At 39.7% G+C, this 576,716-nt stretch overlaps 21 protein-coding genes, 3 long non-coding RNA genes and 1 pseudogene across 53 annotated transcripts in view; 8 read left to right on the top strand and 17 right to left on the bottom strand.

Annotated features, from left to right (window-relative positions):
- The window catches only part of LOC100698093 (probable ribonuclease ZC3H12C), a 25,457-nt gene extending 20,927 nt beyond the window's left edge, over positions 1-4,530 (bottom strand). The window contains exon 1 of the mRNA XM_003456612.5: positions 4,389-4,530. The gene's annotated coding sequence lies outside the window, so the exon portion shown is untranslated. The remainder of the gene's footprint in view (positions 1-4,388) is intronic.
- An 8,617-nt stretch (positions 4,531-13,147) lies between these two features.
- On the top strand, positions 13,148-35,357 carry LOC109197424 (uncharacterized). The gene is made up of 4 exons (XM_019352413.2): positions 13,148-14,028; positions 26,399-27,629; positions 30,309-30,434; positions 35,161-35,357. The coding sequence occupies exons 1-4, from the start codon at positions 13,471-13,473 to the stop codon at positions 35,355-35,357; spliced, it is 2,112 nt and encodes a 703-aa protein (XP_019207958.1). The 5' UTR covers positions 13,148-13,470.
- Positions 29,283-55,842, bottom strand: LOC100702389 (interleukin-1 receptor-like 1). Of its 4 annotated transcripts, none has more exons than XM_019353349.2 (13): positions 55,725-55,842; positions 54,583-54,649; positions 53,942-54,194; positions 53,600-53,789; positions 49,739-49,889; positions 48,827-48,895; positions 47,740-47,866; positions 47,291-47,439; positions 47,028-47,165; positions 45,542-45,703; positions 45,189-45,334; positions 42,613-42,897; positions 29,283-30,237 (listed from the first exon to the last, which is right to left on the bottom strand). In XM_019353349.2, exons 2-12 carry the CDS (start codon positions 54,644-54,646, stop codon positions 42,649-42,651), a joined length of 1,698 nt encoding a protein of 565 aa, XP_019208894.1. In that variant the 5' UTR covers positions 54,647-54,649; positions 55,725-55,842; the 3' UTR covers positions 29,283-30,237; positions 42,613-42,648. The 4 variants fall into 4 exon arrangements, with proteins under 4 accessions (XP_019208894.1, XP_025759746.1, XP_005475463.1 ...); XM_025903961.1 differs by having other exon boundaries at positions 29,283-30,270; positions 42,646-42,897; XM_005475406.4 differs by lacking the exon at positions 29,283-30,237 and having other exon boundaries at positions 42,348-42,897.
- On the top strand, positions 38,148-40,100 carry LOC102081284 (uncharacterized). 2 transcript variants are annotated; one of them, XM_013264965.2, is made up of 2 exons: positions 38,148-38,585; positions 38,637-40,100. In XM_013264965.2, the coding sequence occupies exons 1-2, from the start codon at positions 38,355-38,357 to the stop codon at positions 39,906-39,908; spliced, it is 1,503 nt and encodes a 500-aa protein (XP_013120419.2). In that variant the 5' UTR covers positions 38,148-38,354; the 3' UTR covers positions 39,909-40,100. The 2 variants fall into 2 exon arrangements, with proteins under 2 accessions (XP_013120419.2, XP_005475366.2); XM_005475309.3 differs by having other exon boundaries at positions 38,148-38,625; positions 38,677-40,100.
- Positions 55,843-60,789: 4,947 nt separating the features above from the next.
- On the bottom strand, positions 60,790-75,092 carry LOC100702660 (interleukin-1 receptor type 1). 3 transcript variants are annotated; one of them, XM_013277389.3, is made up of 12 exons: positions 74,873-75,092; positions 73,744-73,819; positions 68,246-68,459; positions 67,302-67,476; positions 66,104-66,278; positions 65,127-65,198; positions 64,585-64,711; positions 64,198-64,337; positions 63,954-64,100; positions 63,609-63,773; positions 61,921-62,109; positions 60,790-61,484 (listed from the first exon to the last, which is right to left on the bottom strand). In XM_013277389.3, the coding sequence occupies exons 2-12, from the start codon at positions 73,808-73,810 to the stop codon at positions 61,291-61,293; spliced, it is 1,665 nt and encodes a 554-aa protein (XP_013132843.1). In that variant the 5' UTR covers positions 73,811-73,819; positions 74,873-75,092; the 3' UTR covers positions 60,790-61,290. The 3 variants fall into 3 exon arrangements, with proteins under 3 accessions (XP_013132843.1, XP_013132844.1, XP_005475462.1); XM_013277390.3 differs by lacking the exon at positions 74,873-75,092 and having other exon boundaries at positions 63,609-63,767; positions 73,744-74,070; XM_005475405.4 differs by lacking the exon at positions 74,873-75,092 and having other exon boundaries at positions 73,744-74,068.
- Positions 75,093-76,849: 1,757 nt separating this feature from the next.
- Positions 76,850-103,684, bottom strand: LOC100702929 (interleukin-1 receptor type 1). Of its 5 annotated transcripts, none has more exons than XM_013277362.3 (12): positions 103,530-103,684; positions 88,273-88,350; positions 87,285-87,537; positions 86,581-86,773; positions 86,008-86,176; positions 84,318-84,380; positions 84,006-84,138; positions 83,693-83,847; positions 82,425-82,565; positions 81,231-81,398; positions 80,146-80,426; positions 76,850-77,861 (listed from the first exon to the last, which is right to left on the bottom strand). In XM_013277362.3, the coding sequence occupies exons 2-12, from the start codon at positions 88,346-88,348 to the stop codon at positions 77,574-77,576; spliced, it is 1,920 nt and encodes a 639-aa protein (XP_013132816.1). In that variant the 5' UTR covers positions 88,349-88,350; positions 103,530-103,684; the 3' UTR covers positions 76,850-77,573. The 5 variants fall into 5 exon arrangements, with proteins under 5 accessions (XP_013132816.1, XP_013132817.1, XP_005475456.1 ...); XM_013277363.3 differs by lacking the exon at positions 103,530-103,684 and adding an exon at positions 99,030-99,110; XM_005475399.4 differs by lacking the exon at positions 103,530-103,684 and adding an exon at positions 98,940-99,083.
- A 1,106-nt stretch (positions 103,685-104,790) lies between these two features.
- LOC112844175 (interleukin-1 receptor type 2) lies at positions 104,791-114,657 on the bottom strand. The gene is made up of 9 exons (XM_025903966.1): positions 114,363-114,657; positions 114,162-114,239; positions 110,914-111,166; positions 110,289-110,481; positions 109,672-109,840; positions 107,519-107,581; positions 107,119-107,251; positions 106,861-107,015; positions 104,791-105,830 (listed from the first exon to the last, which is right to left on the bottom strand). Exons 2-9 carry the CDS (start codon positions 114,235-114,237, stop codon positions 105,799-105,801), a joined length of 1,074 nt encoding a protein of 357 aa, XP_025759751.1. The 5' UTR covers positions 114,238-114,239; positions 114,363-114,657; the 3' UTR covers positions 104,791-105,798.
- Positions 114,658-116,761: 2,104 nt separating this feature from the next.
- On the bottom strand, positions 116,762-127,784 carry LOC109197618 (interleukin-1 receptor type 2). Of its 2 annotated transcripts, XR_003216832.1 has the most exons (11): positions 127,486-127,784; positions 127,285-127,362; positions 124,860-125,112; positions 122,710-122,902; positions 122,093-122,261; positions 120,014-120,076; positions 119,616-119,748; positions 119,358-119,512; positions 118,537-118,681; positions 118,111-118,150; positions 116,762-117,912 (listed from the first exon to the last, which is right to left on the bottom strand). XR_003216832.1 is itself a non-coding variant. In XM_019353065.2 (10 exons), exons 2-9 carry the CDS (start codon positions 127,358-127,360, stop codon positions 118,575-118,577), a joined length of 1,149 nt encoding a protein of 382 aa, XP_019208610.1. In that variant the 5' UTR covers positions 127,361-127,362; positions 127,486-127,783; the 3' UTR covers positions 116,762-118,150; positions 118,537-118,574. The 2 variants fall into 2 exon arrangements, 1 of the variants encoding a protein (XP_019208610.1); XM_019353065.2 differs by having other exon boundaries at positions 116,762-118,150; positions 127,486-127,783.
- Positions 127,785-128,127: 343 nt separating this feature from the next.
- LOC112844243 (uncharacterized) lies at positions 128,128-128,246 on the bottom strand (annotated as a pseudogene).
- Positions 128,247-134,328: 6,082 nt separating this feature from the next.
- Positions 134,329-143,133, bottom strand: LOC100702124 (interleukin-1 receptor type 2). Of its 2 annotated transcripts, none has more exons than XM_013277365.3 (10): positions 142,668-143,133; positions 140,513-140,624; positions 137,883-138,141; positions 137,322-137,490; positions 137,004-137,181; positions 136,553-136,642; positions 136,394-136,459; positions 136,126-136,261; positions 135,433-135,578; positions 134,329-135,259 (listed from the first exon to the last, which is right to left on the bottom strand). In XM_013277365.3, the coding sequence occupies exons 2-10, from the start codon at positions 140,595-140,597 to the stop codon at positions 135,114-135,116; spliced, it is 1,275 nt and encodes a 424-aa protein (XP_013132819.1). In that variant the 5' UTR covers positions 140,598-140,624; positions 142,668-143,133; the 3' UTR covers positions 134,329-135,113. The 2 variants fall into 2 exon arrangements, with proteins under 2 accessions (XP_013132819.1, XP_003454960.1); XM_003454912.5 differs by having other exon boundaries at positions 140,513-140,606; positions 142,668-143,132.
- On the top strand, positions 136,141-138,010 carry LOC112844174 (uncharacterized). Its single transcript, XR_003216830.1, has 3 exons — positions 136,141-136,227; positions 137,075-137,307; positions 137,895-138,010. It is a non-coding gene; the product is annotated as an uncharacterized LOC112844174 (long non-coding RNA).
- Positions 143,134-147,052: 3,919 nt separating the features above from the next.
- Positions 147,053-245,892, bottom strand: LOC100703199 (mitogen-activated protein kinase kinase kinase kinase 4). 6 transcript variants are annotated; one of them, XM_005475394.4, is made up of 32 exons: positions 245,596-245,892; positions 245,270-245,335; positions 203,531-203,587; positions 189,389-189,514; positions 186,936-187,046; positions 186,644-186,734; positions 185,722-185,852; positions 185,448-185,502; positions 185,077-185,155; positions 184,822-184,997; positions 184,560-184,632; positions 184,083-184,293; positions 180,135-180,296; positions 179,913-179,999; positions 178,041-178,379; positions 176,084-176,233; positions 172,384-172,668; positions 170,330-170,439; positions 169,272-169,432; positions 168,971-169,068; positions 168,021-168,202; positions 166,927-167,044; positions 166,048-166,395; positions 165,117-165,231; positions 161,112-161,279; positions 160,575-160,718; positions 154,729-154,863; positions 151,847-151,947; positions 151,529-151,678; positions 151,276-151,435; positions 150,937-151,076; positions 147,053-150,199 (listed from the first exon to the last, which is right to left on the bottom strand). In XM_005475394.4, exons 1-32 carry the CDS (start codon positions 245,650-245,652, stop codon positions 150,116-150,118), a joined length of 4,470 nt encoding a protein of 1,489 aa, XP_005475451.1. In that variant the 5' UTR covers positions 245,653-245,892; the 3' UTR covers positions 147,053-150,115. The 6 variants fall into 6 exon arrangements, with proteins under 6 accessions (XP_005475451.1, XP_019208647.1, XP_005475452.1 ...); XM_019353102.2 differs by lacking the exon at positions 166,048-166,395 and having other exon boundaries at positions 245,596-245,891; XM_005475395.4 differs by lacking the exon at positions 172,384-172,668 and having other exon boundaries at positions 245,596-245,891.
- A 6,305-nt stretch (positions 245,893-252,197) lies between these two features.
- Positions 252,198-265,870, bottom strand: lonrf2 (LON peptidase N-terminal domain and ring finger 2). Its single transcript, XM_005475393.4, has 12 exons — positions 264,181-265,870; positions 261,780-261,898; positions 260,411-260,533; positions 259,678-259,836; positions 259,097-259,322; positions 256,967-257,066; positions 256,733-256,847; positions 256,343-256,464; positions 256,036-256,222; positions 255,811-255,945; positions 255,396-255,545; positions 252,198-254,789 (listed from the first exon to the last, which is right to left on the bottom strand). The coding sequence occupies exons 1-12, from the start codon at positions 264,923-264,925 to the stop codon at positions 254,631-254,633; spliced, it is 2,340 nt and encodes a 779-aa protein (XP_005475450.1). The 5' UTR covers positions 264,926-265,870; the 3' UTR covers positions 252,198-254,630.
- Positions 265,871-272,516: 6,646 nt separating this feature from the next.
- LOC112844183 (uncharacterized) lies at positions 272,517-273,312 on the bottom strand. Its single transcript, XR_003216856.1, has 2 exons — positions 273,153-273,312; positions 272,517-272,657 (listed from the first exon to the last, which is right to left on the bottom strand). It is a non-coding gene; the product is annotated as an uncharacterized LOC112844183 (long non-coding RNA).
- A 15,232-nt stretch (positions 273,313-288,544) lies between these two features.
- nms (neuromedin S) lies at positions 288,545-293,839 on the top strand. The gene is made up of 7 exons (XM_003454886.5): positions 288,545-288,853; positions 290,480-290,526; positions 290,932-290,988; positions 291,614-291,640; positions 291,734-291,787; positions 292,223-292,297; positions 293,013-293,839. Exons 1-7 carry the CDS (start codon positions 288,781-288,783, stop codon positions 293,043-293,045), a joined length of 366 nt encoding a protein of 121 aa, XP_003454934.2. The 5' UTR covers positions 288,545-288,780; the 3' UTR covers positions 293,046-293,839.
- pdcl3 (phosducin-like 3) lies at positions 293,373-297,465 on the bottom strand. The gene is made up of 6 exons (XM_003454893.3): positions 297,309-297,465; positions 296,216-296,333; positions 295,976-296,066; positions 295,550-295,693; positions 294,385-294,593; positions 293,373-293,948 (listed from the first exon to the last, which is right to left on the bottom strand). Exons 1-6 carry the CDS (start codon positions 297,312-297,314, stop codon positions 293,803-293,805), a joined length of 714 nt encoding a protein of 237 aa, XP_003454941.1. The 5' UTR covers positions 297,315-297,465; the 3' UTR covers positions 293,373-293,802.
- Positions 297,466-302,097: 4,632 nt separating this feature from the next.
- On the top strand, positions 302,098-322,444 carry tbc1d8 (TBC1 domain family member 8). The gene is made up of 20 exons (XM_003454918.5): positions 302,098-302,520; positions 308,208-308,318; positions 308,474-308,592; positions 308,735-308,963; positions 309,182-309,422; positions 313,494-313,701; positions 314,686-314,883; positions 315,216-315,365; positions 315,560-315,710; positions 317,725-317,939; positions 318,084-318,201; positions 318,939-319,224; positions 319,389-319,518; positions 319,744-319,842; positions 319,973-320,041; positions 320,146-320,416; positions 320,535-320,600; positions 320,694-320,780; positions 320,873-320,982; positions 321,143-322,444. The coding sequence occupies exons 1-20, from the start codon at positions 302,394-302,396 to the stop codon at positions 321,539-321,541; spliced, it is 3,384 nt and encodes a 1,127-aa protein (XP_003454966.1). The 5' UTR covers positions 302,098-302,393; the 3' UTR covers positions 321,542-322,444.
- A 575-nt stretch (positions 322,445-323,019) lies between these two features.
- neb (nebulin) lies at positions 323,020-381,504 on the bottom strand. Of its 9 annotated transcripts, XM_025903481.1 has the most exons (141): positions 381,419-381,504; positions 380,569-380,669; positions 380,202-380,300; positions 377,414-377,458; positions 376,627-376,734; positions 376,371-376,478; positions 376,077-376,181; positions 375,874-375,978; positions 375,612-375,716; positions 373,683-373,787; positions 372,944-373,048; positions 372,744-372,851; positions 372,175-372,291; positions 371,585-371,686; positions 371,393-371,500; positions 371,198-371,302; positions 370,982-371,080; positions 370,366-370,470; positions 370,157-370,264; positions 369,930-370,043; positions 369,637-369,834; positions 369,376-369,483; positions 369,145-369,243; positions 368,909-369,013; positions 368,630-368,737; positions 368,205-368,516; positions 367,882-368,088; positions 367,684-367,788; positions 367,480-367,587; positions 367,081-367,392; positions 366,744-366,950; positions 366,559-366,663; positions 366,328-366,435; positions 365,931-366,242; positions 365,477-365,683; positions 365,269-365,373; positions 365,000-365,107; positions 364,595-364,906; positions 364,285-364,491; positions 364,073-364,177; positions 363,867-363,974; positions 363,462-363,773; positions 363,162-363,368; positions 362,969-363,073; positions 362,727-362,834; positions 362,316-362,627; positions 361,975-362,178; positions 361,734-361,838; positions 361,530-361,637; positions 361,021-361,332; positions 360,687-360,890; positions 360,428-360,532; positions 360,123-360,230; positions 359,730-360,041; positions 359,421-359,624; positions 359,183-359,287; positions 358,980-359,087; positions 358,475-358,786; positions 358,178-358,381; positions 357,985-358,089; positions 357,564-357,671; positions 357,149-357,460; positions 356,852-357,055; positions 356,647-356,751; positions 356,223-356,330; positions 355,820-356,131; positions 355,514-355,717; positions 355,238-355,342; positions 354,995-355,102; positions 354,565-354,876; positions 354,151-354,354; positions 353,911-354,015; positions 353,701-353,808; positions 353,286-353,597; positions 352,882-352,986; positions 352,691-352,789; positions 352,460-352,561; positions 352,230-352,337; positions 351,817-352,128; positions 351,615-351,719; positions 351,400-351,504; positions 351,210-351,314; positions 350,978-351,085; positions 350,762-350,872; positions 349,158-349,355; positions 348,910-349,014; positions 348,702-348,806; positions 348,505-348,609; positions 348,289-348,396; positions 348,085-348,198; positions 347,714-347,911; positions 347,285-347,389; positions 347,056-347,160; positions 346,795-346,902; positions 346,580-346,687; positions 346,379-346,486; positions 346,148-346,252; positions 345,951-346,055; positions 345,754-345,852; positions 345,552-345,656; positions 345,304-345,408; positions 345,098-345,202; positions 344,788-344,892; positions 344,389-344,493; positions 344,175-344,279; positions 343,936-344,040; positions 343,684-343,788; positions 343,202-343,303; positions 341,347-341,448; positions 341,120-341,227; positions 340,919-341,023; positions 340,714-340,818; positions 340,517-340,621; positions 340,286-340,390; positions 340,070-340,180; positions 339,851-339,961; positions 339,626-339,727; positions 339,351-339,455; positions 337,497-337,610; positions 337,097-337,201; positions 336,446-336,550; positions 335,413-335,517; positions 334,620-334,730; positions 333,807-333,917; positions 332,891-333,004; positions 331,946-332,050; positions 331,748-331,852; positions 330,965-331,069; positions 330,426-330,518; positions 329,425-329,517; positions 328,428-328,520; positions 327,798-327,890; positions 327,378-327,470; positions 326,989-327,081; positions 326,271-326,363; positions 325,684-325,791; positions 325,125-325,311; positions 324,722-324,814; positions 324,349-324,489; positions 324,145-324,254; positions 323,020-323,859 (listed from the first exon to the last, which is right to left on the bottom strand). In XM_025903481.1, exons 3-141 carry the CDS (start codon positions 380,277-380,279, stop codon positions 323,686-323,688), a joined length of 19,104 nt encoding a protein of 6,367 aa, XP_025759266.1. In that variant the 5' UTR covers positions 380,280-380,300; positions 380,569-380,669; positions 381,419-381,504; the 3' UTR covers positions 323,020-323,685. The 9 variants fall into 9 exon arrangements, with proteins under 9 accessions (XP_025759266.1, XP_019208536.1, XP_019208538.1 ...); XM_019352991.2 differs by lacking the exons at positions 328,428-328,520; positions 329,425-329,517; positions 336,446-336,550; positions 343,202-343,303 and adding exons at positions 338,736-338,825; positions 342,587-342,691; XM_019352993.2 differs by lacking the exons at positions 327,798-327,890; positions 328,428-328,520; positions 329,425-329,517; ... (1 more) ...; positions 336,446-336,550; positions 343,202-343,303 and adding exons at positions 338,736-338,825; positions 342,587-342,691.
- Positions 381,505-386,942: 5,438 nt separating this feature from the next.
- On the bottom strand, positions 386,943-395,190 carry arl5a (ADP-ribosylation factor-like 5A). Its single transcript, XM_003454894.4, has 6 exons — positions 394,820-395,190; positions 390,062-390,122; positions 389,765-389,912; positions 389,530-389,613; positions 388,918-389,069; positions 386,943-387,577 (listed from the first exon to the last, which is right to left on the bottom strand). The coding sequence occupies exons 1-6, from the start codon at positions 394,863-394,865 to the stop codon at positions 387,529-387,531; spliced, it is 540 nt and encodes a 179-aa protein (XP_003454942.1). The 5' UTR covers positions 394,866-395,190; the 3' UTR covers positions 386,943-387,528.
- A 222-nt stretch (positions 395,191-395,412) lies between these two features.
- On the bottom strand, positions 395,413-431,099 carry cacnb4a (calcium channel, voltage-dependent, beta 4a subunit). 3 transcript variants are annotated; one of them, XM_003454895.4, is made up of 14 exons: positions 430,776-431,099; positions 429,288-429,371; positions 410,356-410,475; positions 409,591-409,713; positions 408,506-408,633; positions 407,667-407,746; positions 407,448-407,467; positions 406,113-406,193; positions 402,595-402,653; positions 402,397-402,506; positions 402,124-402,275; positions 401,607-401,702; positions 401,281-401,457; positions 395,413-397,446 (listed from the first exon to the last, which is right to left on the bottom strand). In XM_003454895.4, the coding sequence occupies exons 1-14, from the start codon at positions 430,836-430,838 to the stop codon at positions 397,183-397,185; spliced, it is 1,557 nt and encodes a 518-aa protein (XP_003454943.1). In that variant the 5' UTR covers positions 430,839-431,099; the 3' UTR covers positions 395,413-397,182. The 3 variants fall into 3 exon arrangements, with proteins under 3 accessions (XP_003454943.1, XP_005475448.1, XP_005475449.1); XM_005475391.3 differs by having other exon boundaries at positions 407,667-407,743; XM_005475392.4 differs by lacking the exons at positions 429,288-429,371; positions 430,776-431,099 and adding an exon at positions 422,103-422,508.
- Positions 431,100-432,971: 1,872 nt separating this feature from the next.
- Positions 432,972-447,418, bottom strand: stam2 (signal transducing adaptor molecule (SH3 domain and ITAM motif) 2). Of its 2 annotated transcripts, none has more exons than XM_019353183.2 (14): positions 447,239-447,418; positions 445,137-445,221; positions 444,909-444,984; positions 444,390-444,485; positions 444,062-444,208; positions 441,548-441,614; positions 441,075-441,273; positions 440,050-440,144; positions 439,865-439,947; positions 439,693-439,780; positions 439,519-439,573; positions 439,244-439,391; positions 437,088-437,266; positions 432,972-435,255 (listed from the first exon to the last, which is right to left on the bottom strand). In XM_019353183.2, exons 1-14 carry the CDS (start codon positions 447,276-447,278, stop codon positions 435,063-435,065), a joined length of 1,551 nt encoding a protein of 516 aa, XP_019208728.1. In that variant the 5' UTR covers positions 447,279-447,418; the 3' UTR covers positions 432,972-435,062. The 2 variants fall into 2 exon arrangements, with proteins under 2 accessions (XP_019208728.1, XP_003454945.1); XM_003454897.5 differs by having other exon boundaries at positions 432,972-435,258; positions 447,239-447,416.
- Positions 447,419-449,419: 2,001 nt separating this feature from the next.
- Positions 449,420-459,117, top strand: hacd2 (3-hydroxyacyl-CoA dehydratase 2). The gene is made up of 7 exons (XM_003454898.5): positions 449,420-449,636; positions 451,080-451,197; positions 452,051-452,069; positions 454,716-454,804; positions 455,401-455,522; positions 456,980-457,158; positions 458,340-459,117. Exons 1-7 carry the CDS (start codon positions 449,512-449,514, stop codon positions 458,420-458,422), a joined length of 735 nt encoding a protein of 244 aa, XP_003454946.1. The 5' UTR covers positions 449,420-449,511; the 3' UTR covers positions 458,423-459,117.
- LOC112844148 (uncharacterized) lies at positions 452,076-453,652 on the top strand. Its single transcript, XR_003216787.1, has 2 exons — positions 452,076-452,189; positions 452,296-453,652. It is a non-coding gene; the product is annotated as an uncharacterized LOC112844148 (long non-coding RNA).
- Positions 459,118-466,144: 7,027 nt separating the features above from the next.
- Positions 466,145-561,365, top strand: adcy5 (adenylate cyclase 5). Of its 2 annotated transcripts, none has more exons than XM_013277357.3 (21): positions 466,145-469,700; positions 514,389-514,538; positions 515,856-515,977; positions 526,774-526,885; positions 531,389-531,516; positions 532,592-532,750; positions 533,853-533,994; positions 536,144-536,281; positions 540,412-540,434; positions 543,273-543,432; positions 544,734-544,831; positions 546,774-546,861; positions 549,138-549,254; positions 549,392-549,550; positions 551,385-551,569; positions 551,694-551,714; positions 552,002-552,131; positions 554,361-554,624; positions 554,803-555,007; positions 555,277-555,401; positions 557,785-561,365. In XM_013277357.3, the coding sequence occupies exons 1-21, from the start codon at positions 468,765-468,767 to the stop codon at positions 557,911-557,913; spliced, it is 3,591 nt and encodes a 1,196-aa protein (XP_013132811.1). In that variant the 5' UTR covers positions 466,145-468,764; the 3' UTR covers positions 557,914-561,365. The 2 variants fall into 2 exon arrangements, with proteins under 2 accessions (XP_013132811.1, XP_013132812.1); XM_013277358.2 differs by having other exon boundaries at positions 468,765-469,700; positions 543,288-543,432.
- A 1,374-nt stretch (positions 561,366-562,739) lies between these two features.
- On the bottom strand, positions 562,740-574,350 carry sec22a (SEC22 homolog A, vesicle trafficking protein). The gene is made up of 7 exons (XM_013277356.3): positions 574,202-574,350; positions 571,452-571,662; positions 569,457-569,620; positions 566,986-567,165; positions 565,513-565,631; positions 564,882-564,950; positions 562,740-564,584 (listed from the first exon to the last, which is right to left on the bottom strand). The coding sequence occupies exons 2-7, from the start codon at positions 571,631-571,633 to the stop codon at positions 564,384-564,386; spliced, it is 915 nt and encodes a 304-aa protein (XP_013132810.1). The 5' UTR covers positions 571,634-571,662; positions 574,202-574,350; the 3' UTR covers positions 562,740-564,383.
- Between the last annotated feature and the right edge of the window lie 2,366 nt (positions 574,351-576,716).

Below are 576,716 nucleotides of genomic sequence, written 5' to 3'. Positions count from 1 at the left end.
TCCACAGTCTGATTTGTTCAATTATCACGTCACAGTTATTTGATTATCAGACTGATTTTCCTCTCTAGTCTCTATCATCCACCCCCACTCCCCGCTCCCCTATGACTTGCAGTGACTCCTTAATTGGGGCTCAGCTGACAGTGTTTCCCCTCGGGGGAGCAGGCGCCATGTGGACCATCTGCTTCTAGTCGCAGGATGAACAGGTGTCCTGCTCCCGGCTGCCTGCCCGCACCTTGCCAACCCTGTCGAAACGTAGCGCGGCACAGTGCTGCGCGGTGTAGTAGCCGCCGCCGCCGCTGTGTACACAAGATAAATCCGAGTAGTTTTGTTTGACCTGAGCAGCATTTCTGCCTCAGACAAAGGAGGAAGCATATGGATGTGCTACCTAATCTGACAGAAAGATCACAGCCATGACAGTAAAGCCTGTTACTGCACGTCTGAGTCAGAGTTGCTCTCTTTTTGTTTGGTTGATGCATCTGTTCTTAAAAGCATTTTGAAAATCAGGGTTTTGTGTTTTAATAAGCGTTTCCTATATTGTGTCCATAATCCAGAAAATGCACATTTATATTTCTCATCTATATTCTACCCAGCTGTGGAACAGGATCCCACTCATGTCTGATAGTGGGTCACTACAAAGTGGTTCCTCTACAAAGGATGTCTATGGTTAGTTTGCACTGGGTCTTGTTGAATTCAAAATTCATATGAGGAAATACAGACAAGAAGAGAACATTTAAACTCTGCTTAACTCTGTACTGGAAACCTCCATATAAAACAGTACAACTGGATGATATAACTATGGGTTAATACATGTCCCAACCTATATCTGGATGAATAATAACAACCAGTGATTGAATAAATATCAAAAGTGGCCTGCATTTCACAGGTACACATTTCCGATCTAATTCACCTAATTCTGCACCAGCATATCCCACACCTTTACTATTTAAAACTACTTTTTTTAAAGACTAGGACTGTATTAAAACATATTTTACTCCTTCTCGGTATTCTGCAGTATCAAATGAGTTCCAACAGGAAAATTAAAACTTCAACAACTGGGTAAATTTAAACTTTTAGAGATGGCTGTTATTGTCTCTGATGCTGTTTGCACCAAACATGCAGGTCTGTGTCGTGTGCGTTTCACTTCAGAGTTCTGGAGCTCAGATTGCAGATTACGTTAAAGAGCCTTTAACCTGTCTACGCCACCCAGAGTACGTCCATTTAAAGGTTATTTTAATGTCCGTGAACAGTGAATATCCAGTTGAGTCTTTTTAATTCTAAAATCAATGATCTAAGTGATTAAAACAAATAAGGACAGAGCAAAAAGGATAGAAATAAGTGTGGGTGTAAAGGTAATCCACGCTGAGGGCTGAGTAAGTGCCAGGAGCAGCGTCTGCAGCAGATCTTCAAACAGTACACTGGATAAACACTGATCCAGGCTGCAAGGATTACTCCAGCCCTTTAACAAGGCCCGAGGGGTGGAAACAGGCAGGGGAAGAGGTAGTCCAGCTGGTATCAACGACACACACGCGCACACACACACACACACACACACACACATACAATACTATGCTAACAGGCTCTACACATGCTCCTACCTTGAAGAGGGAAGTCAAACAAACCAGACCAGTGTGTGTCGGGTGTGTGTGTGGGGTGTGGAGGGGGATGGGGTCACTCAGGACTTTGAAAGAACAATAGCTTGGCCTTCAGGCCAGTGCCCTCCGGGTCACTTAAGGAGGCAGCATGAAAACATGTTAGTGCGCACACACACCACCTGCTGTTTCCTGCAGGCTTGTATTTGGTGTAATGGAGATGGAGTGATTCTGCAGCCACACATTACTGAGATTTACCACATAACTGAGGCCAATAAAACCTCCATGGCAACTTGGCCAGCATCTTTGGAATTGTAGTTTTCAAAAAGCACATTAGGGCCGTAACTGAGGATAATTTTCACTGGTGGTTTGGCAGCAAGCGGTTAAAGAGTTTCATCCCTGGTCCACATAAAGCATTGCAAATTCTGTATGTCCCTTTTTGCAGGATTTGGTAACTGAAACATACACTGGCAACGTATTACTGCATCAGATTGAACTGTTTGCTGGGAAATTACAAACCAAATTATAATGGCAAACAGCACACGACTTGGCTACCAGCAAAGCTCGCCAGGACTCGACAGAGAAACATCAGCGACTGACACTGATACAGGTCCTTTTTGCCCGCAGGCTAATATCAGTCAAACAGTCGACAGGGGCTGTCAGTGCACCCCTGTTTCTAAAGAACTGAAAAGCGATAAGAGTGCTACAACATCCATATTTCTGTATTGCCAGTTACCTGTGGCAATTTTCAGACCTGCAGAACTACTTCAATGTTCCAAGTCTTTTGATGTTTATGGTAATGCCAGCGGGATTTTGAGGAGTTCTTTTTCACTTTTTTTGAGAATTAGAACAAAGAAATATGGGAATGGTCTGAAGCAGGAAGTGAGTTTGTTTTTAAATGATTTTCGTAATGCTACATAAAGTGAATCAGACACATGTACATGGTGTTTCACACATAAATTCACAGCTCTCTGATTAAGTCATGATGGATCGTCCCCACAGGGCCTGGCCTATTGAGCACCGTTGTGTGTGTATGTGTCTACAGGGCGCTTTAGCAAATATTCAAATTTACATATATGCCTGCACATCCTTGCATGTGTGTGTGTGTATGCGGGGTCATGTGTCTGACTATGTGCAGGTGTGCGAAAGTGTGTGTGTGTGTGTGTTTGACATCAGGGCGAGTGCCGGGTCAGAAGGGTCACAGAGAAACAAAAGCATGGAGCAGCTCCAGCAGCTGCCGGGCCAAACGTCATCCACAGAGACCTCTGGCCTTGCCATCACCCTTTCTTTTCAATGGGAGCGTGCCGTGGTCCTACTTCTGCTAACACATGCATATTTACACAGACACACACATGCTCTGCCTGGCGGGCCACAGTCATGTCTGGAGCTCAGTGCAGCAGGCGAAGGAGGTAAAAGGTCATATGGGGACATATGCAGAGGATGTATGGGTGCAAATCAAGTGTAAACCTCTGTGGCTGAAAAAGTGAAGACATCACTGAAGTGCGAAAAAAAGTGAAGTTTCTCTAAAAGTCACACGAGTCTGCCTCCAAAAATTAGTCAGTCTTCATAATTCAGCATCAGCCATGCTTAACGGTGTGATATAAAACTCTTTATAGTCTATTCTGCCCTTCATAAAATCATCTCATGCACAGTTATTATATTTACACAAGCAACACAAGCAGCTAATTCAAATCACTGAGCTACATCTCTTTACTTGTGGTGTTGGTGCCTTCTGGAGCATTTTTAACTGCAATACCTGAAAAATGTTATGGTCTGCTGTGTGGTACATCCCACCCATGAAATTTGTGCTTCAGTTGCTTTATAAATTCTAATATTTTACACATATGTTGCACTCATGCAGTTTATGGCTGACATGACATTATTAGCTGATAAAGTCTAAATATGGCCATTTGTCGCAAAACACAGCACTCACCAAAACCTAATAATTCAGGCTTCCTTCATTCATTCATTCGTTTATTAACGTTTGCTGTGACCATCTGCAGTGTATGGTGCAAATGCCCAACATGATTATACCTCAAATAAACAACTACAAGAATCTTAAAATTAGGCTACAAAATGTGTAGAAAATCAATGACCTCTTCACAACGGTTTGCCTTTGTGCCACCGTATGATGTCACAGATCAGTTTTTCCTGTTCCTGCTCAATTCATCAAGCTCCCAGCTTAGATGACATGCTTGAGCACAAAGGGCTTAGTGAGAAAGTGAGCGACAGTGTGTTTGTATGTGTTCAAGAACAAGGAAACTGAATATATTTAATGAGGAATTGTTTTAGAAAGCAAATTTTATCCCAACATTAGCTAATTATATTGTATACTGCACTGATGTCTGCAGACTATAAGCTGCACTCAGCATGAGTTCATTCAGCACTATCACTTTAAAGAAATATTAATTTGGTTTTAAAAAAAAAACATAGAATAACTATATACTTGTCCCATATAATCTATTAACGATCTTTGGATATGTCTGTGCTGCTACACCGACTTCATATTGATTTTACTTTAGTTAAAATATGTCCTGTGCATACTGTATTCTTGGTTCCAGTTTTTATAATGATTTAGTTTATTAATAGCAAACTTTCTGGTTTCCCTAAATGTAAACTGTGCCGAGAATCAGTAAGGAATCTTTCGGTGCATTTGTGTTCAGGCAGTGTGAAAAGATTCATATATGATCCTTATTATATGTAGTACTTCATGATATAGTATTTCATTTCTTATGCCTGTCGTTAACGATGACTATTCATTACTGTAAATCTTGTGAAAAACAAAAAATGTCCACTTACTTTATCGTAGCATCCTCCCGTGTTGAATTCCTTCTCCATCACATGTTACGACAAGTGTCCTGGTAAAAACTCTCGTGGTAGTGCAAAGTTTGCATGCTGACGCTGCTGCTGCTGCTGTCGGGATCTCGTGGTTGTCAGAGAGGAAATCTACAGAACAGCCGAGCAGTGAGCGTTTCCTCGTGACTGCCTGAGAGTCTCCACCTAGCGGCCACGATCTGCATCTGCATGAAATCTGTTTCTTGCACTTTGCTCTAGAGACAATATTGCTATGCCTCGCAGTCTATTGTGAAAGCATATTCACAAAATATGTCACTTTATGCTCCAGTTTGTGCATTGAATAATTTCACACTATTTGCACATCAGACCCTAAATAAGTCTATTCTTAGTGACGATGTGTTGTACTTTTCAGTGATGATCTCAATATTAAGTGCTTAAAAATTTGAACTGCTTTGTTATTACATGTAAAGGGTGTTCTTGAAAAAAAAAATGAGCAAAATGTTTGAATTTCTTCTTTAATTTAACACAGACAAAAAGAAAAACAACACTCCTTACAGGGATAGTCAGAACCCTATGAAGGAGTTTCAGACAGACTTGACTCACTACTAGGGAGGTCACTTCAACCATTATTTGGAAAACCTTTCAATACCTAAATTCTGACTAAAAACATGACTACGTTTCCCCCCTAATACTATCGTTGGGGGGGAAACCCAACGATCAAATGATCCCCGTGACCAAGCACTTGGCAACAGTGGGAAGAAAAAACTCTGGTTTAACAGGAAGAAACCTCCAGCAGAACCATGCTCAGGTTGGGGCAGCCATCTGCCAGGACTGGTTGAGGTTTTGCGTAACTGTAATTTGAATTAAATGCAAATTTAAGTTAATTTTTGAGATTAGGGGTAAAATAGAGCACCTGGTATAAAGCAAATGCAACATAATAAAGCCAGACTTCACACAGTAGACTGACATGCTAACCTTCTTGTATGAAGTTTAGGTTTGTTACCATGTTGCCCAGATTCAAAATCAGAGATCTATGTGATTTCTTTGAGCAGTTGCTCATAAAAGGTGCTTTCTGAGTCTGAGCTTACTGAGTCTGTGAAATTGCTGAGTTCTGTTTTTAGAGTATATCATTGTCTGCATACATTCTCTTTTTGCACTCTCATTGCTCTTGCAGAGCCTTTTCTTTTCTCATTTTCTTTTTTGGTTTATTCACTTATTTTTGCAGGACATTGTTGTGCTGTGTAATGTTCTTTTTAAAAAAAAAAAATTCAGTCAATTGTACTCGAGGTTAGAAACTCTTTCCCCTTGTAGGCTTTTCTGGAGTTCTGCGATTTCAGCTTGGAGAGCAGAAGTTGAAATCCTGAGGCTGTCGATCTCTGCTCTAGTGTTCACTATTCTGCTGATGCAAAGTCTGTTCCTTAACAAGCTTTGACCACGGCCCCTCAAGCTGTGAACAAAGAGAAAAAGTCTCTTACCAGCCAAGATACCACTCTGCACACAGAGTATTATAATTTGCCTTAACAGCCATCGTATAATCCATCCATCCATTTTCATGAACAGTATCAAATTCTTTAGACATTTTGTTATTTTCTTCTTTCTTTCTTTCAGTTTATTATGGTATAATTTTGCCTCCAATCTTCTTCAAGAACAACCTGTTTGGAGACATCAGCATGCCTTTTTCTTCATTTTCCAGTGCTCTTAAAGCTTTTCTCATTTCTATACGATTATTTAGCTCACGTATTTGAGCTTTCAATTTCTCATTTTCTTTTTTCAGTTTTCTCATACATGTCAGTTTGAGAGCCTTGAGAGGTTAAAATCGCGATGTTTAGGGTTTTTTGTGAGAGAGAAGACAAATATGCGCCAATTATAAGTTTTCAAAATTTATTATCAAAACTGTTAGAATTTCAAATTATTTTTGCATGGCGCCATTGACCTCCTCTCTCTGGCTCAGAGACAAAAGGCTGCCACACCCAGGCTGTAAATATTTTTTATTATGTGCCACAAACAGGATGTAATGCTAATTATGAGATATTAGCCTTAAAGATAAAAATAAATCCCAAGAGATGTCATCTATATTATAAGTTTCTTTGAGGGATGATTAGGCCAAATCATCTCTCAAAGAAACTCACATAACATCTGTCTGTATCTTCACAATGTGTCTTTTGTCAACTTTTCATTTTCCTTTCTAATAGCGATATTTTGTTGTTTTTCAGACTCGTAAAACTGAATCAAATCGCTTGTGTGTTTGCGTTCCTCCTTAAAAAACCTCTGGATTCCCATTTGCAGTGCACTGTTTTGTTCTCATCTGTTGTCGGTTCGTCTGCTGTTCTTCCAGGTTTCTAGTTGAATGTGTCAGGTTCCAGGTTTAGCTTTTTCAGTATTCATTAGCTCAATTTTAATTGTTACTTGCTGTGCTTGTTGCTTCATTCAGCCAAAATAAAGGCTCATTTTTCCACACTCTCTCCTCTCCACACCGCCTACCTCTGCAGACGTGACAGAACAAACCGATAACAGACAGAGGAGAACAGAGGACTAAATATCCAAATGGGTAACGAGGGAATGATGACCAGGAGGGAAACACAGCTGGGACTAATCACACACACAAGACAGGGAGGAAAGCAAAACAGTGTAATAACACAGGACACGGGACTGTCAAAGTAAAACAGGAAATACACGAACATAGAGACAAGGATGACTAGATGTAAAACAAGGAACACAGGGGAGGCACAGTAACAAAACCTAAAGATTAGAAATCACAAAATAATAAGGAATAACGAAGGGAGCTAGAAACATAAAAGGATGAACCATGAAAAAACAGTAAATCACAGAATATTGATAATCAAAATATACACAAAGGGTCACCAGATCCAGGACCATGACAGATCTGTGACATCACACACACGATGATATCACATAAACTACACATCACTGACCATCTGAGAGAGAGGAGTTTTATATCTGGGATTTTGTCATGTTGTTTATTTTTGCAAAGGAAGTGGAAATGTATTCCTTTGAACAGATTTTGTGATGTTTAAATGCTCAAGGCAAAATACAGGAACAATAAGAAGAAGAATTCCACAACAGTCATCGGTACTAAGGAGATGCATCCTAATGCAGTGTTTAGAAGAATAAAACACACATTATCTAAAGTTCGAGGTTAGTTTAATCCAATATTTCTTCATTTAAAACAGACGACTTCATTATTGAATCCACCATTTAGACAATCAAGTCCATATAACTGAAGTGAATACAATCTTTATTTTGAACAAGTTTAAAAAGTATAACAAGAAGAACTGAGAAAAAGAGACAAACAAACAAGGCGAAACAAAAGGAAAACAAATCAATAATAATTATAAATGTCTTACATGTTCAAAACGGAGTAGGAAGAAGCATAAGGTTATTTAATCCCACCCTCTTTCCACTATTTAGTAACTACCAGCCTACACTTTTTCTTCCTGTTTATGTGCTGTTCATCATAAATTGTTCATTACAATTTGTTACATGTATTATTTATTTATTTAATTTTTTTTAATAACCCCAGTAACACATCAAAAGATATAGAAAACTTGAAACTTTGTTATCTGTATGACTTAAATGAGACTTCCAGCTTATTTTATCATCTATTATCACACAAAAAAACATGTGTTCAAGAACTCTTTCAATTTCCACACCATTGATACAAATCTGCACTTGTGAGTTCCCTTGGGAATGTATAAATAAGACGATTTTAGTTTTACTTAGATTTAGTGATAGTTTGTTCCTGTCAAACCACATTTTAATTTAACCAGATAACTCTACTTTTAAATATGAGATAATTTCCATATATATCTATATATAGATATATATATGTACATAAATGCTAATTACTTAAAACAAGTAATCGGATGTTTTCAGTCTCCCGTTTCCTTTTAAGGAACTTTACTTTGTGACAAATATTCTGTCAAGAAGGCAGATGAACACACAGTAACAGTAATATTTGTCTCCCTCTACAGGAAAAAAACATGTATAACTTTCTACATGTTAATGACATGGATAGGACAAAGCAGAAGAAACCATTTACAATCTTTGTAATATTTGTATTATATTACTATTGTTTATATTTGCATTTGTATTAAATATAACAATACAAAACAGAATAAGAAATAAGTTATTTCAAAAGTTTGGGAATTTAAGCATTACAGTTAGCCAAATACTAAATATGACGTAACGTGTGATACCATTGATTTCCTTTCTGATCTGATACCAAGTAAAATTCCCATGAAGCCCATGAAGTATTGACGATACTGGCCAATGCAGATACTCTGTACAAAAACAATGAGTTTGGAAAATTAAACTAAACAGTAGAGTATTTCAAATTGCTGTATACCTCTCATAATGTTTAATTATAAAGAATTGTCATATGAGCAATAAAAAAACAATGAAAAAGTCAATACCTACATTTTAAAATACTCAATTAACAATCAGCCAAAACAAATGTGACCAACTGAAAATAATAATACAGCTGAGAAACATTTTATAGAGGCATAAAGATTTATACATGTTATTATCGCTCTGTTTTATGTATGAAATAATATGAATGAGTTGTATTTTCACTTTTTAAAGCCTACAATGGCTGTTTTCCTACAAATACTCTATATATTTTAACGATACCTAGCCTACATAATCCACTTTATCTGCTCTACTCTACAATGTTACCTGACTAAATCTAGGCCAACTGTTGAATTTTACCAGAATATAAACATCTATAAACTGTGTCAACTGTGCCAAGCTAAACTCATACAACTATTTATTGTAGCATTTAACCCTAACCCATTTTTTAAACATAAACACAAAAACCTACGCCTAGACATGAGTCACTTTCTAAAATTCAGCAGCAGTACTACGCGTCGCCAACAACTCCACATTTTCTCTCTCTGTCCCTGGATAGTGTCTGCCTGCAGCACCAAAGGACCCCGCTTTTCATCTCTGTGGACGTTCCAATCAGATGAAAATCTGTAAAATATGAAAGTACAACACTCAATATTCTGCTTTGCATATAAGAATATCGAACATATGAAATTTTAATTAAGAACTTTTTTTTTTTCTCGATACACCAGTGCATGTACTTGCTTTTAAAATATATATATTTTTCATTTTCATTTGTTTTTCTTAGGTAATGAAATTTGTAGGAAAACACAGAAGTTTCTGTGCATTCAGTTTTCTCACAACCTTTACTTTTATATCAGTGACAGAGAACATTTTGGAAAAAAACATGTTATTGTGTCAGCCTTCTAAATAATGTTACAAACCCAAATATTACAGCAGGGAGTCATTACAGCCAGGGACGGCACAGAAATGACCTCCTTAGACCAGTTATTCGTTTCAGCGTCCTTATTTTCCACCGACTTATTGGTTCTTTTACTAGTTTGCAAGCACAGTGGTTCACAAACTGGGGTATGCGTACCACTGGTGGTACTTGGGCTCCATCTAGTGGTATGCGGGAAGTCTCCATATAATAATATACCATGTTCTGGCTGAGGGATTGCTGAAATATTAAATACATTGATTAAAACATACAACTCTGATATCACTTATATCAGATATAAATTAAGAAAGGAAACTAAACAGCATTGGCGTTTGTAGGGTTACTGAAGTTGAGCTCCCTGGTATATAATGGTGTGCTACGTGGTGGCTAGCTACACAGCTATGTTAGTATAATATAAACACAGTGAAGCTGGAGGATGAACACTAACTTTCTCCAATTGATAAAAGTTAACGTAAGGGTTCTCGATGGTTAGGGACAAATGCAATTGCATGGCAGGATGCTGTAAACAGAATAAACTTCAGTCAAGAGAACAACTGAGATAATCCATCCACAACGGGAGGTTAGTCATTAATATACTGCTGCATTACCTGGGAACTGAGCTTTAGAAAGAATAGTGGTAATAAAAAACGAGAGAGGCCGACAGTGATGACTGACTTTTTTTAGTGGCTTGTTCAGATTAAATAGAACACGTTGTTGAAGAACATCATCTCCTCCCCCATCCCAAACATCACAGATCCGCTCCAGTTCGCCTACCGACGTTTTATTAGTATCACCTAATAAAATATACATATATATACATATATATATACATATACCATTGCCCATGTCCTGCACACCACCCTTAGCCACGTGGACAGGAAACAGGGTAACTATGTGAGATTGCTGTTTGTTGATTACAGTTAAGCGTTTAACACAATAGTGCTTCTTCAGACTGTGTGACCACCCATGGCTCCAATACCATTGTGAAGTTTGCTGATGACACAGTGGTTTTGGGGGCCATCTCCAACAACGATAAGGCGGCCTACATGGATGAAGTGAAGAATCTGGCATCGTGGTGCCAGGACAAACCACCTCCAGCTGAACGTCGGCAAGATGAAGGAGCTGGTGGTGGATTTCAGAAGGAGTAAGCACAGAGACTACAAGCTCATTATCATCAATGGAGCTCCAGCGGAGGGGGTCCAGTCCTTAAAGTATCTCAGTGACCACATCTCCTCAGACCTGACATGGTCTGCCCACATTCAGATCCAGTCCAAAAAGGCTAGGCAGCGCCTGTATCATCTCCGACAACTGAGGAAGTTCAGGGTCTCTCCAGGGATCCTCAGGACTTATCCTCAGGCGCTGTGGAGAGCATCCACACACAGAACATCACATCCTGGTATGGGAACAGCTGGATAAAAAAGCTCTTCAGAGACTGATCCGTACGGCAGAATGCTGCTGCAGAGCTGCTCTCCCCTCCCTACATACCGGACATTTACACCAGGAGATGCTGGACTAGAGCAGCTCAGATATTGAAGGATCCGTCCCATCCCAGCAATAAACTGTTCCAGCTTCTGCAGTCAGGCAGAAGGTTCCACACCATCCGAGCAAAAACATAGAGGCTCAAGAGAAGCTTTTATCCTGAGGCCATCCCAATCATCCATAAGTGACTGAGACAGGACTCATTACCACATTCTCATATCATCCTCATCCTTCTGGCTTCACTATGGCACAAGACACATTAACACCCTTTCCACCCAATATACACTAGCTGTAAATTTCCAGAGTATTCTATTTTATCTTTATTTATACAATGTATATAACTCACCCACTTGCACATAATGTCCTCTTTGTATATACTCATTCGGTGTATATAAAGTTCTCTCTCTCTGTTTTGCACAGTTGAGGAGCGTATCAGGTCACATTTCCCAAAGAATCGTGAATCTTGAGACACAAAGCATTAAACATGTTAAAAACACAACAGCCCTGATAAACGCAGAGTAGTTTGTTCATACGTCATCACTTAAAGCCCGGATATCCCACCTGCTGTGAATGTTTTAATGCACTACAGTTGTTCTTATTATCTCTTATCACATCCTGTTTATGACAGTTAAGATAAATAACATTCATATAAGAAATAAAATTGTCTTGTGTAAACTCTATATGGTTTTAAAAGGCCTATACTGTACTTTAATGCGGGTAATAAGGGTGGTACATTGGGAGCCATATATTTTATTAAGTGGTACTCGTTGTGAAAAGTTTGAGAACCACTGTGCTAGCATAAACTAATGTAAACAAACAAACAAACCCTGTGACGTCACATTGCTCTGACCCAGGGGTCAGCAACCTTTAACACCCAAAGAGCCATTTGGACCCAGTTTCCATGGAAAAGAAAACACTGGGAGCCGCAAATACTTTTTGACATCTAAAATGAAGATAACACTGTTATTGCTTTTTACCTTTATGCTTTGTATAAACAACTAAACTGTGTTGCTTATGAAATCCATGAAGTGCTACAGAGAAAATTTAATTTATGTAATGAACACATTTTGAACTCCTAAAAAATATAACAAAAAGGAAATACGCCCTTTTAAATGAAGCTGAAGCTGAACTTAAATTATTCATATAGCAAACAAAAACTGTAGTGAGCCGTCATCCTTATATCGCCTTTGGAATTACGCAGCCTGTAGGGGAGCCTTGACGTGAATTTAAAAATAATTGGAAAAAAGCACAATGCTGCTAAAAATGAAAAATACATATTTGCAAAATGTCTGGATAAATATTTATTTTACGTGGTTAATGTGCGTGTCGGGGCGTGGTCTGCAGTGCCGCTGCAGGGGAGGCGGACGCAATCATGCCTCACCGGCTTAAAGTCTGTGCTCTCTCTGCTGTTGTGTTGGTGTGTGTCTGGCTGTGAGTTGGAAAGCTACAGCCGGCTGTGTGGGTACAGCAACCATGTGTGATAAGTGGTCAATAAAGAAATGCTGAAAAGCATGTTCATGCAAACATCGTCGGGTCTGCCGTGGTATGTTTACAATGGGACTTCAGCTCCTGAACCTCTGCGCACAGCGTCTGCAAATCGGGGCTGTACGAAGTCACTTTCATCTTTACACAGGACTGTAAGCTGTCATCTGTGAGGCGTGAGCTGTGTTTGTTTTTACCATAGTTCGTGGTGGAGAATAGCTGCTCACATACATATGTGGATCCGAAGATACTTGGCCTGCCTGGGGTTGAAACTCTCGATAAATGCTTGCACGGCATTTCAGCAGGTATGGTTTATGTGAGTATGACACTTATTTTGAGCGATGAAAAATAATAACATATAATTTTATTTTTACATTTCAAGATCACAATAATCTTCCAGTGTAGAACTACAAGTTAAAAAGAACGAACACAAATAAAATACACTTCAGATAAATACTTATAATTTTTTTCCCAAACCACGATGAGCCGCAGGTTGCCGACCCCTGCTCTGACCTGTTATAGCGTCCGTCACACCTGACTGGGTTAAACACAGGGTTAAAATACTCCGTCCGCCGTGACTTGTTTTTCAGCTGCTGTTTCAGCGACAACAAGAAATCAAAGGTTTCGTCATATAGCAACAATTGCTATGGGCGGTAACGGCTTTCTTTGATCCTTTGTATTTGGCCCCGCCCCTAGCGTTCTCAAGGGTCTTAAATAGGACTAAGCGCAGCATAACTGAACTGACGTTTAGGGAGGGAGGAAAAAACTAAATACATTTCAGAAAGTTACTGATACGATAAGTCAAAATAAGCCATAATAGTCCAAATAAAAATAGCCAACATGCTCGAAAATACTAATAGTACAGAAATTAAGGAAGTGACAGCGGAAATCGTCCTCCCTCTTATCCGGTCATTTTTCGATCAGATAACATGTAAACAGTGGAATTCACTAAGATCAGGAAATCCTGATTTTGCAACAAAAATTCTCCTGGCCGAGTTTATTGTGGACTTAATAGAAATAATACGTAATCATATCGTACATGCATGTAAAAAAGCAAACATTCCAGCGACAGAGGAGGATCTGTTAACCTTATTTACTGACAGCGTCTCTCAGGCCTTTGCAAATGTTCTGCAAGTCAAGGACGGAGACCATACAAGCAGCTCTGTGGAACTAACTGATCTTATGGTAAAAGAGGTTGTACAGAGTTTTCAGTCTGCTGACAGCGAGTCAGCTGGGGAGGAAAGGATAAGTCAGCGCATTGTTCCTCCAAAAAGACTGGAGGAAATGGTTAATTCTGCCGTCCAAATGATCAGAGGGTTTTGTTCTAAATTAGACTGTATGCCCTCATGTAAAAGGCGGACAACAAGTCCAGACGAAGAACCACATAGTTCTACACAGGTAGGACATCTGGACATTAAAGTAGACCTAGAGAATGTTCTAGAGAAAGTAGTAGGCAATCTGGACATTAAAGTAGACCTAGAGAATGTTCTAGAGAAAGTAGTAGGCAAAGAACAAGAACAAGAAATGCATGTAACTGGCCACAAGGACAGCTTAAAGACTGAAACCTCTGAAATTGTGCGTGCAGTTATCCATGAGGCTGTCAATGAACTCAGTGAGATTATTGACGAGGAACTGATTAAACTCGCCGAATATAGCCCACTTCTATCTGATATTGCTGAAGAGAATGAGAGTTTTACATCCAGTCTTGCTAATTCAGTGGTTGAAGATATTTCAGAAGGGCCCTGTGGTTCTTGGAGTCTTGCACAAATCAAAGAGAAAATTCAGCAGTCATTGAAAAAAGCTGCTGATAAGATTAAGTCATTCTTTGCAAAACGTTTTGCAAAAGTAATGATTCTTCGCACTGCCATACAACTGTGGAGCAGATGCCACAGCACACCCGCTGCTAAAAGCAGTGAGTCAGTGCAGAAACTGGTTGAACATGTCAACTCTCTAATTACAAATAAGGAAACACTGGAGAAAGAGAAAAATGAGTTCAAAAGATTACAAGATTGCCTTTCACAGGGTAAATTACTGGTGTTTACAGAATTACTTACAGATATTCTGCACCAATATACCTCGGAAGGCACGGGACCTGAAATTGTCCCAGAGCAAGTCGTCATGGCAGAAAGACAGAAGATTCTGCATAATGATCTGCAAACTAAAGCAAGGCGCTTCTTGGGACTATTCAGATGGTGGTTAAATACCCAGGCAGAGAGCCATAGCCAAAGAGTCATACTGGCTCTGTTAGATAAGCAGGAACTCATGTTATCACTGCCATCAGTTACCACAGAAACTATAAAACCCAGCCCAGTGGCAGAGTTTTATTGTATAGCCAGAAAAGCAGAAAAAAAGCAAAGCTTAAGCTCATCCTGCACAAGCTCATCTCTACAACCTTTAAAGAGGCAAACCTGCTCTGCACATATCAAGACCCAAATCACATCCTCACTTGGCTCTTGGATTATGTATGGGCAGAACTGGAAGATGAAGAGCTTTATATTACATCCAAAACTTTTAAAACAATTGACAAAAAACTTCTGAAAGACCTCTGCAACACCATGGGCTTTATAGAACGTGTTATAGTGTCAATGGAATTACAAGAAAGTGAAACTGCAAAATGCATTGTGGCTAGTTTAAAAGATCGTCTGGGAAAACCAAAAGCGAAGCGTTCTGCCATTGTCAGGTTCTTTTGCGCACTGGGCAGAGCCATCGCCAAGCCATTCAGACGCAATACTTAGTTACCAACTTTTTTTTAATCTTGAAAAAAAGAAAGAGTCCAGTCTTTCAAGATCAATACACAATTCACACAATTCCTCTGTTCCATCTAAATTTTCAGCTCTCCTCTGCCCTCTGTCCCCTTCTCTCCAAACACCTCTCCATCAATTTACTTTCTCCCCTCCCTTCTTCATCCCTTTTCTTTTTTCACCTTCACCCCCAACCAGTCCCGGCAGTTGACTGCCCCCTCCTGAGCCTGGTTCTGCCGGAGGTTTCTGCCTGTTTAAAGGCAGTTTTTCCTCCCCACTGTCGCCCAGTGCTTGCTCAGAGGGGATTGTTGGGATTTTTTCTGCCCTGTCTCTTTCCTTCTTTCTAACCCGTCTTTTTCCCTCTTTCCCCCCCCTTCTACCTTTCCTTTATCCTCTTCTTTACCCCCCACACCCACCCCTTTTCATTTTCTCCATCATCTCCCTACCCTGTGTTCACTTTTTAAACCACAGGGTAGAGAGATGGGGGGAAACAATAAACACAATTGTCTAAATTTTACGTGTCAGATCAGTGTCTTCATTCAAGTCTTCATCTTAATTATAAAAACAAGAAATGGGTAATAGTGTATTTTTGTGTATAATATGCATACTTTACTCGTTGTATCCAAATCCCAGAAGGAAGAAGAAGACAAATTTTAAAAATAAATAAATAAATAAAACAAAAATATATTTCTCTTTCTTCCCAGGTCAGTTTTGGTTTTAAATCCTGATTGGTATCAACTACCAGTTAACCCATATTAGTTCCTTTCATGTTAAGTTTCTTTTAGTTGTTCTAACTCTCTGATCAATACAAGTCCACTCAGTTCCAAAGCAATGACACTTTTGCACAGCACTGCATGTATGGCATGCAAACCCACTGACCCTGGGAGTTGTCTGGCTTTTTAATGGATAGTTTTAACATCATTCAATACATCTGCAAGTTACATCGGGTGCAGTCATTCATGTTCCCTCCATTATTCATCATCATCTTTGTCACTAGTTTGCTTGCAGTTATTTTTATTCATTAAATTAAGCACAAAAATAGACTAACCAACTAATCTAAAACTAAGAAACACTAAAATATTACCTTAAATTTGAAACCGGTTAAAAAAAATATCCCCATTCAAAATGTCAATTGACAATCCCATTGGCTTAGGGAGTGATGATGTCACAAGGACGCCTTTAGAATCTTAAATCATTCGAAATTCTGCATAAACAGGAGTGAGAAGCAGCAATTTTTAGTCGGTTTGTTCGCAGCAGTTGTTTTTGCAGCCTTCAAATGTTCGACCAGAGAAACATTTGAAACATTTACAGAACAAAATTAAACAAATTGAAGAAGAGAAGCTTCGAGGAGAAGAGCAGACAATGGAATAGAAGCAGAAAATAAACATCTGGAAGAAAGACAAGAGCAACAAACCAAGAATATGCAACACCAGCAGGAGCGTAATTTCCAGGGGGTTAGGGGCGTTATAACCCCCCAATAATCAGACCCAACCAATATAACCCCCCCTAATAAAATTATGAATTATCTTGCATAAATAGGCTGTTGATTTCTTCACTCACTTCAGGTATTACCAGCAAAATAGTTGCATGTTTAATCATCTGGGAATTCACCCAGATTTATTCATTTATTTAGACAGAGATCTTGACCCCCCCCGATGTTCAGCACAAAGTTACGTCGATGAACACCAGCCTGACATAAACATTATTAATGAAGTTATATGTGGTTTTGAAAAAAGTACATTCATATCAAACATTTAGCAACAGCAACGCAGTCACAATGTGACTCACGTGACTTCTGTGGTTTGCATGCAGCAGTCATCTTCTATGATTCTATTGTCCCCCCCATCTCTCTACCCTGTGTTCTTAAAAGTGAACACAGGGTAGAGAAAGTTTTGACGAACACACAGTAACAGTGATATTTGTCTCCCTCTACTGGATAAACACTTTAGAACTTTAACATGTTAAGGACAGAGCAGAAACCATCCTTCACCTTTTTAATATTTGTGGAATTTATTTCACCCATAGACAGTTTTTTACTTTGACGTTGTTGACATTAATTTCATGTTTTCATCAACTTTTGAAATGGATAAAAATAAAAAACAGTAGCTTTAAACAATAACTAAATCTTTTCGACGATAGACTTTAGCCAATCCAGGAATTGTAATGCCTTTTCTAAACTTCTCAACATGTCACCCACATTATGTTAATAAAAAGGTTCAAACTGACAATGAAATTAGTAAAAATTAACCATAGATTAATGGCACCATTAATGGAACTGAAAGGAAAAATTCAAAATGAAATTCAAAATATTCAATTATGCACCAACTATTCAAGTATGTGTAACTGCTATTACTGCTTGTTTGCTTACTTACACCAAAATAAAGTTGATGGTCATCATGTACAAAGCCTTATGGAGTGAGAAGCATGTGAGCAATTAAATACAAATACTTTTATTATATAAAAGAAAAGAATAAGAAATTCTTTGCTTTTCTCACAAGGTGGGAAATTACCGTTTTAGGAGCCAAAACAAGAAAAACAACTTAGCTCAATAAAATAACATCACAGAACAAAATGACTTTGAAATGGAAACTATATGATAATATATAATGCATAAAAGGAGTATAATGGTTTCTTATGATTTATAAAAGGCAGTTAAACACTTATCATCCTTTCTTTACATTTCCCAACACATGTATAAAAAAATAAACAAAACGTGTTAAAAGATGTATTAGACGATAGTAGACTGTGCACATTTTTTGACAGGTGTGGCAGGCATCAGGTATCTCACTCTCTTCCAGAAGCGAGAGTTCCATGCTGCAGCGCCTCCAGAGCCCTCTGGCCACTTCAAAGGGGCACTCTTACGAATCAGGTGCTGCAAGCCCGGGGGGAGGTGGGTGTATTGCTGTGGCCCTGTGTCTCCTAGCTGGATCAAAATCACACTCAGTTCCCTCTGGACCAATGCATGGTGGAGCCCCACCTGGTAAATGATCAACAACACTTTAGTCACCCCTTCACTAAACGCTTTGGATTTTATTTACATCAGTATTATCTATCAAGTAGTGCTGTATATTGAACAATTAGAATAAACTTAAGTATAAAAACATTATGCCATGATACACATATAAATAGAATCATTTGTTTTCACAACAATCAATCTATTCCTTATTAACACAGCAACAGATGCCTCAAGGCGCTTTATATTCTAAGGTAAAGATCCTACGACAATAGAGAGAAAACCACAACACTCAGAAAATCTCCTATGAGCAAGGATTATGTGACAGTGGGAAGGAAAAACTCCTTTTTAGCAGGAAGAAACCGCCAGCAGAACCAGGATTAAAGAAGGGCAGCCATTTGGGGCTAGGACCAGCAAATAAAGTTGATGGTCATCACGTACAAAGCCATATGGAGTGGATGTATTGAACTTGTAGCACATGGCCCTGGTCCCCAAGTGGTACTTATTTAGCTGCAACTCAGTTTCATTTTTTCCCTCTCTCCTCCCTCTCTCTTTTTATCTGATCATCAAATTTTCTTCAAATGTCTGTTTCTTCAAATAGTGTCTTTGTGGAGAAATATAGTATGACAGCCACACATTGTCCCGTTTACCATTATGTTTATTCATTTCCAATGTTTCAGTCTGTGTGATATGTCTAATAGCCAGGCATCCTTAACTGGCCGAACCTTACTGAATGCATACATAGGTGCAAATGTTTGCATGGACACTTTATCTCTGTACCTGACAAAGTTTGCATGGACCAAAAAGTTGTAATTGACTAAATAATGGTAACAGTGTGCGGAGGTTATACTACATTTCTCCACAAGGTTGTTTTCCCTCTGTGCACCTGTTTCCTTAGATTTGTTGTAAAAATATTGTACTTTTCCCACCGATGGTATTGTACTAGAGTACCAGTATCTTACATCATGCAATACCAATAAATTAGAGTACAGGAATATAACTTATTGAATTTACTTGACTACTTTACTTGCACTTTATTTAAGTATTTCTTTGCTGTACCATATTCTGCTTCTGCTCCACTATATTTTGGATGCAAATATTACAGTTTGGATTCCACTTGTAGGTATTTTTAAAATGATAAAAAGGAATCTGAAGTGTCATTCCACACAATAGGTATATACTATAAGTATTTAAAATATATTATGCAGTTATATTGATTATACAACCTGTGCACCATTAAGCTAATTAAGTAGAAGTATAACTTTTCAATACTTTTTTCCACACTGCAAAATAATTATCCAACACAAAATTACACTTGAAGTCTTGTGCAACACAACTTTTCATGTAATAAATCTGAAATGGGACACAGGGCCGCACAGGTTTCTGAAAACTTTTGTCATTAGCCAGCTCAAAATTTCAAACAGACAAATATATATAATATAATATATATATATTCTTGGAAAGAACAAAAATGTATGTAATTAAATTAAATTGAGAAGAAGTGTGAAGTGGCTAAATCAGTCATATTTTAAAGAAAGATAATTAAACAAAACAAATTCGCCTACTGGGAAGAAGATAGAGAGGATGTTAGCACCAAGCCTTTTAAACATTAACCAGGGGCAACAAGTGTATTTCCTCTCACCTGCCTCCTGCCCTGCTCGCTATAACTGAAGTGAATACAATCTTTATTTTGAACACGTTTAAAAAGTATAACAAGAAGAACTGAGAAAAAGAGACAAACAAACAAGGCGAAACAAAAGGAAAACAAATCAATAATAATTATAAATGTCTTACATGTTCAAAACGGAGTAGGAAGAAGCATAAGGTTATTTAATCCCACCCTCTTTCCACTATTTAGTAACTACCAGCCTACACTTTTTCTTCCTGTTTATGTGCTGTTCATCATAAATTGTTCATTACAATTTGTTACATGTATTATTTATTTATTTAATTTTTTTTAATAACCCCAGTAACACATCAAAAGATATAGAAAACTTGAAACTTTGTTATCTGTATGACTTAAATGAGACTTCCAGCTTATTTTATCATCTATTATCACACAAAAAAACATGTGTTCAAGAATTCTTTCAATTTCCACACCATTGATACAAATCTGCACTTGTGAGTTCCCTTGGAATGTATAAATAAGACGATTTTAGTTTTACTTAGATTTAGTGATAGTTTGTTCCTGTCAAACCACATTTTAATTTAACCAGATAACTCTACTTTTAAATATGAGATAATTTCCATATATATCTATATATAGATATATATATGTACATAAATGCTAATTACTTAAAACAAGTAATCGGATGTTTTCAGTCTCCCGTTTCCTTTTAAGGAACTTTACTTTGTGACAAATATTCTGTCAAGAAGGCAGATGAACACACAGTAACAGTAATGTTTGTCTCCCTCTACAGGAAAAAAACATGTATAACTTTCTACATGTTAATGACATGGATAGGACAAAGCAGAAGAAACCATTTACAATCTTTGTAATATTTGTATTATATTACTATTGTTTATATTTGCATTTGTATTAAATATAACAATACAAAACAGAATAAGAAATAAGTTATTTCAAAAGTTTGGGAATTTAAGCATTACAGTTAGCCAAATACTAAATATGACGTAACGTGTGATACCATTGATTTCCTTTCTGATCTGATACCAAGTAAAATTCCCATGAAGCCCATGAAGTATTGACGATACTGGCCAATGCAGATACTCTGTACAAAAACAATGAGTTTGGAAAATTAAACTAAACAGTAGAGTATTTCAAATTGCTGTATACCTCTCATAATGTTTAATTATAAAGAATTGTCATATGAGCAATAAAAAAACAATGAAAAAGTCAATACCTACATTTTAAAATACTCAATTAACAATCAGCCAAAACAAATGTGACCAACTGAAAATAATAATACAGCTGAGAAACATTTTATAGAGGCATAAAGATTTATACATGTTATTATCGCTCTGTTTTATGTATGAAATAATATGAATGAGTTGTATTTTCACTTTTTAAAGCCTACAATGGCTGTTTTCCTACAAATACTCTATATATTTTAACGATACCTAGCCTACATAATCCACTTTATCTGCTCTACTCTACAATGTTACCTGACTAAATCTAGGCCAACTGTTGAATTTTACCAGAATATAAACATCTATAAACTGTGTCAACTGTGCCAAGCTAAACTCATACAACTATTTATTGTAGCATTTAACCCTAACCCATTTTTTAAACATAAACACAAAAACCTACGCCTAGACATGAGTCACTTTCTAAAATTCAGCAGCAGTACTACGCGTCGCCAACAACTCCACATTTTCTCTCTCTGTCCCTGGATAGTGTCTGCCTGCAGCACCAAAGGACCCCGCTTTTCATCTCTGTGGACGTTCCAATCAGATGAAAATCTGTAAAATATGAAAGTACAACACTCAATATTCTGCTTTGCATATAAGAATATCGAACATATGAAATTTTAATTAAGAACTTTTTTTTTTCTCGATACACCAGTGCATGTACTTGCTTTTAAAATATATATATTTTTCATTTTCATTTGTTTTTCTTAGGTAATGAAATTTGTAGGAAAACACAGAAGTTTCTGTGCATTCAGTTTTCTCACAACCTTTACTTTTATATCAGTGACAGAGAACATTTTGGAAAAAAACATGTTATTGTGTCAGCCTTCTAAATAATGTTACAAACCCAAATATTACAGCAGGGAGTCATTACAGCCAGGGACGGCACAGAAATGACCTCCTTAGACCAGTTATTCGTTTCAGCGTCCTTATTTTCCACCGACTTATTGGTTCTTTTACTAGTTTGCAAGCACAGTGGTTCACAAACTGGGGTATGCGTACCACTGGTGGTACTTGGGCTCCATCTAGTGGTATGCGGGAAGTCTCCATATAATAATATACCATGTTCTGGCTGAGGGATTGCTGAAATATTAAATACATTGATTAAAACATACAACTCTGATATCACTTATATCAGATATAAATTAAGAAAGGAAACTAAACAGCATTGGCGTTTGTAGGGTTACTGAAGTTGAGCTCCCTGGTATATAATGGTGTGCTACGTGGTGGCTAGCTACACAGCTATGTTAGTATAATATAAACACAGTGAAGCTGGAGGATGAACACTAACTTTCTCCAATTGATAAAAGTTAACGTGAGGGTTCTCGATGGTTAGGGACAAATGCAATTGCATGGCAGGATGCTGTAAACAGAATAAACTTCAGTCAAGAGAACAACTGAGATAATCCATCCACAACGGGAGGTTAGTCATTAATATACTGCTGCATTACCTGGGAACTGAGCTTTAGAAAGAATAGTGGTAATAAAAAACGAGAGAGGCCGACAGTGATCACTGACTTTTTTTAGTGGCTTGTTCAGATTAAATAGAACACGTTGTTGAAGAACATCATCTCCTCCCCCATCCCAAACATCACAGATCCGCTCCAGTTCGCCTACCGACGTTTTATTAGTATCACCTAATAAAATATACATATATATACATATATATATACATATACCATTGCCCATGTCCTGCACACCACCCTTAGCCACGTGGACAGGAAACAGGGTAACTATGTGAGATTGCTGTTTGTTGATTACAGTTAAGCGTTTAACACAATAGTGCTTCTTCAGACTGTGTGACCACCCATGGCTCCAATACCATTGTGAAGTTTGCTGATGACACAGTGGTTTTGGGGGCCATCTCCAACAACGATAAGGCGGCCTACATGGATGAAGTGAAGAATCTGGCATCGTGGTGCCAGGACAAACCACCTCCAGCTGAACGTCGGCAAGATGAAGGAGCTGGTGGTGGATTTCAGAAGGAGTAAGCACAGAGACTACAAGCTCATTATCATCAATGGAGCTCCAGCGGAGGGGGTCCAGTCCTTAAAGTATCTCAGTGACCACATCTCCTCAGACCTGACATGGTCTGCCCACATTCAGATCCAGTCCAAAAAGGCTAGGCAGCGCCTGTATCATCTCCGACAACTGAGGAAGTTCAGGGTCTCTCCAGGGATCCTCAGGACTTATCCTCAGGCGCTGTGGAGAGCATCCACACACAGAACATCACATCCTGGTATGGGAACAGCTGGATAAAAAAGCTCTTCAGAGACTGATCCGTACGGCAGAATGCTGCTGCAGAGCTGCTCTCCCCTCCCTACATACCGGACATTTACACCAGGAGATGCTGGACTAGAGCAGCTCAGATATTGAAGGATCCGTCCCATCCCAGCAATAAACTGTTCCAGCTTCTGCAGTCAGGCAGAAGGTTCCACACCATCCGAGCAAAAACATAGAGGCTCAAGAGAAGCTTTTATCCTGAGGCCATCCCAATCATCCATAAGTGACTGAGACAGGACTCATTACCACATTCTCATATCATCCTCATCCTTCTGGCTTCACTATGGCACAAGACACATTAACACCCTTTCCACCCAATATACACTAGCTGTAAATTTCCAGAGTATTCTATTTTATCTTTATTTATACAATGTATATAACTCACCCACTTGCACATAATGTCCTCTTTGTATATACTCATTCGGTGTATATAAAGTTCTCTCTCTCTGTTTTGCACAGTTGAGGAGCGTATCAGGTCACATTTCCCAAAGAATCGTGAATCTTGAGACACAAAGCATTAAACATGTTAAAAACACAACAGCCCTGATAAACGCAGAGTAGTTTGTTCATACGTCATCACTTAAAGCCCGGATATCCCACCTGCTGTGAATGTTTTAATGCACTACAGTTGTTCTTATTATCTCTTATCACATCCTGTTTATGACAGTTAAGATAAATAACATTCATATAAGAAATAAAATTGTCTTGTGTAAACTCTATATGGTTTTAAAAGGCCTATACTGTACTTTAATGCGGGTAATAAGGGTGGTACATTGGGAGCCATATATTTTATTAAGTGGTACTCGTTGTGAAAAGTTTGAGAACCACTGTGCTAGCATAAACTAATGTAAACAAACAAACAAACCCTGTGACGTCACATTGCTCTGACCCAGGGGTCAGCAACCTTTAACACCCAAAGAGCCATTTGGACCCAGTTTCCATGGAAAAGAAAACACTGGGAGCCGCAAATACTTTTTGACATCTAAAATGAAGATAACACTGTTATTGCTTTTTACCTTTATGCTTTGTATAAACAACTAAACTGTGTTGCTTATGAAATCCATGAAGTGCTACAGAGAAAATTTAATTTATGTAATGAACACATTTTGAACTCCTAAAAAATATAACAAAAAGGAAATACGCCCTTTTAAATGAAGCTGAAGCTGAACTTAAATTATTCATATAGCAAACAAAAACTGTAGTGAGCCGTCATCCTTATATCGCCTTTGGAATTACGCAGCCTGTAGGGGAGCCTTGACGTGAATTTAAAAAATAATTGGAAAAAAGCACAATGCTGCTAAAAAATGAAAAATACATATTTGCAAAATGTCTGGATAAATATTTATTTTACGTGGTTAATGTGCGTGTCGGGGCGTGGTCTGCAGTGCCGCTGCAGGGGAGGCGGACGCAATCATGCCTCACCGGCTTAAAGTCTGTGCTCTCTCTGCTGTTGTGTTGGTGTGTGTCTGGCTGTGAGTTGGAAAGCTACAGCCGGCTGTGTGGGTACAGCAACCATGTGTGATAAGTGGTCAATAAAGAAATGCTGAAAAGCATGTTCATGCAAACATCGTCGGGTCTGCCGTGGTATGTTTACAATGGGACTTCAGCTCCTGAACCTCTGCGCACAGCGTCTGCAAATCGGGGCTGTACGAAGTCACTTTCATCTTTACACAGGACTGTAAGCTGTCATCTGTGAGGCGTGAGCTGTGTTTGTTTTTACCATAGTTCGTGGTGGAGAATAGCTGCTCACATACATATGTGGATCCGAAGATACTTGGCCTGCCTGGGGTTGAAACTCTCGATAAATGCTTGCACGGCATTTCAGCAGGTATGGTTTATGTGAGTATGACACTTATTTTGAGCGATGAAAAATAATAACATATAATTTTATTTTTACATTTCAAGATCACAATAATCTTCCAGTGTAGAACTACAAGTTAAAAAGAACGAACACAAATAAAATACACTTCAGATAAATACTTATAATTTTTTTTCCCAAACCACGATGAGCCGCAGGTTGCCGACCCCTGCTCTGACCTGTTATAGCGTCCGTCACACCTGACTGGGTTAAACACAGGGTTAAAATACTCCGTCCGCCGTGACTTGTTTTTCAGCTGCTGTTTCAGCGACAACAAGAAATCAAAGGTTTCGTCATATAGCAACAATTGCTATGGGCGGTAACGGCTTTCTTTGATCCTTTGTATTTGGCCCCGCCCCTAGCGTTCTCAAGGGTCTTAAATAGGACTAAGCGCAGCATAACTGAACTGACGTTTAGGGAGGGAGGAAAAAAACTAAATACATTTCAGAAAGTTACTGATACGATAAGTCAAAATAAGCCATAATAGTCCAAATAAAAATAGCCAACATGCTCGAAAATACTAATAGTACAGAAATTAAGGAAGTGACAGCGGAAATCGTCCTCCCTCTTATCCGGTCATTTTTCGATCAGATAACATGTAAACAGTGGAATTCACTAAGATCAGGAAATCCTGATTTTGCAACAAAAATTCTCCTGGCCGAGTTTATTGTGGACTTAATAGAAATAATACGTAATCATATCGTACATGCATGTAAAAAAGCAAACATTCCAGCGACAGAGGAGGATCTGTTAACCTTATTTACTGACAGCGTCTCTCAGGCCTTTGCAAATGTTCTGCAAGTCAAGGACGGAGACCATACAAGCAGCTCTGTGGAACTAACTGATCTTATGGTAAAAGAGGTTGTACAGAGTTTTCAGTCTGCTGACAGCGAGTCAGCTGGGGAGGAAAGGATAAGTCAGCGCATTGTTCCTCCAAAAAGACTGGAGGAAATGGTTAATTCTGCCGTCCAAATGATCAGAGGGTTTTGTTCTAAATTAGACTGTATGCCCTCATGTAAAAGGCGGACAACAAGTCCAGACGAAGAACCACATAGTTCTACACAGGTAGGACATCTGGACATTAAAGTAGACCTAGAGAATGTTCTAGAGAAAGTAGTAGGCAAAGAACAAGAACAAGAAATGCATGTAACTGGCCACAAGGACAGCTTAAAGACTGAAACCTCTGAAATTGTGCGTGCAGTTATCCATGAGGCTGTCAATGAACTCAGTGAGATTATTGACGAGGAACTGATTAAACTCGCCGAATATAGCCCACTTCTATCTGATATTGCTGAAGAGAATGAGAGTTTTACATCCAGTCTTGCTAATTCAGTGGTTGAAGATATTTCAGAAGGGCCCTGTGGTTCTTGGAGTCTTGCACAAATCAAAGAGAAAATTCAGCAGTCATTGAAAAAAGCTGCTGATAAGATTAAGTCATTCTTTGCAAAACGTTTTGCAAAAGTAATGATTCTTCGCACTGCCATACAACTGTGGAGCAGATGCCACAGCACACCCGCTGCTAAAAGCAGTGAGTCAGTGCAGAAACTGGTTGAACATGTCAACTCTCTAATTACAAATAAGGAAACACTGGAGAAAGAGAAAAATGAGTTCAAAAGATTACAAGATTGCCTTTCACAGGGTAAATTACTGGTGTTTACAGAATTACTTACAGATATTCTGCACCAATATACCTCGGAAGGCACGGGACCTGAAATTGTCCCAGAGCAAGTCGTCATGGCAGAAAGACAGAAGATTCTGCATAATGATCTGCAAACTAAAGCAAGGCGCTTCTTGGGACTATTCAGATGGTGGTTAAATACCCAGGCAGAGAGCCATAGCCAAAGAGTCATACTGGCTCTGTTAGATAAGCAGGAACTCATGTTATCACTGCCATCAGTTACCACAGAAACTATAAAACCCAGCCCAGTGGCAGAGTTTTATTGTATAGCCAGAAAAGCAGAAAAAAAAGCAAAGCTTAAGCTCATCCTGCACAAGCTCATCTCTACAACCTTTAAAGAGGCAAACCTGCTCTGCACATATCAAGACCCAAATCACATCCTCACTTGGCTCTTGGATTATGTATGGGCAGAACTGGAAGATGAAGAGCTTTATATTACATCCAAAACTTTTAAAACAATTGACAAAAAACTTCTGAAAGACCTCTGCAACACCATGGGCTTTATAGAACGTGTTATAGTGTCAATGGAATTACAAGAAAGTGAAACTGCAAAATGCATTGTGGCAAGTTTAAAAGATCGTCTGGGAAACCAAAAGCGAAGCGTTCTGCCATTGTCAGGTTCTTTTGCGCACTGGGCAGAGCCATCGCCAAGCCATTCAGACGCAATACTTAGTTACCAACTTTTTTTTAATCTTGAAAAAAAGAAAGAGTCCAGTCTTTCAAGATCAATACACAATTCACACAATTCCTCTGTTCCATCTAAATTTTCAGCTCTCCTCTGCCCTCTGTCCCCTTCTCTCCAAACACCTCTCCATCAATTTACTTTCTCCCCTCCCTTCTTCATCCCTTTTCTTTTTTCACCTTCACCCCCCAACCAGTCCCGGCAGTTGACTGCCCCCTCCTGAGCCTGGTTCTGCCGGAGGTTTCTGCCTGTTTAAAGGCAGTTTTTCCTCCCCACTGTCGCCCAGTGCTTGCTCAGAGGGGATTGTTGGGATTTTTTCTGCCCTGTCTCTTTCCTTCTTTCTAACCCGTCTTTTTCCCTCTTTCCCCCCCCTTCTACCTTTCCTTTACCCTCTTCTTTACCCCCCACACCCACCCCTTTTCATTTCCTCCATCATCTCCCTACCCTGTGTTCACTTTTAAACCACAGGGTAGAGAGATGGGGGGAAACAATAAACACAATTGTCTAAATTTTACGTGTCAGATCAGTGTCTTCATTCAAGTCTTCATCTTAATTATAAAAACAAGAAATGGGTAATAGTGTATTTTTGTGTATAATATGCATACTTTACTCGTTGTATCCAAATCCCAGAAGGAAGAAGAAGACAAATTTTAAAAATAAATAAATAAATAAAACAAAAATATATTTCTCTTTCTTCCCAGGTCAGTTTTGGTTTTAAATCCTGATTGGTATCAACTACCAGTTAACCCATATTAGTTCCTTTCATGTTAAGTTTCTTTTAGTTGTTCTAACTCTCTGATCAATACAAGTCCACTCAGTTCCAAAGCAATGACACTTTTGCACAGCACTGCATGTATGGCATGCAAACCCACTGACCCTGGGAGTTGTCTGGCTTTTTAATGGATAGTTTTAACATCATTCAATACATCTGCAAGTTACATCGGGTGCAGTCATTCATGTTCCCTCCATTATTCATCATCATCTTTGTCACTAGTTTGCTTGCAGTTATTTTTATTCATTAAATTAAGCACAAAAAATAGACTAACCAACTAATCTAAAACTAAGAAACACTAAAATATTACCTTAAATTTGAAAACCGGTTAAAAAAAAATATCCCCATTCAAAAATGTCAATTGACAATCCCATTGGCTTAGGGAGTGATGATGTCACAAGGACGCCTTTAGAATCTTAAATCATTTGAAAATTCTGCATAAACAGGAGTGAGAAGCAGCAATTTTTAGTCGGTTTGTTCGCAGCAGTTGTTTTTGCAGCCTTCAAATGTTCGACCAGAGAAACATTTGAAACATTTACAGAACAAAATTAAACAAATTGAAGAAGAGAAGCTTCGAGGAGAAGAGCAGACAATGGAATAGAAGCAGAAAATAAACATCTGGAAGAAAGACAAGAGCAACAAACCAAGAATATGCAACACCAGCAGGAGCGTAATTTCCAGGCGGGTTAGGGGCGTTATAACCCCCCCAATAATCAGACCCAACCAATATAACCCCCCCTAATAAAATTATGAATTATCTTGCATAAATAGGCTGTTGATTTTCTTCACTCACTTCAGGTATTACCAGCAAAATAGCTGCATGTTTAATCATCTGGGAATTCACCCAGATTTATTCATTTATTTAGACAGAGATCTTGACCCCCCCGATGTTCAGCACAAAGTTGCGTCGATGAACACCAGCCTGACATAAACATTATTAATGAAGTTATATGTGGTTTTGAAAAAAGTACATTCATATCAAACATTTAGCAACAGCAACGTAGTCACAATGTGACTCATGTGACTTCTGTGGTTTGCATGCAGCAGTCATCTTCTATGATTCTATTGTCCCCCCCATCTCTCTACCCTGTGTTCTTAAAAGTGAACACAGGGTAGAGAAAGTTTTGACGAACACACAGTAACAGTGATATTTGTCTCCCTCTACTGGATAAACACTTTAGAACTTCAGTTGATGAAAACAATTTCATGTTTTCATCAACTTTTGAAATGGATAAAAATAAAAAACAGTAGCTTTAAACAATAACTAAATCTTTTCGACGATAGACTTTAGCCAATCCAGGAATTGTAATGCCTTTTCTAAACTTCTCAACATGTCACCCACATTATGTTAATAAAAAGGTTCAAACTGACAATGAAATTAGTAAAAATTAACCATAGATTAATGGCACCATTAATGGAACTGAAAGGAAAAATTCAAAATGAAATTCAAAATATTCAATTGTGCACCAACTATTCAAGTATGTGTAACTGCTATTACTGCTTGTTTGCTTACTTACACCAAAATAAAGTTGATGGTCATCATGTACAAAGCCTTATGGAGTGAGAAGCATGTGAGCAATTAAATACAAATACTTTTATTATATAAAAGAAAAGAATAAGAAATTCTTTGCTTTTCTCACAAGGTGGGAAATTACCGTTTTAGGAGCCAAAACAAGAAAAACAACTTAGCTCAATAAAATAACATCACAGAACAAAATGACTTTGAAATGGAAACTATATGATAATATATAATGCATAAAAGGAATATAATGGTATAAAAAAATAAACAAAACGTGTTAAAAGATGTATTAGACGATAGTAGACTGTGCACATTTTTTGACAGGTGTGGCAGGCATCAGGTATCTCACTCTCTTCCAGAAGCGAGAGTTCCATGCTGCAGCGCCTCCAGAGCCCTCTGGCCACTTCAAAGGGGCACTCTTACGAATCAGGTGCTGCAAGCCCGGGGGAGGTGGGTGTATTGCTGTGGCCCTGTGTCTCCTAGCTGGATCAAAATCACACTCAGTTCCCTCTGGACCAATGCATGGTGGAGCCCCACCTGGTAAATGATCAACAACACTTTAGTCACCCCTTCACTAAACGCTTTGGATTTTTATTTACATCAGTATTATCTATCAAGTAGTGCTGTATATTGAACAATTAGAATAAACTTAAGTATAAAAACATTATGCCATGATACACATATAAATAGAATCATTTGTTTTCACAACAATCAATCTATTCCTTATTAACACAGCAACAGATGCCTCAAGGCGCTTTATATTCTAAGGTAAAGATCCTACGACAATAGAGAGAAAACCACAACACTCAGAAAATCTCCTATGAGCAAGGATTATGTGACAGTGGGAAGGAAAAACTCCTTTTTAGCAGGAAGAAACCGCCAGCAGAACCAGGATTAAAGAAGGGCAGCCATTTGGGGGCTAGGACCAGCAAATAAAGTTGATGGTCATCACGTACAAAGCCATATGGAGTGGATGTATTGAACTTGTAGCACATGGCCCTGGTCCCCAAGTGGTACTTATTTAGCTGCAACTCAGTTTCATTTTTTCCCTCTCTCCTCCCTCTCTCTTTTTTATCTGATCATCAAATTTTCTTCAAATGTCTGTTTCTTCAAATAGTGTCTTTGTGGAGAAATATAGTATGACAGCCACACATTGTCCCGTTTACCATTATGTTTATTCATTTCCAATGTTTCAGTCTGTGTGATATGTCTAATAGCCAGGCATCCTTAACTGGCCGAACCTTACTGAATGCATACATAGGTGCAAATGTTTGCATGGACACTTTATCTCTGTACCTGACAAAGTTTGCATGGACCAAAAAGTTGTAATTGACTAAATAATGGTAACAGTGTGCGGAGGTTATACTACATTTCTCCACAAGGTTGTTTTCCCTCTGTGCACCTGTTTCCTTAGATTTGTTGTAAAAATATTGTACTTTTCCCACCGATGGTATTGTACTAGAGTACCAGTATCTTACATCATGCAATACCAATAAATTAGAGTACAGGAATATAACTTATTGAATTTACTTGACTACTTTACTTGCACTTTATTTAAGTATTTCTTTGCTGTACCATATTCTGCTTCTGCTCCACTATATTTTGGATGCAAATATTACAGTTTGGATTCCACTTGTAGGTATTTTTTAAAATGATAAAAAGGAATCTGAAGTGTCATTCCACACAATAGGTATATACTATAAGTATTTAAAATATATTATGCAGTTATATTGATTATACAACCTGTGCACCATTAAGCTAATTAAGTAGAAGTATAACTTTTCAATACTTTTTCCACACTGCAAAATAATTATCCAACACAAAATTACACTTGAAGTCTTGTGCAACACAACTTTTCATGTAATAAATCTGAAATGGGACACAGGGCCGCACAGGTTTCTGAAAACTTTTGTCATTAGCCAGCTCAAAATTTCAAACAGACAAATATATATAATATAATATATATATTCTTGGAAAGAACAAAAATGTATGTAATTAAATTAAATTGAGAAGAAGTGTGAAGTGGCTAAATCAGTCATATTTTAAAGAAAGATAATTAAACAAAACAAATTCGCCTACTGGGAAGAAGATAGAGAGGATGTTAGCACCAAGCCTTTTAAACATTAACCAGGGGCAACAAGTGTATTTCCTCTCACCTGCCTCCTGCCCTGCTCGCTATAACTGAAGTGAATACAATCTTTATTTTGAACACGTTTAAAAAGTATAACAAGAAGAACTGAGAAAAAGAGACAAACAAACAAGGCGAAACAAAAGGAAAACAAATCAATAATAATTATAAATGTCTTACATGTTCAAAACGGAGTAGGAAGAAGCATAAGGTTATTTAATCCCACCCTCTTTCCACTATTTAGTAACTACCAGCCTACACTTTTTCTTCCTGTTTATGTGCTGTTCATCATAAATTGTTCATTACAATTTGTTACATGTATTATTTATTTATTTAATTTTTTTTAATAACCCCAGTAACACATCAAAAGATATAGAAAACTTGAAACTTTGTTATCTGTATGACTTAAATGAGACTTCCAGCTTATTTTATCATCTATTATCACACAAAAAAACATGTGTTCAAGAATTCTTTCAATTTCCACACCATTGATACAAATCTGCACTTGTGAGTTCCCTTGGAATGTATAAATAAGACGATTTTAGTTTTACTTAGATTTAGTGATAGTTTGTTCCTGTCAAACCACATTTTAATTTAACCAGATAACTCTACTTTTAAATATGAGATAATTTCCATATATATCTATATATAGATATATATATGTACATAAATGCTAATTACTTAAAACAAGTAATCGGATGTTTTCAGTCTCCCGTTTCCTTTTAAGGAACTTTACTTTGTGACAAATATTCTGTCAAGAAGGCAGATGAACACACAGTAACAGTAATGTTTGTCTCCCTCTACAGGAAAAAAACATGTATAACTTTCTACATGTTAATGACATGGATAGGACAAAGCAGAAGAAACCATTTACAATCTTTGTAATATTTGTATTATATTACTATTGTTTATATTTGCATTTGTATTAAATAAAACAATACAAAACAGAATAAGAAATAAGTTATTTCAAAAGTTTGGGAATTTAAGCATTACAGTTAGCCAAATACTAAATATGACGTAACGTGTGATACCATTGATTTCCTTTCTGATCTGATACCAAGTAAAATTCCCATGAAGCCCATGAAGTATTGACGATACTGGCCAATGCAGATACTCTGTACAAAAACAATGAGTTTGGAAAATTAAACTAAACAGTAGTGTATTTCAAATTGCTGTATACCTCTCATAATGTTTAATTATAAAGAATTGTCATATGAGCAATAAAAAAACAATGAAAAAGTCAATACCTACATTTTAAAATACTCAATTAACAATCAGCCAAAACAAATGTGACCAACTGAAAATAATAATACAGCTGAGAAACATTTTATAGAGGCATAAAGATTTATACATGTTATTATCGCTCTGTTTTATGTATGAAATAATATGAATGAGTTGTATTTTCACTTTTTAAAGCCTACAATGGCTGTTTTCCTACAAATACTCTATATATTTTAACGATACCTAGCCTATATAATCCACTTTATCTGCTCTACTCTACAATGTTACCTGACTAAATCTAGGCCAACTGTTGAATTTTACCAGAATATAAACATCTATAAACTGTGTCAACTGTGCCAAGCTAAACTCATACAACTATTTATTGTAGCATTTAACCCTAACCCATTTTTTAAACATAAACACAAAAACCTACGCCTAGACATGAGTCACTTTCTAAAATTCAGCAGCAGTACTACGCGTCGCCAACAACTCCACATTTTCTCTCTCTGTCCCTGGATAGTGTCTGCCTGCAGCACCAAAGGACCCCGCTTTTCATCTCTGTGGACGTTCCAATCAGATGAAAATCTGTAAAATATGAAAGTACAACACTCAATATTCTGCTTTGCATATAAGAATATCGAACATATGAAATTTTAATTAAGAACTTTTTTTTTTCTCGATACACCAGTGCATGTACTTGCTTTTAAAATATATATATTTTTCATTTTCATTTGTTTTTCTTAGGTAATGAAATTTGTAGGAAAACACAGAAGTTTCTGTGCATTCAGTTTTCTCACAACCTTTACTTTTATATCAGTGACAGAGAACATTTTGGAAAAGAACATGTTATTGTGTCAGCCTTCTAAATAATGTTACAAACCCAAATATTACAGCAGGGAGTCATTACAGCCAGGGACGGCACAGAAATGACCTCCTTAGACCAGTTATTCGTTTCAGCGTCCTTATTTCCCACCGACTTATTGGTTCTTTTACTAGTTTGCAAGCACAGTGGTTCACAAACTGGGGTATGCGTACCACTGGTGGTACTTGGGCTCCATCTAGTGGTATGCGGGAAGTCTCCATATAATAATATACCATGTTCTGGCTGAGGGATTGCTGAAATATTAAATACATTGATTAAAACATACAACTCTGATATCACTTATATCAGATATAAATTAAGAAAGGAAACTAAACAGCATTGGCGTTTGTAGGGTTACTGAAGTTGAGCTCCCTGGTATATAATGATGTGCTACGTGGTGGCTAGCTACACAGCTATGTTAGTATAATATAAACACAGTGAAGCTGGAGGATGAACACTAACTTTCTCCAATTGATAAAAGTTAACGTGAGGGTTCTCGATGGTTAGGGACAAATGCAATTGCATGGCAGGATGCTGTAAACAGAATAAACTTCAGTCAAGAGAACAACTGAGATAATCCATCCACAATGGGAGGTTAGTCATTAATATACTGCTGCATTACCTGGGAACTGAGCTTTAGAAAGAATAGTGGTAATAAAAAACGAGAGAGGCCGACAGTGATCACTGACTTTTTTTAGTGGCTTGTTCAGATTAAATAGAACACGTTGTTGAAGAACATCATCTCCTCCCCCATCCCAAACATCACAGATCCGCTCCAGTTCGCCTACCGACGTTTTATTAGTATCACCTAATAAAATATACATATATATACATATATATATACATATACCATTGCCCATGTCCTGCACACCACCCTTAGCCACGTGGACAGGAAACAGGGTAACTATGTGAGATTGCTGTTTGTTGATTACAGTTAAGCGTTTAACACAATAGTGCTTCTTCAGACTGTGTGACCACCCATGGCTCCAATACCATTGTGAAGTTTGCTGATGACACAGTGGTTTTGGGGGCCATCTCCAACAACGATAAGGCGGCCTACATGGATGAAGTGAAGAATCTGGCATCGTGGTGCCAGGACAAACCACCTCCAGCTGAACGTCGGCAAGATGAAGGAGCTGGTGGTGGATTTCAGAAGGAGTAAGCACAGAGACTACAAGCTCATTATCATCAATGGAGCTCCAGCGGAGCGGGTCCAGTCCTTAAAGTATCTCAGTGACCACATCTCCTCAGACCTGACATGGTCTGCCCACATTCAGATCCAGTCCAAAAAGGCTAGGCAGCGCCTGTATCATCTCCGACAACTGAGGAAGTTCAGGGTCTCTCCAGGGATCCTCAGGACTTATCCTCAGGCGCTGTGGAGAGCATCCACACACAGAACATCACATCCTGGTATGGGAACAGCTGGATAAAAAAGCTCTTCAGAGACTGATCCGTACGGCAGAATGCTGCTGCAGAGCTGCTCTCCCCTCCCTACATACCGGACATTTACACCAGGAGATGCTGGACTAGAGCAGCTCAGATATTGAAGGATCCGTCCCATCCCAGCAATAAACTGTTCCAGCTTCTGCAGTCAGGCAGAAGGTTCCACACCATCCGAGCAAAAACATAGAGGCTCAAGAGAAGCTTTTATCCTGAGGCCATCCCAATCATCCATAAGTGACTGAGACAGGACTCATTACCACATTCTCATATCATCCTCATCCTTCTGGCTTCACTATGGCACAAGACACATTAACACCCTTTCCACCCAATATACACTAGCTGTAAATTTCCAGAGTATTCTATTTTATCTTTATTTATACAATGTATATAACTCACCCACTTGCACATAATGTCCTCTTTGTATATACTCATTCGGTGTATATAAAGTTCTCTCTCTCTGTTTTGCACAGTTGAGGAGCGTATCAGGTCACATTTCCCAAAGAATCGTGAATCTTGAGACACAAAGCATTAAACATGTTAAAAACACAACAGCCCTGATAAACGCAGAGTAGTTTGTTCATACGTCATCACTTAAAGCCCGGATATCCCACCTGCTGTGAATGTTTTAATGCACTATAGTTGTTCTTATTATCTCTTATCACATCCTGTTTATGACAGTTAAGATAAATAACATTCATATAAGAAATAAAATTGTCTTGTGTAAACTCTATATGGTTTTAAAAGGCCTGTACTGTACTTTAATGCGGGTAATAAGGGTGGTACATTGGGAGCCATATATTTTATTAAGTGGTACTCGTTGTGAAAAGTTTGAGAACCACTGTGCTAGCATAAACTAATGTAAACAAACAAACAAACCCTGTGACGTCACATTGCTCTGACCCTGGGTCAGCAACCTTTAACACCCAAAGAGCCATTTGGACCCAGTTTCCATGGAAAAGAAAACACTGGGAGCCGCAAATACTTTTTGACATCTAAAATGAAGATAACACTGTTATTGCTTTTTACCTTTATGCTTTGTATAAACAACTAAACTGTGTTGCTTATGAAATCCATGAAGTGCTACAGAGAAAATTTAATTTATGTAATGAACACATTTTGAACTCCTAAAAAATATAACAAAAAGGAAATACGCCCTTTTAAATGAAGCTGAAGCTGAACTTAAATTATTCATATAGCAAACAAAAACTGTAGTGAGCCGTCATCCTTATATCGCCTTTGGAATTACGCAGCCTGTAGGGGAGCCTTGACGTGAATTTAAAAAATAATTGGAAAAAAGCACAATGCTGCTAAAAAATGAAAAATACATATTTGCAAAAATGTCTGGATAAATATTTATTTTACGTGGTTAATGTGCGTGTCGGGGCGTGGTCTGCAGTGCCGCTGCAGGGGAGGCGGACGCAATCATGCCTCACCGGCTTAAAGTCTGTGCTCTCTCTGCTGTTGTGTTGGTGTGTGTCTGGCTGTGAGCTGGAAAGCTACAGCCGGCTGTGTGGGTACAGCAACCATGTGTGATAAGTGGTCAATAAAGAAATGCTGAAAAGCATGTTCATGCAAACATCGTCGGGTCTGCCGTGGTATGTTTACAATGGGACTTCAGCTCCTGAACCTCTGCGCACAGCGTCTGCAAATCGGGGCTGTACGAAGTCACTTTCATCTTTACACAGGACTGTAAGCTGTCATCTGTGAGGCGTGAGCTGTGTTTGTTTTTACCATAGTTCGTGGTGGAGAATAGCTGCTCACATACATATGTGGATCCGAAGATACTTGGCCTGCCTGGGGTTGAAACTCTCGATAAATGCTTGCACGGCATTTCAGCAGGTATGGTTTATGTGAGTATGACACTTATTTTGAGCGATGAAAAATAATAACATATAATTTTATTTTTACATTTCAAGATCACAATAATCTTCCAGTGTAGAACTACAAGTTAAAAAGAACGAACACAAATAAAATACACTTCAGATAAATACTTATAATTTTTTTTCCCAAACCACGATGAGCCGCAGGTTGCCGACCCCTGCTCTGACCTGTTATAGCGTCCGTCACACCTGACTGGGTTAAACACAGGGTTAAAATACTCCGTCCGCCGTGACTTGTTTTTCAGCTGCTGTTTCAGCGACAACAAGAAATCAAAGGTTTCGTCATATAGCAACAATTGCTATGGGCGGTAACGGCTTTCTTTGATCCTTTGTATTTGGCCCCGCCCTAGCGTTCTCAAGGGTCTTAAATAGGACTAAGCGCAGCATAACTGAACTGACGTTTAGGGAGGGAGGAAAAAAACTAAGTACATTTCAGAAAGTTACTGATACGATAAGTCAAAATAAGCCATAATAGTCCAAATAAAAATAGCCAACATGCTCGAAAATACTAATAGTACAGAAATTAAGGAAGTGACAGCGGAAATCGTCCTCCCTCTTATCCGGTCATTTTTCGATCAGATAACATGTAAACAGTGGAATTCACTAAGATCAGGAAATCCTGATTTGCAACAAAAATTCTCCTGGCCGAGTTTATTGTGGACTTAATAGAAATAATACGTAATCATATCGTACATGCATGTAAAAAAGCAAACATTCCAGCGACAGAGGAGGATCTGTTAACCTTATTTACTGACAGCGTCTCTCAGGCCTTTGCAAATGTTCTGCAAGTCAAGGACGGAGACCATACAAGCAGCTCTGTGGAACTAACTGATCTTATGGTAAAAGAGGTTGTACAGAGTTTTCAGTCTGCTGACAGCGAGTCAGCTGGGGAGGAAAGGATAAGTCAGCGCATTGTTCCTCCAAAAAGACTGGAGGAAATGGTTAATTCTGCCGTCCAAATGATCAGAGGGTTTTGTTCTAAATTAGACTGTATGCCCTCATGTAAAAGGCGGACAACAAGTCCAGACGAAGAACCACATAGTTCTACACAGGTAGGACATCTGGACATTAAAGTAGACCTAGAGAATGTTCTAGAGAAAGTAGTAGGCAATCTGGACATTAAAGTAGACCTAGAGAATGTTCTAGAGAAAGTAGTAGGCAAAGAACAAGAACAAGAAATGCATGTAACTGGCCACAAGGACAGCTTAAAGACTGAAACCTCTGAAATTGTGCGTGCAGTTATCCATGAGGCTGTCAATGAACTCAGTGAGATTATTGACGAGGAACTGATTAAACTCGCCGAATATAGCCCACTTCTATCTGATATTGCTGAAGAGAATGAGAGTTTTACATCCAGTCTTGCTAATTCAGTGGTTGAAGATATTTCAGAAGGGCCCTGTGGTTCTTGGAGTCTTGCACAAATCAAAGAGAAAATTCAGCAGTCATTGAAAAAAGCTGCTGATAAGATTAAGTCATTCTTTGCAAAACGTTTTGCAAAAGTAATGATTCTTCGCACTGCCATACAACTGTGGAGCAGATGCCACAGCACACCCGCTGCTAAAAGCAGTGAGTCAGTGCAGAAACTGGTTGAACATGTCAACTCTCTAATTACAAATAAGGAAACACTGGAGAAAGAGAAAAATGAGTTCAAAAGATTACAAGATTGCCTTTCACAGGGTAAATTACTGGTGTTTACAGAATTACTTACAGATATTCTGCACCAATATACCTCGGAAGGCACGGGACCTGAAATTGTCCCAGAGCAAGTCGTCATGGCAGAAAGACAGAAGATTCTGCATAATGATCTGCAAACTAAAGCAAGGCGCTTCTTGGGACTATTCAGATGGTGGTTAAATACCCAGGCAGAGAGCCATAGCCAAAGAGTCATACTGGCTCTGTTAGATAAGCAGGAACTCATGTTATCACTGCCATCAGTTACCACAGAAACTATAAAACCCAGCCCAGTGGCAGAGTTTTATTGTATAGCCAGAAAAGCAGAAAAAAAAGCAAAGCTTAAGCTCATCCTGCACAAGCTCATCTCTACAACCTTTAAAGAGGCAAACCTGCTCTGCACATATCAAGACCCAAATCACATCCTCACTTGGCTCTTGGATTATGTATGGGCAGAACTGGAAGATGAAGAGCTTTATATTACATCCAAAACTTTTAAAACAATTGACAAAAAACTTCTGAAAGACCTCTGCAACACCATGGGCTTTATAGAACGTGTTATAGTGTCAATGGAATTACAAGAAAGTGAAACTGCAAAATGCATTGTGGCAAGTTTAAAAGATCGTCTGGGAAAACCAAAAGCGAAGCGTTCTGCCATTGTCAGGTTCTTTTGCGCACTGGGCAGAGCCATCGCCAAGCCATTCAGACGCAATACTTAGTTACCAACTTTTTTTTAATCTTGAAAAAAAGAAAGAGTCCAGTCTTTCAAGATCAATACACAATTCACACAATTCCTCTGTTCCATCTAAATTTTCAGCTCTCCTCTGCCCTCTGTCCCCTTCTCTCCAAACACCTCTCCATCAATTTACTTTCTCCCCTCCCTTCTTCATCCCTTTTCTTTTTTCACCTTCACCCCCAACCAGTCCCGGCAGTTGACTGCCCCCTCCTGAGCCTGGTTCTGCCGGAGGTTTCTGCCTGTTTAAAGGCAGTTTTCCTCCCCACTGTCGCCCAGTGCTTGCTCAGAGGGGATTGTTGGGATTTTTTCTGCCCTGTCTCTTTCCTTCTTTCTAACCCGTCTTTTTCCCTCTTTCCCCCCCTTCTACCTTTCCTTTACCCTCTTCTTTACCCCCCACACCCACCCCTTTTCATTTTCTCCATCATCTCCCTACCCTGTGTTCACTTTTTAAACCACAGGGTAGAGAGATGGGGGGAAACAATAAACACAATTGTCTAAATTTTACATGTGTCAGATCAGTGTCTTCATTCAAGTCTTCATCTTAATTATAAAAACAAGAAATGGGTAATAGTGTATTTTTGTGTATAATATGCATACTTTACTCGTTGTATCCAAATCCCAGAAGGAAGAAGAAGACAAATTTAAAAAATAAATAAATAAATAAAACAAAAATATATTTCTCTTTCTTCCCAGGTCAGTTTTGGTTTTAAATCCTGATTGGTATCAACTACCAGTTAACCCATATTAGTTCCTTTCATGTTAAGTTTCTTTTAGTTGTTCTAACTCTCTGATCAATACAAGTCCACTCAGTTCCAAAGCAATGACACTTTTGCACAGCACTGCATGTATGGCATGCAAACCCACTGACCCTGGGAGTTGTCTGGCTTTTTAATGGATAGTTTTAACATCATTCAATACATCTGCAAGTTACATCGGGTGCAGTCATTCATGTTCCCTCCATTATTCATCATCATCTTTGTCACTAGTTTGCTTGCAGTTATTTTTATTCATTAAATTAAGCACAAAAAATAGACTAACCAACTAATCTAAAACTAAGAAACACTAAAATATTACCTTAAATTTGAAAACCGGTTAAAAAAAATATATCCCCATTCAAAAATGTCAATTGACAATCCCATTGGCTTAGGGAGTGATGATGTCACAAGGACGCCTTTAGAATCTTAAATCATTTGAAATTCTGCATAAACAGGAGTGAGAAGCAGCAATTTTTAGTCGGTTTGTTCGCAGCAGTTGTTTTTGCAGCCTTCAAATGTTCGACCAGAGAAACATTTGAAACATTTACAGAACAAAATTAAACAAATTGAAGAAGAGAAGCTTCGAGGAGAAGAGCAGACAATGGAATAGAAGCAGAAAATAAACATCTGGAAGAAAGACAAGAGCAACAAACCAAGAATATGCAACACCAGCAGGAGCGTAATTTCCAGGGGGGTTAGGGGCGTTATAACCCCCCCAGTAATCAGACCCAACCAATATAACCCCCCTAATAAAATTATGAATTATCTTGCATAAATAGGCTGTTGATTTTCTTCACTCACTTCAGGTATTACCAGCAAAATAGCTGCATGTTTAATCATCTGGGAATTCACCCAGATTTATTCATTTATTTAGACAGAGATCTTGACCCCCCCGATGTTCAGCACAAAGTTACGTCGATGAACACCAGCCTGACATAAACATTATTAATGAAGTTATATGTGGTTTTGAAAAAAGTACATTCATATCAAACATTTAGCAACAGCAACGCAGTCACAATGTGACTCACGTGACTTCTGTGGTTTGCATGCAGCAGTCATCTTCTATGATTCTATTGTCCCCCCCATCTCTCTACCCTGTGTTCTTAAAAGTGAACACAGGGTAGAGAAATTTTTGACGAACACACAGTAACAGTGATATTTGTCTCCCTCTACTGGATAAACACTTTAGAACTTTAACATGTTAAGGACAGAGCAGAAACCATCCTTCACCTTTTTAATATTTGTGGAATTTATTTCACCCATAGACAGTTTTTTACTTTGACGTTGTTGACATTAATTTCATGTTTTCATCAACTTTTGAAATGGATAAAAATAAAAAACAGTAGCTTTAAACAATAACTAAATCTTTTCGACGATAGACTTTAGCCAATCCAGGAATTGTAATGCCTTTTCTAAACTTCTCAACATGTCACCCACATTATGTTAATAAAAAGGTTCAAACTGACAATGAAATTAGTAAAAATTAACCATAGATTAATGGCACCATTAATGGAACTGAAAGGAAAAATTCAAAATGAAATTCAAAATATTCAATTATGCACCAACTATTCAAGTATGTGTAACTGCTATTACTGCTTGTTTGCTTACTTACACCAAAATAAAGTTGATGGTCATCATGTACAAAGCCTTATGGAGTGAGAAGCATGTGAGCAATTAAATACAAATACTTTTATTATATAAAAGAAAAGAATAAGAAATTCTTTGCTTTTCTCACAAGGTGGGAAATTACCGTTTTAGGAGCCAAAACAAGAAAAACAACTTAGCTCAATAAAATAACATCACAGAACAAAATGACTTTGAAATGGAAACTATATGATAATATATAATGCATAAAAGGAGTATAATGGTTTCTTATGATTTATAAAAGGCAGTTAAACACTTATCATCCTTTCTTTACATTTCCCAACACATGTATAAAAAAATAAACAAAACGTGTTAAAAGATGTATTAGACGATAGTAGACTGTGCACATTTTTTGACAGGTGTGGCAGGCATCAGGTATCTCACTCTCTTCCAGAAGCGAGAGTTCCATGCTGCAGCGCCTCCAGAGCCCTCTGGCCACTTCAAAGGGGCACTCTTACGAATCAGGTGCTGCAAGCCCGGGGGGAGGTGGGTGTATTGCTGTGGCCCTGTGTCTCCTAGCTGGATCAAAATCACACTCAGTTCCCTCTGGACCAATGCATGGTGGAGCCCCACCTGGTAAATGATCAACAACACTTTAGTCACCCCTTCACTAAACGCTTTGGATTTTTATTTACATCAGTATTATCTATCAAGTAGTGCTGTATATTGAACAATTAGAATAAACTTAAGTATAAAAACATTATGCCATGATACACATATAAATAGAATCATTTGTTTTCACAACAATCAATCTATTCCTTATTAACACAGCAACAGATGCCTCAAGGCGCTTTATATTCTAAGGTAAAGATCCTACGACAATAGAGAGAAAACCACAACACTCAGAAAATCTCCTATGAGCAAGGATTATGTGACAGTGGGAAGGAAAAACTCCTTTTTAGCAGGAAGAAACCGCCAGCAGAACCAGGATTAAAGAAGGGCAGCCATTTGGGGGCTAGGACCAGCAAATAAAGTTGATGGTCATCACGTACAAAGCCATATGGAGTGGATGTATTGAACTTGTAGCACATGGCCCTGGTCCCCAAGTGGTACTTATTTAGCTGCAACTCAGTTTCATTTTTTCCCTCTCTCCTCCCTCTCTCTTTTTTATCTGATCATCAAATTTTCTTCAAATGTCTGTTTCTTCAAATAGTGTCTTTGTGGAGAAATATAGTATGACAGCCACACATTGTCCCGTTTACCATTATGTTTATTCATTTCCAATGTTTCAGTCTGTGTGATATGTCTAATAGCCAGGCATCCTTAACTGGCCGAACCTTACTGAATGCATACATAGGTGCAAATGTTTGCATGGACACTTTATCTCTGTACCTGACAAAGTTTGCATGGACCAAAAAGTTGTAATTGACTAAATAATGGTAACAGTGTGCGGAGGTTATACTACATTTCTCCACAAGGTTGTTTTCCCTCTGTGCACCTGTTTCCTTAGATTTGTTGTAAAAATATTGTACTTTTCCCACCGATGGTATTGTACTAGAGTACCAGTATCTTACATCATGCAATACCAATAAATTAGAGTACAGGAATATAACTTATTGAATTTACTTGACTACTTTACTTGCACTTTATTTAAGTATTTCTTTGCTGTACCATATTCTGCTTCTGCTCCACTATATTTTGGATGCAAATATTACAGTTTGGATTCCACTTGTAGGTATTTTTTAAAATGATAAAAAGGAATCTGAAGTGTCATTCCACACAATAGGTATATACTATAAGTATTTAAAATATATTATGCAGTTATATTGATTATACAACCTGTGCACCATTAAGCTAATTAAGTAGAAGTATAACTTTTCAATACTTTTTTCCACACTGCAAAATAATTATCCAACACAAAATTACATTTGAAGTCTTGTGCAACACAACTTTTCATGTAATAAATCTGAAATGGGACACAGGGCCGCACAGGTTTCTGAAAACTTTTGTCATTAGCCAGCTCAAAATTTCAAACAGACAAATATATATAATATAATATATATATATATTCTTGGAAAGAACAAAAATGTATGTAATTAAATTAAATTGAGAAGAAGTGTGAAGTGGCTAAATCAGTCATATTTTAAAGAAAGATAATTAAACAAAACAAATTCGCCTACTGGGAAGAAGATAGAGAGGATGTTAGCACCAAGCCTTTTAAACATTAACCAGGGGCAACAAGTGTATTTCCTCTCACCTGCCTCCTGCCCTGCTCGCTTCCTACAAAGCCAGAAGGAGAAGGGCCGAGCAGTTGGCAAGGTCCTCACAACATGCCTGATGCTTTCTACAGCAAATTATACTGCACTGAATTGATCTCTGACTAAATATTCCAGTTTCAGGGAAATTAAATTACATTTTATTTATATAGCATCAAATCACAACAACAGTTGCCTCAACGCACTTTATATCGCAAGGCCCTACGATTTCTTGTGGACCTCCTTGTGTGCCTTGTTCTTGGTTCCACAACTCCCACCCCCATTTAAAAAAGATGCTACAAAGGCCCCTGCTCACGTTGCCTGCAAAGCAGAGAAAGACAGACAGAGAAAGTGGGAATTGCTGGATATTTATGTGAGTCTCTTGGTATGCAAACCTGCCAGCTTTCTGTGAGCCAGAGAATTCTGTGTGGATTGTGTGTGTACAGTCTTCTCAAACTTGACTGTTCACAGACGGCTCACAGACAGCATAAAAGATGAACATAGCTACCTCGACCCCACTCACTGGTTTGTGAAGTCCAATTTTAAAGCCTTTGGATGAGCACTTTTCCATAATTTGGGTGCTTTACAAGTCCTTGAATAATGATTTGTCAATCACAGGTCATTAGGCCAATGAGCATACTCCCAGGCAGCCCCTGTCTCAGTTCTCACCTGCCAGTCAAACCCTCCCATCACTGAGGTTTGGGGTGAGGCAGGCCATCGCTCTGTCGTCACGGAGCCTGATCCCAGATCTGGTGTGAGAATGACCATGAGCCTCCTGCTCTGATTCATGCATTCCTCCACCAACTCCAGACGATCTGTTGTGGTACAACAAAAAGTAAAAAAACAACAAAAAAAAACAGGTATATGATGGCTCTTTACATTAGGCAGCACAACACTGGTATCCCTTTAGCACATAAGCTGGGCTACAAAGAACACTGCAGACAATAAAATCTGAATCACAAATACAAAATATATTGGTTCTCGATGTCCAAAATTACAATTAAAGCATACAAAATACTGACCTTCCCCTGGTATGTCATCCCTCCCGTGGATAAAGAGCCGATATCCGCACTTATCCTCAAGGACAGAGGGCAAAGTCTGTATGATAAACTGAGAGAGTCTGTCCTCAGTGATCTTGTCCATTGGTGTCTGGTAGACCACATAGGCATCATATAAACTTGTGTCTGGGAAACAAACAAACAAATCAGTGGAAGTTGATGTGTACTTTCTTTGACAAGGCTTTCTCAGTTTTTTTTTAAATTTATTAATGTTTCTTCCTTCCTTCCATTGTGATGTAATGTGACCCTGTCACTATAATGAGTCATTTGTCGTAAAACAGTTGTGGTCAGAAGTTACAAACACTCATCATTGACATGAATGTCATGGTGATTTTTAACTTCTTTGAACCTTTCTTTTTCCAGGGTGGAACAATTGTACAGCATACATCTTTAATGAGTTAAAACATACAAAAAAAACCATCAACAATTGGGAGGACAGGTTTTAATACATCCCACAAATGCAGAGTCACGATTATGCATACAGGCTCAAATATATGATAATACTACCACTAATATTTGGTAAGTTGCACCTCGACCAGATGCTTTTAGCTGCCCCCAACAAGTTTCTGACTCAATTCTGGATGGATGTTTGACCACCCTTCTTGGCAGAACTGGTAGAGGTTTAAATTTGTGATATCATCTCGCTTTTAAGTGTCACTCACAAATTTTCAATACGGTTGAGGTCGGGCTTTGGGAAGGCCAATCTAGAAACTTAATATTAGCCTGGTTTAACCTTTCCAAAACCAGTTTTTAGACTGTGGAATATGCACACATGATAAACGGCTGCTAAAAACTGTGTATATATTATCGCTCCAACTGCACTTTATGGACCCTTGTGTTGCTGTAATATGTGAATTCCCACAGTGTGGGATTAATAGAGTCTATGTCATGCCATCTCAAAACCTTTCTCCAGAAGGCATTTGGCTTATTTGTTCACCATAGCCAAAGTGAACCAGCATTTCTTATGTTGTTTGAACGTTCAGGTAGAACCAGAACACTTGTTTCAGGTTTATTTATTTGTGATTCAGTTTGCATGTAATTACATTTACTAAGGTTACTCTTGTGTTTTTCTTATATTTCTAATTTGTCATACTGGATATCACAGTGTCATATTGGATACCACTGGATATCACTGTTTTGCAGCAAACAAGCTGATGAATATTTTAGGAAGTAGCCTTTGTTTTGACATAATGATTCAGGGTCTATGACCACATCCTTCCCAGTCACGTCTGGCCCAGGGAACAACATCTTCCTCTTTTAAGTCTTGGATGTGTTAAACTGGTGCAGTTTTCCTTAAAGTATAGCGCTGAAGCCAGGGAGCAGGAGTAGCAGCTAAACTGCCTCGGTCCATCCTCTGAAACTGACTAATTAACACATTGTACTTCATTTCTTTACTGTTGGTACAAAACTAAGATAATAAAGCACCCAAGAAAAATATTTACTCTCTTACCTTTATTGCTACTGCTTAGTGGGAAGTAGGGTCTGAAGAACAGAGCTAAGTCAATGGCAAAGTATTTGACCAACACAGCGACAAAAACACCAATGAATAACACGCATACTCCTCCAATGGCAAGTGGAATTATGGATTCTAGGAAACACAAAATTATTGTTTAAAATAACATTTCCATGGTTCGCTAAAAGTCAACAGACATCTTTGTTAGCAAGGCTGAACAGTCATATTCACTGAAAACAATCAATGGCTCTGTCACTGACCTTTCCGCTTAAGAGTTAAAGTGGTATTCTTTTTTTTGTAATAGCCCTCGCCAAAGCACCCAAACTTCTGTTGAAAATCCTTAGCAGACACTTTTTTAATGGTGAGGATTGCAGTGACAATGGTATTCTTCGAAGGTTCCGCAATTGCTCTAACAAAGAAGATAAGAGTTTGTTTTGTTAAAGAAGACAAAGGGTCAGAGACAAAGTTCAGCAGAAAGGCTCGCTGCAGACAAAGGATAGGAAATACATAAAAGTTACTATTGAACATATTTTCAACAGATCTTTGCGGTTCTCTTAAGTGTGAGTCTTAAACAATAGCCCTCAAAGAGGTCATCATGTTAACTTATTCTGTAAAATACCTTAGAAGCACCTTAAAATACATGTTGAAATCCACCCAAAGGATTAGCAAAACATTAAGTGTACATTGTGTAAAGTATAAAGAGGCTTACATTTTGGTAGTTTGACTATAACCATCCCTGTTTTTGAAAGGAATTCCGTTGATGTACCAGCTGGCATTGCAGTCATGTTTCACATTAGCCCCACACAAAACTGAGCAATTCAGCTTAATCTCAGAGCCTGGAAGGAAGGAAGGAAGGGAGGAGGGAAGGAAGGAAGGAAGGAAGGAGGATGGAAGGAAGGGAGGAAGGGAGGAGGGAAGGAAGGAAGGAAGAAGAAAGAAAGAGGGCGGGTTAACCCACTGGAGTACAGGGTAAGATGCATGACAAAGGCGCACATTCCCCTGAATGCACAGTCAGTAAAACTGGGCCATTATTCTTTCCAGAGTTTTTATATATTCCATATGACCAGCTGTGGAGTTGTAATAGGACGCCTGGAAAATCTTTCCCAATAACCAGTCGTCATGATAACACCTCCACCAGTTTATTAAACCCCAGCCAATCTGTACCAAACATCAGGGGGTGCAACACAGCCTTAATTATATGTTTATTCCTGTATTTAGTTTCTACTGGCACTATAGGATACCTGTAAGCGCTGACTGCAGCAACACTCCCTTAAATGGAAGGTGGCAAACTTGCAAGCATGCACCATTGCCTTAAATGCATCCAGGAAAGTCTACGGGTCATCCACCTCTGTCATTTTAAATAAGACCACCTCAGAGAGTGGAGGTGACAGTGCTGGAGAAAGCGCCAGTGTGGCAGTTGCAGGAGCACTGTGAGTTCTCCCCAGGAAGGATAGAGGGCTGCATTTTACAAACAATTTTATTCACACAAAGCGTTACACACAATCTTTCTCTCTTTCTGTATTTGGCTTTGTCTTGTTTCTGCCCCGCACACCTACTGCCAGAGGAGAGGTTAATTAGACAGGTGTGCTACCTTCCTCATCAGGCACTGGTCCCCAAAACACACTGCTCCACCTCCACTCTTCTTAAGTGATGAGTCTGTCACTCCCTGTGTGGATGCAACTTGAGTCCTACTAAGTGCTAATTGAGTAACTTTCAGAGAATCAGTGTTTGTTATTAACCAAGTATTTGCAGTGTTATGACAGCAACATGTTGACATGAAGATGAGATTTTATTACCTTCATCAGCAAACTGCTCCCGCGACTCATCAGCTGGGGTCAGAATTTCTAGGTGGTGCATAGCTGTCTCTGCAAGCAACCAAAAAGAGTAAGCCGTTTTTCATCCTCTAATTACTGTGGCCCTGAGAGGTCAAACGGACTCCAACTTAAGAAAACACCAGCAATAAGAAAAACGCTGCAAAAGCACACAAAACACAACACGAATAGGAAAAACGACAATGGAAAAAACAAAACAGAAATAGGAAAAAACACAAGGGAAGTGTTTCTGGGGAGACAATAACGCGACGGACCAGTTGCAGGAACCCAAAACATGCTTGGTGTGTTTTATCATGATTAATATAATACTGATGACGGATTTTTAGGCTAATAGTCAGGCTAACACACTTACCTCTCATATTTTCTTTCCTCACAAAACCGATAGATCCTCCACTTCTTTAAGTCTCTCCCAGCGCAATTCTTAGCATATTTTAGTTCCTGCAGCTGGTCCGTCGGGTTATTGTCTCCCCAGAAACACTTCCCTTGTGTTTTTGGAAATCTGTTTTTTCCTATTTCCATTTTCTTTTTTTCTATTTCTGTTGTCGTATCTCCTATTTGTGTTTTGTTTTTTCCTATTTCCGTTGTTGTTTTGTGTGCTTTTGCAGTGTTTTTCTTATTGCTGGTGTTTTCATAAGTTGCAGTCCATTTGGCCTCTCAGGGCCACCGTATCTGATAGGACATTTGGTATGCTATAATATGGGTATTGGTTTGAAAAATCAGGAAAACCTGTGGCATACAAATCTTTAGCTCTGGTTCATTACTAAACATGTTAAATGTACAGACCATTACAATTACACTTATATAGTCAAGTTTATGTTGGTGTCGCAACGTGTTATGTTGGTATCCAGAACTAAACACCAAAGTATGCTGTTTCACCTTGAAGTACAAGTTCTCTGGAACCTGACGTATTGTACACCTTGTTATTGTATGCCCAGGTACAAATACAGGTGTAGAGGCCCTCGTGGTCTTTGGTAGCATGATGCACTCTCACTTTGACTTCATGCTGATCTTTTATAAGAGTGTAGTCCTGCACCGAGAAGGGCACAAATAGGGAAAGCAACACATTTTACTTAAATGAACGTGGTCTGTTTTGTAATTCATTACAATGGCCCTGTCAATTACATCATTGTGGCTTAGTCTTGTAATTGTTTCCTTCATCCAGTCTTTAAAGAGCTCAGTGCTAGTACCTGGAGCTCCATATATATACAACTAATAATTATTTTTTTGTGGATTGCAGCTGTTATGCATTCAGGTACATTATCAATCACTGTTACCATAGTAACTTCTTAAATTTGAAAGATCTGTCCACATACAAAGCCCCTCCTCCTCTGTCCTGAGCTCATAATAGAATAGAATAGAATAGAATGCCTTTATTGTCACTATACAGTTGTACAATGAGATACAGAGCATCTCCTACTCAGTGTAAACATGCTGGGGGGGTACAGTTCTGCAGCGCTATATACATATGGACAGTATTAACATATGGAAGAAGATGTGTATATATATATAAAATGTACAATTTACAAGCCGTAAGTAATATGTAATAAATAGTGTTATGTATGTACAGTTGAGTTATTGCACATGGAATTGGTATAAATAGTGTTATGTAAATAGTGTTAACATCCCAGTTCAAAGTTTGTCCATCAAACCGAGCTGCAGATATGGCAATTAATCTGAGCGGTTGTGAAAACTGAGTCAACTACCGCTAGGTTGTTGTTTTACAAAGGGGGGACGATGACTCCGCTCATCCCTACGTGGGATTTATCCCCAGTAGTAGACACAGTTTCGCAGCCTCCGTTTGAACCACTAGGCTGAGTTGAAAGAAAAATTCTGTGGTATTGCTGGCCTTTTCATTAGTGAAATGCATCAGTGATATTCATGTCAACACCCCAACCAGTTCACATGGGTCAATTCCAGGGATGCATCAGGCCAAATTCAACTTTTGCACACAAAAACCTTTCTCTCTGATGCACTCCTTTAGCATTAGAGGTGTTTTATTTTCTTTATCACTCTCTCTTTTAACAAAAAATCTCCTTATTCTCTTCTCCTTTCTCCTCCCTTAAACATGAGTGTCTGTAAGCTCTTTGTGAGGGCTTTATGGATTTATATTCAGGGACAAAGGCCTTCACGAGGTCTGGCCAACTTTGTTTTTCATAGGCTAAGCCTCATGTTGGCAAGTCTGTTAATAAACATCCTTCATAGCCTGGTTTTTTGGACAATATCGTTTTGCCCCAAGTGGTGAAACAAGTTGTTTCCATCTTTAGTTTTCTTGCATACAACAAAGTTTGGAGGTTATTAAAGTAGCTCCCTTTTTACTAACTTGTAATCAGGTTCTTGCTATAGCAAAGAAACCAACACTATTATCTTACATAAAAATGTACACTGGTATTAACATTGACAATGTTTAAAAAGTTAAATAAAATTCCTTTGTTCAGAAGTCAAGCAACATTTTAATGTCATCAACGTTCTGGCACCTCTTAGCTTTGCAGCTTGATGCTGGTTGGCAACTAGCTCTTGCACCTTTTTAGCAAAGTATCCAGAGTCATAAACCAGGCAGGGTCATACCATCAATTAATCCAATGACCTTGATCCAAAAACGATCAGAAAAATCCAGACATGACATGTAGTCAAAATGACCAAGCACCAAAACATTCAGCGTAACAAACAACTGGCAAACACACACCTTATAGGGGACATGAAATGCTACACATATAAAGGCTAATTTACACCACTGAGCCCTGCTCTCAAAAACTGACATAGATGTAACACTATCTGTAAAAAGCTGGATTTAAGTTTTAAAAACATGTTTATCTTCTGCCAGTATGTCCTGTGGTTGGTCGTTTGTTTGTGGCTAATAGACATTAGTTTATGTTAGCTAATGTGAGATTATTCTGTTATCATATGTTACCTTATATCTGTAATCAAAGTAGTTGAATTATGATATTGCTGTAGGTCATATTATACCCCTTAATATAGAGTGTGTGATCAGTATGTAGTTTTAGTTTGCATTATACTTCTGACTTAAAAGAGTGTGAAAATCATTAGATCTATTTGATTGACCTGTATTACTCGACACTGTTGAATGTGTTACACTGTTTCTTGACATTTCATACTGCTGAATCATGAAGAGAATGTTGTGTGCAGGAGACCTTGTGTCTAGAATAGAAGAAGAGAAGACCACATTCCATACCCCCACCTTTACAGAGAGCAGAAAGACAAGGAGTCGAGGTCATAACTTAGGCGCCGTAAGAGAGAAAACATGTGAATGTTTAGGCTTTTACGACTAGGTGGGGGCCACTAGAGGCTATAAAAGGCTGAGTAACCCGTCACCATTTTGAGACTTGCTGTGACCCTCTGCAGGCAGGTCTCCCCATCATGATGGTTCTTATGCTCTTAAATGTTGAATTATATGGAAATAAATAATTGTTGATTGAGCATTTGTACACCGAGTATTGTCCTTCCTTCAGCCCAAAGATTAAAAGAACTGGGAGATTTTAACACTAACTAGTGACAGAATGGATAACTCAGAGGAAAATAATGACATTAAAAATTAAAAATGACGATAAAAATCAGTTTATGGGGATCACATTTGGGCTGCAACAATGAGTTTGTTGTTAAGAAACTGGGTATATACGTTCATTGTCTGTGTCTTTAGCAGCAAGTTGCTATTCGCTGTTTGGCTAGCTGCCAAATAGCTGCCAAATCCAGCTGTTAGCCATACTGTTCTGGTTTGTAAATGAGGACAGTGTGGAGGAGAGCCTGTTTGACTCACCAGACTCACAAGCTGAAGTTCACACTAAAGCCTTTCCTCATCAGGTCCAGTACCACGTGGTACAATCAGCTAGCAAAGCAGATGTTGGCAAGATGGGATCAGTTCTATTTTATGCAATAAAATATTCTTTCTTTTCCCAACACAGCCAAACAGTTTACTACAGTATAGGTTACTACATGCGTATCACACCAAAAACATAACTGTTTGTTACACAACAGGATTGGAAATCCTAACATCCATCAGCATGTCCACAGGGGAAAAAAATCCCCATGTTACAGACTCTTTCACTTACATTTGGGCTTCACTTTTCCTCACTTTTAATATGAAGTAATCCAGTCAGTGAGATGATGTGAGGAAAACACAAAAGGTTTTAAAAAGTGTGGCATCTCTTCCTCTGAGTCCTGCTTTAAAAAGTGCTTTATAAACCCGAACGTTGCGGCTAACAGCTAGATTTTTCCATTTGAGTGCAGCTAGCCAAACAACGAGGGCCAGTTACTGCTAAAGAGACAGAGGATGCAAGTGGACAGTATGTCCTCGGTTTTTAAAAATGTAACATTTAAACATTTAAACTCATTGTTGCAGCCAGGGACAGCACAAAGGTAATTCCGTTAAACTGTTTTTTTTAGTTTTAGTGCAGTTATTTTCCTTTGAGTTTTGATTCTGTCCCTAGTTAGCTAACATAAACTAATGTATCAACTTCTATACTGGCATAAGATGGGGCGGAACATGATTTTTAAAACTTTATTTCTTAAATCCAGCTTCACAGACAGTGTCACATATGTCCGTTTTTGAAAGCAGGGTTCCATGATGTCACTTAGCCTTTGTATGTGTAGTGTTTCATGTCTCCTTATTTAAAATGGCAGAGGTGGATGACCCGTAGACTTTCCTGGATGCACTTAAGGCAATGGTGCAGGCTTGCAAGTTTGTCAAACAAACAGGAAGCTGACCTCGGATTTTTGGCCTACCTTGTACCAGGTGATGTTTCCTTTGAATTCACTGCATGCGCTTTGGACTGGATCTGGACATTCGACCTTTTTGCTCTGATCAGAGTTTTTGATTTCTCCGTAGCTGAGCATCTTGCTTCCTTTGTAACTTGCATTGTACACTTCAATTTTTACAGGGTAGTTAACACATCGTCCTGAAGACTTGATTTCCCTAAAAGAGAATCAATGAGTGGGAAGCACATTAACAAAAAAGGAGACAACAAAAGAAGAAATTTGTTTTAGAGTTCAAGAAAACCCAGAGCATCACTAATGTTAGATGCTAGATAGAAATTTTGTAACATATTTTGTAGAGACGATTCTTACCAAGCAGTGTAATACGCAGAATCAGAAATGCTGAGGTTTAAGAGAAAGAGTGCTTCGCCTTGGTAATGCACCCGGGCTTTCTTATCAGAGGAAATATTCTGATTTTGGGTGATATATTTGTACCATGTAAAATTTTTATTGTTGAAGTTTGGTTTGAAAATAGTGTAAGGTACCAAAAAAAAAGACTCCCCTTCAAGAACTCTAAAGCTCTGCTCAGTCATGGTCTTACATTGTGAATTGCAGGAATCTGAAACTGAGGGAGAAGCAGATAGAGGTGATGATAAGTGCAAATGCAAATGTGAAAGGTGTGTTGCAGATGCTACAATGCCATACCATGACATGAAAAAGTTTATGAAATGCTCCTTTTCTTTTTCGCCTTAATGTTTTTAAAGATTTTTTGGCCTTTCTGTCTTGCCATACATTTTTACCTTCTGCGTCTTGGCTTTGATGTTTTGCTAACCCATCAATGATAACATTTGATTTGACTTTTCCTACAGCTTGCTCAAAATTGTCATGATATGTATTTCACATCAGTGGCTGTATGAGCCTGATTAATACTTGCAATGAAACCACAGCTTCACCATGGTTTCATTGCAAGGTTAAACCACACATGCAGCTGAATCATGTACAGTATACACCACCTGATTTCCATTCTGATATGGAGGTCACCACTGCAACAAGAAAGAGAAGCTGGAAAGCATCCATTAGCTGAGAGAGAGAGAGACAAAGGACATTCAAAGTTAAACCACACTGTTCTGAATCATGTGACATATTTCATATTTAATTACACTAACTTATTAACTTGCTTTACTCATACACTCTCAGCCCTGCACTTAAGCTTTTACCACAGCCTCAATAGCTTAAAGTGCTTCTCCTTGTCTGTTCCACAGATATTATGACAGTTATGAAGAAGAACAGAATGCTGTGTGTTTTGTTTTTCTCAGGCTTGCATGTTTCCTTTGGTTTTGACCCAGCCGTTAGCTGGAGATTGAGAAAGCTATCACCTTAGCGGCCTTTCAGTGGACTGATAACACAGGAACTTGTCGGAAGAAGTTGCAGAAGAAATTGATGACTGATTGCAGAATATAACACGAATCAGTTGTGAAGATTGTTATCAAGTAATTCCTGGTTATCAAACTTAATCATCTTGTCATTTAAGGACTTTTCGCATGGTGCAACACTTCTCACAATGTCCTTGACAGACTCAGTGGCTGAATAAGAAATAACAGTTAAAAAAACAGCAAAAGGAGATAGTGAACACAAGTCACATCATGTTACAGTGCCGACAGTATAACAATCTGTCAAGAGTTTCTAGTTGTAGCAACAGAGACACACCACATTCATCTTCAGTAGAGAGGCTGTTTACATAGAATTGCTACAAATGTTCACCAATATTTGTAACCGCTCAGTCAAGTCGCACTTTGAGTCATATCTTCTATACAGGAAGTTCCTAATTTTGAAGCTTGAGCTCATATCAAATCAAAATGTTAAAATTATGAATAATTCTTATAATAATTCTTGAATAATTCAAATTGAATACTGATTTGATCCACTATGAGTTTAAAGTATTGCTAGCTTTAACAGTTTTGTTTTCCAGATGCTGTGGAAATAACTATGGAAGAGATCTGAGAAGATCTGTAAAGCCTTTATAAAGTTTATAAGTTAACTTCTCACCCTAGTTCTTTTTTCTGTCACTTAACTTGGAGTATACCTATTTAGTACCTTAGCATATCCTAAAGCAAGGAAGTTAAAATTGTTAGTAGTGATGAAAGTGTTTGCTTACCTCACAAAAGTGTGTGTGCTGGCCGCTGGAGTGTAATCAGCTCGATGCTGCCGGTATGGTTGTTTGGCATGGTTTCTCTCTCTCTCTCTCTCTCTCTCTCTCTCTCTCTCTCTCTCTCTCACACACGCTTCGTCACCAGCCTCTTTCTCTTTTCTCACGTTGTCCAAATGAGAGCCTGTGACGTATGAACCCGGGGTGGGTCCATGCTTACGTAACAGTCACAACAACAGCAGTGTGACTGTTACTTCAACAGGCACATTTGAAAAACTACATATTCACCTGAACAAAGCAACCACATATTAATGCTGACATAGTGTAGACGTAACATAGAAATCCATATCACTAAAAGCCACTCGGCAGATCAAAATTAGAAATGAACACACACGTTTAGGCACATTTTCTTGTTTTTGTTATTTAAATGTGTTTCAGCCATAATAGAATTTGCTACAAATCCTTAAGATAAAGATGAGCAGAAGAGAATGGATGGATGACAGATGTTCGTAGCATTTATGTAGACTTTCAGCAGTGTACCTGTGTAATATATCTGTATTGTGCTGCACAGGGAGCTTGTTTATACAGATCTGAACAGACGGATCAATCCAAATATCGATTGTATCGATACCAAGATTCTGACTTAGTAATGTTAGGGTCACATGCTTGAGCCCCCACTTGGTGGATTGTCTTGTAACGCCTCCTGGCAATATTTTTATTATTAGTTCAGGTATAGCAGATAAAGTGGCACTGAAACGATAGCTTGGTGTTCTCTAGTCCAGTTGATCTAATATACAGTTTCTACCATTTCTTGTAGGTGAAAAATTACATGTGAAGTTCATTACCACATCAGAGACACTTTTCACACTGTGAAATTCATTTTACAACAGGATCACGAGCCCATACATGCACCTTAAAGTGAGACCTGCTCAAACACCAAGGAATGCTTGGCTTATCCCGTTCTGGGAATTATAATCACATTTTTCCATGACTGGAAACTACACACAATGGGCAAATATGCCCTTTCAAGTAAGCACTGCATGTGGGTTTTTCCAGTTAGGGAATTCCCTAAGCAGATGTGACGTTCACCACTTCCAGTCAATAAACCCTCCCCACTGATCAAAGTTCGGGCCTGAAGTACACTGGCTGGGTTGTTATCAGGAAAATGATGACAGTGAATTAAAAATGAATTGTTGGTCAGAAAAACTTAATCTGAAAATAATAACATTTGCTGCCTCAAAAGCACAGAAATCATGAAAAGCTTTTTTTGATTTTAATTCTTACATAGCATTATTTAGCAAGAACAGCTACAGATAGAACATTACTCCAGATGTTCTATCAGCTCCAGATGTTCTATCAGTCAGCCAGTAGCTGACTTCATATATTTTAATTCTCATATCATACTGCAGATGAGTTATATCAGACATAGGAATTTCCCTTCGGGATCAATAAAGTTATTCTTCTTATAGCACAACTTAGTATGAATTAGTGGCAACCCATGTATCTGTGACCTGCATTCTGCCATAACTGACACTGTAACTGATATTTTACCAGAATATAAACAAAAACCGGCGAAACTGCTTTAAAGGTCTTTTTAAATTTGCCCCAAAATTAGACCTTAATTTTTTTTCCCACTTAGAAGTTAATGTCTTAATAAATATTACTAAAACACCAATATGACATAGTATGTATTTTTTTTAAAAAAAGAAGCACACCCTCTTTCAATTCTAAGGCTTAATGTTTAAGAACATAATAAAAAAATCATCTGGTCCTTACAAGGTTATAAAATTATTTAAATAAATAATTAAATAAAGCTTCACATGAACGGCAACACATGGCATCTTGCATAGTGTGAAATATTAGGCACACCCTATGACTCATAGAAACCACTTGAACAGCAAATTTGAAGAAATGGTTTTCACTGTGACTTTATCAGTCTATCACATTTTTGTGGAGGAACAAGCAGTGGTAACATGGTTTGTCTGTTGATAACAGTTCTTAAAAACTTCTTGTGCAATTTTGCAAACTTAAGCTGTGCTGTCATGTTATTTTTAAGGAGATGAAGCTTTCTCCTAGCAACCCTTCCAAAAAAGCTATTTACTACCTCTAATGCTACTTTTCCATTCGTTATCTGTGCTTTCATGTTATTTTTAAGGAGATGAAGTTTTCTCCTAGCAACCCTTCCAAAAAAGCTATTTACTACCTCTAATGCTACTTTTTCCATTCGTTATCTGTGCTGTCATGTTATTTTTAAGGAGATGAAGCTTTCTCCTAGCAACCCTTCCAAAAAAGCTATTTACTACCTCTAATGCTACTTTTTCCATTCGTACTGTCGTTAGCTTTAACATTTAACATGCTAACCGAGGCCTGTAGTACTCGGTGTACTTATTTTTTCACACACACTGCTTTTTGGTTTCGTTTTTGTTCAACACATGATGGCACAGTCGTGTGTTGTTGTTCATCTCAGGTTATATTTATCTAATTGTTCCAGGTATGAGAATTGAATGTGTCTCCACAGCTATAAATTGTTAGCTCTGCTAATGCTAGCCAAGTGAGCCACTGCTAAATAATTAAATCGAAACTCATTCTTCATTCTTCACGTGCTTCGATATAGTCACTGTTAGCTCAGTGGTTATTAAAGACAGCGTTCAAAGTGATTTTACATCAGGTTGTATATATGTTGTAGAATGTGGCATGGTGGAAAAATTGAGAGAATCTCCACTAAACATTGGGTTGGTATCATCTTCCATTTCAGTTATTGCATGCTTTGGTGTTTTTGTGTTTTGTCTTTGTGTTCTGCAGCTCTTCTCCAGCTGCCAGCTATTTAGAGTTGAGTGCAGAAAGTAGTTGATTGGTGATGATTTGAGCCCTTCTCAATAAAGGGGAGAGAAAACAGGAAGGGTGTTCTTTGTTTTTCTGTAGGACACAGTTGGAGTAGGGAAGCCGGTTGAAATTGGAGACTCCAGTGAGAGAAGTGAACATTTTAAAGTAAAATAGTTTTAACCTGGTCTGGAGGGTTTTGCTCTTAAAATAATCAGTGACATCAGGAGGTTGATTCACTTTATTTAGGATTAATGTGGATTTGTTGGGAAAAAGAGACTGGATTGGAAACTGTTGGTGTGCTGGACCTGTGTGTCATGGGAGTTTAACGGGGAAAGAATCCCACTCCCTAAGAACTCAAAGTCTGTTAATGTGAGTGGAAAGCCTTTCTCAGGAAGATGCAAAATTGTTGCACTATATTTTCTTGGGTTCCAGCAGTACATCCATCTACAGAGTCAGAGAATCATTTATGAGTAATACTTGTGCATAACTGACTAATTTCTTTCTCACCAGTCTTTACTCAATATTTAGCACCAAGTTCAGCCCGCACAGCAGCTCTGAAGCTGAAGCCAAATTTGGATGCCTTGAGCTAAATATCACTATGAGAACGATAACATGTATACAAGCTCGTAATACGCTGATGCTACGCAGAGTTACATTGTTCAAGTGTGTTGATATGCTGTTGCGAAACATTTATTAGATGAGTGACCCATTAGTGAACTCACTAGGTTTTGCTGTTTTCGGGCAATCAGATTTAAGACATGGAAATGGGTTCAGTGATAGCCAAAAGTAGAACCCCTCCAATATATATAAACCATATATAGACAAGCAGTGGTAACATGGTTTGATCTGTCATTTCTTGCCTTTCATAGCAGTCAGTGCTTGGAAAATTCTGAGAAAATCTGTTTTGTCAGGAATAAAGTCTAGGTGACAGCCAACACAAACAGAAAGAGAGAGACGACTCCCCCTGCATAAAACCACAAACACAGGATGTTGCCAGTACAGGGAGATCAAATGACCAAGATAAATAAACAAGGGGATTTTTTTGTTAAAGACTTCAAACAAATTGCACAAAGTATCAGTTAGGATTAGTCTGAAACTAATCAGAAACTGTTAAATATGCCACTGGTTTCTAAGTCATTAAATGTATTTTTATGTTTTGTCTTTAAGTCTTCGACAGTACAGTATAAAATCTTTATAATAGCTTTAGAGATGCTTTTACTTTTCTGAATGTTTAATTTTTCATTTGTCTTTTTCTGCATGTATACAGTGAGGGTAACATATGCGTTTTGTACTTATTTAGGAGGAGATTGGGTCAGTGTCAAACCTGCAAACTTTTACTGTGTTTAAATTGCATATATCTGGATATATTTGTGTTTTGGATAAATCTAAATTACAAACCTGGCCCTCTTCACACACAAACTGATTTTTATTAAATTATTATTATTATCTGGTTCCCCTAGCTCCATTTGACCTTTGGAAGGGACACAGCACTGGTAACAAGAAAAAGCACAGGATTATGGTTATTATGCGTATTTAGATGGTGTCTTTCCGTCAGATGGAGGATCTTGGAAGGTTCCAAAACATCAGCTGGCTAATATTAGCGCACTGTTTTTTTTGGGGGGGGGGGTTTCCACTACAAGATCATGATATCTTGTTTTTAAGGTGTATTGCCCTTAAAATGACCTGATTCAGTTATGACTGGTTTCCTGTTCTTCAGCATACAAAGCACTAAATCATAATACAGAATAATACAAAACAGCAACACCTTTTTTAAGAGATGTTTCAAATACTAACAGCCTCGTTACATGGACATGTTCATATTTATATTCAAACCTGGCTGAAAATTGTAAATATTCTTACCTGTATAGTTAAATATCTTCTACATTACTGAAATTCATTCAGACACGCTACTGCTTCCATTGGGATCCAAGGCAAGTGCAGCTTTCAACAATCATACCCAAAAGCGTCCACAAGATTCCAGTGATGTAGGGATGGATGCAAACAGGCGACATGCATCATGACAGAGCACTGTTTGACATGAAAGTAGAGATATCGCTTCCTCTTGCTATGTTTTAATTAATGTCGAATTTTGAATTTGACTAGGTGCTTGTCCTGATGGAATGGCATTGCCTAAAACTATTCTACTGAATAATTTTTAATCTTTTATTCTGATTAAACTGTTGTGATGAAGAGACACAATCAGTAAGCAATACTTGGAAGAGAAACTTGGAAAAAAAGAATACAAAATATATAATACTTAAACATTTATACTCAGTCACAAATACTTAAATAACAGAATATAAATATGTATCATTCAAAAATGCATCATTCAGTACAAAAATAAACAATGCTGTCAACATAAAAAATAATTATCCTTTCAAATATGTACATAGCCTGCTCCCTTCCATAAAGGAAAGGTGCAATTTTAAAAGTTGCTATCACGCCTGATGATATATTATAAGTGTATAAAAAATACAATTCAAATGTAGAAAAAATGTATTGCTATCACTTATGAAGGAAGTAATAGCAAACATGCACCAATAGAAAAGTCCAGCAGATGCCCTCCATCCTTGTTGCACATGTTGTGAAATTCATTGTGCAGAGGAATGTGTGGGCTTGCTTATTGTAGTCCTAGTGAGTCTTAAAAATACAGGCGACGACAGCTGTAAACATGTAAAAGTTTCCATGTGTCAAGTGTTCCAAGAAACAGGCCTGATGGATGAATCCCATCAATAAAACTTTAAGATTTCGTTTAGACAACAGTCTGGAGCCTTCTTGCAGGTACTGGGGGCATGTGGTACCTGAGATTTGTCCAAAAGTTTCTCTTTGAGTATAATTCTGAGAATTTGTGTGTCTCAAGAAAGTCTTTCTTCCATTTCAGGGCTCCTTGTTTCCTCTTGATATAACGCAGAGACTCTGGCAAGTGACTATAATCCACTGGACCATCTGGCAAAAAAGAAAAACGTTTTAAATATAAATGAAAATAAACACGTTTAATAAGCTGACATTTTAATTTTTATTAAATGAAGTGCTGACCGAGTGCAACAAGTCCAGAGATGAACACACTTTACTCCTTGTCAAAACGTACTTGTCAAGTTAGCTTAGCATGAAAGCTGGAAGTAGACTCTGAGAATTGTTCTTTTGTTACAAATAAGATATTAAGATTCAATTTGAATTGCTAAGTTTTAAAGGTCAGAAAGAGAAAATTTTAATTGTTTCCATCTTTCTCCAGTCTATAAATTTACGCAATTTCTAAAAAGTGGACTTGATGCCTGCAAAGCATTATGCATGACTAAATAGGGCGTGAATGCTGAGTTATATAACTCGTGACTTAACAGAATTCATGTGGCTAGAGTTTTTTGAAAAATGAGGAATCATTTACCAATTTCCACCAGAATAACTGTGGGATCATTCTTCGTCAAAGCATCATGAAGGCCAACTTTCTGCTCATACCACACTTGGCTTTGATTGTCACATATGCAAGTGCTTTCCTCTGTTTTCCCCTCAGGTGATAAGATGATAAGCAGTCTGCGGCACTGGTGCATTGCAGCAGCTGTTGCATCGTGTATTGCTGCAAGAGATTCATGGCCAGACACAAAACTGCAGGTTAAAACTCTTTCTGCAAACTGAAAACAGCCCGTTTCAACAGCAAAAAATATGTTTTTGGGGAGAACTGCGACTTCTTCCAGGGAGTCATTTCTTCTTTTTTTAACTTACCAGTTTAGTCTGCATTAATAAAATTAAAGAACCTTGTAAGTGCCTTGAGGCAGCTGTTATTGTGATTTGGCACTATATACATAAAAACTGAATTGAATTGCAATGTATCACCAATACAAACATAAAGGAAATAAACTATAACAATAAGAAGAACAAAAAAAGAAAAGGGAAAAACAGAAATACAGAGGATAGCGAGACATCAGCTCAAGAAAGTATTAAGTCTGTTTTCAACTGTACTGTACTGTGTTCCAGTAATTTAATAAACATGGCTTTTATCCAATTTCTCCCATCTATTATACGAGTTTAACCAAGAAGCTCTTATTTTCTTTTCAAGCTTCTCTTTCTTTCTTTTTTGCAACTATAAACAGAATTCTTACAGATACAGTTGTGGTCAAAGGTTTATATACACTCATCATGAGAATGAATGTGATAGCGCTGCCACCACCATGCTAGACAGCTGTTACAGTGTTCTTTGGTTCAGCAGCCTTTACTTTATCTTCCAGGTCATGGCAGGCTTGAGTCCTGGTGGTTCCTCTGAAGTCTTTCCTAACTAATGTTCTCTGATGTGAGGACAACATTTTTTGGTCGTCTTCCAGATAGTAGCAAAGCAGTGGCGCATCCAAAAACCTTGTACTTATGTGTAGTTAGAGTTCTGAACTGATGGTCTTGGAATTTGCTGTTGTTTAGAAATAACTCCAGACCTTCCCTTCCCAACTGTAAATCTAAAATTGTCCTTCTTAGGTCTTCACTGAGACCTGAGTATTGGTCAATCTAATAGCCATTTAAATCCAACACAGCTGATTTAAATGGCTAAATTACTTCCGCAACATGTCTTGAAGTTCTCCAGAGGCCTGGTAATGAACTAATCATTTGGGTGAGATCTAAAACCTGCAGGACACTGGCCCTCGAAGCCTGGAGTTTGAGAACCCTGTTGTAGAGGCTTCAGCACCACTCATTAGAGGTTTAAGTGAGTGTATTATATGTATGTTTGTTTGAATGTTTGAGTCTGTGTGCATTAGAGAAAATCAAAATGAAAAGCAAGCAACCAGTTCTTGTTTTATAAAGTCATTAAAGACGTTAATTTAACCACATTTAAAATGCAACTAGTTCGACTTGACTTTTACCTGAAAGCATCATAGCAACTGATTTAGATTCGTTGGTTATGTATTTGATGTCTTAATTTAATAAAAACTGTGAACAGCAGTTTGTGACAATAAACAGCTAAAAGCCTTTGTATGTTTTCCCATCTTTTGGGGGTTGGAGAATGACCCTAACAACCTCAAGAAATACACTATATCTAGAAAGACAAGTCTTTCTACCTCTGTTTACATATTATGGATATCTGCGTCTTACCTTCGCCAGGACAGTCATCCCGTCCTCTGATAAACAGAGAGTAGCCATATTGTTCCTCCAGCTTCTCAGGCAGGATCTGCATGGCAAACCTCGCGCCCTCATGTGAGCTCATGGCGTTGGAATGGATGAAACTCACGTAGGCATCATAGAGCTTCCCATCTGGAACTGACAGAATCTAAATGATTGTTTGTGTTCATTTTATAAAGTTTGATCCTTTTAAAATGTGAATCAACATCCAGCTTTCATTTAAAAGTACTTTTACTGTGTTAGTCGTGCTGTAAGGTTAGTAGTATCTGGTCAGATGATGCCACACAAAAACTTAAGTTCAACTGATAACGGCCTTACCTTGTTGTTTGGGAAAATGTGCCAACAGATTCCTGTAAGCCAATATCAGGTTTACTTTAAAGACGAATAAGCACGCAGCCAAGGCTAGAACAGCCAGAGATGCAGAAGAGCAAACAGCCAAGCTCATGTGGAAAGAACTGCGGTCAACTAGAGAGAGGAAGGAGACAAACATAAGGCAAGTGTCTCAGACGACTATAATTCTTGAACACATATATATGCATATGTCTATATATATCTTTATTACCTTTTTTAAGCTTCACCACACTGACTTTTCCTCCCGCTAGGCTTTCCAAATGGCACTTGAACTCAACATTCAGGAACTTGGGATGAACTTCAGCGATGGACAGAATGACCAGTTCGTAGACTTTGCCTTCTCTGTGAATACTAAAGGATATAGAACCAATCAGTCAGTCAGAATGAATCATGGAATCAAAGAATAATATGAAAATGTTAGGTGTTAACGTTTTTTGTACTGCTACAGTTGCAACATTTACAGTCTATTACTCAGAAATGAAGTTCTGCCTCCAAGTGATGTTTAATGTCTGACACATTGGTGTTGGTTTGATTTAATCTCAATGCAGTGTTTTGTATTCACTATTAATAGCCCCATCCATGGTAATGTAAACCTCACGTTTTCCGGGACACAGTAATCTCCTCGAGGTCCTCAGCGTAATCCTTGCCGACAGTCCAGTGCACTGAAGACTCGCTATCCTCACTGTAGCCTATGAATGCTAAACACTGCAGCTCCACTCTCAAACCTGGTCAGCAGTGAGATTAAAAAACAAAGAAACTTTCAGTCTATATTTCCTGTTTTGATAAAACAAAAATATATATCGTTAGCTCAAATGTTGAAGTTTAACGTCACTGAAACTTTTCAAAAGGCTTCTGACTAATTCTGTTCAGTCGCTAGATGACGAAGCACCATTACAAAGGTTTTAAAGGACTTTGTTGTTGCCTTGGCTTGAAAAAAACCTGTTTGTCAAGTATGTATCATAAAGATCATACAGATAAGCACTTTCATAAAAATGTCAATAAATGGATAATGGTGTAAATGACTACATGATATTTAAAGGTGTTTCTAATATTTTTTCCATACCACTAACATTTATTCTAATGCAGTTTAATGGGAAACCATTGTGTGTGTGTATATACTATATATATATGTGTACTTGCCTACTTCAACTGTAATCTCTTGCTTTTCAGGGGTCACCAGCTGTGGCTCTACAAAAACTTTTTCTGGGAGGTCTGCAAGAAAGAAAGAAAGAAGGAAAAATACAGAAAGTGGGACAATATACATTTAGATCCATAAGCATTTGTATATATTGCCTCTGTACACCATCACAGGCTAATTTAAATCAGACAAACAAGATGTGATTGAAGTGCAGATGTTTAGCTTTAATTCAAGAGGTTTAACCGAAGTTTTGCATGAACTCGTTAGGAATGACACTCGTTTTTATCCATAATCCCCCATTTTCAGAGTCTCAAAAGTATGGGAGATGAGGCCTGCTGCCTCGTCATTCCATGATAAGCAAAGAGATCTTGATCTGAGTTCAATAGCTAAACTTGTATTTAGCAACATTTCACTGGAACTTCTTGTGAAATTCAAAGAGACGTTGATGCAAATTAAGGAGATGAATCTGGCCCCAGAAGACCACACAAAACTGCTAGAGTGCATGATTTAATAGTCTTCCTGTGGTTAAGAAAAAAAAAGGCTAAACAACATTTAACCACAGTTGTAAACACTCAAGGAAATATGGTGTCGTTATCAGAGTCTAGAGACTATACAATTAAGAGAGGTCTAAAAGACAGTGTCTTTATGAATGTAAATACAGATGGTTTACCAGATGGTGAAAACCATTGTTCAAGAACAATAAGAGCCTGCATGTTCTGAGAAAACATCTTTGGACATATTTAACTTAAACCAGAATGACGAGAAGAGAAAAATAATGAAAATGGAGAGATACAGCTCGTTAGCCAAAGCATCCAATGTATTTTTTTTTTTGTTAAACCCCCTGAATTAAAACTTCAAGTCTATGATTAAACAAAACAAACAAAAAAAAAAAAATTATTATTATGTACAGCCAGAGTAATATATTGAAAATGACACTAGAACAATTAAGGATTCAATATGAGAGCTCTACAGTACTTACCATCTTTAACAGTCAACAGGATGCTGCGTGAAGCGGTATAATTCCTGCCATCCAAGTTAATGTCTATCAGGCATGTATATTTCCCATTGTCCTCCTCTGAGGCTTGAGGAAGCCTCATGTTGCCTTTCATATCAACAGAGATGGGGTTCCCTTGCCGCTGAATGAGCTGGCAATCCTGCAGACAGAAACCAATCCTGTAGTTAGTTTTCGCAGTGCCATATTTTTGAGCCTCAAGACAACAAACAAGAGCCAGAAATGAAAAAAAAAAAAATGAATAAAAAGCAAAAAACTGGCATATTGATCTAAATCACAAAATAAGTGTATTTCTTAAAATGTGTTGATCGCAAGTTTCCAGATGACGAAATGAATAGTACTACATTGTTGTTGGCCTGGGTGGCAACCAGCCTTATCTGCCAATGGGGCAGATCTGGCACACATTTTTCCCTGATATCCACAGAAGGGGGCAGTGTTGCATTTATGGAAGTTGTAAAACAGAAGCCTGGGATTTGGCCCCGCTAAGCACTTTAGGTGGAGCGATTGTATATAAACTAGCCTAGTTTATATCTGCTGTTTCCACTGAAAGTTTATCAGCAATTGTTTCTGTCCACTCTTCATGATATTATATTCCATAAAATGGGATTATACACCAATAGCATAGTATTATGACCACTGACAGGTGAAATGAATAAAACTGATTAATTAGCACCTGTTATTGGCTGGGATATATTAGAGAGCAAGTGAACATTTTTCCCTCAAAGTTGATGTGTTAGAAGCAGGAAAAATGGGCACGTGTAAGGATTTGAGCCGAGTTTGACAAGTGCCAAACTGTGATTTAATCAACATCTGTGGGATGTGTTGGACAAAGAAGCCTGATCCATGGAGGCTCCACCTCCCAACTTATAAGATTAAAGGATCTGTTGCTTAGATACCACAGCACACCTTCCGGGGGTTTGTGGAGTCTCGACGGGTAATGTGTGTTTTGGCAGTAAAAGGGCGACCAGGTGGTCATAATGTTATGCCTGATTGGTGTATATGGAGGGCAGAGACCAGACCGCCAGAACATCCTTCAGCCAGCTTTTTTAGGTGAAAAATAATATTGATGAGCTACAGTTTTCGCTGTACTCAAATCAGCCATATCAGGTGCTAACAAGGCAAACATATCAATGCAGTAAAACAAGTGTATTGGGCCTCTTTATACCTTCATCCATCGTACGTTCACCACGCTATTCAGTCTGAAGATTTCTTTCTGCTTACAAGGAAGACTGTCGCTCACTCCTTTTGTGATGGAAATGCTCTCAATTGTATAAGGACACTCTCCACTAGACACTGACACCCAAAACTTTAACCTCCGTAATAATACTCCGGACTGATTCCTGAAAAGAAGCAAAAAATAATTGTAAAGCCAACAGTAAGAAATATCCCTGTGCTTTTTGTTTATCCTAAATGGTTACAGACAATATGATTAAGATCTGAATTGATGTTTCAGTTATGCCACTATTCCACTGATAAGCTGAAGTTATATATCTGTTCAGCACTAATTAGATATAAGATGAGAAAATAACATCCATTAGGAATATAAATTAGCACACACACGCGTACACAGACTGCCTGAAGGCTGGAACTGAGGAGATTTGATATCCCTCCTCTCATATATCCTTGGATATTTATCCAGATGCTCATTTGCTCTTAATAGTTTGATAATTTTACTGGATAAATAACACATTCATATTTAGAAATGGCCAATCAGGTCTCCCTCCATATCCTCCCAGTACAACCGCCACACAGCCTCTTAAAAGTGCAACATCAAAGATTTACAGATGTTAAAATCCAGTTAGTAGGTTAGTAGGTTAGTAGGCATATCTTATAAAACAGGTCCAAAAGGTTGATTTTGTTCATCTGGATGTAACATTTTCAGTGGAGACTTCTGAAGAAGTCACTTGGATGAGTGACGAAGGGTTTCCAATACAACAGAGCTTGATCATAGCCTACATACAACTGTTAGGTTTTACAGGTTTTTATTATAAAGTGGGTTGTGTTTGTCTGTGCACGTGTGTTTATGCACATTTATAAATATACTAGAAGCATGGGTCTGCAGGGATCAGAAGAACTCATGCAAGTGAAGTCATACAGATGTTTTTATACCTTATCTGACAGGTGTAAGATCCATTGTGGGACATCTGGACAGGTAGAAACCACAGTAACCTGTCCCTCACTTCCACTCCAGTGGGGAGGCTCAGGTTGTCTTTACTCTCCCCTCTGCTCCAGATCACGATGTCATGAGCCTCTGCTGTGTAGCAATTCAGCAAAAAGAAATGGCCAGCACTCACATAGAAGGTATCTACCTCCCCACGGTGGTCTGTAGGTGACAGTGCAACAGGAGACCAACTATTTGTCATTTAATGTAAGATGTTAAAATTTTTTTTATCAATCTACATGGAAGACATGTTACTCCAAAGGAAGAACAGATAGAACAGTTTTGGAATAGACAGAGTAAGTAAATAAGTAAAGTAAGTAACATTTTATTTTTATAGCACCTTTCTAGACAAAAGATCACAAAGTGCGTCACACAGAGATAACAAGGTATGAAACAAAAACAGACAAAAAGTTAACGAAATGCAATTCTAAAAAGATGTGTTTTTAGTTGTTTTTAAAAGAGACTACCGAGCCTTGCTGCAGTGTTCTGAACAACCTGCAGACGTTCCAGCAAGATTTTGCTTAAACATGTAAACAGTGAATTACAGTAGTCCAAATGTGATGAAATGAATGCATCAATAACAATCTCCAGTTCAGTACGAGATACAATAGGACTTAATTTGGCAATGTTTCTTAAGTGATAAAAGCAAGACTGAACAAGAGATTTGACATGAACATCCAACGTGAGAGCCGGGTCAAAGGTTACCCCTAGGTTCCTGATAGATGAATTCACAAACATCAAAAGGGGACCAGCATTCATTATCATAGGTACAAGTCTGTTAGGAGCACATACAAGGACTTCAGTCTGTCCTTCATTAAGTTGGAGGAAGTTGTCAGCCATCCAACCTTTAATGGATTCTAAGCACTCATTCAGAATCGGCAGCTTAGATAGATCTTGGGGCTTAAAAGGAATGCATAGCTGGATATCATCTGCATAGCAGTGATAGCAAATGTCCTCAAAGGGCCTCAAAATATGCTGGAGAGGAAGTAGATATATTAAAAACAATAAAGGCCCCAAAATAGAACCTTTGGCACACCATAGGTAATGGAAGTGGAAGATGACTTAGAAACCGCCACAGAAAAGCATCGTTCATACAAATATGAGGAGAACCACTCCAAGGCAGATCCAGATATACTGGCCCAATATTTCAGCCTTTCAAGCTGAATTTGGTGGTCAGCTGTATCAAAGGCTGACGTCAGGTCCAACATCAGCAAAACAGAACATTTTCCTGCATCGTTTTGCATCAAAATGTCACTGGAGACTATAAGAAGGGCTGTTTCAGTAGAACGAGCTCTACGAAAGCCAGACTGAAATTTGTCAAAAATATTGTGTTTGTCCTGCTTAGCAACAACCTTTTCTAAAATCATAGCAATTAATGGTAATTTTGAGATTGTCCTGTAACTGCTAGTAAGAGAAGGGTCTAACTTGGGTTTTTTAAAAAGGGGGTGTATGGCAAAATTTTTTAAATAAACAGGGACTTTACCAGACACCAGTGAAGTGTTAATTATGGTGAGCACCCACGGACCAAGAGACATTTTTGAGTAACGATGCAGGTAAAATGTCAAGTGAACAGCGGATGCTTTCATTGAATTAGCTAATTTTAGTGAAACAGGTCAAAAGCTGTCTAAAATAACAGGCCGAGCTGGAGTAGGAACTGCTGATGGGGAAAAATGTTTTCTTACATTACTAATTTTTTTTCCTAGTAAGAAAGAAAGAAACTTTTCACTATGTCTTCATTTGAAGAAATAGGTGCAGCAGGTGGAGCAGGAGTAATAATTCCAGTAATGGTGTCAAATAACACCTGAGGTTTACCTCTGCTCTAAGTGAGTAACAAATTTAATTCTCCTCACAATAAATGTGTGAGAAGATCATAGAGTTTCTGTTTACAACTGTTTGTTCTTTTCTGCTCTTCTTTTCATTAATGGCATGTCAAGGACACAACCAATGTTAGGTCATTCATAAAGATAAATAACAACAATAACAATGATGACAAAAACTTCCATAACAGAAGACATCAAACATTACAGCCAAAGCCATAAATATACAACAAAGTTTTCCAAATGACTGGTTGGAGGCATAGCAATACCTCCAGCTAGTGTCGGACCAAAATGCTGACACTGAAGTTTCAAAAGTTTAAAACTCATAGGTGACCAGATGGTGGCTACTCCCATCTTTCATACTGTTTAGAGAAGATATTTTTAGGACAAGCACACCTTGGTGGACCTAGCTAGCTGTTAGCCAACTTCCAAACTTCCATGAAAAGACTTTTGCGTTCTGTTGCAAGCTGTGAATGCCATGTCCAAAGTACAACAACCTCAATATGGATTCCTGGAAATGTTTGTCTCGGTACAGTCAAAGAGCAAACATTTCGTATCAATGACTAATGCAACTTGTTAACTTCTAATATTGCAGGTTATCAACCACTGAGAAGGGCTATGCACTTTCATGCAGGTGTGCAAAGATATCTCACCACCACCACTTCATTATTGAATTTAATAGTAACTGTTTGCCATCTGTAAACAGAACTAGGGATGCTTTCCCGTTTTTCTTCCCCGTCTGTTAATAAGATAAGATAAACCTTTATTAACACACGTGGGAAATTTGTTGGGTCAAGGCAGAAAGGGGACAGTACAAAGTTACAAGCAGCAAAAATTAAGAAAAACAATAGAATATAATACTTTATAAATAGAATAAAATGGTATGTTGCATCGGAAATTTACACTTTGTAGTATTGCACATACGGGAGACAAGGAGAAGGCTATGATGGTGTATTGTGTGTGTTTGTCTGCACATGTATGGTCATGTGCAAAGTATAAATGAAAAGATGAAAAGAAATAAAGAAAAAACGGATCAATCAGCTTTAAATCTAAAATCTGCTCATCTAAAAACAGGAAAACACCCAGAAAACAGTCAAAATGAAACAGGATGTAAAAGACAGGTGTATACATTTTGAGTTTATATTCAAGAGACTTTTTATATGATAAATGAAATTCTATGATCGTATTTTGTGCCACTTTTGTGCTGAGCAAACAGTGTGAGATGTGCAGCAACCTGTGGTAAGTGGTTAGATGTTTGCTCTGACACAGAGCAGTTGCTGCACAAACTATACCAACTAGTCAAAATATCATTTCTACCTTTTTATTTAGTTTTTAGTTATCTAAGTTTTACTTAGTCAAACGGATGTTGCAGATATGTGCAAAGTTATTTTTATCTAGTTATATTCTGACTGGTCTGATTAGTCAGCGCTTTTAGAGCTATCTAAAATACCATTCTTGCTATTCACAATGTCAGAGATACATGACGTTTGTGGTTAACAAGATTGTTACTGTGGTAGAAAATACCCACGTGTTTTAACATATTTAGTTTTCAGGCACAGTTGAAGAGCCACAAAGAACTTTTGGTGGATGGGCTGAGAACACGATACCTGAAAACGAGGTTATCAGCCCAATGATGTATTTTTTATTATTAAAATCACACAATCAAACAGGCGCTCATTACATATTACCATAAGCTCCCTCCTGTTTATGGTAATGTGAACGAGCTTTCTGAAGCTTCTCATACAGATAGGTAGAACGTCATTTCACAGAATTAAAATAAATATCAAAATATCTCAAATTTGATTTGAAATTTTACACACTATGTTCACACTACTTGCCACAGCTTGTGTGTATTCAGCTATGGACAGTAGGTAAACTGGATTTGGGTTTCCTGAATTTTTTGTGTTTTTCATGAATGTGCTTTTTACATTAAATGTTTAAGCGTTTAGTGTTAATAGAAACCGCTGCTAATGTTTGCATTTTTGCTTGTTTAATGACAAAAGGTTATGGGATTGTAAAAACTGTAGGCAATTTATGTTCTGCCTTTTCCAGTATTGCTCAAGATTGCATCCTGGGCACAGATTATTCAAACAGTGAGGAAGAGTCTTGTTTGCCACTTCCTGTCAAAGCTGTAAATCTGTCATCAGTGAAACACCTCATACAGCATTAACTGATGAGACATAACCCTCATCGGGGGTTTTTTTAGACCTCAACATCATCACTTTTTTAACCGTATACTGTACTTCACATTACTATGAACAATAAATTGCACTTTTGCACATTTCTTTTTTTCATTTTAATTGATCAAAACTTTCAACAAACACTCTAAAAAACATTTAATTTTCTGGAAATTATTTTATGTTTCAGGCTTTAAAGGAATAACAAGATATAAACACTGTTTTCAGCTCATCATGCCAGTTTATTGTAAGAAGAAGAAGAAATTTGTATTACACAGTTTAACTGTTAGTCAAGTTGTAAGGCTGCGCCGTCGAACCTTGTGAAATTCAGGTAATTTCGTTCGTCACAGCTAGTCAAACCCAGCTGACAAAAGTGCAACGTGCAGCCGTATCTTAGCAACGCTTTGTAATTTTAGCAGATAGCTGTTAATGTTTGTCTTACACTAATACTGCTTATCTGTCTATAGCTTACCTCCTTGACTTACCTCCATGTAATAATACGGAGGTAAGTCATGTCAGCTAGCCTGTATCAAAGTATTCAGGTGTACCAGAATATTTAGAGTAGTATTTGTAAAAAGACTATTACTCTGCTTATTACAGTCAACTGTTTTATTATTGGCACCACACTTGGCGAGGGATCCTTGGCTTTGCTGGAGCGTTTTATAAAACCTTGTCCTTTATGTTCAGCCTGACGTGCACAGGTGCTGCAACTTTATTTGTGCAACTTTAACGCTGACATCTTTTAGCTAAGACGCTTCCTGGAGATTCACACATCAAAGTCTGAGTGTAAATGTTTGGTCTCCTTGACCTATATAATTATCAAAAACCCACAGACCTTTCAGTTTTTTGACGTTATCGTCTATCAGAATCACTTCATTGTCGTGAGAGGAATGTTGAGGGGTACGCTTTTTTTACTCATCAAACCACAGTTGATCTTTTTCTGTCTTGATTGTCTGTCTTGATAGCAAAACCTACCCAGGTAACCTATCAGCTGAATAGAGATTTTATCATTGGTACTGCCATATGCATTCTGTGCAGTCCCCTGCCACAGATGTATGAATAGATAAATCCACTACCAGGAACACTGAAGAATCAGCTTCTATTCCAATATCTATTCTGATCATTGATTATTGATTAATTTATGGTAACATTTGAGTTAGGATACATATAGACAATATATATAAGCGTTAGAAAATGTATTTTCCCAACAATATATACATATACATGTATTTGGCAAAGCTATAGGAAACAGTTTGCCCTGTCTGTTAAGGAGAATCTCAACATTTTTTTTCAAGTGCCATTTGTTGATTAGAACCAGTTTAACTGGTTTAGAAACCATTAAACTGGTTATAAACCATGACAGCTAACCCCACGACGTTGGCGTAAAGCAGACAGAGCTTGTCACTCAGCTGAAACTAAATGTTCAGAAGAAGTTTGAGAATCAGTACTTACCACGTGCCACAACAAATGACAGAGACAGCAGAACAGTCACCAAGCAGACCCAACCTGCCGCTGCCATAGTTCTTATCTGAGGGAATCGACAGACTGCATTTCAGTAAAGTCCGGTGTGATTTTCTTGAGAACACGAGCCATCCTCTCATGCGAACGTAGTCTTCGCAGTGTATACAAGTTTCTTGACATACTTCCTGGGGAGGACAGCTTCCCTTAAAGGGAAGTGAAAGATGGAGTGTTCTCAGCTCTCACAAGGAAGTCAGAGCCAAAACACTCCCAGTAAAGTCCCAGGAAGTTCCACTGATTGGTGTTTCTTTGTCAAAGGTTGAGAAAAAAAATTCTCTTTGTCATTTGCAGTAACTCTCTGTTGAGCTCATGTAAATCATTCATGCGTCTTTGTTACGTCATCGAAAAGTTATAATTCATATATGAATTGCACTGCATTATAGTCAGTTTTGTGATTAAAATAAAATGGATTGGAGTCAGGTTATATATAAGGGAATTTATGACGAAGTTAATTTGCAGCACATATTTCTTTAAAAATACTTCATATTAATAGAAAATCAAAATTTCCCAAAATATAATGCCAATTTTGGGCTTTCTGGGCTTTGAAAAAGCAATGATGACATTCCTATAAAAATGTCATAATAATAAACTTTGTAGCAATTTTTGAAATGGGTAAGCCTTACATGTCACAACTGCTGTGATAAATACTTAAAGTAAGGGTTTACCAGCCTGAATGGTCTTCAGTCATCACTTCATATATGTTTTACATGGCAATTGTTGTCAGCCTCCTATATTATTTCACAGTTTACTCAGATATCCCTCTTTAAGTTTGCAATATTGTGAAGTGGTAACCTTCCAAAGCTCAGAGAAGCAAGTGAAAATCACAGTCGCTGAGCAGTTAAACTTCAATGTCTTAAATAAATACATGTCAAGACCAAAATTGAAAATCTGCTGCCAATACATTTTGTGTAAAAGCAATCAAAAGAAATATTGCTGAACAGAAAGAAAAGATAAAATCAACGGAGTGAAACCATGTCAATTTGAAACCAGTACTATAAAATTCAAAGAAGCCTGCACCAAGTATTTAAAAAAGATGTAATCATAAAGCTTAATCGAAACTCACCTGTGACGTATATGAAGTTACTACAAAAACAGAAAGAACTAGCTGAACAAGCACAGCTGTAGTTTTAATGATAATTTTGACTTTGCACTATGAATTATGAGACAGAAAGTCTGCCTGTCACTTACAGTACAGTGAACTTGCAGTGACTTGCTGGATTTTCCGTCCTCCTACTCCTCCTCCTGTATTTGCATTATTTTATATTGTTCCACTACCCCGGGTTTGAAATTTCCTCTCAACTGAAAAAAAGTACAACTTGCTTTGCAGTACAGGTGCGGCACAGTGATTCAACCACAGCTAAGTAGCACTTTGGTTAAGATATAGGTCGAGTTTTTGGTGGTTAAGATTTGAAACTGACAGTTGTTTTTGTGTAATAATGTAATGGCATTTAACAAACAAGCAGTGTACATTTCCTGGAAATATTCCATTAAGACAGCTGCATAATACTATTTATTTAAAAAATGCTTCCTTCTAAAAAACAGAAAGTTTATTTAGCGAAACTCAAAGCTAGTATTTCGTATTCTTTTTCTTAGTGCGACAGTTTTAAGGATGAATAAAAACGAGGGAATCGTTAGTTGTTCAAAGAGCGATAAAACACTTTTTTGTTCAAACATGGATGCGGCTGCAAATCTGTTATTGGAAGAGGCCCGTATACAGCTGTGAAACTTCCCAGAAACTCTGTTGGAGCCTGAATCAGAACAGTGTTTTCAGATTATTTATTATTATTATTATTATTGTTTTCAGGTTTGATTGCTCGTCAAGCAGTGAAAATCATCAGCCAGATTTTCAAAACAAAACTGTAAACGTTCCCGAGGATCCACTCTCTCAAACCTCAAAGCTCTTTGTGACATCAGCTTTCAACATATTGGATGTTATCCAAACTTAAAAAAATAATCCTACAATGTCACAATTTCTTTTTCAGTTTCAAAGAATTTGACAGACAGTCATCACAAGACTATTTTCACCACTGAGGAAATAGCAATCACAGTTTTCTCAACATGCAATAGTGCTAAAAATGCAGTTTTCTGCTCTTTCCCTTGAGGTCTCCAATGATTTGTAACTCATGAGTCACTGTTAAGTTCAAAACAATCCTGTGGTTGTGGAAGTGTAATGATGACTTCTAAGATTTACAAAAATGTTTGATTTTCAAAGCACCGTTAAAACAAAAATCAACAAATGTTTGTTTTTTAAAAATTCCTATATTTGACGTTGTTGTAAAATCCAACTTCGGATCTGTTTCACTCTCGTCTGTTTCCTTCTCTTTTTGGTTATGACCAGTGAGATCCAGTAACATGTCTGAGCATGATGAAAGGGAATGAATGACTACGCCCACGAGACTTGGACTAGACACGACAGGGTTGAACTATAGTGGCCCTTAGCGCTTCCCATTCGTGACTGACCAGAGACGCAAGGTGAGAGCAGTGCAGGGACTGAAAGCTGAAGGAAGAAATTAACATGAGCCAGTGTTTGAGAGTGACCGACTGAGTGTTTATATTATGCTTGCTCTTTAAACTAACAGGAAGTTGGTTGGTGAATGAACCCAAACTAACCCAAATATTCTAAATGATCTGTAACCAAATTAAAGGCACTTCCAATCCTAAGTGTGTTTATAACATGTACCCAATAATTTCTTTAGCCCCTTTGTGTGATTTACCCGCTGCAGTTAGGTAGATTTGTTGACCCATGATACTTAACCTGTCTTGCTATTTGAAATGTTCAGCCTTTTTTAACATAGCATCCATGCACAGCTGCCAGATGACAAACATTTTCTTTTATTTTCTGTGTTTTATTTCACAAAGTATGGTGCTCCCGAAGAACATGTTACATGGTTTAAGCAAAGATTTAAGATTTTGGGAGGTAAGTTTATATTTAAGAAAAATCTGTGTAGCAGAAATGTGAAGTAAATTGAAAAAAAAAACAACATGCTATAATACTACACCCAATGTCTTTGTGGTTTATGTAGGAATGGAAAAGAGTAGAAACTGAAAATAATCTATTTATTTGCAAAATAGTTCCACTTTAAAACAAAATTCAAATGGAAAACAGAGAATATTTACAATTTCCCAGAATCATCAGTAAAAAAATCATTGATTAAAAATGTTAGCGCATACATTTTAACCTAGATTTTTATGCAGCCTCATTTCATGATGTTGTTTTTACAAATAATATACATAAATTAAAAAAAATCATCATGAATGTATACTTTTCTGGTTGGTCCTCTTTACAGTTTTTACATGTTAATTTGTACATTTTTTCTACATATTTACACGTTTAATCATACATATGTACATTTCCTGATATGCCTATCGCTCAGTGTCAGCTGGGGTGTTGAGGATTGTGGTTAATAAAATAACTGTACGACCATTCAAGCCTTTTTCGTCTACATTATTTTTCAGGCCCCTTCTGTTACTGATTGTCAACAGTTCACATACAAACTGTGGACAGTCCAGACACTGCAACGATCTGTCCATGACCAGCTGTCATCTTAAGCCAATACTATCCACATGTGTGACTTGAAAAGTTCCACAGAAGGTAAAGGTGACATCTCTGCTGAGAGAACATTGGGAATTGCCTGTGCTGTAAACTGGTGTCAATGCTTCTGATAACGATCTACCTGTGAGTGGCTAAATGCACCTGACACATTTACATTAGAAGCCAGGTACTCTCTGGTTCGATATCTGACAAACACAGATCGCCATCAGAATTACAGAAAGGCTATCGTTTCAGGATACACTACCCTCTTGCCCCGGACAGGCATGTGATACCTCAGTTCCTTCCAAAACCTAGAGGAAGGGGAGAGGGATGCTGACAGCTGTGAGTCTTTTCCTGTTTTTTCTACATCAGCTCCACTCATGCACGTCTTGCACCTTTGCCTCGTCCTCTGGTTCTTCCACCAACACACGGCACCCTGCTTCTTCCTCAGATGACGCACTGACTCTGGAAATAGAGCCAGTTGAGCTGGTGTGATCTCTTCCAGCTCAACCAGAACCACCTGCAAAGCAGATCTTAGATTAGACTCGGTGTAATGATTTGATACACATTAAGCAAAAGGGTATCTTTCCGTTTAAAGGAGTTGTAGTTAGAATCAGATACAGGAAATAAACTCTGGGCTCTGAACTTCACATTAATCAGTAATCCTGCATTCACTTCTTACATTTATTATTATATATTTTGAGCCATATAAATTTAATTTGGGCATCTGCAGTTCATTTTTGCACATCTAGCTCACACAGTCAGGAATCTGAATGTGACTGGACTGGTCTTAACCTGATGAATTTAAGATAAACTTTTAGAAGTCCTTTCTAGAGCACAGTTTGATTTTAGCCCATGTTATGTTGTTGCTAGGCAACATTATGATGTTGTAATATTTTTTTTCCCTTCCCTTTCCCCTTATATCTATATCTATATCTATATATATATATATATCTATATATGTATGTATAATGTATAGATAGATAGATAGATACTGTATAATACAAACTTGTACAAAATTCACATTTCTACATGAATAATTATGTGTTGTTGTCATTTTAGCCCATTCCTTGTGGTTTCTAGGCAACACAAAGACCTCATAATATCTGACATACACTACCAGTCAAAAGTTTTAGAACACCCCATAGCTTGAACTGGTGCAAGGGAAGGGGTGAACTGTCAGAGGCTTAAAACAAAGGTAAGGTTAACCAAAACTGAAATATAATGTACATATCAGAATTATACAAAAAAAGCCTTTTTCAGGGGGCACAATATATTTTAACAATTTAAAGCTGTTTTGCAGCAACTGAGGTTGATCAAGCTAACTTAGTGCAACTAAGCTAGTGCAACTAATTCCTACAGGTGTTCCAGTTTTTCTGGATTACTGACAACCCCCTCGTTCTGCATAGAAGCAATGTTGGAACACACTGTGGTACCAAACCCTCCTGAGCATCTGTGAACAGTATTGTACTGCAGATAGTGGTGTGTTGCTACAAAAATGGCGAGAGAAAAAAAAGGCAATTAACAATGGAAGAGAGACAGACCATCATAACACTTAAAGATGTAGGTCTTTCCTACTGAGAAATTACAAAGAAAGGTTTCAGTGAGTACAGTTTCCTTCACCATCAAAAGGCACCTAGAAACTGGGGCAAACTCTGACAGGAAGAGGTCTGGCAGATGAAATGCCACAAATGAATCAGAGGGCAAGTTTCTGAGAGTTAACAGCTTGTGTGATAGGCGGCTCACAGGACAACAGCTTCAAGCACAGCTTAATAGTGGTCGTAGTAAGCAATTTCAATTGAAGAGTTCGAGCTGCAGGGTTGACTGGATGAGTTGCAAAAAGAAAGCCATTGCTATGACGTCAGAATAAGACAAAGAGGCTTGCCTGGGCCATGAAACACCACCATTGGACTACTGAAGACTGGAAGAAGGTATTATGGACTGGTGAATCAAAATTTGAAATCTTCACGCACATCGAATTGGCGAAAGGATGATTCCAAAGTGTGTGGCATCAAACATGGAGGGGAAGTGTGAAGGTCTGGGGCTTTTTTGCCAAATTCATGGTCGGTGACTTTTACAGAGTGAGAGGCCCTCTTAACCAAAATGACTACCACACCATTGTGCAGTGCTATGCAATACCCTCTGGTATGCACCTAGTAGGACAGGGGTTTATCCTACAGGAAGATAATGACCCAAAACACAAGTCCAAGCTATGCCAGAACTGCATGGGGAAAAAGAAAGAGATGATAAGTTTGAAAACATGGAGCAGACAGCACAGTCTCCAGACTTAAACCCCATCGAGCTGGTTTGGGATGAACTGCACACAAGAATGAAAGCAAAGCAACCTACAAGTGAACTGAACTGCAACAGATATTGGAAGAACTTTGTGTAGAATATTTGATTTTTATTGTAGAAAGAATGCCACGGGTGTGTTCAGCTATCATCTACCAAAGGTGGCAACTTTGATGAGTCAAAAGTTTTGGTCTATAAATTGATTCCATGCTTTCTTTTTTTTTAACTCCAATTGCTTATTTTTACTATGCTTTTATTTCAGAGTGCATGAAACATTAAACAGCATCATTTTCAATAAAAAACTGGAAAAATTGGTGTGTTCTAAAACTTTTGACCGGCAGTGTACATAAGAATGGACCTAATATGTACCTGTGTGCCAATTTTTCCTCAGCTTCTGATCGTGTAGGAGTTCACGTTTAATAGCAAGATATGCAGTTGCCTGTGTTTGACATTAGTCTGATGTCTGGCGGTATTTTCAGACACGTGCCTCCAAAGAGTGTCTATTTCCTCACCTTGAGGGAGCCCTCGATCAGCACTCGGTGCATTGCTGCCACACGCTCCAGCTGCTGCCTTGTGTCTGTACAGACTTTATCACTGACATCAGAGCTCGTAATGCTAAAGCTGTCACTGGCATGTCTTTGACTTTCATCGCCGCATTCACCGCTCTTAGAAATGTTGTTATTATTACTGCTGGTGCTGCTTGTATGTCTCTTGGTGGTAAAAGAGGAAGCAGTGTAGAGAAGGAGAACGCGGCGGCTGGCTTGTATGTTTTCTTCAACAGAGTCTACCATAGCTGCAGGAAGGAACAAATAATGAAAACACATGGTTAGAAAATAGGAGCTAAATAAGTGAACTTAAACTTAGCTATATGCAGCTCTAACAGTTATATTCAGAAGTTTATTCCTTTTTAAACTGAAAAGAAGTAAATGCAATCATCGCATCAGACAGAAAAATTGCCTTTCTTCACAAGCTAATGCAATGCTTCTTTTCAACTGCATGAACAAAAAATAAATATATGGTTAATTTGGCTTTGCCACATGTTTTCTACTTAGGAAGTCACAGCAACTGGCAAAATATTTGAAAACGAAACAAGCTGATGTGCACAACACTGGAGAATTCGTCTGTGTTTGTGCATTTCTAGCTAGCAGCTATTGTTGACTGCCCTGAAAAGGCAAGACAAGATCACCACAAAACAACCTATATAGACCCTTTCTCATTTATACTCTATGTCATGCAGTTTCGTAAAGGAAGAAAGTGAAGACAAAAAGAGGCTAACTTTTACCACCAACAGCTCATGGTATTTACTTAAAAATACACCATGAACAGCTAAACGAAATGCACACAGAAGCTTTTTGGATAGTCTTTCAAGATTTTAAGCTTGCTACGTGTAAAACACAGCCTGTGTGATCTGCCAATAACGGGTTGGATAAAATAAATAATCACAAATTAAATTAAAGAAAAGCATAAAATTGTTGTTATTATTATAATTTAAAATACTAAATGCCAATCCTTCTTCAAACAGTGCAGGTTAGGCTCTGTGATTTAAAAACTGGCTCTGGGCCACATGTCTCCGTACTGTTTGCTGTGGGTAAATTACCTTGCCCAGGCAGGCAGTCGCGGCCTGCTATGAAGAGCTTGTAGTCGCAGGCCTTTTCCAACACATGAGGCAGTGTTTGAAGGGCAAATGTTTCCACATCCTTGCTGAATCCGAGGTCACAGGGCTGTGGGTATGCCACATAGGCATCGTAAAGCTTCCCATCCAAGTCTAACACAAGAAAAGGAAAAGTTTGTGACATGCATAGTTTTGACTAAAATTTGATCTTTCAATTAAACACCAAGAGCTGTCATCTATAAACTCGGTTATTCTAATTGTTGCTCTGTTTATGCTTTGCAGCAAGACGTTAGATTTATATTGTCAGACAGTTTGCTACCAAGCAGGCAGGGACAGGTACACTGCATGTAATTTATTGCAAAATGACCCCAAGACACCAAGCTATCTGGAAACAGGCAGATACGCCTGGAGTTCACCGAGCATGTGCAGCTATCATGCAGTGTTTCTTAGACTGCAAGCAAATTGGAGACATTACGTCAAACATGTATAAAAACATTTAAATTCACTGAATAAATTCAGCGTGAAACAATTTGTTCAAGCAACAGTGTAATAAATAAATAAATAAAGTTACTAATATGCTCATCGATGATGACAGTGAACAGTAGCTGTGTTAAAGCTAATGTTTAACGTAGCTACTGCATTGGCACTTTCTTTTTGAGGTGTTACCACATCAAACTAAGTGGTACTTCTGTGTTTTGCTATCTGCATATATGATTTCGCACATGTCAAACTGTGTGGGTAACGCTGTTTTCCTTCTTGTTTGGGTTTTCAAACAGTACTTTTCTTACTGATTCAGCCATGGATGCTTTCTGAAGTCTTAACAATCATCGACTTTTAGCAAAAGCAGTCCAGTGTTTGATATCCTTTTCTTTCGTAATCAGCAAATGACATTTGATGAGAAGCAGAGTAAGCAGTCCTGTGGTTAGCTTGTTTCCTTTGTTTGCTCTCGCTGCTGACACATGCAGTGAGGTCTCAGGCAAGTAAAGTTCATGACTCTGTAGGTTGTTGTGAATATGTGGGTACTGTGTGTGAAGTAAAGGTGCAGGGTGAAAACATTGCTTGGGGTATTTCCATTGCAAAGTACTGTACTGTTAGATGACATTATTGTTGCTATTGTTCTCTGTTTATAAGACGTAAATCAATTGCACATTAATAACTACAAAGCTGCTGTGAATTTACCTTTATTTTTGTAGAAGACTGGAAATGCTCTCCTGAACCACAGCACAATTTCAATCTTAAAAAGGTAGTACAGGGTGACGGTGATGATAAACAGAACCATCATACCACCAAGCACAGATCCGATAGCTATGCCACTTGGATCTGTGGAGATGAACAGCAAACACACCAGACATAAAATTTTAGATTATATATTTGCTGCTCATGCACTGGCTCCAAATTCATTATGGCTCCAAATGTCTAAAACATTACTTTTCAGTCAAATGAACATTTATATCAGGATTACTGTAATAATAACAGCATAACATAGCAGTGTAAAAATGTAACTGTTTTTCAGCTACTTTCTTTTGTAATGCTCATGTTTTCACCAGCATCTTTGAAACCTTGGCATTAAATTTTGCGTCTGGTTTAATTATGTATATTGAGCAGATTGAGCATGCTGAACAGCTCCCTCTGCTGGTCACAGTTCTAATAATGCCTCCGAGATCTATAATTCATGCATGTTTGTAACAATTTCTAATCCTCTACAAATAATATTTTAGATATAGACGCCTTTGTTATTTTGTAGATAAATGTTTTTCTGAATATTAGATGCTATGCTGGAGTTTAGAGACTTAGAGACTTTATTTACCTCGAACATGGCTCTGTTGTCATGGTAATAAATGTTTCTTAGATGAGGCCTGCGCCAAATCCTGGGTTTTTACTGTTATACACGTGATTTCTTAGTGAGGTACATCACCATGGTGACTTATTGAAATATGTCAAATTGCGAAAATATTTATCAAAGCTTTAATATTTTGTTATTTGACTGCCCTCAAAAGATTTTCACAGATTTTCATTTTGCTGTGCTTTTGACTAAAGCAGCCCAGGTTTCATACTAGTTATTAACAGGTCCAAGTCATAACAATTACTGTATATTAACAGTTCATTCAGCTATTTATTCAGCTGTGGGACCCTAACAGCAATTTGACTGCATTGCTATTATGAACTGTGCTCATTAAGTAGAAAGTTTGCTAATTTGTTTGGTTTAGCTGGTGGTTTAACAGCTATCAAGAGGCAAAACTTTTACATTGAAGGCAAAATTTACTCTATTGTAATTAACTAATTCTTATTCATGTATAAGATAATCACTTAAATGAAAAGATTACTTGATTAATTAATTGTGAGAACATGCAGTGGTATTCTCAAATGTAAAGCTTTGATTGCTCAAGGTTAGAGACGTCCACTTTGACAAACTAAAGTATCATGTTTAGGGGAGACTCTGTTTTTACCTTCTGGTTGCAGACTGAAATATCTTTCAGGAAAGCCCCTGTCACTGTACGCACGGCAGGTGTAGTTGACGTAGAAGTCCTCCTCCCTTAGCTCAGAAAATATCAGCCAGGTCTCTAGCCACGCACCTTTACTGGAGCCATTTTGGGGCAACAAACTGTTGAGGACAATCAGATGGAACAGTTAAAAGGTGATGTGACAAAATGTGGTGCTCTGTGCCTGTTAAGGCAGGAGTCTCAAAAAACATCAACTCTGAACATTGGTTCACCGATAAAGCAGATAAAACAAATAGATGTAGAGTGAAAAGGTACTGACCGCTGTTCTAACATGTGGACACGGTGAGAGGTGTTAGTATCAATGAATCCATGTTTGTCCAGCCAATAAATATCAACAAAAGGCTTCCCAACACCCGGCACAAACACCAGGCACCTTTTACTGAAGTTGTACCCTGAAAACATGCACAAACAGTAACTCAGTATAAACATGAAACTGTATATTTAGCATTTACTCTCCCTGCAGAAGTCTGTGACTTTCAACACAATATGTTGGCCTAAATGAAGCCTGAGATACATAAATATTAAATCAACAGAACACATTTCTCAGAACATCTTACATTAGAGGACTTACCTCTCTGTGCTTTGATTACGTCATTGGAGGGTTCATGCACTTGTGGAACCAAAGAGTAACTCTCTGAAATAGAGAACATCAAATACTGTGTAGCTTACAGTAGAGGTTGAATAATCACAAAGATATAATGGAAATGGAATCATATTTCTCTTTCACAGTTTTACAGTAAGCAAACCTAAGAAACCATTATTACTAACACAACTGATGTTTCTTTTTCTGTTATTATTTTTATTGTTAAAATGAACTGATTATGCTTTTTTCACCGGATTTTTGTCAATTTACAGTAGTGTCAAGATGGTCTTTGAGGCCTTTGGGGTGGGATGTGTTGGGCAACCGTGCCAGTTCACTGATTCTGTCCTCTCAACTGCGCTCAGTATAGAAGTCACGATACCTCAGCTCCCTTGCAAGTGTTTGGGGTGCTGTTCTGTTTTGTTTTGTTTGTGTTTGAGGGCGTTACTGTATATGCCTGACTAAATAACTGAAGTGGATACCAATCACGGTCAGTTAACAGTCAAACATAAACCTTGTTTGAATAACAGAACAAAGACACAGCTGCTCTTCTCAGCTGTGTGGGGGCTCCTGACGAGGTCTTTATCTTGTGTAGCCCACGACAAACACAGTTTTGGTTTTGTATTTCTCCGTCTTATGCTTGTTCAAGACATAACATAACAATTTTCACTAAGTGAATCTGTGCATCATAATTTCAGGTATCTAGGTGCTAACCTATAAGTTACATGAGGCTTAGCGGGGGATGATTATGACACAGTCAAACCCAAGTAAATGAAAACCAAGTTGAGTGCTCGGAAATACCAGCTTTATGATTGAAGAGCAATGTGCACATCTATGCAGTTACTTATTGTATCATCACTGTTATTTGATAATTCATCTTTACATATGGACAAAAAATCACTCTATTGTCTTCTTCCTCTTTTTTCAGCTGCTCCCTTCACCTGCCTCTATCTCGCCCTTTCCCTAGTGTCCCTCTCTGTCGCACCAACCCTCCACATGCCCTCCTTCACTACATCCATGAATCTTCTCTGTGGTCTACCTCTTTTCCTCCTGCCTGACAGCTCCACCCTCAGCATTATATGTCTAACATAGCCCCTGTCCCTCCTCTGCATACGTCCAAACCATCCCAACCTTGCCTCTTTACATTTGTCTCCAAACTGTTAACATTAGCAGCCTCTCTGATATGTTCAATGCTAATCTTCATCATTTTTGTCACACCCAATATAAACCTATATAGATCTTCAAATCCCCCAGCTCGGCCTCCTGTCTCTTTATCATTGCCACTATCTCCAAACAATCATTATCATTATCTTCCCTCCAGTCAATACGTCCATTGCTCTAGGTTGTCTTCCACCTGCTCACTGCTCTCACTACAGGTCTGCACACATCATAATCCATGTCATCATAATCCTGCCTGACCTCATCTTCAGCCTGTCCATCATCTATCACTTCGAATGCGCCCTGCACCACTGTCTCGTTGTCCTCATACATGGCCTCCCTCACATACTTCTTCATCATTCCTGACTAAGTCATTCACTACCAAAGTTCCTCTCCTCGCATACAAAAGTATGTCATCTGGACCGACTGCCCTTCCACACTTCATCCTCTTCAAAGCTCCCTCACTTCATTTCAGTCTGTCTATTATGCTAATTTTAGTGTTTCTCTTAATCTACAATCTCACCTTTGACCTCTGCGCTAATAGTCTCTGACACAGATCCTTTGATTCCACCCAGGGTGAATGTCAGAGTACAGGTATAGGTGCCTTTGTGTTGAAGGTCCACACTGGTAATTTTCAGTCTGGTGCCCCAATAGTCAAAGCCGCCTGTCCCGTCCTCTATGGGGTCACAACCCTAGAGAGAGAAACACATAAGTCTTTTTTCAAATTAACAATACATGAAGAAAAATAAACTTATCATGGAGAACAGTTTACTGCCACTGGGATAGTTTTGATGCTCCTAATCTGTTCAGATAGACTTTAAAGGAGTTCCATTATTTTCAATATTATTAAACTGTTTGTTTCCCTTCCACAAAACTGAAGCGCACAGGGACACAAACACACCGATACTGGGATCTGCTGTCAGTCAAATTGTAATTTTTAAACACTCGTATCTCCCCAGAGTTTCAATACATTCCTGGAATTGATAGAAGTTGAAATAGTGGTAGTAAATAGTTGAGGTTGCAGCTACTGTGCACTCTCTCCATTAAAACCATTAGGTTTCATGCCAGCACTCAACAAGAATTCTGGAGAACTCACTTTGTACCACTTGATGGAGGAAGAGATGTTGTAGCTGTTCAGCTTATTCATTTCATTCCTCAGAGGGCAGCTCAGATTGTCAGTGACTCCTTTTGTAAGTAGCTGATAAGCTTTCCTCGGCCTTCCACATTCTCCTGGAAGTTTTTCCTCCACCACCAGTCGGCTGGCCTGTCTATAGCAGTGGGAAGGAGTCCTGTTGGGTAATTAAGTAGAAATATTATAAATGAATAGATAATTGAGCACACTCGCCCTCGCAGTGAGGGTCATTGTTTAACCTTCTTGACAGTCAAAAATCAAACAATATTAATATTAAATTTGTTTGAATTGTAAGGGATCATTAAGGTAATCCAAAAGATTCTGGAAATCTAAATATATTTCTGTGGCGGGGATAGATAATATTGCAGCAGTGCCACTGCAGGGGAGGCGGCATCCGGTTGTTGTTGTTGTTGTTGGAGTGTCTGGCTGCAGGCTGCAAAGCTGCAGCCCGTGTGTGAATGGCAATCGGAATGAAAGTGTTTGAAAGTACTGAGATGTGGGCGGTTTCGTCATTCTCCTATTACAATTTCCAATACAGTAAAAGCCATAAACCACTCGGTGCTCACTGTGATTACTGATAGATCATGGAGGCAGTTAGATGAGTTGTGTAAGGTGTAAATTAATACTGTGTTCTATTCATTTCTAATATTTCTACTAGTGCTTCCTACCTCAGTATGGTCACATAATCCCCACTGTCATTCATGGATACTTTTGGAAACCACAGAGTCTCCTCGTGCACCATGATGTTACCAGCCTGACTGCTGATTTCTTGGCCCGACACTGAGTTGTACCACGTGATGTTGTACGGGACAGTTTTGAAGTCAAAGACGTCTGAGGAGACCAGTGTGCTTCTCAGCATAGCCACATCTCCAGGAACAGAGAAAACCCTCTCAAACTGGAGTTTGTAGTCAGTACAGTTCTCTGCAACATACATGGAAGTGTGGAATAGAGAAAAAAAGTTATTTAACCTTTTAATGCTGAGAAATCAAACATTTCAAAGTCAAAGATAATGTTCATCCATACATTTGTCGTCCATCTGTCTATCTTCTACCACTTGTCTGGGTTGGGTCACAGGGGCACATAGAATGTATCGTATAATCAGGCCCCATCTTATCCTAAAGACCTCATACTGCCATCGCCTAAGAAAGCAAAACCACTTTGTTTTATTTTTTAACTGCCTCTGTATATACACCACTTTGTCGCCCTTCATCAGTGTCTTTTGTCCCATCTTCCTCCCCTCACCCTCAGAAGGTTGCAGCAGATGGCTGCCCCTCCTAGAGTTTCTTCCTGTTAAAACTAAGGTTTTCTTGTCCTCTGTTGCCAAGTGCTTACGCAGAGGGGTCATCTGATTGTTGGGGTTTTCTCTATATTATTGTAGCATCTTTACAATATGCTTTGAGGCAGATGTTGCTATAATTCGGTGCTATAAATCATTTTCATTTGAAATTAATTGAATTGAACTAAAATGCAGAGTTAAAAATCAGTGTTGTTGTAATTCTATCCCTGGCCACAAGGTGGCAATAAAATACTTCGGATCATACTAGCGGCTCATACTGCAGCTTGGCAAACACATGACATATCATAAATTTACGGAAACATTTAAAAACGTGTTAATGTGTTCAGTGTGTGTGTGTAAAGCAGTGTTACTCAACTCACCCTGTTCAAATCCGCCACAGATTCCACACAACCAAAGGAAAAACACAAGGATTGCCAGTGTTGAACTTGAACCCATGGCTGAAAAACAGAGATACAGAACATTTAGAAGTGAACATCTACTGCAAGCCAGCGTGAACATGCTAAGAGTTACAGCAAAAACCTGAAATGGAAATCAGCTGACCTAGTGGCCAGGTCTTCCTGCGTCTTTCAGTTACATCCAGCAAATGTGAATAGTCCAAGAGCCTTTAAAATCCAGCAATAACCAGAGAAACTGAAAGACCTAACTGTACACTGCCTGATATGTTTCCTCTCCTGCTCACTTCTCCTTTCTCACACCATCTAGCTCCTTCTCTTGATCGTGAATGACTAGCGCTCTGGTATTTGAGGAGCTGCTTGTGTAAGCCTCTGACAAAATGCTGCGTAATGCTTTATGACTGGAAGCAGACCCAGCATTCCTGATAACAGTCCAGTGTTAAATGTTGCTCCCCTGGCCAGCCTCTACATTTGTGCATGGAATGTATTAACCCCTCAAAACTGGTGAATTTTTTATGACAACATCAGATTTGTTGCTATGCAAATCATACCCCCAGACAGTAAAGTGTCAATTTGGCCTGAGTAAATGCACAACTCGAGCCTCCATTAGTTTGGCAACAACACGTAAAATAAACAAAGATAGTCGCCATTCTTCCGAGGTTTCTTTACACTTATCAGCTTATAGAACAGTTTGGTTGCCTTAACTTTTTAACGTTTGCCAAAAAATGATTTCCAGTGTTGCCGTGTGTGTGTGTGTGTGTTTTTTTTTTGTTTGTTTGTTTTTTTTTTATGTGTAATGTCTTTACTTATATTGGTAAATAGATTTTAGTGAACAGGATTTACAAAGGGATTATATATATATATATATATATATATATATATATATATATATATGTATATATATATATATATATATATTAAATGACCTGTTTTTTAAGTATCTTTATGACTCTGCGTTATTGTACCTATAGTAAAACCAATCCAGTCCCCTTTTGGCCACTTAAAATATCCTTATGGAACTATTGTTATATAGTTGCAATTTCTGCTGTCCTCTTAGCCACTTAGTCACTTTGCCAAAAACTGACTTCTAGCTTGTGATAGCAATGTTGTTTTGTGGATTTTTGAGTTTGTGTTTTGAGATTACTTATTTTATATTATTCATGAGGGATACATCTGATATGTTTCACTGTTTAAAGGCCAAAAGTTTATTCATAGCAGTTTAAATACTTGCAGTTACTTTTTGGCAAATGCCAGAAATCAGTTTTTGGCAGACGATCACTTTTTGGCACATCGGTAGCCTACGCCCACTTACACACACGTGCAGCGCAATGATTGTTTACGCAGGCAAGCTTGACCTTCAAAATAAAAGCACCGTAATTTGAAATAAATAAAATAACAAATGCCACTTTAATATGGTAACTGGTTTACTGAAACCCACAATTGCTCCTATCGCATCCATCGTGATGAGTGCGAGTGTGCACGTGACTGGTAAAGTATTGTATGAATATGAATGTGAATGTGGCTTGTAGTAAAAAAAAAAAAAGTGCGCACTGAGACCGATTTGATTTAGCTGCATGTGTCAATAGTTTTAATGTGGTTGTTTACACACAGTGAGGTAACCTGGTGACAGGTTGCGATAGATTGCAGCTGTTTAGCCCGTTGTGTTTGGCAGTGAGCATTTCATCTAGTTTTAAACAACATGTAAGCAGTGACTGTGTTTACAAGCAGATAAACCAGAGTTTGTCTTCAAAAGGTGCAAAATGTAATCCGACAGGGCATGGGCGCTACCAAGGGTGGTCAAGGGGGCCACTGGGCACCCCCCAAAATGTGCTGCCCCGCCTTAGTGCCCCGGGCAAGACTGCCCTATGTTGGTAATAATGTAATAAGGTTGCAGAAAAGCTGGTGCCAATCACTGGACAGATCACTGGTGCATCTCAGGGCATAACATAACATAGAGACAGGCAACAGTTCACACTCTTGCATGATCTAATATTTATGATTCTAATTCTTATATGATGAGTGACTCTGGGAGAGCCGATGCTTCTGCTCAGCTCTGCTGAGAATCATTAAAGCGATGGATGGAACTTCCAGTCAATCAATCAATCAATTAAAACAGATTATTATGGATTTCAAAATCTTATTTGGTTTTGATATGTACCTATTCTTAGTGATATCAGCTGATATCGACAATTAACCAGGCATAACATTCTTTTTGCTCTTTCTCATACTTTTTCAAGTAAACTATATTTGACGACAGCATATTAAAACTGGAAATTCTGTTTTGATGGTGTGTCACCCCTGTATGGCCACCTCTATGAAAACATTCTGGAGGCGACAGGGACACAGACAGAAGGGCAGGGTGTGGTCGAGTGAGAGAGAGGTTGAATGTAAAGAAGGTGCGGCGCTTGTCACAACCACAGCAGTGAATCAGAGAAATAAAATGTTATGGTCCCAGCAGTTACATTTTCAAGCAGAAGTAAACATGCCTACACCTCCCAACAAGCCAGAGGGATGGTCTTGCCTCATCAGCTTTTGTGTGAATGTAACCGACCAACAGGCTTCAGCTTACCTGCTGTGTGACTGAGACATAGTAGCAGAGATTAGAAAAGACGAAAGCTGACCTGTAACCTAGTTCCCATGTGTAAAAACAGTGGACTGAAGGGACCTTTTAGTTCCCTGAATCAGCTCCTGTGACTGAAAGTTCCAGAGAATCTGAGTTGAAGCCCAGCATATGACATTTTCCAATAAAGAAGCAATAAAATTAAAAAATTTCCCAGGAATTCATTACCAGCTTTTAGTGCCGTTAGTAGCAACATCTGGGTTTTTTCACACCTGAGCACCTTGTTTCTTCTGGCTGACATCAGTTCATGAGTTTTCGTAAATGTGCATGGTTTTCTCATCGGTTCAGTGTGGTTTACGCATATGTCTGGGCAATTATTAAAACCGATAGAAGACCAGAAAAAATGGCATTTCCCTTAGAATTATATATTACCAGCCTTTCACTGAACTAGAACTGGTAGTACGCAGTCAGTCCAGTCATGAGTCCAGTCATCAGGTTCAGTTACAATTAAAGTACATGACTAAAGCAGAAGGCAGACATGAGTGTACTGAGTAAGGAGAGACTGACTCAGTATGTTTTCTACATGGATCTGAATCAAACATGCTGATTTACTGAGTGATTAACAGCTTCAAAAACATGCACACAAAACTACTGATTTCTCAAATAACAACTAATTAACACTGCATTCAGATCCATTCATGTTTGATCCGAAAGGACTGTTACTGCTGGTTTTAACTTCCCATTGAATTATTTGAATGGATGTGGTTGGAAAGCGCCGGAGGAAAAAACAAAACAAAACATTGCTTTCCTAAATATAACAGAAACCTGTCATTAACAGTACAAAAGCAGTTAAAATAAAATCTAAATTGTTTCAGAAATTTCCATCGCCCCCACCGACTTCATCCACCCATCTTCTGAAACTCTGTATGAATAGTAGTTTAGCATGCATGCTTGAACTGGTTGAAACCGCAGCTGTAATACGCTGCATGAGGTCACGTTCAGATGAGATATAATGACTGATTTTTTTTTCTAACATTGTGTGACTTCACACCCGCAGAGTCTGTAGCTGCAGATAATGTGGAAACTTCACACGAAACAAGTGCAGTACTTTCCTGTGTTGAAAAGGTGATAAATAAAATATAGAAAAAAATAATAAAAGGAAATATAAATGGAAAAAATGACAGATATTCAACAAATGTGTGTTGTCTCCCCCTCCCATCAGTAGCAATTAAAAAACTTTTATAATGCTTTAACAGCTTTGGGGCAGAAACTGGTTTTTAGTGTATGTGACCATGATTTTATTGCACTGCATCGTCTACCTGATGTTTTGTGATGGTCCGATGATGAACATATCAGCACATCTTGAGTCGTTTGCAATTATTAGACTCAATTTTAAGTAAAAAGAAATAAATTGGTACATAATATCACAAATCGATATGGTAAGTTTTGACAATCTGCACCAAGGCAAGCAAAGGCTTTTAGAAGAACACAGTAGCAACGAAATGTGTGCAGCTGCTGTGGGAAGAAGAAAGGAAATGATCTAAACCACAAAATTCTCACCTGTGCATCACGATACAGGAAGAGCTACTGCTGATGGGAAAACTATAACGAATGGGAGATTATTTGTGGTTAAAGAGGGTTCCAGTGAAAGCTGTGAACCTATCTTAAAACTGAGTGGGGTTTGATTAGTTTTGTTTTGTTTCATCAAAATTTCTCACACCTTCCAGGGAAAAATTTAACCAGTATGCAACGTGACACCACAGATAAAAACAAGATGCCTTCGATAAGTGTTATCCTGGGTTCACAGGCCAACCGTCAAAGGTAATATTGGTTAGTATCGAGACTTGGCTAATATTAGTGCATGCCTACAGAATACTCCAGTGTCAGACAGCAGGTTATGTATCACATTTTTTAGCTTCTGATGAGGATTGTGATGCTCTCTCATTAAGAAAAAGCTATTACAGTATAATCTAAAAGTATTTTTAAAAAGTAAATATGATACAAATGGTCTTTTTACAGTAACATTTTGGGAGCTAGTTACTGCTAGATGGGGTACATCTCACATTTTTTGATACAAGCTACCACTTGATGTACTTTTTTCTACATGTACATTAAAAACATGAATGTTGTTGTTGGCTTGTGTTTTTTTTACACTGTATGAAAAACCACACAGGATCCCGATTAGACGTGTAACTTTCAAGTGGTTGTTGTTTGTTTTGAGCAGAAGCTCTTCTGAAGAAATCTCGTTTCTAAGAAAAAAAAGGTTCACAACATTTTGACTGTAAGAAACAGGCATGCAAAAGCAGGCTTCATCTATCTAAGGCTTATATTCACTCAGTTTTTGTTCATAAAAGCAAAACAAATAATGGAAAATAAGCACGGCGTAGCTTAAAATAAAGTTGGCTAAGTGGTCTTTAGATTTAAACAAAAACGTATTTTCACGGTATGAAAGGAGAGCTGAATTTGAGTTCATTTTAGACTGTGTCTGCTTCTAGTGCATAGTTTAGCTATTTAGACAAGTTCGGGCAGAGAGGAGCGAGCGTGGGAAGAAGTGAACTGGTTCATCGGGTCACGCTGCAGACATGAGGCTGAAGAAGGCAGAACCGACTGAGTCACCGGAGGTGTAAACCAGCGGGCAGGTCAGGGATCCCAGTGGTTGGCTGCGCAGTGGATTCAGACTGGGCTCATGTTTACCAAAAGTCAGATGACGCTTAACTTTTTCTTTCTTTCTGTGCTTTTGAATGACTCAGAGCCACACATGCACTCTTTGTAAAATGGCGGTGTACCACCTAAACTCCAAATAGATTTGTAGTTGTGTAATATTACACTTTTCAGCACCTTATCTTGGTACCATTTTCACACATTACTGGAAACGTCCTTAACTGCAGACAATGGCTAATCAGTGCAGCTCAAAATATTGTTTCCTGGCAGGAAAGAAGCAGGTTTCCCAGCCAAGATCTGCCTACTTTGAGCACTATTTGGGTTTTGGAAGAGAAATTCTCTGTCATTTTTCTCATAGGCACCTACAGTTCATGCACTATTACAGCTACAGTCAATAATAAACCTCAAGCAGACACCTTATGCTCCTTATTTTGCTTTTTTTCTCATAAATACTCTGTAATAACTGTGGAAGCTCATATTAAGATTCTCAGTGAAACAAAAGTAGAGGTAAACACTTTTTCAGTCTTTGGTCTACTTTAAGATCTTCATGATCAGGTAGAAAGGGATCATCCATAATAGTTCATAACTGTTTAATATTCACTGGGAGCTATTTGACTGTTATTCAAAAATCACAGTCATCTACAAAGGGCCACACAGCTATGACAGACTCGTAACATGCTAGCTTCACGAGGCGCAGTTCACAGCAGACCTCCCATATGATGTAGCCTTTACAGATCACAATGACAGTATTTATAGTTTTGTGTATCGTGCGCCTCCATTACTTTGTATTTTCACTGCGAAAACACTAGCTAGTGAAGTTTTCTCTTTAATTCGATCTATTGTCGTTCAGTCAATTTAACACAGGACCGTGAATCCGGCGTGAGGCGCACAAATCTGGCTTTGAGCACAGTGTATCCACTCGCCTGCTGTTCAGACCTTTCGTTTGCAAGGGGTAGCCAATCAGAGCAAAAGTGAGTTAAAGGGACAGAAGCTAAAATACCAATACTAAGGAGTTGTACCAAGGCCCAATATAAGATAAGTGATTATTCTGAATAATGGCATTAGAGTTCAGTAATAATAATGAAAAAAGTATGGAGCTGGAAATGATCATGAAAGGCCTTCTTTAAGGTGGATTTTTATTCTGAGTGAAATATTCGCAAAGGTTTAACAAATTATTAATAATTTTTTAATAAAAAATTGTAGGTTCGAGCCTGTTAATGTAAAAACATCCATAAACATTCTGTTACATGTACAGTAATTTCATATTATTGATATTATGCAGCCTGTAAAGTGTTGGATGAATTAACCAGGAAGTATTTTGAATCTAAACCTCCCTGATTAAGTTAGGTGAAGGCACAAAACAAGAGAGTGATGCAGTTTTTCCAGAGCAAACAGCACTAAAGATGTCTGCTTCTGGGAAGAGATGATGGTGGAAGGAGTGAATGGCTGATGATAATATTGTTATCATAGTGTTGATAACCACTTTAGGGAAGGAAGCAAGAGGGGCAAGGCTGCTGGAAATCATTTCTTATCTTAAGATATCTTAAAGCAATAACCTACAGTTTATAAAATCTGCTAATCATCTTCAGCATGACCGTTTCTGTTTGCATTCATTGGATAAAGTCAAGCTGTATGTTGTAAACCACAGCAGTGTTATTGAAAATGCTTGCATGGCAGAAATCTTACATAAGCTGTTGGGAAATGGGCCTTGCTAACAGACCAAATTTGTGCAATGTTTAAATTTCGCTACAGCAAACTGACAGAAAGGAACAAGCGTTTGTTTTCTGTTTGCATTTGGTTAAATGTTCATTTGGCCTACAAATCTGTTCAGTCATGTGAACTTTGTCCATCTGTTTATAGGACAGCGATTGCCACATACACTGAAGAGTGGTCACAGGTCCAAGGTACTGATAACACGAACATCTCGGGAAGAGATAGCCACTTTACGTGCATGCGTAGCTCAGGATTTTACTTTCAATTTCATGTTATGTTGGAAACGTGGTAATAAATTACTTTGTCAGCAGTTTTGGTGTAGAAGCATAAAATTGCACGAGCCTGAAACAACAAGCGCATTCTGTAGGGCAGTCAAATCTTTCAAATCAAGGATGATGTGGAAACAAACAGCAGTGAGGTCAGCAGTGGTTGGCTTTAAACAGTGGTTGCAAACTTTGTATGAGTCATCATAAACATACAGATTCCGGCTGTGATTCAGATAAACGTGCAACAGCAACAAAATGTTCTTTCGACTGCTCTTAACAAACAACTCGCAGCTGTGGGAGACGAACTCTGGACTTCAGGAAGGGAAATATCACAAAACTCAAGCACTGCTCAGAGTTCATCTTTTGGACTTACTGATCAGTTGAAACCAACGTTAAGTTGCTAAAGTTTGTCCTTAAAAAAAATCTGAGCAGTATTTTAACCCATTTAAATGTTGGTCTTCACTCAATTTCAGTTTGCTCTTCCTCCAATTTGCCCTTAACCTCATTTAACCCCATCTTGTGAATAGTTTGAGCAGCACAGACAAGCTTTGGGGAAACATGGCCAATGTCAGCTTTTTAACATTTCAATGTTCCTAGAACGATGGAAAAGTCCTTAGCTAAGCTAAAACGATAAACATTTTTTATGTATTTTAAGGGGAAGAGGATGTGATTTCAAACTCTGATGGAGAATTGAAACCCGGATCTTCAATGAATCGCATCAACCAGCAATAAAAGTAACAACTTGCTCAGAAGACTGACACACCCTGTAGTTCAGTCATAAAGATGATTTATTTATCTTTGAGCACACAGCCTAGCATTTGCAAATAACGCCTAAGACTTTTGGATTATTTTTCTTTGCATAGTTGCTGTGGGTTTGTTAAAATATGCAGAGCACCTCCAAGTTTCTACCTTCTGTTGCTGCTTTTAAATCCAATAAATAGTGTTTGCATTCTCAAGCGCCACCTAAATTTCATGGTTTGCATAACCTTTCTTAACCAAATATCTCTATTATTTATATTTATTAAGTATTTAGGTTTTTATTTGCAGCCAGAGAATTTTCTGCACTCCAATTCAGGATGCTCAAGCCTCTTGATTGTTAAGCATCTGAAAGGAAACACGCTGTCCTTTAGAACACTTTGAATCTTGTTCTCATGTTTGCTAAACCAAGTTATTTTTAACCATGTCAGAGAAATTCTCTTTTAAATTAAAGATGCGGTATGACGGCGCCTTCCCGGAAATGTGAGGATGACCGTCCCTGCTGGCCTGATAAGAGACGAACAATGTGGGAATTTTCTAATATAAATGACATTTCAGCCCTTAAGAGCGCAAAGGGAGACATCTCAGAAATAGTGATGGAATGGTTTTCTAAAACTAGCCTGCAGAAACCGTGCCATCCTTGAACAAGGATTAATGGCTTAAGTTTAAGACATGGAGCTTGTGGGAGGTTATGAAAATACATGACTCATTTAGCTCTGAAAAAGGGAAAGCAGCGGGAGTTACCCTTCCTTCAGCCGAGCCTGAGAGCATGAATAGTGTGACTGTGATTTTTCACATTGTGGAAACAATATTGCTGGTAGTTTATCTCGTTGTTTTTCTATTGTGGCTCTGTTATTTTTCCTCTTAAACATGCAAGAGAACATAATGTAGAAGGGTCTAAATTTCCAAGTAAACACAGTTTCTAATAGCAGCAGTAGCATACAGCTGTGAATGAGCCAAGTCGTCTAAACTCGAACAAACTGCAGGCTTGGGAATGCAGACGAATGCTCCAGAATTACATGATTTCATTCAGGGATTATACAGCGTATCCACATGAGAAGCTGAAGCCTATAAGTGTTTTGTTTTTTTCCCTTTGCTGTCAAATCACTGTGTACACTCCCTGTCATCCCTGCCTTAAGCAAGCTGTGCCTGCTTCAATTTCCTCTTGTCTCCTCCCTATACTAATATTTACCCCCTTTGACAAATTGCTTAATTTCCTCCTGCATCAGTCTAGCCTATCCTTCATAACCCTGGTCTTTCAACACTGAAATATTCATAGGCCATTAACAAAGTTATTCCAAGTCTATTGTTTATGAAAATATCCCAACCAGAACACCCTCTCATACGTCTGCAGGTGGATTGTTCACAGTTCAAGCTTGGTGTTTAAGCTGCTGTTTATAGAGCTGGACCAAGTGTATTGACTAATCCCTATATGCACCATTTATAACGCTAAAGAATAAATCCAGTGTCCTCTTTCTTAGCAGGAGAGTCAATGTACAGTCAATGTAAACATGGGCCAAAAACCTGTTTTAACCCAACAGAAAAACGACTGAAGTCCCACAGAACTTTTTCTTATTTTCTAACCAAAAAACTGTGCATATGTTACATCTGCAGCAGCCTGAGCATTTGCCCTTGGATTAAAACAAATAACAGTTATAAATAACTGTCCAAACTCCCGAGGGAGGTAAAAAGCTCTAAAGGGGAAGGACAGAAGCTGAAATATCCTCGCAACATGACAAACAAATGCCTCTCTGTGTAACTCTTGAACTGATTTAACAATATGCATTTTAATACATCGTTAAATCAGAAAAACCTTCCCTAAATCAAATCTCTCATTCCTGCTGGTGTCATCAAAGCGTTCATTGGGTATATTTGTGCAGGGTACATGGTACTGATAACACACAAAACAAACAGCACTGTGGCTACAGGGACATGTTACCAGAGTGCACCGACAGCAAAGTGTTCACGTAAGATTATTTTACCTTTCTTGAAAATAAATGAAAATTCATTTATCCGTTCATTTGAAATTTGACCTTAATGTCATGTCATCATTATATTATATTCTGTAAAGTGACATTTCTAGGCATTTTAGGGCAGAATATTCCTGATGAGTCTGTTGGTCTGGAATTACTCAGCTGCATGGCATTGCAGGATGTGAAAAAGCACATACAATGTTGACAAAGTTCACTCACGGTAATGCAGGAAGAACTCCTCCTACATAAGCTTTGGAAATGACAAACTGCGAGAAGACCGCACTAAGCCCACACTGAACAACCACCCAGAATGCACCTAAATGAATCACTCCTTTAATGTGAGGTTTTTGATTTGGCATGAAAATCGTCCCTCTTTCTTCTCATCATCTGTCAGTTTTATACAAGAAAAAAGGTGCCGGTATTGCTATTCCTGCTCTATGAGATCTATGCATCGCTCAAAAATCACACATTTGTGTTGGCTGCAGTGGGCATCTTTAATATAGTGTGAAAGGAAGTGTGCCTCCTTTGTGGTAAGCATTACAAACGCACTTTTTCGAAAAAGTAAACAGGCGAATGGTAGACCTCGTATTTCTAAGAATTTGAGCACCGAGGCCACATCCAGTGGCAGAGTTTGCCCTAGAAAAGTCAGAAATTGTCACAAACATAAACAGCTTAGGAACAAGTAAGTGGTAAATATTGACTCACCTAGGGAAAAGAGACACCGAGGCACAACACAGATGAAGGAAGGATGAGAGAGTTTACTCGACACGGCAGAACTAAGAGAGGAAATCTCACCTCTGACCCTTGCATGCAGAGAGGAATCTCAAACGTGCTGCCCAGCCAGTGACTCAACAGCTTTGTTCCACCTCCACAGGACGACGCACAGACAGAGAGGAGGAAGAGTGTGTTTGGATTGCACCTCTCAGCTCTCTGTTCTCCTTCCTTTGCATTTCAACACATCGTTAAATCAGCTAAACCTTCCCGAAATCAAATCCCTCACTGTTATGTTAACTAAAAATAACTTATTCTGGTTCACTAACTGTTAACCAGAACAAACGCCCATAACATAAAGATGGATGTTAAATATAAACAATATATTCAGTTGCTCATTTTCTCTACAAGAGCATAAACACATTTATATAGAGAGGCAAAAATTTGTTGTTAAATATGACTGAAAACTTGCTTTTCATTCATAGGATATTTAACTGTTGCAAAACAGGGAAAAAAATGTTAAAGCTCCGAAGATTACAGCAAGAAATGTGAAATCTTTGTGTGGTTTTTTTCTGCAAAAGAAAAAAAGTTTTGGTTTTCAAAGGAAACAAATGAATTAACAAAAGAACTAAATTCACCCTAAGTATGTTTAAAATGCTTCATTTTACTGTGGTGGAAAAGAAAATACACACTATTATAATTGAAAAGATCAAGCCAGAAGAAGCAGAAAACAGAAAAAGTGCATATCCTTACTGTCAGATTTAATGAGGATGAGACCCCAAAGCAGGACTACAAACACAAAGAGAAACAGCAGGGAACCAAATCAAACACACAAGACACAGTTCTGGGGTTCGTACGGCCGGCCGGGTGGCCAATCGTGCAGATGAAGCAACTCTGTGGGCTGGCTGAGAGACCAGTGACTGAAACCCTCTGATGGTTTGACTGGAGACAGGCATTGGTGGGACACATCAGGCGGCTGGACAACAGGCCATGAGTGGAGGTTCGGTGAGAGACTGTGTTGAAGGAGGACACGGGACTCCTCTAGAGGCTTGGGTGGAAGCCAGCGATGACTGAGACAGAAATACGCTGAAAGATGGATGGGAGCCCAGGAGCTGAGATGGAGCAATCAGATGGCCTAGCAGGTGATTGACAACAATAAGGCTGACGCTGACAACAAAGGAGACCCTGGTGTAGGCTTGGGGGTAGGAACAATGTAGGAACTCCACAGAAGGCTCAGCAGGTGTCCTGCATTTAAGACAGAGACCCTGGTACTCAGGCTGTTTGTTTGGAACTCTTCAGGATTGTGCTCACACACTTGCAGGGACGAATCCATGGACTCAAGCTGAGGCGCAGGTGGAGAGGGACCCTTGGACTCGGCATGTTAATGGCAGTCAGGGTGCAGTTGCCTATCCTCTAAAGGTCTGCGTATCCCTTCATGGACAAGTCCCAGACTATCACTGACCCGCCACTAAAGTCATGCTGAATGATGTTACAGCAAGCAAAACCTTCTTCTCCAGACACTTTAGTGTCTGTCATATGTGCTGAGGGTGAGCCTGCTCTCATCTGTGAAAAGCACAGGGCATCACTGGTGAACCAACCAATTCTGGTATTCTATGGAAGATGCCATTGTTTCACTGTTGCCCCTCTAATGCACCTGTTATTAATTTAACACCAAAGCAGCTGAAACTAATTAACACCCCCCTCTGCCACTGGACAAGATCAATGTCGCAGAGGTTTAATTGACATGATGCAGATTGCAACACAATGCAAAGGAGGAATGTCAATATTAGAAGGGTTATAAGGCCATTTCCAAACAATATGAAGTCCATCATTATACAGTGAAAACATAATTCAGAAATGGAAAACATTCAAGACAACTGCCAATCTTAGAGTAGATGTCCCGGCAAATTCATCCCAAGATGCTCAGAGAAACTGTAACCCCCCCCCCAGCACACACACACACACACACACACACACACAAATATAGAGTGCATAATGAGCTAAAAGTTTGATTTCTTAAACTACTTACTCTTGATTTAGATAATTAATATTTACTAAAAGTGCAATAAACAGTACCTCTCCTGTCCCTATCTATTCAATTCAACCCTACTGAAATGAGTTTGATAGACTTTTTTTTTTAACATGGAACATGAAAACAGGAAAAAAACAGGTGGCCACAACCATCAAGACTGGAGGTCCTCTGAATGCATTAAACAGTAATAAGGCAACCAGGTGTTTGAGAATGTCAAAGCACACAAACCACAGGAAGGCACCCTTAAGACATGCTTGAGCATATCTGTGTATACGGCACTTACTCAGATATCCTAGCATCCGGACATACTGGGTCCTAACTAGAGCCCATTCAAAAAGTTGAGATGAGGTAGTCCATCAAAGCAACAAATGATGGGGGGAAAAAAATTCCTCCGGAAATTCAATTAAAGACTCTTGAGTCAAGCCCAAACCAATTATACAGAGGTGTGAAGCCACACCCGGGCTTCCCCAGTGGATAGAGGAATCCCCATGAGCCACAGCCATTCATCAAGTTATGAGTCAAGCCCTACATCAAGTACAATCCCTGAGTAAATGTCACATTTTCAAACAGGATGTGCTGCGGTCCCCTGTGTACCAATTCAAAGCTACAATTCAGCAGTGAGACATATCCCGAGCTCACACATTAAATGTTCTCTTTTCTGTTTAAGTGAGTAACCTGAAGGTTTTTTCCCTTTTTTTTCCTTTTTCTCTGCCTACTCACTGTGTAGACTGTTGGTGACTTGTGATATTGTTTTTACAATTTTCAGGTATCTGTACTTTACTTGAGTATTTATTTTTCTGGCAACCTTTTTGCTTTTACTCACTACATTTACATAAATATCATTACTTCAGCGCCTAGCTAGCGCTACAGAAGAGGAGCGATCATAAAAGAAATAATGCTTTTTAACAGTTTGTGTGCAGTTTGTCTCACTGTGTGTTGCTAGCTAAAGGTTCGGCTGTTGTATTTCAGAGGGAGAGAGAAGAAAGAGAGCTAACTTCACTCAGAGAGGGAGAAAGATAAGAAAGAGAGGAGAGGAAGGAGAGAGGTTAGATGTAAAGGTAAGGGCTGCTAAGTGATATTTCATAAACTGGAAATTTCAAAATCACATGTAAGTCCTCATGTTTTTAAATCAGATATTGGGTCTGTACATGTGACATTATGTTTTTTCATATGTGAAACGTGCTGCAAAACAAACTGAAGTAGACGAACTATGTTATTTAAAGGTTGCATGACAATCCTCTACAGCAGGGGTAGGCAACTCCAGGCCTCGAGGGCCGGTGTCCTGCAGGTTTTAGATGTGTCCTTGATCCAACACAGCTGATTCAAATGGCTAAATTACCTCCTCAACATGTCTTGAAGTTCTCCAGAGGCCTGATAATGAACTAAGCATTTGATTCAGGTGTGTTGACCTCTGGGTGATATCTAAAACCTGCAGGATGCCGGCCCTCGAGGCCTGGAGTTGTCCACCCCTGCTCTGCAGGTTAGTGCAGGATAAACAGGTTAGTTTGCAGTTGTGGACATCCACAGAGGGCAGCAGATCAGCTGATCACAGCCTGCACACTAAGAAAATCTACTGGAGCTCTCAATAGAAATTATTGTGACTTATGATTCTTTTCCCCACACTGACCCATTAAAACCAATTTAAGATTTCACCACCTGCTGAATCCCACTTTAACCCCTGACTGTACTAATTTTTCTGTTAAGAAACAAAGACACCTCTTACTATGTAGGCAACAGAAAATAGAGCTATTTTTTCTTCTTCTTTTTCCCAGGATTCAAGCTGAATACAATTAGAATTCAAAATTAGACTAAAGTTACTACATTACACCTTGTGCTACATTAATAAAGCACAAGGTTCAGTTTTCTTTGCCCAAAAAGAGGTGGATGGTAGAAAGTCCTCCAAAGAGCTAATTTTTACTTCCTTACTTTGTTCATTTCAGAGCTTTTTTACTTTTACTTGGGTAAAGAAGTTGAATCAGTACTTCAACTCTTACTGGAGTATTTTTTAGCACTAGTATCTGCACTTCTACTGAAGTACATAATGTCTGTACTTTTGCCACCTCTGCAAAATTGTACTCCCATCCTTCATCCAGCCGCTGGTCTGCCATGTTTAAATGACAGCGGTTAAGAGGGAGCATGCCAACTGCATTTGTGAGCGTGTTTGTGGGCGTGTGCTTGTGAGAAGAAAGGAGACCGGTAGCTTAAATAAATAACACGTGTTTTTTCTTTATTTCTGAGTCTTCTGTTGGTTTACTTCAGTGAGTAATGCTTTGTAAAATATCTGGGCACATGTACGTAAAAGCATGGAAAGTAGGAAAATCATCTGAATCTGTCTGTTGAAGGAACAGAAAAAAAATGTGTTAAAGTCTGTCTGGCGCTTACGTGACCGACAGGACTTTGTACCAAATCTGTTTTGGTCAACATGACGCTGATCTAGAAAAGAGACAGTGTTGAGTGCCACACATGCAGCAGCAGAGGCATCAAGGATGATTAGAGTTCAGAGGTTTTGATGTTATGGTGTTAGTTACCATTGTTCAACACAGGAAACTCACCAGACTGCTGTTATGTCAGTCCTTCTGTAAAGGCAACCGCCTCCTTAGTTTATGTGAAAGTCTTGTAAAAACATCCTAAGGTGGAAACAAAAAAATCTCATCTTAGACGTGTCCTTCGCAGCTCCTACTTCCTCTTTCTGTGAGGACTTAAGCACATGTGGCAATTTCCTTTTTGGGGGATCTTTTGAAAGCCAAATGATGTCCTAACATGTTGGGCAATCTTTGGGAGGAGAGCGTGCTGTTCGGGTGATTCACACATACACTGATCTCTTCTACACCAATTACTGTGGAGCACCTTTTTTGTTCTTGTTAAAACAATCTTTATTTTAAGTGCCGTTGTTGTGTGTCTGATTTTTTCCGTTTTCTGTCACATTAAGTGGTTCCAGCAGTCTGGGTGCGTCTGTCTCCCACATTTCTGCGTGTTACGACGCTCACACTGAGCCCTCTTGTGGCTGCACGGGGAGTCCGTCTGACATTAACGTCGAGCTGTGTTTGAACTGATTTTTAATGGTCCTGCTGCACTTTGAGCGCTTTCTTAGCCTGTTTTCTGGTGAGAGGATGAATCGAGAACTTTCTGTGTGGACTGCGTGTTTCTCTCTGTGTCTGTGTGCTTTCCCCTGTTACAGTCCAATGTCAGTCAGGCAGTTAGATGTTGGTGTGGCGGCCCTTTGCTGGATGTATGTGAAACAGGGCAAATAAGGATGTGGTTTTAAAATTAGGTGACTGTTTCCATGGCCTTGTTTTTATAGGCCTCTGTGGTACTCAGAAATGAACTGTTTAAATCTTCTTGTGCGCTGCAGATGAATCATGTTTATTCTCTGGAAATTCACACCGTAAAAAATAAGGCACTCTTACATTTGTGGAATAGGGACACTGCCTGCACTGTACACTGTACACAAGGGCTCATTATGGAAGCCTTTTTCTGCCAATGACAAAATACTTGGCATCAAAATGTCAAATTAGGTATCTCAAAATTTCAGTTTACTAACTAAAACTTAGGGGTTAAGTAAAAATTGTAAGACACCTAACAAGGAATTCTGAGCTAATAACCACAAATATTATGGTTGGAATTTTTTTGTAAATGGTGAAAACAAGCTTCCATAGATCCCACTTGAAAACCTGTTCCTGTGAAATGTTTGGGTCTGTTTGCCCACTGCTCTGTGTCACATCCTGCCCAACGATGACTGGTTTGCAGGGTCTCTCATGTGGAGGATGATGTGGACAGCAGGATACATATTACATCAGAGTCAGCTCACCTTGGTAATAGAATAGAATAAACCTTTATTATCCCACAAATAAGAAATTTGGTGGTTACACAGATCTTATAGCAAGAGGGATATAAAATATAGATGCAAGACACAAAGTGGTCCTGTACACATAAGCAACGTATATAAATGTACAGTGAACAAACAAGCTGATGAGTAAGATAACCAAAAATATGTTAAACTGTATTATAAAGTCTGACAGCTGCTGGTAAGAATGACCTGCGGTAGCGCTCCTTCCTACACCGTGGGTGTAAAAGTTGAACGAGCTTCTCAGTGCTTGTACAGTCTCATGCAGGGGTGGGAGGGGCTGTCCATGATGGATGTTAGCTTAGACAACATCCTCTCCTCCTCAACCTGCTCAATGGACTTCATTAACCCAGCAAATGTCCAAGTGTTCAGTGATAATTTTCGTAACACATGTAACGATGGCCCTGTAATATCAGTTCCTCACAGACATTGCAGGGCCCTTAACTGACTTTTCGGGTGTGACTACACATATAAGAAAGATTGTCTCACTACCACCTTTAAAAACCTTAACTTATAGCAACAAAGCATCATGACTGCATTGCAGTAAGTCAAACATTCAGGTCACCTCGGAGGTTTTCCTCAAACCACTTTCTTTTAGGATAGCTAGGTTTGCCGTTTAAATGTGTAGATATATGTAAATTAACACAACACTCGACTACTGAACAACATGCTGAGAATATTTATTGCATATATATATATATATATATGTATATTCAGTGGACACTGATTGCAGCAGTAATATCTGGTGCAGTACAACACAACAGCTCTATTACATGTTTCCCACTTTACAAAGAAAACATTGTTTATATTTGGTTAATTCATTCCAGTAAATCCCCAAACTGCAAACTACAACCTCAGTAATTAACATAAAATTATTCATTCGCTGATTAGCAGTCATTACAAGTGGATTTTACAGGCAAACCTAATAAAGATGGAGTACTTTGCTGATGCATCAGTTTGGTTACTGTGTGTTACAGTCAGGCACCAGTTACAACGGTGATGTTCGAATCTGTGGAGATATACAACCAAGAGAATTTAAAAAATGTAACATTTAATTTACTTTTCAACAGTTTTCCCTTTAGTTTAGTTTATTTTTCAGTTTTCATAAAAAAAAGATCATCATCCAGCTGGCACAATTCCCTTAATGAAAATGTTGCACCTGGTGTGATTACTGATATTAAATAGACGTTTAATAAATGTTTAAATGATGCTAACTTTTTTCCTGTCTTATTATCAATTTGAACGAAGGCTTGCAGTCCAATTCAGGTTGGTCCTTTTGAAGCGTGCCGACTGCAGTGATGAAATAAGCTAAATAAATAAAAAGCTTAAATAATAATCATAACTCTTATACAGTCACATTTCTGTCACTTTAACTAATTCTAATTAAATTGCCTCCAATTTAATCTGTCATTCATGCATGTTTGTAACAATTCATAAATATCTTCTACAGATAATGCTTTAGATAAGACTCCTTTAATATTTTGTAGTTAAAAGTTTGTTGTGCTGAGACCTGGGATCAGTCTGACTGGCAGTTTATTTACCTTGAACATCTGTTGTCATGGTAATAAAGTTATCCCATGTGAAATCATATAAAACTAGTCAAGATGAATAAAAGAAGTTAATAGAAATGCTTTGGTGGATTAAATATTAACCATTTTTTCACTGACTGGACGTTATTCAAAAAGTGTTTAATAAATCTTTCTTTCATTGTCTCTGTTCACTCTTTGAGGACTGTTACTCAAAGCACGGTTTGAGCTTAGTGAGGTAACTTCACTAAGCTCAAATCCAGGTTTTTCACTGTTTCGAAGGTGGTTCACTTCTTACTGGAGTACATCGCCATGGTAACTTGCACTGCAGTCCTAAGCTGCTCTGAAGTAGGTAATGGTTGGTATAAGAGAAATCACCACCTACTGACCAGTCAGTTTGACTTCTTTCTTTTTTATATTTTAGAGAAAAGATGAATTGATTAACTGATTGTGAGAAAATACACTAGTCCTCAAGGTTAGTAAGCAAAGTAAGGTGAGATATAATGTTTTTACCTGCTGGTTGCAGACTGAAATATGCTTCAGGAAAGCCCCTGTCACTGTACACACGGCAGGTGTAGTTTATGTTGAAGTCCTCCTCCTTCAGCTCAGAAAATATCAGCCAGGTCTCTAACCACGCACCTTTACTGGAGCCATCTTGGGGCAGCAAACTGTTGAGGACAATCAGATGAGATGGTTCAAAAATTCCCAAAAGTGTCAACGGTCTCAAAAGTTACCACATAAAACAAATTGATGGAGATTTAAGGTACTGACCGCTGTTCTAACATGTGGACACGGTGAGAGGTGTTTGTATCAATGAATCCATCTTTGTCCAACCAATAAATATCAACAAAAGGCTTCCCAACACCCGGCACAAACACCAGGCACCTTTTAGTGAAGTTGTACCCTGAACACATGCACAAACAGTAACTCAGTATATACATGAAACTGTATTTCTTTAAGCTCTATCAACCAAAAAATGTATTTATTGAAACATTTTTATATTCATTGCTATGTTCATCCTAAAATATGGAATCTCCCTGCACTATGGAAAAAATTAAAACAGAAGTCTTTGACTTTCAACACATGTTGGCCTAAATGAAGCCTGAGATGCATAAATATTAAATCAACAGAACACCACATTTCTCAGAAGATGTTACATTAGAGGACTTACCGCTCTGTGCTTTGATTACTTCATTTGAGGGTTCATGCACTTGTGGAACCAAAGAGTAACTCTCTGAAATACAGACCATCAAATACTGTGTACAGTAGTCTACAGATCAGGTTGAATAATCACAAAGATATGTTAGAAATGTTATTACATTTCCCACTATGTAGTTTACAGTAAGCAAACCTTAGCCAGCCTATTGCCATTGTTACTGTTTCTTTGTGTGTGTGTGTGTGTGTGTTGTTCTGCTGTTTATAGACTATTTTTATCAAGCAGCCAAACAACGTAAAAAATAAATCACTGTTAATATGTTTTGTAATGTCGTCATATTGTTCAGTATATGTTGGCCAGTATCAAAAGAACCAGAGGCAACCTCGAGGGTAAGCAGCGTGGTGGACGTAAGCTAGGTCTCGTTTCTTTTCTTCCAGTTGGATTTATTATTGAAGTCACATGATCACTGAACACCTGGACCTCTATAGATAGACTCGCTTCCAGGTTTCTGGATGGTGGTAAAAGTCACCCTGGTCCTTGTAGCCCATGACAGACACAAATATTCTACCAGTCCTTTTCCTGGTGCCTATCATTACTACTATTACTTGTATGTGAGTACCTATACACCATAGGCAGTATAGAAGACAGACATAGCATGTGGATGTGAAGTGCAGCGAGTGCAGAGGTACCCTAAACCTGCATTATTTTTGATTGCCACCAGGGGGTGATGCATGTGATTGCAGAAAGACTGAGGGGAAACAACCCTCTGACCATAAGGTACGTCCACATGTACACGGGTATTTTTGAAAATGAAGATTTTCAGTTTTTAAAAAAAATATCTCCATCCGCATGTAAACGCCAAAAATGAAGTCAAACGCTGTCAAGAACATACCACATCCTAACCGGGTAGAAATGTTGGCCAATCAGAAGCCCAGAAGCCTGGGAGGGAAAGAGTAAACAGGGTTTTGTGCCTGCACAAAACCTTAAGTAAAACCTTAATTAATGTTATCTTGTTGTACAGTCAGTGCAATCCTCTATGTTGTTGCATGCTGGGGCAGCAGGTTGAGGGTCACAGATGCCAACAGACTAAATAAACTGATCCACAAGGCCAGTAATGTTGTGGGGATGGAACTGGACTCCGTTAGGGTGTTGTCTGAGAGGCAGATGTTGTCCAAGATGAGGACATGGATAATACCTCCCACCCACTCCATGACGTGCTGGTCAGTCACAGGAGCAGATCAGTGAGAGACTGAGATTACCAAACAGCACCACTGAACGACACAGGAAATCATTCCTGCCTGTGGCCATACAACTCCATCTAATACACTGTAAACACTGCAATAGTTACACCCTTTTTACACACGCTCTTTTCTACTCTGTAATATTCTTGTCAATTTTCTTGATATTTATTAATAATCACCTCTGTTAATCCTTGATATTTATAAGTGAGTGATCTGTATATATTAGTGGTATTTCTTAAATGTGTAAAATTTGTAACATAATGTATTGTTTGGAGTTTAGTCTGTTACTGTTACTATTTTTACAATTTCTTCTTGGACCAACTGTAACCCACATAATTTCCTTAAGGATTATAAAGTATTCTGATTCTGATTGTTTCAGGATGACCTGCCATTATCCAATCACACATCTGCTTACCTGTTTCTTTTGCTCGTTTCTCCTCTTCTTTTCTCTTTTTTCTAAACTGAGCACCTGATGGCTTTGAACTTTTCTTGTCCATCTTCCATTGGTTTTAATGTTGCACTCCAGTATGAACACCCATCCCCCAACCAGAGGATCACCACAACGTAACCTAATAGACCTACACCTTAGTTCACAGATTCACTTTGTCTATGGTTTATTTCTGGGATTTTGTACAACCCAGGATTCAAATCATGAATACACAATGGGCTTGGATTTACAACATTATGAATGAAATGTGCTCTATTTGGAAGCAGCCGCCCCTCCCCTTTCGACAGGTTGTGTGTGAGACTGGCATGATGTTGGGGCAGCCTGAGTACGAGCAACTTTTTTTTTTTTTGCCGATACCTGTGATGCCGTCCCCACAACGATGCCCCCCTTGGCAACTGCCCATGTCGCCCTTATCAAAAACCGCTGCTGCATATGGACAAAGAAACTGCTGCAGTCATTTTCTGTTTCTACAATCTCACCTTTGACCTCTGCGTTAATAGTCTCTGACACAGACCCTTTGATTCCACCCAGAGTGAATGTCAGAGTACAGGTATAGGTGCCTTTGTGTTGAAGTTCCACACTGATAATTTTCAGTCTGGTGCCCCAGTACTCATAGCCGCCTGTCCCGTCCTCTATGGGGTCACAACCCTAGAAGGAGAAACAAATGGGTCTTGTTTTCAAATTCACAAAACAAAAGACAAGTATCTGTTCAAAATTATGATAAACAGTGCAGTTGGTGAGTTTACAGCTGCTGGGATCCCATTTGAGTGCCACTAGGTGATTGCCAACTACATTTCTACTATTGATAGCAGGATGATACTGATCTTTTGAGTAAGTACTTTTAAAATGTGAAAGTTCAAAACAGTTGCAGTTGCACAAAAGATGAAAATATGCCAACAAAAAACACATGGATACTGGGATCTGCTTTCAGTCAAATTGTAGATTTTAAACACTGGTGTCAGAGTTTCAATACATTCCTGGTATTGATGGAAGTTGAAATAGTGGTAGTAAATAGTTGAGGTTGCAGCTACTGTGCACTCTCTCCATTAAAACCATTAGGTTTCATGCCAGCACTCAAGAATTCTGGAGAACTCACTCTGTACCACTTGATGGAGGAAGGGATGTTGTAGCTGTTCAGCTTATTCATTTCGTTCCTCAGAGGGCAGCTCAGGTTGTCAGTCACTCCTTTTGTAAGTGGCTGATAAGCTTTCCTCGGCCTTCCACATTCTCCTGGAAGTCTTTCCTCCACCACCAGTCGGCTGGCCTGTCTATAGCAGTGGGAAGGAGTCCTGTTGGGTAATTAAGTATAAGTTTAATTTTAAGAAGTCTATGTGTTCACTGGTAAATCATGAAGGCATCTAAGCTGGAAAGGATAGTAATGGGCATGTATACTTTAAGTGCAGAGTCTAAATATAAATTCAGTGTAGTGGAAAAGCCATCTAGCTTTAATACTATCAATATGTTTGTTGTTTACAAATTGTCTCTATTTCACCATCTATTTTTATTTTAGGCTTCTAAAATAGAATATAGTATAATAGAATCTGTCAGGTCATATTGCAATTGGGTTACATATTTTTGCATGTAGCTCTTGTTTTTTTATCAGTACTTTTTAACTAGATTCTTGCAAAAGTTCTTATAATGAAAAGCAATCACATAGGTTGTGTGATTTACTGTTTTCTATTATTTTCTAAATTTTTTTTATTTCTACTAGTGCTTCCTACCTCAGTATGGTCACATAATCCCCACTGTCATTCATGGTTACTTTTAGAAACCACAGAGTCTCCTCGTGCACCATGATGTGACCAGCCTGACTGCTGATTTCTTGGCCCGACACTGAGTTGTACCACGTGATGTTGTACGGGACAGTTTTGAAGTCAAAGACGTCTGAGGAGACCAGTGTGCTTCTCAGCATAGCCACATCTCCAGGAACAGAGAAAACCCTCTCAAACTGGAGTTTGTGGTCAGTACAGTTCTCTGCAACATACATGGAAGTGTGGAATAGAGAAAAAAAGTTATTTAACCTTTTAATGCTGAGAAATCAAACATTTCAAAGTCAAAGATAATGTTCATCCATCTATACATCCATCCGCCCATATATTTTCTACCACTAATGTGGGTCTGGGTCACGGGGGCAGCAGTCTAAACAAACCACTGTCTCCAACAGTGTCCACATCATTGCTGACACTGCATCAATCCTTCAGCTGATCTCCCATTCCACTGTCTCCTCATGAACAAGATCCTGAGATATTTAAACTCTTCCAGCTGGGGTTCAACCTTGTGTCTGAACCAGAGTCAGCAGTCCACGCTTTTCTCACTGGAAACAATGGCCTCAACATTTAAGGTGCTAATTTTTATTGTAGATGCTTGACTCGGCCACACATTTCCCCAGCTAGAGGTCACCAAGAGATGAAGCCAACAGAATCACATTACACACACATGACATGGTGCAGAAAGGTGGGAGCTTGACTTTGTGAGTTTGTAAGGAATTCCTTGATCAAGGCACAAAAGTGGGACAAAGGTCAGTTTTAATTTGCCTCATGCCAGTCTCATTATTAGGCAGTGAGCGTAACAGCTTTGAAATTATTCAGACAGTCCACAGCAGGCTTTGTAAGAACTTGGATAATAGTGGCTCACTGAGTGGTTGGCTTTTGCTAAATTAAAGATAAATGTAAAGACAGACGTTCGTTGATTGGAGCACACCTTCAGGACCTCCCAGGTATTCCATCAGGGCTAGCAGCCTTCCACTGTTTACTGACATGAGCACCTGGATTGCTTTATATCCCTGCACAGAGAGGCCCATAGTGTGTGCATCAGGTGTGGGTGTTGTTGCTGTGCTCAGGACAGGTGTGTTCTTGTCAAACTGGGCAAAGAGTCGATTGTACTCCTTTCCTCCGGTGAGGCATCTGTGTTGGAACACATGGTAGCTTTGAGGTGCCATACTCACCTTGCATCGTGGTCTGTGAAGCTGTCCTCCATTGTCTTGGTGTAAACACATTTAGCATCTCTGATGCCTACCTTCAGTTCAGCTGTGGCGGTGCTGTACAGGGCCGTGTCACCTGACTTGAAGCAAGCATCACAAGCTCTGAGGAGTTTGTGGACATGACATCATCCAGCGTTTCTCATCAGGAAAGACCCAGATTGTGTGTATCTTTCTATGTTCTGATATGCAAATCAATGCCATGTAGCTAGTGCAAAGCATTCTTGGAGTTGGGCAAGAGTTCAGGCCATGTCTTATTAGTCTTGAATATGGGCCTTGTTTTCAGCCTGAGGGGGTGTAGGCTGGGACAAGGAGCATGGAAAGGTGGCCGGATTTCAGTGAAATCACCATGATCACCTTAAATATACATAGTAATAAATTTGTTTTCTCTCCCTGGAAAATCCACAAAGTTACTCCATTTAAGGCCAGTCGTCCTGTGTAGTGTGAGGAGGTACAATGACCACAACTTTACATGAATGCACAGAGATGAGAAAAAAAAGGGATTTTTGAAGGTTAAAGTGGTTCGTGGGATGTCATTATTTTCTAATTACTTTGCAAGTATGTCTGTGCTATCACTGGAAACAACGCCAAGCTGCAGGACACTAAAAAAATAACTCCACAGTAATATGCATTAATGTTCCTGTCAGATTTAATTATTATTTAACTGAAAGTGCTCGAACGTCATTCCATGTCATCCACTTTGACTCCTCAGTAATTTGGTCCAATATTGACTTTTCTGCAAAAGTCTATTGACTTGCACTTGTTGTGGCCCTTCACCTAGGATCAGTTTGGCCTGGGAGACCCTACCAGGAGCAGATTGCCCCTAACAACATAGCTCCTAGGATCACTAGGTCATACAAACCCCTCCACCGTGATAAGGTAGTTGTGTGGCAGGCAGGGGTTGGACCCAAACGCAGGACTCGCAGACAAAATACTTAAAGCATCAGCTTTATTGGCTGTACAAAGAAAAATGATAAGAAACAAACAAAAGCTAAACTAAAACTAAGAATCTGGCAACTAAGAACTTCCAGCATGGCATGACTAGAGAACTTGGAACACATACAAGAACACACAGCTAATGTGGAGGACAAGACAGTGAACAGAGGGAGACTGAGGATTTAAAAACACACAAATACACTAGACAGATGACAAAGGACCATCAAAATAAAACAGGTTGCATGACACATATGTAGGCGAGGACAAGACACGCAAGCTTAACACTGAGACCGGGAGGGAAACAGACATGGGGACATGATTTGCAAGACAGAGAGGCCACATGGAACACGGAGACATAACAAAACGGGAAACATGGAACACAAGGAAGGCAGGGTGACGGGAAAAAAACACTAAAAACTGTAAATATAACATAAGTCAAAACTATGAATGACACTAAATCTAATTCGAAAATACATGACACATGTAGGGGTCAAAAATTGCTTATGTAAGCATTTGTCATAAAAAGTATTATATAAAGATAATTTATAATAAGAATTCTTATTTATACAACTTTTTATGGCTAATACTCACTAATGGTAGTAAAAGGCAAACTGATAACTATTGATTTCCATTAACATTTAAAGAAAGAAAGAAAGATCTGGGCTCTCTGCTTAGCATTTTTATTCTTCTTTTATGGATTAGAAAAAACATCATTCATCAAAATACTTTAGTGTACAGTTAACATTTCCTTTTAGTGGTTGTACTTTCCCAACATTTGACCAGCAGCTCCATAAGGTAGCTCAGATACAACTACTCTTAGGATTTCATGATTGACTCTTAGTATTTTTCCAAAATGATTCATCACCAGTAATACAATTGAATTGAATTCATGGATCACGACATGTAATATGATATATACCTTTTTTTTTTAATGCTAAGGGACTATTTTTCTTGAGGTTGGAGCTCTGCTTGCATAAACATGTAAAAATCATGCTGTGTGTGTCTGTGTGTGTGTGTGTGTGTGTGTATTGTGTAAAACAGTGTTACTCAACTCACCCTCTTCAGATCCTCTACATTTTCCACACAGCCCGAAGAAAAACACAAAGCTTACCAGGACTAGACTTAAGTCCATGGCTGAAAAACACACAAATACACAACATTTACAACTCAGCGTTCATGCTAGAAAATATATAAACAGCAAAAAATGGAAATCAGGGAACAACTGGAAAATTTTAAGCAGTGAAAGCAACAACTTACTAGAGCCTTTAAAATCCAGCAATGATCAGCAGAAATGAACGACCGAACTTTACTCTGCCTCAGATTTTTCCTCTGCTTGCTTCTCCCTTTCTCGTTCTCTCACAATCTAGCTTCCTTCCTCCTCATTATTCATGAATAACTTGCGCTCTTGCATTTGAGGAGTTGTTTATATAAACCTCAAGTGCTACATAATGCTCTTTAAGTGGAAACAGAACTTCACAATTTAGGAAGAAGGAAACTGTCTTGTAAAGAAAAGCAGACTGAAACTAACAATGCAAAGTCTCCACAACTGCAGTGCAGCTCAGAGAGAAAGTTTCAAGTGTAAACTGGAAAATACAAAGTCTACTACCCAAAGATTTTAAGCACTTTTCCACTGCAGGAACAATTTTTTTTTCAGAGACTGGAAAGCATTGGAGAGAGTCACTGCCTGACTCTCTGCCAGCATCGGAAAATAAATCTGCTTTACTTAAATTACTTTAACCCCCCATCCTGACAACTGGGGTTAGCACAGACCCCTGAAGTATATTTTTCATAGGTGCTTTTTTTCCCCCATCATCATATTTTTGATGACTTTGTCAGTCAGTTTGTTCCTAATGATGTCACATTATTGCTTTCCATTTCTACTCTGATTGGTGCTTTAAAAAATCCAAATGTTTTGGGGTTCAAGGGGAGTTTGGTTAACAGTGAAAGGCAGCGATCCCCTTTTGTCAAGGAATGCATTCTTAACTTTTAAGAAATGTAGGAATTTCTTAAAACAGCCAAGGAGCAGAGAGTGTCTGCTTCTTGTAGATGTTGTTGTCTTTGCCTTATCAAGGTGTGGCCTCCAGCTTGCACCGGAGTGCAACATAGCTGGTTTGGAGTGTGAAGCAGTTAAGATGAGTTTTTTGTTGTTGTTTGGATGAATACAACTGTTCATTATTGTATGTTTACATCGTCAGTACACTTTGATTCAGCAGCAGGTATGGTATATGTTTTAAGTACAGACATTATATGAGTGTCCTTAGTGTTTTTCAGTGTAACTGTGAAAAGAAACTGTACAGATCTCTGCTAGTTTTGGTGTACAGTGTTCTGTAGTGCATACCACAGGGGTTGGAACAACTTCTGACTGGGGTGTGATGGGTCTGCAATGATGTTGCCTGACATACAGATTGGTGTAAATGTTACAAACAAAATGTTTGTTGTGGGGAGGTTACACCAGAGCTGCCGGTTTAATTGAGCTACAGTCCTACCATTATCTATGGCTGTATGCGCTACACGCAATTATTTGAGAATGTTTTTTTTGTGTTTAATACATCTTGATAATTGTGTTTTTTAAAAGCTATATTTTGTGTAAAAAAAAAAAAAAAGAATGAAATGTATCATTTTTCTTAGTTTTAGTTAAAAGTAGCTTAATTTGTCTGGGTATCATGTGATGACATCTCTTCCTGTTTTGAGAAAATCAGGGTTGCCATGTTGACCATGTGCTTTCATTGTGTTAAAGCATCATGGTATGCCATAAGGTAGTTCCTCTTACAATGTATACATTGTAAATCAAACATGAATAAGTATTTTGTTTAGAGGTTAATTCATGACATTGAACAAGCTAAGGGTAGTGTACAAGCTAGTAGCTACAGTTAATTTGAGAGTTAAAAAATGCAGATGTTGATTGTTTTGTGCTGTTTATTTGTATTATTCACTTTTCACCAAGATGTCGGTGAAGAATGTATTAAGATACAGTAAATAGCCAATCTTACTGTGATTCTGCGTCATCATTGGACCTGGTTTTACTAGGTGTTTAGTTCGTGTTCCAACACATGGCACAAAAACACAAAGTGAAAAAAGTTGCACTTAATGCTTCATAGTTGGAAAGAAGGCAACAAGCAACAAATTAGCTGCACCCAGTGTTGGAAACACTGTCGCAACAGCATCGTCAGCATGTGTGCCCCATGCTTAGCTTCTTGACTAGCATAAGATGCTAGCATAAGCATAAGTGTGTTCAGCTAGGACACGCAGGGGCGTGATATCCCATACTTAAGTGTTGTACCTCGTTGCTCTTGTTTGGGGAACAGAAGTTAAAGATATAACTGTTTGGTGTCACTGACAGTTTCCAGTATTTTTATTCTAATGCTGGGGATTTGATTCTTTGATTCTTCCTAAAACTTTCCAAAATGTACTTGATGCAGGCAAAATCCAGCCTTACTGCATGATAGCAAATGAAGCTAATACACAGCAGTGTATTATAGTTATAATGATGTTGTACTGATATAAGTAAAAAACTCACTTTACCTGTCTTAGGTTTGCTTAAACAATTTCTTTTAGAATAGCTAGTTCTGTCATTTAAATGTGTAAATATGAAAGTTTGCAACATTTATTGCGCTTTTTAAAATGGACACATACACAGTATAAACACTCAGTAGCCATTTCACAGAGTACATCAGGGAGCATTTTGCTACTGGAATTTATTTAACAAATATGACTTGTTGACTCCAAATGTGAACCCCATTTTTATACAACACTTCACAATTTTTTGTGACGATGTTCCAAGTATTGGACAATGAAGATGACTGGACAGAATCAGAGTTTCAGCATTTAAGAAAGAAGTTTAGTCTGGAAAAAAGTCAAGTCAAAATGAAGGTGTTTTTGATCGTCCTGAAATCTGGGACCTGATGCTTGACACTGAGTGCAAAAGGAAATTGAAGCCAACTTAATCACGGCACGTGGGAAGCATTCGTGCAGGCAGCCACGGAGCAGAGGAGCCTTTTGATCTTGTGGATAAGATGTTGAAAGCATATCGACTAATGAGCGTCACAATGTCACTGAAGATACACTTTTTACAGTCTCATCTTGACTTTTTTCCACGAAATTTGAGCGACATGAGTAATTGTGACATTGTAATGGAAAACTGACATCAGGTAAAATTTAAACCGAGCATGACAGCTGACTACTGCTGGTTCTTACAGAGAGAGACGGATGTCCAGTATAAGCACAAAAGCAAGTGCCTCAAACATTTTTGAGAACGCTGACCTTATTTGAGCTAAATTGACAGAAATCTGCTGGAACACAGCATGTATCATCTTCAGGTTTGTTTTCAAAATAAGCACATTAATACAGTTTTGGTGGGAAATAGTTAAACTTCCATTCATTGTCTTGACATATCATTATCCAAATGTGTCAAAACATCAGTGATGTCAGTGTTTCATTCATTCCAGTAAATCCCCACTGCAAACTATAACATCAATAACAAACATAAAGTTATTCATTTGCTGATTAGCAGCCTTTAGCAGTGGATTTTACAGGCAACTCTAAAAAAGACGTGGTGCTGCTCCTGGATATCACACGGAAATAATGCATAACAAAAACAATTTGATGTAAAATGTAACGTTTAAAAGGAGGTCTCTGATGAGGGAGCGTGCACAGCGTCAGAGCTAGAAGGTGCTGCTCTGCTGAGCCAGAAAGTAATCCATGTTCTTTTTCCTTCTAGGTTTGAAGAGGACGTAGAAAAACACAGAGACCACTGTGAGGAATGAGGTCACAGCCCCTGCAGCCACAACCGCCCATGTAAAGGTGGAGTCTGTAGACAGAGACGCAAAGGTAGATTAGTGTTTTTACATATCAAGGTTTGGTTGTCCTGTCTTTGGTTTGTTGAGGTGGTCTCAACAAACAAAAGACAAAAAATATAACTTAACACTTCTCGTCTTCCTCCTTTGTTCTGAGTGACACATTTTAACTCCCGCATCTCGTCTTCTTCTGTTATTGCGTCAACAATTACCCTCAACTCAATCTGGCAGCCTTTGGACACCCTGGTAACCCTGGAAACATCGAGACAAACAGCCGTCTGTGTGAACGAGGCGTGTCACAGAGGAGTATATAGCAGAGTCAGAGCTGTTAGCACCACCATAACGGCAGTGGATTAAGACAGACATTTAAGCTTGGTGACATGTTTTAATACCAGTGGATCAAATATTCATAACAACCTCTCAGAAAAGTGTTATTCAAGCGGTCTGAGAGGAAGTGTCAGGACACCAGCACATGAGTGTGGGGTTATTGTGTATTTTATAAAGTAAGGTTAAAGCATTGGTCACATCCTATCCCATTGTGGAGCACAGTATTTAATATAAACTCACAATATCGTTACTATCATTATAATTTTAAGATGTATAAAGCAGCACATTAATAATTATCCAGCTGAACTTACCTGTGTTTGATAAAGAGGACTGGGAATGCTAGTCTGAGTCACAGCACACCATTGATCTTAGAAATATAGTAGACAATGAAAGTGATAATAAGGACAACCATCACACCACCGAGTACAGATCCAATCACAACGATGATGTTTGAATCTGTGGAGATGAACAACCAAGATAATTAAATGTCAAAACAGTGATTGAACCTTAAAAATATAATGAAATAAGCTAAATAAATAAAAAGCCTAAATAATAATCATAACTCTTATACAGTCACATTTCTGTCACTTTAACTAATTCTAATTAAATTGCCTCCAATATAATCTGTCATTCATGCATGTTTGTAACAATTCATAAATATCTTATACAGATAATGTTTTAGATATAGACTCCTTTAATATTTTGTAGTTAAAAGATTGAATATTAAATGCTGTTGTGCTGAGACCTGGGATTAGTCTGACTGGGAGTTTGTTTACCTTGAACATCTGTCGTCATGGTAATAAAATTATCCCATGTGAAATCGTATACAACTGGTCTACATGAATGAAAGAAGTTAATAGCTTAGTGAGGTAACTTCACTAAGCTCAATTTTTTTTTTTTTTTCACTGTTACAAAGGTGGTTCACTTCTTACTGGGGTACATCGTCATGGTAACAGTCCTAAGCTGCTCTAAAGCTCTGTTTGATAAGAGAAATCACCACCTACTGACCAGTCAGTTTGACTTCTTTCTTTTTTATATTTTAGAGAAAAGATTACCTGATTAACTGATTGTGAGAAAATACACTAGTCCTCAAGGTTAGTAAGCAAAGTAAGGTGAGATATAATGTTTTTACCTGCTGGTTGCAGACTGAAATATCCTTCAGGAAAGCCCCTGTCACTGTACGCACGGCAGGTGTAGTTTATGTAGAAGTCCTCCTCCTTCAGCTCAGAAAATATCAGCCAGGTCTCTAACCACGCACCTTTACTGGAGCCATCTTGGGGCAGCAAACTGTTGAGGACAATCAGATGAGATGGTTCAAAAATTCCCAAAAGTGTCAACGGTCTCAAAAGTTACCACATAAAACAAATTGATGGAGATTTAAGGTACTGACCGCTGTTCTAACATGTGGACACGGTGAGAGGTGTTTGTATCAAAGAATCCATCTTTGTCCAACCAATAAAGATAAGCAGAAGGCTTCCCGACACCCGGCACAAACACCAGGCACCTTTTACTGAAGTTGTACCCTGAACACATGCACAAACAGTAACTCAGTATATATATTAAACTGTATTTCTTTAAGCTCTATCAACCAAAGAATGTATTTATTGAAACATTTTTATATTCATTGTTATGTTCATCCTAAAATATGGAATCTCCCTGCACTATGGAAAAAATTAAAGAAGTCTTTGATTTTCAACACAATATGTTGGCCTATGAAGCCTGAGATGCATAAATATTAAATCAACAGAACACCACATTTCTCAGAATATCATAGATTAGAAGACTTACCTCTCTGTGCTTTGATTATATCATTGGAGGGTTCATGCACTTGTGGAACCAAAGAGTAACTCTCTGAAATAGAAAACATCAAATACCGTGTACAGTATAGAGATGGACCGATCCGATATTACGGTCTGATACTGACCTAAATTACTGGATCGGATATCAGAGAAAAACAAAAAAAGGAATCCGATCCATTAAATATCACAAAAGCACCCCACAAAACTTGCGACATGGCGTAACTAAGCTCATAACCTTAGCACGTCGGAGGAATATGCCTCACGTGATAGAGCGGCTGTGGCGTGGGAGACCTGTCGGTGGTCTGGTTGAGCATTTGGACCCTCACTACCAAACCGCATTTCATCTCCCAGAAAGTTATCCCAGAGAAGTAAAGCAAGTGTGTAAGTTCATCTCTGAATGTTTGTAAAGCATTCCCACGTTAAGCTTAACAACCAATATATAGCGCGACTGCCTCTTCTCTCTCCCTCCCTCTCCTGTTCCTACTTCAATTATGAAACTGATCAATGATCAGCTGATCGGCTTTTCTGTCGTGACTCCGTCTCTCTTGTTTGTTTATCGCCCACTTTGCGCCAGAAAGAAGAAACCAGCGGATAAACAACAGCAGCACGTTTAAGCGTGATAAGCTGTTGTTAGAATTTATTTAATATTACTTTCTACACCAGGATCCTTTTCTACGTAGCTGACGGCTGGTAACTGTGCAGGGGCGGATCTAGCAAAGTTTTGCCAGGGGGCCAGATAGGGCATTAACAGGGAAAGGGGGCACAAAGACATACTTTTCTTTCTTATTCTCATGTCTAGCTTTTAATAAATAAATATCTGAATCTTACACAAGTTTTCATCAGATGTAAAATGTATAGAAATCCATTATTGTATATAGGAACTATTAAGTCAAATTTATAACCTAGTAAGCTGTAGTACTTTTTCCTTTGGGAAGATACCATGTGTGCAGTCTGCAATTCTGTTCAAGAAAGATGTTGAATCTATTTAATTATTGTGGGAAAATTATTGATTTCTGTGCATTTTTATTTTATTTTATTTTTATTTATTTTTTTACACGTGCATTAAATTAAAGTTGATTACGTCAATTAAGCATTATGAGGTGGAGGGTGAGGGGTGGTTCCCTATTTTTTTTTTTTTTGCTGGGAATTGGCAACCCTGTTAGTTAGGTTGCTTAATATTTCCGCTAAATACTCTTTAAAATACCAGAAAAGGAAGGATGGTGTAGGTTTAAGTTTGTTTGATTGATCAGTGTTGCTGAACTATGAAATATTTTGGGTGCAGTGTATTTTTTGCATACAGGTATAACAGAATAGCTTTAGTTTTGTTTTCTTTTTTCAAACTTGAGTATGAACTTATAAAAAATGTAGCAAGATATTTAAAAAACGTTTTATTGATTATAAAATACGCTATATTGGATTTATATCGGTATCGGCAGATATCCAAATTTATGAAATCGGTATCGGACATAAAAAAGTGGTATCGTGCCATCTCTAGTACAGTAGTCTACAGTAGAGATTGGACAATCACAAAGATATGTTGGAAAGGAATGATATTTTCCACTATGCAGTTTACAGTAAGCAAACCTAAGCCATCACAAGATCACTGACCACCTGGACCCCCATAAACAGACTCCCTTCTAGATGTCTGGATGGTGGGTTTTGGGGAGGTCTTGGGCTCTCTCATGTTGGGCTAACGAGGTTTAATGCACGTGATTGCAGAAACTCTGAGTCCTGGGGGAAATGCTCTGACCCTAGTAAAGATGTGTTTATCGGTTCAGCTAACATTTTGGTTCATACTACTCGAAATACTCAGTACAAGTTTCAGAAAGGGTAATTACTCACAGTATGCTTCTTAGCTAATGACGTGTCATTGGCAAGTTGTTGATTTTGCTATTTTGTCTTGTAAACCAATTTGCCCCATGCTATGTTCCATAGAAAAAACAATGACGGCAGGAACAATGGTAAGAATTTAAACAATGTTTACTGTGTCATCACTGTTATTAGAAAAATCACCTTTACATATGGACAAAGAAACTGCTGCAGTCATTTTCTGTTTCTACTATCTCACCTTTGACCTCTGCTTTAATAGACTCTGATACAGACCCTTTGATTCCACCCAGAGTGAATGTCAGAGTACAGGTATAGGTGCCTTTGTGTTGAAGCTCCACACTGATAATTTTCAGTCTGGTGCCCCAATAGTCAAAGCCGCCTGTTCCGTCCTCTATGGGGTCACAACCCTAGAAGGAGAAACAAATGGGTCTTGTTTTCAAATTCACAAAACAAAAGACAAGTATCTGTTCAAAATTATGATAAACAGTGCAGTTGGTGAGTTTACAGCCGCTGGGATCCCATTTGAGTGCCACTAGGTGATTGCCAACTACATTTCTACTATTGATAGCAGGATGATATTGATCTTTTGAGTAAGTACTTTTAAAATGTGAAAGTTCAAAACAGTTGCAGTTGCACAAAAGATGAAAATATACCAACAAAAGACACATGGATACTGGGATCTGCTTTCAGTCAAACTGTAGATTTTAAACACTGGTGTCAGAGTTTCAATACATTCCTGGTATTGATGGAAGTTGAAATAGTGGTAGTAAATAGTTGAGGTTGCAGCTACTGTGCACTCTCTCCATTAAAACCATTAGGTTTCATGCCAGCACTCAAGAATTCTGGAGAACTCACTCTGTACCACTTGATGGAGGAAGAGATGTTGTAGCTGTTCAGCTTATTCATTTCGTTCCTCAGAGGGCAGCTCAGGTTGTCAGTGACTCCTTTTGTAAGTGGCTGAAAAGCTTTCCTTGGCATTCCACATTCTCCTGGAAGTCTTTCCTCCACCACCAGTCGGCAGGCCTGTCTATAGCAGTGGGAAGGAGTCCTGTTGGAAAATTAGAAAATTAGAAATATTATGAATGAATGGATAATTAGGCACACTAGTCTTAGCAATGAGGGGCATTTTTGACCCTCAAACTCAAATGACAATTAAAAAGTGCTTTAAATTTGCATAAATCTGAAATGATGTGTAAAATCTTTATTACCTGCTATAGTAGATATCAAGACATCTAAGCTGGAAAGTATGGTAATGGGCATGTATGCATGTATACTTTAAGTGCAGCATTTAAATATAAAATCAGTGTAGTGGAAAAGCCATCTAACTTTAATACTATCAATATGTTTGTCTTACATTACAGGCTAAATATTAAAATAGGTTATACTGGATTCTTATTAGATTGGTTTAGTTCACTAATTGTTTAGTCACAACCCCCAGAGAATCGTGTCTCTATTTCACCACCTATATTTATTTTAGGCTTCTGAAATAGAATACAGTGGTCCCTCGTTTATCGCGGGAGTTACGTTCTAAAAATAACCCGTGATAGGTGAAATCCAGGAAGTAGCCAACTTTATTTTTTTTACAATTATTATAGTGTTTTAAGGCTGTAAAACCCCTCACTACACGCTTTATACACTTTTCTCAGACAGGCGGAAACATTTTCACGCTTTTCTCTCTTGTTTAAACACTCAAACACAAACCTTTGTAGAAAAATAAGTCCAGTATTATAGAATGAAACCAAAGGCACCCGCAGGAGCCTTTGACAGTGCAAAAATTTTCGTCGACATTGTTGTGTTTGTTGGGGAGAAAACTTACAAACATACAGTACAGCACTTCAGAGTCACACTGCTAGCGATCGAAGATTTATGTAAATTTGACAAGCTGCATTCATTCTGTACTGTACAGGAGACACGGCACAAGATTGATTCACAATGGTCTACAGCCAATCAGGATCCAGAACACAATGCGCTGTACAAAATTTTTAAAAAGCATGCAAAATTGCACAAAAAAATCCGCGAAAGGTGAACTGCGTAACAGCGAGGGACCGCTGTATAGTATAATAGAATCTTTCAGGTTATATTGAAATTGAGTTACATATTTTTGCATGTAGCTCTTGCTTTTTTAACAGTATTTATTTTTTGTGTACAAAATTCTTGCATGAGTTCTCATAATCAAAACTAAGCAGTCACATCGGTTGTGTAATTTACTGTTTTCTATTATTTTCTAATATTTCAAGATCTGCGGGTGAAGATCATGTGAGGTGAGGTGCGGACCCATGTGCAGACAACACAGGAAAATGTGAACTTAGGAACAAATAGCGAGCCGTTTATTTTGGGCTGAACACCAGGATATAATATAAGGAAAAACCAGCATGCAGAAATAACCTAAACTGGTGAAAACTACTAGGAAACCTTGAAACCATGAAACACAATGAGAGGAATGAGGAGGTGAGCAGAGACTCGGAGGAGGGACAAGAGAAGACTGAAACAATACATACACAAAAGGGTGATAAGGAAAGTGATAACACATGGGAGCACAGCAGGAACAAATTAAACACAACGAGACAGGGGAAGCAAAACTGAACACAATGAGACAAGGGACCATCAAAATAAAACAGGAAGTGGCATGCAGACTGAGACCCACACAAGGACACAGACAGACTGGTGAGACAACCACAAGGAGGAGAACGTGGAAACGGGTAAGGTGAACACAGACATGACAAAGGTGTTGAGTGAGAGGGACACAGAAGGAAAGAGACGTAAACACAGATAACACGACAGACACTTACAGGCAACAAAGGGAAAGTGACCAAGACACAAGAGGAACCTAACAGACAAGAAACTAAACTGGGAATACCAGGGAACTCAGGAACTTGAAAAGAACAGACTCAAGACTAACTAGCGGAACTTAAATATCATCATTAAATTGTAAAACAATCACAAAAACACAGGAAACTCAAAATACTGGGTCCAAGGCCCAGAACCATGACGCTAGTGCTTCCTACCTCAGTATGGTCACATAATCCCCACTGTCATTCATGGTTACTTTTAGAAACCACAGGGTGTCCTCGTGCACCATGATGTGACCAGCCTGACTGCTGATTTCTTGGCCCGACACTGAGTTGTACCACGTGATGCTGTACGGGACAGTTTTGAAGTCAAAGACGTCTGAGGAGACCAGTGTGCTTCTCAGCATAGCCACATCTCCAGGAACAGAGAAAACCCTCTCAAACTGGAGTTTGTGGTCAGTACAGTTCTCTGCAACATACATGGAAGTGTGGAATAGAGAAAAAAAGTTATTTAACCTTTTAATGCTGAGAAATCAAACATTTCAAAGTCAAAGATAATGTTCATCCATCTATACATCCATCCGCCCATATATTTTCTACCACTAATGTGGGTCTGGGTCACGGGGGCAGCAGTCTAAACAAACCACTGTCTCCAACAGTGTCCACATCATTGCTGACACTGCATCAATCCTTCAGCTGATCTCCCGTTCCACTGTCTCCTCATGAACAAAATCCTGAGATATTTAAACTCTTCCAACTGGGTTGAAATTTGTGCCTGATCCAGAGTCAGCAGTCCACCATTTTCTTACTGAGAACAGTGGCCTCAATGTTTGAGGTGCTAATTTTCATTGTAGATGCTTGACACTCGGCCACAAATTTCTCCAGCTAGAGGTCACCAAGACTGAAGCCAAAAGAGCCACATTACACACACATGACATGGTGGAGGAAAGGTGGAGAGCAAGCTTGACTTTGTGAGTTTGTAAGAAAATCTTTGATCCAGGTGCAAGTGAGAGTGTGGAAATCCAGTAAGGTCAAAATATCTGGAAAGATGATGTTGAATGTTGAAATATAATGGATGAAGAGCATTGGTACATATTTCCCATTCTGTTTTAGATTAACTGGTACTAGGTCACGAGGGATCGTAACAGTGTCCCCTGTTTACCTGTTTTAAGATGTATGGAAACTGATGTAGGGTCAAAAGTGGGATAAAGGTCAATTTTAATTTGCCTCATTGGCAGTCTATCAAACACTTCAAAACACTACATTATAAGTGAGCGTAACAGCTTTGAAATTATTCAGACAGTCCACAGCAGGCTTTGTAAGAACTTGGATAATAGTGGCTCACTGAGTGGTTGGCTTTTGCTAAATTAAAGATAAATGTAAAGACAGACGTTCGTTGATTGGAGCACACCTTCAGGACTTTCCAAGGTATTCCATCAGGGCTAGCAGCCTTCCACTGTTTCCTGACATGAGCACCTGGATTGCTTTATATCCCTGCACAGAGAGGCCCATAGTGTGTGCATCAGGTGTGGGTGTTGTTGCTGTGCTCAGGACAGGTGTGTTCTTGTCAAACTGGGCAAAGAGTCGATTGTACTCCTTTCCTCCAGTGAGGCATCTGTGTTGGAACACGTGGTAGCTTTGAGGTGCCATACTCACCTTGCATCGTGGTCTGTGAAGCTGTCCTCCATTGTCTTGGTGTAAACACATTTAGCATCTCTGATGCCTACCTTCAGTTCAGCTGTGGCGGTGCTGTACAGGGCCGTGTCACCTGACTTGAAGCAAGCATCACAAGCTCTGAGGAGTTTGTGGACATCTGACATCTGACATTTCTATGTTCTGATATGCAAATCAATGCCATGTAGCTAGTGCAAAGCATTCTTGGAGTTGGGCAAGAGTTCAGGCCATGTCTTATTAGTCTTGAATATGGGCCTTGTCTTCAGCCTGAGGGGGTGTAGGCTGGGACAAGGAGCATGGAAAGGTGGCCGGATTTCAGTGAAATCACCATGATCACCTTAAATATACATAGTAATAAATTTGTTTTCTCTCCCTGGAAAATCCACAAAGTTACTCCATTTAAGGCCAGTCGTCATGTGGACTATGAATGCACAGAGTGGTTCGTGGGATGTCATTATTTTCTTATAACTTTGCAAGTATGTCCATGCTATCACCAGAAACAACACCAAGCTGCAGGACACTAAAAACTTAACTCCACAGTAATATACTTTAATCTGTGTGTCAGATTGAATTATTATTTAACTGAAGGTGCTGGAACATCATCCATGTCATCCACTTTAACTCCTCGGTAACTTGGTCCAATGTTGACTTTTCCATAAAAGTCTATTGAATTGCACTTGTTCTGACCCGTCACCTAGGATCAGTTTTCTTTTTTCTAATCATGGATTAGAAAAAACATCACTCATCAAAATACTTTGAATTTTTAGTGTACAGTTAACATTTCCTTTTAGTGGTTGTACTTTTCCAACATTTGATCAGCAGCTCCATAAGGTAGCTCATGTAAAAATCATGCTGCGTGTGTGTGTGTGTGTGTGTGTGTGTGTGTGTGTGTGTGTGTGTGTGTGTCTGTGTCTGAGTGTGCGTGTGTGTGTCTGTGTATTGTGTAAAACAGTGTTACTCAACTCACCCTCTTCAGATCCTCTACATTTTCCACACAGCCTGAAGAAAAACACAAAGCTTACCAGGACTAGACTTAAGTCCATGGCTGAAAAACACACAGATACACAACATGTACAACTCAGCGTTCATGCTAGAAAATATATAAACAGCAAAAAATGGCAATCAGGTAACAACTGGAAAATTTTAGGTAGTGAAAGCAACAACTTACTAGAGCCTTTAAAATCCAGCAATGATCAGCAGAAATGAACGACCGAACTTTACTCTGCCTCAGATTTTTCCTCTTCTGCTTGCTTCTCCCTTTCTCGTTCTCTCACTCCTCCTCATTCCTCATGAATGACTTGTGTTGTTCCGTTTGAGGAGTTGTTTATATAAACCTCAAATGCTACATAATGCTCTTTGAGCAGGAACAGAACTTCGCAATTTTAAGGGTTACTGGAAGAAGGAAACTGTCTTGTAAAGAAAAGCAGACTGAAACTAACAATGCAAAGTCTCCTCAACTGCAGTGCAGCTCAGAGAGAAAGTTTCAAGTGTAAATTGAAAAATACAGTCTCCAAGTCTCCAGCGGTAAATGGACTGATTCTTATATAGCGCTTTTCTACTCTCCCGCAGTACTCAAAGCGCTGTATACAACATGCCTCATTCACCCATTCATACAAGCACTTCTAAACTCGAGTGCAAACTAATAAACGTTCACACTCCAATGACCGCATCGGAGGGCAACTTGGGGTTAATATCTTGCCCAAGAATATTTGGCTTGCAGACTGGGGAAGCCAAAGATTGAACCACCGTGTCACCTGACCTTCCAACCAGTAGCTGATCTGCTCTACCACCTGAGCCACAGCCACCCCTAACCTTACAGCACCTGGTATTCCCAGGCGGTCTCCCAGTCAAGTACTAACAAAGCCCAACCCTGCTTAGCTTCCAAGATCAGACAAGCTCGGGCGTGCTCAGGGTGGTATGGCCGTAAGCCAGTTATCAGCACTTTTCCACTGCAGTCAGTGACTGCCTAACTCTGCCAGCGTTGGAGAAAAAAACCCTGCTTTACTTATTATTTTAACCCTCATCCTGGCTACTGGGGTTAACACAGACCGCTGAAGTATTGTCAGTCAGTTTGTTCCCAATAATGTCACATCATTGCTTTCCATTTCTACTTTGATTAGTGCTTTAAAAATCCAAATGTTTTGGGTTCCAAGGGGACCCCAATCAAAAGCACCCAATCCGATGTGTTTTAAGTTTGATAAATGGAACTCTTTGTAAATATTTGTTTCTCCTATCACATGCCAGCATACCTGAAGAATAGCACAAGGCAAAACTGTGTGCTGTAACTGCCTGTAGTATGTGCTTAGCTTTAGCTGTTTTTAGTTGTTTCTGGTCCCTGCACAACTGCAGTGAGAGCTTGGTTAATATTGCCAGCAAAAATTCAAACGGTCTTCTATACTTGATAAAAGGCAGTCCTAGCAGAGACCGCCTTTGTCAAAGAATCTGTTCATAACTTTTAAGGAATGCAGGAATTTGTTGCCACAGGCAAGGACCAGAGAGTGTCTGCTTCTTGCAGATGTTGTTGTTTTCTTGGGCTCTTCAAGTGGTGGCCTCCAGCTTGCACCGGGGTGGTTTGAAGCTGGTTTGCAGTATGAAGCAGTTGAGAGGAGTTTAGTTTGGATGAATACAACTGTCCATTATTGTATGTTTACACCGTCAGGTGACCCTAAAGCTGTCAGTTTAATTGATCTACAATCCTACTGTTGTCTAAGGCTGTGCTGCTCCATAGGCAATTATTTGAGAATGTTTTTTGTGTTTAATACATCTTGATAATTGTATTTTTTTTTAAAGTCTAGAAGAATTGGATCGTTTACCTTAGTTTTACTTAAAAGTAACTTTATTTGTCTGGGTAAACCTGTGATGACATCACTTCCTGTCCAAAAAATTTCATCACTTCCCATTTTGAGAAAATCAGTGTAACCATGCTGACCATTTGCTGAACTCACTCTTTCAAATATGAAAGTATTTTGTTTAGAGGTTAATTCATGACGGTGAACAAGCAAAGGATAGTGTACAAGCTAGTAGCTACAGTTAATCTGAGAGTTAAAAAACGCAGATGTTGATTGTTTTGTGCTGTTTATTTGTATTATTCCCAGTTTTCACCAAGATGTCGGTGAAGAATATATTAAAGTACAGTAAATCTTAATGTGATCCTGTGTCTTCACTGGACCTGGTTTAACTATGTTTAACTTAAGACAACTCTAAACTGTGTGAACTAAGAGGTTTGCTTGAAACAACCCAAGGTATCTCTAAAACAGTGACAAAACCAGTGAAGAATTTCAACACCAACAAAGTGGAGTGCACAGAACAGATGTTTCTGTCACGGTCCAGTGTTTTGTTTGTTGTTATTATTATTGTTCTATGATTTCTTTGCTGTAAATGACTTGTGTTCTGATTTGATGTTTGATTTTCACTATTAGTGTTTAGGTTTCTTTCTCTGTATTTCTAGTGCTCTAGTTCTTTGTTCTGTGATTTCTTCTTCTTAGGTTTTATCCATGTGTCCCTTTTAGTCCGGTGTCAAGTCTGCGTCTTTGTGAATCGTCTCTTGTTTCCTGTTTTATTTTGATAGTCCCAGTCCTACATTAGTGTGTCTAGTTTTGCTTCCCCATGTCTCGTTATGCCCATCTTACCCCAGCTGTGTCTCCCTCCTGTTTCTCATTCCCTGATTACTCCTTTGTGTATTTGAGCCCTGTGTTTTTTCCTGTATGTTGCTGGTTCGTCTGCGTTTTCTCCCCGAGTTCCTCTATGCTTCATGTACCTCTGCTCTCCGTCGCCTTGTGTTCTGGTTTGTTGTTTAATTCTTAGTTCTGTTCTCACCTTTTGTTGTATGTCCCTCTCCACAATAAAGCTCAATCACATCAGCAGTGCCTGCATCTTGGGCCCTCACTCATAACCCAACACGTCTGCCGTCGCAGCCGTGACAGTTTCGTCCATTACAGATGACCCTAGCAAGACCTGCCTGTTACACAAAGCCACATCCTCTCCAAAATAAAACTAATAGTGTAGGTCATTCAGAAACAAATCTCTGGATGAAAGAAAAGCCTTCATCAAACAAAAGGGCATATGTTTCAAATGCTGTGCTTAAAGTTCTCACATGGCTTAAGATCGCAGGTCATCTGTGAAGTGCTCTGGGTGCTATAGCAGTTATCATGATACAGCTATGCATCCTGGTCCTGATGCTGACGGAGCTCAGGCTGCTTCACCATCAGAAGAGAATGGCAGGGAGGAAGAAAATCCATCTCATGTTGCTGTCATCAGCACAAGCTGCACAGAAGTCTGTAGTTCAGGTCAGCTCGATAGACCACACAACGCTGTAATCTGGGTTGGGAAGTAATAGGAGAGGTGTGCTTGGGTAATGTACAATCAATGTGGTCAAGACTCATATCTTGGAAAGTGGTCGCCATTCGGCCTGTGCAAGTTTCATGAACTTGAGCCAGTCAAACCAGCTGAGACAACACGAGGACCAGCTGAGACAACTGCTCATGGTGATGGCTCACAACCCATCACCATGAGCAGGTGAAACATCACCTGACAGAAGGTGCAATCAGAGCACTTAGAAAGCCAAGAAACGTATCAGTGCAGAACTCCACAAATGTGTAACATGCAGATTCTAAGCTGTTCTGTTACTCAGCTTAGAAGCTTTCATCTTAGAATCGGTCGTCCTTTTACTTTTGTGGCAGTTGGAAGTTCAACCCATCACATGCCTCTAACAAAGGAGGATCTTAGGAGCCCATAAAAGACTAAATTTTATCATTACGGGTGGCACAGTGGTTAGCATTGTTGCCGCACAGCAAGAAGGTCCTGAGTTCAATTCCACCATCAGGCCAGGATGGATTTTGCATATTCTCCCTGTGTTTGCATGGGTTCTTCTTGGGTACTCTGGCCTCCTCCCATAGTCTACGTGTTAGCCCTGTGACAGACTGGTGGCCTGTCCAGGGTGTACCCAACCTCTTGCCCTAAGACAGCTGGGATAGGCTCCAGTGCCCCTGAAAAAGGATAAGCGGAAGCGAATAGATGGATGGATTACAATCTAACAACAATAAGATCAGAAAATGAAAACAGTTTATAGTAGATATGTAAATGATCCTTAATCAGTATTATCAACAATAACAGAGGCATGGGCCCTGGTGGGTATTAAGTCAAACAATCCTGACTGTCAGTATTTAAATAAAGTAACAAAAAAAATACACAATGTTAATCAGACTAAAGGCTCTTGATTCAATAGCATTTCTTCCAAAAAAACCAGTGTAAACATAAAGTGTAGTTATACAGAGGTGACACCTGGGCGTCCCCAGTACACAGAGGTGTCACCAGAATCGTTATTGTGTATCTGTTGTGTGCCGTTTTCTGTCACATTAAGTGGTTTCAGCAGCCTGAGTGTGTCTGCCTCCCACATTTCTGCGTGTTATGACGGTCACATTGAGCCCTCTTGTGGCTGCACGGGGAGTCGGCCTGACATGAGAAACCCTGACAAACATGAAAGTCGAGCTTTAGCCATTAGATGTGTTCCAATTGATGCTAAACTTTGATTTTTAATGGTCCTGCTGCACTTTGAGCGCTTTCTTAGCCTGTTTTCTGGTGAGAGGATGAATCGAGAACTTTCTGTGTGGACTGCGTGTTTCTCTCTGTGTCTGTGTGCTTTCCCCTGCTACAGTCCAAAGTCAGTCAGGCAGTTAGATGTTGGTGTGGCGGTGTTTGTCTGTATCGGCCCTTTGCTGGATGTATGTGAAACAGTATGTGAAATAAGGATGTGGTTTTAAAATTAGGTTACTGTTTCCATGGCCTTGTTTTTATAGGCCTCTGTGGTACTCAGACATGTTTAAATCTTCTTGTGCGCTGCAGATGAATCATGTTTACTCTGCAGAAAACAAGGCACTCCTCTGCAGCTGTACCTCTGATACCCCAATCAGACCACAGGTACATCACCACAAAGTCTAAAAATATAGATCCTTTACCTTTTAAATTCATTGACCATTTAGTGCTGGTTTAGCTCAGTGAGTGAGCAGGTGACCATATGGCCAGAGAGCAGTAGGCCCGGGTTGCGGTCCGACCCATGGCCCTTTGCTGCATGTCTTCCTCTCTCTGTCTCCCCGCTTTCCTGTCTATCCACACTGTCTCTATCCAATAAAGGCTAAAGGCCAAAAAACAAATTAAAAAAAATCTTTTTACCAATATGATAGAATTTTAGTAATATCTCTGTAGTTGTACGTATCTGGAAGAGGTTATTGTTAATACATGAATTTCTGACAATATTTGCATCAAATAACGCAGAGAGATACTGTACAATAACTGGTGAAAGACAGTTCCCGTGAGATGTTTTTGTATGTTTGCCTTCAGCTCTGTGTCACGATTCCTGCTTAATGACTGGTAGGCAGGGTGTCTCAAGGAGACTGTGATGTTGTAAAGATGTTCTTATTATACATGTAAGTGTAAGATCTGTCAATAAAAACACAGTTTATTCATAAGTATATACTGACTATGGTGTTACCTTGTTAATTCAAGCACCATCCAAGTTAGTTTGGCTTTGTTATATTTATTCTTTTCTGCGTCTTTTCTATGTAAATATACAGGTCCCAGTTTTCCCTGGTTGTGACTCTTCCACAACCACCTTTAGAAAACGTACTTTTAGTCTTTCAATCAGAGTACCCTATAATATTGAACTCTCGATAGGAGGTACTTATTTGTACCCTAATGGTTTGAGCGCAGGAGAACAAGTGTAGTATGACTACATGAGGAAACCAGAATACCTATTCAAAAGGCTTTGAGGCAACAGTGTTAACCCCTCTGCCACCAGTACAACTCACAAATACAGAATTGTTGGAATATATTAAATTTCATCCATCCATTTTCTTCCACTTTTCCAGCCTGGAATTTATCCCAAGTGTCAAGTCAGTTGCAGGTAGAGCCAGGTAATCATTCATACCTGCAGCCAATTTAGAATCACCTGTTAATCTTAAAAAGAAGCAAGTCTTTGAATGATGGGAGACACCAGAGTACCCAGCAGTAACCCATACAGGCATGGTGAGAGCAGGCAAGGAAAAGCTCTGGCCAGGCAGAGGGTTTGAACCCAGGTCCTTCTTTCACTGAGGCATCATCGTCCTGCCTGCATTAAATGTTTTTAAATTAACTTAAATGCTTAAGGTAAAATTATATTTTATCTGATGTATTTTTGTTTTTGAATTAAATTAAACCACTTGCAAATATGGAAGAGTTTAAGTATCTCGGGGTCTTGTTCACGAGTGACGGGAGAAGGGAGCGGGAGATCGACAGACGGATTGGTGCTGTGGCTGCAGTGATGCGGAAGCTGTATCGGTCTGTTGTGGTAAAGAGAGCTGTGTAAAAGCGAAGCTCTCAATTTACCGGTCGATCTACGTCCCTACCCTCACCTATGGTCACAAGCTGTGGGTAGTGACCGAAAGAACGAGATCGCGGATACAAGTGGCAGAAATGGGTGGCTGGCCTCTCCCTTAGAGATAGGGTGAGAAGTTCAGCCATCCGGGAGGGGCTCAGAGTAGAGCCGCTGCTCCTCCACATCGAAAGGAGTCAGTTGAGGTGGTTCGAACATCTGACAAGGATGCCTCCTGGGTGAGGCCTTCCGGGCATGTCCCACCGGGAGGAGGCCCCGGGGCAGACCCAGGACACGCTGGAGAGATTATATCTCTTGGCTTGTCTGGGAACGCCTTGGTGTTCCCAGACAAGGTGGAGGAGGTGGCTGGGGAGAGGGAGGTCTGGGCTTCTCTGCTGGCCCTGGATAAGCGGAAGAAGATGGATGGATGGATGGATGGATGGATGGATGGATGGATGGCACTTGCAAATATTGCATCTTAAAATCTCAATGAAATGGTGCAAGTTTCTGTTTCACCCCTTCAAAAGATAGACACAGGCATTTTGAGGCATGGCAATGGATGGATATGATAAACAAAAATGTGTAACATACTTGACATAGGTCAAGTCAGTTTTGCCATTTAAATGTGTAGATATGAAAGTTTGAAAATTAAGCTCTTCAACTGAACACGATGCTTCCCTGAGAACATTTATTGCACTTTTTAACACATACACAGTATAAACACATCAATAACACCGGTAAACAAGCATTTTGCTACTGGAATTTTTTCACCCATACCAAATTTGATGATGTTCCAAGCATTGGACAATGAGGATAACTGGACAGAAACAGCACTTCAGCATTTAAGAAATAAGTTTAGTCCTGAGAAAACGGAAACCAAAATTAAGGAAGGTGTTTTTGATGGACCTGAAATCTGCGACATGATGCTTGACACTTTGCGCAAAAAGAAATTGAAGCCAACTGAATCAGAACAAACACATTATTACAGTTTTGGTGGGAAATAGTTAAAATTCCACTCATTTTCTTGATATATCATTATCCAAATGTGTCAAAGCATCAATGATGCCAGTGTGTATCTCAAACATCTGGCGTGTTATCTTAAATTGGATTTCATGTCTTGAATCGGTGTAAAAGAACTAGAAAACAACAGCTCATCTATTACATGCTTCCAACCTTACAAAAAAAACATTGTTCATCTTTGAGTGTCAGAGAGGTATTTGTTTCATTCATTCCAGTAAATCCCCACCGAAAACTATAACGTCATTAACAAACATAAAGTTATTCATTTGCTGATTAGCAGCCTTTAGCAGTGGATTTTATGGACAACCCTAAAAAAGACGTGGTGCTGCTCCTGGATATCACACGGAAATAATGCATAACAATAACAATTTGATGTAAAAGGTAACGTTTAAAAGGAGGTCTCTGATGAGGGAGCGTGCACGGCGTCAGAGCTAGAAGGTGCTGCTCTGCCGAGCCAGAAAGTAATCCATGTTCTTTTTCCTTCTAGGTTTGAAGAGGACGTAGAAAAACACAGAGACCACTGTGAGGAATGCGATCACAGCCCCTGCAGCCACAACCGCCCATGTAAAGGTGGAGTCTGTAGACAGAGACGCAAAGGTAGATTAGTGTTTTTACATATTAAGGTTTAGTTGTCCTGTCTTTGGTTTGTTGAGGTGGTCTCAACAAAAAAAAGACAAAAATATAACTTAACACTTTGTGTGTGTCATCAATTTTGCGCGAGTTCGCAGCCTGATGTGAAGAACAGCTCACCTTCTACTCGAAGCTGAGCAACAACTTCTCGTCTTCCTCCTTTGTTCTGAGTGACACATTTAAACTCCGACTTCTCGTCTTCTTCTGTTATTGCTTCGACAATTAGCCTCAACTCAATCTGGCAGCCTTTGGACACCCTGGTAACCCTGGAAACATCAAGACAAGCAGCCGTCTGTTTTTAATGCTGTGAACGAGGCGTGTCTCTAATGATTACACATAAAGAGTAATCATTAGAGTCAGAGCTGTTAGCAACACCATACTGGTAGTAGATTATTTCAATACTGAAAAATATCCATAACAACCTCTCAGAAATGTGTTATTTAACTTGTCTGAGAGGAAGTGGCAAGACACCATCACAGTTTTTTAAAGACCAGATCCTGTAGGAGCGCAAAAGGTTATGTTGGAAATGGGCATGATTGCAAAGTGGGTTTGGAAGAGCACTGTGACCCTGGAGCACAGGGCTTATCTTTAGCATGCACATACACATGTTTGTCTGTTGGCCTTTCATTTGAATTTTCTTTTGCAATTTTTCTCATAATGGTTACATCCATTTATTCTTTAACCTGCAGTCAAAATCCAAGAAGCTAAAATCATTCAAAGTAGCATCAGTTGAACTCGTAATAATACTTACATTTAAGTTAGATAAAGTTTACATGTAATTTTAGAACCAGTGCAGACAAAATCAAAAATTACCTTCTTCCCCCCTGCAGAGCACGCTTGTCAAGGTACGATGACTCCACTGTCTGGCTGTTTACCAACCATGTGACCTCAGTAGAATCTGCTGTTTGACATTCGGTGAGCACCTTACAGAACAGTTCCAGTCCTGAACCTAAAGAAAGTCAGAGGCAAATCTAAATGAGACATTTAATATATATTTACAGTCTGTTTGGCTGTATGTTTATTTAAGAATGAGGTTATATCATTATTATTTATTTTAGGACTAAAAAGTTTTATCACTTACCATGTGGACTTTCAAAAATGGTCCCATTTAGTGGTGAAACAATCACAGGTGGCTGAACTATTGGAGCTAAAACATAAACAAGGGATTTCTTCATGAACAGTCCCTCTGGGGAATTTGAATTAATCAAATTTACAAATATATATATATTAAAAAACTCACTGTTGACAGTGCTGGTGCTGATTAACCCAGGATCAGAGGTCACGGAGAAGTTAGGCACAGTGGATTTGGTTGTGATCTCAGGATCAGGGCCTGGAAGACATATCCAAACAAACGGCTCCTTAAATAATAACAACAGTGGACTATTTGGCACAGTAATAATCATTAATGTGTTTAATGGAGTTCTCTGTGCGGCTCGGTTAAGCCCATGCTATGTCCGTAGTGGGCCAGTAGAGGGCAGTGCACAGCAATGCTCTAGTTGTAAAGACGCAAATTGATGATCTTTATTGTAGAGTACTTTACCGTTGCACATTATCATAAAACTATAGTGATTGGTTATTTAAAACTATATAAACTATCTAAAACTATATATGCAGTAATAGCTATGTTATAGATAAAAACTGTTATTTAACCCACATTTCTCAGCACATGCATGACTTTGCAGGTCACAAACCTTGCACATGGAGAAGAATGACTCTGCTGACTTTGTACTGCTGGCTGTTAATGCGGACCCTGTGCTTGCAGGTGTAGATGCCTGCATGGGCTCGCTTCACAGCTGGGATCATCAGTTTGCCTGTGTGCTGTTGGAAGGACCCTGCTTTGCCTGGTGGAGGAGCAGTGGTGTTGGAGTCCTGCAAGAAGCCAGCATGTGGTTAAATGACTCATCACTACCAGCCTTAGCCTATTACCTTAAAAGAGTGTAAAAAATAAGACTTTCAAACGCATCAGGCAGAAAGTTCCTTGCCAAGCGCCGACAGGTTTGTTCACTCACCTTGTACCACTCTATCACGCTGTCCGTCTTGTTGAACTTGGATGGACAGTCCAATGCAAGCTTCTCTCCCACTGCGGCTCTCACTTCATACGTCAGCTTTTTCATGTCTACTGAAGTGGGCTCGTACACGTGCAGCTTGATACTTCCAGTTACGCAGTAGGTCTCATTTCTGGAAACAAAAAAAAGTGTTACAAGTGACAAAGTTTTCTCCAGTTTGAAAGTTTCAATCCGGAGAAGAAAGTATAAAAAGAAACATACTTTCTGCTAGTTTCTGATAATGTTGCTTTGTAGCCACCCTGCCTGTAAGTTGGAGGGAGGGCGGTTTTCCATTTAATTTCTAACAAAACAGCAAGTAAAAATGTAAACATGTAAATGTGAAAAATAATACTTTTATTTTTGGTAATTATTGCATGTTTAAGTGTTGGACATAAAAACTAAACAATGTTGTCATTTGTTCCTATCAGATTACATATCAGTTTTTGCTAGTTTCACCAGCATCGCCTGTGGAATGAATGGTCTTGTTACTTGGAGAGATCATTTCTCTTGACTCTGGTTAACTACCTGTATGTGCAGGTATATTCCCCTGAGTCTGAAGCCAGAGCTGGGAGGAGCCACAGCTGGTTATCCTGCTGCTGAACACGGCCTTCAGCCTGATAGTTTGCGCCCTCCGTCTCATTGTCCTTGGTGATGGAGTACTCGGCGGTTGGGGGGGCAATGTTGCGTACTTCAAGAACACGCCTGAACATCGGGAAAGAGAGGATTACTGCTTCACCCTCCACTCTGAATATCCCCACCTCTGGATTGACCAGGTAGCAGCCATCTGCAACAAAAGCATCACTCAAAATTAGTAACTGTGTAAAGATGTGCATTTTCTCGGAACAGCAAAGTTTATTGACTAGGGATGCACTCATAGCTGGACTGGCCATCGGGCATACCGGGCATTTGCCCGGTGGGCCGCTCGTGATTTTTCGTTTTTATGGGCCGATGGGGTTTTCTTTCTTTCTTTCTTTTTTTTTTTCAACGGTATAAATGAATAGTGGTGTATTGGCCAGTTGGTCATCGTGTATTGGGCTGGACCAATTACAGCCGAGGAGGTCGAACTTTAAAGTTGAGGTGAAAAGCAACGCGATTTGTCCCGATCAGCTGATCAATGATCAATGATCAGCTGATCGGCTTTTCTCTCTGCGTCAGAAAGAGCAAACCAGCGGAGGTCGCGTTAAACAACAGAAGCACCTTTAAATTTGATGAGCTGTTGTTAGAATTTATTTAATATTAATTTCTAGTATCAGCTGATGTTTGCTGGAGGGATGAAGGGTTGAAGGGAAGTTATGAACTGTTTCTGGGAGACAAATAACACCAGGATCCTTTTCTAAGTAGCTGACAGCTGGTAACTGTGCAGGGGCGGGTCTAGCAAAGTTTTGCCAGGGGGCCAGGTAGGGCATTAACAGGGAAAGGGGGGCACAAAAAACACGTTTCTTTCTTATTCTCATTTAAAATTTCTAGCTTTTAACAAATAATTATCTGAATCATACAACCAAAGTTTTCATAGAAATCCATTATTGTACATAGTAATTTTTTTCAGGGTCCCAACATAATTTCTTCAGAAGTAAGTACTGTATATGATGCCAGTATTTTCCCACATTTTCTACATACTGTACCAGTACTGTGTGTAAAATACCATCAAAATTAAGTTTTGATGGTAAGTTTTGAGTGAGGAAGTTTTATTCTTTCTCACCTTTCTTTCTGTCTCCTTTCACTTTTTAAAGGTTGCCATGTTAGAAAAAATATTTTGCCCTGCCATGCTGTTTATTGATGTGGTAAATAAATAGTTTATGAAAATATCACTAAATCTGTCATGTATTATTTTTAATATTCAGTAATGGTCATGTCTCACCTCTAGTCTTCTCTGTCTTAATTTCAAGTTTCCACGATATGTTGTAGATAGTTCAGGAGGTAAACCAAGCAGTCTTTGGGTTTCGGCTGAGTACTTTTTAGAATACCAGAATAGGGAGGATGGTGTAGGTTTAAGTTAAGTTCTAGATTGATACATATATACCAACAAGACAGTGTACATCTCTGTCACAACGACGTTTGTTTTCATTCAAAGGCTTTATGGTTTTTCCCATAATACCTGGTGGGCCAGTCTCTAGTCAAAATGCCCGGGCTGATTTTTTTTCCCAGTCCAGCCCTGGATGCACTGATGAAGAAATTCAATACCAATGATTAGAAGAAAACTTTGATGATCCCAGTATCTTCTATTAAAATTCTATGTATGTATTTGTTTATTGTTACCAAAAAAACCAAGAAATCTTCATTCTAAAAGTGGCTGACCTTTTTAAGATTGTTTTCAGCTCTGACTATTTTTTAACATTTAACATTTCAGTTTTAGTGCAACAGACCAATACCACTGGACACTAACATCAGTAAGTGCCATCCCATTTGCTGATATGAGCAAACTTCAGTAACAGCTGACATCAAAATTAGTACCTTATAGTACATATTAGTTCCATGTAGTAATTAGAAACGACACATGCAACAGTGCAACTCATAAAGTGTGATTCTCACAAGACAGTCACACTGTCACATGAGCATTAAGTCAGTATTAGCAAAAACCCCTTACAGTCCCTCCAACACACCACCTACAATGCTCAACATTTATTAGACCACCACCCGGTGTAAGGTTGGTCTTGCTTAACCATTACAGTAACACTTTTTATGTTTCTGTAATGGTTAAGCAACCAGTATGATCAAGCTCTGAGATCCAAATTCTATTTTTCAATTGTAGAATATAATTATCAGATTTTTTTTTTTTTACAGTTTTACAAAAAAGCACATTATTATTTTTTGATGAAGATGCCGTACCTAATGATTTGCCAAATAAATAACTATAATTTTTAGTTTTAAAGAACTTTTTGACAGCCTTCTTTGTGTTTTCTCGTTCTAATAAATTTGGTAACGGCTGTACCTGTAGGCCTCGGGATGAGGTTTTTAGATAGATCGCTCCCTAGCATCTACATGTAAACATATGTAGAGTGGGTGATGATCATGGAGTCTGCTGTAGTAAGATATCTGTCTAAAAAGCAAGATCAACCCACTATAATACTGTAATGATCACAACGCATTCTCTCTGTGACGTATACTACTGCCTCTTACAGTATGCAGTGTGTGTAGTGTAGCTGCTGCAAGCTCACCTTTCGTTGGCAAAGGAGGTAATGGAGGTCTTCCATAAACGCAGCTGATGATGACCACAGCACATGTTAATGGCAAAAAGACCATGATGGCAGTCTGCAGGGAGACAAACGTCTGAAATAAAACATCCACCAGCAAAACGTTTAAGAAAAGGCTTAAGAGAAAAATAACCCAGAGAGGATAAAACAATGGGCATTAAAGCTCAGAAAAATAACAGAGGAAAAACTTCAAATGTTATCCGTACAGGAGCCTCTAAACACTGGGCTACTGAGGTATTTTAAATGCTGTCTGCTCATAAAGCTTTAACCAAATCGGCTTTTATGCAAACTCTTTTCAGATTGTACAGGTTGTGACATCAGCAGATCGTCATCAAAATGCTGGCAATCCACTTCATCTCGCCCCCACGTTCTAGAGTCAAAATTAGGGAGTTTACCAATGGCACCACATGGGATGACTCATATTAAACCTTCTAAAGTCACTCACATCATAGGTCAGTAAAATGAATTACAATAGTAACTGGAATGGGAATGTATTATTAAAATGTGTACTATTTATTCTAATACTAAAGACCTAAACTAGTAGTGAGGACAGGTGTAACCTATAGTGATTTTTATTAAGATCAGGGCAACAATTTGGTAATATATTGCATATTCAGTCAACAATAAATATTCATTTAAGGCAGTGGTAGGAAACTCCAGGCCTCGAGGGTCGGTGTCCTGCAGCTTTTAGATCTCACCCTGGGTCAACACACCTGAATCACATGATCAGTTCATTACCAGGCCTCTGGAGAATTTCATGTTGAGGAGGTAATTTAGCCATTTGAATCAGCTGTGTTGGATCAAGGACACATCTAATACCTGCAGGACACCGGCCCTCGAGGCCTGGAGTTTGACACCTGTGATTTAAGGACATATAAAAGTGCTACATAATAACGTTAGTGTAAGGTCTACTTGTATTTAATTTTTTCTGGATATAGTCCGTTTACTGTATACTATTTGCACACATAGTAGTATATAACGTACTTTCAAAGTTTTCCATATTGTATTTAAATGCATTTTGTTAGGCAAGATTTCCATAGTTTTGTTTCCGTGGAAACAAGTGAATTTTCGCTTCTGTTTTCTCCTCCGATTACAAGGATCAGCTGACAGAAGTGAACATTTTCCCGCTCTCTCTTACACACACACACACACACACACACACACACACACACACACACACGAGTGCCACACACATGCGCATGTGATAAGTCTTTTCCACGCTGAAATCTTCCATGTGTCATTAAAAGGAAGGCCCATAAAGTGTGGGAGTGCCATTGTTGTAAATGAATATAGATACACGAGTCACAATGCACTGACACATTTTCCAGGATTAAGAGTTTCGATTAAAGCCGAGAACAATTTTATAACTCATTTATTATGACCATTTTTTTTACTGCTACTGCCAAACCCATATTAAGCTTACAGTGCTATATGTAGTTTCCTTCAGTTTTCAGTTTATTATATTATAAATACTACATGTGTTCTTATGATAAGCTCAATATTTCATAATTAAATGAACCTTTTGTATTCACAGTACACAGTCTACGCCGAAACTAGAGCATTTGACCTCCACTTCAAAAATATATCTCACATTGTTAACACAATGATGGCGACTTAATTCGACATTAAGTTGTGGATGCCTTTGCATTTATTGTGAAAATCACTTTTTTAGGATAAAAAAAGTATGCACGTCTTCATTGTTGTGATTCAGTAGAACTGTCGGTCTGAGATAGAAACATTTACATTTTTTTCCTACAGTGCACCCATACAAATATTTTATTTTAGTAGTTTTGGATAAACTCTAAAGTCTCGATTTGTTGTAAACTAACTAGATTTAAACATTTGTGCAAGAAAGGAAATATTTAAAGTAACCATGCTGTGACAGTAAAACCCTGCATGGGAGTGTAAATGCTTGCAAATATAAAAAACAGAATAAAATATGGAATTTTCAGTACTTATTAGCATATAACAAGCATATTATTGTTAAAATATACTATATATAATAGTTAGGCAGTATTGTTATATAAGCAACCATATGTGTGTACATATAAATACGGCACACATGTGTACTTAACCTTACTTTCCTATAATAACATACACAGCAATGCAGTATACTCACGGTGTAAAGGCGAGCGGTGGTGGCGGTGGTGGTCCTGGCAGTGTGACACTGGTGACAGGTAGATGTGGTGACAGCATGGACTGAAGCAGCAAATGATCAGTTTCCTATTGGCTCAGGGGAAACCTGCAGTCTCTTTTCAATGTTCCCACCCCTCTGAGGTGGAAATTTCTCAGGTTTCCCAATGTAATGCAGTGTGATGCACAGCTCACCACTCAAGTCTGGTGTCTCCAAAACACACAGTATATACACAAACCTACTCAGATCCACTATGAGAAAAGACCTATAATGATTTCCAAACAGTTTCCTGAGTCTAAAGGCAGCATTCTTGTCTTACATCTGTTTACAGCAGGCACTCACTGGAACGAGCTGCTGCTTTTGTCTGCATGGACATCTCTGTTTGTTTTAACACATGAACACACATCATCACGAACGTCACAATGTACTCACAGCCAGCAATGCTGTGTGGAGCCATGCAGGCAGTTCCCCCTGTTGAGATATTGAGCTGCCTTTAGCCACCCCCGTCATAATAGGGGTTTGTACTTTCATTGTGGTTCTGAAATTATCTTTTTAAATTGTGTAAATCGAAAAGCTGTCATTTAAAGGACTACTTTTTTCCACCCAAGCCTTTCTGCTTTCTTACCACTCGATGGACGAGCTCTAAGCAATTCGGACACAATAAGGCAATTTGTTTACTCACAGTTGTGATTAAACTGGTGGAGTAGGACAGCTCACCTGCTCTGGCGACACCTTCTACAGTATGTGAACGTGCACACCTTCACATAAGCAGGCAGCATTTGACATTTCATTAAGCAGAAATGAAAGGAGCAGCAGTTTTGCTGATGTCGACATGATCAATCATTTAATGTTAGCATAGCTGAAACTGTTACTCATTTGGGATCTAAACCTTTAGTCATAAAATAACTGGAATTCTGGATTTCAATGTTCTTATTATAAGAAACAACCTTTTCTTCGAGGGATCTAAAGACATTTGCAACTACTTTATTCATCATTTATATATCATTACTCCTCCTCAGTGTGCCATTTATAAATACAGATATATTATTATGACTATGATTATGATTATTACTAGCAGTGATGTAGTAGCACTCATGGCTGTACAAAGTGTAAGAGTAACAGATGGATAAATATATCTGTTTTTTATAAATGGCATACTGAGGAGGCATAATGATATATAAATGCTGAATAAAGTACTCGCTAATACATTATTAATGCTTAACAGTGTGGCACTGATATAAAGTACTACTTTTTATTTATATTATGTATTTTGAGAGAATAATCTAGCTCAGAGGTGGATATCTCAGACAATCAGCCAGGCAGTGTTATTGGATTTAGCACTGAAATAGTTTTAAAGGCTTTTTCCTAATAAATTTGCAATTTAACACAATAAGCTTACATTAGGTCACACAATATACTACTGAAAAACAGAAACTTACTTATATGCTGCATTACAAATTATACATTTATTTTACATTTAAAAAGTGTAATTTGTTTTTTTAAAAAAAAGAAAAGAAAAGAAAAGAAAGGATCCAAACTTTTCCATTTTGAGGTTTTTTGTTTCCCTCGGCCAAATTTGTTTGCTCAAACATTTAGAAAATGATGTGCATAAGTTCTGCACATGTCCACAAAGCTTGCCCTCCGTATAACTAGAACAAAAGACAATTGCAGTATAGTTTTATTTTATTTCATCTAGTCTTATAAGGAGAAATATCATAGCAGTAGATTTTCCAAAATCCACAAATATAAACTGTGTTGGATGAAGAAAAACTTGGCATTCAGCTTTGCAATTATTATTAAAACACAGCTTCGTAGTAGCGCAGTGACTCATTGCTCTGTCATCTCCTTGCGTAGCAAATACAGTGTCCATCTCTTGCACGTAACTCCTGCATTGCTCACTTTGATCCTGACTGGACATTTTCCAGTGTAGAAATATGCCTCTGTATGACATGAAAACACTGAAGTCTCATATCAGGGTAGTGTTTGCAACACAGGAGAAGGTTCCTGTTTAGATTCAGTGTATTTGATTACAAGGGAGACCAGCGCATGTAAATAAAAGTACTTGAGTACATTCTAGAAAATGGCAACTTTGTGTTACAGTCCTTTTGAACTTTAGCCCAGTGTATCCATATAATGTGTAATCCTATAATCCTCCACCTGCAAACTCATGAGTCCCATTATCCTCTACCATCTCCTTTATCAAAACCTGCTTTAGCAGCTGTGTCACATGTGACAGTTTGTGTAAAACTACGATAGTTTCCCATTAAGGTAATATTTATGCATTCAAGAAATGGAATGAATAAACATGCAAACGTGTGAGCTTTGACATGTACGCCAGAGATAAACATTTTATGGTTGCTATAGCCTTCTCTAAATAGTTTATCCAACAAAAATAATATTTATTACACACTTGGTATCAGAAGACAGGAACGGGGGTGATACTGCACAGCTATGCACAGGCCTTTATCACACACACACACATATATCCAAATTAGCCAGTATCTTTAACCCATGCAGGTTAAAAGGTGACCAAGACAGAACATGCCGTTCGTTTGAAGACCAGACATTGAGGAAGCGGAAGATGTTGCGTGTTTTGGGAATTTTCGAGTTCGCCTCAGCATCTGTAGATGCCAGTACTGGATAGATGACTAAACAGTTTGACACGTTGGCTTTGTTGTCCAGTGCCAAGAAATCAACCTTCTAGCAAGTCGACATCCAGCAACAGGCCAATTTCTGTTTAAGAACCTGTTGATCAGCTGAATATTAATTGACAATGTCGTGCTTAACTGAAAAGAGCACTTCCTTTTGGGGGCACACAGAAAATGCAGAACCAAGAAGTGAGCTTAAAAACACGTTTAATTGATTTCATATTTTTTCAGCTTTATTATTTATTATTACAGGACTACCATCTGTGAATAAAGTATGTATACTGACATTTGTATATTAAAAACATCTAAGAAGGGGAGATTCGACTCCCCATGTGCTGTAAAATCTGCTGCTCACAGGAAACGACACAGACAATAAATGCCATTGTTTCATCACCCAATGTGACAAAGTACAGGTTGCATGGAGTCAACAAGAGCATACAGCTGACCCCAAACCTGAGTAAAGTTTAGATGATTTGAGCTTTGTGCTGAAAGCAGCCATCAGAAGATGAGTACACTGTGCTCATAAAGGCATGACGTGGTCAGCAACAATACTCAGGTGAGCTGCAGCTTTGAAACAATGCTCAGTACTGATGGGCTAAGTGTTGCAGGAAAATACCACCCACACCAATGCGACTACCATCCAGCAGACTCATCCGACCAGCATTCTTACAATCTTCAACTTTTAAGTGAACCTGTGAGAGGAGTGCATTATTATTATTAATGCCTTCCTTTCAGCTCAAAACAGTCTGGCCATTCGCTTTTGACTTTTAGCATCATTGTGGTGAGTGTGAATGTGTCTTACTGTGACGCAGTAAGCACTTAGACATAAAAAAAGTATATGGGTGAATGTTGTATACGTGGGAAAGTCTCTCAAGCTTCATTAATAACATTGCCATTCTAATGTTCAGCTTCAGCTTCAGCAGGAAGTCTTGATATATGCCTAAATGCACTGAGTGGTTTGCACGTGATTGGTATTTTTGGGTCAACAGGCAGCTAAACAGGTTTCCCTAGTAAAGTATCTGTGACTGTATGTAGTTAAAAGTTTATAGTAGTAAACTTAAACATTAAAAGAGATCAAACAGAAAAAAACCACTTTCACACAGCCCCAACCGGCCCCTACCCGAGTCTGGTTCTGCGGGAGATTCCTTCCTTCCTATTGTACGGGGTTGTCTGATTGTTGTGTTTTCTCTGTATTACTGTAGGGCCTTTACCTTAAAATATAAAGCACCTTGAGGGGACTGTCATAACTTGGTGCTATATAAATAAAATTGAACTGAATATAAATAATTCAAGAAGTTGTTATCTTTCAGAGAGTAAGCTGTTCGTGTGAATGAATGCCTTCTTGCACAAGATATTCTGAGAAAATTACCTTTTTCTTATTACTTCCCTTTTTAGCTGAGCTCAACAAGAATTCAGAATTTACATCATGCCAGTAAGGTAACTGGACTTTTCTGTGTCATGGATAAAGGAACAATCAATATAATCTGAGTTTTTTTTAGTGCACTGCATCGTGTAGCTGAGCGGAAATGGTAATTTTTGTCTGAAAACAGTTTTCCACAAACATAAAGCACTTGTCGAAATCGCCCCATACATGCAACCGATGTGTTCCATTTTAGTCTGTTGGCCAACACCTGTTACAACATGTCTGTTTTCAATACGTGCGTGCGTGTACTTGGGGAGCAAACATCACAGAGAGGCCAAAGACGGAAGGGCACAACATTGTTGTTTTAAAATTACTTTTAAAGTTTATTCAAAGAAAACAAAAACAAAAAAAAATCAGGAAAATACATGACTTCCTGTCATACACAGAGAGGACATAAGTTAGAGTAGCACGGCAGAAACAGCAGAGGAAAAAACACGTTGCCTCACGTCCAAGCCTGCGGGGAACGTTACTGTAATGTTTCCATGTTGAAGCAGCGTTGTGTGAATACCTGAAATGAACAACACGTGTGTTCTTTGTTGTGGAAAAAGTTAGCAGGGGTGGGAGAAATGACAAAGAAAAATAAATAAAAACTAACAAAAAATTTAAAATATCCAATAAAAAGTGGGCTCAAAAAGCAGAAAGTATGAGTTAAAGAACGAAGATGCATTATGCTCTCAAACATAAATACCATGATGCACATTAGTGTAACAAAACATTGCCTCTGTAAACAGTTTCTCCACCTAAGGTGAGTGTAATAATATTAAACCACCGCAGTCGCATAGTTACGTTTACATAGACTTACAGAAACAACAGAACCTATTGTTAAGCTTCTCAACTAGCTCTAAAACTTAAGAATACACAATGCTTCGAGTGATTTTTTAAGTTTTTTTGTTGTTTTTGTTTTTTGAAAGAAAGGATTTCCAAGTAGTGGTTCTTATAACAACAGGTTTACACGTTTTAAATGCTGCCTTCTTGGCACTTTTTCCAACATGAGCCTGCAAGCGACTGATTCGTCCCAATCGGCTGAAGAGCTCGTTCTGTCTTTAGATCAATAAGAATATCGATAATAGCCACAAATTATTTTCATGAATTCAATACAGCCACTCATCAAGGCCTTGATGCAAGAAGAGACACACACACCGAGCACTACTGCACACACAGACCTCAGACAAAAGCACTGGGGCCCGAACGGCTTCTCCATACAGAGACATAAACTAAGTGACCAACAGTAACCTTATCGTCAAGGAGGGAAAACACCCAAGATAAGCTTGTTTGTGTCCTGACAAAAGGTGTCATAGATCGGACTCTCCCCTTGCTCTTCCTGTGAGCAAACGATGAGAATCATTGCAAAAAAGGAAGGAAAAAATCCAGCTGGGGCAGAGATCGTCAATGCTGAAGGTTGTTGCTCAGTCTTTCGCATATACAGACAACTTCAATACCAGCTGGAGCAGGACATGAGGGGGGTTGGGGAGGGGCACAAAATAGACAAACTATTCCTTCCTATAAAAAACAAAGAAAAATGGGGATACTCTCATCAGTTCCTTCACAAACAGCCAAGTGAGGGAAAAATCTCTGCTCAGTGTTGCCTGTTTGGAGACACTTCATCACAGTAACACTGAAATCCAGAGTCTGAGTGCTGAATCAATAAAGGCGCGCGTGTTCTCGTTTGAACGGGAAAGCCGCGAGAAACGCTCCTCAGCTCTGACACACAGATTGCCGGAGGCTGCGAAACAAATACGGAATCGAAATATGTACATCTGACGCAGAGGCTCTGCTGCCGCCGCCGCAGCTTCGACTCCGAAACCGAACACCTAGGATTGATCACTTGTGACAAGATACAAAGCAAAAACATCATCTCATGCCTTGGACCACCACACAGTAATAAGTCTTTCTACATTCTTGACACTTAGTGCATTGAATACATACAAATGTTCTAAATGAAGCATGAAATGAGTCGAAATCATGAAATGGAAGATGGAAATCCGCCTCCTGTGCCAAAACAAACCCGCTGACCACGTGTTTACCTCTCTGCCACTTAAACCCAAATTTGCCGAAGCGATGCCGAACTGTTGACGGCACGCGCGCACACAGACACGTACTAAACTTTCTCATCTACATTATCACTCGATTTTTTTTACCTCTCTCCACGTTATATCTGTTTATTCACAGCAGTTCAAGTTTCTCGAGTTAAGAGCAGGTCGTCATGCTTCCCCGCCGCCGGTCCGACACGACAAAAGTTCCCAAAGCTTTATTTGTACATAGACACTTTATTTAATATTTTGGATCACACCCGCATTGCGTTCTTTTCATACGGACACACCTTACACTTCTGTGGTTTTAGAGCAAGCAAGTTGTGTAGGTGGATGTGTGTGAATGATTAAAAAAAACAAGGTAAAAGACATGTTTAACTCCACATAGTTACACTTATCTTCAAGGAATAATAATGATTCAAAAAATACTATTCTGAAATCCATCACCTACACCAACTCTCTCTCCGCCCTCCCCTTCTTTTTAAAGCGCCTGTCCGATACAACACTATACTTCAACCACACACACACACGCACACACACACACCCTCATGTTTGAGTCCTGTCAACCTGACCTTTGTGGTAAAAACCTTCAATATTAGGTCCCTTTCTCATGCTTGTCACTGAGCCTCCAGCTCATTGGACAAACCAGCATGTTAGCAGTAGGCGGACCAAACAGAAGTACATTTACACACACGCACACTACTGTAGCATTAATACAACACACTCTAGAGCCCCACCAGCCCCACGCTCACTACAAGGGGCGGATGGTGGGAACATGGAGCAGAGGGGGGGACTCCCTTACAAGAGGCAGACCTGCAGAAGGTAGTAGCAGTGGTAGTAAGAACAATAGCGGTAGCAATAGTAGTAGAAGACCTCAAGCTTACTGACCAACCCGGGAAAGGATGCAGAGGTACAAAAATCTATCCCATCGCAATGCATCCGATGAGCACCAAGAAAACTGAGAGGGAAACAAAACGTTGCTTGCCCCTCCCTTTTCTTGAATTCACATTTACTGTATTACTACTTCCTTTCATTTATTAACCTTTGATTTCATTATGCGCGTTTATAAGTCGTCGCTTCGGATTTTACGGAAGGGACCGACGACTTGACCGGCTGTCTCTGCGTCGCAGGCAGACCCAGCAAGGCTGCAGCTACAGGGCGTTGCTGTCGACTGCTCCAGACGGCTGGTAGGTTGCTGTGTTTGTTCTCGTTTGGTTGTCCGAGGGCTGACAAGACATCAATGGTGGTTTTCTGAGATCCAGTGTTAGAGAGAGGGGGAGGACAATGAGGAAGATGAGGAGAAGGAGGAGAAAGAGGGCAGGCCGTGGACCTCTACCAGCTCAGCAGGTTGCTTCGGCCCAGAGTCATGAAGTACACCTGGCTGGAGCCTCCAGAACGTACAGAGGCGAAAAACACCTGAGGAGACAAAGTGAGACTTTACTGCTTAGCACAGTCTGAGCACAGATGTTGTAACTGAAAGTGCCGGTGATTAAATACAGTGTTAAAAACCTAAACCTAACTTTAAATATATATACTTGTATATATGAATATTCAAATAAAATTATCTGGGGAGGTCTTAAATGATTTCACGAGTCACTAAAATTCAAAAACAAACCTCGAGTGGTTAAAAGTTTCTTCACACATTTCTCATATATTACCAGCACTCGAAAGTTCCCATTATTTACCGCACATGCTGTCAGACATACAGACCCACAAAAAGCAAAAAAGGAAAAACAGTCCAAAAAAAGAGAGAAGAGAAACTAGAGCGGCCTTAAGTTACTTCCACAGCTGAGTCAACAGAAACTGTGCAAACAAATTTGGTGCCAGGATTTAGCTTCACAGCTAACCTGGCATATCTGATGTATGTAGTCACCGTGTGTTTGCATGTAACTGAAGACATAAGGGGAGCCATTTTCATGATTCATCACTTAAAATCTGTAACCAAAATCAGTTTGATTTTAAAAGATGCTTCTCAGATGGCCTGCAGTCAAGTTGGAGGAGCTGGTCTTATTTGCTCTGAGGAGGGTTTTCTTGTGTTTTATTTTTATTGAGCAAACACAAAGTTGACTAATCCCAAAGATGTGCACGAGTCATGCGAGTTGGTTAGGTCACTGACAGCCGCGCATATCAGAAAGCCGACATGCCAATCTCACCTTGTCATTTCTTTCACAGAGGAACTTGAGTCGCTGAGCTCTCTTGTGCATGAAGACGCCGTCCAGGTGACCGGTCTCCACCGAGCGGATCTCGATGGCCTTCTCGCCCCAACCCATGATTTGGTTAGACCGAATGTAGGCTGTGAAAAGATGCTTTAGTTAGTATACTGATATCTAACTTTATTTAAATCCATAGACCAGAGGTGTCAAACATAAATGTGTTAAAACAATAGACTTGTGCAGGGACACTTTAGTTCTCGTCTAGGGCAACACTGACCTAGACAGACAAGAAAACATTATAGGGCAGGTGTTTGTGTACCTTTTCACCCAGTTACTCACCCACTGAGGTGGGCATCTCCCCCCACTGCAGCACGACGTCCTTGGTGATGCGTCCGTAGGTGTTGACATAAACACCCTCGTCCTCGTAGCACACGAGCAGTTCAATGCCGTCAGTGTTTGGCAGGATGATGATTGCGTGAGACTGGATGCTCGTCTGGATCTGGAGGAAAAACAACACACATTATAAGAGTGACTCCTCTTTTAACACATACAACAAACGAGCACGTGCGTTATTTTACAGCTGTGTTCTTACGTGTGTGGGCAGGTAGATGTCGTAAACGGCCCCAGAGTCGACATCCACGGCGTGAAAGCCTGAGCACGAGCCATAGATTACCTTTAACCTCTGACCTTCCTCCACGGTCAGGTCAACCAGCAGCGGCTTATGCACCAGATCACCGAAAGACTGAGGCGCACACAGATCAGAAATCTTAGTCTTTCAGCTTAATATCAGTAAATTTTTGCCAACACGGAGATGATAGATTGCTATCATTTGGAAAAGAAAAAACACAAACAGCACAGTCCTCTAAAGAACAAGCAATAGCACCAACAATTAGCTGGTCGGTTTATTTACCTTGAAGGCCATGAACTTGTGGTAGGGCTTGGGTGCCCAGGCGTAGACCTCCACAGAGTTCTTCAGAGCCAGAACCAAGAATTTGATCCTCTCATATTTCACTGGGGAAATAAAAATCTGAATAAATCACTTGAAAATAGCATGATTACCACAGGGCGGGAGAGTAGTGTGGACTCATCTCTGCTTACTAACTTAATATTGCAAAAAATGGAGGGAGAAAGTTATTATTTTAACTGATGTTTATTTGGGTTTAATCTGAAATATTCACAGCAGTTTGTATTGCACCACAGAAACAACAAGTCCTGGCAACTTAAAAAGAAAACAGTTAGCCCAGAATGCCTGCAGAATTAAATTAACAGAAAGTGTCTGCTTTCAGCTAACATCTATGTAGAATAACAGAAAGGTCCTCTAAACCCAACCCCGGTACAAGCATACGTTTTGCAAATCATCTAAGGAACACAGTTAAATGTGCACTCTCAGCTCTTTTTCCCTACGTCCACATAAACTCACTGTGTTTTGCAACAATGTTACTTCTTTTAATATTGACTTTCTCATCATTGCTGCAAAGGCCTGTACTTTCCACAAGTGCTGATTCAAGAAAATAATGAACATCCATGAATAAAGCTGTTGGACAGGAAACGGATTCCTCAGCCAACTGCTCTGATCACTAGATAGGAGTTTCCAACAGGAAGTGCCAGTCTTTGCACAGTGGCAATAAAATCATGAAGGACATTCTGAATTTTAGACAGGACGGTCTACTTGCATGTCTACTCGGATGCTTTTACCACATTATTACTTCATCAAGGGTTTTCATTCCTCGATTTATCAATGGCATGTAGGTTCCCGAAGCACATACCCGATTTGAATTCCCACATATGAAAAGCACAAAGCAGAAACTAAAAGCTGATATTCATAGACACTGATAGATAGACATTGCGGCAACCTTGTTCCCAATTTGTTGCAATGTGTTTGTTGTTGTTTTGCATTGTTAAGAACTTTGTGCAGCATGGACTGTGCTATATCAGTGTCCAGCTCCAGATCTTGAGAGCTACTGTCCTGCAGCTTTTAGATGCATCTTTGTTCCAACACACCTGAATCAAATCAATGGCTCGTTATCAGGCCTTTGCCAAACTTGATGGCATGTTGAACCATTTAATTCAGCTGTGTTGGAGTAGGGATGCATCTAAAAGCTGCAGGACAGTAGCTCTTCAGGACTGGAGTTGGACACCCCTGTGCTATATAAATAAACATGACCTTGACCTTTTGTTTCCTGTTAATTTATTTTTTTTGTTTTGTTCTGTTTCTTTGTATTTGTAGTTTCAATTCAGTTCCATTTTATTTATATAGCGCCAAATCACTATAACAGTTGCTTCAAGGCACTTTATATTGTAAGGCCAAGACCCTACGATAATACAAAGAAAACCCCAACAATCAGACAACCGCAAAACTAGATGAACAAGAACTTTGGCGACAGTGGGAAGGAAAAACTCCCTTTTAACAGGAAGAAACCTCCAGCAGAGCCAGGTTCAGGGAGGGGCAGCCATCTCCCGTGAGTGGTTGGGGGTGAGGGGAGGTAGACAGGTCAGAGATTTCTCCTGTGACATTTAGTTTTAGTCTTCATGTCTCAGAAAAATTTGGGACTCACTTTATTTATTTTATTATTGTCAATGGAAAATTGTACTTAGTAGTCAGTATAAGCTTTTAATGATATAAGTTTGCATATGATAGAATACTGTATGTTGACCTTTTGATGACTTAGACTGTTGTCCACTACAAGACGGTTTTATAAATTCTTTCTCACAGCGATAATAGCTGAACAAGCAGGAAGAGGAGAGCTGGACACTTTTATCTGCGCTCTCTAACAAGAAGAAGGGCTGCGTCCTTCTGAATCTCACAATACACACACATACACCTGAACCACTCTTATCTTCACTCCCTACGCACTAACATTCCGGAACGGAATGTTCCAGTAAGATAGCCACATACTGTTGTATAGTCATTTTTCTGAGAAGAGCGAAAATACGCCGCCCTGTTGTGTGGGCACCAGTGACTATAAATGCACGAATAAAAAGGTACACTGGGTGACTCTCTTCTGAGACGCTCACCCATGTACATGTGATTTATTACGCTGTCTCATTGTGTTTCTGTTTATATTTGCAGCTTGCCATTTGGGATTTTCCCTTAACAATTATTTATTAAAGCACTGAATATTTAAAAGGTATCATGTACATGGATCTCTTCTGTTCAGAAAGCTGCATAGCTACAGCCAACTTCCCAGAAGAGAGTAACCTCTCCTAGTAGTTCACAGAGTTTTACATGGGAATGAGCATCTGTCTGACCGGTTAAAACTGGTGGGGAGAAGCTGCTTGTTTTGCAGGCACTGAGCTAAGAGGTGGCCGTGACCAATATCAGGCACCAGTTATCGTGTCTACAGCTGCCAGCAGGTTTCCAAGTAATTGTTCAATCAGTAAAAACTATAGATTCTACTAATCCCAAACATCACCCATGTGTGTGTATACAAAGTCCTGTCTTCCTTTTGTCTTTGTCAGATTGTCTCTTTGTTCACTGCATGTTGCCCTCTTGATTTCCTTTTTGTGGCTTTGTGTATTTTGCAATCTGGTGAGGGGGTCAGTTAATAGTTTCATTTAGGAGTGGTGTGCAAGTAACCCCCAGGTGTGAAGTCAGTAAAAAAAACAACACCAGTCCCTGCTGTGATCACCACACACACTGTCCCCATGCACTTTTCAGCACTTTTGCACTGTGGAAGCCCCTCATCTCAAACTTACCACCTTGGTAGTCTGTCAGGAGTATTTATGCTCATAAATACAGTGAAATCTTCCCAAACTCTTAAATGTAACATGTCCTTTTGTGATATTACGTACCAACTTTGTAGTGGACGCATCCCTCCAAGTCTCCTACGGTTGTCCAGCCCTGTTTCTTCTCAACCTCTGGGTCATTATGCAGAATCTTATTCCTCAGCCAGGACAGGTAGTATACACGGAGCTTGTTCTTCTTACCTGTAGTTGATTGAGAAACACCGAAGTAAAGAAGAGCAAAAACAAAATGTAAGAACTGCTATGCGGTTGATCTTATCAGGGGCTCTGAGAAATGTCTGTTGAAGCCGCTTGAAACTCATGAGGTTGTCTGTGTGTGTGTGTGTGTGTGTGTGTGTGTGTGTGTGTGTCTGTGTGTGTGTGTGTGTGTGCATGTGTGTGTGTAGAGGAATTTTGCACCATCCTACAAAATAATTTCAGGTTGGCAGCATTGCTGCATCAAATCTTGATGCTTGATGGAACAGCCTTTTTCAGTTGCCTTAAGGTCTGACCTTTGACTTGACCATTTGAAAACATCAATTTACTTCTTTTTAAGCGATTCTGTTTGTTTATCTTGCACCACTTAACCTTTCTCAGTTTCAAGTCATGGACAATGGTTCTGATTTTCTCCTGTAAAATGCTTTTTTAAATTTTTTTATTCATGATTCACTCAACGACTCCAGAATTTGAGGTAAAAAATAGCCCCAAACTCAGACATAATCCAAATCTGTTGCCCTTACTGTATATATGAGCACTTATGGTCCCTTTTCCCCATATCCCAATTACTAGCTTGGACCAACCTAACCTGAAATATTAATTAAATAAAAAGGTAAATTTAGGGTAAGGTGTACAGTGATAAAGATAGTCTGCTACAAATAATATAAGCGGACCACTTATGTGCAATATAAGAAATGACTATAAACTGTGTTTTGACCTTTTGAAACATATCTTGAGTTAAGACAGCAGCAGAAACCACCCAAAGCACATTAACTGCATCTGTTATAACCAAACTAACTACTTTAATCCATAATAAAAAATATCTCCAACACTGAGTGCAAACTTCACCTCAGTTACAGTTTATATGGCACAGGTAAGTAACTGTCTAATCAGTTTACTTAAGTTTGCGTATTCTACCTCAGGGTGCGGCCTCTCTCATTATAGAATTATATATATGTAAAATACAGCTGTGATATTAAGAAAGATTTCTCCTGCATCTGTGTCACTTCATTTATGACCAAATTCTTGCAGAGCACACAAGAACATGCATGTCTTTTATGTCTGCATGGAAGAGTTTTAGAGTTTCAAACATGTTGGACTGAGGCCTTGGCTTTGGTTTGCAGTGGATTTTCCCTTTTTTCCTCCAAACACAGTGCTGTGCACTCTTGCCAAAAAGTTCAGCTTACATATTATCTGATTGTGGAACAATACAAGTGATCTCTGGCTTCAGACACGTAGCAATGGCACAGTGTTTTATATTGTGGTAAAGTTAACAAAGATTATATATATTTAAAATAAAATATCCAAACATTTCTGTGAGCTAGTTCTCATTCTCCTTTTTGTAGGACAGCATGTTGTGTTGTTGATCTGATTTTTTACCAGATCTTAGGAAGAGCAGAAGTAGCCCTGAATTATTCGGACAATCTGCCTTATTGAGGATTAATGAAATCTTCATTTAAAACCTGCATTTTGTCTACCGTTAAAATTTGTTTGATGATCTGAAACATGCAAGTGTGACAAATATACAAAAAAATAACAAATCAGGAAGGGAGCCAGTACTTTTTCACGGCTCTGTAATGTGCTTTAATTTATAGGGATGCGCAAACTTTTACAATCCACACTTCCGATCTTATGCTCATAACTTGAACATTATCCAAGATTCACATCCCTTTTTCAGCCAAAGCTGTGAGTAATCACCCAAGAGCTTTTACTATGAAGTGTTTGTGTTATGAGTTTAGTCAGAATGTGTTTATAGTAGTGGATTTATGAAGACCCAGTAACATTTATCAGAGTAATGAGTGCTGAAATCTTGGTAATTTTCTTCTTTCACACTGTCTCCTAGAAATCTAATTCTACTGCAAATCAGTTACATGGAAGAACATTTCCGTCCATCATGGAAATCTCAATTGTGTGTCAATGTTACATAGCATGCACATACATGACGTGGTTTCAGCAAGCTAGAGTTTTACTCAATATCCTTTTCACTCAAATTATCTGTTGTGTCATTTCTGTGTATTTGGGAAATTGTGAAAGGAGAAGTACGACTGCGGGTGCTCTTTCAATGTGCGAAAGTAGGAAGCGGACAAGAAAAAGACAGTCAAACAGATACTGAGCAGACTAAGTCCGTGAACATTTTTTTGGCCACATAATAAACAAACTAGAGTACTGTGCAAAAGTCTTGAGCCACTCCTAATTTTTTAATTTACTTCCAAGCAGCCAAATTTTTCACTTTTACTCCTTAGTCGTTAAAGGCTGATTGGGTATTGTCATTACCCCGCTAGGTAGGCAGCAACGACACCCAAGTCTGTGAAGGCGATAACTCAAGATAAGTAGGAGTAGGAGCTTCAAACGTATACCATAGGTTAGAGCTGGGCGATATAAGATTTTTTCATATCACGATATGCTTTTTTCATTTCAGGCGATAACGATATATATCACGATATAAGCCAAATAACTATATATGTAAAATTTAAATGTGATGTTGCTCACAAATAAAATGTGAAATAATCAGCAGCTTGTTTTGATTTAAATATTCATTTTCCATAATAAGTTCAACAGGGCAGATGTACTTAAAATGAGGCTTCAGTTTTATGGTAAAAATGGTAAATGGCCTGCATTTGTATAGCGCTTTACTCAGTCCCTAAGGACCCCAAAGCGCTTTACACTACATTCAGTCATTCACCCATTCACGCACACATTCACACACTGGCAATGGCAAGCTACGTTGTAGCCACAGCTGCCCTGGGGCGCACTGACAGAGGCGAGGCTGCCGGACACTGGCGCCACCGGGCCCTCTGACCACCACCAGTTTTATGCAAAATAAAGGCAAATATTACAATCTACACAAAAGGCAGCCGCTAAAGCGTTTAAGTTTCAAAATAGAACAAACAAAACAGACTACTAAATTGTCAGTTCCACTTCGAAACAAAATATTAATTCTAAAAATAAATCTTAGTTTATTTTACAGAAAAAGAGACAAAATTGACTAACTTACATAATATTGCTTTGGAAGCGCTGTCTGAGAGAAATGTTTATGTCCAGGGAGTTGGTAACGAGGATCCATTACCTTAATTAGCTGCTTGAATCCCTCATTTTCGACCGTGTTTATTGGTAGCATGTCTTTAGCAAGACAGTAAGCTATGGCATTCGTTATGTTGCTATGGCTCTTACCTTTTTTGTCACATGGTAAGACGCTGGCGAAAGCCGACTCAATTGACTGTTGCTGCTTCACAGGGATTCCCCTGGTTGTTTTCGATGACGAATTAGCGCTTTCAGTCAGAGATTGAGCGTGCTCCAGTGGGTGGCACTGCTTCAGGTGATAAAAAAGGTTTGTTGTATTTCCAGACTTTGTGGGAATGTGCTTTCAGCACAATTTACAGTGCGCGTTACGCTGTTTTTTGTCAGACTTCAAATAGCCGAAATACCTCCACACTACGGAACTTCTCTGGCCTTTCCTTTCGACAATCTCTCCGACATTGGAACCGTCATCTGTGTTCCCTTCGGTATTCTGGTCACCAAAAACCCGGCACGGCGGCTGGCTGCTTCTCAAACAAATACACGCGTGCGCCTTGGCACTTGAGCTGTACGTAACAAGTTACGTGACGTGACGCTGCGGCTGTGATTGGTTCGGCTCTGCGCTACTTAATTTTTATTGGCTATTGGTTTTTTTTATAAGACAGGAAGAGAGAGATGAGGTCTATCGCAATAGTTTCATTTTTCTATCGAGAAAAAGTTATTTCGCAATACATATCGTTATCGTTTTATCGCCCAGCTCTACCATAGGTGTAGCTGCTAAAACTCTCAGACGACTTCGAACCTCAGTGATCTTGACCTCAAGGTCAGTGGTCAGACGTCAAGTTCTCTGACAATCTTGCAAATGCAATTACTTGGAAACAAGACAACTTAGGATTTTGAAATTGCTGCTTTGCTGAGTTTGTTTGTTGAGCTACTCATCACTGGTCTGTGAATCATTCAAGCATGAAAAAAGCATTAACTCCTGGGATGTGCCAGTGTTGTGTCTAAACATAAAAGACAGCTGTGCAAAAATTCAATTTTAAATAGTATCTTTTGTCACTAGAAGCTGAATCCAGGAAAAATGAATACAATGAAACACAACATAAAATGGTTTGGCATAAAATATTTGACAGCAGAAATTTCTGGCACAACTTGACCTACTTCCAAGGTGCATGGAGAGGAGAATGAACTCACAACGCAGGAACTCCAGCAATACTTAAAATGAAAGAGGAACAACTTTATTGACTGACCAACGTGTTTCGGAACATGTTGGTCAGTCAATAAAGTTGTTCCTCTTTGATAAAATATTTGATTCTACAAAGTGATTCTCAAGAGTGATTACCTGAAAACTTGACATATCTCGGCACAGTGTGCAGTACATCTTTAAAATACTTTGGTGAAACTGGACAAGTAGAGAACAAAAGAATTTGCAGATAGCTGAAAGTCAAGTCTTTAAGAAACAGGAAAAAAAGGCCAGCAAAACCTGACACAGGACCTGAAAGATGTATCTGGACCTCCAGCTAATCCATCTATTCTACAATGAAGCCTCACCAGTGGTCTCAGTGGAAGTGTGGCTGTCAAGAAGCCACTCTTAAGGACAAATTATACAAGACCTGGACTGAAAATCAGTGGAAACAGGTCTGATGGAGAGATAAATATAAATTTTGGTCCAAATCATCATCATACATACAGAAGAGTTGAGGTAAAAATGAAAATACCACCAGATTTTCAACCACAATGCAATCTGTATAACATTATTGGCAGTGGCTTCACTTTTTAGCACACTGCAAATGCAGTAAAAGCATAGCTGGACAAAAAAGCACAATGAAACACTATCAGTCATAGCACCTCAACACCATTAAAGCAGTGTGGTATCAACTTGAGAGAGGGAGGCGGCCAAAGAAGAGCTTTGAATGTCCTTCAAGAAGCCTGGCGAAGAGTTCAGGCTATGTTGAAGAATAATAGGTGGTCAGATTCAATACTAATTTCCAAGGCTACTTGAAAACATATATACTTTGTTTTCACATCTTTTATCATTACACCTATTTCTCATTTTCCTAGCAAAATATAATGAGGGGTGGCTCAAGGTGTTTGTCGAGCACTGTACTGTCAAGGTAACTCTGTGTGCAAGTTTGTGCTTTATACTCAGGGGTGCACATAAGTGGTCCGCAGGTGCGCATTCGCTGTCAAAATAAAAGACGCGCAACCAGATAAGAAGTTGCAACGCGCGTTTGTGTACATATAAAAGGCCCTGTTTTTGTCCACTAGAGTGGGATTTTCGCGGCATATTCTGCACCACATCTCTGTGCGTTCATCGTTTGTTTGAAGCCAGCTCACCTCCTGCAACCACTTTTCCAAGAATACGTGCTTCTTTTGAGGAGACTCCTTCTAACATTTCTTTGGAGGTGGAGTAATTGCTTAAAGGAGCTTGCTTCTTCGACATCTTTAAGAGTTCTGAACAAATGTCTGTCCTCCTCCAGAAAATCTTATGTACGCAAACGCGCGTTGCAACTTCTTATCTGGTGCGCGTCTTTTATTTTGACAGCGAATGCGCACCTGTGGACCACTTATGTGCACCCCTGTTTATACTGAACAATGTTAGACGTTGGTTTCAGTCCATCTCTGATCGGGTCCTAATTCTAGTTGCACTAATCAGGGTGCTTAAAGTGCGCCTGTGTTTGTACCTGATATAGTGACCAAGACATTGAGTCCTTCCAGGACGTCCATCTGCTGGAAGCGCCGGCGGTTAATCAGAGGGTAAACTTTCCCCTGACCACTGCGATCCAACAGCATCAGGCCACTTTCTGTTCCCACCAGTAAGTTCACTCCTACACACAAACGAACAAACATGCCCATAAGGATAACCTCCAAAAAAGCCACTGACCTCAACTGGAGCTCTGCTGCTTGGCCTGACGGCGCTAGTATGTAGCCTTATTAGAGCTTTGCTGCCACCATGTGGTGAAGGCCTTTATAACTACAACTTCTGGTAAAAAGCTGGACTTTGATGAATGTTAATACAAATACTTAAACATTGGCACAACAAATTTACCTTTAATAATAATTTACATCAAAAAATCCTTGTTAAATAAGTAGCATTTTCTTTAAGTACCATTATCCCCCCACCCCCACCCTGTCATTCAAGGTGACATCATAGTCTGATCAACTGATGGGTAATCATTTTAAAATATCCTTTCTTTTAAGCCCTATCTTTTTGTTCTTACCCCAGAGTGCAGCGCAAAGAATCTCAGAGTTGAACCTCTTCTTGTATTTGCGGATCTCTGGGGTGTCACTCTGAGGGCGGGTGTTGACCGGATTGACGTTGACCACGGAGCCCTTCCGGGATGGATCTGCTCTCAGTGCCTCTGCCAGCCGGGCATCGTTCCCATAGCCTAAAAGGTCAAAGGGAAGGGCTTAGGTAGGATGGCGTAGGATTGTAGAGTTTACCGGACAGGGTGAGGGTCAGTCACATGATCAGCATTAGAAAGCTGTGTAGTGAACTGTGATATTTAAGAATGGAATATCAATATTGTGTGATTGATGTACATGTTATATTACCATGAATAATTGTGTATGTTGTAAGTAGAGATGGCACGATACCACTTTTTTATGTCCGATAACGATACCGATATCATAAATTTGGATATCTGCCGATACCGATATGAATCCGATATTGTGTGTTTTTTAATCAATAAAACTGTTTTTTTAATATCTTGCTGCATTTTGTATAAGTTCATACTCAAGTTTAAATAAACAACAACACTAAAGCTATTCTGTTATACCTGTATGCAAAAAATACACTGCACCCAAAATATTTCATAGTTCAGCAACACTGATCAATCTAATAAACCTTACCTAACTTAAACCTACTCCATCCTCCCTATTCTGGTATTTTAAAGAGTACTTAGCAGAAATATTAAGCAACCTAACTAATAGGGTTGCAAACTCCCAGCAAAAAAAAGGGGAACCACCCCCCACCCTCCACCTCATGATGCTTAATCGACGTAATCAACTTTAATTTGATGCAGGGTGAAAAAAAAATGCACAGAAATAAATTATTTTTCAAGAATAATTAAATAGATTCAACATCTTTCTTCAACAGAATTGCAGACTGCACAGATCGTACCTTCCCAAAGGAAAAAGTACTATAGCTTACTAGGGTATATTAGACTTAAGAGTTACTATATACAGTAATGGACTTCTATACATTTACATCAGATTAAAACTTTGGGTGTAAGATTCAGATAATTATTTATTAAAAGCGAGACATTTTAAATGAGAATAAGAAAGAAAAGTATGTCTTTGTGCCCCCTTTTCCCTGTTCATGCCCTATCGGCCCCCCTGGCTAAACTTTGCTAGATCCGCCCCTGCACAGTTACCAGCCGTCAGCTAGGTAGAAAAGGATCCTGGTGTAGAAAGTAATATTAAATAAATTCTAACAACAGCTTATCAAGCTTAAAGGTGCTGCTGTTGTTCAGCCGCTGGTTTCCTCTTTCTGGTGCAAAGTGGGCCAAAAACAAAGAAGAGAGACGGACTCGCGACAGAAAAGCCGATCAGCTGATCGTTGATCAGTTTCACGATTGAAGTAGCGGCAGGAAGGTGAGGGAGAGAGAGGCAGTCGCTCCATATATCGGTTGTTAAGCTTAACATGGGAACGCTTTACAAACATTCAGAGATGAACTTACACACTTGCTTTACTTCTCTCTGGGATAACTTCCTCGGAGATGAAATGCTGGTTTGGTAGCGAGGCTACAAATACACACAGCCGCTCTATCACGTGACGCATACTGCTGCAACGTGCTACGGTTATGAGCCGAGTTACACCGTGTTGCAAGTTTTGTGAGGTGCTTTTTTGATATTTAATGGATCGGATTACATTTTTTATTTCTCGCCGATATCCGATCCAGTAATTTAGGTCAGTATCGGACCGATACCGATACGTAATATCGGATCGGTCCATCTCTAGTTGTAAGTATGAAAGTTTGGAATGGTATACAGAAATATAAATATCAATGTAATGATTCCCACTACTGCTCCACTCAAACCAGTAAAAAAGGGAGCTGATGTGACGTTCAAAGACAACCGTCCATCAGAGACTGTGAGATTATTAGAATAACAGAATAGTTCTCAGCTGCTGATTACACTGGGACAGAAAAACAAGCTGTGCAAGGTCAGAAAGCCTCTGCAGCCAATGCAAGAGTTTTTATGGTGTCTGTTGTAAAGTGGATTACTCATTATCCCGGCTCTCTTACATGCATTTGGTTCTAGGTTCAGGCATCTGTAGGAAATCTTAACTGCCTCAAATCAGTGATTAAATGCTGACTGAACAATCTAGTATACTTAAGGGGGTCAATGGCTGGTCACCAGCTGCATCAGGTGAGGTAATGGCTTAAGATTTGGCCTTGACGATGACGATGAGAGAACAGGGCTGCGGTGATAAGAAAGCTTTGTTTGTAAATGGCGATAGCTAATGAACTCTATGACCTGAGTGAAACAGAGTCCACACTTACAAACTCTTTTTGTTTGTTAATGATTTGAAATTTTCACGTGCTCAGCCTCTTTACTCCTTGAAAAGAAGCAGCTGCTTTTTTCAGAGCTTCTGTGTATCTGAGTGCAGCTGTGGACACTGGCGGCTACTCAGACGCAAGTCAAAACTGAAGCGGCAGGTTTAATCTAAAGGAACAGTTCTCAGAGAGCCATCACAGGGGGTGGCTTGGGGAAGAAAGTTGTGTCAAACTTGGCTGTTAATAATGATGAATGATAATCATCAATTAAATCAACAAAAATAAACAACCAAAAGCTTCCTAACGATGACTTTTAGCACACTAAAATTCAAGTAAGATCTCTTTGTTTCACTTATGATCACTGAAAGAAGTGTGTTGGACAACATGAACCTCTTTTATGACTTCTGGAGGAGGAAATATGAGAAAAAGTCTGAGACCTGGTCATCAAGAAGATATTAATATTAATTAATTCCCAAACTCCAATTGCAACCAACCATTAATATGTTCATACTACCGCTCATCTGGCCAAATGCTTATTCAGCATCCAGGGAAAGAACAGCACTTCAAAATGTTTATTGTAAACTACAATAACTCAGTTATATTATTTAAAACAAAGCCTTAATTTCTGAATCCAGTCCGATCTCCATGTATTAATGTCTTTAGTGTTGATTATAGTTGATTATGGTCAATCACATACCTACTGCCTCAATTTTGCAAAGCTGTTCATCAGTAGTTTTTTATCCTCTTTCAGTTCTTCTTCTTTTTCTTTTTCCAGTTGCTCCCATTAGGGGTCATTAAAGCAGATCATCTGCTCATCATCTCACCCTGTCCCTTTCATCATCCTCTGTCACACCAACCTTCTGCATGTTCTTCACTACATCTTTCTCTCTGATTTTCTCCCCCTGCTGGCAGATACATCATTTCTCCAGTATATCCACTCTTTCTTCTCTGCATATCTCCAAAAATCTCAGCCTTGCCTCCAAACTGCTCAACATGAGCTGTCCCTCTTTCATATTTAGTGTTTTGGGATGAATTTCACTAAACTATTATTATATTTTTTTCATTATTACCTTGATTCAGTTGTTTAATAGCTATAGTAATAGTTTACCAAAATTCATCCGAATGACTAAAATGTCCCAAACATTTGTAAACTGTCAGAAAAGTAAAGAAAACCAGCCGTCAGTCGTCACATGAGTCAACTGTTTGAAAGCTCACAGACTCAAGTCCCAATCTGTACAGCTAAGAATTTTTGCTATCATAATTTGAGACACCTGAACTCCATGTGTGAGCATGAGATCAGTGGTGCAGCTCAGTCAGGGAAGCACTCTGGGATTTCTCTTTGGACGTACTCACAAGGGCTGTTCCCTCCTGAACAACAGTCAAACCTCAGAACTGCAGCTTCTATTCCAGTTCAGTGACTTTGAGTTGTGAGTAAAAAGTTGGCTTGTGTCAGAATTGAAGTCATTGTGTTTGAGCTTTTCCAGAGTGACAACTTTTCCTCATAGTTTCTTCAAAGTTTGATTCAACAACCAGAAATGCTTTTTGGATTCCTCTTCTGCCTGCGGTAAAACATGTAGTTAGGCTCTTCTCAGTGGGCTTAATAATTCTTTGACTTTGGAGCCTGCAGACCTTTATTGTGACCTTTATCCCCGTGTCATCTCTCACGGAAGTGTTAATTTAACCCCAGCTGAACTTTACTACTGCACCGAGACAAAGTGACCTTACCGACATTGTTGAGGGCACTGCCGGTGGATGGAGAGACCTGGAGAAGTCGTGGGTCAATGAACGGAGTGAAGGAGGAAGAAGACTTGTGCTTCTGCATGTTGTTACTAGACTGGCTCTGCAAAGAAGGAGTTTTGTAAAGGTTTAAGTGTTGTTTTTCAAAGACCATAAACATATGCAGATATTACGGACAAAGATAAATGGAAACACTTAACAACACAGTGCAAACACAGGCAGGCAAACTGAGGATTTTGGTATGTGTTGCATGCAAATACAGTGGACAATCATTCAGGAGGTAAACTTATAAACAGTGAAATGGGCAAAAATGATGATGAAGGCTAAAAAAATACGAATACTGTTGACAAAACAAATAAAAAACAATAACAACACAAAAGGGAAAAAAATGCCGTTTAAAAAGTATTTCCTTGGAAAACATACTTGCGGTTTCACTCCTAACTGCCATGTGTGCTACCATCTATTGTCTGGAGAATGTGAGAATATAGCTTGTTTGCTGAAAATAGGCAACATCAAGGCATACAAATTGATTTAAACGTTTTGAGGAGTGCTTTTAAGACAAAAGACAACCGCAGAGGACACTCTGGCAAAAAAAAAAAAAACCAACCAAAAAACTGAGCTAACAGATCTGTTGCGATAATAAATATATCAACAAGATATTCACAAAAATGCAAGCTTCCACCAACACCAGCATCTCTCTGTAGAGACAGAGTGCCAGAAGAGGTTAAAAGAGATTCTAAAAAGCTGAAAAACTAAAAAAAAAAAAAAAGAGCACTTATCTTATTTATTTGAATGATTTTAGTTGTTTTGGGGAGTTACAGTGTCATTGATGGCAATTATTATAAAAGCTCCCTTCGACACTCCTGTGCAAGAAATGAATACCCTAAGCCAGTGTCTGCGTTGGGACTTGAAGACATACCTCTGTGAGGATGCCAAGCTTGTCCAAGGGACTCTGTGGGGACATAGACGAGGGACTGGCAAGGCTGGAAGAGGAAGGGGAGTTGGATGCAGAGGAGGAGGGGGAGGAATGGTGGCTCTGCTGGATCAAGTCTGGGAGATGGTGGATGCGACCAGCAAAGCCATTCCTGTCCGAATGCTGTATGGGGTGATGATGGTGATGATGATGGTGGTGGTGGGGGCTGGGGGTGTGGTGAGCGAGGCCCTGGAGCGACACCGAGCCGGGGCTCGGGGCAAAGCCTGCATGCATGCCAGGTGTCTGCGTTTGGCCTGGGCCAGGGCCCGTACGCTTTCTGTTGTCACCTGCACTCTGGAAGTAGAAAGAGGGGTACACAGCTTTGGGTCTAGATGTGTTCCTGATGAGTTCAGGGGAAGGGAAGGTATTAGCTAGAACAAAGGGTACACTAGAGCGGCTATTCTACAGGCGGAAAGAAAACTCTTGTTAGCAGTTGATTACATGGTAAGATAATATTTTAAGTAATTTTGTGGCATTACTAAACTGACCTTTTGTAGTTTGCATTGGTCCTAAGTGTATGTGAAGATGACTTACGTACTTGATTCTTTTTCTGTCACCTGATCAAATGGCTTTTTAAAAGTTAAATGTCTGAAATTGTTCAACAATTCTCTGTATGCATTATTAAACTCTGTCAGCCTTTTATGCTTCATTTCTTAACACTGAATTGCTATCCACTGGCCAAAAAGTAAGAGAACATGATCAACGAAACATACAGACAAAACGGATAAACTGTCGGGGTATGAACAAACAAAATGTACAAATAAAGGGAAAGCATAAAAGGTATGAGGTGAAAAATTGGTGATTCTTTTTCCGATCTCCCAGTACCTGTCTGACAATCAGCGTGCTGTCTTTGCATGGCGTTGTGCCTGCATCACTCTCGCCCTCTTCGTGGACGATCATGGTTTTCACTGACTCCGTTTCTCCGTTACTCAGCCGAGAAGAACTGCAGGTGTGGGGAGGAGAAGTTCAACACAAACACATCATGTTTGGGCTCCAATATGGTTTTACACACCCGTGCAAGCCATGAGAAAAAGCAGCTTTATAAAAGACAGACACGGCACTCAAAGGTACTCTGCAGAGACGAAGGTGATGGTTGCCCCGGCCTTTACCCAGAGAGCCAACAAACAGCTTGCCTGACAACAAATTAGCCAAATGTCCTCTGCACATAGGTTCAAAGCAGTCTCTACTGTGCTCTAGCAGGCTTTCTACATCTCGCTGTAATACAGGTGTAGGTGAATGTGCTGACTACATCCATAACATGACTAAGCGTGACTTTAGTTTAAGTCCTGTGGCAAGTGCATCTTGATCATCTTGGGAATCAGAATCAGAATACTTTATTAATCCCAGAGGAAATTATGTGGTCACAGTTGCTCCAGAAGAGTAAGAACAATAACTAAATGAAATGAAATAATCCAATATATTACAAAATATAATAGAATATAAAAAATAGCTCCAATTATAAATATCCCAGTATATCACACAAATTAAATACATATAGATAAAACTGAGGTGATCTTATTATCAATACATTTGTTTTCTTTGTACAGGATGTGTGCAACTGCTGCAGTGTGTACTTGTGCTTTAGATGGTATCTGGACTTAGAGATAATTAAAGCTTAAATGTTGAATAGTAGTACAGCATTTGATTAAAAAAATAAAATGTGATTTGACTGATGACTGTAGACTTTCTGCTTTCTTTCATGCACACAAGCCTCTCCTCCACATTCATTTAGACAGGGCTGGTCTTGTCAGCCTGCAGGCATTACCAGGAGGGCTGCAGTCTGGCTTAACTTGCCTAAAAAGACTTTCAGATAAATCAAAATGCAGCTCTGCTAAGCAGGAGCATAATCTCATCCATTAACCCGAACCGATGCATTCTGCTCTGAAAGTGTAAAGCCTGCAGGAAAGTTGTGTACATACACAGCTCTGGAGTCCTCCGGGCCAGAGGTCGACTCTTCACCTGCCTCCTGATCCACCTCTTCATCGTCATCTTCGTCAGTGGTGTCCGATTCTTCACTGGAGGATGAAGGGTAATCTGTCACCTTATTTAGGGGGCGAACATCATCCACTGCACGCAGTTCTTTGGCCAGAGCCGTCAGGTCCTAGAAGCCGAGACATAAAAGGTGAACCGTGTATGAACGCTTGTTTTAACGTGTTCAGTCATTCTTCCTCTGCTGATGTATTGTCCGTTCTTCATCACTGCATATTACATGCAAATAGCTAGGGGCTCTACGTAAGATTTGCTGTTAATCTTTCTTAAGCAACACAGGAAAGAGAAAGCTGCTGGAGAAGAAGAATGGTTATGGATGTGCGCCAGCCGATGAGAAGCCAACGGAGGAGCAAAGCCAAAAGAGAAAAGAGAAAAAAAGAGATGACTCCAGAGCAGTACACCTGGTGCTCCTCAAGCTACAGTAGGTAAGGTTAGTGGATTAATTCTAATAATGAAACAGTTGTTAGAGCTGCAAAGATGAAAAGTTAAACCAGCTCAGAAAAATGGTTAATTTATTAAGTTAAGAGAAGTCATGAGTTAAAAAGACCACCGCTGAGGAAGAGACTGCTGAGAAGAGAATGCAAATAATACGTGCAGTAGATCCCTTCAGCCAGTGAGCTCAATCCAAAGATAAAACAAGCATTTCTTAGCCTGATCAGACCAGTCAGTTTGGTGGAGTTTATTTTCATTCATATACCCACACACAGAAAGACTGAAGCAGCAAAATCCCTGTCACAATTTGTTAATAATCACACTCTCCATCTATCTAACTGCAACTAACTGGAAGCAACACATTTAACAGTCACCACGCACACAGAGTTTAACTAAACCCATCCCGCCTAGTGAGCTACTGGCTAGTCAGCTCCGAGTCCACTCTCACCGCTGATCTGTTCGGCCTGAGCACGTCCCTCCTCTCCTCTGGTTTTTTCCCAGCATTCTCTGGCCGCTGGAGGGGTGAACCCTCCGATTTAGAAGAGGCTAAAGGAGGTGGAGGTGATAAGGTCAGCATGTTGGAAAATGTTGGAATAAAATCTACACGTTTAACTAATGTTGTTAGTGATTTCACCTACATGTTATTACACACTTTAGCACAGCTATGTTTTGAGGTGATTTTTTAGTTATATTGTCCACCTCCTGCATGTTTCTAATTGCTGACTTGGTTAACGTATGTGTGAACTCACAGCGGGCCCTGAACCTCTCTCCTGAGCCACAGTGAGAACCGGGCTGAGAGCTGGAGTTACTGGAGCTGCTAGAGGAACTGGAGCCTCCGCTGCCACTATTACTGGTCGTTCTGGGAACCAGTTTCTCCACTCGTTCCCACAGCAGCCGAGGCTCCGCTGCACTGCAGAGGCAACAGAGTCAAGAGAGTCAGGTAAACTATCATAGATACAGAACCTTTTAAACAGCAAATTAAAATGTTGTAAATAGAGCACAGCTAATTTAACTTTTTAAATTTGCTAAGTATTACTGACATGTTATTGGATTATAGTTAAAGTTCTTAATGAGCAGTGCAAAAACGCTAAATACTTGAAAGCCTATTACAGAAAGCCAAGAGTTTTAGATATTAAAAACAGCACTGCAGGGTAAAGAGGAAGGAAGAGAGATGACACTCCATGAAAAGGTTTGTGGTTTGGAAATAAAGAGAGACACACATTTACACACAAGTACAGAAGTAGAGACAACAAGGTTAGACAGCTAGAACTATTACATAAAGCCTCCCACACAACTCCGCAGACTGGGACTGTAACAGCACAGACAGTGAAGACGCTGAATTAATTTGTCAGATCCATCACTAAATGAAGTGTTTTTGCACAGCCTTTGTGAAAGTCTTTTCTTTCTGGATGTCTTTGTAATTGCAGAGTTGAAAACAGGAGACTGGATTCAATGTGCTTCAGAGCACGTTGAATCCAGTCTCCTGCTTAAGACACTAGTGGAGTGCCACAGGGTACTATTCTGGGCCCAGTTCCTGTCATTTAATGAATTATATTTTTGTTATTTCAAAGATGTCTCATATGTCATACTACACAGATGCTTTTTAAAAATAGCCAGCTTGGCTTTTCTTTTCCAAATATCACATATCTAGAATATTATTCACAAATGTCAGCCATATCTTTTGAAGGGCACGTTTCCAAATTTTGATTTTTTTTGGAAAAGAAAAAAAAAGACTGCAAGAAGAAGAACGCAGTAGTAAAGCAAAGAAAGGAAACACATTCACACAACACAGGTTACGAAAGTTTACCTGGCAGCATTGTGTTGTGCTGCGTGGCTGCTGTGTGCGGCGTTGCCAAGGTGATGAGGCGAATCTCGCCTCGGCAACACTGGGGACCTTGATGTAGTCCTGACAGGAACCTTTTCATGATAAAAACAGTAACCAGCTTACAAATACACACATTTTAAGCATGGATGTACTGCCATGTGCCGTAAATATGCAAATAACATATTTTTAAACTTCACCATCACATGAGTGTGTCACCATTATAATCCATAGGAAAACTTCAGAACTAGTAGCTATACCACCACATGTCAGGCTGACTAAGGTAAACACATTATTTGGCTGGACTAATCATCAGAGATCCCTTTTGATTTTTCTGATAACTCACGACTCCCAAATAGAAACAATAAAATGGTATAAAACTTCTAGTTTTGTATCCCTCGATGTTGCCCAGGGTTCAATAGTTTGCTTAATTACTGCACCGATTATCGTCAGTTACATTTTCACAATTACTATCTGTTAGCTTCTGCAGGCATTGAATAAATCGTATTAAAAGATTCATAACCTTTACTGTTTTTGTAGAGATACCTTTCAGTCGGTGATATAAAAGTACAGATTGTGTGTAATTAATTCAGGCCCAGAGATAAAAGCTCCAGTCAGTCAATTTAAAGTCTGACTTGGCAGTAAAATTACACCTAAAGCTCAAAAAATGTCCAACAAGTAATAATTGTCACATATTAGAAGGATATCAGAATTATCAGGGGGAAGGTGTGAGTAACTGAAGTGTTTTAGTATTCATGAGTTTAGCCAGCATAAAACACAAGTGTTAAAGAAAAAAAGTAGCAGGGAAGGCTTTGGAAGCTGGACAGTTGGTACACATCTTGTAACGAGCTTAAATTTTGTTCTGGTATACTGTCAGGATAAGTAATCTTATTATTTTTAATGTAAGGGGAAGTAGACTGCCTTCTAATAGAATACACAATAACTGTGTTCACATCAGAATTTGTTAACAAACCAGACTAAATTAAACAGCTGGGTTTGTTTAAACAAGGCACCAACAAGCTCACATTTCGATGATGACGTGACTGAAACAAAAACACAGGATCTATGCGTGCTGCATCTCTGCTGCATCTCTGCTGCTCATGAACTGCGCATCTCTGACATGACTGCCCGTTGTGTTCTTACAATATCTAACTTGAAATGTATAAATGTACGTACGACAGTGTGGGACTTTTTAAATTACGCTTCCACAAGCCCCCACAAAACAATCTTCTGGACAAGCCCCACCCCGCCAACTAAAGCCTTCATCATAGTCACAGGTCACGCACGTGAAGCACATTTTCCCCTAAATCAGTCACATGTAAATTCAGTGAAGCCAACGCAGAGGAGAGCAACACAGCCATGCACAACAGAACCTTCAGCCATTTATTTATTTAAGAGTTTAAGTTAGGGACAAAATGGGAACAGTATGAACTGATGTTACTGATTGGTCAATCTTTTCTCAGTAGCATTTTCCTCTATTTTAAGGCTGAACCTGCTTGTGAGGTCCACCATTGTTTACTTGAAGCTTTCCCATTGTGTTTCATTGACAGGGTGCATTCTCTTAGGAAACTACTGTCTTCTTAAGGCTTACATTCCTCATCTTGTTATTTTTATGTTGTTTTGCGGTGGTGCAGCAAAAGTCTAAATTAGTGTGGTGAGGGAAGAAAAAAGCAACATGAGGCAGACTGTCTCGACTCGTCCTATAAGTGGAACAACAGTTGAGTTATAGAAAGGCCACAGATTAAATGTTGTGATGCATTTTAACTAACAGCTATTTTTGCATGAACATGAAATTTCACCACACAGAGTAACTTCCTCTTTTGTCAGATATTGTGTGCAAAAATTGGACTAAAATGCCCTGCAATATCCGATTTCCTCACATACAGTGGATATTGTGTTTCTTGGTCTCCATACCAGGAACAAAAATAACAGCTGTTTAAATTCTGATATTGTATTAAACAAGAGGTGGGAAATCATTACAGTAGACTGTCTTATTCAACTACTGCTACCACACTGGGCTTCTTTCTTCTAGTCCTTACCCTCGGTGGGACCTCCGCTGAAGGGGCTGGTTCATATTGCCTAGGCTGGGGATGGGGGTGTGGGTCAGTGCGAGCAGGCGTTGATGATGAGGATGATAATGGTGATGATGATGATGGAAGGTGATGGCGGGATTCGTGGCTGTTTTGAAGGTGGAGATTTTCAAAGCTAGGAGTGAGCGGCTCTGTGCAGGAGTGCGATCGCGACACAACAGGCGGAGTGGCAGTGGAGGAGTTTGATGAGGCCACGCTGCTGCTGCTCTTTAAAGCAGCCAGATGAGAACGAACCTTGCGGACGACACAAAACAGAACACAATGGGGGAGCGCAGGTCAGTCTGCATGCAGGGTAATCGGACAAGGAACAAGCTCAGGGACTGCAGGGTATCTTAAGGGGTTTGTCACATTTGAGCTAATGTTAGTAACACTAACATTAGACTTCTCAAATGTGGAAATCAGGGCGATGCAGGTCCTACTGGTTATTGTAAGGTTATTTTTGGTCATTCATAATTAGATGTGGAGCAGTGAGAGTGGTCTTAGAGCACGAAAGGATCCAGCAATGAGCAGAAAGTAAAAAACAACAAAGAAAAGCTGCGATGACTTAACAGAATGACACATCCATACACTGCAGCTGTCATTTAGCTCCTATTTGCTGCCAGGCTTCAGCTGAAGAGCTCTGCTGCATATTCAGTTGGTAAAGATGTAAATGAGAGGATATAATTAAATGATAGATTTATTATATTGCTATTAAAGTAGATGGAAGATGGCATGTATTTAACCTTTTGCTGCTAAAGTATTCACTTTTTCCAGTGGCATTAAGTTCAATCAGGGATTCTAGATGGAAATGTTCTTTCAGCTCAGATGCAAGGATTTTCAGTCTTGGTCATTTGTGCACAGAGCATTTATGATTTATAATAACACACTGTGTCAGAAACCTGACGTGGCGAGTTGATCTGACAACTTGGCAGAGGCCAACACAATGTTAACAACCACTGCTCTGAAATACTAGATTGTTTTAACGCCACAGACGCTGATTTCAGTTCAATCAAAATCAAAGAAGAGCTGTAGATATTTTAAAGGCACATCTTTAAATGACTCGAATCTTTGCAAATCCCCTTAAGAACCCAAGAGTGCAACAGGAGGGGAGAAAGAGCACTCGTGAAATAGACATATCTGCACGTCATACCTATTATCACTTGGGCCACCCTTTTTTTTTGGAGAGCAGAAATTTCACTGTAAAAGCTTTTATCTTAAAAAAAAAGGGTAGCCTGGATAAATCAGGGAATGACACAAAATATAAAAGAAGACATAATGCACAGGGAATGGAGAGATTAAGCTGAATTGATCCAGGAAAAAAATATCGAGTCATGCTTTTACTGGCTTGGCTTTAATCAGCTTTTTTTTTTGGACACTTTAGTCCTTTTGATATACTGCATGGTCCTTTTAGATTACCTTCAAAAAATTATCTATGAATCAAACATGGAGATGATGCATGAATAAGGAGTAAAAACAGGCTGACATGCAAACAGGCGTGCCAACAGAACCACAACGGTCCACGCAGCATGCACACATTCATGGCTGGGAGTGGAGGAAAACATGTGACTTTGATAGTGGGCACTGCACATCCTGCCTTTCACCTTATTCATAATCACCATCTTAACCTTAACTAGTTTTTTGTTTCCATATTTGACAGCAGTGAGATTTCTTTAGGAAGGCAGCTAATACAAACACCTTACACTGGTCTTTAGGCATCATGATATGAGACCTTTGTGTGGTGAATACTCTATAGGCTCTCTGTTAATGAGAGTAATCCACTTTTAACATTATGGGTTAATAACGCTCTAGTGAATTACATCGTCACACCCGCGGCCAACACAACCCCCATCCTACTGAATAACAGCATCATTTCTATATAATGTAATCTGTGTGACATATCCAAAACAGATTGACTTATATGAACTGTGATTATTCATGCTTAGTGTGCTCAATCCTTCACTGGGAAAATGACTAATACTGCCTGAGTCACCCTGCAAAATTTGGATGCCCATGAATTATGAATGTTTTTAATCACCAACACACAATAAGGAGTTACAGCATGTAGAGCAGAGATCTTCAAACCCCCCATTACAGCATCAGGCAAATCCCATAAACACACACATTTGCACACCTTGTGGTAAACACACATCTGGTGAAAGGGCTTTTGTTTGCATTTACATATTGGGAGGACAACTTGTCAGTCAAAGAGTTAATTATGGCAGAAGGTTGGACTTGGTTGATTTTCATTACCACAGGGAAGCTGGGTGAAAAAGGGGAGATTTCTTTCCAAATCAGTCAAGAGTTTTATGCTGTTCCACATTTTAGCTGGTTAAAATGAGGGAAATGAAATAGAGGTAATAACAAGCCCGAGGCTGAAAAGAGTCATGAGAAGTTCAGCAGCAGCACACAGTTGGATACATTATTCAAATGAAACGACCTCAAAGCTAAAGATACAATCCATGAAGGGAGAGAAAAAAAGCAGAACAACTCCTAAACTGAGAAACAATGAATCTTCCAAAGTGCAAAGATTTCGGTTTTCCTCGAGTCACCTGAAGGAGAAACCTAATGAATTATTATCAGGGGGAAAAAAAATAAAAAAATCACAGATAACAACTTGAAGCAATGAGGCCATTCAGGTTATTAAGAAGGTAAATGGACTTTTCGAGTAAACCAGCATTTTGTGAAACATGAGCTTTTCAAAGCATGCATGCAAGGGTGTATAATACATTTCAGCATCTTAATCCATTCAAAGTTGGCAAGGCAATTGGGCAATATAAGGCTGACAACATACTCTAAACCAGGGGTGCCGAACACATGGCCAGAGGGTCAGAACTAGCTCTCCAAAGGGTGTGTTTCAACTGTTCATCAAAGCTCGAGACCTGAGTCATTATTAATCTTACAGACAAAGATGTTAACTATAGGTTACAATACCACAGTGACATAAGGTGGTTAAGCTTCAGCTCTTTGATTTATGACAGTAATGTTTCATTTTAGTGACAGTGAACTGACTGGAGGAAGGAGGAGGGGAAAACTGAATAAGTCATTACGCTATGACTTTACTTATCATGCCCACTGCAGATCACGTCTGGTACACTGTGGCCCAAGAACTAATAACTCTCGCCCTAATTTGGCTTGTTCACATAACTGAATGACAGGTTAGCAGCCATAAAGTCCTCAGGCATGCTCAGCCCGACCAAGCTCTGCTATTACTTACTTCCATGTAGAAAAAGGGAAGTTGATATTACAATCAGATCTTGTGTCATGCAAACAATATGAAACTGTCAAATAAATAAATATATATATATATATATATATATATATATATATTATTTATTTATTTTTTTTAAATCTATAAATCTTTTTTTAAATTCTGAACTCTGTAGCCTTAGCAGCTACATTTTCAGTTTAGCAGGACTACATGCTGTGCTGAACAGATAAGAGATCAGATCACTTTCATGTTCTGACGTAAGGTCTCTCAATCTGGTGTTTCTGCAATAAATTTTTTAATTTTTTTCAATGCTGTCATCCTTAACCCCATCCCCTGCTCAATATGCTCATACACAGCAAAATCCTTTAAGATGTAAATCACCAGTGGACTGCTCCTAGTCCACACCAACTCACAGCTGTAAATGTAAAAGCAGAATAGTTTAAGAGAAGAAGTCACTCTTACCTGTGGTTCCACAGGCCGGTGCATGGCCTCAGAAGCAGAGTTCCCATTGGGGTATGAAGACTCAGATCGTGGCGGCACCGGAGGCTGCTGTGGTTTGGTCTGAGCTGACTGGGGAGAACCCTGGATGTTCTTCCGATATCGCTCGTCAGCCTAAGAAGGACACGTGCAGACAGCAGTATTAGCAGCAAGTTGAGAATAAAGGTGGATGCAGGTCAGTACACAAAGAGGAGAAAAGACAGAAGCCATCAGCCGCTACAGTTTGTTAGTTTCTTCCAACAGAGAAGAGGTGATTTGTTCTGGCAGTAGTTCAAGCACATCAGAAAGTTATCTGCTGATACAGGCACACCAGCAGGGACAACAAAGCACCTCCTCAAAGGCAGCAGTGTTATTGGCACCGCAGAATTCCCACATCCCTACGAGAAGGACAGCAATTCCATGACCAGCAAGACTGTCATGCACTTTTCATGTGGAGAGAAGACATTCACAAAGGAAAGGTTAGGTCACACGCTGAGGTCCAGGACACGGTTCACCATAGAAAGTCAGATTTTGAGATTTTGTTTTTTTTGGTTATTCTTCAAAATGGATATTTGGATCTCTTTTCCATTTGTGGATTTTTTTTTCTTCATGTTGCCACTTTATCAGAAACTTTGTGATTACAGTGTTATCATTACAACAAAAATGATGGCTGAATTATCAAAAGATGACTATCCTGTTTGTTCCACCAGTGTTAGGGCGTCTGAGCTGTTTTGGCCAATGATGTGCTTTTATTTGGCTAGCGTCTCTGTCATTATCCTTCCCAATAGGCACTAAAAAGGGATACCAAATGCCAAAAAGATGAAAGAGACTGTAAGTCACGCTGAGCACTAATGAGGTGGCTCATTTTTATTAATGTGGGGACAAGGACTACCGTGAGGATAATTAGAGACCAGTTGTGTCCTTCTTTAGAGGGAGGAGCTGTTCAAGTGAGCATTTCACTGCAAACTCACGAGAAAAAGCTCAAATGACATCTGCTCATACACTGTAAACAGAACGCTGACATAGCCACCATGACACCAACGTTTGGATTGTCATTTTCACTATCGATGTCTTGTGTTTTTGAAACTAGATGATAGGAGCAAGGGGGTGGATCTGAAAGAGAAACCAGGGATTTTAAGTTGTACCCTGATTTATCATCTGCTGTACTTGAAATGGGGCTATCATTTGCAAAGGGAGCATCAAGATTTATTTAATAAAATGTGAACTTGGCAAGCAAGACCCTAAAAAACTGGTTACTGAGCTCATGCATAAAGGGAGAAGTAGGTTCATTTTCTCACAGGCTTCTGTACAATCTTATTTATCTTGCAACCAGAGGAGTTGCCCTCTGCTGGCCATTAGAAAGAATGCACATTTAAGGCACTTCAACATTGGCAGCCCTTTTCAGGCTTTTTTTCCTATGAGGATTTCACAAGTATTGGAAATTAGCAATACTATAAACTATGTGCAGCACATCAGTTTCATGCTCCATATTGGACCTACGTTAAACATTATTGTCCCTTTTGTTTCTCTCTCTCTCTCTCTCTCTCAGTTAGCCCTGTTCCTGCTACAGCTGTCTCTGGAGGAGCTGATGCTTCTCCAAAGTCAGCTTGAAAAGACCTATAACTTCACTTGCTTTAAAGATTTGTCTCAAGTTGAGTTCAATTATTAAAACTTCATATTTAAGTTCACCTAGATAGATAAAATAACTGCTGATGGTCCTGTAACACAGGCATGTATGTGCGTCATGGACCTGTTTAATTATTAGACGTGAGTTTAGAAACAGTCTAGCTACAGAGCTCGTCTACAAAGCCATTCATCCCACACCATCAGCTCACCGTCACCATCTACACACGATACACTAAAGACAGCGGGAGTGAGTATACACAAGCAAAGGAAGCATTTTACAAGCAGTCACTGTGACTGATCAGCTAACGAGGTTCACCTCTCTGACTGGCTCAGAGTCAGGGGCGGGGCCTTGAAGGTCAGCCACTGGTAGCCTGCTTTCTGTAGTTTTTTCCAGACTGGAGGCTGGACTGGGCCGTGTCTTCTCACTGTCAGTGTTCTGTGGTTGTTTTGTTGTTTCCTGCTCAGGGGCTTGCAGAGGCTTTACCCTGTCGGGTTCGGGGTTCTGTGGGGGTTTGGGGGTCTGTTGCTGGGCTGTTTTGCTACTGTCCAAGTTCTGGTTTTGCTGAAGCGACAGCAGGTAGGCCTGCTCCTGCTGCAGCTGTCTCTGGAGTTTCTGAGCTTGCCGCTGCTCCTCAAGCTCCCGCCATTTGTACTCCTGAGTACAGGGAGGGTCAAGTTGAACTAAAACCGCTAGCACACAGAGGCTGGTCGACACTTACTATGTCCAAAAAAGTTATTTTTGGTACTTTAAGGGATTAAGGATCCATTTAGATGACCCCATACAGTTACACCAACCATCAGTTTGGAGTCACATGCCAGCAGTGACTGCAGGAATACGACTGTATGAAAACTATTGTGTAGAAGTTAGCATCAGAGAAGGAGAGAGCACTTTGTTTTGAAAGGCTCTTGGTGGTAATGGCATTATAATATTGCAAGGCTTTTAACTCATTTGTTACTTTCAATACATATTATTTATCCTTATATTTAAGGATATATTAATATTTATTATATATCCTGTAACTGTGAGCAGTGACATCACAGCTGTTAACAAACATGGCACACATAGCTTTATATTCTAGTTTCTATTAGGGTGAGTGTCTCAGGTCCTAAAAATGTTGAATGCACCCTTTATGACTGAAACATTGCTAATTCAACTCACAGTGTGATTTGACTGTTTAAAAATGTGCTCTGTTAAAACATTGAGTTTCAGGCTGAATCAGGCTTTAGTGGAGAATTTAAATGGGAGGAGACTCTGAAATTTAAACAAACTGTTCAACCCTCTTCAGTCTTACACCTCACCCTAATGATTTTCCTGCAGTCTCAAAAAACAAAAAAAACAAAAAATTAAACAATCTGATGGATACTGGTGGGGGGGAAAATGTCCAACTGCACGCCTGTTAGACTGCTGTGGTGAAAAGCAATTAAACCAGTGAAGCATTAATACAGTTTTATGCAGTAGGGCAGTTGTGCCCATTGCCAGAGGCTCCATCTAAATATAGGCTGTTAATTCAAACATGTAACATTCATCCCTATAATACAGCTCAAAGTAAAATGTTTCACAGTTTAAATAGAAGTCAGCTTGTTTTTTGACTTTTTGAATGGTGACTATGCAGGAACCACATGGTCAGAGATTAAGTAATGGTTGAAACTGGAAGTGAGGATGTTAACGGTCATATCCTTTTATTATGTGAATATCCGCTCCAAACCCCAAGAGAAACAGAATCCTTTAAAAAGAAAAAGAAAATAACAACATGGTTTGAGTATCAGTATCGCCTCCCCTGACCCTTTAACATCTGGAAGAGGGGAAGCCCTCTCTTTCCGTGGGATGACTAGTTTCCTGCTGATGACATCACCATCACTGAGAGGCTCGTAAACATCCTGACTTCCCCGGCAAAATCTGAGAATGCTCATTATACTCTGACCTCAACCGTTAACGGCTCCCCTCGGCTTCACAAAAGTCACAATTTATTTCTAAAAACTTGATGAAGTTTAGCACAGAAGGCAAATGGACTCAGGAAAACTCATGTAACGGAGGAATAAAGTACCTGCGTTAAGAAATTTAACAACCTGGGAGCAGAATCTTTAAACATAACCACTTGGGGGATGAAAGCAGAAACAGCATTAAGCTCATTTAGATTTTTTTTAAAATGATAAAAGGGGGAAAAAAATGAAGTTGAATGTGACTCACCAGAAGCATGGCCTGTTCATGGAGGAGCTGCTGTTGCAGGATCTCCAGGTGCCTCTGCTCCTCCTCCAGCTGTCGACGTATATACTCCTGTCAATCAGAGTCCACAGCCATTAGTTAAATATCAGAAAGGTAGGTTTAAAAATCCATCCAAATTAATCCAAATCCTAATTAAAGTTTATAAAACAAATCTTTCAGTGTCTTGCCCAGTTGATTCCCTCCTACCTGCTCGCGGTCAGCCCTCCTCTTTTCCTCCTCGGCCCTCCTGCGCTCCTCCTCTTCTTTGCGGCGTCGTTCCATCTCTTCGATGCGCCTCTTCTCCTCCTGCTCGCGCCGGCGCTGCTCACGCTCCTGCTGCCTCCTCATCTCGCGCTCACGTCGTTGTTGCTGGAGGAGTTAGAAGAAAAAAAAAAGCAAAAAACTGCTCATCGTCCTAGTTCTGATTTTGTCAAGTCATACGAGACACTGACCTCATGTTTCCTAATCAGTGCTGAACTAGAATCTGCATGACTGGCACAGTATTAATATTTTAATTTGACCTGGATTGGTACGAGAAGCAACGTGAGACCACAAAGTGTGCGACTCACACGAAACGGTTAAAACCCTGTTCAAACATTCAGCACACTGCTGTATAGCGCACATGGTTATTGCTCTGAATTTTCCTCCATAACGATAACTGCCTTTGGTGCCACTCGAGTGGCAGCGTCTGGGGCAGAAAGATGAAGCCGCTCTAAAAGTGTATAAAAGTGGTTCTTTGCCACACTCAACCTCACACACTCCTATGCTAAAAGGCCCAACATTACAGCATCTTTTGGCTTAATCTAAGGCTAACCAATGGGTTAGTGGATAATCTTCATGTTTTAGATAAAGTCTGCGGTGTCACTGTGATGGGACTCCACAAGTGTGTCTGCTTCATCACACCAAGGAGATACATAGTGAAGGCTGCTTATAGAAGTTACACCCTTCAAAGCAAAACAATCAAGAGGCTCAAGAGAATCAATTTTCAATCATTTTCTGAGTTCAGCTATGTTAAGATTTCTCTATCACACAGATATACAAAGATAAAACCATGAATTTGACAGAAGAGCAATCTGAAAGTATGAACCAGCAGGTTAAGGCTGGGTAGGAGCTTTTTAGAGGCCATCAAGGATGAATTTTAAACCCTGCTGGGTTCAAAACAGGATGAGTTATAGATTAATTTGGAATGCACTGTTGCAGGTCATCTCTTTAACTATTTTATTCACAGCTGTCAAGGATTTACACAGCTCTACGAATGTGGCTCAGAGTTAGGATTTTAACAGCGATCCAAACTGTGGTGTGGTTTTTTTTGTTTTTGTTTTTTTGATGGGGGTTTTGGGGACCTTTTAAACTCAGTTTGCAAGTATTTTTGAACAGATAGACATCAGTATAGGTTGTGGCAAAAATGTCTTATTTATGTGAGTAGAGAAAACATAAATACTACAGAGGTGTATGAGCTGGACAGACAAGTAAGAAGACGATAACATGTCAACATTTCAAGGACTGCATTAACACTGGATATCTTAATCAGTGTGAAAGTTCAGGCCTGACAGGCAGCGTGTTTTTTGTTTAAGCTTGGCTCTCTAAGCAGACACATGAAGGAATTACACTGATTTCTGTCTGTGAGCGAGTTGTGACAGGGTGCGGGGAACGCTGCGGGACTTCAGTTCACGGATTGCGTACGATGACGCATCGTGTTTGCACAGATTCTGTGCTCAGCATTCAAGCTTCCAAACGTGGTGATCTATCAGAACAGGAGAGCACATGTACGCCGATATTTCACTGATGTGGCCGGCGTTCAACTGCGGCTTCTCGCTGTCTGATTCATCCACAAGCACCGTCATGAATCAAAAACGGAGCCTTGAGCTGTAAGTGCAGTGGGAAAACACGACCAGAAATACAACTTTTTTTCTCTCTCTTCCCACAGAGGCCTTACACTTGTGCAGTGCAGTGAATTTATATGTGCTCAGTGAATTTTTGAGTGTGTTTAAATTTGCTTTTTTTTGGGTGGGCGGGGGGTGTTTCCCCAGTCCCTCTTTTAACATTTAGAGCTGTCTCTTCTCCTTTTCTTCCAGAGAATTTAGTTCAGTCCAGTCCTGTCCAAATTTATAATCATCTATTTGAAGCTTCCTCCCTACACTTCCTTTACTCCTCTTCGGTGTTACTGAACATTTTTCTCTCTCTTCTTAAGAACAGAGGATGAAGCCAGGTTCAGAAAAGTGATTATAGCTCAAAGAGATAACAGGATAATTACAGCAAAGGTGTTCAAATTCATTCTCTGGGGAAACCAATTAACTTTTTTTTCCACTCTAGTCAAAAATTGATTTTGGAGCATTATATGAAATTATCAAGTACAAAATCTAACCGCTATCCCCCCCTGAGTAAAACAGCTTTAATCTTGTTACACCAACATAATGTACACACATATTAACTGCAGCAGACAAACTGGCTGACCCCCCAGGGTTCAGTGCCCAAACAAGATGAGCTGAAATCAAAGGAACAAGGAGTTTTCTACTTAGTCATTCTAACTTTCTGCTGAATTTGTCACTTTGAAAATACAGCAAAGTGTTACTGAGTCAGATCTGTTGAATTTTATGTTTTTTAATTTATAATTCAAAGCCCAAGAAGGACCAACAGTCAGTTCCAAATTTTATTGAAAATGACACGAATCAAAGCCGAAAAGATCACTCAGTTAGCAGTTCTCATTGCCAAAAGTCTTGTTTTCACAAGTCAAATTACTTTTATAATAAACCACGAGTGTCAGAGGTGATGTGTGACAAGTATAACGTCAAGAGTGAAAGGGAAGATTTACAAGACAGAAGTGGGATCTGCTTCGATGGATGGTTTTGGAGATGGTGGCACTAAAAAACATACAGCAGGTGAAGCTTAATGTGGCAGAGTTGAAGATGTAAAGATTTGGATTGTGAGTGAAAGTGACAGTATCAGCTCAGGTTCAGCAGTTTAGAGGCAAAGTTAGAGAGGAAAGGCTGAGATGGTCTGGACATGTGAAGAAGGAGGACAGTGGATAATGGAGGAAAAGGAGAAAAAACTACAGAGGTGGTTTACAGATGTAGTGAAGGTGGACATGCAGAGGGTTGGTGTGGCTGAGGATGAGGATGTAGCGTCCTCTAATGGGAGTAGTCAAAAGAAAAAGAAGAAGTAGTACACGTGTGAGCAGTAGTTTGGATATTGTTGCCATGATAAGATCTAAGACTGATCTTTTGATCTTTTTATGATGTCAGGATTGTGTTACATAATAACCTCAATCAAGATTTATTGGAGAAGCAGATGAAGTCAAATGGGTTAGAAATGTCTTTTCTTGGGCCTGAGAGTACAGAATCATGTTATCCATAATCTAAATAATATATTTAGCATAATAAATATATTAAGTTTTTTCCTGCATCAAATGAGCCACATCAGTTTCTTAGTATTTTAAACAAATATATAGAAGGTAACTCTTAAGAAAACTTCAGAAAACATCCAAATTTACTGAAAAACCTTAGGTTTTGTAAAAACAGTGATGCCATTCATTTTCATGGGAGAACCTCTCTGTGTACAAAACTTCATAAATAATTCAAATCTTTCCCTGCAACAGGATTATTTTTAGTCCTATTTTAGTCCTCCTAAACTTCCAGGGTAAATGCTTAATTAATAATAAATAACTTATATTTAAAATATGGTTTTTATTTGTGTGTTTAGGCAAATTTACATCCTTCATTTTCTTTTAGGAGGTTTTTTTTCCTCACAGATTTTGCCAACATTTTTCTGACTCTGTGACACAGTGTGGTCAGGTCCGAACTTTCAGCCTTAAGACTCACTCAAATACATGACTCACATTAAGCTGAACCTCCTGTGCAGTGGTCACAAACAGGCAGGTTAGCTATGCAGACCTTTTGGTACAGGCTGTAAATATACTGACTTCTGCTGTGTAGCTGGGCATTTTAACATCTATGAGGATTTGTCAGGTTGTCCTGCTGGATTCTGTTCTGGTGATATCACCACTTTATATCTCAGCAGTTACACTGGATTATTACATTACAGGCACACAACAGTCAAACAGCAGTCTATCGCCTCTTCTAAACACACCGTCTTACCACAGCACTGTGTCTACTCGATTAACATAAAAATTCTATTAATTTGTTATGAGGTTTCCACCTCCTCCAGCCGTCTCCGCTGCTCCTTCTGCTGCTCGATACGTTTCTGCCTCTCAGCCAGCAGCTGGCGCTTGTACTCCTCCTGCTCACGGAGCTGCTGCTCCTGGAGGAGCTGTTGGCGGCGAAGGGCCTCCGAACGCTCCTTGTTCTCCTGCTGCAGACGTATGAAGTCACGACGCAGGGTCGACTCGCCCGGCACGTTGACTATGGAACTGTACAGATGACCCGATGAGAAGGATGTAGAAACTGACCCGTATGACATCATAAATACTTTTCATATCAGCGGTGTAATCATGCAACCTTGTGCTACACGAGTACTGAGGGTGTAGCGTGCATATGTATGTGTCTAAATATAAAGGAATCACTAAGATGACTCCAAAAACACGGTCAGAATTCACTTTATGATGTTTAGCTTATAGTAAAAAGCTAAAACTATGTACTGGAAATTGTAAAACAATTTTGATGGATGGATAGATACCTTGGCTCTCCTTCTTGCTCAGATGACTCTTCCTCCTCTTCTTCACTGCCACTGTATTCATACTCTGTCTCATCTGCAGATAGTTAACAAAAATAAAGTCTAAAAATTAAAGTCCTCATTAAACCTTCATCATAATATATGTATTTTTTTTAAAGACACAAAATATGTCCTTTTGATGGAGTAGCTTGTGAATTATTACTGATTTTTATCCATAAGTTCATTTTTGCACATTAACACTGACAGAGCTTCGTCCTGGACTCACCTTTCTCGCCCCTCTTCTTCTTGGTTCGGTCGATGTGGTCTTTGAGCTGGATGCGAACCTGCCTCTCGTTGGGCTGGTCCCGAATGAAGGGGTGTTTCAGCAGCTGCTCAGTGGGAGGGCGCTGGGTGTAATTCTTCACAAGGCAACTCTCAATGAAGCTGAAGAACTTCTTTGACCTATGATGGCAGTTAGCTGTCATGTACAGAGTTCGGATGGTTTACTGACATCAAGAATAAAAGATGGAAAACATCTCACCATTTTTTGGACTTGAGTCGAGGAGGTGGGTTTCTGGGAATGAGGAAGAGGGCTCTCATTGGATGCATGTCACACAGAGCTACAGGAAACAACAGAAGAGAAGCCAAATGAGAGATCAGACAAAAAACTAATCTAAATGTCAAAGTCATACATTTAAGATGATGGGGGTTTTTTTTGCATCTATATTGCCTGCATAAAAATAAGAGGTATAGATAGAAACTGTAAGTCTATAGTGAAGCTACAATTAACAGAGTAAACAGAGTTCTCTTCTGATCATGCAGGTTTGAAACACAAATACACCAGTAAATTTGTTTACAGTAATAGTACCAGTTTCTACTCATTATATCATTGAAATCAGTTATTGTACTTACGAGGAGCTCCCTCAGCCATTTCAATGGCTGTGATTCCACAGGACCACAGATCACTCTGACACACAAAGAGATAAGATTAATTAAAGTCTGTGTGCTTCTCTGAGTAACACACGTGATGGAAATGACAGAGCAGTCTTCTCATTGGTCATATTAATCATTAAAACTATAATCTTTTCTATCAAATGGATGATGCTCCTATTTGACTGGTTTCAAACTCATTCTGCACCATGAATCCCACTAACATCTGGGACCAGATGCAGTTTTGCATGCTCACCCTGTAATCGTAGGTAGCATCAGGGTTTTCATCACAAGCGATGACCTCTGGAGCCATCCAGTATGGCGTCCCGATGAAGGTGTTTCTTCGACCTACCGTCCGGTCCAGCTGAGCGCTCACACCAAAGTCCACTGAAAGAAACACGAAGCATTCAAATAAAGAAAACAGAGTAGAACCGTTCAGATCCTGCACAAAGGCAAACTACAACTGTGAGAGTAAAAGGAGAGTAAAAGAGTGTAAAAGGTGCTGCTCTCTTTTTAGCATTGTAAAGCTAAAAGGAGAGCAGCATCAAGATGCTGTATTTTAACCACGGCGGAGACACTTTGTTTAATGCTGTGTCACGGGACATTAATAAGCAAGGTAACACAGGATGGCCTGATTATAAGTTGTAACTGAATTGTGGATAATTAAAGGGAATAAAAACAGCATTAATCAGTGGTTTCACACAAAGGTTTGGTGAACAAAGAAGCGATTTTTATGCAGAAGTTAAAACTTTTCTTTGAAAGTTAAAAACACTGCGGAGGCTTATTTACAGAAAACCACAACTGGACACTAAAGCTCCAAAACTCGGAACAGATTCTTCTGTCGTTTTGTGCACATATCATAAATGAAATCAAATAAATGTTTAGGTAGTTTAGTTGCAAGAAATTATTGTGACACTGTAATCAGAAGAAATCTAAATAAAGACAAATTTTGGAGCTGTATATAGACATTATGTTTCATAAGGATTTGACTTCTACACGGGCCTGTGATCATGTGAAACATTCGAAAACAAAACACTGGCAATGAGAAAGCTCCAGTTGGCATCGCCACAGTGCTGACTCAGATCTGCTGGTGCAATCACTTTTCCATGCACCGGTCCAAAACCACAGCGCGGGAGCACTTCCCGTCTACAGGCCCGGTCTAAAGCCAACCGACTCACCCAGCTTGACTTCAGCATTTTCAGTCAGCAGCACGTTTTGTCCTTTGATGTCGCGGTGAATGACATGATGAGCATGCAGGTGAGCTAATCCCTGTTGGGATAAAGGAAAAATGAAAACAACTTATTAGAAACATGGGCTGTATCAGACGGTCAAACAAGCGTTTGTTTGTTTGTTTTTTTTAGATTAAATGCAAAAGTTAAATTATTTAAAATCATACTTTTAGCAATGTTTAGGACATAAAGTATATAATCTAGTGAAGATGTTGGCAGCAGACTGTGAGAAATAACTGACCCTGAGGATCTCTCGGGAGATGTAGGCGATCCAGTCTTCCTTCAGGGAGTTGCCCTTGGTGTTCTTCACCAGATCTGTGATGGAGCCGGCACCACAGAACTCCATCACCAGCTGGAGGTGAGAAAGAGATGCATTTGTAATACACACACACACATGCACACACACACACATACACACGCACGCACACACACACACACACACACACACACCATCATTCTACCATCAGCTTAAGACGCCATGCAGCGTTTTACTATCGATACACCATTAAGACATTTATTATGTATTACTGTAATGCAATGTTAAGATTTTAAATGTGCTTTATTGTGTTTTATTTAGATTTGTTACTTAACGATCTTCTCTTTTTTATTTCACTTTAATCTGTTTGATTACATACCTTTGATTTTGTCTACTTTTTTCATTATTGAGCTATTCTAGCTTACTGGGCTCTGACAATCTTGTCATATTGTATTTTATTTTAATAATCCATCCTAATTTATTTAACATTTGCAGCTTGTTGTGTTTAATGGGAAATTCCTGTGTAATATAGGAATTCCCCAAATTTGGGGAATAAATAAGGTAGCTTATCTCATCGTATTAGAGCTACCTTGAGCAAACAAAGCAATTATTGAGAAACTCAGTGGTCTCAGTTAACTTTGTATTTTCCTTCTGTGAGCCACCATGCCTCATGTGAATGCAAATCTTCTGGAGTGCTGTGCAGCACTTCAGAGTATATTGTAACAGGAGACGGCAGAAAGAATAAAAGGGAATGCGGAAGGAAAAAATGCAATCACTTCTACTAGTTTACTCTGTGCCGTGATTGAGACAGGAAGCCAACGGCTATTAGGAAATGTGGTTTTAATGCAAAAGAGAAAAGCATTAGCAAAACCACAAGTGTAGGAAGCTGGAGACTCAAACAAATACAAATACAGAAGTGCATCTGTTAAATCTCATGTAGTGCCCTCGTCACTGTTTTACCATAAATTTAAAGTTGGAGAGCATTTTCTGTGCACCTCAACAGGTGGCAGCTGTCATGCTGCCACCTGGGGATTGATCAGATTCAATTTTAGTACTACATATGTGACAAACATAAAACCTCCTAAAAAAAATGTCAAGACTGATTTTTTAATCAAAAACTGCACAAAATAATTGTGTATAACATAACACAATTGATAATATACAATCACACAATTTTATTAAATAATAATTACTAAAGATGGGCTTAACAGGCTAAAGTTGTTTTTATTGATGATGTGTGAAAAAAGAGAAGATATTATATGGACAAATATAGACAAACATAATGAAAGCAGGACAAACTCTAAGATCCACATTTGTTAAATATGAACTCCACTGAGGCCAACCCCTCGCTTTATTCACCTCTTTATTGTGTGTTATATCTTAATGGTCACTAAGCCTCTGATACCATGTCTCTTACTTGCTGACTAAAGGATTTATGCCTCATAAACACATTAAGTGATCTTCTTGAGACAGTAGTCTTAAGTGGTGGTCAGCACAGAACATGAATATCATAAAACAGACACACACTCCGTATGTCACCCCCACGCACGGCAGACAGCATGAATCCACAACAGTGGAGGCTGTAAAAAGGGGCCGTGGAAGCAGCTGTAAAAACAAATACAGGACTGTGTTGTGAAGTGAGAGTGAGATCCCTCCTCCTCTCCAGGAACAGCAGAGCCTCCGGGTCATAAAACGAGGTAATCCTGCCTTCGACAAACGACCAGCTGTAAATTTCTTCTGCTGCTGTTCTCTACCTCCTGATCCACCCCACCTCTCCCTTCTCTGATTGACTCTCTTCCTTTTTGTTTCTCACTTATGCACCATTTATTTAATTCCACAGTCTTGTTGCTCTTTTCTAGAAATCGGTTTTGTTTTTTTTGTATTGCTGTCATTTCTTTTACTGCTCTTCAAATATGAAGAAGAGCATATTGGCTGTAATGAGGAAAATGCATAAAGCAACTTCAACTCCATATCTGCTGGAGAGCTTGCTGACTTCATGGCATGTAATATCTCTCTTATCTGTCATCACACATTCAAACAACTTACTAAAACTAACAGTATACACTTAGGCTGTTATACAGGAACCCCTAATATTGTTTGGGGTTTTTTATAGCCTGGCAAATCTTTTCATTGTAGTATCGAAATACCTTCTAACGTATGATGATAACAAACTGAATGTATGCAAAATCAAAACTTATTAAGTGGTCTTATGGTTCCTGCTTGAATATGAATTTACTCCTACTCTGTCCCTTTGCTCAATAACTCCACAAATGTTCTCAATTAGGATTCTTCAAGATTTGATTGATTAAGTTATATGAACAATTCAGATTCTGTGATTGGTCAAGACAGAGTGAAGAATGACTGCTGTATCCAGTTTAAATAGTACCTGTAATGTGTGTAATTCTGTGATCATTATAGAAATGGGATGTTAAACTCACCCAGAGCTGGTCATCATGGCCTGGTGGACTTTTCTTGATGAAGGCTCCGTAGTAGGTGGCTATGTTTCTGTGATGGGAGTACTTCTTCAGCATGTTGATTTCCAACTTAATTTCCTCTTCTTCATCCTATGAAAAAAAAAAAGTGGAAAAACAGAGTTAGGACACTATCATTGGCTGTGGATCAGCTGGGAAGCAGTTATTTGAATTAACAAAGTAGATCCAGACAAACAGTCATGTCTATAAGTTCTGTTATCTGAAGGAGGGAACGAGGTACATATCACGCCCCCCGTGTCCTGGCTGAAGAAACCTCTATTCAAACCCTAAAGGCGGATGACCTGTAATGACATGGTTTTCGCCTGTACATTCACTCCCTGTAATCACAATGAACCCCGACTTCGATAGCCGCTCTTCACCGAGCCAAGCTGCGTAACAGGGCAGCCTTGTGTTGTACCAGGAGGCAAAAAGATGTAATTTCGTCTCGCTAAATAGATCCCAAATCTGGGCCACTATGAAAGGGTGCAACCTCCAATCCCTCACCAGGGGGACACCCCCTGGAGAGAAGGTCTGGCCCCAGGTTCAGGTGGCCTAGAACATGGGTGGCTCTTAGAGACAGAAAATGAACACTGCACCATAAAAGCAGAGAGCGAGACCGCTTTAACAGGGGAAGAGAGCGTGGTGGTGGTGAGAGACTCCACCATTGAAACGCTCATCTTTAACAGTCCAAGTGACACTATGGCAATCAGAGATGCCATCATGCCCAACAACCATTATGTCATTTGGAAACGCCGCCTGCATTTCAAACTGTCCAGCTGCAACGTGGAGAATCTGCACTGCTTGTACGGCAGAGTTGTGGGGCCACCAACACCATGGTTGTGGGACGGTGCCAGATAAGCAGCCAGGGATGGCTCCATACGAGGTGTGTTAGCTAAGCCAGCCTCATTGGTATCATCCATGTACTCCATGCTTCCCAGCTCCATGTACTGTCAATAGCCAGGCACAGTGAAATGGTTGGATGGCGGTTTGCTCCATGATGCAGTTAGCTTGCAAACAAATTCTAAGTAAATGGGAAGATGAATTTTTGGCCCCCATGGGCTCTGGTGGAAGGAAAAATCCCACAAACTGGTGGAGAAGAGGGCCAGTAGCGAAACAGGGATAAAGAGACGCATCATCGTAGCTGGCCGGGGTCTCCTGACAATGGGCTCTCCTGCTCATCCTCTGACAAAACATGTCCAGGCCAATGTCCAGCACATCATCATCTTACTAGGGGCTGCCGGCCAGTCAGCACTCCTGCATGGTTCCGGCTCTTCTTCAGTTAACACATCAACATATTTCATGTGGTCAGCCCAGCTAACTGCAGGTACATCGATCAGATACTCCTCGTCTTCGGACTCGGGCAAAGCTGGGGCCCCAGACTTGGAGAGGAGAGGGCCATGCTGTGCAACAGCTGTCTCTCTCAGCACTTTCTCCACAAACATCACCATCGTCTTTCCAGCGTCGCAAGCTGGCGACAAAACGCTCAGACTTCAGGCTCAGTCAACACTCTCCTAGTGTGGACAATCCCCAGGCAGAGTCTGGGGGTATCAGTGTCATTTGATAATAATGATAATGATCTTGAATCTGTAAATGCTCAGCTTATACACTGCTAAATATTGTTAATGAGGCAAAAGAACGCCAGATTGCACACACAAGTAACAGGAGCACCTGTAAACACGTACATGTAACACTTTTTACAGCCAATCAGTGCCAACTGTTTGAAAGAACTACGGTAACACAGACATGATTTGAACGTGTATAAATTGACTGGCAACTGCTTTATCTATTGACGGCATTTAAAGCGTAGACTTTACAAGTCTCAGCTGGGCTGTAAAAATGCCAAACAAAACAACAAGCAATCTAGAGGAATATTTACTATCATTTGCCAGACAGTAGTGTCAGCTGATGTATTCATAAATTAAATAGTTCTTATTGTGTACAGGCTTAAATGTTTGGGGGGGTTTTTTGTCTGAAGGTTTGCAGAGCTGTACTGTGCGCTTTTACAGCACCACCTTTTGCTGTGTTCCTGCATAGCAGATTTACAGCTGAGATCTGCACAGCTCTCAGTCTCTACTTCTCAAAGTCTTTATATGACTCCTTATTTTAAATGGTAGGAAACACATTTGATTATGTTTGAGGATTCTTTGCTATGTAAGAACCGGCCAATGGTTTTCATACTTGGATATGAAAATGTGGTCTCAGTGGGAAACTTATAAAATGGGCTGTAACTAACCTGGTTGTTGTGTTGGTAGTGAAAACTAAAAGAGAAGCTAATTTTGCTGTTTGTTGGCATCTGCTTGTGAAAGACAAGGCCAGGCAAGAACCCAAACAGTGTCCAAAAGAAAATCTAATAAATGTATACCTCTCCAAACAAACATGGAGACACAGCCTGAATTCAAAATGATAACTGAGCCAAACAAACCCCCCCCACCCCATGTCTCCCCGTCACACTCACAGGATATTACAGTACAGGCTCAGACACACGTTCAGGCACATAACAAGATCAAGTGATTATTTCTCAATCACTGTGACAAAGCTGGGTGACATTTGTTCCTGAGTGTTTTTGCTTCAGCTGAGCACGTGCGTTTGATCTAGCGACCCAAGCGGGAGTGACATGACGTGACATTTTCTTTCGAATGGCGGCTGCTTGATAAGCAGGAGCTGCAGCCTGGACTCCTTAGTAAACTGCAGCAGCATCATATGTCCACAGAGGAAAGGCCCCGAGGAAGTGCTGGGCAAACGGTTTGGCTTTTCATATCGAAGATGGTGACATTTTAACATGAACACTGCTGATGTTGCAACTCTACTAACCATTCTCTTTATTGTTGTCGCACTCTGGTTGTGTTTCAATAAGATTGACATTTGCTCTGTTTTATGGAGAATGTATGCAGACATCCTTTTCCACACATTAATCCAGGTACATCTTCATACTACGACATATACAAGGTAGAAACTTGTCAATCACAAGGTTGGCCTGCCCTTCCTTAACCTCGTTTACAACTCCAATAGAGACTGTATTGTACAAAATGATGATCATGCTTAGGCTACTAGAAATTAGCAACTAAGATCATACAGTCATGTGGAAAGTGTCTACTGAGGACACAGATCAAAGTAGCCGAGGGTGATTTTCCCATAAACGTCCATACAAGCAGACCTATTTTTGCAAACATCAAAGTCCCTCCCGCTGGCCGTTCGAAAGAATGCAGGTTTAAGGCACATGATGTTCACTTTTTAGACCCAGAAGCTACCACCACTTCATATATTTCATCTATAATAATACAGTGCTAGACAACAATTTTTGTGGTGACAGTTTGGGGACTTTCCAGAAAGAAATGGTTGTCCCTCGCTGGTAAAGAAGAACTTCATCACTCTGCACAATGTGTCTGGATGCTCTTTACCAAAGAACTTCAGCTAATCTGTAATCATGCTACATTGTCTGTGAGTAATCTGGCAATCGGTTACTTAGCAAGTGATTCCATCATGCAGTGGTTGACAAATATACCTAACAAGAGAAAAAACCCTGCTCTTTGGGGTCAAGTCAGAAATCTTCCAAATCAAACATGTGGAGCGACCTTTGTGAAATAGTAGCCCTTATTACAGTTACTCATTAAACCACTCACTGCCTTTGTTTGATTACTTAAGTTTTTCCAAATATCTTCATACATCAGCGAGATGGGCAGATAGGGGGAAAAAAGTATTATGTAATGCACATTTGCATATCGATCACCCAGCCTCGGTTTGAAAACAGCAGAGTTTGAAAGTAGAAACTTGCACGTTACTTGAAATTTGTGCAAGAGAAGAGCAAAAAATGTAACAATGCAAACTATAGCTAGGCCACAAATAACCGTCAGGGTTTCCTCTAATGTATTATAAGTAACCTGGGAGTACCAAGGATTTAAAAAAAAAAAAAAAATCTAATATGCTTTAATAATATATAATTTAGCATATTGTATGTTGTCACTTATTACTGTATAGGTAGATGAAGGTCTATGATTCACAGCTCTCAGTGGTATAGGCTGTACGCAGTGACTCACTGCACACACAGAGATGCACTTAGGCCAATACAGCTCCTCTGTTCTGTCTGTACCAAGCACAACATTAATTGAGCGTAATATTAAATTCCCCCGAACCCTACAGTACCTGTTTAACAACCTTTCAAGGTAAAAATCCCCAGGCTATTTACTGCAGCAACCGGGATATCAAATCTCCACAAACACCTGTAAATCTAACATTGCTAATAACAAGCTAGTATGGACTGACGCCTAAAGTTAAGAATTGGTAAAGAAATTCGAGATCAGACTATGGTGATCTCAACCACGAAAGCTTTGGTTTAATAGGTAAGTAAAAGAAGAAATGAGTATGTTCATTAGATTAAAAAACACTAAGAGAAACAAGAACCCAGAGCCTGTAGTTTACAAATAAAATACATTTCTGTACTAAAGACACCATCTCACACTTTCAGATGATTTGCTACCAACAGAAAATCTTCTAACTGTAGTTAAACAAGAATAGTGGCCAATTCACCACTGCTTTTACTGCAAGTATAATAAAAATCTTCTTCCTACTCGCAAGTTAATGCCGCTTGATGACTGCCAAGACCTTTATATTTATCCCTGCAGGTAGCTACCTCACTCTGTTGGCTGTCAAATTCAACTTTCTTGTCAAAGGGGATAAGAGTGGCTTTTTATTTTAACGGCAGGTTCAATCTTATAAGTTGGAGCTGAAAGAAATTAAAACATGCACGTCTTATCGAGAACTGCAGGAGCAACAAATGACAGGCAGCTGACGGCTGCTACCATTTCTGAATCAGACCCAGAAGTTAAAGGGCAGTTCTGCCAGACTTGAGCATTTAAAAGATAAGAGATGGGTTCACTGGCGACCCCATTGGGTAAATAAAAGCGAGCAGCTCAGTTTCACTATCTCTGATATACAGAACACCCAGTAAACATCACGTCTGGATAACTGACAGTGCACAAGTTCGTGATCACTTTAAAAGAAGCCATTTTCATGCTGTGAGTCATGTGGACAGTATTTCAGAAGCAGTGTTTTTTTTTAACTATTTAAATATTTCTGCACTTTAAGCAGCTTTTAAGTAAAGCTCTATATACTCTGTCACTTCCTGCAGCTAAACATGAAAGCTAGTTTACTTTCAGCTTCCATTGGACAAGTTTTCTGATATTTATTTTTACTTTAACATGCTGAGAGTTTCTAAGGACTTCAGCGGGAGCTTTGACTGTCATAAAGATGATGGGGTCAGTCGGTCAGACAGCCAGCAAGCCAATCCCTTGAGTCACTGTCCATCAGGCAGCCCGCTGGTTACTGCTCCAGCCAGGCAGCCAGTCATTTGGCTAGGCAGGCAGCCAACCAATCAGTCAGAAAGCCAGCAAACCAGACTGCTGGCCAGCTAGTCCTTCTGTTAATCCACTCATCAGCAGCAGGCCTGCAGCTAGCCAGCAGCCGTCCAGCTACTCACCCAGCAGGTGAGCCGGCCAACCTGTCAGTCAACCAATCGGTCAGTTAGATGAGTAAATTATACTTTGAAAATAAAAACAAAACTATAAAGGGTGCTAAAGGATGCAGAGAAAGTTCCACACAGACACCAGTACCATCTATGGTCAACTGAGCATCCCATCGCCCACAAAATGTCAGTCATGTGAACATTTTTTGTAACAACTGAGAGTAATTACAGATGCGGAGACCAGAGTGAAGGCGGAGGAACGCAGCAGGAACATTCTTAAGCATTATCCAATATGGGACTTGAATCACAGCTCAAACAGCGGTTAAAGGAGAGGAAGACGAGAATCCCCTAAACTGACAAAACACAACAGTGGTGGCATTTCTTTATGTTACAGGCAGCACTGAGAAAAAGCTCAATACAACAATGCATCTATAAAACGCACCTATTGTACACTAAAACGCAGCAAAGACATGACAGCAAAGACTTCAAATAGAGAATCTGAAATCACTTTTTGGATTCTGTACTTTAAATTTTTGGTTTCTACTTCATTTTTTAAAAGAATTGACAGAACCAGCTAATCCAATGCATGCGATCTTTAAGCACTCACGCTTGCCAAAGTATTATTATTATTAATATAATTTACACATTATTATTTTTATTTATATCATAACAACATTACTACAACCTTTGATAAATGATCAAAACAATTAATCTACAGTCAAGATTGGTGGTGATTACTTTGATATACAGTTATGAATGAATAGGCATCATCATCATCATCATCGTCAACATCAGTTTGTCCAAATCAGAAAGCGTAGTTTGGACTCAACAAATGCATGTGTGTGTGTGAGAGAGTGAGGGGGAGAGAGGGAGAGAGAGAGAGCGATGGGGTGAAAAGCAGAAAGTAGCCAGGATGTCAGGACACAGCTGCTTTAACGAGCAGATGACATCACCCCCTCTCTTTGTGTCACATGTTCATCGTGTCTCCTTCTCTCCATCTTGTTTGCACATTTATCCTGTCCACCCTCTGTCCTCCTTGCAACATCACCTCCAGTTGTCCTCTATAATGACTCTACTCTTTACTTTCACGTTCATCCATCCCGTCATTACGCGCCTCACCTCGGCCTCTCTCTTTCACTCTCGCCATCTCTCGCTCTCTGTCTCACTTTCCCTGATTTGTAGTCAGTCCTTCAAAACAAGGCGTCCTGAAACTACTCATTATCATTCCAGGGCATGAAATGGTGGGGAGACTCTGTTGCAGCCATATTGCTTCTAAAGTATGACAGCACACAATTTGAGCAGCGCTAACAGAACTACCGACCCAGGGGAGCAGACAGCCGCAAAATGGAAGCATAATGGAAAATGGAAGCAGAGTAGCAGGGAGACTTCTTCAGAGGCCAAAAAAGGTTGACATCCCTCTAACAGACAACTGGGAACATGGAGAGACTTGTTCCAGGCATTAGTGGGTTGGCTGTCATATCTGAAAATGCCCCATGTGGATTCCTCATATATGAAGAAGGGTGATAGAGGGACAAAATCCACAGTATTAAAGTCTTACAAATGCATTTTCAATTTCTGCGTAAGCTACCATCCCATCACTGTGGATCAGCAAGGAAACACTTTGAGAGAAGGAAGAGCTAAAAAGGCTGAAAGGTTGAAAGATCCCAATTTGATTCATCTCACTTTTAGCGTCGCTGAAATTAAAACTGTGTTGGAAATGGATGTTTTTTACAAATTCTGTTTTAAACTGGTCTTTGATGTTAGAATATATGAAACAATTGAGTTACATACATTGATAACATGTAATATGATAAATCAAAGTCTTTAAAAATGATCTTAGATTGAACATGAATAGTCTTAACCAAAGATATTCTAGATATTTCAGTGAGTAAGTGAAAATGCTGACTTTTGGTAGCACTGAAAGTTGTTTCAAAGGTTTTCAGTTTTAACTACTTGGGAATATCTGATGAATGTCTGCATCAGTTTTTATGGGAATCCTTCAATGATGTTGATGTTTTACTCTGAAGTTTTCTCAACCCAGAATCAAGTTCTTTTGTTGAACACATCCAAACTGGAGGAACGATTTCAGAAACTGAAACTCAAAAGTTCAAACTTGGAATTCAGTGTAATAGGTTTTATATTGCCAGACATTTCAAAATGTTTTATTATGCCATTCACTCTTACTGCGCCTTCCACACCTTCCCACATTCACACCTCTGAGTGTACAGGGAGCAGTGGGAGAGGGAGGTGAGTGAGAGGAGAGAGAAAGAGCTCTCTTGGCTTGTGATGTCTTTCAGTTCACACACAAAATTTACAGAGACAAAAGGATGCGAGGAAAAATGTCTAGAATAGTAATTTATTTCCCGAGGGAAGCGAAAGGCAAAGAGAAACATGCTTGCTGTGGAGTTTTTCCTCTAATCAAGATTGATTTTTTCCCCCCATTAAATTCTGAGTCCTGCTGTATTACATCAAGTCAACAGCAGCAGTGGGAGATGCAGAATGCAGCCATGCTGCAGCTACAATTCCCTTTCTACCTCTTCCGCTTTCTTTCCAATTTCCTATAACGGATGATGATGACTTCACTCCCTCTGTCAGTTCTCTCACGCTTTCCCTCATTTCGGAAACAAAACAGAGGTGGTGGCTGCTGGAAGATGGTGAATGATGGAAACGGGGAGAACACAATGGGGATATTTGTGCCAGAAACTGGAAGAGCAGGGGTGAAAACACAAGCGAGGATGACAAATGTAAGAAAAAAGAGAACATAAAATGCAGGGAGACGACTGATGAAAGAATCTTGAGAATGGATGTGGGTGAGCCTGCAAGCAGTGATAGCCCCTCCCATAATCCCACTGCACTTTACATGAACCTTCTCTGGAGGAAAGGTGGGGGGGCATTATCACTGATTTCTTCTCCTTATCTGAGCTTACTCTCTTACTTAATCGACAAACATCCAAAAATACTTCTTCCAGTTAATCATACAGCTGTACTACGGGGACAGACATTTCTAAAACGCAGCATTGGTACTGCTTTTGTATCTCAACTTAGACTGCAAAAATAAGGATTCCTGCACAGGAGACATTAAACTGACAGACATTAAACTGCCAGTTGCTTTGGATGAACAAAGTCACCGGTGTGGCATTACTGGTCTGAGTAAAGCACAAGGTTAACTCTGTTGAAAACAGGGATCAACAAACACCAGAGTTGCCACCTGAAAGCATTACCACCCAGTAAAACACATAAACAGAAAAAGAAAAAAAGAAACCGCAATTACAGCTGTCTCGGGAAGCAACGCACTGTACCATCTCCAGCACGGCACACTACAACAAAAGCACATCCACACTTCTAAAACGATGTAATAGCATTTTACAAGCATCACAACAAACTGCGTGTTGCAGAGAAGCCTGCATACACCATCTCTCTCAGTCTTAAGCACAGGAAGCAAGCTCAGGCTAATTTCCTCAAAACGAAATGAACAAAAAACTGTGGTAAACAGTTTCAACCTTATGGAGAGAAAGGATGCTGTATTTCAATGTTGTGCATAAATGTGCACATAAAAGGCACGAGTACTGCTCCACTTGCAGGAACTTATATTTTATCATGTAAAAGCCAGGAGGAAGAGAAATCTATGTTAATGCCACTTTGACTGCTTTTAAAAGAACTACAATTATATCTGAACAGCAAGAATCTTTAATGTCTGTTTTCATCTTATTCACTCTGTGGGAGATGGAGAGGAAGACACAGATGTTTCTAGTCAAAACAAAAGCTTCAGTTAAATTAGTTTTACCTGTTATAACCAGAACCAACTGTGAATCTGTGTGTTAAACACTGGTTTCGCTTGCCCAGCTCTACCACATTAGCCCAAATAAAAGACAGTGTTTCTGAGGGTTTCAGAGGTTTGCAAGTCTGTGTTGAAGCTATTTGTAAAATTGGTACTGCAAATAAATATTTAGTTATAATTGATTTATTCTTCAATATTCTTTATTGTTAGCAGAAGTAAAACAACAACAAAAATGCTCATAACAGATATTTAAAGTGCAAATCAGCACCCTTAAATTGCCTTTATAGTCCAACCAATCAAAACACAGACATTTTAAAACTTTAAAAAGGTTACATTCTGTCTGAAGCAGTCAAATATGAGTGAATGTTGCTAAAAACAAAGTCTACGAATAATACAATTATCAAACCAGAAAAAATATGAAGTAATATGAAAATCTCTGTATGCAGCCCTGGAAGTTCAGCTGAGCACAGCCTGAGGAAATGTGTTTTAGCCTCAAGAAATCATCCATGCTGTTGCTGTTTATTGCAAAAGACGTGGTGCCAATAAGGAGCTGATGAAAGTTATTGAGTTACAAAGGCAATTTAGCTCTGCTGTAACCTTCACATTTTGACAATTTGCATGAAATCAACATTTTAGTTTACAGTTAGACCACTCATCTTTAGCCTATTTTTTCACATTCTCAGTCTTTTAATGGAGTATTTAAAGGTTTAACAGAAACTTTAAAGCAACAGAGGCTCAGAATGACTTGCTTATATCATAAAGCCCAACCTTGTACACTGTTACTCTATAGCCCTACTGTTTTCTTAAGTGTCCATTTTTCACCCACTCTCTCTCTCCCACACTCTCTATACAGAACAGGAAGTGGTATGTGGGTCAGAGCACATATGCAGAGATGAGCACAGGGAATCGAGAGCGGCCCCAGAAACGCACACATAGGAAAGAAGATGTATAAATGGGATGTTTTCCATCCATGACATGTGAGTGCATGAAAGCTCCTGTGGTTCCCATCATGTCTCTCACAGACACACACACAGACATGCATATGCATATATACAGTAACTGTTATACTGAATTTGAGTACATGTGCAGTATCTCAAGTTTTCCCAATGCAAACAACTTCATCTGCCTGACAGTCATTCTTGGCCAGTGTCCAGCCAAACAGACTGTTTATTTTATAAAAATGGCTGAAACCGTGTGGAAAAGGGACCACTCAAAACATTTTGGTGGAACTGGAGGAAAAAGAGGAACTGCCAAGACTCCTCAACATGTGTATTTCTCTTCAGTGATTCATCTTGTATGAATACATAAACATGTCCCCATCAAATGCTCTTGATCCTTCCTCGTTCCCTTCTTTTTGATCTCTGAGGCTGGATATGTAGATTTGTTCCTGCAGGCTACAGAGTTACACCCCGAGCTCGTGATTGCCGCTTTTAATGTTTTACCGTGAACTAGATTTTTCAAAGGCAACTCCAATATGCGGCATGTGAGAGCCCAGATGTGCTGAAGCTGCAGAGTAAGAGCCTTATGTTTGTTGAGAATTCTGCCATTGACTGTATAACCCAAACTGCTTCCAGACACTGGTTTCCAGCTGCTCCTGCGTCATGATTATCCAGAGCCAGGAATTTTGATTGTTTGTTGTAATCTTTTTGTTTACTGATCAAAACTGTCAAATAGGCCAGAATACTTTGAACAATGTTGCACTAATACGAATCTGACTTTAAAAACAACACAAAAAACATTTTTTTTTATGAATTTCAGAATAACTATTTATAATCTATTAACAGTGCTATACAAAAGTCTTAAGCCACCATTTCCGTCTTTATATTTTTGTTTAGATATAGTATAGTGTATTATATAGTAGAGCTGGGCGATATAAGATTTTTTCATATCACGATATGTTTTTTTCATTTCAGGCGATAACGATATATATCACGATATAAGCCAAATAACTATATTTGTAAGATTTAAATGTGCCGTTGCTCACAAGTAAAATGTGAAATAATTAGCAGCTTGTTTTGATTTTAATATTTATTTCCCATAATAAGTTCAACAGGGTAGATGTACTTAAGGAACATGAGACTTCAGTTTCAGATAAATAAAGGCAAATATTGCAAACTACACAAAACGCAGCCGCTAAAGCGTTTAAGTTTCAAAATAGAACAAACAAAACAGACCACTAAATTGTCAATTCCACTTAGAAACAAAATATTAATTCTAAAAATAAATCTTAGTTTGTTTTACAGAAGAACAGACAAAATTGACTAACTTTTGTCGATATCAAATAAACTGAGAACTAAAAGAAAATTCTCAATCTCTCCTTGTTGTATAGCTTAGCTTTTCAAACAGCTTTAACAGTTACTTTAGTCTGACAAAAGCCGAATGACGAATTAGCGCTTTCAGTCAGAGATCGAGCATGCACCGCTTTATTGTATTTCCAGACTTGCTTTCGGCACAATTTACAGTGCGCGCTACTCTGTTTTTTGTCAGACTTGAAATAGCCGAAATACCTTCACACTACGGAACTTCTGTGGCCCTTCTGTTCGACAAGCTCTCCGGCATTGGAACCATCATCTGTTTTTTCTTCGGTAACCTTCGCTCACGCTCTCGGTTGATTTTTCTCTAGTCGGCGCACTCATTTCCTCCATTACCTGGGCAGCCCGGCTGGCTGCTTCCCAAACAAATACACACATGCGCCTTGGCACTTGTGCTGTACGTAACAAGTCACGTGACGTGACGCTGCGGCTGTGATTGGTTCGGCTCTGCGCTACTTAATTTTGATTGGCTGTTCTTTTTTTTCTTTTTTTTAAGAGGACAAGAGAGATGAGGCCTATCGCAATAGTTTAATTTTTCTATCGAGAAAAAGTTATTTCGCAATACATATCATTATCGTTCTATCGCCCAGCTCTATTATATAGTAATACGCTATTATAGTTTCTACAATTCTAATAAACTTTAAGGTCAGTATTTGGTATGACCGCCTTTATTCTTCAACACGACCTGCACTCACTGCATTGACAGTGTGTTTGGGATCACTGTCATGCTGAAAAATGAAGCTGTTGCCAACCAGATGATTTCCAGATGGTATTGCACGGTGGATCAAAATCTGACTGCACTTTTCTGCATTCACACGTCCATCAATGTTGACAAGATTCCCAACACCACTGGCTCAAATGCCGTCCAAAAACATGACAGAGGCTGTCATGTTTTTGGACTGTTGTACCTCTGTCTGAGTGGCCATGTCTGAAGAATACTTTGAAAGACCCTCCTAAAGGGTCATCAAAATATGCTGGCAATATGTCCCTATTGCTCTCTTGCAACACGAGAAAAACTAATTTTCTTGAAGTATGTCAAACTGCACCATCTCAGTCTGCTACACTGCTTCCATTTACAGTGCACATAATGTTGTGCTTTAAAGCTTTTTCCTGTAAACAGCCTTCCAGATTCTGAGTGGAACCACGTTTTAGACAGCCCTGCATAAAGACGCTGACTTTAACACTGTCGCTTTCATCCATAACTCAGAGGTGGTCCCAGAAGTTAACTTGGGAGGTGTTACAGAATGATTGAATAGATCATTAAAATTAAATACTCAACAACAACAAAATCAGTGGCTGAAACACTTTCTTTTCTTTCTACTTCAGAACTAACTGATACTACAACATTTCTGATGTCTCTAACAGTCCTGGAGGCTGATTACAGCACTACCTTCTTTGTTACAAATGGGCTCTTATTATCACAGAGGACCAGTTTGAACAAGGATACTGGCCTAAAGAGTGGGATGCACATTAGATAGCAAGTCTTTAGAGACTTCTATACAGATGAAACCAGCAGGGTCCTGAAAGGCAGACAGTACAATCCTCTTCACCATGACAGTTAACCCAGATTAAAGCTCTGTTGGTACACTCATTCCTCTTTAAGCCATCTGCAGGAATATTTTTCTTCTTGGCTCATTTGGCCATCGATTCAATGATGAGTAAAAAAAACCCAAAAATATCAGAATGAGGTGTACTTTAATAACATTTTCTGCTTGTATACACATTAAGGAACACAGAACTAAACAGGCAGAAACAGCCCTCTGGGGCCCAGTTTAACTCTGTGGATCTCAAAACATTTACATGCACGAGTCTAAAATCATCATTAGCTAAAGTGCCCTGAGAGAAGTGAAAAATCTGTTTGCTTCAAACGTGACCTCCTCAAAGTTCATCTAATGAACAGAGAACACTGTTAAGAGTGATGGAAGCTATGTGATTATATTCCTGACTATTTTTGGAGAGAAAATATTGACATGAGGGTGTGGAATGGAGAGAGGCTGTGGAGTGGGGAAACTGTTTGGTGTTTATCTTGTATGCTTCAGAAAAGCTATTTATTCCATCACATGCAATAAATTTTAGCCTGGAATCAATTACAAATATGCAAAGTACTAAAAGTACTAATGTGCCAACTTCAGCATGCAGCAGGTTTCATGATCAGGGCCTACTAACTTTAAACAGGTGTCTGCTTGCAGTTAAAACCAAATCAAATTTCCCTCACAAGACCCCTTTCCAGCACCAAATCCCACGTGTTTATCTGTGTTCCTGTGTAATTCGTTTTCTGGATTGACAGAATGACTCTTTTTATCATTTTATCTATATAAAAATTTATTGGCTGACAATTGCTAAGGCAGGTATTCCTATAGTCCTACAGCCACTGTATCTGCTCCAGTGGAATATAGCTGTTTCTGTAATGGCAGAGTAATTTTACTTCATTCAATCCTTCTCGTGACAGGCGTTTGCTGCAGGATTTAACAATCCCACAGTGCAGTAGTGGTTTAGCTGGGATTGAAGCCTGATTAAAGACAACAAAAGATTACAAGCGCATGCTGATAGGTGTTACTGACCTCGGTGACGTCCATGACCTTGATGGCCGCCAGCTGTCCCGTCTTAACATGTCGACCCTGCAAAGAAACAGGAGAGAGGAGAGATGAGCAAAGTGGAAATCTGTATTTTTCTGCATTGTAAACAGCAGTTACCAGTGTTTGTAATTAAAGTGTAAGCTTGGTTATAGGACAATTAAGAGCACAATGCGACAATAAAAGTTGCTGTTTTATTGAAGGCCAAGTATATGACTATGCAAATCGATGGTAGCGTCCGAGGCTGAGTACAAATAGAGGTTTATTCAGCCGTTCCAAAAAATAAAAACCACATTTATAACAAGTTATTTGTCTCTACAATAGCGTGGAGAATCACAGGCAATAATCCAAACCTTTATCGTTTCCAAACAGGCTGAGCACAGTGTTTCCAACATGGACTGGTGCAAAGAATTAAAACAGTAAACTCATTTTATCCAGGCAGAGCAAACACAGTCTGAACAGCTTTTCCAAATTTAAAGGACATAAATAGCGTGAAATAGTAATGTGACCTGAAAGAGGCAATAATGATACCATGCTTCACTACATGTGTGAGTAACTAGCCTGCAGCTCCAACATACTGCATGCATGTTTTTCATAATTTCAGAATGAATGTGACAAAACATGCAATAGGTTTGCACAACGTTGCATGAGTACCATTTTTTTTTTAGAAAAGAAGTTATTGCCAATAATTGTTGAGAAAACCGCAAGCTTGTGGTCAAAACAGTATTATCTCATTCTTGAGAGGCTTTCAGAAATACTTTGAGACTTCGTAAAATTCAGCACCAAGAGTATATAACAGAAAAATGAAGGAGGCTTTAAATGAGCTAGAAGCTGGAAATAGATTATATGATAACAATAACTTTTGGGAGCAAACTAGCATGTAGCAATTTTTGTTTTTGTTTTTTAACACCCTCAGAAAATTAAACCAATAGTTTATTTTAAGATATTGTGAAGACTCCACTTTTTATAGACTTTTTTAAATATTTCATGCCAAGCAAAAATAATTTCTTTGAAAGACTAAAAAAATAACTTGAGTATACCTAAAAAAATCTAACATTACATGGTAGCATTTGCTCCAAAGCCTCCTAAATTAATTCAGCGTTAGGGCCACTGGGAAAGAAAGAAAAAAAAAGTGGGCATGTCTTTTTTCTTCTTCTTTTCCAGAATTCTGAGATTAAAGTCAGAATTCTGACTTTAATCTCAGAATTCTGGAAAAGAAGAAAAAAAAATTTCCCACTTTTTTTTTTTCAGTGGCCCTAATCCTCTTCCATAGAAAACAACTAATAAATACTCACACTGACAAATACTAATGGAGCACTAGCTACTCGAGCAGTTTAAAAAATAGACTGTAAAATTAAAATTTCAACCACTTGGAGAGCTAAAAGTTCCAGTTCACCATGAAAAGAACAAAAATTACCAACATATTTTTCAGGTAAAAAATTTGCAAAAGAACACACCGTTCAAGTAGTGTTCAGATGCCAGAATAACACCCACAGAACAAAGCTTATTCTCACACTAGCCTACATAGCATTACAGGAAAGGTACACAGCTGTTACAGCCTGGACAAGCAAGCACTTTTGAATACAGCAATGGTGTAGAGATAAACAAACTCTTCCAGGAAAGACAAACACAGAAAGGGAAAAATTTGAGACGATGCAATGCTTTATGACTGTATTATGTGTGTAGTGTCTGTGTGCGTCCGATCGGGTTTCCTATGTGAGAAAAGGCGCTGTGACACCTGAACCACTAGCCCCAACGACTGAGTGATGAGAGATTAACCCATTTCAGTTTAGCCAAGGGGGGTGAGTGTGTGCGTGTGTGTGTATTTGCCTGAGTGTGTGTCTGTGTGTGTTTGTGTGTAGGGCTGACGACAAAGGTCAAGGCTGATGGAGACAGCAAACTGCAAAACTGACAGGAGAACAAATCTCTGATGGTGCTTTTTGGTGGGGACTATTGAGTTACACTATGGAACACAATAAAGGATAAAGGAGGACTCTGACTTTTCTATAGTACTAGATTTCGATATTCTGTTATTTTGTGACCTTTATGCCTTCTTGTGGTAATGTGGCTCTTATCTCAAAATCTTAAACCTTTGTCTTTATATAATCTTAACAAAATATTATCATAAGAGAAATAAAGGACAAACAAATGAGAAATAAACAGATGTTTTTAAATGCAGAGAGGAGATAGAATATTAACATAGTACATTACTGAAAATGCTGAGAATGAAGTAGCTACTAAACATTACTGCAGAGCCTATGTAAATGGTCAAAACAGTCAAGCTTCACAGAAGTAAGTGACGTAATTTTAAAAAGACTTTTGTTGCTTAAATGTAGCCCAATTTAGGTTCAATAAGCCCCACATGCATTCTAGCACACGAATTAACTATAAAAATGTTTACTTTTTTTCTCAAATAAATATAAACTTCAACCATCAGTTACATTAAAAAAAAAAAATCACATTTTGCAACACAGTCACGAGTCAGCCACTTTGTTAAATCCATCGCCAATACTGTGATGCACCAAAAACTTCCTTGTGAATGTTTGGGTCCTAGCATGCTGCTGCAGTGGCCTGTAGTTTGCATAGAAGATGCGAATTTATCTGCAAAAACTCGTTAACTACTAACTGAGAGAAAGAAACTTCCAAAAAGTCCAAACTTTTACTTTGAATGAAAGTGTTCTTTATTTGAAATCTGTGTGCAGCATCTTTCTGCATTTTAGCCACAAAAGGCCAGTGCAGACCCATCTCTATTATAGCCTCCTTCAAGCTTAGGTATCTATCTTACTGCAGCGCTGCTGAGTCAAACGTTTCTAAGCCATGACACAACCACACTACAGGTTTTCCCTCTGTACCGATGCACACAAACTAACCGCCACCAATAAATGCTCTCACCAAGGACATTTGCAGACACAAAAGTATATGAACCCTCACTATTCTCCGGGCTTACTGCCTCCTCAGTCTGACCTCACCACCTGCACTTCAGACTTTGCATTTCTTTTTCTCCAAGCCGTGTTTAACAATTTGCTGCCTAAAGAGAATAGTAGGTAGGGTACCAGCCCATTTTAGCTGATGATGCAGTTTGTAAAGGCGGCAGGATGTGTCTCACACACACACACGCACACACACAGCAAATACTCTGAAACATCTTATATTAACTCCCTGACAAACAATGGAAACTCAAGCAGACACACACCTTACATTCCCCATACACTCACACACCCCGAGGCTCAAAGATTGTATAGAAGTTGTGTAGATACTGATGAAATCATGACACTAATGTGTGAGAACATATGCATCTTTTTACACCCTGAGTTTTTGTTGCATACAGTTAATGTGTAAATGTGAAAAAAAATAATTATGACTGTGTGTAAAGTTGACAACAAATGTGTGTGTGTGTGTGTGTGTGTGTGTGTGTGTGTGTGTGTGTGTAAGATAACGTGATGAAATAATTTGGTGAAGCTGTTCTTCAAAGTAAGTAATTAATAAAAAGACACAGACTAAATTATTAACAAATTTCTACGCGTCTGCATCACTCGTCTTTGCATGTGAGAAAGGTGACCTCAGCACAGACTGTTATAATTACAGACCCCCCCTTCCCTCACCCCCGCACCAGACAAGCATACAACGGTTAAAAGATGACATCATCTTCTTCCCCGATTCTTTTGTTCAAAAACGAGACACAGATATACGCACACACCTGGCCTTTATGAAAAACAGAAAAAAAGCCAGAAGGAAGAATCATCAGTCTTTGGAAATAACAAAGACTTCCAGAGAGGAAGAAAAAGAAATTAGATGTTCACACAGGCTCTCCAGTTTTGCAACAATATCTAAACATGTGGTTCTAAAAGTAGACCCTCCAAATTGACTCAAATCAAATCTGCTTGTAAGGCCCATCTGAAATGATTTACTTAAAGGATCCTGTGTTGTGTCCATTTACGTAGCTCTTGAGGCAGAGTCCAAGAAGAAGTGGACAACATTTCAAAAAGCACAAGTGAAATGTTTCAGTGATTTTAACTCTCAGTTTCACTCCACTATAAAGCATTTCTTTGTCTGTAAAGATGATGGTCTTTTCCACAGCAGTGGAAAAACTCAAAAACCACCAATGTCAAAAACAGAAAACATGAGTAGCCCATGTTTCAGAGTAGTCTATATACTTTTAACACTGCCCCCTACTGACAGTCCACAGCTTCAACATACAAACGCAGGTCTTTAAGGCCTAGCGGAAGCACTCATGGACGTCTGAGCTTTAGGTTTTTTGTTTTGTTTTATTTAGATAAAAACTGAAAAATGCTTTGTGCTAGCCCCAGCATCTTCAGTGCTGGTAAGATTGAGTCACTGCACAGATGTAACATAGTCAAAGAGAAAAGGAAAAAAAAATCACTGCCGGAGGTTAAGACAGTTTATATATAGTTTGACTGCTCATATCACTGCCTGTAGGATGCAGTAATAATGACACTGGATTTTAGGGGTTAAAACATCAATTACTGCCTTGATAGACACTCAGGCATATATTTATTTGCCAAACTTCCAGTTTAGACCTTTAGAGACAATGTTTTTTTCATTTCAGCACATAAATTATCACAAAAGATGACAATTTACCAAGCTTTACTCGTTGGGTATAAACCTTATGGTTTTTAGCACTTAAATCAAAACTGAAAAAATAAAAACATTATGACTGCTGCTGCTTTTTTTCCTCCTAGAAGAAAAGAAGATTAAAGGGGAACATTAAACTTCAGTCAAGCCTTCATTCGACTTTTTAAGAGCCCTTTATTGCCTAACTATGAATGCAAATAGTACCAGTTACTGAAACTCTCTGTTAACACCTCCCAGCTGACTCCATGCCCCATTCAAACATGATATAATCTTTCTGTCATCCGACTCTCCCATGACTAGCACCGTGATCTATCCGTTCAACGCTCAGTCAATTCTCTGTGTGGGATGTTTGGACCAGAGTTTCCTTCATCATGGAAAAGCCTGCAGGGCTTAGGAAGTGGAGAGGAGCTGGTTTCAGCAATGAAGTTCGGCTCATATTTTCTTAACACATTTTTGAGACAGCCTTAAGGGAACTTTTGCAAGTTTGAGATAACAATACACCCTTGGTTTGGAAGCTTTTTTACATGGATGTACTGTGTTACTACCCCTTTTCCATTAAAGGTGTTTTGGTGCCAGTGTCCAATCTTAAACTGGATCTATGCAGCTTCAAATACTGGGGATGACAAAAGAGCTTGCACAATAAGAGGCATTCAGTAATGGCTTTGCATTCAAATACTCATTGATAAATACAAAAGTAGGTAATTAAAGCAACAATCATCAAATATGAATGAGCACCATGACAGATGAAGAGTCGCAGCCTGATCTTTAGGGATTCCTTCACTCATTGTTCATCCCACCAACGGTTTAATGAGGACCTGACCCTAGAGTTCACAAGGATCGTTCAGGTAGTGTGACCTTTGACCTCAAGCTACAACTTCAAGGGGCAAGGGATCCAGGTGATTTTCACTGAAGTGAAAAGCTATGTTCACATAGAAGGCCTGGTGTTTACAGGACATTTGCTCCATCTGTTTCCACAAATGATGTGTCAAGGCAAGGTAACCAGTTGTAGGTCATCCTCATTGTACAAGTGCTTAGTCCCAACACACATCCCCTCTACTTACAGACAATAAATACAATCTGAGCTTTAAAAAAAGCTTCAGGTCATGTTTAGAAAGTCGACGATTATCTGGTGGATACGCTGACATACAAATGACAGACATCATTTATCAGACGGTTACTTATTTTCACTTCCCTGAAATGACTTTCTGCAGGTTCAAGGTGTTCAAAGTGCACGCAAGAGAGATGGAAAGTCACATGGGCTTCCTGTTATATGTAAGCAAGAAATCATGTGTTCTCAACCCACTGGTCCCTGTAATCCTCCTAACAGAGAATATTGTACGGTTCTCACTGTGCTACATTACAATAAAACATAAAAGTATCATTTTTTACAAGTGCCTACACAAAATGAGCTTAAAGCTGAAGAGGTTTTACTGCAGAGTGTGCATGCTGCTTTCTCGTGGCTGCCCTTTACCCTTGCAAAATAAGACCACGCTCTAGATTTCCTGCCTCATATACGTGGGCTTATCACAAACTAGGAACCACGGGGACCAGCAGGCTGTGACAGAGCACTACCACTTCCTGTCAGGTTTAAGATATTTTTTGCCCTATAACCAATAAAAAGACAACTCTTATCATTGATTGACATCTGTTTGACTATTAGTGAGCAGCTCAACTACTGTGTGACTTTTGCCACAACAGTGTTGAATCAATCTAATGATCCAAGCACCAACTCAACACACCAATTATTTCACTGACTTTTTGTTTGTTTAGTTTTTTTCCCCCTGTTGGTTTTTTGGACAACACATTTAGTGTTGCTGGTTTCCTTTAAAAAACAGATTTCCTGGTTTTTAAAGGAAACCAGCTGCTGCTTGGAAACAGTGGAAGTCTGGAGAGATACAAAGACGAACGAAGATGAGCAAGACAAGGCTGAGAATCAGAGGGTTAGAAGACGAGGAAAAACAAGAAACAACAACATGAGCTGGTGTGTGTGTGTGTGTGTGTGTGTGTGTGTGTGTGTGTGTGTGTGTGTGTGTTACAGATAGAAGCCAGATAGAATTAAGTCAAGGGGGGGGGGGGGGGGGGGGGACGACAAAAAAAACTGCATGACTTCCCCCTTAAGGAAATGCCAGGGAAGTGGAGTCATTTTAGAGCCAACACAAACACAAACACACACACACACACACACACACACACACAGACACACACTACAATTTGTTGTCAACTGTACACATAGTGCATGTTTATCTTTAATCTGAATGTATACCTGATTTTATTGGGCATGAGTGTGAGTGTGTGTGCGCATGCATGATCTGTTTCAGGACAAAGCGTCCTTTATTGTGCCCCTCTGAGCTTTCGGGGCATAGAGAAGGAGCCAGGTGCAAGCTTTAGTGCAAACCAATACTTTCACAAACACATTCACGTGCACAGATAAACCCCCAAAACAAACACACGCATATAGAAAGATGTGCACAGACAAACACCTTTCCTATTTCTGCAGCTCGGCAAGTGTGAAAACCATCTCGCTAACAAGTCTTTACTGATCAAACCAACAACGTGTGTTTTGAGAACTCTTTTAACCATCATGACAATGATGGGCTTTGACACCTATGAGCAGCTTCTTGTATGCTAAACATAAGCTAAACACAGCTATAACAGTAGACACACACAAAAAACAAGGTAGAAAGAAGAAAACACAAGGGCCAGAGGAGGAATTAAAACTTTTATTGCTGCCTCCACGTCACAGCTGCTGCTCAGTTCTCTTGTCAACAACAATGACAGTGTTGATCACTAACCCTACAGTGCTTCTATTCTCGTGGGAAATGCACAAAAAATACAGACACACACACAGTTTATGAAGGTGTCATGAGGCAGGAATTCTCTTTTTAGTTAGTGTGTGTCACAGTACATAATTTCCAAGCACACCACTGTGTATTATTTAGAAGCAGGGCAATTGATTATTTCTGCTGCTCATCCATCTGTCCATTAACTGCACAAAACAACCAAAATATTGTATGTGTGTAACTGTTCTCCAAACAGTCGCAGTTGGATTTTTGACATCAAAGTTTCCCCATCTACCATCTGCCATCAGTACAAACTGACACCTGTTTTAAGCTGTAAAACATCAAGCAGCTATTTCAGAAAATCCACCCAATCAGCTCGCATTAAACATGCAGACGAGCAGCCTGCATTTCATACCATTTACTGTCTTATTAGTAAATGATATTATTCTTCAGGCAAAACGTTTTTAAAAATCCTTTTTGTTATCCCTTAAAGCCTAGATAAAGCTCAGTTGTTACTTCTTATTTTGGCCATTATAGCACCCAGAGTGTCTCCCAACGCTGTAATCTGACATTCACGATTCACTCAAAGGTTTGGTTGTGTGGCTCAGGCAGAGGAGCTCATCTGCATCACTTCCTCCTGGTTATGACAGGGTACCGTGCAAATGAAGAAGACGTCACTTGTGTTGATCTACTGCTTTGTGACAAACACCCAGTTAATGCAGAAAGCTTGTATTTTTGAGCTATTTTTAACAGCGCCCCCTGAGGTAGACTACAGCTGCCATGTTTAATGGAAAGAAACAAGTATAATGACAGTCAGAAGAGATTTTTTTTTAAACTAAAGACATCCTTCTGTCTGAAAGCAGACAACCAACCAGTGTCAGATCTCACAGAGCTGAGTCATACCTGATAAGACCAAAAACTTTGGTGGTGCTTTGTTTGTTTGTGACCCATTCATTCCCCTCCTCTTTTTACTCCCTTATCTTAAACTCCACCTTCACAGATGGGGAATGAGCTGCACTTTTGTTTTTCCTATGGCAATTCAGACTGGAGGATTCTCATGAATCTACAGTACCTACCAGGCTCCCGCCTTTGTCTTCTCCTTTGTCTAATGTATGTCTGTTTCTATCATTTCTGGATCTACAAAAATCACTATTTATCAGTTTGTTGCTTCTCCCAAAAAAAAGGAAAACAATGAGAGACTTGATAAGATGCTAAGCTCAGTTTCTGCTTCTCCTTTGCTCTGCCTTAGTGTTTAAACAGGGAGCTCTGTGTAAGTAGGCCAAGAAAACAGTCTCACTCTGGGGAGCAACACAAAGACACGGAGAGGGGGAGAGAGAGAGAGGCTGGTCAGTAATAAATCTCCATTGATTGCTGTGATCCAGCTAAAATTCAAAGAGTGTCTGCACCTGCAGTAATGATGACCACACACACTTACAGAGAGACTGACACTATCCTTTTGATCTCCACACACATACAGATACCACAAATCTTTAAAGTTTCAGACATTAAAAAAGAAATAAACGAAAACAGAAAGGAGTGAGGACATTAAAGAATTACAGAAAGACAGACGGTGAAAAGTGGACAGATAGGTGGGGGAGACAGTTGAGGGGTGGGGGGGTTGGCCAGCGCTGCATAGCTGCTGTAATTAGATCTAGTGGTAGTAAGGGGGTTACATTCTGGGCACTGCTGCAACTTTCCATAACGTAATGTGCTATCACCCCATTTTTAGACACACAAGGAGGACTGACGGTCATTGAAATGGATATCACTTATGACCAGGCCGACAAACCACAACATCAGGGCTTTTCCAAAGCCGTTCACAGGCAGCTGGGAAAGTGCTGAGTGCCTCAAAAATTTCACTCCTGCACCTGAAGACGAGCAGTATAGTGGAGGTAATTTTTCATGAGCCCAAATCTATTGACACCTCAAAAACTTCCAAATTTTAGTGCTAATGACATTAGAAAAACATTGCTTCCTACTGCTCCAAAAGACACATTAAATTTAAGTACCCTATGGTAATTAGGCTCCACGTCTCAAAAAACAAACAAAAGACAGACAGCTTCACTTGACGCTTCAAAGTGATGAAGATGAGTGGAGGTGTTGGAGAATTTTGTGATTGTGAAGGCTGAGGACGTCTAAACACAAGATGGCTTAGCATCCTTTTCATCACGACATTCCTCTAGCAGCTCCTCTGAGCCTGGAGGATCAGCAGGAAAAACACACCGATACAGAGGAGACAAAGGCAGAGAGCACGGCATGGAGGGCGGAGGAGAGGCAGATTTGGTATGAAGACGTGAAAAACACTGGAAGATAAGCACATGAAGGCACTTCCCAAGACACCAATGTTTTGGTGGTCTCCTGCACTAACGAAGACCTACATGCATATAAGGACCAAACTGATACAAATGCCCACAACGACTGTTTAAATGTAACATGTGAAACTGAGTTTAGAGCGTGTCTGCTGAGGCAACTCTCAGATATTATATCAACATTTAATTTTGTAAAAATGCCTTAAAAACAGGGAACCACCTCCTCTTTGCTTCATCAAACTCTGTCTCCAGGTCTGAAGCCTGTGGACGGAGTCCAATGAAGCGGCCGAGCACACTGGAGGAATTAGCTAACTGTCGGACACCATTACCCCCGTTGTTACTGAGATATGCCACTGACTCCGCCTCCACACGCTGTCCTCCCTCGCCCAAAGAAGACACAGTAGAGCGACCGCTGGAAGCTTATTATTCTCTCTCAAAGGCTCATTAGTGTTGATCTTGGCTGACTGAGGGTTGCAGAGATATGAATCGGGGAATAGCACACTATTAAACAAATCCTGTTAGAGAGGCCTGCTCGGAGGCCTCGCATGAAGCTTAATAAACTGATGGCACAATGTTTGCAGGAAAGAAGATAATACTCCTCATCGGAGCATCCTTACTGGAAATTAAATTCAGCAGAAAAGAGGGAATAAACGGAGAAGTGGGTGACAACTTCTTCCAGTTTAGCTGAATAAAGCACTGACAATACCAGAGTTCACAGTTCAACTGCCTTTAAAAGACGATCTAATACATGGGTATACTGTTCCTGTACATGTTCATCTAGGAACGTGTTCTACAATGGGATTCAATTATCTTCTAACTGGCTTCATGCATGACAATCTGACCGACCCCCGCTTTGAGCTAAGACTTAATAATAATAATAATAATAATAATACATTTTATTTATAGGTGCCTTTCAGACCCTCAAGGTCACCTTACAGTAGCACGTAAACAATACCATAAAAAACATTTAAAAAATGTATATATAGCAAACATGGTAGATAAAGGTAGACTTGGAAGATCTCAGCAAGTACTGGACTGCTGTGGACTTTTGTACAGAAAGTCTCCAGGAGACTTTTCCACATGACTTTGTTGTCACCTGGCCCCTGGCACTATCACGAGGACAGAATCATGATCATTTTTTTTCAGAATACTTTGTTATTTTTAGCATCATAGTATTTGCTTCAAATCGCCACTGTGGTCACTAAGGAAAGCCATGGCCGGGTCTTTTTAATGTTAAAACAAAGCTTCTTTTTCTCAAAAACTGCATAACCAGCTATTATCATCTTTGCCTGCAACTCTAAAGAGAGCCCTGTTCACATGCTGCATGTTGACTGGATCAGTTGTTCCTAACGTCACAAATGATATTTTAGGGAAATCCCAGTTCAAGATTGGTTTTATTATTCAAAGTCAGTTATGAGCTCTTTTCTTAGCTACTCAGGAGGAGTTTTGTTTCCACTGGGTCAATTTGACTCTCGACTTCTGGACTAATTTAAAGGAAGCAGGTTGGCTGCCCTAAATAGTCTAGTCTCAAATTATATTCTGCCTTTTGAATTAAAGCTCTCTTGTAACTGCTGTGAGACACTTTTAGGACAGTCAGGCCATGTTGTAAAGTTTGTAAAAGGTAAACACCCATCTATCCATATTTAAAATCTCCTTTACAGTACTTTCACAAACACACAGACACTCCTTGGCTAACAACAATAGCAGTGATTGAAAAACAGAGGACTGATGGGGGTTTTATACAGAGTGACCAGTTAGAGTGATCTAGGTAATGTAAACTACAGCATCTGTTTTTATCCTTTGCTTGGCTCACTGCCCTCTGCAGCTCCCTTGGTGACCCATAACTCCCACAATCTTTCTTATCTCCTCCCAGGCTTAACAAAACCTCCACCCACCAAGCCGACATCAGACGAGAGACTGTGGCTGTTTACGTTTTGCTTACAAACTAGAACAGGAGTTCATATAAGGGACACAGAGAGCTACTGACTCAAACCTTTTTAAATATTTTCACACAGCTTTAGTCAGCAAAATTAAACCAGGATTTTTCACATGTTCATATGTTGCAGTGAAAGAGGAGGGAAAAAAATACGGATGACAATCGTAACCATTACGACTCTGTAATATTAAGTAACAATAATCTCCATAGATTGAGTATCTAATGGTTTCTGAAAATCAAACAGCTCATTCTAATGCAGGGAGTCTGTGTGGGCTTCGGCAGCTTAAACTATTAATTTCTTTTACGTAGTTTGGGGATTTAAATGCTCTCGTGTCCCACGGTGGGCTCCCAGCCTAATTTCAGCCTAAAACACTTCAAAATGCAAATGATGTGAATGAAAATGTGCTATGGAACAAGAGGATAATAACTGACTCTAAACCTTGTTGAAGCAAGGCCGACTAATCCGCACAGGCCAGAAGCTGCTAAAATTCAGCCTGGAAGACAATGCTCAGCCTAACGAGAGCAGGGCAGGGAAGTCTAAAGTGCAAACTCAATTAGCTCACAGCTGAAGGTGCTTTAAGTCTGGTTACCCTCTGAAATGGGGGGGGTGCTAACAGCTAAGCTACCACCCATGTAAAGTTATTCTGTTATATTTATATTTGGCATTAATAAGATTGCTGTGTTTACTTATGAAGTACATTAACCAAGATGCGTAGCATTAGATTGTAACATACTAAAAATATGTAGATATTTTGCATTTCGTAATGTTTTTTAGCTTTAATCTGATTGTGGTTATACATACTTCAAGTACCACTACTGCTGTTTAAAAAGAAAAACAAGAGAAAATTGCATCGTCAAGATAAAAAATAATGGAATAAATAACAGAAACAACTGAAATCTGTGCAATTTGCCCATGTAAAAATCATCTTTGCAACAAATCAGCCAATTGCAAAACGTCTGTATTGAGTATCAAAAGGACTGACATACATCACACAGAGCCGGCCTGCTCACTCAGCTGCTCACTCAGCTCCATCTGAGGGGGAAACAGAGCGCAATTGGAAGTGCAGCATGTGCATCCGATCAGCCATGTCAGACAAGGCTCGTTTTGATGGCACGCGTGTGCTGTGGTGATCAGCTGTGTGTCCCTGTTTGTGCTGTGCGAAAGAGGCCGGTGGCCTACTTTCCACTGCCACTGATGCAATTTGGGCACTGCTACAGCGCTCTATTTAGATTCAGTCCAGCAACTGAGGCACAAAGACCTGCAAATATGTACGTGTATTATAGACTAATTAGAGAACACTGCAGTATTTACATGAGTTATTTTTAACAATGATTACAATTCAAATAGTTCATGAGTGAAACACAAAGTAAAAGTGTGAGATTGGACTGCTTTTGTGTGTGAATATTTCCACATTTTCTTGCGCATGCACAGCAATACGGGAGCATGCCATGAGAAAGTCCACTGACTCTGACAAAAAATAAATAAATCAAAAATCCACATAATGATTTTTCTAGGTAAAATATAACATTGGCATGAAGACTATAGTAAAAGCTTAGTCTAGCCTGGAGGTGCACTGAAATGTAACATAACTGGGAAGAGGTAATGTGGGTATTTTGTATTGATGAAAATCCAACAGCAGTGTTACTGCTGTGTATGTTTTAGCTTTTACCAGTATGGAAAAAGCTGTAGGGCATTTGCTTTAGTACCTGTGTGTGTGTGTGTGTGTGTGTGTGTGTGTGTGTGTGTGTGTGTGTGTGTGTGTGTGTACGTGGCAGGGAACTAATGTGCTCATTCCCATGATGCAGCAGCCTTTCCATCAGCTGTAGCACATGACGTCACCATGGAAACAGAGCAAACTGTGACAATGAGAAGGCAACAATGTATTTTAAAGATGGGTCAAAGGTCAACAACATGTTCTCACCTATGCAGAAACATCAATGGCTAGAAGAAGAAGAAGAAAAAACATCCACACACCAAGAAAATCAGAAGCATGGCTATGATCGTGGGATCAATGTTAGATTTTCTAAAAAAGGTGCATCTGAAGGACATTTGCATCTAAACATAGTTTTCTTTACTGGTAGCACAGCAGTCAATATCAGTCCCTGAGTCTGATGATCCTTTCTGGGCCAATAATGTTGATTATACTACTCACCAATGCTTTGTGTATCAACTGTGTCAAGTTTATGTTCCAAGCTTCTCCGTGTAGCCACATTACATCATGTATACAGTGCGGGTTGTTAGCAGGACTGGGTGTAATTGCAAGTGGCCACACAGTTCCACCCCACTGCTCATTCACAATACAAAACACCCACCTTATTGTGACAATAGTTTACTTGCTGTCCAAATACACATGTTCTTAGATGTGCCTAACACTCTCTGTTGTGTGTATCTTGCCCTAAAAACCTCTCAGTCTCACCAGACAAACACTGCTCAGGTCTACGCTGCTTCAAAAGTCAGGCTGTGGACTTTTAAGCACCTATGATTCACACCATTAAAATGTCTTTCCTAAACATTTTAGGATGGTGACCTCATTTTTTCCCGCAAAGAGGAATTTTCAAGACCCCCTAGGAAGTTGCTACCAAACAGAAATAACAAGAAATGCAGATTTCTTTCAAAAATGGTAACAAAATCACTCCCTTTACTGTAGCTAGCACAATCATACTTATTGCAGCGTCATCCCCAAAGGCCCCATTCTGAGCCAGGAAAAACCCCTGATACTAATGATACACAACAAGACACAGGAAACGACAGGAAGGGAGGGCTGTGTCCCTGCAGTGTGTAATATATAGATGCATCTGACTGGGCAAAGCAGCTAGGCCCAGGTCCAAACCAAACCTTGGCTCTCCTGGAGATTCGGGCCTTTGATAGATGGTGCATAGGGTACTGCAGTGTTTAGTGTGCTGGAAGAGCTGGCATATAAACAAAATCCTCTGAACGTACAAGCGGAAGGAAAGGAAGGAAGAAACAAAGAAAGAAAGACGGGAGGGTATCTTCAAAGAAGAAAGTGTGAAGTGTGCCAAGTTTTTTTTTTTTTTTTTTCTAAACAGGACCAAAGAGAGCGATCGCGCCTCTCCATGAATCCTCTTCTTCTTTTCCTGCTCTGTCATTTAAAGCACAAGTCTGGACCGTGTTACCCTCTGAAACATCCCTTCAGTCCAGTTCCTAGTCATGCTCAGCTTCGACATCGCCTGCCTCCAGACAGGAAGCTATTTGTGGTTTGTTGTATAATGCTGCCATGAGTAGCATTTTGTGCAACCTGTAGATTTGGTGTTTCCTGCAATGACTTCAAGGTTGCAGCCACTGATGCTAACTACACCCTCCATTTTCAGACACAAGGGCAGGGCGATATCCAAACCACTGGAACTTTCTACCCTGGCATTTTTTATCACCCCTTCAAAGGGCCTGCAAGAGTAATGAAGGGGTTTTTCTTGGAGGGGGCAAGCTAGGGGGGCTCTGGCTCTCCCCTCTCTACTAAATACAGGGCTTTACAATAGCGAGGAGTGAGGTCTGAAGGCGGTTTCATTCACAGTGGGCTGTAATAAAAGAGAGCGGCTCTTTTTTTTCAGTGCAAGGAAGGGTGAGGCACACTTAATTAAGACAGAGATGTTTTAACCGCCTGTGAAAACACACAGCTGAAAAAAAATAAAAATGGGGTGGCGGCCGCAGGAGACAGGAGAAATTTTAGACTGAGGGTAGGCCGACACTGGATATTTGTCATCGGAGAGCCGTCTCTTCTGTGGTCCATGTTTTTCAGTTCTGCTGCAGTTATGCACGTGACAGAGCAATAAACTCCTCAAAGGGCTTATGGAAGTATTTTACCTCAAAGTGGGAAGTTCAACTTGAAATGTCCACTGATGACATCAAAATCTCAATCACTAATATCAATTACTTGGCCGGAAGCTTGACACTCAGGAGATTCACAGATTAAAAAAACAAGATTAGCTACAACGTTAGATGAATTTAGTTCAGATCTTACTCAGCATTTTATTTTTAAAAAACACAAACAAACAAAAAAACACTACACTGTCCTTTTTGCAGAGTCAGGGATACTAATTGATCCAGGTCCAAGACAGTGAATGGGTAGCTGAGGCAGCAGTCCGAGCAGCCTCCCACTTCCTGCTCTTTCAGGAAGACAGCAAAGCTTTCTCAAGCCAGCAATGAGGCATAACTTGAGTCTGCCATGGGGTCTTCTTTGGACTGGACATGCCTGAAACACCTCTCCTAGGAGGCATTCAGAAGACATCCTAGTTCAGATGCCTAATAATTGGCTCCCTTCAGTACAAATGAGCCACAGCTTTATTCTGAGCCCCTTCCAAATGACCAAGCTATTCATCCTAAACGATACCACACTGATAACTGTACATTTTCAAAAAGTCTATAATCTAGATACCTCACAGCCAAAGAAAATTTGGTTCAAATGTGATCTTTTCACAATTTTTGGTTAGCAGAACCAATCAAAGCTTCAGATTAATCAAAAATAAAAAACAAAAAATTTTGTTTGGCTGGAAGCAGTCTAAAAATCTAGCTTTGAAAGATTAAAGAAGGAACAAATCAACACAAGGAAGGTTGATGTAGGTTCTCAGTCATCCAGGTCATACAAATCTATGAGCTTGGAAAGAAAAGCGAGTGGACTTCTTTCATCCCAGAAGCTTCTCGGATGAGAGGTCAAACGTCTTCGAGAAACGTAAAGAAGTCGCTTTTCTTTCCAAGCTCCTTAGAAACACAAAGAAGGCTGTCTCCAGTGTGGTCTGTGTGGCAACCATTAGTGAAGGTCGACATACAGACGCCAAAGGTCAAAGTAATAATGGTGTGTAATTTCTCTCTTCAAAGTGCCCCCACATACCAACTTGTCAACAACGATGGATTTAAATTAAGAACATAATACCGATGCCAGATCCTTTTAATTTTCCTGCAGATCTAAAAGCTCCATTCTGTATCACTTTCTGTAAGTCAGATAGCTTTACACCCTCCCCTATACAAGCGTGTCAACCTTATCCACAACGGCCACTTTTCTGGCTCCATTCTCAGTTATGTCACAAACATTATTACTGCTTTTCCAGGGCTCTGTTGTTTGAAATCTCTATGCATTGAAAAGAAGGAATTATTACCACATAACTGACTATTGAGAGCAATAAAAGGCCACACAGCTGAAACTGTCAAGGGTTCAGTTTAGTGGGTAAAAATGTTCCTTCACAGCAATATAGAGCTGTTATGCACAGAGCTGTGGGCTTATGAGAAATTAGGAGTAATTCAGTCAAATCCTAAAGTCAACAGTAACCATACAAAAGCTGGTTCACTTCTTGATGAGCTGTGCTGCTGAGGGGAGGGAGGCTGATTTGGCTTAGCTTGGCTAGCATCATAAACCCACATGTCCAAAACATCACGTGGTGTGAAAACAGCCTGAAGAAACTTGGAAATGACAACATTTTTAGCCGTGGGACACAGCAAAGAAAATACCCTCCATCGAAATATAACTAATAAACTTATGGTGTTACGTAGAGGTGTAGTACGTCCATATGCATGCCAGATATTTAATAATTTACGGTATGTTTTTAAAGCCATACTGTGCTGCCTTTGTGTTCAGCAGACCGATGTCAGTGGGTGGCACTGTTAATAACAGTGAGTTGCCTGCTGACCTGGATTGAGCTCCACCCAACCCCTTCCTTCTGTCAACATCAACACACTGGCAACCAGCTATTTGACAAATACAGTTGGCAATTGTGCATGGACAACAGTGCATTATACAGCAAAAGCATGAGCAGAAACAATTAAGGAAAGTATTGGTCCAAAGACAAAAGGCAAATTCCACAGACTTTTCTCCTCTTATTCATAACATGACAGGGCCCCTTTTTTCTTCTTTTCAAGACATAAAGCAAGTTGTAATGCACCACGCAGCACAAACAGCTCCTCCTCCTCCCTCTCAACATACTGACCCACAATCCAGCTCCACTGCTGCTGCTGCTCACTATAAATAGAAAGAGATTTAACCTACAGCGAGGGAGAGAGGGAGGGAGTGAGAGAATAAAAGGGCAGTGCAGTGCAGCAAGATAAAGAGGGATGAGGGCAGAAACAAATATGAGCACAGAGATCTTCTTCCTGCAGATATAACATGAGGTGCCGGCGAGTTTGAAAAGACCTGTAAGCAATCAGCAACCACAGGAAGTCACAGAAGTCTATTTTTCCCCCCCAGACACATTAGTCAGAGTTGTGGCTTCTGTGGCCTTTGCACTTCATAATACAGGTGACTGCAGACAGACAGCAACAGTGAGGGGTAGAGGCTTGCCAACAGAGCAGTGAGCGTTCTGTCTTCTAAAGCACGCAGTCAAAACTAGGACAAATCCAAAGCACGGCGACATGAAAGGGAAAAAAACGTCTGTGTCAAGGTTAAATGATGCATAAAGCAAAGAGGGATTCAACAATGCTGCCCAGAACTAATTAAATATTCTCATTAATCACTGATCTATTAAATAATTATGCTGATTAATTCACTTAAATTTTAAACTACTGAAACATCAACATTTTCATTTTGATTTAGTTACATTTTATTGTCTGGATTGTCCCTTGGGAATATCTTTCACCACATACAAAGTCCATCATCCATTTATAAATTGATTAAAATCCGTTACTTGGCCGTTCACCAGTAACAATCCAAGCATGTGCTGTTAGAAGGAGACGAATCGTGAGTTTCACATGGCTGCCAGTAGAATTTTCCCTCCCTTTTTCAGTCTGTTTACAGTCTGAACTACTGAACATGTTTAAGCAGCCCATGCAAAGTATAAAAAAGGAAGGACATTTGCCAAAATGCAACATCTTTAAAAAGAAAAAAACTGGCTATTGTGTGATTGGGTGACAGACTACCAAGCTTTGTAAAATGTCTTTGCTTCTGTGAACAATAACTGGTACCTAAACAGGAAGTCTTGGCCAAGCCTGGCCGCTGCCACTGAGGTGAAGTCAACAGACGATAGGTGGTAGGTTTCCATATTACTCATGCTTTGAAATGTCTGCACCAGAATTCAGATACAATTTAATACTCCAAACTACAAAAATACTATATAGTTAACAACATTGAAGCTCACAGCTAAAAAAGCAACCCCACCCCGTCGAAAAAGACTCCTGTGCCACTCTTGTAAAGAAGAATCAAACAAGATTTAGGGCCTGCAGTGTGAACACAACCATAGCAGAGCAAAAACTGTTAAGCCCCTCCGTTCTGCTCTGGTTGATAATCCCCATAGCCTGGCTCCTCTCATCTGACAACCCTCGCCCAGTCCAACACAGGAAAGCCTAGTATGATTTATTTAGCAAGTAAGGGGAGAGCTGGGATTACACCTGAGGAGAGGAGGATGGGACAGACTGCAAGAGCCTGAATCTTAAACTGACAGAGTGACAATAAATTCTCATCAGGTTTTCGTCTTTGTACTCAGGTGGGCTTGACGCAGGTTTGCATCATCTGTTCTACATCTGCCTCTGGCTCAGTTTTAACCTCAGGAAAGATGTCACCCACTTGCTTCGTATTCTCCTGCCTTGAAAGAATGATTTGACAGTAGGACGTCCTGGCTGGCAGCAAGACAACCGTCGCGTCCAACAACAGACGCGCTCCCTGCCGAAGGGCCTTTCATCTAGACTGTGATCCCAGGACAGGCTGAGTCATCATGGGTGTAAACAGGGGAAAGCAAATCTAAAAATGCTTGTTCTGAAACCCTGCAAACTTGAAGGCCAAATACAAAAGGAACACTTCAAAGATATTAAGTGTGCCACAGTATTCTTGCCTTTTTCAAAAGAAATTTGGTAACAACATTTACACCAAAGAAATGCTAATTAAAAGAAAAGTATTGCATTTGGAAGACTTCATTTTTTCTGAGAGAAAAATAACACAATGCGAGCTCCCACACACCTGAAACATCAGGAATTAACTAGCAGCAACAATCCCATTTCATGTTTCATAATTACTGCAGTTTATTTACTTACTGCAGATTCGTGTAGGGTTTATTTCCGGGTTGTCGTTTTGAAAGAAGCCATTAACGATCTGTTATGCCTCCTGGCGTCTTGTCACATCTCCACTCAAACTTCACTGTCTTTTCCTGAATTCTGGTTTTTGAACAAATCAAACTGCCAAACTGAATACAACTAAATCTTCAAGTCAAAGGACTCCAAAGCTTTGTCCAGCCTACTAAGTCCCAGTTGATGTTAAAAGGGTGAATTGAGTATTTTCATGCTGGGTGTTGGATAAATACTGAATCATATTTGAAAATTTGAGAGTAGCACTCGACCCATTGCTCAGCGGACAGATATCATCAGTAGCTATTTACCATACCATTAGTATTGGCATTTATACCGGCTGACAAATTTAAGTTAAAACAGTAAAGAAGAGACAGGAGAACACCATTCTATAATCTGATAAGTGTTGACATTGCATAATCGTCCACCAGAGGGCCCTCTGCAACTCCCCTGTTAGCAAAAAATGTTTTCGGAACGCCACAAACACAACAACGAGATGATCCGAGCAGAGTCGGGCAGAGCAAAAATAACTACACATATCGAATGTTTGGGAAATTTGTTTGTTTCATATGTCTTAAGAAAAATATTGCACGATATATCAGATTTTTAAATCACCAAATATCGGCATCAATATTGGTCTTATAAGTCATATATTAGTCAGACTCTACATGACAGGCTTTCAGAAATGCAAATCTTTGAAAAAATTTGTCAAATACTTCCCGGTCCTTTTGCTTCAAATGTCTACCCTTAGCCCATCACTGATAAGAGTAGTTAATCATTTTACGTCACACAATCCCTTCTCATTCTTCCTTGACAACTTGTGGAATTTAGCTGTCCAGAAGGACCTCAGACTAGAGCTGCTACTCTGCTGCAATAAGAAGAGCAAGTTGAGATGATGGAGGTCTACCAGGCACACCAGGCACACCCAGCTGGGATGAGATCCAGAAGGTGGCTTAGGATGCATTGGAGAGCTTACCTCCCAGTAGGTCTGGGAGTGGTTCAGCTTCAGCGAAAGGATGGATAGATAGAACATATGCAGACAAGCGTGAACGCATTTACACATGCTCATTAAAAAACAAACATACTAATTACTCCTGGATCAGACTAAAGGTCACACTTTGATCAGATCAGAAGGTGAGCCCCAACAACCAAACCTGTACTGCCATAAAAACAAATAAAACGTAATAGAGGTCATACCATTAAAATGTAAAGTTCTACAGCGTCTCAGCATCACTTTGCTGTTAGCACCTCCACATAAAGTATTTCCTCTCTGAGGCCTGCAGAACTCATCACGAGTAGCCAAAAATAACCAGCAAACCAGGCCCAGAAGTTGCCATAGGATCAGGGCGGAGGGGTGGACATCAAGCGTTTGTTTTAATCACATGGTGGCAGAGGAAGAGGAGGAGAAGGGGATGGTGGCAGTTAGACAAGACAAGAGACAGTGGGAGAAAGAGGGGAATGAGGGTGATTACAGAGTGATTTCACTGCAGAGCAATGCCAAGATGATAAAAGATAAACAATAAGCCCTTTGGCTTAACTGAGAGATTTACTGCGAGTGTGTGTGCATGTGTGTGCCTGTGTGTGTCCACGTGACAACAGCGTTTTATAGCTAGGCAGATCTTCTATTTATTTTGTCCTTTCTATTGTTGAAAAAGTGCCAGATGTACGCAGATGCTTTCGTTGCTTGTAAATTTTCATGCACACACACACACACGTTTCAAACGCACAGAGACACACACGCATGCACAATCATTCCTTTACATTCGAGTCAAGGTTCTTTAGAGAGCCGAAAAACACGAGCCACCTCAGTCTAATACATTTGACTTAGATAAGAAAAAAAATTAACTATTTTATCAATCTGGCCTTTTTGTCACCTAACAAAATGAAGTAGATAAGTATCAAAAACTTATAGATTGTTTGCTGTGTGCTATAAAAGGTGCTACCTTTCATAACAAAACACGCACAGGTAATCAGTGAAGTGTTCCTCTGAGTGTTTACATGGCTTTTTATGACTCTGTTAAGCATGAAGGATCCTTGAACTGCTGTGCAGCAGCAGCCGGTCAGAAGTAGGCCAAGTTATGTGGGGCAGAGTACACAGAGCAAAGCCTTTAACATCCATCAGCACCTTCCACAAACACCACTCCAAAGAGAGGAAAGTACATGACAGAGAGCAGTGTTCAAAATGTCAAAGCTGATGACATTTAAAAAAATTAATTTCACATTAATCAAATCTGTTTCAGGGGATTGTTGACAGTGAGTAGAAACTGGGGTGAATAATTGCAAGTCTTTGTTTTTCTAAATTATCACACACTCGTCAGTGTCTTAGCGCTTTTTTATGTAATTATTTTAATGTGCAGGCCAGCAATGCCAGTAATGCTGCAGTCATGCCAGTTAGTAAAAAGTGCTAAAACACCTGTGTGAAAAACTTCAGATATCATCTCAGAAAAACTAAAGAAACTCTCAGATCTGATATTTTACAGAAAATAGGGAATCCACCAACACAGATCAGGAGGTGAAATTTTCTCCAAAGGGTACCGAACAGAATAAACCACAATATACACACATAAATGCAGGTAAAATATCAGCTTTCTCATCATTTAAAATGGTCAAAATAACACCTTGATGGGAATGCCAGAAATTCAAAAACAATAGTGGGCATAACACAAAATATTCAGATAAAAACCGCATAAAATATATCATTATTTTACTTTTTGTCAAGTATACAATATATGCTTTTAGGCATGTTAGGAAAAGAAGAAACTATACTGACTATAGATGTGTGGTGTAATTAAGGGTAAGTATGCAGCAGGGCCACTGGTTATGCACGCAGGTGTAGCAGTCCTGCTATCCACTGACATGTCCAGGCTTGTTCTGGAAGCCTGTGGTGTGTCAGTGAGGTTTGATGAGAACGAAAAGACTTAGTTATGGATCATGTGTTTCTAAGTAGCTGAAGCCAACTCTTTCTTACAGGTCACTGAACAATGAAAGTGCTTTTAAATTGCAACCACACCTGCGCCTAGACAGGTGATGTGCCTGAAAGTTCCTATTGACCCACTTTTGATTTGAGGAAGTATTCTATAACAGAAGAGCATGTCAGAAAACAATGCAACCAGTTAGAAATGTTTTAATACGTAAATCACTGAAACAAACACTCATTTGATAATTACTAGGCAAAACTAGCTAAAATCAGTGTACTCTAAACCAACAGCCTTGCAATGAATCCCAGACTGTGTAAGACTGTGGGAATTAAATGGCAACTGTATAATGTAATTAAAAAAAGGATCATTAACTTATACATTAAGAAGCTAAATGTTTCAAAAAAGCTTTTACAGTTTTTTCAGATGTCTGCAAACTGCTGCTGCTGCTATTGTTAAACCATGCTGCTTTAAAGCTCTGGTGTTTTGCTTCTGACATACTGAAAGACTAGTTAAATGCAACGTATTTAACGTAAACTGCATAATAAATGGTAACAAAAAATAATAAATTCCTGAGTAGCTAGATTTATCTGACAGTAGCTTCTCTCCATTTAAGTCAACGGTGTCAAACATAAGGCCCAGGGGGCAAAATTGCTCCATGCAAAGTGCATAAAACTAGGGATGGGTATTGATAAGATTTTAACGATTCCGATTCCATTTTCGATTCTGTTTAACGATTCGATTCTTTATCGATTCTCTTATCGATTCTTTTTTTTTTTTAAAGGAGAACACTAAGGTCGATTAGCTTAGAACTTTGTTTTATATCTTCTCTTTGAACAAGATATAAATTTAGGAGTAACATGGCCTTACAAACCCAACAGTGAGATCTTAAGAGATCCAGCCTACGGCTCTTCAATGGGGTGTCACAGGGTCCCCAGGAAAAAAAATTGTAAATGTAAAATAATAAAATAAATATTCTTCTGTAGCAATAACAAAGTATAACATAAATTATTCTGTAGCAATTACACAAGAATATCCAGTAATGTCCCTGCCTACAATTAAACACATTCACTTACCGAAAATCGGTGCAAGCCTTTTACCACAAACTTAGTCACTGCTCGGTGACATTCATCTATCCTGGCCTGAAAGGAGACGCTACCGGTAGACTGCAGCGAGAACTGCCAGCGAGCGCCAGCCAGACTCTGTCTGTCTCTCTCATCACGGTCACCTAAATGCAGCGCACAGTAATGGCAGGTTTTGTAATAAGGCAGATCGCGCTAACATAATATGCACTGTTAGTTGATTATTTACCTGCTGCATTAACGGGAGAGGACGTGCAAACGTTACCGCTGCTGCTGGGTTGAGATTCATGAGTCCGGAGCGAAATTAAAAACACGACATTCATTTGGGGTTATCGCGTGTTTTGTGAGCAAATGCTTTTGCATATTCGTAGTGTTTCCTCCCTTAAATGAAATATCTACTTTGCAAGTATTGCAAGTTGCCCCGTTGTCATCCGTTCTCGTAAAGTATGACCAAACTTTTTAGCGTTTGAGCCGCCATGTTTCCTGCCAGGTAAATGACGCTCCGCAACGCGGTGACGTCATTCGGGGCGACTGGAATCAATAAGGGAATCGATTGCAAAAATGGCAAAATTGAAACAGTGGGAACCGGTTCTCAACAAGAACCGGTTTTCGATACCCATCCCTACATAAAACATATTATTACTTTCCAGTAATCTTACTTCAGCAATGTGGCACACTGGACAGCTTTGGAAAATGTTAAGGAGAGCATAAACTTTGGAATTTTAACTGTATTTAATGTTTTGCAGCTTTTGCAAGACCTCTCCCATGAGCATCCAAACTACACCAAAGTAAATAAGTAATAGATCAATATTTAAATTAGAACAGTGCCTGTTTCTTTCATCATCTACTGTTTTTGAGTCACAGTAAAAAATAAACATATAAAATTTTTTTTTAAAAACACTAAAAGAAAAACTCAGTTTTTCGGTTTTATAATTACAGGACAGTCTGGGCAATGAGCAATTTATTTCTTCCAGTTTAAGCCCAAAAAGTGTGTGTGTGTGTGTGGGGGGGGGGGTGGTTTGTTTACTAAAGCAGCATTTTTTTTTATCATGCAGATCATCATGTTATCATCTCAGGCATTAAATGTGCATTTAAACTTCATACTGATAGAAAAGAGAGTTTCACTGGTTCAGCCCACTTAAAGTCAAACTAGGCTGTATGTTGCCTCTGATCTAAAATAAGTTTGATATCCCTGATTTAAGGCCACCTTTAATTTAAGCCAGCTTTGTTTTGATTGGCTGCCCGCTGAAACCAGAAGGTCTGAGAAACAGAAAGTGGGTGGAGCTATGCTAACAGCTAGTCTGAAGGCCTGAGCTTTTGGTTAAGATGGATTGCCATCATCTACGGCTTAAAAAGTAACGATACTGTAAGGTAGTATTATGAACATTAAAAAGCATTAGAAATGTTCCCCATTAACACCTTATTTTGGTTAATTTATATGTAAAATCGGCATAAAAATCCCATCTTTTCAGCATCACACACAGCAATTCATTTTTGCCAGATACCCCCCTCCTCATTTACACCAAGCACCAGTCTGCCGAACACTTTCCAAACCCGTCTCCAAGGCAACCTAGTTGACTTTGGATAGTACGATGAAGGTCTGTGTGTGTGTGTGTGTGTGTGTGTGTGTGTGTGTGTGTGTAGTAAGGGTCATAAAGGCTAGTAGGAAAACAGTGTATAGAGCTGACCCTACAGTAACCTGTGTGCCAGCTCAACACAGTGAGGGCACAACAAAAAGCATCCAACATTCCCACAACAACCGGAAAAAAGCTTCTTAACACATTTTGTATGTGTATCTGTGTGTGTACCTGTTTAGACATCTTTGTCGGGACCAAAAATTGGTAACGGTACTATACTTGTGGGGACCAACAGTCACTTATGAGGACAAAGGTGCCTGTCTTCACCAGTTTGAAGACATATTTGAGACTCAAAATGTGGTTTTAGTGTCCGGGTTACAATTAGGTTATGGTTAGGTTTAGACTAAGGGTTAGGGTAAGCGGCTAGTAGGGCTGCCACAAACGATTATTTTGATAGTCGACTAGTCACCGATTATTTTTGCGATTAGTCGACTAATCGGATCATGCATCCATTGGACGTAAAACGTACAGCTTATTGCACCAGCAGCATCTGCTCTTATATAACATTAGCTTACAGTTTTAAGTGTTTAGGGTATGTGCTAACTAAAAATAAAGACAAGATGATAGTTTATTAAATTTAATGAGATTTACAGATTGTTTCGGTAAAGTTTAATAAACTCCTTGCTATCTAAAATATAACGGGACACCGGAGTATATTCTCGAGCATCTCACACTTCTGATAATCAGTTGTCTGCTTGACGTTTATTCAGCCGTGTATAAACTATAACTTTAATCTCAGCCAAACCGATTTACTCAGGAACAAATAAAATACTAAAAAAAGGCCAAACAATAACATTTTTAAGTTATCTAAGTGACTTATATATGTTTAACCTGAGTAGCGAAAGACGGTGGTGGGTTAGAAAACGATTTGCCGGGAGTCCGGTGTTCTCACGGGCTCTAGTGAGCCTTGCCCCTGGCTAGCTATCGAGCTAGTGGGTAACAGACGTCTCCGAAAACGTCGGAGCGCTTTTGAAAATATGCGGTGTCTTGATAAACTGAGCAGATATTTGAGGTTTACACAGCTCCTGAAAATATGTTAAACGTTTATTTTGTGACCCAGAAAGATTAATAAGAGTAATATTAAAACTAACTAGCTGCCGCCATTGTTGAAAACTGAGCAGGGCCGCGCTATGAATTCTGGGACACTGCTTCTTCTTCTTCTTCGGAGTGTAACGGCAGCTGGCATCCTTGTACATGCAGTGCTGCCATCTTCTGTTTCAGTCCGTTATTACACTCTTAAATCCTACTACTTATTCCTGCGTCTTTTGTGATCTTACAAAGCTTCAAACGACGCGTCGACTATTAAATCAGTCGTCGACGATTTTGATAGTCGCCGTAATCGTGACTAGTCGACTAATCGTGGCAGCCCTAGCGGCTAGGGAAAGCATTATGTCAATTAGATGTCCTCACTAAGATATCAAAACGAGAATGTGTGTGTCTGCGCAGTGCTTGCAGATGAGAATGGTGTGTGACACATCGGTGCCAACTGTGAGTGACATGTTTGTTTCCAATGACAAGATAACAAAGAGAAAGACAAATACAGGAAAAAGCCAGTGACAGGGATGAGTGTAAAAATGCATGCAGGGCTGGCTTCTCCTTTCTCCAATAAAGTTGGATTACATAATTGTATTGATAAGAAGAACTAAGGATGAAATCTAAGGGCAGAAAGTGATTTATCGTATAAATATTTTTTTTCCCTAGGAGCAAAGCACTTTGGGAAATATGATTATCAGTCATCAATTTGAGAATTAGAGGAGTATGTGCTACCACCCTCACTCTCATTTCCTATCTGTATTTCCTCTGACACTGCCGACTAAAACTAATGAGCTGAGCTGTCCTATGCTTGGAGTGCATGCACAGATGTGACACTGAGATTGATCTGCTGTTCAAACTCTGTTCCAGCAGTTTCTCCCTCCCCACGTGAGCAAGAAATGCATTTATTTGTATCTGCCTAGTAAGACAAACAGACTTAGAGTCACGACAACATCGCCTGCATTAATTAGGTTTTTGTTTTCCCAGGTTCTGGCACGATGAGATGAAAAAAATCGTATCCTCTGGTTACATCATTTTCAGGTTTTCACTCAGGCTGAGCTCATAACTAAAGATGCTCTTCGTTGCTCCTGATATACTGATATTTTTACTTAACAGTAAGGCATCTATGTTTTCTTCTATGGCTGTCAGAGGTTCCCTCTACATAGTTGCATCAGTAACTGTCTCTCTTCACTGCAGCCTGTATATGTGTTTTGAAACCCTTCAGTCCTCATGGGAACTCGCAGTCTGCCCGGCTACAGGAGGAAGTGCTTTGAGAGGCTCTAGCCCAATCAGAGGCCTGGCTTCTGGTCAGCTGGCTGAGGCTCAGCGCTGTGGTCCAATCATGAGGCAAAGTTTGTGGTCAGGTGACAGATCAGACCGGCTCACAGTGTTTTGAAGCAGATGAAAACAAAAGCTAATGTTGCTGTTAGCCGGCCAGCCAGCTGCCTCACTGTGTGCAGGGCTGAAAGGAGCTACAGAACTCGATTAAACAAAAACAGGGTTTATTATAACTGCGGCAACAAGAGAGTGTGTGTGGCTAAGAGCCTGACCTATACAATTAAAGCAAGCAAGGCAGGCAAAAACTATTGAATAAAATGATAAAATAAAATAAAATACATGCATGACTTTGCAAATGCACCGACTTTTTTGCACCTCAAGTCTAATTAGATGCTGATCTTGGTTGATTGAATGTTGCATAACTTCCAGAACAGTTGCCATGTTTTTTTTCCAGGTTTAAAGCTGGTGATATCGCAGGTTCACACACTCATCTACATAAAAGAAGAAAAGTTTCTAATTGGAGTTTTTAAAGTTCTTCTTCATCAGTCTGCCCTCTAAGACTTCTCTTAAGCTTGTAACCCAGGACAAACATCCCTCCCGCCAACCCAAGAGCAGCTTTGACACACACCCCCCTCCAGATGGTCGCTCATACACTCAACCCCCACCTCAACACTACACACACATTCACACAAAGTTCATCGTGTGCACCCGTTTAAACCACAGAAGCTCAGACAGTCCAACAACTGTCATTAAGAGCCGCGACCAGACACTGCGAGTTAGATGGCGCGTGTGTTTCGATGGGGGGCTATGATAAGCCAACAGGAGGGCCACTGGGTTCTGCTTTATCCGGAGGTGCAGTTAGTTCCCTTCTTATCCAGTCAAAACCAAGCCGAGGATGCATCTCAAGCCTTTAAATTGAATTACTTCCTCTCCAAACAAGATTTCAGGAACGTCTGTAGACTGAAGCTCATCATTTACCGTCAGAGCAATTTCCCAAGTTCATTAATGTCCTCCGCCATTTTTTTTGGCCACTGGTTAAAGTGTGAATTTAACAGGGAATCTAGTTCAGTAGTTCAGTGAAGTTTTTCGACTAACAGTCAACAGCATTACACGGTAAAGTTGAGACCTTGCTCTCTTGCCACAGGCACACCTTTCTTTCCTTGCATGCCAATTAGAGACCCGTGTGCAAGCGCTGTGCACGTACACAGGTCTGATTCTTGTGGTTTGATTTCCTGACATAGATGCATTCTGTATAAAAGAGAAAAAATTAAGGCTTTTAGAGCATCCAATGCTCCTTCTTAGCAGATATTATGGGCTAATATAGCCAAAATTACAGCAAAGCTGTTGTCTTGACTGTCTTTATGTTTATGGTAGCTTTCTCAGAAAACATAGTTATAAAACTCAGGGCAAGACCTTATGAGAGACTTCCCTTATGACATTAGTATATTAAATGCTTATTAATATTATCTTGCAAATGCATAAAATAAAGTAAAAAAATCTACCAAAATTTCAAATTCCAAAAACTCAGATCTGATCTAAAAGCATTAGCGGTCCGTTGTCAACAAAGATGTGGAAAACCTGAGTGAATATCCAACTCATCCAACTTTTAAATAGCCTTTCATTTGTTGGCATTATAAAGCAGCACCTCATAATAATCAGTAAAGATGGTTATATGACCTGTAGGTCACCACACTGAGAGGCAGTACACCAGGTTCAAAATAATGCAAAACAAATCTAAAAGATCCCACAACTGCTCCACCACCTAGGTAGTGGCCATTTTGGCTGTAAACAGAGGCTTTTAGTCAGAGTTATCAGGCAGAAACAGGTCACAGATAACATAATGAAGGGGCCTTTGTACAAGATGCAAGCTAGTGCTATGTGGAAATCAATAAAGGTGGAGTCCTAGGAAGGGGGGGGGGGCATGAAACCCATCTAAAAACGTGACAGATCCTCCGACCTTGGAAATATGACTGTGTGTACGTGTTTGTACTCACGAGAGTTTAGCTGAGCTCCAACCTGAAGGTGGGAGAAAACTAAAAGACTGTGATGAAAAAAATGCTCCTGTTGATTTTTCACACACATAAACGACACCTATTGTGATATTAACAGTGTGAATAATTGCAGCAGCATCGAAATATTTCTGGGAAATAGAAAGTCTGTAATGGTGAACTGATGCAAATTGTAAATCGAGGCAATGGTGACTAAGCTGCTCAGATATCAGTCTGATCCTGACTCAAAAAGCTTGATCATATATTGGTGTCAAGTCTGTTCTCTTCTATGTTTTGATGCACAGAATGAACTTTTGGAGATGTTCTCTTCAATGTTTTTCTGTGTTTACGATGTCATGGGTCGGCAGCAGTACACAAGCACTCATAAGAGGGCGAATACTGTATGAAAGAAGCAAACATCAGTTTGGCAGGATTTTAAACACAGCAGCTTTTCTTCTTGTTTTTGTAAAAAAAAATTTCACTTAAGCACAAACTCTTAAAGGCTCTACACCAACACTTCTCTCGCTCGCCTTTTCACTCCAACTCTTATTATGTTCAGTTTAAGGCCTGATGGTAATATATTATTATAGTTCGCTCATGCTAACATTATGAGTTTTGTAAAGTCACTAAAATGTGTGGCTGACAGTCAAACTGAGGGCAGGGAGAGGAGAAACTTAGCAAAAAAACAACAACACAACAAGACTCTCACATTAACCTCCTAAGACCTGAACTCTTTCACGGCATGCATTTTTAATTTCTCCTTGCTATTTGGGCTGATTGGGACCTGATGAATGTAAAAACAAAGAATAATCTTTTTACCTGATTTTGCTTTACAAGGGTATCTACCTATGAGGACATTTGTTTTAAATTTCAATAGAACAGTGGTAAAATAATGTCCTCGTAAGTGTATATCAGGCCTTTGTAGAGCAAAATTTAGTACTGTGGTCTAGACAACCCACATATGTGGACGCCAGGTCTTAGGAGGTTAAGCTGAAATCCATGTAAGTGAGATAATTAAGATAAATATATGATGGTAATTTCCCCCAAAGCCAAGTTATCAGTATCAAAACAGAAAAACCAGAATCAGGGCAACACTAGCAGTGTTATTACCACATTGGCATTTACCCATGAGACTGAATATTTTAGAGAATTTTCTTTTATAAATCCCCAACACCAGAGGATTTGAACATAATGTCATTTACTTAAAAACTCACACAAAAAAGAAGAAAAGCCAAGAATTCCATTTGATGCCTGCTCTATAAAACAAAATGGATCTGCTGTTATCTTTTGTCGAGCAATAACTTTTCCTAAAAGTGAGCTTTTCCTGCAGATTTTCCATCTGGATTTTAGCTTTAGCCCTGTGGTTGTTGAGTTTTAAAGGATGAAGATCACTGGCAGTTACGCAAATATGACTGATATAACACACAGGAAACATTAAGCAAGGTGAAGCTGAAGTAAGCAAGGCTACTAATAACATCTCATCACTTGCCAGTCCTAGCATATGACGTATTTTATGGGCTGGATCATAGAAAAATGGATTCTTGTGCCTATTGTGTGTCTATCAGTTTGTCAGCGTGACTGTAACTGAGAACAGAGGAACAAACACAAAGGGATATCTGTTCACAACAAGACCTAATCAGCCTCCTCACACTGACAAACAACCGCACCACCTCAGCTTTTAAATTACATTTGGCCTTCTTATCGCTCTCATCCGTAGATACTTACAGTAAGGACAACTGAGGCTCACTGACTCTAACGCTGAGAAGAGAAACAACACAGCACAGGCCAAGAGAAGCACATACAAGAGATTAAGTGGATGTTTTTCTTTTTAAGGCTGGAACAACAGTTCGAGTTTGACTGAAAATAATACAAACTAATGAAGGGGTAAAGTAGTTCAAACCCTCTGTAGACAGAGGTGTAACAGAACACTGCAGCAATATATATCAGCAAATAAAACATATTACACTAAGGGAGAGCAGAGGAGGAAGAAAAAGAGGAAGGGGAAGAAAAAGAAGAAGTAACGATTAAACCTCGTGTCAAACAGGTGGAGATATTTAAATAAAGCTTGCGGCTCAGAGTTTACATACCCACATGGAATCTTTTTATATTTAAATATTCAAATTATGCTTTGATTTTTTTTTTTTTATGTACTAACTGGAACCCGATGCAACCTGTTAATAGCATGCGTGGAGACTGCCTGGCCTCTCTGGGATCCACGCTGAACGTCAGTGAAAATAATAATTGGGGACTTTGCCAAACCCCATGCTTATGCCAAAACCTGACTTTCAATAACACAATGATGCACTCTGAGACGTTACCATATCTATAAAAAACAAATTACAAAATAAAAATGTGATTACAGAGAACTTTAAGCCTGGCCAGTAGCTCCATGTCAGATTTCAGTACATGGCAGTTTTCAATCTTTAATGCTACAGATATTTCAGTCCATACCAAATGCTGCCACGGTGCACTCATTTACAATACAAAGGCTCATTTCTTTTGTTACTCATTTTCGGAAATGTACAATCTACAGTTTGACACGGCACACAGGCAGAGCTAATGCTCTCGACAAGCCATCTGTTTGCACTGTCTGCACGCTTGCATCCATCCACCTAACACCGCATACACACCGTAGCTGAGTGTATTATATAACAACCTTTCCAGGAGCCAGCAGACACAAAACCAAAAAAATGAAAGAGGGCTATTTGTTAACTAAGATGGGTTTTTATAGACATGCATAAGTGAAACAAACACAGCTGATGCTACTGTCTGGATTTACATGTGACATCTCAGACATTTAGCTGAGCCAGAGGAACAAATGGGGAGTTTAAATATAGTTTAATCCATCTAATATATCAAAGATCCTCCTCAGAGGTATTAAAATATGAATCAACACAAGATTTTACATTGTCAGGCCACTCATGGGTCTATTAATGTCAGTCTGAGTGTATTTGGTTACTCACTTCAGGAATGATGGATTTACCAGTAGAAACCCCTCATGCCCTAATTATGAAAGTTTTTTGAAAAATATCTGTCCACATGAAAAGGCAAGAAACCATCTCAAGCACTGTCAAGGGCAAGTTAAAGAAACAGGAGGCAATATGACCCTAACCAGACAGAAATATTGCCCAATCAAAAGCTTACAAACAATAGTTGTAGAGTCCAATGTTTTAAAAAAAAGGAAAAAAAAGAGGAGCTGCACACCTGTGATGTTGCAAAATGAAATCTCTGTAAACACAGAAACGGAGTTGGAAGGAGGTTGTTTTTTTTTTCAGTGATCCAAAACGCTGTTTACGTGTGGACGAAAAGCCAAAACACAGATACAAAGCTTCCCCCACCACAGTCCCGCACCAAGAGTGTGAACATGGCTCCATTGTGGGGCTCTGCTTAATGTGGGCAGCCCACACAATGGGCTGCCCAACAGTGCGGGGCCAAGATGTGCTCTAAATTTCAAACCAGTAGAGGGGCCCACTGTGGACTGCTCACTGTGGACCCACGTGGGCCAAAAGATGGCATCTTTGATGGGTATTTGTCTCGACTTAAAAAGCATACACACACACAAACAAGGAACCACCTTTTTTTCCACAGACTAACTGATAACAGCACTTCAGAAATTTCAGGTGATTTCATGAGAAAAGAAACTTTTGCTTTGTGAAAAACCTTTTAACAGAAACATAAAATATGTACTTAAAGGCACAAAGGGACTGATACACAATTACATCTCTAAAACTATAACTAAGAGATGAACGGCAGCAAGTGTAGCCTCTTTTTTTCTGTTTATCCTGATCAGTCCTAAACTTAATTCTCTCTCTCTTTCCTCCATGCCATCTCATGCTGAAGGATTACGAGGTAATCACGCCAAGGTTTTCCAGTTTTGGGTCAACCAACACATCGGCCGCAATGGTCCCCCGGTTGACTCACATCAGCAAATAAGAGGAAATTGACTGAAGGCAGTTACCAATATTCACCTGTGGGGTCAGATGAGTTATGTGCTTGAAATTTTTTTAAAAACTAATATGATAAAGAACTGAAATTAGTCAGATATTTTACAATGAAGTTCTCTCAACTGATAAATGTATTTCAAACTATTTAAATAATAATAACATTAAATACTTTAAATAATCACTGACAATTATGATAATGATCATATAATATTATTATTATTTTATTATTTCTATTTATAACTATATTTTATTTTCAGATTCATTAAGTACAATTCTTGAAGGCAACTTAATTCCATTATATTTCTTTTACAATGACACTAAAGAATCTTGACTCTTGAATAAACCACTTTCTGTCTGAATACTGTACACTCAAAAAGAAGCTGACTTTATGTAATTTGATTACATCTAAATTTCCCATGTAAGTAAAATGGATACAATATATTTAATAGAATCTGGTCAAATTTGATTTACTTGATTGGTATAAATTCAATTTGTAACAAGCACATTTCCCTTAATGATCAATTATTTGAACGAATAAGCCTTTTATTTTTATATTTTGGTTACATTTTACTTTAATTTATTGCTTTGTGTTTATTTTCGGTGAAAAATCAATATTTTTTAGCACAGACAGAGATCTCATCTTTTATATTGTTGGTTTTAATGATCAGTTAAACTGCAATCAATGCTGTACTCAAGAGAACACACAAAAAAAAATAAAGATCAATAAAAGCAGTGAGGTAAACTGCGACTAGAGATTCAATCTCCAGCAGAGTTAAAAGTGTCAATCTTGTTCTGGTGACAATGGTGTAAAAATGAACGCAACAAATGGAAGCAAATGTCATCCATGTCAAAATCTCTTCAAATACAAAAGAAAAAACAAAATCTTTCTGCTGATGGATGAAAGGATCCTCGGAGATTCGCCAGCAGAAGCAGCAGCAGTACAGTCACTGCATCAGTCCACACAAGTGCGAGCATCAAAGAACATGACCCAGATACTGTCTGAGGCTTGTGGCTTATTTTTAGCTTAACTTTAGCTAGCAGGCACGGTTGGCTACTGCTAACAAATTCATTAACAACAGTAACAGTGTCACCTTTGTGTCAAATAAAAAAGAAAAGTGCGTCTAACAGAGAAAGTCACCTACATGTTGGTGTGTTGAAGCACTTTTATGGAAACCTTTACACTGAAAGGCTCAGGAGCAGTTCCATCAGGTGCAACTTCTCCATGAAATACGGTGACAGAGTTGGGTTCCTGTTACTGCTATCAGTGGCACAGCTTCCACTTCTTCTGTCTGGAAAGGTCACAGCAGATAAGCGCAGCTCTGACTGTAAAGAAAGTTCCCCATAGAGAGGTGGCAGGCTTTTGCTGCTTCACTTCCTGTGCTGAGAAAGGTCGCGGCAGACAAGACTAACATTCCAGTTTGAATAGCCGGAAGGCCGGTGAGCCAGCTTTGCATGAGCCTATTCCTTCTGACAGCTTTGTAGTTCCTCCACTTTACAGAGCCGGGGCCCCGGCTATAAATAGCTTCACGCGTATAAGTTAGAAAACAAAAGAAATTAAGGAGGAGTGTAATAATAATAATAACATGCTCCTGATGTAACCTTTTTTTAACAGGTTTAAGCTCATACACCATTATTTCTGTGGATATTTTGAGTCACTGAAATGAAGATATTTATTTTCCAACACATTTAAACATCCAGCCTTCTTTAAGGAAGTGGCTTTTGTCAAGATTGAAGATTGTAGTGACGAAAAGACACATCAGTGGAAGTTTCCACTTGGATTAATCATCACTTTGAGTTGTTAGTTGATAAAAAATTTATATTGTCAGTCCAATTATTTTTGGTTTCAGTTTGTCAAATCTGTGGATTCACTGTAGGTCAAGTACTCTGTACACTCATAAGTCACAGTCCTAGTTTGTAGCACTACTGGATACTAAAAGTCAAGATCCTTGATATTATTTCAGTGACAAAAAAAGCCAGATATACCAGCTACCTATGAGGTATGGTGACTCAAATGAACTGGGTTTTTTTTTTTTTTTAATGAATTACTTTAAAAACATTTAAAGAAAATCCAATTGTTCTGCAGCTATGTGCATTACTAAAAGCAGTGGGGCAATATTTAGTATTCAAAAACAACACTGCAGTCAGCTCATTGAAACATACTGAACCTCCTGGAAGATGCAGATGCTGATGTAGACTTGCAGCAGGTTGAAGGAAACCTGAAACAGAGCCTGAGTACTTAGACATCCATGTATCTGACAGATCAGCTATGCATTCAGTCATACGCTGAGGTGCATCTCCTCTGAGGCACTAGCAGTAATGGTGCTCTACCCATCAGATGACAGGCAGCTGATAGAGAGCCACACCCAGCTTCACTTTATCAGCAAAGAGAAAAACAAGCATCTTTCCTGTTAGAAAGTCAGGATGAAAACTTGCACAAGAAGTGAAACTGCTTTGACGGGCTGTTTATTATCTGATCTATCTAAACAGATTTTTTTTTATTTCCAGCCTTTAAAGAGATGATTTAGTGTTTTATATCATAGTATTGCACATTTTGCAGGCATTATCTTAAACTCCAGAGAGATTTATTATCAAAATGCAACAAATCAAAAAAAGGATTGATTTTTGCTGACAGCAGCTGTTAAAATTGCTGCAACCTAACATTTAATCAAGTCTAAAGGTGTTATCACATCTACACTTAATTCTTTTCACTGGCTTCCTGTGAAATAAACCAAATTATAAAGAAGTAGCAGCATTCATGATGGTTCCTACTGGGGGATAAATCAATGTTATAACTTTAAATCCGCTTCATCTTTCCCCATAACGTGGTGACAAGATGCAGGTGAAAACTGCAGATGAAATGGAGAAACTTAGTGCTGATGCTTCTACGTCCAAAAACAGAATACAGGGAACACTTGGTCTTGTTAGCTGCACAGAATCTCTCTCACTGGAGTTCCACTGGTACACTATATATTGGAAGCACTACAGATAAAATCCTCACATACCACAGAAATGGCAGGTTAGAGAACGATGATTACAAAACACTGCACCAGGGTGAGGCGGTACATATTCCACCTCTGATATGAGGAGAACAGCCTGCCGTGCAATCTGGCTTTCATTTTATTCACATCTCTTTCTAATTATTCACTTAGAGTTCAAGTGGGTTTTTTTTAACATAAAAGTCTAATTACCTTAGGTTTTTACTCATTTTCCAATGATCAGCCACAACAATAAAAAAAATTAAAATAAAATAAATAAATAAATACATACTTCTTTTTTTTTAAACTCACACCTGTCTAACAGTTTGCAGGTCCCCTAAGTGCCTTTAAATAAGCTCTGACCCATCGAGGTGGTGGTAATCCATCCTATGCTGTCTGCTGACACCAGGCTCATGGGCACTGGATCCTCTGAGGTTGGGATGCTGGGCAGGTCTTCCATGGATCAGGCCTGTCCCAGCGTATCCTGCTCCATTTGCATGGTGTATACTTCCTGCAGTTTTTGCAGTATTTTTGAGGCACACTGAGGCGGGGTGTTTAATTTGCTTTTTGATTTATGACTTAAGGTGGCACCTGCATGAATGCCAAGTTTCCCAACAGAACACGGCACCATAACAAGATGAGCCAAGTTACCCACTGTGCCTGTCAGGCATTTTAATCTTGTGGCCCATCTGTACTTTTTAATGAATACTTCAGGGTGTGTAAAGGCCTTAAAGAGTATAAATTCTAATTGCTCATGTAAAAACTGGATATTTCCAGGCTTTCCACATTTGTGGAAATTATGTTATTTCAACTGATATTTTGTACTCCCTCTAGCATGTTGATAATAAGCTGAACATGATCCACAGTGTGGTCTCCTACTCCATTTTAAATCTCATGTTATTGCAGAATTTTTATATATCAGAAACCTCTGATATACATTGTGTGGATACATGACAGAACAACAGGAACAGGGCTGTGGTTTTTCTAATCTAGCCATCAGAGCACAGCCACCAACTTCTCCTCACCATGCTGATGACTTCCGCCGTTTCACTGCTTCCTCACAAATTTCCATTCACTCTACAAGTGAGGTAACAAGCTTCATCTTTTGGGAGTAAAGCCAAAAAGCTTATTCGTTTACTCGACTCGGATACTTTGTTACAACTTTATACGACAGTGTGAGCCGGTGAGCCTGAAACAGTGAGTAAAGGAAAGAAGCGCAGCGAAAGCTCAGCAAGTTATAAATGGGTTAAACCATTTCCTCAGAGAGAGGGGGATTCCCAGCCCCACATGCTGAGTGCGGCCTTACCCCGGAGTTTAAAAACTTTCCTCCAGCCCCTCTCTTCAGCTTTGATTGAATTTTTCCCTTACCTCCCACTGTTTAAATGGAAACAGAAACACTGTGACCTCTACATATTCATTTGTTTCTTTTCATGTTTTCTGCAGATGTTTCAGCTTTTCATTTCAAGGAAATCCAGTGAAACCTACACATTACGCTAAACTCGAAACCCCATCGTGTGGAGGCAAGCTTGTCGTCTGGGATGTTCGATTTAATACGTGGCTCGCACAGCGGTGTGAGTGATGCACTGAGGCCTTCGTCTTTATTTTCTACAAGCAAATTAAAACACTTTGGTACCTCAATGGTGAAATCTTCTCTCTTGCGTATTTCATCTTCTCTGTCTCTCTCTCCCCAACCCCTCTACTCCCTCTCCTGTTTTTATTTCTCTGTCCCAACAGCTGTTGTCGGTGCACACAGCTGCAACACTCCTCACTCCGTCATGCTCTGCAGCTACTCGCCAGCCTGGGAAACCTGACCAATCGCCAAGTGTGGAGGATCAAGTGCACATGTGCAGACCCAAACACATACACACATGCAGACACACGTAAGTTTTGGGGTCAGATGTTAGCGAGGCAGGCGGCGCAGACAAGCACAGGAAAAAAAAAAGCCTCAGCTTCACTCGAACCCTGGTTGGCACACGTAATTATGATTCATTGAATCCTGAGGAACTAAACTCAAAATGTCAAGGTTAATTTGTGCTTCAGTGCATCAGAGCATTTCCAAAACCACTTGTCCCCTGCTCTAATGAAACGTTTACAGCCACCGTCGCCGTCCACTCCCCGCCAACCACAAAGAAACAAACAAAATAATAATAATTCAAAGTAAACCGAGATCTCATTCAGTCTTGTTTTTCTTGCAGCACCGAAAAAACAAAAAACAGCCAAACAAACACACCCACTGTGTATAATTACAAGGAGAAGTTTCGCTGTACACACCGAGCGTGCATTTACAGAGGCTTGCCTCAGGGCCGGCCTCGCCATCCACGACTAGAAATTCAAAGTGACGCTCCTCTCAATAAGAGGAATCGCTCGGTGCTGCCAGTGACTTGTGTAATCCCCAAAAGCAAAGATGCAGTAGAGCCTTGTACTCTTCTGTGAACACCAACGCCTAACGTACATGTGTAAATTCAAGAAGTCAGACGAACATAAGCTCATGATATATGCTTGCATAAGACTGGATTAGACCCCATCCAATATTATTGGGTGATATTAGCCTTTTGCTGATGTGTCCTTATTGACATTTATAATGGCCGATAAGTGAAAATTGATAATAATATATAAATATATGGGAATATTGGATTTTATTAAAATCAGGCTTAAGAAACCTTTATTATGGGTCTCCATTCACACTTTAGGACTGTAGACACTAGTAGAGCCAAAGCGACTCTTTGTCCACAGTAATTGTTCCATATGGACTCTATCGATGCTTTAAGATGATCTCATACCATTGCTACCATATGGACCATGTTAACCAGCTATACATAAACAACATAGCATATATCCATCCATTATTTTTTTCTACTTATCCACTTCAGGATTGCAGGACCACTAGGTGGTGTGGACAGTATAAAAGATGGACATGGCTACAATAATGTCACCCACTAGATTCTGAAGTTCCGACTGAAGCCTTGAGATAAGCATTTCTTTATCTTAGTAGCCAAGTGGCTAATGACTGACAACTTATTAGCCAATGAGCACGCAGTCCTTAATTTTAAAACACAGGCTTGACCAAGATTTATAAAATAGACTTATTCCGTTCAATTTGAAATGAGTGACTGAGCCCATAAATTCAGGAGGAAACATTTATGGAGGTCAAGTAAAAGGACATTTTCCCGCAGACATCTACAGGACCAGAAGCCTTTTTGGCAACCACAGCTATCGCCATCAGGTGGCCTTGCAGGTTTAAGGCACTTATGTATCAATTTCATTTTTGCGATAGGGAGGCAACCTCCATTTTTTATACTGTCTACGATTGGAGCCTGTTCCAGCTGTCTTATATGAACATATTTATGTATAACTTTAATCTATTTTTAATCTTCTTCATGTCACGATTTCTAGCACATGTTACAACCTCCATAACAGCAGTACTAAACATATTATGAGGCTGATGTAACTCTTTGTTAAAGTCTTTTGGGCACCGGAATAAAGGCAAACCCTAAAAATTTAGTTTTGTCATTTGAGATATTGCTGCTATCCAGTTCAAAAACACTGGCTGACAGCTGCAGTCATACTTAAATGACAGAATTACCCCCTCCCTCTGTGTACTGTCCAAAAACAATTCTGTCATCCAAATTAAATCACGATTTAATGCTTAGTAAGAGCTGATTAAGCTAGCTGACTGTATTAAACCCCTGCCTAGCTTACCTTATGCATAGCAGCGCCGAACTTTTCCCAGACATTCACCCATCACACTATAACCTCCTAGTTCTCTACTATAAAATCTGTGTGACGTCCAGATGAGCAGATTTAAGAACAGTTCATGTGATAAGACTGGTTTGTTCACAGCTAGCAAGTAAAGTCATGCCTCCTGCACGTACCAGAGAGGCAACACACTTAAATTAACGGTGTACTTGCAGCACTGAAATCACAGCGCCGGCACGCACTCCTCCCACTGTGCGTGACATATAGGAAAGAACAACTTCAGACAATGTCATGTGTGTTCACGTGTGAAAAGAGCTCGACAAAACCTAAAGTCAGTGTTTCAATTAATCCTACAAAAAAAAACTATTGGCGAGAGCATGTGCACCACAAATCTCAGTCAAGGTGTTTTGTTGTTCAGTGAAATTCAGTTGGAGTTATTCCAAAAGGATTTGGGCTGGGCCAATGCCATTGCTAGAATGCAGCACAGAAGGGGAAAAACACACAAACATACGGGGACTATTTTCTAGCTTCAGGAATATAAGAGTGGGTCACAGATTTGACTTGCAATTTGTGCTACACAAGTATTGGATGTTGCAAATGACTGCAGGTCACAGCCACCCAAGCCTTACCTGCTTTGTGTTTTACATGATATTCATGTGACATCTTTTGAAAACAAACCACAGCAACATTCAGAAATGCAAAAGCTTTATACGATACAAAGCTGCATGTGTGTGACACACTATTTTCCAGGAGCCAGCTCAACAGAAGCTCTGGCAGATCCATCAGCTGTAACCCATTCCTCCTTTTTTTCCCGTGTGCTCTCAGTTTTGCCAAATAACAACAACAGGGTGATGTCGCTGCTCTGCTGCTCATCTCTGCCAGGCTATGGAGGTGGAAAACTGGGCTGCAAGAGCACCAGGTCTCGGTCAAATGCCTTTTCCGCTAAGTGTGATGGGATGAACAGGCCTACCTCCTCCCCCCCTTCCATTAATGCAGCACAGAGCCGCTCCAGCAGAAGGGCCTGCCGGGCAACGGTGTGCACAAATGCGCAATGAAACACCGCCCACCCAATGGCGCACAAGTCGGTCAGCGTGGTGAAGCCTGTCATGCACGGATTGGGTTGGCCCTGTCAGTGCGAGGCAACGCGTGCACTGTGCAAGGAATATTTCACTGGGGTGTGGATGAGGAGAGGAGGAGAAGAGGGAGGAGGGATCTCTTCAGGACCAAAATAGGCCTAACGTTACCGGGATGCTGTTAGCATCGTTGAATAACATTAAGATGAAATAATTAAAATAAATAAATGGATGTAAAACAGAGAGGGAGGTCAAAACGCTATCAGAGATAATCCAGTCCAGACCGCACTGGTCCCAAGTGAAGGAGGGGAGGGGGTAATGTTATAATAAACGTGTTCCTGAGACCGTGAGAGAGGAAAAAATACATAAATGCATGTTTGTGCTCCAGTTTCCGCCGCCAGTTTGTTCTCAGATGGTACTTAAACACACACACACACACACACACACACACACACTGAGAGAAACAGGGAGAGAGATGGAGGCTCAGACCAACCTTGTAGACTTGTCCATATGTACCATTTCCGACCACTTCCACCAGCTCGAAAATCCCAGCAGGATCCTGGATTTAAAAGAAAAAGACAAACAGCAGAAGCGGATTAATTGATTCCCCGTAGCAATTACAAGCGGGTTCGTTCGATGCAGGAGCCGGCTGCGCCCGGTTCGCTTCTCATGCCAGCGGATATAGACAAAGAAAAGCTGCCGTAGGGCTGTGTCAACAACAGCACTGCCTCGCTGTGTGATTGTATTTTTTTGTAAAAAGAACAGATGGAGAAAGAGGGTAAACGCGAGCGTGAAAATGTCACTGTGAAACACACTCACCCTCAGGGATGCCAGGTCTATGTCCACCAGACTTTTAGCCGGAGAGTCGTTCGCCATTTTCGTTTAAAAAAGGTGGTAAATTAGCGGAATAACGGCGTGTTTTAGTCTCCTTCAGGCGGACGCCGTATGTCTCATCCTCGGGTAGTTTTAATTTTAATCCCCTTACTAATATTTTCAACCCAAGGCGCGTTTTTCTCTCGCTATAGTCCCAGACAGAAGCTCCGCTGCTGCTGCAACATACCGACCAAGTGCCGGACCGCTGCCTGCTGCGCGCTCTCTCTCTCTCTCTCTCTCCCTCTCTCTCTCGCTCTCTCTCGCTTCTCTCCGCCCTCTCTCTCTCGCAGTCAGTCCCTATGTCTCTCTGCCTCTCTTTCTCCTCATTCCCCGCCCCTTTGTCCCAGGGACAGCACTAGATTTTCTGGGGCCCGGAACCAAACTCACCCCCTCCTCACCACCCCGAAACATTTCTGCACATGCGCATTCACACAAGTGCGCTCAACAATATATAGCAGTTACAAACACAACCCAACTCATAGGATTACTTATTTCTTCTTGCTCCCACCTTACTAAACATTAGCGCTGGAGCACTGCCTGATTTAAATCTCTGCAGGAAATGCCTTTTAACCTTGCTCCATATGCTTCCTCGTAACCCGACGTGCATCTCCTGAGAAAAACTAGATGTGAAAAAACATTTTAGTTGTTAGTTTAGCTTCTGACATATGCATTACATGCAATAATACTTAAATTGTAATAAAAACCAAAATAAAACAGAAACATTTTTAAACAATAAAAACTATACTTGAACAAGAAAATCCACTCTGGAAACTCACTGAAACTAACCGAATTTTAAAAAAAACTTAAATTAAATAAAAATAACTAGAAAATACAAAACTAAAATAACTCTTGTGTATATTCAAGTTTGCTAGAATGAGGATGGAGTTGATACTAGCATGGCTGATAACCGTTATTGCTATGCAGAAGCTAGCACGCACCTATCAAGTAAGTAGACACAAACTAATCACACATGGTTAGTCCATGCAAAACATAGCTTTTTGGACCCTTATGCAAAAAGCAACAACTAATCAGAGCAATCAGATAAATGACAAATCTAGTCAGTAGTTACAATGTAAGTAATTGTAAATGCGTACCTATTGGGAAGTCTAGTTTATTGCCTTTACGCAAACAGTTTTCCTACTTTCTTCTTTTCTTCCAGCTTTTGTTTGTATCCCCCCACTTCTCAGACAGGGATACAGGGCAATTAGAGCATGTGAAATGGAAACAGTGATAAATATTTCAGTACTGCTGTCACTGCTCTGCAGACGGGCTGCATTATTTCCTGCTGCCATCCCTCTTACAGTACCTGTCAGCAGCCATGTCTCTTGTTAGCTGCATACTGATAACATATCACATCACGATGATATCAGCATCCTCTTTTACAAGTCATGTTGTATAATTTGTCCTCCAGCATCCCTGAAGACTAATGCTGGATGTGATGTGGATACTAATGTCTGAAGTAAAGGTCTGCTGTTTTACGGCTTCAGTCCAGGCTGAAATGGGTCAACTCAACAATTGATATTACCATGAAAAATGCACTAGAGACAATAAAGAGAAAAATATCCTGTTTGTGGTAGTTCTCTGGGTGAAATGCACTGCTGATGGTGAGTGGTTGGACTGCTTCAAGCTAATAGGAAAGCATCAATAACTCAAATAACCACCCACCACAATCAGCGTATGCAGAAGAGCATCTCTGAATGCACAAGACGTCAAACCTTGAAGGAGATGGGCTACAGCAGCAGAAGACCGCAATTGGTACCACTCCTGCAAGCTAAGAACAGGAAACTGAGGCTACACCAAAATAAAAATGTAGCCAGGTTAGTCTTAGTTTCTGCTGTGACATTTGGATGGTGGGTGTAACAACATGAAACCATGGATCCATCCTGCTTTGAGGTCATCAGAACAAGCAGCTGATGGTCTAATGGTGTGAAGGATATTCTTTTTGCACACTTTTGGCCCCTTAATACCAGGAGAGCACCTGTCTGAGTATTATTGGTGATCATGTCTATCCACTTTTTACCACTGTGTACTCCTCTGAGGGCTGCTTCCAGTGGGATAATGTGCCATGTCACAGCCCAGATAATCTCTAACTGGTTTCATGAACAAGACAGAGAGTTCACTGTAGTCAAATGGCCTGAAAAATTACTAGATGTCAATCCAACACAGCACATTTAGGATATGGTGGTAGAATGGGAGATTCTTGACAAGGATGTACAAATGACCAGTGAGTTTATAGTCCTTTTGGCATGGATGCTACTTACTTGGTGACTCTGGGACTTTTCCTGCACCTTCTTAGGTTAATACCTTTACATTTAGGTGAAATATCTTAACAGTTTTGTGGCTAATTGCTATGAAATTTGCTAGACCTTAAAGACACATGCTGAATCTATAACCTTAGCTCAATCAGGTCGAAGTTCACTCAGTGTATAAGTTTACCATTTAGCACTTGGAAGAACACACTAGTAGGCTGAAATTTAATGACAAAACTTGGTAGATGCACTGTTGTGTCTTCACGAGCCACCAACAGAGTCCCAATAATGACAACTTTATTTGCAAGTTTGGATAAGACAATTCAAACAATTTTTTAAATTGTAGCCCTCTATTTACATCTGTTGTTTTTATCCATCCGCAGCTCTTCAGCCAGTCAGTTCAGTATTTACTGTTTCCTGATTCTTGTTCTGCAATTTGTCCTCAGTCTGTTTTCTGCAGCAAATTCACAGTTTGTTTGTTTGATTGTTACTTTTGTTCTCTTTTCTGTATCCATGCCCATCACTATGCTACAGTTTTACATTTCTCTGGTAATCCAGATGCTAAAGCTTTGCCTCGCTCACTTTAAACTGTCAATCCACGTACACCAGAAAAAAGGAAAACAAAGAAAAAAGGAACATCAGTCAGCCCACATGGAACTAAACCACAGGAATCTGGAGTACAAGTAAACATATATAAACATACCTTCAGTATAATATTATTGCCATTGTGAAAAGGGGCACTTTAAATAAAAAAGCAAAAAACACAACTTTGATCACATCATTATAAGAAAATGAGGTTCACAGATTTTTACAACAATTACATTTGGGGGAAAAAGGACTATATGGGAAGGAACATAATGGAGTAGCAAGGACAAAGTATGAAGACATCAGAAGGCAAGAATTGGGTCATATGTCTTTATTGTAAGAGCTGCTGTTTCACATCCTGTTGGGGATAAAAATAATTTTGCACTGTGCCCTAAAACTTACGGTCTTGCCCGCTTGATTGAGTCTTTCCTTTGAAGGTGATGATGGGGGATGACCGAAAGACATCAAAGTATCAACCACTGGGTGTGCCCTGCTTTCATGTGTTATCTATAGAAGGGATATTTTGGAGATTCCAGGCTGGACATGTAAATTAGGCTGCTTAGTTTATTCTAGACCTGGAAAATATACTCAGACTCTTCGTGAGCCTGCCCAGAGTGACTCATGGAGGGCACCGCTCAGTGTTTGCTGAAGCTCGGCTCCTCAGTGTTTGCCCATTTGCAGGTATTTTCTTTTTCATTTTTCTCTCTTAGGTTTTCAAAATGCATGTTTATCTCAGACGGTTCTTCACCAAAGAGCTTGTCAGATCGCATCAAAGACGTGTGTCTGTGTGCTTTTTTAGCAAGCTCTTCTCACAAGGTAATTTTCCATGTGTCAGGTTACTCATCAGTATCATCTGTATCTGAGTTTTGTCTTGCTATGAAACATGATGATGAAATCAAAAACAGCGCCGTGGAGGGGAAGTCAGAAGGAGAAGTTTCTAACGACGCACACGACCGGGCTGAACCTGAAATAACAAACAATACCATTTAATCCCTGTGACAAACACACCCACTGCCACTGATCCACACCTTGGAGGTGGAGGAAGTGGCTTTTGTCACTGGACATTCATGTTTGTGTTTCTAATGTCATTAGATGGTACTCACACACAGTGACTCAACACCTGTGGCTGTTAATCAGGTAAAACAGGGACCAAGAGCCAGATTACAGAAAAGGCTTTGGTCCAGATATTTTCCTTTTGTGTGTGTATGTAGCTTTTTAAAAAGATCTCAGTTTTAGCCTGAACAGTTCTAACTGTTCAGAAAGTAAAAATAGTTTATAAGATGAGAATAAGAGTAAGAACAAATTGCAATTGTAAGCAGGTTTTCCAAGTTTTATTATAGGGTGAGGCATAACCATAACTCCATTCACGGAGCGTTAGCTATTAAATATCTTTAACACCAATCATCACACTGATATTTTTAAACTTGTCACACATTATGTACATAATGGCACACACACACACGTCTGGTTTGCTATCTTTGTGGAGACCTCCCATTGACATAATGCTTTCCCTAGCCGCTTACCCTAACCCTAATAATCAAAGCTGAATGCCTAACCCTGACCCTGACCCTAAACCTAACCATAACTCAATTGTAACCCTGACACTAAAACCACATTTTGAGTATGAATTTCATTGTATTTGTATTTGTGTGTGTGTTTGGTTAGGCTGTGTACTCGGATGGGTCAAACACTGAGCTAACACTCTGCTTGTGTTTGATCTACCACAGCTTCCTCCTTCATCTTGTGTGACGTTGGAGCTGTGATGTGTGACTGCATGTCAGCATGTCGATGAAGCTGGATTTGCAAGATTTGCCATTTTGTCGCATTCGATGGTAAAAGCAGGATTGTGAGTGACTAGTTCTTCCTCAGCCTAGGCCTCAGTCCCACTGATTACCTGAAGCAGGACATGTAACTGTTGGAAATGCTAGTATGGCTTCCCACCACTAAAGGCGTGTTGGTGTATGGATGAAAAAGATGCCTGGGGTGGGAAGAAAAAACACCTCATGCTCTTTGGACCTAAAAAACAGGAGGCAGAAATTACATATCTGGACAAAAATCAGTTTGCTAAGCATATTTATCTTTTTTAGCAGAAAGTGGGAGGCACACCTAGTTTTCTTCTAAAATGTTGTACTTAATTTTTCCTTTAAAGGAAAATGTGTGTTCAGTCTCTGTATGATGATTCATATGTGCACTTTTGATCCCTTTGTCCTGAAGATAGCACAAGAGAAAGATTGAAAATGAAGTTCATCCACATCTCTTGAAAATACCAAAAGCTGTGTGCATACTGTGGTTATTTGTGTGGCTGTAAACGATGCTGTTTATCGGATGGCAGTGCTGTCAGGATGCTTTTGTAATGTTGACAACATGCACTTTGTGTAACATCAAAGACGTGTCAGAACATGATGGATGTTCTACATGGATGTGATGATGATGTTACCATATTCTTCTGCCTCCTCTCAGCTGGAGGCCTGTATGAACTCAATGCCCCCCATGATTCAGCTCACCTGCTATCTTCCAGCAAACACTGCCCCCCCTGTGGCGCACAGCTGCTAGACCCAAGCACATCCACAATTCATTTTGCCCAGTAACAGTCACACTGAACAGACTATATAAAACACCAGTGGAGCCTAAGAGGAGAATGAAACAGGTAGATGCTTGTTGTTTGGATTACACTGGCTGAGTGAGCCAAATCTGCAGTCTCACTGAGGGAGGAGGAAGGCAGCACCACACCAGCATGTTCCCTCTCTCCTTGCCTAGTCTGATGAGCTCACATTGGATGTCTCAGGCCTCATCCCCGGTTACGACTAGAAACTGGGATTCTCAGGAACCTAATGGGATAAAGTGCAGATAAACTACACCCTCTAAGGTTTTAAATATCAGGGCATAATACAAAAATGATCTTGTTCGTAGGAGGAGTTGAAATTGGGTCATCTTCATATGAACAAGAGCACATGTCATATTACATCATGTCATTTATTTAACAAAAAATTGAACCAAGACGCAAAGGCAGTGTGTGAAAAACTAAGCACATCCCAGGAGCCAATGTAGAACCACCTTTAAAGGCAAAAACTTGAAATGTTCTTAATGACTTGTGAATTGTGGAAGAATTTTGGATTATGGATTTAGTTAAGAATCAGTAAGTGCAAGGTCCCCGGATCCTGCAGATGCACAAAGAACTTCAGGACAGAAGTCTTGAGGTTTGTTCAGATGCGACTTTGCAAACATTAGCTGTGAGCCACCTTCTATTTAGAGAGAAGAGGCTTTCTTCTGGCAATCTCTCCAAAAAAGCCATACTTGTTCAGTCTTTTTCTAATTGTACTGCCATAAACTTTAACATGCAAAACGCTGAGGCCTGTAGAGTCTGAGATTCTGGGTAGCGCTTCTGTGTTTTGCACTTTCTCTGAGCATTGCACAGTCTGACATTGGGGGGAAGCTGCCGGGAAGCCCACTCCTGGGAAAGCGGTCAAACATCTTAAATGGTTTCAATTTTATTCATTCATGAATAATTTTTCTCCTTCAGTTCCCTAACCGTTCCCCGATAAAACCTTATACCTAAAAAATGGTGCACTTGCTTTTCATCATGACCGTATAAACAACATACCTGCAAGTAGAAAAAAAAATCACCATCGTAGGCGTACATAAACTACATGCCTCTCTACCTTACTTTTATGAGATAACAAACTCAGAAACGGCTACAAAACAGGTGGACACGACTGAATGTGCTTTCCTTTATTTGCAATAAAAAATAGGTATAAGAGCTCCCTTTACAAATACGCCAGGGAAATGCAGCACATTGTGAACACTGCTCCCATGCAGAGAGCACGTGACTGCAGTGGAGTCACAAACATTTGAAAAGGAAACAGCAACACAGAGAGAATATGCATTTATATGCACACTGACAATGCAATTATAGCCACGACCTAATCTGCTTAAAAGTCTGCATAAAGAGACACAGAACGCTCTTTATTATTGAGAACTGCTGAATTCCATCCGTAGGATAAATATATAGAAATCTCCTTTCAGACATTTAAGTAGAATTTTCTCATTTACATTCATTTTCTCACTAAGAAAATCCACACGTGCAAAATTATGTCGTGAATTTTTAAAAACCTCCATTGCTCTCGTTTTCTTCCCCCCTTTTTGGCACGCTTCATATGTTATTGCTAACAGACACTGTGAGAGCTTGAAATTGTGGGTATAAACCCAAATTTAACAACCAGATACAAAGAAATTCAAGGCCAATTTAAAAACAAAACAAACAAAAAAAACACAAACAAAACAAAAAACTTTATACATTATGAAAATTTGGCTTATAGGATCATTATTGTGCGCCGATTTCAGGATTTTCAAATCAACAACTGTTGATGTCAAGTGCCAACAGAAACAGATCTGTAGCAGCAAAAACGTTTACAAAAGAAGAAAAAAATAAACTCTTTGCAAATGTTCACATTGGCATGTCTGTCAGGCATCAGAGATACATATAAAGTGCTTGGGTGACTTCATATCAACATATCCAACAGCTCATTAGAAAAATCCAGGAATTGCATTACAGTGTGCATGTAAATGAACAGGAAGAGGATGAGAGAGAAAGGTTGTTGAAACGTTCCTTAAATAAAACATTAAAAAGGCCTCAGAGTTACATTTATACACACAGAAATTCACCCAAATTAAATTTTGAACATATACGTACACCTAAGGGCATAGCAGAGGGAGAGAAACAAACAAAAATACACAATCAGCCCCTATAACTACATCTGTACTTGAAGTCCCAAAGATATGCTACATTTAGGACATTTAAAAAAAAAAAAATAATTAAAAAATATCCAGATCAACATTATCAGGATGCATTGTTATCTGCTCTTTCCTAAACACTAGCACAACTTGAGTGATGGAGGTTTAAGCTTTAGTCTTACGCTCAATCGCTCTTCAGAACGAGTAGTGCAGATGTAGAGTTGCACTTGATCGTACACACTGTAGTCTGTGGTGGTTTTTAGTGTTAGCATGAGTGAAATCACAATCTCAACACAAAGGCTTTCATGGCATTCATTCCTTCCTTTCACACAATCTGAGGTACTGATGCTTATGCACAAGTTTCGGCTCAGGAAGATTTCAAGCGAGGCATCAGCTGCTTGTCCGCTTACTGGACATCTTTTTTTTGCTTTTTTAAATCCTTACCAAGTGGGCCGGGCAACCTGGCAGAAACCCCCGTATCTGTCTTTTTATTGAAGGGTGGATGGAATCACAACCCTGAATCTGACTCCAGAGTAATTTAACTCCAGGGTAAACGGCCAAATTATAAATATAAGACACACTGCTTTTATTCTGAAAGCTCTGAGAGGAAGTGTGGATTTGTCTCTCCTGCTTTATGATGCTTTTTCAGGGTGTTGGTCTGCCCGAGTTGTTCCTAGTCCACCATGCTGTCTTCATTAGAAAATAAGCTACACCTTTCATGATAAATACTGCATTGTAGGAGTGTTTTCCTAAATGTCACAAGCAAGCCAGATGAAATCTGTATAATATAAAAAAAAAAAAACCCACAGAAAGCCGATTCTGTCACATCACTGGGGTTTCTTCCGTTTTTTGGTTCCCAGTTGTGAATCCTGAAGACTGCACAGCTGTGTTCCCATTTTGTTAAACACTGCTTAAAATGTGTAGGAAAAATTCCTCTTGAACCTGATCACACTGCTTATGTGAGAACAGGTTTTTGTTCCTTCATAGAGAGAGCCCGTCTTGACCCTAATGAAAGCATCCCTGCTCAGCCCGATCGATTTTTCCTCCAACAAGACTGAGAACGCCACGTCAAATATCACTGGTTTAGAAGTGTGTTGTGGTCTGGGTCACTCGTGAGTAGTGAAGCTGGTTGGGAGATGCTGGATGAAGAAAGAGAAAGCAGGAACACCCTCATGCCAGTGCTGTGACCCAGCTGATGCTCTCAGCAGAACTGACACGGGCGTTCAGGAAGGCTATGTGACACAGGAATGAGCATCTGAGAGTAAATTGACGCAGGAGTAGACGAGAGAATGAACGAGTAAACACATGTACAAAGTGAATGAACCAGTCAAGAAGAGACCCGACGAACGGACGAATGACCGAACACGTTTCTGAACTGCATAGATGCCAGAGCGGTTCTTCCAAGCAGCTCCTCCATCACCGTGGCCTCTTGCGAGTGACAAAGATGAGGACTCTTCGGACGGCAATGAGGCGATCCTTGAGGGAGGTCATGGCCAGGATTGTGAGCTGGGCACGGTTTTCCAAGGGAAGAACAGCGAGCAGCCACCAGGACCAGGCTGGACCACTGGGACTGGCCTGTAGTACAACAAAGATTTGTTCAATTTAGAAACAGTTTACACTGATTAGAAAAACCTTCAGTGGTCACATGACTTAGCAAAGGCCTAGTTTTCTAATGGAGTCATTTTATGTGACTTTGGCTGCCATCTGCAGCCAAAACAGTTACTCGTGTAGGGTATTAAAAAGGTTATTGGTAATGCTAGTTAAATATAAAATCATACCTATATCAATTATAAGTATAAATCACGTATAAATCACACATATGTAAGCTGTAAGCAATCAAATGATGGTTTGTATCAAGGAGTCTTGATCTGAATCTTGCCTGATGTCACACTGACCTAAACTGAATTGAATTTGTCACCCACAGGGCAAATATGTGTCTGCTGACTTCTGTTTTCATTCATCCTTCTTTGCAATGAGGTGCATCTTCAGGATTTAATATCATGCAAACACTGGAAACCTTGCCAAATATAAAATGCACTAATTCATTCAAAAGCAAAAAAATTTTGTGCGGCTATTCCTGAGATGTTGCTGATTTCTTTTCTTTCCTGCCATCACGGTGTTCATTAAACTGTGCTTTTATTTATAAATGAAAATCTGTGAGTCTACACTACACTTTCAGACCTGTGGGTCCGGGTCTTTGCTGGGAAGGTGTCCAAAGTGGCTGAGTATCTGACTCTTCATGTTGTCTTTCAGAGATGTGAACCAGCCGTTGGCCTGATCATACACCGAGTCGTGCAGCTTCAGAAGCTCTGTCAGCTCTTCCCCCTCCACCTGATCAGACAGACATATTTTATATGCGTTTTAGAAAAAACAATAAACAATGACATGTTTTTTTTCTCCTTTCATATGAAAGGACTACATTTGCCAGTGGCACACTAGCAGGGACTCAAGTTTGTTTTTCTTTGCACTGCTGAACAGTGACAGGCAAAAACCCCGAGCTCTGCCTTGTGTCACTCTGTGATTGTCAGTATTGTGATGTAAAGTGTCTGAAATGATTCTACTGACAGAACACCAGCACATCATTCCTCACGCCCACCTTCTTGTCTTCCAGGTACTCAATCTTAGCAGTGTTGTAACCATCTCTCTGGCCATGGCTGAGGACCTTGAACCGTGACACGCCAATGGTGTCAACCACTGAACGGCCATCGGGAAAGAACTTCACATCTCTCACCTGAAACACAGCATTTCATATCAGCACTGATATGATTTCTATTTGACTGCTCACGGAGATGCACAAGAAAATCTGTGAGGGAAGTCATACCTGCAGCATACAGCCATAGTCAGCAAAGCCTTTGAGCTCATCAGTGATGCACATGCCAAACTGCTTGGTACCAGTTTCCATTGAGCGGCGAATCATCAGGCGGTAGCGTGGCTCAAATACGTGCAGAGGGCAGGGGATGGTGGGGAAGGCCATGGTACACACAAAGATGGGCACTTCCTGGTTTAAACTGCAAGAGACACAGTGAAGAAACTGTTACTTTTTGTGCATGTGTTTGAATAATCAATAGCTTTGAAGAATTTTGTAGAACATTTGTGAATGTGTGCACGGGTGTGTTAGTACAACTGACTTGGACAGCTCCTTCATCTCCTCTTCATGGATTTTCTTCCTCTCTGCCAGCTCATCTCCTAGGTAACGCTGCAGGACTTCCTCCATCAGCAGGGTCTTGTTGTAACCCCTGCTAGCTAGATACTGTAAAAATACACAATAGCACATTGGTTTGCTATTGCCTGCACATGAGCATTACAAAGAAAAATATTACCGTCAATTTATTATTAAAGATTTTATTCATTCATTCTTTTCCTGAATGAGTGAAACCTGCATTTTTTTGTCTAATCGACAGTTCAAAACACCTTCCATCACGTTCACAACACATGCTACATTAAACATTATGAACACAGAAAAGAAAACACTACACAGGAGTCACAGTGACATCACTACCCTCTACGAACAAATGTACCTCAGACAGATTCTCCTTGCACAGAGGACAGTTGGGGTTGTGGTCCAGACAGCGTTCCAGACATTTGAGGCAGAAGGTGTGTCCACAGGGAGTGGCCACAGGCTCGTAAAACAATCTGGACGACAAATGAGCAAAAGCACCCGGCAGAATGCCAACATGACAAACTTGCACACACTAATTTAACAGGTCTTAAGCTTAAACTGCAAATGCTGAAACTGAACTGGGTGAGCTCACCTCATGCAGAGTGAACACTCCAGGTCTCCACTGTCCAACAGCTCAGCAGGAACTGATCTCCCGCCACAAGCAGCAGTCGTCTGACAGGTCTCTGCCTCATCTGCACAATAAATCATCATCCTCAGCAAGTTTTTGAGCACAGCAAGATTCCTCTTTACCTCAGCAGCACATCAAGTACAAACTTTAACATGTGTATTGTTGGCAAAAGTAGGCTCGGGGAGTTTTCTTCAATAGTGGAATAAAATGATTTATTGAAATAAATCATTTTAATTAATATGGAAAATGCAAAATTTGCTTTTCGTTGTTTTCAAACAAAACTAAAAGACCAAAACTTATTTCTGTAGAGATGAGAAACTGTTTCTAAATGAGCCGATCAAATGTAATGCCTCATCTACTGAATAAGAACGGCCCCTGGCTGGTAAACAGAACAGCTGCAGTCCACCATCGTCATACCCTCTAGAGCAGCTTCTGCTAACACCAAAACTAAAACATCTCAAGAAGAGAGGAAAAAAAAAAAAGCTCTGTTGTTACCAAGAGCAAACACAATGCACTCCTGCTATATGAGGAACTGAGACAAAGAGACACTTATTTTGAAGCCAATCTCTTCACAGCAGTAGGCAAATCATTAGTGTTAGCACGCTGCATGTCTAATGTGTCTTAAATGTTACGCTCAGAGGCAAGTGTTATGCTGAAAGTCTAATTCTGCAGGACAATCAAACACTGTGAAAATGTTAATGAACTCAAACGTGTAAAACGCGGTGTAGAAAAGAACTGTGCAGCAGAAAATACTGTTTAATAGTGATTATATGACCAAAAAACTCCCTCTGAGGAATTTCTCAGCTGTGGTGTTGTATAATGATTATGTAAGCATCCAACCTAATCATACACACCATAAATCCCATATCATAAAGCTGTCATAAATTCAACATACCCCTGCAAGATGTGTGTTTTGGGGGCATTGCACCAAAGATGGGGATTTAATAAAATGCCCATCTAGATGAGCTATACTGCATAGTAACGCAGGTATCTGTAGATACATGTGAGCCTCATGGAACAGCTGTGCGTGGCTGATGATGATTGAGCATCTTAACGTTCAAGACCAACATAGCTTTCTAGTCCATTACCTAACGAACCCGATTTGCGTGACCTACATTCTGAACATCCGTTTTTCATTTTCTTGACACAGATCTTGTTTTAAATAGTAACACTACATGCTAATGCTATTTGGAAAATTACATGACTGTGACTCATTTTCCTTTCATTATGCAGCCAAGATTTGGGTAAAATTACGCCCTCGTATTTTGCTGTTACACTTGAAATAGAAACCAGCTTTTCACAAATTATCTGGACAGATGTGACGACTAAGGATTTCTCAGTGTACGTTCAAATTTAACGCCTCTGCACTGCTCAGAAAAGAGGGAGAAGAAACAACAAAATGCCAGCAACCTGCTGTCCTAATCAATGATCAATATAACAATAAGAAAAACATAATATAAACTCATCAGTTTAACTGAACTATTCAGTATTTCACAATGTCAATGAATACACTAAATTAGGAAATTAGACATTTTGGTCCTGAGTAGTCAGAATATCTCAAGTTACTGGAGGCTGAGTCAGAATCCTAAAAACCCCATTAAGGACTCCTTAAGAAATTTTTAGAATCCTTCAATATCTGATATCTTTCAAAGAAACCAGAGAAATTCTCCAAAACATCATTGCTATTCATGTCTTTATGTATGCGAAAACTGTTCTGCAGTGCAGGTTTCAGAGGGGATGTGACGTTCAGTGATTTCAAACCAATAAGTAGGACTGAATGACTCTGTTGCTGATCCTGTTACCTTGTTTAATTTTACCCAAGTGTAATTTGCAGTTAGCAGGCTTTTTGTCAGTCTGTTAAATCCATTTTCTTTTCCTACACATACTGTATTTTTGTCCTGTCAAATTGGCAAGATTTGAGAATTATCGACGCAAGGTCATTATGGTAAGTAACAACAGAATTGGGTCACTGCAGTTTAGTGTTTTTTTATATCTATCTATATGTATATTTTATAGATATTTTACCCTTTTCCAATACAGGGGTCAATATAAAGAAATTACATTATATTTAACTGAATTATTTTGGTTTCATACCAGCTCTGAGAAGTTTAGAGGGAGGGCTGAAGGTTGCTGAAGGTCCATCACTCTTGTGTTTCCTCTTAAGGCCACCAGGGGGTGCTGGTAGTGCAGCCAAAACATCAGCCAGGCTCTTAGTGCTGCCCTCCCCTGGAGAAGGGTCCGATTTACCAGCAGACAGAGCACAGAGTCTGGAGGATGAGTCGTCCACTGGAGGGCTTTTAGTCACAGTGAACTCTGAGTCCTGGAAACACAAACACACACAGACAGAAATACGTTAGCATATCAGGTGGATTAAAAAAAAAAGAAAAGTATGATTAGTTCAAAAGCGCCTTTGTGGAAGATCTATACATATTCAGAATTATATACATTATATATTATATATTGTATTAGATGCTACTACAACAACTGTCACTCGAGTAGTTATGGGGTTGGTTGCAACAGATGTATTTGTTAAGACCACTTGTATATCCATGTATCAAGATACCGTCAAACACCTTATAAATAGCTACTTTTGCCTTCTTCCTTATTCACAAGCGAAACCGGAGCGAGTATTTCTGCATGTTTGATTTGGCAGATTCTTATACGTATACAGTTACCTGTGAGGAGGATGAGCCTGGTTTCTGTGGGAGTGGCCTCAATGAACTGAGCAAGGCAGGAGGTTTGATGAGACGCGTAGCCAGGCCTCCCTGCAGAGGGTGCAACGGCGTTGGAAGATCCTCGTTCTCAAATACAGAGGAGAACAGCTCGCCCAGAACCTTCAAGGTGAAACAAAACAGGGGGCTAATTAACAATCGCAAAGAAGCAAGCACAGGAGAATTTACCATAAGGAAGTCACCAAAAACAGGGTCAAAGACAGCTGTATACTCATTTGTATCACTCTCAGGAAGACTGAAGAAACCAGGCTTTAGATTAAAGCATTTACACTTTCTTAAATCATATTTTGAAAAAAACTAAACAAAACCCAATCTATATTATTCCCATTTCCTTTAAAGGGTGGAGCCAAATCCAGAGAGGCTTTATAATGACGCTGGCAACAGCAGAATTTACAAATGAGAAACCTTCTCTTTCAGCTGCAAAATTGAGAATCAGCAAAACTAATTATTCTATCATGTAGTTATGTGGGCAGCACATGGTTAGCGCTGTTGTGTCACAGCATGATCTCCCTGTGCCAGTTTTCTCCAGGATCCCCAGTTTCCTCTCACACTCCCAAGACATGCAAGTTTATTTAAAAGCTTACCCGACTGTAGTTTGATAAGAGGTTCTGAGAATTATGACATGTTTTAGTCTGTATCAAATTACATATTTCACACCAACAAATGATTCTCTTACCTTCTGAGCCTCCAGTTTCACTTTGGCCCAGTCGGGCTTTAGTGCCACACACAGGAAATACTCTTGTAAGGCCTCATCGTTCCGGCCTGCTTTACTCAGTGCTGTAGCTTTCAGATAGTGAGCCTAAAAATGACAAAAAAAACGAGTTTGATTTTTGAGGCATGGGCTGCGATAATGACATTTCTATTAATAACAAGTTTAAACCAAATGTCCCTTCTTTATGACATTTTCAAATCTACAGCTTAGTGAATTAGTGACCCAGATACACAACTATTACTGGTACACGCACTGACCCCTTGAATAAAGTAATAAATAGGAACATTTTTTCCTCCTTGTTACACGCAAATTCTAAAAATCTCACCACACGATAATGTGTGTTGAGTGGTTAGACACTGGTCCAGGCTATCTGACTATAGCAGAGAACCTGCATGTCACAGGTCGTCAAGAACATCATTGCATCATTGTTAGTTTCAGCATCTTTTTATTGCCAGAAATAATGACTGGTAATACAGGAAGCAGAATATTTATTCACGGTTTATTTTTATACAGAGAACAAGGTTAAGCAAACCATGCCACACACCACAGCATTTATAACCTAAGCTAGTTTGCATTACCTGTTCCTAGATGGGCTTTTAAAACAAACACAAAACTCTCCATACATCAATAAAATAACTACACAAAACAAAACTTAAACAACAAATTATAGACACCAACAGCACGGGGCAGAGACTGCAGTATAATAAAGTAAGGTAAAATAAAAGAAGCATGACTGCATGCCCAATTCATCTTTAAAAACTGTTTTAGTTTAAGTTTATAATGATCTCAATCAGGTTCTAGTTTGAGTCCTGTAAGCTAGTAGTTCCACATGTTAATAAGACAAATAGAAAAATGCCATTTGCCAAAATGATTTCTGTGCCCTGCAGTTTCTAACAGATGTGCTGCACGTTACTGAAGCCAAACCTCGAACAGGAGCACAAAGTCACAGCTGATTATGTGAGCATTTGTATAATAATTGTAGATTAGGAAATTGCAACAAACATTGCAATGCTGCAATCTTGCTGGCTTCCTATTCAGAATTTGCCCATTTGTATTTCATCATAAAAGGCCTGACTGTTGGGAGTGATGCTTGTGAACAAACGGTTACACAATAACTAACAACAATGAGAATGTATAAAAAGGGATTGATAGTATGAAATAGCAAATATAAGCAAGTTTGCTTTTGCAACTTTGGTCACATTTGAGATGCTGCAGTACCTAATATGAAATGTGACCATTATCTTTTGTCTTGGTCTTTATTCTCACTCGGGTACATTTAATTTTGTCCTATAAATCACTTCAAACTTTTCCCATTTCAAATTTTTCATCTTACCTCTGTCCACAGGGTTTTTAGCCTGCAGAGGCTGCTGGCATCCTGCACTGCCTGGCTGAAATTCTGCATCTCCAGGTGCAACTCAGCCCGCTGATGCAACAGTCTGCCTGAAGAGGGCACTGTATACACAGGGATGAACAGACATCAGTTCATTGGATAGGTCTCCAGGCAATAGAATGGTTTTTCTAGGTCTAGCAGAAGTAGGGCAATAATGTAACATGTGGCATGAGACCAGTTTCACGTGTTAGAACACCATGTAACTTACGTAGCAACTCTAATAACTGACATCAGCCACACCAGCGGACATTAACATTTAGTCTCATCTGCTTGGAATGCATGCCTACATAAACACACTGCTTCATGTATCACGTACGCAAATTATGCACTTTACTAATGATCAGATAAAGTACACACTGTACCCAAGTTGGACTTGCCGTGCGTTACTTAACCAAACTGTCATCACTGGTTTCTTTGAGAAGGATGAAAAAGTTCCAGCCTAAATGTATTTAACCCACTTTGTCTGCATAGTTTTTAGTTGTTTGATAAGCGAAATAACACTCGCTGTCATCTTAGATTTCAAAGCAACCTGATAGTTAGTTCATAACATAATATACAAGTTAAACAGGTATTCAGAAAGAAACAAAGACATTTGTGGAACAGCTAAAAATGGCACATGGTTTTAAAGAAACAGGAAGAAAGGTTTGCAGAAGTTTAGATGCTCAGTTGCTACCGTCTTCTAGTGTTAGTTTCATTACTAAGTGTGTGTATGTGTACACAACAGAGCCAATGTTTCAGTGCAGAAAAAGCAATGCAGTGTCTACAGTTTCCGTGTAGCTTAATAAGGGGTTCAGAAATCTGGTGTCTGAACCTCTTGGGCAAACTTTCCCCATAGGATAAGGACAATCAACCAAAGTATGACAGTAAACAAACAACAGGACCAGCCTATCATCAATATGTGTGACATAATAGTTGGGGGAAAGTATAGTATAGAAAGAACTACATGGCTCCATTACCATAAAAACTGCAACTAATAACATTTTTTGAGACTTCTCATCATTTATCTGACTCTGCATTTTCTCCATCTCTTTAACCAGATGGAGACCATTTGCAAAAATTTAAGACTACGCTTTACATGCCGTACCCTTGCAAACCACACATATCAGGACATATTATGTGCTAAATTTATAATTCAATTACATGCAATCCAAATGACAGATACCAGACGGCCTCCTCCTGTCTTTGTTGGGAAAACACTGGCTGGCAGTGACAAAACTGTGAAAGCACTCTGTCCTCCCATCATCCAGAGTCATTCACAAGACAGAAGGCATGAATCAGTATTGATCTGGGGAGAGAAATGTCTGAAAGGATGCCACAGGGACGGTGCATAGTCCTTTTATCTCAGCTGTGAATTCGGGATTTTCAGCTGAATCAGGCTGATCAGTTTTATAAAATGCCATTAAAGCGAGAACAGCAGAGAAAACTAAAGATGAGTCTGAAAAAAGAATTACAGTTAAAAGTTGCTTTAATAAGTAGACCAGATGTGGGAGGGGAAGGAGGAGTCAGTTTTAACTTCTGAGGATTCAAACTGTGCAACATGAGACTTGCCATGGCCCATGATTAATGAAACACACTGGCAGCCTTTATGTAATGTGCCAACATAACAGAACACTCAGTTTTATAATGTTTGGGACAACCTGTCCTTAAAGTGACCAAAAAAATTAAAAAATAAATGAATAAATAAAGATGAAGCAAATGAGGGTGTTAAAATAGGCTGTTGTTTTTCTGTTTAAGTACAATTAATGACCAACTACCGTTCACCCAAACGTTACCCAACACTGCTTATCCAACACCATATATAAGGGGAGGAGTTAAAGGTTATGTCAAACCAGAGACAATACGATGGCCTTCTTCTAGAAGGAGACTGGCCCAACCCGACCAGACAAATCTGATGAATGTATTCATACAGCAGCGACTGAGCAAATAAAATTTTCGGTTTACATAACGGAGATCACATAACAGTGGAAAAACTAAGTGGGGCATCAAGTCCAGAGAACTACATAGAGACGTCCCCTCTGCAGCTCTGTGAAAACAGCACAGCCCTGCCAAGTATAAAGGGAAAAGCAGCACTAAACAACCGCTTTGCTGTTTCTTTATGTGCACGGGTAGGCTGTGTACTGGCTTTGGTAACGAGGGACGGCGCGTCACGTAACACCACACCTCGGTACAATCTAGATAGGAGGGGGTGGCGCCCCTCATTGGTGACACTGAGAAGTTAAGACTGAAAGAAGTAGGTCATCTGCACAAAAACTTTACACTTTTAATTGCAATCTGTCAAGTTAAGCACTGGAATTAGCGCATGGATCTCTCTCGGTGCGCATGTAGAGGCTGTGTGCAGTCTTACCTAGATCCACTGCTCCGTTGTACTTCTCCAGAGCCTCTGAAAGATTCTGCTTTTTCCACGAATCCTCTCCTTCGATCCATAATTTCCTAGCTTTACTCTCAGTTGCAAACAGTTTGTCCAAGAGGCCACTGAGTACAACGTTTATTCTCCGGCCGTTCGGCAGTCCTTCTTTCCTGCTCAGATTTTGTTTGCAGTGTACACAGTTTGTGACAGAGTCGTCATCCGTGCAGCGTTTGCAGAAAGTGTGTCCACACTCCACCGTTGTGGGCTCGTGGAGCAAACACTTGCAGAGACGACAGGAAAACAAGTCCAGGGCTTCTTCATCCTCACACTCCCCACTACTTTGAAACCCGTCTTCCCCACTGCTGCGTTTACTGCTCCCGTTTACCGTGGCGTGGATGCCCAGCTCTTTCTCACGCAGAGTTCGAGCGATGGTTTCCACCAGGAGTTGAAGCTCCTCCGGGCGTAGCTTGCCAAGGTTGGCCGCTGTACAGTACGAGTCCAGCGCTTCAGATATCCGGCCAGCACGGGATAGCGAGTCGGCCTTCCTCAAACACAAGCCCCTGTCAGGCTGCTGGAGATCTGCGAGTTGGGAGCTATAGATCTCCACGGCCAAGTTGAAGTCCCCGGCCCGGCTGGCCTCTTCTGCTACCTCCAACATTTCAGGGCAGATCCCCGCAGCTCCGGGATTGGAGAGCGAGTGGACGAACACTTCGCCCTGGTGAGACCTTAGTCCGGTCTCCATCTTCTTCTCCCGACTGGAAAATCAGACGCTTAGAAGACTATAAGAGTCACTGAGAACATGGCACAAGCACACAAACTCTCCACCACAAGAAATAATTCCCCCGAGTTAATGCACACCATCTTTTGCGTTTTTAAATGTCAACCCAGACTTCCAGTTGTGTCCAACTCTCAGTGATGGCCATAAGTCCGATGCATAAGACCTCAACCCAGATAAAACGGGGCGCCTGTGTAGCATGGCTGGTCCCCGATAAGTCCCAGTATCTGATGTAGATTCACTGCAAACACCTGGAGGTTGAAGGTCGGGGTTATTTATTACACAAACTTTCAGCGTATCGGGGACCTCAGCGCTCCCTTTACATAGCGGAGGTAGTTTTATTTATGTCCCGTCTAAAGACAGAAACTTCTTTAGAAGAAGAAAGAAGAAAAAAGAAAAACACAAAATGAATCTACGGCATGTTTAGGTACGAACCGGTGGGTAAAATCCAAAGAGCTAAGTAAATAAGCAGCTTAATTTCCATGGATCGTGCTAACTCGTAGTTACGATGGTAAATATCCGCAATAAAGGTAAAGTTTCGAGCCTGAGAAGTCCCATATAGAGCGGATAAATGCTAGCCACAGACCCACAAGCTCATCGTTTCTCCAAGAAGTCACAGCGGATCGGCCGCGTTTATATAAGAGAGCCCGGGAGCAGTTAAGTCCGGGGGAGCCAGCTAACGTTACTACTGGTTAACTGGTCAACATATACTGCCACTTCGCAGTTTGTTAAACTCCGGAACTCTTTCCGAACCGATATCCCCAAAAAATGTGCGTTTACAAGACCTCGAAAGTCATTTCTTCGTCTTTTACGGCGAGGAAACCCAAACAAAAACAAAGCCCTCACCGAAGGAATCCATCTTGGTTGTTAGCCAGCTAGCTTTGAGCTGCTAAAGGTTCTGCTTTGGGATTTCGCATACAATTCGCCGAAGCAGACGCATGGCGACACGTGACACACGAGACAAGCTCCTATTGGCCCTTTATGTGGCTCACTTATATAACTCAATGATATTGTATAACCTTTGCAGACAACGCTGAATGAGTGTCTGTGTGCTTTACCAAAAAGACACTTCACGTTTTTTAAATTTAAACGAGGTCTCACACATGATATTACAAAAATAGCCTCGAGTAAAACAAGAGATCGCAGTTTTCGGTTCTGGTTGAGTTACTTTATGCCCTTTAACTTATAGTTTCATCTGTGGGAGCTGATTCATTGTTTTATGTAATGCTTTATATAAGCAGTGTGTCAAGTCTGGTTTTGGATTTAAAATGTGAAAGACATGTTATAGTTAAGAGCTATTGCTTTAAGCCAAAGGGGGAAAAAGTCTGGTGTAGCCTACGACCTTATCTTTTGGATCAAGTAAAGCTTTTGTTGTGCTGTTAAATACTCCATAAAGCTGTGACCCAATTTAGGTAATGGGAATCCACACAAGGCCGAATTCTTTTAAACGAAAGAAAGGTTGTACAGACTCTGCTGCTAAGTATATGCACAGGGACACGGCCAAGAGGGTCTCCAACAGCTGTAGGTGCATTGGGTTTATATAATATATCAAATATATAACGATAAGCAAACTTAATTTGTAACCTTTGTTTTGTTTTGTTTTGTTTTTACCTTCCTCATACACACAGGGAGAAACGAGGTAAATGATTATCAGTGGATGAGACATACACGAAAAATTAGGTCTTAAGCTTGGTTTGCATTCCAAACACAAATCCAACCTGTCTGCTCCACCTACCAAAATTAAACGACCTAGTTGAAAAACGTGTGCCCCAGTTACTTCCTGTATACCAAATGTAGCATGTCAACATTTATTTCGTTTTGGGTGTGTTGTTAATGGACAGGGCTGAGATACCTACAGGAACAATTAATAAAACTAACACCAAAACATGTTTGTAAGTTGTTTAGTGCTAAATCAGTTGTATTCAACATGTGTGCACTAACCACCATAACTCTGCGCATATTATTGTCTATTTACTTTCTAGAGTTAGATATGAAAATGTGTCACAAATAACATGCAAAGTGAAAAAAACAGGTGAAAGGGGACAAGTTATATACTCTTTAAAAAGATGGACACAGATGGAAATATTTGGAACAAGTTCTATGTCAGCATATTGAGTACAGCTTGTATGATACTGCTGATTTTCAGTTTGGGGACAGTGTCCTATAAACTGTCTCTACATGTGAGATTCAAGAGTTTCAGCTCCTTTATTCGTCCTCAGTGTATTATGTTATGTAGACAGTGAGTTTTCTGCTTCTATCTAACAAAATCAAAGTAAATGGGATTATGTTTGTTCAGCTCAGAATACTAAAAACATCTACTTAAAATATTGGTGTCATTTTCCTCCAGAAAACGAGACCCTGGAAAGAGAAAAGAGAAGATGATATAAGATGTATTTTTAATGATCACTATTAATGTCTGTGCATTATCCAGAGAAACCCAGACTGTTGCTGGAAATATGCTGTATGTTCTGAAACAGCACAGACTCAGTTATATTCTTTTCTGTTTCAGACAAGGAAAAACAAATATTTGAAAATGTAGGTAAATGAAAGATTTTCTGTTTGCAAGGAATTGTTTCAATTAAAATTTATTTATATAGCACCGTACTGCAACAACAGTCCCCTCATGGTGCTTTATATTGTAAAGTAAATACCTACGATAATAGAGAGAAAACCCCAACAATCAGATGACCCGCTATGAGCAAGTACTTGGCAACTGTGGGAAGAAAAAACTCCCTTTTAACAGGAAGAAACCTCCGGCAGAACCAGGCTCAGGGAGGAGCGGCCATCTTCAACAACTGGTTGGGATAGACTGGTTAAAAGACACACTGTGGAAGAGATCTAGAGATGAATAATAACTAGTGCTTAAATGCAAAGCGGTGTATAAACACAGAAAGTCAAAAGAAGGCAGTGTAGAAGAAATACTTAGTCCATCATGGGAAAGCCCCCAGCAGCCTAGGCTGGTTGCAGCATAACTAAGGGAGGGTTCAGGGTCACCTGATTTAGCCCAGGGGCCTGAAAGCTGAGGGCTCTGCCTCTCATTCTACTTTTAAATACTCTGGGAACCACAAGCAAGCCTGCAGTCTGAGAGCAAAGAGCTCTAATGGAGTGATACGGTACTATGTGGTCTTTAAGATAAGATGGGGCTTATCTTAAAGATATTCAAGATCTTATATGTGATGATAAGGATTTTTTTTCTTGGATCAAGTGAAGGCTTTTCTGGGAGTTTTTAAGATAACCTGATCATAATTGATCACAGTAGTCCACCTTTTGAAATAAACGCATGGACTAAACATAAGTAGAAATACACAAGAAAATATTCCCTGTTGGGATTTTAGTGAAACAAACTTAAAGCTGTAAATGTCACATGTGTAACAACTGTCTAAGCTGTTGTTTGACAGCAGCAGTGTGAGTCACAATGCCATCACAGGCTGGTTTATTGTAGTCATCGCGGTCAGGGTCACATACAATGATTGTGCAAAAGTTGGATTGTCTCGCAGCGAGGGTACGTGGTTTAAAAACAACACATGTTGATCTAAGTCTGGTTCATAAATATTCTCATAACTTACCACATCCACAGTTCCTGAACTGTTATGAACCTTTAAATAAAAACCCACGCAGTAAAATCAGACTAACTTAGACTACTTTACATAAAAACTGATTTGCACATCTATCCTGATATCACTTTTCCATCGTTGCGTCAAAGATCCGCATCACCTTGCGGATCAGATAATCCTAATGATAACACTGACGCTGAAGCTGACACATTTCCCAAAGAGCTTTTACCATAGCTGGATAAATTGTTGATCATGTTTCCTTCTACACATTTATCAGAAAAAAATGAAGTGATGACACAGTCAGCACCGTGCAGAAAAGAACCACGTAGCAAAAAATATTGTTGGTTTATAGCAAACCGAAGAAAGAATTGCCTCTTGAGAATTTTCTAAGTTTAAAGTTGAATAGGGATTGTGTAAGCCTCTGTGACTCAACCCCCTGAAGCACCACGAAGCAGTTCTATATGCTCAATACAACTTCCTGTGATTGCACGTGTCTGATAGGGTATTGTAAAACAAGGGAGACTTTTTAAGAAAATAAATGTCTTTATGACACTGTAACCTTACACCACTCTTGGCCTTTTTAAAAAAAAAAAAAAAAAAGAAAAAGCAGAAAAGCTTCATGCCAAAACCTGTTTTAAAAACATGTCAGCACATAAGATATCAGCTATGAAACATTTCCTTTTTATTGTGCAGCCAAGATAAGGGTAAAATTATACGCCGCCACATTTTTGGTTTAATAACGAGTGTGTTTTTCAGTAATTATCTAGAGCAGGGGTTATCAAAGTTCAAAATCACACATCAGACACGCTCAGTACTTGTTTACAGTTTTCTAACCAGCAGAAAGACAACAGCTATGTCTGTCAATATTAGAGAAGTTTGATCTGCTTGGGTGGTTAAAACAGACAAGAAGAGTTTAAACTGAATACAAAAGCTCCCTTTGTGCCCCAAATGTCATAGTATGATCATGCACGAGTGTCCTCGTTCCTCTTCACGCTTGAAATTTCATCAGGAGCTGCTGCTGGTCTTTGGAGCCCTGAATCTAGAAGATGAAGTGGCAGCGGATGTTTTCTCAGTGTACATTCAAACTTAACACCTCTGTATTACCTAGAACAGAGGAAAGGGAAGCAGCCAGCTCCCAGCATCCAGTATAACAACTCAAAGTGAAATATTCAGGGTCAATCACATGTTAATAAAACCTCCAGAATTGTCTTTTCTTTTTGTGCCCTTTTGCAGTTCTGTTAATCAGGTTCACATTTACGCAAGGACAATAGATATTTGACACTCCGCTAGACCAGTTAGCTGATGCCCTTGGCCAAAGCAAATCCTTGTCTTTGGCCACATTAGCCCAACATGGATTCAGTACTGTAAATTGAAAATATGAAGGGACACCTCAAACATAGGTTCATCTCTTTTGTCTGTGTTGGTTCTCAGTCATCCTGGTCATCGTTGTCTAAGGAGCTTGGAAAGAAAAGCGTCTTCTCGGATGAGAGGTGAAACGTCTTCAAGCAACTTAAAGTCCAGACGCTTTTCTTTCCAAGCTCCTTAGTTCATCTCAGTTAATTTTGTTAAATCGGGTTTTCAGACTTCACTTTAAATACATGCAGATGCTTTTGTCAAAAAAGGGGAATTAATGATTACAAGCAAAGTTATAGTCTTTATTTTTTGATTATATCCACTAGATGGTGGCACTGGCTGAGCAGTGGAGATTTTGGATGGTGAGCAGAAGGTATGATTTAAGTGTTTAGGCTTTAGAAAACTTCTCTGTATCAAAGATGATGATCACACAGCAGTTACACTTATCCACATTATATCACAAAAATCTTAAAAGTATTTAATGTTCACTTAACCTAAATCTATGTAAATCTACGCTGTGTCATGAATGCTTTTGGCCCAAATCAAAAAGAAAAAAAAAAGACACTTATGAATGATTTTGTAATTGAAGGTTAAGAGTGGCATAAGGGAGAAAATATGAATGAGCCACAGTATCCTTCAGAGTTAGGTTTGAAAACTATCATCAGCTGTTGATGATCTTAATCAAATATTTTTCAGAAATCCAAAACAAACACAAGCATATATGATCATTTGTACTGATTTATTTTGATGAGATAAACTTAGAAACACAGTGTAGCCATCTCACCCCCTGCTTCATGAAGAATAGGCTGCTTACATTATTTAACATGACCTATTTTACACTGTAAACCCAAACGCTCAAAGAAATTAGATAAATTAAATAATGTAAACTCATTTTGAAAAAAAAAACTCCCCCAAAAACAACACTCCTACTAACTCAAATGGGTTAAGCTAATCAAAAATTTTCTTCCATTTGAGTTAGTTCAACTTATTATTTTTGATCAACTATGAAATATAAATATATAATTTAATTTTACTTATTTATTTAAATTAGTTATTAGGCATTTTGGAAGGTTTTGATTCCTGGGGTCAATTTGACCCCAAACAGAATATATTAGTTTTTTTTTTTAATGTAATGTTTTAAAAAGAATTAAACATTTGTTTAATACAAAAGTGAACAGCAAAAACTGAGCTTTGCTAAACTGAAAAAGTGACTCTGTTATACCCATAACTGTTAAGTTATGTCAACTTATTCCCACAGGATACACAGATGAAAACTTGTAAGTACGGCTTACTACTTGTAAGTAGTATTTACTGAATATTTTTAATATAATTTTTAAATATTTTACTTTTTATTTTAGTCAAAATGTACATCTCAAATGCAGTTAAAATATTGGAGTTCTGATAAGCTTCAGCTTTAAGTTCTTCAACTTAAAAAATGTGAGGCAATCGGGTGCCTTACATTTTTTGAATTCTGCTAACTTCTTTGGGTTTACAGTGTAGGGTTACAAAATGTAATCAGTTTCAGTGCCTGTATACAGTCAAATAACAGAAAGTACAATCCAAAACTATTTCAACGATGTTTAATATTAATTTTCACACTGACCGGGAAGATATTCTAAAATGGTCTTATTTCGTTTCAAGTGAAGCAAGGTTTGTATAAAAAATGAGCGTTTTGAAAAAGTTGAATTCAAATAAAATATTTAATTAAAATAATAATGCCAAGCCTTAGTTTTCTTCTCCTTAACTACATTACACTTGTAAACCTTTAACTCTGCTTTTCTCTTAGTTTTCCTTCTGCGAGGTTTTTCGTGTCTTCTTGCGGAGGTTTGTTTCCCCCACGCGCTCTGACAAAAATTATATGATTGGCTGAGAAGTATCACGTGGGATAACAATACATGTGATTGGTTTGCTTTTTCTGTGGACGTACATCGACTACCGTAAAGACAAAAGAAAAGGCTGCGCAGGTTAAAATGACCTTACCGTAAATACAGAAAACGTCGCGCACAGTAAAATAGAAACTGTACGCCAAAACCTAGTAATAAATCTGGGTCGGTAAAGAGAAAAGGTTGGTGAAAGCCTAGGCCCTACAGTATGGCCAACACCTTATGTCCTAAACCCTTCGGTAATCCCAGAGCTCACCTGAGGCATAATCTGTGAGATTCCTAAACAGTCAGTCAGTGACTCAACGAGCCATCATATAATTTCAAGCCAGTCCCCGCCTTGTCAGGTACACCTCATGTCAGAAGCACACACTATGAAGAACCTTCGAGCTGTTTTCAGTTCCTCACGCTTACACCAGTAGTGTAACACTTTAAATATAAACAGAGGAAAAATAATGTAAAAAAGGTTCAAATTGATGTCACCAGATAAGCATATTGAGATATTATCTGCATGATTTTTCTTCTTCTAGGTTTCCAGCTACATATTTTGCCTGTTAAATACAAAAAAGAACCCACGCTTCACTGTCACGTTTTCGGGAATGAGGAAGTCTTAAATGAGCGTTAATAATAAGAACCAAGATAGAAACTTCTTCTAAGAATCAAGTGGTGAATGTCGCTTTCTCTGTTCAAGACATTAGCTGCAGGACACGAAAGAAACATGCGGTTTGTATAAACTGCTGCTTCATTGATTATGTCGGTAGGTTTGTGTAGTGAAAAGGAGACGGAGGGATGAAGCAGTTGGATTATCGAGGCAGCAACATGTGACAGCTTGCTCTGCTGTCCTGGCGGCTGGTCAGATGGCCTGCAGTCAGTCTCCATTCTCAGTGCAGTATCCCTTCTTTGTCCCGTGTGCTGCTCTCAGTGACACACAACACAGGCAGGGGACAGCCAGAGAGAAGCAACACTTGAGGAAACGTGACAGGCAGCTTTATTAATTCATACAGGCTGATTTTATATAAGATCACAGCTCTAATTCACCGAAGATTGAAAGCGGAATGACCTCGATGAGAGATCTCATTTTACAGAAAAGAAAGGAAGAAAGAGATCTAAAATAGGTTATGATTACTGTGAATGAATTTATGTGCTATTCCTGTTGACTGGTAACCTTTGCAGGGCCTATCTTGCCTCATGATGGGATAACGGATCCAAAATAAGACTGAAGGAATTATAAGTGTAGTAGAAGAAAGAGAGTTTGGTATCACGATGTCCTCAAAGCAATGAGTCATCTGTCCTAATCTACCATTTTTATTCTGTAAACTGAGTCTAATCGACACAATGTGTTCCCGTGTTTAGTACAGCTGTCAGACCACGTCCAGTTAATGCAAGCCTTGTATAACTGGAACTTACCTCTTCCTGTCGTTCCTGCCAAGTGCACAGAGTCCGTCATCACCGGCACGTGGCCCCGATACTATTCAGAAAAAAAAAACAACACACACACACATGCGCTCAGGCTACTGACTGCCTGGAACACATACGCACTCACAGCACCACCTGTCTTCCTGCTCCGGTGTGCTACAGTTTATGTGTGGAGTCAGTAGGGGTGAGCTATGAGAGCGGTGAGCGGCAACACGTGAGGTTCCTCCCGCTGGCCTTCACACATGCAGCAGGCTGTGCGTGTATGTGTATGTGTGCGTTTGTGTTATTGGATTGCTTAACCGCTATTAGCCCAACTCCAATTCAATAACTGGGGTTCAACAATTAATGGTTATTTACGTTATTATTTCATAGAAGTATTGTGAGCCCCACCACACCACCACAGAGACACGCGTATTTACGCATACGTGCCTTCCACAAAAGGCGAGGACAATGAAGAAAAAGGACATTTCCTCATTCAGTTTTCGGCTGAACAACATCCTTGAATGATTTGTACAGCGACACAAAAATGGGAAGTATGCACTAATGATGTTTTCATTTCCGTCTGTTTACATGGAAAGGTGATTACAGGCACTGTAACAGCAACACTAGTTTCTGGCTTCAGTCTATCAGACCGCACCTTACTCTGGCAGTAACTATGTGGTGTTTTGTTGGTCCTTGAAATGAGCAGGGAAATACAGTATTTTACAAAACAATACATACCAAACTGAGGGTTTCTTTCTGAGTTATTGATATGATGAACAGTTCAGTAACAAAAACACTGTGATAGTCAGTGTCATGGCACCTTACTTATAAACTCTACTAGTTTCCAGATTTGCTTTGCCTTGCACGCCTTTCATCATCTTGTTAACATGAATTAATTTAATATGTAATATAAATCTAGGAAAAACTTCTGTACAAATAAGTATTTACAGTATAATACATTAGTTTTTAATTCAAATACGTTTTATATTTGACATTATAATACATTTAAAAGAGATGTACTGTATAGAACATGAACTACCAGTAACTGATATGAATGCATTTCCTGATGAGTGCACTTAAAGAGGGCGTTACGTTGTACATGCAGATTTAGATGGATTTCTTTTCCTGCAAAGGGATTCAATTATGCTGTCTGAATGCAGCAAATTAGAGTTATTACAACATTAGATCTAGATTAGATATATTTGGATTGGAAAAACTCGTCTTAAAACCCTGCAAACAGGATGATACTTCAATCTGTCACCCATTAAAATATTTAAATCACACTTTACCTGAACACACAGAAACAGCACAAGGTATTCAAATGACTGAAACCATTTAGAAAGATGAGGAAAAATGGACTAAATTAGAAACAATTCAAATATAAATCACTTTTGTGTGTTAACTGGGTATTATACATAATTACTGTCAGGTTTGAATACAAACACAAGACTCAAAGCTGGCTGAAATAACCCAAACAAATCTTTATTAAGGCTTAATAATGCAGACAGAGAAACAAAGTCCAACATGCAACAGACAATAGAGAACTGGAAAAACATTGCCTGGTTTGATGAGTCTCGATTTCTATTACAGTATTTGGATGGTAGGGTCAGAGATCGGCTAATAGCGTGGGGGATGTTTCATTTGCACACTTCACCCTCCTTGGTACAAACTGAGCATTGTTTAAATATCACAGCCCACATGAGTATTGTTGCTGACCATGTCCATCCATCTGTGACCACACTGTTCTCATCTTCTGATGACTGCTTCCAGCAGGATAACACACCAGCTCACAAAAAGCAAATCATCTCAAACTGGTTTCTTGATCATGACAGCGAGTTCACTGTCCTCAATTAGCCTCCACAGTCACCAGCTCGAATTCCCATCATGGGAAAATCACATTGTGAATGTGCAACCGACAAATGTGCAGCAACTGTGTGACAGCATCATGTCAATATGAAGCAAAATCTCTGAGGAATGTTTCCAGCACCTTGATGAATCTGAGTCACAAAGAAGTCTGACGTTCTCAAGGAAAAAGTAGGTCCAACCCAGTACAAGCAAGGTATGAAGTGGGCAATGAGTGTATGTACACACACCGAGGCTAGTTGGAAACTGGGAATAGGAAGGAAATGAGACACGGTTGAAAGTCATCAAGACAGTCACAGGGAAGGAAGCAGAACTTAAAGCAGGTTACAAAAGACAACTAACTGTCAAAGTAAAACAGGAAAAGTGAACCCGACTAAATACAGAGACACGTACGCTGGCGAAGCAGGAATGAACCAAACACAACCAAATCATAATAATTATAATAAAACTGGCAAAAAAGCCCCAATATAAAAGAATTATAAGAAAAATGAAACACAGGCAAGACCCAAAATAAATCCATCCCTTAAAAAATAAGACTCAAACCTAAACAGAGCTCCAGATTCAGATGTATTAACTAAGGTTACAAACTCAAAAACACAGCTCATCCCAGGGATCACGACAACTACACTGTTGCCTGTAACGATGGCATACAACCAGAAGCTACACGTGTCTTTGAGTATGAAGCAGTGAAGCACAGTTTACCACAAGATGGCAGTCTGACTTCTGAGGACGCCATCTGGTTCAGACATAGTAGGCAAAGTTTAGTGTTGTGCATGTTCGGCTGTCCTGATATTGTGCATGTTTACATCATAATGACTTATTATTCCTATTGAAAGGTGATCAATAAGTAAATCTATTACCAAATAAAATATTGCAGGCTTTATTATTAACATTGTTTGATCAGACTTGAAGTTTCCTACATTCAAAGAAGTCCAGGTTTCCTCTTATATTTTCTCAGACAGATGTATAGAAAGAACATTTTTTAAATATATATTAAATCACTAATCAAAAATGTCTGCAACACAGTTTACTTACATTCATCAGTTTCCCTATTTTTATTTTTCCCCCCCTTTTGTCACGAGTTATGGACATTTTACCCCTTTTTCTTTGATTCCTGCATCATCCTACCACACTTTCTTTAAATATGATAGCTCCTTGAGACCTCTGATCTTGAATGTTACTGTAAAAAACAAAATTAATTGTTATTATTCTGAGGAAGAGACACATTCATGCACATCAGACAAATTGAGGGCCATTATTCTTGTTATATATTATTCATGTTTCAACATCTAGAAAGAATTTCCATTGAGCTTTCACGGCCAGGTTACTATTTCCATAAATGCATCTTGAGCATAAAAAAAATCCCTCTAAAATATTTAGTTGAAAGAAAGCCAGAGCCCCCGGAAATAGCAAACCCTCAAAGGAAATGAATACATTATGAAATTATTCCATTTTCTATTGCAGTTATAACATATTTATAATAAAAAACAATTCACAAATAGAACAAGTTTTCTATTATGCTAACTTTGACTCTGCTCATACAACAAAAAGAAAAAACTACTACTACTGATGTAATGAGTGTTTTTCTATGTTCCTACGATGAACTGTAATGGTGAGTAGTGGATAGAGTCATTGAGTTGCCAATAAGCTCTCGCACCAATAAAAATACTCAAACTTTTATTGTGCCGTCTGTTATTGATCGACAGAAATTGCTCACAGTCGATTCTTACCAGACAACACGACTGATTCTGGGAAAGTGCTGTTCCTGATGAGGATGCTGTGAGTCACTGTGCTGTGACTGTGTGTACCAGCAGAACTCTGTCAGTAATGTAATGTCTGAAGCTCTCGGCTGTAACTGTCCTGGTTAAAAACAGTTAATACTTCACAGGATGATTGGACATGATTAAAGGGAGATGCCTTTGAGGAGGTGGCTTTGGCTTTCACATTAGTGAGAGCGGGATCTTGTTACTTCAGTGTTAGCAGCCTTGCACTGGCTCCCTGTGCATTACAGAATCCAATACAAAGAGGCACTGTTAGTATTTAAATCCTTAAATGGTCTTCCACCTTCATATGTGGTAGATAAGCTGTGTCCATGTACTCCTTTAAGACTGCTTGACTGCACAGTGGCAAGTTTAAGCTTTAATGGATGGGAGCTTTGGGCTTGTTTTTCTGGTATTTGTCCAGGGTCCACGGTTCCATGCTTACAACTTTATGGGAACATTTTGGGGAAGGCCTTTTTTGCTCTGGCATGACTGTGCTCCAGACACACTCCAAAATCTCGTAGAAAAACTGCCCAGAAGAGTGGAAGCTGTTATAGCTGCAATGGATTTAAATAACCCATTGGATCTATAATTGGGTTTAAATTATTGGGTTTAAAAAGATAGGCTTGACCTGGGTTAAAGAGAGAGTGTATCAATTATTCATCCAAAGCACACTACATCACATGGAAACTCAGTACACACAAAACAACAGACACCAAAAATGTGGAAATGAATCATAAAGCAATTATCTCCTATGTGCTTAGCTTTCCCCAAAGTTTCCCTGCAGTCAGATTTTTAAGAGAAATTTTAATAAACCAGCCTTTTACGGTTCAGATAAGGTCTTTTTTTCAGGGAAGGGTGAGCCGCTAGTAGAGATTTGTCATCTTTGTTGGTGCATTGAACAGTTAGTAAGATTCAGCCTAGAGTCAGCCAATAACTATTGTGTGAAAGGACCGTAGAGTTTTGAATCATGACAGTACAGGCTGGTGACACATCACAGCTAATGCCACCGCATTGTAGCCAATCAACTCTTCCTTTCTGAGCTCCCACTTTCCTTTCATTAAATTTTTAAAAAGTTCTGCCAGAATGGTAACATGTCTGACTGTCATCAAAGTGAGTTTAACAGGCTAGATGTGGCACCTGGGCCACAGGATCTGGAAAAATCTGGAAAGAAGGAAACCCATCTTAATGCATGCTGAAGATGTGTACACGATTCACTGAAACTGGAATGCTTTAGGATTCTGACAAAACAAAAAGAAAATTGAGCATATCATGATGCACGCTCAATCATCCAGGTAAGGAAATCCCAGAAAGTTGATTCTGTTCATCTGGATGTAGAGTTTTCAGTCGGAGAAACGTTTTGTTACTCATCCAAGTGACTTCTTCAGTTTCAGCTGACTGCAGGTTTCCCCAACCTGACTGTAACTAGCACCACTGATAAGAACGGACTGTCAGGTCAGTTTCATTATAATTAATAAACTGATCAGCTGGTCTTTGATCAATGTGCAGATCAAAGACCAGCTGATCAGTTATCATTGATAAATAGTCTTTGATCACATTATTGCAAAATTTCATGTACAGTATCCTTCTATTCCTATCAAACAGATGAGGATCAGTGTCACACAGAGTGAGGGAGCTTCCATTATCGTTTGAATTGTCCTCCAGAGTATGTTTCAGCTTCTATAATAAAAGTGCTTTTTATTGAAGCTGTAAGCAAAGTGCTTCATCAGCTGGGCCAATATAGTGTTTATGTGCTAACTTACACAGCTCAATCCAGCAGACTCCAAAGATTTGCTTATTGAAAGTACAAATCACACAGCAGGTTGAAGATTTGTGTGATCGCCAAGTCTGTCAAACTGAACTTCAGCCCCCAACCCCAGAATGGTTGCTGGGATATTACCCAAGCAAAATCAAGATGATCACACATTTCTTCAACGCCATCATCTGCAGAAGCTAGTCCATGACTGGTAGTGTGTTTCTATCCAGGTGTTCTTTTACTGTACTGGCAGTGTGTTTGGGATCATTCCATACATCCGTCCTATTCTGCTTATCCAATTCAGGATTGTGGGGGTGAGCTGGAGCCTGCCCCAGATACCACAGGGTAAGAGGCGGGGTGCACCCTGGACAGGTTGCCAGCCTGTCACAGGGCCAACACACAGAGGCACATAACCATTCATACTAAATGGAAGATTGGTGGTTCAATCCCTGACTGCTCCAGCCTCCATGCCAAATATCCCTGGGCGAGATACTAACCCCAGGTTGTGAATGTGTGTGAATGTTAGATAGAAAGCACTTGAGCATAAAAAAAAGTGCTTGTATGAATGGGTGAACGGGGCATGTTGCACTTATGCACTATGAGTGCTCAGGTAGAGCAGAAAAGTGCTTTATAAGAAGCAGTCCATTCACACCAATGGGCAATTTTGAATCGCCAAGTAACCTAACCCCACTAACAGCATGCCTTTGGACTGTGGGACGAAGCCAATCAGATGCTTTCAGCCCTCTACCCCAAAATGATTGCTGGGATGTTACATGGTGGTGTTGCATGGTGAATCATTTCCATCAATACCACTGACTGAAATGTAGCCCCAATCCATAACACAGCCTCCAACAATGACAATCTGAACAACATCATCATATATAAGGCACCAAACTTGGATTATAAACAAACATGAGGATGAAATTGTTCCGCTTATTCTCACCTGCTGATGTCAAACTCAGCAGGTGAGAATATGTAGAGAAATATGGAGCGTGTTTAGGTGAAATATTCTTTTGTAGTTTATATGTGGGGTGCTAACCACTTGTTAAAAGTAAAAGAAATAGTATTTTTATCTTATCCTATTGTATATTTTACTCTATTTATTCTACTGTATATATTATTCTATTTTTATTCTATTCTGTACAGTTGTGTACTGTATTTATTCTTTTTTATTTTTTATTCTAATTGTCCTTCATAACTTTTGCACTGTCCACTTCCTGCTGTGACAAAACAAATTTCCCACGTGTGGGACTAATAAAGGTTATCTTATCTTATTACATAGCTGTGTAATATTTGTCATAAAATGTTTCATTTATCATCTGTTTTTGTACTAGAGTTTGGTAGCCTGTTCTTCAGATCCTTTACACTTTCATGAACAGTGAGTTCATGAAAGTCCACATATGTAGTGATACTGTATGAACACACACACAGAAAGTCTCAGTTTTTTGCTGTTTAGTTCTTTCATCCAGCTACTGCTGGTATGTGAGGTAGGGTTACGTCTTCTTCCACATGTGCCTCTGTCTCACCAGTGGAGGGTGTCCTGTGACTCTTGCTGACTAAGTTGCATTGGTCACTGTGTATTAATAGATGGCATCTGTCAGAGGTGCTGCTCGGCTATTAGAGTGATTTACCAGTGTTTCTAATGCACCCTGAGTTAGGTCAGTGAATTGTGTACTGTTCTGTAACTTGATCAAGTATTATTATTCAGATGTTCAGCCACAGCCACTTTGTAAAGGAGGGTAATTAGGTTTGTTTTAATAAGAACCACACATGCAATAAAGAATAAACATCCGCTCCCCTGTGGTGTTGAAGTAATTGTATGTAAATGTGTGTGAAGCTGAATGGGTGCTGAATCCACTGAACTGAACCTCCAAACATACAGGTGTTAATGCCTTGCTTTTGCTTTGTGTCGTCAGACTCCAATGCTTGTGTAATTTTCTTCATAAGAGAGATGCAAAGCCAGTCAATGAAATAATCCTTTACAACATTAAAGGATATAACAGTCCATATAAACTCACCCTCCACTTTGCAAGCCATATTTTTGTAGTTTGACCTTGGTGGCCTAGTGTACTATTAAATAGCCAAGTGTAATGTCTTTGTATCAAAGCCTTATAAATACCTCCTTTCCTTCTCTGACTTCAGTGATCAAGGAAAAGTGTTTAGAAAAAGCCAAAGGACCTACATTTTTTGATTAGTTATATACTCCCACTTTGTTAGATACACCTGCTTAGCCGCTTGTCGAACAGGTGTACCTGTACCTGCCGTGGCATGGTGCCTGTTAGGCCGGTCTGACTATTTCAGACCAGCTGATCTACTGGGATTTTCCCACAGAATGGTTCAAAAAGAGAAAGCCTGAGCTTGTAGGTGGACAACAGTAGGTCAAAAAACCACTTGTTACAACCAAGGCATGAATGCACAACACATCAAACAACATTTGAAATACTTGGGGTTCAGCAGCAGAATCTCATACTGGATGCCACCCCTGTCAGCTGAGGCTAAAGTTAGCAAAAGGTCATTAAAACTGTGCAAAAGACAGTTAAAGGGATTTAAAACTATTCTTCCAAAATATACATTTATTAGTTGGATGATTGGGACTGAGAGCAACATGTCAGTCTCAAGTCTCCCTTACATATGCAGCTGGGTTGAGAACTGCAGACTGCATACGATTCACATCATTTTCATTCTCTTCAAACTCTTTAGCCAGCCTTCAGCCGCACCCTATGGATGGGCTGTGTCGCTAGAAGAGACCACTACAGACATGATGAAAATGTTTCATCACAGGATAAACACAATTACCCTCCTTTTAAGGGGACAAGTAGAGCCAAACCATGTGAGCATAACAGAGGATCAGACCCATGGTAGAGGTTACGGTTTATGAAATTCCCTTTTTCTTGTTTTCTGTGTTCAACCACAGAGTTTACAAACTAAAACCAACTGCTTATATTTCATTGTTAGATTCTGATGACAGCTCCATTTAACAGTGATAAATGGGTCAAAGTTTTCGCTGTGAGTCCCAGTTTATGCTGCTAGCCAAAGAAAAAAAAATATATTTTCAGTATTATGGATTTGATAACTTTTAGAAAATTACTGTAGCTCTGCCATGTCCCTTGAGGTGCCATCAAACACTTCCAGCTTCATGATGTTTTTATCTCTTGTGATAAGAAGTCTCTTAAAATCAAAAGAATAATAGAAATAATAGCAGCTTTTGTCTCCTTTCTAAAGCATCAAATCATGTTACTGTGCACATCCTCGAGCAAAATATATATATATGTATAATTTGATCACAGGTCACAAAAAAGTGTTGAGCAATGCCCTTTAAAGTGTATGTGTTTTCAGGTTCCCCGAGGAGTACTTGCACTGCATCGACCATGTGAGATACGACACTGTGGGTCATTTTAAAGGTAATGCCTGCTGGCGGGGCAAGCTGAGTTATGGGGTTAATAAGGAGAAGAGCATTGATGTGCCTTAACAACAGTGTGATGTGAACTTACTCGTTAATGCCAGCGTGTGGTAAACACCCCAACAAAAAACAATGGAATATCAAGAATCTTTTTTTCTGTTAAAAGCTGACTCTGGAGAGGAGCTTCCTGTCGTTCTGGTTGGTTTGAAAGGCACACAAACAATTTAAAAGACTTTAAAAGATCTTTGGAGCCTCTTAGCCCTACATCTTTATTTCTTTGCAATTACACTGTGTCGATAAGTAAAAGCAGAAGGGAAGCTCAACAATGGTTGGCAAATTCAGTCTCAATTTGGCAACCATTCTGTTTCACTTTTGTGACCAGCTGATCACACGCAACCAATCCAATCCATTTAGGCATCCAGACACGGTGAAAAGACGGCCTGCTGAAGTTCAAAATGAGGATCTTCATGAGGGAAAAAGAGTGATGTAAGTGACACTGAACAAGGTTGGTGCCAGATGAGCTGGTCAGTGTATTTCAGAAACTGCTGCTATGCTGGGATCTTATATATATGTTGTATAACCATTTTTACATTAACTTAAAAGAGAAAATATCCAGTCAGCAGCAACTGTCTTGTTACCTCATTGATGCCAGACTGCTTTAAGCTGCTGGAAAGGTAACTGAAACTCAGGATATGCTCTTCTGTTGTTACAACCAAGGTATGCAGAAGAGCAGCTCTGAATGAACACGAACAGAACATGTTGAAACTTGAAGCAGAATATTTATGTTTATTAAAATATATTACTTGTATGTTTGAAATAAAGATGTGGTTTATATCCAGATTCAGATGCATATGGGCTACAGCAGCAGAAGACCACACTGGATGCCACACACATCAGCTATCATCAGGAAACTGAGGTTACAGTTCATATGGGTTCACAAAGTTGGACAGTAGAAGATTGAATAAGATTGTTCTGATGAATTTCTGCTGTGACATTCTGGTGGTAGGGTCGGATTTTGACATAAACAACATGAACACATGGATCCGTCCTATCTTGAATGGTGAAACATACACAGCACGACCCTTAGATATGGCCCAACTGTGTGATGCTATCATGCCAATAAAGACCAAAATCTCTGTCAAATGTTTCCAGCACCTTATTGAATCTGTATCACAAATAATTTTGGTAGTTCTGAAGGCCAAAGGAGGTCCAACCTGGCAGTAGCAAAGTGTAACTAACAAAGTGGCCAGTAGGTGTAAACAGAGCACACTGTGAAACTGGCGCAGAAGTCGGTGGACATCTGGTGAGTGGATGAGGTTCAAGCTTTGCTCTCCATTCTGCTTTGCTCTTTCTAGTCTCCAAGTGATACAACGCAAGAAGGGTGCTCTGTCTTTGTGCAGTCATATGCAATCAAGCACCCATAACCTTTAGGAGGATGTAACGATGTAGCAGCAAATCAAACACATAGCCACACACACACATACACAAACAGAGGCAGCAAGCTTGGGTTATCCAATATAAAAGCGTCTCAAGAGATTCATAGTGGTGAAGCAGCTGTTGCAACAAACCAATCAGCCTAAATGCTATACTGGGAACCTCGAGACTGCAGGACACTTCTTCATTGGATCACACCGCCGTGTGCACCCATAGGCAGCAGCTGTACCGTCATGGCACAAACGTCAACCTACGACCACGGGGAGTTACATCACTAGTGTTCGGGATGCTAATGGGCAATTTTTGTTCAGGGAAGCATCATGCGCCATACTGCCATGAGAGTGTGACACTAATATTTCTGTCACGTATGTGACGGGAGGTGTTCGTAAATCTTCGTGTTAGTGCTGAAAATTCAGCTCTGATGTTTCTTAATGGGTGGAACGATAGAGAGCTGCATTTAATTCTCACCTAGACTACCTCAGTGAGGAGTGAAAAATCAGATCATGTGGTGATACAGACGTGAGTTCCTCAGAGGCTGAACGGTATCTGTCTCGCTTGTTTAATAATATTCAGCGGATCATGTTACTCACGGTTTGCTTTCTACAGAAGGGCAGTGAAGATAACAATAAAAGGCTTGAAAGATGGAAAGAAAATGATGAGCTATAATGTCTCCTGATTCACTGGATCCAGGTTTCAAATGTTCTAATCTTGCAAATAGTGGCTGTCAGAATTACACTGTGAAGCTTTTGACAGGTAGCAGCACTCTGGAGGCCTCCTCTTTACTGTAAGATTCACACATAAGAACATATTCAGTGAGATTCATATTCTTGAATTGGTTTCACCTTATTCCACCGATGATCAGTTACAACAAAGGCTGAACACAGAGTGACAGCAGGCTGCTAGGGATGGATGGGTGGAAGAAACAGAATAGTTTCAATAATCTCACATAATCGAATAGTTTATGAGGAAAAACATGCTTTTGAGGCTTCAAGTATACAAATAATGCACAACAGTCACGGTAAACTGGAGTTTCATTTGTTTACAAGAAAGCAGTGATGCAGCTTTAGAGATCCTGTGAAATTTTTAATTTTGACTTCCTGGAAGAAGCAATCCGTATTAGTGGTGACCTCATGCTGCAACGTGAATTCATTTATTTTAATGGGTCTGGTGTCGCTGACAGGCATGTCCACAGTTGGAAAAACAACTCAACGCCCGTAACATGGAAACTGATTTTTTAATTTTTTTTTCAAACACAATCTATTCTAAATAAAACTGGCAACAGATAAATAGAAAAAGATACCAAACTGATTGAGTTTCTGTAATCAATATGGCCACAAGCACTGAGTTTAAAGGGTTTCCTGAAACACAGAAGAATCCAGTAGCCGAGGGTTTCAAGTGAAGGTGTCCATGGAGTCCCTGGGAGGGCAAGCCTGTGGTGGACAAGGCCTGTGTACACCACACAACCAGTGATGAAGACAGTTAAGTAGCTGCATATTTGGGACTTCAGTGAATATTTTTCTAATGGAACCAGTGGAACCATTTCTCTGTTTTATCTGCTTTTCCTACACTGACACATTTCAATGAAATTTCTAACTCTTGAAGTTTGAATTTTAATGTTTGTTACATTCCTGTTTCTGTTCCTCTGTTATCCTGGTATGATATCATTTTTAGTCCCTTTGAGTTTAGCTCCTACACCAGTTTTATAATAATCATCCTCTCCTGTGCTTCTAGGGCCCTTTCTGCCTTATTCAGCACATCCTTCTTGCCCTCTTGTGTTCACTTTTCTCCAATTTTTTAGTTTGAATCTTGTTTAATTTATTTCCAGCCAAGGGCTGCTCCTTCCCGTGTCTTGCTGAGTAATTAGTAAGTCTATATACAGTCCTGTCTTCCATACACATGTTATAGGTTAAGATTTTGTACTTTCTTTTCAGAATGATTAAAATACATGCCTTCAGTTTGTCTGCATCATGCAATTAGATGCCCAGGATCATATAAAAAGAAAACCCAAACCTTCTTATGGTCTATTTCTAGGCGGCAATCTAACAATTTCTTAACATAAATTTTAAAAAAAAACTCCAGTAATGTCACAACCTGGCCACAACTATATATAAAAAAAAGAGATTATGGCAGACTGAACAAAGAGAGCACCTGACTGGCACATGCAGCACAGAGTCAACGTTGGAGCGCCACAGATCACGAGGGAATTCATTACAGAAAACTTAAAACAACAAATGAGGAGGCTGTTTCTATAGCAACTGGTAAGAGGTGATGCAGTTGAGAGAGGGTGGAGGATTGGTGATACTGTGATTGGAGCCAGGTGTGCCAGATAGGTGTGCCAGATGGGCAGCCAAAGACCAGCCATGGAGCACAAGCAAAGGAGAGAGGATCAGAACTGGAAGCACAGGAGACCATAGACTGAAAAATATGTTTTTGCCTTGTAAGCTGCTACATTATAGCTACAGCTCTACTTTAATGGATATGATTTAACTAACATATCAGTCTCTACTGCTCATTTAGGGAAAAACACTAAACCCCAAACAGAAAATAAGAACTATCTTCTGACTGTAGCCCACAAATGTAGATTACTGAAAAATGTGATGATCATTATTTTCTGACAGGGTGAAAAGCACGGCCACCTCAGTGAGACTTAATGAAACACCTGTCTGTTAGCACAAAGATGTGTGTGACAGATAAAAGCTGTACAGAACCAGAGAGCAATCACCTTGGCGGTCACCGTGCCAAACCCCAGCATCCTTATTTTATTTTAAAAGTAGTAAAAGGCAATATTAAAGTTACATAAGTCATCATTTTTGCAAATTTGTTTATTGCTATATCAGTGTTGACTTCTCAAAAACTTCACTAGCTTGGTATCATAGTTTTTTGTGTTTGCTTTGTACAGCAAAGGGATAAATGGTACGTACATACATGTTAGTTAAACTGAAAGTACAAATGAAAAAATAACCATTTATTTCCCATCAGATCCGTCATTGCTGTATGTTTTAAATCAAGCATTTGGTTTTTGCGTAAGTGCCGTGGAATGGAGCATGTCTATTTTTCAAAATGAGAAACAAATCAACTGTTTCTCTGTGATTCAGTCATTCCAATTTCCTTTGTTTTTGTACAAGGCAATCACACAAGATGACCCCTGATTACCAGATCTTCATATACGCTGCAGACTTGAAAGATTCAAGAGTAAACAATGTTTGAGTTTATTGCTTTTTTCTCCTTCTCTTTGCTGCATGACAAGGAGGCTCAATCAGCAGGTTGAATAGACTTTTCATTTGATAATCACTCAAATTATGTTTAAGGTTTAAGCTTTTTAGTTAGGGTTTACGTAAATGCACTGATACCACAGTCATGCAAAACAGAATAAAAGCAAAGCTACAGAAAGATAAAAACATAATGCAAAACAGCAAAATAGGAATGCACGAAATTAGTATTTGTATCCATGTCTTTCTTATGTAGACTTTTAAGCAAAAGGTATTAAAAACACATTTTTTGAATCCTAAAAAAAGAATAGAAAAAATTAGAAAAAAGAGATTAAATTCTTATGTTGTAATAGGAGATTTTTAGCACAAGACACTGACAAATGATACTATCATATTCAGTTCAATTCAGTTTTATTTATACAGCGCCAAATTACAACAACAATCACCTCAAAGGGCTTTATATTGTAAGGTTTACCCTACAATAATACATACAGAGAAAAACCCAACAATCGTATGACCCCTATGAGATAGATAACAGATTATCTGCTTCTTGTGGGACAGATTTTTTCATAAAACCAAAACAATGAATAAAAAGAGGTTAAAAAACACAGCAGAGGTTCAGAATCGGGTGTTAATCACATGTGAGTTGATCGCTGGAAAAAAAACAGGAAAACCAAAACAATGAATAAGAAAAAAATAAAGTGTTTCCAGGGTGTAACAATGCAGATTCCCCTTATTAGTAGGTTTTGGTACAAAATCTGGTGTCAGTGTCAGGGGAAATATGAGTGCGGTGCTCTGCCTCCAGTCTACCCGATCAGAACAGTTAATCCCTGAAAAGAATAACATACAGTGTCCACATCACAGCACCACCTAACACAAGGTGTGCTGCTTAATCTGTTAAATAAAACAACAAGGCATGCAGGCTTCAGGTCAGCCTGTCTGATTTCCATATAATATCTATCTATCTATCTATCTATCTATCTATCTATCTATCTATCTATCTATCTATCTATCTATCTATCTATCTATCTATCTATCTATGAATGAATGCTTACTTCAGGAAGTTTTAGCAAGCTTTAACTTGCCCTGTAGCTTCTCATAGGGTTTTCAGTCTAACAGATGCCAGGCCAGTCTTACTTTCTCAGAATAAGATTTAGCTGAAAAATTAGACTTCCCTAGTTGATGAAAATCTTGTGTTCAGAAACTTTTAGAAGCTGCTGAGGCTTCTAAAGGGGTTTGAAACGAGTTAAAGCTCAATTCTTGGTTTTCCTGAAGCATAGACTCATTGGCTGACATTTCCAGATTATCTTTGAAGTGACAGGAACATTGCAAGTCCAGGGTTGCCATTTAGAAATAATGTGTCCTGTAAGAACATACTACAGCATGTGATAACCCAGCAGAAACAACAACATGCCGTTTTAGGTTGTTTTAAAGCAGAACTTTTTGACTACAGCAAACATACCATATTACTCAAGCTCATACAAATCACCTCATACAAAAATGAATCATCGTCCAATCACATCCCAGTAACATTTACATCAACACCAGAACAAGAGAGCATGAATCTTCATATTCATTTATAGTTGCAGATCTTTGTAATCACCTGAGAGTGTCCATTTGTTTCTTTATCTTAATTAGGCAATATGTGAGTACCTTATACAGTAATCATTCCTTAAGGAACAATAATGATTTCCCCTCAGGAGTTCACATTAAATGCTGGTGATCTTTCTAACATTTAATGCAGTTTATTGGCTGTTTTTCTTAATTAGATTCACCATCCACTTTCCTTTCCCTGGAGGATCCTCCAGTCATATCTTTGTTATCAACTTGACGTCAGTCCACACAGCAAAACAGCCCAATACTCCCAGAGCTCAACATTCCAAGTGCTCTGTATTTTTCCAACTCTACGCCCTGTGAGTGGAGAGAGAGAGAGAGAGAGAGAGATGGAGGGAGTGCAAGGTGCGTTGGGGTTTGCGCAGGCGGGTTTGCTGATGCTCAGATTGGTGTGTTTGTGATTGGCCACCTGATGAGATGCATGTCAGCGAGCAAAGTTGCGTGCTTTTAAAGTGCTGCGGGCAGAGGGCAATGCATTCAGAACACTCGCAGCTGTTAGGAGACGAGACCGGAGAGCAGAGCCACGTCAAGCAGACCTTCCTCAAATACAGAGAGAAAAAGAGAAGAAGAAGAAGAAGAAGGAGAAGAAGAAAGTGGAGATATGACTCTGTCAGCTGTGCAACAACTTTTTCTGCTGTGTTTATTCATTTGCTTTGGATGTTGGAGCACAACAGGTGGGTGAAACATGACACCGAGTCAGATACATGTAAACCAGCACCATCGTCAAGGTGGATGAGTTGTTTTTGGCTGCTAAAATTAATCACGCTCTAAAAGTTGTTTTCAGTGGCGATCACTTGTAAACAAAGTGTAATTTTGAGTGCATTTTTAAAAAAGTTTTACGTCTTTATGAATGCGCCTGTAGGTTGTGAAGCCGGCCGTACATTTAGTGTAACTTTGTAAAATAATTATTTATGGTATACTAATCCTGATGCAAGGATTCCTCACTATATTCCAGCTCACTATATAACAAATAGGCTTCATCACTAATTGGTTTCAGGAAGCAATGAATATCTGAGTCATAGTTGTAGGACTATTTCAGCTTGCACTTAAACTCTCAGTATATGTTGAAAAAAAAAAAGCAATGCAAAGGTGGATTCAGAGGCAATTAAAGAGGGACTAACACCACAATGTAACACAACGTAGCCAACATTGAAATGGTTAATAAGTTCTAACTCAATCATTCATTGTCACTGAATGATTTATCAGTGTTTCATAGATCTATAATGAGCTAATAAATATAGGTTGATGTGCTTTGTACTCAAAGATGCAGTATATTGCGCAGTCTTTCTAATTAATAAGATTTCTTCACTGGATATTTTAAACAAAAGTATAAAATTGGTATGTAGTGAATGGATTGTGATGTAATGAATGGTGACTGGCGATACACCAAGGTGATACACCATTTCAGATGTGATAGGCATAATGTATGATTCTGATTAATAATAATTGTTCATAAAGACCCCTATAGGTGATGTTAGCTCAGGGTCATCCCACTTTAAAAAAAGTCACAATGTGTGCAAGTGCAAAAACTGGTACAATATGTACAGTCTTATTCCAGTCTGGGTGCTCTGCTCAGACTGGGGAAATCTTTTATAAATGACTCATTGTAAGAGAAAAAAATGCATTTATTATTAAAATTTAGTACCAGTAGAATTATATCAATGTAAAATGTACTCTATTACAAGTACCGATCCACTATAAAAATGATTTATCAAATAAATTTCCCTTCTAAATGAAGGAGTGTGATACCTGGATGGAAAGCATTTACCTGACCTCATATTAAAATGTTGCGCTCTGTTGTAACTCTGAAACGCACAGCGACAGTGACGTAAGCACATCTATGCAGACAGCAACATGTTAACATGGAGAAAATTGTAAATGAAATGACACAGAACCAGTGGATGTCGGTCCAAATAGGTTTTTAAATGAGATCTCTGAAATTCATAACACTCCATCTCCAACCTGCGTGTTATTATTCTCAAATGTTCCTTTGACAGCTTAAAGATGCAGACGCTTATTGAGGAAAGCTTGAACGTTTTCAGCATGTCGTTGGATAACAGTCACTCATGAGTAGCCCGAGCCTCACAGTCGAATGTAGCATCGCATCAAACATACACCAGCAGCCTCCTGATATTAGAGGCTTAATATTATTATGAAATTTGAACACATAAAAATACAATAAATGATGATAAAGGACTTCCAAATTATTATTTTGGACTACAAATGCATGACGTTGTGGTATCAGTCTAATTACAATATTATATTTATTGAGTATTAACATTATGTGTATCTTTATCCAGATGCCAGTCCTCTTGATCAGTGGGAAGACGGCATAGCGTTACAAAAGGTAGTGAGACATCCCTTCATTTACAATCATCCCTCCATCACTGAGGCATTTTTCAAAGTCTCTACAGTTTTTTTTTGCTGTTGTTATTTTCCTCCTAACTTAGTGGATGATCCACTCATTCTGGTCTACATGTCTTGTGTAATTATCACTACTTATTGCCAATTTGATGACCAGTATCATCTGCAGTCAGGCCACACATTCAGTGCTTTGAGCAACACTGTGACAATAAATATACAGACACTTACAAGTTTGAGTACAAATGTTCTATGCTTACTTCTAAACAGTGTTGATGTTGTGTTTTGTGGGAAAATAAGAAATAAGAATAGAAAAATCAGTGGTCAAAGGTATCATGTTGCATTCACTGCCAGCTTTCGAGCTGTAAATAAGTGTACTGTTTGTCTGCAGGTGCAAGGGATCAGAAGTGATGATTTGAGTGGTGTGCTGCGGAGAGACCAGAATGAGGTAGGCAAACATTTTAAAGCTACTTTAAAGGTTTCTATTCTATTCTATTCTATTCTATTCTATTCTATGCTATAGGCCTCATGCTAACACTTTAAAGGGGTTTTCCACATATGATCACAAACTATATGATTGCTTTTAATGCTTGACTTGTGAAAAACCATACCTTCAAACCACAGCTGACAAACTAATAGATCTTCACATGTCAAATTTCAATTCTCTTCAGCAAGCTGTGTCAGATGCACGTCCTTTAAATGAAAAAACATGCCATCACAGCAGAGGCATACGCAAGTACAAAGAGGAGAAATGACGAAATGAAAAAAAGTGCGTCTGTAGGAAAAGAGAGGGAAGAATAAAGCTGGTTAGCAGGATAAACATGACTGTGTTTATCTCTTTTTGAAGTTATGGAGTGGGCAGGTGAGCCACCGAGTCAACAGGAAGACAACATGACATGACACCACAATACCCAAAGGAAGTAACAGAGCTGGAATCATTGTGTGGTCTCTTACGTTTTGCTGAATTGTTGCTGTTTTGCATGTTTACTGTATTCAAGAGTCAACGGAGGCAGGATAGAGTATGAGAACTTTAATTCTGTTATTAATGCCTAATTGTTTTCCTTCCCCCACAGGAGCAGGTTCAGAATGTCTTCAAAAGAGTAGGTTTTCCTCCCTAGTTGTCTTTACACTGTATCTATAATTTCTGCTGTTTGTTCAGCACCAGCTCACTGACTCTGCTCCTTCCCCCCCAGTTCCTGTTTCATTACTCCAAAGCACGCAACTCTGTTGGAGCTGTACAAAAAGAGGTGAGCAAATGAGCAAACCAATCAAAGTTAGTGCCCGATTTTTCCATTAATTTGTCATTTTCGAGAGTTATTGCTTTAATTTAATGCAGTGCTTAAACTGCTTTTGGTCATTTCAATTGGCAGCATGGGTGGAAAAGGAGAACCCAAAACATCTGCTTTGAGGCTTTCAGGTTGATTATGAATTTTTATTCAAAACCTGTTAAAGTGAACAACGAATCTAAAGACTCTTTTTTCACCCCCGAAAACAGCAAACAAACCTAAGTAAGTTTCAGTTTCAGAGCTGGCCATTTGGGTGCTGTCGGCTCCCTCACAGAGCTGATACAGCATGACAGCAGGTGGCAAATGCGACTTTAAATACTGAAATCTGGAGCGAAATTCTGGTCTTTTGGCCTACTCAGCAGACCCTCATGAAGCTCTCTCTCCTTCTTCCTCCAGTCTCATTCAGTTCACCCTCTCATGCGACTTTCACCAAAGCTTTCCCAGAGGAGAAAGAAGAAGGTGGTACTTTTGGTGAGAACGCAGATCTGAATGCTTTTAACTGATTTTTTTACTTAAAGATTTCAGAGCAGGGTTATGAATGAAGAGGATAGAAAAACTGCAGACAACTGAGGTCATCTCTCAAGCTTAGGGACGTTTAAAGCTTCCTACTTAACAATTGGAGGTAGTAAACTATTTTTGGCTGGTGAGCCATTCACGTTAATCAGTGCTTGCATGTGATCATTACAAGCTGAAGGGGTTTTGAGCTGCTCAAGCAGGAACTGTTTATTGCTCCCATAATTCATTTCATCTCACTAAAAAATGTCTAAGTAGGCAAAACAATACAGTTAAGAAACTAGATAAAAATTTGGGGAAATAAATGTTTTTACATGGCACAGCACACATGAAAAAGTTGCCCAAACTGTCCTTTAGCACCTCTAAAATTGACTCCATACACTTAAGAGATATAATAAATGCTAAAACTATGGCACCAAAGTGAAAATGTGCATTTTTTTTTTTCCATTATTGAGACTAAAAACAGAAGAAACATTTTCATCTCTTCTGTGCACACACCCCTTATTTTCCACTCATTTCTCTTCTGCCTATAAAGATTTAACCTTTTCAGGTAGTGAAGAAGTAGTGAACCAGTGATTAAGAATTAGCCAGCATGTATCACTTTTAATTGCATTACTACTCAGGTTCAATGTAGTGACTGACTCTTTCTCTTCATCTCCTGCTAATTAAACAGAAGATTCGAGGTCTGCCAGAGGGGATGTTGTAAAAGGGAAAAAAAGAAAAATCTGAAAACAAACACACACCTATCAGAAGAAGAGCAGCTGGCAGCTCCACCTGCGGACATCACACTCAAAATCAACTGATGGACCACGCAACAACATCTGTAACTTTTTTGTTAACAGAAACAATTTGATTGTACAGCTGGAAAAAAAACTGAAGTGTGTTGCTAAAGCTGCCGTGTGTCTTGTTGCTTCCAAATGCAAAAAAATAAATAAAAAATTGGTGTCACCGGATGGGAACTGTCACCAAGCAAATTTGGCAGATTGTTACACAAGACATGGGTATCTAAAAGAAAACACAAAATTGTCACCGATCGCTGTGGCAAAGAGGTGAACTCACATTTAATTTACCAGAATTAAATGTACATGTACATTTTGTGACATAATTATCATGAAACGGTATTAAAAAAAGTTAAAACTCGTCTGTGATGCTTTTGTGAAGACGTAGTTGATTACAGTTCAATGTTTATTCAAATTACAAAACAGTGATTGTAGTTTCCCCCTGCTGAAATGTACTGTAGGATGATCATAATGTAGGTTTGACACTCTCCAGCAGCCCAGTGGCCTGTCCAAATACAGGACTGATCCCAGTATAAGAGCGCCACCTACATGGTTACAACACACAACGCACATGCTGACAAAGGAGAAGCCGCCCCCTCTGCTCGGTTTTAAGGTCTTCGGAGTGTTTTCCATGTAGCTGTCACATGGCTTTTGTGGTTTGAAGTTACAGGTGTTTAATTTTTTTTAATCCTCATCCTCTGAGTCACTGTCTTTTCGTGTAGGAAGTGAACTTCTTATCGATGACATTAGCTTGTCTTCGATTTGTTTCTTGGGGTTTTCCTCCAGGTCTGTCTTCATGGCTCCAGTTTCTGATAACCTCCACTCCAGCTCTGATTGGGACACACGACATGAATTATAGACACTTCAATCGCATAAAATGAATTATAGCCGATGCAATATCGCTCAACAGACTGACAAACTCCAGCTTCCAAAATTACATGCAATACACTGAGATGTACTGAAACTAAATTCATACCTCTCAAACCAGCTTTGGTGACTTAATAGAATTCTAACAGTACCTATTCATTAAAACCAAACTGCCTGACTAAAAGTGCAACTACTGAAAAATGAAAACATGACCAAACAAATTTCAGATTAAATGCCAACACCTGTGTACCTACTTCCTGATATTTTCCAGTTTAAAACAACACAAAACGATCATTGTATCCACTCAGAGATAGGTCTGTTAGGCCTACAGTCACAGTTAGTTTTGTGCTAGCTTTGTGCTTAAAAAATGTTCGGTTTTGTCAGCAAGTCGCCTCTTACCTTCAACTTTCAGGTTCATGCCCCCAAAGACCAGAGGACCGATGAACTGGGCCTTCATCTCGCCCTCGAAGTAAACAAAGATGGTGGGCAGGTTGCGGTCGGGGTAGTTGGGGATGCAGGTGGTGGAGATGGACTTGAGGAACTTGGTCTGAGGGAACTTCCTGGCTAATGTGCTCAGGTGCTGGTTGATGAGGGTGCACAGAGGGATGCTGGTAAGGGAGATGAATGGAGAGAAAACATCAGACTGACCTGTTGGTGGTAAACTTTGTGACAACAGTTGCTCATTTTTAATGTCAATGCCAGTAATTGTTTCCTGCCCCAAGTGAATGTGTGTGGAATATGAAATACACAGCTACACAGCATCAGCAGTACTGAATGCAGTACTAATGTCCCTTACCCAGGATCATTAGCTTACTGCACCCTGTTGTGATGAGACATCAGGGTAAACCTGGAACTCACCATGTTAGAACTCACTATGTTATCCAATGGATGGATGAGGATTTATATATATATATATATATATATATATATAATTTTTTAACTAATAAATTAATTATTTGGCCAGTTAGTTAATTACAAAATCTCCATATTGCCATTGGCTAACTGATCCCTTCTTATTTTATCCAAACTACAAAAAACAAAAACAGATATTCAAACAGCAACCATGTACATGAAGAAAAGAATAGAAATACTCATATCTGAGCAGAAGCATATAAAGAATGGAAATACCTGAAATTAATTTGATAATGTGTTAATTTAACAAATCAAAGAATTTAATTTTAAGAATTACAAGACATTGTATTTTAAACAGCAACGGTTTGCAGTTTACCTGCTCAAAATACAAGGATCACCTCCAACCATGAAGTGTTCTGGACTTAGAACAGCTTTTCACATCACCAAAAATAAATTCTCTCTAACTTTGAAAGAAGATTTGTTTGAGATTTTGTTCAGTAGCATTTTAATTGCTGCAATATATAAAACTGAACAAACATGATCTGACTGTTCAATTAAAACATTTTAATGATAACAGCAACCTGGAAGTGCTAAGTCTATTCAAAGAAAAAGCATGTAAAATAACTGAGATAATGGTTAATATACCCTTATAAACACGACATGAAAAACATCACTCAATATTTTCCTCATTCATGCTTACTGGATGACCTACCCCTGCTTGTAGAGGTGCAGCACCACCCAGATGCCATCTCCAGCCTTGTTGACCTCTTTGACGTAGTCCTGTCCAGAGATTTCTGCCACCTCACCGAACACATTCTTCATCTGAGTTGCTTTCCATTCTGCAAGACGCTTCTGTCTGGAAGGAGACGCAGCCTACATCAGTACCCCAACAAACTCACATGACTATCAATCCACAATAAAAGTTTAAGCCAGAGATTTTGTGACGACAGAACTCTTCTCTAGCAAAAGAGAATTTAACAGTACCTCACCGAAAAATAACAGATCAAGAGGTCTAATGGGTGCAAACAGAAGGTGTAACCAAACAGGCAACTAACCACCAGCATAAAGCTGAAATTATTTATTCTTGTTCCGCTCTACTGAAGTTGTGCTCTCACGCCACTTAGGTAGTATGGTTTACCTATACATCTCAATGGCTGCTTCATCTTCCTCACTGAACTCATCTTCATTTTCCTCTAGTTCTTCCAGCGTCATGTCCTCATATGTTTTAACTGATCAGAGAAAAAGAAAAACATTAACATATCAAATAATACATTTCAATATTTCATGTGCATTTAACTGGTATTTGCAAACTATGTTAGTTTGGGTAAAAATGTGCCTTTTGCAGATTAAGTTACAAAGAATGACTGATCTCTCTTACCAACAGACTGCTGTTGGAGGGCCAGCTCCTCCTCTTCATCCTCCTTAGGTGTCTCCTTGGGAGGAAGAATTCCTTTCTTTCTCAGAATATCATTCCACTCTGTATCTTCATTTGGGTCCTAAAGAGAAAAGAAAAAGGTTTCTTTTAATCTGGGTTTCCATGTGATGTGAAAAACAACATGAAGTTTCCAAGGTCAGTCTTTGTGCAAACAAATTACTTCCACAAGTTAACTTGATCTAACAAATAAGCTAAGATAGCGCTATGGAATAAGATAAGGCATGTGCACTCTATGGGTCTGGATGTGTTTTATGCTTGCTTAAAGTGAATGTATAAGAGCTCTGCTATACTCCTATTTTATCACAAACTGAGTGGATTTGTTTGCAGATCATTTTTTTATCGGCATTCATTGGGATAATTTTCTGCGGAAGAAAAGCCTCATGATCCGTGAAACGTCCCTACTAGATTGGTCAACAGAACCCCTTTGATGTGAACAAACAAGGAAAACTCTAGATTAACTTAGCAAGCTGATACCCAGCTTTGGGTGACTGCTTATCTTGATAGCCAATGTTAGAATGAGTGAATCCAGATAACGGAAACACAGCCCTGGGTATGTTGAACTCGCTTCGTAGTATAGGCTCCAGGTCGTTAAAAAGTTAACATCAAAACATCATTTGTTATTTACCCTATTAATGAACACTTATTAAACTCGAATAAACTATAAACATTTTTTAAAAGACTACAGGTCACTGGATTTATCAGTGGTTAAAAGTTTTTACATTTTTTTATCGTTTCCACAAAATATTTTAGCAAATCTGCTACCATATAAAACTCTTCGTGTGCCATCGTTTATTTTTAGTTTGACAGTAATCGTTTCAACTCTGGTCCCAGACTATCCCGAGACCTTTTATCTGGTTTGGAGTATTATAGGGCTAGTTTGCTAGCTAAGTGTAAAGCTATTGAGTGCTCAGAGACACTGCTGGCTAAATATCTAGAAAATTACGTCGTCACGTTACACGGCTTTAAATGACGTTAAATATTCTCATTCACAGCCGGTACGCTGTGACTTTTAACAAACTAACGAAGGTTTACCAACCTGCATTTTGACAGATAAGAGTTCTCTGAAATCACACCACTGTTCCCCTCCCAGACGCGGAAATAGAAGGAGCGCAGCCAAATCGATTCCGACAGAAAACAAAAAGCTGTGACTGTTTCACTTGCGCACAAAAAATACCCAGCATTAAAATAACCCCCTGTAACTATCTATATAATGTCTCAAACATTTACTGCACTTATTTTTTTTACTGTGGTATAAAAAACAAAAATTCCTGATTTTAGAAGGACTAGGAAAAAAACGCTTCACGGGGAGGACAATAATAACAGAGACACCAAGTTCCTGTTGAGGCGCAATATGCCCATATAAGGAATGAGAGCGGAGCATTCCATTTGTGGCTGCTGAGAGCGAATCCAAACAGGTGCCACACACACACACACACACACACACACACACAGTGTACAATATTTACTGTGGGATGTAAAAAGGGCACACAACGCAAAGCCTCAAGTGTAGCACATTACTAAACAATTAGTGAATAGGTTATTAGCGATTCATATACGGATAGGTGTCACTTTATGCACACAATAACAGTAAGTACTGGTGTACATATTTTTTTATTCACAGATTTTCATAGATGTTTGCATGAAACTGGTGACACACTGAGATCCTTCCGCTTGACCGCGGTCATTTTGTTTACTTAACTTCCTCTTTTTCTGCTTTCCCTTCTTCCTCAGCTTTACACCACTGCCATCCATCCGAGCTCAAAAATAATCACATGTAACTATATATGAATATATATATATCCTTTTTGCTGGTCTGTCACTGTTAAAGGATGGTGGAAGGAGGGCGGAAAACGAACTACTCAAAGCCCCAGATTCACCCTATAGGCTATCATTTTATTTTGGGAGCTTCATTAATGGCAGCATTGCCTGTCAAGTTGCACCATTAAAATATCCAAAAATTGAAGGCCTTATAGGGTGGTATTTAACAGATGTGCCTTAGAAGAAAAAGGCCCCAGGTTTGATCACAGGAAAACCCTTTGGGCTTGCCTCAGGAAGGGCTTCCGGTATAAGGAAAAAAGAAGAGAGTCCCCAGTCAAAACATGTCGAGCGACCCCTTGTAAATAAAGGAGCTGAAGTTTTATTTTCAAATGAATGGGTTGGTTTATTGGCCCCTTAAAAAAATCTGTGTTTAATCGAGTTATCATAAAGGCCGGTTGTGCTGTGGGGGTGGTTCGCTTCAAGCACATTCTGCCCACTAAAGAGTTAATTTTATGTCATACTCTGTTAATTTTTAAAAAGGTTTAGAGTTATTTAGATCTGTTGTGAAACTGTTCATTCAAACGCCCACTGCTGCAACAGGTTTTGTTCATCCTATGCAACCTACAGTTAACCTTAAGTTAAGGATCCAGCAGATTGTTAGATAAAACAAGTACAAAGCACAATCGCAGTCTGCAGTGACACAAAACAGGAGTGAAAGTTTGGGTGGTTCAGTTTCAATCCACACTGTGGGAGTCTCAGAGAGCGTGGGTTTGAATGGAAGCAGATGTGAAATGCACCTGCCGGTGGATCTGTTGGGATAATACAGGTCCTTCTCAAAAAATTAGCATATTGTGATAAAGTTCATTATTTTCTGCAATGTACTGATAAACATCAGACTGTCATATATTTTAGATCCATGACACACAACTGAAGTAGTTCAAGCCTTTCATTGTTTTAATATTGATGATTTTGGCATACAGCTCATGAAAACCCAAAATTCCTATCTCAAAAAATCAGCATATTACATCCGACCAATAAAAGAAAAGTGTTTTGAATACAAAAAAAGTCAACCTTCAAATAATTATGTTCAGTTATGCACTCAATACTTGGTCGGGAATCCTTTTGCAGAAATGACTGCTTCAATGCGGCGTGGCATGGAGGCAATCAGCCTGTGGCACTGCTGAGGTGTTATGGAGGCCCAGGATGCTTCGATAGCGGCCTTAAGCTCATCCAGAGTGTTGGGTCTTGCGTCTCTCAACTTTCTCTTCACAGTATCCCACAGATTCTCTATGGGGTTCAGGTCAGGAGAGTTGGCAGGCCAATTGAGCACAGTAATACCATGGTCAGTAAACCATTTACCAGTGGTTTTGGCACTGTGAGCAGGTGCCAGGTCGTGCTGAAAAATGAAATCTTCATCTCCATAAAGCTTTTCAGCAGATGGAAGCATGAAGTGCTCCAAAATCTCCTGATAGCTAGCTGCCCTTGATAAAACACAGTGGACCGACACCAGCAGCTGACATGGCACCCGAGACCATCACTGACTGTGGGTACTTGACACTGGACTTCAGGCATTTTGGCATTTCCCTCTCCCCAGTCTTCCTCCACACTCCGGCACCTTGATTTCCGAATGACATGCAAAAGTTGCTTCCATCCGAAAAAAGTACTTTGGACCACTGTGCAACAGTCCAGTGCTGCTTCTCTGTAGCCCAGGTCAGGCGCTTCTGCCGCTGTTTCTGGTTCAAAAGTGGCTTGACCTGGGGAATGCGGCACCTGTAGCCCATTTCCTGCACACGCCTGTACACGGTGGCTCTGGATGTTTCTACTCCAGACTCAGTCCACTGCTTCCGCAGGTCCCCCAAGGTCTGGAATCGGTCCTTCTCCACAATCTTCCTCAGGGTCCGGTCACCTCTTCTCGTTGTGCAGTGTTTTCTGCCACACTTTTTCCTTCCCACAGACTTCCCACTGAGGTGCCTTGATACAGCACTCTGGGAACAGCCTATCCGTTCAGAAATTTCTTTCTGTGTCTTACCCTCTTGCTTGAGGGTGTCAATGATGGCCTTCTGGACAGCAGTCAGGTCGGCAGTCTTACCCATGATTGCGGTTTTGAGTAATGAACCAGGCTGGGAGTTTTTAAAAGCCTCAGGAGTCTTTTGCAGGTGTTTAGAGTTAATTCGTTGATTCAGATGGTTAGGTTAATAGCTCGTTTAGAGAACCTTTTCATGATATGCTAATTTTTTGAGATAGGAATTTTGGGTTTTCATGAGCTGTATGCCAAAATCATCAATATTGAAACAATGAAAGGCTTGAACTACTTCAGTTGTGTGTCATGGATCTAAAATATATGCCAGTCTGATGTTTATCAGTACATTGCAGAAAATAATGAACTTTATCACAATATGCTAATTTTTTGAGAAGGACCTGTATATCCTATATTATCTCTCTATGTGTTCCTTATTACACATTTCCAGTGTTTATCATCCAGGTCCTATACAGGATACAGGATACATTACAAGTCCTATAACATAAAAAGCTGTTTTCCAGTCTTTCAGTGTTTCACTTTTCACAGAAACTCTTTTGTTATACAGTCAAACACCTGAGGGCTGTTTCATGCGAACGTCCAATCACAGAACGGTCACTGGCTCACTACCGGAACTGGCGGAAGGGAAAGTTGGTGAAATGCGGAACAGGAGAAAACAAAGTGAAGAGCTCTCACTCTGACCCTGTTTTTCACAAACTGCGCACTTTAAAAAAAATCAAAACTTATTAATAAAAGTATAATGTGTTATAGATGTGTAAGTTACTAACAAACCACAACTACTTCCCACTTTCCAGCTTTTACCTGGCCACTATTCACAAGTTAGACTCTGCAGAACACGTTACAGTCATTTTCACTTATTTATTAGCTCTCTAGCTCAAAATCTGCTGCTGCTGATCTCAGCAAATTTAAGTTACTTATGCGACAATTGGCAGATGTGGTTAAAAGAGTTGCAGGAGAGCCAAAGATCAAATCTAAAGCAGACTGTTTTCATAGGAATCTACTGTAGAGCTTTAAATTATTATTTTTTAAATGAGAGTAAGTTTTTCCTATTGAAATTGTTGAATGTTGAAATTTGACATTATTTCATATTAAATATTGAAGTTACATGGCACAGCTGGCCAAATAAAGCTGGGAGGTGAGTTTAATTCTGGCATGTTAAACTGTTTTTATTGTTTCTTTGACTGGATCATGTGAGTTTGAAGAGGAAAACGTGACTGAGAATATTCTGCATAATAATGTTATTTCTTTTTTTTTAAGCAACATTCTGGCTGTGGCTATAGTGGCTAGTTAAGTTCAAAATTATTCCACAAACGTCACATTGACAGCTGCACATTAACAAATACTCTAAAGCAGAGACGTCACATTCATTTTACATCATGGCACACATACAGCTCAGTTTGATCTGAAGTGAAAAATTAAAAAAAAGAAGTGCAATTTCAACTGTACATCTCAGTTTTTCTACATGATAAAAAAATGCTGCTCTTGAAGCTAAATGAAAGAAATCTGTCAGTGTGGCTCTTTGGGCTTAAATTGTAATAAATAAATGTGTAAAATTACACCAAAAGTTCTGATAACTAATTCCTGTAAGTATATAAAAACAGTTTCTAAGAAGGTTTCTGTTAATTCACAGAAATTATTATTATTGTTACTTTTTTAAACTTTGTTTTTTCAAAAAACAAACAGAAAACTACAGAAATTTCTATAGTAGAAAAAAAGCTGGACATTCTGTGTCATTTGTTTTTCTATGAATTATTTACTTTGGTGTAGTATGAATGGCCATGAGTAGGAAAAGCTGTAAAATCTGTGAAAATATAATCAAAAGTAAAAAAAATCTATGTCCTCCTTCATTGTTCCAAAGCCATCCAGTGGGCCGGATTAGGGTCTGTGCCGGGCCCATTCTGGCCCCCGGGCCTTCTGTTTGACACCCCTGCTCTAAAAGCCTCAGGCTACATAGGACCACTGTGGTCCATGAGTTATATTTTTTATGTTGTTTCATTTTCAATCGTAACCGCTCCGCTCTGTATGTAAAGCCACGGGAACTCGATTCAGCCACAGAGTGAGTCATCGTCTCTTATAGGCGATCTGTGAGTCGTGTGTACAGCTGCTGTGTGTCTGGCGTGTGGGAGCAGACGCGGGGCGAGGAAGTCCGAAACCTGCAGCTGTCAGGAGCGCAGGATGACCATGGATAAAGCCGAAAACCCGCCGCTGTAGGAGCGATCGGGCCACCCCCGAGCCGAAAAACAGGCAGATAAAGTTTATACTCCCCCGCTGCTGCAGAGACCGAGTCGGCAGAGGGCTCACTCCGGTCCCTCCCTGTTAGAAGAAATGTGGCTAAACCCCGATGAAGTTCTGCTCAAAAATGTGCTGAAACTCTGGGTGACCGAGAGGAGCAACGACTTCTTCCTGCTGCAGAGGAGGAGAGGCCACGGCGAGTCCAACAGCAGGATCACAGGTAAACAATAAAACAGTCCGCTATTGGAGCAACAACACCAAACAAAGGGGAGGCCATGCTGCCAGCACAGGCACATACACAGGGACAGGTAAAAGCACTGGTGTGTGGCAGACAGCTGTTTAAAATTAAACAGGTACAGTAGGAGCAAGCGTGGACAAAGAATGGCAACAGGCGGGGTCACAGGTAAACAACTGGTGTCCAAAGAAGGGGTGTGTTCAGGACGGTGCTCTACAACGAAGGATCAGTGTACACGTAGATCTGTTAAATCAAAGTTCAGCACATGCCTGGATTAATAGCAGCCACGAGTAATCAGGAATGCCCCCGAGCCGCATACCTGTAACTCACACCTGCTCAAACTCTGCATCCTCTGAAGGTGACGATAAACTAGACCCACGAAACGTGCGGTTAACTCATGTTTACCACCAGACCACAAACGCAACAATTTAAAACAGAGCACTTGTGTTACATTCGGACAAAGACAAATGCCTCACAAGACTCTCACAAATCGCACGAACTGCGATCTGTGAGAGTCTTGTGCACGAACTGGTGAGGCAGACTTAACTGGTCAAACAGTGAAAGGAAAGAAATTGGGACAAACAAACTGATTCTGATGTATGATTCTTTCTTACGTGATTTATTTATTTTTTATCATTTGCTAAATATCTCTGCTATAAAACATAAAAACACACGTTTGTTTCAGTGTTTGTCAGTATTGTACAGATCACAGTTGGATAACCCATTTCCTGCTATTCCTGGCGCAGTATTCTTTGGATTCTTGTGGTGACAATAACCATAAACATCACAAGACCATTGTTGGCTGTTTTTAAAATTTCTTTTTTTATTGGACTTGTGTTCTACCCTGTTATGAAAAATTCCCCAAACAAAAGCCAGCTGAATTTGAACTCTGACCTATCACTGTCATTTCCTGTAGGAAACAGGCTTTGTCATGCTGTGGGGTCCTATTGTGTTAGCTGTTACAGAGGTGGCATCATGCTGCTGTGACACTGTTGTCCTTTCTATTCTTTAGTGATTTTTTTCTATAAATTTCTGACCCCGCGCTTGTTGCAGCGGCTGCAGCTCGGCCTGTTTTCTGCTTCCTCTCTCTGGTTTTGCGTCTGTGTAACAGGCTTTGCAGGCGCACTGGACGCTGTTTTTACAGTAGTTTGATGTTAATTACATTAAAGCGAGCATGTGCCTCATCCGCTGTCTCCTTTTTACGATCTGTCTTCTTGCTTGTGGAGCTCTTCTCATAAAACGGAATAAGTGGACTTCCTGGCTGGAGTTTACTTTGTGTTTGTTCCTGCTGTTCCCATAGAGAGAAGACAGGGGGTCAAAGGGTCAAGTCCTGCTCTCACGTCGTTTACCATTAACTAATTCAGGGACTGTAGAAAAGAGCCACGCGGCAGAGTTGTCTGTTTAGTGGCTCAGATTGGATTTGCTTCATGTTTCCACCTATTAATTAAATAGAAAGCTGAGTTGTGCATGTGGTCTCAGAACTCAGCTGTAAAAACACACTCTTCTGCTCTTATCACCGGTGACTACACTCTTCCAGCTGGATTTCTGAGAAGGGCTGGGTAACATCTGCAGCTGATCAGCCCGTTCACATGTTTCTATTTCAAACTAATGCCTCTCTCGTGTTGTTTTTAGTGTTTCCTCATCCGATCAGCGAGCCTCAGTTCACCACTCCAGCCCGAGCACAAGAAAATCATGTCCTGTTTATTAATTTTGATGCGTTCAAGAGCGGACCGAGATCACGGCGTCGTGGATGTGAAAGCAGACGTCTGTTTTGCTTTGCTGCGAGCCTCATAAAGGTCGCCTGTAGTCATCACGTCTCCACAGCAGTATTCCCCTACAATGTGACCGTTAGCAGAGAGAGGCAATGATTCACCGTGGCTCCATTTTTTTTTCTGGAAGCTTCACCAGTGTAAACCCCGTCTGGGTTTGTGGTGACAGATGGATAGTTTTGTGTTGCCAGGCTGCCGGATTTGCAGCTTCAGGCAGGTCAAGTTTGAGGCTAAGATGTGGTTTACATTTGGCTGAAAGTCACAGCTGTCTGCTGGAAAAGACTTATCTTTACACTTCTACCCCCTCTTCTGCTGAGGGTTTCACCAATATGGGCTCTAAAGGGCTGAATTTGATTATTATTAATCAATTAACATAAAAACAACATCGTTTCTGAATGTTTCTCAAACATGTCCATTGAAATACTTTGAGGATTTATGACTCTCTTTGGCACAGTCATGCGGTCTCACAGCAGGTTTTACAGGCTGACGAACCTGAAGTTGTTAAATTAAACTATACTGAACCTCTTATAAGCAAGCATGCAAGTTCCTTTTCTGTTCATGCAGATTTGTGTCTGCACATCTGCGTGTGTCTACCAAACCAGAGAAGACACTGCTAAACACAGAGATAGAGATCTGGTTGCCCTCATCTTTTTCAGTCATAGCTTTGAAAAGCAGGGCTGTGCTCAGCTGTGCTCGGGTGGGCTGATCTCACTGATAATGGCGTCTTTGAAAGCTAAAAATTGTTTAATAGATTAAAGCAAAGCTGGGTTGTAAAAGTACTTTAAGGGGAAAAGTCCCAAACTTTGACTTCTAATAAACATTTTAAAAGTATTAGAGAAAAGTTGGACTAAGGGGCTTTTGGGGTACTATGAGCCAGACATATTGGATTTGTTGGTTGGCCGGTATTATCGGGGGTATTGACCTATTACAAATGAAATGCATCCATTTGGTCCTAGTTGCTGAAAGTGTCATTTTTAAGTGCCGACTGTCCTTAGTTGACTATGGTTAAGTGCGCCTGCAGGCCTGCAGAGAGGATGTGGCTACACAGCTCTGTGCTTATCTTATCACGATCAATACTTTGCATTATTCACTGTATCCAGAGGTCGTGTGCGATTTCCATACATGTTATTTTGGTTATAGTATTCTAAATGGGTTTGATAGCCATCAGTGTGGGTTGTTGACATTGTGAAACCTTAAGGAACCTATATTTTTTTTATTATGTTTCAAGATCCTTGTATGTTCTCACCCGCCCAATGTAACACATGTTCCAGTCTTATCATGGGTGCAGTACTGCTCATGAAGTAATTTGAACTTATAACCCAGTTTTTCATACAAACCAGGTTGTGTGAGTGTTTAGAATGTGTGTAGCTACTCCCTAAGACCTCTGGAGCTCTCTTAGGTCATTTGCTATGTTTATAATGGCGATTAAGCTATCATTTTTTTATTCATCATAATGATTTTATTGTTTTCTGCTCTTTCAAAGCTGAAAGTTTGATGGACTTCTTGATTTTAAGTCAGAATATTGTCTGCCTCAGTGTGTGCTTTTTGCACAGAGGAAATACAGAATAAAAGTGGCACCAAGAGTGTAGTTATTTGGAGAGCATGATGCAGATTAGCTATGGTTCAGGAAGATGAAAACCTGATGACAGTAGCCCTATTGAGACCCGATGAGAGCTTCAGGCAGGACGTGGAACCATGTGTGCCTGGTCTGTTTCTATTTGCCTGACGACTGCAATGCACGGAGTCATTCAAATTTATGAGGGTTCGGGGCTCAATTTTAGCTTCAAGAACATCTGTGGAGTTGATTGCAACTGTGGAGATGCAGATTTCCTGCCGGATTTTGGTATTAAAACTGAACTGAGCAACTGTTTTAGTCGTCTGCTGAAGAGATAGGTGGATATTACATGCCTGATTACATTCGAAGTCCTTCTGTTTTTAAATGAGACTCATCAAAACCGTAATAAGGTTGGGTTCGACCTCTCTGCTGTGCTGGATGTGTCTTAAGTGGCAGTTTTTGCTGCTCTATTTGGCTCTTTATTGTGATTATGCCTTTGAGGAAAGCTAATCTGCATGCTGCCTGAAGTTTCCATTGCAACCAACTACGGTTTCCTCATCATCTGAGCCATATTTTTAATAAGCAAACACGTGTAGTGCTTCTCATAGACAACAGACATGATGGGCTTTATGATAACCAATCTAAAGCATACTAGTGGAATTAAAGTCAACAAAATATTGGAGTTAAAAGCAGCACCAGAATTTAAAAAATATGCTGTGCACGCAGTAATGTGCAGATGTTTTGAACTGTCCCTCATTTCTTCATATTTTTCTAGGAAAATGAAAAACTGGGTGGAGTGATTCATTGAAACTTGTACAAACACATGGGAATACAGTATATAAGGCAAAAACAGAGTTTGTACAATTGCAATGAGATTGAACTCTCTTAGATAGACTTTCTTGAATTTTCTTTAAGTAGTCTTCGGGAATAGTTCTTCAGGCTTCTTTAAGGACATTCAAAGCTCTTCTTTAGACATTGGCTGCCTTTTGTTCAGTTCTCTCCTTCAATAATGTTGAGGTCCAGACTGTGGGGAGGCCCACAGTCTGTGTGTTTTTCTGCACACTGCACTGTCAGTGTGTTTGGGATCATCGTCATGCTGAAAATGAAGCGCTTGCCAGTCAAATTCTTTCCAGATGGATGCTTTCAAACTTTAAATTGGTTCTTTGCTAAGTTTTGCAACATTTGTTCATCCTTTGTGTTAAATGCCCTTTTTTGCATTTGAATGATTAGTCCATAAGGTCAGCATTAAACGGCTTAAGAAAAAAGCAAAAAAAAAAAAAAACCAAAACTTCCCTCCTGAAAATGGTCAGGTAGAAGGACTGGACTGAAAATAAGTGAAAAGCAGCCAATGTCCAAAAGAAAAACTTTAAAAGACCTTTAGAAAGCTTTGAGAACTATTGCTCAAGAACATTTTTAAGAAAGAGGGGTGGCTCAAGACTTTTACACCATGCTGTACAAGCAGAGCAAGTGCAGGCACATTACTAAAATGCTGTGCAAACATATAGATCATTAGATGGCTTTTAAAAGACTCCATGGGAAAAGGCATTAATTGCTCTGGCCCTAATACTGAACTGTTGGCCAAAAAAGATGAAAATGCAACATTTTCATCATTAATATTACCAATGTTAATGATTGTCAAGAAATAAAAAATAAAAGCCTTTGTCATTCTAAAATAAAACAAAAATAAAAATTAAAGGAAAGTGGATGGAGTGAAATCATGCGATGGAAAACCCTCAGTTAGGCTTAATGTGTATCATGAAATTGGATACTCAAAAGTGCCTGCTATATGCAGTGAGTGTAATCCGAGATAAAAACCACAGATGTACAAAACTCACCAGTCTTGTCCTCTTGGTGTTGGAAACAGCCTCTCCGGGTGTTTCCAGTTTCTCCTTCTGTCATGCAGATGTGAAATATTGCTGCCTGTTCGAGAGCTCTTCAACCCCGTCTCAGTCCACTGACAGGGAGACTGAAGAGCGGCATTAGTACACTTGTGAGATTGTGTTTTTCTGGTTGTTGTAGTTGAGGTTTATGTGATATTCAACGATTGTTTAAGGAACAGATGTGTTAGATCTTCTCAGCATGTGAGTTCATCACCTGCTGCTTCACTGCTGTGAGAGTTTAAAAGGCTATAGACACTATTTGAGCTCTTTCACTATTTTTTATGTCCACTGTTGGCTACTTTTGGGTTCATTATGGCTGCAGCAGGTTGCAGTAATTTTGCTAAATAATTCAGAGATAAGAACAAAATATTAACACTCAAAAATAATGGGCATGCTACTGGGAAATGACTTTGCACATGGCAGAATTCCCAGTGATTACTGATTGTCTGTGCTTTGCCATTTCTGCAGGGCTCCTGGTGGGGGCGCTAGACAATGTTCTGGACTCCACTGCCAGGGTCACACCCTTTCGCATCCTCCTCCAAGTTCCCGGTTCCCAGGTCAGCTGGATCATTGCCAGTGGTGAGCTGAACCCTTACGCCTTTTTTTTTAATGTTTTCATCTGTGTGCCTGTTGTGATCTGCAGCCTTGGGAGATTCCTGCGTGCTCGGTTGCCTGACTTTGACTCATTTGACCGGCCGGAGATGTTAAATTCTCTCTTTCTTTGCTTTCATCAGGAGCTGCCATAGAAGAGGTGAACAAGCACTGGGACTGGCTGGTTCACAACCTGCTTCACTCTCTGTCTGTGTTTGAGAACAAGGAGGATGTTGCCAGCTTCGTCAAAGGAAAAGTCAAGGTCTGTAATGTGCCAGCATAGTCATGAAAACTCAGAGAGTTTTAGATTTGAAGATGTGATTTTCTCGAAGATTTTTAAACGATGTGGTTGTGAGCCCATTTGAAAGTAGACTGAAGTAGTGACTCCAGCTTATCTTCTGCAGGGCCTTATCGCTGAGGAGGTTCAGGGACGCCAGGCGGCCCAGGAGGATGACCCGGGGAAGTTCAGGGAGGCGCTCCTGAAGTTTGAGGTTCACTTTGGCCTCCCCTCGTCAGAGAAACTGGTGACGTACTACTCCTGCTGCTGCTGGAAGGGCCGGGTGCCTCGGCAGGGCTTCCTCTACCTCAGCATCAACCACATGGCCTTCTACTCCTTCCTGCTGGGGAAGGAAGGTCTGTACTCCAAAGTGAGAGCTCTCATTTTCAATCTAAAAGACTGCACTTGTTCATCAAATTGGTAATAACGGTACTCAGACTTTGGCATTTGGAGAAACTCACATTCTCTTTTAACAGTATTAGAAAAGCTTGCTGTGTAAACTATAGTGAGGACAAGGTGGCTCTAACCTCATGCACTCAGTGGGATTTTATTCTCTTCTTATTCCCCCCTTCAGTCAAGTTTGTGATTCCCTGGGCAGAGGTAACACGGTTGGAGCGGGTCTCCACCGCTTTAATGCCGGAGGCAATTCGGGTCACCACACGGCAGCGGCAAAGGGAGTTCTCCATGTTCTTGAATCTGGACGAAGCCTTCGGGGTCATAGGTCAGCTGGCTGACATTGCCCTGAGGCGGCTGCTGGACAGCAAAGGCCTGGAGCTGGACCGAGTGCTGCAGCAGCCCGCACGCATCACCAAAAGGTCAGTGCCGGTTCAGGTGTGTGCTAACAGTACAAACAGACAGTGAGTTTCTTAATGCGAGATTAAGCAACATTAGGAATAAAACAAAGTTATCCACAGAAAGAAGTACAAACCTTTGCTCACATCACTCTAATCCCCCCAAAAAGTTAGCAAAAAACTCCTTTTGAATACCTGCTGTATACACTGTTGCTTTACTGCTTATTTAGTCAGGTCCTTGTAGATCAGGGGTGGGGAACTCCGGGCTTCAAGGGCTGCTGTCCTGCAGCTTTTAGATATTACCCTGCGTCAACACACCTGAATCACATGATTAGTTCGTTACCAGGCCTCTGGAGAACTTCAGGACATGTTGAAGAGGTCATTTAACCATTTGAATCATCTGTGTTGGATCAAGGACGCATCTAAAACCTGCAGGACACCGGCCCTCGAGGCCTGGAGTTGCCCACCCCTGTTGTAGATCCTTTCAGGCACGAGTCATTCAAAATATTGCAATTATGCTTCTCTCATAAGCCTTTGGTGAGTCAGCCTGAAACTCACTACTTCCCTTTTTACACAGAGCAGAGTGTTATTATGTAGATTCCTGCCTGAGCTAACCCACTGAGTCAGTAACTCAGTTACTCACTTCACTCACAGTCTCACTGCTTTGCTAGTCCAGCATGAAGGCAGCTGAGCTCAAAGCATCACAGAACCCACGCAGATCTGCTCAGTATGACGGAGCAAGGGGAATATTTTAGCTATCAACTGTAAATTGCTGCTGCAAGCCCATAGCCTCCCTGACACACCTGCTCGGGATGCTGCAGTTTTAACAGTATTACTACAGAAGAAGAAATAGGTAGGTTTTATAGGTATCATTTTTATTTTTTATTGTGTTCTCAGCCTCACAGAGCTGCTGTTTCACAGCACAAGTTCAGTATCACAGGAACAGTGTGACACAGCTCCACTCCTATTGCACTGCTCGTGCAGTGGTTTTTGTGGGGTGTGTGTGCATGTGTGAGTTTGTGTGCGTGCAAGGGAGGGGGCGGCTTTCCAAAGCGACAACAAACATGGTGACAGAAGTTGTGCCGTGTTCTTTTGTGTATCTGTGTTGTTGGTTTTTTTGTGATGCAGGCATGCACTTTGTTTATTTTTCTAAAAGAAAAAAAGAAAGAAAGAAAACCCAAGCAAACCTCAAAACCATTACAGGAAGTCAAGTTCAAAGCTTTATCTAAAAAAAACCCCAAAAATTAGTGCAATGCAGATGCCCGACTGGATAACACACCACATCACAGTAGCTGCTTTATATGTGTGTGTCCATGCATGTGTTTGAAGAAGAAGAGGAGGAAGGAATAGAGCTTGCCGGATAAAGAAAGTACAGAGGGTCCAGAACGGGCACGATGATGAATAGCAAAAGAGGAACTGAACGTGTGGTGATGACACTGAAATCAGAAGTGGCAGATGAAGGCAGCCAAATTCACAAAGAGAAGAAGAAATGGGATTTCCCATGGACTAACAATAAACCTCAATACTGACATACTTCTTAGCTGGGATCCTCTCTTCCTCATTCATAGCCCACTCATAAAGACATCTGCAGTGGCATAGTAATTCAGTTACTATTCTATTTTGACTCTTTCTATATATATTATCAGAGGTCACATAAATCTGCACGCCAGTCGCTGTGCTGTGTTTCACATTTGACTAATGCACATATCGCAGGATGTGAGAAGTAAGCATCTAAACATCCAACTAACAGGCCAGAATGTTAAAAATGATCCTCGTGCTTTAAACAAATGTAGTGTAAAGTGAAAGGATTGTGTTATAGCATATATACAGACAACGAACAGTTATTGTCTGTTGCATTTTAGTTGTGCTGGGGGAGCTTCTTTTTCAGAGGGGAAATAAAAACATTTGGGTCAGAAAATAGAGGACGAAGAGCTGTGTTTAAAATTGAATTCATCTCCTCAGGGCACCACCAGCCTGTCTCTTGGCAGTTTAGAGGTTGGAGGCAGAAACTCACTTCAAATCTGCCTGAAACACATCCGTATGTACATATTCTGCATGTTTCGCATCTTCAAGGATAAAGCCTACGTTTCTGCGAGAGGAGTTAAAAAGCAAAAATAGATTTCTTGCTTTTGCGAAAGGGTGACCAGACATCCCTCGAATACAACGCAAGCACTCTCACCGCAGCTCTGAGGTCTGTTTGTTTTACCGACCAGATGGAGGTGCTTGTCACTGAAGCGTGTAAGTGTAAGACGACTCTCCTACAAACACATGTTCAATAGACCCGCTTCACACCAACATCTTTAACGTGGAAGAGCACAGTCGAATTTGAATTTCGGATTTTCTGTCATCCACACGGTCAAAAGTACACAGACAGCCTCTAATATGTACATACGTGGAGCTGAAGGTTCTACAATGTCTTTTAACTTTTAACTATTAATTTCTCATTGGTGAAGTCACGATTGACTACAACTGGGCGTTTCTCCTTACTGACATAAAAGGAATTTGGTTAACAGTAATATTTGGATTGACCATTACTCAAAAGACTCAGTGAAGATCTGTCAAGGAAAACTGTAGATTTACATAAGCTGTGGAGGTCAGTTGGAGCCATTTATAAACAACTTCCAAGATCATGAGCTCAAACAACTGTATGTAAGTATAAGCTATTCGGATGTGTGACCACTTTGAAGAGGTTTGGAAATTGGTTAGGATGCTCAGGGACAACCCAAGAAACACTAAGGCTCAAGCCTACCATGAGTTGGAGGTGGAACACTAATGTCACTATCCACAGTCCAGCGAATCAGCCCACGGCAAGTTTTATATCACAGTGGACTGAGAGACCAAGTAAGAAGCCCCTCGTCAAAAATCAAGCCATTCAAGCTTGACCGAAACTTGCAGCTGCCCACATGGACAAGCCAAATGCCTTCTGGGGAAAGTTTTGTGGTCAAATGAGACAAAGATTGAACTATTTGGCCACAATGACAAGAGGAATGTGTTGCTAAGCATGGTGGTGGTAGCAACATGCACTGGGGCTGCTGTTGCTGCCAGTGGTCCTGGTGCACAACGTGGATAGAATAATGCAGAAGGAGGACTTCCTCCCAGTTATTTAACTTCAACAGCTAGACGGTTGAAACTTGGACACAGTTGAGTGTTGTAATAGGACAATGATACCTAACATGCATCAAAACTGGTTTTTGAACTGATAGAGTGGGCTAACGTTAATTTTGATGCTTCAGGAATGGGTCTCCTGGCCTCTCTGCAAAAAGAACAGTTCAAAGAAATCACTAAAATTGCAACCACATTCATGATGAGTATATGTAAAATTCTGGCCACAACTGTTATGTTATATTTATTTACAGAGCCTTAAGTGATGTGATTAGTAATGCCAGTCACTGACAAATGCAGCTTAAATAGAAAAAATGAAGGACATTTGCAGCGGGAAAGGAGGTGAGGAAACAAGGCCGCTTCTCTTGTCTTGGAAAATTATAGGGTGGGATTTAAAGCGCTGCAATAAACTCTGCCGAGCAGCACTATACTTAAGTGTTCTATTCTTGCACTGCAGTCGATTATCACGCACATAGCAAGGCCGTGCTACAGCTCCTCTTTGTCTTCGTTTAATGTGACGTTGACACAGTCATGCATCGTTGAGCTTAGCGCAATGCATTTGTTCAGTGTTGAGCGTCACTGTTGCTGTTGCCGTTCACACTGGCACAGCTTCTGTACTCCATTTCAAACAGGTGATACGGTTTTGGTATCGTGGAAGCTGTTAATGTACAAGTTTAAGGCCTCCTCTTTGGCCTTTGAGGACCAGAGCTTTATTCTGTAGAGATTTATCTGTTTGCCAGAAATGTGTTATTTTAAGTGACTGTGAGCACAAAAAAGGAAGATTTGATTTCTCAGCCAGAATAAGTACTGTTTATATTTCCCTATGTGTAGTTTTTAGTGAAAGTGAATGAGACATAAAGATTTTTTGTCCTTTGGACCCGTTTCCTCACTGACTGAAGATTTTGTAATGTCATTTGCTTTTGCTTTCATTCCCCCACCTGTCTCAAACTGCCTCATTGTCTGACTCTTCCTCTAACCATCTCCCCCTCCCAGGATCCTAGAGGAGCAGGCTATTAGGGAATATGTTCTGGCTCTGTTTCGACTCCCACGGAGTGAAAACCTCCATGAGGTGGCCTCCTGTTCAGTTTGGACACCACACGCCCGCTGCCACACAGCCGGGACTCTCTACACCACCGACAGTTATCTGTGTTTCTCCAGCCGAGAGGAAGGCAACCTCGTCCTGCTCATACCCCTCTCAGAGGTACAGTACTTGCCATTTAGCACATTATTAGAGCTATTACATACTCCCCCTCCCTGACATTTATAACTGTGGCCTGCAGTTGGCTCTCATAAAGTACAAAAGTTCAAGTTAAATCTTTAAGTGTCTCATAAAACAATAAACATAACGGACAGTAATCCAGGTTAAAATGCATTGTAAATGCAGCCATGTGGCTAATTAAAAGACTGCGGGTGCCTACAGGAAGTGACAGAAGGCCCAAAAACCTTTGGCCCATGTCATGTGATACAGTTAGTAGTGACTACCTGAACATAGATGCACTTGTTAATGAAAAGTCTGCCTTCATCTTCGCTGTCCTCAGTGATTTCACAAGACAGCTTTCACAAGGAGTCTGTGTTTACTCTGTCTGCTGTGGTTAACCGGTAACACGTGGACTGATTTCATGTGGTTGATCACGTGGCAACATGCAGAAGGACATGAAAACACACTGTATACACTTTGTTAGCTCTGTCAGGAATGTAAATTAAGTGGTTTTAGTAGCACTTGTCTCTTTGACACAAATTAACAGCCAGATTTCAAACTGTAAAGAAAAACCATGAAGGTGACAAACCTTAAGTCATTTTGGGGGAATTCAGTCTTCTAGATTCTAGTTTGTAATAAAGTCTTTGCAGTTCATTGTGAAAGGAAGAGAGTATCAGCCGGTGGTTCAGTCTGTTCAGTAATTCATACTTTCTAATCCTCTGTTTCCTGTGTTTTCTATTGAAGCATTGTCCTTTACAAACCTAATCTACCCCTCTGCTCCTCCTGATTCTGCATACTTCGTACATGGCTGCAGTGTTGTTAGTAATTTCAGCCCCTTGGATTCCCACTTTCGAAGATGTTTCTCTTCTTACGATTCCAGCTTGAGCAACAGGAGCCAGTCTGCATTCCTGCTCTGTTTTTGCACAAAGAACAACTGTGTGTGTGTTATGATGCGTTACCACTTCTTTTGGCCATTTTTGTCACCAGGTGTTGTCCATAGAGAAAGCAGACAGCACCAGCGCGCTGCCCAACCCTGTCATAGTGAGTATTCGGACTAAAAAGGCCTTCCAGCTGATTGAGCTGAACGACAGAGACGAGCTGGTTGAGAACATGAACTCCAGACTTCGAGCGCTGCAGTGGAAGCGGTCCATGTTCCGCAGCAGGAAAGAGGGCAAGAGGAGCGTGGTGAGTGGGATGTTTAATTGGGTGGGACCTGCAATTTATACGGATAATGGAAAATGAAACAGTGCAACAAAACAACAGAAACAGAAATAGTCAGTAATGTTCAATACACTGGGTTGTTGCCAAAATGATAAAGACAAACGGTTGCTAGAAGCACTTTATGATGTTTTCTCTAATCAAAGTTAAAATGACATATGTGGAACTGGAAACATTTCCTGTATGACGACTAAGGGAAGTACTGTAAGCACTGTTCAGCTCTAATTTCAAAGGGATCCAGTCATAGAAATATTGTCTGTAATTATTGACGTTTCTTTTGTTCCTCACATTTTCCACAGAGCTCCCCAACACCTTACTACACCTTCTATTATGACACTGGGTACTCTGATGAAGAAGAGATAGAGGAGCATGTCCTGCGCAACACTGTCAACAGTGAAGCTCTCATGACGGCCTTCCACCAAAATCAACCAGGAACCAATGGCAACAAGGTGGGAGGAGTCTGAGACACTGTTCATCTAAACCTGTAATTTGATATATAAATAACCAATCGAATGAATTCAGAGTCACTTCAGATCTGATTTAAAGGGTCGTCTCTCCCTAAGAGTTAGAAAGGAACAATATCCATCAGCTGAATGTAGTAAGTCAGAATCAGGATCAGGAAATTTGTGTGTGTTTGTGTCAGAGCACGGATCAGGTGAAGGAGCGGCTGTGGGAGGATCATTTCTCTGAGTTCGGACGTGGCGTCCACATGTTTCGCACAGAGAAGATCCAAAAGCTTGTGGCTATGGGGATACCAGAGTCACTGCGAGGGGAGCTGTGGATGATATTTTCAGGTATATATGTATACAGTTGTGGTCATAAGTTTACATACCCTGGAAGAATTTATGCTTTTTTTTTGTTTTGTCCATTTTTCAGAAATAATGATAATACAAAAACGTTACTTTCACTCATGGTCTTTAGTTGGGTTAAATCATTTATCGACAGCTGTGTTTTCCCTTTTTAAATCATAAAGACAAAAGAAACTACCCAAGTAACCCTGATCAAAAGTTTACACATCCTGGAAGTTTTGGCTTGATAACATACGACCACACAGATGGCATCAATATCACTGAGTTACTGTACAGAGAACAGGAAGTGGAGGCATTTTGCAAAGAAGTATGGACAGCTTTATCATCTGAGAAAATAAAGTACCTCATCCATAACTACCACAAAAGACCTCAAACTGTCATTAATGTTAAAGGAGGCAATACACTATAAGAACTATTTCAAATATCATAATAACAGACCGCTGCACACTGTCTGTGCTGCACAAGTGAAGCATTGTGTTGGTTCAAGGAGGCCATGCAGTCTTCTGATACCCATCAACACATCAAATCAGCAGAAGTTAATTAGGCTGGTTTAGAGGGCCTCTCACTCTGTACAAGTCACCGACCCTGGATTCAGCAACACCGCCCCAGACCATCACACTTCCTCCTCCATGTTTGACAGCTGATGCCACACACTGTGGAATCATCCTTTCGCCTACTTGACGGCGTGCAAAGATCCTTCATGATGAACTGAACATTTCAAATTTTGATTAATCATAATACCTTCTTCCAGTCCTCAGTAGTCCAATGGTGGTGTTTCATGGTCTAGGCAAACCCCTCTTTTTTTATTCTGACAGCTTAGCAATGGCTTTCCTTCTGCAACTCGTTCTGTCAAACCTGCAGCTCGAAGTCTTCTCTTCACACTTGAAGCTGAGACTTGCTTACTACGACCACTATTAATACTGGTTGCGGTACTAATAATACTAATGTGCAATAATCCTTTCTGGCATCGTTGTATTTTTACTCAGTTGTATATAGCATTTGTATTCTATTTTTATCTTATTGTATATTTTATTCTATTTTATTCTGCTGTATATAGTATTTTATTTTATTCTATTCTGTACAGTTGTGTACTGTATTTATTCTTATCTTATTTTATTCTAATTTTTCCTTCACAACTTTTGCACTGTCCACTTCCTGCTGTGACAAAACAAATTTCCCACGTGTGGGACTAATAAAGGTTATCTTATCTTATCTTATCTTATCTTATCTTATCTTATTAAACTGTGCTTGAAGCTGTTGTCCTGTGAGCCGCCTATCATGCAAGCTGTTAACTCTCAGAAACTTGCCCTCTGATTCATTTGTGGCATTTCATCTGTCAGACCTCTTCCTGTCAGCATTTGCCCCAGTTCCTGAGAGCCTTTTAATGGTGAAGGAAACTGTACTCACTGACACCTTGACTTTCTTTGTAATTTCTCTGTAGGGAAGACCTATATCTTTAAGTGTTATGATGGTCTGTCTCTCTTCCATTGTTAATTGTGTGTGATACACTGATGTATCTGCTGAGTAAAAACCCAGATGTGGTAGGCCAGCACATACAAAACAAGAAGACAAACTGTGAGATTAAATCTAAGTCTCACTGTGGTCCTGGCCCCAGCAGGCAATGAATGACTATAAGGGTCCCCACAAGTATGGAATTACAGGTGTGTGTGTGTGTCTGTGTTTAAACCCAACTTGGGCTTCACATCCTCTTCTCTGCATCTGTTGTTCCTCAGGCAATGGCACTCTTTCAGTCAGTCAGATTTTATTTTGGCGTGTGGTCCGTTCCTCTGCTCAGTCTCACTTCCTTTTATCCAAACATAGTCTCTTTGTGCCGCAAAGAATAACTAAAAATGAAACTGATCGAAGGTAAAAGGTACAGGTGTGCAGAATAATTTTAACCTGGGATTTTTCTTATAGCATATATATATCGTTGGGGAACAAAACAGGGTAGCAGGTCATTCTCCGTTTACAACTCCTAATTCCTGTGTGGTTTGTGCAGATGCATCCTCTGACCTAGGGTCCCATGAGGGCTACTACGCCAGCTTGGTGCAGAAATCAATGGGCCATAACAACCTGGCCACAGAGGAGATCGAACGGGACCTGCACCGCTCACTGCCGGACCATCCCGCTTTCCAAAACCCAACGGGCATTGCTGCACTCAGGCGCGTCCTCACTGCGTATGCTCACCGCAACCCAAAGATCGGATACTGTCAGGTAAAGGCGTTTAAGCAGCAGTGTTAATCATTTTTGTAATGGTGGCACTTATAGTGTAATACTAGAACCACTTACAGTCACGTGATTCAACTGTGCATCCTGACTTTAAGATGCATGTGTGAATTTTGCTTTCTCTCTCACTAGTCTATGAACATCCTGGCATCGGTGCTGCTGCTGTATGCTAAAGAGGAAGATGCCTTCTGGCTGCTGGTGGCCGTGTGTGAAAGAATGCTGCCCGACTACTTCAATCGCAGGGTCATAGGTAAAGAGCCCAGAGAGCAGCAGTACATTTTAAGCTTTATTTGCTTGCAGCCACGCTTTTAAAAAGAGCACATAAGTGGTTACTGTGTTGCTGCTGCTGCTGCTGCTGTTACTGCGGTGTATGTACCGTTTCTGAGACAGGCTTTCAGAATAGACATTATTTCCTGTGTTTGTAAAGGTGTTTATTTTTGCCCTGCGTGTTGCACTTGTAGCAATTTCCTTTTCCTTTTAATGTCCACATGTTTGTGGGCGTCACTTATTTTTGAAAGAACAGTGATTGTGGTCTGAGACTCTGTAGAAGCATAGATTCACAGCCTTACTTTTTAAAAAAATTCAAGTTAACAGTTTCCACATTTCAAAAGAGGCAAAAAATCCCCACAAAAAACCATTGATATATTTATTCTGGCAGCAACCTGCCTCTGGTTAAAACACTGAAACCACATTAACATTACCTGTCTTTACAGAACACAGAAGCTATTTAGCAAAGAGAAGTAATGCTTTACTATAAAAATCTTGTGTGGAAGTGCAGAACAGCACAGACTGAATAGCATGTTTATGCTGCCATCTAGTGGTCAGAATGATGAAAAAGAGCCATATATTAAGGAAAAATGGGCATCACACATGTGAATCATAACACATCTTGAATATATTTAACTTGGAGAAAAATTTGGACAGGCCTACATCCAAGGCCATTCTTTGCCACCCCAACACTGTCTGACTCCACCACCTCTCCTGCAGGCGCTCAGGTGGACCAGTCGGTGTTCGAGGAGCTCATCAGGGAGCGTCTGCCAGAGCTGGCTGAACAGATTCCAGACCTTTCCACCCTCTCCTCTGTGTCCCTGTCTTGGTTCCTCACCCTGTTCCTGAGCGTCCTGCCGTTCCACAGCGCCGTCTGTGTGGTCGACTGCTTCTTCTTCCACGGAATCAAAGCCATCTTCCAGCTTGGCCTGGCTGTGCTGGAGGCCAATGCTGCGGAGCTTTCATCCAGCACAGATGACGGGCAGGCGCTTATGATTCTCACAGGGTAGGTTTGCAGCTTGCTGGTAAAGCAAAACTCAAAGCATTGTGCCACTGATGGACATGAATGCTTTCTTACATTACTTTGTGCTTTTGTCTGCATTGTATGCTTTATAATTGTATGTGCACGGGTGGAATTTAACACCTCGTTGGTTTTCCTATGATTCCCAGTTTTCTGGACCAGGTTGGAAATGAAGAGTGCCCCGGTTTTCCGTCCTCCTCGCCTGCTGCAGAGGAAACTAGCTGCAGTGTCGCTAAGGGGCACACAAACATCACTGACCTCATCAATGACGCCTATATCGTAAGAGATGCACATTTTTTGCCTGATATTTGCCTTAAATAATTAGTTTGTGCACATTGTGCACCAACTCCTTTACTTGTTTTCTTTCGCTTCCTTTTGTTAGATAAGTGAGCTTTTCACCTCTGGTTTATTCAACTACATTTCGCTCTACCGACCTTCTTCGTAATCCTCATTTAGTCATCACAGTTCATGAGATATCTTTCATGCTGTGCTCTCTGACCTCAGAAATTCGGAGACCTGACAGTGCGGCAGATTGAGCAGCTCCGCTGTCGGCACAGAATCCGGGTGCTCCAGGCACACGAAGACACCACCAAAGAAAATGCGGTGAGAAGTCTGACACAGAATCTCAAACATCCTTAAAGCTGCTCAAAAGAAGCTTGAAGGACACATCAGTAACACATACCCAGCTCTCAGCTGTTTATAATGCTTCCCTCTGTTTTATGCGCCTTTGCAGTTGAGACTGGTGTCGCCAGATGTTTCCATCCCTCCAGAGAAATTGGCCGACATCTACGATCTCTTCAAGGTTATTTTTCTTCCTTGCTGACAGACCAATTGATGTGTCAAAGAAAACCTAAATCATCTCTGTGTCTGTCTTTTCGTTTTTCTCTGTCCTCCTCCTCCCTGCAGACGGAGCACTTCATCACTCTGTACTGGGGTGACAGCAGCGCGGCGGCGGCGGCAGAGGCAGCAGCGTGGCACTACTGTGACTCGAATCGCTCCTTTATAGAACGGCAGTATCGGCTGGACCGACCTCAGTTTAAAAGCCTGTACGGGCTGCTGGTGCCGTGGCCCGACGTCTCCAACCAGCACACCGACACGCTGGCCAACCGCACCTTCACCCTCCTGGACCAGGACTGCGACAACCTGGTCACCTTTAGAGACTTTGCCAGCTGGCTGGGTAGGTCCAGGGAGGACAGGCGGGGAAATGGAAAATGCATAAAGCTGAAATAAAAAGTGATCATAAGAAGAAGTTTCACTTTGCTCTGTCTCCTCATGTTTTTTATTGTTTTTTCCAGACACGCTGTACTTTGGGGAGCTGAATGAGAAAATAAGGCTGCTTTACTGCCTTCACATCCCTCCAGGTTATTCATTATGTGAATACAATGATGTGTTATTGAGCTCTACTCTCATGTTGGCGATTTATTGATTCCTTTTGCGTTTGTTCGCATCTGCAGCTCTCACAGAAACTGAAGATGACCCCTCGGTTATGAAGAGCCCCCTGCTGTCCACAAACAGACCCCTCTATGTTAATCTGCCCCCTCGTCAGTGCAAACACGCTCACTCGTCATGTTATTGCACTTATCAGGGGGATTTACTTGTGAGGCTGAAGGAAATCTCTCTCTTGTTGTTTTAGGTGATGACGGTGAGGTGAAAGATTACCAGGATCAGCTGAAGCAGATGCTCCAGGATCTGGCCAAAGAGAAGGAGAAAGATGTGGAGAAGCCTCTGCCTCTCATGAACCAGGTATAGGAGTCGCATGGTCTCACCTTTTTTTTTCTTAGATGTATGAAAAAAGTCAGATTTCTGACAAAAAGTCAAGACCAAAAATATGTATTCTGCCTTAAATAATCAGACAAACATGCAGACGTTTGATAATTAACTCTCTTTGTTCCTTCTTGTGCAGTCGGAGTTCATCCAGTTCTGTAAAACGCTCTACAGCATGTTCCACGGCGACCCGGAGGAGAATGAGCTCTTCCAGGCTATCGCCACAGTCACCAGTCTCGTGCTGCAGATCGGTGAGGTCGGCCATCGCGGTAAAATCGCCGGATCAGAGGCCAACAGCCAGGAGGGCTCGACGGCAGCGGGCGGGGTCGACGCCCGCAAAGGCAGCAGGAGTTCGGCAACAGCGGACAACGAGTGGACGGTGAGCTACGCTCAGATCCTGGCCTCACTGCTCACGGAGCAGGCGCTGGTGAACTTCTTCGAGAAGCCTCTGGATTTGTCGGCCAAGATCACACAAGCCAAGGAGAGTCAGTATCAGCAGCGGGCGGGTTTGCTCACTCTGCAGCGAGCGAGCAGCTGATTAGAACGTGAACAGCAGACTGCGAGCTGCAGCAGGGTCATGTGATGCTGAAGAGCCTTAATGTAACCTGTGATATTTACAGTGCTGATAACGGGACTGCCAGGTTTCTTTCTAAGCCCTCAAACTGCTCTGACCTCTGACTGAGGACAGAAAGATGTTTTCTGTGAACATTTTTGAGAAGGAAAATGTTCCGGCTGATTCCAGTGGTTGACTCACTGGATCTGGGCATCAGATTTTTCATTTTGGGCCATGGGAAACTTTCCTTATTACCTTCTTGTGTTACCAAAAGGATGCCTGCAGCTCAGCTGTGTTTCAGTCCAATAATTTGTCACCACTTTGTTGTGTTTTAAAGTGTTTACTGGCTGTGAAGATAACACTCTACACTTCGTCTCACTCACTTTCTCATCAGAAATCTGCCTTATTTAAGTTTTACCCGTAAATGTTGCGATCAATCATTCAGCATTAAGGACAAATCTAGCATACAGATAGTGTTTTTTTTTTTTTAAATGACTAATTTTTATTACTTCTATTTCTTTAATATTAAATGTTTTCAAAGACACGGTCTCTGATTAAAGATATTTTTGAAAGCTTTTTCAGATTACTGGAAAAATAAATCAGCGTTTAATGAAAGCAGCAAAAAAGATGACATATTTTAAATATAAATGTTGGGGGGAAAATCACTTCTGTTTTCACTTCTTATTAAGCTAAATTAGACTGGCAGCAGCAGGATTCACATCATTGTTCAGCCTCAGACTTTTATTTATTTTTTTTAAATGTTTTCAATTTTGGGAGATTATTGGTTCACTGCTGTGCTTTGCCTTTCACCCAATAGTGCTGGATTCTTTGTAACTACAAAAATGTTTATCAGCCCATAAAATAAATCCAAGTTTTCTTTGATCTTTACTCATTTTTCTCAGCTCCTCAGTCCTCCTGCCTGTGACCAGGACTCGAGTTGTTTTTACCCTCGATGTATGAAAGATGCGTGACACAGCTATTGCTTTGTATTCATATGATGAAGCTTTCAGCTCCATGGTGAAGTATGTAGGATTTAAAAAACACAAACAAACTGTGATATCTGGTTTTGAAATACATGAAATGAAATTAGCTCTGTTATTAACACGTCCTCATCTGAGATAAGAAAGCACAGCTGTACTAGGCAATAAGTACACACCTCATTTAGTCATTTCCCCGTTTCCTCTCCCATATTTTCGGTCTGTCACCTCCTCAGAGGGGAGGGATTAATGCAAGGGGAGGAAGTGAGGAAAAGAATGAAGGATGTAAGAACCGATAATCGAGAAGGGCTCGTGTCTAACCTGTTTTGTATTTGGCTCAGGGAACTTCTACTGTTCCGACTGGTGCAGTGAAAAGAGTTTTTAGCAGTGATCTAATAAAAGAGTCTGAAAGAGAAAATTGAGTGAAATGTATAGAAGAAGATGCCCAAAGTCAAAACTGTAGTAAATGAAGAGGAGGAGGCAGAGTGGTGCAGGAACTTGGTGTGCTTTATTAGCTACTGATTGAAGGTAGAGGACGTGCTTTAGCCAGGACCTAAATAATCGGGAGAAACAAAACACACATTGTACTAGTGGCCAGCCTTCGTTATAAAGGAGGGAAAACTGAGGCTTGGCGCATTGAGCTTCTCATGATTTCATCATGGAGGAGGTAGATGGTGACTTACTCCTTTCTAACGTTCATATTTTCTCTTCATGGACTCTCCGTTAAAAGGGTTACATGAAACTTCTCGAGCCCGTTGTGTTTCAGAGAAAATACGTTGGACAAAAAAATGATAAATAACGTAAATGAAATGTTTGAAATGTACAAAATCAAAGGGCCAGTTTGTGTGTTAGCCTCGCTTTTCCAGGACAGGAACAGAATAGTTAAAACAATCGTAGTAGGCACATTATGTATAATCAGATCTATTTATATGGGTCATGGCATGAAGCTAATATCACATCCACAGGGAGCGGGGGCAGCAGCATATTAATGATGACAGACTCCACAAGAATCACAATACAAGTAAAATACAAGTACAGAAACTACAAGCTACACATTGCACTAAGCCACAGTTGTGATCACAGGAAGACCGATGAGTTTGCCCTGTGGATGCATCTCGCCCACTACGGAGGGACCGTGGGCGGGCTCTGTCTTTAGATTGCTTCAACGTAGTTGGCTGGCAGCATGCCGGTCTTGCCGGTACGCTGAACAGTACCGTACATCCAGCCTTCGTCGATGGCCTGCACGTTGACGATGACGTCGCCGTCCTTGAAGGACACCTCGTCACTGTCGGCTGCGGTGTAGTCATACATGGCACGCACGGTTTTCTGAAGGAAAGAAGTCCAACTCAGCGTGAGACGGACACACGTGACAAACAAGCAGAAATTTTAAATCCAGCTTCTTTTCTTCAGGCCATAAAATAACGTAACTTATGTACTAAAATAATGATAATCTCACTGAAGGTTTCAAACCTGCTTTATCTGACTACACCAAGCATCACTGAGTTAATGTGGCATTTTTCTGTTAACCTGTAGCATCACTCCCCACAGGAGAAAAGTTAAACCACGTAAAGCGAATGGAGTGTATGTACAATATAAATATATGTTACTAACCCCGGTGGTAGAGGGGTGTGAGGGAATGGAAGAGACTGTGGTCTGCTGTGTGGCCACAGAAGATGACCTCTGCTGCAGCTCCACGGTCTTCACAGTAGCATGCTGGTAGCCTGAAGATGTTAAAATAACAAACAGATTAAGTAGAGGGAAAATTATTCTTCACTCTCAAGTGTATTTGTTGCTGTTTGGTCTGATGAGGGTTACCAATAGAGGAGGTCATGAAGCCATTGCTGTAGAGGGACATGTGGTGGTCAGCATCCTGGGACACCTCAGACTTCTCATCAGCCCCGCCGCTCAAAGCGCTGGTGGAGCGGGAGTGCTCCTTGCTGCGACGCTGAGCTTGTACTGTCAGAACAGCATTAGGTGAGAGACAAAGGCGTCTTTCAGACATTATTTCAAATGCATATAATTTATTTAAATATCAGCGACACACCTGTGCTTCACACACGAGAAGCAATACATAATCCTTTGCCAGTCACTAAGCTTCCATGACATTTTATGATAACTTTGAATAAATCCATCAGGAGCATAACTAAAGCTTTGGCTCTCTGAATCGATCCTCTAGAATTTCATTCACCTGACATCATGTGCAGACTCCTGGACTGGATGTTGTCCTCAGCAGGGTCGTAGTCAAACACAGAGCCGGGGTTTGTGCGCCACACACGCAGATCTGAGGAGATGAATAGATCAGTCGATAACAGTCTGTATTACAGTTTAGCTTCAGGTATGTCTGGTCTGCTGACTAAAGCTAATTATACATACAATTGTGTATAATGATATAAAATAACAGTATATGCAATATGTAATATGTCTTTCCAAACTTAGCCTTTAAAGGCTTTAAATTCAAAGATAATCTGACCTTTTCTTCTTTTTTTCTCCAGAATGTTATTTTGAAGTATTTTGTCTTTCAGTTTTATTTATTTTTTGCTAACATGCTAACAACTCCTACAGCTCAGAGAAGTGCTTGCTGTTGTCGGTACCAGTGATGCCCTCCTGGTCGTGCTCTATGGCACGTCTCCTCTCCATCTCCACCACGCGCCTCTGGATGCCACGGTAGCTGATGTCGCTGAAGTCCTGCGTGTTCTTCTTCACGCGCTCTGTCACAAGATCAGTGGTGGTGGGAGTGAAGCTGCCCTTGCTCTTCTCAAAGTCCTCATGGTATCTCACCTGAAGTGCACAAATACAAAACACGGTAAGTGAAGCTGCAGGGTGGATGGACCCATTTTGCACGAGCCAACCAAACCGGCATCAATGCCAGCCTCCACTTTAACAAGTTAAAATACTAAAATGTGTTGTCTCTGTGTCTTTTTTCTCTATACCAAATCCATTATTTCTTCATTATTGAATCAATTCTAATTTTAGTTTATGTCTTTGTGTAGAAACATTGTTTAAGACTGGTGACCAGATTCTTGTTTTAAATCATTTTGAGATGATGAGGTGTCAAAGAGTACTGAAGCCTTACTCTTCAAGTAGTCAAGTAACAACAAAAGTACTTTTCCACTTAGAACAGAAATGAATCAAACAACCACAAAAACTTACCCCAGAAATGATACGCTGAGTCTCCCTGACACGCCTCATCTCAGGTGTATCCAGAACGAAGGCGGCTTTGCCCTGGACCTGCTTGCGGAAGCTGTCAGAGTACAGAACCTAGAAGTGACAGATCAAAAGTACTAAGGATCTAAAATATTTCACACTCCCAAACCATCATTCAATAGCCGTTAGCATCCACAGCACAAGAGGTGTGGTCAGAGAGACTTAATGCCAAGAGGACACAGGCAGCTGCTGGCAGGGATGAGCTATGGCACTACTGGGATGAATTAGCAGGGAGACTTTTATTAAGTGGGCGACTTATTAAAAGGAAAGTTATTTTCCAATCTTCAGTGGGAGACCGAAAGGAATAAGATCAAGTGGGAAAACAACAGGAGAGGTTAGCAGTGAAGATGTGCACAGGCACACCACAGCTGGAAGTATTAAACATATTTAAAAAAAAAGAGGAGAGTGCAGTCAGGTGAATTAATACGATTAACAAGAGCCAGGGGGACACATCAGAGTTAGAGAAGGGTTAAAAAGAAGTAAGAGTAGAACATTTCTTCAGCAGAACATGTTCTACAGGTTCTGAAAGGTACCGAGCTAATGTTTTCTTGGTTCCTTTTCACCCGCTCCATCTCTGGAGTAAACACCACAGGAGTTCCCTTGGCTGAACTGTCTTTATACAACACCTACAGGGCAGAAGCACAGCACCCCGAGGGGCCAATCAGAAACTCAAACACATACAGACCACGCACACCTATAGGACTGGTTTCATAGACAAGGAGGAGTTTTCTGGAAATATCCGAGATTGATTAAACTCAGAGAGGTCATTTCTTTAGTTGGTGGCTTTTTTTTGGTATATTATTTTGGTATATATCAGTATATTCAAGCAGCGTCTGAGAAATTGGTCCTATAGAGTGATTCATCCTGGTAGCTCCTGCTGAGCAGCCAGGATCTCTGTTGTACATGGAGACAAACATCCCTAATGCTTCAGCAGGAGATTTAGCTGTGAAGTGGAAATTAAGAGCAGCACACAGCAGCTTAATGTGAAGAAAGATGAGCTGCAGGTTAGAAGATAGTAGACTCACAGGCCAAAAAGGAAGATTTTATTCAGTTTAGGGGACTGATGATTGAGGATTAAAGTAATAAAGAGAAAAAGGCAAGGGTGTAAATTAGATGGATGGGCAGTCTGGGCCCTGGATGGAGGTTGATGAGATGAGCAAGAGATGATGAGGAAGGGGGAAGTGTATGATAGGCATTATTATAGGACTCTACTGTTCACAGTTAGGAGCACACGTGGTTCGGTTCCACTACCGAGCTGATGTGCTTCTGGGTTTCTTTGACTCGCTTCACTTCAGGGAGATCCGGGATAGCTGTTCCTCGACCCAGAGAGTCCTTGTATTTTATCTAACCAACAAAAATTTTGGGATTCGTGCAGAGAAAGTACAAAAAAAAGTAAGTAACAGATCAATAACAGAAAAACACGCAGACAAAAAGCCACAACCAAAAATCACAGCAGAGACAGAACATGAAATTAAACACACATCGTTCCCTAAAAAATAAAGAAGCAGGTTTATGTTAGACACACACAACAACTACTGGGAAGATCTACTGGAGGCTAAGGAGAGTTGTTATGGCACTGTTTGAGGTGGAGGGATGAACGGATGCAAATCGGAGACTAGGGGTTCACTGCAGTGGAGTACCGTGCTAATATTTTGCTGATTGCGTTTAACTCTCTCCATTTCTGGCGTCTCTGATACTGATGTGCCTCGTCCCACGCCTTCTTTGTATTGATGCTTTGAATAAAACAGCACAAAAAAGTCAATTATTGTTGTAACACACTCAAAAGATGATTAGTTTGAAATTTAGGAGGGAAGGAAGGAATTTCAAAAATTTAAAAAAGAGAGAAAAATTCCAAAGCGGAGTAATTAGGAAAGGGGAGGAATTTTTGTCTCGTAAAAGGAAATGACGTATGGAACATAGTTAGGATGTAGGAGGGGAAAACCAGTGCTAAATACAGGAAAGGTAAAGTTTTCTAGATAAGTAAGATGAGATCAGAGGGCGTTTGGGGGGAGTTATTATAAGGAAGTCATATTAGGGTCACTGCAGTCTTTTTCCTCTACCAGGCTGATATTCTTCTGGGTTTCTCGGACCCGCTTCACCTCAGGCAGATCTGATATGGCTGTGCCTTGACCCACAGAGTCCTTGTACTGTATCTGCCCATTGCATAAGTTACACAGGTGCAAAATCAGACGGTGACAAACAAAAGCACAGTATGTACTGTAGACACATACACGGTGCAGCTATTCATAAAAACAACATGAACAACTGAGAATTAAAGGTTACTGATCACACTGATTTTCAGACATATTTATGTATATTTAAAGGGACTAATGTAAAAATATGCAGGTTGTTTTCAGTGTGAGTGATGTTTAGTTTAGTTTAACACTTCAGGGTTCAGATGAAATTAACAATGAGTTACTATGCAAGCTCTTAAAGTCCCCTGTGGATGATAAGCTGTGAATTATTTTACAGTGGAAACAAGAAAAAGTCCTCTAATGAGTTATAAAAAATGAAATATTAGCATGAGAACAGATATCTGTAAAAAAAAAGCTGAATGTAAACTCATTATTTGAATAGATTAGATGTGAAGGAAAGTCTGGTTTTATTCTTTGATGCTAGAGGAGGAGGAAATATGGAGGGAGGAGTGGCTGAGGAGTAATGAGGTAGGGCAGGGTCACTCTGTTGAGTACCGTGCTAACGTTGCGCTGGTTGCGTTTAACCCTCTCCATCTCAGGGGTCTCGGGCAAAGCTGTTCCTCCTCCCAAATCCTCTTTGTACTTAATCTTCCACGGACGAGGAATGAAAGCATAAACGAGTGGTTAGCCTCACTGAGTGCTAATTTACTTATCTTGCACCTTTGGGAGCACACGTCAACAAAAGCACACAGAATGACACAAACATCTAAACAAACATTTAAAAAGAACGCACACATTTCAGGTGTTGACCTCAGAACAAGTGAAATGAAAAGGTTACTGATCATATCGGTTTTCAGACGTAGGTGCATGTGGGTGATGTTTAGTTTAGTTTATCACTTCAAGGTTCAGATGAAATTAATTATGAGTTATTATGAGAGCCCTCACAGTCCCCTGTGGATGATAAGATTCAAATTATTTCACAGTGGAAAGAAATCCATTTACACTATATCACCAAAAGTATGTGGATACACAAATAATACAACCGTGTTTGGTTGAGACTGCATTTTAAAAGCATGGACATTCATGTGCTTGCAGGGATTTGCTCCACATCAGCCAAAAGATTCTTAATAAGGTCAAACGCTGAGTCTGCATGATGAGGTCTGGATTCTGTCAGGATCTAAATATAAAAGTTTTTTTTTTTGTTCATGTACCCAAGTCTGTTAAGTCCTCTAAAATGAACAAATGTGAACTAACAGCCCCAAACAAAGGCACAAAAACGTCTCCACATATTTTTGGTCATCTAGTTCTTAGCATCTAGGGATTTTTTCTGGGCTCCAAAAAAGATCCTTTAATAAATTTAAACAATTAAATAATTAGAATGAAAAACAGGTTTCTGCAAAAAACAAAAATAGTTGGATACATAATTATTATTTGAATAGATTAGATGTGATGGCAGGACTGGTTTTATTCTTTGATGCTAGAGGAGGAGGAAATATGGAGGGAGGAGTGGCTGAGGAGTAATGAGGTAGGGCAGGGTCACTCTGTTGAGTACCGTGCTAACGTTGCGCTGGTTGCGTTTAACCCTCTCCATCTCAGGGGTCTCGGGCAAAGCTGTTCCTCCTCCCAAATCCTCTTTGTACTTAATCTTACATGGACGAGGAATGAAAGCATAAACGAGTGGTTAGCCTCACTGAGTGCTAATTTACTTATCTTGCACCTTTGGGAGCACACGTCAACAAAAGCACACAGAATGAGACAAACATCTATACAAACATTTAAAAAGAACGCACACATTTCAGGTGTTGACCTCAGAACAAGTGAAATGAAAAGGTTACTGATCATATCGGTTTTCAGACGTAGGTGCATGTGAGTGATGCTTAGTTTAGTTTATCACTTCAAGGTTCAGATGAAATTAATTATGAGTTATTATGAGAGCCCTCACAGTCCCCTGTGGATGATAAGATTCAAATTATTTCACAGTGGAAAGAAATCCATTTACACTATATCACCAAAAGTATGTGGATACACAAATAATACAACCGTGTTTGGTTGAGACTGCATTTTAAAAGCATGGACATTCATGTGCTTGCAGGGATTTGCTCCACATCAGCCAAAAGATTCTTAATAAGGTCAAACGCTGAGTCTGCATGATGAGGTCTGGATTCTGTCAGGATCTAAATATAAAAGTTTTTTTTTTTTTTTGTTCATGTACCCAAGTCTGTTAAGTCCTCTAAAATGAACAAATGTGAACTAACAGCCCCAAACAAAGGCACAAAAACGTCTCCACATATTTTTGGTCATCTAGTTCTTAGCATCTAGGGATTTTTTCTGGGCTCCAAAAAAGATCCTTTAATAAATTTAAACAATTAAATAATTAGAATGAAAAACAGGTTTCTGCAAAAAACAAAAATAGTTGGATATATAATTATTATTTGAATAGATTAGATGTGATGGCAGGACTGGTTTTATTCTTTGATGCTAGAGGAGGAGGAAATATGGAGGGAGGAGTGGCTGAGGAGTAATGAGGTAGGGCAGGGTCACTCTGTTGAGTACCGTGCTAACGTTGCGCTGGTTGCGTTTAACCCTCTCCATCTCAGGGGTCTCGGGCAAAGCTGTTCCTCCTCCCAAATCCTCTTTGTACTTAATCTTACACGGACGAGGAATGAAAGCATAAACGAGTGATTAGCCTCACTGAGCGCTAATTTACTTATCTTGCACCTTTGGGAGCACACGTCAACAAAAGCACACAGAATGAGACAAACATCTATACAAACATTTAAAAATAAAGCACACACATTTTGCCTGATTACAACACTTTGAGCAAAGTGTTTCACACCACAATCTCTGCACTAAGAGTTTTAAGTAAAGGTTAAAGTATAGAACCAAGGGTTAAGAGTTAGTTGCACAAATTAAAAACTGCTTGTTTTGCAAAGTTAAAAAAAAAAATTAATTCGCTCTAAATAAAGAAGGGCTGCATATCAAGGTTTGTTAAAAAAATGTGGAACGCCAAACCAAAAAAAAATTAATTCAAAGAATTATGTAAAAAATGTGATATTAGAAAAAGTTAAGAAAAAATATTACGGAGTAGATACCAAGCTGAAATTCTTTGTATTCTCTTTAACACGGAGCATTTCAGGTGTGTCCTTTACAGTAGACACTTTGCCCTTTATGTTTTTAAGGTCAGTCTGGTATTGAAGCTACAAGGAGAAAAACAAAAGTGCAGTTAAAATGTTTCACAATGAAAAAGAGGTCACATTTTCACGTATATCCCCGATTAAGGCATACAGTGCACAAAATTTAACTGGAGTAGAACGTAAAACAGTACAAACAAACAGGGGCGCCTCCAGAATTTTTTCATAGGGGTGGCCATGTGGGGGCCACTACTAAAAAACATGGGATAGCGCAGCAAAAATAGAATTTTTTTTACTATGCAGTTGTGAAATATAGGTTACTTGAAAAATATGGCAAAACACATGGGGAGAAAAGAATAATTATGCCTAGCTAATTTCCTACTATTAAAGTTGTTAGGTCTCTATGAAAACCAAATAATATTTTGAAATCCATAATAATCTGTTTTAAATAGGTACTAAATGTACTGTGTCTTCCTCTCTTTTGTTCCCATGTTTATTAGAATTATTACTAACATTGGACAATCTTGCCGGGGGGGGGCACACGGTGGGGGCAGCAAAGTTTGGAGTGTGGCTAGTGGCCCCCTGTGGCCCCCTTGGTGGCGCCCCTGCAAACATATAAAGTACTGAAAATATAATTTTACAGCAGCTATAAAGACGCACACAGAGACACAAGATGCTGAAAGAACCTCAGTCAGGTCATGCTGACCTGTCAGGACGCAGCGTAACTGCCTGTGTGTAACTTACAGTGCTGAAGTTCTTTTGGTTCTCGCGGACTCGCTGCATCTCTGGAGTATCCAGGACTGGTACGTAGTGAGACATGGTCTTCTCAGCCTCCTCTTTGTATTTTTTCTGTTTGGATGAGAATATAATTTGTGATTTTTTTTATATATGCTAATGATTTATCCTGATGAGGGTGGTGGCTGGGTCACTTCAGTAATCTACCTGGCTGACGATGTTCTTCATCTGCTGAGCATGGATGATGTCAGGGGTATCGATGACGGTTGTGTAGCTGGCTCTGTCCATCTCGGCGGTCTGCTTGTACTTAGACTGGAAAAGAAAAACAGCCAGTCAGCACTGATCATAAATGCATTGGAAAATATTAACAGATATTCCTTTTAACACCGGACGTGTGCTCATAGTTTCACCAAACTTTACTTTTATTTATTGCACCATTCTAGCCTTCTAGCCTAGTTCTTGTGTTCTGAGTTTTTGCCTGTTTTTATGTTCATGAATACAAATTGACCTGAGCTGTCATTTTGTATTTCCTTAAGTTCTTACTTTGATTTTGTTATTTGTGTTTACTTCCTTCACTGTTCCCTTGTGTCTGTGTGCTGTCTCTATATTTAGTATTTGTCTTTTAGTTAGTTCCCATTTTCCTCAAAGCTTGATTTTTCTTTGTGCATTATGTAAGTTTTACTTCCAATGTTGTCATTGTGCTGACATTTTTCACCTGTGTTTCATTCCCCACATGTCTCCACTTCCCTAATCCATCTCAGCCTAGTGTGAAGAAATAGCCCTCTCATCAGCCCAGTCTTACTCTGTCTAGTTGAAATGTTCGACTTTTGTTACTCTTGGAATCTTGCATCTTTTTCAGTCCACCTTAACCTGCAATCAAAACTCTGATCGACACAGAATATGTTGTAATTATAGTTCCTCCTTTGTCTTCTTTTAATTTGGTTGTTACTATCTGATTACCTTAAACCTAAATCTAATTTTTTTCCTGCTAATGATGAGATATAACGTGTTCTGGAGCAAAAACAGTTTTGTTTTTTCTTTTACATAAATAATTAATTCATAATACCTTCATTTCATATCAGGGGCCTGCAGCTCACACTCTGGAAACCACTGCTCCAGGCAAGCAGTGCAAAAAACATTCAAGATTCAGACCTGACTGAGGATCTCCGTGGCATTCTTGGCTCTCATAAAGTCTGGGGTGTCTGTAGCCAAAGCCAGCATTCCCTTGCCCTTGATCTCCTGCTCCAGAGACTTTTTGTATTCTCTCTGTGAACACCAAAAGTTACACATTTTTACACATGATAATGTTACTCAAAAAACACAAAACAGGGTTTCTACTCATTCATACTGAAGAGGGCTGCAAAACCAGAAATCATGAGGGATCAGTGAATAGAGAAAGTTAGCAGAATCTACGTAACAGATGTGGTAACAAGACTGAGTGTGAAGCTTGACACAGAACTGAAAATAAAACAACAGCAGTCAGCAGTTAGAGACATGACATGAAACAGACTATTTCTACTTCTTCAGTTTGTTCATTAAGTCATTATACATCTATCTTGCAATCTACAAATCAACCTCAAATGCACTCAGAGTACACCTTTTCAAAAACAAACATTACCGATAGCAACAAAACAATTAAATCAAGAGATCTGCTACCACCTGGACCACTTATGCAAAAAGATAAAGTCATTAAAATTCTATAAAAATTCAACATTGCATGTGTGACGTGAAAAACAAGAGAAGAGAAGATATGCTTTGGGTACAACTCAGGTTGATTTTTGTAGGATTCATAATACACAAATAAATATGAGTATAAATGAAAATCATGGCAAAATTAAATAGGGTGCAGATGAAGGTTAGGTTATGGTCATGAAGCACAAAATACAACGATGGGAAATTAGTGACATCATAAAGCAGGGACAAGAGGAAGAGTGAACCCAACAGTCCCACTTTTAGTGCAATGGTGAAGCTTAGTTAAGAGGGGATAGGATTCGTGAAGAGCGAGATTGTCGGGAGTCATTCGGATGAGAGCGTGATGTTGTTTGCATCACCTCTCGGTCAGTCGTACCTCACACAGGATTTGAGTGGCATTTCTTGCTCTCAAAAGCTCCGGAGTTTCCTCCAGTACAGTTAGACCTTTACCCTTCACCCCCTCCTCTAGATCCTTCCTGTACTCTTTCTACAGGACGGAAGAAGAACAGAGAGACTGCAGAGAAGGGCACACAGGCAGGCCAGGCCAAAGCACACAGACAGACAAACAATACAGTCGGCAAGTTCTGCTGCTTGCCTTTAAAAAGCTCAAAGTCACCAAGTCTTTCCAAGAGACAGATTCACTGCGTTTATGTATTATCATTATAATCAGTGATATTGTTACAGAGAAAACTGGAGATGTTGGTGATTTTGGCAGGATCCTAATAAAAACAAGTTGAAACACATTTAATCAGAAAGAGCAGAAACAAAATCATCATTGAAACAACAAGAAAATCAACAAGATGGGAATTCACGTCAGCATTTCACCCCCAAATCACTGTTGCTTCATACAAATGATTACATGCATGCAGTCTTGTCACATAAAGTTGGTGGTAAGCTACTACTAGGTGAAGGACTGTAAAATGAAGATCTATTCAATATTAGTTGAGTACTTTACTGCAAGACACATGACGGCTGGAGGATGGGTGGGTCATTATTAGCTTTGGGTTCTGTAGACAAGCATGCAAAAATTAATAATAAACTAATAATACTGCAAAAGGCAAACTGGGAAGGACTAAAAAATAGGGGTGAAAAGGAAAAGAGACCGATTGTGATGTTGTCTTAGTACGATTATGAAGCTTGGGTGAGGTAAATAGGAGACACCATCAGATGTAAGTTGTCCTTTAGTTACCTCACTGGCTATTTTGGTGGCGTGTCTGACATGAATCATGGCAGGGGTGACCTCCAAGCCTGAGAGGTTCTTTCCCCTCATGTACTCCTCAAAGTCCTTCTTATAGTCTTTCTATTGGTCACAGAGATAACACAAGGGACAGACAGAGCTCAGATAACCACATGCAAGCAATGCTGGTTCACAATGCAGCTACCTTCATTCTTGTTTGCACCATTCTGCTCATGATAGTACCCATAACTGTATATCTGATGTCTGTAAATGTGTCTGAGATAATGTGTGGAGGTGTAAGAGGTGTTTGTTGTGAAAAAGGAACTACAGTAGGATATTGTATTGTAGTTAAAATCTATAATCCAGGCTCCAGGAAAGAGGTCAAACACATACTTTACTTTGACATCTTGACAGGAAAATAACCTGTCATAGCATTAAGTGAACAATACAGAAGTTTCTGGGTGAGTTTACTTTCAGCGCATTTTACACTGCCACAGTATTACAATAGGAAGACTGTGAATTTTCTGCATTTCAAAACATTTTGCAACTATAAAATTACTGAATTGCAGTTTTGGTGTAATAAAGTTACTAAAGGCATTGTAAAATGTTTTTCCATACTTTAGAATCATTCTGTAAGCATAACATAAACAATGGCTTTGCATCCAACTAGCAACAAGAGGCAACACAATACAGGTTAATATAGCGCTTAAGGAGGCACTAAAGGTTTTATGAGAGGTCTGCAATGGGAAAACGTACTGCATCTGTACGTACTTCAATGGCAGAGGTTAACAGAAGGCTTATTTACCTGACTCTGCATGTGCTGAGCCTCCTTAGCAGTCACATATGTGGGCGTCTCAAAGTCCAGCATGGGTTTGCCCTTCTCCTTCTCATACTTCTCCTTGTATTTCACCTGTAACGACCCACACAAATATACTCAACTGTCTGCAAAGGAAAGAAACACTGTGGGGATATCACATGGTTTCCATTCATTTCTGTACGCTAAGAAAATCAAACAGAAAAGCTGTAAGGTGTATCCATCCAGTAAGATTCAAGACGAGTTAAATTACTGTTATTAATTTAAATGAGAACAGAAATGAAAAGCTTGCACGGCTCTTCACTGCAACTGATTATGCAATCAAGGCATTTAACAGTGACTTGATATAAGGAAGGAATGACTCCCTGGAAGGAAAACTGAAATACCAAATATAAAGTGCTATATCATAAACAATTACAAAATGAGTATTTTTTGTTTTTTGCTTTTATTTTATATTTTATTTTTTTTAAATAGCAATTTTAACAGCATTTTTTTTAACTAACACAATTACAGTTGTGTGGGCAAAATCTCTGTTATGGTACAGTAAAGAAATGATTGAACAAATGCATTTTTTGTTAAACGCCTTCCCGAAACTAAATGTTTAATAAATAAATATCCAATTCTATTCTCCAAAAGTTGAATCTGTTCATCTGGACGTAGCGTTTTGTGGGAGAAACGTTTCTATTCCTGCATATTTGTTGGACCCATTAAAATGTTTACAGTTTAATAAACATAGAAAGTATTATCAACTCAGTTCAATTCAATTTTATTTATATAGCGCAAAATCACAGCAACAGTCGCCTCAAGGCGCTTTATATTGTATGGTAGACCCTAAAAATATACATACAGAGAAAAACCCAACAATCATATGACCCCCTATGAGCAAGCACTTTGGCGACAGTGGGAAGGAAAAACTCCCTTTTAACAGGAAGAAGACTGGCAGAACCAGGCTCAGGGAGGGGCGCAATAGTGTTTTTTTACTGTGTCGAGCGCTCGTTGCCCCACGGGAGTATGAACCACTTACGTTACTTTGAAGTTCAGAAGCCTCCTTGTGATGGAGCTGTTCTGGTGTGTCAGGAATCATGTGGTAGTGACCCTTACTCTCCTCAAATTTCTTCTTGTAGCAGTACTACGGGGGATTCCCAGTAAAGTAAGGCAGCTCAGTACAGCGAATCATTACTTAGCAGAAAAACCTCATATTTTATGATAGAAAGAAACATAATAGCATTTAAACATAAGGGTTTTTAAAGTTATGTTAAAATAATCATAAATCTACAAAAGGGAGGAAGAGGAAGTCGGTGTTAAGTGAACATTAATAGAAGACTAGTTTTGTTTGAACTACGGGGGGAAGAAGTCACTGAAAAGGTTAAGAAGTAGAGGTTATAGAGGGTGATAGTATTCGGGGTCAAAGGTCAAAAATGAGATGGGTAAAGATCACTACCAGATGAGGTCAGAGAATGATGGATGTCTTTTATGATGGAGCTTAGTGCATAAATCCATGAGATGGTCAGCAGTTTGCTACATTTTACCGATTGTTACTGTGAAGTGATGGAAATAGAGTTCAGACACATTTTAATGAACCGCACACTGTGCAACGAAACCAAACTCGCTCGCTGCAGCTTCCTGTTTGGGAATGTGAGAGGGTTAAAGGTTAGTAGGCACACAGGTAGCTTACGTCGCTGGACAGCCTGCTGGTGCTCGTGATGTGCTTCATGGACAGGGACTCGGCCATGTCGGTCACAGGTTTGTGGATCTTCTTCAGGTCACCCTTGTACTTCACCTGTGTGTTATATTGATAGCAGTCACATTAATTAGACACTATTTTAATATATAATGGTCGACATTTCTTTGAAATGGTGAATTTCACAGAAATGTAAAGAATTACTAAGATACATTTAGTTTGTCTCTGTTCTAGTAACAAAACCAGGATGCCAAAATAAGATATTGCTTTACTCCCATAGATAAACCAATCAGACAAACTATACAAAAGTATAATAACTATTAAAAAAATGAATGATTTTCTTGACCTATGATAAAAATGGTGTGAAGTGATGATAAGATACGAGAGCACCCACCTCACTGGCCAGCACATTGGCTTCCTTGAGAGTCTTGTAAATCTTACTTTCCTTCAGGTCATATTGAGGTTTCTTTCCTTTCATCTCCTTATCAAACTTCTCCTTGTACTTCACCTGTTCATTAGTGTAGGATATGTGTACAAGTTAGTTTATGTATTGACTGAGAGGAAACCAACATCAGCCGACGTCTCCATCACAGTAAAAAACAACTGAAGGACAACAGGAAGTTGTTTTTGGATTTGATTAGTGACTCAGATTCCTTGCAGACAGTTTTATAAAAGCTTTGCACAGGCTCTGCGCCACATTTTAAGTATTTAATTTGTTTTTTCTTTCATAAATCTGTAGATCAGTAATGAAAAGCATGATCTATAATGTAATAGATTGGTTGCAAATGTAAAACTGATTCTAATGCATTTATTAACTTTAAAGTTGATCAAACTGATCAGACAAGATGCTTTGTACTGTAAACATATGCAAATAAACCATCCTGTGATTCACATAAACGCAAACATGAACTTCATATATAATAAAATATATATGGAAAAGGTAAGGCGGTGTCGTTGTAGACACAGGTCAGGTGTGGTTTGGCTCCACAGGTCAAACCACTTTAGAGTGAAGGTGGGACACAGGAACACGTTTGAAAAGGTGTGCTATAAAAACATGTGTATATCTAACAGGAATTATGGCTAACTTTTCACTACTGTAACCGTATTCCAAAATTTTAGGAGGGCCTACACTGCCCCTTCGGATTTCGATGAAAATGGAGCACAGCACGGTGAACTACAGGACATACACATGTTTTTAAGAACAATTCAAGTTGTTCATTTTTATAAAAGCCTTTTGTCCACATTCAGAAACAAACAGACATGGAGACTTAAAGGGAAATAGTGGGAAAAATCTGAAAAGACAGTTTAAATAAACATATAGTATTAGCGCCAGGCAGCTAATGCAGTAACGCTGTTCTCTATGCTTAGCAATGAGGCACATCTTGTTATGGAAATATTAAAAAAAGCAGAGGGTGGACACTGCAAAGAAAAGAAAGAGCAAATCAAATAGGAACTTTGTAAGATTTGATTTGTGAATCAATAGTTTCTCAAAAGTTCCAGATGTTTATCTTAAAGGCTCAGTGAACCCTGTATCATTCAGCCAGTCTGTGGGTCAGCAGAAAGGGGGACAGAGAGACAGAGAGGACAGACAGGCAGCAGCAGTCCGTCAGTTTTAGGGCATAAACCTCCTTACATCACTAGTCACCGCACTCATTTTCTTAATGTGGCGCATCAGGGGGGTATCATAGGAAGCTGCTCCATGGAGGGAGGGCTTGGCCTCCACCTACAAAGCGCAGTGAGATGGAGGGATGAGAACACACAGACTAGGATGTTATGGAAGTAGACAGAAGAGGAAAGAGATTAAGGTTGAGAAGAAGAGTTATAGCACAGAAGGATGGAGGGAGAGGAGGACAGGTATAAGGATGGTGGTGGGACATGTACACTGGTATGAGCAGTTAAACATCTATATCTACTTTCATGGAGTAACATGGATTATAATGCGGGATGGCAGAGGAAGCGCAGTGGAAGAGCTGCTAGTTGTATCATTAGGCCAACACGACTGCTGCTAAGCATCTACCACAGCACTACTAGTCTGCTAATATTAGCTTGTGGAAGCTGATCTGACAGATAAAATCCAGGCAGCTGATCTTTCCAGCTGGCTGTCACCTAAATAAATAAATAAATGAATGAATAAATTAATAAACAAGGGAAGCCTTTTCTATGAGATGACAATCGTAGCGACCCAGTGGCAAAGGAACCCGACTGTCCAGGGCTTGATGAGACAGATGAGTAACTTCATTTAGTGTACCTGGCTTGTCAGCTTGGACACCTCAGTTGCCAAAGCGATATCTGGGCGGTGGGCTAGAGAGCCTCCACGGCTGGCCTCTTCACGTGCTTTCTCACGGTAGCCAATCTGATGGACACAAGACCCAACAAGAGTCAGGTGATCATGTAGAAACTACAGTACAGGGATGGGTACTATAGGGATGCTCCTTTTTTCTCTTCTTTTGTCTTGAGTTGAGCCTTTAAACACATTTACGTGTACTGAGCTGGTGGTTCAGTATCAGTGTACTTCATGGTTACCTGACTGATGAGTTTAGCAGCCTGGGTAGCCTTCTTTATGTCAGGACGGTCGACTACAGTAGTGTAGTGCAGGCTGGCTTTGGCATCTTTCTTGTAGGCCACCTGTCCAGTTGGACAAAATTGGAGATGCAATGTAGTAAACCTGACTTCCACATCCACAGACAACTATGAAAAGCTGAAAAAATTACCCCCAACTGTTTTAGCCCAGTTGTGGAAATGACTCACATTGCTCTGACTTTTGGCCACGTCCATGGCATGCTGAACATCAGGCGGCACAATCATGTGGTTATATATGGACTTGCCCTTTTCCTTCTCAAACTTTTCTTTGTACACGTTCTAAAAAGAGAGAACAGCACATCAAGCCCAGCTGCAAACAAACAGTCCAGGGTTACACGCTGGCTGAGCTCATTTTGTAAAACGCATGTTATAGTAAGACAGTTATACCCCGCTGACAAGTTTGTTGACTGTCCTGCTGTGGGCAGTATCACGAGTGTCGGACAGGGTGGTGAATGAGCCGGACTGCATTTCCTTCTTACTGGCCTCCTTGTATTTGCTCTGATGAAGAATAAAAACAGTTAAAAATTCATACTCGTAAGTTTTACCTAAGGGTATACTATATATGTATACAGTACAGTTAATTTTTTGCTGAGCAGTTCTTACCTCTGAGGCCAGAACACGCACAGCCTTGGCATGGAGAATTTGAGGAGTGTCCAGGACAGGGATGTAGTGTCCTTTTTCCTTCTCATACTTATGTTTATATTTCACCTGGGAGGGGCAAATGAAAAAAGAAGCAGTTTAGGACATTAAACGTCACATTCTTAAGCATCACTATCTGGCCTTTAGTAGTTTTAACTAAACTTTATGTCTCTAATAAAGAACGGGGAAACTTACCTCACTGGCCATTTCAGCATTCTTCATGCACAGTAAGGTTAACTTGTCATCGACCACAGGTATCACGCAGCCCTTCAGAATCTCTTTGTCGTACTTGTACTCAACCTGTTGGTAAAATATGGCGGTGAAAAAACAGAGAGCAACAGTGCTGCATGTTGCTAAAATGTAACACGTTAAAACAAGAGGTCCCAACTCACATCGCTCTGCTGCAAGGAGTTCTTGGCAGCATTGACAAAGTCGGGCCTGTCCACTGTCCAAATCCACTGATTCTTGGTTGCTTCATACTTCTTCTTGTAGTCAAGCTAGAAATATAATAAAATAAAACAGAATCAAATGCTGGATATTAGCAGAAAGTTTGGTTTAAAAATGTCATTTGAAAATTCGGGCACTCGAGATGCTCACATTGCTGATGTTCTTGTAGGCCTCTTTAGCAGCACGGATCTCGTGAGCTTCGGGGTCCATGTTGATGTGGGCCTTGCTCTTTTCATACACCTCTTTGTACTTCAGCTGCAAGACACATAAAATATACAAAAGTACATTTTGTATTTTGGTTTCCTGTGCCAGTGTATGAAAGAATATTTTAAAAGTGCAGCGCAGACTTACATTGCTGGTGAGCTCCTTGACCTTCTTCATGTGTTGTTGGTGTGGAGTGTCATAAGGTAAGGTGTAAGCCTTTGCCTTGGTCTTGTTATACTCCATCTTGTAAATGATCTAAGCCGATGTAGATAGTAACAGGTGACATTTAAACACAAAAAAACACCACTGCTTCTTCACAAGTTCTTGTAAAAATCTAAACATAATAATAAAAACCTTGCAAACCCAACACTCACATCACTGATCTTCTTGCTGCGTTTGTGGGCCTCATACTCAGGAGTCTCCAGAACAGAGGTGAACTTGTCCTTGGCACGTTCATACTGCTCTCTATACTTCCACTGATAGAACAAGGATAATGTGAAAACAAAAAAAAGTTAGCATCATACAATGAAATTGCTGCTGTATTAAATTGCTTGTCTTTATGAATATAACAAGCAACTTCTAAAGTGGTAGAAAAACTGTCCAAGAAAACATCTGAAAAAGTCTTGCAGACACTATAGATACACACCCCTACTCCTATGGATTTAAAAAAGTCCTATTTCAGCTTCTTAAGAGTCAGTTGAGATGATAGCACTAATTTTAAAACGTCTCTAGTGTTATTGCATATTTAAGCTAATTTTAAGGAAAAATTAATTACTTGTTTTTTTCTTGGATAGCTTTTCAACACTATAGGAGCGAGTTGGCTAGCATGTAGTTATAATTAATTAAATCAATATGCAACATCAACTGAGTGAAACAAAGCAATGGAAAAGCTTATAAGCATGCTCGATGAGAGACACACGTGCACAGAGGGATGCATTATTCATGTGACAATGAAGACAGTGAAATGTGTTACCACCATCGAGTGATGAAAGTCTGCAGTGCCCACATGGTTTACGATGTTCAGCAGTCAATCCCATGTTATTATAGATAGATAGATAGATAGATAGATAGATAGATAGATAGATAGATATGTACAGTGTAGTGAGTTTAACATAAGAGTTTAACATAAGAGAAGACTGTGATTGCTGATTTTGGTCTTTTAGTTATATTTAAAAAATATTTAAAAATATTTTTTTTAAAACTGGGAACTAAAAAATAACAAATTCCAGTAGAAGCTTTAATGTACTAAATTTTACTGCATTTCTGACTTTAGATACCAAATTGCTCAAAGGCAGTTGGGCAACCAGTGCAGTGTTAAAGCTTCTGTAATGAATGGCCCATGAAGAAAAGCAAATGAGCGATGGAGGGATTAGAGCATGGAAGAAGGATGGACTACGTGGGAGTTAAAGCCACTTTTAAATGGAATGACTGGATGGAAAGATTTTCTGCAGGATGGGGATTTTATGTGAGAAGACCTTGTCCACAAACAGCAGGGAGGAACAAAGTCACCTCCATCTATGACCTGAGTCTTATGATGTATAACACATGGTCTATTTTGTGCCTGTTTGTGGACAGGGATCAGAGTTATCATGCTTCCCTTCTCTCTTTGTTTACCTTACTGCCCATAGTGGTCTGGTAAAGGGCTGTGAGGATGTCAGGGCGGAGTAGCTCATTGCAGCCACCCTTTAGTAGATCCTTTGCTCTGGATTTATACATTTTCTGTCCACATACACAATGACATACACATACACACACACACAGCATGCCATAGTTGAGGACACAAAAGGAAAACAACAGTAACACAGGGAGGACTGGAGAAGAACTCCGGAGATCCAAGTGTGACGATGGTGCTGTCTGTCCTTATCTGTGCCCTCAGAGTGACAGGGATGATCATCTACAGCGAGTGTGAGACGATCGGCTCAGTGGATCGAATTGTCACTGTGCTAGTGATTAAGTCATTTCTGATGGAGCAGATGAAGGACAACACTGCACAACACTCAGCATTCCAGCTGCTGTTTGAGTGGCAGTTCAACAGCAACCTGTGTGGGACAAAATGAAGAAACTGATACAAAAGGGAAAGAATTGTTTTTTGAGTTGGGAGGTCTATAAATGCCATGCGATGGCCACCATCAGCAATCCTGCTGACAACCTCATGCACCGGTGTCAGAGCTCTTCGGGGACCAGAGCGGAGGTGGCAGGCCGGTGGTACAGCGTGACCAGGGCGTTTACCTGGCTCATCTTCCTGTTCTCCCTGGCCAGTTGATATCTAGGATCATCTGTAGTTATGGTGAACTTATCCTTGGTCTTCTCATATTCTGCTCTGTAAGCCCTCTGCTCAAAGTGTCAGAAGGTAGTTAACAAACAATCCCGAGATAACCAAATGTTTCATCTTTCGTTATGGGGATGAAATATTTTAGCAATTTAAGGAAGGTAAAAACTGACTGATGTAAAGAACAAAGGAAAACATTTTAAACACTCGACTTTAAGAGTAAACGCAAAAACAGCCGGTTTTTGCATAAACAATCTAGGCAATAATAAAATATTACAGGGAATTGAGCTGTTTTTTTTTTTTTTACCTCCAAGCTGAGAGTCCAATAGAGAAGCACAGAAAAATAGAAATGTGGTTAACTGTTTCATTGATTTACAAATACGTTAACAAACTAAATCCAATTTTTAATTATTGCTGGAGGTTAAAGAATGATGGGACTCACATCGTTTATGAGAACGGAGGCTTGCTTGGCGGCTTGGAAGAATGGAGTGTCGCTGGTATACTTGAAGTTGCCTCTGTTCTTCTCATAGGAGGCTTTGTACAGTCTCTGCAGACAAACAATGAAACTTTTATTAAGAAGATACAGAAACTATACCTCACTGATAAAGATGCATATAATGCATATAAAGATACTGCAAATCATAAACAGGTGCCATATAAATAAAAATGAAGCTTAATGTCACTGATGCTTTACCTCACTGTACAGCGCCTTGTTCCTCTCAGCCTGCACCAGCTCAGGTGTGTCCCATACAAAGCAGCCAATGCCCTTCAGCCAATCCAGGTCCTCCTTATACTTGACCTAAAAAAAACCACATAAAATGAGATTTAGTTTAATTTAAATGTTGTGTAGTGTCTCAGTGCTCACTGTACTGAATACTCTTTCATGAGCTGTAAATATTTTAACACAGGGTGAAAAAAGTCACGAGTACTCACGTCACTAACGTTACCGCTGACAATCTTGCTGAAGAAGAATTCGGGACGATCGGGGATGGACTTCCAGGTACCCAGAGAGCTAATGTACTTCTCTCTGTATTTAACCTGATAGGAGAAAAAAAAAAACAGTAGATGGAGATGCAAAAGCTCAAAACATGCACATTTATAAAGACATTCATATTTAATAATGAGCCAGCTAATTTCAACTGCCGACCTCGCTGATGTCATCCGTGACCCTGCGATGGTAAGTGATGTCCAGTGCATCCTTGACTGTGCGGTAGTGTCCCTTGGAAAGCTCAAAGGTTTCTTTGTAGCGCAGCTGAAGAAATGAAGAAGAAAACGTGTCATATATATTCATCAAATACACATAATGTGATTTATAGCATCTACAATTTTACACTTGTACAGTATTTGTGGTCAAAGGGTAAAATCAGATTAAAAAAAACAATATTTTTATTTTGACATGGGATAAAATTCACTATTAGTTAATGAAATCTTTTACATTTTACTGTTTTCAGTGGAAAAATTATTAACAATCAGTCTGACTCCTATAATTCCTGAATGCATAACAGCTTCAAACTAAATCATAAGTTTCCTAAATGAGCAAACTCACATCACTGGACTGCAGGTAGGACTTCTTGGCACGGATCAGGAGAGGTGTGTCAGCAATGGCAGTGTACCGGTGTTTCATCTTCTGATACTGTTCTTTGTATTTGTTCTAAGGGAAGAAATGATTGAGACAACACCTTAGAAACTGGCTTCAGAGGAGACTGCAATTGTTGTAATTTCAATTATTTTGGCAAAGTATACGAGTATATAGAAAGCAGCTACAGTAAATAGAATAAACAAAATAAAATATAAACAATTTTAGGTTGAGGTTTCAGTGACAGCAGCGTTAAAGGAGGACACAGGATCAGACTTACATCACTGTAGACCACTTTCATTTTTCTAGCATGGCCCATATTTGGAGTATTGATTTCTGGAGTGAAATGAGCTCTTTGTTTGGCAGCCAGATCTACGTACTGGTACTGTAGCAGAAAGGAAAAAATATTAATTAGATTATCAGGAAAGACACACACATACATACATATAATAGATTCAGTTATTAATGCTGTTTATTTGAGCTTGCCTGGTTAGTCAGCTGCTGGGCCCACTTGGCTCTCTGAATGTCCACAGAGTCTGCAGTTGTGGTGACTTTGGCCATGTCCTCCTTGCTCTGAGCTTTGTAGATCAGCTGGATAGAGACAGGGCAAATGTCAAAAGCTCAGTTAAACATGTGGCTCTTTTTTTTAGAATACACTGCAAGCTCATTTTTGTTTGGAAACCAGATCACATGAAGCTATAATACGATGAAGCACATTTAGGAAACCAGCTCACGTTGCTCATGTGCGTCTTCAGCTCAGTCACACGCTTATACTCAGGCGTGTCCAGGACCACAGAGAATTTATCAAGGTTCTTCTTAGCCTCCACTGGATAGTTCACCTATAAGAGAGAAAAAATAGTTTATATGAATGATGCAGATGCCTGAATATGCATTGGAAATGAAAAATAAGAATCCATTCCATCCAAAAAGACGTACCCTGAATTTGGTGACGTCGCGGACACGGACCATCTCTGGGGTGTTATACAAGAAGCAGCCAATGCCTCTCAGCCACATCAGGTCCTCTTTGTATTTCAGCTAAAAACACAAAACAATTTTAACCATTATTTATAAAAAACATCTTTAAACTCCACCTTGAAGAGGTTTTGTCTCAATTTCTTTTATTCTTCACATACATCGCTGGTGATCTCATTGACGTGGTGGTAGTGCATGAGCTCAGGCGTTATGGGCATCGATATCAGCTGGCCTCTGCTGTTGTAGTATTTCTCTTTGTAGCGCAACTAGGGTAAGAAGGGAACAAAAAAACGTTCGTCTTACAACATGAATTTTTTAAAAAAAGGACATGAATGTTGTAATCTGAAGGTGTCCGTACGTCACTGAGGTGCTCCTGGTTCATCTTGACTTGTTTAATATCAGGAGTGTCGTAGGTTGTGTGGATCTTGTCCTTTTGCTTGTGGTACGTCTCACGATACAGACGCTGGAGGAGCAAGAGACACACACACAGCACTGTTTTATGCAGCATTTAACATCCATCACAAGGAAATGAAACATTAATCTACAACAGCGGGTCTGGCTTAACTATAACAGCTGTGTGTCATCTTACTTCATTGATGATCTTGTTAGCCTTCCTTGCAGTGACAAAGTTGACACCCTCTGGGTGAAGAGTGTAGCCTTTAGCCTTCACCATCTCATAGGCCTCCTTGTATTTCACCTGCAAGGATAAAAACAAAAGCGTGTGATTCAGAGACATCAAATTACCGGAAGCAAAAAAAATGTGTTCTATCCAAGCGTGTGGAAGACTTACATTGCTGGAGACAACAGTGTTCAACTTAGCCTGCTTGATGAGGGGGGTGTCATGAGGCAGTGAATAACCAGTTGGCATGAAGCTCTTGTTAGCTTCTTTGTACCAGTTCTAAGAGAAGTCAACACACATGATGAGAGAAGATGTTGTTACAAATTTAAATTGATGCTATACAGTATATGATAATATATACTGAATATGAAGGAACGTTATCTTACATCACTCTGGATGTAGTTGGCCTGACGGGCTCGTTCTGTTTCAATGGTAACAGCAGGAGCGGTGTTGGTGCCCTTGATATTGGCGTTGTAATCATAGCGGTAGTGCAGCTGGGAAAAGAAAGGGAAAAAAAAAAAGATGAGATTTGCGATCTTACTTCTTTTTGTTTGTAATGTACAAAGAATGAGTTAACAAACTACTGAGCTAGCAGTTTTGACATAATAAAGGAAATAACATGAAACTAAGACAATGAAATCACTTACGTCACTCAGGTTCTGGGCGTTCTGCTTGGCGGTCTCGTACACTGGAGTCTCCGTCACCACTGAGTATTCTTTGAAAGCATCTTTGCCTTTGGCTCTGTACTTGTTCTAGAATCAAAAATGAAGCAGAGCAATCACTTGTTAGGACAAAATCCTTATAAAGGAGATGAACTAAAGTTAGAAACTTAAAACAATGAAGAGGATGGAGAATGAGTGTGATGCTTGGGCTAACCTCACTCTGAAGATTACCAGCGTGCTTGACACGGAGGATCTCTGGTGTGTCCCAGGCATAGCAACCAATACCTTTGAGCCAGTTCAGATCATCCTTGTAGAAGATCTGGGGAGAGGTAAAATGTTGTGGTTGAAATTAGTTTCAGTGCATAGGATTAAAGAATGTGACAATTTGATTTCTTTTACATACAATAAGGCAACAAAAAATCCTGACCTTTTATATTTTTAAGAAATAAACAAAAAAGGAATAGAAAAAACTCAGTGTGGTTTAACTGATTTTCAATATTCTCACAAAAATTAAAAATAAAAACAAATAAAATAAGATAAAATATAAAATGTAAACATATAGGATCATAGCACAGAGAATGATAGAGCTGACAAAATAAGCAATAACAAACACAGAATATCAAAGCTGAGGACTGCTACTTACGTCGCTGAGCTGTTCATTGACTTTGCGTGCCTGCACGTACATCTGCATGTCAGGCATGCAAATCCACTGGTGCAGATACTTGCGGTAGTTGATCTCGCTGACGGCATTCTGGGTACTGCGGGCAGACAGGATATCCAACATGTCTGGGGGGATGTGGTTCTTGGCCTTGGTCTTCTCATAGTTCTCCTTGTACAGACGCTGCAACGATGGAAAAACAGATGGTTCTTTCAGTTCTCATATGCATGATAAAATTTACACGGGGATGCATGTTTTTGTAATATAGAGCTAATCAAACAACACAGCCGCTCTATTGCTTATCAAGAGAAATGTCAATATGTGGAAGGTGTAAGGGCAAAACAAATGGAGCTTACATCGAGGACGAGTTTTCCAGCTTTGACGCAACGAGCAGTTCCAGGATCGTCCTCCAGTGACTTGGGCAGGCTGTAGAGAGATTTGAACTTCTCGTAGTCCTCCTTGTACTTCACCTGAACGGGAGAGAGGATTCATATTCCCTTGTAAAGGTCAGAAATTGAACATCATCATAACAATAATATGAAATAAAAGTTGAAACGTACATTGCTGAGAATAATCTTCTGCTGTTTAGCGTGCTGCAAAGCGTTTGCGTCATGTGGAATCTGGTAACTCTTTGCTTTGATTTTGTCCCAGGTAGAAGTGTAGTTTTTCTGTTGATAGAAAAAGCCAGAACGTCACCATAAACATGTCATTTACAGATATCTATCACTTCTTATCAGTGACAGGAGGAGAGACATTTTTACTGGATCTCCACTTACGTTGCTGAAGATGTATTTGAAGTTTTGGCATCTGACGTAATCGTGGGTATCCAGAACCGTGGTGTAGACGTGCTTCTCCTTTTGATACGCCTCTCTGTAGTTGAGCTGTCAGTGATACATGTTTCATTAATCCACTCAGCATGAGTTCAAAACTGAAACACTAATTTTTGTAGTTTTTAAAAGTGCAGCTCACTCACCTCACTGGCCCAGGTGTGGCCCAGGACAGCAGTCACATAAGACGGGGTGTCTGTCACAATGGAGTAATTGTTGAACTCCTTCTTGGCGTTCTCTCTGTATTTAAGCTATACGGGAACATATTATATAAGTAAATTATCAAACACAAATAGAAACAATCCAAATCCTTAGAAACCACACACAATTCAGGAATCCCATGTTTTTACTCACATCACTTTGCAGGTCATAGGACTTCTTGGCACGAAGAATCTCTGGTGTGTCCCAAACATAGCAACCAATACCCTTCATCCAGTTCAGGTCATCCTTATAGAACACCTATCAAATGACAATAAACCAGGACAATATTATATATTTGCTTGCAGATAGAAACATCTATTAATGTGGGACGTGTAATATCGGGATCTTGCGAAACAATCAGGCACAAGCAGGCAGCAGACGTGCACAGAAGAAGAACCTACATCACTGAGGATTTCGTTGGTCTTGCGGGCACGGATGGCGTCCTCCTGGTCGGGGTGGCAAGTCCACTGGTGCAGGTAGGTGCGGTAGAGAACATCACTCAGCATGTCCTGGCACCGCTTAGCTACCTGGTTAGCGATGATGTCAGATGGGATGTGGATCTTGGTCTTGGTTTGATGGTAGTCCTTCTGGTAGACCCTCTGTTTAGACACACACAATAGAAAGTTACTGATTAGCGATGCAAAAGGGATTAATTTGAAATAAAGTTTACATGGATTAAAACAAACTCAATCCATAAGGGTAACTAAAATACTTTAATAAACAAATAAGCGGTCAGGATACATATCTATTGACCTTAGGAGTTATAAACAATAATAATTAATTACCAATTTACACAACCGCCCTCTTTTCTATTCTTATATGCAGTCTATGATCTCTAAAATAAAATTTATACATTGAGACTTATTGATTCTATATACTTTTTGATACACATATAGTGGCATTTAACATATTTTATTAATAAATATCTTTTTCTTTCAGCTACTCCCTTTAGGTATCGCCACATCTTCTGACTCCATCTTACCTTATCCCCAGCATCCTCCTCTGTCACACCGACTTGCTGCATGTCCTCCCTCACTACAACATGAACATCCTCTGAGGTCTTCCTGTTTTCCTCCTGCCCGGCAGCTCCACTATACGCACTGTCCCTAATTGGCGCGTATCCAAACATCTCAGCCTTATCTCTCTAACTTTGTCACCATACTACTCGACTACAGCTGTTCTTCTAATATACTCATTTTTATCCATCTATCCATCAGTGTCACCATTCTCCAAATCCTACATCACAGCAGGCCTCACTGCTGTCTTGTAAACCTTCCCTTTCACTCTTGCTGCTATCCTTCTGTCTAATGTGTTTTATTACCTCTGCCAAGGAGGTTATGTTTCAGACATTTAGCACGACACGACATATAATAAAGTTTGGACCTGTGGCCTCTGCTTCAAGGTTAAATAAGGTCAAACTTTTGTAAAAGCTCTTTTATTTTAAAACTTTGCTTAAAATTCTGCTGCCTTTGTTTGTATTGTCAACATTTAGGAAATGATACTGTTGTATCTGGATTCTAAATATTACATTAAAATTTGTATCCAGTTATCACGTCACATTTGACCTCTGACCTCTCTTTTACATTTCACATCTGCCTTTCTTGTAAGTGGGCCCCAAAATGTGTTATATCTTTTAATTATATAATATGCATTATATAACACTATGATATAATAATAACTTCATATTATTCATGTCTGATTATTTACAAATCAGTACCTACTATCGATCACCTATTCCTACATAATGTTTGTATAGTCAAAACATCTGTCATGCTACCTTTATTTGAATTTTACTGCACTACAAACTTCTTAAAGTATATTTAAAAACAACAAAGAAAACCAAATTATTATATACAAAACACAATATTGTTTCATTAACAGTAAATACTGTCCAGAGAGTGAGCTGCCTCTTTGAGTGCCTGTTGTTAATAATGGTTTCTCATTTCTCAGTGCATTGTGTTGTGGTGTAGTTTTTTATACTATACTATATTTTTTAGTATCTCACCAGTGCCTTGTTCTTTTCCTGCTGTCCACAGCGCATCACTTCAGGGAAGTCCACCAGGGTTCCAGCCATGTAGTGACCTTTGGCCTTTTCGTGGGTATCCTTGTACTTGACCTAATGGTGTTTAGAATGATAAAAATCTCAATAGTGCAAGAATAAAATATATCATGTTATTAGATTTAATCTTATCGCCGTTCTAAAGAAATATAAGACACTCACATCACTAGCAATGTCCCTGCTCTTCTTGGAGATGACCAGTGGGATGTATTCATGGTTCAGCTGGTAGCTTGTAGCCTTAGACTCGTCCCAGGTTGATTTGTAGAGTTTCTAAAACCACAAAGGGTATGTGCAAGGTTTAAGAAAAGCCTGGCGCAATACATGTATATAACACAGAACTTACAATAAATAAATTAGAAATGCAGAAAAGATTTGATTATTATTTTTATGTTACCTCACTGATGATCTTAGCCACCTCCCTGCTATGGGCCAGTTGAGGAGTATCATCTGAGCCAATATAATGACCCTTTTCTGCATTGAAAGTCTCTTTGTACTTCAGCTATTAGAGAAAAAAACCTTTTTTTTAGATCATTGCTCATCAGTTTTCCAATTTAGAGTCATTTTAAATATTAGATTTTGCATACATCACTCAGGTTGGCAGCATTAATCTTTGCCAAAACTATCTCTGGCCGGTCCACAACCAGGGTGAATCTTCCAAAACCTTCTTGGGCATTCTTCTTGTAAAGTCTCTGTAAATAAAACAGAGCAGTGAGGTAAGACACAATGACTCAACATGTGATTAAAAAAAAAAACAACAACTAAAAAAGAGGCTGAATGTCATGTAATGCAGTAAACATACATCATTGAGAATCTCCTGCGCCTTCTTGACCTTCACATGTTCAACAGAGTCAGCTGCTACCCAGCCACAGCCTCGGAGCCATTCCAGATCTGACTTATAGACGTGCTAGAGATCGAAAGCAAGACACATGTTAGGAAGTCAAGACAGAAGTTTCTGTCAGATTATTATGTGAATATGATTAATAGTTACAAATGTGCTTTACATCGCTTTGCAGATCATAGGCTTTGCGAGCCTGGATAACATCGTTCTGGTCTGGCAGGCACGTCCACTGGTGCAGGCGAGTTCTGTAGTTGTCATCGTTGACTTGGATCTGGCATTTCTTAGCCAGTTCAAACTGCAGCATGTCCACTGGCAGGTTGAACTTTGTCTTGGACTTGTTGAAGTCCTTCTTGTACAGAGCATCACTGGCGATCTTGGCTGAGTTCAGAGCCAGCATGAGCAGAGGGTCGTCTTGGACGCTGAGAGCACCAATGTGGTGGCCCACCTGCTTACGGTATCCCTCCAGATATTTATGCTACAAGACAGGCAAAAAAAAAGAAGAAAGAAGTTATTTTTTACCACATTATTAAGTTGTCAGTTAAATCAAACCTGATTAAATTTTATCCTGCTACTTACTTTGCTTTGCACTTTAGTTGTCTGGATGCACTGCTTGATTGGTACAGCATCTGGAGGCATGAAGTATCCTGTAGCTTTGACCTTATCCCATTCTTTGGTGTACAGTTTCTACAAAAGATAATGTATCACTTATTTTGCTAATAATAAAGCAGGAACTGCACAAGGCTGAAATTTGCTGAGTTGAAATATGCAGAAAATGCATTATATATATATAATGCCACCAGTCTTACCGGGTGAACATTCTTCGCCACTTCTCTGGCTGTGGCAAGAGTTGGTGTGTCCACCAATGAGTACTTGGTCTTGTCCTGGTGCCAGGCCTCACGATATTTAGCCTGAGCAAAGTGAGAGATCAAAATTCAGCTACCTAGAATTTGCCACTAACATTATTTTGCCACATGGTTCACATTAAGAACAAAAAGTCAAAACCAAGCAGCATTTTGATGACAGACAATCATTCCCACCTCATTCAGGACTTCAGCAGCATTTCTGGCACGGACTAAGTCAATTCTGTCAGCTGGAACCATGAATTGCTGTTCATCCAACTTGATCCGATAGCCTCTCTATACAAGAAAGAAATGAAAAAAAAAACCTGTTCAGTGTGCTTACACATACTTTTTATTTGTTTTTAAGTCTTAGTGAGGTACAAACTTACATCAGCCAGGATCTTCTGCGCATGCTTCACCTTCAACACCTCTACAGATTCATGTGGAATCCACCCACATCCACGTATCCACTCCATATCAGCTTTGTAAACAGCCTGAGAAAAGAAAGCAGGCAGATCATTTATGCAACAGTGTACACTATAGGACAAAAGTTGAAACATTGTAACTGGATGAACTGGACTGAAGAGTGAAAACAACAGTATTGGGGGGAAAACTGTAATGTATTTTATCCACTGTAAAAACAGAAAGTAAAAAGTGTATTTGGCTGCCGAATTAGTAAAATGAGTAAAAAGATTTACATTTAATAAATGTTTATGTTCTGTTCTCTACTTTCTGACTACACTGACACTTTTGATTGGTAGTATACTACCCACATGTACAACTATAAACTTACATCACTCTGGAGATCGTAGGCCTTTCTGGCCTGAACCACATCATTGGAGTCCGGCAGGCACGTCCACTGGTGCAGGTGAGTTCTGTAGTTGAAGTCGTTGACTTGGATCTGACATTTCTTGGCCAGTTCCAGATTGAGCATGTCCACTGGCAGGTGGAACTTGGTCTTGGACTTGTTGAAGTCCTTCTTGTACAAAACATCACTGGCGATCTTGCCTGAATTCAAAGCCAACACGATTAGAGGGTCGTCCTTGACACTGAGAGCCCCGATGTGGTGACCGACCTGTTTTCGGTATCCTTCCTTGTACTTGTACTAAAAGAAGAAGAAATTAAAGGTTAATGCAAGTAGAACTAGACATAGTCAGCAAGAAGATAATTTCTTAATGTCAATTTTGTTTTTTGTTTTTTAAACTTACATCACTGCTAATATCTCTGGAAGCTTTAGCCTTCAGCACAGAGACAGCATCCTCCTTGACATGGTAGGCTTTTGCTTTCTGGTCATCCCATGCCTTTGTGTACAGTTTCTGCACAGAACAATAAATAAAATTTAAAAAAATCAACAAATGAAGGACGCATTTGCACAGACAAGTTAAAAAGTAAATGTGGTAAGGTAAACGCAAACGTACATTGCTGATGTTAACAGCATTGGCCTTGGCGAGTTCAAAGGTGGGGGTGTCAGGTGGCACATGAATGGTGAGCTTGTCTTTATCCCAGACTTCCCTATATTTCCTCTGTCAGAGAGAAAAAAGAAGAGGATTAACAGCTTCTAAATCTTATCCACTTGTTTTGAACAGATATTTTTATCAAATATTTGTGTTTCACAATTTAAAAAAAATACCAAGAAACTACAGAAAGATGTTACTCACATCACTGAGGTTTTCAGCATTTTGCTTGGACAAGACAATAGCTGGGAGGTCAACGACACTGGTGAACTTGACTGTACTTGGGGGTTGGCGGTAGAGCCTTTCATTGAGGACAGTCTGGGCATGCTTCACTTTGACAACGTCTATACAGTCCTGAGGTGACCAGCCGCATCCCCTGAGCCACTCCAGATCAGCTTTGTACACAGCCTACAAACACAAAAATCAGTTTGAACTCAGTTAAATACAGAATTTGTTCATGTATGGTTTGAATTTGACAAACTGTGGGATGACTCAAAATGGATGTGAAAAGGTCTATTTAATCAGCTAGAGACAGACTGAGGCTTAAATTTTCTGAAAATAATTGAGCAATCCATTAAAATCCAAAAAGTGATTTCTACAACACCAGCATGTACTTACATCACTCTGCAGATCGTAGACTTTTCTAGCCTGCACAACATCATTGGAGTCTGGCAGGCACGTCCACTGATGCAAGTAAGTTCTGTAGTTGAAGTCGTTCACTTGCTGCTGGCATTTCTTGGCCAGTTCAACTGTCAGCATGTCTACTGGGAGGTGGAACTTGGTCTTGGTCTTGTTAAAGTCTTTCTTGTAGACATTGTCGCTGGCGATCTTCGCTGCATTAGCGGCCAGCATAATTAGCGGATCATCTCTCACACTGAGAGCACCGATGTGATGGCCACACTGCTTGCGGAAACCAGCCTTGTATTTGTACTGAAAATATGGATAAAAATAATGCATCAGTTTCAAAATAAATTCAAAAATAACCCTACATTTACTGTGGTGGAGCAACAAAAAAACAAACTGGAGCCAGTGGGAAACGTAAACTTACATCACTGACGATGTCTCTGGAAGCCTTGGCTGCTATAACAGAGACTGCATCCTTGGGAAGGTAGTAGCCTTTGTTGATCATTTCCATATAGCCTTCACGATAAAATTTCTGGAGATAAAAGAATAACGCTTTTAGGGTCTCATGTTCTATACACAGTAATACAAAGAGCAGTACCTATGAAACCATAATCATTTGTACCATGCTAACATGTTGTAAAACCTATGCAAGAAGAGACTCTATTACCAGACTGGTGTTGAGTTTATTCTGCTGGGCCAAGAGGATCTCTGGGGTGTCAGGCATTACATGGATGTTGGTCTTATCCTTCTCCCAGGCAGCAATGTAGGCTTTCTGTAAAAAGCAGATTAATATACTCAGTATAATACAATGACTCAAAGCCCCACAAAATAAAAAGTTAGTTTCAATGGTGTGGCACAAAAAGAACCTCATATACTTTTGATGCACTACTTTTAAAGACCCGGCTCCCACTGAACAATAATGGATAAGATGTGCTCTCTGTACCTTGTCCATAACCTGGGCATTGGCCTGAGCAAGGGCATATGGCATGTCAGCTGTATTAGCAGTGAACTTGAAGTTGCTGGGATGCTGACGATACTTTCTCTCACTCAGAATCTCTGCCGCTTTCTTGGCTTTCTCCACATCAACTGAACCAATTGGCACCCATCCCATTCCCTTGATCCATTCCATGTCAGCCTTATACACGGCCTGCAAGCCAAAGGAGAAGAAGAACCATAGGTCACAGCTACAGACAAGCCACAGAAGACAGAGACTGGATCTAATATTCAGCAAAAAGTGATAAGTGCTCACATCACTCTGCAGGTCATAAGCCTTTCTGGCCTGAACCACATCATTGGAGTCCGGCAGGCAGGTCCAGTTGTGCAGGTGAGTTCTGTAGTTGAAGTCGTTGACTTGGATCTGACATTTCTTGGCCAGTTCCAGATTGAGCATGTCCACTGGTAGGTGGAACTTGGTCTTGGACTTGTTGAAGTCCTTCTTATACAAAACATCACTGGCGATCTTGCCTGAATTCAAAGCCAACACGATTAGAGGGTCGTCCTTGACACTAAGAGCCCCGATGTGGTGACCGACCTGTTTTCGGTATCCCGTCTTGTACTTATACTGTGTGGCGAGCAGGTAGGAAATCAAAGTTAACACAATAAATTTAAGCAAATAAAGTCAATAACAGAGAAGGAAAAACAATGTCACCTACATCGCTGATGATTTCTCTTGCACGTTTGGCAGCAACAACAGAGACAGCATCGGGCTTCATGTCATAGCCCTTTCTGAAAATATCCTCAACGGCTTCCTTGTATATTTTCTGAAGAAAAGAGAAAATAAATAGATACATTTAATCTGGGAATTTTCAAGCTAATTTTAGCAAGTCATACTTTAGCAAGTACACAGACGACAAACTACTGTTCCTTTCAATGTGTCACTTTTGTATTTTTTAAAAACTTTTCAAGAATCACAGATTCATATTTGATAATAATCATTAAATTGTTTCAAATGCAAAAATATACACTGACACATAGGAGAATATTTTTTATCTGCACATGAAGAAAAAAAAAACCTAAAACATTAATTTTATCTACTTGGATTTTATTGTCCTCATCATTTCTGCAGGCAAAAAGTACCTTGCTGATGTTGTAAGCATTAGCTTTGGCAAGCAACAGCTCAGGGATGTCAGGGGGCACATGGACCTTAATCTTTTCAGCATCCCAAGCAGCAATGTAGTTTCTCTGTGGTGGGAAACACAAAAGAGAGAATGAAACAGAAAGTGTAATCAAGAGGACTTAACAGAAGGTAAATCAACGGAATTACAAACATAATACACTTTACCTTATTCATGATATCAGCATTTGTTTTGGCTAAGACCAAAGGCATGGAAGTCATGTCCGTCTTATATTTCAGTGTGTCTGGTTTCTGCTTATAGAGACGGTCGCTGAGAATTTTTGCAGCGTTCTTGGCCTTCAGCACGTCCAGTGATCCAATGGGGATCCATCCAACACCAACAACCTCATCCAAGTCAGCTTTGTATACAGCCTAGAAAAGTATACATGAATCAGAATGTCAGAACACAAGAATACTGACAAAATCAGCAGCATGGTTCACTGAGTATCCCGCAAAAGGACTTGCATCACTCTGAAGATTGTAGGCCTTTCTGGCCTGGACCACATCATTGGAGTCTGGCAGGCACGTCCACTGGTGCAGGTGAGTTCTGTAGTTGAAGTCGTTGACTTGGATCTGACATTTCTTGGCCAGTTCCAGATTGAGCATGTCCACTGGCAGGTGGAACTTGGTCTTGGACTTGTTGAAGTCCTTCTTGTACAGAGCATCACTGGCGATCTTGGCTGAGTTCAGAGCCAACACGATTAGAGGGTCGTCCTTGACACTGAGAGCCCCGATGTGGTGACCAACTTGCTTACGGTATCCTGTCTTGTACTTGTACTGGATAAAATTAGCCGAAAACAATTCATGTTACAAGTAGAACATTGCTTAAATTATGTTAAAGTGTCAGTAAACAGACACTTGGTACAGTATGACCACTTACATCACTGATGATTTCCCTGGAGGCCTTAGCAGCCTTTACAGAGATTGCATCCACAGGGAGGAAATAGCCTTTCTTGATAGTTTCTTCATATCCTTGTCTGTATAGTTTCTGCAAAAGAAGACATATACAATTTTTTTTAACTAAACTTCAACCTTTACTTTAACTTTCAATGTTCTAGTTTTGGCACCTCATTATAAAGTGATAAGGTTTGCTTAAGGGATCATATTCGCAAAGTCTACTGTAAGAATATCAGCGTGCTAGTAACTCAAGCCAAAGCATTCTGAATGAAGCTTAATGTCTTAATAAGTACACTTAACTCCTAAAAGGTATTTTCCAATTTTTTGAAATTACTGTAAATATTGAAAATATTTTGAAAGTATTCTTGTTGACATAATAAATCATGCTCTGAAATGATACTAACTTTGCTCATGGTTATTGCATTTTGTTGTGAGAGGACGATCTCAGGAGTGTCAGGTTTAATGTGCAGCGTGGTCTTGTCCTTCTCCCATGCTTCAGTGTAGAGGCGCTGGAAAAAACACAAATAATGCAGCGTTAATTAATGATTCTGACAAAAGTGATGACCAGATTTGAAAGTCTTTAATGAAGAATTCTACCTTGTTCATGGTTAGGGCGTTATTCTTTGCCAGCACAAGATTCATGGCATCTACTGGGCTGGTAAATGGAACTTTGCTGGGATGCTGGCGGTACTTCCTTTCACTCAAAACTTCTGCAGCCTTCTTAGCTTTCTCCACATCAAGCGAGCCAATGGGGACCCAACCCAGGCCCTGGAGCCACTTCAGGTCAGCTTTGTAGACAGCCTGGCATACACGGCAGAACAGCCTTGTGATATACATTGTAGCACAAACACAGAATTAAAAAGCAACATAAAGAATCATGAAAGCTACTCTTACATCACTCTGCAGGTCATATGCATGTCTGGCTTGGACCACATCATTGGAGTCTGGCAGGCACGTCCACTGGTGCAGGTGAGTTCTGTAGTTGAAGTCGTTGACTTGGATCTGACATTTCTTGGCCAGTTCCAGATTGAGCATGTCCACTGGCAGGTGGAACCTGGTCTTGGACTTGTTGAAGTCCTTCTTGTACAGAGCATCACTGGCGATCTTGGCTGAGTTCAGAGCCAGCATGAGCAGAGGGTCGTCCTGGATGCTGCGAGCACCGATGTGGTGACCGACCTGTTTACGGTATCCTGTCTTGTACTTGTACTGGATGAAAAATAAAATAATATCATCAGTGTCTTTGAAGAGTTTTATACATTGTGTATGATGAATGTTATTGATTATTATTTTCTTATACATTTACATATTAACAAGCCCTTTACAGTGCCACATCAAATCTATTATACCTATATCATACTATTATTTATTCTTATGTAAATAATTCAGATTAAAGACTTACATCACTGGCAATGTCCCTGGAAGCTCTGGCTGCAATGATGGAAATGGCATCGTTGCGCAGATCATAGCCCTTCTTCTTGGAGTCTTCATGTGCCTGCTTGTACTTTTTCTGTAAGGAAACACAATCATCCAACAGATGGAAGTTATATACATTTAAAATTCATAAGTGATGTGAGTTTTTGTACACCACAAATGCCTACATACCACACTGTAGTTAACGTTGTTTGCTTTGGCTAGAAGGACATCCATAGCATCAGGCATGACATGGATCTTTGTCTTCTCGTTCTCCCAAGCTTCAATGTATGCTCTCTGCAGTAACAAAAACAGATAATGAGCAACTACTTACATTACTACTTGTAAATGCATATATACATTTTACAATAACTTAATTTACATACAAAATCCAGTATGGCTGATGTCGATTTTAAATGTGATTTCATACCTTATTCATGACCTGAGCATTGGCCTTAGCCAGTGCTATGGGCATGTCTTCAGTGGATATTTTAAAACCGTATTTGCTCGGGTGCTGACGATACTTTCTCTCACTCAGAATCTCACCAGCTTTCTTCACCTTCTCAACATCTAATGAACCTATTGGCACCCAACCAATACCCTGCAAAACCTTCAGATCCTCCTTGTAAACAGCCTTGAGGAAAAAAGGATTTATTATGATTACAAATATTCTAAAACTGGAAAATGTATTTATTAATTAACATGATTTTTTTTACACCACTGAAATTCAAAGACTCACATCACTCTGCAGGTCATATGCATGTCTGGCCTGAACCACATCATTGGAGTCTGGCAGGCACGTCCACTGGTGCAGGTGAGTTCTGTAGTTGAAGTCGTTGACTTGGATCTGACATTTCTTGGCCAGTTCCAGGTTGAGCATGTCCACTGGCAGGTGGAACTTTGTCTTGGACTTGTTGAAGTCCTTCTTGTACAGAGCATCACTGGCGATCTTGGCTGAGTTCAGAGCCAGCATGAGCAGAGGGTCGTCCTGGATGCTGCGAGCACCGATGTGGTGACCGACCTGCTTACGGTATCCCGTCTTGTACTTGTACTGTGAAAATAATGATTGGAGTTAGCGGGGTCTGATATTTAAATATAAAAGTTTATCATTGTTGAGATCCAGTGAGCTTACATCACTGGCAATGTCCCTGGAAGCTCTGGCTGCAATGATGGATATGGCGTCATTTCGCATATCGTAGCCCTTCTTCTTGGAATCTTCATGTGCCTGCTTGTACTTTTTCTGTATAGGATCACAAAAAACAGATTTTAAACATGTAATAAAAACAACAAATAATAATGTTCAAATCATAAATACCTAAATACCTGCCTTGACATCTTATCAAGATATTAATGCAATAAATTCAATGATCTGAATTAATTATTCAAAACAAATGTTTAAATTGCTTATACAGTAAAAAGTTTTAATTTCCTACATACCAGGCTGTAGTTAACGTTGTTTGCTTTAGCCAGAAGGACATCCATAGCATCAGGCATGACATGAATCTTTGTCTTCTCATTCTCCCAGGCTTCAATGTATGCTCTCTGTAATCATGGAAAAATGTAACAGCATATAAACATTATCAACCATGAAGCTGTGCACAGAATCATTTCTTTACCATGTCAGCATTAGTACTTCACCAGAGTCATCCTGTATTAGTTATACTTTGCTGCATTTTGAGTGTTATTGAATTTTTACCTTGTTCATAACCTGAGCATTGGCCTTAGCCAGTGCTAAAGGCATGTCCTCAGTGGATATTTTAAAACCGTATTTGCTCGGGTGCTGACGATACTTTTTCTCACTCAGGATTTCACCAGCTTTCTTCACCTTCTCAACATCTAATGAACCTATTGGCACCCAACCAATACCCTGCAAAATCTTCAGATCCTCCTTGTACACAGCCTGGAAAAAAAGAAAGAAAGTGTTGTGGCAAAAGTTGGCAGATATACAAGAAACTATATGTAGAAATATAGAATACAGAAACTGTATATACATATATATATATATATATGAATTATAAATATATACACACATCACTCTGCAGGTCATATGCATGTCTGGCCTGAACCACATCATTGGAGTCTGGCAGGCACGTCCACTGGTGCAGGTGAGTTCTGTAGTTGAAGTCGTTGACTTGGATCTGACATTTCTTGGCCAGTTCCAGATTGAGCATGTCCACTGGCAGGTGGAACCTGGTCTTGGACTTGTTGAAGTCCTTCTTGTACAGAGCATCACTGGCGATCTTGGCTGAGTTCAGAGCCAGCATGAGCAGAGGGTCGTCCTGGATGCTGCGAGCACCGATGTGGTGACCGACCTGTTTACGGTATCCTGTCTTGTACTTGTACTGGATGAAAAATAAAATAATATCATCACTGCCTTTAAACAGTTTTATACATGCTGTACAATGGGTTTTATTATTTTTAAAAATTCATGTATGCATTAATAAGCCCTATAAATCAATATCAAAACTAATATATTTGCACTGTTATTATAATATGATTATTATATTTTTTATGTAAATAATTCAGATTAAAGACTTACATCACTGGCAATGTCCCTGGAAGCTCTGGCTGCAATGATGGAAATGGCATCGTTGCGCAGATCATAGCCCTTCTTCTTGGAGTCTTCATGTGCCTGCTTGTACTTTTTCTGTGAGGAAACACAATCATCCAACAGATGGAAGTTATATACATTTAAAATATCATAAGTGATGTGAGTCTTTGTACACCACAAATGCCTACATACCACACTGTAGTTAACGTTGTTTGCTTTGGCTAGAAGGACATCCATAGCATCAGGCATGACATGGATCTTTGTCTTCTCGTTCTCCCAAGCGTCAATGTATGCTCTCTGCAGTAACAAAAATGAAAAAAAAAATGAGAAAAAGTAGTTACATTGTGACCTCTAAATGTGTGAATTTTACAATAACTTAATTTACATACAACATCCAATATGGCTGATGGAGGTTTTAAATGGGATTCCATACCTTATTCATAACCTGAGCATTGGCCTTAGCCAGTGCTAAAGGCATGTCTTCAGTGGATATTTTAAAACCGTATTTGCTCGGGTGCTGACGATACTTTTTCTCACTCAGGATTTCACCAGCTTTCTTCACCTTCTCAACATCTAATGAACCTATTGGCACCCAACCAATACCCTGCAACATCTTCAGATCCTCCTTGTAAATAGCCTGAAAGAGAAAAACAAAAACCAAGAATGATTTGCAATGGTCGAAGCTCGCGGACAACAAAAATGATATATAGTAGAAAACATGAGTCCTGCAATATAATAATATTATTATTACATAAATTATTAAAATACACTCACATCACTTTGTAAATTATACGCATGTCTGGCCTGGACCACATCATTGGAGTCTGGCAGGCATGTCCAGTTGTGCAGTCGGGTGATGTAGTTGAAATGGTTGACTTGAATCTGGTTCTTTTTGGCCAGTTCAAAGGCCATCATGTCCACTGGCAGATGGAACTTGGTCTTGGACTTGTTGAAGTCTTTCTTGTACAGAGCATCACTGGCAATCTTGGCTGAGTTCAGAGCCAGCATGAGCAGAGGGTCGTCCTGGATGCTGAGAGCGCCGATGTGGTGACCAACCTGTTTACGGTATCCTGTCTTGTACTTGTACTAAAAAAGCAATAGTATGACGTTTAGTCACCAAACAGCATATTAGAATAAATATACACATAAAGTAATACAGTAAAGAAAATATAAACTGACACTTACATCACTAGCAATTACAGTGGAGGCTTTCGCAGCTTGGACAGCAATGGCATCACCACGAAGATTATGGCCCTTCTTCTTGGACAGTTCATGATCCAACTTGTACAGTTTCTATAGCAAGAAATAATGTCAACGAGGAAACCATGTCTACCTTCAAATGGACATACTAATAGTATTAGTGTAATTGTTTCCCTAACTGTCATCCACATCATTAACGACAGGAAACTTTGCATATTATACGATACCTCACTGTAGTTCTTCCTGTTTTCCCTTGCCAGAACAATGCCCATTGCATCAGGCATGACATGGATTGAAGTCTTGTCTTTTTCCCAGGCTTTGATGTAGGATTGCTAAAGAAGCAAAATGTAATTGTCAGCTTCACATAAAATGAAGAGAAAGTACTTTTCAGTTATATTCATGACAAATTCTCTTCAGTACCTTATCCATAATCTGGTTGTTGTTAGTGGCCAGTGTCAAGTCCATGGAGTGCATATCTTTGGTGAATTTGAAGTTGCTAGGAGGCTGACGGTACAGTTTCTCACTGAGGGCCTTCCCTGCTGATTTTACTTTCTCAACATCCAGCGATCCAATAGGGACCCATCCTATTCCTTTGATGTAGTGCTCATACTCACTCTTGTACTGGTTCTGAGGGGAATACACAAGTGTTTATTTCAAAGTGCAGCACAATAATGGTAGCAATCGTGAAAAAATCTTATCTGTTCAAATTTTTATACATACATCACTGGCAATAAACTGCATGTTACGAGCCAGTTCCAGGTTCATGGCATCAGGCAGGAGAGCATTAGTGTGCTGAATGTGTCTGTATCCAGCCATAGTCTGAGCAGCAGAAGCCTGCTTGGCATGGACCACACTGAGCATGTCCACTGGGGTGTGATACTTCAGCTTGGCCTTGTGGTAGTCCTTCTTGTAGTTCTTGTCACTCTGTATCTTTGCCACCTCCATGTAGTGAACCAGCAGAGGATCATCCTGGAGGCTGCGGAAGCCAACATGGTGGCCTCTCGCCTTCTCATAAGCCAATTTGTACTTGTACTGTAATAATAAATACACACTTGGTCAGCATGTGTGATGGGCTGTAGGAAATAAACCCCTTGACTTGCGACATTTACTTTATTTTCTACTTACGTTGCTGGCAATGGTGGTGCCAGCCTTGGCAGCCAGAATGGGGATAGCATCTCCTTTGAGGTTGTAGCCTTTATTAGCCATCTCCACAACACCAGCTTTGTAAAGTTTCTGAAATTACATACGACTAAGGTAAGTGATTTGCATTATTAACAGCCTAATAAATAAAAAGACTCAGTAGGTTTATTAATTTGACGGATTCCCCTTACATTGCTCATATTGAGGGCATTAGCCTTTGCAAGGAGAATCTCAGGAGCATCTGGCATAATATGAACAGACAGTTTGTCCTTTTCCCATGCTGCAGTGTATGCTTTCTGCAAGAAAAAATCATTAGAAAAATCAAATAATAGTGTCAGTTATGAACAATGTTTTTGACAATATTGTGTGGCTTTGTTCTCCAATTAAAGTTAAAAGATTTCACCTTGTTCATGATCTGATTGTTGGCAGTAGCCAGAGTCAAGTCCATGGAGTCCATCAGCTTGCTGTACTTGAGGTTGGATGGATGAGTGCGGTATTTCTTTTCACTAAGAATTTGACCGCCAACTTTAGCTGTCTCAACTGAAAGTGATCCAATAGGGACCCATCCTATTCCTTTGATGTAGTGCTCATACTCACTCTTGTACTGGTTCTGAGGGGAATACACAAGTGTTTATTTCACAGTGCAGCACAGATATGCACAATAAGGGCAGTAACTGTGTAAAATTGTTATCTTTTCAGATTGTTATACATACATCACTAGCAATGAGCTGCATGTTACGAGCCAGCTCCAGGTTCATGGCATCAGGCAGGAGAGCATTAGTGTGCTGAATGTGTCTGTATCCAGCCATAGTCTGAGCAGCAGAAGCCTGCTTGGCATGGAGCACACTGAGCATGTCCACTGGGGTGTGATACTTCAGCTTGGCTTTGTGGTAGTCCTTCTTGTAGTTCTTATCACTCTGCATCTTTGCCACTTGCATATAGTGAACCAGCAGAGGATCATCTTGGAGGCTGCGGAAGCCAACATGGTGGCCTCTTGCCTTCTCATAAGCCAATTTGTACTTGTACTGTAACAAAAAATGTGCACTTGGTCAGCATGTGTAATGGGCTGTAAGAAATAAACTCCTTAACTTGCTAGATTAGCTTTATTTTCTACTTACATTGCTGGCAATGGTGGTGCCAGCCTTGGCAGCCAGAATGGGGATAGCATCTGCTTTGAGGTTGTAGCCTTTATTAGCCATCTCCACAACACCAGCTTTGTAAAGTTTCTGTGAAAACATATACAATGACAGAGAGGTTACGCTACAGACAACGATCATACATATATTATATAGCCATGGCGTACAGCATAATGGTTAGATAAGACATAGATGTTAAATCATATAAATAACTGAATAAATAAAAATAAATATAATTTGTAATGCCTTACATTGCTCATGTTCAGAGCATTAGCCTTTGCCAGCAGAATCTCAGGAGCGTCTGGCATGACATGGGTGGTAACTTTGTCCTTCTCCCAGGCTGCGGTGTATGCTTTCTGTAGGTTAAGAAATCAGTGAAAGGGATCAATCGCAATGTTTATCATGAACATGACTATCTCTATTTTGTGACCCTATACAACACATCTGAAAATACTGCACCTTGTTCATGATCTGGTTGTTGGCACTAGCCAAAGCCAAGTCCATGGAGTCCATCAGTTTGCTAAACTTGAAATTGGATGGATGAGTGCGGTACTTCTTTTCACTCTGAATCTGACCGCCAACCTTGGCGGTTTCAACAGCAAGCGAGCCAATAGGGACCCATCCAATGCCTTTGACAAAGTTATTCCAGTCAGATTTGTAATCATTCTGAAAAAAGAAGTGAGGTCATGATGCAAATTAGTTCCAAAGTAAAGATTAATGTAGCTTGCCATCACCAGTGTGTGAATGTGTGTGTGAATGGGTGGATGACTGGTTGTGTAAAAGCGCTTTGGGGTCCTTAGGGACTAGTAAAGTGCTATATAAATACAGGCCATTTAATGATCTTTTGTAATTCAAATCTGGTTTTGATTATTTAAAAAAAGAAGGCATGCATATGACTATCATTGCTACTTACATCACTTGACTGGAGGTTCATGGTTCGACACAGCCGCAGTTGCAGGTTGTCAGGGAGAAGCAAGTAGCTGTGAGGGATCTTCTTGTATCCAGCCATTGTCTGAACAGCTGAAGCCTGCTTGGCATGAGCTACACTGAGCATGTCCACTGGGGTGTGATACTTCAGCTTGGCTTTGTGGTAGTCCTTCTTGTAGTTCTTGTCACTCTGTATCTTTGCCACCTCCATGTAGTGAACCAGCAGAGGATCATCCTGGAGGCTGCGGAAGCCAACATGGTGACCTCTTGCCTTCTCATAAGCCTTTTTGTACTGGACCTAAAGAAAAAAAATAAAATGAAGAAGTGATGTGTTGATTCTTTCTTTTGTACAGTTAAATTTATTACATGCATTTATTACTTACATTGCTGGCAATATGCCTGCCGTGCTTGGCATGCAGGATGGGAATAGCATCAGGCTTCATGTCATATCCCTTGGCAATGTCTTCCACCCACTTGTGCCTGTAATTACTCTGCAAAGAAACAGCAAAGTGTTACAACAACTTTTTGCACAACTATGCTCATATACACCTTGAATTTCAGGAAACTGCTATTGCTTCGACTTGCATATTCAATTAAATAATTTGTGCTCTAACCTCGCTAATAGTCTGGGCATTAAACTTAGCCTGGAGGAACTCGGGGCAGTCAGGCGGCAGGTGGTAGGTGTGCATGAACTTCTCTCCAGAAGCTTTGTATGCAGTCTAGTCAGAAGAAAGAAACAACAGTGAATTTTTAAAGAATGTCTACGTAAGTATCTTCTGTTAAGAAAAGGGATTCTTACGATGTCCATCTGTTTAGTGTTGGCCATAGCTAGAGTCATGTTCATGGCATCGGTCTTGCTTGTATATTTGAAATTACTGGGGTGCTGGCGGTAATTTCTTTCATCCAGCGCAGCTTTAGCAGTTTTGGCTTTTTCAACATCCAGAGAACCAATAGGGACCCATCCTATACCTTTAGAGTAGTTGTTGTAATCTGACTTGTAGACATTCTGTGGGTATTTAGAGAAAATCAAAATTAATCAAAGGTCATAATCAAATTTATACATATATGTAATGCTATATATGTTGTTCCAGGATTAGACCAATATATAAAAAGAATAAGATGAAAAGAATACATACGTCACTTTGAATCGCCATCATGTTGCGACACAGCTGCAGGTGCAGGTTGTCAGGAAGAAGCAAGAAGCTGTGGGGGATCTTCTTGTATCCAGCCATAGTCTGAACAGCAGAAGCCTGCTTGGCATGAGCCACACTGAGCATGTCCACTGGGGTGTGATACTTCAGCTTGGCCTTGTGGTAGTCCTTCTTGTAGTTCTTGTCACTCTGCATCTTTGCCACTTGCATATAGTGAACCAGCAGAGGATCATCCTGGAGGCTGCGGAAGCCAACGTGATGGCCCTTTTCTTTCTCATAGGCCAGCTTATACTTGTACTGTATTAAAGAAAATGCATTATAAGTAATATTATTAAATGCATTAACATTGAAAAAAATATTAAGAAAAGCATAATTCCAGCTCACATTGCTGGCAATGTTTCTTGAAGTTTTGGCTGCTACGATGGGAATGGAATCCTCTTTCACGTGATGTCCTTTGAGCAGATCTTGGCGGTGAGAATAAGTGTAATAATTCTAAACAAAAAGATAATGAGCAATATTGTTACAAAAACATTCACAATTAAATTTCTCTGTATGTTTCATATGTGCTTAAGTCAATCTGCAGCTAACCTGGCTGATGTTGGCAGCATTGTATCTGGCTTGCAGAAATTGGGGGGCATCAGGAGGGAGATGGTAAGTGTGCATGAACTTCTCTCCGCTGGCTTTGTACTCTTTCTGTGTAATTACAGTGAAGGCAAGAATTTATTTCTTCTCTGAAAAGGACTAAAGTTTACATATGTAGTCATTATTTTGTTTTGTCCTTCTCACCACATTCATGATCTTAGCATTGGTCTTAGCCAGCTCCATGTTCATGGAGTCAGTAACACTGGTGAACTTGATGGTGTCAGGGTGCTGCCTGTACTTTTTCTCATTCAGAGCTGCTGCTGCCGTTTTGGCTTTTTCAACATCCAGAGAACCAATTGGAACCCAGCCAATACCCTTGACCGAGGTCTCATAATCCATCTTGTAGTTGTGCTGAGAAATAGAAAAACCCCAGAAAAACAAGAAACTATTGTCAGACCAAATACCATTTTTAGAGAGTCCATAAGGTTTATATTGCCATTAAGTCACAAGCATTGTTAATAACATACATCGCTGGAATTGTAGTTCATGGTGCGAGCAAGTTGCAGACCCATAGCATCGGGGAGAAGAAAGTATTTATGGTGGTGCTGCTTGTAGCCAACGTAGGTCTGCACAGCTGAAGCCTGCTTGGCATGAGCTACACTGAGCATGTCCACTGGCGTGTGATACTTCAGCTTGGCCTTGTGGTAGTCCTTCTTGTAGTTCTTGTCACTCTGTATCTTTGCCACTTGCATGTAGTGAACCAGCAGAGGATCATCCTGGAGACTGCGGAAGCCAACATGGTGGCCTCTCGCCTTCTCATAAGCCTTTTTGTACTGGACCTAGGAGTTAAAGCACATAGAGCTTCTCTAGTTTTTTATATGTAACAATTATTTAAAAAGTGCAGCAAATTTGGTAGATAGCTTGATAAAATGCAGTCTTTCAGAAATCTTACATCACTGGCAGCATGTCTGGCAGCTTTGGCAGCAACAATAGGGATGGCATCAGGCTTCAGGTCATAACCCTTAGCAATCAGCTCCTGCCAGGCAAGCTTGTAGTAATTCTGAAATCACAAAAAACATATGAACAATGTTTTAGGTATGTATCCATTATAGCTTTACACAAACATGAACAGATGCACACACATACTGTGGTGATATACCGTTATATCAGTTTTAAAAGTGAGTTGAAAAAATATTTTGTTCATTTTTCTTTCTTTATGTGCATTCATCACCTTGCTGATGTTGTAGGCATTGCACTTGGCCTGAAGGAACTCTGGGACATCCGGGGGCAGAGAGTACTTCTGATGGATCTCCTCTAGACCTCGCTTGTAGAACAGCTATAAAAGAATAAATGTGACAGGGCAGAAATTAAAAGAAAGTAAGAGCAAACAACAATCTTCCTAAAAGGGATCTTGGGAAAATGCAGAAGGAATTCTTTCTCCAGTATGAACAGTGACACTGGACTCACATCGCTCCTCTGAAGCTGGTTGACTTTGGCCTGCATCATGATGGGGTGGTCGTCGATAGATGTGAAGGGGATCTTGTCTGGGTGGGTTCTGTATTTTTTCTGAAGGAAAAGAGTAAATAAATATTATTATTTTAATGACCTATCAGCTCTGAAATATGCATTTTGTTATTACCATGAGAGCAGATGGAAAGAAGGGGAATGTCTGTGCATAAAGCCCCATGGCACACATACCTCATTGAGGATCTCTGCAGCTTTCTTAGCCTTTTCCACTTCCAATGAGCCATATGGGACCCATGGAGTACCTTTGGTGTAGCTGTTGTAGTCAGCTTTATACTCATTCTTTGGTGCAGAGAAACACACAAAACCAAAACAAATGTTGATGAATATTTAAGCCCACAATAGCACATCAGCACATGGTTTTATATTATGATGAAAAAAGCAAAACTTTAGCTAAACTGTGAGTTGGAGTCTCTGAAGTCTGTTTGGACTTACATCGCTCTGGATAACGTTGGCTTTCTTGGCCAGATCCAGCAGGACGCTGTCGGGTGGAAGGAAATAGTTGGTGCTGATGCTCCTGTAACCGGCCATGCTGGTAATCGCCTGGGATTTCTTAGCCAAGGTGACTGACAACATATCCAGCGGTGTATGATACTTGGTCTTTACTTTTTCATAGTCTTTTTTGTATTCACGCTGTGAAGACATTAACAAGAGATTGCTCAATTGCCCTTCTTTTTAACCCCCATAAATGAATATTTATCAAAATATGACATCAGCTAATAACTTACATCACTCTGGATTTTGGCCACATGGACAGAGTGCAGCATCTTCGGATCGTCGTTAATACTGAGGGCTCCAACCATCTTTCCCTTGTTCTTCTCATACTCCTTTTTATATTTAACCTAGTAATGAACAGAATTCATCATGGATTAGAATACATAACAGGTACTGCAGGTAATTTATCTGTTGAAGCAAAGAAATATAAATACAAAGGCTGACACTGTAGGATACTTACATCACTGATGGCGTTTGTGTGAGCACGGGCAGCAAGGATTGAGATGGTATCCCCTTTGATCTCAAACTTTTTCGCTTTGGTTTTCTCCCAATCATACTTATAGCAGTTCTGCAAGAAGAAAGTGTGCCATTCAGGAAATTGAAATCTATGAGAAATCAAAGCTGATACGAGTTAAATTTTAGAGATATGAAAATATCACCGTTACTTACATCACTGAGGTTAAAAGCGTTAACTCTGGACTGGATGAAGAAGGGGTAGTCTGGGGGCAGACTGTTCTTCACTTTTATTTCCTCGTACTGTGCCTTGTAGTTTAACTGCAGAAGAGCAAAATGGTAATATTATTGTGTCAGTACTGCTCAGGGTATAATGTCTGATAAGCTGTTATTTGACTTTCTGTCACTGGGGGGCAGTAGTGTGCTGTCAGGGCTCAGAGATGGTGACTGTTCCTTTCTCTACCTCCCCAACCCCTGTCTGATCACAGGGTTTATTCTGGGCCAACTGAATGCTTGTTTCTATTTATACTACAGAGAAATGGCTCTCCAGTTTCCATGGCGCCCATAGAAAGACAGCTGGGCTTCATGGATGATTGAGCAAATTTAAAGGTGATCTGCATATCTAGGAGAACTGGACTGACACAAGCTGATGATTGCAAGAATTCCAGGCCATAAATGGACACCAAGAAAACAAAATAGTCACATTCACAGTACTAATATATGCAGGTAGCAGGTATGTTCAGTGGGTGTTTGTGAGCTTTACTGTACCAGTTTAAATTCTAAACTTTCCTACATTAGCACCAAGAGGAAGTGGTCCGAAAAAGGTACATACGTCACTTAGCTGTTTGGCGTTGATGGCGGCTTGAACTTGAACTGGTGAATCCACCACTTGTGTAAATTTCACTGTGTCTGGATGTTGCCGGTAAACATTCTGAAAACCAAAGGATCAAAACAAAAATAATAATTGTCCATATACATATAAGGAATCCAAAAAGAACCTGGATCCATTTTATTGCAATGAACAGTTTTATAATCAGCGACTACTCACATCGCTACATTGCTGAAGCTTCTTCACAGCTTCGTATTCAGGCGTAATTGTTTGAGGAAAGAAGCATCTAGTTTTAATGTCTTCATAATCAGCTTTATATAGTTGCTGTGAAATACAAAAAGCAAATATTGTGTTATTAGGAAAGGCTTGATGAGGAATATATTAAGACATGCTCAAATTTTTTAATGCACAAACCTCATTTTTCATTTCCTCGACTTTCTGGCAGTGAAGCATATAAAGGTCCTCATAGCTTCCAATGTAGTGGCCCTTCACCTCATTTTCATACTTATCTTTATAATGTGCCTAAAAGAAAATCAAAACGTGTGTTAAAAGAGAAACATAAGTGTTTCATATTTAAAGAAATTTTAACTCAACGAGCTCTCTTACATCAGAGAACGACTTAAGTACTGAGTCCATCTGAAACTTGGGCGTGTCACAGTAGTTGATGCTGAAACCCCTGGATTTCTCATAGTTAGCCTTATATACTTTCTGGAAAGGAAAAGGCAAAAACAAAACAAAGTCAAACAACGATAAAAAATACATGAGCAGCTACATACATATGTGGTACAGGAAAAACTACAGGAGAGTAATTGCAAACAACAAGAAAACAAGCCTGGTGACATGAATTAATCAAATACTTGTTAAGAGAACACAGCAAGTAACTCTGGAGTGATTTAATAAGTTATTAATATGATAATGTGTATAGAAGACACTATGTATTCCACTTCCACTTATCCAATTCAGGGTCGTGGGGAGGGGCTGGACTCTATCCCAACAATCACAGGGCAAGTGGCCGGGTAATTTAAGCAATAATTTAACAACAGCCACCGTAAAAGAATTTATAAAAGCAACATACTGAATTAACCCTAATTCAATTTCTAAGATTTTATAATTTAGTTTTCCTGAAAATGCAAAATGTCTGTCTTTTGTCACAGAAGAAAAATAAACTTTCTGCACAGGTCTTTTTAGACACCTACATCACTGAGGATAGTGCCAGCATATCTGAGCTGCCTCAATAGAGGATTATCTGTGGCGGGGAGCGTGTTGTAGTCAGACTCTGCTTTTTTCTTCTCATACTCCTTCTTGTATTGGACCTAAAGACAGAAACAGATCATTGTGAGTAAAACAAAGTGTGATAATGAGGTGTGTTCACATGGTTCAAAATGATGGCACAGTCGGTGGGCCGGCTAAGAAGTGTGTCTTTCGCATTTCTGAAAAACGATGCATGTTTCCCCTATGTGTGAACGCGTGGGTGGCTATGAGGTGCAGAGCAACTGAAAAGCTTTGTCACACAGACTCGCATTTTATTCCTGTGTGCTAGTAAAGCTACAGACCGAATGTGTGTGGTGACAGTAAACCAAATGTGGATCTCTCAGTCATGCAGTGTGGGCACAATACAGTGTATCCCTGCGTCAGAGTGGACTCAGTCTGTTGACTCACACACTGCTCTGAGACATGGGTCAACTCTCTGTCGTGTCTTCCACATGAGATAGGGCCTATAAAAATACTGTGTTACCTTTGTGTTTGCGCGTGTTTTCGCGCTTACCTCACTAGCGGCAATACGAGCCTTCTTGTTTGCCTCATAAGTGGGCGTTTCTGTTTGCATGAAATAAATTTGGTCTTTTGTATCCTCATAATGTTGCGTGTATCTTCTCTGAAAAAAAAACACACAACAGTTATGTAGAGAAAAATGACAAAGAAAAGCAGAAATCTGAAAATTCTTTCCTTTAAATAGTGAATTCTTACGTCGCTGAGGTTCTCCATTGCCACCCTGGCAGTAGCCACGTCGAAGTAAGGAGTCTCACACCACTGACCCTTTACATTTTTATTGTAATCTTCCTTGTACTTAAGCTGTGAGGAAAAGATAGCATTTAACATAAGAAGGGTTTTTTTTATTAAAGGATAAATGAATAACGCTCATATGTTTATATAAACACATTAGGAATGATTGGAATTCCTGTCATTGTTAGCCTCTCCCACCCAGCTTAGTGTTGCTACTAATATCAGAGAGCAGGTGGACTGATCCCTTGCTCAGGGTTGGTTGGTGTCTGGGGGTCCTGCTTCAGTGCTTACACTGTGCAAGGCCCAGTTTTGTGACTCTAAAATAAGCAAAGATATTTATTACTCCCATGTTCAGTTAGGGGATGAACACTGTTAAGCCTAGAAAAGTTGATGAGTCTAGAATTAAAAGAAACACTATACAGATAAGGTTTGACAATGGATTAAATAATTGTGAATTGGCCTCATATTGTATTTATCGTATTTTGGATTTTGATCTAAAGTAAAAGTGCCCCAATCACTCCTCACTGTCTGCAGTGCATACACCTCTACCCTTATTAACCTTGCACTGAACATTGCTTTCAGTATGACTTTGTGGAATTAAATGTCGGATCTATGTATATTTATAGCTTAATGAAAAGAAAAATTCATCAGTATATCTACCTCAGTAATAGCGTTTTTTGTTTGGTTTAAAATTGTTACTTACATCACTGCGCTGCTGGGACACTCTCTTGGCCAGCTCCAATTCAGGAGGATCAGGCAGGGAGGTATACTTGGCCTTGCGCTCATGGTGACCCTTCTTATAGTGAACCTGTCAATCACAACAGGAGTTAAAATTTACTAAGACGCTCAATTCGTCAACACCATTACCTGACTTTCATGCACAGTTTGCCTCTACCTAAATAGACTGGTAATTTCCATGGAGGAAATTACAGTTTAACAACACAGAACCCAAGAGAAAGGAGACGTACAGATAACAGCTGTAATAAGAGCCTGACCTGATATAGCAATATGCACGATATGTCATTATCAATATTAGGTATTTACCGATATAGCCAAATTAAAACGTTAAGAGATGGTTGAAACACCCTCCAACGATATTATGAGTTTTGAGTGTTTTATAGTTTGTCACCAAAGGACACTCTGCGACTTCCTTGTTAGCAACGTGTTTGGAACAGCACAATCACACCAACTAGCTGATCCGAGCAGAGCGTAAGGGTTTTTTACGTGACTTGTCATGGCACTAAAATATTATTATCTTTAAACTGCAGTCACATATTATCTTAATATAAACTCGTGAATAATGACACACAACGAATGCTGGAGAAATTTGTTTCCTGTGTCTGAAAGAAAAAAAATATTGGCTGATTCTTGGTGATCACCAAGTATCATCGTCACTGATAGAGGATAAGGTCAAAAAGTATCATTCGATACTTTGTGATCCTATCTGTACGGAAGAGGATTAGGGCCACCGAAAAAAAAAAGTGGAAAAAAGTCAGAATTCTGAGACTAACGTCAAAATCTCAGAATTCTGAGAAAAAAGAATTCTGAGACTAAAGTCAAAATTCTGAGAAAAACGAATTCTGACTTTTTTTTCTCAGAATTCTGAGAAAAAGTCAGAATTCTGAGATTAAATGACTTTTTTCTCAAAATTCTGACTTTAATCTCAGAATTCTGAGAAAAAAGTCAGAAATTTGACTTTAATCTCAGAATTCTGACTTTAAACTCAGAATTCTGAGCTTTTTCTCAGAATTCTGAGATTAAAGTCAGAATTCTGACTTTTTTCCCACTTTTTTTTTTTCCAGTGACCCTAATCGTCTTCCATATATCTCATATCAGTTGGGCTCTAATTGTAAAGACTTGTGCCCACTTTTTTTCTTCTTCTGTAGATTAGGGCCACAGGAGGAAAAAAAAAAAAAGCGGCCATGTCCTTTTTTTCTTTTCCAGAATTGTGAGAAAAAAGTCAGAATTCTAAGATTAAAGTCAGAATTCAAAGTCAGAAAAAAGTCTGACTTTTTTCTCACAATTCTGAAAAAGAAAAAAAAAGATGTGCCCACTTTTTTTTTTCCAGTGACCCTAATCCTCTTCTGTATATCTCATATCAGTTGGGCTCTAACTGTAAATTGTCCTAAATGTAAGTTAAACAGGGATATATGACAGATCCGAGTCAGCACAAACAAGTGGACACTGAGAGGAACATTTCAACATCTTTACACACACCATACGTTTTTGTAATTAACAGTGTGGTAATTGTCAATTGTCTTGTAACACTACAAGAAATAACACTAGTAACTGTCTAAACTAGAAAACTCTAGGTGGTGTAATTGCTGTATGTTATGTTGTTATAATTTGCGTAATTTTATTTGTCTGTATAAAATGTTTTTGTTCTTTCAAAAAGCAATTTAATGATGCAGAGATAGTTAAAATGTATAGATTTGAATAATTAACAACTTATAATATAATATATATTATATTATAAGACATATCAAAACAGAGGACACATTAAAGCAGAGGCTGGCTCAATACAGTGTTTTTTGTTGTTGTTGTTTTTGTTGTTTTTTGCAGATATAATAACCACAAACACACATTGAAAATCTGAATAACATGACAGATATAGATAATAAATTTTACTTACATCACTAAGGACCTCCTGAGCCTTGGCCACCCTACGGAGCTCAGGACTGTCACTGTAGGGGTAGTACATGGTCTTATCTTCATCCCAGGCCTCGGTATAAAGTTTCTGAACAAGGTGTAACGTTATCACTTACTACGTGAATATAAAACATTTTAACAGATATTATAGAATTGTTAAATTATGCAGTGCAATAATGTCACTTTTGGAATTTTTTTAAATGTTGGACTTAAAAGTCAGCCCTTTAATGCTACACTGGACCTACTTTGCTGTAATTAGCAGCATTCTTCACAGCCTGAACCAGCTCAGGAGCATCAGGAGGCAGCAGGTACCTGTCCTTGGTCTCATCCCACTTCTGTCTGTACAGAACCTAGAATGGAGGAAAACAACAGCATTTGTGTTATACAACCAGCATTAACGTCATATTTATTCATTCTCTTTGTATGTTGAGAGATTTGGGTAACTTACCTTGCTGATCAGCTCAGATACATGCTTGACGTGGGCGATCTCTCTTGCTTCACCGTCGTACAAGCTGGTTGTCCGAGCTTTGTTTCCCTCCATACGGTATTTAACCTGAAGATAATGCGTGTTATCTCAAATTATTCCTCACTAAAGCAAGATCAAATCATATTTGAGACCAGAGGCTTATTTTTATGTTTTATAGTTAAATATAGATCATAGAAAATTTGTTCTGAATCTGCTTAAACGTGCCTTTCAATAACCAATAAGTGTCTTTTGTATTCATCATATCTTAAAGAGTACCTCGCTAAGCTGCTCCTGGGCCTTCCTGATACGAATCAATTCAGGCGTATCAGTAACGATGGCAGGAGGTGTCCCTTTGGACATTTCATAAGCGTGGCGATACTTATTCTGTCAGGGACAACGGCCATAAAATTTAAGTAAGCAATTAATGTCATACAAAGCAGGAAAACAACCAACAAGTAAAAACAAGTAAAAAGTCAAATAAATGCGTATATACATGCAAATAAAAACTCTGAAACTCAAACTTGTTTCTTACATGGCTGAACTGCTCCAGCATCTTCTGGCTATGAGCCAGGTATGGAGTCATGAACTTGGAAGTATCCACCTTGACCTTCTTCCTTACTTTCCTGGTGGGCAAGCCAGACTGGGAGAGGACAGAAGAATACAATTAACAACCCAAATCTCGTTTTATTGATTGCACTAAGTGTAATTGCCAGGAAGGAAAACGACAGGGAAAGCAAAAGGACTGGTGATACTTTCAAAAAGCAGACTTTTAGAGATTTTATTACACTTTCATTCAAATGTGTCGACTGGACAATGATCTGACTTTTTCAATATGAAGCAGGATTCCCACTGCTCTAATTACTTACCTCGAGTTAGTGAAATGATTTAATCATCAATGATTTATTCTATTTGGAAGGACAATGGAGATTTTGTATACTAAGGTTACGCCTGCTGAAATGTAAATGAATGAAAGACAAACCCAAGGCAAGCAATTACACTTACATTTTAAATGACTTGCATGCAACACAACGTTGAGCAGCACATATACACAAAGGTTACACTACAATATTATATTTGTTGGCCAGCAAAGCTGCAGGAAACCAAATTACAAAAGCCATGTATTGTCTTAGTAAAAATGCTGAATCTTAACATATTTAACTTATTATTTAGCTCTAAAAACCTGCCAAAGCCAAACAAGACAGCACATTATCTATACTCTATATACGCATGCAGGAAAGAAGGGGGATGCACCATAAGCCATGGGAGACAAGGGTCTCCTGCCCTGCTTGAACCGTTGTGCCTGGGAGGAGGTGTTTTACCTGTAAGAACTGAGTCTTGTGCTCAGTGACAGTCGTCGTTGAAATCTGCTCAACATATTACAAATATAGGACACACTCTGGGTTTTCAAAATTTCCAGGACAGATTATGGGAGAAACAGCAAAATATTTGTTTGGATTGAGGGTGATTTTTCCACAGCTCTGGCATTCATCAATTACTGCCACTGCCACTTTCAGCACTGCGAGAAAGAAATCACTCTACACTGTATCGTGTTAGCAGCTGTTCTAGCAAATGTCCCCAGGCAGGCTAATAAGTAGAAACAGAGAGAGTTGTCATCAGGGATTTTTGGTGTAACTTGTGACCTACTTATCACCGGTCCCCTCAAATAGAGTCACCTAAAGGAGGGGCAAAATTTCCAAAGGTGAAAATAGTATGGCTGCTGTCTGTTTTAAACAGAGGATAAAGGAGCATTAATATTCTATGTGAGTCCGAACAGCCTGAATCTTTGATTGTCTGACCAAGTCTAAAAACACTGCATACTCACATGACAACTGTTCTATTCTTATTTGTTATTTCATACACCAATGCTTTTGTTATCAGTTGCTACAGGACACAACAGTACACAAGCTGTTTGGCCAGCTTTGTAATCTCCATGGCTGTTCACACATAGGTCTTATGGGTTTAAAGGACTGATTCGGCCAAACAACAAAACAAGAAAAAAACTCAACAATTTAGCTCTAACAAAATCTATCTATACAGGATGTTTTTATTCTGTTAGCTCAGATTTTGAAATATCTCACCAAAGAGCGTTCTACCTTCAACTTAATACAATGCGGGGGTGCTGTATTTAGTTTCTGAGGCTAACATATAAATAAACTAAATAAAAGAAAAATCCCACCCACCTCAGTTAATTTAGAATTTAGAAGGTTTTCTTTTAACTTTTTGTAAATATGCAAATGTACATTTTTAAATGTAATTTCTAGTGACGACTCAGTCACTGACAGTCTCTCACATACATCCCGATCCAGGAATAGCACTTCTAATTTCTAACTTCATGCCTTCCTCCTTCTTCTTAGGATGAAGAGCGTTTACATAAGGTTGAACATTAAGAGACAAGAGACCTTAAAATCTAGGTTAAATGAAAGAAAAGCCAGAGCTGAGAAAGAACATCTCAATCGTTTTTATCAACATTTGTAAGCGGCTTCAGTATATGAATCTCTCAGACAGGAGAGAACCATAGGTGTAGATGAACCACTATAACTAAGCATCCCTACAGTTCAATGCAAAAACACTCCTTGTCTGCAGACCACATTCTTCCATGCATCCACCTCCCATAAGCAAATTTCTAGCACTGTGATATTAACCTGTTCCAGCCTATCAGGGGCTGATTTACAGCACAGCGGCCCATCTAATTCCCCCCCCCTTCCTCCTTCCTCCACTCTCTGCCAATGTGCTCCAGAAGTCCATTTCTAAATTTGCCTGAATGCCAGATAGACAACTGTACACTTTGCTCCTTAATGACCTGAGAATTGAAGTCATTTTTTTTTTAACTTCTCAGCGTTTATAATTATTATGATATAGAAACGAGTAAGAAATTTGAAAAGAAATAACTTAACTAAGGAGGTTTTCAATGTTTATTTATTATGTATTAAACTAAGCATATGTTTTATGTCTGACCTGGACAGCACTATGTTTCTCCCCATTCTGTAGATTAAATACGAAGCCGTCTTACATCTTATTGAAAACAATGCATCTTTTCTCCGCAGTACAGATGAAAGTTCTAGTGAAATCAGAGTGTATTGATTTTGTGCGTAATTATCTTTCCTACCTCCCAAACGATTTACATCTTTTCACAAAAGGTAGTAAATCTGTTTGAAACAGTTGATATGTTATATGGGAGTTAAATGATATTTTTTTTTAATGTTAGCTTGGGTTGGATATTCTGACAACCAAGAGCAGTCATTCAGACTCCCCTATAAGATATCAGCAATATTAAGTTTGAACAAATACGAGGCTAACTTTAATCCTAGTTCACCAGGAAATATGGGATTAAATGTTAGCCTTCTGCTTTCACTCTTCCATCAGACACTGTCACAGAGACACTGAACAAGACAATAATTCATATGCAAAAAGGACTCTAAAAGCAGCAAAACTGTGATGAACTCATGGGGGATGTGAGCACTCTATCTGGAGAAATATTTCACATGGGAAAATAGTAACTTCCAGAAACTGGCACACCCCCAAACTGCATGTAATCCAATCTTTGCATGTCTATCATACACAGGAGGGACACTATGGGGATTTAGGTGCCAATAGATCATTGCAAGATATGTTCCTCCTCAAGCAGTGTAGTGAAATCAAATGCTGGGATCTATGGAAAAAAGTCACTTTACATGTCAGAGTTGTATGATTACATCTGCTTTACATGTGTGGCTGTCTGGCATATGTCAAAAGCTCAAGTAAAGGTACTTGCACTTCCAAAAGGACACAAATAAAATGTAACATTATACAATTTATAGAACTTTTTCTTCATAACTGACTGTTAAGGGCAATCCAGGACTTAAAACCCATCAGAAGGAGTCTATCTGAAACAGGATATACCAGCAGTCATGTATGTCTCCCTCCATGAACTGCTGACTGTAAGGGGTATCGTCACTAACCAAACTATTCATAGGGCCTTCCACTGGACTTGCAGATCCAACACTTAAATTTATTAAATGATATCACAGCTGAAGTTCTATTATCCAGATCAAAAGCCAAAATATAAAAAATGCAACAACAGTACTTTAGGATTTATTCACATATGCGATTAAGAAGGGATCCACTTACCCTTTCCACAACCTCCTCCTCCTCCTCCTCCTCCTCATATTCTTCATATTCTTCATATTCCTCTACAATTTCCGTCATTTTGAGACGGTTTGAGAGATTCTACACAAAACACAGATCACATTTTCAGGTATGTGTTACTCTGAGGGAGTAATATATATACACATAAAAAATACACAGTGGAGTTAAACAGACAATCTTCTACGTGTTCTTTCAAAATAAAATCAAAAATTTTAAATGGGATATAATGGGACTTAGAGAAGATATCAAAGGATGGCTACACCAGGGATATTTCAACCCTCTTCTTTTTGTATATGTTATATTTATGTAAACATATATATAAACTATAACAGCAGCATACTGGCCATACCAGCAAAGGTGTCTCGCAGTAATCTCTGACAGTAAGGAAGCCTCACTTTCCATCCAACAGGGCCTCAAACTGACAGTCCAACTCTGTGATTTGCCCAATTCCTAAACAAAACAATAACACAACGTGTAAAACACCTTACAAATGATTCAATGAATAATTAAACAGGGAGATCTGCAGAGTTTGCTGTAATAGGTGAGACACTGACTAATTTTAATAGGCATCTGATTTTGAATATGTGACTGCCACCCCTCCTCCCTTATGTGCCACAACACAGTTCAAAGAACTGTGCCTCCTGGCTGAAGGTTGGCGACAGCTGTCCAACAGCGCTCCAGCTATTTGACATGTAAGCTAATGCCACAGCCTGACTGGCTGACTCTGTTTAGCAAATGGAGATGCAATACCTTCTGAGGCTGCAGGTTAAATATAGGATTGCATACTAACTACCTTTTTTAGTACATGGATGCTCTCTCTTTGTATCAATATATCTATATTTTCTCTGCAAAAGAACTAAAGAAATCGCCAGAATCATAGAGGTAGAAGGATGAAAAAGCCGGAAAGCTTCTGAGACTTTGGAAAGAAAACAAAAAAATTCAGACTCCTGCTGAAATTTTAGATACATCCAAAGGACGGCCTTGTCTGAAGTGACTTGAAGAGTCTTGTAGTTCTGGATTGTTTGGTTACTCCTTTAATGTGTAAAAGATTGTTCACACTCCTTATTCCTCAGCAGGGTATTCTTGGATCCAGATGGCAGCCGAGGATGGAAATAATGGATCTCCAAGCAGATGGAAAGCCATGCAGGGTGCAGACAACATGGATATTTGTTGTTTTTTGTATCCTTTCCTTTGCTTACCAGTTAAAGTTTATTGGTCTCCCAAGCCACCAAAGCCTCCCCAGCTTCCCTCCAGAGAAACGCTGGGCGACAGCACACAGCTGCGGTTTCTACCCAGGTTATCATGTGGCTGACACAGCCAATCACAGAGCACTGCTCTCGAGTTTCAAAATCTAAATATACCTATGTGATCCTTTCAGAAAAGAGCACCTGTTGAGGGTAATGCATCAGCGGTACAGTTATGAGGAAGGCAGTGGGCATTGGCAGTGGGGTCTCAGGAACACAAAAGTAAAGCCAGACTGTGACAGTGCTACCCAGTGCGAATGGATTTGTGACAGGTGTAATGTTGACAAGCAGCAATTTTCTGTAAAAGATATGGAAGTACGTATGACCAAGGCGTGAGCCGGCGAGGAGAAGGCTAGCTTAAAGCCGAGCATGGCTCTCAGTGTCAGATCTGTTGAGGTCATCCATCAGCTGATCCTGAGCTGACTACATCCTGTTAAGAATCAGGTCAACATCAAGCTGAGGATACAAACCAAGAAATGAGCATATGCCTCCAAAAAATACAAATTAAAAATGAATAGCTACTCAAAGGTGTTGCTACTACACCACCAATGCCCCTTGAATCAAAAATAAGCCTCTTAGAAATTAAAATGTCTAAGAAAGTCTTAGATAATTGTACTGCAATTAGGGCTGGGAACATCTAAATAATATATTTTTAATTTTTTTTTTTTTTTTTTTACATTGCAATCCTTTTAAAATACATCTTTCCTGTTTTACTGCCACGAAAACAGTTTTAGGATTGTTAAATTCATTGTATTCTTCACTGTCACATGTTTTTTGTGCACATCAAATGAAGACATTTTCAAAACATGAACAACCATAAAAGTGCAAAATATTGCAATTCCTATTGCTGAAAATACATTTTAAACCTTGTTTGGAAGTTTGAATTAATGCTTAAACTGTAAGCTGTAATGGCCAATTCACCAGCTGCCCACTGCTTTCTATTAAGTTAAAAACACCAAGAGAAGAAATCAATATTTCTGCCATCACAGGGGCAGCTCTAGATGTCATCCTTTTTCATTCTATAAAACAGAGTAATATAGTTTAGCACCTCAAAGGTGAAGCAGCTGATACTTTTTTCTAAACAGTGAATTTCCAGGCCGGTACAGCAGAACACTCAGGTTTCATGTGATCCACATGCAAAAAAAAAAGCATTTTGCTATTATAAATAAATCAAGAACTATTTCTGGACCTCAACCATACAGCTGAGGTCCAGTGGAAGCTATAATTAACACAGCACTTCACTGTAAATGTATAGAAGACCAAGAAGTACCCTGCATTTTCTGTTCAGATGATGTGCCTCTATCTCTCTGGTATTTTATATCATTACTCTCACTCACTGCGCCAGGACCAGGGTGCTACCCGAGGACCGAAATGGACAGCAGCAGCTGAATATCTCCTCTCTCGCTCAGTGTGCCTCTCTTGAAAGTGGTGGTGACCCTCCATTCTCTTATGAACTGGATGCTTGCTGCTTGGTCCTCATTGGCAACATCACTGCAACTACAACGAAAACAACTTATGTTTAAAAGAGTGAGCTCAGTTTTCCAGTTACCCCAAGAGGTATCTACCCATGGTATATACAGTATCTGAAGAGGACAGATAAAGATATTCTAGACCTTACATTTCAGTTCCAAGTACTGATTTTTTTATTTTATTTTGGATATTTCTTGCTTGTCCCCATAGAGTGGAATATATTGCTCCTAAGAAGAATGAAAAACAAAATATAGTCAGTGGCATCACAAAACCCAGATGGATTATTAAATATAGCTTCTTATTGATTTTCTAAATCTAACAACAAACAACTGTTTTAATAGTTGCAGTTTCTTTTGGAAGCATGTGTACAATTTAAAGTTCAGATTTTATGGTGCATCGAAGATAATTATGATTCTGCCGTCCCAGTGCCAAAGACACCCAAGGAGGTGGCTATGTGATGCACAGTCATTGGAAAAAAACGACTGATGACCAGTGAAACCAGAACACAACAGCTGCAAGACAGACAGCTACAACAAACACTGCCAAGGGTCAATGATAAACCACCAGCACCTAGGACAAGTATGAAGCCCAGTGAGGTAAGAAGCTTAAAATTAAACTAGATGGTCAGTCATAGAGGGACTTTGCCAGAAAAAAAGATGCAGGTGAAATCATAAATAATAACCTATCAAAATTTATAAATGATGATATATTTACCCTTCTTTTTTCTATTTCTATGAGACACGTGCAATAAGCTGATTGGTTCTTGTAAGCAAGAGCTGGACTGATTTAATAAATAAATATACTTTTTTTTTTGATGATTGAACAGTCTATATTAGCGTCATTGTTATGAACACACTCACCAACCACCTGTTCAACTGCTCATTAACATAAATATCTAATTAGCCGTTCACATGGTAGTAACAAGTACTGAGACATATAGACATGGTAGAAATGACCTGCTGAAATGGAAAGAGAGCATCACAATCAGGAAGAAAGGTGCCAGATAGGCTGGTCTGTGTATTTCAGAAACTGTGATCTACTGGGATTTTCCCACACAATCATTTAGGGTTCATAGAGAATGGTTCCAAGAAAAGAGAAAATATCTAATGAGCTGCAGTTTTCTGTGAAAAAATGTCTCTCTAATGCCAGACGTTAGAGAGTAATGCTCAGTCTGCTTCAAGCTAATAAAAAGGTGGTAGTACCTCAATTACTAGTCTTTATAATCAAATTATGCATAACAGCATCTCTGAACACACAGTACCTTCAAGCAGCTGGACTAAAACAGCAGAAGACTACATTGGGTGGAGCTCCTGTGAGCTAAGAACAGGAAGGGGAGGCTACAGTTCGCACAGGCTCACCAAAGCAGGACAAAAGAAGAATGGAAAAATATTTCTTAGTCTGGCAAGCCTCAATTTCTTGTGTATTAGATTAGAATTTGGTTTAAACAACATGAAAACATGTCTCCATCCTGCCTTAAATAGTTCAAGCTGACACACTTTTGGCCTCCTACCTGAGTGTTGCTGCTGACCATGTCCATCTTGATGTTTCCAGCAGGATAATGTGCCTTTTAACAAAACTCAAACTGGTTTCTTGAACATGGCAGTATGCTCACTGTACTCAAATGACCTCCACAGTCACCAGGTCTCCGTCCATTGGCGCTCCTTTGGATGTGTTGGAACTGCAGATTTGCATCATGGATGCGCAGCTGACAAATCTGCAGCAGCTGTGTGATGCTGTGATGTTAATCTTGACAAAACCTCTACGGAATATTTTCAGCACCTAGTTGAATCGATGCCACAAAGAATTAAGACAGTTTTGAAGCCCTAAGGTGATCCAACCCAGTACCTGTAAAGTGTACCTAATAAAGTGTACCAGCTTTCAAACACAGTTCTGCGAGAATTGCAGTGGCTGGCACATATTCAAAATAAACTGAGGACACACTGGTCTGCTATTCTGCACTGTGTATTTATGAAATGTTTAGTGCTGTCTAGTCTATTTATTGGTATTTTGGTGAAAGGGCTTTATTCTGAGTTGACATGCCCACTACAATAAAATCCGCTTTTAATGAAACATGTACAATCTGACAATATGAGATGCTATTAGACCAAAGTCACTACTGTGTGAGCTTTAATAACAATGACACATCTGTTGAAACATTTGCATCATTAAATAAACAAATCAGCACAGGTATGAGAAATGTGAAAGAGTATGCAAAGCACACAAGTCCATGTCTCTAAATTTTCCTAATTTTATTATATATATCCAGAGGTTAAAGCAGGACAGAACGATCCGGAATGACATTCCAGCTTTTCCGCTTAATGCGTAATCAAATAGGCAAGTTAAATTTCAGTGTGCTGCAGCCTGGTGTTGTTTCCAGTTGAAGGCATGGAAAATGTAGTCAATAAATTACAAACAAACATTATCCCACTGTCTTGCTGACACTGTCAACACAATACAATCCTTGTCATTCATTCAAAGTGCAGGTGAAGATAAAGTTGGGGTTGTGGAACTTCAACATATAGTGAGCATAAAGAGAGCAACTGTGCTTAAAGTCCCATCTCCCAGGGAGGAAAAAAAAAATAGTGACAGCCACCAGTGCTACCCTTCAACTTCCTAATAGATGTGCCTATGGTGTAAATTTGAAAATCCTATGTTATTTTCAAAAAAAGCTGACCTCTGACCTTGAGGTCGAGGTCATTGAGATTCAAACTCACAGGGATTTTTAGTAGCTGGATCTATGGTATGAATTTCAAAATCCTATGTCACCTCATTCTCAAGTTCTTGCATTTACAAACTTGGGTGTCCAGGCTGCCTGCCCCCCTGGCAGAGTGACAATAATACCCCATGAGCTATTGGCTGAGGGGTAAAAACATCTGAGAGTCAGAGAAAGAAGTCAGTAAGTCAATGAGAGGACAGGAGAGGAATTTATATATCCAAATATATATCTACCAGCTTCTGAAGTGGGGCATCCCTGAAAAAGCTAGGAAACCACTGGGCTAAATAAATGTAAAATCTGCCATGACAGTAGATTTGATATCTTCTTACATGTTGATAAATTGTGCTGTCTAAATCTATAAAGAGTAAAAGTAAAATTCAGAGTCAACAGAGCACGGGTCAGCAGATCACAGCATGCTCACAGAGAAAACAAATCTACGGGAACAAAGAATATAAATTATTGTTATAAGTTATTCTTTTTCACATGCTGTACTCCTTTACCTGATCTAAGGGTTCCCACAACCTGCCATATCCCACTTTAACTCCTAGGTACAGCTCGTGTCTAGTGAATATGAAGTGTCTGTGTTTATTTTTAGATTTTACTACATTTGCAAATAGTTTCCATAGTGCAGGTCATGTTGGACTTCACTGCAATTAAATTGGTCAAGACTTACCATACAGAAAAGCATCTGACTGCTCTTTGGTTTTGCTCCAAGAGAGACTTTTTAGCCTCTTTTGAAGAACAGAGTAGAATAAAAACAATTTAGAACTGCAGAGCTGGGTGAATTAGAAAATAGTGGACTTATTACTTCTGGTGACACCTTCAGGACTTTATATAGCAGTATCTCCAAATTCATGGAATGACTAATGTGCTACAGATATCCAAACATTTATTAAAAGGTTTAAATTTCCCAGCCAAAAAGATTTTTCTGATTTTTCTGTTTCAGTTGTGACAACCCTGCTATGCAGTCCTTACAGAACTGTGTCTTTCCCTCTTAATCAAGCGCTGTGTGCTGCCTACATTTTATAGCTGGTCCCTTCTTCTCTTTCTGAATCCCTCTGCCTTCCTACACTTTGGCTGTCTCTCCGCTGTACTCTTGTAGGTGCTCGTCATCGTCCCTGAAAAGCATCGGGGACCACAAGCTCATGTGACACATTCTGCCCCCTAAAGGACTAAAAAAGAAAACGTCCAGTCACATTCACAGCATTCAATATGGTTCACAGATGTCTCTGGAAAAAGCAGATTCAAAAGAAGAGTCGCCACAAAGAAATACTCATTCATGACACAATGCAATTCACCTGAAACAGATAAAAACACTTTATTTCAGTGATTATTAACAAGGACTGAAAGGAAGAGGGCACACTGTGATTCTACCCTCCCTTCTGCATGTTTCAGTCGCCATCAACCATAATCGCTTGAACATTCTGCTGCAGGCACCAAGTTTGAAGAGAATACTGGACTGTTCACACAGAGACGCAATTAAAAACCACCACAGCCAGTTCGGCAATACTGCAAGGCCACCATGGGCTAGACTCACACGCAGTCCATGTAGAGTTCCAAGGCAGATACGTTGCTGACCTCTGTGTTTTGCTCAAAGGAAAACCGTGCAGAAATTTCATTTTAAATAATTCGAGTCTCTTTGTTGTTCAACGTCCTTCTGAAAAGGTAATGGGGTTTTTTTGTTCTCAGTTCAGATGCCTTTTGTAAAATAAATTATTACAGAAGTATATAAAGTTCTGGCAGCGGTCTGTCCATGTCAGCTTCACAAAGAAGAGGAGAGGGCCATCCATCAACTGACCTCACCCCCATCCTCATTTTCATATCTGGAGGCAAAAATAAGAGAGAAGGGGCACACTCCTAATGAACATTTTCAAAGTCATCATCTCACACGCAGCCGTGACATCATCCACTCAAGACCCTGGCACAACCTAGAGGTTAAAAAAGAAAGAAAGACATTGGTGGAAGAGAGTGGGAGAGAAAAACAAAGAGAAAAGCATTAAGAAAAATTTTTTTATACTGTACAAGAACAAAAGTTTAAGGGAAACTAATTGCTAATACTCTGGGCCTGTTACTGGTGTTATTTAGTAAAAGAATATGAAGAATATTTAAAATAATCACAAAATTCACTGCAAAGTCTGCTAAATTTCACCCTTAATAAGCATCTCTTATTTTGCACCTGATGTGGCTCTGTGGTAGCTGTTGCTAGGAGTATTCAAGTGCATAATTGGCATGAATTGAAAAGAACTGAGCACCAGCCAAAGCTTTGGCTCTGTCCTATAAGTCATCATTAAGCCCCCATCCTGAATCTTTACAGCCAAGTCACACTTATTTCAGCAATAATACTGGTATCCCGATAAAACAGATGTTTTGTGTATTATTATAGGTAGCTAATTTATTTTATACAGTTGGCTGATGGGTTTGTAGTTTTTCATCAAATTTGTACACAGAGATCTTTCCATAATTAACACAATGAAAGCTCTAGGGTGCACAAAAGCCTCTGCATGTTTTTTCAGTAGTACATATACGCGGTTCTGCTACAGCTCGGCTTTAACTTTCTATTATCAGATCTGTGACACACTATATTAATACGTTTGCCAGAATACAGCAATTAATGGGACTTATTGCTGCCACTTATAAATACCTGCCGTGTCAAACAGCATGCAGGGAAAAGGAAATACAAAAAAGAAGGACCACTGAGTGCATTTATGCACAAAACAGTAACTTCGTTAACGTACAAATGGGTCGAGGCTTGAAGGTAAATAATGTTCTGTGTTCTTCTACAGATCAAAAAGATGCTGTTAGCCTTCCTGAGCTGTCAGATTTATCCACATACAGTCCCCAGCTATTTCTAACTGAAGAGAAACATTGATTCTACTCTAGCTGACTCTCATTGATCTGAATTGCTGTTTCTGGAGAGAATCACATGCATGAAAGCTGCGCTTGTACTACTGTGGCTGGTACATTATTTGCTTCCTCATTGGGTCTGCTTTGTTTATGACTGGCTAATTTGTGCTGCTTTTGGTAGAAGAGTCATTTCTCAAATGAACAGGCTGCTTCTTTGTTAATAAATGAGAGCAATGTTAGTAGATCACCCTCACAACTTTCCACTCCCTCTGGTGCAATTTGGAGATTTTAGCCTCATGTTAATTTGCCCTGCTTAGTAAGTCTGACCCTTCATCACATTTTCCCTGCATAAAAGCAAATACTATATAATCATTTAATACATACGTAAATTAAATTTTCTCATATAACAAGTTTATATCCTCACCCCTCTCCTGTGAGGGCACAACAGGCCTGGATGTGCCACTGGTGGTCTTTGACGGAGGTAAGCTGGAGGCTCTGGGAGATCTCAGCCACAGACATGCATCCTTTCACATCCTGCTTATTCGCAAAGATCAACAGTCCTGCCTTTCTCAAGTCCTGGAGACAAGATAAGAAACATCAAAAGAGAAGCCAAGATAAGGAAACATTTGTTTGCTTTGTTTAATGTGTATTTTTAACACTGTGATGAGTTAACAGTACAGACAAAATCTCATTTACTGAAAAATGACTGATAGCATCAACTCAGAAAGACATTTCATATTCAGTATACATACAAAGAACCAGAAAACAATAATATTGCTGGTACAGTTTCAGTAATATTTGAAATTTAAAAATTAAGCACCTTGAGATCAAGTTAATTTCTACTAGATTCTGACATCATGTGACAGAGCCTCATAAATAATGACTGCTCCATGGGACACATGGTTTCCATTATTTTATACCACAATATAATAATAATAACAATATAATAATAATAATGATAATATTAATTTGAATATATCTAATAAAATTACATTAAAATTATAAGTATCTTTGTCACTTTTTAAACAGTACTCACTTCATGTGCTAGCATTCTGTAGAGTTCTTCTTTGGTTACTGAGATCCTTTCTCTATCTGTGCTGTCGACCACCACAATTACAAACTAGTCAAAGAAGAAAGGGATAAATAATGTACATGTAATTAAATAACAACCTCTGCCAAACCACAGGAACAGTCACACGTAACGGCAATGTAAGGGGAAGTCTTCAGAGTTTTCTTTCGTTCAGTCAGAGTGAGCCAACATAATCTCATACCTCTGTGTTTGTGTAGTATGTATTCCACGATGACCTAAGAGACTCCTGGCCTCCGATGTCCCACATCAAAAAATGAGTGTTGTTGACGACTATCTCCTCCACATTGCTCCCAATCGTTGGGGATGTGTGTACCACCTCATTCATTGAACTATTAACATAAAAACAATCTTTAGGTTCTGTTGACACAAGCAACATTTACAGAATAGCCATATCCATTTTTAATACATTATATGACTTGAGGAAAAAAAGAAAGAAACATAAAGACGTTTACTGTACAAGCCAGATTTGGATACTTACAACTGATAAAGAATTGTGGTCTTGCCAGCATTGTCCAGGCCCACAATAATAACTTTGTGCTCTGAAAGCCAAAAAGACAAAGAAATCACATACTAACAGTGACATCAATATGTGGGTTTAATTGCTAAAGACTAACTGATGTATGGCTCTTATGTAAACAAAGTAGTTGGTTCAAAATAATGTCTGAATTGAGAGAATCAAACAATGACCTTTTTACTAATCCATACCATCCTTTGGTACAAATTGTGTAGCTTCACACATCTAGGATCAGTGGGACATTGTGATGCTGTGAACAGTGTACCTTCACAGCTACAGATGACTTAGTGGGCGGTTTAAAGCAAGCTTGTAGAGTCAGGCTGCAGCCATCAGCAGCTGTGGATATAACATATAGACGCATCTCTCTAATGCACAAAAAAGCATTGGTGAAAAAGATAAACAAGATGTGACAGCTAAGATCGATTTCTATCTTGCTGCTGATACAAACAGAAGGCAAGATGTCCAATAGCAGACACAACCATAGGCCAAAGGTAAGGTTTTAACCTTGGTCTAGTGTGAAGGAACAAAGCGCTGATTATCATTTCCTTTAAAAAAATCTCATGTAAAATACTAGCCAGACAGAGCAACAGAACTAAAGGTCCTTTTCAAATGTAAAACGTCATTATGTTCCAATATTGCTGGTTGGTATAAGAATACATTTGGTATACTGGTCACAATTTCTTGAATAACAGGAATTTTTCAATTTCTATTATCTAGGTGTATGGCTCAACTAGAACCTGACCAGTAGTATTTGCTGATATACTGGTACCAGTATTTATAATGGCCAATAAATGAAAAATAAAAAGTAAAGAAGGAACAAGAGAAACATCATTCAACCATGTTATGAGTGTTGACGTGAGGGTTGCAACACGTAGTAAACTAAAACTATTTGCTGATGCAGAGTTTTATAAAACCATGTAAATGTTTATTTGTAACAACAACATACTACAGCACGTCCTTGGGCCAGTATCAACTGCACTGTCTGCCATAACTGCACTAAATAGTAATGAGGCCCTAGAATGAAGGACAGAACAAGGGTAAATGGAAGGTGAATTAGATGGAAGAAAACTGGGTCAGAGACTTTCAAATGCATGACAGCATTTAACAGAAAAACGTTGGATACAGACTGGGTAAAGCTTTCACGTTTTTACATTGAGGAATATTATTTTGAAAGTTGTTCCAGAATTTGTCAATGCAGTTTTCTACAGAATAATGAACCTCTGTCCATTTTTACTTCTGACAAACTCACTGCTCTACTAAGATGCTCTTTTCATACTCAGTTGTGTTACTGGCTTGTCACCAATTAACCTAGTTACTTACCTGATAAAATCCTCCAGTTGTTTCTTTTTTAGTAATGGTTACTTTTAGAACTGTTGTGTCACTGGTATCAAAATAAGCTAATATTTTTCATGAAACATTTGAACATTTGATGTTTTACATGATCTATTATTAGTAAAATATGAAGTCATGAGATTTGTAAATAATTTTTTATTTGCATTTTACAAAATTAAGTAACTTGGGGTTGTAATAAAATTGGGCTTTAAAACGAGGTTGTAATAACAACAATAACAATAATGATGATAATAACAACAACTTCATATACTGTGAAAATGCCTTACAGGTCATACAGCCCACCACTATGATGCCACCTCTATGAGAGAGAGAGAGAGAGAGAGAGAGAGAGAGAGAGAGAGAGAGAGAGAGAGAGAGAGAGAGAGAGAGAGAGATGAGGACTGAGGAGGAACAAAGACTGGTTGATGTCATTAGAAAAAACTAGTGCATGACAGAAAAAGCATGCACTACCTTCTATTTGTATTAAGCTGAGCTTAACAGACTTATCTTCGTGTTTTGTCGTCACACGACAAATACACAAAGCATGCATTAAGTCTCCTATTGATATAAGATTACTGGGAAATAGCTCTTGCTGACATTTACGGATTAGGCAAAAACTGCAGCGTTTTGTTTTTTTGCAGAGTTTGTGGACTGAAAGTTAAAAAAATATATATCAAACTATAACTTTATAGTTTGTTTGTTTTTTGTTTTTTTTTGAAGATTAGAAAAGTAAAGCAATCTAAGTTTGGCTTTTACCGATCTCTACAGCCAAGCACACTGCAGCTCTTATTATCGCATTATCTGTACAAGTTGTATGTTCGAACAGCGTGTTATAGTTTTGTTTCTGTAAATGTACATGGAAAACCCAACCTGTGTTACTCTAAACTGCTTATCATGGGATAAAGCCACAGCCACTTAAAAGTTACAACATTTCATTCAAACTGGCCACAGACAAATATCAGCATCAGCCTGTCGGTTGAGACATATTGGCTCTTAAGTTTTGAATACTCCTATGCCTTTTAGCACATATGATCTATAATCTGCTATGCTGAATAACAGAAGATAGAAAGGGTTCATTTGCTTACACTAGGGAAGGTGAAAATAATTTATATGCTCTGAAATATTTTTTGGAAGACAGTGAAGAATAGGAATGCCTATTATATCATATTTGTATATTATTGTATCTAGATCTATTACCACACTCAGTTTTTGCATGGATCCCCAAACTAACCTTTGACAAAACAACTTGTGATTCAAGGAAATCATAGAAAGTCCATAATCAGTGTGTAATCACATACAGCTAAGCCTTCAGCTAACAAAACTAAAACTAAAACCTCAAAACTGAGGAAGCGAAAACTTTTGCAAACAGATCTGTGCAAGGTGAAAAATGAGCTTTATATATGCATTCTACCACATACAAAAAGTAAATCAAACAGCTGAGAAGACAATTATTTCCAGAACAGAACTCAAAGGCCTTACTATACTGTCTACTGCACAAAAGCTGAAAAAAGGCAGGGGTAGGGGACTGTTGTGCGTAGAATAAAAAGGTCACACAGGTGTGAGCAAAGCTACTTGTACATATTCTTACAAAGCAAACCGTTATTCTCTTTAAATGTGGCCTGCACAGTGGTTGAGTGGATATACCCCCTCACCCAAAAGACAACTGCCATTGTTTTAAATTGGACTGCCACATGTGTGTTTATTAACTGTGTTTATTAACTGGCTTAAGAAATGTCTTAAAATTCAGCGAAACACCAGCCTGTTCATAACTGAAAGGTAGCTAATTTACTATATTATAGCATAAAAGGAGAGGGGATTGGAAGAAGAAAATATTTAATTAAAAAAACCTTTAGTATATTTAAAATCTAGATGAACTTAAAAAATTCCCACTACTACTGTCTGCACAAATTTAACCCTACCTGTTGCCCAGAATATAGGATGGCCTGAGACAATTTCTAAAACAAATGGCTAAGTCGTGGAAGCCATTAGTAAGCCAATACTGTGAACAAGGTTGTTTTCATGCCAACTAACACTAAACTGTCCAGACATCCAAGTTTGTAATGTCTAATCACATAACATATATGTTAATGTGCTTCTGTTCTTCCACTGGGTTGTCTCAGTCAGCTGGGTAAATGGTAAGACTTCTGAGATTTGGAAGTGCAGCTCTGAGGCTACATCCAGGGATGACAATAAAAGCTTTTCAGGCTTCAGGGACAGGATGGGTACAAGAAAATAAGAGCATAATTTAGAGTTGAGCAAATGGCAGTAAAACCTTTTTGTCTGGTCCTCTCACTCAGATGTATTATTATAGTATTGTTTGGCCACAAAACAGCTTATATGCATCTTGACATTGCTCCTACGTGTTTCTGGCCGTTAAGGCAGAGCTTTAAAACATTACTCCTTACAGGGATGACTTTGTTATGTACATGACGACATTCTCTAACACGTCAGTGTAAAGTCTCCCATATGTGTTAAGTTAACTTGAGTTAGAGTGAAGCTAGGTGTCTGCGAAGACCTATTTTTATGTTATGATTCACATTATTTTCATACACATTAAAGCATTTAATGATCCTTTGTGCCCCTACAGAAGAGACCACACCCATCTGGATAGACCTGTTTTATCGCAGGATAAGTGTGATCACTCAGAACGACTTCATATGTATTTGCTGTGATCCTTCCCTCTAAGTGGACAAGCGAACCCACACAACTCACCAACCAAACGGTTCCCAACAGAGCTGCTGGATCCCCTTACTCTAGGTGTCAAGGGTTCAGATTCTTCCTTTAATTTGTCACCTATCAGAAAACTCCTGACACTAACCTGATAAGATTAAGTGATCACACTGGCAGTACAAAGTCAGTGTGATTTAGTCTAAAGTCATTCGCTGGAGAATTTTGCTGATGTAGCTGACTTCAGTGTGCTCTGTTGGTGTAGCCATCTCCACTCTCAATGCCGGTGTCAACCCGGACTGAACTCCGCATCACACTGTATCTCGGGGTTCAAGTTACAGAGGACCTGTTTACTGATTCAAGATCACTAGCCAGGAATCTACTAGGTTTTGCCTATCTGCGCTCTAGAACCCGAGAGCATAAATAATCTAACACAAAGTTAATTCAGAAACGGAGCGCCATGTTCGCAGAAAAACTATAATCTTCGCCGGTCCATAGGTGAAATACTGACCATAACGTTAAATATAAACGGTAAACCATGTGGCAACTTTTAAATTCACCGACAATACCAATAATGAAACAATAAACGTCCCGTCAAGGACAGAAACTGTTTACACGGCTAATTATGAGAGAACAGACCAGCGGGCCTTCTCTGACCACGGAGCCCCCTTAGCTCCTACACCTTCGACAGTTTCATGATAAATGCCACAGCACCATTCTTACCTTGGTGGTTAAAAAGCCTCCATAGCTTTGTAAATAGTATTCCCATGGCTGACGGTGGTGAATTTCGATGCCAGCTTGTAACAATTCGCTGTACCTTAGCTAGCCAGCCTTGATGTTCAGTCCTGCCAACTTCAACTAGCGAGCTAACTTGCTAACTACAACGACGATGACCTGCCAAAGCATTCAAATACAACTGCCATACTTATATGAACTGACTTCTACTCTACATGACCTACGGGGTGAAAATGTAGGTCCGATGACTGATTTACTGTATAAAACAAAACCGAAAACGCTAAACACTGTCACTTGCTAGTTCGTATCAGCTGGCTGTTGTGAAGTACCCTGCACTGTCAATCTTGCGCATGCGTGTATCTTATGGAGCGCTATACGGAAAGAAAAGCATTTATATTATATTATATTATATTATATTATATTATATTATATTATATTATATTATATTATATGCAAACTTAATCTACAAAAGGTTTAATAATTATTAAATACAGTAACAGGTAAATTTTTTTTTATGAATATTTCTATAAGCAAAAACCAAAAAAACAAACAAACAAAAAAAACAAAAAAACCCCCACTGGTATCCATACAACAGCATAAGAGCAGTTTATTTCATTACAGTTGTAAAATGACAGTGCACACAACTTCTAATCAATGCATCATTCTCTCACAGGCAGTATTCAAATCTTTTAAATCGCTGGTTATGCTCCACTGTTTCGAAACTACAACAATAAAAGCTACTGTGTAAGGAAAATAAGAATGGAAGCCTGCTCGTCAGACTTCCCTCTCCAGAATCACAGCACAATGAGATCTCTGGTCTATGACCTGAAATAAAACGGAACTTTTCAATATCGAAATATTAAATTACAATATACAAGGATATGTCATGTTAAAAGGTAATGCTATTTAATCCCATATTAGCTGGTAGCGTACATATAAATTGAAAAATGGGGGAGACCTGGCTGCTCACCATTTCCATAAAAGTAGCATGTAAATGACACTATTAACAAAGGCAGTGCAGTCCTGCCCAAGTGCTTTTAGACAGCTTCTTACTTATCAGTAGTCTTTAATAAAACTCAAGGAGAATACACAGAAAAGCTGTAAATGACAATATGGAAGAGGTGCATGTTAAATTGCTACTAAAGGAAAGTGTTTAGTATTACTTTACTTTTTAAAACCTTTTACTAATATATTTTTTGTCTAATGTTTGGAGGGTGTATGCAAGGCTCTTATATAAATGACATAAATGGAATGTAATTTATTGTTCTGGAAACTGAACTTTACACAAATTAAAATTTCTTTCCTTTGATTATTTTTCAGTGTATTATATATGGAAGCCCTCAATATAAGTCACTCACAAAAACCCAAAAGTCTTGCTTAATCCATGTCTTACAAAACCCATGACAGACAACAGCAGTTGATTGACGCATGGCATGTGAGAAATGCACTGTTGTGACCATTTTAAAGACTTCTGTGCTGGAAAAACCACTTTTTTTTTCAAGAAACGAAATCATAAAATCACAAAAATAACATAACTCTCAGAATCACACTCCCATCAGGGGTGAGAACATAAACGCTACACTTCTAGGTCTAAATGACCTCTCATTCCTGAGGTTGTGGAGCTTTGAAATGTATTAGTATCTGCATGAGTTTTCTCCTTTTCCGTCATATGATTTATGACAAAAACAGCGTTTAAAAAGAAAGGGAACAGGAAGCTACTGCATGAACCCTGAATTAGCCATTCATGTCACTTTAAAACAATAGTTCTAAAATTCAGGATTCGGGAGCAAGCTTTACAGGACTTATCACACACATCGAGGACAGCGGCACACAAACTCGAGTATTAAAGATGCATTAAACTCTCCTTCTACCAGCTCCTGAACCCGTGCAAACAAGTTCTGCGCTGATCATCACCGCTGGATGCTGTCTGGCACTGGCCTGAGTCAGGTGGTCCCTGTAATTACAGTCTTACCTGCATGCTACAGTAACAGCTGAGACAGCGGGAATGGTCCAGAAGGGCCTAGTGTACTTCACCCATATGTCATACTGGGGACATATTCAAAACAGGTCCAACTTTCCCTCTTAAATATAACTTTTCTGATCTTGTGCTACTTTCATATCCAGTCCCTTGTTCACATCAAAGCAAGAGCAGGATTCTTATTTTTGGGTTCAAATGCCCATTCGTCAGGAGCCAAGGCCAAAGTAGATATGAGGTACTACACAAAATAAAAGGTGGTTTCAGTCCACGTGAATGTAAGAGATTTATCATGTAATAGCAAACTTTCCCCTTGTGTTCACGGTGGTCGCTTAAAGAGACACAGGCCTATACTTTGTTAACAGCAGGCCACAGCTCAGAGCCGGTGCCTGGAGTCCTGGCTATAGCCTCCCGGGGATCCTCGGTTACGGTGAGGCTTATAAGAGTCCTGGTAGGGGTCCTGGTAGTCCTCCTCCACCAGAGGAGAGTGGTCCCTGCTGTGCTGTGAGCCTGAGGAGAGACGGTTGCGATTCTTCCGTGCCCGCTCGTTATGGCAGTTCTCATCGGCAGGCATTAGGCTGCGACGTTCAACAGGTGAATGGTCTGTCGTCGTGTGGTTGCTGTTCCGGTTTCTTTGGGCCTGTTTGAGAGAAGTAGTGCTGATTTCAAACTGCGTTTTGCTTTTTTAACACTTAAACAAAATAAACATAACCACACATTTTTAATATGTTTGCATTAGAGTCCAACAGATTTATCAGTGGGCTGGTATTATCGGCCCATATCAGATATTTGACGATTTATTGGTTCTACTTTTATAATGGCCAATAAATGAAAAATCCAAGAAGTAAAGATGGGAGAAACACCCTTCAACGTTTCAATAATTAGTGCTGACATTTTATAGTTTGTCCACCAGAGGGCACTTTGCAACTTCCCTGTTGGGAACGGATTTGGAATGCTACAAACAACAACTAGCTAATCTGAATGGAGCCAGACAGAGTGTAAGCGAGTAAATAAAAAAAATAAAATCATAACAAATAAAATTGTTTGTTGCTCATGGTTATTTTGAGTCTTCTTCATTGGTGTCCCCATGAAATATATTATTGTAGATACCAAAAGGTTGATTCTGTTCATCTGGATCTAGCATTTTCAATGGGGCAAACGTTTCATCATTCATCCAAGTGACTTCTTCTTCTTGATCAATGGTCATGAGAATTTGCATATTAATGATTAAGGAACTGACCTCACAGCCAATGTTCCCTCTAATTTTTCATGTGTCTGAGCGAACACACAAACTCCCTGAGCGATCCCTTGGACCACTGTGAGCGACATTGGACGTGTGCACTGTGGTCACGCCAGCATCGAATCCATCCAAGTTACATGGTTTATTAAAATAATCAAATTACAGCATTTACATTTATGTTAGACTACTTTTAATTAACTTCTTTAGCCCACTTACAATGAAAATTTAAAAAAATCTTGTTCATGACCTGTTTAGTATGTTAACACTATTGGAAGTAAAAATAACTTGAACTCCAATTTTGAAAACACACCTTTATTCATTTATTTATTTATTTTATAAAGCTCTGACTTGTATTATGAGTATGAGTCTGTGGTCTGCGAGAGAGTCCTGTAACTCTCTGTCTGCAAAATACAGTATATAATGACCAATGCGATTAATTAATTATATAGTTACTTCTTCAAAAAAGTTAATGAGTTTTGCAAACACCAAAGTTTTTTGCAGCTGTTTACCTAAAAATGCAGCCAAGGCGTTTTTTAAACAAACATTTCAAACTATTTACAGAACAATCAGCTGTTCTGCATCAAATCTGATGCCACACAAATTATTTGTGTCACTCCAAAAAATAATTTCTGTCCAATATGAGATAAAGGAGAACAACAGCCTGATACCTGCAGGCGTGACAACAGGAGATGTATCACTCCTGTAACACCTGTAACATTCAGCAGTCGCCTCATTGTTCTCACACACCAACAAAACTATTGACTACACTACACACTAACTACACAAGATTTACGCTAAACGTCGCAAATCTCTCACATCTCAAAACCGCCGTCACTCCTAAAACTTCCTCCCGTTTCTTAACAACTAAATGCCATGTTTTGATTGGTCGACACGGTACATTTTTCGACCAATAGGAAAGGGTGGGGGTGTTTTGGTTTTGTTTTTGCTCACAGGCGGAGAGTGCTTTCGAGCTTTTTCCTTATAAAACGCCGTTTTTACCGTTTCTTCCCGCAGTAAATATAAACAACGGTAGTATTCAGGAAGAAAAACAAACACTGCATATATTTTTTATCATAACTCCGGTTTTATGTGGCCTATCAACACAATTTAAAAACTGTTATAAAGTCCACACGTTTTCCGTCAATTGTTCCGTCTGTCCTGCTCACATCTCCAATGGTTGTACACGTTGTCATTAATGTGGCTTCACTCCACATCAGCCACGCCGCTTTGCTAACTAAAACACCAGTGTCGGCACATAAGGACGCTGTCATAGCCTGTCAACGACGTTGATTAGCTGCGTATATACGAATGTGAATCACGTGATTGGCTGGACTATGGGATAAGGCGGCATCGTTCTAATCCCATACTGGAGCAGCCAGTCGCTTACTGACTAACACTGCATAACAGAATTGTTAACGTATTTACTTTAATTTCAATTCAGGTTAGAATTATTTTTTTTTGTGCACAACGCAGATTTTTTCTGCGCAGAGACCGTGCCATCAGTGCGCAATTGCGCACGCGCAGCTTAGATGGAACATTGCTCACAGCCTATTGTTCTTTAAGTGTCTAGGTTCCATTTTTTGTGCAAATGTACAGTTTAAAAGGCTGGGGAAACCTGCAGTCAGCTGAGACTAAAGAAGTCACTTGGATGAGTGACAAAATGTTTCTCCCACTGAAAACGCCACGTCCAGATGAACAGAATCAACCTTTTGGGATTTGCTTACCTAGATGATTGAGCATGTATCAATACATTATTGTAGATGTTTATGGAAATAGTGCTTTTGTTCAAATAATCAATTAAAAAAGCGGTACTTTTTAAGCAAACAGATTTTTTCAAATACATTTTTTCTTGCAAAAATCAAGATTGAGTACCAGCAACACAGTGGTTAGCCGAAAGCAGCAGACAAAGGACAAATTAAGAAAACTTCTCTTTAAAATCTCATAATGTGGAATACCATAAGAGCAAAACTGTCAGAAACGGGTGGGACCCTGGCATACCCATCTATCTGGTCTGAAGTGTTTTTTTACTGGAAGACTGAGAGCCAAAAACTGTTTCTCTGATGTGGAAACAAAGCCAAATGACTCACCTACGTTCAAAAAGCACTAGAACCTGTGTAAAAAACATGCCAGATGCTCTGGAGTCATGAATCAAAGTTTAAAGTATTTGGCTCCAACTTGAAGCAGATTGCCTAAAGACTAGAGAGTACTGCAGAGATGAAAGTCTACAGGCAAGGTAAAGGCTCTGGTAGAGGTTCTTTGCAAGTTTATGGGCATCATATCTGCTAATAAAGTGGGTCTAAGATAAGATTCGTATCTGTATTTCAGTGCCATCAGTGAGTCATCTCATCAGCTCCAAAATCAGTGCCAACATACAGCTAAATTCAAAGAATTATCATCAGACAATAAGAACAAGGAGTTCTGACCCCCACAGAGCCGTGATCCCATAGCCTTGGATTGTATTACACAGAAGAATGAAGCCGATTCTTGGAGCAAAAACAAACTACCTGCCAAGTACTCGGAAAAATACGTACACCTAGGAGGTCAGTTTGTCTTAAACACAAGTGTGATGTTTCACATGCACTTTTTCTTTTACAGCTTTACTTATTAAAAGTTCTATAGTTTCCCACTTACAGTATTGAGGAAGTTACAATTACAATAGATAAAAATATAAAAAGTTTTTAAAATAGTGTTACAGCCCATTTCACTGTTAAACCATGTTGTTAGTAGGTACCAAAAATTATATTTACTTTATTTCACTATACCCTACCTAACCTTTAGGTGCCTGGGCTGTACTGAGGATTTCGGTAGATACTAGACTCATCTGTTGTCCACTAAACCCTGCTGTGGATATTTTTCCAGCATTGAAAATGTGACCACAAACCATTATAACTAACTCTAAGCATTCAAGGCTTCTGCTCTACATCAGTAAAGGAGCTGCAAGCTTTTTACTTTAAAGACAGCAGGAGGGCCTTTGTTTCTCGAAAGATTTTAGTGTGGCTTTCATCTTGTTGCTAGAACATTTTACTGCTAATACCATGCACCTCAGCTATGGCTTTAGGGCATAGTGCATTATCAAAAGCTGAGTATTCACACACTGAAATGATCCAAATTTTCTTCTATCCAGCAGGTTGGTAAATCGAAGTCATACCTGACTGAAATCTGGGATTTTGTAAAACAACAAGAAAAGAAAAGAAACCCCGGACAGTTTTTTGTTCTTTAACTTCATAAATTCACCTGAATGGCAGCAGGATACGGGGAGAGAGCAGTGGAGCCCAGATTGCGTCCCAGGAGGGGGTTGAGCGGCATGGAAAGTGAAGTGTGCGTCGCACGCCAGTACGCCTCCAGGTACTCTGCCAGGTGTTCACAAGCATCTTCAAGCTGGTTCTCATCCAAAATAATATCAAACATCTCCTAAGGTGGGAAAAGAAGAGAGGAAGGTGTAACTGCTGCTGCATTTGGATTTCTTTTCACCATCTTTCACCACTTGTGATTACATCATGAAACCTAACTTAGAAGCTGTTGCTTCCCTTAATTAAAAAAAGGGGATGATGATTACTCACAGAAGGACACTGTGCTAGTTTCTCTGCTGCAACAAGCTGCACATTCAAATGTTTGCTTTGAGACTTCCCTCTTGATTTGATCAGCCTCTGCAAGACCTGTGGGTGACACAAAAACAGCATAAAAATTAAGAAACTAGAAGACTAGTCGTAACAGGCCCTTTTTCTGCACCATCTACTGCCATTGAAATCGGACTCTGTTACATGTAGGTTTATGACAGATATGAGAGATACTTTTCTAGAAAATCCAGCCAACACAAGCAATGGCACGCCTGTCACTGCTCCAAACTCACATTACAGTCAAGCCTATGACATTCTCTCACTGCCTGGAGGGGTTTCCTGGTATTTCACAACTTACACTGACACTTGGCATGTTAGTAGCTGTCAAGTACAACACAGTAATGATTTTTGTCATCGTTTCTAAATAATATCAGTTTAAAAAAAACAAAACAATTTTAACATAATATATAGTATCCTGTTAGGCTAATATAATTAAGTAATTTAAGCCTTTTAATCTCACCTTAGGCGAGGACACCTTAACATGGACGATAATGGGTGCTAATGAAGTCTTGATGAGCTGCGCTGGGTGGTTAATGGTGTCAGCATCCAAAACCACCAGCTGTAAAGACCTGGCCAGCTCAAAGATCCTCTCTATTTCACTCTGGACCTCAGCTACAAAAAGTAAAGAATGTACGGCAGAGCAAATATGAATAAGAAACAATATGCAACATATTTACGCTCCACATCACCTATAAGACATGCGCATCATTGAGTGAGTTTCCTGTAGCTTTACCAAGGCTGGAGCGGGTGTTGGATCTCTCAATGATGGCCCTCTTACTGGGGTTGTTTAGTACTGACCTCTTGGCCAACGATATGTCAGCTGTTACCCTCGTGATGGATATCCTGGAACAAAAACTGTACGCGTCACACAGAGCACGGCCAGCACCTCGATGCATTATATGATAAACTCTGCTTCACTTTCACTGCTCACCTCCCATCGAACCTGTGCTTCAGGAAGTCAAACAGCGCTTTCTGCATCATGTCGGTGACCTGGGGAGCGGACAAGGCGGCGCAAACAACATGGACATGGGAAAAAGAGGAAGAAGAGAAGAATAGATTAAAACACAAGTGAATTAAAGGCAGGGGAAATAAGAAAGACTGTCAAGCTTGTTACTGTTACAGCCCCTCAGTCTTGCACCATCGTTTTGAGGGTTTTTCATGTTTCCTTTTGGAAACATATTTCCAAAAGGAAACATGCCGATATTACATATTTGTAATATCGGCTGTAAGTCATATTCTTTATTACCACATTGCTTTGTATATATTTAATTTGACTTTTGGGTCTCGCAGATTTGGCTTTCCTCGGCATTGGATTCATTCCCGGTCACGCCAGATGGCCACCCCTCCCTGAGCCTAGTTCTCCGGGAGGTTTCTTCCTGTGAAAAGGGGGTTTTTCCTTCCTTTCCCACAGACACCGAGTGCTTGTAGATAGGGGGCGTTGTTTGATTGTTGGAATTTTCTCTGTATTATTGTAGGGTTTTTGCTTTACAATATAAAGCACCTTTCTGTGTTCGCCGTCTTGTTTTCTTGTCTTCCTCTGTGCCCAGTAAATTCTATTACCCTGTTCTGTTGTGTCCCACTTCCTGTTTTATTTTGGTAATGGTTGTCCTCTGCATCTTGTATGCTATTGTCTTCAGCTGTGTTTAGAGCTGCACCTGTTTCCTGTTCATGCATCACTTCTTGTCTATATATTATGTCAGTCTCCTCTTGTCCTATTTTACATTGTCTGCATAGTTCTGTGTTCTCTAGCATTGTTTTCCGTGTCCTATGACTACCCTGCACTGCTATTTAAAGCACTTTGAGTGATCAAGCAGAGTAGAAAAGTGCTATATAAGAATCAGACCATTTACCATTTGCTAACCAGTTGTTAATCTCTGAACTTCAGCATTAAAAGGCTCGCTTTGAGTTTAACTTCAGCATCCACTTGTCTGCCTTTGGGTCTGCAAAATTATCCACTACCCACACAGCACACCCAATGGCAGTACCAAGCAGGCAAAAGGTGGCTATAGAGGCTCATAACATGAGCAATTTTATGCAGCTATGAAGCAGAGCAGGCAGTAAAAGAAGCTAGCCCCCCCATTATTCATTCTGATGGTCCACCGTCAGTCTCCGGCTGAGCCACATTTTTACATTACACACTTGACCAAGCTATAGTCTACCCCGTGAAAAGTTTTTTTCCCTCCTGGCTGATGAACGTGGGTCACATTAAATAAAGCGATCAAAAGCTTCAGCGAGCGATGTCGCAAAGACGAGTGCACAGGTGATAAATTTGGGGCAATCCCTCGGTGTAGCTTTGAATATATAGCCTTGGCTGGTGAACATGATTGCAGCTCTGTGGCCTTGAACTGAAACAGAAGTTTAACTTCAGAAAGTTACTCTCAAAGACATACACGTGCACTTCCCAAGGTCTTTGACTCAGAAAAGAAATACATGGATTCGTGAATAAAATCAGGCAAAGGCGACTATTCGATTGCGCCAGTTGTCGCTCTAAATTGGTCAAAGTACACTGACACTTACATTGGGTTGACAGGGGCTTCATGCCCTTTGGGCTGCAACACGAAGCAGTTGTAAGGAAAAATAGTGCTATTAAAATGTCAAAATACATAAATGCTCTACTCACATTTGAGGTTCTTGTTTAAATTTACTTAAAGGGACAGTTGAGGAAAAAGAAACCGTAGTGCTCTTTATCCATCTACATTGCCACTTTTGAAGATATTAGTTGTAGAAAAATCAGCTCTCCCCAAAAGACTATAAAGTGTACATATACCATGATGAGAGGTCACACTCGTGTAACTGTGTAAGCTGTTCCATAGTTTTGGAGCTGAGGTGTGGAATCCACAGTCCCGCTTTAGATGGGTGCCAAGAAAATCCTTATCTGTGGACCTTAAAAACTGGTTTGGAGAATAGGGGTGAAGTAGATCAACAACACAGAGCCTCGCCTCACAAGTGAAAAAAAAAACAAGATTTTAAGCTGAAATCTAAAGCTGGGAAGAGGCCACTGCAGATCATTTAATAATGGGGTGATATGAGAAGATTTATGAGAGTGAGTTAAAAGCCTTGGAGTAGCATTTCGGAGAGATGTGAGGTCATTAATAGATGCTTTAGACAGACATGAAAACAGTGCATTACAATAAAACAAGTTAGGGGAGATGAAGGTATGAGCATGGTCATTTTTTGCCTGTATTTTACGTGACAGTAGTAGATAGTAGACAAGAAAGTTGGCTGTGAGCGAGGGGCAATGACACATAGGAAATGGGCGGAATCAAACCCAGACCCCTGCTGTGCATATGGATCACTTGCTAAACCAAGTGAGTTTTACTTTTTTAAAGAAATTTTCAAAGTGTATCTTTTTGTGCAACAGTACAACTGCACAGAGCTTCATGCAACCTTGAAATATTGCACGTGACACCTATTAATTACCACGTGATTACATGTTAACTCTGCGGCACTGGCAAAATAAATAAATAAATACATAATATCATTGCTCACACATAAAAAAAAACCTGTAGGCTACTGCATTAACAGATAAACTAAAGGTTTGGGACATGAAAAGTATCTCAAGGCGCGGTACACATTATTTTGTGTTTCTAATTTCAAGCGATGCTCCACTTTTTTCAGACTGATGCAGCTTAACCAGAAGGTTGTTACCACGGCAACACCAGGATGGGAGACAAGGACTGTGATTCCATGACAACTGACTTCAGCACTCCCACCTTCCACAGCCTCCTTGGCCTCCTTTATGCTTTGCACTGTCGTTCCAACCGATTATCGACGAGCAGTTTGGATTTGGATGCTGTATCCCCGAGAACGCTCATCGCAGAATGAATTAACTGGGATTGAAATTCAGTAACTTACAACATGATGTAATATACATGTAAGGCATGAGTCTGCATGGCCCATATGGATGCACGTTAAGGAAACTCACCCTGCTGAATTCTTTATCCAATAGATTTAAATTCCCGTTCCTGTCCAATAAAGATTGCAGACATGGTCTGAGGTAATACTTGGTTGCCTTCTTTCATTCTGACTGATGAAGACACACTGCTGTCGAAATGTCAGCCTGATTGCAGAATTAAAAGCTGTGAATTCATCAGCATGCTCCAGCCCCTTCTGTCCTTTCAAAGTTTGCTCACACTGGGAAGCACTCAATACAGTGTTCTGCTGTAAAACTAATGTCACTTCACAGTCTTAAATTAAGGATGTCCTCACTAAGTAACAGTGAATTTGAATGAACAGCACTATCAGGCTTGTTATTTCCAAAGTGTTTTAATAGGATCCCATAAGGTAATGAAGTATCTGCGTCTGGACCACAGGACTTCTGAGTGCTCTCTTTCATCAGGACTAGTGAATTCACCCTTCATGATAAAAATGACTCATTTATTTGTTCATCTTTTGTGGAGGAAAAAAAAGGCTGAGTCAGTCTGCTGGAGGAGCAGCAGTGTGTCTTACCTCATAACCTTTCAGGGAGGGTCCCACCAGGACAACTGGCCTCATGGAGGGAACCACGTCATATGGCGGAACATGCTCAGCCTAGAGGGCCAGAAACACAGAGATAAAGTCAAGCTCTAATATTTTTAGCATTTGTTTCCTAAAGTCTGAAAGCAACCCAGAACTTTCCCAGTGTGTCTGAGTGTAAGTGGAGAAATGCTTTAACCAGTGCCAGCACCAGGCCAGAGAAAGATGTTGAAATCAAAGATTTTAAACGACTTCTGCCTCGTCAAAACTGTGAATTAAAGATTAAGTAGTAGTGAACACTGATGATGCAAAACCTGCTCTGAAGTTCACAACCTTAACTGGATGGTTGTGTCAAATTTGATGCAACAGAAATGAAGGGCAACAATGTTGCAACTATTTTAATAAGGTGCTACCACGTGGCTTGTTTAAATAAGTGGCCTGTATGCGTTTAATAAAAATTGGCACTGGATAGTGTATTAGTAACAGATACAGATGGCCCCGCCCCTCCCTGAGCCTGGTTCTCCCGGAGGTTTCTTCCTCTTAAAAGGGAGTTTTTCCTTCCCACTGTCACGAAAGAGCTTGCTCACAGGGGGTCATATGATTGTTGGGTTTTTCTCTGTATGTATTATTGTAGGGTCTGCCTCACAATATAAAGCACCTTAAGGTGACTGTTGTTGTGATTTGGCGCTGGAAAAAAAAGGGGAGGAAAGGAAGAAGAAGGTAGAAACTGATAAACTAACACATTTTAATTAATATGATTAAATGGCTAAGAATGTATTAATTCAATTTCAATGGTAGCATTAATTCTTTATGCAAACAAGAGAGGATCAAAATAGTTCAAAGTTACAACAAATTTCAGTCTGATTTACTTTGTTGAGGACTTAATTGTGATTAAGTATCAACCCCTCTAACAATGATATGCTAATAAAATGCAAACTCTGTGGCTTTTTTTCCCAAGACACTTTTCGAAAACTTTATTTTAAATATTATACAAAAGAAAGAACAGACAGAACAGTGTCTGTAACAAGGAAGCGTCCTCTTCATTTGATATGCAGTCAAGCAATGTCTTCCACTTTTGTAAGAAAGTCTTGGGTCTTTGTGAAAGTCATTTTCTTTTATTACCCCAAGATACAATACCACACCATCTTTATGGGTTCCATGACCAAGGGTCTTTCTCAAAATTGGATTTCTATCTTCCCCAAACTTTTTCCATATATGTACGCAATGTATAAATCTGGTCTTTTGTTTTAAAGGGACACAAAGCCTTTTTCTAATAACTGACAGTTTACCTTTAATTACATAAATAAGCAAATAAGCTGTCACACTCACCACTTTCTGCTTCTGCTTTCCTGAAAAAGAAGAGAAATGTGTATTAAGTGCACACATTTCTATCAGACATGTTAAAGCCTTATTTTACTACAAAAGGTTAAAAAAAAAGATGCTCCTACTGATACACAGATATAACTACAAAGCAGAAAACAAGACCATCCCCTTGTGAATCTAACAGTAACATTTGCTATTATAAATAACCGGATCTGTGCAACCAACCTGCAGAGTTTGGGTTTGGTTTGAACGTTCCTGACACCATCTCTCCCAGACTGGAGGAGGAATTCCCACTGGATTTACTGCTGGATGGATAACACCGGATAGAAAGAGCAGTGTTACTGTGAAATCTAATGGGATGATTTCATCTGTCAAACACCACCGCCCACGAATAAACTCACTCACTAATCTCCTACAGTCATAAACTGCATATTATACTATGTTCTTGGATTTAAATAACATCAAAGAACTGATGAATCAGTGACGTGTCTGTAAAGTAAGGCAGACTTCTGCTGAAAGATGAAAGATATAAATACATACAAGACAAAAGCGATTGTATTAATCATCAACTGGCGTGCAGTTTATTGATTGTTCTTTCACTGTAAATATGTACGGCCTAAATATGTCATCATTTTTCTTTCTGAACTGTTGTGATAACATGGCTTTGTGATAGAAATCACATACGAGAGCAAAGTGACTCACAGTGACAAGTCCTTTTTTTGTATTTTATGGTAACTGCGAAAGGATAATAGCACTCAGCACCATTAATCGTCTTGGTGACTACAGCCCAGCATCCCATCTGATGGAAAATTCTGTGGTGGCTCTGATCCAGGTATACCTCGGAGAGCCTGGACCACACAGCGCAACTTGGATTCCATCCACCTGACATCCTGCTTATCTGCCAGCGTTTACTCATCCCTAAAGTGGCTCGCTCCTCAGTACAATCCCAAACCCTTCAAACTCTCTTTATCCCCTTTGATCCATGTCTCTTCTCTGCAATATCTGTTGCTGCTGCTGACGCCTTCGCTCTCCCGCACTCATCCAGCCCTCCTCCCCCTGCTCACCCAGGGAAGCGTCCTCTCTTCTGTTCCTGTTGAAGGCGGATGTTCTCCAGCTTCAGTGGGCTGGGAATGAACCCAATGTCACAGCCCTCTTTCACCAGGCGTCCAATCCACCAGTCATTGTTGTATTTCTGAAATACAGAACGAGAGAAGTCTCAGCGACAAAATCCCAGAATTTAAATTAGTCTTTAAGAGTAATCCATTGTAATTAAGTGAATTTCCTCTGCATCGGTATGAAATACTGCAAAACAGCTTCCACATTACGAATATCTCTATCCAAAAAGATACCTTTATCACTGTTCATACTGTAATTACAAATAACAGTGTTCAGTAGACTAACACAAATATTTCAGAACGCAGTGTACTAATAATACAAAGTACAGATAGGATCCTTTTTTTATTGGCTGGCTGGATTTCATTCAGGGCAAACAAATAAAGAGCGGTCAAACTGACCTTAAAGCAGACTGCCATTTCTGCTTTTACAGGTGTCTATGATGAGACACATTAGTGAGCCCTGCACCACACCAACTGTACAAAACCAGAACATCAACTCATCCGGCTCATGATCGAATTCAAGTCACAGGTTGCTGTTTTGTGTGAAGTCCAGACAGAAAGCTGTATTGATTTGCTGTAACTAGTTGTTGTGAGAAGCCTCACAAACAATCATATCAGGACATATTAATGGAGTTTAACTCAAATCTGATTTTTGTGGTAAAGGAAAGGTGCAGGTAAAGTAAAGATATTAGAGAGTGTATTTACTCCAAGGCCTTGTTCAGACTTCCAGCTCAGATATGTTTTTTGCCCCCACATACAATAGAATCACAGCAAACTACGCTTGTGCTCCTGGATTCAAACTCTTAACAGCTATTTCATAGATCTGAGTGGTACTAGCAGGAAGCAATGGATGAAACTGGGAAGAACAAGCTCCATGATGGGAAAATTTGTTACGCAGAGAGTAGCAAAATAGCTAACATGAAACTCTTTGTTTAGTTGAAAAAGCACTTTCTCCTGTGCTTAAAAACTAAACCGTGCAGGCTGAATTGAATCCCCCCCCCCACACACAGTGCCACACCGCAACTGAATTGCACCTCTTTGATGTGGAGGAAGTCCTTGGCATCAAAAGATACAGCCGTGCCAGCCACAGGAACATCCTCATCCAGCGCACCACAGTAACTGACATTGGTCCTCACTGCAAACGCAACTGCTTTAGTCTGCAAGACAAAAAGGAGGAACGAGTTTTTGTAGCAATAACGATGTATGTTAGCAGTAAATAATTTGGTTAAGACAATCTATCACAGAATGTGACATTTTGTACAGCACCAGTGTGCCCATCGTACTCCAGCATCACACATGCAGAACGAATAGCCTGCAGTGAGGGGTGGGCACTGCTGAAGAGAAGCTATTTTAGACCTCCTGACAGCATCAGTAGTGATCACACCACATCTACAGCAGATAGCAGGGAAGCCTTATACCAAGGCCATAAAACCACATTATTATTATTATTATCATCATCTGCTCCTGCGCAGTGAATAAAGTGATCAAATTAAGTGATTTTAATGCTTAACTGTTTACTTTCACCATTATTTCCTAAACTCATACAGCAATAAGTGTCACAGGTGTTTTCCTAATGTTAAAGGCCTAATGTTTCATGTAACTTATTTATGGTGTGAATGCTGGCACAAGGCTTTTACAATGTTGAAAATTGTAAAAGTTTAGAAACAGTATGTCAACCTTTACACAGCCATTAACACAGATTAGTGGGGCAACCAGTGATACAAAATTGTTTCTTTTGAGGCAATATACAGCCAGTTATGGTGTTCCATTACCCGTAAACAGCTCCTAGTAAAACTGACCTTTGCTCTCTCAAGCTGAACAGTGGCCTGCTGCTCCCTCTCCTGCCGGCCGCCCTCCTTCTCCTCCTCCAGGGACACATCTGAATCAGATGGTCGGCTTGTGTAGGAATCAGCTGAGCCCTGAAGAAAAAGAGAACACAAAACATGGAAACAAGCCATTACCACAATGGATGCAGGTACTAAGGATAAATAACCACAGGGTGACATAACTTTCTTTATGCCCTCCAGATTAAATGTGACATCTTTGTTGTGCAATTTCATGTGTCCTGCTCAAAAAGGGGGAGATATTTAAATGCACAGACAGATGCAGGGCTTGACAAAAGCCTATTTCTTAAAAATATAGAGACAAAGAGATTTTATGGAAACCCAGGTGTGTGTGGGGGGGTGTTTCATATGTGATTAGTTGAATTACTTTCCATACAAGATCAAAGGCTGACCCATTCTAAGATGACGGTTGGACGAATGGCTGAAAAGATTCAGAAGATGTTTTTTATTTCAAGGGATGAAATCAAAACCGGCTATGACAGACCAAATACAAATGTCAAACATCTTTTATTCCCTTGAAAAAAGGCTCATTTGAATTTGAATTTGAATTAAGTAAGTAGAGAAGTCATGCCTTAAGTCTCATGTACAAATTTGCGCTGAACCTTGAATGAATGAAATGCATTGCTGCACTGACCTCTGTGGCCTTCAAGGCACTTCTGCACTTCTGCCAAAGCCTGTCATCACAGTAACATGCTTTCAGTTCCAAGGTTAAGTGACAAATAAAAGAAATGTGAATAATATCATGTTCATCTCTTATTTTCTTAGGGGTAATGCACTATTTAAGTCATGTTGATAAGTATTGTTTTAAAGGAATAGTATAAACAAATGCTTTTTCATTTACAGTGTTGATCACTAGATTTAATTGTTTTCTTAACCCTTCCAATTCAGGTCCATAATCCTAGCTATAGTGGCCACTTTAGCATCAGACAAGTCTGGCTGCCATAAATCTGTACTGAGTTTAGGCTGTCAGTTAACCGTCTACCTCAGCTGTCAATATAGCAGGTGTCCATGTCTATTTACTCTGGAACTTTTCACTCTTTGTGAAAAGAGTCTGATGAGTCATTGAAGCTCACTTCTGTTAGCCTCTGTTAGATGCTGTTAGTCGGCGTTAGCCGCTGTTAGTCTCTGTTAGCTGCGGTTAGCCTGCATTAGCCGCTGTTAGTCTCTGTTAGCTGCGGTTAGTCGGCGTTAGCCTCTGTTAGCCTCTGTTAGCTGGCGTTAGTAAAACTTTCATATGAGGTGAGAATGTAATCAAACTGTTTATCACAGGGAAAGTATGAGTTTTAGGACACCCGAGCCCAAAGTTTACTTGTATAAAGTTTACTTTAAGACAGACATGAGAACAATACTAGGTCTTTTATCTTAATTCTTACATGTAAGTTCAAGTTAAACCATTTCCTGAAACTAATTTATTTCAGTTTTTTTCTGTAACTTTTCTGATTTTATTAATGTCCACATTTTCGCTCCATGCTGTGTTTTTGCTATACAGACACCAGGAATAGTAGAAATTGTGCATGGTAAATATAAGGTTTGGGGGATTAATTGATAGAGACAGTTGAGAGAGGCACCAAATACAGGAAGAGATAGCAAGGTCAGTTGGTTATCTCAACCCAGGGATTCCGTCCTTGGGGCATCAGTACTAATGTGGTGTTTTTGTGTTGCCCCTTTTACTATATTTGGGTTTGTGGAGAGCTCCAGGCTAATTCTTGCCTGGCATTATTCTTAAATATGTGTGCCTGTATATAAATATAAAGTCTGCTTCAGGCTGAAGATCAGTCTCATCACATGTCATAACTGTCACTCTGGAGCGGAGTCAGTATGGGGGGTTTTAACTGCTGGGCTAGCGGAGCAGTAAAAACACCCACCCACTTATTCAAGGCAAATAAAATGATTGTGAACTACAACAAGAGCAAGATTCTGACCAACTAGCTGAAAAAAATGTGCCAACATAATTTGAAACAACAGTGAATGCTCAGCTGGGAAGCAGATTTTCCCACAGCAGAGAATTATTACAACATCATTGCACTCAACAGGCTCCAGGCATCAAATACAGTGAGCTGCCCATCCTCCAGTGAGGGAAGCACACTGCAGGATATTTTGCACAGCTGATATTTTCTCCTCCCTTATGGTATTAAGCAGGGATTAAGAAGGAATAATTACTGAAGCAATTTGCAAACTTGATTTGGTGGGAGAGAACATTTCACTTGTGTGAAGCAAGTTCTGTGGGGGGAAAAAAGTGTTTTTGAGTTCGTAGACACAGCAAATAAATTGCCAGCTGGCTTGGTGAACAGATTGCATCCGTGTTGCTGTTACAGTAGCAATAAAGGCAAAGAATGGCAAAATGGTGTTTTGCACCAAAGAGCTTATGGATAAGTTCAATTTAAATGGAAACTGGGGCTGATGTTCTTGTAACAGCCATGCACTAAACAATAAACCTTTTTGGGTGCCAGACCTCACCAGTATCCTGACTAGAGTCATTACAAGGTTCCACCAAGAGCCTGTCGCTACTACTGCTAATCAACACAAGCAAAGCTCTAGTAATACAAAGGATGGTTTGGACACCCCACCCCCACCAAGAAAAGGCATCCAATCCATTGTGACTTACATCTGTGATTCACTGGGAATGTGTGGTTTTCCAGCGAAAGGATCGTCTTAGATCTATGCAGGCCATAGCACAGCTAGCATCTTGATAAGCAGTGGTCCAATTCGATGCACAGTTGATTTGAAGTTGCCCAGTCTCCAGTTTGTTCCTGTTACCTGTCTGCTTACTTGATGGCTACCCTGCAAGCCTCTGTGCCACACTTCTGGGAATAAACCATTTAAAACTGTACCTGCCTTCCTGGATATTTAAGGTGACTATATCAGCTTAATGCTATAGGCTCATGGGAGTGAAACCAAAAGATTACACTTCTTGCACATGAGTTGGGATAATGGACCTGGACTATAAACACATCAGTCATAACAAGTGCTTTCAGCCACAGTGTACAAGGCCTCTATTTTCAAACAGGGCTGACTTATACTTTGCTTACACTGTCAACACACAGCAGCAATGCAAATCTTGGCTCTGAGGACGTCACCTTTGGCTGACCGGTACTGTAACTGTTTGTAATGCCATGTGGGAGAACTGGCAACAGTCCAATTTGTTACAGCTGCACCATGGTAGAACAGAGTGCTTGAACACTGTGAAATCTTTTATTTATAGTGGTAATTTAATTTTTGAATACACTGAATTTTATGCAGTTGAAAAATGCATTGGTGAAAAAGTGTTTATCTTGAGTTAAAAACAGACTAGTTAACAATTACAGGGACAAATAGAGAAGATACTAAACATTAAAAATACCAATTTGTGACCTTAGGACTGTCAAAAACAGAACTCACACCGTCCAGAGATATGGAGGTTATTAGGTTACATGGTCATTATTGATTGTCTGTAGATTTGAATGGTTCTCTAACTCTCTGTGTTAGCCCTGGGACAGACTGGTGACCAGTCCAGTTCGTACCCCACCTGTCACCCTATGGCAGCCGGTTAAGCCCCCCTCCCCTGAACTCTATAAGCGGAAGCAAATGGACAGATGGATGCTCCTGTTGACCGTCCAGGGACCAGTATTGGGCAGTTTCCAGGGTTTTCAACTTGGACCAGTGAGCAACCAGTCAGCCTTGCATACAACCCAGTCTACGCATGTGTAACATGCACACATGCGCAGCCACTAACACAGCGTTAGTGTAGACGCTCTTCACTGTGAGAGACAATGTAGAAGGGGCCACCAGGAAAACCTTTGTAACAGCAAACCTAATCAGACACCTAAATCATAACCTACCCAACTTAACATGGACATTTTAAGTTAAAAAGGCAAAGTAGCCAAGGCTAAAGCTAGCAGCCTCGGTATGAGCAAAGAATCAAAGCAGGCAAGAGGAAAATTATGGACACAAGTAAAACAGAGAAAAGGTCAATGTCCTGTTATGTTACAGTCCCTGATAGTGCATTCCTTCAAATGGAGAAAGTCTTGGGGGATGGCTACTATGAGGAAAGGCAGCCCGGAAACTTTACCAGCGGGACACATCGTTGTGTGCCTCAAATTCACAGGGTGTTTCTGTCTTTTATCACAAGCTATTCTGCCATTTTTTAGTTTCTTTTTACCTTCCTTGATTAGGTTTAGGGATTAGAAATCTGATCTAGATTATAATATTAAAATTTGGGACACATCATCAGTAGTAGATGTGTCCCATGAGATTATAAACATTACTAGAAATTGATCCAAGTACCCGACATTAGTTTTGTTACTTGAAAACTGCAATTAGTGCATTCCTATTAGAAGCAAACCTTTCAACCATTTTTAATGCTGATATAATCCATGCAGTTTTTATGTCTTGTGATAATTGAAATCAACTTTAATTTTGATAATGCTTTACAGTAACTGCCTAATTAAGCAGTCAGTGGCATTTTCAAGATACTACTTGCTACTGAGAAATGCTAAACCAAAAAAGTCTTTTGTGAAAATAATCCAATAAATAGCCAAAGCAACATACTGTAACTTTGCCTCAGCAGACTTGACCAGTACTTGAGAACACGGCTTATATGTTGTTAAATTGAGAAGAAAACATTTACTGCAAAATATCAGTCAGTTACGCTCCTTAGGTCTTTGAAAAGCTTCCAAAAACAATCCAAACCCATACAGTAAGCAAAATTACTGTAGGTGCAGATGAATAATTACATAAGCATGGACACTGGACATGTGTCTTACTAGCAGGAAAGGTCTAACTCAGTGCACTGTATTAGACTGCATAGAGTCTCTAGGGTCCAAATGCTAATTTCTGCTAATCAGTGCTTTCCATTCAGGGTAGAGGCCACGTACTATGTTCTGTGGCCTGCAGGCTGCTGTGCACGCCCTTCTCTCCAGGGTCATGAGCCAGTTATTCCCCTTGTCACCAGCATTAAATAAGGGAAATGGCTGAATGACGAGAGGTAGTATAGCTGCTAAAATAGTTGCCACCAGCAATGTCAATATCCTTTATGATTCACTGGCCTCACAGTTCATGTAACCCACCTGCCTGCAGGCATTATAAATCTCTTTATTTCCCAATCTGGCTGCTTGTATCTGTCACTTAGACTAAAGTTACAGGAACAAAGCACTACAGACATTCAGTTAATGCTTACTGTGAAAATGTTATGCAATATCTGAAAAGACGACTATGCTACCAAACCACGTGGTATGATGTAATGTATAATGAAGGAGTAATGACGTAATGCATGAATGCATTCATTCATTTTAATGACTTCTTTTCTTTCATGTCGCTGTTCATCAATCAAAGCAGCTCATTTCCCACCATGTGACACATGAAACAACAAGTGTCCTGATTAACATCAAAACAAATGAAGAACTAAATGACTGCAAAGCAAAAAACTTAAAAAGTGTCCATCCATCCATCCATTCATTCTCTTCCACCATATTCCAACTATTATAGGGCGAGAGGCGTGGTACACCCTGGACAGGTCGCCAATCTGACGCAGAAAGACATTCACCCCTATGAGCAATTTAGAATCACCATTTAACCTAACTGCATGTCTTTGGATGGTCGGAGGACGTCAGAGTACCCAGAGAGGACCCACGCAAAAACAGGGACAACACGCACACTCCACACAGAAAGGCCCCACCCAGATGGTGGAGTTAAATATCTTCTTTCTAAACAGTTAAACAGTATTGTGGCCTGGAGCTGTCATACCATCCATCCACTCAAAACAGAACAAAACTCAGAATATCATGTTCCTGTGTGTGCCAGAAATAAACTCACAGAGAACAAACTAACACTCCGATTCTGTCTGTGAGCTTCATTCAGACACCATGATATTTAATAAGTGGGGAAACTGTGAAAGTAGATGTCAGGAGATGATGAATGATTGAACAAAAGGCAGATAATTAATACAATAAAACACAATACCTCATTTCAGTCTTTAACACTTATTTAAGTTGAACACTTAATACACGCTAATATTCATGTGCAAGTGCTCAGTTACACCAGTGTAAATGCAGACATGCCTTGTTGCTTCATACCAGTATGTCTCCAGCTCATCAAATCAGGTGGATTCTGCATTCAGTTCTGTATCCAGTAGCCAGCTGGTGGATGTTCAGAGTCCTGCAGTTTCAGCTACATGGGCTGAAAAACTGGACTTTAGCATAAATGTTTACCTAGCAGATGACAGGACAGTCTGTTCCCCCATGGATGCTGCCAGACGCTCTATTTAAAACAACCCATCCATGCAGGAGAAGGACTGAAGAAGGAGGATGCAGCTATGCCATATTATAAAAAGAGCATCATTTGTCTCATTTTAAAATGTCATATGTGGTGAAGAAAGAATTTTTGATCAAATGCCAGAAAACAGTTTGTTTGTGAATATCTTACTATCGTTGAAATATTACAACCAAATGCCAAACGCACACTGATATTCCAGTTTCATCTTAAAATATGTGAAAGCTGTGATTTTTCACATATATATGACAACAATGGTGCAAAGCTGCAGGCAGCATGAGACATGCTTATAAACCCTTGACATCTGACTAAGGCGTGATGTACTGCTTCGAGGCCGTCGTCATCAAGATCATCTGGCGTGACAAACAGAACTCTCGCTGTATGTGTATGTATGATATTACATATGTGTTAGGCCTGCTAATAATTGCATGTTAATAATTACATTGCACAGCATCTTAGTCAACTGAGGTTGTTCCAAATATGCTATATAAATAAACTTGGACTTGAATTGTCATGGTTTGCTAATGGCAGTGACTGACAATTCAGTGTTATGGAATTGTCTTTCCAAACTTTTCCATCAAATGCATTTTTTTGTTATGTATTTATCTCTTGATATGTTTCATCCATCCATTTTCTGCTAATTCCTTTTCCAATTCAGGCAGTCTAACCCAGCCGTCTCAGGGTAAAAGCTCACAAACCTATACCATGTGGACACGTCAGCAGAGCTACAGAACAGAACCATGTTCATTTCTAAGGTTAGAATCACCAACCATGCATGTCTTTGCCCTGTTGGAGGAAGTCAGAATACAAGGAGAGAAACCATGTGGCACATGGAGAACATGCAAACTTGACACAGAAAGGCTGAGCGGTGGATTCTGAATCGGGGCATTCTTGCTGTGAGGCAACAGTGTTCACTACCGTGCCACCCTCTTTATGCTCACTTACCCCAGGAGGCAAGGAGGCTCACCCAACTGTTGTCAGGGATCGACTCGGGGGACAGTGGCAGATGGGGAGTTTGACTGGGTCAGTACACCTGAGAAACTGTGATGCAGGTGTGCTATGGTGAGCTCATGGAGGACACAAATCTCGCATGAAGCAGTAGACAAAATCTTGTTTGGATACTGATTTCTTCATATTTGTTTCTCTTATATTTCCATCCTGTCCGTCACTTGTGAAGCAGTTTGAAATAGATTCGATTAAGTGCCATTCAGTTGAATGTCTTTTTTCCCCATTTGCAACCTTTCAAAGATAGATTACAAAAAGATGTGTTCCTATCCTGAATATGGCATTGTTGGGAGCATGAAGGATGGGTTTGGTGACTATCACTTCCACTGGACATCAATAATTGAATGAAAATAAATGCCAAAATGTGTAACAGGGCATTTGTACAGGAATAAGTCTTTGAAGTCAACCTGCCAGGCTGGACAGTGAGGATTAATGTCTTTGTCCAGGGCTTGCAGGCGTCTCTGCTAATGATCCATTCAGAGCCATGGGAGTCTTTGGCTGGTACAAATAACTGTTATTTACTGCCTCATTACAAATGAAATCTATAGCTGGAAGAGTGGAGAAAAAGAAAGAAAACCACCACACAGCTGGCCACTGCAGAGTATCACCTGATGTATGTTTTTTCCTTTTAAAATAGCAAACTACATCTTTTTGTAACAGAGAATAATGTACGTTTTATCTTCAACATGGAGGCTGGCTTTGTTTGTAACATGAACCTATTGTTTTAAACAGTAGCGTTACTTTTACATTATATTATAATGTAAAATAACATTAGAAAATCTAGAAAAAGTTTATTTTTCATACCTTTGTGCACGTTTATTGGAAGCAATCATCTCAAAAGTAAGAATAAAAATCCAGTTGTTACTAGTATTAGTGTTTTAAAATCAGGCCATATTACCTCGGATCCCTACATTTGCCACTTTACAAGCCTGAAGTTTTTAATGCATGAATGGCAAAGACGTCAGTCAACACAAGGCATGTCTACACATTCCTAAAATTACTGTCATGCACATTACACAAGCAAAGACTACTATCCCCCGCCTTCCGTTTCTGCACAAACGCACAAGCTGTGGCTCACTATCGAAGTGTCAAGTGGCCGGTCTTGAGTCCGTCATGCCACACTCTAACCTTATCTGTCCAGATGCCAAAGCTTGGTCCGTTCTCCCATCTCCAATCATCTTCCTCCCTGACCTATGTGACTATCAGTCCCAGACTGTAAGACGAAAAGCATTCCTCCTCAGCACACCCAACTGGCACCATCACTGCATCCACTAGCTTTAAAGTCAGAGGGTAAATGTCTCTACCCTGGCTTACTTGTGGCCCTTTAGCTCCTTATGAACTCACTCTGTTAGATACACCTGTTCAGTTGCTCATGAATGCAAATATCTGATCAGCCAATTCAATGCATTTAGACATGTAGACGTCATCATAAATATCCTGTTGAAGTTAACTGAACTGAGCATGGCATGATTGTTGGTCGCAGACAGGCTAGTCTACTGGGATTTTCCTACAAAATCATTCAATTCAATTCAATTTTATTTATACAGCGCCAAATCACAACAATAGTTGCCTCAAGTAAGGTAGACCCTACAATAATACATACAGAGAAAAACCCAACAATGATATGACCCCCTATGAGCAAGCACTTTGGCGACAGTGGGAAGGAAAAACTCCCTTTTAACAGGAAGAAACCTCCGGCAGAACCAGGCTCAGGGAGGGGCGGGGCCATCTGCTGCGACCGTTGGAGAGAGAGAAGGAAGACAGGATAAAAGACACTGTGGAAGAGATCCAGAGATGAATAACAAGTATGATTCAATGCAGAGAGGTTTGGGGTTTACATCTCTTGGGTTTACAGAGAATGGCCAAATAGAAAATACAGTATCGCCCTTAGTACCAGCTCAGCACCCTTTAAATGCCAGAGTTTGTCGACTATGTACATTTTGCTTTTGCTTCCAATGATAATGTGTCACAAAGCTCAAATAATTTCAAACTGGTTACTTTAGCGTGAGAATGAGTTCACCGTACTTGAACAGCCAAAAAGCCAATAGATCTCAATCCATTATGTATGCGGTGAAATGGGTGATTTGTTAACAGCAACTGCAACAACTGTTTGATACTGCGATGTCAAAATGGACCAAAATCCATGAGCAAAGTTTCCGACACCTTGTCGAATCTATCCCACAAAGAATTAAAACAATTCTGAAGACAAAAAATGGATGAAACCTTTTAGTACCAAGGGGTCCAGTGAGTGTATAATGGAACGACTTGGTTTAGAAATAACAGTGTCTTCCTCAGGCGCTGCTTCCACCATCTTATTTGCAGTAGTAAAACTACTATGAGCCAGCGCAGAAGGTTTACTAGGCTTTGTGTTTTACATAATACCTGTTATAAAGGTGAGTCATGCAGTGAACAATACTGTATGTTTGCAGAACCATAGAAAGTGGTTTACATCATTCCTGGAAGCTAGGGAAGGACAGTGACTCTGCAAAAAAAAAATACTCATATGGAAGTTTCCACCAATTATGTTCAACTGACTCTAAATATTACATCATCAGATAAAAATGGATCAAGGCCACAAAACGGAAAGTCCTGCATGTTCTGCTAAACATTTTAAAAATGGATCAAACAGCTGCTTTCTGGGTAGTTTTGGGTAAAACACTTCTTCTGGATCTTTAATTTGGGGTGTTAATTTTACTTGACTAACATTTCTGCTGAGACTGCCGAGGGCTGAAAAATGTTGAGCTTTGGAAAAGAAGGAGTAATCGTCAAAAGAAAGGTGGGAAGGTCATAAACACCAAACACATAGATTATATTTGTGTGTCAAACAATGTCCCTCGAAAGGGAGACAAAACTCTTACTGGAAATGAGTCACACAAGAGAGCCTGCAGCTTAATATGTGCTGGGAATGAAATGAATGACAAGTCTGTGTGACATTCCTGGCTTAAAAAAAAAAAGCTAAAGATAAGTGCTGATAGCAAACCACGGGGTCAGTAAGGTCAAAGGTGTGTTCTGGACGCTGCCAGTACAGCTAAACATGGAACAATGTGGAACACGGCAGCCCAACAGAGTGCATGAACAAGTTCTCCAGGTTTGATTTAATAGTACTCATTAAAGTACACAGAACAACAGGCTGCCTGTATTGACAGAAATACTCATTGACTGATTCACGGAAATTGACCAGCAGAATCAAACGTAGTGTGTTTTTGACTTAGTAGTAACGAAGGAATGAATGGATCCAGTTTTATCCTGTATGAGACAGTTTCTTGAGTATACTGGGATTTTCCCGAATCCATTTCCCGAGCAGTCTCACATGGGAGTAAACTGTCTTCAGACTCATTAGTTATTCTGACGTATAATAATAATGAAAAATAAACATGTTATTTCTGGATCTTGCTGTACTATCAGGGCCTAAGAGAGTAACTAAATTAAGAGAGTTATTTTGGGCGCCCAGAGCTTTTGAGTGTAAGGCCTGAAATTTGAGTTTTTGGAAATAACTCCCAATGCAGGAAAAAACAACAGCAAACAGAAGCTACTAATAGCACACCACTGACAAAACTTGGCACAGAAAAATGAACACATATTTCAAAAACACAACAAACAACAATGCAAACACAGAAAATCTCTCGGTATACGCTGCGGACAGGACAGAACATGTGAATAAAATCCCCTCTACTTTTCGGTCTTTATGAGGCAGCCGGTATCTCAGGTGGACTTATGGAAAGGTTCTGACAGATTCTGCCTCAGTGGGATTCCCTCCCTCCCCCCCACCCGGCAGCAGCTTCTATATTCCTTGCCTTTGTAAGCATTTTTCTCTGCTTCCGCACATTTTTCTTCCTGTCTGCCTCTTTGTATTAAAGGTGCCTACGCACACTTATCTGTGGCAAAGATGAGAATTCCCTTAATGGCAACGTGTTTTTCTAACATAAAGGCATTCATGCTGCGAGTGACGAATGTAACAGTTGGCATGCATCAGCACATCAGCATCATGCAGATGGCCGTAGTGAATGCTGATTATGTTTGTTGGTCTTTTCAATAAACCATGATGATGTACAGTGGGGTGTGATAAAGGTGGAGGCACACAGGAATCATGCAGACGTGCAAACAATGCTCTTAAACAGAGGCAAACAGCATGCGTACCGGCCAATCAGCCATACATGGTAAAGACAATACTTTTCAGATTTGCAGACAGCCGGCTCAGACAGGAGGAGAACTGGCATCCGAGCTGATAGTATCAGTGAGAAAACTGTATTTTTCTTTTTGACCGGTCGAGGAGACACGCACATAAACGCACACTCGCACACACCGTTCCCTCCTCTAACTCCCCCGAGATGAGTGCACGCTCGGCCCACTCAAGTCTCAATGCATTCTGTGGGAGTTTATGTAGGGATCAAGCAGCCACGACGGAACAGAGCAGCGTGGTTTACAAGTGCCAGACGCCAGTCTCCACTCACCGCCTCCGAGTCTTCAAATCCATGAAGGTACAAGTTATCGTACATGGAGGAGTGAGGTTCCCAAAAATGAGCTCTTCAGTGCAAAATAGTTCGAAACGGTTCAAGATCAACCTGTTCTGGAGAGGATGGATGATGAGGATAGGGGAGTGACAGAGAGCACCAGCAGTCTCTTCCTCCACATGAAGGTAGATGAAAAAGAACCCAGATCACAGAAGAACAACAGATTTATAAAAGAAAAGGGGAAAAAAAGCTGGAGTCCAGTCTTCTCCTAATGTTGAATCGGATGTTACTGCTCCCAGATCAAACAAGTGTTGTTTCCCATTATAAGGCAAGCTTGGCTATCCCCAGAGGCTGAGCAGACCTGGCATTTCATCTGCTTTCCAAGCTGAGATTGCACGAGCCAATCCCTTCCCCAGCACTGGTTGATGACAGAAGTGAGATGCAGGCTACCGATTGGGTGGCGCAGGCTCCAGTCAGCCCGGCTGGCTGTGAATAAGGAAGAGAGAAGAGAAAGAGGCGGGGGCGTCTGCAGCCTGAGAGCATCATTAACCAGCAAGCCGTGTCAATCCTGTGCTTGTATGTGAGCGTGAGGTAATCTTTCACACTAAACGCCGACATTTAATTTGCACATGCAGAACGGCAGCAAAGGCGAACAGCTGAGTGATGATACTTAGAACGAGAGGCAGACTCGATGCGATCGAGCTGCTGCTCCGCTACAAGGAGCGCCCGTGTCTTTACAGCTTCATGAAAACACCGGAGCCGTAAAAATCAACCTGTAAATATCTGCTACAGGGAGAGTGATCGCAGAGGAGATCAATCAAGAAAAGCTAGAGAACTTCAAATCTACAGTTTGACACCTTTCATGGACAGCATCTGTTGCTACTATAACTACTTTACATGTGAAACAACAGTGCATTTAAAAATATAGATTCTTATTTTTATCGTCCCATAATTACCGCAGGATGTTAGATAAAGACTTTGAATTCATTGCTGTACAAAAGGTCTTCATTTGTGCAGCTGAAAGACTGTTTATTTTCAGAGTAAACACCTCAGTAATACAAACATACATGAAAATCATTAATGAGTAAATTAGAGTATTTGTTTTGCAATTCATATTTCCCTGCTTTGGCTTTGTGCTTTAAAAGAAATTCCTGATACTATTTATAATAATAATACAAATTTCCCTGTTAAACATACACAGACACACACACACACACACACTTTACACAAACTGAGCAATGATCCTACTCAAACAAGTTTGGCACTGAGACGTTGCCATTTGTTAGGCATAGTAGAGCAACAGCACCCTCTCTTGATCTGATAATGTATCTTCATCAACATCACCACGCTTTTTTCCTTTTCCTTTTTTTTCCTTGATCCGAACAAGCTCTTCCCAAAACATCAGATTTTTTTGTGTCTATCCTGCAGGTATTTTAGTGGAGGCACAGAGCTGGCTGCTACATCCTCATCATTCATTCAGATATTGCTCTGTGTGTCTTTATTCTGCACAGCAGCTCCCGGCAGACCCCCTCTGGCCCGTGTGGAACAGTAGATCAAAGGGAGACCTTTCAGAATAAAGGTCATTTTATTCAGGCTGAAGGTGCATGAAATATCACATATAAGGGTGCTTTTTTTTAAAGAAAGAGAGAGAAAAAAAGAAAGATGGGAAGTAAAATAGAAAGAGCACAAAGGGTGAAATATGCTTCTGGAGAAAAGTGGGATCGTGCTGCCACGTAGATCTGGTGGTATAATTAGATATCACGTGTAACACAACAGCTTGAGCAACATTACCTCACCGAAAATAAACACATACGCACACAGTCATGACCACGGCTGCAAAAATGACAAGAAACTGAACTAATAATGGAACAAAGTGGATAAGAGAGGCACAAAGAATTTGTGTTCTTACTCATATCTCGAGCTGTCACTTTCATCCATTTGAGTTCAGTTAGGTTTTCTGATTTTTAAAGGATCTATCAGGGTAGAAGCAGTTTGAACATGTGAGAACTCGTTTAGGCGTTTTATGTCTCTAACAGACGCTGTGCCCAATCAAGAGACAAAATGTGACATCCCATAAAGAGAAACAAAGTGCAAGAAATGCCAGACAAGCCAGAAAGGAACTTTAGTTTCTAAGCTAGAAAGGCACTCCAACTTGCTCCTACTCCTTTTGCCATTTTCTAAATTAAGCATGCAATCAATTCCAACTGATAACAAAGTACCTTTCATTTGTAATTTATTAGATTGTCTCCATCATCTACTCAGGAGGTGCTGACAGACCAGCGTGCAATACCAGCTGTGAGCGACGGCAGCGGTGGCTTGGCCCATCAAGTAATTCACAAATTAAAGGCTGTTGAGTTTAGCCATGTGACCTACATAAGGGGGATTAGCAGTGTGAAGTCTCTTCCTTATCACTTCGCAAGCTGCAAGCTGAAAAATGAGGTTAAAGAGTTGCCACTGTTTGATGTATCGTGAGTCGGCAAGGCAAATTAAATTTCCGGGACGGCATTATAGGTTTAGCAATCTCACAATGAATTCAATCAATTAACTCTGCGAGCCTTACATTCATTCATGATTCCAAGATTTATTAAGGCACAGAAGAGATTTAGAGAATGAAAACACGGCGATCCAGGACGTGAATGTGAGATAAGAAATTAATTCAGGCGATGTAACAGAGGCAGTCAGGAAATTCGACTGTGACTAAGAGGTCATTTTCTGCTGAGAACATCTATTGGTCCACCAAAATTCATCACTGTACTCTTGTTGTGTCCTCAGGGCATCTCAAAATAAAAGGTCTGCTACATGTGAAACCGCCATTCTTCCCGTCATTTTGACGTCAGTATCAACTGAATTAACTGTAAGTAAGAGACAGCTAATGTAGGAAATAACTTGACCTAGGCTTATTAATTCCAACACCACGAAAAAAAGATCATCTGTGCCTTCACCTTTGAACCATGATAAACATAAATTGCTTGGTTTGGGGTTTTTTAATATATATATATATGTTTATGTCTGTGTTATCAAGACAAACTGGTTTTAATAAGCTCTTTAATAAGCTCAGAGTTCCCCAAATGACAATTATTCTGCTTTGAATAATTTAATTCAACTTTATTTATATGGTGCCAAATCACAACAACAGTCGCCTCAAGGCACTTTATACTGTAGATTAAAAACCCCACATACAGAGAAAACAACAACGATGAGATGACTCCCTATGAGCAAGCACTTGGCGACAGTGGGAAGGAAAAACTCCCTTTTAACAGGAAGAAACCTCCAGCAGAACCAGGGGGGGCGGGCATCTGCTGCAACTGGTTGTTGGTGCTTTTTACTCATTTTTGTTAGACAGCATAAACCCTAAATTAAATTACATACATGTACATACATGTACTTGCTGTTAGCAGCACTGTAAAATTATTCCCACTCATATCACTCATCTTTAATACATGTGTGTAGAGGAGTGTCTATGTTATAAGTAGTAGATTCAGGTAGAACTGAAAGACTACAAAGACAAAGATAAAAAATAGAAGATAATGAGAATTATACACAATTTAAATGTGGGATCTTTGAAGGAGATGATCTGTTTTGTCATTTGTTACATATATATTGTTTCATATGAATATGAAGGTGGAATTCCTGATAAAATCCCAACCATAGTTCAGAACTGCTGAATGGCCTAACCGAATAAGACCCAGCTAACCTCAAAAGTTCAGAACCTCTGTTTGAAGGGAGAGTTAACATTTCTTATTAAGAGGTCAATCCGTTTAACAATTGCAAAGACCCCCAAAGATGCAAACCAGCAGCTAGTCTTAAAAACAAAACATAATAAGATGCATGAGGGTCAAATAGAGCCAGCCGAAGAAAGAGGTGCGATGAATACAGACAGCTGCAAAACGATTTTGAACGCAGACAAAAGAACCTGAAAATGTGTGCAGAGACAAAAACTGAACAGAAACAGATGACGAATTAGCATAAGGAGATAGAAAATTCCCATTACAAGAATTGCTACAAAAATGCTAAGTGACCAGAGAGAGATGCAAACTGGCCGCATACCAGATGCATGTATACCAGATGCAAATACAAACAGACAATAAAAAAAGCTGAATGTTTCGTCTTCTGTATCTACCCACATCTTTGAGTTGTTGCTATGGAGGAAAGGTTAAAGGTCTTTTTATAAGTCTGTCTTATAAATAATCCTTTCATGGACCTTAAAGCCTGGCTCAGGATTCGATCAGGTATCCACTCGCCAACAGCACACATAAACATCTGTGTGTAGGTGCTCTGCGTACCATCTGGGAGAATCAGTTTTTTACCATCTCGGCAGCAGATCTGTTCAGTATCACATGCAGTGACTCAGACTCATCATCCATATCTCCTGGAACATAATGTCCCTGTATTGTGACACAGCCGTCCATTGGAGAAAACAATTAATTTAAGTCATTTTCTCTCATTTTTCTTTGTAAGACAAGCACCAGAGGTCATTCAGAAGACGCCAGACCCCACCTCGCCTCGCCCTGATCCCTGTGGTTTCCTACTTAAATGCACTATTTTCTGCCAATCTTTGGTTATTACACAGATGAAAAATTTTGTATTTGTGCTCCTACTGGTTTGAAGTGGGTGAAGAGCAATATTTATATCGCATTCTGGTGACAGTTGGATTGCTGTTTGCTTATGCTGCCAACACAACCTGTCATATCTTGTCAAACCATACCCACACAGTGCAATGCACATTATTCTTTCTTTTTTTCCAACTGTAACATCATTGTAAAGTGAAATACTGCACGGTTACGAGTGATGTAATGTTACTTCAAAGTAATTTACAGTAAATTACTGATATCTGGTATCACCATCATTTTACTATACTGTACAATGTGATCTGACCTTGGAACCACAAAAATTGATCAGACAGTAAATGGCTGCATTGAACTGTGACACTGCAACTTCTTTGGCCTTTCTTGTGCTCTTTACATCACATAACCACATTTGAACTGGCCTAAGATCACGATTTGCAACAGAAAAGGCTCATATTTAAAACCAAATTTCAAAAACGATACAAAAATTCCTATTCGCGTGGATCACGCCTAATCCTTTCCTCCCTCGTTGCAGAGTTGAACAAACTAACATTAATAACTCCAGAGTCCAGGGAAGATTTATAATGTTGACCATAATTCTGAAATGTCCACAAGTGATCTGTAGAGGAACGTTCAATAAAAACATTCTATATCTACCTCGGCTGCTGTAAAGAATGCCTTCATCTCACTTTTTTCTCCTTCATTGAGTTTTTGCTGTAAAATAAATGAAAAAAAATTTGTTACCTTCTTGTGAAAAGAAAGAGGAGGTGCAGTTTCCTGCTAATCAACCTTGTCGGCTTGACCCCTGTTGTTGTTGAAGGCTGTTACTATGGATACACGTGGGAATCAAAGAGAGACAGCCCACTCCTTCTCTTCTTACCTGATGACGATCACACCGGTGATGACACAAATCACAGCGGGGGCGTTACAGAAATCTCTGAGTGTGTAATAAGTAAATGGAGTGGGCAAGAGCTTTCATTTCATTCCACTGTCCTTGTGCTTTACTTCCTTTTTGCCTCTCCTTCTTTTTGTCTACTCTTTCTTTCTTTGAGGTACTTTCTGTCTGTAACACCGTGTCTTTTCCACCTTCTTCACTTCCCGTGAGTCATATTATTACTCCAGTGTCAGGCAATAGGCATTCACTAATTAATGGATGATGTTAACACTTTGAACATACACTGCATTCATTAGTGTGCTGCTCAATAAAATACAGATCTTATATTTTATTTACATTGCTAATCGTCTGGTGTTATGCTCTTTTTTGTTAAAAGGGAATTATGTACAAAAAGATGATTTCTGTGACTAATGGGGGGATACACCATCATAAATCACATCTGACGATTCAGTTCTTTCTCCAACTTGATTTGGTCTAAATTACTGTATCTCCAAAGAGCACATGTGACCAAGTTTGTTTGAGGTCAGGTTTGAAAGCATGAAAAAGGCAGTGAAAAAGGGAGAGAAAGAGTGGGGCTTTGGGACAAAGGTAGTCACTGATGAACTATTCTTGTATCTTTGCATGGCCTCTGCAGCCTTGGTTCCCTTGGTAACTTGTCAGCGGGATGTCAAAGTCCACGGTAAGCACTGTAAAGCAGTCTGGCGCAAGCACATTATGAATTAAAGAAGGGACTTAAGAAAACAATTTGAATTTTGTTTTCACTGTGACATATACAAAAGAGGCGGTGCATCCAAACAGTGCTGCCTGGCGCTGCTCCCGTGACTCGTGAAAGTTTGGTAGATGACTCAAAAGCAGGTCAGTTAGCTAAATTCCCAAGTGAGAACAAATCAAGGCCACCTATTCCCTGGACTACAGCAGAACATCTTCTAGACTGGCAACATGTCATCTGCTGCCACAGTGTTTTCTCTTCACATTCAATTTCCACTCCATATTGGAGCCAAACCCATAAAAGTTATGTAATGATGGATTGAGGTCAGAAATCAGCAGTGGTCCAGAGATGTGCTCTCAAAAACACTTCATTCCACCAGGGATATCTGCAAACAGCAAGTGTTCACCACTCACTGTCAGAGCTGGGGTTTGCATCAGTTATTAAGTCTTAAGTGCTTCATAGTGTTGTTTATAGCTCTTTAACCCCTTTCCAAAGGACCTGGTAGGCTATTAAGACACAATTAGGATGTTTGCTAAGACCATTAATCTCTGGCTCTCTTCCACAGTGTGTCTTATGTCCTGTCTCCCTCCCCTTACCCCCAACCAGTTGCAGCAGATGGCGACCCCTGAAGTTTCTTCCTGTTAAAAGGGAGTTTTTCCTTCCCACTGTTGCCAAATTGCTTGCTCTTAGGGCGGGGTAATCTGACAGTTGGGGTTTTCTCTGTATTATCGTAGGGTTTTTACATTACAATATCAAGCAACTTGAGGCAACTGTTGTTGTGATTTGGTGCTATATGAATAAAACTGAATTGAATTGAACTGAGTTGCTACCTGAACTAAAGAGGCTTGTCATATGTGTTGTGGCCAGTAATCAGCAGGTACAATGCTACATGGTGAAGCTTTCATCAGTATTAACCAGATCTATGCTTGGACTGTATTAAGCAGAAATGCAGTCATTCATGTAGTTTAAGCAGGTTTACGCTTGACCTCTAAAAGTTCAAGTTCGTCATGTCCTACCTGTCTGAGGATGAAGCTGGTGGAAGTGGTGCTGCCATCGGACCTCTTCAGTCGACTGCGTCTGGAGTAAGTCCCCCTGTTAGCCTAATGAAGGCAAAACAGACCCGCAAATGAACTCTGCTCTTTTATTTTATATATTTGTGACTGTATTTTTGTTGCACCTTCCCTTTATTTATCCCCCTCTCCCCCACAGGACAAACCCAAGGGCACCTTCCTTTCAGTAACCCCGTTAAAACCAGCATCTCAGTCTCTCGGGTTTACGTGACTTTGATGCCAACCAGCTGTCTCTTGTCTGCTGTGATGACCTGATTATAAGAAGCCGGTCTTTTAATGCTTTCTCGGACTGTCACACGAAGGTCTATGATAAGTGCAGCTTTGCGTGAACACTGCCACGATGTACGGATTCAGTTTTTCCTGACCTATTTTCACACACAAGCAATTTGTTTAAGTGCAGCGAGGGCATACTTCAGGAAATGAGGTGAAATATAGTAAATGGCTGCAGCGCTTGGCTCTTATGACACTCTTGCGCCTGGCATCATATCCCTTCGTGACACCAGAGGGAGGAATATCACTTTCTGTGATCCCATCTTAATTTTAAATTGCAGGAATGGCCAAACTATAACTTCAGAAAATCACAACACAAAGCAAAAGCGCCATCGCTGTGTATAACGGTGTCTAACGAGGCCACTTTGCTGAGTTCTGTATTTACACACATTTTGTAGTAGATAATGTCTTATTTGCCTGATTAATGTACTGAATGTTCAAAAACTTCCCACTCCCAGAGTAAAAACCTTAAAGTTAGTGAAGTCAGCAGTTCAAAAACACAAAGAAATGTGATTCAAGGCCGAGCCTGAACCATCCTGAGCAGGATGAATTTCTGACCACATCTATTAGGCTACATAGTCTTAGGAAAACTGATTATTACATTGATGATTATGCTTCATAATATCTATCGAATTCACATCTGATTCTTTCCTGGTAATCAAATAGCAGCACTCCCATTCATTACATCTAATTGCACACACAGTTACATTAACAATCTGCAAATGTTGTAACACTGAAAAGATATGGGAGGGGGTAAAGTACCTCCCTTCCCTGGAAAAGTTTCTTAAACTACCTCATGCATCACGAGCTGGGCTCCGTCATAAAGTGCTTAATAATTGAGCACCTAATTTCATTCCTTTTTGAATAAATCAAATTCACGCCACGGTGCAGATCCCGTGCAGTCTCAGTTTGACTAATAACAGCTCGAGGACTAGTTAGAGATAATGAATGCATCCTCACCAAGACAACGAGCAGGATGACTTGTTTTTGTTTTTTTTTTAATTATTATTATTATGTCAGCGTAGTGTGGAGTAAGGGGGCTTCATTATTTCCCCCGTGCATATTTGCATATATTTAAGATTTGTCTTCGCGTATCATTAAAACATCTGCTAGAGATTCTCGTTGTTTTGCGTCATGTTTTGTTTTTTGTTTTTTCTTTCCTACCTGAAACACGGGCTTCTGCATCCCCTCTCCTATCCCGTGACGGGTGTAGATGTGCCGGGACATCTCAGCCAGTTCGTCGGTCCAAGGCGGAGGCTGCCGCTCGGTGCCACTCCACTGGAAGTGCCGCTCCTCGGGCGGCGGACAGTGAACCGCCGGCTCCAGCTTTACTCCGATTCACGCCAGCAGAAGAGAAAAGACTTGGACGGCAGCTCGGACGTGTCCTCCTGCAGATCTTTACGGAGTGGACAGTGCACGTACATCAGATGTAGCCCTCCTCTTCCTCCCACACGCATCACACAGGGTTACAGGAGTGCTGCGTTCAAGGACGAAGTAGAACTTGAGAATTTCGTACACTCAGCGTGTCATTTGGAGGACAGCCGTCAAAAGTCAAACTCAATTAGATAATATATTCAAAAACATTCATACTTGTCTTTATGTGACACGTATTTTTAATAGCCTACTTTATATATAATATTAAACTTAACTCTGTCCTCCACAGCAGGGATGTCAGCCTCATTTTACATACAGATCATTTTCATCTTAAGTAGTCAGTGGGTCGAACCAGCGAAATTTCCTTTTCTCTCGGTGTGAAGATGTTTAACTACACATTTAATCTAGTTTAATATAAGAAAAAGAAGTGCAGTTTTAACAGTAAGTCTCGGTTTATCTACAGGATAAATAAATGCTGCTGTAGTAAATGAAAGAAATCACAAATAAAAAAATGTGTTGTACCTTGCTGTTCAGACTCTCTTGCAATTACAATTAGGGAAGAGCAATAAACAGTAAACAAATCACCATTTAAAAAAAAATTAATGTAGACATTTCTGTGGTATTGTTTATCTGTTACTTTGGTGTACTATACATACATACTCATGGGGCGGGGGAGACTTTATCAGTAGAAGAAGCTGTAAAAACTATGAAAATACAGTTATAAGTCCAAAATCTTTGCCCTCCTTCACATTTTTTCACAGCTGTTCAGTGGGCCAGATTTGAATCTTTGAAGGCCGATCCTGCTCCCTAGGCCTTATGTTTCACACCACTGCTCTATAGATTTAATTTAACTCTGATTTCTCAGATTGGTCCACACTTGGATGCCAGGTTCTTTATCAACTTTTCAGAAGCTTGTGTTTTAAAAATGGTCATTTTTGTGATCTATCTATCTGACCAACAGACAAGCAACAAAATGAAGGTGGCTGCAGTACAGTACTGATAGAGCACCCTCATTAAATCTGGAAGTCTGCACTTCAATCACATCTTGTTTGATTTAAAATTCACTGCGGTGGCAATATTGCAAAAAACTGCATCATTCAAAAAAACAAGGAAAAAAAAATCACAACCTTATAATGAACAAAAGTTATGAATCCTAAAATGGTAATTTAAATATTATTGTAAGTTTATAAGGGGCACTTTAATGAAGTATAACCACTCCCTTTAAGGTATATAAAACCACAGTAACCTCCATAATGATCGACTACGGTCCTACTTATTATTTATTCTTATTTGCCGTTTATTATGGCACACTGCTAGAATGACTCAGTCATGAATATTCAAGCATGTTTTCTCCAAATGTTTTCATGAGAAGTGCTAACTGTAAACAGGTAAAATTCTATGCTAAACTAAAATATTCCAATAAACACATTTGCAGCCCTACGTAATCACTTTCCACCAGTTTCGTGCCGCATTCTTAAAAACAGGCCAATTTTCAACTCAAAAATATCTCACGAGGACAAACAACAGATGAGGGAATCTTCTCAGCCATCCTCAGCAGGCCGAGGCACCAGCTGTGCTGTTTTCAGACAATCTCGAAAACATTTATTCACACTCCCACGTATCCTGGAAGAGCAGGCAAGAATCTGACTTTGCAACTGAAGAACAGTTTTACCTGCGCTTTGCTACCCATAACCAGCTCTAGCATTCACATAACCTCCAGTGTATCCAACAGGAAGATAAAAAGTAGAAGCTATAAAAAGACCAAGTGCAATTAATAAATCATGTCTTCTGGGTAGAGCATATTATTGGATTGTACATCTCGTGCAGATGGGGATGTGTGCAGGGATTTGCACAGGCTAATTACTGTAGGTGGACAGTTTCTATTTTAATCACCCTTCTCTTAATTGTACAAATGTAATTACTTCAACAGCTTCAGAGGAATCTGCGCTAAAAGAACAAAATCAACTTTCACACACGACGTTTTTCTTATTTCAAAGAATATTTATTGAAGAATATTATACAGTTTGCTCTGTTACAAAAGCAGTTTTAAAATCCTGGATGACAACGTTTCCTGGTATATTTCAAATATAAACAATTATACACGTCCAGAGGATTCAGAGACAGAAGTCGCTTCCCAACGTTGTGTTTGATTTCTACAGAAGAACAAGGCATTCAGTGGTAAAATAAAATGTTTACAAAGCTAAGGTGCAATGCCAAAGTCACTGACAAATCCAGATATTTTACATCTAATATACACTGCCTTTAACATGAGGGGTGCTTAACAGAAATTGAGTTCTGGCTAAAGTTAGAAGTGTGGAGTTACTGCAGCAGGCCAAAAGACAGTATGAGAGCTCTTAATTTAAGTGGAGGGAAAAACATCTATTTCTTCAGCTTGACTAAAGATTTTTTTGTGTATTTAAAAAATTTAGCTGTTTACATTTTGCCAAGAAAATGAAAGTAAAAGCAGAAGCCAAGTAAAAATTATTACCCACTTTTTTCATGTCTCCAGATATATATATATATATATATCAATCAAAGTACAGGCAATGCTGATGACAATTATGAAGTTTTAGTACATAAACATTAAAGAAAGTACTGTGGATTTGCATAAAACATAGAAGAGACAGAATGATGTTAGAACCATGAAGAGATGCAGCATTTTACCAGACTACCAAACCCATTCAGACGTTTATCTATTATCCATTCACCCAAACCTTTGAAAATCAGTGTCACTTTACATTGACAACGAACCTCTTTTTGGGAAAGTATTCAAACACACACAAACATGGAGAACAAACAAATGTGCACACACACATACACATAATTAAATATGTCAAATGTAACCATAGAATGCACAAGGCAAAGAGTCTATGGAAAAGTCATTTCTGAATTATTTACAATGTTAACATAGGTATCTGACAATTGAAAAATAGAGTTTGCACTTCTAAATTCTGTTAGAGACACTGATCAGCTACAGCGTTGGTGGCTGGTGATGAGAACAGTGAAATGGGAGATCTGGCCTTTTAAGTACCTGCACATGTTTGTGCTGAAGAGAGCACCTGAGCTGGAACTCATGAATTCAGTCTTTGCAGATGAATAAACTACATCAGCTGAGTGTTGCAATCAAGAAGATGATCAGGATAAACGGCTCATACCTTCATATGAATCCACGTGCAGACTTAAACAAGAAAAACAAACAAACCAGTAACTGTTCCATTTTCCTTGCCTACATTACAACATATGATTGTGTTTTTATTCACATTTACTCTACATGCTTGCAGGCTGTTTAATTTTTTTGCTGGCTTTCTCAGCGATCCATCTCAGGAAAGAGATTTTGATAGCCACACTTGTGCACAAGACTTGGAAGCTGCTTGCATTTTACTCTCAGAGCGACAAGGAATATTTTACTCGATTTTATTCCAACTTGAGCACGTTATCGCACCGTCGATGTATTAGGCTGTAAGGGCTGCCAAAATGCTGCGTCTGCAGACAAGGTTGTGTGAACAGATAATAAACAAAGAAGAAAATAACGTTTTATCTCATCTAGCCTAGTGTGGTCTAATCCTCTTTAACCAATAAGAAGACTCGCAGTTCAATTCAGAAACAGCATGGTGTTGACGTATTATTTGTAATATGCTAATTTCCTAAACAAATTAGACAATGACCGCTTGTTGCATGGTCCTGTACAGCAAAACCAACTCTTCTTTTGCGCTGACTGATGATGTTTGAGAAAACCAGCGTTGCTTTGAGTCACCCATGAAAAACGGGACTAAGAGAAAACTCTAGGTGCCATGTTAAGCCTCACATACAGTAGCCGAGTCCTGATTTGGATTCATAGCAGACCTGCGTTACATACACGCATCAGTTATTTCAGCTTTCCAGGGTGTGTCCTGTTCGGCTTGACAGGCACAAAAAAAACAAAACAAAACAAAACAAAAAACAAAAATAAAAGCCAAAGGAACTTTCCTAAAGCAATAACCTGACACACACATGCGTGCTAGGTAAACCAAATGAACACACAACTAGCAACTGAAATATCTGAAGTGTGTATCTTCTCAGGTCTGCCCTGTGTTAGTTTTACAGAAGAGGCTGCTGATAATATGCTGCCTGCTGCTGCTGCTGAGGAGGAGCCTGGTGAGGGGGAGCTGCTACAGGATAGGACACAGGAGGCATGCTGGAGTTGTGGTAGGCTGACATATCCATGTTCATGCCCGCCTGAGGTGGGTAAGGAGCTCCTGTGGCTTGGCTCATGTACTGAGCGTTCACACCACTGCTGTGAAATAAATCCACAAGTGACATTTAGGTCAACAAATTCATGAATCTATCATTTCAATACATCATCTAGAGAAATATGATTGGTAGGTGATATTATCTTGTTAGTAGTGATCAAATCTGGTTTTCTAAATGAGTGTTTCCATAGTAACAGTACATTGGCGTGAAAAAGTGTTTTTCCTCTTCCTGATTTCCTATTTTTTTGTATGTTTGTCACACTTAAATGCTTCAGATCATCAAACACATTTAAATATCAGACAAAGATAACACAGGTAAACATAAAGTGCAGTTTCTAAATGAAGGGGTTTATGATTGGCCCTGTATCAAAAAGGGATCCCACATCTGTGGACAGCTGAGCTCTGTCTCTCTAGGGACATCCAGGCCTGATTGGTGCCACACCTGTTGTCAATCAAGAAATCACTTAAGTAGGACCTGCCTGACAAAGTGGAGTAGACCAACAGATCCTAAAAAGTCAGACATCATGCCATGATCCAATGAGAATAAAAGAACCTCAGTCTAGAAAAGGTTATGAAGGCATTTCTAAAGCTGTGGGACTCCAGCGAACCACAGTGAGAGCCATTATCGACAAAACACTGCTGTTCCGAAAACATGGAACAGCGGTGAAACTTCCCAGGAGTCACTGGCGACCAAAATTACCCCAAGGGCGCAGCAACAACTCACCCAAGAGATCACAATAGACCCCCGAACAACATCCAAAGAACTGCAGGCCTCACTTGCCCCAATTAAGGTCAAAGTTCATGACTCCACCAAGAGATTGGGCAAAAATGGCCTGCATGGCAGAGTTCCAAGACACAGACCACGCTGAGCCAAAGGAACATAAAGGCTCATTTCAGTTTTTCCAGAAAATATAAAGTCTTGGGGATCTTGATGAAATATTCTGTCGACTGATGAGACAAAAGACAAACGTTTTGGAAGGTGTGTGTCCCATTACATGTGGCGTAAAAGTAACGCAGCATTTCAGAAAAGGAACACCATACAGTAAAATATGGAGGTGGTAGTGTGATGGTCTAGGGCTGTTTTGTGCCTCAGGACCTGGAAGACATGATGTGGTAAATGGAACCATGAGTTCTGCTGTCTAGAAAAACGCCCTGAAGAGAATGTTCAGCCATCTGTTTGTGATCTCAGGCTGAAGCTCACTTGGGTTCTGCAGCAGAACAATGACCCAAAACAAACCAGCAAGCCCATCTCAGCATGGCTTACGAAAACAAAATGAAGACTTGGATTTAGGTCAGGATTTAAGTCCTCACCTGAATCCGATTGAGATGCTGTAGCATGACCTCAAAAGGGTGGTTCATGCTGAATTACAACAATTCTGCTAACATGAATGGGCTAAAATTTCTCCACAGCGCTGTAAAACCGCTAAGGGTGGCCCAACCGGTTATTAGGATTAGGGGGCAATTACTTTTTCACACAGGTTCATGTAAGTTTGGATTTTTTCCCCCCTTAATAATAAACACCGTCATTTAGAAACTGCATTGTGTTTACTTATGTTATCATTGTTTAAATTTAAATTTGTTTGATGATCTGAAACATTTAAGTGTGACAAACATACAAGAAAAAGGAAATCAGGAAGAGGGCAAACACTTCTTCACACCACTGTATATTTATGAGAGCAGAAAAGCATATCAGTTTTTGTTATTTTCCCTTTGTGATGTGACGGCTATGTCAGTGACAATGACACTGTTCATTATGATGTACAAATTAAAATGTTTTTGGTGATTTGGAGACACGTCAAGTGATTAAAAATCTGTCTGAGATTGTACTCGACTTTCAACGTCCTTGTTAAAGGGGTGGAGGTGTTATCCTTACCTCATGTAGGGCGGCTGAGCAGTTTGGCTGTTAGGTAAGGTGTTGGGTGGAGCTGAGACATTTGGGGGTAGTGAGTGTAGAGGTCCAGGCTGGTCGCTGGGCAGATTGTAGGGCTGTGCAGAGGGGATCTGAGGCATGGATGGAGGAAGATAAGGGGGTGCCGCTGGTCCAAGGTAGCCCTGAGAAGACCAGGAGAGGAGCGTGCTGATAAGTGAATGCACTGAAAGGATGTAATAGAGTTCAGCAGTGAAATTATTTTCCAGTAAATATAGAACAGAGCCAGAAAAACTGGTTGACCACTCCCAGTAGGTGCTGCTGACGGTGACTGCCACTGACCTGCTCGGTTTGTTTGGGCGTTTATACTGACCTGTTACTACACTTATACTGCAGCTGCCGGCATGCTACAATACTGCTGTTTGTAGTATTTATTAGTGAATATTTAACAGTTTATAAATTGTAACAGTCCTAATCTAAGCCACCAGATATGAGGAAGTTAAATTAGGAGAAGGGTTACTCACAATGCATTCATATCTACATGTAAATTATATTTTCCAGTCTTATCTTATGTCACTTGGTAACTCATTTGCACTGGCCACCTCCTGACTGTCACAGTGCTAACAGTTCTCCCTTTGCCTATTTAGTATAAGTAACACATGGTTAATATGGTCGGAACAAGCATTTTTTTAATAAACAGCTGGCTCTCTCTCAACATGTCTACTGTACAGTTAGTAGTGTTAGGGTGATGGGTACAAAGCAGTCTTGTAACACATTCCTATTGCTCTGGTTGCATTTAGTTTAAAAATATAACACCTGACCTGACCTGACCCGACCCCCCCCCCCCACACACAAGCCTTAATGCTATATAAACTGACACCGAGTCATTTTTGCTCCAACTGAAACCTATAGCAGCGTGATTATGGGAAATCTGTACCTATGAATCTGAACAAATTACAAATGAACAGTTCAAGAAGAAGAGAACTGGTCAAGAAGTGTAATAATCCAAAATCTCTATGATGACAATTTCCTTATCTTTTGAATTTATTCAAGACATACAATGAAGCTATTTTCAGTTTCACCTCCCTTTAAGCTCTAGTTGGAGACTGCTACATTCAGAAACTACAACCTTCATCGTCTGAGATGCTACAAACATCCTCAGTCAATAGCAGGTCACCAGCAGCTGCCCCAAATAATGAGATTTGGTGAGCTATGTTACACAAATAGCCAGCCTCTAGAGAAAAGTGCACCAACATAGATATTCAAAGAACAAATACCAATAATATAAAAAACAGTTATACAATTACAAATTAAATATTTGACAACAGAGTTGAGTTTACATAATCTTCAGACAGAAGATCAGCTGTTTTCAGTCTTTATTCAGCATACAGAAATGATGCTGATAAAAATCTTAATAAGAACAAGTAGCGTTTCCAAAATGTCAGACTTCTTAAATAAACTATTACTTATAATATTATAAAACACTGTAAAGGTCCAGTTATTCTTCAAACCACTAAGATTCTAATTTCCTTCAACTTCCTCGAAAAGTTAATATAATATTTAAACATATCATCAAAAATCGACATTGCCACCAAACAATGTTTGACCACCAGTCGGAAAAAGGAAAATAATAAGTTGCATGGAGCTCTGGTGTGGGCTTGCTATGCGAAGTGGACAGTTTTCTAAATCTCCAGGGAAAGACTGTGACATTAATCACGACCAAGAAAACAGCATCTGCTGAGAAAACTCCGGCAGCCTGTGACGCTCTCCATGGAAGAAAAAAAAATGCTGACTGAATATCAAGCCATCAGGACCAGTCTAAGATTAGTAACTAGTTTAGAGGCAAAACATGCGTGAATGAGACATGTTAGAGACATCCTTAAAACATGTATGATTTAGCTCTGCATTCTGCTGATTCCCCATATGTTTACATACACAAACAATAAGCTTAAATTATTGGATTTAAAGTCATTCAAGCAAACCTCGATTTCAGTTTAGAAGTACTCAAAGCTTAAAAGCAATATTTTGCCAACCTCCATTATTTCTTTTTTCTATTCGCCTTGCTATCTAAACATCATGGATGTATACAAGGTTCCAGCTTCGACGTCATTTACAACTGAGAGTCACTCTTAGTAATCAGAGGCATATAAGACTATTCTGACCTGCATGCCCACAGCAGAGCCGGCTGGAGGATACTGTGACTGCATCTTGGAGTAGGCCGAGTAGTATGGAGCCTCATTCATGAGCTTGTTGTAAAGCTCCAGTGCCTCCAAAACCTTCACATTCAACTCTGATAACTCTGAGTGATTCCTGCAACACACACAAACAAACATTAGTCCCAAGTACTGGATGAAGAACCTTTTGCATGTGCTGTGCATATCGTTATTATGATCAATCTGATTAATAATAGAGAAATGTTATATAATTGACACATTACCTGTCAATCTCCTGCAGCTTCTCATCAATCAGTGGGTTCATCTGTGCACATGCACCTGTTTACATTAACGGAGAGAAAAGGAGAAATGAGGTTATAAAGCAAAAGCACGGCTCACACTGACTGCAGCTGACAGCGACAGTTTGACTAGATTTAGAGTGGCATTAAAGTTTTTACCCTCCAGCTGGATCAGCTCTAGGGAGTCAGGAGTGGAATCTGCAGGATCTGTATTCTGCAGCAGTGCCAGCGTTCGGTCCATCTTCGTCTGCAGAAAGACGTGAGCAGATACGTGTTGGTAAAATAACAGACAGATGGATTCGCAAATGAAGAATCTGAGGAAATGTGCTACCTCGTCAATGAAGACGGGCTCAGGCTCTATTTTGGTTTCCAGGCTCGTCTCTTCTGGAGTCGCCGAGTTATCAACATAAGTAACTATAAAAGAAAAGGTTCAATTACATTAGCAGCTCTAGAAATAAAAATCAATATGCTCAACAGGAGGTACAAACAAGAGTCTGTGCTTAAGGAGCTACCAACCTGGCTCTGGCTCTGCATTCAGATTGGTTGTGACAAAGTTGGAGGGGAAAAGTCCAACTCCTCTGTGGTTCTCTCCTTTCCACCAGTTTGGATCACTGTAAACGGAAACATAAAACCAAAGTCAAGGAGCAACTGAGAGAAAGCCATACTTAGCGTCTGGCTAAGCTTCATACCAGTCAAAACCATTACAACAAGAAGTCTAAAAATTCTCGCCCTGCTGTGGTCTTTGGCAGCTCTAGAAAAGGCGGTTCCTAAGTGGGTTATGGTGAGTATTCAGTGTTCTTGGTATTAAAAAGTATTTTGATGTTTGCCTAGTTTTACCAGAATTTACAGATCATTTAAGTCCTTTTTTTTTTTTTTTTTTAAACCTGATCTGATCACAGATCATTTAAGTCCTAAAAATAATATCTCATATTAAAAATATTCATACTTCTGGATGACTCTCCAACAGGCAAACAAACCCTGCAACATTATTATCACTGACAGATGTTACATTGCACTGCATGTACTTTGAACCAAACTGATTAAATTTCTGTTTCAAAACAATTAATGAGCATGGAGGAGTGGTTACCGCCACGTCATAATAACTTATCAAAGGTTAGTTTTTGACAGCAGATCATTTCATTTATATATTATTTTTATATTCTATTTAGACATTACATCAGATTTTGGTTATTACTGAAATTACAAGGCAGGGATGGTATTTATATTCAACATCCATGATGATATAGCAACATGTCTGTCTGATCTTAAAGGTCGTGCATACTCTGGGACTTTCAGTGGTAAAGTATAGATCAAAGCTAATGGCTGAATGCGCCCTCTAACCTGACAGACCTGTCCCCTTCTCTGGATAATGAACACTTTCAGTTTTAGCTACGTAAACAACTTTTCACGTTCATCTCATCTGCAGTAAACTCATTTTTGCACATCCAGATCTTCATTCAATCTCGGTAAAACGGTGCCATCTATTAGTTGGGAGGATATAGCAGAGCTGATTCATGACAGGAAGTGTTATAAAATATTACCTGTCATCCAACACTAGAATAAGTTCTCCAGCTTTGAAGGTCAGCTCGTTGTCTTCAGCTGCTTCAAAGTCGTACAGCGCACGCACCTTCCGAGCCTCCTGCCCCCCGCCACCATTAGTATAGTTTGGAGGGTCAGAGGTCATGGTCATGGGGCGTGTCTCTGCCTGCTGCTTCTGCTCCTGTAAGGACAGCTCGATAGCTGAAAAAAATAAACAAGAGAAGTGGAAATGAAGAAAGGGTATATAGCACAGACAGATTTGGCACACATGCCAGATTCATTTAATTTTCAAAATGCAAATTGCTCTAAGGCAGGTGCTTCAATCACATTTTCAGCCATGGAGAATCAATTTAAAGGTTTTCACATGTATTTTTATCAGATTACTTTCTATGAAATCTGTGTAGAGCTTGTGGATTTTTAAAAATGAATAGAATACACTAGTGTTAATAAACTGAATGACGGCGTCTAACTTTACCTTTGGCGAGATCGTCATCATCCACTGGTTTGCTTGGAGTAGATGAGTTGGCCTTTGTGCTGGAACCCTGTGGTCAGTATGGAAAGACAAGGTCAGATCAGAGTGCAGAATAAGTGCACCTGAGGAAGAATGAAGCACAAAGACTTTAAATGAAAAAACAAAAAGTTTTTTAAAACACTGCTGCGCCACCTGGGGTTCATGCTGGGTATCACATATTGTTCAGAAATGTGTCTCTAGCCTTTAGACACAAATACTCCCAAGAGCTGTCTCTTTAATTATTTGCGTCCAGAACACAAACAATAGAAACGGGAAAAATGAAAACCGGTTTATTACCGCTTGAGTTTGTGCGGCCAAATCCAAACTGACAATAAGTAAATAAATAAACAAATAAACAGGTAAACATTGCCACAGCTTGAGTCACGCTGCCTGCTGCTTTTTTCCCTTAGCTGACAGAGATTAAATGTCATACCTGCTGCCACATGAGCCACCTGCTCTCCAGTGAGGCACATTTGCCAGCCTATCCCACAAAAGGAAATGCAGCGCACCATCATCAGAGCCAAATGGAGCACAGCAAGTGATAACAAAGCCAGGATGAGAAAGCAAATAAAATCTAAGGGATTTTAGACTATTGATATTAGGGCTGCAGCTATGAATTATTTTAGTATGTTTCATCCATGATCTGTTTCATTTGTCAAAAAAAAACAAAAAAAAACAAACCCTGTGTATTTACGTGTCATACTCAATTTTATTTTTGAAAGAAAACATTTTCCTAAATGCAAAGATATATCTAAATAATCTCAAGTAGAGTCAAAGCCATAACATTTAACTTTACTATGTCTTCCTCAAAGACTTTATGAGTTTTTGTACATGTGTTTCTGCTTGTTTAAGTGTGCAGTGAATGAGAGTTTGTGTCTGTAAGCCTTTAAAGGAGAATGTGGTGGCTTCTATGAAGAGAAGCGAGCATATCAGCATTCTGATGTTTGCCCTCTGCTTTGTTGCAGTTTTTGTGCTGCTGAAAACAAGACGTTATGATGGTGTAGACGTTAATTAATATTAACAATAATTCACTGCCCAACCTAACAACCCTGAGGTCAGTGGCTCAGAGTTTTACTGGGCCATGTATATTTTTATTGGCTTTTGAAAAAAGATGTAATTTTTTATATATTTTTAAAAAAAATATTAACGCAATTTAATTGAGACAGTATTTTTATATCATTTCACTTTCAATCTCAAAAATTTTATGAAAATCTTGAAATAAATATGGTCTAGTACACCTCATGTCCCCCCTTTAGACTCACCCCTGTAAAATGGGACGGCTGCTCAGCAAGCTGTATAATTTAAACATGTTTCAGACTAAGTTAACAGTTCAACTGCATTTGCTCTTCACGGTGTGTAAACAGACTCTGGCTCCACGTTAAACTGTGCCAGCCTCATCATCACTGCTGCTGTTGTGTTATCAGTGTGCGTGCGCTTAATATCAAACTTTTTATTCACACCCTGCTCCTTAAAAAGGTTTGTATTGCAGGTCTGCTTGTAGTCTTATGGCGTTTCCATTGTAACAATGGTGCGCCACAGAGACGTGCCTTAAAACAAGCATCGAAGCAAAGAATATGTGTCGAGAATTTTTTATAATCAAATTATTTGAAATACTTGAATCACTGCAGCCCTAATTCACATCACTGTCATTCATTGTTTATCATCTAATGCTCCGAGTTGTCTATTGTGTGGAAAAGGATGTGTTGCACATTTATGTCTCTACTAAAGGCTACAATAGTTATCCCCTCATTGGCAGCTTTATTAAAGTTTAGTTGAGTTTTCAGTCTTCAAGTATGTCAGATGCTTTATGAGAAACTGATGTCAAAGTCCAGTTTTATCTGTGGCACATACAGATTTGTTGCGTAACAAAAAACGCACACACATTAAGCAGCAGAACAGAAACTAGAAAGCAGCTCTGACCATTACCGAGTCAGACTCTATGACATAAACCTCCAAAGAATTATGTGAAATATGTGAAAAGGAAATTCCACTCTAAGCTCCTCTCAAATATACACTCTCAAAGACAGACAAACTCCACCCAGCCTGAACCTTCACAATCACTACACTAGCCTGAGGTCAAATCATAGCTACAATTCCAGCCTCAGCACCCTAGCGAACCCTACTGGATGTGGAATGTATATTACTAGCTTAAAAGAAGAACCTATTTCTAAGTTGAAAAAACAAAGTAGATTGTATCTTTTTAGTGACCACACAATGTAAAAGAGATGAGGGTATATTGTGATGTGAAATATTGTTTAACAGAACATCAGCTTATGTAAAATCTAATACTTTACAAAAAGAGGCCTTTATTTATGCTGCAAATACAGTATACTTACACTTTGTTTATCTGTTATACTGGCATCAAATATCACAAAGAATTATAAAATAAAAACTAAGGTGCAGCTGCTACAAAGTAAAGAGTGTATAAGACTTCTAAATTACTTTGTTAAATTTCTCAGAATCATCATGTCAACATACCTGTGAGGATGGGGATGGGAAGCTGACACCCTCCTCTTTCAGAGACTTGATGGTGGCCCCAATCAGGCTCAACTGTGGATCTTTCTGAAAGTCCTCTGCCCACTCAACCATCAGAGCCTTTAGCTTTTCACATACCTTAGGGTGTGCCTACAGAAGACATGAAAACAAACAGCTATGGAGTCTGGCATTGGTTAAGATTTTAACTGTAACATTAAACTTAAAGTTCCTCTGAGTTTGAAGGACTACACGGGCAAGAAATTCTCTGGATAAGATTCCACCCCAAAAAAGGGAAGAAGAAAAAAAACCCAAACCAGGTAAGTTTCCATACCTTGTTAAGAACGCTCTTCACTTCACTGGAAAACTCCCTTGAGCAGATTTCCAGGTGGAATATTTTGCCACAGTTTGATACACAAGCACCCAGCAACTGCAAGCCAAGACAGTGAAATAAGTATTGCAGTAAAAAGACAGCCACTCATTATTTACAGCACATTTTAACAGCAGGTGGGATTTGATGACAACAGCCTGAAATTATCTCAATAATTTAAAGACAGAAATCTAAGAATAGAGCAGGTCATGTGACAGTATTAGCTCACAATGACTCAGACAAACAGGTCTCACATTCCTCATTTCATTTAAATAATACTGGCATGAAAAGGGTCTACTTTCCTGTATCCTTTTAAAGGAAATGGGAATAGTAAACAGTTTGCAGCCCAAATGCCAGTAAACTGTACTTCTAACCCCAAAACTAAAGAGGTGTTTGACCCAATCTATTGATTTATTAAACTTTTGCAGTTATTTTTGATGCCATTTTTATACATTAAATTAAATAGTAAAGCAACAAACTCACGTTAAGGGCCTGCATCGCCACATGAGGCACTTTGTGGTTGACTCTCTTCATAATGGATCTTAAGCTGTCCTTTGGTCTGCAACAGAAGGGAACACAGTCTGTGGATTGGGGGTACTGCTGATGTCATCAAGTATGAAACACTTTCAAATTAAGTGTCCGGGGCCACTGGGCTGCTCAAATCAAAATGTGCCATTAATATTCAACGGAAGATGGCTCTTTCAAGCTTACCCATTGGTTGTTGTTCCAATCTTATCACAGATGTCCATGATAAGTGCCCAGTCATCTGTTGTGTTGTTTTCATTGGTTGCCTTCTCTGGAAATATGTAAAATGCGGATTTAGTGCATATGGTCCAGTGAGAAAATAACTCCGATGGCATTGTGGCTGCTCATCTCCAAACAAAATGTGGTAAGACATGCCAAATGCAAGGTGTAATATAAAAATGAGCCGCAAGCCCGTAACTGGCACATTGTACATCTAATTTATGTTATACTGTCACCTATTGGACTCAAAATGAGTGTGGAAGAGTTCTATAAGCCAACTATATGTTGCAGTTTTTATTGTGCAATCTTTTCCTAATGGCCTACTGTGACAAGACACTTAAAAATCCCATGTAAATATTTAAGTACTTTAACCTGTGACCCATTCAGCAGCTGACAAGCTAAAAGAAAAGCCTCATTAACAACTGAATTGCATTATCGTCTGAGCTAAAAGAAAAATCACAACATAAACTATATTGATCTCTACGATATTGATATTAGGTGGTGTTTCTGACATGCAAAGTGACCCACCACTGTTTCATAATATGCTAGTAGCAAATTACTTGTGACGTTTCCGACTCATAGTTTCACTCCCATGATTCTCTAGTGCAATAGTGCTCTATTGTATGGTCATACAAGGACTACAGTGTTGCACAGTCAGATAAAGCTGTTCAGCTAGGAAGTGCCTATGAAAATTTACATAGAATAAGCCTAGGAAAACACATAGGGTAGCTGACAAATTAAAGGAAAACACAATATAAAATGTCTTAGAAAGGTGCTGGGTCATTAGAAAGGCTTGGCATGGATTTTCCAAGACTCTAGACCTCAACTACAGGAAAACAACACCCTTTAAAAAAAATAAATAAATAAAATACATATCCCCTTATTTTATGTTTAAAAAATGGTGGTAGAAAGTGAGGTTTAACACACTGGTCCAAAATCTTCCATAAATGTTCAACTGGGTTAGGAGCTCATGAGTGTGAAGTCCATATTATTTGACTCATATACCTTATAGATAACCCGTTTGTCATGCAGGAAGAGACTATTTATCAGAATAGGAAGGTCACAGGACATCAGCGATTATTGTGAACAACTTACATTTGTTTTCACTGACAGTTCTCGCTAAAGGGACATGCGGACCCAAACAATGCCAGCAAAATGACTGCCACAATATGTTAAATCAGCAGGATTATCTCCATGCTGGAGTGAAACATTCAGAGTTTTCCTTTAATTTTACACCCATCTGAATACAGACAGATAACAACCAAACCTAGAAGGCCAGAGAGTGATTGATTAATTAGCCTTGACCAACCTTTTCTGATTAATCATCAGCCGAAGAGAAAAAAGAGCTTTCAACAAGTTTTAATGACTCATTACTATATTATTATCACATTTAACTATCCAATGACATATCAACTCCAAATACTGAAAACAGGCATCACTAACAATTGCAGCCCACGGAGACTTCTTTAATCCGCTTCTTTTTGTCTAACCAATACACCAAAATGTAAACCTCATTTAGTTTCTACATAAAACAAAGGAAAACACCAAATCCTCCCAAGTGAGAAGTCAAATTAACCGCAATGGGGATTTCACTGTTTTCGAGCATCAACAAAGTATACGCTTCAACGAAAATAGAAAAAAGGATAAAGGAGATTTAAACTAATGGTCTTTGTGTGATAAAGTACATATAATAGAACCATAAACGTATTTTGAGTTGATTTGGGATCAGCTGATCTTGTAATGGCGGTTATCCTGTGAGTTTATATGAATCACCAAGTTTTTTTTTTTTTCTTACAAAGCAATGGCTGATACTAACAAATGAAGTGGCCGACAAACTTAATAAAAGAGGTCGACAACACATCAACATGTCAGGTACAAACTAGCAAAGGCTACCAGGACTGGTATATGGTGTTGTAACAAAAATTGGCAGCCCTAAAGTAACTTATCACGTAGCGCTAGCAAATAAACAACTCGAGCTAAGCTAGCGTTAGCCTCCAGTGTGACTGGCCCTATCGTTAGCTTCTGGCTGTGACACACTCAAAGGGCCAAAGAGACAACAATTCACTTACCAACATCTTGGTCAAATGGATTTTGGGAAAATAAAGGCATGTTAACAATTTATAAAGACGCAGACTTTGTGATGAAAAAAGTACGTGTGTTCTTCAGGCTAAACCTAAACAAATATCGCTTCCTCGTCCATCAAACTCTCACCAGTTGCTCTTCCGGAAACTTGGCTGTCTCCAATAATGCCTGTTTACAAAAAAATTAAAAATAAGAAATAAAAATACTAAGCAACTGAGTCTGTAGCACTTTTTCCTTTAATCGTGTTATTTTTTATTTTTACTTTGTGGAAATATAGCGCTGTGGAATTACTTAAACTTAAGCAATTAAAGGTAACACCTTGTTTATGGTTAAAGAGAAACACTGTCATCTAGTGGGGTAATAATGGATGTGGGCTCAGCATTGTTGTCCCAATGATACATTCACAAAGTATTAGCTTTTAAGTAAATAAATTATTATATATGACTACATATTTTTCTACACGGCTCCTCATATTTATTTAAAAATTCAGCATGACAGTGGTCCTTAGCAAAAAGGGGAAACTGGTATTTTTATGAGTCACTATAGTGAAACGTTATTAACTGGGCATTACCTTCAGGCATTTCTTTTTATGCAGATTTCACTAGCATCAAAGACCAAAATCATCTTCTTGTGCAGTCAATTGTGACTCTTCAGTTTCAATGACAGTGACAAAGAATTCTTTAAAAGTGCAGAAGCCATCATAAGAGCCGTTTTATTGTAGTCTATGGTTCCCTAAAGCATAAGCACAGGTGTCTATCCAGATGTAGTCCAGGTCAGTTTAATCTGTTAAGAATGGAATAGAACACAATATAAAAGAATGGAATAAAAAAATATTGTTTATTGTTACTGAAAATAGTAAAATGCATTGAGTGGTTGTTGGAGTATTTTTACACAACTAATTATAAATAATTAGATAAATATTACAAATAGTAAATATATGTAAAAAGCATAGGTGTATATACAAAGCTGGTATATACAAAGTTAAAATAAAAAACTTGTATTGTAGTAGTGTAGTGAAAAATGTATTACAACATGACAAATTTGACAAGAATGATTTTGAAAGTTACACAAGGGCTATGTTGATTTTGTGTGTTGATTTAGAGTCCAAATGACCTTGGGGAAGAATTGGCTCATGAGTCTGGTGATCTGTGTTTTGAATGACCTATTATTAGTGTGGGCAACAGGTCAAACAGTTGAGAAATATGGAATTGAGGAACTAACTTGAATTTGATGATATATTTTGGCTGTGGATCTGGATGTGTGTATTTGTGGTGTCTGCCAAGTGCAATAAGCAAAAATCATTGTTGGGCTTGTTTGTAGAGTTGACCACTAACAGTTGCACAATCGGTTGCTTGGTTGTTTGTGAGAAAATTACTTGCCATTTTTAAAGCAAACTAGTTTCCCCAGTTCTTAAAAGCTGGCCCAACTCGATAGTTAGGTTTCTGACTGCTGGTCAAACGTTCAGTGTACTTGAAAATAAGTAACAGTATAGAATAGGCCTTTACTGTCCTTGTACATATACAAAGAAGCTGTGGAAATTATGTACAAAGAAATAAACGCATAAAACAATCAATAAATAAATGCATATAAGAATAAGTACTCAAGTAAAAAATAAATAAATAAATAAAGTAAATAAAAATAAATAAATAAGATGAAATCAAATCACAAGGAGAACAATAAACTGGGGATTTATTAAAGGTTGAATACATTCAGAAGCAATAAATAAATAAATATTGTAAACATTGGGTCCTCCATAACGATACTATCATTACTGATTAGCAATTCCAAGTCAGATCAAATATTCTGTGCCACTTATTTGCCACAGAAAATTATTCATTATTTAGAAAACAAATAAGGCAATGTGAAGAAACCCAAACCGGGCCCCTGAAACAGGGTGGCACAAACCGCCACCTGCAATCACAGGACCTGACGCTAACGCAGTCATCCTGCACACTCTGCGGGCAGTAAATTATTAGTTAAATTATTTAAATAAGTTAATTAGTTAAATAAGGCAAATAAAAATATTTTAAAATAAAAAACTTAAATAAAGGAATAAATAAATATGTTTTTTATGTTTTAAAAATGAATATTTATTTAATTGTTTTTATTTATTTATTTTTAAACTACGCTTCTCAAAACGAAGACGGAAGTGAGGTGGAGCTAACCATCCCGTTTCAGTACGACACTTCCTGGTGTGGCCCATGTTCCTTCCCTGACAGCCGCCGTCGTTCAGGAGCGGAGACCGTTGATAGTTGCAGTTATGTCGGCAGCTGCTTCGGGGACCAGCAAGGCGGCCCACGGCGATGTGGCTGCGAAGAGAAAGAAGGGACCCGGTGCCCTGGCCACGGCATATCTCGTCATTTACAACGTTGTTATGACAGCGGGGTACGTAGCGTGTTTCCTCGTGCTAATGCTGCTGGGTGGTGGATGATAGAAATGTCTCTGGTGGTGCTGATGGGCTGTGCTAAATAATGGGCGAAGGAGTTCCCCATTGTAGTGTTACAGCGTTAATATTCTTCCAGTTTTTTGCAGTTATTAATGTCAGAAACATGCCTAAGCGCGCTATGGAGAAGCACAACTTTGAATGTTGTTCCCCCGGCATCCAACGGCTTACAAAGATTAACATTAGAGGAGCAACAGACAGCCACCTGGCGTGGACATTAATTGTGACTGACGGGACGCTACTCCATACAGTACAGGGATATTATTATGACAGATATTCATTGTGTGCAGTTTTCTTTAGTTGTTTTATGTCAGAAAGTGCGGATTCACGCATTGAACATGTTGTTTTGTTGGATTACTGAGATTGATTTTTGTTTATTTAGCACCCGCTCAAATGAATGAGAGAGAATTATGAAAATGAAAGAAAGATTATCGTAAGCCCGATGTTACCAAAAACACATGTGATAGTTTATAATATTAAAATAAAGCAGTCTTTTTAAAGAGTGAAAAGACAATTCAGTGATTTAAATGAGATTTTTTTTTTTAAAAACCTACAAATGAGGGGTTTTTTGTTGTTGTTTTTTAAGTGTATGTTTGGAGAAAGAATACGATTGTGATGGAGGTTGTTGTTTTTTTTTCAATAATGCAAACATATGTTCTTAGCTTTTCAAATGGTAGTTATCTTGAACCGTGTACAGAGTAATCCATTTGCAGATTTTATTGCTCTGATTTTCAGACTGTTGCACAATTGAATGGTGACTTGTTTGCTGACTGTTCGAACCAGTTAGGCCACATTTACCCTCCTCAGTATTGACGGCCTGTACAGTGCTTGCTTTGTGCTGAGCACTTAGGGTGTTTTTTCGTAGGCACGGTTTTGCATATTCAGCCACAGCCGCTAAGCAGACCTGCTCAGTTTCTGCCTAACTGGCCCCAGAGTTGATATCAAATGCAGCCAAGACGGAGATTAAGAGTCATTAAAACCAGAGTGTGAAATGAAACTTTCTCTGAATTAATCTTAACTACATTATTTTTATTTAGTTCGTGTCTGACATTTCCAGCTCCTCATTTCCTTGAAATGAGGAAAAATATATACAACGAATGGTAGCACAAGGTGGTCCAGCACCACAACTAAGCACCCACTACACCCAGTAATAAGACCTCTTAAATAATTTTTTTCTTTAACTTGTTACCTGTGTGTTGTGTTTGTCTGTGTGCGCATGTTTGCCAAAAGATGCAAAAGTCGCAGCTGTTTTAATGGCTGCTTTTGAATGTATGCCACAAAAACTACAGACACATCATAGATGTTTATTTCTACAGCAATATCATCTGGTAGGCCTTGTTTTTCATTTGTGAAGTGACCGCATTGCATTTTCCCCTACTGTTCAGGTGGCTGGTGATAGCTGTGGGTTTGGTCCGAGCTTACCTGGCCAGAGGAAGCTACCATGGGCTGTATTACTCCATAGAGAAACCTCTGAAGTTCTTTCAGACTGGAGCTGTTCTCGAGGTGAGATAACCACTAAAGGTGTGGCATAACTGATAAAAACTGAGCATGCAGCAGGTGTATGGTCTGTTGAATATGTGGTATTATTTCAGAGGTCACTACTATTGCTCATATCAGCACACGCTATCAGTTTTGTATGTAGAGACTAGTAATGAGAAAAAATAATTTTATTAATCCAGCAATAGCCTTTTGAAACATATAGGGCAAACTAATAATGGACAGTGTCTAACAGTGTCTTTCATTCTCTTCAGTGTTTGGTATGTCCTGATAACTGATAACTTAACATGCCTCTCTGCACCATGTTGAAGCCACACAGTTAATGACTTTAGGATTTTAGTTTCCATTTTAAGTATTTTAAAATCCTAAAAATATAGTTTGGTGCAAACTACAAATGAATGTCATTTTCTAATGTTTTTCAACACTAGGTTAAAAAATGTATGTAGACATTCTTTTAGCCTTACATGTGTTTAGAGTAGTCATGCTAACACACATACTGACCCAGATGTGTGTAGTGAGTGTTAGAGGTGTTGTAGTGATGCTGTCCATACGCACTGTATACTTAAAGTCAATATATTCCGTTCATCAAATGACACATGCACTGACTGATCTCAGCCTAGCTAGGCGATCAAAAATAGGGCCAATGATTTTGTCTTAGTTTAGTTACTCTGAGCATATTGTTTCAATAGTATACATAATGTATTATAATGTATTAACGGGGTAGGTATTTGGAACATTTTTATAGGAAGTCTTCTGAGTATAAACTGGACAAACAATAGCTAGAGTTAAAAATGTGTCCGTGTACTTGATTCCAGAAACAGATTGAGTCATTTTCTATGATCTTTTTTCTCTTTTACAGATACTGCACTGTGCTGTAGGTGAGTTTCTCCTCAGACTGCACCCTCTCTCACTTACACTGCTTCGTGTCACCAGTGCAGCACAGATTAGATTTAGATCCATGCATTGAGTCATCCTTTTAGGTAAAGCTTCCTCACCAGGTACCCAGGACTAAAGTTTTATATATCTTCAAAGGGTAATGTGCAGAAATGCTTAAAAACAGCTGTTTAATTTGATTAAGCTTCTTCTTTTTTTTTTTTTAACAAGGAAGGGAAATTCTTGAAGGACCTTTGTTTGTGAGGCAGTGTTAACCTAATGTGTTTTTTTGATGGTGGGAAAAGCCCGAGTTCCTGGAGAAAACCCACACAAGCACAGGGAGAGAACACTGTCTGCACACAGAAGAACCTCCCAGGCGTTAGTCCTTACCACTGAGCCACACGCTGCCCACTGAAACACAGTTATAAATACAGAAGCAAATAAACAGCATGTTTGGCATTTAAAGTGGGGATATGTTTTGTGCATTTAATGGAAGTATTTTAGTTTATTGAGACATTTATGTTGACAGACATAAGCTATTGTAAGCTAGGCACCAGTGTCAGAAATGGAGTACATTGATTTATTTATTTTTATAAATTTGATCACGCCTTAAACACATGGCTCATAGATATGTGTATTCAGTGTTTAATATGGTGTGAGTATTTTAGGCAGCTCTCTGATTTTGTCACCAAAAGAGGGAACATCCTCTGGGAGACTGTTCGGTGTGCTTCCCATTAGACCAGTTCCAGATAGACAAGATACACCGAGCATTAAAACTCTTCTGGTGACTCAAATTTACTTCACTTTTTCTCAGTATGACCTTCAGTTACCTCTGCTACAGGGTGTGAAATATGTTAAAGATACTGGAAAAATCGAGTATCAGATGTTTGTTGTTTACATTCCAAACGGAATATAAAGTAACGTTGATGGCTGTTTAGTTAATGACACATTTGGGTGGTTTTAAATTTGTAGATAGCTTGTTTCTTTTCTAAACCAGTGCTATTCATTCCAGAGGTTTGAAAAATGTAGTTTAATTTGTGAAATCTTTGACCTTCACAACCAAGTTAACTCATCTTTACTGGAACCCAGTTGCAACCTGTTGTTCGAGCCTCAAACACGTCAGTTATTATAAAGTCATTTTTTTTACTGGCCAACATATGTTTGCAGATCTCATATTGACAAATCGGATAACAAAGCTTGATATCTCAGTTTACAGTTTTGACAGAAGACATAATTATGAGTCGTGAAATCACATTTGTAGATGTAAGTCAGATGTAAATATGTACAGACAAACAAAACCTTTTCACATCTGAAGTGTGTACAAAAAAAGAGGGTAGAGAAGCTGTTTGCTCACGGGGCGTTAATGTGATGAGGAGAGTGGCTGTGGCCAGGTTGGCCACGGTTGTAATGCACAAACCGTTCTCTCTGTTATCTGGGATTTGAAGCTAAAGCTAACTGACCTTTCATACTGTAAACAGGCTACCCGAGGCTGCTGTCCACTCACACACACACACACACACACACACACACACACACACACACACACTCTGCACCATCATTTATGACTGTCCTATATGTGGAAATGTTACTCACAATGTCTCTCATCAGCATCTTTCTCAAATGTATCTACTTTAAAAATTACATTATTATGATTATTATTATTAGCAATTTTAAATTTCAGTGAAAAGCTAAATTTAAACTTAGAATGTGAATGGAAGCTTAGTCCCACCATAACAACATATGACCCTTGAGGTTCCTAGGAACTCCCACAAAGGTGGTTAGAGATTGTGGCAAGTGTTTACATGTCTGTCTGTCACTCTGTGGACACATTTTGTTAGTGTGGTAAAGTCATAACTGTGCAAGGTACCGCCACAAAGCTTTGCAGATGTGTAGCTGAGGCCAAAATGAATGTGGGTTCAAATATAGTTGTGTTCTGATCTATGATTGCAGGGCCAAATATTGATTTAAAGGAGCACAGATGTTACTAAAATGGTTCATTGTTTGGTATGAACCTTTGTTTTTGTTACACATTTGTAACTAAGTTGTTTTTTCAAAAATAAAAGTATACAAAAATATAATAAAAGTGCTTAATATTTCCTTCTATAGCAGTTTAAGCCATTAAATGCTACATACTGCTAGTAAAAAAACAAAACAAAAGTATACATCAGGACAGGTGTAACACATTTAATATTCAGAATTAAACTGAATTAACTATTGAAACAAACATTCTTCCTTTGTCATTTTTTCTTCTTTTTTTGTCATCACTTAGGACATATTAATCTATTTTCTTTCTTTTTTTTCATCAAACTTTACTGGAATTGTCACTGGGCAAACAGAGCTCTCAGTGACTGCGATGCATTTGACCCGTACAGAGAAGCAGCTAAAACACGTGAAGTGTGAGTTAACACAGTGTACATGCAGAGCGTCTGCAGGCTTTCAAGGTTAACCTGTCTATAGCTGATGGACGGCAGCTGGTGCATTGCAGAAATGTTCCACACTTTACAATTATTGTTCTGAAAGCGACTATGTAATACATTTTCTGTATACCTGAAAGGATTTTCCAAGGAGAGGACAGTTTCAGTCAGCTCTACTAAAACCAGTAGTCTTGCATGTTTCTATGTTTAGTGTTTGTGTTTTGCCTCATCTCCCAGGAATCGTACCATCCTCTGTGGTCCTGACTGGATTCCAGGTCATGTCCCGGGTCTTCCTCACATGGGCCGTCACGCACAGCGTCAGAGAGGTACAGCGAGTTTCTTTCCTTTTGCTACTTGTGTAAACTGAACTTGAATTACACCGTCTTTCTACGTCGTTTCATTCACTTAAGTTCAAAAGTGACCAGCTGATCTACTGTTTGCCCTGTTTGTAGCTTGAAGAGGAGTAAACGAGTAAGTAACATTAAACAGTTTTACTGTAAGGTTGCAGGAATGAATCGACAGCATCTGTCTAATCTCTGATGTGTTTTATTTCCTGTTTGTCTGAATGATGCTGCACTGACATTTTTCTCAAACTGTTCTCTCTTCCCTTTTACATGAATGCATTTCTAGGGTGTATTTAGAAGAGTGAATTAATAATGCATAGTGCGCTTGTCTCTTTAACATAAAATGTACGTTGTTTTTAACCTAATATTTAAGGATATTGAATGTTGGCCTGCAGTGTGATCTGATCTCTGAGCATCTGACACAAACAGCATGGTTCTGTGAGGGGGGGAAAGTCAAGTTTGGCCTACAGCAGAGTAACTACTGTAACATGATGCAAGGCCGTCTGTTCCCCTGTTCTCCCTCCATCATCCTTTTTTTCTCTGTGTGTGTGTGTGTGTGTGTGTGTGTGTGTGCGCAGGTTCAAAGTGAGGACAGTGTGCTGCTGTTTGTCACAGCCTGGACTGTCACAGAGATCATCCGCTACTCCTTCTACACCTTCAGCCTGCTCAATCACCTGCCATACCTCATCAAATGGGCTAGGTAAGAAATTATTAGTGTATTTTCATCCAATGAAGGACTGAAAGTACTAAAAGTAAGAATAAAAGATGAAATAATAAACAACAACCTGAACTAAAGTAATACAAAAGGCATTAATAATTTCTTTAAGTTCTTAATATTTAATCTGCTTCCTGTTTTTTTTAAATATATTTTCATCATCATCTTAAGAATTAAATGATTTTTAAATATATTTATTTATGTTTTGCTTTGCATATTTTATCTAACTTATTTCTCTTTGTTTGCTTATGTTTATTCATGCTTTTTTTTGCATATTATCAAAGTGATAATATGCAAATTAAAATTTATTGAGTTGCATTACAGTTTAATTAATGAAATGCTGCCATGCAAACTGTGCCTCAACTTTTTACCTATTAGTTGATCGATGCAAAGATAAACAGAAACGGCTGACTGGAGTCAGGTCCTTCGAGAACAAAGCCACTAAGCTGCTAATAATGCTGTCAGTCAGGACAAATTTCAATCTGCTAATAATTACATAAAAAATGTAATAAAAATACTCTCCTTGGGTGTTCCACTGTTAGTTCTCAGCCTGTTTTCCAAACAAAATAAGAAATCTAATTAATGTAATGAAAGGAAAATAATTGATTAATGGTTTTGTTTACTTGACCTCTTTTCAAACCTAATTCAATCCTTTATGGATGAAAATCTTAAGGTCGTATTACGTGAAAGAGGATGCTAAAGCAGTAAGGAGTCACTGTTCATCACATTACGTCAAACACTGCCAAGTTTTTTCGTCGATGTCATCAAACATGCAGAAAAGCTGGTGCTTCAACAATTAAACACAAGCCTCTCTCCATCTGCATCTACAACCAAGGCAACAGTTGTTAAGAGCCTCCCTCCCCGAGGTCTTTGTTGCTAGGAAGCAAATGGGACCATTGCTATATTGGTGTTCAACTCTGAGTTTGACGTGAGCCCTGAGAGACAGAAATTGGTTGTGCATTTGTGGAAAATTCATTGTAGGATCATGGAAGAGAGTCACTGGGTTTGGAGTGCAAGTTATAGAAGAGACAGATGAAGAGTTTTCTCTCTGTAGAAGACGACATCTTCATCGTGTGCACGTGTCATATTTAATTGCAAACTTTTGCTTCTTTCTGTTTAAAAGGTGTGATTGCTTAACACTTCAATGATTTAGGATCTTTTTTTTTTGCACCTGCTGTTGCTTTATGTTTGTGTCGCAGTATATATTTAAGAGTTTAAGCTTTAAATCATGTCAGTGATTTCTGCGTGATTTCAGATTTAATGCTCTAAATGCTGCTTTGCATTATTACTCTTAATGTTTTCTATAACCTCTTACTTAGTGTTTTAGGCAATGATTTACTACCATACTGCTTCCTGTTACTAAAACAGCAAATAAACGATAAAGTGATAAGGCTAATTGTGTCTTTCCCTTCCCCTCTCATTAATAAACCTCTGTGCTGTAGGTACACCTTCTTCATCGTGTTGTATCCCATGGGAGTGACTGGGGAACTGCTGACTATCTATGCAGCGCTGCCATACGTGCAGAAGACAGGCCTGTACTCTGTCACCTTACCCAACAAGTACAACTTCTCTTTCGACTACTACACCTTCCTCATCCTCATCATGATTTCCTACATTCCCCGTAAGTCAAAGCCCTGCATGAGGGTTCGGGGCAAAATAGCCCATTGTTCATTTGCAGGTTATTTTTGCATCAGAAACCGATCAATAAATGACATTTTTAGTCATTTAGTTTTGAAATATATTTGCAGACTCCTAATCAAACATGCAGAGCTCCCTGTGGGAGGATTCTCAGTCACATCTTCAGATGGCTTTTTGCATGTTGCAAAAAAAGCATTTGTAGCTCTCATAACTTCATTTAGAGGCTTTTATTTTTTCAGTTAGGAGATAAAGTACTAAAGTGCTAAATTAAAAAAGAAATTAAAAAAAAAGTCTTCCCTTTTCTTTTGCCCTTGAAACACTAGACATCTGCTTATGTATGCTAATTGCACTTAAGGATTCACTACTGTTGGTTGGTGACTGCTATGAGCTGAGTGCTGCTTGTTTGTGGCCACCCCTAATATTTACACATTTCACAACAGAGAGCCTGTAAAACTGAGAAAAGAACTAAACATAGCACGAAAAGTGAGGAAATGTGTGTTTGGTTGGATATTGCTTTGTTGTAATAAATCTGATGTTCCCATGTTTAAGTTGAAGGTTTAGGGGCTGCAGCTACCAAATAGGATGTTGATGAGTGAGAAGTGATGGACTTATGTTATCAACCTTGTCAACAACAGTGAGAGGGATTTTGGTCCTAGTTGTCTCTGACAGCCCAGTTATTTACGATCTCTATCTGAAGAAAATGTTTTTTGTAACCTAGCAACAATAAGTGCTGAGAGAAGGGTGCTGAAAATGAGGTCATGGCTGCTTTCAGCTGCCTGTGGACACAGACCCATAATGACATAAGCTATTACATAATTAGTGGGGTTTTTAAAAGAAAAAATAAACGCGCATATCAAAGACATAATTACAATATTATGCACTCAGTGGTCACATTATTAGATATGCATGTGGAATCTATTGCAACTGGTTATAATTTTCCCCTTTTTGTGGTATTGTAGGAAATGTGTAGATAGAAAGTTGGGTCCATATTTTTTTTGTTGTTTAGTGGTCTGTGTGTAATTTCTCAGTGGTGAACGTGTTCTCTTAAGCACTCAAACTCAACATCTGCACTTTGACTTAACTGTAACTTGAATAGGAGTTGGTGCACTGATCAGCATTTATTAGAGAATGTATTAATTTGTTCTTTCCCCCTGCCTCTCCCAGTCTTTCCCCAGCTCTACTTCCACATGATCCGGCAGAGGAAGAAGGTGCTGGGTCACATAGAGGACTACGGCAAAGTGGAGTGAGCCCAGTGGCATTCAGCAAGATTGAAACGAGGGGGGAAAAATGAAAAAGAAACCAAAACATCAAATAAACGAGGAACAAAATTACGCCCGCTTATTGGAAACACGAAGCCCGACCAGGTTTAAACTGCCAGAACTGACCTGGCAGACGGTCCAATTATCAAGCAACTTTCTTTAATACAGCCGTTGTTTTGGTTGGACACAAAGAACTGGTGTTATCTTTTTGTTTTGTTTTTTTCTCTTTTATATTATTCATGAACAAACTTACAGAGCTACTTTTGTTTAGTCAGAGAGCTTGCAGCTGTGAAGGATCTGTATTTTGACTTGGGTACAGTTGAGCTGCTGTCTGAGCAGTGAGCAGAGCTCCATCACTTAAAGCTTGATTCGAATTATACAGTGATATAATTCATACCTCTCTCCGCTTCCCTTCCCCTCTTTTTAAAAGACACTAAAAAAAAAAGTAGAGTAGATTTGTTGCCTCCCCATGACTCGTATTTTGGTTTCTTTTAAGACGCTTTGCTTTAGAAAGAACGATGTGAAGTCTAATACTGAAAATTGGTGTCTGTAGGTTTTGCAGGTACAGTGTTCGTTGCTGCAAACTGTGGTCCAGATGTTTGTGTTCTGTCATTTATTTTATTTAAAAGTTTGATTACATTCCTGATTTAGTTCAATAAACCTTTCATTCCATGCTTGCATGCTTGGGTTTTCCTGTCCATTTTATTCCCCTCAGCCGTTGTTTGCTTGCTTGTGGTTGTGATGTCTGCCTCAGCTTAGTTTATGTTTACTCTAAAAGCTTTAAAAGTTTCCCGGCTTTCCAACTGATGACTGTGAGCCGTATCCTTTGATTTCTTCATTGTTTGATGTCCAGGTGGTTCATACACTAATTCCTGTGACTAGACAAGTCCCGTTTTTGTTTTTTTCCTGCGCACATTCATCATTTTTCTGCCTTTTGTTTCTTTAATCTGTTGGATGTTTATAGCATTGTTAGCTTCATTTAAATTATACTTTAAGCATCAAGATTAAAGCATTCCTGCTCCTTTAAGCTCCTAGTGTGTACCCCACCTCTTACAAACACAGTCCGTGTGTCTTAAATGGGATGTTTTAAAAAGAAAACACTTACAAAAGAAGTTCTTTTGACATAAGATACGGGACACTTAAGCAAAAAATAAAAAGAGCAGATAGCACAATCTGTAGTAGCAACAGTGTTTTGGGATGAAATAAGCTTTGATAATGTAACACTGCATTGTAGCCTAAATATGTGTTGGAGTTTTTACTTTTATTTTAAAAAATCCAGATTGGGGTCTGTGTAGTTTGGTAAATACGCTTGGTGGTTATTATTTATATAGAGGATTGTAAACTAAAGTACTTTTCATATGTGACAGCTACATGGCATTACAGGAGTAATGATTTTCTCCTGTGGGGTTTTTTTGTTTTTTGTTTTTTTGGACACAATGTTACATTTGAGCATTATAATCCTGAATGCTTGATATTTTTGTTGGACTCAGGTGGCACCGTAACACCAGGCTCGAGATTACCTTTAAGTTAAAACATAATGCTTGCAGTAACTGCCTTTAAGCACCTCATCAGCAAAGCAGTATCAGCAAAAAAAGAAAAAACATTTTCTGCTTAAGTATTTAAATAAAAACTTCTTTTTTTGTCATATCTCTGGTGATAACTAGCCATGCACAGATTTGTTGGTTTCACAGTGTCTGAGATTTCTGCCTCCATCACAGTGCATTAGAGGCACATTGGATTTTTGTTGTGGTTCCCAGAGAAATGTAACAGTAGCCAAAAAAAAAAAGGTTCCAAGTTATTCTGAATCAGTAATTGCAGATGGCTTTTTAAATACACGCAGAACCACCCACAGTGCAATGCAGCTCTTAATAAGTTACACCCATGTTTTATAATTCACAGGAAAAAACGCTCCCTTGGTCACACCATGTGGTTTTAGATTTACTGCCCCGGATACTTTTGGAAGTCTGTAGTTAAAATAAAACTTGAGGCTGAAATCTCAGAAACAACTATCTCTTGTTTGGAAGGGATTTGTGTACATCATGCTTCATTATGCTGTTTCTTCTAAAAGTCAGTGTCACAGATTACAAACAAGATAAATTATGCTGCTAAAGTTCAGCTTGCTGTCACGATCCTAAACCACTCCTTTATTCTAGCAACGTAAGCACCGAGTGGCTGTAATGTCAAATCCAGCCTTTGTTCTCCTTTTATTCCCCACATTATTCTCCTGAAATGATTGAGCATGATCAGGAATATTTGTTGGAAATGTCTTGCAGGAGCACAAGTGCAGCTTGTTGTAAAACTGCATGAAAGAGGAGATCTGGCTGTCTGCAGGAATGATGATCTATGTTATTAATCTCAGTTTAAAAAAGAAAGAAAAGACACAATACAGAAGCATGGTGTGTTACTCCAGAATTGCTTTTCCTGAATAAAGTTTTGATACAAATGTTTTGCATGGGGCCAGCAGACTTTGTGCAGGTGTGAATAACAAGTATATATTTACAATAAAGCTACAATATGAGAATCATATTTGCTATTTTCGTATATAAATGCATAAACATGACTAGCATGCACTTGTACACAAATAGCCCTAATGGACCATTGATGGTGCCTGTGAATTATAATGCCCTTCTCATAATTTTGGGGGGGAGATGGCTTGTTTTGTGTGTGCATATGTGTGTGTGCGCGCGCCTTAATGTACCAGTGACTCACTCATACACTATGTAGGTGGGAACATTGTCTGTTGTATAATATAGCAGCATTGGAAGGCTTTACCAGCTAAATACAAGCCAAAACCAAGTAGCCCATTAGCCTGACGCTGTAATGAAAATGGACGGGGTGCATGAAGCTGGGCAGGATAAGCACTGCCTTTCTCATTTGCGCTGCTGTTAACGTATCATGCCTTTGGATGTGACGTCTGTGGTGCAAATACTTTGCAGGCTTGGGCCCAATCGAAATGAACTGAACAGTAAGCCTGCTGACACTGTGCACCACTGTCAGTGTGATCGAATGATACATAACATGCAAATATAAAGATGTGCTGTACACAAATCAAAGAGCTATATTTAGATATATGACGAGGAAGTGAGTGCAGAATAAATAGGGCCATTTGTATAATGAAACTACAGACAGCTTAAAATAAAAGAAAGTTGTTGTTTTTGTAAATATAACACATGGACAAAATTTGCAAAATGCTCTCATACTGGATGAATGTTATAATGACCTGTGGGTCTGTCTGTAAGAGGCACGTCTGCTATGGACTCGTTCAGTAACTAAACAGGAAGATTTTACAAAGATCGAACAATATCGAACCATAGAGGCACCAATATTCTGTTAAGTTATGAAGAGCTGAAACCTAGAGCCCCGACTTTTTTGTTGTTGTTTGTTTTTTAGTAAATTTCAGACTTTCCTAGTGAACAGCAAAATCTCTCAAACCTTACAGCCCCAGGTGGTAGTGTCAGATATCTGTTAAAAGCAAACAGAAAAAAACTGGTATTTCTATGTATACAGTCAGGGTAAAAACAAAGTACAAACTTTTTCTGTTCTAAGGTTTTCCACATAAGGGCAAAATGGTCCTTACCAGATCTAAAAAAAATAAGTAAATACAACCTAACATGAAATTTTACACCATGTAATTATTTCTTTCTTTTACAAAAAGCCAGGTTACAGAAGCAATGTGTGAAAACCAAAGTAAACTTTTAAAGCTTCAGTAGGAATTAAGAGGTAAGTAGCAGGGACTGCTAAGCAAATGCACTTAATTAACAGATTATCATTTCACAGTTTGCAGCTCTGGAGCATTCAGGTGTGTGCCAACACAATGTCAGTTTGTGAAAGGCTGTGCTGCAACCTTCAGAGGGCTGTGAATGAACCAATGCCTGCAAATTTTAATGAGCTGAAGCGACGTTGTAAAAAAAGAGAGGACCAAAATTCCTCCGCAATCATGTGAGAGACTGATAAAGCCATACAGGAAACCAATCATTCAAGTTGGTACTGCTTAAAGTGCTGTACAAGGTGTTGATGGGAGCAGTTAGTTTTTCACACAAAGCTTCTGCTTGGCTTAGTTTCTGTTAAATAACTAATGACACAATGTAACGATATAATATATAATGTTTTGTAGTTTATCTGACATTACACTTACCTTTCAGACCTGGTAAGGAACACATGATTTTTTTATTATGTCCTGGAAAAAACAACAACAACAACAACAACAAACTTTCTGCAAGATGTGTATGTAAATGCCATTACTTAGCAACAGCAAAGGGCCCTGTCAGCTGCTACGAGTGTTAAAATTGTTGATGACAGCTGAATACGAGATTTTTTTTTTACCTCAACATCACCAGAAACATCAGCTTTAACAATGTTAGATCCCCTATACTTACATCTTTCTCTGAAGGTACACATATTAGCCAATACAACCAAAACCTAAGTACTGATACTTGCTAGCCCATAATAACACACTTTAACCTACTGAGACCCGAACTTTTTCATGGCATGAAATTTTTATTTTTCTTTGCTATTTGGGCTGATTGAGACCTGATGAATGTAAAAAAAAAAAGAAGAATGATCTTTTTACCTGATGTAGTTTCTGAGAAAAATGATATCCACATATGAGGACATTTGCTTTAAATTTCGATAGAACATTATAAAGTCACAATCGAGTAATGATGTGCAAAACTCTTTATTTGGTGTCTGAACACAGCAGCATTTTTCCTGAGTACAAAAACAAAATGAGAAACAACAATTGTGCCCCTTTGAGCAATATGGTTCATTTGAAGTGCTGCTAACAGTTGCTGGAAGACGTATGCCTGTAACAAAGTCAAAAAAGTAAAAGATTTAAGAACATTGCATGAAACACGAAACATTTCAGGTGGCAGTGTAATGTCCTCGTAAGTGGATATCAGGCCCTTGTATAGCAAAATTTAGTATTGTGGTCTAGACAACCCAATATTTTATGTCCACATATGTGGACGCCAGGTACTAGGAGGTTAAGACTGGCTAATGTGATTCTATCTAATGCAAGAGTTCACAAAGACTATGTGGCTGGGATTCAAAGCCTCATATCTGAGATACTCTAGTAAGTGAATGTGAACTTAATTTATTGGATAAACAGATAGTATCTCTGACTGTATATGTAGGGCTGTGTGTTCGTACAGGTGAGACTGTAAAGGCTGCTCTCTACACCAGGATGAGTCACACAACACTGCAGTCCTCCTCATTTTCTCCTTTCCGAGAAAAAGAGAGACAGAGAAACCAGCGCAGACTGAATTCTCCCCCTGTGGGTGAGGGCCTCTTCACCGTGGTGTCACTTCTTCACGGCACAGTATCTTTGTGTTTCGCCCTCTTACGTCGTTCTGCGTCTTTACTCAATTCAGCCGACACATCCCCTGTAAGTCTGAAATAACTGACGTTATTTTAGACAACAGTGAATGGTTTATGTGGGCGTTATGATGTTCAGCAAAGCATCAGCACAGCACATAATAACCGATTCAGTGGATCAGCGCTGCTGCTCACCGAGGCTGGTTTTCTGCTGCCTCAAACGCTGCCTCTAATTGAAACAGGGTTGAATTTTGATTATTCGTCTTTGTGTTGCTGAACAAGCCGTGGCAGTAATTCAGTGCGCCGGGATCAGGTTAGAGTCATCCCTCTGCTAGCTGCATGTCCTGGGTGACTCATTTCTCTCTCGTTTCTTTCTCATCACCCTTACTATTGACCGTCTCTATTGGAAATTCACACACATGAGGACTTCACAGATTTTTCCCCTTAAACATGATAGTGGCTTCTCACTGTCTATTTGGTGGCTGCGAATGGAGTCATAAAGTATCAAAAGATCCCAATTGAATTTGCACAGTTGTCATGGTGAAACTGAAACTACCTGAATACTTGAAAGGCTGTTTTGGCTTACAAGTTGAGTTGTGCTTTTCAGTTCAGATTTAATTGGCTATGATATAACATTTGAAGAGCTGCCTGTGAGGGTGAGAGGTGAGATTTAAAAAAGAAAATGAGAATCAAGTAAAAGCTCTGCATGTAAAATATCTCAGTAACCACTCTGGATTTAAATGAAAGACAAAAACACACCCATCCATTGATTTTCTTAACCATTTATCCAACTGAGGGTCACGGGGTTATTGGAGCCTTGAAACAATAGTTTTTCATTAAAAAACTGTGTTTCTTAGTATGAGCGTGACTACGCCTTTGCCCACGCTGTGTAAAATGTTCAATTTCACGCTCAGGTGATGGCAGTAGTGTTCTGTGTCAAATCAGCCGGGAACACAAATGTGTGTGTGGTTGTAATCACTGTGAAACGAATGTGGAAATTCTAACTAGTATATTATTAGCCACGATTTAACTTTGCAACTTCTCGGTTATTTGTTTGCTCTTTAGAGGATTAAGAGCATCGCTAATTTCAGTTCAAATTAAGACATTCGGCTTTAACTGGAACAATCGATAATGTTGGATGACTCAGTCAGGGTAACTTGGAGTTGAAAGCTCTGTAATATCAGATAAAATAACAGGGAACACTGACACGCACAGGCTGTGGAAATTTGTAAATCAAAATGATTCAAATGCACTGGCCATAGTTTGCACAAACCTGGCTTGATTTGTATTCGTATAAAGAAGCAGTCACTAGCAAACAGTTCTGTGCTTGAAGGCCCTGCTGTGAGAAGGGTTAGCGGAGTTTCCAGTTTTTAACTGATTAGGATGCTTTTCAGTGACATCTGGGCCAACCCAGACAGCAGTGAAAAATATGTTTGCATTCTTTTCTGAAGTAAAAGCAAAACTACCTGACACAAGTCCCTTTGCATGAAGAAGGGCATCTGGCAATTTTTACAAAAAGCAATATTTAAGCATTAGTTCTGCACATTATATTCCATCTTTTAAGCCAGAGATTTAAACTCAGGCTAATTTTAATTCAGTGTTTTAGAGACCTTATACTCGTTAAGAGAAGTTCTTATTGTTCCTAAGTTGATCATGTATTTTATAGGTAAAAATACACTATGTAAAATATGAAGGCCATTCCTCATACACTTTGTATAGATTGGACTCTGTTTCATACCATTTCAATTAAAAGTCTGTCTAAATGCCTACAGAGGACAGACATCTAGAACAGATGGCAGTAGAATTCCTAGGTAGATGCAGATGGACTGCAGGGAGAGTTGGGAGAAAATAAGAGAGACTCTGGCTGCAGGTATGGAGCAGGTGGAGAGAATAGGAATGGAAACCCTAGTGGGAATGGGAGCATACATGAGAGGGAGGCAAGGTAGTAGGACTAGCGGTGGTTAGTCTGTCTGTTAGTCTTGACTTTAAATGTCAAGGTGGGTGCTGAGGACAAATGAAGAAAAGAGTCCAAGCTGGATGGGATGGAGACTGAGGAGTCAGGAGTGAAGAATGGGAGTGATTTGTACCAGCGGGAGTGAGAGGGAGTTAGTTATCCAGCTAGACGAGTTGGGGAGGGTGCCACTGATGAAAAGGCAGGTAGAGCTGGAAGCAGCTGAGACAAAGATGCTGAGATTTGGGCTGGGAGCAATGCGGATGGGCAGGATTAGTAGGTTAAACGAGGATATTGAAGACAGTGAAGCGAAAAGGAAAAGAGAAAGGCCAAAGAGGAGATTTATGTATGGGGTGAGAGAGGATGTGAAGAGATAAAGGATCAGAAGCGAGATATCCAGGACTAATAATGAGTACCTGTTATGTGGTAAATAGCAATCACATGAAATACAGTTTGGGTGTCCGCATATATTTGGGCATGAAATGCAGGTGTAGAGTTACTTGTAAAAGGTAGGATGGTTTTTTTCTGTAATGTGGTGAAGCTGAACGACACAGCACATGCAGTACATGTTCATGAATGCAATTCTGAGAAGGTGAGAAAAAAAAGGAGATCAGCAATATTCCCTAAATAAACCCACAAATACAGGCTCTTTGCAGGAACTGAATATGGCTGTTTTTCTCTGTGTGCTGTGCTAGGTATGTGCAAGAGAGCAACAAGGAAGCAGAACAAGGAGTCATAAGACAAGTTGAGAAAATCAGTTGCACAACTCGAATCGAGATTATTTTGCATCAGATTTATATCTGAGTCTCTTTTCATTTGATGAGGACAGCGCTGAATAGAATCCACTGTTCTCTCTGTTAACAGTGCCTCAAAGAATTCCAGAAAGGGCAAAGGGAATTCAGCTGGAGGTGAGCCGGTCACAGCAAACACATGAGGCTCCCTGTCACATGCTCCCAGTACATTCATTAACACACAGTGTTCTTTTCCCCATGTGTAAATGGCAGCAGAGACATTTGCAGGCTTTAAAGTGGAAGAGCTGAAAGACAACAGGGCATACCTGTGCGGTAAAATGAAGGGCAGGCAGTAATGGCAGGGTGATATAAAGAAAATCCCATTACAAGTGGATGTGACTAAATCTGTTAACTAAACAATATTTAGGCTGTAGAACAAAAACGCTTCACAATAAAAGCCATGACTTAAAACAACATCAAACTGGACCAAAATATAAATAAAGAAAAATACGTTGTTTATGTAATGAGCATGTACTTCGGTCTAGAAATAGGACACTTTTACTTTTTTGAGCAAGAACAATGTGGGAATATGAGTGAAGTTGTTTTAAAGAGTATTCTGGCTACATGGGCGGTCAACTTGAAACCCCTCTGGGAACTTTTACAGTTAAGTTGAAGCATAAGTTACATTTGAATATAATTGTCACCGAGAAACAAAAACCACATGTATTGAATCACCAGTCAAATCTCATTAAACATAAAAGGCCTATGAAGATTGGTTGCCGCCCCCCTAAACAAGGTTTTAAAACCTCTTTCTGCTGAACCCCTTCAGTGCTCTCTGTCCTGACTAATGTCTCTCAAGCTGCTATAGATCGCGGGCAGCTGAAGATGAACAAATCTCTGTGTTACTGTTGTTAGAGCCGGTGTCCTGGAGTAGGGGGACGCAGTTTGGAACTGGCAACCTGCTGGGGGGTCACTGAGATAAGATTCAGCACATGCTGTAAGCTACGTGTGGGGTGTGCCATGCGGGCTATCCAGCTGTGAGCGCAGTCCCGCCCATTCATCGAAAGCGCCCGGGGGTCGCGCAGAATCTGATTTGGATTGACCGAGCTGTCATCCAATGAAAGCGCGTCAAAGCGTGACTCACCCCTTTTCTTTTCCAATGGAAGTGGGCCGGAGAGGCGGATCAGAGGAAGCAAACTTGGTTGAATGACCATTAAAGCAGCAATCAGCGGTAAATATGTTATGATGCCACGCTCCAAACGCACACCGAGCGGATTGTCCGAGGCGCCGGAAGCGCACTTTTGCACCGGTTAGTCACTTTGCGAAATGGCCGTGCGCAGGAGGAGTGTCGCTGCAAACCAAGTCGGGGGGTGGGGGGGTCGCTCTTCAGGGATTTGAACAGTGATGGGCAGCTGTTGGACATTGATTTGGCGCAGCGGCTGACGGTGAATTGAACAGTGCGGTAACGCGGGTTTGTTTTTTTAACCATGGACGGAGAAGCTGTCTTTTGTGGCTGTCAGACGAGGAGAAGGAGGAGGAGCGGCTGAGTTCTCCTCTCTGCTCAGTGCAAGTGTGAGAGAATCGTGATGCTGATTTTTGGCCAAACGTGAGGCTCCCCCGCCGCTGCCGAGCAGGCTTCAATGTTCGCTCAGTACAGGTGCATCAGGATTTAAGTGGACGTGATCAGAGCCGTCACCATGGCATTCACCTTCATATCGCATCCCACCTCCGTCTTTTCCGCCTGCAAACCGCTGACAAGGATACGGGAAACGTGTCTGCACATATAACGGATTCGAATTGGCCAATTGATGCTGCTGCTTGCGCTATGATCTCTGGGGAACTATCCGAGTTGTGTAATGGTTTTATTCCATTTGCAGCGCGTGCCCTGCAACCTCCGTGGATGATGGCTAATTGGGCCCAATGATGTAGAGCCAAATCCACCTGGATCTAATGTTCCCTCCTCTCGTGGCTCCCCTGTGACTTTTTGCGCATGTTCAATTGTTTTTTTAAATTCCCAGAGCTTTTCACTACTCTCGGCTATTGCTTTTGGTGATTTCATTTTATTTGTAAAGGCTTTTAAGGACGACTGTTTGCTTCTGAAAGTGGCGATTAAACTGACTGCTAACTTTACATTTTACATTCAAAGCCCTCAGGCTGTCTGAAGCGTGATCAGCTATGGAAAGTTCAGCTAATAAAAGACATTTAATGCGCCTCATCCTTGGGACTAAATAGTTCCCTTCCCTCTTTAAGTGGAACAAAACTTCTTTTTCCCTCCCCTGTCTCTTATAGGCTGTTTGTTTAGATAACATTCTGTCACTGCATCCACTTTTCCACTATGTCCAGATCAAACAGTGTCAGCCCACCCGGAGTCGGTGCGCCCGGGTTGAGGGGAGGGACCGAGCACAGATCAGCTTGGGGAGAGTCTCAGTCTGTGGCCAACGGATGCCCATACTCAGCCAGATCTCCGCGCAGAAAGCTCACCCGGACCAACAGCCGGTGGACGGAGGAGGATGATCTGGACCACCGGCCGCCCGGGCGAGCCTCCACGACCGTCAGCAGGGTCAGCTTCAGGTCCAGGTCGGCTTGGCAGGACCATGGAGAGGAGAGCCGAGACAACAACCGCGCGTCCTCTAAACGTCCTGACGGCGAGGTGAGACCCAAGTCCGTGGAGCTGGGTCTGGAAGAGCGGAGAGCCAAGCCGAGGACCGACGAGGAAGAGGTCATGCCCGAAGTAAACTTTTCCTTCGTGGCGTGCTGCACCAGCGTCATGCACATTTTCAAATCCAAAAAATTCCAGTCGGAGAAGTTGGAGCGGCTCTACCAGCGCTACTTTTTCCGTCTCAACCAGAGCAGCTTGACTATGCTCATGGGCGTACTTGTGCTGGTGTACACGGTCATGTTGGGCTTTCACTGCTCCGGTGGGAGATCGGGACCGAACGTAGCGTACGTGGTGGTATTTTCTGTGGCCATCTTCCTCACGCTCGTGCTCATGGTAATCTGCAACAGGAACGGATTTCACCAGGACCACATGTGGGTCGTGTGCTATGTGGTCATCCTGATGGTGTTGGTGATCCAGGTGATCGGAGTACTGCTCGTACGGCCCAGAAGTGCCTCGGAGGGGATCTGGTGGACCGTGTTCTTCATCCATGTCATCTACACTCTGCTTCCCGTCAGGATGCGCGCTGCGGTCATCACTGGAGTTATTCTTTCCGCCATCCACGTGGCCATTTCTTGGATGTTAAACGAAACGGACAGCTTTCTGTGGAAACAGGTACGTCGAAGATTGCGCTCTGTTTTTAAACGTCTGGGCAGAGATGTGAAGCCACGCGTTGCGCGCAATAACGCACATTACACATATTTGTTCAAAGCATCCCGGTGCTGAACGTTTCTCTCACGATCAAGTGAACAAAAGTGATAGAGAAGTAATAGAAAGTGTAGGATAATAAGTGTCACACACATACAAACAGTGGTAGGCACAGTCTGTCTGATGGAAAAAAGGGGGAACCCTTTTCAAAGCCACTTAAATCACTTTCTGTGTGAGCTCTCAAGGACAGATTGTCCCAAAGTGTGTGATTCTTCATGTCAGATCTACCAAGACAATCAAAGATCAGAGAGGGTCTTTGAGTGTGGCCATTAAAAGGGTATAAACACTTCTGCCTTCAGCTGTGATCTGATCTAGATTATCTGAAGCATCTGAGCCGCAAGTTTATTATGTTAACCAAAGTGACTGAGTGGGGGGGCTTTGTGGTTAAGTCAGAGTCAGGACTAGATGCGAAAAAACAAACAAACAAAAAAGTGAAACGTGTTTACTTGAAATATTTTTCCTTTCTCTTTTTTGTGGTTTCTGGTTATCTTTCCAACAATTAAGTCACCGAATGACTTAATTGACAAGTTGAGCTGGTGATTGGTTAGATAAACACTTCAGTCTGAGTGAAGCCACTGGTTGGCACGGAAACAGCAGCTGGCTTGTTGCTTTTCAGTGGTGCCAGCAACTGTGGGCTCAGCACAAGTACAGCTATACAGCCAGATTTTTCCTTTTGCTGTTAGAATTCTCTGTTTTCACTTGCCTCATAAAATCTCATTTGTTCAGCAAAACTAACAGTGCGTAAAGAGCCTGGTTTCATACCAAATACTATCAGAAAAAGTCTGACACCTGGACGTATTACACAGTTATGAATTAAAAGAAGTGAAATCGTGATCCTATGTTACCATATCCAAATTTATTGCATTTCATTGTTCTGTTTCATCATGACACATGCCTGAATATTCCATATTTTAGTCTTGCCATTTTACCTCTTACTAAACTTGATCACAGTGGGTTTGCGAGGATGGAGTTAACGCCTGTTTATTGACTTATAGCATTCATATAACAGTCTGATAAACATCCTCTGCACAGGATGTTTATCAAACATTTGAACATGATATAATTAGTAAAACACTGAATGCGGGCCTAAAACACTTTTCTAACCGCAGAGCTATTGCATATTTAGGACTAATGAAGTTATAAAGAATTAATGTGCAGATTAAACACCCGAAATCAAAGCTGTTTAACAGAAGGGAAGGGAAAAAAGTGTTTGAGCTTAGCTTTGGAAAAACTGATTTCAGATTGTTTGTTTTACATCATCTGGGCTTGTAATAAGCTTACAGTTGATAGTTTCAGGGGATCTTGTTTTAATGTTCTGCTGAGCTTCCATGTTTCCCATAACATCCAAATTCTGCTGCTGGTATTATTATCCCACTTGGACAAATGTGGGATGGATGGATGATATTATTATATATATATATATATTTTTACAACGTCAGTATTGCGTTCAACACATTTGTCCAAGGCTGGTGGACTTTATCTGTAATAAATGCGTTCGTGCAAATGAGTTTAATTTTCCACCATTATTTAAAGGTACACTTAATTGTGTTGACTACTAAGCTCTATTAACTCCTAACTGCTCTCTGTTACGTGTTTGCATGTTGCCTTTTTGTTGTTAACCCATTTACTGTTTTTTTTCTTTACAAGGCTGTGTGCTGCTTAAACATCGTAGCTCATGTACAGTAAGCGCTCCTATAAAGATGTCAGAGTTCATATGGAGAAAGATGCCTATTTATAGCTTTTGCACTGAAGAACCTCCACAGGGATTCGTCCTTAAATCCTGAACTACAGTAAATTTGTGGATTACCTTTTTTAGAGGCCACTTTAATAGTTGGGGCATGTTCTGTAATGAGGAAATCTTTATGTTATAGTATGCAGTTCCATTTTAAACTATACTGTACTTCAAAGGATAACACTGATTGCATAAAGACGGATTGCTTAAATTGTATCATAAAAGGAGAATGGAGTTTTTAAAAAAATTAAATATGTGCTCACATGAAATTTGATGCCAGCAATATATTTCAAATAAGCTGTCATGGGACTGCAATAGTCTGCAAAGTGTAACAGTAAGCATGCAGTTTGTTTATTTTTTTGGAGCCACATATGTACTGCCACCCAGATTTGAGCTTCCTTATTTCAGAAGGATGACAATAAACTACAATGTGCAGCAGCATAGCTCCGTGAACTGAAAGTATTCGGTAGATATGAAACAAAATATACAACATTTTCAACGTATGTTGCGCAGGTGAAATCCTATCGATTTAAACAATGCATCTTTAAAACACCTTTTTTTTGTTTTGTAGTTTTTATTGGATTTAAACCCAACATCACAACAGAACAGTGAGCAGCTGCTTAGAAGGCTGGAATAAAGAGAATACACGTCCTCTGGGTAAGACAAAAATCAGGGAAGGCATTCGCTCCATCAGTGAAAAGTACTGGATAGAATAGCAGATACTTCCTTCTCCAGTTATCGCTTTCACAAGATTTTCAGAAAATTTGACCTCTGATGCATGACATCGAGGTCCAAGTCAATGAGATTCAAACTCGTCCAACATTTTTAGTGCATATACCTGTGATTTGAAAGCCCTATGTCACTTTGTTCTTGAGTTATTCCAATCACAAGCTTGAGTGTCCATGCTGCCCGCCTGCCTGCCTGGCAGGGTGACAACAATACCGCATCAACCTTTTACAGCTATGTGGGAAAAAGTGAATGTTTTTGAATGTATAACACAAGAAAGTCCAATGGGAGATGTTCTGTTATTTTAATCCATGCTTATACTGGAGGGGCTTTACCAATATGTCAAGACATTAAATAGTTTTTCTGTGACATCCATCCTAGATATGCAGATTACACAGATCTAGGAGAAGAGACAAGGGATCCATCACCAGCTAAGTTCCAGACATAGCTTCTTGAACTTCCACGTCTTCTTTTGTCCTCCACTTGTCCAGTTTCCTCAAAATCCTTAAGAACACACTAAACACCATGAGATTTGCAACATTTTAAGCTAATTTTGCTTTGCTCTTTTATCTTGTTGGTGCAAAAATACTATTTTATGCATATCAAACTATGTTATCTTTGGCATTTTCCATAAAATTGATTCTTTGCTAAGTTGGCTGTTATGAGTTTAATGCCTTTGTTGTGCTTGAATGATTCATAGGTCAGTGTTAAATGGCTTAAACAAAGAGTCTTTCCTTTGAAAATGGTCAGGTGCAAGGACTGGACTGAAAATGAGTGGATAAGTAGCCAATGTCAAAAAGAAGACCTTCGTAAAGCTTAAAGAGCTATTGCTCAAGACCACTTTAAAAAAATGACAAGAAAGTCTGGCTGCTTGGAGGTAAAACATAAAGACACGAGGGGTGGCTCAAGAATTTTGCACTATATATTCCTTTTTAATAGTTGATGGATTGCCTTTAAACTGTTTCCAATTAATCATAGTGTTTAAATGGTTTCCAAATCAATGCATTCCTTCTTTATTTAACTTTGGCTTTTTGGGTAACAGGGTTTTATGTGGTAACAGTTTCCTGTGTCATCGTCCATAAAGACCACAATGAACTGGTCAGATGAATCTGGTTTATAATTTTCCTTTAAAGAACCAGTGTGTTACCTATGCCAGCTTAGGGTCCACCCAAGCTGACATGTGCTTCTTCAAAAGTTTGAGACTGCTGTTATGACAGGGTTACCAAGTAGGCACAGCACAGACTATGATTTGCTGCGTGTTTCATATATTTTTTGAGTTTGTTTGTAGCAAAGACAAAATTAGGGATGTTACAGAAAAACTGTTTTCTCACTTTCTCTGCCAAACCTCTATCAAAAGAATCCGTTCTGTACAAATATGCACATTAATCGTCAGCTATAGTGCGCATTCATTATTAATAGAGCTTTATCTGTTGTGTCTCCTTGTAGCATTGCAGTGACAACAGCGCCGGTTTTTTCACTGAGTTTGAAATGTTCAGTGGAAGCTTTTGATAAGTCTTGAAGCAGTTTCTTATTCAAGTGGTTAACAAACAAAATGCACACATCAGAGACGGCGTGTGTCAGAAAAGAAACCTGAAGCATCAAGACTCGGGAGAGATTGAGATTACCACACCTGTTAGATTAGCCACGGATCCTCTCCATCAGCCATGACTAAGCCCAAATGCAATGGAGCCACGCCATTTGTGGGTCCAGGTGCAAATCCTGTTGACCAGGTTCTGAAATCTTGTGTAAAGCCTGAAACCAGAACAGCAGTGGCTGATGTTGTCACGTCCATGGTTTTCAAATGACATTTTCAGCAATCTGGTGTCCATATACCTATAAATTGTTCAGAAAAAAAAAAAAGGCAAATCCTGATAGAGGGCAGAAAATGATCCATTTAGGAGGGTGATCCAAAAAAACCGGAAAAGGAAATGTCCTGGACCGTATGTGGGCCATCAGTGGTTTATCCTAATTTGGAAGGAGAACATTTAGTTTGAGTACCACTTTAAAAATCCCCATGATCTCACATCAGCAGCCCTGTAAACTCCCTACCATGGCTATCGCAAACACCAGAAAGGATGAACTCTTTTAAGCCCTTTATTTCTTTTTGGAATCTAATTTTTGCTTATATGCATAACTCAGACTGATTTATTAGGTTTTTTTGTGTCTGTGGCATGTGACCCCGCAAGTTTGTGTTTTCTCAAAAAGCCACATTGTCATTTGATGTGCTGATGTGAGTGTGTGGGAACGAGCTGCTGTATTTGCTGTTCTTTCCTCGCCACGCTGTTGTTTTTAGCAAATCTGTTCTCTCCTGTTTATATAGGAGCCAGCTCTCTGCTGAGTGGAACAAGTGCTGTGAGATCCTCAGATAATCGGGTTTCTGAGTCTTCTGGATTTCTTGTAGGCAGTTTAAAAAAACAAAACAACAACAACAACAACAAAAACAGCGAGTCAATCTTGTAATCTTTTCTAATGCTCGATTTCATGTGTGGACATTGTGGTGCCAGAAAACCCACAAGTCTGCGCGGCCAGGGTGATGTTGATTTTTATCATCCATTCATTGTGAAGTGTGTATGTGTGGTATGGCTTGTTTGGTCGAGTGAATACAATGCTGTTCAAACTCTGGTGGTACTAGATAGTGGAGCTGGGTGGAATTGAAATGCGTTTGGCCAAATTAGATTATATGTGTGGAAGTAGAAAAGCAGGGGGCGTGTAAATAGAGGTGCACAATATTTGCTTTATGACAATAAATACCAGAACAGAAATTATCTGCCTCTTCAGTAAGTTATTCATCCCTTGGATAAGTTTCATCACTACTATCGTGGATGGCAGCTGGTACTGTTATGTGTGTGTTCTGGTGAGAGCGGCCCTCCAGCTCACAGCGGATCTCCAAAGCACAGAGCAAGAACTTCTGTCGCCAAATGTATTCCAGGACATCATTGCCAGAGTCCATCCCAGTCTGGCATGGAAGACTGAATGACACTGAGCAGTGCTGCAACAGCAGTCTGAACAGCCTGCCTGTAGGGAAACACTAGAAGGGGAAAGACAGAAACGAGCTGGTTAGCAGTGACTAAACTCTTAAGATAAAAGGGAGGGGATTGCTCAATAGTAAATTGATGGTGTTGTTATCTCAGACAGCTGACAAAATGAAAATAAATTGCAAAACTTTCTTGAGCAGCCGTGACTACACTGTAAAAAGAAAAACTAACATTTGCTTAAAATCTCTGCAACAAGATTCAAGATTCTTTATTTGTCACGTGCATAGTTATACGAGTACAACACGCAGTGGAATGTGTCCTGATACGCTCCTCGACTGTGCAAAAAGAGAGAGAACATTATATATAGTAAGTTAATATACACAAAGAGGACATGATGTGCAGTAAGTGAGTGAATTCTATACATTAAGTAAAGTAAATAAAAACAATCTGGAAATGTACAGTTCGAAATCTGAGAATGTACATTGTGTCAGCGGGGTGTTACAGTGTCTTGTGCCGTAGTGAAGCCAGAAGGATGAGGATGATATGAGAATGTGGTAATGAGTCCTGTCTCAGTCACTTATGGATGATTGGGATGGCCTCAGGATAAAAGCTTCTCTTGAGCCTCTATGTTTTTGCTCGGATGGTGTGGAACCTTCTGCCTGACTGCAGAAGCTGGAACAGTTTATTGCTGGGATGGGACGGATCCTTCAGTATCTGAGCTGCTCTAGTCCAGCATCTCCTGGTGTAAATGTCCGGTATGTAGGGAGGGGAGAGCAGCCCTGCAGCAGCATTCTGCCGTACGGATCAGTCTCTGAAGAGCTTTTTATCCAGCTGTTCCCATACCAGGATGTGATGTTCTGTGTGTGGATGCTCTCCACAGCGCCTGAGGATAAGTCCTGAGGATCCCTGGAGAGACCCTGAACTTCCTCAGTTGTCGGAGATGATGCAGGCGCTGCCTAGCCTTTTTGGACTGGACATGCCAACAGTTTTGCACTCAAAAATATTAAGTAGATTGGAAACCAGTCAAATCTCTTAAATATACTTTATCAGTCGAATAACTTAAATTAAAACTAATTAAGTTGATGTGAATAATTAGTAGTAGTACCACATAAAATTGAGTAAATATAACTAAAAATTAGGAAATTAAGTGTAAGTGAAAACCACATAAAAATTGAGCAGATAATACTGAAATGCTTGGTAAAGGTCACTGACAGTGAGACTCATTTAATATAAAAATAAAGTTCCAACATGTCCCGCCATCAGACGCTGTTAAATATGACTGGGAATCTCAACTTGTACCATAAAACTGTTTAAACTGGCTAATTGTTGCCAGTGAGCTTGTGAAAATGTACCTGTGTTATGACCAACATATGGCGTTCAAAGGAACTCAGTGCAAACTGAAGAAACAAGAACGTACAGAAAACAAGAAAATAATATATATACGGGAAAAATACAAAAAAACTCGCAGTGGCATGACCGTGCCTAAAAATGTGTGTCACAAGAGTTCTGAGCCACATGTTCGAAATACAGAAAATAACAACGACAACAAAGAAAGGTTGGTCAGGCTAAGACTCGTTTCCTCTACGTTGTAACTTATGTGCTTAATACTTTGTTAATGTTGTAAGACAATTCTCAAAATCCATGAGAATTTAAAATTTAGCATTCCCCAGGAACATTTTATCTGTGAAATTTCAAGTGTTATGGTTGTTGTACATGTTGATGTCACGATGCTGAATATAGAAAATAGTTCCTAATTTGCTGATGTTTTGTACACTTTTGTTTTTTCTGCTGGGGCCACGTGACATTACAGGATGGCAAAAGCTGAACTGGACTGAACTGGATTATGCATGTAGCTTGAAAAGTCAACGATGATGCTTCATATCATTGAAGGTGACCTAACGGCGAACACCAGTGAAATAATAAGACATGGCAATAACGTTTAACTATAGATGCATCGTTTTGAAAAGGAAACATGCTGATCACAGATTCTTACTGTTTTGAAATAGCTTTTGAATACAGAAAAACAATCATTTTAGTGTGAATTTGACTAAAAACTGTCTTGAGAGTAAAGCTCTTGTAGTAGTGCAAAAACTAAAAAGAAAAAAAACCTTATCCCCCTCCCACTTGAAGGAAAAATGGCCAACCAGGACAGCAAACACAAAAATCATACGAGAGCTTAGATTATAAAACAAAATCAACAAAACAATAAAAAAGGCTCATGGTTTATTTTTTTTATCCCCCAGTAAGTTACACAATACCTGTCATGACACAAGGACGAGCTCAGACCCTCCCTCAGGCTAATGACCTGCATGACAAACAACTTTCAGGTTATTGTTCGTTTTTAGTACAATTACCTTTGCTTTTTAAAAAATATACATTTTAGATTTTGTTGGTCCAAAGATGAATAAAAAACTAAACCTTTTGATGAATACGCCCGTCCATTTAAGAAGTCCCATGCTATAGGAGCAATTTGGTGAATGTTGTCATCTACAATGCAAAGAGGTGATTTTTCAGTTTCTGAACCTTTACTGAAAGGGATCCAGGATCCAACTCTAGGAATCATTTTTGATATACCTCAAAAGTATTTTTGAGATTCTTGGGGTATTTTAGATCTGAAGCACAGGCTCGTCCCTGATAGCAACAGGCTCTGCTGAGATCCCCGAGATAACTGAGCACAGTTCTGCCCTAAATAACCATCCCTGCATCAGTAGGTGTGACTGTCCCGTCTCGGTTTTGCAGCAGGTAAGTCTTCATCACCTCCTCAGCCAAAGCTTCTTGAACACAGACATCCTCAGCATCCTCCTGTAGACATAACAAAGAACCTGAGTAAGCTTACTTTTGTCCCACATATTTCAAGATATGGACACACAAAAAAAAAGTGTTTTTCACATGAAATCTGAAGCTACTCAGGAACATTTGGACTCTGAGGTCCAAACTTTTTAAGTTCTCTGCTCTCTTATCTACTTCATAGCTTTAGTTTTTCAGATTTGACATGAAAATTGAAAATGGTCATTATTTAGAGCTGATATTTGTATCCAGAATCTAAAAAATCAGCAGTAAACCAACATTAAATCTTTGCTTGATATCATTATGTTGTTCTTGCATAAAGCACTATAATAGTTTGTTCACTTGATTTCAGGATTAACACATCAATCCTCATGAAGTACTTTGAGTATTTCCCTTTATCTCCTCCGCTTGGTATAAGGACTGGACTTTCTTCTCTTAGCATCAGGCTACTCTCTGTATAAGCGTATTTTCTAAATGGCTTTAATTGGTATAAAAAACAGTGCTAGGTGTTAGTGATGTGGGCCTTTTATATTAGATGACAATGAAAATCTTGACATGCTGCCCATACTCATCATCCAAATGGTATGAAGCCACAGACTTGGCCCAAGCAGCGTCAGCCCAACTACCTGTGACAACTTAAGTTTATGGCTTTCACCCAAAGAACATGTAACAACCTTTTCATTATTTATTTATTTTCACGGATAGGTAAAAGCCCAGTTTCCTCCAACGTACACGTCGTGCCGCGACGCCAGAAGACACAGCTGAAAAGTATAGATGCCAATCTCTTAAATGTTTTGACTTGGTTTCAAACAGTTTTATTTCTCTGAAACAAATGTAAATAAAAAATTCTTAGACATCTATTTCAGTATATCAAACTCAAGTAATCACTTAAGTGATATTCAGAGTTTTAATCAAGGTCATCTAACTTTTAATTATAGTGATATTTACTAAGCCTCTGAATTACTTTTTAGAGTGTGCATGCCTGCCCGAGGAAAGCCTATGTGTGGGAGCGACTGCATGCATGTTCGGTTAAGTCATTGTTTCTGAAACTGTAGGGCTGGCCCGACTCGAGGGATGTGGAGCCACTGCAGGTGGAGGACCCGGGGGGGAAAATAAAGTGAATGAATATAATTCTTTTAGGGAAAATAAAGAAACAAGAGTTTGAATGTGATTTAAGTACATTTAACTGTGGATTTTACATATTCATCCAGTAAGAGTCATTGTCTAAGGAAGGGGAAATGATGGGGGTCTTTCCATCAGTGTATTTCACACACTAGAACAACACAGAAAACACAAATTTGTTCATGCATGTAATTGTACACACAGTGACCCATCACAGACTCCTAAGCTGTGTTGTCTGCGCGTACCTGACAGCATATATGCTGATACCAGCCTGTCTGTGATAGGCCAGACATCCGTGTCCAGAAAGCAGTCACTGGTGCTGATATCAGTGTTCTCAGTGTCAGCGTTTGTGGTAGCTCAGCAGGTAAACCAGCTCATCTACTAATTGGACCGTTGGTGGTTCAATCTCTGGCTACTCCAGTAATCATGCCAAAGTATCCTTGAACGAGAAGCTGAACCCTGAGTTGCTCCCAATGCAACTGTCACTAAGATATAAAACATAAAAAGTGTTTGTGTGGATGAATCAGCGATGTTGTATAAAGTGTTTGAGTAAAGAAATCATTGTGCTTCATGTAAAGATGCAGTGTTGATTTTTCTTGTGCCACTCTTTGCTCTACATTATCAAAACTTGGCACACAAGGTGGAATGAAATTGTCGTGTGCTGCGCACTTGCCAGTAAATGCAGCCAGGAGCTGCCATCCTGCCACAAGAAACAGAGAGATACATTTGATGATTTTCTTTTTTTTAATAAACTTGCATTATTTTTTAGCCCCAGCTGATGCCACTTAAGACACTTTATCAGGCTTCACATAGTTCCCTCTGGAGCCACAAAAGATGTAAAAAAAATAGGGATGCAACGATACCAATTTTTTCAAACCGATCCGATACCGATACTTGGATCTGAGTACTTGCCGATACCGAGTACAAAAACCGATACTTCTACCACACACAAGTTAAACTTAACCAGTAGTAAAGAAACGACCCCACACAACTCTTTAACACAAACGAAACGTTTACTGAACGTAAGGGCAGAGACAAATACTGTACAACACATCCCTTTTTTAAACTCAAATGATATTCCAATTCCTTAACCAAATGAAATACACTGTATAAATGACATAATTCCCTTTCAAATTATATTAAACAACCCAACTTATGTTATCACCTTTTGGTAAGTGACTCACTAATATACACTCCAAAACACGTTATATAAATCCACTAAACATAAAATATTCACACATGGGCCCCACACACACTCACATTCACACTTGTTGCAGGCCTGTTTGCTGCTCACGCCGGACGATGGAGAAAAATCCTCTTCTCCCCAGTAAGAGCACAAAAGTCTGACTTACAGTTCAGCTGATCGGTAGGTCGCCGTTCACCAGTCCCACACTAAATCCACTCCCTGCGGACCCGATGCTGTCTCTGCTACAGCGCGTTAGCGAGTCACTGTCCAGCTCTCTGACAGTCCATAGCGGCTGCCTCCGAGGCGCAGCCAAGCAGTCCGGGCTAGCCTGTAGCCTCGGCGGTCGTAGCTGGAAATACAGCACGGTGGTGCGACCATTGAAACAAAAAGTCGCTTCACCCACACTCTGTTGTGAAGCTCTCACACGGTCAGCTTTCTAGCCACACACTCTTTTGTGCTGGTTAACCTCAGTAAAACTAGCCGAGTCTCTCACTTTGGTTCAGCTAACCTCGTGCATCTCCCCATGCAACGTCCCGTTTTATGCTACCTTCACAGGCCTCCAGAAAATTAGAACTCTGAAAAATATTTTAACTCCCTTCAGAGTTACATACCATAAAATAATACTTTTATGATTAACGTAACAGTTTGATTGCTCTAATTACCTGTATTTACCTTGCGACATATTACAGGGCAAATTATATTCAGGGTAGAGTTACATCACATAACATCAACTGTGAACACCTTATGTTACCGTGGCGTTTAAGTCCATGGGAATTATGAGTATCGGTTCATGGTATCGGTTAACTTTTACGAGTACGAGTACGCACACATTTTACAGTATCGGCACCGATACCCGATACCAGTATCGGTATCGGTGCATCCCTAAAAAAAAACCCAAAAAACTTTGACGTGCACGACTGTTTCTGTCCCCTTTACTCACCTCTGTACATCACTTATGAGGAACACTGGTTATTAGCCTGTGTTCACATACAATGTGTTGCTGGTTCCACTTACCTTGTACTCAACATTCTTAACATAAGTTGTGGGATTTCTCATGAGCTCCTGAGATACTTCCTGGGTTTGTTTACTGAGCTTTTTTTTCCCCTTAGAGTTTAAGGCTGCTGGAGTGAAAAGCACTCTTTCCATTCTCTGCTGCTCGCTCTCCAAGCGCACAGAGGAGGGCATGTAAGCAGACCAGTCCTATATTGGCAGAATTCCAGTGGCAACAGGGTTTCTGTCTATCTGATTGAATTGCCTGTTGCTCGTAATGTGTGGAAATTGAAAACAGATGTCCGCATTGTCCTCCTTCCTTTACCTGCCTTGTTACATCCATCCCTCCTGGTCCTGACCTGTTTCTGAACAAGCTTTTAATTTCCCTCGTCCCCTGCGGACAGACTTTTATCTACTTTCCTTCCCCAGAACGAGCTGGAGCGATGAGATAGAAGTGGCCCCTGGGAAAACTTTCTAAATCAGAATCTAAACATCAGATTTCCCATCGCAAGGTTTACTGCCTTGTCCCCGTCCCCTGTGGCAGCATCTAAATCTATAGTTTTTGCTGCTTTTTGTTTTTTGTATTTGAGAATGCGAGCACCCTGAGGCTGAGGAGAGCGACGGACGATGATGCCGTCTCGGTGATTGTATTTGAACCACACATGGATGTGGGGCGAGCCGCTACCTCGAATGAGTAGCTATCAGAGACCACTGCTGACGCATTCTCCCGAGAGTCCAGAAAAACTGTAACTTAGCAACAGCTTCTATGTCACAAATATCCACCAACTTCTCCCAGTGCTTTCCTGGGAACCCTTGAGTATTTTGACCTGGCCTGCGCATCATTTTGTCTGCTGGGTCCGAATTTCAGTAGAAATCCTAAAAAATGGCCACGCTTTAAAGACACACATTTTGAATAGGGTGTGTATTTTTTCTCTTTTTGTCATATTATGACTAAAGACCAATGATGACGTGTGCGTTTTTCATTTCTTTGCCTTTCTGACAGGAGATTTTTTTTCTCTTAGCTTCTTTGTGAGGTTTTTGTAGGACTTCAGGCTCATAAAAATCAACCTGGAGAAAATGTATCACGATATAAAGGGGAAAAAAACCTTTTCTTTCACATATCAAATTTACATGGGGTGCTGCAGCTCATCCCAGCTTTCATAGGTGAGGAGATGGTACAACCAGGACAGGTTACCAGTCTGTCTCAGGCCTAACACAGAGAGACAACCATTTGCACTCATACCTATTGACCATTTAACCTAACTCCACATCTGTGGGCTGTGTGAGGAAGCTGTAGCATCCAGATAGAACATGCAAACTGGCTCTAGCCAGATGGCAAATTTTAACCCTGGCACCTAATGCTGTGAGTTAGTAGTCCTAACCACTGAACTACTGCACTGCTCCCAAGATAGAATCCTTCTGATCATCATTGTCCTAATCAGCACAGTCTTATAAAGATTTGTACATAAATTTGGCCATTCCCACAGCCCAGTTTAATGACTCACAAAGTAAAGAGCTTGTGAAGATTGATGGACATATAGTATGTCTTTAATGCAGGTCCAACAATATTACAACCGCTTCAAAGAAAGTTTCTCTAACAGCAGCTAACAACAGCACTTACTGACATAAAGTTTCAGGATGTGTTCAACAGCTCACCTCAGTGTCGCTGTCATCAGTCAGAAGTCAGCTTCAGTGACTTGTCAGCTTGTATCAGACTCCTTTCACAAAGTTTTACAACCTCCTCCAGAATAAAGAAATATGGACACTACTCACCCGGCATTGACAGCTGAGATAAACAGCAGACAGGATCCTGTCCAGAGTCGATTTCTTATCTGACTACACTCACTGCAGATGAACGGTGGCCAGAGTTTTTGAAGTGACTCAGGGTTAAAAACATAAAATATTTAACTGTATTTGTTTTTTCATTCTTTCTTTATTTCTAATTGTTGATATTATTCACATTTTTTAAATATAGTGTGTATACTGCCTTTATGGAGTATAGTTTAAATTTAATGCTTTTGATCTCTCTTGGCTGACTAAAACATATTTGTCCTATGGCATCATGTTCCAGCTAATCAAGGCATTTTTCATTTCTTTAGTCCAAAGCTTTAGCACTGGAGCTAACTATGGATGGAAACATGGACCAAATGCTGGACACAGCCGTGCCTCCACAGTCTGGGAGGACTAATAATGAAAAATTCCGCTTCCTTTAATGTCGCTATGTTGCTGTAATTACAGAAGCATCATTTGACAGAGAAATATAAAACTGATTGATAGTTTCCTCCTTATTTACACTGTTGCGTTTCCACTGTGGCGAGCTGAGTAATACTTGGGATCTTCATTGCTTCACTCTGCTCATTTGACATTCATTAGCTTTAATTAGTTTGTTTGCAATGTTGCAAATCAGACTCAGGGCAATAGTATTTTCAGGGGAAATTAAAAATAATTATGATATACTCGCGATCATGCAATTCTTTATAGCAAGGCAAGGTAATTACTCTGAGGGCTTGTGTTGTAATCATGTATTGATTCTTGCTGACCAGAGCATTTTTGTGATGTTGTTGTTGTTCTCTTTTTTTTGTTATGTGAGGAAATAGTTGTATAGATCATAATTTTAAGCAAAAACAGGTCTTTTCCAGTCTGATGACTGAAGCGAATTATAGCTGTTGTCAACAGTTTTTCATTAGTTTGAGCACTGAGAGCATCTTATGCATCTTTATTTGAACTCCACATCAAGAACCAAGTTAGTTTATCCACATATCCGTTTCAGCCTGCAGCTTATTTTCAGTGTTAACTACCTGTGCTAAACAGACCCCATATTTATGTTTCATCACAGCTCTGGATATCCTCCTTAATCCTTCCAAAGCATAATCAGCCATAATCAGGTCTGTGGCAGCAGGAGTGTGCCACTGGGAATATAACAATTCTCATGATGTTAAGCTCAGAGTTGTAGGTTTGAATCTCATTAAACTTTATCAGTCTAAGCTTTGAATAAGTGGCTGTATAGCGTAGTGGGTTACACATTTGCCTAGCAAGCACAAGTTCTCTGGTTTGATGCCGGGAGGAGGCGTAAAGTCATTTATTTAGCAGTTTTTTAAGCATCAGATGCAAACCTTAAATATACTTCAGATGAGCAAAATTAAATTTAAAAATTGTGTTAAAGAACATTGTGGTGTTTTTAAAGCTGGAGTCAAGATTTGCACCAAGATTTGCCCAAAAAACCCCTTTATTCTCAGTGTTAGTTGCAAACATTTGAATGAAAGAGAAGCTAAAAAACCTTTTCACCTTGGCAGAGGAAGAATGTTTACAGGTAATTATGCTTGTCAGATAGTTAATCACGAGGAGAGGTCTTGAACTAACGGTTATTATCAAAAAGACAACCGGAAAGTTGACGCAGTTACTGTGAAATGAGGCATTAACACAGGCAGACTGACTGTAGTCTAGTTAAAAATGAAGCTCCATCATGTTTTTGACTTAGCTCAGCGCTACTTTGTTTTAAGATAAGCTCTTTTTTTCTACTTATAGCAGTTCCATCATTTGTGTGTGTGTGTGTGTAGAAAACTATAACACTATTAATGCTTTTATAATATTTTAATGCTGGATGCAAAAGACGTAACAAGGCGAGAAATGGAGTTAAAGAAATACTGAACCTGAGGTTGTGATATTTTGAGGAACACTAGCTGTTTGCAATAATACTGCAGACACTTGTTTATCTGCTTTAACATGTAGCAAGCTGTTATGCACCTTTTACTGATCTCATTAGATATGACTTTTGAAACTGCTGTTAAAATGCAAGCATTTCATTTCCAGCAGATGCTGCAATGTGTGAAAACTGTTGCACATTTGACAAAGTTTTGGATCCGTGAACCTGGCCAGATGTGCCATTGCATGCCAAAACAAAACAATACAAAAAACATGACTTGACTGTATAGTTGATAGTCTGTTCGCACTTAATTTTCTCTGTCATTGTTCAGAAGTAAATTCACATTTTCATCAAAACAGGTTTCTCTTGTAAATGAGACTCATTGTATCTGTATAAATACAAGATTATATTTGCCAGGTGATGCACATGTGGACAGCACTGATGAGTATTTGTTATACTTTTCTGAAGTCTGTTTGGAGTCCGTCTTATAGTCCATTTAGTCACAAAGAAATGGAAGTGCATTGCTGTAAAAGTACACTTTCTTTCTGATCTAGTTATTTCATACATCCCTAGATGAAGAACAAGACATGTCATATTATTGTTTCATTATTTATTTAACAAAAACTAAAGGCCGAAGGAGTATCTGACACACAAAGTACACACCACGGTCCAGTGGCTTGTAGAGCCACCTTTAGCAGAAATAACTTAGTAGTATTGTTTTCTGTATGACTGTCAGTCTCATACGTCACCGTGGAAGAATTCACGGTTCATTCAGATCTGTGACTATTTGTTTATACGAAGCTCTCAGCCGAGCTTTAGCTGCTGGACAGAAGGCCTCACATCTGACTTCAGAATACATTGCTATGCAGAGGCGTTCATGGTCAATTACTTGACAGTGCTTTGGCCATGACACCTCTGCCACCATGCTGGACAGCTGGAATGGACGTTTGTGCTTTATGCTGTGTTTGTGTTTCTCCAGAACATGGCGCTTTGCATCATGGTCAAATGGTCCAAAAGTCTTGTTCTTGCTGCCTTGCTGCCAGCCATTTTTTCAGCCTTTTTCTAATCGTACTCTCATGAACTTTAACATGTAACATGCTAACTGAGCTCTGTAGAATGTGAAATATAGCTCTTGGGTTTTTTGCAATTTCTTGAGCAGTAGAAGGTTTAAGCTTGGGGTGAATTTGCTGGGACGTCCGTTAATAGGAAGATTGGCAACTATGTTTTCCACTTCCTAGACCAGGGGTGGGCAATCTCAGTCCACGAGGGCCGGTGTCCCTGCAGGTTTTAGATCTCACCTTGGGTCAACACACCTGAATCACATGATTAGTTCATTACCAGGCCTCTGGAGAACTTCAGGACATGTTGAGGAGCTAATTTAGCCATTTAAATCAGCTGTGTTGGTTTGAGGACACATCTAAAACCTGCAGGGACACCGGCCCTCGTGGACTGAGATTGCCCACGCCCGTCCTAGACTGATAGGCCACAGCAATGGCTTCTCTAAGATTGTGGATGTTTTTCCTCCTTGGCATTATGTTAACACACACCCGAATGCTCCAAAACAGCAACAGGTATGCTTTTAATAAGGTGCTCACTCTTGCTGATGATCAAATAATAAAGTGCATTTGATCAGCAGCAGCTTGCCTTGAACTAAATCCAGTCAGTCAGAATCATTTTGAAATGATGTTTATCACAGAAAGGCGCAGCATTATACATCACCAGTACAGGTTTTAGCTGCCTATATCAGAGCACAGGAGTCCACACAGGGGTTGCTGGTTTGAGGTAATGCTGCCATCTCCTCCTTATTATAATAGTTTTATTGTACACCATCCGTCACAAAAACCTAACTAACCTGTGACATTTAGAACAGTAAGGTGTTCCAGCCTGCATTCAGATTAGAGCAGGTTATGTATAAACACTTTAAACAGTCTGATTTTTTCTGTGCAGTGGAAGGCTCTGCTTGAATCAGTTGGTCTGGTTCTTATACAGCACTTTTCTGTTCTACCTAAGCACTCTCTCTATACTTAAGTGCGTTCCTAGCTAACATTTACACTCCAGAGATCAACTTGCAGTTAGTGTCTTGCCAATGGATATTTGACATGCAGACTGGAGCAACCAGGTATCAAACCATCAACCTCCCAGATAGCTGGTAACCTGCTCTACCTACTGAGCCACAGCCACCCCAACCTCTGTTTGTTTAAAAAGAGGAGGTGGAATACGTGTTGAATTATTTTACCCACTGGAAACAGAATTTCCACGACAAAGCCAAAATTACTAATAATAATAGTAATAATAATTTTTGATGGGGTGGCAAAATCTAGGAAACCCTAACCATAGCTGCCACCTGCCTGATAGCTCACAGTTTAAGCTCATATGTCAACCTGGTATGTTCAGCAGTGGCATTCGGAGCTTTGTGGATCATAGAATTTAAAGGATTATGTTGGCATGGGAAATTTAAATGACATAAAAATCCTCTCCATTCAATGAGCTATTTTTCTCCGGCTTTCATGGGACATTTCTGTGTGTTTACTTTGGTTACTGTCAGACATGAGAATGTTATTTTATGTCTCAGCCTTGTTGAGTCTGTGGTAATTTGCGTGGTTAGCATAACTCACTGATGATGCTTTAAAGTGATGATGTAACCCTGTCGTTTTTTTTAGACTATCAGTAAAACACTTTCCATTTCTCTGTAAGGCGTCTAAAGGTCACTGAGATGCAATAAAACTGTCCAAACGTTACCCACATGGTAAACAAAGAAGGGTACAAAGAAGATTTATCAGAGAAAAAGAAAAGTAGTTATACAATAAGTGGTAGATGTGGAGCCAGAATGGAGTTTAGTTAGGTTAAACGACTCACACGCCTTCTTCATAATAAGGGCTTTATTGGTTACACGCTGAATCTCCTGTGACATTAAAACACATTTTATTGTTTCTGCCTTCATACTGACATAGGTGACACTATAAGTAGACTGGGGAATGAGTTACACTCCAAGGAGTCTCACCTTTCAAAAGGTGTTTGTTCCTTAGGGTTTCTGTGCAGAAGCTAACACATTTGCAGTCCTCTGCATACTAAAAGCTAACGAGTGACAGCGCTCGCAATCCCACTTCCTGATGGAGAAGATATGTAGAGCCTTTGATTGGTTGCTGTGAGCATTTCTACCTGTGCGGCTGTGTTGATTGCAACGTGTTATTAGGTAGGTAGGTGCACAGAGTTTAGTAAGGGTTTTGCAGCTGCCTATATGGTTTAGATTCAAAACAGAAGTATAGATCCAGTGTTAGTCTGGGATTACGGTTTGTGCAGCTGAGTGATCCGGTTACTCAGAGGAATCATAAGATATGAGTGCAGATTATGTCTTTGGTTTGATTCCCACAGTTCTACTTCAGTTTGTCCAGTAATTTCTGGTTCAAAGCTTAGGATGTCATTTGTCTGTTGTGCTGTATGAATGTCAATACTGAGTGTTTTTTAAGGTAAATGGAACTTAAAAGGTTTTATATAAATGCTGCTTCTGTGAAGACACATCATTTCTGGCTACATTTTGTTAGTGGCTTGTATCACCGACTCGGTGTATGCTATCAAATAGACACAGAATGTGTTTTTTGTTCTTAATCTACACCTTTCTAACAGTCATAGCAGGTTTCCTTTCCCAGTCATTTTTGGTAATTAGTAATAGAGGTTGTACAAAGTGCAGATAGACCATGAAAACATCCAGCATTTCCAGACAGAGTCTTAGATGTTTTTGTGATAGAGCTTTTCCACTGCCTGTTCTCTACAGATTAGTTTGCTAGCCTCATACATTCGACACCTTAAAAATAGTTGGTCATGTGCCACGACCTTTTAGTTTCTCCTTCAGGACTCTTAGCATGGGACTGTTGACACTGAGGGTTCTTTGTGCTAGATTAATAAAAGCTCTACCAGTTCTTTGATCTGCTCTTCAGTGATGGGGGAACCATTATTCTTGATGAAGACATGTGACATTGCTCGCTCTATTGTTTTTCACTGATAACAGAATTTCTGCAACAACAGATGTCAGTCCTCAGCCAGTGAAACTGCTGCATATTTGGCACAGAGCAGAGCACATACTGACACGATCGGTTGCGTTGTGTTGTTGTTTTGTCTAAACTCTGTGGCTACAGTTTTAGTCACTGTTTTGTTTCTGAAGTATCACTCTGTCTCTTAGAGGTGGAAATTACTACACACTCCATGATAGAATTGCAGTTCTTCACTCACGATACTATATTATTGCACTTTTTAACATTTTGTGAAGTGCCGACTAAATGGAATCTTTTTCTGATAAAACAGCAGTTAACTGTGATAAACTGTAGAAAATCACATATCTGTTGTTGTCTACAGTTGCGCTCAGTTACAAAGACTCACTCAGACTGATGGCAACATTTTGGCATCTGTCTGCATTTATAAATTAAACTGCAATCAGCAATCTCACAAAGAGTGACTACAGTCAGTTCAAAGGTTGCCTCCTATCACTCACCCCCTGTGTTAGTCAAGTTACTTGAAAAAAGTACCTAGTGACTAATTACTGATTACTTCTCCATGAACATAATCCCATTACTTTACTGATTGCTTATTTTCAAAAGTAATTAGTTACTTTATTACTTAGTTACTTTTTAAAAACACGATACACAACCTGAATATGCTATAAAGCAACAGACCTTTCAGCTCAATTCTGTTTTTTCTGCATAATCTGTCATAGAAAATGTAATCAAGTGAAAAAGTCTCTTTTTAAAAATTCATTTATTAGTTTTAATCTTTTAACTTTATGCACATTCCATCAATCAAAAATTTAATTATGTGCAACAGTCTTTGACTTGAAGAAATGTGGCTAACATTTAAACCTACTTTCTGCATATTCCAGCATATAAAATAAAATAAAAAGGCACTTGGCTCACATAAAGTTAAGATGAACTGGTGAGTACACTCACTCTTTCAAACAGATGCAAGTAAAACACAGCAAAAAATAGATAAAGATCAAAGATTCAGCTGCACTAAGTCCTGTCGCTCTTAAATCTATTGTAGCCTGTTTAGCAGGAGTGGGGCGGGTGGAGGTTTGCCTGGTGCCGCAGCGGTCATGTGAGTGGGAGGATCCTGAGGTTTCTATGTGAATTTCACATTCCCGTGGCAGCGTGCTAGGTGCTTGCTCAGATTTGAAGTTTAATTGTGCAGCGGACGCTAATGTTTTTGTCACTTTTTATGGACTCAAACTCAAAGTAATGTCAGTACTTCCGAGCTTTAAACGCTGTGTCGTACTTTCTCTACACACGTCTGTTGCTGCCACGGACGTCGCACACTCGTATGTCACTGTCATGAGACACTCTCACAAACAAAATCACGGTTTAGTTACGCAGTAATCTAATTACTTTTTTGCAATAGTAATCCCTTACTTTGCTTGTTACTTGAAAAAAGTAATCAGATTACAGTAACGCTTTACTGCCCATCTATTTACTCACCACAAGTTGCAATCGGCTGCAGAATGTGAAGAAGTTCATCAGAAACACCAGGCAGCCGTCTTGTTTATAGTGATCTAAGAACCCTTCCATCCATTCTCTTCCGCTAATCCAATTCAGATCTGAAGGCTATCCGAGCTACCAGCTATTCCAAGAGTATTTTAATTAATTTAATAGAATATCGATATTTGGTTTCCCCATATTGATACAATATCCTCACACAACTATCACAATGCCATGCTCTACTGATTTTTCTTTTTTTCCCCCCTCACCACTTCTGTCTCTAAAGATTTAGACAACAGAGTAAAGTGGCCTGTATCAGGCCTTTTAGTCTTTTCCAAACGTTCTGGATAATGTAACTGCATTTCTTGACATCTAAATAAACACAATAATTAGTTTTGCCATCGAGATAAATTCAGCACTGTTTGCTGAAAAGTAAACATTTCTCAGATAAACTGTCTCATGCAAGAGGAGCACCATGTTTCAAGTAGTTTATCTTAACTTTATGTGAGCCAAGTGCCTTTTAAACAACGCGCTGAAGTTAAAAGCACTATAAAGCGCTAATATTCCATTGGATCCATGGCTTCTACTCACTTACTTGACCTCATATCACACAATCTGGTTGAAACCAAAACGTTTCCTAATGGCGACTAATGCTAAAGCTAAAGCCTGCCAGTTCCAGTTTCTGTAATCTCTGAACAGATAAATGAATGTGAATGTGCAGAATCTGTGATCAGGAGACAGATTTTGGTCCAGGAAGCTTTCTATTAATCCATCGCCTTTTCAGCAGGTGTTGGCTGCACATGTGTGAAGAGCAAAAGAGGAATTGCGTTTGCCAAAATGCATTCTTGAACCCATTAGCGAACTAGTGTGATGACAACTATGCTTTTTAAAAATGACCTGGAGACTGCAGGAGATTGCGTTTCAAAGCGGTGTCTTGCTTTGTGTCATGGTTTGTCAGGCTGAACTCAGGAATGATTGTTCAGTGAGTTTATTTAGTGTTGGTGCAGATAGTGCTATATACAAAAGTCTTTTTCAAGTCCAATATGTACCAAAATCCAATGGAAGGAAGGTTCTGTGTATGCAAGTCCCCGATCCTCTGAGTCTCCTGTACAGAATCTCCTAACGCTGCCATGCAACAGGCACTCTCCATCCTAGGCACAGCTAGAGACATATGAGAAATCTTCAACAAGTAAACCAAACCAGAGACTTACAGAGAGAGCAGGTAAAGACTACCGCAGTTACACAGCTCCAAGGCAAAGACTGAAGCTCAGGACCCAGCTTAAATAGCAGACAGCTGATTGCCAGATGATCTGCAGGTGCTTGATTGATTCAGGTGGGTCCAGGAGAGGGTAGAGATCCCAGGAGGATCCAGCCCCGGTAAAGTAGGTCAACACACCCACACACAGAGCAGCAAGCCCACAAACAGAGAGAGGGGGAGAGAGGAAAAACAAAGGGGACCAAGAGAAATGGTGGAGATGCACAGGAGCACTGTGACACGTATTAAAGGTATTCTAGTATTAAAGATGAATAATTTGTAGTGGTCTGAGTAATAAATAAAAAGCTACAGATCAGTGTTTTTCCCCCTTGCACTCGTATTTCATCACTCTAGCCCCGGAGAGGTTCAGATAAAGGAAAATCTGTTATACATATTAAGGGATACGAAGGGATTGTGATTATGCATATGTGATTTAAAAACATGTCATTCATTTTTTCTTGTTTTTAATGTACCGTGCTGCTCAAAACATTGAGGTGAGAGTAAAAGTAAAGTGAGCGTGCGTAGAAAAATGATGTGGTGGATAAATGTTCAGTAGGATCCATACGACCTGTTACAGGAGTCCTGCTTCTGCTTGACTCTGCAGGAGGAATTTGGAGCAAAGTGCTGAAAACTTTTGCACGATTCTGTATATCGGTGCATTTTTTAAATGTCGCTTATACTGCATTTAAATAAATTTGATATTAACCAGTGTGTGGCAAAAGACCCTTCAGGTTGAGCCTGTTTGCAAACTCTCGTGACTTTTTATTTGCTGTAGTGAGTGACTCTCAGGCAGCTAATGTGCATTTCTCATTCTCTTATTGCCTGCTGATGACAGCTTAGTTTTTCACATGATGGAAAGTAAGTAGATGTTTCCTTCCTATCATTATTTTTCCCTTTAGGAACGAGTGATTGATTTAATGAAGGCAGTGACCTCTAAAAATATCCCCAGATAAATATGCCGACTTCTACACTTATCTGCAACGCAGCCATCAGCGAGTTTACAGATTATTTCCTCTTGGTGGGATGCTCAGAATTAGGAAGGCGAATTTCATATGAATGGGAGAGCAGAATACAAAGTAGTGACTCAGTGGCTCAATTAGAAGCGGGATATTTATTTATTAATCTTTTCAGCAAAGTTAAAACAGAGCTGTGGAGAAAGTGAAGTCATTTGTTTGCAGTTTAGTGAAGTACACAAGAAGCTGCAGCTGAAACTGGAGCCTAAGGTACTGCAGCTTTCGCTGGTTTCAAAATACATGCTGCTTCTTGTGAATTCTCACGATTCCCCACGTTAAACAACCATATGGCTTAGCTTCAATAGTAATAAAGCATAAAATGATGAACTAGTTAAACTACACTCAGCCTTGCAGAGCCTACACTTATTCTATTATTATCCATCTAATCTCCTGTTAATTGCAGTCAAATAAGTCTACATAGTTCTTGCATTCAGCTGTGAGTACAATAGGTGGTAGCTTTAGTCTCTGATGTTAAATTACAGAAATAAAATTTTCAAAAAGTTGAAAGAAAATACAACTCAAAAGGCCGCTGCTATATGCGGTCTCTTAGGCTACGTTCACACTGCAGGTCTTAATGCTCAATTCTGATTTTTTGATCAAATCTGATTTTTTTTGTCTGCTTGTTCACACTACAAATAAAATGTGACAGCAAACGCGCTCTAGTGTGAACGCTCAAAGCGGCCCGCATGCGCAAAAGAAGACGTCACACACAACGCGCTCTGTTTAGACCCAGAGCAAACATTATTGTTTGACTGATGGCCCTTAATATAAAGACTTGTTTCGGACTTTACGTTTCCCAATTGTGCTTTAAGTTATAAAGTTATTTTGTTATTTACACATGGCCTAATAATGATCCTTATTGCTGTTAGAGAGGAGCGGTGCTTCAAAGGATAGTTGCAGATTTCTGTCAGAATCTGCAGATTATACAGTACAAATAAAATGTTCACGTTGTCTTCCCAACAGTTTCACTAACATCTACACTGGATGGCCAGGAAGCGTTCGCGATGTCTTCTCGGGCGCTGATAATTGGCGTCTGTCTTGTGTCAGTGACGTAAAAGATGGATTTAATGCAACATGACCGTTCAAACAGCAGTCGCTTTCTAAAACATCAGATATGTGTCGGATTCAGTACCACATACGAAAGTGACCCAGATCGGATTTGAAAATATCAGATTTGTGCCGTCCACACTGTCACACCATGATCGGATATGGGTCGCATAGGGTCAAAAAAGTCGGATTTGATGCGCTTTCGCCTGCAGTGTGAACGTAGCCTTTGAGAAGTTGTGGTGACATTTTAAGGACCAATGGAAGTTAGGTCGCTCCTCTTTGAAACATGTGGAAGTCCAATTTTGTCATCCTAAGTGTCATTTGCAGCTGTGTTCCCCTGTTCCTGCATTGTGCATCTCTAGACTCGAGGTTTTCATTTGTAGACATCCTTTTTTTTCTTTTTAAAAAACTGCTTTACTAAGAAAATAGGATGTTCATTACTTTGACACCCAGAATGCTGGTTTGTGTGAATACTACAATTTTATCTCCAGATGCCTTCAAATGTGGAAAAGAAACTGTGACTTCTGTGTTTATTTCCATTAGTTTGGCATCACGCACAGATGCTTGCTGTTGGATGTTGCAGTTCTGTTGCTGTTTAACCAAATAAATCAGTTTTAATAACTACTGGAGCACGACATGAGCAATTGTTTCCTAGAGGCTTGTGCCCGTTTCCTAGAAGAGTCCTCGTACACTAAGGCACTACGCTGGTGTTAGTATGTGTACTTTGGCAGACAGATTAAGTGCACAGATCTGCCAACACAGGGAATAGTGACTTATTTTTGCCCGTAGAATAGCTTATAAATAGCGGCAGCAGCTCAGTTGTGTTTTAATGTACCCAGCATAAAATGGGGACATGATGTATTGTTTTTTTCTGACCTGACCGTGTGTGCTTCACCACATCCATTTTTATTAGTTCAGTATCCCTCTCTGCCAGCTGCATAGGGGATTGCCGGCTCGCCTCATAATCAATGAATCAGAGGCACTCCATGAACAGAGATGCTAAATCTCTGTGCTGATAATAGCTGCAGCTGGAAGAGGAATCGGGTCCCAGGTTGAACCTCATGAATACAACTTGTATTCTGATGTGTGTGTGTGTGTGTTTGTGTCTCAAACCTTATGTGTAAAACAACCAGAGTGCATGATATCCAGGGAAACGGCTCTACCCTTTTCCTGGCTGGATTTACTGTGGCCATATGTATCCAAGTGTAATCAGAGCCACTGACTGGACACCGTGGATCCTTGGAAAGATTCCATGTTTTCCCCTTTTTTCAGTTTTCAGGACCACATTTGTGTTTAATTTAGTTCATTTGTAGTGTGCCCTTTTTGCTGTTTTACAGCGTGTTTACACATTTGCACTAAGCGCACAAACAAATCCCTTGAACCAACATTAAATGTGTTTTGGACTCTGGCGAACTTCAGAGCAAATTGCACAATATTTGTGTAACATTATCGTGTATTTGGAGCCTTGTTTGTGAATTTATGTCCAATATTCTCTCATATTTCAATATCTGGCTTATCTGTTGCTCCACTGTTTTTATCCACTTGTTGCCAAGTCAATGTTGCCAGAGTGCTCCTGCATAAGCATAAAGTTTGATAATCACAGCTTGTGTTGGTGCCAGAAATGTGGTTGATCAGAGCAGTGAGAGCTAACAATGCTCTATAAACAAACTGCTGTTTTAAAGGAAAGTTGTTTAGTGATATAACATTTTTTCTGTTTACAGCTGAATGCTGTATTAACCTTAAAGGTAGAAAAGCATTAACAGGAGGCTACTGTTAAATATGAAATTGTGCATTATTTTTTCTTCGGCAAGTGCAAACTGTGTTGTGACGGCTATTAAAGTGGTCAGACTCTGGTTGTTGTGGGTGTGTAGTGTGGTCGCTGATCTTTTTGTAAACAAGAACGGTGTGAAGTTTAACTATCATTAAGCCGTAGGAGAAAACAGGAGAACATATAGAAAAACAAGAAAAAAAAGATAAGTATGGGAGTGAGTAAAAGCACAGATGGTGTCTGTGTAAGGAGCCCAAACTTGAAGCTGGTTCTGCAGGATATCTTGTCATCATTCACGACCAAAAAGAACTGATTTGGGGGGTACAATGATGGTTAACCCTTTATAATACAAACAGAGTAATTCCCCTGTAATTAAATAGGAATTTCAGTGTCTTTTATTTGAAATTACAATTTAATTACATTTACCTACAGATATGTAATGGCAGGCAAACTAAAATAAGGGGGTAACAAGCCGGGGTTTTACAGGAAACAAAGAAATAAATATACTGTAAATCTAAGTATGGTAAGTTTGAGGAAAAATAAACAATATTTTCCCATCTTAATATGCTATACTTTGTGGGGGCGCCTTACTATGGAGTGGATTAAAGAAAAAAACAGGCCTATGTGACCTTAGAACAGCGGTCCCCAACCGTTTTTGCGGCACGGACCGGTTTATGTCCAACAGTATTTTCACGGACCGGCCTTTAAGGCAGCGGTCCCCAACCCCGGGCCTCGGACCGGTACCGGTCCGTGAGTCGTTTGGTACCGGGCCGCGAGAGTTGAGGCTCAGGTGTGAAATGTATGGTTTTCAGGGTTTTCATTGGTTTTCAGCGTTATTTTGTTATCGTTTTTATCGTTAACTCGGTTTTCCTGGGTCTTTTCACGTGTGTTATGAATAAATCTTCTTTTTTTCGGTACCGGCACTAGTTTTATTTTGTTGTATTTATCCGCGACACCTTAAAGGCCGGTCCGTGAAAATATTGTCGGGCATAAACCGGTCCGTGAGGCAAAAAAGGTTGGGGACCGCTGCTTTAAGGTGTCGCTGATAAATACAACAAAATAAAACCAGTAGCGGTACCAAAAAAACAAAGATTTATTCATAACACATGGGAAAAGACCCAGGGAAACTGAGTTAATGATAAAAAAATAACAATAAAAAACCGATAAAGACCCTGAAAACCATAAATGTCACTGTTATCCAATTCTTATAATTACCAAATGACAGCAACATCAGGAAGAAAGAACCTGAGAAGCTGCAGAAGTACCAAGGGCTCAGAGAAGAGCTTGAGAATATGTGGAGGGTGAAGGTAACAGTGGTCCCAGTGGTAATTGGAGCACTAGGTGCGGTGACTCCCAAGCTAGGCGAGTGGCTCCAGCAGATCCCGGGAACAACATCGGACATCTCTGTCCAAAAGAGCGCAGTCCTAGGAACAGCTAAGATACTGCGCAGGAGCCTCAAGCTCCCAGGCCTCTGGTAGAGGACCCGAGCTTGAAGGAAAGACTTATTATTATTATTACTGATACATTCAGTATCAGTAATAAATTTTTTATGGACATTAACACAGGGATCCTAAAATAACAGTACAATGTAAACTGAACCACTGACAGCATCATACTAACTACTAACTATTATACTGACTATTACCAAATCAGTTTTTAACAGCTCGCACAGCTCTGACCTTGTTCGCACAGTGAACCTTGTGTGCCGCAGAGTGCTGTTGCATGCACATTTGTGTAGCGCACCACACAGACTGCCATTGTCAAGGTGGCACGAAGAGCTCATTGAGCCCATTATGTGCCATTATGCTAATTGTGGAAAATAATTTCATTATCAATAGTAATGAATGCAAATATATTATCCCGTCTTCACATCGCCAAAGGATTGAGATAGAAAAATATGCTGTTTTTTTGTTTTTTGGGTGTTTACAGATGACTCACCAGTACAATGTGTGAAAAACTGAGCTCGGTGTGATATGTATAGATCTGATAATGAAGCCGATTTAGAGATACACTATGTCTAGTAGTCTTGATATATTTTATCTGGAAATCTTGCTTGAGACAGTTGTTTTAGTGTTGTGGTGTCTACTTTTGCATGTTATTAAGCCTCAGTCCTGCTTCCCTTTATTGTTATTATTATTTTTATGGAGATAGTCTGCTCTATAGTGAGAGTTCATGACAGAGACTGGATATGGGACAGCATTCCCACTGCAAGTACTGGTGGGAAGCAGAAGCATTTGGGACACATACGTCCCATATGGTAACCAGGCTTGTGACAGTCAGCCAAACTTCTCTCATCTGATTCACTACAGCAATTAAAAGCTATTTTTTATAGAGTTTTGTTTTTCGATGTTTAATGTAGTCAGGAAATAGTAACAAATACTGATCACGGTGTTGCAAAAATTCAGCTGACCCGCAGCTCAAACATAGAAAAGCAGATAAAAGCTGGTTGTCATTTAACTATGGTTTAAATTTTAAATTTGTTTTTAAAATTTGCAATTACCAAACTGCCTTCTTAAGTAATACAAAGTGATCCTTTTTTTTTTCCTGAGAGAAACAAACTGTTGTATGGTTGTATTTATTCTCACTGGAAAGAGAGCGAGTGAGAGAGGAGTGTGTCTGCACGTTTGTTTATTCTTTTGTATATTTAGAAAGGGCTGGCTACATTGAGCTAAAACTGGCTCTGAAATTACAGATGGTCCAAATCGGGCCCAGAAGAGCTGTCTTTCAGCACTGAGGTTATCATTATTCTGTGGCTGGTTGTCAAAGAAAAGCCTCAGCACTCTGATCCCTCTCCAGCGATGCGGCCCACATGTGTTATGACTGCGAGGCAGAGCAGTAAAGGAACACAGGGTGTGATAAGGCTCATAGTCTCCCCACCTGGCCTTATATGGATGGAGTTTGAACGTCTGCTGCTTTGTATGCTGAGCTAGATACAGCTGCTCACGAGCTACAGGTTATGGAATTAGCTGTCATCCTCGTAGAGCTTCCCTGATCCATGTCTCTGCTTGTAAATTTAATCCTGCTCGACGGCTTTCCAATGAAGATCCCGGAATTGCAGGCGTTATGTTTTAAAGTACAGCTCTTGGGTCCAGCCTTAAAATGAATCCAGAGTTAATCAGATAATTTTTGTCACGTTTTTACTAATTACTGTACTGATTTGGGGATTCTAATTTCCCATCTGAGAGTTTGAAAGCACAAATACAGGACGAGATACAATATTTGTTGCTTTTGATTTCTTTGTTGTTTCTCTGTGTGTTTGGTGTGTTTCTGACTTAAAGTGTCAGTGACTGACTCTGCAGAAAGTTGCCGACCTCTGCACAATATGCACCTCAGCAACCATTGACCCTGCTCTGGGATTTTTTTTTTTTTTTTGTGGCATTTTGTGACATTTGTTATCATCATATCTATATGAACATTACTTTTTTGTGGCAGTTTCTAAATACAGGTCATCTTCCACGTCCCTGTCTTATGGTGTGCCACAAGGCTCTGTGCTGGGGCCTTTATTGTTCTTAATATATCTACTTCCCATCCAGCATGTTTTGAGCCCCTCCAGCATGTTTTGAGGGGTAATCTTTGACTCGGCTCTCACTTTGGATGTTCACGTCAAATCTCTGGTTCAGTCTTGCTTTTATCACTTAAGAAACATTTCTAAACTAAGCTCTATTGTATCTTGTACTGAACTGGACATTGTCATTCATGCTTTCATTTCATCAAGACTGGACTACTGTAATTCACTGTTTACATGTTTAAACAAAAACTCCTTGGAACGTCTACCGATTGTTCAAAACGCTGCAGCAAGACTTCTCACCTAAGTATTCACATGTGACACTGTTGCTAATACAGCTGCATTGCCTCCCCATTGAATTCAGAGTCCACTTCAAGATTCTGGTACTGACTTATAGAGCTCTTCGTGGACAATCATTGAACTTCTACAGCCCTATGTCCCTAGCAGGTCTCTTAGGTCATGTAATCAGGGTCTGCTTGTCATTCATCGTACAAGGCTGAGAGCTTTTGCCACTGTGGCTCCCAGACTATGGAACTCACTCCCACTGAGCTTAAGATCTCTGGACTCAGTAGCTTCTTTTAAAAACCAGCTAAAAACACATCTTTTTAGAATTGCATTTTGTTAACTGTTGGCTGTTTTGCTTTATTCTTTGTTATCCTTGTGTGAAGCACTTTGTGATCTTTTATCTAGAAAGGTGCTATATAAATAACGTTTTACTTACTTACATTTAATAATGCACACTAATGGAAGATTTGAACAATGCATAATGTTCCCGGTTTCATTTACACTGCAAGACTAACACATGGTGCTATCAAACTATTAAAAGGTGTCAGATGTGCATTATAAGATGAAATTAAACAATTACTGCCTCCATAAATGGTGAACACTACCTCCTTTTTACCCAACCATCAGTCTAGCACTCAAGTCTTCAGACAGCTGTTGAGGCTGTTGCATGAAAACATCAAGATATGTTTGACATTTTGCTGCTCTGCTATGTAGATTATGTCTTTCTAATTCCCAGGTTGAACTGTGAGAAATTACAGAACAAACGCACTGTTGTTGCAGATGGTTTGATTGTTCTATTGTTCTGAGTGTCTGAATGAGCCTATATCATTTTACCTCAAAGCAGCTGCAGAAAGAACATCAAATCTGCATTCAGGCTGACGAATTCAAAGTCCTGTGGTCAACTATATATATCATATACCTGGTACGCAATGTAATACTATGAAAGTGTGTGTGTCCAGTAAAGGTGGAAGGCTTTCCTACATACAGCTTGCCACATTTTAAATAAAAAAATGAAAAAGAAGCAAATGGCCTTGCCAATTTTAGAACGACTGCCTCTCAGCGTGGAAGTGCAAATGGTGTTGAGATATGCCTGAGATCATATGCGGTGAAGCTTTACGAGTGGTGCCCTGTTCAAATGATGTTAAAAGAAGACGATATCTTAATAGCACCAAAAGGTCATTATAAAGTTCCTCTTTTGTACCAGGCACACTTCACTTGGTATTTTGCAGATATGGAGTTGTAGATATGTGGAGATATGTTTGTGAGGGAATGTTGACACAACCGAACAACAGTCTGAAGGGTTTTGGCAGGCTCAGCAGTGCAGTTGGCATATTTTGAAAGGTGTTACAGTGTAAACTGTCACTGAACAGGCCAGTTGTAACCGAGACTCAGTCCAACAGCCTCTGACGGCTTCCAGTCTGTTTTGGCTTGGCGCTGTGGAAATCACAGCGTGGGTGTGTTTGATCACTCAGACAGAACTGTCCGCTAGCCCCCAGATGGCTATCAGACACCCAAACGCAACAGACGGGCAGACACAGAAGAACGGGGCTGTGTAGATAAAACTGTGAACCAAGTGGATATAGCGCAGTTAAGCAGAACACATCTAACACTTATAGGTCTCAGAGTTCATGCTCTGGCTGGCCACTTTGGGAACCAAACATGGAGCTGGAATTTTATTTGTCAGTACCTTTCTACTCCTCGTTCTTTGCTCAGATTGTCTTGAACTCCCAGGTGTAACACCTGTGTGTAGGTGGAATCCTACGATCTATGGCTGCTCACGAAACAAAAGTGTTTTTAAAAGGTAGACTCATTTGGAGGGTTTCGCAAGCTTTTTCTGCTCTGGCCACACTTTTCGGGGAAGCACCCAAACCCTACGACTCTATTATAACCAACAAATAAGCAAACTAATCGATTTTATTGATTTGATTCCCATTCATCATAGAGCTGGGCGATAAAACGATAACGATATGTATTGCGAAATAACTTTTTCTCGATAGAAAAATTAAACTATTGCGATAGGCCTCATCTCTCTTGTCCTCTTAAAAAAAAAAAAAGAACAGCCAATCCAAATTAAGTAGCGCAGAGCCGAACCAATCACAGCCGCAGTGTCACGACTTGTTACGTACAGCACAAGCGCCAAGGCGCACATGTGTATTTGTTTTTGCAGCCGTGCTGCCCGGGTAATGAAGGAAATGAGTTTGCCGACTAGAGAAAAATCAACCGAGAGCGTGAGCGAAGGTTACCGAAGAAAAAACCGATGATGGTTCCAATGCCGGAGAGCTTGTCGAATATTTCAAGTCTGACAAAAAACAGAGTAGCCGAAAGCAAGTCTGGAAATACAATAAAGCGGTGCATGCTCAATCTCTGACTGAAAGCGCTAATTCGTCATTCGGCTTTTGTCAGACTAAAGTAACTGTTAAAACTGTTTGAAAAGCTAAGCTATACAACAAGGAGAGATTGAGAACTTCCTTTTAGTTCTCAGTTTATTTGATATCGACAAAAGTTAGTCAATTTTGTCTGTTCTTCTGTAAAACAACCTAAGATTTATTTTTAGAATTAATATTTTGTTTCTAAGTGGAACTGACAATTTAGTGGTCTGTTTTGTTTGTTCTATTTTGAAACTTAAACGCTTTAGCGGCTGCCTTTTGTGTAGTTTGCAATATTTGCCTTTATCTGAAACTGAAGTCTCATGTTCCTTAAGTACATCTACCCTGTTGAACTTATTATGGGAAATAAATATTTTAATTAAAACAAGCTGCTAATTATTTCACATTTTACTTGTGAGCAACGGCACATTTAAATCTTACAAATATAGTTATTTGGCTTATATCGTGATATATATCGTTATCGCCTGAAATGAAAAAAACATATCGTGATATGAAAAAATCTTATATCGCCCAGCTCTAATTCATCATGATTTTCTGTTTTTAGCCACTTTACGCACTTTTTCACTGTCTAGAGCACAGGTGTCAAACTCCAGGCCTCGAGGGCCGGTGTCCTGCAGGTTTTAGATGTGTCCTTGATCCAACACAGCTGATTTAAATGGCTAAATTACCTCCTCAACATTTCTCGAAGTTCTCCAGAAGCCTGTTAATGAACTAATCATTTGATTCTGGTGTGCTGACCCAGGGTGATATCTAAAACCTGCAGGACACTGGCCCTCGAGACCTGGAGTTCGACACCCCTGGTCCAGAGTCCTTCTGCATTGTTTTTCACTTCAGTGCACCAGTTTGCTTTTGAGTTTTCATAGAAGACCTTGTACGTATCCATAACAATAAAAGAAAGCTTAACCAAACTAGGATTTTGTAATTTTATCCACTAAACAGGTTGCAAGAATGACTGCTTTCTTTTTTTAATTGAAGTGTTTATTTTATTTTGCTTTTATGCCATGGATGCCTTTTTAGAGGATGCTAGTACATCTTAAGATATTGGATCAACTTCTTGACGGTCACCATAGATTGATAGATAGTTTATCCATTTCGATTGCAATAACCCTTCTTGCAAAAATCCAGGGATTGTCAGAGTCAGCAGAATTCAAAGCAAATCATCAAAAGTCAGTTGATCACTTCACCAAAATTGATTACAGTAAATCCAATGAGAATTCAGTCTGGACCAACAGATCCACCAACCATCAAACACTACTAAAAACTCAAGGATTGGGGTACAACTGTGATCTGTGAATCGTTTCAGCCGCTTTGCTCAGTTGTGTATGTAAGACAAACACAGTATGTGTCCAGTCACATGTTTGGCTTCAAGTACATTTGGTGCATGTCCAATTGAATACTTACATGGAAATTACTTTCCTATCATGTGCCTTTATGAAAATCAAGGTCTAGCATGCTTTAGTCATTCTCTGGGTTACATTCAATCACATATATCACGAGAATGTGTATTTATAGAACAGAGCACACAAAAATACAAATCATAACCACAGCACAGAGTGTCCTCATACATACTTTTCTGTATATTTAAACGAGTCCTCCTGGGTTGTTTAGACTACAGCTATGCTTGAAACTGAATGGAAATACTTTAACCTGATACAATAAGGCCCACTCGTGATATCATGAGTTCTTAGAGTTACCACAAACAACTGAAGATGACCCTGAGTGTTAGAAGTGCAGAGAGACAACATCACCTCATTCACTGCTCGCAAATGCTTATTTGACAGCATGTTGTGAATATATTTTGAATAATAAGCTCAGTGCTGTTATCTTTATTGTGGTGGAAATAGAATTGTCGCCGACGTCTGTCTTGCAGTTTCCATTATGGATGCAAACGTGTACCTCAGTGTTTATAGTAACATGAAACAGGATGACATTTATCAACTGTAAAAAGCAGATTCATGCATAAATACTTCTCTTTACCGACTTTAAGTCTCTATTATCACCATTAAAGCTCTGTATAGCTTTAGTGTGCTCTTTAAATGTTAAACACATGAGGCCTGTCTGAGCCTCAGCATCTAAATCCCTGTGAAACCACAGCATATTAGGTGAGATTAGAGAAGCTGGTTCACAGTCTTTGCAGTTATTCTACCTGTTATCTCCTGCTTCCACTGTTTATCCTAAGTGCTTACGGTCTGTTTGAGATGAGCTTTGTAGACATAAGAGCGCGTTTGCCAAAATGTTCAACTCTTTCATTAAATTCAGAGGAAATTTGAAAGCACCGTCTACACAGAAAGCGTCTGAGACACACATTTCTGTCATGCGATTGAACAGTTATGCTGCCGTTTGATTCAATCCATCCGTCTACACTGGTGGTGCAATGCCTCATGCTTTATTCGTTTTCCTCAGCTTCAATCAACTCCTGTTTTCCTCTATTTTACCGATGTAACTCGAGCGATTGCACATCGGGCTCTGAGCTCATCAAAAACACAGGTGACTCAGCTCAGTACTGTTCCTAAACTCCTTCTTTGTTGACACGCACAGAGTACCAGAGACTTCTCTGCTAATGCGCTGCACACTCTATGTTGTAATTTTGTACTTTCTAAATTTTGTGCATTTGCTCAGATCACACATCACTCTCCGTTTTCAAACTGAAAGGGTTTGCCATGTATCTGTCTGAAAAACAGTTTCTGTGCCAATAGCCCAGAGAATGCATGACAAGTATTATTACAGCACCAGCTGTCCCAGGACACACATTAGGCTTTCTCATTGTGTTTTATCATTGAGGCAGACAAGGGGACGCCTTCTCAGGCCATTTCTCTTTTTTCTATGTAAGCTCATGGCTTCTCCAGTAATAAGGTGATGGGGATGTTACAGGATATTTGTGCTATTCTTGTAGACTATTTCATAAGGAAGCCTTTAAGGTAAGATGGGGTCTGAATCCTTGACTGCACGGCTCTGAATAAACCTGTACAGCCAAAGAAAATTCCTACCGCGTTGTCATTTCTTCCTTTCGTCAAGGTTGATATCGGTGCGTTAGCTGACATACCTTGCTATTAAAAATGGATTTGTTTTCTACAAGAGTTTTCAAAGCATTGCAGGGGAATAGATTTGAGTGCAAGGCGTTGACATCAAAGACTGCCACGCAGCTTTGTCTCCCATATGACCTGCGTTAAAATCCAGACGCTATATTTGGAAGAATCTACAGTTAGTCAGTGTCCCCTCACTGTCATTTCTCTTTTGAAGCGTGAGATGAAAAATTAAACATGCTTTTTCTTCTGTTCATCGGTGGGCTTGTCTTTCTTCTTCAAAGGCATGACTCACATGATGACCTTTCAGTAACCAGGAGTTCAGCGTCTCCTGTGAAGCATCAGGGCTGCTTGAAAGCAATTTTGCTACAGTGTGTTAAAGAAAAACTCCAGAACTGTTTGCAGTTGGAGACTAACTCAGTTTAAATGGCTTACACTTCACATTCTGTTTATATTAGAATTTGTCTTTAGGTTCTAGAGATGTTCTCACGCCGGGACCCTGGAAGTCCAAGGACAGGCAAGAGGCATGATGAAGGGTCACACGCAAGTTCAGAATCAGATTCTCGAGTCTCTATCGAGACTTAAGTCGAGTTGTCGGGAAGGGGATTAAAACAATGAAAAGCTTTCATGTCTGAGTGTTAGGCTTGTGATGCTCCATCAACGCCTCCAAATGAAGTGCTGTTCTTGTTCTCAGAGAGCGAGACTCCAGCGCTGTGATTAATTCACAGCCTGTAATTGTACAAACAGGCTAACATTTCAGCTGTGCCGTATCTTCATCAGAGTCCAGCTGACCAAAGAGACAAGCAGTTATTGTCACCCCAGCCTAGGTGTGCAACTGTCATTCGTTATGCCCAAAGGCTCCACTTGGTTGAGAGCGTTAACCCTATATCCACCTCTGTGGCCCACGTGATGATTTCACCATCTTGTAAAACACTTGAGACTGGCTTCAAATACAAGCCAGCCCCCAAAGAGTGGTGTGTTATAATGCTCAATTTAAAAAGCCTCTGTTTTCTCTTTTTGTGACAGCTGTACAGAGGATGATTTTTTTTTTTAAATAACTCACCTGTTTAAAGCATGCTGAGGCACAAAATTTGCATTTTAATGTATAACTGGTAATTAGATCATGTGGGCACTGGCAGCAACGTACGTCGCCTGTACATAACTAAACAAGGATGTGAAAAAGTGTAGCAGATAATGGATGCACTTTGTTAACAAATATAGCTAACGCTGATATAGCAGATAACTTAGGACTCCTGCGCTTCTCATCCCCCCCAAACGAGACAAGAAGTCCAAAAATGCCAGGGTTAAGGCTTCAAATAATAGTCCACATTATTACACAAACTTCATGAGCACAATCTATTTTTTTGTACTCTTTCTGTTTCTCTTAGCAGCTTCACTTTTTTGAAGAAGCTCCAGACTACTCGCCTGTCTGTCACTGCAGGTTTCTCTTTTCACATATTTCCTATTATTCTCCTGCTGCTTGCTGTCTCATGAGGGCAAAAATGTGTTCTCCAGAAACGCTGCTAAGGTCGTTATTTGTCACAACTTTGAAAGTTGATCATTTTTCAGCTGTAGCCTTCATGATTATGCATTTGAAGAACTTCTTTTCGATGTTGCTTTTAATTTTAAATCGACATTTAGTTTTGTAAACATGCGTATGAATGGCAGCTCATATGAAAGAAAAACTGTTATATGCCACGAATGACGTTTACTTGTCTGCATTTGTTTGCATCTGGTGTGACAAAGTCTGTCTTTGGTCCATGCAGTTTGGTTCTTAGGTCTGTTCCTGGTTACCAAGGCATTAATGTACCAGCTGACAGCTTTTGAGGGGAAATCCGGCAACAAACAACTGCAGGCTATCACGTGAGAGACTTTCACCCTCTTGTACACTGCCCTGCAGAATGAGGCTGGCAGCGGGCTGCTCACAGTAATCAGCATGCAGCACATGACCTGCATTTATCCTTACAGCACACAATGTACCTCAGTGTTCTAACCAAAGGGGGTGTAAACCTGTAATATGATATTTTAATCATAATTAAAGGTAAAATTAGACCTACAGTGTTTCAGGGCAGTGAGACTGTTTATTCCTTTCGCTGACTTTTCCCTCAAAATAATTAGAATTTTTAAATGAATCTGTGCTCAGTGATCATAAATATGAGTAAATCACTAGTTTATTTATTGATTTATTTGGTGTCCAGAATGCTTGAGTGATCTCTGTTGCTGCTTATAGCATGTTTTAGTTTGCCTAATTCCTTGGGAGCTCACTTTCCTTTCAGAAGCTGCAGTTGCTTATTTGCTGTTGCATTGCAAAGTGGTACAGTAAGCATTCTTGGATGAGATGGAATTAAACTAGTGGTTTTCGATTTTGCCACTGTTCCATGTGCTGACGCACTCGGGACCTTTCTTCAGCTTTAATCAATTTGCTTTTTATCCCGTCGCATTATTTACAAAGGCATCACATCTATGAGATGAACTGAAAGTGTCTGCCAGGGAAACCAAACTTGTTATAGTGCTCTTCGCCAAATTCTGTGAAGTGTGCTTATGTTATGTCAAATCTTTGCATTACTCCAAAATATTGCCTTACACCAGCACTAGTTGCAGAGAAAGTCAAATGGATCTGAACCAGCGCATGAAAAACATCATTTTGGTCTAGGCTGGATGTTAGCTATCGCTACAAACACTATATCAGGTATCTTTGAAATACATGAACATATATGGAAAGTCTACTAGAAGCATAGCTAAAACTCATGAGTAGAGAGGAAATCTGACACCTCTGAAGCAATAAAAAAGATAGGTGTTGGAGACTAGTGGGTAAATATTGATGCCTACGAGGTCTTACTCAGTTTTTTATGGCCTCTGCTGGCAATTATTAATCACCTACATAAAAAAAGTAAAAGTTATGCATGCATCGCATGTGCAGTCACTAATGTCAAAGGCTGGCTTATTTCTTGGTGATATCGTTTCACCATTTTTAACTAAGTTAGAGAAAATGTAATGTTTTTGTATGGTTTGTTCCTGCTTGTTTACCTCCCTGTCAATGGTGTTTCTGCTTTATGACTGCAAAAGATACAGGAAACATATTCATGTGATGAACATGTGATGCTTTGGAACTAGAGGAAGATAAGAGCAAGACTGCAGTTTGATAATATAGTTTTACCAGTAATGATTTTGCAGTTATTAATAACTATATATTTAGTATATATTTGCAAATGTGCTCGTGCTCGAATTGATGTATTGCATTATGGAAAAACAGCTCAAAGTCTCAGTTTGCTAGTGACTTCAAATTAATGACATGGACAACAAAATTCACTACAGTGGTACAATCATAATAAACCAGTGTTTAAAAATAATAGTTTTTAGGGCACATATTGAAACAACTGTACCCAAATACAGCCCCATTAGACAGTAGACAAAGTATTAAAAACACCTTGTAGTTTAAGCACATTTAAGTAATTAAGTAAATCTGTTGATGCTGTATCAGGACTTTAAACTAAAGGGCTCATCTTCAGTTCTTTGTTCTCTTGGCGACGTCCCTGTTTTGTCCCTGGTTTTCAGAGATGCTCGCTGCTCACATTGCGTGTCATCTGTATCTCGTGATGCTCATTCTGTCATGTGGAGAAAATCCATCTGAAGTTGATTTCTGGAGGGGGGGAAAAAGTCTTTTGATTCCAGTTTGAGTCCAGTTTGATTCCTAGAAATTTTGAAAAGATTCCTATAATTTCAATCATCTTTAAATTAGGAAACTGTCCTCGCAAAATGAAATAATGCAGCTTTCTGGGAGAAGTTAGCAATAGTTGTAAAACTGTAAAAGGTTCATTTCTGCATGCAGTAAATCACATGCTGTGTATCTGATTTCCCATAAATCTCTCCTTTTGTTTTATAAACCTCTTGTGATAATGTGTTTGTGAGCTGCTTGGCCCTGTTTACAAATGAGACCTCACAGCGACACACTGAGTGTATTGAGTGTTGTCTACATGCAACATGTCTATTGACTGGTCCTGATTGCTGCAGTGGCCTCCATCAATCAGCTGATCCCTCGAACAAGGATATAACAGGAGTGTCTTATCTGTTTTTTCTTACCTAGCTCGAAATCTGCCTGTTGCGTGATGATGCTTAGCGTCTTGCTTGCGGCAGCATCACAGGTCCTTGATCATGTGGGGGCTTTGAGCTGAATTTAGGCTGGCTATGTTTTCCTCAGTAGTTATTAGATGATAGATGTCTGTGTTCTTCCCTGGGGATGATCTCCGCTTTAAACATGGGATCCCTTTTTTTCTTTCTTTTTCCTTTTTTTTGCACTCTCACTTTCCCTCTTTGGTGAGGAAAAGCCCATAGGTTTCCAAATAAGGTCTGGGTGAGTGCTGGCAGTATTAATAGAATAAGACTGCCGCTGGGGAAAATTTCTATTGACCTGTTGAAAGACTTTATCTGATCCGTGCTGTTTCTATGGCAGTGTGGGGGCGGGATGCTACAAGGGCTCCGTGGAGATGCATGAGCAGCTGTAGCTGGCTGGTGAGCTTCAAGTAAATCATAATTAGAGTGACGCTAACCAGCTACGCCACAGGTAGCAAGAGCCCACCTTTTAAATGTCAAATTTCAAACAGGAACACGCGTTTTCTAGCAGGAGTGTTGGGAAACGTACAAATCTCGACACCCTACTGTAGCAGTGAGGCTTCAGCTATCGAGGGTTTCATACTACACGGCAATTGTTCGCACAGCTAATAAGTACTCACTCCACTGTAAATTCAGACACATTTGTTATGCAAACGAGACCCTCTCAGGCTCACAAACATAACGGTTGCTATGAAATGCTTTCAATCCAGCTGTCAAATACACCCTTATTCACTTGTGTGATGTCAGGGTCTTTGAAAAACGTTCAGGTTTAAGGTTTTGTAGCACAAAATTAGTATTATTATTATTTTTGCATGCAGTAATAGTCCAATATTAGTTGAAGAAGGATAATAATTTGAATGCAAAATTTGGGGGGATGATACTTTAGTCTTGTACAACCTGTTTCCAAGAAAGGTTTGAATAAAAAAAAGACTTTTTCAACTGGATCATAAAATCAGTTCAGTTCTTCGTTCAGCTTTTCAGTAAAGGTTTTAGGAACATCTAAACATATTCATATGCATGCACTGAGTAAAGTCTATAGTCGAAATTGACCGCAGATGTAATTCACTGTAACAGTTCAAGTATTTATGATAAAGGATCAGCAGAAAAAGCTGAAAGACCAGTAGCTGGAACATAAGTATGGAACATGATGGGAAACAAAGCTTTGTGGGCAGGATGACTTCTCAACTCTTGACTTTATCTAAAAAGTCATTAGTCTTCTTTGGTCTGGTCCAGTTCATCTAAACAGTGTTTCAGTTAGACAAGAAGCAGAAATGGCAAAGAGCAACCTTTTCTAAATTCAGCACCTTCTCTGTGTCATGTCTCATGCCTCATTTTCTTTTTTTTTTTGTTGGCTGTGTCTCACTTCCAGGTTTGCCTTCCGCCAGCCATTCCTCCTTATGAGTCTGGTTGTTTTTTTCCCTTTTTTTTCCCTTTTGCATGGAGACCTGCTGAGGGGTTTTTGACTTGATAAAGAGGTGCTGTGTTTGTTCCGGCAACACCGAGGCCTGTGGTGTTAATGTGATTCAGCTGGCTGATTCAACCCATTAAATAACTCTGAGAAAAGAATGGCCCACTGGCTATGGCTTGCTGCTGGCTGCCAGTCCCAGGACTCACTGTATGCCTGAAACTGAGTGGAAACCATGTCTTTTAGCACTGGTGCTTTGGGCACATGGCAACTTGCGAAGCTGTTTGATAGGTGGAAACTTGGACAGAGTCAATGAAACCCGGAGACGCCTTTTTTCCTGTAAATTAAAAAAAATAAATAAAAAAAAATCGAGTTTTCGTAAGGCCTAGATGTGGAAACGCGCCTCAGAACGGGGTTTCCCACGGATGACCAGCTCTCTCTCCTGTTCTACTAACTGTTGTAGTCGGTACATTTGGATACTAGGAACATAACTGGACAGTGTGTCACTATAGTAAGCCTGCATTAAATGCAGCAGCTCAGTAATCAGTTTTCTCTGTAAACCTTACTTTATTTCTGAGTCATTACTCATTACTTGTTTTAGCTTTAGTAGAGATTTAATATACTGCTTTATGATCCCGTTCACAAAGGGATCATAAAACACATGTGTCGGTGTTTGTGTATGCGTTAGCTGGAAGCCTGGTTAGAGGATGGATGTTGTATCTTAATACTGCAAATAGCCATATTGAAGAGGCTCAGTTTTACTTTCATCTAATGTCAAATTTCCTTTCATCTTGTGACTTAGCAGCAATGGCAAACAATCTGAAGTCTTTATCCTGCATGATCAAAAGCCCAGTTAGTCATTTCCATGACTAACAATTAATGCTTTTTGTGTTTTGTTTTTAAGTCAGGGTACAGAAAGCTAGCAGTAAACCAGGTGCCTTAAAAATGTCTGGGTATTTTCAGGATGATGTTACATGTTAAATGTTAGATAAACATCTGAACAGAGGCAGTTAACACGGCTAACAAGAGTTAACTGTTTTAACTCTTTCTCGTGGTCTTCGACACTGAGCACAGATTTTGGGTTTAAAACGACCAATTAGTTTTTGCTGTTTATGATGGCAGCTTTGGAAAGTGTTGTTTTGTTTTTGCCCCTGTGTCAGTGCAGTGCCACTGATAAACACACTGATTATCTCTGCCTCATCACATGCAAACATTCACACTGGGATCATGTGAGTTGGCCTCTGTTGAATCTTCTAATCAGAAACAAGACAGCGCCTTGTCGGGGTTTTAGGTGGATAATCTGATGGAAGCTGTGTCAAAGTCAAAAAAGCAGGTTGTGACACCTCAGTCCTGCCTAAGGAGAAGGAAGTGCATCAGTGGAGCTCATGGAAACAAAGAGTGTCTTTGCTCTTAGAGGGAAAACAACTGCACATCTGGAAAACATACACCGCTTTCTACCTTTGTCAAGTCGTTTATGTCTCTTCTGCATATTTAAAGTGTAAATATCCTTACTTTGCATTTTCATTTAGACTCTAAAGAAAAAACACTTAATATTCCTGTAAAATGTTTGCCTTTAACTACATATTTGAGATCATAATTACTAAAAGTTTTGATCAGCTATGTATTTCCATAGTTCACTTTCTCATTATCGCAACTCACCATTCTACCCCTCTGCAGCTTTTTATTAGCACTATAACTATATTTGACTATATTTGGTCAATAAAAAGTCAGAAAATAGTCCACAGCTTATCCACTGACTTCTTTAAATGTCTTCTTTGTTTGTCCATCTGTCGCTCCTGCCTTGAGGGGATTTCTTCTGGAGCTGGTACAGCATTCACTTGGATCCAAAGAACTGATAAAAAATTGTGATAGTCCAAGACCAAGGTCACTATAACCTCGTGAGGCCATTTTTGGTCATAAGTTAAGAATTTTTACTAAGAAGTTTAGCATTTTTGCTTGTAAATAGTTTATTGGATTTATTGGATTCTCAGAATCATATCCCAGCATATCCATCTGGCACAGGGCGAGCGGCAGGGTACCGTATTTTTCGGACCATAAGGCGCACAGGATTATAAGGCGCACTGTCGACAAACGGTTCTGTTTTCATACATAAGGCGCACCGGATTATAAAGCGCATTAAACGAAACAAAACAGTCAGATAAGTCAAACTTTACTCAACTCATTCCTCTTGCTTCCTCCACTTCCGTACCATTGATTCATTAATGGTGAATTCTCTGGTAGCTGCTCTATAAACACTGGAAAAACACTATATGTTGTTCCAGTGTTTTTCTAATTTTTGCTGTGTAACTTTGCACTGTCCACTTTCTGCTGTAACAAAACAAATTTCCCACATGTGGAACTAATAAAGGTTATCTTATCTTACATTAATGACTAACCTCATATTGTGGCTGGATTATCTCAGTTGTTCTCCCCTACTGAAGTTTGGTCCGTTTACAGCAATTTTCCATGCAATTGCATTTGTCAAAAAAAAACATCGGGAACTTTTATCAAGTGGAAAAAAGTTAGCGTTCATTCTCCAGGTTCACTGTGTTATGCTTTGGTATGCTAACATAGCTGTGTCGGTAGCCATAATGCTCAGGCAATCCATCAAGCGTTGCGGCTTCGTAGCTTAGCAAAGTCCTACTAAAACATTTTTTGACAGATTTTTGAGCGCTGTGTACCACATAAAATCGGTTCGAGGTCAGTAAACACAGCCAGAATTCATAAATAAGGCGCACCAGATTGTAATGATAAGCAGCTGTTGCTGTAAGTTAACGTAGTTTCATGCCATACCACAAGGTGGCACCATCTCTAAAGAATATGGGGCATGAGACCTAAGGGGTGAGGAGGTTGTTGTTCTTCCGGCTTACCAAGCATGTTTAATAAAAGTATGTCGCAGATCACAAAACGACTCTTTCTTCATAAATAAGGAGACAAACAAAACACAGATTATAAGGCGCACTGCCGATTTTTGAGAAAATTAAAGGATTTTAAGTGCGCCTTATAGTGCAGAAAATACGGTACACCCTGGACAGGTCTTCAGTCTGTCACAGGGCTAACACAGAGAGACGGCGGGACTCTCATTCACACCATACTGTCAATTTAGAATCACCAGTTGACCTAACCCCACTAGCTGCATGTCTTTGGACTGTGGGGGGAAGCAGTCACGGGGAGAATATGCAAACTCCACACAGAAAGATGGTGGACTCAAACCCAGGACCTTCTCGCTGTGAGGTCTTACTAATCACCACCCCACTCTGAAAATAGCACAAACTAATATTCTGACGACTGTGCAATCATTTGCACACCAAATACAGTTTCTTACTGTGATTTAGAAAGAAAAGATTTCACTTAAATACTAACAGTTTTCTTCCATGAAAGCAAATATAAGAAATATAGCAATAGCAAATTAATCTGTGGGGTGAATGATTGTATGAGTGTAAAAATCCTGAGTGTACTGCTCTTTTCCAGACATTACTTGCAGAATTAATACTCTAAAGTATTGTAACATATTTTCCCTTCATTTTTCATTTGAAGTTTCAGTAGCTTGTGTGGATCACACCTCTCCATCTGCTAGTGCTGTTTCCCTTGCTTTTTTAAGAACTCTGTACCAGGTGCAGTTTTGCATAATATTAATAACACCTGCATGCACACTGAGTTAGAAATCCCGCCGAGTTTAGCCCTGCCTCTCCTTCTGTTTTTGGCCGTCATATGTTAGCAAGTCTTGTACAGCGAGTAGAAGAGGCAGTTTCACACGCGCGACTCATGAGTGACACAAAGGTGCAATGAAGAAACACTGCTTTCATATCGCGGCACCAAAGTTTCACCCAGACCTGAGGAGATGAAGCAGCACGCACATGTATTCTCTGTATTTTGTTTGAGACATTTTGTTTTTCGGTCCTCCAAAAGACATTTCCTCTATACTGGGAGGTTACTTTTGACCTCACTTGTCTGTATTGTATAGCTCACTCTAAGTGAGCTGCACCTACTGGGACTCAAATTAATCATTATATTATAGTGTAAGAAAAAAGCTCTACTTATGTTCTTGATTGATTGGCCAAGAGTCCGTTTTCAGTAACGTTGTATGGAGAGAGGGAAATGATAAGCAACAGTAGGAGCGTTTCATCCCTGGCTCACATGGAAACCCTGTTCTCACTCCCACCTTCTTCCACAGATAGTATCCAATGTGCTGATCTTTTCCTGCACCAACATCGTGGGCGTGTGCACCCATTACCCTGCTGAGGGTTCCCAGAGGCAGGCCTTTCAGGAGACCAGGGAATGCATCCAGGCTCGCCTCCACTCCCAGAGGGAAAATCAGCAGCAGGTGAGAGAGAGAGAGAAAGCTCTGGTGACAAAGGAAAAGTTTGTTTGATTAAATCAAGCAAACTTTTTATTAAAGAAATGCTTCACATCTAATAATGTCATCCCACCCCTGATGTGCTTGAAAATTATGTCAAACACCACAAAGTTTTATAGTGAGTACACATTTATATCGCTATATCAAAGAATCAACAGTAGACAGGAACTGTGTTCACAAATAATGTAGGGATGGTCGTAATATTAACAGGTTCAAAGTCAAGTTATGATTCTGCGATTATTTCTTGTCTTAAAATATCGCTTTTGCCCTTGTTTACCTACTCCCTGTAGTGGTGTCCTATGCCCACTAGAAGATTGTGTTAATGCACTTAGAAGCTTTTTGCCAGCCGCCATTAAACAACAATGCAAACAATTAAACAAAAAGCGTGTGGTGCAAAGAGATTAGGGGATACTGTGCAAACATGAGACGCATGCATAGCCAAAGACCGATATAGAACTGATGGTTATTGAAAAAAAGAAGAAAGAAAAGGAAATGAGCTCCAGGGTGAGAGAGAATTATCATTGTCACTTTAATAATTTAATATGAAATTTTTATACAGTGCAGGCTTTTCATTTATAATTTTAAATTAAATTTGTAATAACTTTTTGTTCAGGTTGAAACTCGTCTTGTAGCTCATTTTCTCACGTCATTCACCTGCAATCCAACAGTGAATGAATTAAAACTGCTTATTGTTTTGTTTTGGTATAGGTTTTTATTTTTATTTTTTTACTTTCAGCTGCATATGTGTTTATTACATGTCCCCTGAGATTCCCTAAAATTTAAAAAGTAAAAATATACAGCTCATATTTTCATGCATTTCAAAATGTCACGACCTGATAACTTCTGTAGTTCAGCTAATGAGAGTATGGCCCATATCTTTTCGGCATAGCAGCAAAGAAAGAGGTCGTGCTGTCTTTGGCATTTTGAAGGTTATACTGTATTATTATTATTATTATTATTATTATTATTATTATTATTAGTATTATTATTGAACAAGGGGAACAAAATGTCCAGATTTTATATTGCAAGTTAATCAGCACAACCACAAATGACCTTGGGATAAATATTCTCAGTTCACACTAAGGCAGTGACAAGTTTTGAAGCTTTCTCACGGCCCTCTCTAAATGGCTTTGAGCTCGCACTGGCAAATTGGAATCAACGTTAAATTATCGGCGCTTCTTTCGTCACTTATTCAGATTGAGTCTCCCGTAATGTGGCTACAATCCTCATCTATTAACACGCTCACTTGTCCTTTGAACTTACGGCTCCTTCTCTTTCCTGCAGGAACGTCTGCTGCTCTCAGTGCTTCCTCGCCATGTTGCCATGGAGATGAAAGCTGACATAAACGCCAAGCAGGAAGACATGATGTTTCACAAGATCTACATCCAAAAGCACGACAACGTCAGGTAACGATCAGGGGCTGATCAGTCACGGGGAGGAGCTGGCTGGATGATGTCATGGACTGGTCTGGCGTTTTTAGAGCACTTCTCCCAGTCTGACTGAGCACTCAGAATACACTGTTACAAACAATGCATTTTCTCAACAGTCTCCACACAAACAATGCATGTTTGTTTCAGACAGTATTTTGGTGATTGAAACTGGACTTTGAAAGCCTTCAAATGCTGCTGTTAACCTACAGATTATTAGTAAAAAATCTGAACCCGGCTACATCAACTTACAAAATTAGCAACATGTAGACTTTCTGCTGTCGATTATCGATTACTGTGAAATCACTCCACATTTCTTTGATGAACTGACTGAACTAAAGCATCTCAACACAACTGAGAATACAGAATTGCCAGATCTGAGCTTATTATTGTAGTTTAGCAGCCTGTGAGTGAACCCACAACATCTGCTGTCCATGCTCAATAGCTCGGGAACTTTTTACACCCTCACACCTTTTATGTGGGGGAGGTAGAGGTGCTGGGAGCAGCTAATATGTACAATTAACATATAATCTACACACTGTTAAACACACGTAAGGAAGTTGCAGCAGAAGTGCTGAATAAATGACGTTTAATCCAGGTTAATCCTGAACAGTGCTGCCAACTCACAGACAGTGGCAGAAGAGGTAGGGGGAAGTGCAGACGCTGCCATGGCAACGAGCTGTATGCTATTTTCACAGAATATTTTTCACCTGCTTCTACGTACAGGATCCATGTATCCATCCGTGATCCAGGGCCATCAAACTCATTTTACAGATCACACACAGCCCAGTTTGATCTCAATGACTGATGCAGTCAGCGAGGCATTAATTGATTTACAAGACCCAGGAAGACACACTTATTTGTGTTTTTTCTTGGTTTTTTGTCTATTATTGTGAAGAATATTCACATGTTAGTATTGTTTCATGTAGCACAACTTTGAGTCCTCTGTTACTTTTTGAGAAAAATTACAAAACTGTCTAAAGACTTTTAAAGACCAAAACAGCTGTGCAGACCAACAGTTACTACTGTGACCATTTTTATACCGATACTGATTAAGCTTACCTGCTTCTCTTAGAAATTTTACAGCATTTAACGCTCTCTGTCTTTTAGACTGGTGGCTGAACTGGAGTTGGAGTGAAGGGTTTGGCCGTCTCAGCCTTAAACCACAGAGCTTTACTAACCAGATGGATGTCTGGTTACTTTTTACACAGAAATGATGCACTTGATGTGGATTTAATATCTGGAACTCTGATCGTGTTTATCAGATCCCAAATCTTTCTCTTTATATCTTTTTCAGTCCCATTTTGTAACAGTTCTTAACACTCAGTTTGTTTGACTTATTTTTTATGTGGCTTTGCTCTATTAGCTGTGAACACCGTGTAAACTGTGTAGGGCAATGCAGTTGGAAACTGATCTTAGGTTTGGCACCACCTCGTGGAGTAAGAAAAGACTACATCCATTTGTGTCAGTGCACCCACATTGCAGGGATAAAGCCTGCATGTGTCATCAGTTAAACTTCAGAGCTCTGCACTCATTTTGGGGACAAAAATCAGGTATCCATAATGTGGTCTGATAGTTATGGTTGGTGTTAGAGTAGGTAGGTAAGCTGTACTTATGGTGAGGGTAAAGAAATAAACGCACATCTGTACAATGCCATCTGAGATGATGGAAACAAGACTCTTTCTTCTTCTGTGTGCATGTGTGTGTGTCTCTGCTGGTGTGGTAACAGCAGCCTGAGATTTGTTCCCTGTAGCTGTTGCAGTCAGGTGGCAGCCCAAACCTCCATAAATAATAGGTGTTATTGAAGTGCTTTATCACTTTGATGTGTCCCCGTGAGACTTCATGGGTTGGAGCATCAGGTCACGTACTTGTGTTCTTGTACACAAAAGTTCTTTTCATCGCTGCTAATGCGATCGTCATTGAGAATCATCCTTTTTATGCTGTCTGAGCTTAAGAGTTCATTCTGTAAGGGTGCGGATTGTTTTTGGAGCAAGAGCAAAGATTTAAAAAAAAAGAAGAAGAAGATGTGCATGTGACAGAAGTTACTTAGACTAGTTTGCATTTGAATGAGCGTGTTGTGTAATTGCCAATTAAACATCAGCAGAGTCATGATCATTTACTGTAGATACAGAGCTTGAACAGCTAATGCTTTAAGCTAATGCTGCATCCTCAAACCCATGCTTACCTGTGAAGAAGTTAGCCTTTATGTAATTACAAACCTGCAACACTGGATGCCAAAAGCAGGAGAAAAATGAAGACAGAGCTTTGATGTCCTGTTGTAGGTTTTTATGCGACCCACTGGGGAGCATGCTGCACATTAGCAACTGCTAAGCTTGGCTAACTTCTCTCTGTCGTGAGTGTAAAGTTACTGTCGAGCTAACCGAGTGTGACCTGGCCTGTTCGGGGAGCGGGCAGTGGTTTTCTGGTAATTGGGGCTCTGCTGAGCGGCCGAGTAACAACAGGAAGAGAAGTGACAGCTCCCACTGCTACCACTAAAGAGCAAGGGGGGAAACAGTTGGAGGCAGTGAGGTGGAGAGGAAGTCACTTTGGGTTTGGAGCTTATTGCTGCTGTAGAATAGCATTAGGGTCTGCAGTATTTCTACCCATCTCTCCGTCGTTAGAATTCAGACGCAAAGGGTAGCAGTTCAGTTAATGGACTGTGAAAGGCATATAATTACATCCTTAGATACGACACAAGCGTACAAATAGTTTCTGATGCTTTAGGTTACACATTTCTACCATTTCAGCCTGAACCGCAGCTACCTAACCAAAGGTAGCATATTGAATGATTCAGCCAGGTACTGCGTGGGGAAAACATGCCTACAGGTTCAACTAATTTCAAGCAGCGGTGCCTCCAGCTCAGCCTCACTAAACACAATTAGCAGATGGAAGACCGTGCAGAGTCGGGCCTTGTGGCGGTGCCGCTGGCTGCTGCGCCACACTGCAGGGCTGCTTGTAAGCTTTATAGGGAAGCTGATAAAAAGATTTCAGTACTGTGAGGGCTAAGTCAGGCCAGCGGTCTTCATCAGCAAATTTTAATGTCCAAAGTCCAGAAGCAAGAACAGGCAAGTTAATTTTTTATTTATTGTCACACAATAGTGAAGAATAAACCACTAAAAATAATAAACCAATAAACTGTGAAGTCACATTCACACTTCTAATAGGGACAAAAACAGTCACATTGAGCAAGTAAGTACGCTTCTACATTTATCTTTCAGTTAGTCTCAGGTTTTCCAGATTAGGTGTCAATGATTGGAGGAACCTTTCCAACGCTATGACATCAAGGATTTGCTATTAAATTGCAGATTGTCATCATGTGAGAACCTATAGTGCTCTCTCAGCCCCAGAGGAAAGAAAAAGGCTGCTTATGAATCTGACAAAGGATTTGAAGACAGTTTGAGTCAAAAACAAGTCTGTAAAACAATCTGCATATCCACAATATCTACAAAACCTAAGATTTACTAACATATAAAAAAATAAATCATTATCTTTTTGCGACCATCTAGAAATATCAGTGTGTGCATGTTTGTATGCTGCCGCAGGACAAAGCAGCTCGGCTGATTTCAGCAGGCCTTTATTAGCTGTTTTCCAATGCAAGTCTTTTATTGTTTTGGGTCCACAGCTGTGCTTTGCTGCCTTAGTTTCCCTTTTCACATTTAAAATAATATTTAGTATGGTTGAATGTACTGACTTTCAACAAATAGTACATTCACTTCTGGAGGTAGAACAGCAATCATGGCTGGAGGAGCTTCAGTCATGGTGGCCATTATGTTACCTGAAACTTTTTCTTTTTTCACTGTGTTCTTGATGGGAGAGGACAGGTGTCGTGTTGCTGCCACTGAAGTAAAGTAATATCCTCTGGCTTTTAGCAACCAGGCCAAAATGTGCACTGACTAAGGGATTATGTAAGAGGGCTCTGGGGTAGATGTCTTACAATAATAACAACAATAATGTTAATTGCACAGCACTAAAACAAGGAAAACCAGCATTACAAAGTGTGTTACGCCAGCACTTAATACACATAATACAATACAAATGTACAAGTCTCAATGTTTCCAGCCTGCTAAGATATCCCCAGACAGAATAGTGTAACTGGATCTACTCTGATGTGACGCTTATGTGTCAGTCTGAGGATAAAAACATGGAAAGAATATTGAATAATTAGAGGAACTGACCTTGTGTTTGTTTTACATATTCTAATTGACCTAAACAGAAGAATTAAAACTGAACAGCGGTTTTGGTTATGCACACCTTACATAAGGTGGTTCTGGTGATGCTGCTGGGGCCATGCCTGACCGGATAGTACGTCTTTAGTGAACAGGCAGCAACTTACATGTATGCAGCAAACAACAGGAAACACATTTGATGTTCACTGTCTTTATACAAAAATACTTTAATAATGTTTAATAATGAAAACGTGTATGGTTTGCAGAAAAAAGGAATAAAAGAAAAACAGGAAATTAAGAAAACTGTGGTGGGGAAATTGAAGAAAAAGGAAGAGACAAAGGCAGAGAAGCAATGAGCCAGATGGCAAAGACTGGAGGAGCTGTTTGTTGTATCCCAAATCTTATAAATTTCCACTATGAAATCACATCATGCATTCAAATCCTGTCTGTAGTTACTGCAGACATCTCAGCATTAATGTCTGCCCTTGCACCAAATACCTTATAAGTGCTGTTTTAGTTTCCCCAATAATAAACAAGGGGGAAATATTCTCTTTACAGTGTGCAGTTATGACTGAGGGATTTTTTTTTTACCACTCTCGGCATGTGGCACATGCAGATCGTATTGTTTCTATGAAGCCTGCAGCTTATTTCTTATTTATGACCAGGCAAGCTATGCACATATTTAGTTACATGTTTGTTTTAGGCGAGGGATGCAAATCAAGCAGTAAATCAAGGGCTTGTGACTGTTGAGGTTTGGGTAGTGACCACGAGACTGAGGATGCCAGCGGTGGAAATTAGCTTTCTCTGAAGGGTTGCTGGCCCCTCCCTTAGAAAGAGGGTGAGAAGATCAGTCATTCAAGAGGGGCTCAGAGTAGAGCCGCTACTCCTCCACATTGAAAGGAGCCAGTTGAGGTGGTTCAGGCAGCTGACAGGATGCCTCCAGGGCACCTCCTGGGTGAGGTGTTCCAGGCAGACCCAGGACATGCAGGAGAAAGATCTCTCGGCTGCCCTCGGAATGTCTTGGTGTTCCCCCGGACAAGCTGGAGGAGGTGGCGAGGGAGAGAGAGATGCTTAGGCTGCTGCCCCCACGACCCGGCCCTGGAGGCTTTTTGAGGATACTGTAAATTCATCTTTGATTTTTAAATTGTGCAATCAGTCCGATCTGTTGTCCTCAGTTACCACTGCAACAATCCCCGATTGTGTTCTTAATAACCTTAAAAAAATGAACTGATCTGAAACCAAAGTCTCTGATTCTTCTTCTAAAGAACGTCCTCTCATAATTTTTTTTTCCACGTCTGTGTAATTGCCTTTAATCCTGTAAAAAAAGGACAAAACATCAAATCCATAAAGAACAATTTAGACCTTATAATCCAGCGTTGTTTACTATTTCCTAATATGTAAAACTTAAAAAACAATCGAACATTGTCCGTAGCATCTAGTGCATGATCTGCTCTTTAATCATTGTCACAAAACTAAAGATCGGTAAGAGTTCATGTTGAACTATAAGGAGCCAGTCATCACCACAGTAAAGATTAAGTGGTACTTAAGGCACTGTCTCTTGTGCATACTTATTCTCCCCTTTGTTGCTCTTGTATCTTACCACCCACTGTTCCATCTCATGCTATATCAGGAAGAGGCCTTGCTCTCTGCGCCTCTGGGTCACTGGTGTGGGGAGGGACTGATAAGATCTGTACATTGTAAACGGATTTAGTACTTTAGTAATGCAAAGAGCTTTTTTTCTAAACAAATAAATCATCATCAGGGAGTTTCTTTAATCACATCGGCCATTTCAATTATGTTCTGTGTTCTTCTGCCTCTCTCTTGAAACACATAAAACCCCACATTTTCAGGATAGTTCATATATTTTTTGAATAAATAATAAACATTCTAAGTCCTACAAAAATTGTGATACTATTATTATTAGTGATGTACTAGATACAACTAATTTAAATCCAGTCTTACATTTTTGGCCCATCGGCTACTTTTTTTTGGATTGTGTAGGTGAGTCTTTTTTACTTGTAAAGGTCTGTGTCTGGAGAGCTTTGTTTATTTATAACTAAAGAGGGTAAAGCAGTTCTACTTCCCTTTACTTCTCTTTGACGAACATGATGAAACAGGCAATAGTTAGTCTGTTAAGTGAGTGCCACAAGAACCCAGTATACAGTTTTATTTGCAGATGGTGAGAGAACCCAGTGCCATGCTAAATGACTTCATAGACCATACTGCTACACTGAGAAGCAATAGGTTTTCCACAAAACCCCCCAGATAATATTCCATTTGGGTTTCTTTTCTACTAATTGTTAAATGTTATATATAACATTTACACCCAAAAGCTAGCCAACATGAAGCAATTGCTCAGGTGATGCTTCTGTGCATCCTAATAGCAAATCATTAATTGGGTGCTCAGTTTTAGCTACTTTAGCTTGGTCACAGTCACTTCAGACCTGCAAGCTGCTTTGCAACCCAACCCCACCACAGCTTTTCCTCTCATGACTTAATTAATGTCAAGTCTGTTGTCAACGCTGGTCGACAAGAGACAAGACAGACAAACCAGTCCACCTAATTCATATTACTGCAAATGGAAATAACATCTTCTCCTGACTGTTGTGGTTACATGTTGTTAATTAGGTCGCAATGTTATAACTTTAAAACTTAAAACATTTCCGATATGTAGCACATGTCAGACTTTCTTTCTTCCATCCCACAGTCGCCCGCTTTCCTTCATTAACCGTCACTACCCAATTAGATAGACCTGTGCTGAGTCCAGACACATCGGTCAAGTGTCTGGTTTCACTCCACCTCCCATGCAACAGTTCACCGAAAGCAATCAATTATTCTCAGAAATGTGTACCCCAGAGAGGGAACTCTTAATCCTTTGCAGCCTAAGACCCAAATTGAGTAAATTTAGGAATTTTGGAGCCGGGGTTCATTAGAACACGTTAGCGCTCTTGACATATGAGCAGTCAAGAGAAAAGGGTAGCCTGTGAACCCTGGACAAAAAACAAAACAAAAACAAACTGGTATAACGCTTAGACAAAATGAATTTCACATACCCAAAATACACTCATCTCAAAGCAACCACATGGCCAGTCTTGGCATACTGTACAAACACACCATGTTCTTTCGCCTGTGTAACAGCCACTTACCCTGTGAGATTCATGTGAGCTTGTTTGGTCTGAAACATTTCTTTATTTATAGCATTCTCTTCTCCTTCCTGGAGGGTCTTAATTTGAAAAGCTAATTGTACATAGTCGGGGAAGTGATTAAATCTGCTTCTCATAACGTGAAACAATGACAACGTTTCTTGCCTGCAGGTGTTGTTGCACAGCTGAATATCGGATTGCTGCAGACAATGTATGAACTTGTACGTGATTGTGTTTATATCAGAGGCAAAAAGGCGTAAGTTGTAACCATTATGAATGCATTAAGAAAAACATGAAGAGGAAAAGCCCAAAAGGGACATGGAAGGCTATGTTACCAGAAGACTTGGCAAAACAATGAAAAGATTGCTTATATAAAATGAGTGAATTTAAGTTTACATTAGAATATATTTGATACTGAAATATGTCAGGAATATGGAGTCTACCTGTGAATCAATGACTGAAGAAAACATGAATATTCACAGATGATAATTAAGAAAAAAACAATTTCTCGAGAATGAATGACCTTGAATGATCTCGCGTTACTCTGCCTTTACTTTTTAACCACATTTTTCTGCACTGTGATGTTCCTTTAGGCTCTGTGCATTCGGTAAAGCAGCACAGTTTTATCATAATGTAATGACACATGTTCTAATAAATTATAGGATTAATCTGAGGACTTTATTCCCCACCTGACCATGACTTACAGCACAAGTTGTTTTCCACTCCTCTGCTGTGAAATTAAGATTTGGAAACTAAGTAAAGGGAACTCTCTGACATACAGGATGTAAACATGTATGCCAAATATGATTTCTTGTCTTAAACAGTCCTTTGTGAGCATTATTTTAACAGGTGTTTACAAGTCTAGTAAGTGACTGTACATACTGAAGTAACAATTTTATAACGACTTTAACTATTAGCATCTCCTTTTTCTGGAGTGAAAAACCTGTTATGCCATATGGGACTGTTTTTTAACATTTAACATTTCCTCTAATATTTTCTAACATCATACCAGATTTTAACCAGATTTTTCATATTTCAGTCAGATATCTTTAACAGAAATTAGTTTAGCTTTCCTTTCAGGGCGTTATTAGCTGGCTCAAGCCCACATGTGTCGTAAAGTGTACATTACACTGCATGTTTATATTGCAATAAAAGCAGCGTAGTGCGGTGATGTGCTGCAAAGGTCAGCTTCAAACGTTGCAGTTTGGATCAATCAGAAATCATCTTTTCGAGGCGGGTAAGAAAAACACAGTGTGCATCCTTTTATCCTTTCTTATTTTTCATATTTTTCTTGTTGAGGCGAAGGCAAAGAAAACAGTTGTTAAATCACTTATAAAGAAAGCATAAAAAAGGATCAAAATGAATTTGAGCATCTGATGAGAGGGCCCTGCGGGACTTGGTCTTTTGAGCTCTGCAAATTCCAGGCTGTCCTTCAAGGTTTATCCTTGCATTAAATTTGGAACGACTGTAAAAATAAAAAATAAAAAAAATCTTTGTTTGTTTGTTACAGCTGCTGCAAGAAAAACCCTGCTAAGCAGTATTGTTTTTTGCAACACACGAGGCATGGTCTCGCCCCCTTAGTTTGAGTAATGAAGTTCATCACATGTTTCACCCCATGAGGACATCAGAGAATAAATACACTCGTTGAAGAAAGAAATGTCAAGCGTGAAATGAGACTTTCTGTGGGTTATGATGTTTCACAGAACAACTTCAGCCATTCACAAGCCTTTTTCGTGGCTTTTATCTGAGTGTACGTGAGGCCAATCTGACTGTCTCCCAGAGCTAAAGCCGAGCCTATTACTGCCTCTATCTGCCAGCCTGGCTTCTTTGTCCTTGTTTCTTTCAATGATTCAGTCTGGTGAGATCATCAGCCCCGCTGTTGTGCCAGTGTCAGTAGAGTAAATGCCTCAATCACAGAAAGGCCTGTGCTGTATCATCTTACCTTGTTCCCAGCTAACTTTTCGCAAGCTCCGAGTTACTCCACATGTATTAGACACTCTCTCTCACTCACACACACACACACAAACACACACACTTTGCACAGACCTCATTTAAACTCCAGATTAAAGCCATTGTATTACACATGACTGTGCAAAGCCCCCTCAGCCGCAGTCTCACACCTTTCATCTGCATCAGTGGCTCCAAGGTACATCTTGACCCGAGTCCTGAAATCTCTCGTCTCTGTCTCCATCAATTCATTTGAACTCTTTGTATTACTTTTCTTTGTAAATTCAGTAAGAACAACAGCTGTCAGCATTGGGACATATTTTGAATTGCATATAAGTAAACAGAGTGTAGTCTTACGGAGCTTTATTAGCAGCCAAAGTGCAACATCATCTGTGTAGTTTGAAAACTTGTCGTGAAATGACTTTATCATCTAACTTATCCAATCATAGTCTGATATATAGAACCAGCTCAGTTGCTGTCCACCAACTATTTATAACACATAACAGACTCATGCTGTTGAGCTAGAGTCACACTGAAACACAGACAGAAGCTTTTACCCGAGCTCGCCTGCGAAACTGCTTTCCGTCTGTCATCAACACTTGCTTATCCTCTTCAGCGCCGCAGCTGACATTTGTCTAGAGGTGTGGTATACGCTGAACACGGCTGACGCCTTAAACGAGACCAGTGTTCACGCTCACACTCCTGTGGCCATTTTAGTGTTGCACTCATTGAACTGTGGATGGAACATGTGGGTTCAGAAGGTTTGAAGTCATGCTGGCCCGAGCTGCTAGAAATCAAACATGGAGTTGTTTTTAGGATGATCTATTCCCACAGTGCTGATTGCAGTGAAGGCATAGGTCAGTTTGGGATTTGTCCTGAATGATGTTGACCTTGCCACTGGTGACACAGAGATTTGATTCCCGGTAGTCCTCTGACTTGTTCAAACAATAAGAGTTTATTTAGATCACACGTGGAGCGGCAGCAAAGCGACAATGTCGTTGCTACAGTGGCAGCCTCGAGAAGGGTGCAGTAGAGCTAAAATTATGCTTTCAAATGCTACGTGAACAAGCATACTCCTGTCGCTCTTTCTTTTGTATTTCATTCCTGTTTCCAGCCTACATCCTGACAGCTGAACTGAGCATACTTTTATAGTCTCATCAACATGCTTGACGCACGCATAGTTGATATTTGTTTCAGTCACCCTGCAAGTCTTTACAAGCCATGAGTGGTTTGCAAAAACATTTCCACATATCTCCAGAGAAGAATCATTTTAGCTTTCACTGGATTTCAGTGGATTTATACTTTGTAGTGAAGTTCATCACAGGGATGTGAAAAGTAGTACTCACAGATACCCTTTGCTCATTTTTGTTTGCATACAGTATCTTGTTTTTCTGCCTCTTCAGGTAAAAGTGTGGTCAGCAGGGAAATCACTTCAGTATAGAGAAAACTGGGAATTCAGGGAATGAGAAAAAGGCTTTTCTGAATGAATTCTGTCTCTTTTGTCTTTGTGTTTCTGCAGCATCTTATTTGCAGACATTGAGGGTTTCACCAGTCTGGCATCGCAGTGCACTGCACAGGAGCTGGTGATGACTCTCAATGAACTGTTCGCCCGCTTTGACAAGTTGGCAGCGGTAAGGATGTAATCACTTGCATGTATATGTACAGAGCTGTGCAAAAGTCTTTTGCTAGGAAAATGAGAAATAGCTGCAATGATTCATTGGAAACTTGTGCAAGCATACATGGAAGTATAATATGTATATAATATGTAAGGTCCTACAAAGCTGAAACCACAGTGGGGCTCATTGCCTGATTTTTGGTGACTGCAGCCAAAGTGCTTCGTCTCATCTGATGTGACCCCTCTTCGTCTGTTTGTGTGTGTAGCTCACCCTCACCTCTGACTAAACAAACACTGGCCTGCAGGTTTTTATGTGTAAACAACACAGAGAAGAAAGATAGCCGTGTAATCTGGGTGATAACCTTAAACAGCTCCTGCCTGTGTTGTTGCAAAATGTGAAGGATAAAAATGTAAAATATAGCAGAGGGCAAGGCAGGACGGATTAATGCATCAATGCACACTTCCTATAGGTGTGATAAAAGAAAAAAGTTTCTTTCATTTTGAGGACAGTTTAAATGTATCGAAATTACAAATCTGAAAACAGTTACAAATCTGAAAATGCTTTCCTAATGCTTAGGAAAGCATTAATATTAATTAACTATGGTGAATAATTTTAACTGGAAGAAAATTAAACAGTACGAATGAATGAAGTTACCTGTTCCCAGTGCGCAAAACATGGCTTGTTTGGGCAGGATCCTGGGTAAAATTTCATTGTGAAAACGTATATCTCCTTACTAAGAAGGCGTATTAGAGCCACATTAAGAAAAAAATATTATCGATCATTCGAGATTAAAGTCAAAAGTTATTTCACGACACTGCCATGGTTGTTGTAACCTCTAAGTGATATCGTAGTTCAGAATTGGTTTTAGTAACAAGAAAGGAAGATATTTATCTTTTAGCACATAAACACAGTGTGGTGATCAGTATAAGGATGAAACAATAACAACAGTTTAGACTCTTTTCTCAAAATGATCAACAATATTTTTTTTTTCTTAATGTGGCCCTAATACTCTGTCATAGCTTACTTCCCTCTGTCTCCTGTCAACCTGGAAATAATTTCTTCTCGGCAATCAGACAGGACCTTCTATTAATTTCACTTTAAGGAGACAAGAAGCGATGAGAGGATATGTAGTTTTCATCTAAGGATGTGGCAGCTGGATAGTGTAGTGGTAAGACAACACACCTTCGGAGCGGGAGTCACAAGTTCAATTCCCAACCAGTATCCAGTAAGGGTCCTGGCTAGACCCCTCATGCTAAAAACAAAAGCCCTGGAATGGCGCGGCTATGTCTGCAGCCTGTCCGCAGCTCGGACACAAGAGTTTCACTACATGTTGTACTCTGTATAATTGTGTATGTGACAAATAAAGGTTGTTTGTTGTTTGTCATACAAATGCTACACTTTCACATGTAAATAACCGAGGCCCCTGAAGACCAGCCTTTGGAGCTGGGGCTTTTTCATTTGGCGTGTTTGATTCCTCTGTGCACTTCTTGCTCGCATTCTCTCTAAGAAGGAGGAGCTAAGGCATGAAAAAGAGATGCATGTGGGGTCAGGGGGAAAAAAAGTCTGTGTAACAAAAGGCCCAGTGGGTGTTAATTCTGAAAGCATTTGCCCTTATTCTTTTGTCTGACATTTGTTAGCGGTCAGACAAACCTGACTCCAATTTCATTATCCTGAAGTACACAACTGCATTTGTGAGAGTGGATCATTTCAGTAATGCAATAAAAGAATGACAGACAAAGAGGGGGAAATAATTTTTGGGATGATTTTGAGGATGTAAGTTTGGTCACTGACAAAGAAAGGAACACCCCATTTTATTTGAGTACACAGAATATCAATCAGAAAATCCCTCCCTCTCAAAAAAAAAAAAGGTGAAAGTCCTGCTGTCAGATTAAATCAAAATCGAGCTCTTCAGCATCAACTTGACCCACTGTGTTTGCTGGAAGAGAAATGCTGAATATGACCCACAGAACACCAACCCCACAGTCAAGCACAGAGGTGGAAACATTATGCTTTGCACTGTTTTTCTGCTAAGAATACAGGACGACGTCATCGCACGGACGGCCCAGCGGACAGGGCCATGTACCGTAAAATCTTGGATGAGAACCTCCATCCTTCAGTCACAACACTGAAGATGGGTCGTGGATGAGTCTTCCAGCATGACCCAAAGTGACTCAAAGCATTCCATGGCAACAATGGAGTGGCTAAAGATGGTCATAGGGTGGCCGAGCGAGTCTCCAGACCTCAGTTCTAAAGTAAATTGTGAAGCTAAAGCGTCGAGTTGCCAAACAGCAACCAAGAAATTTAAAGGATTTAGAGAATTTCTGTAAAGAGGAGTCGGCCAAAAACCGTCCTCTGTGCAAACCTGGTGACCAACTACAAGAAATATCTGACTGCGGTGCCTGTAAACAAGGATTTCTCCACCAAGTTTTGCTTGGGGATCAAATACTTATTTTATATAATGTACTTTTTTTCTGGATTTTTGGTTGATATTCTGTTGCGCTCTATGAAAATGAAACTACCACAAAATTAGAGACTGTTTATTTATTAACAGAGACTGAATACTCATACTTTTCTGCAGCTGGCCTGAAAATCATTATCAGTTTGCTCAGTTTGGTTACAGGTGCAAGAATTGCATGTATGTGTAGTCCGCAGTATTTAGACACCAGGAATTAGTAAAGTAATCTTAGAGGCAGCTGGAAAAGGTCATTAAATACATAGTGAATGCTGCTGTGAACACAACGTGAGCGCAGAGTTCCAGTGTTTAGAAAGCACACCATAACATCTGTTTTATGTTTGCCGTCAGTTTCCAGTGTCTGAACCACAGTTTCATAGACGGCACATTCAGGAACATTGATTTTTCTTTTTTCTTAGACAAAAACATCTTTGTTTTTTCAACTAAACCTCAGTATATACCATTTGTTTATAAAAGGTGAAAAGCTCATTAATATTTCATAGTGAAACACCAATAACGGCATTATATACCAGACAGGTTGCAACTGACACTTTTAGGTCCATGCCAGAGGTACCTTGTATCTCTGCAAACACACAAAGACACACACACACAGCCGCACGTATTCTCTTTCTGTGCTTCTTACACAGTGGAGCTCATTGTATTTTCTCAGTCCCATGTGCTAGGGCGATACTCAGGTGGCCATCATGAGACACTATATTCTCCTGTGCCTTTAGGATCAACAGACAAACACATGCGCACACAAAAACAAACAAACACACACACACTGTTAAATGATTCTGAAAGTTTTAAGGCAAATGTGAGGCATCTATACTTGGTTATTGTGGAAATCCTAGTTTCTGAACTCTGTGGAATAAAAGGATTTCTGCATTTATTTAATAAAAAGAGAATTTAGGAAAAATTGACATAAGTGTTGGAATGAAAAATAGATAATTTTTTGAATGCAACTGACTCCTAATCTCAATAACGGTCACAATAAACATGTGGATTAAAGCCTTGTCACTCAAGTTGTGACAACAAGTTTTACCAAAAGAACAAATAGTCAACCTCAGGCTATTTCTTCTTTCATCTATTTTGATTGTTTTGTTTAGTTTTAGCTCTAAAAATCTTGGCGTGAACTTTACATAGCATTGTAGGGGAAGCAGGGGAGAAAAATAGAAACAAAGACTAAAAGCCAAACACCATCAGAAATTTGTACATTTTGGTATCATCGCAAATTTATAAAAGATAGTTGGGCAGATTTACAAACTACAAACAAAATCTTCGAAAGTGTGAAGCATGGAGGAAGGGTCATCATGGTTTGAGGCTAATTTCCTTCCTCGGGGAGTTCCGATCACATGAAAGCAAACTGATATTAAGATTTTTATTTTTATTTATTTATTTATTCTGTCAGGGCAGCAGGCCATCACCCGAAGCTTAACAAATCAAGAGAAAGAAAAGGATAATTTGTGGAAAATCTGATCTTGATCTAAATCCAATGCAGTGGAATGATTTAAAGATGACTGTTGAATTTCAAAAGAAACCAACAAAATCATCACTGTGCAGTTTGCGGTCACAGGAAACAGCTGATGGACATTTTTTTACCCGTGCTGTCCAAATTCTAAAGATGTCTAAAAGATGAACTTTTGGGATTTTATTAGTTTGATCACATTGATTTAGTCACTTTTTGCCACACTAATAAAAAATAAATCACATTTATGAATAATCAATGCACAAGTCCCAGTAAGGGGATTAAGAAATTTAGTACCAGGTTTTCATAGCTTTTAATAAAGTGTCTTCTCCTCTTCATGAATATACAAACAAAACATTGAGCTGAAATCTGGTAAAAAGTTTTATATTTAGGATTAAGTAGGAAATAATTCTATCAGTGCAACAATAACTCTTAAAATTATTAGTTTATTCAACAGCAGGAAAGGAAGTCTTTTGTTATAATTTGTTATAATTTATCAGTCATATGATTTCTCCTGTCTTACCTCAGTTCTGTCTACTTGAGTTAGTTGGGAATTACTGAGGTATTTTGTCCACTGAATTGCAAAATACTATTACAGGAGAACCACTGTCTGCGGATCAAGATTTTGGGAGACTGCTACTACTGCGTGTCTGGTCTGCCGGAGGCGAGGGCCGACCACGCCCACTGCTGTGTGGAGATGGGGCTGGACATGATAGAGGCTATCTCGTAAGTTGCCCCCTGACTGTAACAAGGCATCTGTGACTGTAATTAAAATGCTTAAATATGTGCACATAGCAGACAGAGGTGGGGCGAATGAATGAATGGATGATTTCCAGATGCAGTTTCAGTTATATTTGATGTTCCATATCCTTTGCCACATATGAAAGTAGTAATGAATAACATCACTTTATTTCCAGAATCCATTAAAAAAAATGAGTGGTGATCAGAGAGCGAGACAGGCTAATATCTGGTGTTGTTTTGCTTTGAGGTTGAAGTTACAGTTCTAGGCTCAAGGCTGACAGACTGAGTGGTGCTGATGAAGGATATAAAACGTCTGCGACTCCCTCCCTAAAGAGACTACGTGGTCCTCGATGCTTTTGATTTTTTTCCCAGCACAGTCTGAAGTTTCTAAACCGTCACAGCTGATCAGCCTTACTGTGCTGATCACCTCTATCACTTCATCTGTCCATTTTTTCCCCTTTATATCCTGTTTAGAAAGCTCTGTGGAGGGGATGCTATTCTAGGGTGGGATGACCTTTTATTCAAGGGTAGAACTTGACATAACAATATGTGCACTCCTTTCCCCGCCAAAAGTAAGATTAATCATGTTAGTCATATCTCTGCACTAAATATGAAACTACCAATAGCAGTAAATATTCCCCTAAATTTTCCTTTAGAAACCAGACTAATGACTCATTGAGCAGCTGGGTAAGAAATGTCAGTTTATGCTGATTTGCTGTTAACGAGCACTTTCACCCAAATCACATAATTTCCATTTTCTTTGTGGCATTTAACCTCTATTTCAGTTTTATGCAGGCATTAGTTTATGAAAGTTATGATGTGTTGGAGGACAAATATGGACATTTATGAGTTTACAGACGCCTCTGTCAAAACGATCCTGTATGCATGTAGGGATTAAAATGATGAAACAGGAAGTTGCTTGCAAGCCAAAGCAGGGATATAAGATGCACTGGAAAAAAGAAGTGATCCCTGGGATACCCTAAAATCAACACACTGGTGAAGAAAAAAGCTTAACTTGTAAATTATCTCTTAAAAAAATGCTTTCTGTTTTTATTTGCAGGCTGGTACGGGAGGTGACTGGGGTAAACGTCAACATGCGAGTGGGCATCCACAGTGGCAGAGTGCACTGTGGGGTGCTGGGGCTCAGGAAGTGGCAGTTTGATGTCTGGTCCAACGATGTCACGCTAGCAAATCAGATGGAAGCTGGGGGCAAAGCAGGGTACGTCTCACCAATCATATTCAAGTTCAGACTGCCTACGAAGTACAAGCCCTACTCTAAAAAAAATCGGGATGTTGTGTAAAACCTAAAGAAGAAAAATAATTGAATCATCTGCAAATGTGATAAAGCTGTTTATATTGAGAAAATGTGGCATGTGCCAAAGTATTAGTTCATTTAACATTTGTTGGCAAAACATGTCTAAAAAATTTACCACTGTGTAGCATTCCCTCTTCTTTTAACAAGCGTCTGGGAACTGAGGAGGAGCAGCTGGATTTTTACCGTCAGAGATGGAGTATTTGGAACTGAGTGCTCATAACAAGATGGAAGTTTTCCTTAAAGAATTTCAAATTGTGATTCATCCAACCACAGAACAGTTTTCCGTTTTGTTTCAGTACATTTTTAAGAGAAGACAGCAGTTTCTGGATGTTCATATGTGGCTTCTTCTTTGCGTGATAAAACTTTAGCCAGCATTTATCAATGGGACGGGGAAGTAACAATGCCTCCTGAGCCCATGCAGTGATTTCATGGTTGTTTTTAATGCAGTGCTGAGGCCTGAACACTGCAGGCATCCAATATGGATTTTTGTCTTTGTCCCTTGCACACAGAGATTTCTTGAAAAATTTTTGATGATATTATTTACTGTAGATGATTAGATATTCAAAGTCTTTGCAATTTTATGTTAAAATAAATTTTTCTGAAATTCTGCAATTTGGAGACACAGCTTATAAGCTTTGCCCATCTTCTGAAGATGTTCTTTGATAACCAGCTGTCGCTTTTTAGTAATTCTTACTTTTCCAGCCTTTTTGTTTCCCCTGCTCCAACTTGTTTTGAGATGTTTAATGAAAAATGTGGTAATATTTTTCACGTTTAAAATATCTCAATTTAAACATATTTTATATTATATATTTTATGTTTTATATTTTCCATTATTAACAAAAGCTGGGTTTGCCAAATAGAGTTGTAACCAATTTTGCTAAAACTGTTATATCTAACAGCCCACAGAGTTGTAGATGTGAATATACAGTGTCTGAATAATCAATACTCTTGTTTGTGTGTGTTTGTGTGTGTGTGTGTGTGTGTGTGTGTGTGTTTCTCATTTTAGGCGCATCCATATAACTAAAGCCACTCTGAATTACCTGAATGGGGACTATGATGTGGAACCGGGAACAGGAGGAGAAAGAAATGCCTACCTGAAGAAGCACAACATAGAAACCTACCTCATTGTGGGCTGCAGTCAGAAAAGGGTATTTCACTTATTACTGTTTTATAGTACAAATATATACATCAAAAATACATTAAAGTGGTTTAAAGTGGCATCAACTGATTATTAAACACTAGGGGGCAGAAAAGAAACTCTGTGAGCTGTAATTTATGGCTTATAGTGGGACACATTATTATTTATTCTTATGGCTCTTATGGCTTTTTACTCCTGTTTGACATTTAGTAGCTGCAGAGCAGATTTTTCAATGATAATTTTAAATTTCAAGGAAACCCATTGTTGACCTATATAATATAATCAATTAGCCTGACACAATTTAAAGATTAGGTCGAGGGTCAACAGCACACGTCTGTCAAGGTTGAAAAACTACAATGTAACATCCCAGAATTCCACTGAAGTACAGTATGTGACATTTCTCTAGATCACAGAATCTAAAAAGCTGATTGTTTTATCGTCTTTGTTATAAACCGGGAATCTGTCCCATCCGAGAGCGAGTTCGTCTCTGCTTCGCTGCATGAGATCAAGTTTGTTTATGACCAGACTTTTATCAGCTGTCTCTGTCCTCCAGCATCATCACAAGCTGCGACTATAGATAGCATATCATGTGAAGTGACATTGTCTTCTCATTTTGCTGCTCATTGCTGGGAGACAGAAGGAAGATTGTGCAGTCTAATTATTTTGGTTACTTTTATCTTTTCTTTCTTTTTTGTGTGTGAATACATCCTAGAGCCAGGATGCAGATCCAACAACAGAAGTAAAAAGAAATAAAATGACTACAGATTATCATCTCAGGAAACCAGCTTTTAACACAACACCAGAAGGAGAAAAGGAATATTTTTCATCAGTGTGACAGTTTTACAGCTGGTGGATGTTTTTACTTCTTCTTCTTCTGCATTTAGGAGACGATTACCCTCTGATATTTTTCTGATATATATTTGACCTGGGCCACTTCCATATGTGCACAAATATAATATGTTTTTGTCTCCTGTGTGATGTGAGTCCAGTTCATGTAACTGTTACATCAGCCGCCTCATCTGAATGTCTTGCCACGAGAGTCTCGTTGAAATTGGCTGTCGGACGTAGTTAGAAGTGGCCCTCGACATTTGAAATATTTGGATGAAATCTTTGTCGGTGAAGTCATTGACATTATGATCCCACCACTCCTGGCTCGAACGCCAACATCCACACACACACCTCTTTGCACCAAAGTAGCGGCCATTATGCTACAAAGAGCCATAATGAAAAAGGAGGCTCTCTTTTCCTCCCCCTGCCCTTCATCCTTATCATCATCTGCTCACGAATTTGCTGACTTCCCCTGTGCATTTCTTGTATTTTTTTCTTATTTTACTTGTTTATTATTAACAAGGATGATGTGCATTGTTGTAAATGTATCAGAGTTAGCCACGGGCTAATCTAAAACAACCAAAAACAATTCAAATTATCAACTGTGACCAAACACATTGCCTTTTAGAGAACGTCATGTGACATTCAACGTTGCTAAAGGATTTTCTCATCTGCCTTCATGTTTTCCTTTCTTAATCCATAGGGTTTAAATATGATGTGGACCAACCTTGCAGCTGTAACAGGAAGGCTTTCCACAAGGTTTAGGAGTGTGCTTATTTTTGAATTCAAATACTCTGGGAATACCGTAAAAAGAGGGTTTATTTTATGCTCCCCCATCCTCAGGTAGTATCAGACAAACAAACCTACATCAACCAAATAAAATCATCAGCACTGGACACACTTAGCTTGACACAGCTACCTCCTAATTCAGGAGCAAGGCTCAGTCACATGAGTGAATTTCTGTTTACATAGACTCAACAGATACTTGATTTTTGATGATTTGTCCCAGTTAATTGCTGTATTTTTAGAAACCGATTGCATGGAATTCCCAGATTCACCACTTTCATTCACAAACTGGTAGCAGATGACTCCGTCTTATGGCAGCATTCACGTCAGGTTTTGGTGACAGTGTTGGCACGACTGATAATCATGCCAACGCTGTGAGATAACGTTATCTTATTGGATAGAAGAGATATTCACAAAGTATATAATTTGCAGTTGATAAAAGGTGATTAATCCTAATATATGTTATTCTAATTCTCGCAAAATGTGTGAACTTGTATGTGTAAAATCTATTTCTAAAACCTGTCTTTGCTTTTTCTGTCTTACAGAAAGAGGAAAAGGCCATGATTGCCAAGATGAACCGGCAGAGGACCAACTCTGTCACCCACAACAGCGGACACTGGACCGACCGTCCCTTTTACAACCATTTAGGTGGAAACCAGATCTCCAAAGATTTGAAGAGGATGGTAAGACAACATTTTTTAAACAAATGTTTATGGATAGATTTAAAGCATTCTAATGGTTGCTTTGTAGCGCTGCTGTTTTTGGTGTTGTTAGAGTGCTAAAGCCAGGTGACTCTCCTGCCAATATCACATCTCGGCTCTCATTTGGTGATGAAGCCAACCCGTTGTTAATAACAATAATCCTGAGATCTGCAGTCCTGGTAAGCAGCAGCTCACTCTGCCTCTCACACCTTACCCCCAGATCCGAGAGGCTCTCAGGAGCACTCGTATGGGGGGGGGACAACAGCACCATGTAGGCGGCCGCAGTGAAGTGGGAAATGTAGCAACGGCAGAGAGATGGAACCTCACCGAGACTGATTGTTATTTACGTACCGTAGCTCTTCCTGCTGAGCCGAGCCTGCGTGCATGCACCTATGCCTGACACATGCACACACAGAATAGCTGTTTTTCTCACATCACCAATCCACTCACCTCTCAGTGTATCTATGGCAGGAAAGAGGACGATGAGGTCCAGACAATGAGCTTTTATATTGACCGTATATATTGTGGAAATGGATGCTGTTCTACACGCTTTATTTTGAAATTGGTAATATTCACAAAAAGTATCTATTAAAAGGTGAATTCCATCATTTTTTTTCACATCAAGAGCAGTTTTCTCTCGGATCAGAACAGAACAGCTTGTAATTATGTTATCATGTGAAAAGCAGTTAAATATCTTGTAAAGAAAATCTGGTTTTCCCGCAATAACAAGTTAATGATTTCATTGACATGAGGAATTAAAAGGGTTGTTTCTTCCCTGTGCTGTTATCATCCTGTCATGCATATAATTAGCCTATTATTGACGTGCATCAGGCTGATTCATCGCTACTCCACTTAAAAGTAGCAGCGTGTGTTTTATTCTTGCTGAGCCTTCTCACCTTTGTAAAACTGAAAATTCAATGTTGATCTAATCTATCAACTGTAGCACCCCGGAGAACAAACCTCCTGTGCTTAGTCCCTGAATCAAACAGCCAGGTCGTCTTCACGGCTACCAAGCTGTCCGCACGTATCTCGTGATCACAAGAAGGAAAACGGGTTTATTTTTTTCTTGTAATATCTTGCTACGCTTGGGAACATCTCAGCGAGAGAGAGCGAGATCTGCCTTTTCTTTTAGTTCCACATAACAAGATGAATCAATCCGATAACAACAACAGCAAAAATAACTGCAAGCACAGCTTTTTTCTGCTTCTGTAGTTTTCTCATCCTATTAAGTCGTGCTCAGCTTGTGGCATCATCAATGACATCTTAGCTTGGGCTCGACTGCTGCACTTTTTAACGGAAACCTTGCTTTACAGTTGGAGTTTGGAGTTTGTTGCAAATCTTTTAGCTTTCAGTGGGATGTTTTTATTCACTTCCAATGTGGGAAAATCAAAATCTGCAAATAAGGAAGTACTGAACTGAGTGTTATAGAGATGCACGACTAAAAAACCAAGAATACCACTTTAATGGTTGATGTCAAAAATATAGAATGAGAACAGGTACACATATTTTATAATAATATTTATAGGTAGGTTGAGAACATTTTATAAAAGTTATTTTGGATCGATCTGTCTGCTAAATGAGTGTAATGTCAGGTTGTGAGTACAGCCAGACAGAACAATAAGGTTACCTCTCTCATGAATATACAAACACCTTTTTCTACATCTTAGTTCTTTGTAACAATCACGCTCTGATCAAAGCATCGGGAACAACTTGGGGTTCAGCATCTTGACCGAGGCGATGCAAAGGAGAGTTTACCAAACCATCACAGGGCCAACACAGAGAGACAAACACAATCACCCACACAACGGTCATCTGAGAATCACTAATTAACTTTACATGCATGTCTTTGGATCGTAAAAGGAATTGGGAAGAAATCGACAGGTACAGAGAGAACATGCAAACTCCCCATTGACTGTTTTAACCAGTGTGCTTTTATTTTGAAAGAAACTTCAGTTCTGCTTTAAAACAGTTACTTTTCATTAATAAACTGTCTGCACAGTTAAGTATTAGTTTCTGTATTTTTGTGTGACCCACAGGGGGCTCTGTAGCTGACTTGTAGCTCTATGTAGCATAAATGCTGCAACAAGTGTGCACATAAAAAAAGAAACAACATCAAATTAATGCTGCATTGATTTACATTGGATCCTTCTGGCACTTAGAGCTAAGGCTGCTCAGCACAAAAATCGCCTTATCTCTCATCGTCCTGGATGACTACATTCAATTACTTGTCCTGACATCACGTCAGCAGCTGCGTTGTTTTTCTTTCCTAATATCAGATGAGTGTGTCACCAAAGTCCTGTAAAAGTTTGCAGAAACATGAACGCTTTGACATCAACTTTATTTGCTGCGGCTCTGCCTTCCTTCATTGTCAGCCTCTGTTTTCTTTCTGCCTATTACTCTCTCACTCCATATCTTCATATCTCCATAGTCTTCATTAATCACAGCAAGCTCTGGAGCAAGCTTTGAAACAGAGCTGTAAAGAATAAGGAATCAAATGTGCACAGAGAGCATGAGGGAGGATTTTTATATGACTGGGAGGAAACCTGGTTATGTCTGTCAGACACAGAATGGACTATTCAGGATTTTACACATGTACTTCTACTCCTGCTGCCCATTCAGCCTCTTGCTTTTGCAAACAGGAAGCAGTGGAGCAAGTAGGAATGCAAATAATTTAGTTTTTACCTTTCACTTTTTCCTATTTGATTTTTTCCCCCCTTACTTTCATGCAGGGGTTAGCTGTGCTGAATATTTCTTCAGCATAGTCATTCGTGTGTTTCGCCACAAGAGGGAGGTAGAGCGATTTGAATATCTGCAAGCTGGTATTCTGAAATGCTGTAATATGGCCAAATAGTTTAATGACAGTGGCAATCTGAACATAGTCCAAACTGAGTAACAAAATATGATTAATGTGACTTTAATGAAAAACAGTTTAAAAAATATATTACATTTTTTTTCCATGACACAGCACACTGTACCATTGTGCAGGACCGCTCACCCAAAGTGTTAAAGTTTGCATCTGTTTGTTTATAGACATATTCTATCTTCGCATTTCAGTTAAAAAAGGGGTGAAAATAACATTTGAAACTCGTCTTGTTTACCTCTGCTCGACAACAAAACCTCCACTTCTCACATCTTTCTTATTTCTCTCATTCTGTTAGCTTATCTCTGCTCAAGAACTCAAAACCTGCCAAAAACTTTTAATCGCACGTTAATCATAGCCGTCATTTCTTGCCAAATAGAGCCGACGGTGGGTGAACGGTCCAAATATTGAGCTGAGTTTGATGCAAATGTCTTTTATTCAGTCCATACCTGAAGTAATCTGGGTAATTTTTTCCCCCGTGTCTGCTGGTTTCCGCCACAGCGAACCTTTCCCTTTAAGCTTATTTTTCATCTGGCTCAGGGTAATCATTATGTCATCAGGCCCCCAATAGCTGTCTAATGGCAGCGTTGCGGTTGCTCATTATTTGTGAAGTTAAATTGAACAAGCTTCAATCAGAGGAATGATGATAGGCTGAGGCTCCTTAATCTAGTTTGAAAAGGAAAATTAGAAAATTAAAATAATTTGTAGCAAGGTTCAATCGAAGCAATAACCGCCTGTAAGCGGTGTATATAAATCCCGAAAATCACAGGAAGGATCTAAAGCACTGTAGTGATATAAGTCGTCCGAAAGCTGTGTGTGTGGGGGGGGGGTGTTGTTGTTGCTGAGGTACCTTTCATTAGCTGAAGATGTCTTGGGAGATTGCTTGGGCTGTTATCTATGAAGTCTCTGAAAAAATTCTTCTAAATCACCGTCAAAACAACCAGAGCACACAGTGATCGTCAGGCAGTTTAGTCCAAACATTGCAGAATGAGAGATATTTAATGTAGAATGATAACTTCTAAATATCTCAGAACATTGGATAATTTTGCTTTATTATTCATTTTATCATTTTAAAAATGCTTTTATTGAGTGAATCACCAGATATGTTGATGTGATTGTTCTGAATTGTATTAAAAGAGCATTTAGCTGTAAAGAAAAAGAAAGCAGAACCAATCTGGTTTGAAAAGATTAAACACCTTTACCACATGTTGCTCTAAAAATCCTATTTCCTGTTGTCCTTTCTCTCTTGCAGGGCTTTGAAGACCCCAAAGACAAGTGAGTAGTGACTCATTGTGCTTCTTGTTTTGTCCTTTGTCTGTGTGCCACCTTAGAGGACTTGTTCTTACTTTGCCTTCGGCGATAGGCAGTGATCCTGAAAATGAGCTGAAAGAGAAGAAGAAGCACTTTGAAACACAAATATGATTGTCACTAGTAGTCAGAATAAATGGCATAATAATAAGATGATGTGCAAGATCTTTGATTTTTATGAGAGTCACTGTCCAGGTAAAGGATCAGTTTAAATTAAAATGGGTTGTTTTTTTTCAATTCAGTTTTTTTTATAGAGTGCCAAATCATAACAGTCACCTCAAGGCATATTATATTGTAAGGTAAAGACCCTACAATAATACAGAGATAACCTTAACAATCAAACAATCCCCTATGCAAGTACTTGGTGACAGTTGGAAAGAAAAACTCCCTTTTAACAGGAAGAACCAGGCTCAGTTCAGTTTTCAACATGTTGGATGTTAAAAGTGAAAATTAGGGCAGTTTTGTATGGAAGAGGTAACGCAGGAGTCTGTATTTGAACTTTAACCCTTTATCATGCAGCTGTAGCTTGAGTATGTGTTGTGTACACAGCTAAGATAACAAAAAAGTGTGCCAGTGTCCATCAGTATATGAACTTATCAGAGCTTGGCGGTTGCAATCACAGCTTTAAGCATCATTGATCGATAAGTCATCTAGTGTTTCTTGGAGGGCAGGTTAAACGTGTTCCAGGATTGCTTCTAGCAGATGAATGCTTGCAGTTGTTGTATAATCCACCTGCATGAGTGCTAGTGTCTAAATTCTGATTCTCTCCATGAGTCTTTTGCTGCTGGACAGAGTTTATGTTCTTAATGCGTTGCAGTATCAACTGTTTCATCCAGGATTTACAAAAAGAAGGCAGAGGAAGGGATATTTAACCCAAAGGCTCTCAGTGATCAAAGAGGAGCTGTCATTTATGGAGAAGCTGTCCTCCTCTTCTCCACCCAAACAGTTCTGTATCTGTGAGTTTGTTCTGAGCTGCAGCATCCAAGCCTCTGCCTCTGCCGCGGGCTACAGCACAGATCTTACTTCTTATGCAGACTGACAGGTTTTTAGAGTCGAGAGGAAGTACATGCTGGGTTTTTCGTCAACTGCTACTGCTACACTGGATACGATGTCACCGCTCAGTTTGGAAATCTGTTTCCATCTGTCTTAAAATCACTGAATGTAACATATGTTAAGACTTGACATCGCAGAGACAAAACAATCCTTTCTTTCTGATTTGTTGAGGCCTCAAATGCCACCGATTAGAGCTACAGTACAGCACTGAAACTGACAAGTGTTTAAAGACAAAACCTTTAAAGTTAGACATGTCTACACAAAATATTCCAATTAACTACTTAACAACTCCTAAAATTCTGCCTCCAATCGCTCAAATTCTGGGTATTGTTAAATCCAAACACAGTATTCCAGACTAACCGTCAAATACATTTTATATGTAGGTGAATCTGCGTTTTGCAGATTCAGTGATTGTTTTTAGACAAATTGTCTCATCTGAGTGTTCAAGTTTGAGGGCTGCAGTGATCTTTCAGGTCAGAGATGTGAAAACTCTTCCTGACTTCTCAGTTTCTTCCATAGTTTTCACACTTAATGTTAATATTGGACAAAGATAACCCAAATAAATTTAAAAAAAATACAGTTTCTAAATGATAAGTTCAATTATTAAGGGAAAAAAGTTATCCAACTCTACCTGACAATACGTGAAAAAGCAGTTGCTGCTTAAACCCAATAACTGGTTGTGCCAGCCTTGGCAGCAAGAACTGCAATCACGCATTTGCAATAACTGGCAATGAGTCTTTCATACTGCTGGAGGAATTTTGACTCACTCTTCTCTGCAGAATTATTTTAATTCAGCCAGGAGAGTTTGAGCATGATTGGCCTGTTTAAGGTTATGCCAAAGCATCTCAATCAGATTTAAGTGCAGATTTTGACTGGGCCTAGGTTTATGCCGGCTGTAACGGGCCTCAAAGCCTCCAAGAAGTAAAATTTTCTCTCATCAGTCCACAGAATCTTTTCCCAAAAGCCTTGGGGATCATCAAGACGATTTCTGGTAAACATGAGACGAGTCTTAGTTTCCATTTTGGTCAGCAGCTGTTTACTTCTTGGGACTCTCCCATGGGTGCCATTTTTGTCTTGTCTCTTTGTCATTGTGAATCATGAACTCTGACCTTTAGATGTTCTTAACATGGTGTTCTGGGTTCTTTAATGAGCTCTGGGATGAGTTGCCGATGTGCTCTTGGAGTAATTTTGGTAGGCTGGCCTCTCCTGGGAAGGTTCACCACTGTTTCCATTTTCTGCCTCTCACCGTGGTTCACTTGAGTCCCAAAGCCTTTGAAATAGCCTTGCAGTCATGGATGACAGTCACTTATCTGTTCTTGACTTTCTTTAGACTGTGGCGTGATTGTGTTGCCATTTTTTAAGATCTCTGAGTCTGCTTCACTTTGTCAAACAGGGACTTCTTAATTCTTCAGGTCTTGTAGTAATCAGGGCTTAAATTGAATTGAACTCAACTTTCAAAAATATGTTATCTCTGATCATCAAACTAATTTGATGATCTATGCAAAACAAAACCCTAAGAAATGAGATTGCAGCACTGTGTATGATTTCCTATTTGCAGCTACACCTCAGGTTAACAGTTATAGTAAACTCCTGTTTAGTCAATAGTTATAAAGAAAGTCTCTTGGCTTGATTTTCAGACAAGTTCTTTAAGAAAGCAGTGGATCAAAAAGTTTAGCTGCAGTAAAGCTAAACAGTCTTTGTTGACTCGGCGTGAGATGTAAATGTCAATCAGTCTCCTCTTGTTTTATTCAGGCATTTTATTTTCAGAAACACACAGGAAAACCTAAACCCAGAGGACGAGGTGGATGAGTTTCTGGGCCGGGCCATCGACGCGCGCAGCATCGACCGTCTGCGCTCGGAACACGTCAAGAAATTCCTGCTCACCTTCAGAGAGCCTGACCTGGAGAAAAAGGTTAGACACACACACACACGGACACACAAAGTCCGACTGCCAATATAGCAAAAGATAATTGGCCGTGACAAGCAATCTTCTTTGTGCAAAAAGCGCTCTCTTTTTCGGTCCCTCGAGGAAGTCACTCAAAAGCAAAGTATAACACAGAAAGGGAGGAAGCAGGGGTTTAAATGGAGAAGAGAAACTGCTTCAGACAGTGAATGGCAGGCTGAGAAGAGGTTTGCAGCTGGGTTGTTATAAAAGGAATTTGGGAGGAAAAAGGGAAAAAGAGTTGAGTCCTGTTTTTGCTTCGTGTTGTGGTGAAAGCGAGATCAGAAGGAATTTTGGAGAGCCTCCGGTTCCATGTCTGTCAGACCACTTCTGCCTTTAGGCTCATGTACAATCTTAAAATCCTGTTGATCCACAGTTTGATTTTGAGGCACAGCAATATCTCCAAGTTTGGGAAACAAGTTTCTCTTGGCCATACTCTAGTAAAATAAACTTTTTACAGGATCGCAGCTGAGTAGCCGCTGCACATGCCAGACACAGATCAGTTGGTAAGATTTCTTTAATTTTTAAGGATCGTAAGTAGTTTTTTGATATCGGGACATGGTTTTCTTTTCAGCTGTCAAACGCCAATAACCAATTTTTTTTTCTTTTTTAAACTTCAACAAACATCACGAAACAATCTTTTCAGCTTTGAAATATCAATACTCACTTGAAAACCTCACCGTCTTTCAGGCATTGTTCTCACATCCGAAAGTCTAAGTCAGAATTAACGTCTGCATGAACAAATTATGCCTGTGCTCTGCAGGCTCGTGAGAATGAACTGTTCAAACTCTTGTCATATTTTTACATTTTGTTGTCTTTATTTTTCTAATTTTTTATTGACTAGTTCAAAGCTTGAGTATTTCAAGCTCTTGCTTTCTAATTTCAAATGGGATTTCAAAGCAGCCTCAAATCTTGACGGAGTTAAATGTCATCTGCGCTAAATGTCAGCCGTTCCCAGATTCTCCGAATGAAGAGGAAGTATTTAGAGAAATAAATAAATAAAAGTCGAGGCTTACACTAGTTAAACCCATGTCAAGTGTGATCTCCTCATTTTTGTGATTTATGTCTGATTCGAGTACAGCTCTGCTACAAGCGTCTGTGGCGTTGACGTACTCGTTCCAAAATACCCGGAGAGACATAATTAAGTCAGACTTTTCTTTTTATCTTGTTGGTTGTTTTGTATGTTTTTTCCCCCCTCATGCCGTCAGAGGGACAGAATGTAAGAAAAGTCCGTGTCAACTGCTGATCTGCTGTCTCCTTCCCCCCTGCAGTACTCCAAACAGGTGGACTCCAGGTTTGGGGCTTATGTGGCCTGCGCCTCCCTCGTCTTTCTCTTCATCTGCTTCATTCAGATTGTCATCGTGCCACCGTGAGTCAACACTTGGAAATAATACACAGACAGGACCGTGGAAGTTTGAGATTTACTTCACAACTTTGAAAAGTTTACTCTGATTACAGTTTAAACAACTGTAGCTCAAATGTATGAAATAAATAAGCGGTGCAGAGTAACACAAAGTGAGTTTAAACGGCTACATGATTCGTATAAATGTTAAAATCAAATAAACTTTTAGGACTATAACTTTGGAGAAAGAGCACTTCTTACCAAAGGTTTTTATTAATATACATAAAAGATAGTGTGTGGTGGTGGTGGTGGTGGTGGGTGGGGGGATCAATATTCCTTTTGGTGTAAATGCAGTTTTTAATTATGCAGCACAATTTTAATATTCATTGCAAATTATTTTGTGAACTTCATGGCCATGGGCGTTGGACCCCCGGGCGTCTCCAAGGCCCAGTTTGAGAACTACTGCTTTACACAATCAAAATTGGGTAGGTCAACATTTGCCACTTTATTAGTTACACCTGTTCAGCTGCTTGTTAATGCAAATATCTCATCAGCCAATCAGCATTTAGGCATTTAGACACGGTCAAGACAACCTGCTGAACTTCAAAGAGGCATCAAATGGGGATAAAAGGTGACTTTGAATGTTGCTGGTCTGAGTATTTCAGAATCTGCTGATCTACTGGGATTTTCCCCACACAGCCATCTCTGGGTTTTACACAGGATGCTTTGAAAATAGAGAAATTATCCAGTGAGCCGAAGTTCTCTGGGAGAACTTGATGCCAGGGGTCAGAGGAGAATGGGCAGCTGATATTAAGGCTTAAATAACCAGTCGTTAAAACCAAGAAGCATCCCTAAACTCACAGCACATTAAAACTAAAAGCAGATGGATTGTAAATTTAGAGACCACCGAAGAAGACTGGAAAAGTGCTTCCTGGTCTGATGAGTCTCAATTTCTGCTGGAACACCAAATTTGGTGTTAACATGATCCGTGCTGTGCTGCATCATCAGTTCAGGCTGATAGTGATGAAGAATTAAGGCAGTCTGAATTCGAAAGGGGGTCCAACCTGGTGCTAGCAAGGTGCACCTAATAAAGTGGCCAATAGGTGTGTATATAAGAAGTTGCTCCAAGTTGAAACTAAATTACCTGGTCTTCCATATAGTACTCCCAAAATATAATCCCAAAAGCTGTCTTTAATAAGCAAATATAAGTATCTGCTTATATTTCATAAGCACTAATAAATGTGTTTTAATAAGTTGTTTAGAAACTATGTCTTTGTTAGTGGTCAGTGTGTGCGTTCAGGCTTCGGAGCCTTACAAACCTCAGCACCGCTTTAGTCTTTATGCTGTCTGCTCCAAGTTCTCTTCCAAATTCTTCAGCCTTTAGCCTTATAACAGGACTTATAAAGATGAATAGCTGAATAGACGAGTAATAAAAGATGATGAGTAATAAAAAAGAATATCAGATCAAAATCAGCATAATTGCACCCGAGCAGTGGCCAGATTTTAAAGCTCTGTCAGATTTCGTCTCAAAGCGAGCCCTCCTCTCTCTCTGCACTCAGAGGTTTCTCCCTGCCCATCTCTCAGTATTGATCTTCTTTAGCCTGCCTCTTTATTAACCTTTCTCCTCAGTACTTTCATCTCACCACTCCCCTCTTGTCTTTTAATCCTGTCCTTAAAGTCCCACATAGGCTGCCTCCTCACATCTCATGTCCCTTGTTATTTAATCTATTTTTATAATCGCTTCTACCCTCTTAATCTTAACGCTTCTTCTCTTTCCTTTCCGTGGTGTTATTCATTCCCATCACGCCCACGAGTAAGATGTTTACTTCCACAGTATTTACACTAACACAAGGTCGTAGACTATAAAGAGAAAGTGTTAACTTATCAGATGCCACACTGACTGTGAATTGCAGAGTAATAAATATTGCAGTAGATATATAATCACATCCAATCTCTTTGTTGTCTGCAGCTCCAGACTGATGATCGGCTTCTTCATCACCTGTCTCATTATCCTGACGGCTGTTATGTTCGTCTCAGCTGTGTACTGCTGTTTTGGGGTGAGAAGTCTCTGCTTGTAATAAATGACACAGAGAAACTCAGAGCTTTGCTCAGATTTGTTGCAGATATAAGGCATTCGGCAAAGTGATAACCAATACAAGCGATTATAGATGCCTTTATGAGAATGTTATCCCGTAAGATAGCTGCCTTGTTTCAGTTCAGTTCAGCGTAAGACATCGTTCAGACAAATCTAAATGTTTTATCGGGCTGTGGTTTGGATGCTGTACTTGTTATGAATTGTGGTCAGAGAATCCTTCATCTAGAAAATGAAAGACATTCTCCTCAAAGGAAGTTCTTTTTGATCAGAGTCTGTTACATTTTTACAAGTCTCTTGGTGCGTATCTATTATATGAATTAAAAATTGTTAAGTTTCCCTCGTGTTTATGTGAGTCTTTGAGAAAAGCTGCTCCATCTCATATTTACTTTATCTGACATATTTCAGGATACGTTTCATGTTTCCGTAGTTTGTCTGTATCCTCGCACAAGAATATTCACAGGAGGGAGCCTTTGTTCAACTTTGTTCTATAAAACTTTATGCATATTAGCCTAAGACTAGACTATAAACTTCAACAGCAACAACAGAAACTGTCAGCAGTCTCTGCTGTCAATTTGATCAATATTTAAAGGTGCAATTATTGTTTTTTGAGTTCCAAAAATTATTGTACTCATAAATATATATTAATTATTGGGTAATTACATCCAATATGTCATTCCAACAAACTGATGCATTCTCATAAACTTAGAATTAGTCCATTAAAATAAACAGGAGCAGGCTCCAATTTGTGGAAGCTGCCATGTTGCCTCGCTATCTTTAACACAGTTGTCGAAACGGACATCGCAGTTCTGCCCAATCAGGTTTTATTTATGCGGCTAGAGACCAGCCACATACAAAGTTTGCCAAAGGCGGGGAAAAGAGAAGTCACAGGAATTCATGTAGAGGCAAATGTTAATTCATACCTACACCTTCAGGCTCAAGATATGAAGGCTCATGCTTACAGTATGTGAAGGTGAACATGAAGGAAAGAGACAGCACGACCGACATCTTAATAAAACATCATCCTCTTCCTCCTAACTGCTAGCCTCATCCCCTGAACTGAATTCAGGGCTCTAACTCATGACTGTTGCACTTACTTGTTGTCAGCAGATTAAACATGCAATCCTCTCATCTACACACAGCTGACAATGAGCCGGCTGAACAACAGCTGGTTTTAAGCTAACATTATACAAGCTAATGTTCGGCTTGAGTGTCCTAAAAATCCCACTTTCCCTCTCGTGACAGCCTGATTACAATCACACATTGTATCAGAGTTTATTCACTAAGTATCAGAGTCCAACCATGTTTGATACACTTCACTGACGATGGCTAACAGCAGCTAACATAGGCTAACGGAAGCTAACAGATGCTAACAGCAGTGTTTACCTACAGGAAAGTTCAGGACGTCCTTAAAAACTCGCAGTCGACTGCAATCTATTTACATCTAGTGGTGCAGTTTTACACGCTGTACCTTTAACAAAAGACTGAAGATATTTCACATGGTTATCCTAGTCAAATGTTATGGAGTTTTCATTTTTAAATAACAGCTAACACAGCATTTTTTTAAAATTGCATTTCATAGGATAACTTCAGGAATAGTATTTTAGTAAAATATTATTAATCTCCCAATGTTTAGGTAGCTGTTTCTTCCCTCTGTTCTCGGTTTTGATCTGTTTGTGTGGACTTTAGCAAAGAACAGATTGTGCTTTAACAGAAGCAGCTGATGTTCTTTTTGCTCTACGTCTTCAGCTGTGTATTTGGTGCCTGTTCAGTAAACACAGGGGTACTGTGCTGTAATAAAGACAGTTACAGAATAGCATGCAGCTCAGTTGATTACTTTGTTACGCTGCCTCTAATGTAATTATCTGGTACATTCTTCTGGAGTTAATAAGTTTGCGAATTTTCAAAATCGCTTCCACAAGTTTCTATAAAGTGGGCCTTGTCAAATAAGATTTGCAGTGAGACCGTAAATCCTTTTGTCGATCAGTTTTCTTTCTGCTGTTGATGACTCATAAGAAACGGGAAAGGTTTGAGAAGAGAAAAATAGAGCTGCTGCTTGAAGGTTTTCATAACGGTGAGTCATGGCTCTTTTTTAAAAAAACAAAATATAAAAAAAGCAGAGCCTCTTTTTTACACAGAGCTGTAAAAGCATGGTCAAACTGGAAACCAGTGACTGAAAAATGAAGTCAGTTAATTCAATTAAAACTGAATATTAATTGTTGGAATTCTTCTGTCCTCCAGATCTTCCCAGTGCCTCTGCAGACACTCTCTAAGAGAATAGTTCAGTCTAGACTAAACAGCACCCTGGTTGGTGTTTTCACCATCATCATCGTCTTTCTTTCTGCTTTCGTCAACATTGTAAGTTTTCATTAACAGGATTCCCAAATTCCCATTTTCTTGTCATGGGTGAATGTTTCAAGCCGCAGAGGTTTTTAACTATGATGCTTTCGAGTGTCTGGATTAAAAAGTCTCTCAATAATTTTGACCCTTTTTAGTTCACCTGCAGCAGCCATGACCTGTGGAGTTGTATCAAAGCACAGCACAACATCAGCCTGGACAGCGTCAATGCCTGCCATGCTTACTTCCTCAACTACAGCCTGGACACACAACACAGCCCCTGTGGACATGATGGCCTCATCTGCAGCTTTCCTGAGGTACAGATGCCTTGTTCTATCTATGGCCTATCTGTTTCATTTATGAGATTATTTCATCGACAAATTTAGAGCTATCCTTTTAAAGTATGACACAACAAACAAAAAAAGAAGATTCGAGTTTGCAGAGGACTGAGGAAAGATGATTTGTCTAAAAAAGTACAGCCAAAAGATAACCTTTCAAAAAATGCCAGCTGAAGTTTAAATACTAAAATCTGCTGGTCAACTCACTAAAGTACATTACATCAGGCCTTAATAGATCAATTAAGTTCCTTCCATCCAACCATCCATCCCTCTTTCCATTCTTCCTTCCACTGCCACTATCTGAGGCCAGGTCATGGGGGCAATAAAGAAGCCCGAACCTGCCTTTCCCCAGCCACTTTCTCCAGCTCATCTGAAGAAACACCAAGGTGGTTCCAGGCTAGCTGAGATACATAATCTCTCCAGTGAGTCCTGGGTCTACCCATAAGACCTCTTCGCAGTAGGACATGCCTGGATTTCCTCGCCCAAGAAGTCCCCAAAGGGTTCTCCTGAATCACTGAACTTCTCACTCCCTCTCTCAGGCAGGGGCCAGCTGCCCTTTGGAGAAAGCTCACTTGTGCTGCTTGTGTGTGTCTCTTTGGCTCACTACCCAGAGATTGTGAACATCAATGACATAGATGACCCGTAAATCAACAGCTCCGCTTTTATGCACAGCTCTCCCTTCACCACAAATGACTGGTACAGTGACATGGCCCCAGCCCATGTATCAATCTCTTGCTGCACTCATTTGTAAACAAGACCCCAAATTCCTCTACATTTAGGCAGCAATTCCTCCCTTACCCAGAGTGGACCCTCCACTCTTTTCCAGCTGAATACCATGGGCATAACATAACATAAATAGTCATCATAAGGTGCTTTATATTGTAATGTAAAAACCCTATAATATTACAGAGCAAACCTCATTGATCCAATAATCCATACGAGCAAACACAGCACGGAGAACAAGACTGTGGCTTAGGTAGGTCAGCCATCTGTTGCAGCTGGTTGGGCAGTGAGGTGAAACAGAAGAGAGAAAGAAGAGACCGGGGCTGATGGATAACCTGCAGGCTGTCCGCATAAGTGCAAATTAATGTTATTAATCCTAAATGGAACAACAGCCAATGGCACGAGTCCAGGACTTAAATAAGACACAAATACGACTCAGGTGCTGCTGCCAAGTTTACCACATAGGGATAAAATGTGGGCAGAATCTCATTCATACAACACTTTTCAACCAGGTGTTGCAACTCAAGGTGATGCACAACAATATTAAAACTGCAAGCAATAAAAAAAGCAACGATAAAACACAAGCAATAAAAACATAGAAATGCATGTGCTTAGACAAGTTATGTACTTTATAGAACATTAATGAGCATTATAACATCTAATCATTGCTTTCTGCTGTGACGAATGGTGTAATGAAATCACCTTGTATACCATCATTCCAAAATGCTGTGTGTTTAACACTGTTAGAGCAAACACATGGTTAAAATTTGTCTTTGGCTGCAAAGTACTGCATTGCTTTTTGAACACCACGCACACATACACACACGTAACTGTAAGATTTCAATGTGAGACTTCTGACATGAAACGAAATTTTGGGAGCAGAACAAATGGGTGCTAAGTGGGGGTAATTGCAGCTGTAAATGTTAACATTTGGTGTGCACACTCGCGCTCAAATTAGAAGTTAAGCAGTGAAAATGTGGGTTAATCGTGTGTTTTATAACTCATCCAGATGCGGCTTGTTCAGTCAGAACTGTTGCAGCATATAAAGCCTGGCCACTAAACAATAGTCTCTTTGCATTTTCTCCCTCAGTACTTCTCGTCCTGCGTGCTGCTGAGCCTGCTGGCCTGTTCCGTCTTCCTGCAGGTCAGCAGCATCGGTAAGCTCTTCCTCATGCTCTTTATCGAACTGCTTTACCTTCTCATCATGGAGGTGCCCAAAGTGAGCCTCTTTGACAACCAGGACCTGCTGGTCATGGCTAATGCCATCAACAACACGTGAGTCTCTTTATTACAGCTGTGTGTGTATCTATGTGTCATTTCATGCCTGTAATGATTAAAGCTTTGAAGGTGTGCAGATGTTCTAAGTGCTCACCGGCTCTTCTCTGTTCCTCCCTCACAGTGAGCCCATGAATGGAACAAGGTGAGACTGATGGCGGGACCCAAAGCGGTCTCTGACATCTGTTTACGCTAACAGCATCATTATCACTCCACTGGCACAAATGGAACTATAATGACCTGCTGGAAACAGATGCTAACGCTAATTAGCCAAGATTTAGAGGGCAGCTTGTTTTTGTGTTTTATGTTATTTTCCTGCAGAGTACATCTTTAACTCTGTGTAATACCTGCATATATCAGTGATTGTGGTAGCTGGGTAACTCGCCATAAAATCGATCTGTAATACTAATATGTGTATGTGCTGACCTCCAGGTGTGGAGTAGACAAGGTGCCTCTAAAGATCATGACTCCAGTGGTGATCACAGTCTTCGTCCTTGCCCTGTACCTTCACGCCCAGCAGGTGGAGTCAACAGCAAGGCTTGACTTCCTGTGGAAACTGCAGGTTAGTGTGTGTGTCTGTGTGTGTGTTGGTGTGAGAGAGCAAGAGTAAACAAAACCTATAGCATTGCTGCCCCTTTCCCTTGCCTAGTTATGATTCCATTGGCCTCTGAGTGCTTAAAAAGTGTTTTTGGTTTTTTTTCCTCCTGGTATCCGTGTTAAGTGTCATTATGTGACTTTGTAGATACGTATTTGGTGTGCTTTTTAGCATAAATTTGCATTTTTATGAAGGGAATCACTGTTATTATTTTGTGCTAAGAAATTCATTTCATGCAAAAACATGTTGGGATTGAAAGAAAATAAACACAGCTAATATGCCAACAAGCCCAACTGCCACTTGATGCAGAATGTTATGATTTAAATGAGCTGCAGTGGGTTTAAAATGTGGCATTTAACAGCTGATTTAGTTGATTTAGACTTTGTCAGGAGGAAATGGATTTCCATTTATTTCCTTTAAGTGAAAAGGTTTGGTGATTTGAGAAGTGATGAGGCTAGGCAGTACCTGAATATCGTCATCAGCATGACAGGGAAAATATTCATATTTAAACAGGCATGGACACAACAGTTGTACATAGATCTGTTGGAAATGCAAATGATGTCTCACTGTGTTCCTTTAAAGGATGATAATAGGAATAAACAACAAATTCACTTTAAATGTGGGTCGGACAGCCTGTCAAGGTGAAGGCTGGTATCAGAAGCCAATGAGAACAATTAAGCGCTGTAATTTTAAAGCTTTGTAGAAATGACCAATAGGAAGAGTCCAACCACTCTCTACAGTATATTGCAGTTGAGTTGACTTCTGGACTTTAGCTGGGCCATTGCAACACTTTGATTCTTTTCTTTTTCAGCCATTCTGTTGTAGATATATTGCTGTTTTGTGGATCATCATCTGTTGTAACTTTGGCCAAGCTGTAGTTGTTGGACAAATGGACTCACATTTGACTCTCCAGTACTTTAGCGTACAGAGGAGTTCATGGTCGATCCAGGTCCTGTGGATGCAAAAGAAGCCCAATTAACACCACCGCTACCATGCTTGGTAGCTGAAATGAGGTGGCGATGTGCATTTTGGTCAGATGCAGCCTTGCAAACCTAGACTGTGCTCCCATGTAGACACATACAGGGTGAACAAGTGCTCAACATGAGATATTTCTGATCATAATATTATTCATCTAACTGTAAATCTGAATAACAGGTTGAAAAATACACCATGGAGACTTAACATTAGTGTTAAAATATTGAACTGGCTATGAAAGAAATCAAAAATGAAATTAGGGACTCTAATGGATAATAAGAATGGTAAGTAGATTTCTTGGATACTCTGGGAAGACTGGAGCATTGTGTTAACACACACCTGACTGCTCAGGACCAACAAACTGCCAAAACCTCTGCTTTCATAGAGGTGTTCACACTTGCTGACAATGATTGATGATCTTAATCTCAGTAATCAAGTGTGTTTTATTGGCTTGGTAAAATTGGTTACACTCGTAATTGTAAGCATGTACTTGGGTGTATCTAGATTAGTATAAAACGTGACTCTGAAAAGTGTGCATCCTCTATCATGAATATTGCTCCACCAGTAAGCACTGAAGTAGTTTACCTAATTCTGTTGGTAAGAAACTTTTTGGTCTTATTTGAGAAAGTACAAACATTTCGGAGGTTGTGTGTGTCTATATGTGTGTGTGTATGTGTGTGCGTATAATAACCAAATAATATTCAGTACAGTATCAATTTGACAATAAGAACATTCCTTAAGGGATGTTCATGGCTTCTTTGACATTTTTTGAAGGTTGTGAAGCAGGCTGTTCTGCTTGTAGTTGCTAATCCAGTCAAGTGGATAAAAAACTTATTTAAAAAAGCTGCTGGAGGGCTCTCTATTTTCCAGCTCACTGCTGTCACCAATGGTTAGTAAAAAACAAGGCTGTGAGTCTCAAGCTCCATTTGCAGTTTTGTGAGGCTGAGATACCAAAACAAAGTAAAGAAAACTGCATTTAGTGATAGGTAAAAGGATTTTTTCCTGATCCTTCTTTAAAAAATAACAACTTAGTGGTAATTAGCATGTCAGGATATATTACTGAATGCTGCTGGTGGAGCGAGATAGTATGTTAGGGGGCCACCAAATTCATTAGCATTCATCTTCTTGGCATCTTCAATATCTGTGCCAAATGTCATAAAAAATCCATCCAGTTGTAAATGAAGTATTAATCTTTAATCCTCTTCTCTAACTCATCACAAGGCCACAGAGGAAAAGGAGGAGATGGAGGAATTGCAGGCCTACAACCGCCGTCTGCTCCACAACATCCTTCCCAAAGACGTGGCTGCTCACTTCCTGCAGCGGGAACGTCGGAACGATGAGCTCTACTACCAGTCGTGCGAGTGTGTTGCAGTTATGTTTGCCTCTATTAGTAACTTTTCCGAGTTCTACGTAGAGTTGGAGGCCAACAACGAGGGAGTGGAGTGCCTGCGACTGCTTAATGAAATCATCGCCGACTTTGATGAGGTAAGATCTGAACTATTCCAGTTGGAAGCTGTCTGGGTATATGAATACAGAACAACGGCTCTGATAACATCCAATTGCTGATTGCTGTGTTTATTTGGTTACTATTGAATCCAACGGACCCAAAACTCTGCTAAATATAGCCACTGATAGAACAAACCTTCCGTTCTGCTATCCTTAGATCATCAGTGAGGATCAGTTCCGCCAGCTGGAGAAGATCAAGACTATCGGCTCCACATACATGGCAGCCTCCGGCCTCAATGACTCCACGTATGACAAGGTCGGGCGGTCACACATCCGTGCTCTCGCTGACTACGCCATGAGGCTGATGGACCAGATGAAATACATCAATGAACACTCCTTTAACAACTTCAAGATGAAAATAGGTGAGTAGCAGGAAAGAAAAAGGGTGCAGGAATGCACTTTTTTTTGCAGAGTGTAAGACTGTTGTTGACTGCAGCTCAAGTAAAAGTAACTCATTTGCCAATTTGGAACTAAAGAACCAGTTTCCAAATTGAAAAAAAATGAAAATCCAGGGAAATTATTTACATTCTGAGATCTGATTTTAGTATTTTGTAGGATATATACATCATATCTCTTAACCTCCACCTCTGTTTGTCAGTTTTAATTATTCTATTTTAATTTTTTGTCCTAGGTCTTAACATCGGCCCGGTGGTGGCTGGGGTGATCGGGGCCAGGAAACCTCAGTACGACATCTGGGGGAACACTGTAAATGTGGCGAGTCGCATGGACAGCACAGGTGTACCAGAGAGAATCCAGGTAATGCTGCCAGAGCAGCATTTTATATGTCCCGTCATTTAAATTCACACTGATGATTTTGTGTACTCAGATAATCAATAAGTTATTTAAAATCAACTATAAAATTTGCATTCCATCAGTAAATTATTCTGAACTCCTTCCCTCCCACCTCCTTCAGTCTATTTTGGTGAAAAATTAGAAATTCATCCAGTGTGCATAAGCTCAGTAAAACCACACTTATCTGACGACTGAATGCAGGGAAAAAGGAGTCTATTCAAGGTAATGAAGAATGATCATTAAAAATGGCCCTACTGGTTTTAGTCTATCAGATATTCAATCGTTAAAGCTTAATAATTCAAAGCTAATAAATCAAAGCTAAGATTGAATTCTTTAATTTCATCTAATATCTTTACAGTCCACCTTTTTGCAGGAAAAAGTGACAAAAGAGAAAATATGAGCTGCTGCTTCCTAATGAACACCAAATGGCTCCAAGCAGCATTTTATTAGTAAAGTTATGAGTTTCATTTTTGTAACATTTCTGTAACTTCTTCAGTTGTTTTTGTTGGAAACTCGTATTAAAACTCTAATAATAGAATATTTCCCAGTGGAGGTAGCCAAACTCAACGAGCCAATGACTATAATCAGGTGAAAAGGCATAAGAGAGCTAATACAAAATTTTATTGACAGAATTATGGCGTCAGATGTGTTTCTTATTACCACTAATTCAGGAAGAACAACACAGAGAACTGATTACACATTCCATTGGTGATTTACAGATCACAAGATGTGTGCATAAACTATATATATAATTCCCCTCTCGCCCCTGTGGGCGGTCTTTATCCTTCAAGCGCGAGTCCTCTACCAGAGGCCGGGGAGATCCCACAGGATCTTAGCTCGGTCATTCTCGACCACCCTAGAGGACGTCTCCCATTTTGACCTTGGGACTTCCAGTCCATACTCGGCACAGATGTTCCTGTATACTTTGTCGACCACTTGGTTATGGCGTTCCATGTATGCCCTGCCTGCTAGCACCTTGCAACCTGCTGTTATGTGCTGGATTGTCTCAGGGTCTTGCCTGGTGTGGTAGACCCCAGCCTCTATGGATCAGAGTTTGTTCCTGTGCTGCCATGATTAGAGCCTCCGGAATGAAAGATAGTCCAGCTTTGTCCAGCCACTGGTAGGATTACTTGATATAAGCAACTTCCTCTATCTGCCGATGGTACATACCGTGCAGGGGGCTGTCCTTCCATGATGTTTTTTCTTCTTGCTCCTCTTCTTTCTCGTATTTCTGCTTCCTGAGGTATTCACTAAGCATGCGGTCAGTTGTGGCCATCTTCCTGATGTACTCATGGATGTTTGTTGTGTCATCTAGGACTGCTTCATCAGTGCAGTCAGCTTCTTCAGCCAGTAGGCATGAATCATGTTAGAGCCTGGTGCTTCTTACTGGACCTTTTCTTGGATGTCTGTCACTGCCATGGATCCTGGATCCTTTTTAGGAAGAACGCTGTGGTCTGCTCTTAGAGCCACTAGCCACTGAGCATTGCCGTTATGGGTTGTGTCCTTCTCCCTTGAATGGTTCAGTGGAGTACAGCTGGTTTATTCTCCTGCCTTCTAGCTCTCTGGTATACCTCTTCAAGTGGCTGGCCAAGGATGTGAGTCTTTGCTTCACAGTTTCCAAGGCCTCAGGTATCACTGCTGCCATGGTGATCATCAGTTTCAGTGACGGTAGCTGCATTTCGCATCTTCTAGATGTACTCCAAGTAGCCTTGGTAATCGGCGGAGGGCCAGCTGCTCTTGCACTCCCACGCCCTCTTCCTGTAACCCCTTCCTCTTGGTTACTCGCATAGTAGCATTCTCACAGGAGTTGTTTCCAAGGAGCCAGACTTTCTTGCATGTTTCGTAATTTTCCAAGCTGTCTGAAGGTCTTCCAACATTTATCGTTGGACATTGGCTAATTTTTCACTCACTTTCAGATGAGTCCTTGTATCTGACCAGAGGAAGTTTTCTCTGTTAAGTTCATAACACTGAGCTATGAATTGTTTAAGCATTAAAAAACAGCTAAGAATCAATGTAAAATATTATCCTTGAGCACGTTTGATATTGAGACATGGATTGGCCTCCCCAGATTCCTGATCTCAACATTATTGATTATTTCCAATTTTCGTAGCAAAATATAAAGAGTTTAAGACAGCACTGTAGTCAAATTAAACTGGGTTCAACTTGACTGAAAGTTATTCTTTGTAGAAATTATGGTTGCATTAAACTCCATTTTAATCAAGGACACAGCATGTTTGACTTTCAAGTTGTCAAATCATTGATCACTGGGAGTTATTAGCAAAATAATGATAAATCTCAAAAAATGCTTACCAGGTAACTAAATATTCCATTCTCCATCTGCCTTCAGGTGACCCCAGAACTGCACCAGGTACTGAGCTCTTATAACTACACACTGGAATACAGAGGAGTGGTCACAGTCAAGGGCAAAGGAGAGATGATGACCTACTTTCTCACCAGTGGACCTTCCAGCAGTTAACCCACACTAAGTGACAGACACATAGGGGGTTACATGCCTTACGACATAAAAAGCGGGCTTAGGGTGGACTGAGATTGACCTTTTCTCACAGCACTGAACCCTTCTCAAACCTGAGGCCATAAAGGATGAGGAAAATTTTCATCCCAACGCCAAGCCTGTGGGGGAGCCGATGAGTCGGAGAAGCCTTGCTACGAATCAGCCGTTGAGACCAAAGATGTCCAGTCAGAGCATAAAGACAGATTGTTGGCCAGCTGTGCGAGTCTGGGTCCTGAAGGAAAAATGGTCAATAAGAAATTTGATTTGCTTCAATCAGCCGTAATTTTCCGATGGGTTTTTGGACAAATCTGCGGGAGGACATAAGCTGCATTACCTCTTCTCTTTCGCTCTGCCTTGCTCCTGCTGAAGTATATACAGTATGTACATGTAAAACACAGACAGTTTTATGTGTATGTACAGAATTTCACGTATGGTTTGTAAAACCTTTGGTCCATGTTGTGATGCAGGTATAAATCTCTCAAGTATGGACACTAAGCCAGCACTGCAGCACTATCCGTCCTTGCGTCATTATCTAATCACATCGGTAACTAAGAGATTCATGGAGGAGATGGTCTTTATTGCTGAAGCGTGTGTCCTACAGGTAACCGGGTTTTCTGAGATTATATGAATTTCCTTTTATAACAGAAAGAAAACGCTGCACAGTGTTTACAGAAAGCTTCCCGCCAGATGTGCAATATCACAACCTCAGTAGTATCAACTGCATATATATATATATATATATATACACATATATATATATATATATATATGTATATATTCACAAACACATAAAACAAAGAGGATGTCAGCAAAGAGCTTTTTCTAATCTTCAACATTTTCTATTTTAACTTCAGAACACAAACCCTATGAGATATATTAAGATTCTATATTTTGTACATGAATATATATATTATACATATTCAGATGTACATACTGTATAATTCATGTTGGGATTTCAGAAGTCCTCACTGGTGTTGCCTGATGTTAGCACTGCGTCACAGCTGATGTACCGTTTAGCTTCAGCCCCCCAAATGGCCTCTTTTCTTGCCCTTTTCTCACAGCGAAAAGCGAGTTTTAAAACCGAGCAAGGCGGTACATTGAATGACGGACTAGAGGACGGAAATGCATCAGCCTTGGTGCTCAAAAGCCATTTCTTTTTGCACTCCAGTGCTTTCAGCCGTCCACCTTGTTGTGCTCTGCTCCCACAGCTCCCCACTCGCTCGCTCAATCAGATGGTACGACCCAATGAATGTCCGATGATCTCCGATGAGGCCTTTAACATGGACTCTGTACTGACGACGGTGATGATGCTCATCCTGTGGACAGGGACAGATAAGCACATGTGGACATGTGCCCAATTATCTGCTGTTTTCTTTCCTTAACAGAGCAGTTCTCTTCAGTATTACATCTTTATTCAGCGTGTCATCAGACAAACTGACCTGGCTGTCTCATGGACTCGAGTGATTTTTAATGATGATGTTACCAAATACTTCACCCGGTTTGGTTTGTTTTGTCACAGGAATAAGTAAATGGACAGAAAAATGTTTTCACCTGAGAATACTGAATCCAGGAAGCTTTAGAACCAAGTTTAAAGGATAAGGCTAGAAGACTGTATATAAAAGATGGACGTAGGCATGCGTGACGTCACCCATTGGTTTGTGAAGTATTGTTAAGCCTTGAGCTAACAGTTTAGAGGTCACTGGGGGTGGATCTGACTTAGAAACACAGCATGCTCATCTGGTAGCTACTTGTCAATCGCAAGGAAGACACCCTAAATAATGCTCTGCTTTGTTCTCTTATTTGACAGTCAATAGTCAATATCATGCTGTATTTAAACACTTGGAGCTAGCAATCAAGACAAACTAATTAGGAAAACGCTTACAGAGGTCATAGATAACTGGAGCCTAGTGGGTGTCCGTCCAGATTTCTTCTTCCAGAAAAATCAAACTTGTTTTAGTAATCAGAGGAGTCGCCCCCTGCTGGCTTTCAAATGCATGTTTAAGGCACTTAAACTGCATTGGCTTCTATTTTCAGACTTGTGCAGCTAAGCTATGTCCATATTTTATATAGAGTCGTATTATTATAACTGTCAACTGATCTCATGAAAAGAGCAAAATTAACATTTAAAGTAATGCCTGCAATATTCTCTCCACTTGCATCTTGTGAAAACAAACTGAATTTGTGCGTGAAGTTATTTAAAACATATTTGGTATGCTATGCAGATCAGTATTTACTTCACTGCGATGTTGTATGTATTAAGTGGACTCAAAATGAACTGGAGTCTATGGACTTCTATCTGAATAACTAGCCTCAGGTTCTATTTAAATCCTGCATATTAATAAATGTATTAATTTTAAACTGCTGTCAGAAATTAATTAATCTGGACACTTTCCATTACAAAAATATTAATAAATGGATAGTTGAACTTAAAAAGATTACTTAAACTAACAGAAATGTGTTGTCAAATTCCAGCCAATCAGAGCCCTTCTACAACTCAGTGGGCAGATTTTCAGTTTTTAGGAAACTATAAATGTTTAAGAGGGAGTCCGATATTGTTGGCAGTCCCAGCAATAAATGTAATTACAAAAGTCCAACTTAAAAGATTAAACAATATTTCTATTTTTTTTTTTTTAAGTCAGGAGGAGAGAAACAGTTAGTTAGCACTAATATTTCATCATGGAGTAACACATGCAAATGAAACAATTTATTAAACAAGTTAGACTTGTTTCACTCTATTACATTATTTTAATTCGACGCTCAGTAAGTGCCCATGATGACTATATATATGGAATAACTGCCTCCCTAATTGTTGCTTTTGAACAACATCAGAATTTAGTCCACTGGAAATTTGGTCTTTTCATGCGATTTTGTTGACAGTAAAAATATTAACACTAGCCTTATCCTTTGAATTTCATTCCTGTTTAAAGAGTAAATGGCACTATGATTCTGAGCCTGTGGAATGAAGGGGAAAAACCTGCACTGGTCTTCTCTGGCGTTTTTTTGTTTGTTTGTTTTTTTAATCTTTGTTAATGTACTGTACTGCTGCAACCATTATCTTCACACACCCCTGCTAAAACCTATAGGTGTCATTCCATATGATTCCATTTGAATGCACTGCCATTCTACACCCACGTCACCCCCCTCTTTCTACTGTTCATTCTGCATGAATGTGCCATTAGAGAACACGAGGGGCTTGGAGAGGCACAGACCAGAGATGAGGGGCGTAGCTATGAGGTGCCCGAGTGGATCCATCTTTACAAAGTACAGCATTCTCATTCGCTTTTCATTTGACACGAGGTGGCCGTGTCTGTGACACAAATGGCTTCAGAGACAAAACTGTGGATTGTTTTTGTTGCCATGCTAAACATTATGCTGTTTTTTATAGTAAAATAAACTGCTGAGAGGTTTCACAGGTACCCTAAGATCTGATTCTTGTTCTTCATGTTCTGCTGTGCTGTCAGGTCTCTTATGGATTTAGACTGATGCTGGTGTTTACTTTGCGCAAGCTGTCGATTTGGCACGCTCGCACAATACCAAAGCTACAGTTAGAATAAGAAACAAAAGTGACCAAATGTATGTGGACACGCTTTAGCTTGGGAAAGGTGCACGGTGCATTGTCTAAAATATCACAGGTTGAGGAAGACCTTTCCCTCTTTCAGCAGCACAAAGCCAAAATCTATAAACAAAAGGTTTGTTTAAATGTGTGGAAATCTCAGGTGTCTCCTCTGTTTTAACTGCACTCAAACCTGGGAGTCATTTGACATGTTCACGTAGCTCACCAACAGATGGCAGGAGCACTGCATGACATGCTTTATGCATGAGGTCCTTTGTCTTCTTTTTTATTATTACTGATTATTGTTTATATGATGGAGGACAAGGAGGAAAAATGCTAATCTCCTGATTAACGCTCTGCCCGTTACATTATCCGTCACGGCATTAATATCTGTATTTATAAGTCAAATCAGTGGCTATTACCTCCAATAGGAATCAGTTAAGATCTTGGTCACTCCTGCTGTGCATTTACATAGCAGTGCTAGACTGTAATCAAAACTGAAGCCTCCCAATTTAAACTGAGCACGCTCGGATAAAATAGGAATCGTCGTCGACTGTAACGCAGCAGCTGCAGGAACAACAGTGTTTCCTCTGCTTTTCTCCGGGGAATTCAAACGCATGTTGGTGCAAACAAAACCTCCAGACTTAATGAATGTGACCTTTTTGAACAGCCAACCTGTTGGCCTCTAACTATGTGAGCGTTGCTACAATCACATTATCACCACGCTGACATTCAAGTTCAAATTTGTGCAGGTCAGGCAGCACATATCTGTGAAAATGGGAGCACTTCCTGCTCAGGAGAAGCATCCCCGGTCGTGGAGAAACTGCTTTTTTGTTTTTTGCAATTCTTAAAAAAAAAAGTGATTTTTGTCTTCACAATTACTGCAACATGTACCAGATATCCCTGAATTGGGTATGAAACTGACAGTGCTATGATAACAAAAAAGATATCATCGTAATGGAAATGTTTTTTTAATGTTCAGTGTTCCACAGCTATGCTCACAGAGTAGATATGTTTCAAACTGAGGACCAGATCACATCATGATGTGCACGTGCAACACACACACAAAAAATGGCCAATATGAAGCTACTAAGACTGGCTTAAAACTACCGTTCCAACACATTTATCAAATCAAATCAATCTTTTCCACATTTCATAACTTTAACAGGTTTTTGTATTCTAATCATAACAGGGGGACTCCTTCCACTCTCTAGTGTCAAATTGAATAAATTCGAAGTTTAGATTAGCAAATTCCATTTAGAGACCTGTAAATGATCACATTCATGTTCCACACTTGGATTACTTAAATCCTTGACTTTCAAGTTTCCTATTTTACAGCACACACCCACACAACACGTTTACTGTAACTGCTGTGGAAAACATTTGAACAATCTAGAAGTTTGCGAATCACATTTCAGTTCCAATCAAGTCTGAGCCGTAGGGTAAAAAGGAAAAAGAAAAAAAGGAGCTATTAGGTCATGTAGGTGTGGCACCCGATGCTGGAAAGCAGAGAACATTCAGATGATGAATCACACGAGAATGAAGTGTTACAGCAGTCTCCGGACAGAACAATAGTGCAGATGCCAGATGGACGTGGAAGCAAAGCTGCGTACGCGTATGCTCTGATTCATTTTCACTTCTTCCAGTGAGACAGGGATCATCCAAAATAAATAAAAAATGTAAATTAAAAAATTAAGACGTCATGACAGCCTTGGCACGACTGTGAAGCTGCTCATGGAGAGTGGGGAGAAAAAAGAAAAACACGACTCAATTCTCTCCCCTTCTTGTTTTGTTTGCTGTTAGTTGTCGGGATGATGCAGGAACGCCGGGAAATCACGCCATAAATCCCCAATGACGACAAATATGGCATCTTTGTGTGATAATCATGTTAAATGTGAACACTGCCAATATACAGGCTAAATGTGAAAGATGAGTTTTTGTTTTTTTCCTTCTTGTTTTTGTTTTTAGAAATGGCAGCCAAGTCTGAACTGAGGGGCTCAGTGGGAGGGGGGAAATAAAAAAAACAGGCCAGAGGCTGTTCAGATGATACAGGCCGCCTCTGGCTTTGACAACGCAGCTATGCATCTATACCGCTGCCAACACAGACCTGTTTATTAACACAGTCACTTGACACTGGCATATGCTTGAGGCTGTGTAGGCGAGGAAGTAGGGTACGAATGCAAACAGCCTGTTTGCGTCGACTGAAACAGGAGCTACTTTGTGACTAAAAAAAGACACAAGTGTACATAAAAGTGGAACGATCACAAAGCAAAATTCATAAAATCTTTAGAATTCTTCGTCAGAGAAATCAGTCAGTAAATAAATAAGCAGAATGGTCTAAACGATGACAAACACTTACGAAATAAGATACGACTGAAATGAGGACGCACACACATGCAGAAGGCAGCGTTGCATAGTTTTAAACCATGACTGAAACCAGTCGTGCACCTGATGAAGTACCAGTGGGTTTACATGGAAGCTGAAAACTGAACTGAAGTCCATGTGATTGTTTAGCCGATGCATTTGGCAGTGAGTGGCGTCGCTTTCGATACTTAACTTGGTGCTTGCAGAGGGAGCAAAACTGCATCCATCCTGCAGGCGGGATGGATGCACTGAAAGGAAGTCAAAAATTGTTATCGGGCAATGGCTTCCCAGTAAGGTCCATAAATGATTCAAGCTGCAGCAGAGAGTCCAAACTGAGATCTGTTCACAGCTGCTGGGGTTTATTGAACAGGGCTACCGCGCTGCTGCGAGATCTCTTTTGGCTTTTCTCACCGAATCGAGATGCTTGTTTTTTTGTTTTGTTTTTTTGTCTCTATTCTGTTTCCAGTATTTTCAGACTACAGGTCCATTTGTCCTTTGAGTTTCAGATCTTTTTTTGTCAGACATTGTAGTCCGGTGCTTTGCCCAGCGGTTGCCTCAGTCTGATCTGCAGGGTCATGAAGGCGCCCACCGCCACGTGAAAGAGGATCTGCCAGATGTTCCTCAGTTCGTACAAATACATGTTGGAAAGACAGATGAGTGCAAAGGCCAGGAAGGACTTGCTGTTCCTCCAGACTGAGAAGTAGGCAAACAGGTAGCACTGAAAGGAGAAAGACAGAGAGCGTGAATGATGCGCACACCACGTGACCGACGGGGATGTTTTCATAAGAAATCCCATTTGATGTCTCTGTGCCCATCACTGTGTCTACCAGTCTGCGGTGATCCATTTAGTATCAGGAGCTGCACAAAAACAGCTGAGCAAAATCTTTTAGAGAAGGTACTGGACCGAAAGGCACTGAGCTTTTGCTAATGTGCAGCTGACAAGCTGCTGAGCTATAAAGTGCAGGGCTGTTAGTCAGCCAGTGATGGGCTCCCCTTACCGCAGACTATCACTTACCTGATACAGACAGGCCGCTGTGCCGAGGAAGAAGGCAATCACGTAATTAAAGTCTTCATCATCATCATTCTGCAGACACAGAGAAAATGCTTGGGGGTTTTTTGTTGTTTTTTTAAGCGCTAGTCATTCATGTAGGGACAAATAAAGAAACCAATATGACAAGAACATGTCCAGGTAGCTTTATTTATGGATTTCATGTACTGTGATCTAATCTAGTTCATAGAGTATGATGTGACAGGTGCTCTATCAAGGGACACAATGGCAGGCATGTGGTAGTGACGTGAGCCCAAACAGACCATAATCAGTAATCAGTTAGTGTTAGTGAGGAGATATTAGTGGCTCATGACGTCAAAGTTGAACTGGGCAGCTCGTTAGTAAACTGGGATGAATGTTTACAGTGAAGTCTGTGCCATCATTTTCTCTTTAGAATAAGTCACACTACCTTTAAAGTCTGCGTTTCCTGACTACCTGATTGCTTTTCCCAGCCCTCGGGAATTCATTCGTCCTCTAAGTTTCTTGCTACAAATAAAACTGACAGCCAAAAGTATCAAACTAGAACAAGGCTTGCATTGAGCGTTCATTTCCCTTTAAGAGAAACTGAATCTGAAAGCTGTTTCTAGTATGCCCTCACCTGCAGTATGCTCTCTATAGCGTGGACCCCTCGCAGCAGGTTCAGCCCTCCACAGAGGATGCTCAGCACACAGGATACGATGCCCGGGAGAGTCACCGGCTCCAACATCTGCGTGGGAGCTGCAAGAGAACAAGGACGCAGGTCTCAGCTAAATCTGCTTTCCGAAGTACAACAAAGCAACTAGATTTGACAAAATTTCATTTATATATATGTATATACATATAAAAGCTATTATGTGCAGGACAAAGGGAATAAATCCCTGAATGGCAAAGATAAGCCAAGAATGTGCTGTTTTCAAATCTCACTTTCAAAACATTCGTGCGGTAAAAGAATTAATGCGTCACTATTATCAGATTAGCATACTTCATCCCTCAGGATAAAATGATTTATGTTCTCAGAAAAACAAGACACTGGAAGGTATGTGGAGAGTGAGCAGAGCGTGGAGAGCTGCTCTCTCGGATGTCAGGGGGAAACACAACAGCTCCAAGTGACCCGAGGTGGCATCGCTTAGCTTGGGGCAACTGAGGTGTGACAGTGAGCCCGAAAGGGGTTGTTTTTCTGGACGATGTAAAGAGCACAGGGTCTGCGCTACGACGAAGCAACAGCGGAATGGATTCATTTTGAAAAGGAATATCTCATCACACACAGTCTCTCTGATACTCAGCGTTTCCTCTTCCCTTTATAACCTACCAGAAAGTAACCATTTCAAATTTAAGCAGCTGAATGACTTCTGCTGCAGATGTTTTGTTTTTTTCTTTCAATAAATATTTCAACATTTAGGACTTAAATGAGACTCTGTAATTAAGAAATGTCTTTGTTAATCCACTGAAGATACATGAAAATACAGCAATGAGGAATCATTTTGGTTCTGAACTGCATATTAATACATTTTAATATAGGCAAAAGAGGCGTGAACAAACAGCTCAAAAAGCAAAAGGGACTAGGATCCTTTGGAGAGGCCCTGGGTCCAGGGAAATGTGTTTACCACATAAAAACGTCCGTTCATGGCAGGGGTGTAGTACTTGCTGAAAGCTCTGGAACTCTGCTTAATATTTCTGATTTGTCCAAAAAACCTCGATAAAGGATAAAAAACAGATGCTTCCTGAGGCATTTTGTTTAGGTTGAAATAAGCAAGCAAAACAGAGCAACGCATATCAACTTGAAGTCTTCATCAGAGTCTGCTTTGAAAGTCTTTAGAGCCATGTAGCACTTCCTGTTTTCCTTTTCCAGGAACATTTTGAGAGAAAAGCAACTATGTACATCATGTCACAGTCTTGTGGTCAGTACCATCAATGTTAAGAATGAAATAATGATAAAAATAATAAGATTAAATATCTAAATTTAATGTGCATGCACACCCTGTGTATATATTTATGCACATGAATAAATGCATCTTTAAATGCTGTACGTATTTAAGTTAATTACAAGCCTCTCTCATACTTTGCACGCATACGTGTGCAGCTTATGTCCTACCTATGCCCTTGTACTTTGAAGGTGCGTGCACTGAGAATCCATTGATAGCCCGCAGGTCCTCAGGGGAGAGCTGGTAGGGCGGTCGCAGCTTGATCTCTGTCTGCATGTCAGCCAGGTTGATCTTGGTGGACAGGGAACGAGGGTTATTGTAGCGCTGTTTGGTCTTCTGGATGAAGGTGTCTGAGGGAGAACAGTCAGCACAACAAAGAGCTGATTAATAATACAAAGAGCAAAGCCGGGGAGAACCAAATGCACCCTTTGTGTGACACAGCAAGATGCTGTTAATGTGGAAGCAAAGTCGTTTAACTGTAAAATGATTTCTGAATAAACAAAAACAACATTTTCGTTCAACAATAGACACAGAAACACTGCATATCACAAATTACATAACAAAAATGCTATTTCATACGCTGGGCCAGTGGCTCAGTTTTACTGTCCACAAAAACAATGTTTTATATGTAAACCTAGTCTATTAGTCTATTAATTATATTTAAAATGGTTTATTCATGTCTTTATGTTTATTTACATCTGTAAAATACTGTTACCAAAGCTCTGAAATAAATCTAGTTGAGTAGGCTCCATGCTGCCCTTTAGACTCACCCCTGCGTCCTGCAGGTATGACTGTGACAGAAAGTAGGACAGCTCCTGGCAGCCTGCAGCAAAGTGGCCAAATTTAAAGATCATAACAAACTGAGCTGACAGTTTATGTGTTTTGTCTCTGTGCAACTCAAACATCGGTGGATAAGATCATATTTAAGTCCCCCTCCCCCGATGGAGGAGACTATGTAATCAGTTTTGTTTGTTTGTCTGTCTATTTGTTAGTTGTCTCGCATCCACAGTTGTCAAAATATCATTTTCAAACTTTGTTTGATGGTTGATACCAATAACAGCTCGAGCTCATTTAATTTTGGTGAGAACATTTTTTCACAAAATGTTTTACGGGCCATCTTCAAACTTTACAACGTACCAAGATATACCTGGGGGGCATGAATACTCAGGTTGGCTATGCTTCTGTCCCTGACCTTTGTTCTTAGTGTTCAAGGTCAAAGTTGAGAAAAATAAAATCATGAAACCACAGAGTAATATATGATATGAAAGGGCATGGGGGCAGCTGTGCAACACACGACATCACAATGATGCCACAAAGGTTTGCAAAATCACACACAGCATGAATCTATCTTAAATTCTCAAGTTTTTTACAGCTTATAGAAGCCATAGTTTACAGCCCATTCTGCTCCAATCATATGGGTAAAGATAACAAACTACACCACTTTAGTATGTAATGCTTAAAGGTCATAGGTCAAAGGTCAAAATCACACGAATTTGGAAAATGTTTTAGTAAAGACCTTAGTCTTCAGGGGGAGTTGCGGTCTCTGAGTGCTTTAAACAGGATTTTATTAGTCAACATTTTACCCACTATCACAGTAACAAGTGCTGCTGTGGAAATGATGGAAAATTGTTTTTTTTCCCTTCACTTGAGTACTTTGTCTGTATAACAGCTCCACTTCTTAACTCTTCAATGTTTGTGTGTAGACCACAGTATAAAATGTGGACTTAGGTCAATCGTCCAATTAAGAAAAATGAAGCCAATTTAAAAGTGCTTTAAATGTGTATGCTAACTGAAGGCCAGCCAGCTGTAGCTGTGGCTGCAAAAAGATGTCCTGTAGAAATCGATGGGAAGACGTCATTCTGAGTTGACCTCTGTGAATACTTTCCTGATGAGTTTTAAACTGAATTTATAAATCTTAATCATTCTATATTTCAAATAGAGGATTATCAAGGATACTGATGCCTGGGATTGACAAGTCACTAGTCAACGAGAAAGCAGTTTCTGACACACCACTACTTGTTACATGTGTGTGTGGGGTTTTTTGTTTTTTTTTAATTCAGAAAGCAACAGTTAAAATTCAAGTGAAAATGTTGCTTTTAAAAAAATTAATCTAAATAATAAATAAAAAAAAGATTTAAAAAGAACTAAAGATTCAGTGCAAGTAAAAAAACAACATATTTTTACTCAGATGTATGCTGCTAAATCGGTTTTGCATTGTGTTTTTTTTGTTGTTGTAATTGGGAGTAATATGGAAGGCCCGTCCTCAAAAGCCTCTTTAAAAGGACAGCAAGAAAAAAAACTTTTAGGTAACGATGACTGATGTAGTGTTTGTGTTTCACAGGTGAAGTCACAAGTAGGTTTGGTAGATTAACTATCCAATCAACTAGCATAAAATACTTTTTGACTAGTCCCAGGCCATCAAACTCTCTTTTTTGTATCTGAAATTTACTGACTGTGACCCCGTATTGTAAAATTTGTGCACTACCCAGGAGAAACTTTAAAAACTGAATATTGTAAAGAATGAGGCCAATTTTACATCTGATAGGTACCATCAGACATGCCACCCATTTTAATTTGAAAAGCTGACATCATATTTCCCACGTGGTCGTTTTGGCTGAAACGCACAGTTCCACGGACTCACCAAATTCGATGAAGGAGTAGGGCCGCATGGCACTGTTGATCCGTTTGGTGTCATAGGTGACAATAAACTCCTTCTGTAGCTCATCCAGGAAGCAGAAGGCCAAAACATTGGGATAACTTGCAGTGCATACCATCAGGTATCCAACGCCCAGCGAGCTCGTAAAACTGAAACACACAAACACAAATATTATTGCTCTAATGCAGCGCGCCACTCTTCCTCTCGACAGAAACCCTGGGAATCTGTAATTAGGACACAAAGCTATATCCAGGGACACAAAGGCATTTCTGACTTTTGCAGGTTGCAGCTCTAAACACAGAGCAAACACAATTTAAGCGCATCTCTGCTTCAATGCCACACTTTCACAGTTAATTTAACACAATGGCTACACTCGCATCCAAATCCAGCTCTGCAGAAACAACTATCTGCTGGCCTTGCAGTGTTAATTGATACACTAAGTGCAAATTAAATTCCCCAAACACAAAGACGTTCACATTACCAGAATAGCTCGGAGCACATCTGAATGGATATGAAACCTGAATGTCAACAAAGAGTTGAGACTAATATGATGATTATCATGGAAAGAAAAACTCCCGGTGTTGACGACATCTGAGGGATGAGAGTCAATCTGATACCGGCACGTCACTGAGTAGCCGCATACATACGCATCAGGAATTGAGGCAACTGTCTCACATTTAAGGTTGGGAGGGAGGCGGGCCCCTTACCCACAATTCGAATTGATGGATGAATTTTTATTGTGCCCTTTAGTTTCACAAGCTGCTGGTGCATATATAATAAACACTGCAATAATGTACTACCAGAATTGAACCTGTAAGTGCTGTATAGTGCCTTTCCAAAGGAGACGTTGCAATGTGCTTTACAATAAACCTGTGGACAAATACGTTTACCAATATCTGTCTCGGAGCCGCCTGACTGTGCCTATAAAACCTCACCGAATATTAGAAAATAAATCATAACTCCACTGTGGGTAACAGGTAAAATAAAACTGGATTAAATCCCACGGTATAACTGATGATTCATAACTGTGACTTACAGTGTGAGTATGTTCAAATATTACAGAAGTAAACTACTCCCTAAATTGCTTCCAGTAATGTGCATTTTCTAAATCACTGAGTAAAACTTGGGGCATTAAACAAGAGAGCCTATGTTCTAAAACCGACTGGATTAAATCTGCTGAAAAAAGAATTTCATCTAGCTTTCACAACACACAAATAATTACAGACATGACAAGGGCCACTGAAGAACCGGGAATATCACAGGACAGATTAACTGGTGACTTTAAACGCCGCCTCTTTCATTTTGACCTTCAGCAGCCTTTAGACGTCCGCACTCTTCAGAAGCTTCGGGCTCTCGCTGATTAAAGAGACGTATCAAAAGGAGACTCTGTGGTTGTTGAAAGGTATAGCCGGCCCATTGATGGCTGGCGGTGAGGTTCTCTAAGGTCACGTCCTCTGTCGTAATAAGACTAATTAGCTTTTAACAAACAATGCTTGAGAGAGTTTCAAAGCCATTCCCTAAGCACAAGCAGAGCTTTTAGAAACTGTCTGACACCTCAAATGAAGCCCGAGCTGTCAAATCGCTCAAATTTAAAAGCTTTTTCTGTATTTTCTTTAACCACATGTGTGTTAGAGGGGTCAGGAAGAAAGTAGTAAAACTGTCAACAGCAGGCTATTTCAGCACCCAGGGGTCATTAAAAATGCATTGTCTAGATTTTGGTTTTATACCTGGAATTGAAGATGCACTGAGTGAATGCAGATGCTTAAAAATGCTCGAATAATTCGGCCCTTCTCCAAAAGACATTTTAGTCTAAATCCAAGGAAAAACTACCCTAACCCTTTATACTAATATTATATTTACTCAAGCCAAACAGACCTTTTATACACCAAAACGGCCCATTTGAAATGTGTTAATACCAAGAGCTATTTAACATTTAACAGAGGAGAATAACTGGATATTTCGCTAAGAGTAAAGACCTACTTGACGTTGTATGGTCCAGTCCTAAGTGTGCAGCGGTCAGGAAACTGGCCGAGTTTCTTGGAGAGACCTTTGAGGAGCCTCTTTGTTTCCTGAAGCTCTTTGTCCTGCTCATAATCAGTGGATGCTGAGAGAGGCAGGCCGTCCCCGACTCGGACCACAGAGGCAAACAACACCATCGACATCTTACAGCTCTGGCAGTCTCACTGAAGGCCTGCAAACGAGGGAGATGGCACAGATCTGTGAGTGCAGCAAGGAAATGAGGAAGAACTTGGGATTTTGATGTGTTGACAAAGCTCTCACATTCTTTATAGATTTCATGACAATTTAGACTAAATGACTAATACTTCAGTAAAAAAAACAATGAAAAATGATATTAAGTTGCAACTCAGTCTTTGGTCACAGCATTGCTTTCCATTAATCACTCTACAAAGGGCAAAAAAAAATCAGTTTCTTATTAAATTCTCAAATATCAGGTTTTTGTAAATGTATAATGTTTTGGGAGGTTTAATAACAAACACCGAGCACTCAGACACTGATTATTTTCCTCTCAGGATAATATAGATTACTGTGGTGACCTCTAACCTCACTTGACTGCTTAATGGATAATGTCTGCACACTCATCTATCCGAACATGAAATATTTAACAGTTTGTTTTAGTACTCAAGCTACAACAGTGAAATTAGTTATTTATATATATATATTTTTTAACTAACGAATTTTTTTAGCATTCAAAATCCCCGATCACTGGTATCTACTGAGAAGCTGAGAATGTGCATTAGCAGGACACTTTCCGCGTTTGTCCTCCTGCATGTGATTTGAATTCCGGTCAATTTCCTTCCTGCTTGACTGACAAGTCCTCAGGATCCGTGACGTGAGCAGAATCAGCGAAGTGTCAGGTACCACAACTAAGAACTACCTTCAAAACCAGACCAAGGTCGGATGAAAAGACAAACAAAACGGAGAATATCTTCTATATGCTTTTATCACAGCACTTAGAAACAATATCAACACCAAGTGTCGTGCGTGGAGATAAACTATATAATAAATATTTTAAAGCAGCCATCTACTTGTGTGTAATACAAAAGCAGCATAGAGGGAGAGTGTGAGTACTTCCAGGGGGGGATGCCAAAAAATTTCAAAATACAACACACGGAAGAAGATTATAAACAGACATTTTTTCAAAATTAAAGCAGCGCCTCAAGATGAAATGTTTATTCGTTTGCAGTCCGTTTGTTACCAAATTCAATCACTACCAAAACATGACTTGCTAAAAGCATAAAAGCAAGTTTCATTACATGTTAAGTTATTTAGTAAAAATCTCATTTTAAGCGTATTCTAATTGATTTTGGGGCCTTTGGTGATCTTGCACCAGCACAGAAGATTTAGGAAATGGTTAATTATACATTCATGAGCTTAGGTTGCCTTTGGAGCCTCTCAAGTTGTGGACATGATTTAAATACAGGTTTTGGCGGCAGCACACGTCAGGTCATTTTCATCTCCTTTGCAATACATCTGCCAGTTTCGTTACTTTACCTTGATTAACAAAAACAAACCGTGGAGAGAGTCAAACTATGGACGAAGATTGTTGGCAGAAATCTGACTGAGCTTGGCTGCCTTTCTGATGTCTGAGCCACAGGAAACTGAGGTGAGCCTATAGCATCCTCTTCACTGGGAATTTCACTTACTCCTATCTGGATGCACATTCAGCACCCTGTAGAAAGACTAAAAGCACTAGACTGGTGAAATGTTGTCTCATTAGTCACTGACTTTCTAAACAAAAAGCACATTTTTCTTCCTCTATCTACTGTACTGCTTGAAAGTGCACTCATTTAATTCACTCCACTGTAATTGGTCAAGTTTGTCTGCTTGTTAGGAAACTTAGTCAAAAAGGTTACATGAAATTTTACCATAAGTGGGCTCAACCTAGATAGTGATTACATTTTCAGTTAATATGGAACTGGTAAGGACCAATGTGAGACAAGGCAAAATTTCTAATTTCCTGTCATACTACTAAAATCATGAATGAGTTGGAGGCCATTTTTAAACTATTTGAATGCTCTTGTTTTACTTTATTTTCTGTTGTTGCACACAGAGTTTTTAAATGACCTGTATCTCTGGTGTTGTTGGATGTTTCACTTTTAACTTGCAGATTACTAAAGGTTTCTTCTACTTAACTATTGCCTTCACGTAAATGTTCTGTAATCAATAAACATCATGTGAGAACCATGGACAGCTCCACGGACTGAATGAAGGGGCGTTATGAGGAGTCGAGCTGAGGCTTTTAGGTGCTTTCACTGCACCCAGAGAAAAAAGCGAAACAACTCAGAACTTCAAGACACCTCAAATAAAAGGCGCGAGTACAACGTTAAGTCCTGGATTAACTCAAAAAGGCAGCGACACTAGATTGCGGAGACAAACTGTCTCACCTTTCGGCTACTTTAATCCCAACTTTAAGAGCAGTGTTTAATTAGCTAAGGGTTGGCTATGTTTACATGTGCGAACAATAAACTGGTAAATTACCTGACGTTACACGTTGTTTTTAACGTTTGCCGGTGGTGTTAGCGATCAATTTATCTTGTGTGGAAACAAGACTTTACAATCTACAGGACAGTTTAACCAGCTAGCAAAGGTTAGCAGCTAACTATTAGCGTGTTCACCAACAGCACTGAACTTCAACCTTAGCTTAATCAGCGCGGCGATTAACAGCTAGTTAGTTAGCACATCCGCAACCCAGAGCAATAATATAATACCTGGGAAATGTGTGCTGCATCATCTGCACATCTGGAAGGTGTAGCTATACAGGAAGCTGAGGCAGCTAGGCAAGCCGCAGGCAGCGCTGATGCTACGATGGTTTACGTTTACGTGGCTGTTTCGCTGTGCATTGTGGGTAAACACAACCTCACCGGCGTCACGGACTAAAAAATAAATAATAATAAAATAAAAAAAAAATTATAAAATATTCCTTTATTATATGTTTTGTTACATTTTTTAAATATCACGAATATTTTTTTGAAATACCTTGTGCCAAATCTAAGCTGATTTTATATTACGAGTAAAACTGAAGAAATTCACATTAAAATCTTAAATAGACAAAAGAGTCAGTGTCTATCTTTTTTTAACCGTCATTTACTTGTCTACTTGTCTAAAAGCAATCAAACAAAGCCTTTTAAGGAATATAACAACAAGTTTGACACATTATTAACTTATACTTAACACACACACACACACACACCGAGAGAGAGAGCGAGAGCGAGAGACACCTGTAAATTTTCTGTTTGGGGACAAACATACAAACATCTTCCAAAATACTAAAAAATGCCTCACATGATAACACACATGCACAGATTATACCATGAGCAAAAGTCTGGGTACCTTTCTCAGTCAGTACTTTTATAATACTTTCGGTTTAAAGGATTTCTGTGTGAGGTCTCTTTACCTCATGTGGATGTGCGCCGAGAGCTTGTTGCCGTCACTGCTGGTGTCTTCGCGCTGCAAGATTTCTAATGGACTTGATGGACTTTTAAGTAAGTTTCGGCTCAGAAGAAGCCAGTCTATTTCCATTTTTACTTTCTCGAATGAACTTAGTGGAATCCATCTTCATTCCAGGCCTGTAATATTTCCTGCGCCACTGGCAGCCACACACTCCATAGCGTAATATTTACGCCCTGCTGCTTAACAGTTGGCGAGGTGCTGTGTTCATCAAATGCTGCACCTTTTTACTGCCCAAACACTCCTTTGGGGATTGTGGCCAAACAGCTCATTTTAAACTTCATCTATCCTGCAGAACTTCTTCCAAAAAAAAAAAAAAAAAAAAAATCTTTTATAGATGGTGCTTTGCATAATTCAGTCATAGACGTTTTGTGATGAAGCCATGACTCTGGTCCTTCCAACTGAATCACTCTTGTGTCAGTAAAAACTTCCTGGAACTCATTTATATTTGAGAATACTTGACTTCAACAAATTCCCTTAAATGACATTACTTTTTGTTTAAATCTGTGCACATGTAAAGGAAAACATACTGCAGATAACAAAACACTTCTAAATACTGTTTACAGTTCAATGTAGAGATGAGTAAATGCAGTCCTACTGCAGAATATTCATGAGCTCATTATCTTTGTTAGACACTGTTCCTTTTTTCATTCTGAACCCCACTTGCTCCAGTTGCTTTCCCAGAGAACACAATCACAAATTAGCCCAACTCCAAGGCATCTGATTCCGAGTATATTTTATGCTAAAATTAAAACATGAAAAATGAATAAGGTGTATCCAGACCCTGCCAAGCTTTAGTGGCGCACTCAGGCCTGAAATAGGCCGTTCACCAGCATCAGCATTTTATTCACTTTCCTCTATTTCCTGTTGGAATATAGAAAAAAACAGACAGAACTTTGGCTAGAGGAAATGAAAACACCAGTACAGAGATGGTTAGCGGACTCATCCTTCACACATACCCATGCAATCTCCCAGGAGCCCCGTTAATGTGTCAGCCTGAAGGGCCCTCCTCACTACCCTCATGCCCTGTGCGCGTGCGCGTGAAAGGAAGTGAGAGCTACAGACACACAGTGAAAGTGGATGATGGATGTCTACTGGTGCTGACAAGATGATGAATAGCCACAGGTCTAGGTGAGTGTTTAGTGGAGAAAATGTCAGGTGCGGAGAAGGCGGTGCCGTCATTTGCAGTGACACGGTCTAAACAGACGCGCAAACACATTCTCGGCATTTAAATGCGTCAGTCGCGATTGGCTCTTTCTCTGGTTGACATCATTATAGATTTCAAGTCCGAGTTCATGCATTCCTGAGAACTGTGATCAGTTTGAAAATATATTTCTGTAGAACAGGTTTCCCAATTTAATTAAAGCGTGATTTTGTCCCCCGGCAATTGCATGAAAAGTGTAGTTTTAAGAACTGCCTGAGAAATGAAAGAGAGATTATTATCTGTGATCCCCAGTGCCTGCAATTAATCACACATATCAGTGCATTTTTTCCCCTGGATTTAGTGTTGAACCTCACTAATGCTCTTGTGGCCAAGCTTTGTTTCCAAAAATACAAAAAAGTGTAAAATGAAAACAAAAACAGAATGTTATGCTATATTTACAATAATAAATTAATAAAAAGAATCCAAGGACAAAACTGAGATTTTTTTATATTTTAATTAAGCTCACTTTGCTGCATAACTGTATTAGCTCTTCTTTTTAAATTATAGGCTATTTGCTGTATCAGGATATCAGCAGCTCAGTTCAGTTTTCCTCTTTTATCATATTTCTTTGC

Source organism: Oreochromis niloticus, linkage group LG16 (genome assembly GCF_001858045.2).
Source record: "Oreochromis niloticus isolate F11D_XX linkage group LG16, O_niloticus_UMD_NMBU, whole genome shotgun sequence".
NCBI classification, from domain to species: Eukaryota; Metazoa; Chordata; class Actinopteri; order Cichliformes; family Cichlidae; genus Oreochromis; species Oreochromis niloticus.
This window is presented reverse-complemented; position numbering and strand designations above follow the sequence as displayed.

Coding starts and splice junctions, on each gene's coding strand:
- LOC109197424 (XM_019352413.2), top strand. CDS start 13,471: ATGCTCGAAAATACTAATAGTACAGAAATTAAGGAAGTGACAGCGGAA. Junction 27,630..30,308: donor AAGCGTTCTGCCATTGTCAG/GTTCTTTTGCGC, acceptor ATTTTTTGACAG/GTGTGGCAGGCATCAGGTAT. Junction 30,435..35,160: donor GTGCTGCAAGCCCGGGGGAG/GTGGGTGTATTG, acceptor GTGCTTCTTCAG/ACTGTGTGACCACCCATGGC.
- LOC102081284 (XM_013264965.2), top strand. CDS start 38,355: ATGGTAAAAGAGGTTGTACAGAGTTTTCAGTCTGCTGACAGCGAGTCA. Junction 38,586..38,636: donor CACAGGTAGGACATCTGGAC/ATTAAAGTAGAC, acceptor GGCAATCTGGAC/ATTAAAGTAGACCTAGAGAA.
- LOC100702389 (XM_019353349.2), bottom strand. CDS start 54,646: ATGGATGCTTTCCAGCTTCTCTTTCTTGTTGCAGTGGTGACCTCCATA. Junction 54,195..54,582: donor CATATCAGAATGGAAATCAG/GTGGTGTATACT, acceptor CTTCTCCCTCAG/TTTCAGATTCCTGCAATTCA. Junction 47,440..47,739: donor TATAGTCAAACTACCAAAAT/GTAAGCCTCTTT, acceptor CTTCTTTGTTAG/AGCAATTGCGGAACCTTCGA.
- LOC100702660 (XM_013277389.3), bottom strand. CDS start 73,810: ATGGCAGCGGCAGGTTGGGTCTGCTTGGTGACTGTTCTGCTGTCTCTG. Junction 68,460..73,743: donor GTCATTTGTTGTGGCACGTG/GTAAGTACTGAT, acceptor TGTCACCTACAG/ACCACCGTGGGGAGGTAGAT. Junction 64,101..64,197: donor TGTGGTGAAGCTTAAAAAAG/GTAATAAAGATA, acceptor TCCTCTCTCTAG/TTGACCGCAGTTCTTTCCAC.
- LOC100702929 (XM_013277362.3), bottom strand. CDS start 88,348: ATGGGTTCAAGTTCAACACTGGCAATCCTTGTGTTTTTCCTTTGGTTG. Junction 84,381..86,007: donor TATTAGCGCAGAGGTCAAAG/GTGAGATTGTAG, acceptor TCTCTATTTCAG/AGAGTTACTCTTTGGTTCCA. Junction 82,566..83,692: donor TTTCAGTCTGCAACCAGAAG/GTAAAAACAGAG, acceptor TCATCTCCACAG/ATCCAAGTGGCATAGCTATC.
- LOC112844175 (XM_025903966.1), bottom strand. CDS start 114,237: ATGGACTTAAGTCTAGTCCTGGTAAGCTTTGTGTTTTTCTTCGGGCTG. Junction 107,582..109,671: donor TATTAACGCAGAGGTCAAAG/GTGAGATTGTAG, acceptor TCTGTATTTCAG/AGAGTTACTCTTTGGTTCCA. Junction 107,016..107,118: donor GTCCACATGTTAGAACAGCG/GTCAGTACCTTA, acceptor TGTCCTCAACAG/TTTGCTGCCCCAAGATGGCT.
- LOC109197618 (XM_019353065.2), bottom strand. CDS start 127,360: ATGGACTTAAGTCTAGTCCTGGTAAGCTTTGTGTTTTTCTTCAGGCTG. Junction 122,903..124,859: donor GATTATGTGACCATACTGAG/GTAGGAAGCACT, acceptor ATTTTCCAACAG/GACTCCTTCCCACTGCTATA. Junction 119,513..119,615: donor GTCCACATGTTAGAACAGCG/GTCAGTACCTTA, acceptor TGTCCTCAACAG/TTTGCTGCCCCAAGATGGCT.
- LOC100702124 (XM_013277365.3), bottom strand. CDS start 140,597: ATGGTCTTTTTGCCATTAACATGTGCTGTGGTCATCATCAGCTGCGTT. Junction 138,142..140,512: donor ACCTCCTTTGCCAACGAAAG/GTGAGCTTGCAG, acceptor CTTTTGTTGCAG/ATGGCTGCTACCTGGTCAAT. Junction 135,579..136,125: donor GCTCTGCAGGGGGGAAGAAG/GTAATTTTTGAT, acceptor TGATGTTTCCAG/GGTTACCAGGGTGTCCAAAG.
- LOC100703199 (XM_005475394.4), bottom strand. CDS start 245,652: ATGGCGAACGACTCTCCGGCTAAAAGTCTGGTGGACATAGACCTGGCA. Junction 161,280..165,116: donor CAGTGCCCTCAACAATGTCG/GTAAGGTCACTT, acceptor TTGACCTTTTAG/GCTATGGGAACGATGCCCGG. Junction 151,679..151,846: donor ACAAGTTCATGGCCTTCAAG/GTAAATAAACCG, acceptor TGTGCGCCTCAG/TCTTTCGGTGATCTGGTGCA.
- lonrf2 (XM_005475393.4), bottom strand. CDS start 264,925: ATGGAGACCGGACTAAGGTCTCACCAGGGCGAAGTGTTCGTCCACTCG. Junction 259,323..259,677: donor CAGGCTCATCCTCCTCACAG/GTAACTGTATAC, acceptor TTGTGTTTCCAG/GACTCAGAGTTCACTGTGAC. Junction 256,848..256,966: donor GAGTGTTCACTCTGCATGAG/GTGAGCTCACCC, acceptor TTTGTCGTCCAG/ATTGTTTTACGAGCCTGTGG.
- nms (XM_003454886.5), top strand. CDS start 288,781: ATGACTCTGTCAGCTGTGCAACAACTTTTTCTGCTGTGTTTATTCATT. Junction 288,854..290,479: donor TGGATGTTGGAGCACAACAG/GTGGGTGAAACA, acceptor ATCTTTATCCAG/ATGCCAGTCCTCTTGATCAG. Junction 290,527..290,931: donor ACGGCATAGCGTTACAAAAG/GTAGTGAGACAT, acceptor GTTTGTCTGCAG/GTGCAAGGGATCAGAAGTGA.
- pdcl3 (XM_003454893.3), bottom strand. Junction 295,694..295,975: donor GCAGCCATTGAGATGTATAG/GTAAACCATACT, acceptor GTCTCCTTCCAG/ACAGAAGCGTCTTGCAGAAT. Junction 293,949..294,384: donor CATGAACCTGAAAGTTGAAG/GTAAGAGGCGAC, acceptor TGTCCCAATCAG/AGCTGGAGTGGAGGTTATCA.
- tbc1d8 (XM_003454918.5), top strand. CDS start 302,394: ATGTGGCTAAACCCCGATGAAGTTCTGCTCAAAAATGTGCTGAAACTC. Junction 302,521..308,207: donor GTCCAACAGCAGGATCACAG/GTAAACAATAAA, acceptor CCATTTCTGCAG/GGCTCCTGGTGGGGGCGCTA. Junction 313,702..314,685: donor TGCTCATACCCCTCTCAGAG/GTACAGTACTTG, acceptor TTTTGTCACCAG/GTGTTGTCCATAGAGAAAGC.
- neb (XM_025903481.1), bottom strand. CDS start 380,279: ATGACGGAAATTGTAGAGGAATATGAAGAATATGAAGAATATGAGGAG. Junction 363,369..363,461: donor TGCAGTTTATTGCCAGTGAT/GTATGTATAAAA, acceptor TATTCCCCTCAG/AACCAGTACAAGAGTGAGTA. Junction 333,918..334,619: donor CCACCAAAATAGCCAGTGAG/GTAACTAAAGGA, acceptor TCCGTCCTGTAG/AAAGAGTACAGGAAGGATCT.
- arl5a (XM_003454894.4), bottom strand. CDS start 394,865: ATGGGAATACTATTTACAAAGCTATGGAGGCTTTTTAACCACCAAG. Junction 390,123..394,819: donor GAGGCTTTTTAACCACCAAG/GTAAGAATGGTG, acceptor TTTGGCTTTCAG/AGCACAAAGTTATTATTGTG. Junction 389,070..389,529: donor ACAGAATGCTAGCACATGAA/GTGAGTACTGTT, acceptor TCTTGTCTCCAG/GACTTGAGAAAGGCAGGACT.
- cacnb4a (XM_003454895.4), bottom strand. CDS start 430,838: ATGTCCCGGCACATCTACACCCGTCACGGGATAGGAGAGGGGATGCAG. Junction 407,747..408,505: donor AAGAGAGGACGCTTCCCTGG/GTGAGCAGGGGG, acceptor TTATCCATCCAG/CAGTAAATCCAGTGGGAATT. Junction 402,654..406,112: donor CCTCCCTGAAAGGTTATGAG/GTAAGACACACT, acceptor TCCGCTCCCCAG/GTCACCGACATGATGCAGAA.
- stam2 (XM_003454897.5), bottom strand. CDS start 447,278: ATGCCTTTATTTTCCCAAAATCCATTTGACCAAGATGTTG. Junction 444,486..444,908: donor TGGCGATGCAGGCCCTTAAC/GTGAGTTTGTTG, acceptor CTTGGCTTGCAG/TTGCTGGGTGCTTGTGTATC. Junction 439,574..439,692: donor AGAGCTGATCCAGCTGGAGG/GTAAAAACTTTA, acceptor TAATGTAAACAG/GTGCATGTGCACAGATGAAC.
- hacd2 (XM_003454898.5), top strand. CDS start 449,512: ATGTCGGCAGCTGCTTCGGGGACCAGCAAGGCGGCCCACGGCGATGTG. Junction 449,637..451,079: donor AACGTTGTTATGACAGCGGG/GTACGTAGCGTG, acceptor CCTACTGTTCAG/GTGGCTGGTGATAGCTGTGG. Junction 454,805..455,400: donor TCACGCACAGCGTCAGAGAG/GTACAGCGAGTT, acceptor GTGTGTGCGCAG/GTTCAAAGTGAGGACAGTGT.
- adcy5 (XM_013277357.3), top strand. CDS start 468,765: ATGTCCAGATCAAACAGTGTCAGCCCACCCGGAGTCGGTGCGCCCGGG. Junction 532,751..533,852: donor GAAGCTGGGGGCAAAGCAGG/GTACGTCTCACC, acceptor TTCTCATTTTAG/GCGCATCCATATAACTAAAG. Junction 533,995..536,143: donor TGGGCTGCAGTCAGAAAAGG/GTATTTCACTTA, acceptor TCTGTCTTACAG/AAAGAGGAAAAGGCCATGAT.
- sec22a (XM_013277356.3), bottom strand. CDS start 571,633: ATGTCGATGGTGTTGTTTGCCTCTGTGGTCCGAGTCGGGGACGGCCTG. Junction 569,621..571,451: donor ACTGGACCATACAACGTCAA/GTAGGTCTTTAC, acceptor TGTGTGTTTCAG/TTTTACGAGCTCGCTGGGCG. Junction 565,632..566,985: donor TTCAAAGTACAAGGGCATAG/GTAGGACATAAG, acceptor GTTCTCTTGCAG/CTCCCACGCAGATGTTGGAG.